General features: G+C 45.9%; 1 protein-coding gene across 4 annotated transcripts; it reads right to left on the bottom strand.

Moving 5' to 3' along the window:
• Positions 1–124,731: 124,731 nt before the first annotated feature.
• Positions 124,732–375,676, bottom strand: LOC138246356 (transient receptor potential cation channel subfamily M member 4-like). 4 transcript variants are annotated; one of them, XM_069200879.1, is made up of 25 exons: positions 375,617–375,676; positions 277,751–277,818; positions 269,755–269,932; positions 249,919–250,099; positions 245,927–246,099; positions 244,960–245,137; positions 234,317–234,381; positions 230,283–230,465; positions 227,917–228,016; positions 218,382–218,500; positions 216,701–217,072; positions 214,364–214,489; positions 190,514–190,643; positions 189,326–189,471; positions 188,527–188,639; positions 177,679–177,768; positions 174,456–174,893; positions 172,978–173,110; positions 164,337–164,511; positions 161,796–161,964; positions 142,083–142,264; positions 136,818–136,950; positions 136,476–136,548; positions 129,518–129,611; positions 124,732–128,562 (listed from the first exon to the last, which is right to left on the bottom strand). In XM_069200879.1, exons 1-25 carry the CDS (start codon positions 375,638–375,640, stop codon positions 128,549–128,551), a joined length of 3,657 nt encoding a protein of 1,218 aa, XP_069056980.1. In that variant the 5' UTR covers positions 375,641–375,676; the 3' UTR covers positions 124,732–128,548. The 4 variants fall into 4 exon arrangements, with proteins under 4 accessions (XP_069056980.1, XP_069056979.1, XP_069056978.1 ...); XM_069200878.1 differs by lacking the exon at positions 375,617–375,676 and adding an exon at positions 375,337–375,608; XM_069200877.1 differs by lacking the exon at positions 375,617–375,676 and adding an exon at positions 327,339–327,505.
• Between the last annotated feature and the right edge of the window lie 201,040 nt (positions 375,677–576,716).

Raw genomic sequence — 576,716 nt, 5'->3', positions numbered from 1 at the left:
CCAGATCATGGCCTCCCCGTTACTTGGTGGTTCCCTGCCTCCTGTGAGATCTCCTGCATTGCAGGCTCACAACACCAGCTTGCTCGTGGCCACTCACTCGCCATATATTTGGTGGCCATGTGCAGCATCCTGAGGTCTGCCCATGACTTCGTGTCTGCACCCGGAGCCGACGGCCCCCACACCAACAGAATGTAAACAGGTGCGGCGCCGTCAGTGTAACCAGGTGCAGCTCCAAGGTCACACCTGCGCCAAAGTCTGAGCCTGCTCCGCGGAAGTGACTTCACACACGCGCATGTGTAGGTGAGAGGGTGTTCACACATGCACCAGATGCTAATCCTGCGCCCTGAAGTCCCGCTGCAGTCGTTGTCAGCATCAGCCCTGTGCTGACACTTACTGATGCGGCGACCCACCGATGGCCCAGCCGCATCCTATGTTTGGCCACTCCCCATTCCTTTACATATGAGTTCACAGGGCGGTTTGAATATACCTGGAGTCAATGGCCTCCCACTCATGGAGGTCTCCAGACTTCTGCCTGCCTCCAGCCTAGGTCTCATACAATACCATGTCATTATCAGGGCCACTGGAATTATGCTGCATGAGATGGCCAAATTATGCGGCAGGGTTTAGTAAATGATGTGGCAGGATAAGGCATAATGCGGCACACTTTGAAATAATATTAGTTTAGCATTTCAACATTTTTAAACTTCATAACACTGGGCATTGGTTGCACCTCGTTAGTACCATTTTAATACCCAAACATAGCAATAAGCCACTAAAAGGTGGCCAGTCCAGTTTTCCAAAGGGCCTTTCACTGCGCAGCAACACATGTCGCTGTGCTTTTAGTAACTTTTGAACCGTTTGAGCTACAGACACTTTTTTTGCACATTAAGCTGCAGATGATGGATTATGTGGCAAATGCGGCAATTATGCTAAAAGGATCAAGGCTGCCCAATCACATAATTCCGGTAGCCCTGGTTACTATTTTCCTGTATTCGAGACCTCCAGTCTGGATCTCTCCTGCCCATCACCGCTCAACTTTTACTTGCTCCTTTTCTGCCTGTGTTTGAGATGTACAGACAGCTCTATGCCTGCCTGTGCTTTCAGCCCCTGTATGCTCAACCTGCATTTAGCCTGTACCTTGAGCCCATGACCCCCCAGCCTGTATTTGATGTGTCTGGATTTGCCTGTTCATGCATCCTGCCTATGGCCACCCACCGGTTATTTTTCCATCTATTTGACTTTCCCATGTCCAACTGTTGCCTCACCTTCTCTTTCGAGTTTTCACCCTCTGCATGCCTCAACTCTGAGCACAGCCTACTTTAAATCACATGATGTTTCCCTTAATCCCTGTTATTTCATTTCTGAAAATTGCCCACACATCATTGCGACATCACAGTTTCTGCTTTAAAGGTCACCTCCCTGCAACCTAATAACAAATCCCCTGTTGCTCATTTAACAACACTGCCAACCACTTGCATGGATTCACAAACTACCCCCGCCAAAGATCACCTAACTTCTTCCAGTGGAATCTACCAGATAGAAATTGGACTAAACCCATGGAACGGTTTTCTTAAGAGCACCAAACAATTCCCAAAAGCGAACATTTTCCACTGAAAAAATCAGGAACCCAGGGTTCTGGAGCCCCGTGCTGCTCCGTGCGAAGTACGTCAGCGCCTTGGCAGGGGTAGTAAGCGCTATATAAATGCAATTTCAATACAATGAATGTTGTTCTGTAACTGCCTCTAACTACCTCATGCACATGACCACGCACCCTGTTTTCGGTTGTTATTTGCCTGTATTTTACTCTCCCATATCTGCTTGTTTCCGCCTCTAGCTACCTGATGCCCATGGTCCCGCGCCCTGTATTTTGTTATTTGCCTGTAATTCCCTCCCTGCGTTCGCCTGTTTCTGCATCTACCTCATGCCCATGACCGCACACCGTGTATTCAGTTGTTATTTGCCTGTATTTTACCCTTCCATATCTGCCTGTTTGTGCCTCTACCTCAGTGTTTAATTTGTGAAAAAAAAAACGTGCCGGTGCCCAAAGCGCGGCGGCTGGAATTAAATTGATGAACACGGAATACTGAGGCTGTGCAATCCTGAAGCCATCTCAGGCCTCTTTAATCCATATATAGCCCCTCCCTGCCCCTTCAGCTCACTCTTGCAGCTTTCTACTTTCTCCTTTTGTGACGCTTTTTCGTTTTTCTCTTCCTCCGTCTTTCTTATATGTGTCTTTTGCTCGCAGCAAATGCTTGAGGCAGAAGCAGCCCCGGCCCTCAAAAATAAGTGCCGGTGCTCATGCAGCACCGGAAACAACACGCACAAATTAAGCACTGCCTACACCCTGTATTTGCTTGTTATGCACTTGTATTTCACCTGCCCATGCCTGCCTATATCTGTCCAATGCCCACAGTCGTGCACTTTGTATTTGCTTGTTACTTGCCTGTTTTTACCTCCCCATGCCTGCTTGTTTCTGCCAGTAACTACCTCATGTCTATGGTGACGCGCCCTGTATTTTCTTGTTATCTGCCTGTATTTACCTCCTGTTTCTGCCTGTAACTACATCATGCCCATGACCGCACACCCTGTATTCGGTTGTTATTTGCCTGTATTTTACCGTTCCATGTCTGCCTGTTTCTGCCTCTACCTAATACCACGGCCCGCACCCTGTATTTACCTGTTATGCTCCTGTATTTCACCTGCCCATGCCTGCCTATATCTGTCCAATGCCCACAGTCATGCACTTTGTATTTGCTTGTTATTTGCCTGTTTTTACCTCCCCATGCCTGCTTGTTTCTGCCAGTAACTACCTCATGTCTATGGTGACGCGCCCTGTTTTTGCTTGCTATCTGCCTGTGTTTACCTCCCCAGTTCAGCTCTTTCTGCCTCTATCTCGCCCATGCACATGGCCCGCACCCTGTATTTGGTTGCTATGTACCTGTATTTCCCTCCCCGTGCCTGTCCGCACCTGCCTGTACCTCAGCGCCTCTGCTGCCCGCCATGTACTTGGTCTTCGCTGGCCCCTGCCTAAGATGGTCTCTCTTGTCTGTGGCTGCCTGGTAGACACTGTGCATGGCTCCCACTGTAAGGTTTGCCATGTTTTGCCTGTTCGTGGGATCTCCGGTCCACAGCTATCCCTATCTGCAGTCCTTGGCAGCTCAGCTGGTGTTTGCCAACCACAGTCCTGGGTTTGGGGGCTTCAGCCTCACGTGCGCTCAGCCCCGACTCTTTCCAAGAAGGGGTTTTATCGGATGGTCGATATTCTGCAAGACTGTACCCCAGTTTGGTAGACAGTGCAACCTAGAGTCTCTCTGAGCTTCTCAGTGGTCTATGTTCAGCATCTTTACATATTTGATGTAAATATACATTTATGGAATTGCCCATCTTGCGGCGCTGCCATGTTAATACATCAAGGATCAAAAGCTGGCACGAGAGCCCACAACCTGTGAGATGCCCTGCTGGCAATAGACGTTGGGGGGGGACAGGTGGGCTCCGTTACAGCAGATCGGGTGGGGGCTGGGGATGCCGTCGAGTCCGTGGCGGGAACAGGAGAGGGGAACTCCGGAGGGATGGCCCATCCAAGTGCCTCCTTTCTTCGGGGCTGTGATGGCAGCAGGCTCCCTTAGCATGACAATGCAGGGCGGGGAAATGCGCCCAGCCCGGGCCAGGAACGGGACAATGGCTGCACAGATGGGCTGCACAGGCCTATTGTGTGTGAGTGTCTGTCTGCAGAGCACAGTGACGTGCCCGTCCCGGCCCAGGCACCTCTGACTCGGGAGCAGACCTCTGGGGACTGCAGCACAATGTCTGCCCACTGCACGTGCACATCAGCTGAGTGCATGCCAGCGCCGTCTGCGCAGGGAGCCGGAGAGCAGCTCGGAAGAGCCTGGATGCTGCGACAAGAGCAGCCTTGACCAGCAGCCGGGTGCATGCCTGTACTGTCTGCTGAGAAGAGCAGACACCTGCCAGAACAATGCAACGGGGCTAACACTGTCCCTGGAGCTCCGGCGTTAAAATGCGCCCTGAAGCACCGGCCCTAAAATACTGGCCCAGACTTAAGGGAGCCTAGCGCCTCCTTGCGCCACAGTGGCTAATGTGGCCCAACGAGGCCAAAATCGCAGCTCCAGATTTACAAAGTGGCGCAATGTGTGCATTGTGCCACTTGTAACCCCTTGTGCCACCTTATGCGTGAGCCAAGCTTAATGTATGCAAGGGAGGGGGCTGAAAAAATGGCACAATATTTTGCTGCATTTTTAACGCCTGCACAGAGGCACGCCATTAGTTGTAATGGGCCTCAATATAAATTTTCTTGTAAATGAGCCCCCCCCCCGTCCCTGGAGCACCATACCTTCCCTGGACCACCCTGAAGCACCGGCGCTAGAATACTGTAAAGACGGAGACCGGCAGTAACAGGTAATCATTTTATTCTTAGATAATGCGGGTACATTACAGGAGCAATGTCGGAACCGCTCTGTTCATCCCGACTGCTTTCTTCTAACCGCCACCTCCCGAACCCCAGTCTCGTAGATCGAATGTCAACCTTCCACATTCGATCTACGCACCACACATCTTCCCCTCTTAGCAACAACGACAAAAACAATTAACATACTTAAAATCGGAAAAATACATATAAGAGAAAATACATAATACATGTACTTCTAAAGAAAATTATTTTTTTACATTGAATTGGAAGCATTCCCATTTAGTTAACTTCCTATCACAAATTCATTGAAATGCCTTGGTAATTTCCTTTCTTTCAAACTTTTACAAATAGGTATCACGTCATCCTCCTGATTCCTGGATTCAAGACCATGGGATTCACCACCTCCTTCACCTCTGTCTGACCGCGCATCCTCGTATCCCCACAAGTATCCACTCTCTTCATCAAAATCTTCACACACAGATTCCTGGGGAAAGTTACTTGCTTTAAACAAACTCACATGCCGCAAATTACGTACTCTTCCATCCTCAAGCTGAACTGCACCATTCAATACCTTCACCACTTTCATAGGGCGTGACCATCTCGCATTCCCTTTATTTATTAGCCCAAATTTTTTCACACGTACGTACTGTCCAACTGCCAAGTTTGGCATAGTTTTTCCACTATTGATTTTGCTTAAAACTTTGTTTTGATACTCTTGCACCCGATTTTTCACAGAGCTAAAGTCTACCCCACCAAAACTTCCTTGCCTTCTGTTCATCAACCACCAAGGGATTAGTTTAGAAGATGGTTTCCGACCCCTCAATAACTCAAAAGGTGTTTTCCCAGTGACTGAATGTGGCGTAATTCTGTATGATAACAACATATTTTGGATGGCCTCCTTCCAAGATAAATTAGATTCTAAAGCTAATTGTATAGTGTCCTTGATAACCTTGTTGAACCTTTCAACCTGACCATTACCTTTAGGATGGTATAATGACACCCTCACATGATTTACCCCACAGCTCTTCAAAAAGGAACTCATCTTAATAGAAGTAAGTAAGTTGTACACCATTGTCCGAAACAATAGTTTCAGGAATTCCTTCCCTCGCAAATACATCTTTTAAGAATTGGATCACAGTATCAGTAGTTATATTGCCAACCATACGAACCTCTGGCCATTTGGAAAAATAATCAACTAAGACAATCGCATACCCTTCCTTAGCAGGTAAGTTAACAAACGGAGCCATAAAATCAATTGCAACTTTGCGCCACGGGCCATCTGGCAACTCAACCAACTGTAATGGTACCACTAATGGTTTCACAGACTTGTCACTCAATACACACTTACCACACTCTCTTACCCAACGATCTACCATACCATCTAACCCCGGCCACCAAAAAACTTCTTTGATCTTCCTCCTGGTACTTGCCATGCCCGCATGACCTTCATGTCCCAACTTAACAATGGTATCACGCATACCATAGGGAGGCACAATTTTATCACCTCTTAATATAATGCCATTCGACACAGACAATTCCTCTTTAATCTTCCAAAATGTACTGCTCTCGCCTCGTAAACTACGTTCTGATGGCCATCTTTTCAAAATAAACTCTTTCACTTTCAACAAAACCTCATCCTTCTGCATTTCTGTCATCCACACACATTCAGATAAATTGTCATGCACATTCCCATTTTGCAGAAACATAACATCCTTACAAGTGAACGCAATATCGCACTCTCCATCATCAATTTCCTCGGCACTACTAGGCGATAGTGGTAACCAAGACAACCCACCCGCCACACAATTACTTTTCCCTGGAAGATGCAAAATCTCAAAGTGATACATTTGTAATTTCGAAGCCAACCTTGCCAACCTAGGGGTGAGGTTCCTTCTCCCTCCCGTGCTCAAAATATTAATCAGAGGTTTGTGATCCGTACAAATTTTAAATTTGCACCCCCATATGTACATCCTAAATCGTTGCACAGCCCACGTAGCGGCCAATAACTCCTTCTCAATTACAGAATAGTTCCTCTCTGCTTGAGACAGAGTACGAGAAGCATATGCGACCACCCATGTGTCTCCTTTCTTCTTCTGGGACAAAACCGCACCAATACCATATGCGGAAGCATCTACTGCTATAGTACATTCAGCAGTTTCATCAAACGATTTGAGACAAGGTGCATTGACAATTTCTTCCTTTATAGTCGAAAACTCCTTGGAATGTATCTGTGTCCAGCAGAACGTCGCATTTTTCCTCAGCAAGGCACGGAGGTTCTCCACCTTGGATGCAAAGTTTTCCACAAAGCGAGAATAAAACTCTGCTAGGCCTAAAAATGATAACAATTGTTCCTTGCACCTTGGCTCTGGAGCCTCACTAATAGCTTTGATGTGACTAACCTTAGGTCGAATACCATCCTTAGAAATGATATGACCTAAATATTCCACGTGGCTCTCTCCAAATTTGCACTTTTGATCCTTAGCAGTTAATCCATAGTCACTCAGTGCTTGCAATACTGCTTTTAAGTTCCGGTCATGCTTAATTCTGTCGCGACCATATACTAAAATGTCATCCTGGAATACCTTTGCCCCCTTAACATTCGAAAGTATTTTGGACAATTCCCTCTGGAAAACTGCTAACGCACTAGCCAATCCAAACGGCATCTTTTTGTACTGAAACATCCCTTCCAGAGTAATAAAAGCTGTACAATGTTTAGACTCAGGACTTAAATGTATCTGGTGATACGCACTAGCCAAGTCAATGGTTGAAAATACAGTAGCATCTCCAATAGACGACATCAATTCCTGCAAATTTGGTAAAGGAAATGCATCTATCCAAATTGCATCATTTAGTGCCCGCAGGTCAACACACAACCTGAGGTCCCCACTGGATTTTACCGAAATTACAATCGGAGAAACCCAATCGGAGCACTCAATTGGTTCAATAATATAATTATCACACAAATCCCTTAACATCTCCCTCAATTTTTCTCTATAATTCAAGGGAACATTTCTCAACTTCTGCCTTATAGGAACAGCATTCTCCTTTAATACAATTGTATGTTTAAAATGTTTCCTACTTCCCAAACAACCACTAAACACGGTAGGAAATAGTCCCTTTATATCATGATACAAATCATTCTGCGACGTATCCATACTCACAATGTACACTGGCAGAGTAGCATTAGGGTCCACCCTCAACCCCAATTGACATATATGTGGCCAACCCAGAATAGTTGCCCCTCCTTCTGTCACAAGAACTTCACCTGAACACTTCTTTCCAGCATATTCGATTTCTGCCTGTATTTTTCCTACAATAGCAATTTTATGACCAGAATAACTACAAGGACTGTTTTTTGTTTTTTGTAAACTCCTTGCAGGCCACAACTGATTAAATAGAGACTTGCCTATTATAGTGTACCACGCACACGAGTCCACCATGACCTCCACTCGTGCACCGTCAATATTTATATAACACTTCGGAAATGGAAGCTCTTTTCCCTTAATGTTACGCTCTTGAATGCTTAGTACCAAATTTTGAATTCCTCCCTCAACCTCATCATCATCCACATTCTCCACAACACAACTCACTTTTTTTCCGAAACTTCTGCAGACGCGTGCAAAATGTCCCTTTTTTTTACATGCACTGCAATTTTTCCCAATCGCCGGACAACCATTAAAATTTGCAAAATGCGAACTGCCGCCGCATCTAAAGCACACTTTAGTATTGTTGTACATGCCAGACTTGTTATCCCCAGATTTGTTGCCCCCACTACCAGCCCGGGCAACTATTTTTTTCTTATTGTCCATGCATTCCCTGTTTTTACTTACAGTACAAACGTTGTCACAATCTTTAACTTCCCTCCTCATAATTTGTATGCAATCTTCGGTAATCTCAATGCTCCTCACCACTTCAACAGCCATTTTTAAAGATATTTCCCCAGAAGACCAAAGTCTCTCCTGTATTTTTTTAGATTTAGTCTTCATTAATAATTGGTCCCTCAAAACTTTTGGTCATATGTCATATTGTCAAAAGCACACGTAACCGCTAAGCCTCTTAACACTGCCATATACTGGTCAATGGACTCATCAGCCTTCTGTTCCCTGGAATAAAATTTGTATCTTTCCATGACTACATTTATTTTCCGGCCATACCTATCCTGTAACTGTTGTAAAGCACATTTATACACATCTACCCCATGCACATTATCTACAGGTGGTAAATTTTTAAATTCCCTTAACCCTACAGCGCCCAAACGATGTTTAAGCAATGACAGGTGCCTATCAGATGAACATTCGCCCTCTTCCAACACATCAACATATGCCTCAAATAAATCCAACCACAATTCCCACTGAATGGGCGGATCTCCTGGTTCATTAAAAAAAAATGGTGGAGGTTGAATACTAGACATTCTGTAATTAACAATGTCCTATATCAATAATCACTGAATGCAGTTGAACAATACAGTTTTTCCCTTTTTCCCTTTTATTTTTTTTAATTTTTATAAAAACAGAGTCCAGTCAAAATAAATTCCGGCACATCCAACAAGTCAAATGTATAGATAAAAGGTTCTTCTTGTAATCATAAGCACAAGGTGTGCCTATCACCGTATTCCAAATTAAACGTGCCAAATTCCTTGTAATTGTATTTATTGCACACTAAGCGTGCCTTGTTCCTTGTAATTGTAGACAATATTTGCATGCACGAGGTCTACTCCTTAAAGATGGCTGCTAATTTGCTATCGTGTTCCTCAATATAGATTAAAAAGACCTCTGAAGAAACCACTTCAAAATGGCTGCCTCAACTGTGTTGTTCACTCTTTAGAGTAATTCGGGCACACTCCAACCCATAATTCCTGGCGTAGTTGCAGATTTTTTTCCAGAAACAGAAATCTTGCCAATACAGGACATCCAGAGGTACTTAATGCGCCGCCCCTCAAGTTATGGAAACACCAGCAGCCAGAAAATCGCCATTGGACATCAAGAGGTACTTAATGCGCAGCCCCTCAAGTTATGAAAGCACCAGCAGCCAGAAAATCGCCGAAAATGAAAGCACGATCCTCACCTCTGACATCGCTCCTGCCCGCCTCGTCGCCACTGTAAAGACGGAGACCGGCAGTAACAGGTAATCATTTTAGTCTTAGATAATGCGGGTACATTACAGGAGCAATGTCGTAACCGGTCCGTTCATCCCGACTGCTTTCTTCTAACCGCCACCTCCCGAACCCCCGTCTCGTAGATCGAATGTCAACCTTCCACATTCGATCTACGCACCACACATACCCTCCTGAGCACCATATCGACCCTGGAGCTCCGGCGCTAAAACACCATCCTCGAACAAAACACTACCATTAACATTAAACTCCTTCAAATTGCCGACTTTGAGGTCATGGAATTTGATGAAATGCTGCCCCCAAGATCAGGAAAGCGTATTCCTCAACTGTCTGCAGAGAAACCTAAACACCAACCAGAGCTATTTCTCAGCGCTACGGCACTGTCCCTTAAGAGTATATCTGCCTAAAGAACGCAAACTCTGAGCTAACTGCTAAACCACAAACCGTAAACCGTGGCCTAGTACAGGCCTAAAGCCCTCAACAGCAGCAGGGTGCATCCTTGCACTGTCTGCAGAGGCGGAAAAACCCGTCCACGCAATGTACGTGCAGAAATACTGTCCCGATCGGTATCATACACATTACTGTGATCCCTTTGGTGTCCCATGAAATATCAGCCTTGAGCAGCAGCTGAATGTATGTCCGAGCTGTCTGCAGAGAAAGCCAAACGCTAGCCAGAGCAGTGCACTCCACAGAACAGCAGCGTGTCTGTAAACCACCACCTCTGTGCCCTAAACCAGTGGTTCCCAACCTGTGGTCCGGGGACCCCAGGGGGTCTGCAAAGCCTCCTCTGGGGGTCCGCGACTGCTTAGAAAACTAAATAACATCAACAGATTAGGTCCTCACCTTTCAGTAATGACTCAGTAGGGGTTCCCCAAAGTCCTATAAAGATTCAGTGGGGGGTCCCCAGGCTCCAGTAATGGTAAAGTGGGGGTCCACAGAAGTCAAAAGGTTGGGAACCACTGCCCTAAACGGTGAAACAGCAGCCTCGAGTAGTAGCCGAGTACGTGTCAGTGCTGTCTGCAGAGAAGACCGACTGCTAACCCAGGGCATTATACCCACTGCTGAAACACTGCCACGAGCAGTATGCCCACATGTATGTTATGTAGCACAGTGTTCGCCAATAACTTGACCACTTGATGCTCATGGCCGTAGGATGTCCGAGTAAAGAATGCATGTTGCGGGTGATATCCATGGAAGGTCTCCATAGGTTGAGGGTGGTCTGACCGTCCCCTGGCCTGTCTCAGTGTATTTGATGTGGTGTGAAGGCCGCAGGGACTCCTGTGGTGGTGTACCTTGGAGGGGAAGTTGAGAGCGTCTTACAACCATCCATACCTCCACCCAGTTTGGGAGTGTGTGTCCTAGGATGCAGACTTTCCCTTTGTGGTGTTGTGGTTGGCTGACACACTCCATCCGTGCCACCATGAGCAGTCCTGCAACCTACTGCACCCACATGTTGGGCCTGATACCTAAGAGGTTTTGAAACCTAAGTTCACATTAGTTGCATAAAAAACGTCACTTGCAAAGGAAAAATCCTGTGCCTGGTTACAGAACCTAGAAGGAACAGTGGGACTCCACTCTTGCAAACAAAATGTCTACATACAGTCCTCTGCGTCAATACTTAGCAATAGCTTGAAACAACCATTTTTATCACATCTTCATCTCAGCAGATCACAGTCATTTTTACCGATGTGTTCCTATAAGAGAGTCGAGGGATGGCTGGCCCTTTCACAGGTTCACAGACCTATTAATCCCATTCAATTTCCATACTTCTGTCAAATCTACTTCAGCTCTGGACGCCCAGTGATCTGCAAGTAGACATATTATGGTGTTTGAGCTCTGTATGTCCATTTCTTGCAGAATACCAACACACTTTCTCTTGCGTAGATATCTAAAGGCTGGAGACCAATTTAAAATGTGGCGAGTCTTCGCTTTCCATTTTCCAACCTGGACACTGGCCTAAATGCAACATAGAATTGGTTCGAACTTTACTCCCAACTTAGACCATGTGATCCTGCTAGAACAAAGACTCCCAAGAATTTCATTACAAGTTTAAAAAGAGTTGGGCATATGTGTCTATCGACACGTGACCCTCTGCAGAATGTTGGTGAGACTATGTAGGTTCTGCTCTTTTCTACAATTCTCCAATGCAAGTTGTCTTTTCCTCAGATGGTTTAACTGCAGAGCCTTGTGGGGAGGACTTTCTCAAAAGGGCCAGCCAGTCCTTCCTGGATCCTTCTGCCAAGCAGTGGCGTAACACAAATGATGGGGCCTCGCTTCAGAATGTGATCAGTGCCCTCTAAGTTCCTCATATTTCATAGATAGCCATTGGCCTTGGGTTCAAATGCGGACCCTAAAGCGTTAGAGCCTCCTAACGGGTTGGCAGCCCACCCCCTGGGTCCCAGGGGCTGCAGGGCCCTGTGTTACGCCACTGCTGCCAAGGTCTTTCATCTCTGTGCCAAATGCTTGAAGAGGCTTAGCTGCCTCTGCACTGCAGTCTGCCCATCCCATTGACCAACTAGCATTTAAAGTATTCATTTTAAGAGCATTTGTAGCGTTGGAGCGTATGTCACACTTCAAGGTTATGGTGGAAACATCTGACTGGAGGATGGAGAAGTTTTTTTCACAAAACTCCTTTTAAAGACTGCATTATTGTTATTGTGTTGTCTCATTGTCCATTTCTGTTACATTTAAAACAATCCCTTCCACCACTGATTTTACATTCCTTTTATGGATGTACAACTTATAAAACCAACCTTCCTCAAATACCAGTTGGTTACAAGACAAAAAAAAATCTTAGAAAATTCGACCGGAAATGGAGGATTAAATATCATAACACACAACAATACTTCTTAGTCCACAATTGCACAAATAGATAATCTCAGTGAATTGCAGAGGCGCAGTCTTTTCTGCTAAACTCATAAATGCTAAGAGTCCCACTACAGAAGTGTTTGATAGGCGTCATCCTTTAGCCAGTTCACTAGTCCTTGCTAACAAGGCGTAACGTTATTTGGATTCACCTTACGAATTCACTCTAAACTGAGTACCATCATGTACACCCTTTGAGTCCCTGACCTTCAGGCTGAGTGACAGAGCGACCCAGGGTTTAGTTAGGGAGGTGGATTAGGATAGGAACTCAAAACTCAGCAGGAATTAAAATACCAATCAATGCCACAGGCATTCAACCAGAGCTTATACTTTATAAGGAAAACACTTTATTCGACACACATCTAAATTCTGTACACTAAAATATAAATATACATGGGGAAACAGCAAGCAGTTGAATATACAGTTTAACCTGGCTTTGTAAAAGAGGATAACTAGTCAGTAAGACTTTGTCTAAAGGCATTTACAACAGGTTGCCACAATAATAAACAACTGCCTATGGGCTTTGACAAAATGTTTTCATAATTAATATGCCAATAATGTTGACTCTAACAACAGGTTTTCACAATAAACACCTCAAATCTACATTCTTTGACAGAAGGGCTTCGTATAAGAGTCAAAGTCTTCTTATAAGGTCTCTGGGGAGTGTTCTGATGGAGGAGACAGCCAGACCCACTTCTAGGCTTTTCCTCTTCCGAAAGTGTTGCAAGGCTGTTGCACTATTTGCAGGGGTCCTTTTCTCTTGACAGTCTCTAACAATCTCACTGGTCAACCCAGGACAGGAGGGTGGAAAAAACAAACTCAAGGTCATGCGGGGAGCCATCAGAGGCACACACTAGAGATCAAGGTTAGAGGTGTTCATTGCAATGTCCCCCCCTTGGGCATTGCGGAATCAGTGGTAATTATTTACCCTACCTGCACCAATGTGGTCTTCTCTTCTACATGGTGCACTCCTGCCAGGAGCATCCTTCTGCACAGCAAGTTGGTCTTTCTTTGAGACAGAAGCTACCCCTCAGCTGGGGTAGGATCCAAGTCCCAAGCACAGCTCCTAGTCACCAGTCAGCAGGGCTGATGACTCCGCATGGCGGGTGCTCCTCTGGGAGATGGTCTAGCAATCGCCTGGATCCACCCAGGCAGTGATCAGCTCTTCTTGCAGGACCTTGTCTCAGGTCTGTTTGGAACATGAAATGGGGACTTGCAATCACAGACCACAGATCCCAGCCATGGCACACAAAGACCCTAAAACGTTGGATCCCAGTAGCTCTAGAACCAAAGTTGCTATCCATTTAAGTCCAAAGGTGTACTTCGCTTCTGCCATGTAAGTGCTATATCTAGTAATGTTCCCAGACGGGTATGATATTTTCAGAGCAGGACTCTTAAACATGAAAATTCTTGTATGCATGACAAAGCAAACACATTTTTTAAATAACAATTTAGTAGGATCCTTCATTAGTGGAAGTCGCTGCTATATTTGTTGATATTTATTGTCATCGCATAAATATATTTAGGCAGATATTTTCTCTTAGCACGATATAGTGAACAGAAGTGTGCAAATCACACACCTGACAATGAGTGCAATTTTTGGTCAAATAAAATGTCTGTGACTGGCCTTATTTTGTTACACAAATAACTGTATGCAGTTGTGGCACAATCTTCGCAGTCCGGTCAAAAGTGAATATGGTATGATTTTGTACTGAGGGCTCAGAAAATGTGTGCTTTTTGTGAGTTGGGACTGGGGTTCAGATATAAAGATGCGTCATAATACTATGGAGTTTCAGCATTCGAAGGATGACATTCCATCACTGCCCTGTGTAAGCCCCGACTGAGATATGAAGGAAGGCGAAAACACACCAACATGCAGGTGGGACCAGACGTGAATACACGGCCCAGTAACCAGAAGCCACAAAGCTATAAAATGGACCTTAAATCATAAGCTTATTAGATCTGTGCGATTTGCAGTTTTTGTCCACTTTTGTTCCCTATGCACTGTTAGATCTAAATCTTCCTAAAATATATTTATTTGATGAAAATACATTTCGAAAATGCAACAATGGATTCAACTAAAGGAGGGCTGTATTGAAAATAACAATTAAAAATGGTCTTGTTTTTCTTAAGGGCAATACCCTGGTAAGATTATACCCCTCTAAATCATTACTTGATATGGCATTCGTTCTCAGCTCCCAGCAGCTTGGGATGCATTGTAATTTCATTTATATGGCGCTTACTAACCCGATGAAAGCAATCATTTCTACCAGTCACCAACACTCACGAGAACTTTATCTGGACAAGTTGCACAGGGATGGGACTTCCCCAAATAATTAGATAATAATGGAAGCGTGTGTGTTAGGATCACTTTCAGGCTCCTCACCCACGCACACAAAGCCCTCCACAACAAGGGACCCGAATACCTCAACCGTCGCCTCAGTTTCTACACGCCCACCCGTTAACTTCGCTCCGCCAACCTCGCACTCGCCGCCGTCCCTCGCATCCGCCGCACAACGGCAGGCGGGAAATCCTTCTCCTACCTGGTTGCCAAGACATGGAACTCCCTCCCCGCCAACCTCAGGACCACCCAGGACCACCTCGCATTCTGGAGGCAGCTCAAGACCTGGCTCTTCGAGCAGCAGTAACCCCCTCCCCTAGCACCTTGAGACCCTCGAGTAGCGCGCTTTATAAATTTTATTGATTGATTGATTGTTGGTATCAAGCCCACTGTGCGAAAATGCCCCAGATAATATTGCTAAAACAGTTACAAGATTCCTCTAGTGATGTGAACTGCTGATGACTCACCATTAACTTTAGGTTTGATACCAAAGACTTGTTCTCCATTTTAGGACTTTTTCGGGGATCATGCGCACGTGTAACCGTTTGACATTATTGTCTCTCCCAGTTATGCTGCAATGTTTGGAATTCCTTGCTTAAATAGACATCATTCGTATGTCAGGTGGCCTACCTGAACAACATCCATATACTCACAGTTTTGCCATGATCATTGTTATGCTTCAGGAAGTTATCAGTCACCAAGAGATGAGATAAAGGAGTGCATATATAATTTATTAACTAACTTTCTCCATTGCCACTGCAGTCCCATGCTTTTTTTCAAGTTTTTGCTTAGTCTAAAGTTTTGATGTAATAAGGCTCAAGTTAACTTTGTAGTATGCTTGTGAGATTAACGTAATTTAGGTAATTTCATGTTACTCTTGTTAGGCAGAATTATGCTATGATGCTATTATGCCACATCCTGTAATTATGCATCATTTGCTTTAAAAAGGAACAGTGAATGAACAGGAACAACACAAACGAACAAGTGCGAGTGGCTGTTCATGGTGATTTATTGTTTGGGGCTTTTTTAGTGTCAAATGCATTCTTGTGTCCAAAGTTGATAAAAAATGCATTTCCCTTTAAAATATGCAGCCAAGTGCGAGTTTTGCATTTCACGTAACTATGTGTAATTTCACATACTTTCACTGAAATTTTGCAGAATTACAAAAAAGCAAATTATGCAAATTTAGCACACCTCTAGATAAAGTCTTCATATATTTCCTACGTAGGTACCCCCTTTTGCATTACTCACGTTCATTTATTCAGGTATGTTTAAAAATACAAATGCAATACAAATTCAATGTTGTTAAAATATTTGTTTCAGTGCAATGTGATAATTTTGCTTGCTCAAAATAAATTGCTTAATGTTTGTTCTAGCATAGCCTGATATCTTGATTTTCTAGTTATTAGTATTTTTTTTAAATCAACAAGGTGTCACAGAACCTCCTCCCCAGATTGCTTTACTTTTTTGCCTCCCTCCCAATGACAATCCCCCGCCAGTTCTTCAAGGAGATGGACTCCTTGTGAGTTGAGCTTACCCGGGGACCTGGCAGATGATGAGTAGCCATGTCCAAACTACGCAGACCTACAACGAAGGGGGGCTGGTAGCATCCGATTTCGAAACATATTACCTAGCAGCCCAGATCCAGTGGTTTAGCCAATGGCTGTACACCCAACTGAGCCCTGAGGGGGGGGGAGCACTCGATGAGGTCCCGGGATGGCGCCTGTTGCTCCGAATCCTCCTGACCCCCAGTTGCCCTGTAGTGGGGAGATCCATGGAACTACAAACTATACAACACCTCTGGTAGCGCTGCTTGCAGAGCACTCCCACTCCAAACCCTATGCACCAGAACTGCCATTGCAGAGCTTGGAGATAATAACTACACAACAGGGGCCCTGAGGGGAGCCATGGAATGGGCAACCTTTGGCAAAACCCAAGTGGGGGACCTATGTTGGGATGGTGAGCCAATGTCCTTGCAGACCTTTCAGGAACATTTTAACTATCTCCGGGTCAATTCCTGTTGCAGAGCAGTGGTGGTGTCAGTGCGTAATCACTAGGGCAATGGGACAGCGGAGCCCCCAGTTCATCACGGCTCCCGGGTTCTCTGCGCAACTACTGGTAAAGCTCCAGCAGTCATTCTCCTGTACCGGGCGCTGTGGGCAGGTATCAGTAAACCCCTGGAAGAATTACGCCTGAAATGGGAGGATGAAATGGCAGCCCCAATCCCTGAAGCTCAGTGGGCTTCCATCCTAGCTAACACTTACCCTGCCTCCCGCAATGCCAGAATTAAGCTAGAGCTTACCTTATGCCGGGTAAAGTTATGTGAGCATTTTGTACACAAGCTGAGAACTGCCTGAATTGTGGGGAGCAGTGGGTGGAAATGCTCCACATGGTGAGGAGCTGCCCTAATCTGCGCAACTATTGGGAGGGCGTGATCGCATGTATAAACGAGGTCAATGAGAGAAGGATCCCGTGCTCCTCGGAGGTGTGCTTACTGGGAGGATTCCCTAGATCAGCTAAATTTAAAATGAGCACCAAATTTGTGGACCTGGCTCTCGTGCTCTCAAAGAGGGAGATCACACTAAAATGGAAGGCCGCCACAAGCCTTCAGGTGCAAAAATTAAAGGAGGTCCTTACTCAGTGGGCAGGATTTGAATGTGCTGTACTGTTCCAGGAGGTGAGGAGGGGCGAAGCACGAATGATCAAGCCAGGGCATGGTATGCACTAGTAGAATGCCTGAAAAGCCCCTCAACGGACTCCCCTGAGAGCGCCTTACTCTCCAAACCTGACCAAGGGGAACCCTAAACTTAAACTTAGGGCCAGACTTAAGAAGGCCCTAGCGCCACCTTGCACCATATTAGAGTCATTTTGTTTATGCTAATGTGACTTTAGGTTGGCAAAAATGCTGCACCATATTTACAAAGTGGTGCAATGCACACATTGCGCCACTTTGTAAACCCTTGCGCCACTTTGTAAACCCTTGAGCCACTTTGTAAACCCTTGCACCAGGCATAATGTATGCAAAGGGGGTGTTCCGGCATTGGGAGGCCCAGCGTCATTTTTAACGGCCACCTACCTAAGGCAGGTGTTAAAATGAGGCTCCCATGGTTTTCAAGGGGCCTCCTTTCACTTTGCAGCATTAACGTCAATATCTTTGGTGCTAATCCTTCAAAGCACCAAACTAGCGTCAACATTTTTTGATGCTAGTTCCCTAATGTGCACCAAGGTGCACCGTATCATAAATAAGGCGCACACATGGTGGCGTTAGGGGAGGGCACAAGAAAAGTGGCCTATCATGACATGATTGCCACTTTTCCTGAATTTGCCCCTTATACTTTGGCTAGACATGAGAGTGGAGGGATCTGGGTCCTAACCCGCTTTGAGATGCCATGGGTAACAGCTCTCTGCTGTACGGGAGGGACAGATAACATTGGAACCCTGAAGCCAATGTGAGGCAGGGAATGGGGGAAGGAAGATGGGTAGGCAGGTCTCAACAACTGTGATTAGAGCGGGTTGACTGCTTTTATGCGATGTGTACAATCTTTCGCGCTAATTAGAAGATGTGCTTGAATATGATCCACTGTAATTGTACTCTATTGGCAAAATATCTAATCTGTAACTTGGCCGCCAGCCCGCATTTCATACCTTATGTCTGATTAACAGCAATAAAAATGTGTTTTGAAAAAAGGTGTCACGGAACCTATTATCTTGATTTCTCAGTTATTTTTTCTGAACACTGTTTTCAGGGAACACAAGTAGGTGAAAGGCCAGAGGGGACTCTATATTGATTGTTATTTTTAAAATATTCAACAATGTTCAAGGCAGAGTATATAAGTTTGTGAGAAAGGAATTTCTGAGGGTTGCGTATATGAGAGCATTAACTGTACACACCGAGGGGCATATTTATACCCTGTTTGCGCTGAATTTGCATATTTTTTTGTGCACAAAACAAACTCCATATTTATATTTTGACGTTAGACCTGTCTAAGGTCAAAATATTGGAGTTTGGACCATTTTTTAGATGTGTGAACCTACCTTGCGACAATGAGATGCAAGGAAGGCATTCCCATCTAAAAACTGGTGCTAACCCCATAGCCCCATATTTATCCTCCCGTGCTAAAATGACGCACGGGTGGGAGGAGGGGCTAAATAATGGTGCAAAGCTTGCTTTGCACCATTATTTAATGCCTGGGTCAGACCAGGCATTAAAGGACCTGTGGACCAATATCCATGGTTAAACACCATGGAATGGGTCCACAGGTGTCCTCCCCAAGCCCCAGGAAAATCCCCAACCACACCAGAAGAACACCAGAGGAACACCGGAGGATGGGGGACCCCATCCCAGGTAAGTAGGGTAAGTATAGTTAAGTTTTTTTTTATTTTTATTAAAGTGCCATCGGGGGCCCAGCTTGGGGCCCCCTGCATGGCACAGGGTGCAGTGCATGCCCCGGGGACACTGGTCCCCTGTGCTGGCCATTGAAGTGGTCAGCATGACTCCTGTCTTTTCTAAGACAGGAGTCATGTGGTATGGATGGTTTTGCGTCAGAAGATGATGCTAGGCAGGTTAGTAATCTTTTTTTACTCTAACCAGCCTAACGTCATTTTTTGGTGCAAAACCCCTGTCTCCCATACCACCAGCCCCACCCGGCTAACGTCATTTTTCTTGATGCTAGCCCACCCTTTGCACCGGCTTGCTCCATTCTATAAATATGGTGCCCAGCTGGTGCTCAGGAATGGTGCTAAACTTTTTGGTGCAAAACTGGGTTAGTGCAGTTTTGCACCAAAAAGAATAAATATGCCCCTGAGTCTTCTGGTAGGTTTAGCTGCCTGTCCATACTCCTCAGCTTTTCGCGAATCACGATTTTGACCATGAAATTGATTAAGGAGCATGATAACCACTATTTTTAGCAAGCCTGCCGCGATAAAAGAAGAAAAAAGAAATAATCGCCTCCCTTTGTTTTATGGGTTGCAAACACACTGTCCAAGAAGCATTCATGGCGTGCCTCTCCTGCCTGTTGCTGCTTCACGTATACAGGAGAGCTGGTTCTTGCTTTCAGTTCTGCGCCCGTCAATTTAGTTACCCGCAGACAGGGGATGGGATGAATTCCTGCTGCAGAACCACAGTTTAGATGTAGTTAGCAGGTGGGAGCAGAGAGATGACTTTCCTCACTCCTCCCCACTGCGGCAAGCAATTGTATGGGAGAGAGGGTGAGGTCCTCAGGCTGCCTCTTATCTGTAAAGTATATCCCAGAGGCCCATATAAGCAGCTCAGATAAAACAAAAAAAACTCATTGCCTTTGTTATTCTGTGAATCATGTTCCTGAGAGGGCTTGGCATTGCACTAGATTACAACCTGTTGTTCCTAGTGGGTGTTGGTATGACTGGGGCTTCTCAGAGGTGCACCACAGGGCACTGATAGAGACAGATTGCAGCTTCCAATGTGTTATTAATGGATCATTACAATAAAGCATGGTAGATTTAACACTAAAATGCAACAAGGAACCATTTGAACTGTCTGGTTAAATAAATTCTAAAGCTGTTTGCAAAAGCATCTAAAGGAATCAAGTTGGTTCTTTATACCCTGTGGACTTTAAGACTTTAAGATCCCCATGTTCGCTATGTACAAACTACGTTTGGTTCAGAGGTGTTACGCACAGTTATTGTTCTACTTATGCATACACGTTTATTTCGCACTGTTATAAAGCCCTTTATGTCAGATGTCACAAACAGTAATATACGTATGTTAGACTTATCTCCATACCTTGGTGGCCAGAACATTTGCCGTGTCAGGACTAGCGCAGAGCTGATGGAACTGAACTGCCCGTCGCAACATCCACACAACACAGAACAGCACACACTTCCCTAGTGATTACTCGTGCTTTTCGTGTGTAGGACCACCCATTCCAAGCTACTTTTATTGTGTACGGGTGGTCATATACAGTACTACTTATTGGCGAGTAGAAGTATGCGCTGTCCTTTGTAGCAAAGAATGCTTAGGGGCTAGATGTGCAATAGATATGTAGATATGAGCGAGAGAGAGAGTGTGTGTGTGAGTGGGTGAGTGTGTGTATGTATAAGTAAAAAGTACATTCCCATAGCCATTCGTACATCTTCTACTAATGGTTATACCCATAGTTTAAACTTAAACCTAAAACCAAACTAATAAGTGGCATCAAACTAGAGTTGCAAAAATTCCTCTAAAAGCATACCTGTAAATTTTCCTTTTTTGTGCTGCAAACTTTCCATGTCTATGTCGCAATAGCCTGGAGGGTCTGCCTGGGTGGCGACAACAGTGCTGCTGTGGCACAGAGGCAGGAACAACAACCCTCTTCCTACCGAACACGTGTGAGCAACAGCATCTAAAAACTCACAATAGGTCCCTTTTGGTGCTAAGTTCAGCCTAGTTAGCCAAAGGAAGAAAGTAGTTGGGAAACTAGTGCAGAGAAATCCTAAATTACAGTTATAATGCTACAGTATATTCTGTTGTTCCGGTTGTTGACAAGTGCTGTTGCCACTATGTTTTATTTCCATAGTAATTACTATTCCTAGTGTGCATTAAGAAATGGGTTTGATTCTAATAAAACATACAAACAATCCTTCTTTGAATTCTTGAGTGTGTCTAATTACTGTAGGAAAGTTCCACGTTTTGACATGGTCACCTCCACTTTTTGCTCACTGGTACTGATGTTGATTGGTAGTGCACTGGGTTCCTGCTAACCACGCCTCAGTGCCCGTGCTCTTTCCCCTTAAACAAGGCAAATGTTCAATTGTAGCCCAGTTGGGAAGGACTTTGGAATCTCTGTAAGTCCCTAGTAAATTGTACCCCTGGTGCCCAGGGATAGGTACTAACGAGGGTCCCAAGGGCTGCAGCAAGTTTTATGCCTTCCTAAGGGTGCCACACACAAACTGAACATAGTCTGCCATAGCAGATTGTGTGAAATGGTGCAAACCATTCCGAACATACGACATGGCACACTCACTGTGTACCATGCCGATGTACGCTGCATGTATTATAGGTAAGTCACCCTTACAGCAGACCTTAGAGCCCTAAGCAGGGTGCACTAAGTGACATATTAGGGCACATTTGCATGAGCCTACGCATCCCTGTAATGCCTAGCTCCATTGCTAGATATTGCAAGTGATCAGGAAGCCATCTTAGGGAAACTGTGCACTGGTCATTATGAGTTACTCAGCTACATGATGGATTCACTGAAAATAATGATGTGTGGTATCAAACACCTTATCTTAATAAATCCATACTGATGCCAGTATCAGATTTATGAAGACATGCACTCAGAGGGCACCTTAGAGGTGCCCCATGTATCCCAACTAGTCCCTTAGTGTGCTGGCTGACTGGTACAGTCAAGTCTGCCACCACAGACACATTTCTGAGTCCCTGCAGTTGAGAACCATGCTCTCAGAGGCAAGGAACAATGCTTGCCTGGAGAAGGTGATCACACCTCCTCCAGCAGAATGGCTAGTGAGTTTAGCATATCAAGGCCAGAGGCTTCAAAGCCTCTGCTACCTTTGATATGCAGCCATAGCTCCCCGCCTCAGACCTGGGGAATGCCACCCCCTTGGCCAGAGGCCTATTTGGCACCATATCAGGTGGGAAATTAGATATTCACACATACAAGCTAGACACAGCCCTAACCCTGGCCATCTGAAGTGGACAGTCAAAGAAGGTTTTCACCATCTTGGTTTTGGTGAAACTAGGAATTGTGGGTGAGGATTATGCCGACTCCTCACAGGAGTCTCACCCTGTATAGACAACCCAAGGGCAGGTAGCCCATTGGCTACTACCCTACACTCCCCTAAATGCCCCTAAACCTAGAATTTAAGGGTGCCCCAGACACCAGAGAGAAGGATTTTAATCACCTGGAAACAGAAGAAGGACACAGAAGAGGTGTCACTGCGAGAACTGAGGACCTACACAAAACTTGGCGCAAAACCCTGCCTGGCTACTGGTATCTCGACAATTGCAAAGATGCAAACCATCTGAATGCTGTGAATCCTCCTGCACTTTACCAACCATCTAGCAACTCCCTTGGGGTTGAGGAGCCATCCCCCTGCATCTACAGGCATGGACCGCATCTGTCCGAGAACACCGTTTTGCTGGCCATCGGGCCCACTGAGACAGCATCACATCAGGAATAGGCATCTGTGGTTTGAAGAGGACAGCAGAGCACTTGCAGCAATCAAGGCTTGTTGATGGTCCAGCCGGGACCCACCTCCCCCTAAACCAACCTGCCCAACTAGGGACTTTAGGACCAATGAGGCTTCCACCAAGTCTACTAGTAAGACTGAGAACTGTGAGAGCCTCCAACGCAAGTGACCAGCCTGCTAAACACCTCTGCATTGAGCCCCCCAGCCCAGATTCACACCAATTGACTTGGCCCCATTGCTCTAAAGGCCCTCATGAGCCAAGCTCTCCTTTGGGCTCTGCCGGACTTGTCCCCAAATACCACCTTGCTTTCTACTGGTGTATGGTTTGAGGCTACCAACCCTTCAAGCACCTCTGCACCCATACATGCTAGAGCAGGTAAACTAAAACTGCTGGTGGTTCTTTGAACCGTGGCCCCCTAGCACCTTCAGTTCCAAAGAGCACCCCGAACTTCAACTATAAGTTTTTTTAGCAGGTTATATTTTTCCTCCCATAGGATAACATTACTGCGTTCGAGGCTCACACCTGAAACCTGCTATTTGTGTATTTAACTGCATTCTTGTAAATCCCATAACTCCAAAAGTACTTATATGATTTTGATGATCTTGGTGTCCAAAATTATATAAACTGGTCTCAGATTTCTTTTTGATTGAGTGTGTGTTTCATTTTTTGGCTGTGTGCATGCAACAAATGCTTAACATGCTCCTCTGATAAGCCTAAGCTGCACAACTACACTACCACTAACAGAACAATTGGGATTATTAAAGTTAGCCCTCTAAATCAAATAGGGGTCGTCTGGACTTTTGGCACGGGGTGCCCTTACAATGGCCCACTACTTAAAAAGCCATCTTCCTGCAATTATGATAAAAGAGGATTTGGGGACCACTAACAACAGCTACTCCTGTGATTGTGACCTGATACTCACCTTACTCATCTAATGCTCAGTGAGTTGGGGAAGGTTGCAGTCTACTGGGTTCTCTGTCTCGTACTGGCAAAGAGGGTCTAGAGAATCCTCTCTTGGGCTGTGTTCAGGACAGAATTTTTGAAAATGTATTTGTTTACATCAGTGGTGTAACGCAACATGAGGCAGCCCCCCTGCAAAGTCCCTGGAAGGGGGCCCCTTCCCCCCTGGACCCAGTCAGGGGCTAGCCACCCATAACTGGTTACTAGGCTGAGGGGGCCTCATGGAGCTTGCCCCCCCACACACTGCGGGGGTCTTTGTTACGCCACTGGTTCACATCCCTTCATAGGGAGTATGATTGTGCTCTACCAATGGAACATGTTGCTATTCTTCCTTTTGGACCTGTCCTTTTACTGAGAAAAATACAGTGTTACTAAATGCTTATTTATAGAAGAACTTGCAAAATAGGTTCATTCTACCATCTTTCTTAGCTGCTGATGTACCTTTGTTCAAGGATAGAGATCATTTGCCTCTTATAGAGACATTTTGGAGTCAGTCCACAGTGCACGAGTCATTATCAAACTTGATTTACAAAATGCATATCATCTATCGTGTATGCAGGAAGGCAGTGACTGGGAAAAAGTATTTTCACACCCCATTTGGGAATTTTGAATATCTTGTAATGCCATTTGGGTTGCAAAAAGCTCCAGCCATTTTCAGCATGTTAGAGTCAGTATTCTCTGTTGTCTTGAATAAGTTTGTCTTGCTCTTTTTGGATGATATTTTCATGTTTAGAGAACCTTGTGGAATATCAAGAAAATGGGAGTTTGTTGCCATAAAGACTTCTGTAACATGATTTGTCTTACAAATAACGAGTCAGAAAGAAGTTGAGTATCTTGGACTTAGAATGATTGTTTCTAGACTTTCCATGGCTCCAAAGAAACTTTATGCTATTTTGGGTTGGCCTCCACCCATTAATGTTAAAGTGATTCAAACTTTCTTTGGATTTACGTGCTAGGGGTTGTTTGAGGAGATTGGCAGCGGAAGAATTCAATAAGGAGTCCACTGGGGCTTTTCCCCATGGATAACTAAGAGATGGCCATAGAGAACTCAACAACTGTGACAGGTTCATCCAGAACACATTGCTGATCATGCTTAATCGCAGAATGTGAATGGCTGAGATATTTCTGTCGATCTCCGTCGTGGGGAAGTCTAGGTCAGTGCAAAGAGCGAAGCTAAGTACCCAGCAAATGCATTCGCTATCCACTCAGGGTCGTGTGTATCATGCTTGATTAGTCCTCAATCTGGTTCAGAATGCGGTTTCTGTCCATAGTTTGGCTCAGTCAGTGTAGCAGTTTGCCTGTATTGTTGCTGTGCTCATAAAGTCGGCATTGGGATGCCTGCTGGAGATTCCTGGCATAATCAGTTTGAAGTTGCTTAAGTGTTAGTGTGGCTCATGTGAGGTTGCAAAGCATTTTCTTTGAGGCTTGTCCCACATAGACTCACTCTGCGATCTGTGCCGCTTGATCAAGAGCATCAAACTTGCCTAGTATATTTTTTTTCTTATCGGTCAATTTTGAGATTATCACACCCTGTGTCACCACACAATAGTCCCCCCACAGACTCCATGGACCCCGAATTCTCCTGGAGGAACTGGATTGATGCCCCCCTTAAGAGCCTCTAGAAAATGATGCTGAGTTAACCACCAATCACTATAGCACCAAGGGATCATGGGGCATGGCTGCCAAAGAGTATGAGCAACTCCAAGAGGGCATGGTCAGAGCATATAAGAGTACATTAGATATTGGGGGCAGGTAGGCAGTAGGGATCATGAAATAATCGAGCCCTGAGAGGGTAACATTCACTCAGGACTGAAAACTACATTGTGTTGGTAGTGGCACCATACATCGTTGAGGACAAGCACCTCAGTGAATAATTCCAATAAATTAGCTGAGGGCAGAGTTTGTGGTATGGGCCCGGCTTAATCAAGGGCCATATTCATCAGGCCATTGAAATTACCTCCAATAATTGAGTTCTAAGGGGGCTGAGAGGACAGCCTCAGTAAGGCATGTAAGGAACGATTGCATGAGAGAGCATGGGGAATATGTGGAGCAAAAATTGATAGGAAAGATTTACAACAATTCCGCAACCTAAAGAGAATGTCCAAGGTCATTTAGGAACACACAGTCTAGCATGAAGAGAAGGCAGGCATGAATGAGAACAGCTGCACCCCTGGAGTTCCAATGGAAACCAGTGTGGTATATTGCAATGAAGTTGTGCCTATGTGGGCTGCTGCAGTGGTTCCCTGTGAGGTGTGTCTCCTGAAGGAGAAGTACATCTGCTACCAGTTGTTTGGCCCCTCTAAGGATGGCTCCTCATTTAATCTCATTGAGGAGTCTGTTGAGTTTCCATGTAAGGCAACATAGTGGGAGATCAGTGTCATGGGGGGTCATGTGTGGTGGTTAAGTCAGAAGTCACTGGACTAGGTTGGGCCTGAGCATGGTCTCACTAAGAGAATAGGATGCAAGAGCGAACACAAAATTATAGATACCTACCCCCACCCCATACTTTGAACAATTAAGTACCTGTTGTATACAAATAGGGCAAGTGCCCATTCTATGGATACTCCACCGAGAACATACCAAGCCAGACAACAAAAAAATATTGTAACTTCCATAACAGAGTTGATTGAACATAAGGGGCGGGCTATGCCCAGTGAATATCACTGTGTTGTATGTTTGTCCACTGGAAGGTCTGTGCAATAGCGAGGGTGGGGTAATGACTCTGTTGAGCTACAAGTGTGGCAGGCGTCCAGGCTCGAATCCGGGTGGGACTATGGCTGTGCAGTATTTTGCAGAGGAGGTAGTTGTCTTGCCAGAGGACCAGATCCATACTTGTTGCCTCCTCTATTTATTGTGGTTCTCGGTGCAAGTGAGGGGCCTGAGGGCTGCCCCAACTGTTTTCCACAACATTTAGAACGTCTATGCTTATCAGACAGAAGGGGTATGCATTGTCGGGGAGGAGTCTGTTTTCGAGGCAGCAGTTCGTTCTCTCATCAGAGGTCATTCCTCCACCTACTGTCAAACAAGTTCTGGTGAGTCGAAAAGAAGGAGAGGGATTGGAAAATCACCTTGAGTTTTGCAGGGAATAACAGCACATACGCAGTCTCTTGTTTCTCAGCTTTTGTTTGACAGATTTAAATGATTTCTTTTGCTGTTGTACGTATTTTGTGCAGTTCGGGAACACCATTTTGTCATAAACCTTTGGACGTAACCCTTTGTCCTGACAATGCGATTGTTCAGGTCTCTGTCTCAAAAATTCAAGAATCTGGCAATGAAAGACCTGGGAGAGGCTCCCCTGGGCGGGTTTGGTCCCAGGGCCCAATGGCTATGCACCAGTATGAAGCATTAAGACAGGCCCCATGCAGGTATGAAGGTCTTTAGTCAGATCATCAGGAAGTGGGTAGATTCTGACCCCTCCACCCTTTCTGGGAAGCCCACAAATCACAGGTTGTTCTGGCATAAGCGGCCCTCTGTGTCCTCCACTAACATGTGAAGGGTACAGAACTCAGTTAATAGCCCTGCCACGGTGTCCTTTAGCTCCCTCACTGTGTCCTCCAGTTCAGATATTCTCCCCTCAGCCTCCGTGACTCAACAATATTGCAAAGATCTTGCTGATACAGAGATACATCAACTTGGTCCCCCTCAATCTTGGCCTCAAGAGAGCTTTTCGAGTCATTGCTCAAGGTAGAGGATTGGTCGCTGGAAGGTGTGAGGGGTACGGGGCCATCTGGGTCTATGTAGCCCGGTGGAGGGGCCGTAGTGGTGCTGGTAGTGCATTGATGAATCTTCTGCTGTATTGAGATTGAGGCTGATATGTCCCTCTCGCCCAGCATTTATGTTGTGTGATGAGAAGCCCTTAAAGAGAAGTGGCAGTATAGGAGAGATGGGTAGGGCAGAGTGCCTAGTCCTCAGTGGCAGTCCAATTGCTATTCAGCACCCCAGACTCAAGCGGGGTATCGCTATCACTTGCCACGCCTGGTGATTCGGAGCGGGCTTGGGTCAGTGTAGTCCATGATGTCAACTGGCTCCCAGCATGGCCCGCAGGTGCAACCCAGGCAGTCTCCCCTACCCCCTGGAGGGAGGGTGGTCGGATATGTGTTGCGGTAATCCAGTGAGGTGGCAGCCAGCAGGTGACAGTTAAATTGTGTAGGCACAGAAGAGAGGCTTAGCAGTAGGATCAGTTGCTAAGACTTTGGCCCTTCAGGTGGCAGTGGAGGGAGGGATGTCCACAGTGGCCCCCAGCAGAAAGGAGACATGGCGAATAGTTAACACAAGGCATAAACTCTGCTGTGCATAGTAAATTAGGGCTAAGCTATGGATGCAGATGGGCACCCATTCACTCTCCCCTCCTCAGAGGCCAGCGAACAGTTAGGAAATCCAGCCACAGTAACAGGCACGGCTCAGACGACTCCGGGTTGCATGCCTCGGAGTGCCGAAGGGCCCAATATTGGATCCATCTAGCCCCCCCCACCCAGGAGTCTCTGGGGTTTCCAGAAATAAGCCCCATCCAAGTGGTTCGTCACACCAGTCTCTTCCTCCTCGGCTCGCCTGCTGCCCCTTATAGAGTCTGCTGGAGGCTGCAGCATGAATAGCCGGGGGACATGAAGCATCAAGGTGACAATGAAGGGGTTACTCACTTTGAGCGGCCATCAATGGTCAGGGCTATTATTGGCAGTGCTCACCGTCACCACAGACGCAGGGGGTGCATCAGGGTTCTGGGCAAACTACGTCCCTCCAGGCTTATCACTGCCATCTTGTGCTTCTCTCTACGCCGGATAACTCCCAGCTCCCTCAATGCTCTGGCCTAGTGCAGTTTGAGGAGTGCGGTGCACCAACTGTAGTGGCACACGAGTTAAGACAGTAGCAATGGGTACAATCCTAGAACCTCACAGGATGTTGGAGGATTATAAGGCCAGCAGCCAGATCACTGTTAAAAGGTGTCCACCATGTTGGCTGCCTAGCCACGCCCCATAGTTGCCCAGAGTTTGTTGCTCTGATGGCTGGTCTTGTGATTGTTCTGGTGATCTCTCTGGTTGCACTGGCAGCAGAGGTTGGGATCAAAGTGTAATAGCTGATTCATCCAGCTGCTCCAGGAGGCAGAGTAGTGATTTACCTGGGTGATGTTGGATGTGGTAGCCATGAGTACCAGGTGCACTTAGAAAGAGGTAGGTAGAATGGTGATAAGGAGGTAAGGTTGGTGTAGGCTTGTGATGGTCATTAGAGAACGCTGTATGGAAGTTTGGGGAAAGGAAGGTGTAAAAGAAAAAGAGGATCATGGACAGGAAAAGAGATCGGGGTTGAGAAAGACACAGGATTTGTAAGTGAACCTTCTCAGTATCTTTCATGACATCCATTGCAGCAAGGACCAAGAGACAGGGAAATTATTAAACATGTTTTCTGGCTTTGTGGAGGGAGACAGGGCTGATGACTGAGCTGGAAGAGAGTTGAGAGGTGGAAAGAGTAAGTAGAACCGTAGGGATGAGCAGTAGAAAAGAGTCTGTTAGACCTTCATTTTTGTAGTAGGATGTGTTGCTCAGTGGGGTGAGAGAGGGCGCAAAATGGTGTTTTGAGGGCATATTTACAAGAAAGTGGCGCATCTGTCCCAATGCGCCACGTTTCTTCTGTCGCTCCTGCCCTACCTAACGACACCATGGTTGAGCCGTATTTACAATACGGTGCACCACGGCGCTTGTTAGGACGATAACATCACCAATTTTTACGCTATTGTGGCTCTTTGCTGCACTAGCATCAAAAGTTTTGACACTAGTGCAGCAAAGCCCAGGGAGGCCCATTGATTAATACGAATGCGTCATTTTAATGCCTGCTCTGAGAAGACATTAAAAATGATTGCAAAAATGGCGCAGTGAAATGTTGTAAATTTCACTGCAGTATTTTTTCCGGCCTTCCTGCATCGGAATCCTCCCCTACCCCCCACCCCCCCCCCGCATACATTATGCCTGACACAGGCATAATGTGGCGCAAGGGGTTGCAAAATGCCGCAATGCAAGCATTACGTCACTTTGTAAATACGGCATGGGGGAAAAGCCACCATAGCGCCGCCTTAGCGTAAAAAAAAAGTAAGCTATGGCGGCGCAAGGTGGCTCTAGGGCAGAGGTCTTCAAATTGGGGGGCGGGCCCCCCTTGGGGGGCCTCAAGTGATCCCAGGGGGGGCGCCAAACTCTGGCCAAAAGAAATATTATATAGATAACATGCCTTTGTTTTAAGCAAAAGCATGTTATTGCAGTTTTAAAAAGGTAACAATACTTAACTGCAATGTTTAAACAGGTTTAGACCTATTTAAACATTGCCATCTTTCTAAAATAAATGTGAAAAATTCTGAAGGGGGGCCCAATGATTTTTATTTTTCAATTGGGGGGGCGCGGCATTAAAAAGTTTGAAGACCACTGCTCTAGGGGCTTGTGAATATGCCCCTTAATTTGTTAGGTGTGTTGAAGACAATCTATGTTGGTGTCAGCAGGTGATTTCCTCCAGTAAGAAGAAGAACACATCTGTTTGATCTTCATAGTTTGTCTCTCTCTGTTGGATGCTTATATATTACTCATTCTTTACCCCAGTCGTGGCTGTCTCTCTGATCCTTTGAGCTCACTGTCCTGTCATGCGCTCACTCACTCTGTTTCTCTTGTGAGTCTGTCCGGTCAGGAATATCACTCTTTCTGTTCCAATAAACGTGTCTCTCTCTTCTCGGCAGTCTCATCGCTCCTGCTGGCCTGTCGCTCCACCTCTCTCTTCCGCGCCCACCTGTCTCACTCGCTGCATATCCTGAACCAGGGACACAACCTACTGTCACTTCTGAGGCTCTGGCTCCTGGAGTTGGCCTGTCTGTGGTCTCTGAGCCTCTAACAAAGCTGTCTCTCCCTGACAGCTCGCTCGGTGTCCTCTGCCCCGCCTGCCCTGCAGCCATGCCCTTCCTGCTGTCTACGTCAGTTCGATAGCTCAGTGAGCTGTTTAGTCTTTCATTCCCTGACCGTGTCGCCATTCCACCTCTGTAACAGTCACCGACTTTCAGTCTGAGGTGACCAGTTACAGCTGGTTTCCACTGGTATTCACATTTTTGGACATGCAACTGTATTTGCGATGCGGACCAAACAATGTGATTTTTTTCTTGTTAAATGAAAATGGCGACTGAAGCCAATGAGTCATTAATCCCCCCTAACTATCTCCAATGGTGATTGAAACCAATGAGACATTAATGCCCCCTAACTATCTCCAATGGTGATTGAAACCAATGAGACATTAATGCCCTCCACCTAGCTCCAAAGTACAGCTGGAATGTTCATCACAGCAGCTAGGGAATTGTTCCTAACACGCACGTGCCGGCAACTAAACCCAGTAGAAACCATTTGTAACTGGTCACCTGGAATTTCCATCAGAGTCTCTCCTTCCTTCGGTTTCTGTCAAGGATTTGAGTTGGGGGTGCAGACAGGTGGCCTGAGAGCCCCATAAATCGGAGGGCCACCCAGCCAGAGAGTGGGACTGCTGGATGGCATGGCGAGGGGCGCAGAGCCGAGGGAACAGCTGGGAGGACACCTAACGGCGCTCGGGGACATCAGGCGGCCCAGCGGGCGTCCCACTGCCCCCGTTTGCCACATGTGCCCTCTCCCTCGACCACACACGCAGCAGCTCTGTCGGCCCAGAGCACTTCCGGTGTGCACAGCACACACCAGCGTGCTCAGAGCTGTGAAAAACGACACGTTCACACAGATCGGGTGTGAGCCCACGATGGGCTCCGGCGCAAAGATGGGGCATCTGGAAACCTAGCCGATGCTTTAAGCTGCCGGGCGCAGATCCCCGGACTGCCAGTGGAGGGTGGAGCCCCTGCGGCTCAGACTGTCAGCTGGCTGAAGGTCCCCATCCTCAGTGACTCCCCTCGGTGCAGACTGTGGACTTCAGTCAGAGCGTCTGACTGACGCCTACACCCCCCCCACACACACACCACTTCAGGATCCGCTGAATGGCTTCAAGTCAAATGTCCGCACACATTACGCTGGTATCCTCTTTTCTACAGTAACCGTGGGGGCTCTCCGCCAGCAGATGCTAAGATCCCCCGTTCTACACCCACCATGGGCTGACAGTGGAGGCTGGGACCCTACTGTTCTCATAAAGTATGGCTGTTTGTTAGCGGAGCCTGGGATCCCCTTTCTGTTAGCAGTACGTATGGCTCTTCGTCAGCAGGGGCCGGGACTCTGCTCTGATTGTGGGCTGGTACGCTTCTTCCTGCACTGACTGCGACCACCGACAGTGGAAGCTGGGCTCCTCTGACACTGGATGCTGGGAACCTCCTTTCTGCAATGACTGTGGCCTCTGGCAGTGGAGGCCGGGCTTCTCTGACAACAGAGCCTGGGAGCCTCCTTTCTGCACTGCGGGCTCTGACAGTGGAGGCTGGTCTCCTCCGATACTAGAGCCCGGGAGTCTTCTTTCTGCACTGTGGGCTCTGACAGTGGAGGCTGTGCTCCTCCGATACCAGCGCCGGGGAGCCTCCTTCCTGCTGTGACCCTGGGCTTTGAAACGGAGGATGGACTTCACTAGCCTTAGAGGCTAGAGCTAGACCTTCCTTTCTGCTGGACTGCGGGCTCCTCTGACCCTGGAGGCTGGGATTCTTCCATTAGCAGAAAGTATGGCTCTCTGTCAGAGGAGGCTGAGAAGCTCTACCTCACCGACTGTGGCCTCTGACAACGGAGACTCGAATCCTCTGACACTAGAGGCTTGTTCCGTCCTCTCTGCACTGTGGTCTTTGACAGGGCAGAGGGTCTCTCCTCTGACGCCAGAGGGTGGGGTCCTCCTGCCTGCACAGACTTGGCTCCGAGTGGCGAGCGTCCCTCTTGTATAGTGGGTATTATGGGCTCATCACAGACTGCAGCCCTCTGACGCTAGAGGCTGGGATCCTCCTATCCGCACCGACGTCATGCCTCCGATCAGTCCTCTGTCCAGTAGAATTAGTGCTCTAAGCGAGGCGGGTCCTGCCAGTGCTCACAACTGGCACTAATACACAAGCATTGGCAAAGCCAACAGTTCACGTCATTACAAGAGTTATTTGGCAATGTGTTTTTGCCATGTTAGACATGCTGAACAGTATGGCTGCTATTCAGCTTGTCTAAATGTTAGTGGCGTGTCAGGGTGGAGTAGTGTTGTAGAGTGGATTTGTTGGAGTAGGGGGAACAGAGTGTCAGACAGGGGGCAGTTCCTCTGCTAAGGAGGAGGAGCGTCACCCCCCACCCACCCTCGTGGCCAGCAGCAGCTACAAAGCTTTTACAGTAAAAACATAATAAACAACATTTATTATAATTTTACTACAAAAGGGGCGGGGCCACGGGTGTGACAGGGACCGAGGGGGAGTGCACAGCACTCCCCTTCAGTGCGCATGTATGTTTGGCTGGCCGTCTTGGGCCAGCCAAAAATACATGCGCACTAGGTTCTGTCCAACCCGGCATCACAGTGCTGGATTGGAGGCAGCGGGCAGAGGCTCCCTCTCTGCCTCAGAGCACTCCAACCAGGGCGCTCGGTCCAATCCTAACGCTGCTTTCATGCTGCCAGCATCATGAAAGCAGCGTTAGGATTGGATGTAGGGCAGGCTGGGAGCTTGAGCCTGTGCCTGCTGCTGAGGAGCAGTGCGGTGGTGACGCGGCGAAGCGAAACAGGTAAGTTAAAAAAAAAAAAAAATCATTTTTTTGGTCGTTCCCCCCCACCACATCCCCCTACCCCCCTCACCGCGCCACCCCTTCTCCCTCCCCACGAGGCACGACTGGCCGTAGAGATTAGTGGTTCAGTGACAGACAGTGTCTTAGAGGGCAGAATTGTGGAGTGGTGTAGAGTGAAGTGCGGTGGAATAAGGTGGAGTGGGTTGGAGTGGAATGAGGTAGTGGGCTGGACTGGTTTGGAGTAGATGGGTGGATTGGATTGGCGTAGAGTGGGGTGGATTGAGTGGACTGAGGTGGATTGCAGTGAGTTGGATTGAAATGGGGTGAGGTGGATTAGAGTGGGGTGGGTTGGAATGGGGTGGATTAGATTAGATTGGGGTGGGTGGATTGAATTGGAGTTATAGGATTGAGGTGGGGTGGACTAGAATGGGAGCGATGGATTAGACAGGAGTGGGGTGGTTTGGACTGGGGTGAATTGGAGTGGGGTGGATTAGATTGAACTGGAATGGGATGGATTGTATCTATTGGACTGGAGTGGGGTGGACTGGATTTATTGGATTAGAGTGAAGTAGACTAGAGTAGGGTGGATTGAATTAGGGTAGTGTGGATTGGATTGGAGTGAGGTGGATTGGATTTGAGTGGGGTAGATAGAATTGGAGTGGGGTGGACTGAACTGGGGTGGATTGGATTGGATTGGGGTAGAGTGGTGTCGATTGGAATAGATTTTATTGTAGTGGTGTTGTTTGGAGTGGGTTGGACTGGACTGGAATGGAGTGGGGTGGATTAAGGTATTTGGAATGGGGTGGATTGGAATGGAGTGGGTGGGATTAAGGTGGACTGAAGTGGACTGGGTTAAGGTAAATTGGATTGGGGTGGCATGGCCTGGAGTGGTGTGGGTGGATTGGGTTGTGGTGGTTTGGATTGGGCTGTGGTGGATTGGACAGGGGTGGATTGGATTGGAATGGATTTGAATGGGTGGGTTGGACTGGAGTGAGCTGGTGTTGGGTGGATTGCAATGGGGTGGACTGGATGTAAATGGGGCGGATTGGAGTGGGGTGGGGTGGATTGGACTGAAGTGGGGCGGATTGAAGTGGGGTGGATTGGGGTGGATTGGATTAGACTGGAGAGATGCAGATTGGAATATGGCGGATTGGAGTGGGGAAGATTCTTCCTGACTGGAGTGGAGCAGATTGGAATGGGGCAGATTGTTTTAGATAGGAGTGTGCAGATTGTTTTGGTTTTGAGTGGGGTAAATTATTTTGGTTTGGAGTGAGGCAGAGTTTTTTGGATTGGAGTGGGTCAAACATTTTGGATTGGAGTGGGGCAGATTGTTTTGGATTGGAGTGAGGCAGATTGTTTTGAAACGGAGTAGGATAGATTGCCGTGGATTGGAATGCCGTAGAGTGGACTGGGGTGGAGTTGGGTGGATTGCAGTGGGGCAGATTGGAGTGGGGCAGATTGTTTTGGATTCAAGTGGGTCAGGTAGGAGTGGAGCGGACTGGAGTTGGGAAGATTGTTTCGGATTGGAGTGGAGCAGATTGAAGCAGGGCAGATTGGAATGGGTGGATTGTTTTGGATTGGAACAAATTGTTTTGGATTGGAGTGAGGTAGAGTAGAGTGGGGCAGGGTTTTTTGGATTGAAGTGGGGCAGGTTGTTGAAATGGTGCAGGTTCTTTTGTATTAGAGTGGACAGATTGTTTTGAACTGGAGTCGGCAAATTAGAGTCTGCGGACTGGACTGTAGCAGATTGGAGTGGGGCAGATTGGGTGGTTTGGAGTGGGACAGGTTGGAGTGGGGCAGACTGTTTTGAATTGGAGTGCGGCAGATTGAGTGGGGCAGATCGTTTTGCATTGGAGTGGGGCAGATTGTTTTGTATTGGAGTGGGGCAGATTTGTCTGGAGTGGTCAGATTGAAGTAGGGTGGATTGGTGTGGGGCAGATTGAAGTAGGGCACACTGGAGTGGGGCAGATTATTGATTGAATTGGAGTGGGGTAGATTGGACTGGGCTGGATTGGGGTAGATTAAATTAGTGTGGGGTGGATTGGATTGGAGTAGAGTGGGGTGGATTGTGGCTTGGGATAGGGTGGGGTGGATTAGACTGGGGTGAGGTGGATTTGATTGGAGCGGTGTGGATTAGAGAGAGGCAGACTGTTTTGGATTGGAGTGGAGTGGATTGGAGCGGGCAGAAAGTTTTGGACTGGAGGGAAGCAGATTAGAGTGGGGCGGATTGGAGTGGGGCAGATTGTTTTGGGTTGGAGTGGGGCAGATTGGAGTAGGTTGATTGAAGTATGGCAGATTGTTTTGGATTGGAGAAGGGTAAATTGGAGCAGGGCAGATTGGAGTGTGGCAGATTGTTTTGTATTAGACGTGGCAGATTGTTTGGCTAGAAGTGGGCAGATTGAAGTGGGGTGGATTAGAGTTAGGGAGAATACGGTGGGGCGAATTGGAGTGGGGCGTATTGTTTTGGATTAAAGAGGGCTAGATTGGAGTGGGGCAGATTGGAATGTGGCAGGTTGTTTTGTATTTAATAGGGCGGATTGTTTTCGATTGGAGTGCGGCTGATTGTCTTGAATTGGAGTCAGCAACTTGGAGTGTGGCGGATTGGACTGGGGCACATTGGGTGGATTGGAGTGGGACAGGTTGAAGTGGGGCAGATTGTTTTGAATTGGAGTGGGACAGATTGTTTTATATTGGAGTGGGGCAGATATTTTAGATTGGAGTAGGACAGATTGTAGTGGAGCAGATTAGGGCAGACTGGGGTGGGACAGATTTGATTGGGTTAGATTAGAGTGGGGCAGATTGTTTTGAATAGGAGTGGGGAGGATTGGTGTGGGGCAGATTCGGGTGGACTGGAGTGGGAAGGGTTTGATTGGGGTAGATTAGAGTGGGGCAGATCATTTTGAATTGGAATGGGAAAATTGGAGTGGGGCAGATTTTTTTAATTGGAGTGGGGCAGATTGTAGTGGGGCAGATTGTTTTGCATTGGAGTGTGGCACATTGTTTTGTATTAAGGGGGGCTGATTGTTTTGGATTGAAGTAGGGCAGATTGGTTTAGACTGGAGTGGGCAGATGGAAGCAGGTGGATTTGAGTAGGGTGGTTTGGAGGGGGCGGATTATTTTGGACTGGAGAGGGGCAGATTGGAGTGAGGCAGATTGGAATGTGGCAGGTTGTTTTGTAATTGAGTAGGGCAGATTGTTTTTGATTGGAGTGTGGCAGATTACTTTGATTTGGAATCAGCAAATTGGAGTGTGGTGGATTGGAGTGCAGCAGATTGGAGCGGGGCGCATTGGGTGGATTGGACTGGGACAGGTTGAAGTGGGGCAGATTGTTTTGAATTGGAGTGGGACAGATTGTTTTAGATTAGAACGTGGCAGATTGGAGTGGAGCAGATTGTTTTGGATTGCAGTGGGGCAGATATTTTGGATTGGAGCAGGACAGATTGTAGTGGGGCAGATTAGGGTGGTTTGGGGTGGGACAGGTTTGATTGGGGTAGATTAGAGTGTGGAAGATTGTTTTGAATTGGAGTGGGAAAACTGGAGTGTGGCAGATTGTTTTTAATTGGGGTGAGGCAGATTGAAGTGGACCCGATTGTAGTGGGGCAGATTGTTTTGGATTGGAGTGTGGCACATTGTTTTGTATTATATAGGGGGGGTAGATAGTTTTGGATTGGAGTGGGGCAGATTGGTTTAGACTGGAGTGGGCAGATTGAAGCGGGGTGGATTTGAATGGGTCAGGTTTGAATGGGTCATAATGGGGTGGATTCCAGTGTGACAGGATGGATTGTGGCAGATTGTTTTGAATTGGAGTGGGCCGATTGTTTTTGATTGGAGTGGGACAGATTGGAGTGTGGCACATTGGGGTGTGGCAAATTATTTTGGATTGGAGTGGGGCAGATTGCTTTGAATTGAAGTGGGGCAGATTGTTTTGGATTGGAGTGTGGCAGATTGGAGGGGGCAGATTGTTTTAGATTGGAGTGGGGCAGATTGCAGTGGGGCAGATTGTTTTGGGATGCAGTGGGGCAGATTGAAGTGAGGCCTATTGGCGTAGGAGGGATTAGAGCTGGGGATATTGTTTTGGATTGAAAATGGGTAGATTGATGTGGATTGGATGGATGTGGGGTGGATTGTGGTGATTGGAGTGGAGTGAACTGGGATGGAGTGGGGTGGATTAGACTATGGTGAAGTGGAAGGGATTGGAGTGGTGCAGATTAGAGTGGGACAGACTGTTTTGGACTGGAGTGGGACAGAATGGTGTGGGTCAGAAACCTCTGGATTTGAGCGGGGCAGACTGGAGTCGGAGGATTAGAGTGGGGCAGATTGTTCTGGACTGGAGTTGGACAGATTGTTTTGGGATACAGAGGGGCACATTTGAGGGGGGATGGAGTGTCTGGCTGGTTGTTTTGTATTGGAATGTGGCAATTTTTTTGGGACTGAAGTGTGCAGATTTGGAGTGGAGTGGATTGGAGAGGGGCAGGTTAGGGTGTATTGGAGTGGACAGGTTCGACAGGGGCAGATTGGAGTGGGGCAGATTGTTTTAGATTGGAGTGGCACAGATTGTTTTGGGTTGGTGTGGGTCAGATTGCTTTGCATTGGAGTGGGGCAGATTGTTTTGGATTGGAGTGGCACAGATTGCTTTGGATTGGAATGGCACAGATTGTTTTTATTGAAGTGGGGGATATTGTTTTGGATTAGAATTGGTAGATTTTTATAGATTGGAGTGGGGCAGATTGTTTTGGATTGGAGTGTAGCAGATTGTTTTGGATTGGTGTGGGGCAGATTGGTTTGGATTGGAGCAGGTTTTTTTTTTACTAGAGTGGGGCTGATTGTTTTAGATTGGAGTGGGGAAGATTTGAGTGTCACAAATTGTTTTGGATGGGAGTGGGGCAGATTGTTTTGGACAGGTGTAGTGCAAATTGTTTCATACTGGAGTGGGATAGATTGGAATGAGACAAAATGGAGTAGGGCAGATTCGAGAAGGGTGATTGTTTTGGATTGAAGTGGTGCAGATTGTTTTGGATTGGAGTGGGGCAGATTGTTTTAGAATGGCGTGGAGCAGATTAGAGTGTGGCAGATTGTTTTTGATTGGAGTGGGACTGATTGTTTTGGATTGGAGTGGGGCAGAATATTTTGGACTGGAATGGGTCAAACTGTTTTGGACTAGAGCGGGGCAGATTGTTTTGGGTTGGAGTTGGGAGACTGGAGTGGGGCAAATTGTTTTGGATGGAAGTGGGGTAGATTGTTTTGGATTGGAGTGGGGCAGATTGTTTTGATTTGGAGTGGGGCAGATTGGAGTGCTGCAGATTGTTTTAGATTACAGTAGGGCAGATTGCTTTGGATTGGAGTGGGACAGATTATTTGGATTGGAGTGGGCAGATCGTTATGGATTGAATTGGGATAGATTGTTTTGGATTAGAGTGTCACAGGTTGTTTTGGATTGGAGTGGGGCAGAATGTTTTGGATTGAGTGGGACAGATTGTTTTGGACTGGAGAGAGGCAGATTGGTTTGGATTGAAGTGGGGCAGATTGCTTTAGATTACAGTAGGGCAGATTGTTTTGGATTGGAGTGGGGCAGATTATTTTGGATTGAAGTGGGACAGATTATTTATATTGGAGTGTGGCAGATTGTTTTGGATTGGTGTGGGGTAGATTGTTTTGGATTGGAGTAGTGCAGGTTTTTTTTGGATTGGAGTGGGGCAGATTGGAGTGGCACACATTGTTTTGGATTGGAGTGGGGCAGATTGTTTTGGGTTGGAGTGGGACAGATTGGAATTTGACAGATTGGAGTGGGGCAGATTGCAGTAGGGAGATTGTTTTGGATTGGAGTGGGGCTGATTGTTTGGATTGGAGTAGGGCTGATTGTTTTGGATTGGAGTGGGCCACATGGTTTTGGATTAGAGTGGTGCAGGATTTCTTATTGGAGTGGGGCAGATTATTTTGGATTGGAGTGGGGAAGATTGTTTTGGATTGGAGTGGGTCAAGTTGTTTCGTATTGAAGTGGGGTCAGATTGGAATGGGGCAGAATGAAATGGGGCATATTGGAATAGGGAAACTGTTTTGATAGGAGTGGGGCTCATTGGTTTGGACTGGAGAGAAGCAGATTGTTTTGGATTGAAGTTGAGCAGAATATTCTGGAATGGATTGAGGCAGATTGTTTTGGATTTGAATGAGGCAGGTTGTTTTGGATTGGAGTGGGTAGATTGGAGCGGGTCAGATTTGTTTGGATTGAAGTGGGGCAAATGGGAATGGGGCAGATTGTTTTGGGTTGAAGTGGGGCAGATGGGAATATGGCAAACTGGAGTGGGGTAGCTTGTTTTGGATTAGAGCGGACAGATTGTTTTAGATTGGAGTAGGGCAGATTGTTTTGGATTGGAGTAGGGCAGACTGGTTTGGATTGGAGTGGGGCAGATTGTTTTGGGTTGGAGTGGGGCATACAATTTTGCATTGGAGTGGGGCAGATTGTTTTGGATTGTAGTGGGGCAGCCTGGTTTGGATTGGAGTGGGGCAAATTGTTCTTATTGGAGTGAAGCAGATTTATGTGGATTTGAGTGGTATAGATTTTTTTGATTTAAGTGGGGGATATTGTTTTGTATTGGAGTAGGGCAGACTGCAGTGGGGCAGATTGAAGTGGGTAGATTGTTTTGGATTGAAGTGGGCAGATTGTTTTTGGATTAAAGTGAGGGAGATTGTTGTGAATCGGTTTGTCACAGCCTGTTTTGGATTTGCATGGGGCCAATTGTTTGGACTGGATTGGGGCAGATTGCTTTGGACTGGAGTGGCGCAGATTGTCTTAGATTGGAGTGGGGCAGAATAGAGTGGGACAGATTGTTTTGGATTGGAGCAGATTGTTTTAGATTACTGTGGGACAGATTGTTTGAGATTGGAGTGGGGCAGATTGGAATGGAACAGATTGGAGTGGGGCAGATTGAAGCAGGGAGATTGTTTTGGAATGTAGTGGATTGTAGTGGAGCAGATTGCTTTAGATTGGAATGGGGCAGATTGTTTGAGATTGGCCTGGGGTAGATTGGAGTGGAGCAGATTATTTTTGATTGGAGTGGGACTAATTATTTTGGATTGGAGTGGAGCAGATTGTTTTGGACTGGAGTGGGATAAATTGTTTTGGATTGGAGTGGGCAGATTGGATTGGAACAGATTGTTTTGGATTGAAGTGGGGCAGATTGTTTTAGACTGGAGTTGGGCAGATTTTATTTGATTGTGGGGAAGATTGGAATGGAACAGATCGGAGTAGGACAGATTGGAGTAGGGTGTTTGATTTTTATAGGAGTAGAGCATCTTGTTTTAGATTGGAGTGGGGCAGATTGGAACGGAGCAGACTGGAGTGGAGCAGATTGGATTATGGAGATTGCTTTTTATTTGAGTGGGGCGGATTGTTCTAGATTGGAATGAGGCATACAATTTTGTATTGGAGTGGGGCAGATTGCTTTGGATTGGAGTGGGGCAGATTGTTTTGGATTGAGTAAGGCAGATTATTTTGGAGTGGAATAGGCAAATTGTTTTAGAATGGAGTTGGGCAGATTATTCTGGAATGGAGTGGGGCAGACTGGTTTGGATTGGAGTGGGGCAGATTGTTTTGGATTCAAGTGGGTCAGGTAGGAGTGAAGTGGAGTGGACTGGAGTTGGGAAGATTGTTTTGGATTGGAGTGGGGCAGACTGAAGCAGGGCAGATTGGAGTGGTGTGGATTGTTTTGGATCGGAACAGATTGTTTTGGATTGGAGTGGGGTGGAGCAGAGTAGGGGCAGGGTTTTTTGGATTGGAGTGGGGCCTATTGGAATAGTGTGGCTTGAAGTGCGGCAGGTTGTTGGAATGTGGCAGGTTCTTTTGTATTAGAGTGGACAGATTGTTTTGGACTGGAGTGGGGCAGATTGTTTTGAACTGGAGTCGGCAAATTGGAGTCTGCAGACTGGAGTGTAACAGATTGGAGTGTGGCAGATTGGGTGGATTGGAGTGGGACAGGTTGGAGTGGGGCAGATTGTTTTGAATTGGAGTGCGGCAGATCATTTTGCATTGGAGTGGGGCCGATTGTTTTGTATTGGAGTGGGGGCGAATGTTTGGATTGGAGTGGGGCAGATTGGTCTGGAGTGGGCAGACTGAGGTAGGGTGGATTGGTGTGGGGCAGATTGAAGTAGGGCACACTGGAGTGGGGCAGATTATTGATTGAATTGGAGTGGGGTAGATTGGACTGGGCTGGATTGGGGTAGATTAAATTAGTGTGGGGTGGATTGGATTGGAGTAGAGTGGGGTGGATTGTGGCTTGGGATAGGGTGGGGTGTATTAGACTGGTGTGAGGTGGATTTGATTGGAGCGGTGTGGATTAGAGAGAGGCAGACTGTTTTGGATTGGAGTGGGGAGAAAGTTTTGGACTGGAGGGAAGCAGATTAGAGTGGGGCGGATTGGAGTGGGGCAGATTGTTTTGGGTTGGAGTGGGGCAGATTGGAGTAGGTGGATTGAAGTACGGCAGATTGTTTTGGATTGGAGAAGGGTAAATTGGAGCAGGGCAGATTGGAGTGTGGCAGATTGTTTTGTATTAGACTTGGCAGATTGTTTGGCTAGAAGTGGGCAGATTGAAGTGGGGTGGATTAGAGTTAGGGAGAATACAGTGGGGCGAATTGGAGTGGGGCGGATTGTTTTGGATTGAAGAGGGCTAGATTGGAGTGGGGCAGATTGGAATGTGCAGGTTGTTTTGTATTTAATAGGGCGGATTGTTTTCGATTGGAGTGCGGCTGATTGTCTTGAATTGGAGTCAGCAACTTGGAGTGTGGCGGATTGGAGTGCAGAAGATTGGAGTGGGACAGGTTTAAATGGGGCAGATTGGTTTGAATTAGAGAGGGACAGATTGTTTTTTATTGGAGTGGGGCAGATAATTTGGATTGGAGTAGGGCAGATCGCAGTGGGGCAGATTAGGGCAGACTGGGGTGGGACAGATTTGATTGGGTTAGATTAGAGTGGGGCAGATTGTTTTGAAAAGGAGTCGGGAGGACTGGTGTGGGGCAGATTGTAGTTGGGCAGATTGTGGTGGACTGGAGTGGGAAAGGTTTGATTGGGGTAGATTAGAGTGGGGCAGATTGTTTTGAATAGGAGTAGGGAGGATTGGTGTGGGGCAGATTCGGGTGGACTGGAGTGGGAAGGGTTTGATTGGGGTAGATTAGAGTGGGGCAGATTGTTTTGAATTGGAATGGGAAATTTGGAGTGGGGCAAATTGTTGTTAATTGGAGTGAGGCAGATTGTAGTGGGGCAGATTGTTTTGCATTGGAGTATGGCACATTGTTTTGTATTAAAGGGGGGGCTGATTGTTTTGGATTGGGGTAGGGCCGATTGGTTTAGACTGGAGTGGGCAGATTGAAGCAGGTGGATTGGAGGGGTGGATTATTTTGGACTGGAGAGGGGCAGATTGGAGTGGGGCACACTGGAATGTGGCAGGATGTTTTGTAATTGAGTAGGGCAGATTGTTTTTGATTGGAGTGCAGCAGATTTGAGTGGGGCACATTGGGTGGATTGGAGTGGGACAGGTTGAAGTGGGGCAGATTGTTTTGAATTGGAGTGGGACAGATTGTTTTAGATTGGAACGGGGCAGATTGGAGTGGGGCAGATTGTTTTGGATTGCAGTGAGGCAGATACCTTGGATTAGAGTATGGGAAGATTGTAGTGGGGCAGATTAGGGTGGTTTGGGGTGGGACAGGTTTGATTGGTGTAGATTAGAGTGGGGCAGATTGTTTTGAATTGGAGTGGGAAAACTGGAGTGTGGCAGATTGTTTTTAATTGGGGTGAGGCAGATTGAAGTGGACCAGATTGTAGTGAGGCAGCTTGTTTTGGATTGGAGTGTGGCACATTGTTTTGTATTATATGAGGGGGGCAGATTGTTTTGGATTGGAGTGGGGCAGATTGGTTTAGACTGGGGTGTACAGATTGAAGCAGGTGGATTTGAATGGGTCAGATTGGAGTGGGTCATATTGGGGTGGATTCCAGTGGGACAGGATGGAATGTGGCAGATTGTTTTCAATTGGAGTGGGCAGTGTGTTTTTGATTGGAGTGGGACAGATTGTTTTGAATTGGAGTGCGGCAGATCGGAGTGGGGCAGATCATTTTGCATTGGAGTGGGGCCGATTGTTTTGTATTGGAGTGGGGGCGAATGTTTGGATTGGAGTGGGGCAGATTGGTCTGGAGTGGGCAGACTGAAGTAGGGTGGATTGGTGTGGGGCAGATTGAAGTAGGGCACACTGGAGTGGAGCAGATTATTGATTGAATTGGAGTGGGGTAGATTGGACTGGGCTGGATTGGGGTAGATTAAATTAGTGTGGGGTGGATTGGATTGGAGTAGAGTGGGGTGGATTGTGGCTTGGGATAGGGTGGGGTGTATTAGACTGGTGTGAGGTGGATTTGATTGGAGCGGTGTGGATTAGAGAGAGGCAGACTGTTTTGGATTGGAGTGGGGAGAAAGTTTTGGACTGGAGGGAAGCAGATTAGAGTGGGGCGGATTGGAGTGGGGCAGATTGTTTTGGGTTGGAGTGGGGCAGATTGGAGTAGGTGGATTGAAGTACGGCAGATTGTTTTGGATTGGAGAAGGGTAAATTGGAGCAGGGCAGATTGGAGTGTGGCAGATTGTTTTGTATTAGACTTGGCAGATTGTTTGGCTAGAAGTGGGCAGATTGAAGTGGGGTGGATTAGAGTTAGGGAGAATACAGTGGGGCGAATTGGAGTGGGGCGGATTGTTTTGGATTGAAGAGGGCTAGATTGGAGTGGGGCAGATTGGAATGTGCAGGTTGTTTTGTATTTAATAGGGCGGATTGTTTTCGATTGGAGTGCGGCTGATTGTCTTGAATTGGAGTCAGCAACTTGGAGTGTGGCGGATTGGAGTGCAGCAGATTGGAGTGGGACAGGTTTAAATGGGGCAGATTGGTTTGAATTAGAGAGGGACAGATTGTTTTTTATTGGAGTGGGGCAGATAATTTGGATTGGAGTAGGGCAGATCGCAGTGGGGCAGATTAGGGCAGACTGGGGTGGGACAGATTTGATTGGGTTAGATTAGAGTGGGGCAGATTGTTTTGAAAAGGAGTCGGGAGGACTGGTGTGGGGCAGATTGTAGTTGGGCAGATTGTGGTGGACTGGAGTGGGAAAGGTTTGATTGGGGTAGATTAGAGTGGGGCAGATTGTTTTGAATAGGAGTAGGGAGGATTGGTGTGGGGCAGATTCGGGTGGACTGGAGTGGGAAGGGTTTGATTGGGGTAGATTAGAGTGGGGCAGATTGTTTTGAATTGGAATGGGAAATTTGGAGTGGGGCAAATTGTTGTTAATTGGAGTGAGGCAGATTGTAGTGGGGCAGATTGTTTTGCATTGGAGTATGGCACATTGTTTTGTATTAAAGGGGGGGCTGATTGTTTTGGATTGGGGTAGGGCCGATTGGTTTAGACTGGAGTGGGCAGATTGAAGCAGGTGGATTGGAGGGGTGGATTATTTTGGACTGGAGAGGGGCAGATTGGAGTGGGGCACACTGGAATGTGGCAGGATGTTTTGTAATTGAGTAGGGCAGATTGTTTTTGATTGGAGTGCAGCAGATTTGAGTGGGGCACATTGGGTGGATTGGAGTGGGACAGGTTGAAGTGGGGCAGATTGTTTTGAATTGGAGTGGGACAGATTGTTTTAGATTGGAACGGGGCAGATTGGAGTGGGGCAGATTGTTTTGGATTGCAGTGAGGCAGATACCTTGGATTAGAGTATGGGAAGATTGTAGTGGGGCAGATTAGGGTGGTTTGGGGTGGGACAGGTTTGATTGGTGTAGATTAGAGTGGGGCAGATTGTTTTGAATTGGAGTGGGAAAACTGGAGTGTGGCAGATTGTTTTTAATTGGGGTGAGGCAGATTGAAGTGGACCAGATTGTAGTGGGGCAGCTTGTTTTGGATTGGAGTGTGGCACATTGTTTTGTATTATATGAGGGGGGCAGATTGTTTTGGATTGGAGTGGGGCAGATTGGTTTAGACTGGGGTGGACAGATTGAAGCAGGTGGATTTGAATGGGTCAGATTGGAGTGGGTCATATTGGGGTGGATTCCAGTGGGACAGGATGGAATGTGGCAGATTGTTTTCAATTGGAGTGGGCAGTGTGTTTTTGATTGGAGTGGGACAGATTGGAGTGTGGCACATTGGGGTGTGGCAAATTATTTTGGTTTGGAGTAGGGCAGATTGCTTTGAATTAGAGTGGGGCAGATTGTTTTGGATTGGAGTGTGGCAGATTGGAGGGGGCACCTTGTTTTAGATTGGAGTGGGGCAGATTGTTTTTGGATGCAGTGGGGCAGACTGAAGTGAGGCCTATTGGCGTAGGAGAGGTTGGAGCCAGGCATATTGTTTTGGATTGGAAATGGGTAGATTGTTGTGGATTGGATGGGTGTGGGGTCGACTGTGGTGATTGGAGTGGAGTGAATTGGGATGGAGTGGGGTGGATTAGACTGTGGTGAAGTGGAATGGATTGGAGTGATACAGATTAGAGTAGGACACACTTTTTTGGAATGGAGTGGGACAGAAACTTTTGGATTGGAGGGGGCAGACTGGAGTCGGTGGATTGGAGTGGGGAAGATTGTTCTGGACTGGACTGGGGCAGATTGTTTTGGGCTACAGGGGGGCACATTTGAGGAGGGATGGAGTGTCTGGCCTGTTGTTTTGTATTGGGATGTGCCAGAATTTTTGGGACTGAAGTGGGCAGATTTGGAGTGGAGTGGATTGGGGCAGATTGGTTTGTATTGGAGTGGGACAGGTTCGACAGGGGCAGATTGGAGTGGGGCGGATTGTTTTAGATTGGAGTGGCACAGATTGTTTTTTATTGAAGTGGGGGATATTGTTTTGGATTGGAATGGGTAGATTGATATAGATTGGAGTGGCACAGATTGTTTTGCAGTGGCACAGATTGTTTTGGACTCGAGTGGCACAGATTGCTTTGGATTGGAGTGGCACAGATTGCTTTTATTGAAATGGGGGATATTGTTTTGGATTGGAATGGGTAGATTGTTATAGATTGGAGTAGGGCAGATTGTTTTGGATTGGAGTGTAGCAGATTGTTTTGGGTTGGTGTGGGGCAGATTGGTTTGGATTGGAGTGGGGCAGGTTTTTTTTTTTACCAGAGTGGGGCTGATTGTTTTAGATTGGAGTGGGGCAGATTTGAGTGGCACAAATTGTTTTGGATGGGAGTGGGGCAGATTGTTTTGGACAGGTGTAGTGCAAATTGTTTCATACTGGAGTGGGATAGATTGGAATGAGACAGAATGGAGTGGGGCAGATTCGAGAACGGTGATTGTTTTGGACTGAAGTGGTGCAGATTGTTTTGGATTGGAGTGGGGCAGATTGTTTTAGATTGGAGTGGGGCAGATTATTTTAGAATGGCGTGGGGCAGATTAGAGTGGAGCAGATTGTTTTAGGTTGGAGTGGGGCAGATTGTTTTAGATTGGAGTGGGGCAGATTATATTAGATCGGCGTGGAGCAGATTAGAGTGGAGCAGATTGTTTTAGGTTGGAGTGGGGCAGATTATTTTAGAATGGCGTGGAGCAGATTAGAGTGGAGCAGATTGTTTTTGATTGGAGTTGAACTGATTGTTTTGGATTGGAGTGGGCAGATTGTTTTGGATTTGAGTGGGGCAGAATATTTTGGACTGGAGTGGGGCAGATTGTTTTGGACTAGAGTGGGGCAGATTGTCTTGAACTAGAGTGGGGAGAGTGGAGTGGGGAAAATGTTTTGGATTGGAATGGGGCAGATTGCTTTGGATTGGAGTGGGGCAGATTGTTTTGGATTGGATTGGGGCAGATTGGAGTGATGCAGATTGTTTTAGATTACAGTAGGGCATATTGCTTTGGATGGGAGTGGGGTAGATTGTTTTCCATTGGAGTGGGGCAGATTATTTGGATTGGAGTGGGCAGATGGTTATGGATTGAAGTGGGATAGATTGCTTTGGATTAGAGTGTCACAGGTTGTTTTGGATTGGAGTGGGGCAGAATGTTTTGGATTGAGTGGGACAGATTGTTTTGGACTGGAGAGAGGCAGATTGTTTTGGATTTTGGATTGAAGTGGGGAAGATTCTTTTAGATTACACTAGGGCAGATTGCTTTGGATTGGAGTGGGGCAGATTGTTTTGGATTGAAGTGGGACAGATTATTTTTATTGGAGTGTGGCAGATTGTTTTGGATTGGTGTGGGGTAGATTGTTTTGGATTTAAGTAGTACATTTTTTTGGATTGGAGTGGGGCAGATTGGAGTGGCACACATTGTCTTGGATTGGAGTGGGGCAGGTTGTTTTGTATTGGCTTTAGCACAGATTGTTTCGGGTTGGAGTGGGGCTGATTGTTTGTATTGGAGTGGGGCTGATTGTTTTGGATTGGAGTGGACCACATGGGTTTGGATTAGAGTGGTGCAGGATTTTTTATTGGAGTGGGGCAGATTGTTTTGGATTGGAGTGGGTCAAGTTGTTTCGTATTGGAGTGGGGTCAGATTAGAATGGGACAGAATGAAGTGGGCCATATTGGAATAGGGAGATTGTTTTGCTTGAAGTGGGGCTCATTGGTTTGGACTGGAGAGAAGCAGATTGTTTTTGATTGAGTGGGGCAGAATATTATGGAATGGATTGAGGCAGATTGTTTTGGATTTGAATGAGGCAGATTGTTTTGGATTGGAGTGGGTAGATTGGAGCGGGTCAGATTGTTTTGGACTGAAGTGGGTCAGATTGTTTTGGATTGGAATGGATAGATTGGAGCGGGTCAGATTGGTTTGGATTGAAGTGGGGCAGATGGGAATGGGGCAGATTGTTTTGGGTTGAAGTGGGGCAGATGGGAATATGGCGAACTGGAGTGGGGTAGTCTGTTTTGGAATGGAGTGGGGCAGATTGTTTTGTATTGGAGCGGACAGATTGTTTTAGATTGGAGTAGGGCAGATTGTTTTGGATTGGAGTGGGGCAGATTGTTTGGGGTTGGAGTGGGGCATACAATTTTGCATTGGAGTGGGGCAGATTGTTTTGGATTGTAGTGGGGCAGCCTGGTTTGGATTAGAGTGGGGCAAATTGTTCTTATTGGAGTTGAGCAGATTTATTTGGATTTGAGTGGTATAGATTTTTTTTATTAAGTGGGGGATATTGTTTTGTATTGGAGTAGGGCAGACTGCAGTGGGGCAGATTGAAGTGGGTAGATTTTTTGGATTAAAGTGGGCAGATTGTTTTTGGATTAAAGTGAGGGAGATTGTTGTGAATTGGTTTGTCACAGCTTGTTTTGGATTTGCATGGGGCGATTGTTTTGAATTGGAGTGGGGCAGATTGTTTTGGACTGGAGTGGGGCAGATTGTCTTAGATTGGAGTGGGGCAGAATGGAGTGGCACAGATTGTTTTGGATTGGAGTGGGGCAGATTGTTTAGAACTGGAATCGGCAAAATTGAGTCTGCGGACTGGAGTGTAGCAGATTGGAGTGGGGCAGATTAGGTGGACTGGAGTGGGACAGGTTGGAGTGGGGCAGATTGTTTTGAATTCGAGTGCGGCAGATTGGAGTGGGGCAGATCATTTTGCATTGGAGTGGGGCAGATTGTTTTGTATTGGAGTGGGGCGGAATGTTTGGATTGGAGTGGAGCAGATTGGTGTGAAGTGGGCAGACTGAAGTAGGGTGGATTGGTGTGGGGCAGATTGAAGTAGGGCACACTGGAGTGGGGCAGATTATTGATTGAATTGGAGTGGGGTAGATTGGACTGGGCTTGATTGGGGTAGATTAAATTAGTGTGGGGTGGATTGGATTTGAGTAGATTAGGGTGGATTGTGGAGGATTGGATGGGTGGATTGGGATAGGGTGGGGTGTATTAGACTGGGGTGAGGTGGATTTGATTGGAGCGGTGTGGATTAGAGTGAGGCAGACTGTTTTTGATTGGAGTGGGGTGGATTGGAGCGGGCAGAAAATTTTGGGTTGGAGGGAAGCATATTAGAGTGGGGCGGATTGGAGTGGGGCAGATTGTTTTGGGTTGGAGTGGGGCAGATTGGAGTAGGTGGATTGAAATACGGCAGATTGTTTTGGATTGGAGAAGGGTAAATGGGAGAAGGGCAGATTGGAGTGTGGCAGATTGTTTTGTATTGGACTTGGCAGATTGTTTGGCTAGAAGTGGGAAGATTGAAGTGGGGTGGATTAGAGTTAGGGAGAGTACTGTGGAGCGAATTGGAGTGGGGCGGATTGTTTTGGATTGAAGAGGGCTAGATTGGAGTGGGGCAGATTAGAATGTGGCAGGTTGTTTTATATTGAGTAGGGCGGATTGTTTTCGATTGGAGTGCGGCAGATTTTCTTGAATTGGAGTCAGCAACTTGGAGTGTGGCGGATTGGAGTGCAGCAGATTGGAGTGGGACAGGTTTAAAGGGGGCAGATTGGTTTGAATTAGAGAGGGAGAGATTGTTTTTTATTGGAGTGGGGCAGATATTTTGGATTGGAGTAGGGCAGACTGTAGTGGGGCATATTAGGGCAGACTGGGGTGGGGCAGATTTGATTGGGTTAGATTAGAGTGGGGCAGATTGTTTTGAAAAGGAGTGGGGAGGACTGGTATGGGGCAGATTGTAGTGGGGCAGATTGGGGTGGACTGGAGTGGGAAAGGTTTGATTGGGGTAGATTAGAGTGGGGCAGATTGTTTTGAATTGGAATGGGAAAATTGGAGTGGGGAAGATTGTTGTTAATTGGAGTGAGGGAGATTGTAGTGGGGCAGATTGTTTTGCATTGGAGTGTGGCACACTGTTTTGTATTAAAGGGGGGGCTGATTGTTTTGGATTGGAGTAGGGCAGATTGGTTTAGACTGGAGTGGGCAGATTGAAGTGGGTGGATTTGAGTGGGGTGGATTGGAGGGGTGGATTATTTTGGACTGGAGAGGGGCAGATTGGAGTGGGGCACATTGGAATGTGGCAGGTTGTTTTGTAATTGAGTAGGGCAGATTGTTTTTGATTGGAGTGCAGCAGATTGCTTTGAATTGGAATCAGCAAATTGGAGTGTGGTGGATTGAAGTGCAGCAGATTTGAGTGGAGCACATTGGGTGGATTGGAGTGGGACAGGTTGAAGTGGGGCAGAATGTTTTGAATTGGAGTAAGACAGAATGTCTTAGATTGGAACGGGCAGATTGTTTTGGATTGCAGTGGGGCAGATATCTTGGATTGGAGTAGGGCAGATTGTAGTGGGGCAGATTAGGGTGGTTTGGGGTGGGACAGGTTTGATTGGTGTAGATTAGAGTGGGCAGATTGTTTTGAATTGCAGTGGGAAAACTGGAGTGTGGCAGATTGTTTTTAATTGGGGTGATGCAGATTGAAGTGGACCAGATTGTAGTGGGGCAGATTGTTTTGGATTGGAGTGTGGCACATTGTTTTGTATTATATGGGGAGGAGGGCAGATTGTTTTGGATTGGAGTGGGGCAGATTGGTTTAGACTGGAGTGGACAGATTGAAGCGGTGGATTTGAATGGGTCAGATTGGAGTGGGTCAGATTGGGGTGGATTCCAGTGGGACAGGATGGAATGTGGCAGATTGTTTTGAATTGGAGTGGGCAGTGTGTTTTTGATTGGAGTGGGACAGATTGGAGTGTGGCACATTGGGGTGTGGCAAATTTTGTTGGATTGGAGTGGGGCAGATTGCTTTGAATTGGAGTGGGGCAGATTGTTTTGGATTGGAGTGTGGCAGATTGGAGGGGGCACCTTGTTTTAGATTGGAGTGGGGCAGATTGTTTTGGGATGCAGTGGGGCAGATTGAAGTGAGGCCTATTGGCGTAGGAGAGATTGGATCCAGGCATATTGTTTTGGATTGGAAATGGGTAGATTGTTGTGGATTGGATGGGTGTGGGGTCGACTGTGGTGATTGGAGTGGAGTGAATTGGGATGGAGTGGGGTGGATTAGACTGTGGTGAAGTGGAATGGATTGGAGTGGTGCAGATTAGAGTAGGCCACACTGTTTTGGACTGGAGTGGGACAGAAACTTTTGGATTGGAGGGGGGCAGACTGGAGTCGTTGGATTGGAGTGGGGAAGATTGTTCTGGACTGGACTGGGGCAGATTGTTTTGGGCTACAGAGGGGCACATTTGAGGAGGGATAGAGTGTCTGGCCGGTTGTTTTGTATTGGGATGTGCCAGATTTTATGGGACTGAAGTGGGCAGATTTGGAGTGGAGTGGATTGGAGTGGGGCAGGTTGGGGTGTATTGGAGTGGGACAGGTTCGACAGGGGCAGATTGGAGTGGGGCAGATTGTTTTGGATTGGTGTGGGGCAGATTGCTTTGCATTGGAGTGTGGCAGATTGTTTTGGATTGGAGTGGCACAGATTGCTTTGGATTGGAGTGGCACAGATTGCTTTGGATTGGAGTGGCACAGATTGTTTTTATTGGAGTGGGGGATATTGTTTTGGATTGGAATGGGTAGAATGTTATAGATTGGAGTAGGGCAGATTGTTTTGGATTGGAGTGTAGCAGATTGTTTTGGAATGGTGTGGGGCAGATTGGTTTGGATTGGAGTGGGGCAGGTTTTTTTTTTTTACCAGAGTGGGGCTGATTGTTTTAAATTGGAGTGGGGCAGATTTGAGTGGCACAAATTGTTTTGGATGGGAGTGGGGCAGATTTTTTTGGACAGGTGTAGTGCAAATTGTTTCATATTGGAGTGGGATAGATTGGAATGAGACAGAATGGAGTGGGGCAGATTCGAGAAGGGCGATTGGTTTGGATTGAAGTGGTGCAGATTGTTTTGGATTGGAGTGGGGCAGATTATTTTAGAATGGCATGGAGCAGATTAGAGTGGAACAGATTGTTTCAGGTTGGAGTGGGGCAGATTATTTTAGATTGGAGTGGGGCAGATTGTTTTGGATTGGAGTGGGGCAGATTATTGTAGATTGGCGTGGAACAGATTAGAGTGGAGCAGATTGTTTTTGATTGGAGTGGGACTGATTGTTTTGGATTGGAGTGGGCAGATTGTTTTGGATTTGAGTAGGTCAGAATATTTTGGACTGGATTGGGGCAGATTGGAGTGATGCAGGTTGTTTTAGATTACAGTAGGGCATATTGCTTTGGATGGGAGTGGGGTAGATTGTATTCCATTGGAGTGGAGCAGATTATTTGGATTGGAGTGGGCAGATGGTTATGGATTGAAGTGGGATAGGTTGCTTTGGATTAGAGTGTCACAGGTTGTTTTGGATTGGAGTGGGGCAGAATGTTTTGGATTGAGTGGGATAGATTGTTTTGGACTGGAGAGAGGCAGATTGTTTTGGATTGAAGTGGGGCAGATTGTTTTAGATTACACTAGGGAAGATTGCTTTGGATTGGAGTGGGGCAGATTGTTTTGGATTGAAGTGGGACAGATTATTTTTATTGGCGTGTGGCAGATTGTTTTGGATTGGTGTGGGGAGAGTGGAGTGGTGCAAATGTTTTGGATTGAAATGGGGCAGATTGCTTTGGATTGGAGTGGGGCAGATTGTTTTGGACTGGATTGGGGCAGATTGGAGTGATGCAGGTTGTTTTAGATTACAGTAGGGCATATTGCTTTGGATGGGAGTGGGGTAGATTGTTTTCCAATGGAGTGGAGCAGATTATTTGGATTGGAGTGGGCAGATGGTTATGGATTGAAGTGGGATAGGTTGCTTTGGATTAGAGTGTCACAGGTTGTTTTGGATTGGAGTGGGGCAGAATGTTTTGGATTGAGTGGGACAGATTGTTTTGGACTGGAGAGAGGCAGATTGTTTTGGATTGAAGTGGGGCAGATTGTTTTAGATTACACTGGGGCAGATTGTTTTAGATTACACTAGGGCAGATTGCTTTGGATTGGAGTGGGGCAGATTGTTTTGGATTGAAGTGGGACAGATTATTTTTATTGGCGTGTGGCAGATTGTTTTGGATTGAAGTGGGACATATTATTTTTATTGGCGTGTGGCAGATTGTTTTGGATTGGTGTGGGGTAGATTGTTTTGGATTCAAGTAGTGCATGTTTTTTTGGATTGGAGTGGGGCAGATTGGAGTGGCACACATTGTTCTGGATTGGAGTGGGGCAGATTGTTTTGTATTGGCTTTAGCACAGATTGTTTCGGGTTGGAGTGGGGCATATTGGAATGTGACAGATTGGAGTGGGGCAGATTGCAGTAGGGCGATTGTTTTGGATTGGAGTGGGGCTGATTGTTTGTATTGGAGTGGGGCTGATTGTTTTGGATTGGAGTGGGCCACATGGTTTTGGATTAGAGTGGTGCAGGATTTTTTATTGGAGTGGGGTAGATTATTTTGCATTGGAGTGGGTCAAGTTGTTTCGTATTGGAGTGTGGTCAGATTAGAATGGGACAGAATGAAGTGGGGCATATAGGAATATGGAGATTGTTTTGATTGGAGTGGGGCTCAATGGTTTGGACTGGAGAGAAGCAGATTGTTTTGGATTGAGGTGGGGCAGAATATTCTGGAATGGATTGAGGCAGATTGTTTTGGATTTGAATGAGGCAGATTGCTTTGGATTGGAGTGGGTAGATTGGAGCGGGTCAGATTGTTTTGGACTGAAGTGGGGCAGATTGTTTTGGATTGGAATCGGTAGATTGGAGCGGGTCAGATTGGTTTGGACTGAAGTGGGGAAGATGGGAATGGGGCAGATTGTTTTGGGTTGAAGTGGGGCAGATGGGAATATGGCGAATTGGAGTGGGGTAGCTTGTTTTGGAATGGAGTGGGGCAGATTGTTTTGGATTGGAGCGGACAGATTGTTTTAGATTGGAGTAGGGCAGATTGTTTTGGATTGGAGTAGGGCAGACTGGTTTGGATTGGATTGGGGCAGATTGTTTTGGGTTGGAGTGGGGCATACAATTTTGCATTGTAGTGGGGCAGATTGTTTTGGATTGTAGTGGGGAAGCCTGGTTTGGATTAGAGTGGGGCAAGTTGTTCTTATTGGAGTGTAGCACATTTATTTGGATTTGAGTGGTATAGATTTTTTTTATTTAAGTGGGGGTATTGTTTTGTATTGGAGTAGGGCAGACTGCAGTGGGGCAGATTGAAGTGGGTAGATTGTTTTGGATTGAAGTGGGCAGATTGTTTCGGATTACTGTGGGACAGATTGTTTTCACATTGGAGTGGGAAAGATTGGAATGCAACAGATTGGAGTGGGACAGATTGATGTAGGGAGATTGTTTTCAAATGTAGTGGATTGTAGTAGAGCAGATTGTTTTAGATTGGAGTGGGGCAGATTGGAGTGGAGCAGATTATTTTTGATTGGAGTGGGACTAATTGTTTTGGATTGGAGTGGAGCAGATTGGATTGGAACAGATTGTTTTGGATTGAAGTGGGGCAGATTGTTTTAGACTGGAGTGGAGCAGATTATTTTTGATTGGAGTGGGATAAATTGTTTTTGATTGGAGTGGGCAGATTGTTTTAGACTGGAGTTGGGCAGATTTTGTTTGATTGGAGTGGGGAAGATTGGAATGGAACAGATTGGAGTGGGACAGATTGGAGTAAGGAGATTGATTTTTATTAGAGTAGGGCATCTTGTTTTCGATTGGAGTGGGGCAGATTGGAATGGAGCAGACTGGAGTGGAGCAGATTGGTTTATGGAGAGTGTTTTTTATTGGAGTGGGGCAGATTGTTCTAGATTGGAATGGGGCATACAATTTTGCATTGGAGTGGGGCAGATTGTTTTGGATTGGAGTGGGGCATATTGTTTTGGATTGAGTAAGGCAGATTATTTTGGAGTGGAATGGGCAGATTGTTTTAGACTGGAGTTGGGCAGATTGTTTTGGATTGGTGTGGGGCAGATTGTTTTGGAATGGAGTGGGGCATACTGGTTTGGATTGGAGTGGGGCAGATTGTTTTGCGTTGGAGTGGAGCAGATTGTTCTTATTGGAGTGGAGCAGATTGTTGGAATAGAGTGGTATAGCTTGTTTTTTAAAGGATTGGGCAGATTGGAGTGGGGCATACAATTTTGCTTTGGAGTGGGCAGATTGTTTTGGATTACTGTGGGACAGATTGTTTCAGATTGGAGTGGGGCAGATTGGAATGGAACAGATTGGAGTGGGGCAGATTGGAGTAGGGAGATTGTTTTGGAATGTAGTGGACTGTAGAGGAGCAGATTGTTTAGATTGGAGTGGAGCAGATTGTTTTAGATTGGCATGGAGCAAATTGGAGTGGACCAGATTATTTTTGATTGGAGTGGGGCTAATTGCTTTGGATTGGAGTGGAGCAGATTGTTTTTTATCGGAGTGGGATTCATTGTTTTGGAGTGGACTGGACAGAATGGATTGGGACAGATTGTTTTGGATTGAAGTAGGGAAGATTGTTTTAGACTGGAGTTGGGCAGATTGGAATGGAACAGATTGAAGTGGGCAGATCGGAGTAGGGAGATTGATTTTTATTGTAGTAGGGCATCTTGTTTTAGATTGGAGTGGGGCTGATTGGAATGGAACAGTCTGGAGTGGGGCAGATCGGAGCATGGAGATTGTTTTTTATTGGAGTGGGGCAGATTGTTCTAGATTGGAATGGGGCATACAATTTTGCATTGGAGTGGGGCAGATTGTTTTGGATTGGAGTGGGGCAGATTGTTTTGGATTGAGTAGGGCAGTTTATTTTGGAATGGAATGGGCCGATTGTTTTAGACTGGAGTTGGGCAGATTGTTTTGGATTGGAGTGGGGCAGACTGGTGTGGATTGGAGTGGGGCAGATTGTTTTGAGTTGAACTGAGGCGTATTGTTTTTATTGGAGTGTAGCAGATTGTTTGGGATTAGAGTGGTATAGATTGTTTTGGATTGGAGTGGGCAGATTGGAGTAGGGCAGATTGGTTTAGATTAAGGTTGGGCAGATTGTTTTGGAATGTGGCAGGCAGATTGTTTTGGATTGGAATGGGGAAGATTGTTTTGTATTGGAGTGCGGCTGATTGGAGCGCGTAGATTGTTTTAAATTGTAGCAGGGAAGAATTGTTTTAGATGAGAGTGGGGCAGATTGTTTTAGATGGAGTAGGATAGATTGAGGTGGGGCAGATTGTTTTGGACTGTAGTGGTGCAGATTATTTTTATTGCAGTGGGACAGATTGTTTTGGATTGGAGTGGGTCTGTTTGGTTTGAATTGGAGAGGGCAGTTTGTTTTGGATTGAAGTGGTGCAGATTGTTTTGGATTACAGTGGGGCATATTAGAGTAGGTAGATTGTTTTAGATGAGAGTTGGGCAGATTGTCTTAGATGTGCATGAGGCATATTAGAGTTTGGCAGATTGCTTTGAATTGGAGGGGGTAGAATGTTTTGGATTGGAGTGGGACACATTGGAGTGTGGCGTGTTGTTTTGGATTGGAATGGCACAGATTGCTTGGGATTGAACTGGATCAGATTATAGTGGGGCAAACTATTTTGGACTGGAGTGGGCAGATTGGAGTGGAGCAGATTGTTTAGTATTGGAGTGGGGCAGATGGGAGTGGAAGAGACTAAGGTGGAGCAGATTGGAGTAGGGAGATTGTTTTTTATTGGAGTGGGGCAGATTGTTTTAGATTGGAGGGGGGCATAATATTTTGGATTGGAGTGGAGCAGATTGTTTGTGGGGCAAATTGTTTTGGATTGGAGAGGGCGCATTATTTTGGATTAGGGTTGGGCAGATTGTTTTGGATTGGAGTGGGGCAGATTGTTTTGGATTGGAGTGCAGCAATTTGGAGCAGGTAGATTGTTTTACATTGGAGTGGGGAAGAATATTTTAGATTGGAGTGGGGCAGATTGTTTTAGCTGGGGTAGGACAGATTGGAGTGGGGCAGATTATTTTGGACTGCAGTGGTGCAGATTATGTTTATTGGAGTTGGGCAGATTGTTTTGGATTGGAGTTGGGCAGATTTTTTGGGATTGGAGTTGGGAGATTGTTTTGGTTTGGAACTGGGCAGATTGTTTTGGATTGGAGTGAGCCAGAAGGGAGTGAGGCCGATTGGAGAGGGGTAGATTGCTTTAGATTGGAGTGGGGCAGATTATTTTATTTTAGATTAGAGTGGGGCAGATTGCTCCAGATTGGCAAGGGGCAGATTGTTTTGGATTGGAGTGGGGTATATGGTTTTGGATTGAAGTAGGGCAGATTGTTTTGGATTGGAGTGGGCAGATTTTATGGATTGGAGTTTGGTAGATTGTTTTGGATTGGAATGAAGCCAATTGGAGTGGGATAGATTGTTTTAGATTGGAGTGGAACACATCGTTTTAGATTAGAGTATGTCAGATTGTTTTGGATTGGCGTGTGGCAGACTGGAGCGGGGAAGATTGTTTTGTATTGCAGTGGGCAGATTGTTTTGTATTGGAGTGGGGCAGATTGTTTTACACTAGAATGGGGAAGATTATAGTGTGCCAGATTATTTTGGACTCCAGTGGGTCAGACTGTAGTGGGGCAGATTGTAGTGGGGCAGATTGTTTTGGATTGGAGTGGGGCAGATTATTTTGGATTGGAGTGTGGCAGATTGGTTTGGATTGGTGTGGAGCAGATTGGGGTGGGGTAGATTGTTTTGGATTGGAGTAGAACAAATTGTTTTGGATTGGAGTGCAACAGATTGTTTTGGATTGGAGTGGTGCAGGTTGTTTTGGGTTGGAGTGGTGCAGGTTGTTTTGGATTAGAGTGGGGTCGTTTGTTTCATATTGGAGTGGGGCAGATTCTTTTAGATTAGAGTGGTGCAGGTTGTTTTTATTTGGAACTGGGGAGATTGTTTTGGATTGGAGTGGGACAGATTCCCTCCAGATTGGCAAGGGGAAGATAGTTTTGTATTGCAGTGGGGCAGATTGCTTTGCATTGGAGTGAGGCAGATTGTAGTGTGGCCTATTGTTTTGAATGAGAGTGGGGCAGATTATTTTAGATTAGATTGGGGCAGATTGGAGGGGGGCATATTAGAGTAGGAAGATTGTTTTAGATGGGAGTGGAAAAGATTGTTTTAGATGAGCGTGAGGCAGATTAGAGTTTGGCCGATTGCTTTGAATTGGAGGGGGCAGAATGTTTTGGATTGGCATGGGACAGATTGGAGTGTGGCATGTTGTTTTGGATTGGAGTGGATCAGATTATAGTGGGTCAAATTATTTTGGGCTGGGGCGGTCAGATTGGAGTGGAGGAGATTGTTTATGATCGGAGTGGGATAGATCCTTTTGAGATTGGAGTGGGGTAGACTGGAGTGGGACAGATTGTTTTAGATTGGAGTGAGGTAGATTGGACTGGAAGAGACTAGAGTGGGGCAGATTGGAGTAGCGAGATTGTTTTTTATTGGAGTGGGGCATAATATTTTGTATTGGAGTTTAAGCAGATTGTTTTGGATTGATGTGGGGCAAATTGTTTAGGACTGGAGTGGGCACAATGTTTTGGATTAGGGTTGGGCAGATTGTTTTGGATTGAAGTGGGGCAAATTGTTTTGAATTGGAGTGGGGCAGGTTGTTTTGGATTGGAGTGCAGGAGATAGGAGCAGGTAGATTGTTTTACATTGGAGTGGGGAAGATTCCTTTAGATTAGAGTGGGGTAAATTGTTTTATATCGTGTAGGACAGATTTTAAGGGGCAAATTATTTGGACTACAGTGGTGCAGATTATGTTTATTGAAGTTGGGCAGATTGTTTTGGATTGGAGTGGTTCTGATTGGTTTGGATTGGAGTGGGGAGATTGTTTTGGTTTGGCGTGAGGCAGATTGTTTTGGATTGAAGTGGTGCTGATTGTTTTGGATTGTAGTGGTGCAGACTGTTTTGGATTAGTGTGGGGCAGATTGGAGTGGGGTAGATTGTTTTAGATTGGATTTGGGCAGATTATTTTAGATTAGAGTGGTGCAGATTGTTTTTATTTGGAACTGGGCAGGTCGTTTTGGATTTGAGTGAGCGAGATGGGAGTGAGGCAGATTGGAGTGGTGAAGATTGCTTTTGATTGGAGTGGGGCAGATTATTTTAGATTAGAATGGGGCAGATTGCTCCAGATTGGCAAGGGACAGATTGTTTTGGATTGGAGTGTGCAGATTTGTTGGATTGGAGTGGGGAATATTGTCTTGGACTGGAGTGGGCCCAATTGGAGTGGGATAGATTGTTTTAGATTGGAGTGGAACAGATCATTTTAGATTAGAGTGGGTCAGATTGTTTTGGATTGGTGTGGGGCAGACTGGAGCGGGAAAGATTGTGCTTATTGGCGTGGGGCAGATTGTTTTGGACCAGAATGGGCCAGATTATAGTGGGGCAGGTTGTTTTGGACAGCAGTGGGACTAATTTTAGTGGGGCAGATCGGAGTGGGGCAGATTGTTTTGGATTGAAGTGGGACAGATTATTTTGGATTGGAGTGTGGCAGATTGTTTTGGATTGGTGTGGAGCAGATTGGGGTGGGGTAGATTGTTTTGGATTAGCATGGAGCAAATTGTTTGTGATTGGAGTGGAACAAATTGTTTTGGATTGGAGTGGTGGAGGATTTCTTATTGGAGTGGGGCAGATTGCTTTGGTTTGGAGTGGGGTAGATTGTTTTGGGATGGAGTGGTGCAGATTGTTTTTACTGAAATGTGGAAGATTGTTTTAGATTGAGTGGGGAAGATTGGAGTGGGTAGCTTGTTTTAGATAGGCGTGGGACAGGTCATGTTAGATTGGCGTGGGGCAGATTGTTTTGGGTTTGAGTGGTACAATTATTTTTATTGGAGTGGGGCAGATTGTTTCGGATTGGAGTAGGGCAGTTTGTTTTTGTATTGGAGAGAAACCAAATGTTTTGGATTGGAGTGAGGCAGATTTGAGTGTGACATATTGTTCTGGATTGGAGTGAGGCAGATTGGAGTGGGGCATATTAGAGTGGGTAGATTGTTTTAGATAGCAGTGGGGCAGATTGTTATAGATTGGCATGGGGCAGAATGTTTTGGATTGGACCGGGCAGATTGTTTTGAATTGCAGTGGGGCAGATATTTTTTATTGGAGGTGCCAGAATGTTTTGGATTGGAGTGGGGCAGATTAGAGTGTGGCATATTGTTTTGGATTGGAGTAGTGCAGATAGTTTGGGATTTAAGTGGAGCAGAATATAGTGAGGCAGATTGTTTTGGATTGGAGTGGGCAGATTGGAGTGGATCAGTTGTTAAGGATTGCAGTGGGGCAGATTGTTTTTAATTAGAGTGGGGCTGATTGTAGTAGGACATATTCTTTTAGATTGCAGTGGGGAAGACTGGAGTGGGACATATTGTTTTGAATCGTTGTGGGCAGATCGGAGTGGGGCAGCTTCTCTTAGATCGAAGTGGGGCAGATTGTTTTGGATTAGAGTGGGGCAAATTGTTTTGAATTGGAGTGGGGCAGACTTGAGTGGGGTGGGAGGACTGGTGTGTTGTGGATTGGAGTGGATTGAGGTGAGTGCTTTGGATTGAAGTTGGGTGGAATGGATCGGTCTGGGGTGGATTGGAGTGAGTGGGGTGAATTTGTGTGGGTGAATTGAGGTTGATTAGAGTGGGGTGGATTGAGTTGGAGATTGGATTGGAGTGGGATGAATTGGGGTGTACTGCACAATTATGTTTTAAAGCCTAATTAAGGAAATTACACATAAGAAATAAACAATGTTGCTTTCCAATATGTAGAACAAGATAATCATAATCTTTTGAGGACAGTGCCCACAAGCAAAAAAAAACAGGAGTGCAAAGTGATAAAAGAAGACTTGCCAAAGGAACCAAATTAACAATAGAAAATAAAACTTTGCAATTTTGTTTGTCCTGCTGGGCACATTTTTACCTTTTACACACCTTCTATTTGCAGGGTGCCTTGAGACCCTCAGAGGTGATCTGCCGTGCTGTATAAATCCTGATTGATTGATAAAAAAGCGGTACCACAATCACATCAGAGGCAGTGATAGGCACTGATTAACTTGAATTAATCAACTTGGTCCCGGCTCCATAGACAGGCATGTAAATTATGCTAAATCTGCAGTGATCAATAAGGAAGCTGTTAAGAGGAGTGCCATGCAAACCAAAAAATAATAAGCAACGGGCGGGCCCTAAACTATTATAATAGAGTTGAAGAGACAGCACATGCACTATCTAGCCGAGACCTAAAAAGAGACATTTAAATGTGTCACTACCAGGCTCTGTATTCATGTCCTTCAGTTTCCAAGTAAGATGCTGATCTCTTTTGCAATAATTCATGCAAGAACCCTTAAGGTACTCCAGGTTAGTGATGCAGCCCCTGTTTCATTTCACACGTTACTTCATGTTGCATGCTGTGTGTATCCATATTTCATACGAGGCTTTTCTTTTCCCACATGTATTGTTTTGTTTTTTTCACGAGCCCTGTGTAGGTCATATTGCTGAGTTACCTTCAGGAGTGCAGTTGAGTTCAGGTTGTGTGTGGGTGTTCGTGTTGAGGCATGACTGAAAGACAGTGCCTTTCAAAGGGTCATAGATGTGTTCACAGTACATGCTCATCCAATTCTTGGCCACACTGCAGAGCGCATAGGATGAGTCATATATGTGCCAACTGGAAGTGCTAAAGAAAATGCAGCATTTGTATGTGTGGAGATGCAGAGGTGGCGCCCAAAGGCAATACATGCAGGCAAGAGTAAAATGACATTGAAGGAGAGAAAGGCGATGAATGATGAGACGTGCAGATGCCGGATCTTCAGAAACAGACATGTGGAGAAAAATGGCGTCATTGTCAAACACAGAGAGTGCGTTTGCAGAAAGCCAGAATGAGAGTTGTTATTCATTATCTGATACCTTATAAAAATCAGTGCTGACAATTATTGTTAACCAATAGGTCTGACTTATTTAAGGTTCATGAGTTCACTGTGTGATATATTTGGATGCATTAAAACAAAACACATAAAAGGGCACCCAAATACTGGCCAGGTGGCACACTACAAACATCTACATTGGAAGTTTAGGTCGGGCTCTCAAACACACAAGCCACATTTCTTGGAAAAGATACCTAGTTATGTTTCTTTGACTGCTCCCATTTTTTAGACCTCCCACGTTTTTCATCTTAGAGCACAGACTAGAACAGAGCACAGCCCTCTGAAGGCGGGGGCAGTGTGTATTCCAGAGTGCAGCTCTCTGACGCTAAAGGCATGAGGCTAGCACGGTCTTCGTCCCTCTGATGGTGGCATCTGTGAGATGCTACAAACTTCAGCCCTCTTATACTGGATGTTGTGGTTGGTAGGGACTGCCTCCCTCTCATGGTGGAGGCTGGAGGTAGTACATAGAGCTGCCCAGAATGGTGGAGTGTGGGAGTGGTACAGACTGCAGTTTTCTTACAGTCGATGATGGGGCGTGTGCAGACTTGAGTGTGCTGATGGAAGAGGGTGTAAGCTGTAAAGACTTCAGCCCTCTGACGTGGACGATTTGGCCCTCTGACCGAGGGTGCTTTGGTCAGTACAGACCGCAGCACCCTGATGGTGGAGGCGGGAGGCTATTACTGACTGCAGCTCACTGACTGGGGAGAATGGTAGGTAGTACAGACTATAGCCCTCTCACGGAATAGAGTGGCGGTAGAAGCAACCTGCTAGTAGATTATTGCTGTCTGACAGTGGAGGAGGAGTCCTACTGTCATTACAAAGACATACATTTGAGTTATCCACCAGGCACCTCTTATTCCCCACACCCTCAGTTTTTCAAGCATCATCAATGTTACCCTCCTTGAGGAAACAAACCTGGAATATTTGAAGACCTCTTACATCAAGCCACTCCTGACGCCTTCACCTGCTTCAAACTACCCAAGGAGCTATGGACCCATCGCAGATCAATAATTCAGGGGTGATGAAGCAGAAAATGAAGGTTTTGATTTATTAACGCATAAACGTAGTGCTGATATAATCGTGTGTGACATTAACCGAATTAATAAAGATTGTACGGGGACAAAATGTGCCCTCAGAGTAGTTTGCCAACATTTATATGCGTGCTTCATATAACGTGGTGTATTAGAATTGCACTGATCTGACATAATCATAAACGTGTGCTACGATTTGCTCATTTGAAATGCCTTAGCTTAGCATTACTTTAGCGGAGGCTTTGGCCTAGTTGCCTGGTCTCATGGTTTAGATGTTCGTATTTTTCCACTGTGCTATTAAACGTGTATTTCTGCTTGAAGCTGTACTTTTCCACAGAAACTGCTCACATGCTTATCTTAAAGTTGGTGCCAGCATGGCATATTTTCTCTTAAATTCAAGGTCGGCTTGCAGGTGCGGACAATGGAGCCTCTGAGAGTAAGCTAATCGAGAAACAATGTTGCAACTTGTGTACCCATCTCCAAGGATAATGTATGCTTAAGTAAAAGCTTGAGAACTGTCGTTTTTGATTGGTCAATTTGAAGCTAACCTATGAACCCTCCAATGGAGACCCTACAGGACTTGAATTGTTGTCTATAAAACCCAGGTGCACGAGAGGGAAGCTCTCTCTCTCTTCGGACATCCCGCCATTTTGACTTCGTAGCTACTATGACCCATTTTGCTGCGACGCCATTTTGAGAGACTTTGATGCTTTCTCTAGTCGAGAGAAAGAGACTTTAATGATTCTTGCCCTAGAGACTTTAACTTTGATTTGCCCCTTTGCATGAAGGAGTAATCTTATCTTGCCGCCGTGAGGCAATTGCCCCGTTCACCCCTGCCCCTTTGTCCCGTCCCATGCTGATCGAGAAACGGTACCTGTGAGACGAAGACTTCATTGATTGCTGATTGGAATTGGTAATTATGAAAGGAAACTGTAAAATTGCATTGTGTTTCTTTTAGGTAACCAACTGCTGATTTTGATAAGAACCCTAGCTAGGAGTTTTCTAAATTGATGTTGCCAAATCGTTTTTGCATGAAGTCCCACATGCTGATGCTAATTTGAGGTTAGACGAGGATTCCATATGTCACACGATGCAATTGGAGATCTTGTTATGCTGACTAAATGTACGCAATTAGCCCATTACAGATTATCGTATTAGTGCTTTGCATTGCCACTATCGAGTGCCTTGTGATTCAAATGCTACATAGATTACACTTGTTTCGACGATATGGACAGCTATTAATGTTCATTTATGTTTATCATTTGGTGTTGAGACACATTTATATTGTGCTAGCTTTGTTAATATAGGGAAATAAATTCACTAACTTTGCAATAAACTGGTGTGGTTATTCCTGGCTGAAAGGTCAGGGTTCGCCAAAATGTATTCTGGATTAATTATTAAGTGTTATGTTGTTCAAGGTGTTGCTTATGTTCGTTATTGATTATCGATTTGATGTGATTGATCGATTTGGAGTACAGAGAGTTCCCACTTAGTCAAAAGATTCATCGACCTAAAGAGCGTCCGAACGCAGGTAAATTGTTACCACGTTTCCGCTCTATCAGTAGATGGTAGCAGAGGACGGTTATGTCTTTTGGGACCCTGTATCAGTAGAGTACATGGTGTTGAATTAACGGTTACGCATTTTGAGGCCTCATTCGAGAAGTTGAATTAGATTTTCTTGGATGAAAATAATTGACAAGATGATGATGGGCTAGGTCCACCACGACTTTCCCGGGATCTCGGAACTTGCGAATGGAGAGAAAGGAGATGTGGAAACGGCGTCGGCGGTACTAGTGATGGTATGAGTGAAGTTAGGGTTTTGCGCTTGCACAGCTTATTGCCGCAGGGTGTGTGAAAAGGTTGCGAGGGTTTTCTTTTAAGGATAGCGGAGGTGCGACTCCGAGTGTAGAAGTAGAGAAGTCGTCGAACTTCATAGAGATAGCGGAGGTGCGGCTCCGAGTGTGAGAGTAGGGAAGTCGTCGAACTTCATGTGCGTCTGGCGCTTTGTGCATAAAAAGGTCCACGTGGTTGTTGTTGTTGAGACGGGCCCTGCGAGGTCAAGAGACTCCGGAGTATGTTGATCCATGTTGTGGTCTGGGCGGTTTAGTAGGTTGATCGGGCGTGGTCAACGAGTGGGTACGTGTGTTAGGGAGTGATAGGAACTTCGACTTCGGGCTTTGACAAGATTCTAAGTGCACTAGAACAGATCATTGACAAGTTGAGAGTAGGTCTGCGGGTCAGATTTGCTTGCGAATGTGGGGACTGAGAAAGACCGAATAGCGGCCGAGGCTGGTGAAAGAGATCGAATAGTGGCCGAGGTTAGTGAAAAGTCCCTAAGGTCCTGAAGCGATTATGTTACCCTTCCTGTAGTAAACCGACAGATCTGTTTTAGTTTTTGGTAGCTCGCGATACATGCAAAAAGTTGTTACGGGAGGAACTGAGTGAAGGAGGATTAGCCGCGAGGCTTTGTCAGCCGCAGTGTGTGTGAGTGTGACGTCACTAAGAGCTGCGCTGGGATAGGTTGGTTGGAGAGAAGGGTCGCGCACGGATTGGACGCAGTCCGTGGCACTCGATTGGAAGGGGAAAGGCAGGTGAAGAGTATTCCGGGAATTAAAGTCACCTATTGATTGCAAATCTTGTGGAATAACGGTGATCTATTGATTATAAACTTTGTGAATTAAAAGGACGAGAAAATGAAATTCCTTAAAGCATTTAGGAGTGCGATGAAGGGGGAGACTTACATCAAAGCGAGCGTAGGGGAGGAGACGCCGCCCGAGGGTACACCAGCTTACATTGTAATGGAGGAAAAAGGGGTAGCTCCGTGTCTTTGGCTAAAGCAATGGCACAAGTGGACAGAGAAACATGGGAGCGTAGCATTCCCGATACATGGGACATTCAATATAAGGGTCCTAGAGAATTTGAGATTTACGATGTATGACATGAAAGTACCTCCAAGGCCAGCACAGTTTGAGGCTCTAGCAATATGGGAACTCATGGCTAGGCAGCAACAGAAAAACAAGTTTGAAACAAGGATGAGGAAGGTAGAAAAGACACTAGCGGATGCTAGGTGGGATAATGCGCAGAAGGTGTGGAGGTCAGATGTATTGCAGGGAATAAAATTGTTCCCCGCAATTACTAAAGATGAAGAGGAGACAGGTAAGAAAGCTACCTGTAAGACAGACAGGAAGAGTTCCAAGGACAGAGAGGACGAGGAAAAGTTGAGAAAAGAAGAGGAGTTAGAGGATGAGGAATTGATAATGGAGTTGTTGAACGACCGTCCACCACCTTATGCAGAAAATGGACAAGGTCCAAGTACCAGTTCTGCCCCCCCGGCATCGGTACAGAACAGGGAAACGCAGAATACAGGAGTACCATCGGGATCTAAGGATCCGAGCTTACTGCTCACTCCACAGATACCGCAGATCAGGAGAATGTATCCAGATGTGCCCGTGTTGAAACCAGCAGAACATTATCAGCCGCAGATGCCAGGGTACTACAGCAGTGATAACAGTGGAGGAATGATTCTAGATCCAACCGTAAGGGGCGTACAGAATGGTTACAACCCAACAATGGCACAAGCTGAATCAACTCAGTTTATGATGCCTCAAAAGCAGATGCAGGGAGGAAGTGTTCATGCTCAAATGACGGGGAGTCAGATGGGCATGCCGGCAATGATGGCCCATAATATGGGGATGAACATGCCTCAGAATATGGGAAATGGACAAAATCCAGATGCGATATCACTGCCCATTACTGTAGGTCCAGTGGTACCTTTGTATAGTCAGCCTAACTTAGGTATGAGCAGTCAGGGACAAATGCTGCAGAATGGGACAGAAAGAAGGTGCATAGAAAACACTCCAGGGATAACCCCGATAGTGGCTCAGCCAACTGGGTCTGGGTCCTTGATGGAGTTTAGTCCCGTATGCGCTCAATCAACACTGGTGAGGTCGAGCCCCCCACTGATAATACCATTAACATCGAACACTGAAAAGTTGCCGCAACCATCGATGGCAGTCGATGTGAATGCTACACTGATGGGGGTAAATGCGCAACAGCTGACACAATGGTTCAACAGTTTAAATTCCACACAAAGTTCAGACAGTGGGAAAGGAGACGATTACTTGAGCAGGATGAGGCTGAACATGGAAGCACAAGAATTGGTGGAAGGGAATATGGGTGTGAACAGGTTAGAATCCTACACGGAAGAGGAGTTGAGGTATCTATGTCCAAAGATCACGAAAGAAGTAAACAAGGTACATAAAAGTTTGCAGGAAGTAGCAGACAGGAACGGGATTGACATAGGCAAGACGAAACACTTGAGCAGGAGCTATAGGTTGGATTTTGGGACCACAGATTTTGAACACATGAGATCAGCAGGCATGAAGGCACACCTTAGAGAATTGCTGCAGAGTGCCCAAGTGTGGAGGTGTTTAGACAAGTGGGAAAGCAGATGGGTAAAGAGGAAGGATAAGAGGAGGGACAGTGCCACAGAGCACAATGAGAAAAGACCACAGAGTAGTGATACAGTAACTATGTTACCAATGAGGGAGACAGCAGGGGGAAAATTAGTACATGTACCATGGCACAGGAGCGATATTCAGTCTTTTACGAATGATTTTCCCAAACTAAGAGAGAAGCCGATTGAGTGGTATCAACAGACTGATAGGTTTGTGAAGCTTGCAAAATGTCTCTGGGAAGACCTGAACACTCTATTCGAGATTGTGGTTCCGGCGGATTTGTGGGAGGATTGCAAAAGAGCTGTAGGTTGGCCGACAAGTGAACCAGAGAGAGACAGAGAGACGGGTGCACCATCACCTATGGTGATGTGTCTGTACTATAAGGTGATTGAACATTTGAAGACGAAGGTTGCCGCCAAAAATGTGGATTGGCAGAAAATTGATCGAACTGCCCAAGAGGCTAAAGAATCGATTCATAGTTACTATGAAAGGTTGTTGAAGGCGTTCAAGAATTACAGTGGCACAGAAGCAATTGAGGCGAAAGATATGCTTCATTTTGTGTTCAGATTTGTGGAAGGGCTGAGACCAGATATAAGTCAGATGATAAAATCACATTTGATCAGCTGGCAGTCGAAACCGATTGATGAAGTCTTGACTTATGCGAAATACTGTAGCGACGAAATTGAGGTGAAACAGAAAAAGCTGAAAGAGAAGGTGATGATGATGCAGCTTAAGGCGGCTCAGACAGGCCTGCAAGGTCTGCAGGGACTGCAAGGGTTGCCAGGGATGCAAGGGTTCCAACAGCAGGTACCGCAACAGCAGCCGCAGTTGCAGGGAGGCATGGTGTTTCAGCAACAGCAGCCGCAGTTGCAAGGAAACATGGCGTTTCAGCCACAGGGCAGAGGCAGAGGTAGAGGAGGTTTTGTGAATAATGGTTCGGATTTGAACACTGTTGTGACAGGTGTGCAGGCAATGAAGAAAGTGATGCCGTGTCACGCGTGCGGAAACGTAGGTCATTGGAAACGCGAGTGTCCGATGGTGGTGCAGGAAGGTGCAGGTGCAGGTGCAGGTGTAGGTGTTGGTCAGCAAAACAATGATGTCAATGCATTTCAGACAACGAGAGGACCGAAAATGAGGGGTCCAAACCCAAATTTTCAGACCATGAATCAATTGCAGGGATTACAACCTATGCAGCCGCAGCAGATGCAGATGCCCCGTGTGCAGATGACGCAAATGCAGCCGATGCAACAGCAGTTACCTATGGTACCTAATCAGCAAATGCAAATACCTTTGGCACCAATGAGTCAGCAGCAAATGATGGTTCCTCCACAGGTAACGGGTCAGGTAATGAGCACAAACGGCACAGTACAACAGTTCCCATTACACAGTGAGAGTGGAATAAACAATGTATGGGAGAGTGAAAGCTCAGAAGAGGAAGGAGATTGTGTGCTTGCGGCATCTCTAGAAGTTGATCAAAGGGGTCCGTACGTAGAGGGAAGAGTAATGGGTCATCGCGTCTCATTTCTGGTTGACACGGGAGCCACACGTTCAACTGTTAAGAGCAGTGAAGTACCAAATTTGCCACTCTCAGGGAGGACAGTTCAAGTGGTGGGAGTAGCAAACAGGCATCTGACGAACCCAATAACAGATCCGATACCAGTCAACATTGGTAACTATCAAGGGGTACATCAGTTTGTAGTATGTGACTCAAGCCCGATTGCACTGTTAGGAAGAGACCTATTGTGCAAGTTGGGTTGTTCGATAATGTGCTCGAACGAGGGAATAACAATACAGACGAGCAGTGATGGGGAAGAAGAGGACAGTATAGAGGGCGATGAAATAGAAACAGTTGACGAAGAGTATCCTCTGATTTGTCTTTTACCAATGATAACTGAAGAAGATATCCCAGCAGAACTACGGGAAACAGTCGGAGAGAAAGTGTGGGACATGACAGGGAAAGAGGTGGGATTGATGAAAGGAGTAGAACCAGTAAAAGTGATGGTAAAGCCCAATGCGATCTTTCCCCAGACCCCACAATACCACATGCCACAAGATACCCTCATGAAAGTTGCCCAACTTATCGACGAGTTCGTGAAGCAGGGAGTACTGAAAGAAGTATTGAGCAGCCCATGTAATTCACCGATAATGGGACTAATGAAGCCAAGTGGGAAAGTCCGACTTGTACAGGATTTGAGAAAAATAAATGACATCATAATCAAGTGCTGCCCTGTCGTACCTAATCCGGCTGTGATAATGTTTCAGATCCCTTGCGAGGCTGAGTGGTTCTCGGTCATCGATTTGTCACAAGCATTCTTTTCTGTGCCTCTTCATGAGGACAGCCAATTCCTCTTTTGTTTCAAATTCCTAGACAGAGTATACAGTTGGTGTCGAATTCCTCAAGGGTTCTCTGAGTCACCGTCGATATTCAATCAAGTCCTAAAGAAAGATTTGGAAGAGTTAGAGTTGCCATTCGAGTCAACCCTAGTACAGTACATTGATGACTTACTGGTTGCATCAAAGACAGAAAGTGGCTGCACAGCCGATACCATTGCTCTGTTGAACCATTTGGGAGGGAATGGACACAAGGTGTCTCCTTCCAAACTGCAGTTCTGTCAGAAGAAGGTGAAATACTTGGGTCACCAGATAGAGAAAGGGTCACGGAAAATAATGAAGGAAAGAATTACCAGTGTACTTCAAATGAGTCCACCAAAGACAAGGAAGGAGGTGAGGAAGTTTTTGGGAATGGTGGGATACTGTCGCCAGTGGATTCCCAACTTCTCGTCTCTAGCAAAGCCTTTACTGAAATTGACCCAGAAGGATGCTTTGGATGAAATTGAGCTGAGAGGAGACGAGATGGATGCCTTTGTTGAACTGAAAGAATGCATTTGCAGGGCTCCAGCTTTAGGTATGCCTGACTACACGAAGCCTTTCACATTGTTTTGTCATGAACGTGATGCATGTTCTTTGTCTGTCTTGACACAAGCCCATGGTGGCGTAAACAGACCAGTAGCGTATTTTTCAGCTACTCTGGATCCGGTCGCAGCAGCACTCCCAGGGTGTTTGCGCGCCGTAGCAGCAGTTGGTATCAGCCTCACTCAGAGTGAAGGAATAGTGATGGGACACCCAGTAACAGTCATGGTCCCTCACTCAGTTGAGATACTTTTGACCCGCTCCCGAACGCAGCACATGACTGGAGCAAGACTCACAAGGTATGAAACGACTATTCTGGGCTCACCGAATGTGCAGCTGAAAAGGTGCACTACGTTGAATCCAGCTACCTTGCTTCCTGGAGAAAATGCTGAAATTGAGAACGCTGAAGACGTCGAGCATGACTGCCTTCAGGTGACTGAATTTTGCACAAAACCCCGACCGGACATCAAGGATACAAAACTTGATGAAAATGACCAAATTCTTTTTGTTGATGGTTCATGTCTAAGAGATGGGGTGGGAATTTTGAAAGCAGGATATGCTGTATGTACTGTGACAGGGGTCTTGGAAGCGGGATGGCTCCAAGGAGTCTATTCTGCACAAGTAGCAGAACTTGTAGCCCTTACTAGAGCATGTCAATTGTCTGCATTGATGAAAGTCACCATTTACACTGATAGCCAATACGGGTTTGGGATTGTGCATGACTTTGGACAACTGTGGTCACAGAGAGGTTTCCTGACTTCTTCAGGATCCCCAGTGAAAAATGGGGAGAGAATAAGGGAGTTGTTACATGCCATTCAAGTGCCAGCTGAAGTTGCAGTGGTAAAGTGCAGTGCTCACACGAAAGGACAGGACTATGTGTCTCTGGGAAACGCCTATGCAGATCAAGTCGCAAGATTTTGTGCCTTGAACTGTATATTGTTAAGGGATGATTGGAATACAATAAGTGAACCAGAACTCGAACCAGCTGAAGCATTTGCCTTGAAGGTCGTAGATACAATAGAAGAACTAAAAGCACTACAAAGTAATGTCAGGGAGGATGAAAGAGATTCCTGGATTAAATCACAATGCATAAAAAGACAAGACGAGCTATGGGTTTCACATGAGGGAAAATTTGTTTTGCCAAATAGTCTCTTATCACAGCTTGCGCGGTTCTATCATGGGCAAGCTCACCTAGGGAGAGATGCCATGATAAGATTGTTCAAAACTGATTGGTTTAACCCCAGATTTCGCCAAGCTGCAGAAGCAGTTTGCCATCGATGTGTCACTTGCCAACAGATGAACCCAGGAAAGGGAACAGTTGTGAACGCGAGCCACATTGGTAGGGCAAGCGGTCCTTTTAGCCGAATGCAGATGGACTTCATTGAGATGCCTGTGCATGGAGGTTTAAGATATGTGTTGGTGATTGTGTGCATTTTTAGTCATTGGATTGAGGCATACCCCACACGTAGAAATGACAGTCTTACAGTTGCCAAGCTATTATTGAGGGAGTTAATACCACGTTTCGGATTCCCGATCTCTTTAGAATCAGATAGGGGAAGTCACTTCAACAACGAGGTGATGAAGTTACTCTGTGAAGCACTGAACATTGAGCAAAAGCTGCACTGTAGCTATCGCCCTGAGGCATCAGGACTGGTGGAGCAGATGAATGGTACGCTGAAATCGAGAATGGCAAAAATATGTGCATCAACAAATTTGAAATGGCCTGACGCATTGCCCTTAGTGCTAATGTCAATGAGAAACACTCCTGATAGAAAAACTGGATTGTCTCCGCACGAAATTCTCATGGGCAGGGCTATGAGACTTCCTGCAGTTCCCGCAAACATGCTTTTGAATATTACAGATGATATGGTGTTAGACTACTGCAAAGGTCTGGCTGACGTGGTTCGCTCTTTCTCTCACCAGGTGGAAGCGACCACCTTGCCACCGATCCAAGGTCCAGGACACGCCCTGAAAGCAGGTGACTGGGTCGTGATAAAGAAGCACGTGAGGAAGTCGTGTCTGGAACCCCGTTGGAAAGGCCCTTTCCAAGTGATCCTGACGACAACCACCGCTGTGAAGTGCGCGGGGGTTCCCAACTGGATTCACGCCAGTCATACAAAGAAGGTGCTGTGTCCCACAGATGAGGAAGTTGAAGCGCTGAAACTACCAGTGCCTGATAAAACTGTACCAAGTGCTGGGACAGAACAAAAGCGAACTGAAAGCGAACAAGCAACAGCAGGAGAAAAGGAGATATTATTGGAGAACGAAGGGTCCGACTCACTTGGGGAAGACCAAGGAGAAAGTTCAGACAGCGGCGACGAAGCTGCAGGTGACAAAGAACTTGAAGCAGCTGAGGGTAGCAAAGAGCCTGAAGCAGCTGAAGGTGACAAGGAACCTGAAGCAGCTGAAAGTGATACAGAGCCTGAAGAAAGTAACAGTGACGAAAGGCTCGAAGAGAGTGAGAAAGCAGGAGAGCCTGAGCAGAAGGGGGCTTTCCCAGAAACAGACGATACAGAAGAAGAGAAGGAAAACGTGACTGATTCCCCTGAAGGTGGGGACAAAGAAGAGCAGAACGAAAAAGCTCAAACCTCTACAGAAAAGATCGCAGGTCCATCAAATGGACACGGTGCAAAAAGAAGACTAAGTATCTCACCGATAAAAGAAAAGGGTAAAGAAGGTTTGAACGAAGGAGAAAGGCCGAAAGTGAAAGAGAAAAGAAAGGAAGTGACTGTCGTGGAACGATCGTCAAGTGAGGAAAAGGACTTGGCGAAGGAGGAGAGTGCCAGCGAAGCAGAATCAAAGAGAGAAGCAAAATTGAAAAGGAAAAGGATACCAAACAAGAGGTATTCCGGTCCTGAATGGGCATATGCGGTAAATGATGATTGGACTGATGAGTTTGTATCTCTAAGCATCGAGAACGAAGAAGAAGAAGAGATACCAATAGAAAAGAAAAGTTTCATAGACTCTGTTGACTGAAAAGGTAGTGAATGGCATTGCTTGCTGCAATCTAACGTGAGACAAACAACCAGTTGAGACATTGCTAAACCGAATTGAGACAAATGCTGCTAACCGATAAGTGACTGGCCTTTTGAAGAAGACGGTGTGAACATTGTGCTCGTTCAGCTTTGTAACTGAATTGCTAAGTAGTTTCATTTATAGGTGCTTCTAGCTCTCTGATTCTATACAGATCATGCCTGGGTACGCTATGCAAAACAATAGAAAGAAGTATTGTAAATACGTGTGTATAGGCTTAGTACTAACATGTGTACTAATAATAATGGCAATTGTGTTTGGAATGCATGGAAAGGGTGAGAATGAGACTATTGCTGCTTCTACTATTGTTCCTGTTACTGTCACTGAACTAACACCATTGAAAAGGCTAGCAATGGATGAGAGGCTCTTGCATGATAAGAAAGAGCTTTCGTATAACGTTTTCTATCGCTTACTAACAGAGTATGTTGAGACTATGGATGCGAAAGATTGTTATGTGTGTACCCAGATACCGACATCAGTAAAGGAAGGGGTGACTTATCACCACATGCCTCTTACATACGGGATTACATGTAGTATAGTAATGTCTAGGTTTTATGGTCAATCTAATATACAGTATTTTTTCTCAAATTATGATGTTACCTTTGCTTATGTTCCTATAATAGCACAGCTAAGCGAGACTGCAAAATATTGGGATTACAAAATTATGAGGGATTTTTTCGAGCCAATGCAACCTTTTGAAACGGCTCATGCTCATAGGGAGAACCTTACTTGCTCCGTCTCTGCTGTAGAAATAAGCTTTTTAGATCGCACAGATGATAGAAGGGCTCAAATGAAGGCGAAATTAGAAAAAGAACTGCATAAGAGGACTTCAGTAGATAATTATGATTTTGCTGCTATAAAGACACAAGGGAAAATAGCTTTAGATGCTTGGCATGTAGGGAAGTTTTGTATATATCGAGGTGAATCTTACTATGACAATATTTTTGTAGGAGCGAGTGAATGCAAACATACGTTTATTTTTAAGGCCAAATGGACATTCATGATGGACGGACTTGACCCTGTCATTCCAGGGGTGTATTACATTTGTGGGCATAATGCCTATTATCGTCTTCCAAAGGGATGGTGGGGAAGATGTTATTTGGGTATAGTGTTTCCAAAGGTTTATCAACTGGATGACACATCGATGATTGAAAAGACACCTGGATCCCATCGTATCCAGAAAAGAGAGACCGCAGCTGCTGTGGTAGGTGATATATTTGGAGCCATGATTCCTTCATTGGGAGTTGTGCTGAATTCCATCAAAATAAGAAAGTTGTCTACTATAGTGGATAACATGTTGACAAAATTTTCAGGTGCTATAATCCTGATGGATGCTGAACTTGCAGCGGAAAGAGCTATGACTCTTCAAAATAGGCTTGCTTTAGACATTCTTTTAGCAAAAGATGGAGGCGTTTGCAAAATGATTGGTGCACGTCACTGCTGCACCTATATACCTGATAATAGTGTGAAGATTAAAACTATGCTTGCTAATCTAACAAAAGAAAGTGCAGATTTGAAAGAACTAAAAGAACCAGGAGTGTGGGAGAAGGTTGGAAAGGGACTTGCTTCAGTGGGACATTGGATTGGGGGAATTTGGAATGGAATATTATTGAAAATAATAGAAGGGATATTAATAGTGATAATTTGTGTATTTGGAATTTGGGGAATAAAAAGGGGAATAACAATGATTATGGAGAGAATTAAAAGAAGAAAGGAAGAGAAAATAATGAAAAGAATGGCAGAAGAATACAAAGAGCAAACTAGGGGAACTAAAAGGAAAAGGGAGCTGACAGAATTTTAATGGGATAAAATTTGTGGGCTAAATTTGTGTGATGACAAGTAGTCATCAGAGGAGGGATTGATGAAGCAGAAAATGAAGGTTTTGATTTATTAACGCATAAACGTAGTGCTGATATAATCGTGTGTGACATTAACCGAATTAATAAAGATTGTACGGGGACAAAATGTGCCCTCAGAGTAGTTTGCCAACATTTATATGCGTGCTTCATATAACGTGGTGTATTAGAATTGCACTGATCTGACATAATCATAAACGTGTGCTACGATTTGCTCATTTGAAATGCCTTAGCTTAGCATTACTTTAGCGGAGGCTTTGGCCTAGTTGCCTGGTCTCATGGTTTAGATGTTCGTATTTTTCCACTGTGCTATTAAACGTGTATTTCTGCTTGAAGCTGTACTTTTCCACAGAAACTGCTCACATGCTTATCTTAAAGTTGGTGCCAGCATGGCATATTTTCTCTTAAATTCAAGGTCGGCTTGCAGGTGCGGACAATGGAGCCTCTGAGAGTAAGCTAATCGAGAAACAATGTTGCAACTTGTGTACCCATCTCCAAGGATAATGTATGCTTAAGTAAAAGCTTGAGAACTGTCGTTTTTGATTGGTCAATTTGAAGCTAACCTATGAACCCTCCAATGGAGACCCTACAGGACTTGAATTGTTGTCTATAAAACCCAGGTGCACGAGAGGGAAGCTCTCTCTCTCTTCGGACATCCCGCCATTTTGACTTCGTAGCTACTATGACCCATTTTGCTGCGACGCCATTTTGAGAGACTTTGATGCTTTCTCTAGTCGAGAGAAAGAGACTTTAATGATTCTTGCCCTAGAGACTTTAACTTTGATTTGCCCCTTTGCATGAAGGAGTAATCTTATCTTGCCGCCGTGAGGCAATTGCCCCGTTCACCCCTGCCCCTTTGTCCCGTCCCATGCTGATCGAGAAACGGTACCTGTGAGACGAAGACTTCATTGATTGCTGATTGGAATTGGTAATTATGAAAGGAAACTGTAAAATTGCATTGTGTTTCTTTTAGGTAACCAACTGCTGATTTTGATAAGAACCCTAGCTAGGAGTTTTCTAAATTGATGTTGCCAAATCGTTTTTGCATGAAGTCCCACATGCTGATGCTAATTTGAGGTTAGACGAGGATTCCATATGTCACACGATGCAATTGGAGATCTTGTTATGCTGACTAAATGTACGCAATTAGCCCATTACAGATTATCGTATTAGTGCTTTGCATTGCCACTATCGAGTGCCTTGTGATTCAAATGCTACATAGATTACACTTGTTTCGACGATATGGACAGCTATTAATGTTCATTTATGTTTATCATTTGGTGTTGAGACACATTTATATTGTGCTAGCTTTGTTAATATAGGGAAATAAATTCACTAACTTTGCAATAAACTGGTGTGGTTATTCCTGGCTGAAAGGTCAGGGTTCGCCAAAATGTATTCTGGATTAATTATTAAGTGTTATGTTGTTCAAGGTGTTGCTTATGTTCGTTATTGATTATCGATTTGATGTGATTGATCGATTTGGAGTACAGAGAGTTCCCACTTAGTCAAAAGATTCATCGACCTAAAGAGCGTCCGAACGCAGGTAAATTGTTACCACGTTTCCGCTCTATCAGGGGTAAAGCGATTAAAAGAGCAGTGTGTCAGGCTCTCACGTGTAATCTTTTCTCTGGAGTGAAAGGAACCGCAAGGAATATTCCCAACTTCCGTGCAAGACAAGAAGTCCCAACAAAAGTCAAAGCATAACTTTGACGTGACAAGGGGATTGAAGGAGACGGGTATTGTCACAAAGGTTGATACTTCTGGGTCCTCTGAATTCCTCGAATTTTCTCCTCCTAGACGTAGATAACAGTTATTGGTTTAGGTTAATACTGCTAGAGATAATTCTGTGACCTATGTGATATATGAATATAATATAAGTGATGGTATCACCTACTCCATATCAAATAGCAGTGAACTGCTCAACGATGTAGTTGCTCTATCTATACTATAAGAAAATAATAAATAATCTTAAGTACACATTTTGTAATGTCTTGACATTAGCATACCAACATTGTTGAGTGTGCTGAGTACTACAATGTTCTAAGGAACTTGCAGATATCCAAATAATGAAAATACATCCACGATTATGTAGGTACACGCATACACTTGTGCATTCAATCAACAAACAATAGCCTTAACTGATTTTTAAATATTCAAGCTCAAATAATGTGCAATAGCCTAGAATCAGTACTTTTAGTTCATTTATATTGCAAAATAAATCAGATTTAAGACGGCTTTTAATTTATTATCTCTGTGTTTTCTTTTTAAGTCACGGAGGTATTCCTCGAAGAAGATGCAGCAACGGAGCCTGACACGACCTGACGCCAAAAGAGAGACGCAAGCAACGGAATCCATGTAATGCCAGGGAGACCGCAGGACGGAGGACCAATGAAGAGATCACAGGGAAGAGGTAAGTGTCCAATCCGCCAAACAGTCAATCCTTCACGACGAGCGACTTCATGCGGCGCACAGCACAGGCTTAAAGGCTACACGCTCCGCCCCTTAAAGGAACCGCACGTCTTGGAGCCCCCGTTCGAGCAATCCCGACACAGGACTCATCCAACTCAATGACTGCATTGAAACCAGGAACTCCTGGTGGACTCCCATAGAGGTGAATACACCAGAAAATTCACAAAAAGGGCCAAGCCAGAGCCGAGCCCGGGGTCTGGTTTGGCACTAAGAGAAAAAGCACAAGCTGAGCCAGAAAAAGAGTTTGTATGTAAGTCACCCAAGACAAACCATCTAAACTATGGTAAAAAGCCTTTACTATTCAATTTTTTTTCATATTGAGCATTTATTTTTAAAGCTGAACGTGGAAATGTTGGGATGAATGAATGAAGAGATGTCAGTTTGTAGCGGGTGATGCTATTTTATTTAAGCAAAGACTTGATAAACCGAACGATTTTGAAGAGACTCAACACATTCATGACGGCAGCTAAACAGGTTAGACGAAACAAAGATCTCTCGTTAGGTCTCATCAGACAGTATACCTTGAGTGCTGAGCAGAGATTAATTGAAACACTCTATCACCTTGTTATGGTTGCAGTTTATGCCCTCAGTGCGACAGGTGCACCCAGACCTGGGCACCATGCCCCTGTGCCATAGGACTCAAGCTATACTTCACTGATGAGACCTAAGTAGGTCGAAACAGGTCTAAGGCTGGTTGTAGTCTCTTCTGGTGGGGGCCTTGCCTCATAGTTCAGGATACTGTTCCCATGAGGAGCAGGGTTGGTGCTGATTTGCATAAGACTGGCCTTTGTCTAGCGTGACATGGTGGACAAAAAACAAACTGGAATCTGCCTCCAGTGATTGTCAGTGGCTGAGATTAATGAATGCATTCCATCCATCACCTTGTTGTTGCAGTTTACGTCCTAAGTGTGACATGTATGCCCATCCAAACATGCATACACACACCCATCCAAACAAGCATACTCACACCCATTCATAGACGCATTCTCACACCTATTCATACACACATACTCACACCCATCCAAACACGCATACACACACCCATCCAAACACGCATACTCACACCCATTCCCACAAGCACACTCACACCCATCCAAACGTGCACACACACACCCATCCAAACATGCATACTCACACCCATTCATACACGCACACACACACCCATCCATACACGCACACACACACCCATCCATACATGCATACTCACACCCATCCAAACACCCATCCACACATCCATCCACACATGCATACTCACACCCATTCATACACGCATACTCACACCCATTCACACAAGCACACTCACACCCATCCAAACGTGCATACACACACCCATCCAAACATGCATACTCACACCCATTCATACACACATACACACACCCATCCATACACGCATACTCACACCCATCCAAACACCCATCCACACATCCATCCACACATGCATACTCACACCCATTCATACATGCATACTCACACCCATTCATACACGCATACTCACACCCATTCACACAAGCACACTCACACCCATCCAAACGTGCATACACACACCCATCCAAACATGCATACACACACCCATTCATACACGCATACACACACCCATTCATACACGCATACACACACCCATTCATACACGCATACACACACCTATCCATACACGCATACTCACACCCATCCAAACACCCATCCACACATCCATCCGCACATGCATACTCACACCCATTCATACACGCATACTTACACCCATTCATACATGAATACTCACACCCATCCAAACACCCATACACACATCCATCCACACATGCATACTCACACCCATTCATACACGCATACTCACACCCATTCATACACCCCTCCAAACATGCATACACACACCCATCCAAACACACATACTCACACGCATACACACGCCCATCCAAACTTGCATACTCACATGTATCCAGACACGCATACTCACACCCATTCACACATGCATACTCACACCCATCCAAACACGCATACACACACCCATCCAAACATGCACACTCACACCCATTCATACACGCATAGTCACACCCATCCAAACACGATTACACACTCCCATTCATACAGGCATACACACACCCATTCATTCACACATACTCACACCCATCCAAACACGCATACTCAACCCATCCAAACACCCATACACACACCCATCCACACATGCATACTCACACCCATTCATACATGCATATTCACACGCATACACACACCCATTCAAACATGCATAGTCACACCCATCCAAACATGTATACTTACACATGCATACTCACACCCATCCAAACGCGCATTCACACACCCATTCAAAAATGCATACTCACACCCATTCAAAAATGCATACTCACACCCATTCATACACGCATAGTCACACCCATTCAAACATGCATACACACTCCCATTCATACAGGCATACACACATCCATCCATTCATGCATACTCACACCATCTAAACACCCATACTCACACCCATTCATACGTGCATACTCACACCCATCCATGCACGCATACTCACACCCATTCATACACGCATACTCACACCCATTCATACATGCATACTCACACCCATCCATACACGCATACTCACACCCATTCATACATGTATACTCACACCCATTCATACACGCATACTCACATCCATCCAAACACGCATACACACACCCATCCAAAAATGCATGAACACACTCATTCATACACGCATATTCACACCTATTCATGCATGCATACTGACACCCATTCATACACGCATACTCACACCCATTCAAACACGCATACTCACACCCATTCATACACGCATACCCCCACCCATTCATACACACATACACACACCCATCCAAACACACATGTACACACACATCCAAACACGCTTACTCACACCCATCCAAGCACGCATATACACAGCCATCCAAATACGCATACTCACACGCATGCACACACGCATACTCACACCCAAGCAAACACTCATACACACACCCATCCAAACACGCATACTCACACCCATCCATCCAAACACGCATACACACACCCATCCATCCAAACACGCATACACACACCCATCCAAACACGCATACTCACACCGATTCAGACACGCATACTCACACCCATCCATACATGCATACACACACCCATCCAAACATGCATACTCACACCCATCCAAACACGCATTCTCAGACCCATTCATACACGCATACTCAGACCCATCCAAACACGCATACTCAGACCCATCCAAACACGCATACACACACCCATTCATACACACATACTAACACTCATCCAAGCACACATACACACACACCCATCCAAACATGCATACACACACGCATCCAAACACGCATACTCACACCCATTCATACACACATACTCACACCCATCCAAACATGCATCCACACACCCATCCACACACACATTCCCCACAACATGCATACTCGCATACACACACGCCTGAACACTTACATGCATATGCGCACTCACTTCTACATTACAACCACGCATTCACTCATTCATGCACACACGCAGACAACACCTACTCACACAGGCACACACAACACCCCCCCACCCTCCCACCGCCCTCCCCTGTCGAACGATCGACTTACCTGGTCCAGGGAGGAGGTCGTCCAGCAGGGAACAGGAAGGGGCGCTTCCACCGCCGGCAGCGCCTCGCCATCAGGACACCGCCACGCCAAATTATTGCTCATAATACTGTGGGCAGTGTCCTTTGGGCGGGGCCAGTGGTGGAACCGCCCCAGCACCTCCGCCCGCCAGCATGACTACTGCTGGATTTCCACCCAAAGTGTGGCAGAAATCCAGCAGTACTCGTAATATGGTGGGTGGAGGACCGCCAGCACTGGCGGTCTTCTGGCGCCCGTGGCCTTGGCGGTCTTCAGAGACGACCGCCAAAGTCATAAGGAGGGCATGAGTGTTCCCATGAAGAGCAGGGTCAGTATTGATTTGCATAAGACAGGCCTTTGTCTAGAGTGGTGTGGTGGGTGAAAAACAATGGACCGGAATGTGGCTCCAAGTGATTGCCAGTGGCTAAAATTAATTCAAGCATTCCGTTCATCGCCTTGTTGCAGTTGCTTTATACTGATCCAGGCCAACCCTGGTGGCAAACATGTTACATTGTTAAATATATATGGACCCACTTTTGATGACCCTGCATTATTCTTAGACATTGCATCTATACTGATGGTGGGTAACATGTGTACCATACTATGGGTGGCGAGCTTAACAGTATCTTGTGCTCTGATATAGATGGTATGAGTACAGGTGGCCTCACTCAAGCTCATACTGAGGTAAATAATATAACACAGCGACTCAAACTGGTGAACATATTCAGATCTTCATAAACTAGCAATGGAGATTACACATCTAGGGCAGAAATATTCTACTAGTCATGGCTTAGTTCTGATTGCAGCGCTTAACCTTAAATGACCCGATTGCCGGGATGCACCGGTCTGAGAGATTATGGGCCTCATTACGGCCCTAGCGGGTGGCAGTAACACCCCCAACATGCTGGCGGTGTACCGGCAGTGAATTATGACCGTGGCGCATTAGCCACGCCCATACCGCCGGCCCCTCCAACTGACCGCCAGGCTTCCGCCAGGCGGTCATAATCCCCAGGCCCAGGGCAGCGGTGCAAGCCCTGCTGCCCTAGGGCTTATGAATCCCCAACCGCCAGCCTGAAAGGCTGGCGGTAAGGGGGACTCGGGGTGCCCCTGGGGGCCCCTGCACTGCCCATGCAATTGGCATGGGCAGTGCAGGGGCCCCCAGACACAGCCCCATTGCGCATTTCACTGCCCAAATTTCAAGCAGTGAAATATTTGGCCCAAGAGCGTGAGGGGGTCGAAACGTTGACGATATTGCTCTAGCCTGGATTTGGTTTACTTTTGAAGAGAACTGGAATGGGGGATACAATTCTGTTTGAAGAAATAATATTATGATTCTATGTGGTTTAAGGATTAACCAACAGGCTACGTTTTATATTTTATATGTTTCTTAAGAGGATGTTTTCTGGAATGGTTTGATGGGAAATCTATCACTTCTCATTCTTTACTAAAACATGAGCACTTTATTTCAATTGCAGTTGTTTCTTTTCTATTTCACTTTTTGTTGTGATATGATGGGGGATGTTATAAATTGGGTATAAAGAAAGATATATTTGGTATTTGTAATAAATTATTTTTGTAATAAGTGAAAGGTAATGATGCGTTTGTATGTATGAGGAGTGAGTGGTTTGGAGTTTTATTGTTTTATCCCAGGGGTCTCTGTTGTTTTTGTAATTAAGCCTTACCCAGACCCCTTTGGGGCTTTGTTGGGTTACCCTCTGTGGTTGGTAAAATAAAATAAGTCGTAATGAGGGCCTATATTTCTTGGTAAACAAACATGCAGCAGCCAAGAGACACTGTGTTACGATCAACGAAGAATTTTCCACACGATGTAAGTGTTACACTATGCGTTTATTTCTTCAAGATTCAGAGCCACCTCAAAAGAGTGCTGACATCCGCCCCAACCGCCGTCTTTTCTCCGTCTTCTCTACCGTCCTCCACGTCATCCCCCAACATTCCAGCCTCACAACATTCTCCCACGAGCCCCGCATTCCACAATAATACTCTCAAAGTCCCCACACCAGGTTCCAAACAACATACCATCTCCTTTTTTTTTTTAAACAAAAGATACAGAGAATAATAAAACAACATACTTCCCAAAACAAACAAACACGAAATATACAACAAAATTGAAAGAAACTAATGCTCAGGTCTTAATTTCCATGGTAAAAATCTTTCACGGGAAGATCGGCGTGGAAAAACTACCAATCCATCTGAAGCAGCCTTATGAGAATCCACTTTATGTGGACCTAGGGCATATAAATTAGAATTCCCACCAAAACTCCTTTCTCCATCCACACTGTTATCACGCTCACCACACGCACCCGAATACGAAACTTCAGAAAGTTTTACAACTTTGGATAGATTCCACCAACGACCATCACCAACCATAACTGCATTCCCATAAACTTTTCTCACTCTGACTGGATTACTGAAACAAACATCTCCTTTTTTAACAGCTACACTTTTCTTTATACGCACCCAGTCTCCAGGACTAACCATACACAATTTGGTGGCTTTAATAGTATCAAATCTTCTTTTCATGCGCTCTTGTCCTGACCTCACATTTTCCCACTCAACCACACTCATACCTCCACTTGATGTTTTGTTTTTCAAATTACTCGCTAACCACGACGGGAACAGGACAGTATTTGGTTTACGACCTCTTAGTGCCTCAAACGGTGAGATATTAGTCAATGAATGGGGTGTTGAACGATATACCCACAACATAGTGCTCACAGCCTTAGTGACGTCATAATTATTGCATCTAGCCCATTTTATACCGTCACCAACCACTCTATTCATCCTTTCAACCAAACCATTAGTTTGGGGGTGATATAAAGAACTCTTCAAATGTATAATAGCAGATTGTCTTAAGAAATCTTCCATCTCAGAACTCACGAACTGTACCCCATTGTCTGAGATAATAGTTTCTGGAAAGCCTTCACGCATAAACACTTCTTTAAGAAACAAAACAGCATTGGACGTTGAAGGTACAGCACAAAAGCGAACTTCAGGCCATCTACTGTGATAATCCATAAGAACAAAAGCATATCGTAAGTTGTGGGGAAGAAAATTCAACGGCCCAACCATGTCTATTCCCACCTTAGACCACGGTCTTTCAGGCACTTCAATGGGATGTAAAGGTGGCGTACGTACTTTCAGACCCTTTTCCGCAGAATTGCATACCACACACCTTTTGACCACAGCATCCACCTCTTTATCCATGGAAGGCCACCAATAACTTTCCCTCAATCTCCTCTTGGTCATAGTCGCTCCAAAGTGTCCTTCATGTGCCAACTCTATCAGACCCGAACGTATGTCATAGGGAGGAATACACCTCTCACCCCTCAAAAGAATCTGATCTTCTATTGAAATTTCACTCGCAACTTTACAAAATGGTTGTAGTGGTAAAGCAACATTCTTTTCTCTCGGCCATCCATTGACGACAAATTCTCTAACTTGGACCAACACTGGATCCTTCCGAAAAGCCTCTTCCCAATCAGCTTTGCTAAAGGCTTTGGACGCTGGAAGATCCACAGTGGCAACAAAACAATCCTCTCTATCATCTTCAGAGTCAAAATCATCAAGAGTCGTTATAGGAAACCTAGATAGAAAATCCGCTCTCACATTGAATTTCCCAGGCAAAAATTTGACCTCCACATCATATTTTAACAATTTAGTAGTTAGGCGGGCGATGCGTGGTGTAGTATAATTGGTTTTATCTCCACTAATAATATAAATTAGAGGTTTATGATCTGTCACAATGACAAACCTTCTGCCCCATATATAACTCCTAAACTTTTCACTCGCCCAGACACAAGCCAATAACTCTTTCTGTATTACCGAGTAGTTCAACTCAGCTTCTCTCAATACTCTAGAGGCATAACTGATGGTAGCTTCACCACATTCAGTGTCTTGGACAAGGACAGCACCCAAACCGTACTTACTAGCGTCAACCATAATTTTACACCTCAATGCTGGATCATATGGACGTAACGCCTTAGCCTTAATCATTTCAGATTTTACCAAATCAAACGTGTCCTGACACTCCGCATCCCACATAAATTCAACCCTTTCCTTCAACATATTGGATAAAGATTTCATTTTGGAGGCGTAATTAGGAATAAACCTAGAATAAAATTCGCACAACCCAACAAAAGAGCGAAGCTCGTCCTTGTTCTTTGGCTGAGGACACTCTTGAATAGCATCCACCAACCCAGGTCTCGGTTTGACCCCTTCCGAAGAAACAACATGTCCCAAAAATTCAATCTCTTTTTTCCAAAATTCACACTTGTCCTCTTTAACAACCACCCCACTTTCCTCAAAAATCCGTAACACAGACTTAAGCACTGTGTCATGTTCAAATAACTGTTTGGCAAAGATCAACACATCGTCCTGAAATACCAGGACCCCGTCAATATCTCTAAGGAGATGTGACATGATACGTTGGAAGACTGCAGCCGCCGAGGCCAGACCAAAAGGCATCCTACGAAATTGAAAAGTACCAAAAGGTGTGTTAAAGGCCGTAAAATGTCTGGAATCTTCATCAAGGACAACTTGGTGATAAGCCGACGCTAAATCAATTTTAGAAAACCATACTGCCCCATTCAATTTCTCAAGCAAATCATTGATTCTGGGTAGCGGAAAGGAGTCGACCCAAATCTCTTTGTTGAGACTCCTCAAATCAACACACAAACGCATCTCGCCATTGCGTTTGCGTGCAACGACAATGGGAGATAACCACAAGCTAGACTCAATCGGCTCAATTACACCTGACACTTGTAATTTCTCTAATTCGGATTTAAGGTCATCCCTCAAACTGAAAGGTATTGCTCTTAATTTGTGCTTAATGGGTATGGCGTCACATTTGATTTTGATACTATGTTTAAAACCTTTGATACACCCTAATTGTTTCTCAAAAATACAAGGGAACATCTTATGAAGAGTCGATAAATCAAAATCACTATGGTCTTTAACTACCATCACTTGTTCCGAAGTACCCGGTCTCAATACCATACCAAATAGACCTTGGTGGAACCAACCTAAAATTTTAAGACCCTTGACCGCCACATATATCTTTCCACAAATTTTGCGCCCCTTAAACTCCAACACATCGTCGATGAAACCCTCCAACTCAATCCTCCTTCCCTCATAGGAAACTGGAGCTCTGTCAGGAGGAAACAACTTCCTAGTACCCCACGTTTTCTGAAACAGGTCTGAGGTTATCATTGTGATGCGTGCCCCAGAATCCACCAGAAGATGGAGTGTTTTACCCCCCACACGAATATCCACATACGGATCCACACACTCCTCCGAATCTCCCGAAAGCACTTGTTCATCTGTGACAACCACAATCATGTCACGAAATTCATTCTCCAAACATTGAACAGACATTTCTTTGTCATCACACACACTGCTGATTTTAGCATTCTTATTTCCAGGATTCTGACACACCCTAGCGAAATGTCCTGTCCTGCCACATTTGTGACACACCACATTCTTGGCAAGACAACCTTAAGAGTCTTTTGGATGTGGAAAATTCCCACATCTAAAACATATATTGCTACGTTTGAAAAATTGATTATTGCTGGTCCTAAGATCCTTGTGAGAAGAAAAAACATTGACACAAGGCTTCTCTTCTTCCTTGTGTTGAGCCGAAAGTTCCATAAGAGAGGCTTGAGCCAATTCAATACACTTTGCTTGCTTAATTACATCATCAAGCAACGGATCACCCATGGTAAGAAGTCTTTGTTGGATGTGTTTATCAAAACAATTCCCTATGAGCTGGTCTCTTATCAACTGATCACGGAATGTACCAAATTGACATTGTGCACACAATTTACGGAGAGCGCTGACAAATTCATCAACCGATTCACTCTGTAGCTGAACTCTCTTAAAAAATTTGTGGCGTAGTACTACAATACTCGGCAGTTTATCAAATCTCAAAATAAGTTTTTTTACTGTCTCTTGATATTCGTCCAGTTCTTCTCCATCCACCACTTCGACATCCGGAAGGTGTTTCAAAGTTTCACGTCCTTCAAAACCCAATGAGTGTAGTAATAGAAACTTTTTCCTCTCTGGTCTAAAACGTGATGCTCCAATAGCTCCTAAATAAGTTTCAAACGCATCAAACCATTGAGGCCAAGACACCGGTGGTTCACCAGGTGTGTCAAGAAATGGAGGGGGGGCAGCCACAGATTGCATAGCGTTCAGTACAATAATATACCAAAAATTCCCTGGATTGGAGAATGATAAAACTTGCTGCCAATCAAAAATTGGTATCAAAGATAACAAACACGTACAGGCGCAGAGGAGTATTCACTGAAGAGTGTGTTACACAAATTGCCTTGTTAACCAGGTTACTATGTAACGCGCTTGAACAGACTCATCCGGATAATCTCCAACAGAGAGATTGTGCACGCGCACACCTTGCTCGTGATGTACTGAGACGTGAGGCAATTCCAGCGCTGAACACACGGAGATCTCGAGTCGCGCGCAGGCTGCCTTCAGTTGGGGGCCGCACAACCAAATTCTGAAAATAAAGACACTAGGACGATCGATGCGTCAGAACGACTCTCACCTTAATGGGAGAAGAAACACTAGCAGATGGTGCAGTGTCCAGCTCGAAAATGGCCCAAATCCGAACGTGAGTTCCGAGGTGGCTCCTCAAGTACCGCTCATCGCCAAAATATGTTACGATCAACGAAGAATTTTCCACACGATGTAAGTGTTACACTATGCGTTTATTTCTTCAAGATTCAGAGCCACCTCAAAAGAGTGCTGACATCCGCCCCAACCGCCGTCTTTTCTCCGTCTTCTCTGCCGTCCTCCACGTCATCCCCCAACATTCCAGCCTCACGACATTCTCCCACGAGCCCCGCATTCCACAATAATACTTTCAAAGTCCCCGCACCAGGTTCCAAACACAACACACTGTGAGGCAGAGCACCCAGGATGCACTCTCACATGACTGACTCGTTCGCCAGGGCGCCCCTGGATATGTTGCAGACTGAAACACCTCAGTGGGATCGTTCATGGTTATGTGATTATCCTGAATGCCTTCACAGAGTTCTATACTGACCTTTATGTAACCAAAAATAACTCTGCCACGACTGACATGCATGAATACCTGACACAGCAAAACCCTGTGATCCATCCAGCTGACAATCCTAGAGAGGATGGGTGCAGGTGATTACTCAAATGGGCTACCCTTCTCTACACAGCACCTAATGCGGGAATTCAAATCAATAAATTACTCTCTTCTCTGATTCCGATACTAAGGGGCACCAGTCAAAGGTGCCCATTATCACCCACCCTTCTTCTCTTGGTGGTGATACTCCTGACTAGCATTACCAAGGGGCATCCAGTTTGGGTTACATATAATCATCTTGTGGGTGAATGCTGACAATATCTTTCTTATGGTGAAAAACCTCACCCATAATCTTGGCCCTGTCATTGACGAAATAGGGGAATTCGACAAACGGTCTGGCCTACCAATACGGATAGCTTGATGTATAAGAAACCCACGTGCAGATCTCCACACCAACTGGGCTCCTTATCTTCTTAAGGTAAAAGATATATGGCACATTTTTAAAACATATTTAACACGACAATAACTATTTAAGATATGTTTATATTAAATATTAATGTAAAATAATTGTAATATTCATTATTAAAAGTGCATGATTTTAAGGACTATAGGAGGTGGATATTTAGCAGCACCATCAGTGGTGTAACCAAACATGAGGAGGCCCACCTGCAAAGAACATGGAGGCGGCCCCCCTCTGGATTCACAAAGGAGCTCTCAGACCAAAGTGCTGTCCTGAGGGGGCACCATACAATATGTGGATGTAAACCTGTGTAAAGAAACTGTTTTAAATTCCACTCTAACGGAAAGTAGCTTTTTTAAAGACATGGCAAATATTCACCTCAGTGAAAAAGCAAGCCCAGTGCTTGCTGAGACCCCTTTACCAGCATCCGTGAAGAAGTGCAACATTGAGGCACATCCCAGTAACTAGATTTACAATTTGATAACACTACCATCGCCCTACTGCGTGCAATGCAAGCAATACTCTCAACCCTAGAAAGACCCCATGCGTAACTATTACAGCAGTACATTCAATACCATGAAGTATCTAGGATTCAGCCGAGGATACCCAGCTCTGAGAGATGACTGTACAGTGTGCCATAAACCTCCTTAGTGTATGGTACAATAAATACATGGATGTTAGATCATAAGACCAATATTTCAGTTTCGTGATTTTTGTCCATCTGTATCTCAGACCGCAAGAAAGATAGGAGTTCTCTCAACTGGAAGTTATTATTGTCTCCCCAGATGTCTACAGTCAGAGTTTTACCCTCTGTGGCCACTTTACAAGACTATTTCTTAGCTAGCTTTCCATCAGAGGGATAATGATGGGGTCGCATTGGTGTTTTCATGGCTGTATTGTGCCTGGGGCCTAATTCTGAGTTTCCCAAATTTCAGATCCAACACCTGCGAAGATAACAGAACACCCTCAGGTTCACCAATCACCTGTCAAGATGGCCCTTGAATATCTGTCATTGGCTAATCAGCAGGCTGAACTATTCATCACAGTGCGCCTAGTTTTCTACAGTCCCGAACACGTTTCTTATAAAAGAAAATCATCTCTGCTGCAACAGGGAGAAATGTGTGTTGTTCTTTCACTCAAAGTCCATATGTGCCGGAGGGCCTTCATTCTCTGCATTTATCACTTTAGTATGACTCCCCCACCCAGTGTTGGCCATCCATTAGCGTGAAGAACTAATACATGTGAGTTTACCTCATACTCTGATGTCAAAAACCAACAACACACCCAACACCATAAGCCATCTGAGGTCAAATATCAAGAACAGGCCTAATGCCAGATAGTCTGATGCAGAAAACCAAGAACATACCCAACACTTGGCGCCCTCTCAGGTCAAAAGACAAGAACAAGGTATAAAGATGAGTGGCACTGCAAATCTGGTAAATTCTTTATTAAGTACAGGTTAAGTACAGGCACTGGGTTGCCACCTTCTTCTTTCTCCGCAACCTCCCCATCTGCCTCCCACTCCGTTCCATTCCTACGTCCCAACATTCCTTTCCCATGGTTATACTACAATTCCATGACGATGCGTTAAGACATAAAACCCAACACATGTTCCCCCTTTATATTTTTAAACTTGAAAGAGAAAACCTTACAGTTCAATGACAGTATAAAATTAATATACTTATTAGCTGCGCAAATCCTTTAAGTACATACATGTAATGGATAAAATTCTCAATTTGTGCATATCATTTAACTATATACAACAATAGTAGAAATACACAAAGAACCTAAATGCCTTTAGATTATGTCACACTAAAGGCTTTTGTATAAATAGAGAGACTGAATTAACACAGTACATACTCGTGAAATTTGTATGGTACTTTCTTCTTTCTTGTTGATATTCTGCATAAAGAATTTTTGTTGTCTCTTACGTCACACTGATTTTCACACACTTCACAGCTCATACTTTGGTCATTCTTATTTTTACTTGCTATATCGTGAGCTCTAGCTAGTTTTTCCTTTTTCAACCACTTACCATCTTCCAATTTCACCAACTTTCCCTCCATTACGTTTTTTAGGTGTAGAAAACTTGATCTCCCCTCTAGGTACCATTCTTGAGATTTGTACTCTTACATAATCTCCTACCTCAATCCTTGTCACTCTTCTGTGTTCATCCAGATACTTTGAGCTTCTAATCTTTTTCTACTTCCATTTTCTATTTTGTTTTTGCAGATTTGGAATTCTCACATCCATTGTCTTGTTATCTTGGTGGCAGGAACCCTCCCCCTTAATAACACAAATGGTGATACACCTGTGTCAGCACTGGGAGTGGTGCGAACTGCCCAAAGTAACTTCTTTAATTCAAATTTACAATTTAATCTGTTTATCCTGGCTAGCTGAACATTTTCTTTGATGACTCTTAAATTTCTCTACTAAACCGTTACTTCTGGGGTAAATGTTTAGTAGAGCCTTGAGACCCTTTGGGTGAGTAGTGCGCTCTAGAAGTATTTGATTGATTGATATAAGGGAGACTTAGTATGTTTAGTTCCAAAAAAATTAGAGATTCTGTTTGTGCTGAGGTGAATTGACAATCATTATCCGTCAAATTTTCATCAGGAATACCCTCCTTATAAAAAACAGATTCCAAATTCCAAAAATTCTATGATCTTTAAACTGTCTCTACTTGCACAAATTTGATTTCTGGCAAACGCCCATAATAATCCACTGTTACCATGCCACATTCAGATACCTTCCTGCTAGAACCATTGGGCCAATAATGTCTATTGCTAATTTGCTCCAAGTCTTATTTGGTACTTTTATAGCCTGCACTGCACTTGGAGTGGTGACCTGAGATTTATCACTTATGGCACAATTTATGTAATCCCTTACATAATGATCAACTCCGCTATCCAAACCTGGCCACCAAATATTCTCACAAATCATTCTTTTCATTTCCTGATTCCTATGTGCCCTTCATGAGCCAGAAGCAAGACTTTGCTCCTCATCCTCTCTGGAACTTCTAAAACATTGGGCCTGTACAAAAGATCATTTACTATTGACAACTCCTTATAAACTTGTTTATACGCTTTACTCATTCTTCCTTTAGATTTCCATCTAAACCACCCTCGTAGAATGCCTTCCTTCACCTCATTGATGTGTTCATCTGAACTACATGCTGACTTCCATTCTTTTTCTGATAAAGCTCCCTCAGAGTGACCTTCAACTGTGCATACTAACTGTGCATCATCCTCATTTACTTCGTCCATACCAACTTGAAGAGCTTGAGTAGGAAAATTAGATAGACAATCTGCCAATACATTTTTGATACCAGGCACATACTCCACTCGATAATCATACCCTTGAAGATGGTACTACCATTTGAGTATTCTGGGAGTGACACATTATCCACCCTTTGTAGTAAATAGGCGCACTAAGGGTTTGGGATCAACTCGCACTGTAAATTGTGTGACTCACTAATACAGTTTAAAATGAACAATACCCCACCAGCACGCCAGGGCTTCCTTTTCTATTACAGAATAAGAAGACTCCGCACCCCTGAAACATCTTGAGGCAAATGCTACCACCTCATCCTTGCCATTCCTGAGCTGCATTAACATGGTACCTAGACCTTTATTACTGGCATCCGTAATGATAATGCTTTCATCATGGGTATCAAATCGTTTGAGTGGAATGGCTTGCACTACTTCCTATTTAATTATTTCACACTCATGATTGCATTCCATACTCGATTCAACTTTAACATTCAATTTTAAGAGGTTCCGCAAATTGTATGATTTTCTGCACATTTAGGAATAAACCTTGTATAAAACTCTACTAATCCACTGAAAGACATTAATTGACCTTTATTTTCTGGTGTGCGGAAATCTTCTATTTCCTTGACTAGACTTGCTTTAGGTTCAACACCCTCCCCAGACAATTCGTAACCCATTTAATTAATTTATGGAATATTACAATTACACTTTTATGAACTAAGGGTCACACCTCTTTCTCTTAATATGGATATGGCTTGGTGTAATCTAGTATCATGTTCTTATCAATCCCAAAGATTAATATCATCTTGAAATCGTAAAATGCTTTCCTGTCCTTTGAATATACTTTCTACTACTCTTTGAAATAAGGCTGAAGCAGTTAGGTGTTTAGAATGAGGGTGTAGATTGATTTGGTGGTAAGCCGAAGTCATGTCAAGTAAACTGAAGATGTTACCCCCCTTCAAAGTAAATAACATTTCTGTAATATTAGGGAGCGGGTGGCGATCAACCCATATCTGCTCATTTGAATCTCTCAAATCCACGCACATACCAATAATTAAATTTTCCTTTCAGGCGATCACAATCGGTGTGATCCAATCAGAGCTTTCAATCAGTTTGATTATGTCCTGCATGCCCAATTTGTCCAGTTCTTTCTTGAATTCAGAACGCAAAGCCAATGGCACTCTACAAACGTTGGGCACTGCAGGAATAGCATATTCCTCTACTTTTATTTTGTGTGTGAAACCCTTGAATAATCCTAAATCATTCTGAAATACCTTAGGATAACGTCGTTCTCACATTTTTTTTCCACTGAACAAACTTTCATGTACTCCTTCCTCAGTACCACTTGAGCAGGATCATTGGGATCCAATAGAGTTCCCAATTTCTTTTGATCATTCCATCCTAATAGACTAGCTTACTGTTTAGCTACAAACACAAACCTTGTGTTAAGCTGTCCTGGAATTTGAATTCAGCTTCAAATTCCCCTACTATATTCTATAGCCTTCCTTCCGTAACGTACAGGGCGAATTGCAGATCCCTTCAGTTGGATCCATTTAAAGGTCTCCCTGCACACTTTTCTTTTTCACACAATAGTGAGAAAGGAGACCCTGAGTCTGCCATGACTTTGACCTGTTGACCATCAAGGACTAATTTACAAAAAGGGTTTTCACCATATTCAAAGATACTCCCCACACTACTACTTCCTGGTCATTGCTCATAGATATATCTTCCACCATGAATACTTCATCTTCTCCTTCAGAAGATTCCTCCTGTTCACATGACTTATTCTGTTCTACTTTAAATACTTTGTTTGCTTGCATTTTGCCAGACGATCTGCAAACCTTGGCAAAATGTCCCACTTTCAGGCATTTGGCACATGAACGGTCGAGGGCAGGACACGCGCTGGAATTACCTAAATGAGATGTACTCTCACACCTGTAACATGCCAACTGTCTGAAAGTTTTTTTTTTAGTCATGTCTTTTTTCACTTTTTTCACTGACTTCCTTCTTTTTAATTTTTTTATATTTACTTTTTATGGCTAATACATTCTGGTGTTGATAGTTCTCACCTGACACTGTCATTTGCTCCATGTAAGAAATAGTACTTTCAATCCTGGTTGCTACTGCCACCCCTTTTTCTAAAGTTAAATTAGGTGTGGAAAATAGAGCTTCTTGAACTTTTTGCTGTTTTTCTCTCCACTTATTGATCCCTGATCATTTCTTCTTCAAAAGATTTATAATATCAAGATACTACCAAAATTCTGAAGGCACCTACGAAACTGGATACTGATTCTCCAGTTATTTGTACTCTTTCATAAAATGTGTGCCTTTCCATTATGACATTCTTGCATGCTTTAAATCTTGTGTCTAGGGATTTTATGGCTGTTGCATATTCGTCAATGTCCCCTCAACTTCTCCTTCATTTAATGCTATTTCCACTTTACGAGTATGTTCCAGTATTGTACTGCCTTTTGATCGTAAAGAAAGTCTTATAATAGCGAATTTCTTTTTATGTGTAAATGTTTCTCCCTCTACGGCATCAAGATAAGCCTCAAAACCTTATTTCTATACTTCCCAATCCGATTCTGGAGCAGTTGAATTTGGGGAAAAAGTTGGTGGTGAAGTTATTTCATGTTGCATGGTTAGATAGTATCGCATATGCCAATGCTATCTCTGGAAATAGAAATATTACATTCTGTCAATGTGGAAGTACTTTTAATAGTTGGCGTGACTGTCACTGAGAGTGCAGGCAAGACTGAGATAAGATACTGACGTGCTGGAATATATTTTGAAAAAGATTAATCAAAGTGTGTGTATCTATTTAGGCATGTGCAGAGAGAGAGAGAGATGGTGTGCCTGTCACTGAGAATGCTGGCAGGATAGGTTAGTAAAATATGAATACTGATGCACTGGCTAGTATTCTGGAAAAAGTATTTAAACTGTGCGCATTACTGTAGTTGTATTCCATGAAAATTCCTACAGGGATGGCTCCAGCATTCACACAACGTTAAATAGCAAGTATGTGCTTCTTAGTAAAATAAATGTATTCAGTCTATCAACTCAAAAGTCAAAAGGGGAGTGCACTCAAAAACACTAGAAATGATGAGCACAGAAACAGCCTCCAATATATGACCATGAAAAGTGAATGTCAGTCTTGACTCACCTCCAGTAAGGCACACAGCACCCAGGTCCTCGCAGGGTGACAGTCCCAGGAGCAGACTGCGGCGGCCTCCACGTCCACCAATCGGAACAGCAGCAATCTTCCTAAAGGATGAGGACCCTGTAAGGCACACGGGTGAAAAGTCCTGTCGAGACAGCTTGTCGCCAATATAAAGATGAGCAGCACGGCAAATCCGATAAGTTCTTTATTAAGTACAAGTTCAACAGGACACTGGGGTGCCACCTTCTTTCTCTGCGACCTCCCCAACTACCTCTCACTCCATTCCATTCCTACGTCCCAACATTCCTTACCCATGGTTACACCACAATTCTATGACAATGCGTTCAGACATAAGACCCAACACAAGGCTAATGCCAAATACCCATAGTGGATGAATTTTGACACAGGCCCAGCAGAGCTATGGCTGTCTGAGCTTGTGTAACCTCTTTCAAGGTCACTGAGAATCCTAACTCAAGAAGTTTCTCTAAAAGCATCCAAATGGCATTAGCAGAGAAGAGAAAGCAATAAATGTCAAAATAATTCCATATTGAAATTATCCATAGTTATTATAGAACACCAACATGCTCTGTTTTTCTCTCTCTCTCACACACGTAGTACAATGGTTGATAAATTGACGAACTAAAACGAACAAGAAAAATCATTAAAATAGGAAAATCCATCCAACATCAGGTGATCCCGTCTCCCTAGAGCTCATCTGGGAAGCCAAGCTGTTCCTACATGAACTTCCCCTCTGCTGGCTAGGGATAGTAGATGCAAGAGAGCCTTGCCCCTGTACATTCCAGACCAGTGGAAATGCCTAGTGCACAGCTCCATGGTCTTGGGAATCCAGATTCAGCAGTATGGCTATGGATCAGTCCAGGGGAGTGACATTGAGCAGTAGAAATACTTGACCATAGAGTGGACATATCAGCAGAGAGTCAACACTGCATAATGAGTAGGACAGAAAGTGTTTCCTCACACCAACTTTGTTTGGCATTTATTTAATCCCTTCTTGAGTGGGGTTTCTGACCCTGTAGGAGGCTGGCCTTCTATGTAGTGTGTAAAGCCAGGCACAGTGTGCAGGTGATCCAGGCAACCACACATTGGTTTACAGGGGTAAAAACTAGATCACCTAATGCTCTAATTTTTTAGGTAGCTTGTTTGAGCAGTTAGACCAATCCTGGAGAAGTGCAAAGCATTTATTGTCCTCACAGCAGCAATCTTGCAACTCACACACTCAAAGGAATAACTTAAGACCAATTTATAAAAATAGTTCAGATTTTTATGCAATTTATAAGATCAAGATTATCTAAATTGGTCAAGTACTTTTTGAGATATGAATTTTTGAAGTTTAATAAAAATAGTCTTTTGTGTATAATTATGCACTATAGGAATCAATAGAAGATCACCTTTAAAAATACATATAAAATCGTATAGAGGGTTTATCAAGTTCTTCTTTTGCAGGTTGGTCGAGGTGAGCGGTAGGCACACTGTGCCAGCTGGAGAAGTTTGGGCAGCTCTTGCTTCTAGCGGGAACAGCGATGAAAGGTCTCTGGAGATGGTGCAAGGCCACTGCAGGGGACCACTTAGAAAAGCACTGCACAAGTACATTTAAAAATGGTTCCTTGAGGTCCCGTTGAAGTGTCAAGGTCACAAGGGGTGGGGGACCCTTAGAGCACACCAGATTCTTTGCTGCAGGACACAGAGCATCCGGGTGCAGAGTGAATCAGTGAGCCAGGAGCTGTGCGCAAGGATGCCCTCTGTGGCAGGAGGTAAGTTGGTTCAAGGATCGTTTGCAGGTCCACGGGGGGACTCTGGCAGAAGGTCCAGGGTGTTCCTGGAGTCCCTTGAATAGGGCTTCCTCCTGGTCCTTTTTCAGCCCCTGGCGGGCTGGTTTTCTTGATATCTGACGTTAGCTGACCAATTTCCAGGGTAGTAGTACGGTATGACCACTGGAGGGGGCAGTACCACCAAAGTTGGCACACTTGCACGGTTTATCCTTGTATTCGTCAATGTTTCATTTAGTTTAGCTGTGACTCCCTGTTCGAGAGTTAGCAGCTGGTAAGTGAAGTGACCCTCAATGGTTTGCTGGTTACACACTGTTGTAGAGTGGTACCTCCACTCTGGAGGGAGTTCTATGGCGATTTTCAAAGCCTGGGGGTCCTCTGGGGTTCTTTAGAGTTTTTCCAGCTGCTTCTCAGCAGCAATTGTTGGGTCCTGGGTGCAGCAGGCAGGCTTTGGTGCCTTTTCTTTGTAGCAGCAGGTCCACACTTTTTGTGCCTTCAATCTTCTTGGTGCTGGTCTTCTTTTGCCAGTTGAATTTGATTTCCTGGTCTAGGGATGCCCACTAAATACCGTATTTAGCGGGTGTTTTAAGCAGAACCTGGTAGCGACCAATAGGCCACCTACCTTAGGGGGGCTACGCCCATTAAAGTGACCACTTCCTGTGGGAAGCGTCACTTCTCTATCCCTGATTGGCTATTTTCACTCCATCCATGATGGAGGAAAATGAAATAGAGGGTCCACCTCACAGGCAACACCTTAGGGGTGGTGTATGCCAGGTGGGGCCACTCCTCCTACCCTTTGTTTGGTTTCCCCGCTGTTGCTCCCACCAAAAATGGGGGTCTGCAACAGGGGAGGCCATCTGCTGCTAGCAGCAGGCCTGGGGGTCAAGTTTCAAGGGCGGTTGCCCTTTGAAGCGCACCAGCAGGTCAGTGCACATTCCCAAGGGAGGGGGTGTTAGCACCTCCACTCAGGAAGGGTATTGTTCTGAAACCCAGAGAGCAGGAGCTCTCACCCCAGGAGTTCAGACTTGTGTCTGGAGGTGGCAGGCTGGTTGGGACCGGCCGGCAACCATGCCAGGGTAGTTAGCTTTTGCAGGGGGCACCTCTAAGGTGATCCCTGGTATATGTTATAATAAATCCAGTACTGGTACCAGTTTGGATTTATCATTCTGAGTTGTTTGATACCAAACAACCCAGGTTTCAGAGTAGCCATCATGTAGCTGTGAAACTTGTATTGACCAGTGTCCAACACATGCATTTAAAATGACTGCTCTATTTTCTCACTATGGCCAAGGTTTGGCAAGGACACAGTGGGGGCATATTGCTCATGCAGCTATGCCCTTACATACAATATAGTGCACCCTGCCTTAGGGTGACTCACCTATATGGTATGCAGTGTATAGTTGACAAGGCACACAGGCAGTGTGCCATGTTGAGTTTGCATTTTAGGATTGCACCCGGGCACTCTGACTGTTATAGCAGTGCTGGGTGCATCTGGATGGATGGCCCTAGAGGGTGACAGAAACAGTGCCGCTGCCCTCAGGGGCCTACCCTTTGCACCCTATGCCCTGGGTAATAAGTACAATTTAGTAGGGACTTATAATAGCAGCTAAAGGTGTTGCCAATTAGCTTTGCAATTTTAGGGAAAGAACACTAGCACTGGGAACCTGGTTAGCAGGATCCCAGTGCACTCCAGACCAAGTAGCATCCAGAAACCAGGCAAAAAGTAGGGTGGGGGGTACTGCAACAAAGTGCCAGTTTCCCACAGATCCAAAATACAAACCACGAAGAAAAAAGCACAAAAATATGTTAAAGATCAAATACTTTATTTAGGCACCATCAATGTGCATTTTTCACTAAGACACCCCTGAAATGGGTACATTTCAGAAACAGGCAATATGTGCTCTACTCTCACAGGTGTGTGTGAATTCTGCCATGGCCCACTCTGGCACCTCTCACCTATACCTCCACTTCCTCTGCGACAAGAATTCAATATAGATCCATGCATCCAAACATGAGGTAGACCTCAGAGGCACAAAATGATACAGTCTGTTCTTCCTAAGCAGGTCTGTCAAGTCTAACCCTACAAAACCTGAACTGTCTGACACCAAGAACAGACCTTATCAGAGGAGTAACATAAATACACTTTTCGAAGTCTCAAAATCAAAAGTGCAGATCTACAGAAATACTCAGGCTGGTCACATTGGAAACACCAAGAACAAAATTATATCTACAAACACATTCAGAGATAGAACACTAAAAGAAATCTATCCTTTTTAGAGGAGGAAAGTTAAATCATTGCCCAAGTCAGCCTACTTTGTGACTACCAAGAAAAGGTAAAAATACAGACATGATCAGAGAAGGAAGAGCAAGTACAGCTCCAACCACTGATACAGTCAGATGTGGAATACCACCACCCGCACCAGGGAACATCAACACGTTACCATCAAATGAAAGGACCAATCCTAGGTATGGCTGCAGAAGTTCTTAAAGGGGAAGCAATTAGAACAGGTCTAAACCACAGAGATTATCGATGAGAAGAGGCATGAGCAGATATAACCAGAGAAACTAGAAGGGGGTGGAGTAAACGAGGAGCTAATCAAACTCCAGTCGCCATCAGATGGGAAGATCAAACTCAGGTAGAACCACAGGCTTCTTCAGAAGAAATACCAAGAGCAGTTCGAACTCCCTATGCTAACAGATAGAAAGACCACAGACTTCATAAGATGGAAATGTTTACAGCAGGTCAAACCATCTGAGTAAAATTAAGACCCCAATGACAAGTTTGCTGAATAGGTTTGGCTATTTACAGCAACTGGCAATTACCATTAAGCCAGGTTAAGGTATTACTGGGTGTTGTAAATACTCACCTGTTCTGGGTTTTCAATGTGAAAGAGATGCATAACATCCAGAATCTGTATGTACCATAGCAAATACTACGTATTCCATTTTTTCTGAGACTTTTCCCTTGGTTTGATCTGCTGAAATTTGCAAACTTCTGTTGGCATAAGGGTTGGAATGGAGCCCTGAACTTACTTGTAATCGGGACCATGGTGTAAATATTACTGCAGACTCACACAGAGTAGGTCTAACCACAGACATCATCTGAGTGGAAAGCCATGTGAAGATATCATTAGACTCTATCAAACAGAAACATTAAGACATCATCAGATGCGAACACCAAAAACAGGTCCTACCCTACCAGAGATTACCACCAAGAAAGAGAAGACATACCGTAAGAATTCTAATACCAGCAGAAATTGAACAATAAATCAGGTGTAGCACCCAACACCATCAGAAGCACAACAATAGGGCCCAGATTTACAAAGGGCTTGGTGACCCAAGGCAACGCAAGCCCTTCAGTGGGCTTAACTAAGCAACACAAAGTGACCTTGCATGGCTCTGGGTGACTAAGTAAATCCAGAGTAATGCAAAGTTAAAAAATTGCAGTCTTGCCTTGCCTTACTCAACGTTGGAAAGGCATTCCATGGGTGGAACATAAGCGTTTCTGTGCATCCTCTATGGACTTGATGCAATCCCAGATTAATTAAAGTAGTAAACCTTGGATTGCATCAAAATGGTACGCCTTCCCAACCGAGGCATAACAAGGAGTAATATTTTGATTTCTCCTCTTTACTTCCTCTTTCTACATGTGCTGCATGCTGAAGAAAGTGGAAGAGGAAAATGCCTCAAAGGACTGTTTTTTTGCAGCAAGGTGTCCCTTCATGCACAAAAACAATCCTGTCTGTAACGCAGACACCCTTGTACCACGGCGCAAGGGTGAATGCGTTAGAGCTAGGTAGCACTCAGTGCTCCAGCATAGCGAGAGAGCAGAAAAGCATGAGATCTTAGTAGATATGGCATATTTTCGCTCTCTCCCTGACATGAAATGCAGCACAGTAAGTCGTCTTGCTGCATTGTGTTCCGTGCATTTTTAATAAATCTGCCCCCAGGTTCAGGGGAAACAACATAGACAAGATAGCTTCAAGAATAGAACTAACACAGGGCACTAAAGAACAACCTTTCTAATGCTAGAGACAGTAGCTACCATTGTATAATGCACACAAGAAAGTGACTTCATGTATAACAGTGGGCATCGAAAACTGATAGCTACAGTGTAACATTTACATTCACATTAGCAGCAGGCAGTGTTACCATGTGTCATTAGTGCTTTGATTCATAATCATAGCTTGCTTTCAGTATAGGGCACTCCAGCTATGCTGGAACTGTTCATTTAAAATCTCTTACACTTCTTCGTCTAGGTCAGAGGTCTTCGGACTGTGGGGCGCCCCACCCGGGGTTCCATGCCTTCATTCCAAGGTGGGCGCAAGTGGTCTTGTAAATGAAGATGGCCTGGAATTGTGATTTTGTTTATTTATCGCATTTCAAGGCTGTCTTCACTTACATCCAGCAGTTAAAGACAATGTATAACAACTATGATGTTGAGTGTTGTGGTGGTGGGATCAAAGACATGGCTAAGTGGCTAATAAGAAGAAAAAAAACTCTGTAAGTATAATGCACACAAGTGAAAAATAAATGGACATTGAACCAATCATTGGGAATGCTTTCTTACATGTTATGAAACCTCAGTTGCTTAATGTTCCTGTCTGTTGTGAGAGCAAAGAGTTTACACAACTGAATCCTGGTGAGTGCAGGGTAGAATAGGGACTTGTGTATTTATAGTGCTGTGAAGACCAAGTCTGTAACACAAATCACTCTGAACATGCAAGTCATGATTTACAAATTGTATTACACACACGCAGCATAAGCAGAGACACGGGTATAATGTGGCAGTGCAGGGCCAAATTATGCTGCAGGGTGTGTTAAAAAATGTGGCAACAAAAGGCAACATATGTGCTTAGTGCACCAATTTTTGTGATAGTATTACATCATTATTTAGTCAGTTTTACAAATGCAAACACTGTCCGGGGAAAGGTTTCACCTCATTAGTACCAGTTTAATACCCAAATTCAACAATAAGCAAGAGCGAGGTGACCAGTCAACTTTTGCAATGGGTCTTCCACTGCTCCATTTTTAGTAACTTTTGATCTGTTTGAACTAGAAACATGTTTTGTTAAAATCTGCAGATTATGCAGTACATGATGAATTATGTGGCAATTGTGACAAATCCATTGTTATGCTGAAAATACAGCAGCTGTACAATTGCATAATTCCAGGGGCCCTGGGTATAGTATAGGCTGCCACAAAAGCATTTTGTGTTTAAGATAAAAACAAGTGCTTTCAAAGAATACCTTTTAATAATAGGTTAGCACACTGTATCTAGTGTGAATATGTTTATGTTCATTAAAAGGATGCTTTCCAAAACTCAACACCCTTAGATCACCCCTGTTAGAAATAGGGTCTCTAGTTGGCAGTCGGTTTGCACCCTGTCCAAGCCGAGACCCTCACTCTAGTCAGGGTAAGGGAGATACACGCTCAGATAACCCCTGCTCACCCCCTTGGTAGCTTGGCACGAGCAGTCAGGCTTATTTCAGAAGCAATGTGTAAAGCATTTGCACATAACACAACGTAACACAGTGAAAACGCTACAAGGACACAACAACAGTTTTAGAAAAATAGCCAATATTTATCTGTGTAAAACAAGACCAAAACAATAAAAATCTGACATACAGTAATAAAGATATGCATTTTGCCAGTTTTAACTTAAAAATACAATTCCTTGAAGTTGATAGCTTCACCTGGGGCTATCACGTTGTTGTGATCAACAAAACCAACAGTTCAAGCAGGCCGCGGCATCGCGGGCCAGCTACGGTGTTGGGAAGATGCGTAAACAGTCCCTTGGCTTTGCAGGGCGTCGTGCTCCTCGTGATGAGATCCGGAGAGAGGCGTCGCTGGCGTCTGTTCTGGAATCGGTGTGGGGGTCGTCGAGCCCTTGAAGTCACATGCATTGCGGATCAAATTCCTGACTGATGAAGTCAGGAGCGCTGGCATGGATGGCGTCGAGCTGCGGTACGAAGCGGGACAATGGGACGTGTGGTGCCCACAGGTCACGGTGCAGGCAGCGGCTCAGTGACGGCAACCAGCGGCGTTGGTGAGACCAGGGCTGTGGTGTGAAGCGGTGCGGTGTCACCAGGTCACAGTGCAGGCAGCGTCATCGTTGTTGCTGAAGCGCTGTCATCGGTAGGCCCAAGCCAATGGTGTGGGACAGGACGGTGCTTTGTGACCCTCGTGAGCGGTGTCCACAGGCCACGGTGCGGTCAAGGATGCTGGGTGATGACACTTGAGTCGATGGTGCTGGCGTCGGTGGACCGGGGCTGCGGTGCGGGACTGGACAGTGCTTCTTGCTCCTCAAAAGCAGTGTCCACAGGCCAAGGTGCAGGCAGCGGCATCTTCGTCAGAGGGAGTGACGTCGTCGGGGATGCCTAGGCTGCGGTGTGAGCAGGTGATGCTGGAGTGCGAGACCCACAGGACGTGGTGCGAGCAGCGGCTCGGTGAAGTCATCCGATGACGGCGTCAGTGAGACCATGGTCGCGGTGCAAAGCAGGGCAATACGACACTGTGCAGCATCAGCAGGTCACGGTGCAGGCCAGCGGTGTCGTTGATGGCGTCAGGATGGTTTTTCTTCTGTTGCAGCACAAAACACAGAGTCCCCAGTGCTGTAGGCAGATGAAACTGAAGTCTTTAATATCCCTGAGACTTCCAAAAGGAGGCAAGTTCTACTTCAAGCACTTGGAGAACTTTCTCAAGCAGGATACACAGCAAAGTTAACCCTTTGCACTCTTTTAAGGCAGAAGCAGCAACTGCAGGGCAATCCAACAAAGCAAAGGGACAGTACTCCTCTTCCAGCTCTTCAGCTCTTCTCCTTGGCAGAGGTTCTTCTTGATGCCATAAAGATTCAAAAAGTCTGGGGTTTTGAGTCCAATACTTACACCCCTTTCTGCCTTTGAAGTTGGCAAACTTCAAAGCAAAGTCTCAAGTATTTGCAAAATCCTTCCTTGTCCAGGCCAGACCCCAGACACACACCAGGGGGTTGGAGACTGCATTGTGTGAGGGCAGGCACAGTCCTTTCAGGTGTTAGTGACCACTCCTCCCTCCAGTCTAGCTCAGCTGACTCATCAGGATATGAAGGCTACATCCAGCTCCCTTTGTGTCACTGTCTAGAGGGAATTCACAACAGCCCAACTGTCTAACTGACCCAGACAGGGAACGCACAAACAGGCAGAGTCACAGAATGGTTTAAGCAAGAAAATGCCTACTTTCTAAAAGTGGCATTTTCAAACTAACAATCTAAAAACCAACTTCACTAAAAGATGTTTTTTAACATTGGAGTTCAGAGACCTTAAACTCAATATTTTTATCTGCTCTGAAAGGGAATCTGCACTTTAATAATATTTAAAGGCAGCCCCCATGTTAACCTATGAGAGCGATAGGCCTTGCACAGTGAAAAACGAATTTGGCAGTATTTCACTTTTAGGACGTATAAAACACATTAGCATATGTCCTACCTTAAACATTCACTGCACCCTGCCCCTGGAGCTACCCTGGGCCTACCTTAGGGGTGCCTTACATGCACCAAAAGGGAAGGTTTAGGCCTTGCAAGTGGGTACACTTGCCAGGTCGAGCTGGCAGTTTAAAACTGCACACACAGACACTGCAGTGACAGGTCTGAGCCATGGTTATAGGTCTACTAATGTGGGTGGCACAACCAGTGCTGCAGGCCCACTAGCAGATTTTGATTTACAGGCCCTGGGCACCTCTAATGCACTTTACTAGGGACTTAATAGTAAATCAAATATGCCAATCATGGAAAACCCATTCACCAATACAATTTGTACAGAGAGCATATCCATTTTAGCACTGGACCAGTGCTTAATTTGTGCTTGTTCTTTCTGGTGCTGAGCACCGACACTTATTTTTGAGGGCCGGTGCTTATTCTTCTTCCCCAAGCATTTGCTGCGAGCAAAAGACACATATGGTAAAGATGGAGGAAGAGAAAAACGAAAACGCGTTACAATGGGAGAAAGTAGAAAGCAGCAAAAGTGAGCTGAAGAGGCAGGGATGGCTTCAGGATTACCGTGCCTCAGCATTCCGTGTTCACACATTTAATTGCAGCAGCCACTTGTTTCAGAGGAAGGCTTTGAGCACTGGCACGTTTTTATTTACAAATTAAGCACTGCACTGGACAATTGTGGTTAAGTGCCCAGAGTCCTAATGCCAACAAAACAGGTCAGAAAACATAGGAGGAAGGAAGCAAAAGGATTGGGGATGACCCTGCAAAAAGGGCCAGGTGCAACAACCCCTCTCAAAAAGAATACATGTTTGTCACCATGAAGCTTCAAGTTATAATTAGAGCCTATACTTGCTTCCAAGCAGCCTTTCCATTACATGGTTAACCAATTACACATATTTACATTTATTTCACATAGCAGGTACCCTGGTGAGGCGGCCTGTTTCCTCTTCAGCTAGCTGTCCATGGATAGCATCAAAGAGATGGCCCAGAGGAGACGCAACTATATGGGGGCAAATTTTTTCATTTCCCTCTCCATCATCCTCAGAGGAATGCACTGAGGATGGAGGGGAGAGATGTGGGCTTATTATTTTGATTGGCCATCACTACCATCAGTGCAGCAGATGCAGTGGCACTGAAGCAATGCTATGAGGGACCACTGCACCCCAATTATGGCTGTATTACTAGCAAACCGGTGGGTGGAAAACCTTTTCCCTTGTTAGCATTAGGGCCCAGGTCACCCTTGCTATGCAGGGAACAGGTCCCAATCTACGGGGGGCATGATGTGGGTTTCCCTCCATTTTTACGCAAAAGGGCAGGCAGCCTGTTTTTTGCCTCAGCCCTAAGAGTGATGGCCCAGTAGAGTGGGCAGAGCAGCAATTAGTATAATTTGAGCTGCAGGTACAGTGGTGCAGGGGCCCAGGGGTGTGAGACACTCACTAAATTCCATTGTGTCTTGTTTTACTGTTCTTCCTTGCTTATGTTGCGACCCAGTGCACTGCCACGCCAGTGTTGCTTTGGGCCAAGACCAATGGCACAACAGAGGGGAAAACTAAAGCAGAGGAGATGCCTTAGGTTAAGCCTCAGCGATATGGCAGAGCGGGGAATGGGGCAAGATGGAGGCCTATGTTTTCAACAAGGGGCAGAGGAGACTGCCTCCTCCACAAGGACATCACCATCATTAGTGAAGCAGGTGCAATGGCACTGGGGCCAAGGAGTGTGAGGGACCCACTGTGTCACAGACTGTCTTACTTTCTAAATGAGGTGTGAAGGCTCATTTTCCTTTCTAGTAGGCAACCATTATGCAAAGTGGTGGCCAGCACCTGAGAGCTCATTTTATCATGAAAGGGTCAGAGAATCTGTTTTAAGATTGAAATGATGGCCAGATATGGAAGAAGTGAAAGAGGAGGAAGTCACAGAATGCCACTCAGGGCCTCAGCTATAATAAGTGCAGCAGGTGCAATTACATTGAGACACATGGAGTAGTGTTTTTTGTTCAGTTTCTGTTTTTTGCTTAACATGTGCTCTTTCATAAGTCTCACATTTAGTGTGGATTGTGAGCTAGAGAAAGAGTACCCTTGAAATGATACGCCCACCCCTTCCCCCAACTCAGTCTTGCTCCTTCCACTCCCCCATGTATTGCCATGATAGGGGCTTAACTTGAAAACATTTTGCTTGTGGTAAGGGGTGTCACAGCAAAAAAGTTTGAAGACCTCTGGGCTAGGTGGATGCAGTTCTATTTTTTACATTTAAACAGAAAGAGAACTATAATATATTGGTACTGGTGAAATATATTTTGAAAAGTTTTCTGAGATGAGTGGCAGCGAAGCTCAGATAGTAGCACCATGGCTGTGGCCTTCCTCGAGGACAGCAGGAGCAGAGGAAGATGGGCGCTTCAGCTCTGTGCAGTGAGCCCAGGCAGCAGGATGAAGGCCTTCAAGTGCTGCAAGCCACCTTGCACCTGCCATTCCTCGCTCAGATCTCTACTCTGCTACCTCCCAGGCTCCAGGCAGTGGACCAGGGTCACCACATCATTCTTTATAATGAAGGTGAATAAGTCAACAAAGGTGTGCCTTCGATCAGAAAACTAGAGCGCAAGACCAGTTCGCTCATTCACACCCAAGACTTACCTGCGCGCCCCACAATTCAGTTCACTTTCCACCGCTTGAGATTATTGGTGAACAGTCCTAGTTCATGCTGCAGACCTTGGCCTAGTATTCAGCCTCTCTTCTCACAGTTATCAGCCCCCGAGGTTATCTGTGTCTGAGTTGGAATCCAGGTGGGTAGAGTGTTCCTGCTCCAAATGTTGCAGCTTCTAAGCTGGTGGTGCTTTGGAAGTGGCCTAGCGTGGAACTTGAAGACTTTGGGGATTTCAACATTGCAATTTCTTGTAGCAGCGTCATCTTCAGCAGTTGTGGCCTCCCTAGCCCAGGTTTGGACGATATCTGGCAAATGCGGCTTCTGGGCCAATCTCAATTTCATGGATGACTTCAACAGTTGGGGCCTAGAAGTTGATCAGGGTGCACAGCTGGACAGGACAAAAGCTTTGCTGTTGGACTCAGGCTTTGACAGCCATGGCACCAGTCTCCAGTCACACTCAATACTTGTTTTTTTTTGTAGAAGGCTTGATAAAGTTCATAACCAGAACCGTTTAGGAAGACACGGGGACACCTTCCATGAACAGGTTGCGTGTGGCTTCGCTCCCTGGCAGTTGTTTTCTCTCTCTCTCACACACTTTTCTCCCTGTCCTCCTGGACAGCCTCACCGCATGTTCAGCCAGACACACTCCTTCCTTCTCTTAGCAGCCCTGCAGGTTCCTAGGCTCTAGGTAGAATCTCACCTCCTCCAACAGAAAATGCAGATTTCAGGAAATGTTCCCTAACCTCTTGGACACGAGGTATCATGCAAACACCAGCCCTGGGCACACAGCTCGCTGCCCTACTGAAACTAAGCTTTCCCCAACTGACTTACCTCAATCAGGTCAAAACCAGCCTTGGGTTGCTTTTGTTCCAGTTCAGAGACCATCTGGTCTAGCAGTTCGAGCTGGACAGTTCTTAGTGGAGCAGGGTCAACAATGATTTGCATATTGCTGGGTCCAAACTGAGGTGGCATGGTGTGCAAAATAACAATGGCCCAGAGTGCAGTCCAGAGTAATTACCATTGGTTGAGAGAAATTCAGCACTCCATCCATCACTTTTTGTATATGCTGAAGTGCAATACGCTAAGGCCCATATTTATACTTTTTTAGCGCCGCATTTGCGTCATTTTTTTATGCAAAAGCGGCACAAACTTGCAAAATACAATCTATTTTGTAAGTTAGCGCCCTTTTTGCGTCAAAAAGCAGTGCAAATGCGGCGCTAAAAAAGTATAAATATGGGCCTAAGTGTGCCCAGGTGTGAGTCCCTTAGTCACTATACCACTAGAAATAAGCTGCAACGGAACGTGCTGGAAGTAAGTGTGCAGAAGGTGCTGCAGCCATAAATGAGGCACGTTTTTAATTCTGAAGTGCGATGGGAGCAAAGATTTTAATAGGTTCCAAGCAAATCAGGACACTTTAGTTGGTGGTGTACAAATGATAAATATTCACTGAAAGCTGTTTCCCACACATTTGTACGCTGTATAGTCTTAGCAGTGAAACTGTGTGTGTAATTTTAGTGGAAAATGTGTTATCTTAAATGACGGTGCACTACCACGCTATGCTTTGGCAGGGTATTTGTGACAGTGTGCTCCAAAATGCACCACCAGCTACTTACTACATTTTTACCCCTCCTGTATGGGCGCGGCTCATTTCCTACACTTGTTCTTTGTGACGCTTGGATTTTTCACAATTGCGTAACTTCTGTGATGTAACATTGATAACAGCACCTCCACTCTGAAAATTGTTTCAGCACTACCGGCTGCACCCACCCTGGCTTGGGCCGGACTATTCCTATTAGAGCAGGAGAAAGACTGATTTGCATATGTCTAGAGGTGGCAGGGTGTGGAAAAGAAATGATTGACTGGAATTCCGCACTGAGTAATTACTAGCGGCTGAGATTAATTCAGCATTCCATACCTCACTTTTTGTACACTTCAGTTTCTCACAGCAGAAAGCAATGAGGTAGGCTTCAATTAGAAGTATTTAAAATAAGGGCACTATGAAGTGTGAGATCTCTGCAAATGGCTGCCATCAGACTTCCTACAGTAGCAATCAGGAACAGACAAAAGGACATGACCTGGCTAGAAACTTCCTCATGTTGAGCAGCAGAAACAGCAGTGCTATCTCTCACAACATAGAAAATAGCAGTGCCCAGGAAGAACTAATCAACAGCCCCTTTGCTAAAAAGGTCCTCCTTAAATTTCTAAGGGGAGTTTTGTCCTCATCCTTCTTCGCTTAGGTATCTTGGTCTCCACCTTCTAACCACAGGAATGCAGTCAATAAACTTCCACTGTCCAGGGAAGCTGTATCCACCATTCATCTTGTGCCACGCTAAACCATGGGCATGCAGAATGGATCCTACTGGCCAGTACTCAGCCTGTCATCATGCACAAAGCCTTACTACCACACAAGTCACACACTGAGCACATGTACAAGCACTCGACATGAACATTAATTGTGAATGCAAGGTTACAAACTTTATATAACAAGCAGAACATTACACAAAAGAAAGAGGTCTGGCCACACGATCTATCCTCAAAACTTGGTATGCTGCTGCCACCATTTTATATGATTCACCAAGCCATGAGGCACCAAGCCATGAGGGTGTGATTTGTGCGCCCCTCAAGGTCACAGAACAGACTCTACACTTTGTTTTACTCTGTGCACCTGCTAGCTAAGAATGACACCAGGGCCAAGCAAACAGGTCAGGATACCAGTTTCACATGCAGTCGCGCCTTCAGTGAAGGGGTATATGAACATTCACCACAGCGGGGCGCTGCCATCCCAACAGTACGACAAAGCAGTTTCGAACTTTAACAGTCTATGACTGTGTGATATTATTTGCATGAAGCGCCAATAGGTAAAAAATGGCAAGTCTTCTTCGGGTCAGCAACAACGTAACAAGGAGCCAGACATGTCAAAGTTGCACTTTGCATTTCCTAAATAGCGAATTTTAGGTGATTGCTAATTAGGAAATGCAAAATGGAATGTAACAAAATAGCGATTCCTACAGAGTTGCAATTGCTATTAGGGAATCACTATTAGGAAATGCGAACTCCAATCATTCTTATGGGCCTTAAGGCCCATAGGTACAAATGGTTTTGCATTTCCTAATTTGCAATTTCTTATTTGGGAATCACAAATTAGGAAATGCAATACCAGGGGTGCCGAGGGCCTAAGGCCCCCTTTGATGCACCCCAAAAATGTATTGTGCACATGTGAAGTGCACATATGCCCTAATGGCATGTGTGCACCTCATGGCACTTTTAAAAATGCATTTTTAATGCATTTTTTTAAATTGCATTTTCAATGCATTTTTATAAATTGCACACGGTTAACATTAACTTGGAGTTGATGGTAATAGCATTTCCTAAACGCCATTTCACATTTAAGAAATGCTTGATATATGTGCTTATGAAATCGCAAATAGGTAATCACTATTTGCAATTTCATATTTAGGGAATCATAAATTGCGATTCCCTATTTGGAGTCGCAATTTTAGGGAATCACAAAATAATTGTGATTCCCTTAAATGGGACTGCCAATGCCTTTCATACATTCTGAAAGGCTATTATGCATTTGCAAACGGTGTAATTTTGCAATTCACACTGTTTGTGAATAAAAAAAATACTTTGATACATCGGGCCAAGGTTTCCAATTTCTGCACCAGTCATATTTGGGGTTGAGGACAAGTGATTTCTCTCCCAGCAATGGCTATGACATTTCAGGAACTCAGCAATCATTTAAACATTGCAGCTTCCAGCCTGGTCTAGTGGATCCAAGCCATGTGGTCCAAAAATATTCAGAAACAGACTGTAGAGACTTGCTCGCTACTCAGACCAAACAAATGCTATGCTCTGGAAAGCAGGCCAATGGACATAACCATCTGCAGGAATCCTCCTCAGTCAAGAGCATGTCTGGGGGCACAGTGTGATAAAGAGAAATTAATGTAATCATATGTTACTTCTACCACCCTTGATTATGCTATCAGTGCCTTTGTTTATTCCATCATTGGCAGCAGGGACGCCTCAGCAAGCTCTTGACTGGCCAGTGCCAGGGTGAACATGTCACGTGCTCTCCATAGACATCATAGGCTGCCAAATTCAGAAAATGATTCATTTTAGGAACTGCTGCATGACACATCAGGCTTCCTACGAGGGAAGTTTACCTTAGTTTTTTTTAAGTTTTTTTTTTAGAACAACACTAGTGCATTATGTGCTGGTCAGACCTCGTAATAAGAATCATAGTAAGAATAATACTAGCAGCAGTAATAATAACAACAACATGATTAGTATAGAGCGGTTCGTACCAAACTTCTAAGCACTGTACATGACTAGTGTGATGGTACTGAATGTACGGACCTTTGAAGGATGAAAGGCAGAGTTGGCCTTGCTCACCCCGGCAGACATTCTCCAAGCCCTTAAGTTTGCCATCATCACTCTACTTCTGATGAGATCGTCTGGGGATCCAGACAATATTCGCCAAGACAAACCTATCTCAAGCCTTTCCTGATCACCAAGAGACTTGAAACAGCCAACAACCATCAACGTGCACCCCATTGAGTTACGTGGCCTTCAATAAGTATCTCCAGTCCAGCTGTGAGCTTAGCAAGGAACTGCGACAACACCCCACAACATCAGAGGAACTACTCGCCTCGCGTGATCAAGGTAAGTCATTTACCCTGTTTCTGTTAGGCCTCTCTGAAACCATTTCAGCATCACCGACCACGTATTCCTCAAAAGATGGCAGCAGTCATTGGTGGCACGCATGCTGGGGTGGTTCATGTCCTTCCTCATCAAACCAAAGTCAGTCCTTGACACTCTACAAAGGCTGCAATCAATGAATGTTATGTCCATTGTCCATTGTCCATTGCCTACATGACTACACTTGGCAGGATTCTTGACCCACAGTCATGTCCTCACCGTGTGGGTTAAACACGACACACACACACACACACACACACCTTGCAAGGTATCTTTAGGTTCAGTATCTGTAAATAAAACATGAAGCAGATTAAAAGAGGACTAGTATTCTATTCACCAATTTTATAGCGCCTATAGCTACCCGAGATCCAGGTTCACCAGCGCTATCAGACTGGTTGGAGTGTGTGAGTTAAAGTCCTTAAAAGAACGATTGGGGGAAAATAAATATGTCCCTGAAGCTCGTGAAATTAGCCTCCCTTCTGAGGCTCATAGGCAGAGTGTGCCGAAGCCTCGGAGCGAGATGGGTGCAGGACCGGCCCCCGCTCCCAGCTCTTTTGGCTCTGGGGACAACAAGCAGCTCAAGGGCCAATCACATTAGCCGAACTTGTTGCAGTGGCCAGTGTTCTCGTTTATTTAACCCTTTACTGAAAGAGTACTGGGAACACCTTGGGCTGTATCACATAAAGCGGTCTATGAAAGCCCCATTTTAAGACCGGTTTCTGCCACGGTCTTGGGCTGACAGGTGCCTAAATAGTTGAAGTGTTCAAGCGGCGGTATTTTACCGCCTGAAACCGTGGTAAAAGGATGTTTGTCATTGGAACATTAAATGAATGAGCTGCTTTTTAATGTAAATGCAGCCATGTTTGGTGAGATCCCTAAAGTAAACAACAGAACATGACACAATAACATCACTCCAAGGAAAATACCAAGACAATGAGAACAAAACGCGGCCGAGCAAAGCAAACGAGTCAAAGCGGAGAGCAACAACCCACACACAGAGTACAACTAAAACAGTGCTATAAGGTAGCCCACAAATTTCCCTTTGTAACATGGTGTTAAAAGAAGCGGGCACCGCCCACTCACCCCAAGGAGATGTGTGTTAGCGCCGCAAAATTGAGACCCGGTCAAGCCCGACCAAGAAAACACCCAATTCCTCTTCTCAGGTTTTTGAGCTCGAATCTCTATCTCCGAGGCTACATCGCCACCCAGTGGTTCATTTGTAAACTAACGGTTCGTCCTCGGTCAAAAGCATTCATTCGTTTTTTGTAGAGCGTACCTCGCCCATTGTGGTTTCAGAGAGCAATGCAAGGCGTTGTTGTAATATGATTAGAGGAAGCATAAGTTGAAATAATTTCAGAAAACGAGAAGAAGTTTTCCAACAATAAGTATATAAGAGACACTGAGAGTTACAATTTCACAGTGATGTACAAAAGGGTTTCAATGCCAGGTGTAAAAGAAGGTTTAGTGAACCAAAGCAGACATCATCTACAAGTGTTCAAACTAAGAGCGGAAGAAGGGCTGAAATGAAACCAATGCTCAATTTGTTAAAAATAAAAATAAAAAAAAAAAACAACTAAAATAAGTGCCAGGGCTGTCGCCAGGACGTCTCCGCAGCCTGCACCACCAGTGACAGTACCTACACAGCTACTAACCAGCACACTGCTACAAGTGTGACAACTCAGAGAATACCAGGAGCCCAAAGCTATTAAAAATGGCTTGGGCAGCAAGTATTATTTGTTTTTAATGTATACTGAATTAATAAACAACTGCTGTTCTGTTCGTCTCTAAATTATACAAACCTCGCCAACATGTGGCAGCTGTCATAAGAGTGGGTTTTGATGATTAAGTGCTGGTGCCAAGCACCGGAAACTATTGGTTCAAATTAAGCACTAAATAAAACATTTGGTAGAATAATATTAGCTTGCAGATGGTAATTAAGGTTTGAGGAGACCAAGGCTGTGCAGGCAAACTGTCTCAGCCAGTAGTAATCGTCTCAGCCACAGTCCATCGTTTTTGCCCACCATGCCACTCTAGACAGAGGCCCACTTTATGCAAATTAGTACCAACTTTGCTCCTCATGAGAACAGTCCATCCAAAACTGAAAGGCGTGGCCCCCTCCAGAAGGGACCACAAGCCACCCCTGCCCACTTTCAGTCTACTTGGGGCTTGTCAGTAGGATGTAGCTTGAGTCTTTTGGCATAATAACCGTGGGACCTACGTCTGGGCATACTTAACAACAACAGACTTAGAGCATCAATTGCAACAAGGTGATGGATATGAAGGCTTCAATGAATCTCAGCCACTGGCAATCACTCTGCCTGCATTCTAGTCCATCATTCTTCTGGTTCAGAGAGGACCTGGGTGGGCAGGACTAAAACATAATTGCATATAACTGGGTCTAATTTGAGGTGGCATGCTTGGCAAAAGAGGCAACACAAAAGGATGATGGACGAAGTGCTGAAGAATGCAAACACTCACCCCCAGTCACAGATCTGGGTTTAATCCATCGTTCTTTTGCTCACCATGCCACCCCAGTTTAGACCCAGCCATGTGCAAATCAGTCTTGACCCTGTTCCCTCATGGGAACAGTCCAGCCCGAACTGCCAAGCCAGGTCCTCCCTGGGCCGGAAACAAGCATCCTGGGACCGGTTTCAGGGTTTCAGCACTCCGTCCATCATCCTTTTGTGTTGCTATGCTTGGCAAAGGAAACAGTGGACTGGGAAGTGGACAGAGTAATTACCAGTGGCTGCGATTAGTTCAAGCATTCAACCCTTTAGTTTTTTGTTTACTTCAGTGACAATCAAGTATTACTGCAGAACATGTACACACATTTCACTTTATTAATTGCCCCTCAAAATATTTATTGTACCCATTGCATCCTAATCTGCAGGATGAATCTAAGCTTTGAAGCTGCAGACCAAGATGGTTTGCAGCTTCACAAAATGCAGTAATGTAAAGCATGCGTGAGGGGATGGAGTGGAGCAGACTCTGCCCCCCAGGGTTAGTCAGAGCCTCTACTCTGAGTCCAAGTCTTCCTCGTCACAATCATTGCTTGATGAAGTGGATTCCTGCAATTAAGTGCTTGATTTGTTCTTGACCAGGGGGAGGTGGTAAGGTCTAATTGAGGGCTGCTTCACTTTACAGATTGGAGGACTATGGGAGGACCACAATGACTACAGCCTCCCGTCCCACCCGCACACAAGAGCTGCAACAAGAGTGGTCTCCTGATCCCGCTGCAGGGACACCTACAAATAACTGTCTGATTAGCTCCAGGCCAGAAGGAGAGGGTAAGGTCCAATTGAGGGCAGCTGGACTCTGCTGGGTGGAGGGCAGCAGGACGACCACAACAACCACAGTCCTCTGCAGACTGCAGGCCCACCCTCACACCGGCACCGCTACATCAATGGTCTTCTGAACCCATGGCTCTGGAGTCCAGGAGAGCCTCGGCCCAGGGTGGGTCCATCAGAGGCCAGAAGAAGCCTGGCTAGGTTTGATTTCTAGATCTGAGGTACAGAGTTTAACTTTGTATATTTTTTTATCTAGTTAATCCTTGCCAATCATTATGAGGAAATATAAAGCTAGTTTTTCTCGTAACACCTGTACAGGTGGGATAAACACTATTCAGCCACCTTTATTTAGGGACACTGGAATTTTGCAGCGGGGGAGGTCACAATTATGAGGGAGCGTTGACTAAAATATGCAGCAAGAAAAGGCAAATTATGTGACATAATATGGCTAATATTGTAGTAGAATTATTTCATTATGTTGTCATTTTTACAATTGGTGATACTGTCTGGGCGTACATTGCACCTCAATCATACTGAATTAACACCTCAAGATGGCAATAAGCAACAGAAAGGTGACCAGTGAGCCTTTGCAAAGATCCTAGCACTGCACAGCAACATGAGTTGCTGCGTTTCAAGTAACTTTTGAACTGTTTGAGCTAGAAACAAACTTTTTTTCGTTAAAATCTGTAGATTATGTAGTCTGTTTTCAGTCAAGAACTCGCTCCCCCACGTCCGCAGCACCACCTTGCTGTGTCCGTGTCCCTGACCCCCACTAACGCTGCTGCTAGCGTGTTCGAGGCCCGTCTAGTGGCTTCTGGTAAGCTTTGTGCCGTTTTCTGTATTTTGTGACTGTATTCTGTGCCCTGCTTAAATCTGCCTTTTGGCCCCATTTGCGTCGCTAGACTCGTGTGCATTGTGCCGTTTTCGCCGTATTTGTGACTGTATTCTGTGCCTTGCTTATTTGCACCTTTTTGCTCCATTTTGCCTCTATTTGTGTTTTTGCTTTCATTTGTGCCTTTTTAACCGCTTTTCGCCCCTTGGGCGCTCCCCCTTGCCACTTTCCCCTGCCGCTGCCTCCCTGCGGCCCGCCCCCCTCGCGCCCCCATTCGCCGCTCCCTCCCACCTCCCAGCTGCTCCTCCCTCCCCCCTCCCTTCTTAATGGCTGGCGCTGCACGTCAAGGGTGAGTAACTCTGACCTGTTTTCGGTCAAGAACTCGCTCCCCCACGTCCGCAGCACCACCTTGCTGTGTCCGTGTCCCTGACCCCCACCCACGCTGCTGCTAGCGTGTTCGAGGCCCGTCTAGTGGCTTCTGGTAAGCTTTGTGCCGTTTTCTGTATTTTGTGACTGTATTCTGTGCCCTGCTTAAATCTGCCTTTTGGCCCCATTTGCGCCAGAGGCAAGTCCGTCTGCGTCCGTCCGCGCCTGGACCGCGCCCAGCGCCACCCCCCCAGGTCCGCACGCCCCCCGCACCACCAGACGTAGATACTCGGCCAACTAACTCAGCACCCTCAACCCCAGCCGCTCCACAACATGTTTCCAGTCATCTCCAAAGAACACCAAGGGACCCTTCTCCTGCCTCGCCTGCAACTTCACCTGCGACTGAACAAGGAAACCTGCCACCACCGCAACAAACCACCTCCACTGCATACTCCTCAACACACGCTCCGCACGCAAGCACGCCATCGAGCTCTGGGACCTGCTCGACACCACCGCCCCAGACGTAGCCTTCCTGACCGAAACCTGGTGGAACGACTCCTCAGCACCTGACATCGCCATAGCCATCCCGGACGGCTACAAGATCACCAGAAGAGATCGCCCCAACGGAATCGAGGGAGGAATAGCCATCGCCCACAAATCCACCCTCAAAATCCACACCCACAAGGACGACACTCAAGACCGCCGAACACCCATACTTCTGGATCCACACTGACCCCAACACCACCCTCAGGGGAACGCTCGTCTACCGACCCCCAGGACCACGAGCACCCTTCTGCGACTCCATCGCCAACCTCACGAGCATCCACGCGCTCACCTTTACGGACTACATCCTCCTTGGAGACCTCAATTTCCACGACGCCAACACCACATCCCTGTTCGACAACCTCTCCAACCGCGGCCTCAGACAACTGGTCAACACACCCACCCACATCGCCGGACACACGCTCGATCCGATCTTCTCTGCAAGCAACCACGTCACCTTTAGCCACACCACCGAACTCCACTGGACCGACCACCACTGCATCCACTTCACATTCAAGAAGCACATCGAACACCACTGCACCCAACTACCACCCCACCGCCGCTGGAGCAAAGTCACCGAAGACCAACTGACCAGCACCATCGCACAGAACCCGCCCACCGACTCCACCAACCCAGACACCGCCGCTCTCAACCTACGACAGTGGATCAACGACTGCACCAACACCCTTGCACCACTCAAGAGGTCCACCGACAACCAAGGAAAGAAAAAAGCCGCCTGGTTCACTGACGAACTCCTCACCTCCAAACGCACCTGCCAGAAACTAAAGAAGAAATGGCTCCTCGAACACACTCCCGACAGCCTAACAGCCCACAAGGAGGCCACCCGCAAGCACCACCAGCTAATCCGACTCGCCAAACGTTCCCACTTCACGGAACGCCTGAACAACAACGCACACAACAGCAAAGAACTCTTCTGCATCGTGAAAGAGCTTTCCAACCCCCAGCGCCAACGTCAACAACATCCCACCATCCGAAGAACTCTGCGATGCCCTGTCCACCTTCTTCTATCAGAAGATCACCGACATCCACGACAGCCTCAACACCACGCCTCCGTCAGACCCCACCCCCTACAACTCCACCTGCGCCAACCGCTACACCACCTGGACCCACGTAGACGACGCTGAAACTTGCAAGATCATGAACTCCATCCATTCAGGATCCCCTTCAGACCCATGCCCCCACCAAGTCCACAACAAAGCCGACTCTACCATCGCCCCCCAACTTCGAAAGGTCATCAACTTATCCTTCGAAACTGTGACTTTTCTGGACAGCTGGAAGCACGCCGAAATCCACGCCCTCCTCAAGAAACCCAAGGCAGACCCCAACGACCTCAAAAACTTCCACCCGATCTCCCTCCTCCCCTTCCCGGCGAAGGTCATCAAGAAGATCGTCAACGCTCAGCTCACCCACCACCTCGAGGACAACTCCATCCTGGACCCCTCCCAGTCCGGTTTCAGACGCAACCACAGCACCGAGACTGGTCTCCTCGCCGCCACAGATGGCATCAGACAGCAAATGGACAACAACGAAACATCAGCCCTCATCCTCCTGGACCTTTCCGCAGCCTTCAACACGGTTTGCCACCGCACCCTACTAACACGCCTCCACGAAGCCGGAATACAAGAAAAAGCCCTCAACTGGATCTCCTCCTTTCTCTCCGGCAGAACCCAGAGAGTCCGACTCCCACCCTTCCGCTCCGAAGCCACCAACATCATCTGCTGCGTACCCCAAGGCTCCTCTCTAAGCCCGACGCTGTTCAACGTCTACATGGCCCCCCTCGCACAACTGGCCCGTCAGCACAACCTCAACATTCTCTCCTACGCCGACGACACCCAGCTCATCCGCTCCCTCACCAAAGACCCACACACCGCCAAAGCCAACCTCCACGAGGGAATGAAGTCCATCGCCGAGTGGATGAGAAATAGCCGCCTGAAGTTGAACTCCGACAAGACGGAGGTCCTCATCCTCGGACGCACCCCCTCGACCTGGGATGACTCCTAGTGGCCCACCGCGCTGGGACCCCCTCCAACGCCAGCCAACCACGCACGCAACCTGGGATTCGTCCTCGACTCCGCCCCCACCATGTTACAATTACAAGTGTTCTCCCCTCCTGTAACAAGTTTTTGCATGGGAAAGTTCTTAAAATGTGCAACGTGATTAAAATACAGTTGGTGATTCTGTTTTTCATGTTATAATATTGCGTTTATGGCACTAACTGCAGGATAAAACTAGTTTTACTAACACTGTCTCTACTTGATGAAGAGGTGTACTCCTACAGAAACACACACCCCTAGCTTTCTTATGGAGAAGAAAATGGCTCTTGTGAATGCCTCATGGTCAGATACAAGTCTACTTTCCCAAAACAGATCCCTTTTCTAATTGTTTTAACCAAACCTATTAGACCACAAAACAACTCCCTTCTTACCCACCTTCCTTTTTGATACTAAGCTTCAAAGAGACTCATGAGCCCAGAGAAAGAAGTGTTAGCCAGACCAGGACTAGAAATGGAAGACCAGGACTCGGGCAAATTGATAAAGGTTCCCGGTAAGTAATAATCCTTACTCTACACCCCACATTAATATCCTTACTATAGTTTGTATAACTCATCACATTAATATCGAGGATGACATACGAAGTCAAAGTTCAAACTTAATTATTTGTGATATAATAAAAATGAGCTGTTACTTTAGGTTTGTGATCATGTATTTTAATAGCACTTTAAAGTGGCCTTGATTGCATAAATGCCATTACAATAAAATAAATATAATCACACATAGAAATGTGAAGGGAACATTGTAGATCTTTTTTTTACTTCCTGGAAATCATATACGTGTTTTCAAATGTTAACATGTAATTGGTTTAAGAAGTGACTCCACTCCTGAAACGGGGGGTATTTAGAATATGGTAGATTTGAAACATCTTCCAAAAGTTGTTGGCTTTTCAGGTCACCTCATTTAGGATGGATACCCATGACTGTTCACTGAGACCTGAACAATCTCCATATCAAACCCTAAATATCCACATCGTTAGTCATCTAGTGCCTGCCACCAGAGAGAGATAAATTAAAATATACAACCAAAAACTTAATTTCAATGGGGTTTGGAGTGGCAATGACACATACAGTAATACAGATATTACAGGTTGCAGAATTTATCAGGGGAGGTATTATCCACTCATTCCAAGTTACTGAGGTCAGAATGAGGTTATACTTATGGTCAACATGATAGACACCTTTTTCACTTCTTTTTGATCAATTTTCCATAGGCCTTTTCCTTATTGTGGAAGAGTTAGAGTTACACAATTTGGTTTGCACTCAGTCTGGTATTTGTGAAGTTATTACTTGTCCTACGAAAGACATTAGCCGTATTTTGCCTTGGTGTCACTACTGATGTGACTGATGAGGATGTTGTGATCTACTCAGAGCCAACTTCACAGCATCAGTTTCGATGGGCTTAGTGAAAGCGACTGCAGGCTTTGTTGGATGCCATCTTTATTATGAGAATAGAGACTGTCCCCTTCTGTTTCCAAGATAATCCAGACATACTTGATGAACCGCTCATTGGATTTCCCGGAATGCAGGCAGACATTTTGAAGTTGAAATTTTTTGCCACCAGACTCCTAGATGGAATGGTTCACTCTCCTTTTTGGCACACATGAGATGTGTGGGAGTGGTGATCTATCAACTGTTTTTTTCGCTAAAATAGTGAATGGAATTTGCAGTTGTAGTAATGAAAGGTTGAATCATTTACATGGGCCCTACCTAAATATTGTCTTTCCTTATCAGGACATTTAAGTGATTTCCCTGAGGAAAGCATTTTTCCCTTTTATCTTTTTATTTTTATATCCGTATTGGAGAGATGGCACTGATGAGACATATTCCTGAGCCAAGAATGGTGAGAGGGATCCTGAGGCCAAAACTGTGAATCCCAATCCTGGAATAACAATAGTGGCTATTTTAGATCTCTCTGTAACTTTAGATACTCACTCACATTGCATTCTGTTAAGGCGTCTAGCGAAGAGTGGCATCGGCAGGTCTGCCCTACAGTGGCTAAGGTTCCATATTAGAGTGCCCTTGGGCATGTGCGACTGCTTTTTTGCCTGCAGGGCACTCTAGTATTATAGAAGTGGACATATATAAAGGTGGTGCACAGCACTACAACACCTGAAGACACCCCATCAAAGGGCAAGGAGGATGCCACAGGGACTCTCTGGGCATGTCTTTTCAGGTGGGTGAGGTGGGTGAACTTAGTCACTGCTCATGCCTACAGGAGGATCTCCTTCCCCCTTCCCCCTACAAACAGAAGTCAGTTTTTGCCTTCATATTGAAAGACTTAGGGGCATATTTATACTCTGTTTGCGCCGAATGTGCGTAACAAAAATTTGACGCATATTCAGCGCAAACCTTGCCCCATATTTATACTTTGACGCCCGACCCCGTGGACGTCAAAAAACCTCCATGTGCGTCATTTTTTGGATGCAGGAATCTGCTTTGCGTTAATGACATGCAAGGTAGGCGTTCCCGCCCAAAAAATTACTTTAAGGCCTGTGCGCCTCATTTATACACCTGTGTCATTTTGACGCACAGGTGGAGGCGGGCCTCAAAAAACGGCACCCAGCCTGATGTGTGCGATTTTTTAACGCCTGGGTGAGGGAAGGCGTTAAGGGACCTGTGGGCTCACTTCCATGGTCTCTGACCATGAAAGCAGCCCAGAGGTGCCCTTCCCTGCCCCCAGGGACACCCCCTGCCACCCTCGCCCACCCCTGGAGGACACCCATGGATGGGGGGGACCCATCCCAGGTAAGTACAGGTAAGTTGAGGTAAGTATTAATTCTTTTTTTTGAAAGTGGCATAGGGGGGCCTAAATTGGGCCCCCCTACATGCCACTGTGCCCAATGGCCATGCCCAGGGGACAAAAGTCCCCTTGGCATGGCCATTGGGGAAGGGGGCATGACTCCTGTCTTTGCTAAGACAGGAGTCATTTTAATGGGGGTTGTGTGCCAAAAAATGGCACAAGTCCTGTTTGAGCCATGATTTTTGCCTCAAACCTGACTTGCACCATTTTTTTACGCACAACCCCCATTTTCCCCTATACCGGGGCTGCCTGGTTTGAGCCATTTTTTTTTTACTCTGACCAGCCCGCAGCACTGGCTAACGTCAATCCTTAAATATGGCGCCCGCATGGCGCATAGGAATGGCGTTAGCCAGCGGTACATTTTTTGACGCAAACCAGCGCTGGCGCTGGTTTGCGTCAAAAAGTATAAATATGGCCCTGAGCGTCTGCCTCAAACAGCTGGTCTACCTGAAACTAATGCACTGTTCCCAGTGCAGGCCCGGCTTTGTATCTGCGTAGAGAACAGTGCATTTATTTCAACACGGAGCTTTGTCCGAGTGTGCACCCAGCGCACAGACTTAGGTATTTGCTGCAGCACAGAGTGGGACAGTGTACCATATCTATAAGGCCCCTTCCTTGTTAGAGCCTGTTACAACCAGGCAAGACCTTCGTAGAGAACCTATGCCTCCTGACCTTCATTCTAAATTGATTGTTCCCATAAGCACTTTTCCTCCCTCAAATCATCTCACCTAATCGTTAAATTCTCTAAACTCCATTAGCCATATAAACTCCATAGAACAACTACTCTGGCAGCCTGTATCTAGGAAACGCTTGGGCCTACTCCTCGGCTGATTCTGATGGAATATTGACATCATCTACCATGGCTATGTTGTGGGATGCCCCTCTGTTTATATAAAGGGTGAATCCGAAGAGCGTTTACCGGGGCATGGTAGCGAGTTGCTCTGTGGTGCTCCTTGGTGGATTCTATAGAGCATATTCCCTGGATGCCTGCATCCTGTGATGCCTATATCCTGTGATACCTGCATCCTATGATGCCTGCGTCCTGTGATTCGAGCTAAATGTCTGTGACTCCTGCTTGGACACTATGGAACAAGTCTACCATGGCTGTGTGGAACCAGTGCACTGTGGTTTCTTCCTACAGCTCTGCATACCTGTGGGTTACTGCTGTCTCTCCTCGGTGGACTCATCAAGTCATTTGCCAAGGTTTCCTGCATCCAATGTATAGCTGCAGGATGTTTACCATTCGCTCCTTATTCGACTACATAGTCCATCATCCTGTGTCTAGTGAATGCCGTGTCACGCCTGGGTGGACAATATCAATCATATGTTTTGGTTCACTGTTTCCAGGGCATGACGTGGGTCGCTTCTGAAGCACTCCTCAAATGAATAATTTGTCCAACTACTATGGCCAACTATAACCAGCTCAAGCTTGTGGGTTGCCCCCGGATGGACTATTAAAAATATTACCATGGCTGTTTATATCCAGTGTGTGTATGGGGTAGCCTCCTATTGCTTCTGGGTCTAAACAGCATTTACAATGGCTTCCTGAAACCCACTGCATTTCTGCAGGATGCTCTGTTGTCAGTCCAGGGTGGAGCCCATGCACTCCTAAAGATGGTAGGCAAGTCTGCATGCACAGGTATTCCTAGCGCTACTTTATTTCACTCCACGAGCAAGTGCAGATACAAAGTTTCAGCAACACAAATACATTCCACCACCACTCATACATGGCCAAAACACTTAGCCATAGCTCACACTCATAACTGCTCCCTTTCAACCAGACAACATCAAATTACTACAAAGCAAGTGTCCTATCCCTCACTTCTCTTCCCTCATTTTCATGCTTGAGCCCAGCACTCAATATCAAGGGACTCGCACAGAACACCAAAATGCTTCCCATAGGCCCATACAGCAATTCAGCACTTTGCTGGTGGTGGTAGGAAGCTGCCATCCAACTATGGGAGGTAGGTACTTGGCGCAACTTTCTGTACAACAAAGGGGCGGATGTCCAGCCTCATCATAAGTAAAGCTGATGCCCCTGGCATACATACTCGCTATGCCTGGTGAAGTAGAGCTGCAGCTGTGTGTACCCTCTGCCTCCCCGGGAGCGCCGATCAGGATATTTTGTTGGGCCCGGGACGGAGCATACGTTTTAGGCGTCCATCGCGGCCGCCATCTTAGCCACGCCGCCTTAGGTCTTCCGTTATGATTTTCAGAAATAATGAAGATATTTATTTAGCCCTGTTAACAATTATTCTGTAACAATCCATCTGCTCTACTGAACTTTCCCTCTCGGTAACAAGAGACACATGGGTGAAATAGCGCCTATAAGTCATTACTAATATTCTAAAATGAAGATCAAGTTACTGAAAATGAAGTAAGTGGAAGAACATCATACGTTCTTGATATGGTCTACAAAAGGCATTTGCTTAGAGACAACTAAAAGCTATCCGGTAATTGAGACCTAAAACAAGGCTATTGCTTTTTAATGTGACCTTGTTTTACAAATAGAGAAAAGATGTAAATTGTGTGGTTCTGTTACTGAGAATGATGTTAGTGGAAAGGAAATTGGCAATGTATGTGGTACCTCGGATAGCACACATGACACTTGGTGGAAGACTGCTTGTGTTTTTAATGTTCAAACAGCAGCACTTTTTTCTTGGTGAACACACCAGCAGGACATCTGACATGGTAAACAGAAGAAATCACACACTTATTTCCTTATAGACAAACTACATTTTATTTTAAAATATTCCATATTAAAAATATTTCTAATGACATTAAATGTAAACAGATATTTCAACTCTTCCCCTTCCACCCCTCAGAAAAATATTTTTAGCCCTGTGTATCAAAAGTTACAGATGCAAACCCCACGGCCACCGCACACAGTGGTTGTTGCTCCAGTAAACTGTTCCAGTGTTTATAGTTTACTATTTGGGTGGAAACTTATTTAGGTCCATTGTGCTTACACTGTAAGCACCGCATCACAGAGATCCATTAAGGAGAATGTTCATGTGCAAGATATTCATGAGAGCCAAATATGAGGTAGCCAAAGGAACGGCTAACGTAAATGAGGCCAGGAAATTAAGAGTACTGTCCATCAAAGATACTTGTCCACTCATTGCTATACATTTCCAAAGGAGAGTTGATCAGGCATGAAGCTGCCCTTATGGTGGGACTTAGAGAATATTAGCTAATATAGCCTTAGAACCTGCTGTAGCGGGCTCTACCGGCCATTAAAGGCCCGCTCCCACGTTATAGGCCCGAGCTGTTGCTGTGAACAAAGAGAACATTGGAATGTTGGCGCTCCGGGCTTTTACCAGCCAGTAAAAGCCCGGAGCACTCGATTGTCTCAAATGGAGCTGCCAACATTCCAATGTTCTAATGGGGCATGGCGGAAGAAGCAGAGGAGCGCGAGACAGCCCATGCAAAATGTAGAGGAAGGGTGATTGAAAAGAGAGAAGGAAGTTAAAGAAGAGTAAAAGACCAAGAGCCTGATTTAGATATTGGCAGAGGAGTTACTCTGGCAAATCGGTGATGGATGTCCTGTCCACCGAAAAATAAATCCAATAGGACATAATGGGGTTTATATTTTGGCGGACAGGATATCCATCACCATTGTGACAGAGTAGCCCGTCCGCCAATATCTAAATCAGGCCCTGAGAGTTGTGCTTAATTAGTAGCAATGTGTACAGAAATATGTGCCTGAGAACAGCGAAGGGGTGAAGAAAGGCCTCCCTTTGCTGCCCTCTGTGACACTGTGAAACAGGTGCTCTCTGGAGTCCCTCCAACTGTTACCTTCTGTTTGCCTGTCCAAATAGTCAATACACATCGAAGAGTCTGTATACAACATATGTTTTCTGTTTTATAGTGTTGTGGTCAGTATGACTTTCCTAGCATGCCCTTCATTTTTGCTCTGTTTACTGAAAGACAGCAGTCCTCTGTTTTTGGTGGGCAAAGGACAGACTGGTTTGTTGGGATCCAGGGGCTTCGGTTTGAATGCCTGAGACATGGCGCGATATGATGAGAAAGGAGACTGACAGAACGGCAGTCCATGCTTCTGACATTGAATAAGAACTGCTTTCACATGTTGGGCCTACCTTTTTTGATTGGTGGCCAACAGACTGTCATCTCTCCCCTGTAGACATTTCATCAAAACTTAACGACACTAACCACTAACCCCAGGGGGCACTGTAAGTCGAACAGACTAGTGAGAATATTATCTTACATTTGGTCAGCCTTACCCCAAACATAATGCATGTAGGCAATTATGTTTTGGTATTTATATAGCGCAAACTTAACTGTGAAGCAACAGAGTTCTGTACATTACATGAAGGATCGGGAGATGCTTTACAAGATAATGTACATTAAATGGGGATTACACTAATACATCTGACGTACATTTAGGCATAGGGAGAATAAGTGATTTGCCATCACATGCCGTTGAGTCTACTGCAGAAGCCACTATTCTAATCTGGGTCTCCAGAGTCCAAGGGCATCAGCACAAGCCACAAGGCCACATCTGCTCATTCTTCTGGAATTCAGATAAAAGTAACCAGACATCATTACATTTTCTTGGAAAGATTTGATAGCCTGCGAGTGAGGCAGTGTAGGGGAGTCACAATCAAAGAGTCTTTCATAGCTGGATTTGTAAACAAATGGCCCAATAACCCCCAATCTGTGAATGAGAGCACTAAGAAAGAATGATAGGAGCACAGCAGGTGAGGGAAAACTGCTTTATAAACGAGATGGGGTAGATTTAGGGAAAAGAAGAACAATGCTGGCATAGTAGCGGGGATAGGCATGTGATAGAAGGAAAACGGATTGAAGGAACTGCAGAGAGATGGATGGCAGACAGGAAGGTGTGGATGAGTGAGGTCTTGCAGTTCTCCTAGCAACTAGAACCAGTGCTCATAAGACCTCAATGTTTATAGACAAAATCTTCTCCAGTCCTGCAGTTCTCAGAACGTGGTGAAAGGTGTGCATGTGACAACGGGGAGACGTGTGCATTGATCCAAAGTGCAGGCTACCTTGGCTTTTATCCATGGAGTCTTCTCTGCGGACACAACTTCTTGCAAATGTTTATATCTGCTTACTATCATGTGGGTCCGAGTGTCTGGCTTCCTGGTCTCATTCACAAGTGTCCTGCCCCTTCAGCGTGGGTTGCTGGATTCCACAGAAGCGCATTGATCTTTGGTTGACATTGTGTGGGTGGCATACAGTACCGTCAACATGGGGTGCAGAAATGGCCAGAAGAATGGTGATTTTTGCAAGGCATAGAGCAGGTACAGACTCTCCGGCATACTCACTGTAGTGAGTGGCATACCATAGTTTTACTGTGGGTTGCTGGGATCGGCAGAATAATAATTATCTTTGGTTGGTATGAGAAGATCTCTGACCTCCTCACCACGTTTATTGGCCTACAACACATTCTGCACAGGCTGCTCAAATGAATCAAAGTTGTGTTGAGGTTTGGTTGGCGATAGCCTTGGTCCCTAGATCATTTATGCTAATGAGAGATGTACCATCCGGTAAAGATTGCTGGAAAGGGCAAAAGAAGTTGAGACCGATAGCCTCTGGGCACATCTCTGTGTTCCTGGCCGCTCTGCATCTTCTGCACAGGTTGCAGGAATAGACAGAAGAGCATTGTTTCTTTAGCAAGGGCTGCAGCAATGAACAGAACATTGGAGATTGGTTGCCACTGGGCATGTCTATGGATTCCTCACCCCAATGACAGATGTACAGTGCCTTCAGCATGGGCTTCAGCAATGAACTGAACATTGGTTGCCACTAGGGAAATCTCTAGACTCCTTGCATCAGTAATAAATATACAGTAGTTTCATCACTGGTTCCAGAAATGGACAGAAGAACTTCGGTGTTTTGTTGCTATTGGTCAGATCTCTGGATTCCTCAGCCTAGCTGCAGGTTACAAAGGCTTCGACAGGGGCTGCGGGAATGATCAGAACATTTGGTCGTTGGGTGACAATGAACAAATCGCTGGTCTCCTCGAAGCAGTACAAGGTGTACAGTGGCTCCCGCGCTGGTTCCAGGAATGGAGATAACATTTGTAATTGGTTACCAGTAGACAGGTTTCTCGACTCTGTTGCACACGAAGCAGGTGCACTATCAGTGCATGCAACAGAAAGATCTGTTCTGTCTTTGGTAACAAACAGACATATAGCAGGTTTGCTTCCTCTTCTGTTAAAGTCGTGAACATTGGAAACCAGATGGGGGTTTGTTGTGCTCGTTAAGCCCTTCCTAGTTCACAAGTTGGTCCCTTTGAAAAATAAGGACAAGGGCAGTCTGTGCAAATGAGAAAGGGGTAATAAGGAATGTGTATGCACCACACCTTGCATTTCGTCCACTGATGTTCCATATGTAAGGTTTAGTGGCTCACACGCTAGCCCATGGGCGTTGTGGTGCATGTAAGTTGCAGGAAACTCCAGGCCAACCCCAGGGCCGTCAGATTCTTCTTAGGGATGTTGTTCTTGGAAAGACTGCTGTAGATTCCCTCAGAAAAGAGAGCACTACTACTTCTTCCAGTCTGCAAAAGAAAAGAATAAAAAAAAAAAGCCTTACTCATTGGGCAAAGCAAGACAGTCTGCTAGCAGCACACCCCTCCTCACCACTTCTCTCAGAATCAGTCTGTGCCCAGATACCCTCTTAAGCTGACCCAATGAAGACATGACCCCTTCACACCTGAATGTCCTTGTAACACTTCATCTTCTTCTGCACACACATACCATGGACTGCCCAAACTCTGTATGGTCATCAACTGCAGACAGACTCTACATACCAGAAAGTCCTGCTATAAACCCCATATATTTCCACAAGACCTGGTCTAGCCAGGCCTGAAAGCTAGATGACACCTTTTCAACTCCTGTAGTCTGACTTGCACACCTGCATCATGAGGTAGCACCCACTTCCTGCAGGCACAGACTTTCTACATCTGAATGCCCATATACTAACCCTTCATCTCCAGAAGATGTCACCCCTCTCGCACCAGGAAGACGAGGTGCCAACTCCATTAACTAATGTACTGCAGACATGGTCCCTTCTAGACATACATAGCAAGGCACTCGCATCACGTCCTGCAGGAATGGAGGAACGCCTTTGTGGCCAAAATCCCTGCCTCATCCCCAGCAGATATAACTTCTTCCTAACCTGCATGTCCTAGTATAACCTCTTCATCTCCAGAAGCCATGGTATTACCAACCTTGATTCAGTGCCTGCAGGTAACGCTGCCTCCTAGATGCACTAGCCTTCCTGTCCTATGACTAAGAGGTGCTCTGTCTACATCAGATGCTGTCTTACACCAGGCTCACCCACTCCTCAGTGCCAAATAGTTTAAAAATTGTCAATTTCTTGGCTCCCTACCTGGGGTTAATATATCACTTTCTGCGTGCTACCTAGATGCTTGCACCCGGGGGTCATAAAAATGAGCTGTTTGGATATAAACAGGAAAAGGTGCAAATAATGCCATTCAAGTCCACTCTTACCTTTCCTCAAGGTTGGTACAGGCCCACCTTTAACCAGATCACTCTGTGACAGGGCATCCACCATCCAGGAGAGGGCGTCGGTGCAATATTGAAGCTGAAAGAGAAGAAAGAGTGTAGACGGAGTGAGTTTACCGCATGCAATGTTTTGCAATTAGCACAGTACATTGTGAAGACTGCGCTACTAGCTCACTGGCAATCTTCAAATCCGAACTAAAAGCGCTCGCACTGAGACTACCTGTCTACCTCGATTTTATATTACACTTTTTTGAGCCCGTTTCTCATTATTTAGCACTGTGCTAACTTATAATTCTTATTTTAGGCTCTATTTCTAATGTAAAGTGCTCTAATATCTTAAAGTAATGTCAGCGCTATACAAAACTGCATACAATTAATAAATGAAAATAAAAAAAACTCAAAAGTACTTTTGGTAAGCATTTTCACATGTCTATTCGTTTACAGTCTACTATTACGCATGTTTAATTTCTTATGTCTGTGTGTAGCCCAGAAAGTTATGACTCTCTCTTGTTCCCAGAAGTACTTGAAAAATGTCACAATTTCGTAAATTTTGCTTCTGAAATTAGATGACAGCCTCAGAATGTAGATTTACGATTATTCTGTGCGCCTCGAGTCCTTTATTTGCAATTCGTGTGGCTGTTGTGAAAAACAGCCCTAGAGAGGTGGAGGCTTCCATACAAAGAAGGGTCACGGGAGACACATATCCTGGGAAGAGATTTTTAATCTTCGACTGTGGATAAAAACTCACGTCACGGAGTAGAATGGGCACCCCTTGCGGACCCACGTGGAGCGCTTAAAACGTGCGCTCGGTCCCCCCACAAGGCTGGGTATATCACATGGCGGGCAGAAGCCACGTTTGTTGTATTCGAAAGCACATCCTTGAACCTGGGAACACTGAACCAAACTGCCAAAAACAAGACCGCAGCAGAGACAAGGCGCTAACAAGAAGGAGAGTCTGGGCCCGGAAAGCGGCAAGGTTTTGAGCTAGTTTTGAGCACACATCCAAGATGGCGGCGTGCTGTACGCTCTTATTACCTGCATCTACGATGCAAATCTCACGCCGATATTTGGTGTTTTGGCTGACCCTGGAGTGCACTGTCTGCAGGCTCCACATCTTTTTCTCTGCTTCCAGTGGCAGCAGCCTGTGTTACTTTGACAACAGATTTCTGTAAAGTGACCGGGGAAGGAGGTATTGCCTGAGGAGAGGAGGCAGTCTTTCCAATGTATTGCTTCTGGTAAAGGTGCTGCCTTTCACATATTTTGCAGTTCTTAAAGGCATTTCATTTCTTTACACTGGCAGCCTTGTGAGCCTGTTCTCAGGCAATTACATATACTTTGAGTAATATATTTAAGCTCCAAATTAACAGTAACTTTTCATAAATACATACAACTATGTTGAATTCAGAAATGAAGTTGTGTTACATACTTCTACTAAAAGGAAGCAAACAAGGTCTACACCTCCTACTAAATCTAAAATGATTTGAGTCACAGGAAGAATCAAAGGTGAACATTTTTAGAAGTTCAAGATATTCGTACAAACACTGACTCTATTGCCCTGACATTCAACATCTTCAAAGAGACTTAGCAGGTCTGTCAATTCAAGTCTCTGATGAAGAGATCAACAATTTGTGATGAAACGACTCCCATAGCTCATTTTGCACCTTCTCAAGTTACACAAGTTGAGCCTATGAAACAATTGCTTCTGGATCAAGAAAACAGAAATCACCAGTATAATCAGCACATTTGTAACTTTCCGGAGTGTTTTGCAGGTCAGAACTGCACAAGCCTTCTTATACCACTGTTATTGAAATTAACATTTTCTGAGAAATGTGAAATAGGTAAGGCCCATCGCATATCATCATATGGTAAACCTAACCAGTCTAAAGTGTTCCATCATCATCTCTCATTATGATACACAAAGTGCTCCGGGAAATTTACTCAATAATGATAGAAGGCAATTTAAGATATATATCCATAAGGACTTTGTGAAAGAAACTGAGTCTATACGTGAACAGTTTTCTGATCTGCCTCATAGACATTGTGATCCAGGCTTCAAGTACGGACTGTTTGACTCTTCAGTCATGAGAATATGGAACAATGATATCTCTAAGTCTCTTTCGTCACCTCCAAACCTGGTTGCTTACTTGGATCTTCATACACCAGTTGTGATGGATTCACACGCTTCTGTAATGAACACATGAGGTTTAGTGATATCACTTTTATAACCAGTTTTAATTTGCTCAGCAGATACTATGGTGCTCTAGCTCCACTTGGATTGTGCCTTTGTTGTCTCAATATTTCATTTAATGTTTTCTTCCCTTAGGGATGTTTCTGTTTTGTCTTGTTTGTTAATATATATGGGCTACATCCAATTCTCATCTACTTTCTCTACCTCCAGTCTTCCAACTTCCTCTTTTTCTTTTGATATGGCACATAATAAAGCCTTATAGAGGGCTATACTGGCCATTAAAGGCCCGCTCCAGCGTTAAAGGCCGAAGGCGAGGGCCTTTAACAAGGGAGCCGGACTTTAGTGCCGGTATAGTCCAGGTACAGAGGGCTATAAGGCTATTAGAACATTCCGCCACTAAAGGGCAGCATGTTCTAATACAGTGGTTCCCAACCTTTTGACTTCTGTGGACCCCCAATTTATCAGTACTGGAACCCGGGGACCCCTAATGAATCATTATTGGAATCCGGAACCCCCCCCAATGAGTCATTACTGCAAGCTGGAGATCTAATCTGTTAGTTTTATTACATTACCTAAGCAGTCACTGACCCCCTGAGGAGGCTTCACGGATGCCAAGTGGTCTCCGGACCACAGGTTGGGAACCACTGTTCTAATAAATAAAACAAAGGCTTCACAGAGTCCGAGGGGATTCAAGTCTCCTCTGGCTCCGTGAGGCCTTTGTGCACAGCAAAAGCTTTGAAAGAAAACATTTAAACCAAAAGAGCCTCCCCTTATTAAAATCAGTGGTGTAGTAAAACCTATCCAACCGCTGCATCACTGCCCTGTGCCGATTCCCGGTAATAATGCTGCATGAATTATATGCACACTTTTCCAAGTCGCAGCTCAACATATCTTCTCCAGAGACACTTCTGCAAACAAAGTAGTTTAGTTGGAAACTCCCCTAGTTGAGTGCACCCTGGTATTCTCTCTGGGCAGCTTGCTAGTCTTTGAGTGGCAGAACTGGACTGCAGCTGAAACTCATTGAGCGATAGTTACCATTGTGACTGAAGCACCCTTACCAGTGTGTCCATCCGAGTCCAACAGTTGGTCAGTTCTCATGATTTGTTTACTGCGATGTAAGTAGAATTTGAGATATCATTTGATAACTAGCATATGAATAGCTCTCTCAGCTGGTGAAGTTGGATTTGGGAAGAGTCTGAAATATTATTGGATCACTGAGGCAAAATCTGAAAGAATCTTGGGAATAAATCCATGGATTGGTTGTGAGAAGTACTAAATTGCCTGTGAGGCGCAAGAAGGTTCTCCTCTACCCTCCTGGTTGGAGTGAGTGCTAGTAACAAGGCAACCTGAAATGTGAAAAATATGAGCAGTGCTCTGTGAATGGGTTTGAATGAACTCTTCATGAGTTAAAACAGAACTATGTTAGTCCAGGGAAGGAGCCCTTACTGGAGCAAAACGGTGAATAATTCATTTATGAACTGTGTGATGATTCTCCAAGAGCAGAAAGAGAAAAAATGTGATGAGCATCTATATATTGATATTGCTGTAAGACGTACCTAAATGGATGCATGTACCCACCCTGACTGAGCTAGCGAGAGGCGATAGGGTAGTTATTTGCCAGATTATGATAGTAAAGGATGTATGTTTTGTAGGAGGCTGGCTTAGTTTATGGTGTACACCTATGGTGTGGCACCCTACACTGAGTCCAGGCAACCCTTAGTGATAGTGAATAGGTGTCCAGATAGCAGAAACTACTAAGGGTAGCTGAGGCGACCAGCTAAAGCTTATCCAGGAGTAATGTAAAGCAGACCAGCAGTGGTTCCAGTGGCCAGGAGCAGAAGATGTCTTGCAAAGAGTTCCTTGGAGAGTCTTGCTCAACTAATCTGAAGACATACCCCGAAGGAGCTCTTAAGTAACCCTAAAAGGTGGTTGGTCACGCTCTGAAGTGACCCACCATCAGAGGGGGCCAGGGACGTCATCTACCGGGCCTAAACAGTAAGATGCTCCCAGGTGCCTCTTCCGATCTTGTTTCCCAGATGACAAAATCAAGTGGTCACCTGGCAGAGCTCTGTGCGCCTCCCTATGGGAGGAGCTGGACAGGGAGGTGGTCACTCACCTGTCCTTTGTGTAGTTTTGTACCAGAGTGGGAACCGGGGTTCCTGTACTGGTGCAAACTGGTTTATGCAAGGAGGGCACTAAATGTACCCTTCAAAGTAGTCTGGTGGTGCTCAGAGGCCACCCCTACCCCAGCCCAGAGACACCAATTTCTAATAAAGACGTGGTCACACCTCTATCCTACAGGAAATCCTTTATTCTGCCTTCCCCTGCCCGTGTTAAGCTAAGCAGCAGGGGGGCAGAAAAAGTGTTGGGGGTTGGCAGCAGCATGGGCTTCCATGCAGACCCTGCATGCAGACCCTGCAAGGCTGTACAGGCAGACATGAGGGAACCCCTAGGGGTCATGCAGCTAACACTGGAATTGGTGTAGTTGCATGATTCCAACATGTTTGATGCCAAACATGCCTAGGTTCAGTGAAACCATTATGTAGTTGGACCACTCGTGTTGATCAGTGTCCACTACATACCTTAAGATGGCGTCCCTGCACTTACAAATCCCAGGGAGTGGAGTCTGGGGTTTGTAGGACCATCTCTGATCATGCAGGGGTGCCCTCACACTTAGAACCATGCACCCTGCCCCTTGGCTAAAGGGCCTACCGTGGGGGTGACTTATAAGGTCAAGTGCAGTGACCTTGATATAAGCCAAACCTTATATCTGGGGTGAAATGTGCATACACCATTTTGCACAGGCTGCAATGGCTGGCCTGCAGTCATAGTTTGCATGGGCCCTCATGGGTGGCACAATACATGCTGCAGCCCATGGGGGACCCCTGATGTATCAATGCCCTAGGTACCTAAGTACCATATACTAGGGACTTACATGGGTGTACCAGTATGCCAATTGTGGGGTGTAAAAGTTACCTAACAACTAAATTTAGGGGAGAGAGCACTGACACTGGGGTCCTGGTTGGCAGGACCCCAGTGTACTATGGTCTAAACACACTGACACCAGGGGTTAACTATGCCAGAAAGGTGCTAATTTCCTACAGAGGACCACCCCGCAAGGAAGGGAGGGGCAGAACGGTTTCATGCCTCAGTTACATTTGAAAGGGTCACACCTACTACACTTACAAAGGAATTGGATACCAGCTGTCTGTCACCCTTGACCTCCTGGAGCCTGGGCAGGGGAAGAAAGTGGAAAGAAGGAAGTTTCTATACCAGGTATGGGGGTGGACTTGAAGTTCTCCCCCCACTTCAAAGGGTGGCACCTGGTATAAATACTGAGCATCCTGAGCCACTCATCAGAACACCGCTGGACCCATGGACATTACACAAGAAGGACTGGCTTGTTCTCCCAGAGGTGTGCCCGGCTTCTTTAGGCCAGCTGTGCTTCCCAGTGGACTGTCTTGCTACTTCAGGCCTGCCTTGCTCTCTGAGAAGAAAGACTACTGGTCCTGCTCCCTTCATCTCAGGTTAACCTTGGTGACTCCAAGGGCCAGTTGGATGACCTCCTGTTTTGAGCAACAAGGACACAACAAGCGCCAGAGGTCTCCTGCAACTGCCCAGCTGACCTAATGCAACTGGGCCTGCCTGGTCCTACACCTCGATCTGCTTGAGCCCTGCTTGCCTCTCCTGGAGTACGGTCTTGATCCCCAAGTGATGCCTCTAAAGATTCTGGACCCTTTGCTGGCATCAGTTGAGCTCCTCCTGTGAAATCCTGAAGTTCTGAACTCTGCAAAACGGACTTTGAGAAGGTAACTTTTTCAGCTGTACTAACCCAGTTCCTGTATCCGTGCCACACTCCATTGTGGTCTGCCTTAACTTGGAATGTTGTCGTTGTTTAGTGCAACCAGATACCCACAATTAGCGCTTTCTGCTTTTTGGTGCTGTTTTTGCTTACACCTTTGAAATTGCATATATGCGGTTCCACTGACTGTATTTTTGTTGTTTTGCTCTCAATTTATTTATTTCTTACATTTTACTCTATTTTTCTAAACTGGTGTGACATATCATTTGGGCTGTGTTTTAACTTTATTGCTGTTTGTATGTTGCATAAATACTTAACACAGTGCCTCTAAGTTAAACCTGACTGCTTTGATGCCAAGCAACCAAAGGGTTAAGCATGCGTTAATTTAGTGATTTCTGTGGTTCACCATGACAAGGATTGTGGTTGTTGCTTGAGAAGGATTTTCCCCTCTCAATCAAAAACACAGTTTCTTACAGTAACAAAAGTCATCCGATTTGTAGAAGAAATGGTAAACTCAACAGTACTCCATTGGAGGAAATTCCTGTATTATACCATCTATGTGATAGAGAACATAACAGGTGTAAATTATTTTTCCTTATCTGGGCTTCGTTTTAATTTAATGGTCTTAGTTTACTACCTATCAGCATATATGTTATCAATCAGTTTCATGAATACATACAAATGATATGCTCTTTACTATTTTAGAAGGTTGTCTCTATAACTACTTATGCTTGAGGTACTGCACCTCCTACGTAACATTATTAGAATGAGTGACATGCCCCTGTTGAAGGCATAGACACTGTGTGATTCTAGAGACAAGTTCCCTCATTGAAGCCAGAGAACTCCTGGGTCACCGGGGTGTGGCCCCTCCTTCCCTGGTCATTTAACAATACTCCTTTAGGTGCAGCTATTTCTGCCTCAGAACTCTTTCAATGGACTTAGTGTTCTTGTACCTGATGCTCTAGGTTTCTTAGACGTCGGTCGTGCTCCTTCGTCTCCGATAGATGCCTCAAGGCAATGTCCACCCTGCAAAGACAGGAAAACATTGCTTGATCACTGCCTGATGTTCTTTTTGACAATGCCATCACACTAGAAAGTGTTATGCCAGCATCCTGCTGTGGCCACGGGATGCAAGTATTTGCACATGACCGTTAGGTCAAGAATAAACAGTTCTGTGAGTCAGCAGCATTGTAGGCCTGAAAGTTGTCACTCATGCTGCAGTGAGAATGGGGAGTTATGCATGCCTTATACTTGCTGAACTCACGCTCTCTCTCCACCCACGACTCAAACCTTACTTTTGTGACGTCCGCCTGAGTCGCTCTGTGTTGCTGTCCCTATTCAGCTTGGCCACGTTTAGCAGGTAATTCTCTTTCTGGACGGCCTCCCATGTAAGCAAGCGGCTGTCCTGGGGTTCTTCCAGTGTCAACACTGTGGACAAAAAGATGAGCAACATGGCTGTTAAGAACATGTAAAGTGGATCTGGGGTAACAGTGCCTCTGCCCCTAAAAAACAGCCCACGATATCCCATCATCTAGTGCTCACTACAATGTCGGTTACCTCCGCTAGTTCCTTTTCAGGGGTAGGGTCCATTCCTCTATCCCCTAATTCACCAGGACTGAAGATCAAATGTTTTAACAACTCTTTTGATGTTCAGTATCTCCTCATAATAGAGAGGAACAAACAAAATGCATACTGCTTTCACTATCTCTGCATTTCTCGTCTAGGTGAGAAAGGGGAGCCTCAACGATAAGGGACTTTCCAACGTGTTGCAGGGAAGAAGCACCATTCTGGTTCCCCTATATATGTGGCATTTATGACGTCTCAAGATACCTGGCAGAATTCTGTGCAGCATTGAATACCTTGAATGGACATGTGGTAACATTTTTGTACCCCTGCACAATTATCCATAACTGCACTAAAGTCTCATGCACAAATGTAAACTAAAGGGAATAGTGTCACTCCCAGGAAATATATTACAAAAACATGGTAATTTACCAAACAACTGAAGCATTTTCAAAACTTTTAAATAACATTTACTTCTCTATTGTAACCACATGTAGTGACTATTTACATTGGATTGCCAGACTGCTCTTACCTTTCCAGAGACTGCATCCCTCGCTTCATCCAACACTGTGAGCCAATTACAATAAGCATCCTCCTCCACTATGTGTTTAGCCAACTTCCCAATACCCACTATCAGAGGTGAAATCAGACCTATTACAGCAACCTTTGCAAATCAAGATTCATGCCAACTTCATGTACTTTGACAATGATTCAAAATATCCTCTGATGAAAAACCAATCATATATATCATAAAAGGGTGCTCAAATAACTGCTGCTCTGCTTATGCACATCACACCTCTATCAAATATATATATATATATATATATTAATCCCAAAAGGTCCAATTAAGGCGCACTTTCTTAATCTCGGTGCCTGTGCGAGGGAAGGACCTTTCTCTTAATTTATCTTCACACCAGCTTGACACTTCTGTCAATGACGCGGCACTCACAGGATTTCTCAAATCTATATTTAATGGATAAAATGATACCAAACAAACACCAACACGTTTCAACCTTCACGGTCTTGATCACGGTACATACACACATAGGCAAACTTAACTTCAGATTTCCTCTTCCTAATTGAAACATGTTTGAATTCTCTAACGCAGCCTGCTGGCTTAAACCTTTTAGTTCTCCCTGGTTACAATATATTGACAGACGACAGGGAACAAAACACTGCTGTTGCGGTGGTACTAATTTTCAGAAGCAAGTTGCAGTGTCTTACAATTTCCATAACAAAATCTGAGTCATTTGAATTCCTCTTAGCTGCCTGGATAATTTCTCCTAACACACTGACATACTTTCATTTAGCACTCACCCTGCAGTTGCCCACAAAGCTTCAATTAAAGGCTTCACTAATTTTGTAACCAAACGAAAATACTAAAGGCCAAAATATTTACCTAAGTGATTTTAATATCAATTGGATTCATCCGTCAGATAGCCCTGCTCAGACACTAAAATGATATTCTCTCAGAACAAACTCATTCAATTCTGCAAAGAGAAAAGTCTAGAGCTGGTAATTCACCAGGGACACAGGAAAAACTGAGTCGGCCTAATCGAGGTGGATTAGTCTGATCACTTATTAGTTCTACTTCTCACATGCTCTTCCACCGTCCGTCCTAAGCACACTCACCTTATGTCACTGTAAGGAAAACAGCCAATTAAAATGTATTTCTGATCTCAAGTGGTCAATGGAACTTAATAACATAAAAGATACTTCTAGGTCTAAAGATCTAGATTTTTCAGCTACAACAGAACTGTTCTAAATACAATAGACTTAATCACACCTGCCAAAGAAGCAAAAGGCTATATAAACTAAAAGAAAAACTTGGTTCTCTGATGTACTCTTTAACATGTGATCTCATCTAGGGCTAGATTCATTCAATCAAGAATTAACAATGCTTTAAACCGGCACAAGGACGTTTCCAATCTGGAGGGACTCAATGTGGTTGCCCCTAGGCAATCCATCTATCCCAATTAGAAAGCAAATGTATGTATAGATCTGTCACAAAACAAATACACATTATATAGAAGTCTAACTGAAGTTTGACTCTTTACCTCAAACATCCTCATTAGCTCAAGAGATAAGAACCCTGGACTAGCTTCACAGTTTTGACTGAGAACCGTCTTGAAAAGATAATTAAAAAACGACCTTCTACTAAGGAGGTACTGTTCTTGCTGTCTTCATCAAAAGCAATTTTAAGTTATTCAGTAGTTTATGGTGCAGCCTTAGAAATGTGTCCCTGGGTCCTAATATAATGGCTCACTATTGGCCTATTACTAATTTGCAGTAGCTGGGTGATCTTTTAGAAAGAACATGGAGTCACACAACTTATCAATCACACTGAGAAGAATAACCTCCTAGCACCTTATCAATCAGGGATCTGATGATGTACAGAGTCTGCCACATGCAAGATTTTGTGCGACATTAATTGTTTTCTAGATGGTACTGCATGTGCAATCATTCTGTTATACTCGTCTGCAGCCTTTGAATTGGTTGGCTATAATAGGCTCCCTGGGGTTATGAAGCCACCCATGGGTAGACATGGTGAAGTGTTGAGATGGTTCTCATCTTTGTTTACTAATCGCAAACAGCTAGTGAGATTGAGCAATTTCACTCCAAAGGTGGCATAAGTAGCCTACATTGTTCATCAGACTTAAATATTGGCTTCTATATTATTCCCTTTATACATGTAACCACTTTGTGTTTTGACAGAAGGAACAGGTGTTGAAATCCAATAGTATGTACATAATACACAAATGTATTTGAAAATCTCATCCGCCAAAGACATCATCTCATTGAGAAAACTGCTTAATGATGCTCCAGTGCTGGATGGCAGGTAATCTTTTAGAGCCTAATGTTGAAAAAATAGAATTTATTTCGCCCTCAAGATTTGAATTTCAAAATGCGTTGGCCATCACATTTTCACAGAGTGAGTGAAGGGATGGATAAGTCCTCTGCTTGGTAATGGACACACAACCCTGCCCTGAATGCCCAACTATACTACTGACTCGATCCCTAATACGGATTTTTGTTGTCGTGGCAAGCGCTGACACATATGTGTGCAGCATGACACAGGCCTGTCTCATGGACTGCAGTGTTTTGGGACCCTCACAGTAGTGGAAGGCTACTGCCTTCACCAGTTGTTAATCAGCATGAGTGCAGTGGTGGCAGCATACTGTGCAGTAACCAGCAGTAGTGGAAAGGTCCTTTTTAAACTGCGTCACTGGAGTGAGACCTATAGGCGCACTCACCTTTTTAAAAGTTTGGCTGCTGTGTGATTAACTCATCCTTGCCCTACATCAGTTAGATATAAGGTGCTGTGAAGCGCAGGAGTAGTGACTGCACTCAATGGATGTGTGCCTGGGAAGGGTGCAATGTAGGGATAGAGCAGCGTGTTGCAGTACAGGCATGGTGAGTGCATGTACTGGGTCATATGTGTCCTTGGGAAAAGTGCAATACATGAAGGGAAAAGTGTTGTGCAGTGGGCACATGGTGAATGTGTTTTGCTAGCAGTGTGCGTATGTGCGGGCACAATGCATGGAGGTAACAGTACTGAATAGTGTGTGTACTGCGTCCATACACTGAGTGCAAATGTGCATGCACTGGTACATTACATGGAGAACCCTGGGTTCCATTTTGGGAAACCCAGGACTGCCTGGTGAAGACATGAGTAGAGGAATCCCCTGGACAGATTTGTGTATTGCTACATTCTTGTGAGCTGGGCAAACTTCAATTGAAGTAGAACCCCAACAAAAAACTTCAAAGACCCTAAGTCACATTTGGTGTCTAGAAATGGACTAAAATGATCACCTGCCAATCAACCAGACGGGTTATGTGAAGAAGGAAAGCTCTGCAAGACTTCTGCCTGTGACTAGGACTGGGGGCCAAGGCCTGCTAGTCTCCTTGCTGGATGAGGGGATATCATCAGGGAAACCAAGACCACCTGCTCTGGAGCCTGTTTGCTAGGACCAATGTGCCCAGTGAGGAAGAGGAGAGTACATGAGGAAACGAAGTCCCGTGGGGAGCCCTGCCAAGAGGACTTCTTGTGCGAGATGTAAGATGACAGCTGTGCACTGAACGGGTCTTTGCCCATGTACAGGATCAGGTCGGCAACCCCTGGGAAGCTAGTGATTTTGCAGTGCACTTGTTTCATTCAGATCTCATTGTAGGCAGTACCCTGCTCTGCATCTCTAGGATGGCCTTACGTTAAGCTCATCATTAAGGTACTGTGGACTCTCCAAGAGCAGCACTAGCACCATATGTGATAAGTTTGTTTCAATTCTCTAATTCTACAGAAATATTCGCCCCTCCCCTCTCAATGGAATATATGCCATACAGGGGCAGCTTCTTTGCTATGGCGAAGGAGCGTCGCCCCCCTGGCCAAGAGCCATGAGATGAAAAATGAAACAATAGTTTTCTATCGTTTCCTTTTTCATCTGCTGGCTCATCCAGCACTACAGGGGAGGGGCAGGGCTGGGCCATGGAGTGGGTGGGGGGGGGGGGGTAGAGTGCACTAAGTGACATGTGTTTGGCCGGCGGTCTGGGGTCGAGCAAACACACATGCGTACGAAGGTTTCTCCAACACAGCGGTATACACAGCCGGACTGGAGAGACAGCACAGACCCCACGCTTGTGTCTGAGTGGCACTGACTGCCGCTCAGACCAATTGTGATGCTGCTTTCATGCTGGGGAGCCTGTGATGGTGTCCCAGTAAATGCTGGGACACCACATGGAAGGAAGAGGAGCGTGAGGAGGCAGGAGACGGAGACAGCGGTAAGGTACTTATTTAAAAAAAAAAAAATTATTTTCCCCCCTCCGTCTCCATCCCCTTCACCCCTCTGTCACCTCACCCTGAGATTTTTGACTACCACCGCTGATGTCATATATTGTAGACGCTAGAATGAGTGGTATTTGACTATTTCCATTTTCCCCTAGATGGCTTCAGTAATATCCCTCTGCCAGAACCCAGGAGAAGATGTCAAGGCGCTACTCACTGAAGTGTCTGATCTTCATGGACTCTACTTTGCGGATCTTGCGTTTGATGAAGGTGTGGATGTGGCTAATTATGATGAAGGGAGGTGCCATTGCTGGTCGGTTGTGGTACTCCACGATCAGATTGTAACGCTGAAATTTCCAGTAGATGTCACTGTTCCCTTGAACCTTCGAGAATGTGTAACTGTTACAAGAAATAAAGGAAATTGTTGCAATCACTACACAAGCGGTAAAGAATGAAAGATATTAAGGAAAATATGTTGTGCTAAAAAATAACCTATAGTAATTAAGAATACATTATTAGAACAGGCATTTTATTTTCTTATAAAAATATTTTCTATGCTCGGAGCATTTTTAAACTGCTACCACTAAAGCTGGAAGAGCCAGTGGCCAGCCCCACATTGTGGAGCACTGTGCAAATAATGTAATCTCAGAATGTCTGCAGGTGACAGCACCTCAGTCTGCATAGAGTCAATACTCAGACCCTCAGCTACTGTTATTAACAGGCATTTTAGGAAGAAACCTCCAGCAGGCCTCCATGCTCTAACTCGATGCACCAGCGACATCCTCAAGATGGCGGCTAATCAGAAGTTCTTCCCAAGTTCTAGTTTTGTGTCGCATACAATATAAAATAAAATTAACCTATGAAAAAAAGAAAGTTAGTTACCTCTAATAAAGTTTCCTTGTCTCGGTTTCTTCTACAGCATCACATTTGTTAAAATAATACCCTTACTGTTAGATGATTATACATGCAAGCCTTTTAATAACTTTTTGCTTATTTACAGACTTCTTGGCATCAAGTGGGAAATGTTTGGTCTTGACCCATTTACATCTGTAAGTTGATACAAAGCAAAGTACTCAGCTTTTAAGCTCCCAAGTAGTTGCAGAACTGGCACACCAAAGCATCATGCACGGCGCTGGAGAGTTGCAACATGTAGGACATTTAAGGACAATACTCAGTAAAGAGGAACAGCTCCAGAAAAATGGTGTGTTCTTTCTCATCAGGAAGTAGTATCTTGAGTGCTGATCAACTGTTGTTATTAAACTACTTGACATTTCTGGCCATAACTTTCTGTGGGACTCAGGTATATGGCTACATTGACACCTTGATGAATTCAAGCGGAAGATCTAGCTATTGATATGTTAGAACTTAAAGCTGATAATCTCTTATAGATTGGTGTTTGATTTAAGAATTTTACCTTCATTGTGGGGCAGCAGTAATTATCCAGTTTGCAGTTTCATTTGCGGCTCAGAGAGGTGACTCTGGATCATTGATCGGGATTCCACGACCACTCTTCACAAGAATTAGGCATTTATTAGATTTGGTCAGAATTACATCACAGATGAACACATCTTTGATGGCTGTGGATGACTGGGACCCATTAGGTGGGCAGATGGCCTAAGCTCTGCATTGGCGCTTCACACCTATTCTTGGGATGCTATTCTGAACCTACTTCACACAGCCATAGGTTTCTCTGTGGGTTCCAAGTCTGTGTGGATGACCAGGTGACTGGGTAACCAGTGATTTTTGATTTCACCAATTTTTCCCTTAAAAAATGGTGAAGTTTTTATCTGTATGGGTTTTGAGATACAGTATTAGGTGGAAGCTTAGCAGTCTGTTCAATAACATTAAAATTCAAGAAATGTAAACCGTTTTGAGCTGATGTTTTGCTGGAAAAAGCCATTACAACTTGACTGTTATCATGCAGTGCCATTACAATGCGGTCGTTACAACGCAGGCACCATTACTATGCATAACCTTTACCACACAGGATTTTACAACGACTATGCCTTTACCACGCATGCCTTTACAACGAATTTCGTTGTAAAGGCATGAATGGTAAAGGCATATGCGTGGTAAAGGTTTTTCTAGTAAATTTAAGTACTTTGCAGGTAAGTAGTAAGTGTTTATATGTTAGTAAATTATTTTTTAGGGTGGGTATTGGTTTTGAGTGGCAAGGGATTTTTTAGGGTTTGGGGGGCATAGCCTTTTGGGTGGCAAGGGATTTTTTTTTTTTTTTTAGAGTTTGGGGTGGCTATGGGTTTTTGGGTGGCAAGGAATTTCTAGGGTTTAGGGTGGGTTTGGACTTTTGGGTGGCAAGGTTAATTTTGGGGTGGGTATGGGTTTTTGGGTCGCAAGGGTAATTTTAGGGTGGTATGGGGTTTTTGAGTTGTAAGGGTACTTTAATATATATATATACACACCTTTATTTACACATATACACGGTTTGTATCTACCTGTACATTTGTTTTTACCAAGCATATGCCTTTACCATGCATGCGTTTACCCCGAAAATGCAAGTATTTTACAGGAAACAATAAACACTTTACATATACATTAAAAGGGTTTATACTTACCTGTAAAATACTTAATTTTATGTGCAAAACCTTTACCACACATGACTTTTGTCATTCATGCCTTTACAATAAAATTTGATGTAAAGACATGCGTAGTACAGGCATAGTTGTCATAAAATACTGGGTGGTAATGGTACCTGCATTTTACTGGCCGCGTTCTAAAAGCATGCATGGTAATGGCATGCGTGGTTCCATCTTACAACTGTTTTGCTTGAGCTTGTTTTGGCCTCATGGACAAGCGTGTTTCTATTTTTACATGCAGTATGGCATATACCAAAGTTTTCCACTGAAGGATCAACATGCCAGATCCGAGGACTTTTCTTTGGTCATCAAGTTGTTTTGAGAACCGTTATCTGAAAGACATCATGTCCAGCACCCTGCCTATCTTGCAGACAAGCTCACTATCTCTGGTGGCTCTCAGCACATCCACAGCCAGGACATCATCAGAATGGAGACTGAGAAGTGTAAAAAATAAAAATCAAGGCATCCAGGATCTGCAACAGCATCCCTAGATCCATAAGGACCGCACCAATGCTGTTCCAATTTGGAAAAAGAGAAAAGAGTGAAGATGCACCTTTTATAGAACTCTATATCACAATGAATTAACAGTCCAATAACCTGCTACATCTTCTACTACTAGTCGACTGAATGCTTGTCGCCGACCCTGTACAGCATTCTGCTACCTTTTGGCTAAGTACGCACTCTACAAATACCACATGCAGGCATATGTTCTACAACTACATTGTTCAAATAGAACATCAGCCACATAAATGCACACATACCTGACAGGAATGCCATTGTAGATTCCTAACAGGTGTAGAAAAGGGAAATCAGGTCAGACACTTTATGAGCAAATTTAGTTTTGTGAATCAGCCCACTAGTGTTTAGCTGAAAACGAGCAGGAAAGCTGGGACATTGAGGATGGATTTGCACATCAAGAGTCCCTGATGAAGCTACTGGATTATCTAGTGAAGCTGGGATCTTGCATTTATATCCATTTATCTATTAACAAATGTAGAATTCTTGTTCCCGGCCTGCTTAAGCAGAAGGAATGATGGAAATGCATGTCTTTGTCTATTTAGATATATATTGGTACTAGCTCAATTTCTGTATCAGAAGTTGGAACATTAGATGTTTTTTGGTTTGTCAGAGTTGTTGGCAGGAGTTTCTTCTACAACTGTTTGTGTATTGTTTCCACTTCTCGGAGTTAATGCACCTTTCACTGGTAATTAGAACTTCAGTGTTGAAACTGCTTGTACAGCTGCCAAAACTTGAGCAGAGCCCAGTGCGCGTCCGTTTTTTGTGGTGTGGCTTTTTTTTCTTTTTTTTTCAAAGACTAATGGCTGCCATCAGAGATTTAGCTTCAGTTTTCATGTAATGCATTGTGTCAACCACATGCATAAACTGTGATGGAGGTACATTGTGTAATGTCCCGCATCAGGTCTCAAACGTGAGTTTCAGGCATCAGGATTAATGTGTCTTCACCGTGTGTCAAAATCTATAAGCAAAAGCATGTAGCTAGCTGCTGCATGTTTATGCCTATGAAGAGGACTAGAGTTTTGTAGACTGCTGGGAAGGATTTGCCTCCTATACCTCGAAAGAATGTGCTTGCTGCCTTCATGGTAATGGCAGATGTGCGCAGACCTTCCTGCTAGCTGCAACAAGAAGTCAGCTTTCATGGACCAGAGGGGCAGATGAAGAAGAAGCAGGGGACCTTCTCCTATAGCTGAGCCTATAACTGAGTCAGGATCATGATACCCTGTCCTTTCAAATATCAGCTCATACCGCAGAATCCTGCATTTTTGTTTGGTCTCACAATGGAGTCTCCCTTTATTAATGGTGATAAGAGCGTTCCCATCAACTGCACAGCTTGGCATGACCTAAAGAGAAAACTGGATAGCGGTACGCTTGACGCTCCAAGGTCACAAGGATCGCCGATGAATCTAGTCACTGATGCTGTTGGAAAGATCGTCACCATTATGGGTTATTCAAACAAAACACTGCCAATGGGGATGCCATCAATAGGGCAAGCCATCACTGGAGATCCAAATAGTTATTCGGAATATTATGTTCTTCGAGTGGATTTCCTATGGGTGTTTAACATTCTCCTTGAAGGTCGGTCATTTCTGGAGAGTGAAGAGGAGTGTGGCTCTGTTTATATACCTTGTTTCCTCTGGGAAATGGTCCTCACTGGGTGCATAGCAGACAGTGAAAAGCGCGACAGGTGCAAATGCACCCGTCGCACGGCCGCAACACCGCCGGCTCCATTAGGAGCCGGCTCCTATGTTGCGGCCTCATTCCCGCTGGGCCGGCGGGCGCAAACTTGGTTTGCGCCTGCCGGCCCAGCGGGAATGTCATAATGGGGACCGCGTGAGTGCGGGCGCATTGGCGGCCGCACAGCGGTTACCGCCTGGCGGGCGGCGGTAGCCGCCCGCCAAGGTCGTAATGACCCCCATAAAGCCTTAAAGCGCCTGAATCAATAACACGGATTTTGCCGCCCTCTTCTGGCTAAAAGACTCCTTTGTTTTTAAATGCAGGGCTCCAACCCGTCTTAGTAGTGCTTCCCTGGTTACTTCGTAAAGCAGACAGAAGACTTCAAGTCTTACCAGTACTGAACTTCTGAAAGCTTAACCAGAGTAGCGCGAAGCCTGGAGACTCGCAGAGGTGGGCAAGCCTGCGAATTAACCGGGAGAGCCGAGCGAGAGCCCATCCGACGGACTGGCCAGGATCTTAGAGCCCGTGCATGAGCATGCCTTGTAAATCATAAAATAAACATTATGTAAAATACGACAGACTCTTAAAAAAAAAAGTGTATTTGCATGTGGAAGCTTTGAAATTAATAAGTCGCATTACACACGGTCACGCTTCTACTTTAAATGCAGGGAGATATTAAGTGATTTGCCTAGAATCACAGAATATTGAGCTGATGCCGAGACTCGAACCGGTTACCAGTTCCTACGGCGGCAGCTCTGCTCATAACGCCACATCCGGGGCGCAGGGAGCGTAGCAGGCAGAAGCCACATGAAAACTCGGCTTGCTATGGGCTCGAGGTTCCAACAGGACCTCGAGCTGAGCCAGAGCCAGGCTTCAGGGCCGCCCACCTCTGGAGACTCGGGTGTGGTCACTGCTGGAATGGTGCAACTCATTCACCTATAGGGTGACCACCTGACATTGAGGCAAATTCTGGACAGGACTGTTAAAAATTCAGGACAAAGGGTCAAAATTCAGGACAAAAATTCAGGACAAAGGGTCAAAATTCAGGACAAAAATTTAAGAACAAACATCAGTTTTACAGACACACCCAAGAGAGGCCATGCCTCACTATGTTGTCAGTGCATTTATTTACTCTTTTTTAACATAGCACTATTTATTCACCGTGGACCTTTTGTGATTGCCTCCTGGTATGCTACATTCAGGTGTCACATTACGTCATTGTTCAGTAGTAAATTAATGCCCTTCAGTACTGCAGCAAGGCCATCACCCCTACCCAAATCTACCCGATCTTTCCTGAAAAGAAAGTAACAGCAACATTTTGATTATGTTTCTGAACAATTTAAAACCCCTGGCAAACAGTTTGGGACACATTAGGGTAATTAACCTTATGCTAGTTTAAACAAATTGAACAAAAACATCTGGCTTACCCCAACTGCCCATGGACTTTCAACCTAATTTTTTTTTTAAAGAGGCAGGGCAGATAGTGTGGGCGACAGTCTCACACCTAATGTCAGGATGTGATGTACCCATAACTTGTCTGTAGTCTCACTGCACTAGAGTGTATGAATGGAACTCTACATTTATCTCATAAATGGGAGCCCGGACTACTAATCAAAGATAATCAAAGAGGAGGATGAAACTGAGATCAAATGGGAGATCCACGGCAAGTAATTCAAAGGGTTGTTAAGAACTGGATAAATAAAGAAGAGAAGAACAAGGTGGGACAATTCCTAAAATCAGACAAGATGGGTCCACCAAGACTATTTGAAGGTATTGGGTACCTGTGGAGTTGTCTCTGCACACAGGAGCGAAACAGAAGGGGCACTGTCAAGTGGTTGAACAAGCAACACCCATCTACCTTGGCAAACTCTTCTGGTGCAATGGTCTGCTGTTAGTGCTTTTGAAGGGTGAGCAGGGGCCAGACCCCTTGCAAGGTTGTGCAAGGCAATTGCCTGCTTTGTCCATGTCTTTATATGGTTTTGAAATTGAGCAAAAGCCAAACTACAGATCTGGGTTATCCCTAAGTGTCAAGTACACATAGAATCTTCAAAATATTTGGGATGTAAATTGCACAAACAAAATTTAGAAATTTTAAAATTTAATTAGTGTTTCTTTAACATATGGCACTGTTTTCGCCTTCATATACAATTAGATCTCAGATTGAACTGGGAACCAGTTACCTTTTGATACCTAGTGATTAATATCTACCATTCTTACACTAATTTCCAGGATGAAAATCTCTGCAGAGTGAACGGTCCCTCCAAGCCCAGATGGCTTTTTGGTCTTCTCTTCTGCTTTCTGTAAAGGCCACGTGGCACTAGTGAAGATGGTGTGCTACCCCAATGATAGTATTATTTTGCAAACCTTCCCCTGCTCGTCCTTCATTCCTTCTTCAGATAGGCCACACATCTGATTTGGTCACTGCGGCACCATCAGGAGCTCTTTCCACCCTAAAGCTAACTGTGACTGCGGGTGGATTAGGTCTTCTGGACATAGAATGCTATTATTTAGCTGCACAGGTCCAATGGGTTTCTCACTGATTTTCTGCCCACCTCCCTGCATTAGATGGGGTGTACCAGTAAAGACTTTTAAGGAAGGCTTAATGCACTGCTCATTGTTTCCTACTGACCATTCTACGGATCACCATCCGGGGTTATCATGCACAGCTTTCTCTTGCCTTGCCAGAACCTGTAAACTGACACGAAGAAACCCTATGCTCCTGCACTACCTTTGCTAAGCCTTCCCACTCGCACAGGATGGCTGTGCTCAGAGCAACTCCATCAGTGGCCTGTTGCAGGTGTCTTAAAATTGGGGACTTTGTTTCTGAACAGTGAGCTACTAAATTTCCAAACCCTTGTGGCAGACTACCATCTTCACCCCGGTCAACTCCTTACTTACAACCACCTTAAATAATCATTAAATGCCCTATTTCATATCTGCCACCTAGCACTAACCCTACAAGAGGTGTGCCAGAAGCTCTGTACCATAGGAAATGGTGGCAAACTGATAGAATGGGTGTACAGACCTATCCTGCAACATGGAAACCTCTCCAGGTCTCCTCATCATACTACCTGGGTGATTGATGTAGCCAAACCTCTGCAAGATATTGACTAAAATACTAGACTTTCCCCACAAAGTACCCCACAGCTGTCACTTTAAGTAAATTCATAGTTCTTCCTTGTGAATGCATTCTGCCCGTTGCTTGCCATTGACCTTGTGGTTTGTAACTCACAATTTGTTGCTTTCAATTTGCTGGCTTTATTTGTTTTAGGCTATGCAACTTGAATTCGTCCCTTCCCTTGCCAAAACCTTATTTACAGTATCCTGCCGAGTGCTCCCTTTCTGTAAACAGGCCTGTAAGTCTTGTTCTTATCTTATCATATTTGCTGTGCATTCAAAGAACAAAGTCAAATGTCAGGCTCTGTCTTCGGTGGGAACTTAGTGTTTACTTTCCTTTCTCTGACTTCAAAGTGAGAGGATTTATGCGACAATCTTGCTGGATACTGGGGTTAGGAAAGATTTTTTTCTATCACATGACAACATTTAAATAAACTTCAGAATATATCAGAATTAGAAGTACAAATCAAGCACATTTTTGTTAATTCTGAACTGTGCTGGAAACAAACACCTTTACATGATTAAAACAAATCATTGCATTAGGTGATGCAATTTCCACACATCATCATCTGTGCACAGTATAGTTTGATTTGAAAAACTGTATATCTGTGCAAATGTAATGGTCATTTCAATCAAAAATGTGTTGTCTGTAATGGCAGTGTGTTAGCATATCATCCATACTGCACTCCACTCTGCTCTGCACCACTACACGCCACTGCACCCTAGTCTGTATCACTCTACTTTACTCCACTCCATGCCACTGCACTCTTCTCTATTCGGAACCACTTCACATTATGCCACTGCACTCTATGCTACTTCACACTATGCCTCTACTCTCCTCTGTACTACTCTACTCTATGCCACTGCACTTTATGCCTCTCTACACCACTGCGCTCTGCTCGTCTGCACGCCATACCACTCCAGTCTAGGCAACACCAATCTAATCCGCACAACTCCACTCTCTGCCACTCTGCCACTCTGCAACACTGCACTGTACGCCACTGCACTCTAAGCTAATACACTCTATGCTAATGCACTTTACTCTGTAACACTCAACTCTATGCCCCTGCACTCTACATCAATACACTGTACATCACTTGAATTTACTCTGCACCCCTGCACTCAATGCCACGGCACTCTACACTACTTTAAGCCATCACATTCTATGCCACTTTATGCAACTCCACTATAACCTGCACCTCTCCACTCTAAGCCACCTCACTCTACTGTGAAATAATCTACTTTATGCCACTGCACTCTGTGCCACTGCATTCGATTCCACTGCACTCTCCCTGCACTTCTCCACTCTATGCAACTGCACTCTACTCTGAAACAACCTATTCTACGCCACTGTACTCTATACCACTCTGACCACTGCACTCTAGTTCAATGCACTCTACACCACTGCACGCTGACACTCTGCAACACTGCACTGGCCGCCACTATATTCTACACCACTCTGCTCTGTACTACTGCATTCTGCACCAATATACTCTATTCCACTGCATTCTATGCCACTCTACTCTGCATCACTCCACTCTACAGCACTTTGCTCTACTCTGCAGCACTCTACACTACGCCACTGCACTCCCTGCAACGTGAGTCTACTCTGCAATCTATGGCACTGCACCACTCTACGCTACTGCTCTCTCTGCCACTCTAATGTATGCAACTCTACTCCACTGCACTCTATGCCACTCTACTCTGTCCCACGCCACTCCATGCCACTGCACTCTATACCACTGCACTCTACGCTAACACACTCTAAACAACTGCACTGTATCCCACTGCACTGTACTTTGCACCACTGGGCTTTACGCCACTGCTCCTATGCTACTCTACTCCACTCCACTCCACACCACTATGCCACTAACTGTAAGCCATGCTGAACAGCAGCTACTCTGGTGTATAACATGGCTAATGGCTAAAACACATTAACAAAGCCAATAACTCAAAGGCTGCAACAAAATGCGCAAATACATTTTGGTTAAATAAAAAAAAAGTGCTTCTGAAATACAGATTTGAATAATATACAGTTTATACCTAATACTAAAAAAAATGTATAACACTCCATTAAAACCACACACTCCGCAGCTCACCTTGGAACACCATTACAACACCTCTCTAAAAGTAATGTCTTTGCCATCAGAAAACTTCAAGTGACTCCTTTTAGTAAAGTCAATGCAGGTTTTCAAGCCCTTTTGCATCTGCAGATTTACCAGTTGGGCACATTTGCATGTCTTTAGGGAAGGAGACTCCCTGGCAATAAGGTCTGATTCTTATCTGTCTGCCCCTCCCTCAGAGCACAGGAGACTCCCTGCCTTCCAGTCCAGCTGGGGAAACTGATCTGCCCGTAATTTCGCCCTCCCTCCGTTGCCCTTTTGGTGAAAGGCTAAAATTACGGAGAAATGCCGTCCGTTAAAGCTTTCATCCCGGACAACGGACAGCAGGGCGAAATTACGGACAGTCCGTGAAATTTACGGACGGGTGGTCACCCTATTCACCTACTGTTCCAAGGACAGCACCGGAAATGGGAAAATGTATTCCAGGATCCCATCAACCCGTGGAAGAAATGCGGCAATGTCAAGAGAGGAAGAGTCATCTGTAGCGAAGTCTGATAGGTACCTTGTAGATAGAGGTGTAGGTAAATGTAATTTCCTTTCGCGTAATTACACAAACTTTCCAGGAATTATGCGAAATGGAATTGGGCGTTTAGTGCAATGGGTTAGTGCAAAATGCACCTTCACACCCATTTAGGACTCATTTCATGCTAAAAAAAAAAGGTGCAAAGAAGAAACCCAAGAATTTTTACTCCCACTGTCTGTTACTACATGGCCAGGAGTAATTCCGAAATTTTGCATTAAATGAGTAACACAAAATGGTGGAAATTACACATTATCCCAGGTGAGAAAGGTAACAAAAATCTTGCCCGGGCTTACTTACAGGTGCATTTAAAAATAAAAAAATAAAAAAAAAACTCTTGCAATGAAAAATTGGCAACAAGAAAATTAGTTACTTACCTGTAACTGCAGTTCTCAAGTATTGGTATCTTTCATAGATTCACATGCTTGAATCATCCCCGTCGTCGAGGTGGGAGCCTCAGGGTAAACTTAAATATATAAAAAGCAGTAAGTCAGTAAAAATAAAACCAGTAGGCCCAAGTAGGTCTCATAGGGTATTTTACAGTCTATCCACTTTGTTTTGTGAAAAGACCCAAACTTGAGTATCAACCAATCAGGATTCAGCCCCTCCCAAACACTCCCAACAGAGGCTGAATTCCCTCAGATTTTCTATTAGGAGTGTGAAGTTTAATATCTGTATAATAGGGGAGCCTCTGAGGGGAGGAGGGTGGGTCGCATGTGAATCTATGAAAGATACCAATACTGGAGAACTGCAGTTACAGGTAAGTAACTAATTTTCTTCTCCAGTATTGGATCTTTCATAGATTCACATGCTTGAATCCGAGTAACGAGCAGTAATGTTTTCTTACTTACTGAATTACATTGACTGTAATTCCATCGTAATTCTATACGTGATGTGATTCACATTAGTTCAGTTTTAAATATGCACTTACATATAATTATATTTATATTCACAAACATACGAATATAAAAGCAATAAAATGTGTGTGGCAAGAAATCCTGACACAGTTTATGCTATTATTATGGAGAATACGACACGTTAAACAGTAGAAGAAAATGAACCATTAATGACCATACCTCGAGTGTGGTGGTGGGATGTGTAAGAGGCTCACCTTAACGAAATAGATGCCTCAGCACTGCTTGTCCCACTGCTGTATCGACCTGGTTGGTCTCCTCTAGACAGTAATGTCTTGTAAATGTGTGTTGGCTGGACCATGTTGCTGCTCTACAGATGCTATGTAGTGGTACACCTGCAAAGAGTGCCGCTGAAGTGGCTACCGATCTTGTAGAGTGGGCTCTCACCCTGGTGTGGAGCGGCTTTCCTGCTTTTGAATGGCAGAATTGAATCGCCAGGCCAATCCATCTTGCTAAAGTCTGTTTGGACACCGCGTGTCCCTTCTTTGTTCCGCCGAATGCTACAAATAATTGATCCGACTGCCGGATGGCCTGAGTTTTCTGTAGATAAAACTTTAAACATCTTTTAATATCGAGAGAATGTAATGTTTTTTCCGCCACTGTTTGCGGATTTGGAAAAAAGGTTTTTAAGATGACTGGTTCATTTAAATGAAATGTTGAGGGAACTTTCGGAATGAATTTAGGATTTGTCCGCAGGATGACACCTGAGTTTGTAAACTGGAGGAACGGCTGTTTGATGGTGAACGCCTGAATGTCACTGACTCTTTTTGCCGAAGTAAGAGCTAACAGTAACGCTGTTTTCCATGCGAGGAATTTTAGGTCGGCTTTGTGGATCGGCTCAAAAGGAGCTTTCATGAGTTGCATCAACACAACATTCAATGACCATAGAGGCGGGGGTTTCCTAATTGGCGGGAAGACCCAAAAAAGGCCCTTCATAAATTGTTTGACAATTCTTGTGGAACACAAAGAGAGTCTATCTGGTGATCTGCGGTATCTGGAGATTGCTGCCAGATGTACCCGTATGGAAGAATATGCAAGTCCTGATTTTGCCAGGAGCAGGAGATATGGAAGTATCTGTTCCGGAGTAGAAGATAAAGGATGTATATTTTCCGCTGCACACCAAACACAAAACCGTTTCCATTTAAGTCTATAGGTTTTGTTGGTAGTGTCAGCTCTAGCTTTTGCTAAGATGTCTCTACACTCTGGGGAGATTTTGAGATTTAAGTATTCATTGTGTTCAGGAGCCAAGCCGACAAATGAAGAGACGACGGATGTGGGTGTGTGACTTGTCCCTGGTGCATCGTTAAAAGAGTCGGACTCTGTCTGAGTGGTAGATGTGGTCGTTCGGAGAGCATGAGGAGCTCCGTATACCATATTTGTCTGGGCCATCTGGGAGCTATGAGTAGAAGTCGACACCCCTCCGTCTTCATTTTTCTGATGACTCTCGGAATGAGCAGGATCGGAGGAAAAGCGTAGGCATAAACTCCTGACCATCTCATCGAAAACGCATTCCCCCACGAATCTTTTTGGGGAAGCCAACTTGCGTAGAACTGGCATTTCTTGTTCTCGAGAGTGGCAAATAGGTCTAAGTTTGGTTTGCCCCATAATAGAAACAGGCCATTGAGAGTTTTCTGGTCTAGCTCCCACTCGTGATAAGGAATTACTGTCCTGCTCAAGGTGTCTGCTAGAACATTGATCTGTCCTGGCACATGCTCCGCTTTTAGTGAAATATTGTGTTTGATGGCCCATGTCCAAATTTGTTGGGCTAGCTGCGAGAGTTGTAGGGACCTTGTGCCTCCTTGCTTGTTTAGATACAACATGCTGGTCATGTTGTCCGTCCGGATTAAGACGCTTGAACATTGTATCTTTGGCAAGAAAGCTTTTAGAGCTAAGTGTATTGCTTTGAGTTCTAGATAATTGATGTGGAGCTGGCTCTCTTGCTGATTCCAGATTCCGCTGATTTGCAGGTCCTGGCAGTGTGCACCCCATCCTTCGAGAGAGGCATCCGTTGTTACTATGTAACTTGGTGTTTGAAGAAGAAAAGACAGCCCTTTTGAGAAATTGGTTGGAGTCGCCCACCACCTCATAGTGTTCTTCATTAGAGGCGTTATGCGAATCTTGTCTTCGAAGGAGCCGAGGACCTGTGTCCATTGTATGTCCAATTGCTCTTGCAGGGGTCGCATATGGAGCCTGCAATCTGGGACTAGCGGAATGCACGATGATATCATTCCGAGCAATGATTTGTAGATGCGGACTGAAACGAACTTTTTTCTGGATAGGTTGTCTGCCAACGAGGTTAACTTTTGTTTCCTCTCATGTGATGGGTACGCTTTGCTGCGTACTGTGTCCAAAATTGCTCCCAAGAAACTCAATTCTTGTTTGGGGTATATCTGAGATTTCTGGTAGTTGACTACAAACCCCAGGCTGTGTAACAATTGAAGGCAATAGGAAATATGATTTGTTACTTGGAATTTTGAGGGTGCCTTTATAAGCCAGTCGTCCAGGTAAGGGAAGACCTGGATACCTGCCTGGCGAAGATGTGCTGCTACTGGAGCTAGCATTTTTGTGAAGATTCTGGGGGCTGATTTGAGACCGAATGGTAGAACCCGGAATTGGAGGTGCATACTTCCTACCCTGAACCTTAAAAATTTGCGATGGTTGTGATATATGGGGATATGAAAATAAGCATCCTGGAGGTCTAGGGATGCCATCCAATCGCCCGTGTTTAAGAGACGCAGGACATCCTGCAACGTTACCATCCTGAACGATTTTTCTTTAGAAACTTGTTTAGTGCTCTCAAGTCCAGGATGGGGCGCCAGTCTCCTGAGGGTTTCTTGAGAAGGAAAAACCGGGAATAGAATCCCTTGTTCCTTTGAGATAAAGGGACTGGTTCTATTGCTCCTTTTGTTAGCATTATCCTTACTTCCCTGAGAAGTTGGCTCAACCTCAGAGGCGGTGTACCCGATGGAGGGACACTCGGTGGTGTTTGGATGAATTCCAGAGTATGACCTCTGGTCACCACATCTAGTACCCATCTGTCCGATGTTATAGCCTTCCACTTGGGGAAATAAGAATTGATGCGACCTCCGACCTTCAATATTGATTGGGGAGGTGTTGAGATTATCCGCTGGTCATTGCTTTCTGCCTGTATCTCTTGCTCGGGCAGCTCCTCTTCCTCTAGCCGGATGTTTGTAAGCTGCGGCTGGTGGTAATCGATAATTCTGCTGTTGTTGATGGTGCTGATGTCCTGGTCCTGTGGAGGAAGATGTATATTGGGACCTGTATTGTTGGTATCCACCTCGAAAGGAGTAATTACCTCTACCCATTGCTCCACGAAAAGGTAGTTTTTTATATTGCAGGGTACCTAGGGATTTTGCTGTATCGGTATCCGTCTTGATAGCCTGCAGCATATCATCGACATGTTTGCCAAACAAACTCTCTCCATCGAAGGGCATGTCGAGAACACGAGTCTGGACTTCTGGTCTGAATGAAGTAGCTTTAAGCCACCCTTGTCTGCGCAGGACTGCTGCTCCAGCTAATTGTCGAAAGCCAGTGAGGGAAATATCTATTGCACTGTCTATTATCTCTGCGGAAACCCTTTCTCCCTCCTGCAAGACCTTTTTAGCCTCCACCTTGAGATCTTCTGGCAGTGAATCTACAAAAACGGACATGTCTGCCCACATCTGCCGATCGTACCTTCCCAGGATGGCGAGGGAATTTGCCGCCTTGACCGTTACTGCAGCAACCGAGGAGAATTTCTTACCGATATTGTCTAGTCTCCTTCCCTCTTTGTCTGGGGGAGACGCAATAGGTGTAGAGGGGTTTTTGGATCGTCGTTGAGCCGCCTGTGATATAACCGAGTCAGGTTTCGGTTGTGAGACTAAACAGGCCGGAGAATCATCTGGGGCCTTGTATTTTTTCTCTAGCCTTGGCATTTGTGAAGGCACTGTTGCCGGGTTTTTCATTGCCTTCAAACCCTCCTGCCATAAGAAATCCACAATCGGTATGGCTCTTACAGATCTCTTTGATGGCTCTTTAAAATCATACAAAAAACACTCAGTTTCATGGGAAACAATTGCCAGGCCAAAACGTTTCGCCGCTCTCTCTATGATATTATGGAAACCTCCTATGTCTTCTGGAGGAGAATCCACTGGAGCTGCTGGAGGTGGAGATGGTGTGGGAACGAGATAGTCGTCCCATTCACTAGCCGCTGAATCTGCTAGCTCGCCCTCTTCCCTTTCGTCGTCCGACGAGAGGTAAGCTTCCGGAGCTTGGCTAGTTACAGGTCTACTAGCCTGTGGCGTTTCGGAAACATTAGTAGTTTGAGCTTGCTGGTAACTCTGAGGTCTAGGTGGCGTGGACTGAGTTGACGGTGGGAACCTTTTATAGTAGTCCTTCAACATATGTTGTAAATCTGTCACTAATGTGCTAGGCATAGCTAGAGGCGATGGTTGGTTTGCCTGTGGATAAGATGTTGAAGCATAACTATGCTGGTAATGTTGATCCTCTTCTTCATCAAACTCTTGACATTTGACATTTAGTTGGGACGGGCTACTAGCTGCCCCAAACATTCCTTGAACGTCATCATCCTCATCGTCTAAAAGATGTTGCGGTGGGTATGGCAGCACCTTACTTGGTGATGTATGCATCGGCAAAATGTCAGATGGCTTGTCCCCTATATTAATAAGGGAAAGGGGTAAGAATCTGGTGGAGTCCTCATGATGGTATGAGGAATGAGCTGGTGAAATGTCCAAAGGTTTGTAAACTGTTAATGCTGTGGTGATCGTCGGATCCATCGTCGACGGTTCCCTCGTCGACGGTTCCCTCGTCGACAGCTCCCTCGTCGACAGCTCCCTCGTCGACAGCTCCCTCGTCGACAGCTCCCTCGTCGACGGTACTGTCGTCGACTGTACTGTCGTCGACGGGTCTCTCGTCGACGCTTCCGTCCATGACTGGTCTTTTCCTTAGTCGACGGTCCCTTCGTCGACGGGTATTTTAGCGACGACGGTCGCTTCGCCGACGTAGTTTGCGTAGATGGGAGTGCCCTAGATGATTTGTGAACCCAGGAGGCCTCCGCTGTCGACGATGTGGTTGCCGACGAAGCTCTTTTGAAGATTTTTGCAGTAATAATCGTCGTCGATGACAAAGGCGACGACGTCATAATCATCGGTGAGGATGGTGTTGTGAACGTCGACGATACCGTGGTCGCTGTTACCGTCGACACTGTCGTCGACGGGGCGGTCGTCGACGGTTGTTTTTTCACCAAAAATAGTTTTTCTGTCTCTTTGTGGTGACAGAGACAGGGATGGTTTCTTTGAGGTGCTTTTCCGGTGTAACGGCGTAGTAGGTTCTGAATGAACCTTTTTTGGTCCATGTTTAACTGCCTCTTCAGTTAAGACTTGTTTAGTCTTTTTGTGCATTTTTCTTGGTGGTTCATCCGCACCTCTATCTCTCTCACCTGTTCTTTTCTGAGGGCGAGAAGTTTGTGGTGACTCTTCGCTGTCTGATGAAGGATGCTCTAAGGCTTTCTGTTTTTGCAGCCATAAGAGAAGTCTACCCTCTCGGTCTTTGAGGGTTTTTTGACTAAAGGTGCGACAGATTTTGCAGTCTCTCACCTTATGGTCTGGATGAAGGCAGTAAATACACTTCTTGTGGGGGTCATCAATATGTAGTCTCTTCTTCCCACAGTTGTCACAGTCTCTGAACAGACCCTTCTTTGCCTTTTCAGACATAGTAAAGTTGTAACTAGTTTCCTGAGAGAAAAAACAATCTTCAGTCAGAAAATAGGAAAAAAACTGAGCAGAGCTCAGGGAGACTCCCTTCACACGACGTGCGGTAGAAAATCTGAGGGAATTCAGCCTCTGTTGGGAGTGTTTGGGAGGGGCTGAATCCTGATTGGTTGATACTCAAGTTTGGGTCTTTTCACAAAACAAAGTGGATAGACTGTAAAATACCCTATGAGGCCTACTGGTTTTATTTTTACTGACTTACTGCTTTTTATATATTTAAGTTTACCGTGAGGCTCCCACTTCGACGACGGGGATGATTCAAGCATGTGAATCTATGAAAGATCCAATACTGGAGAAAGACAAATCTCTAAGAGTACATCTGTTCTGGTTTACTAACTTGGTCACAAACTGACTGCATTTGAAAATATTTTATGGGTTTAAGGCTCTTGCTGTAAAGATCTTTGTGTACCCAGCGAGGACCATGGCAGAACAGCAGAAATATAATGCAGAGGGTTAATGCACTTGCTGGAGACCGAACTGTGTGCAGTCTAGTCACAGGTTTGACTCATCCTAAAATAGCACAGAGTGTAATGTACTTGTTGCAAAACAGAGTATGTAACATGCAGGTCAACGATTTGAATTTTATGTAAATTGCTGGGTGAGTTACAGGTTTCAACACACAGATTCTAGTGTTACCTGCTGATCGTAAGATTTCCAATAATGTTTATTCCTCAATATTTTTATTCTATGGTCTCTTAACAGTGGTCTTTGGACAGTAATAGTAGAATTACAAGCATATATGAATGGCACTCTCACAGTGCATGCATATCACTTTCATATTAAGCTTGGCAAAATAAATACCTTGTTCCAAATCATAATTTATCTTTTAGACATTTGTGAAGTGACATGGTCAGTGTCTTTTTTTCCTGAGGAACATAGCTTCTGACCCTAGAACTGCCCCTCACATCTGATACTGCCCACCCTTCCGCATGCATTACACTTGTTTCTATCACTGAGTCTCTATGGCGCAGGAGTGACTTTACGCAGCTGATCTGTATGCGAGAGAAGCCATGCTGTAATTGTACAGTCCAGACACTTATGCAGTATAGCGAGTCAAAGCTGCAGCTAGACAAAACGCCCATCTCTCTCCCTAGCAGGAACATTAATCACAAGAGGTGTCTTGGCATTTTATTTGCTTCCTAAAGCTGGATGCACAAGGAACTTTTCAGCAGCTGCTTTTAAATCAAAAGTTTTGTAAGTTATTCCTAAACACAGCGCCCCCCTAAGGTCAGCGCCCCCTAATCCTGGTCAGCACCAGGTGCAGCCGCACCTCTCGCACCGCCCTGAAGCCGGCCCTGTTGCTCATGGAATTTGTGTGTAGCTTACATGGTTGCTGCTCACACTGTACCTGTTGTGTGCACCTGGAAGGTACAAAGTGCCTACATAACTGACTGTAATCGTAGGAAGCGCTGAAGAACACTAGAAATACATTTACATTTATTGCTCTCCAGCTAAAACCAGATTATAACAAAGCACCTATTTCTCCTTCCGTGGTGTGCTGTAAGAGACTGAGGGCCAGATGTAGGAAGCACTTTGCGAGTCGCAAACGGCAAAATTTGCCGTTTGCGACTCGCAAATGCGTGTTTCCTATGCAGAAATGCATTTTGCGAGTCGTTATCGACTCGCAAAATGCATTTCCGAATCGCAAATAGGAAGGGGTGTTCCCTTCCTATTTGCGATTCGCAATGGTATGCAATTCCATTTGTGACCGCTTATGCGGTCGCAAATGGAGTCGCAGTTACCATCCACTTGAAGTGGATGGTAACCCATTCGCAAACGGGAAGGGGTCCCCATGGGACCCCTTCCCCTTTGTGAATGGACCCCAAAATATTTTTTCAGGGCAGGGAGTGGTCCAAGGGACCACTCCCTGCCCTGAAAAAACCGAAACAAAAGGTTTCGGATTTTTTGAAATGCAGCTCGTTTTCCCTTAGGGAAAACGGGCTACATTTCAAAAAAAAAAAAACTGCTTTATTGAAAAGCAGGTCGCTAACATGGAGGCCTGCGGACTACAGCAGGCCTCCATGTTAGCGAGTGCCTATACTCGCTATGGGGCCGCAATTTGCGACCCACCTCATGAATATTCATGAGGGGGGTCATTGCGACCCCATAGCGAGTTGCAGTCGGTGTCTGAGACACCGTACTGCATAGCAATTTGCGAGTTGCAAATTGCGAGTCGGAAGGACTTGCAATTTGCAACTCGCAAATTGCTTCCTTCCTACATCTGGCCCTGAATTCTGATTATTCGAATGTCTCGTCAGCAGCATGACGCTGTGTAACAAACCTCTGGACATCAAATCGCAGACCTTGCGCACCTCGGATCGCATGTGCCCAGCTACCGCCCTTGATCTTTTGCTGATCTCTCAGCCATGGGAAAAATAAGGACCGTGAAACTGACAGGGCAAATAATGACCAGAGCTGCATCACCGAGGCACTGAGGGGAAGGCCCTCTACACCCTGCATGCAGAGTACGGAAATGGCTGGAACACAAGAGTAGCCTGGGAGTTCTTTCTTCATGTACAGTGTTATTAAAGAGAGAAAGGAACAGCAATTTCTGAAATGTTCTTTAGTTCCTGCAGTGACACACTGATAGAAAGATGATCATGACCAGGGAGTAGAACTCGGCGTATGCAGTGAGGCTCAGGGAATAAACACATGGCGAGAAGGTGCGCGCCAACCTTACCTGAACATGGCGATGAGAAGGTTTAGCAGGAGTATGTTGGCTACCAGCAGGAAGATGACCAGCAAGAGCAGGACCAGCCAGTTGGCGTAGGTGTTGGTGCAAGGTTCAGCTTCCTCTAGGAGGATTGCGATGGGGTTGTTTGTACAGTTTAAGCTGGGCAGCTGTGCCGCTGGGGGTTAAAAGCACAAACCGGGAAATTAGATCATCCACTGAATGTAAAATACTAAATAGAGAATAAAAACATCAAAACACAAGATTGCTGGAATTGATGCTCTGTCATGGATTACTCAACCAGTTTGGCACACCAACTCACAACAACTCTCACTAGCCTAGAGCTAGTAACCAAGGTTGAACTTTTACAGCTGACTGACTCTGCTAAAGCACACCCACCGAGGCTGCATAGTAGGTCCCCATCAAACCTTGGAAAACCTGTAAATCCTCATAAGCACCACATAGAGCAGACATAATACTGGTCTCCGAGCCTTCCCTTTTCACAACCTGAAATACAGCATTGAACCCAGCAATCAACCATCAATTCCAGTAGCCCAGAGCATCCACAATCGAAAACAATACCACACAAAGCAGTGAACACTGGCCAGACACACCAAAGATTTTCTTGCATACCTCCCACAATCAACACAGCACTAACAGACCCAACAGAACACATGCAATAGACTATACTAACCCTCTATACAAACACACACAGCGACCCAGCAGCAAGTCTAAACAACCGGCTAAGCGAGGCTGCTCAACAGCACAACCCAAATAATATTTGACATAAGCATCACAAAACAAACCATATAGACAATAACATGAAATCTTCCTTCAGCATTAATCTTAAGGTCTTGTACCAGAAAACTAAAAACCACCTGTAAACCTAACATAATATACTAGACAAAACACCTGCACCCTCTCAGATACACCAATCCATACAACTACCCTGGCCCACTCGTCCAACTGCACAACCTCTGCTCATCACAATCACCTCCCTTCCATTCTCATACTTCTCCATCTCCTTGCCACATTTAATACCGTTGATCACTCTACTCTGCTGCAGCTGATCTGGGTATTGTAGACTTGGTATTAAACTGGTTTTCATCCTATCTCTCCCACCATTTGTCTCAGTCCATTGGTGCTCACACAGATCACTAACTGCCTCCCTGCCATCCGATCACTTAAATTGGGTTCATCCAAAATTGGAACTCTATTTTCCTGCAGTGTTGTAAGCGGGGTGTTCTTTTATCATGACCACTTTACCCCAAAATCACCACTCATACATATTCAGGCCGAAATCTTTGAACACTTTAGTCCCACCATGACTTTAAAAACATTCATTCCTGACATTGGCTTTAATGGTGGCCCAACAGCGGCTCCATTCACCACACATCTTGCCCAAGCACCCAAGTCAGCTGATGTAAGCCATAGTAGCAGAAGATCTGTGCAGAGATCTCTCTCCAAGAGGTGCTGATGTTTAGAAACAATGTGAAAAGGGGAAATAATCCTAATTCACCCTTTGAACCCTAGGGTTAAGCGCAAGCCCACAGCTGCTTAAAGAGCCTCCTGGGATATGTAAATCCTTCAGCTACTCATGACATTTTATACAACATTGGTCTCTGGGACTTTAAATGTCGCTATTAACATTTCACGCATGGACTAAGCAATCCCAACATGAAAAGAGTTGCTTGCTAAAAGCCAGGACTGGCTCCTGGTTTCCCATGTGACAGGAAGCCAGTTTGCATCTGTGCTAGGCATTTTCTCCTGCAGATGTGGTGCTCTGCATCTGCCTGGCACTTCAAAACTTATTTTTCCATTTTGCTGTCTCGGTTACCTTTTTTGTTCCATTTTGAAATGAGCAGAGCACATATTGTTCAAGCTAAACAAGCATTAAGTAAGCTATCAGTTTTGTTTAGTGAACAGTTCTTATATGCTTGCATACAGGAAGGAAAAAAGCAAGAGGGGGAAAATGTTAAAAAGGCAGGCAAACAGAGGGGGAAGATGTCCTTTTTAAAAGCTATTCTAACTTTCCAAGGGTGATGATGTTGTGCTTTGCATGCTACAGATAGGAGTGTGATAACTCTCTCAGCTCATGTTCTGTCTGAAACGCTCGATGTGCAATCTGCAAGACACTTGTGAGGTAGATCAGTGGGTTAAGATACCCAATGTAGACATCTGAGTTTTTATCTTCAGGCCACAATTTCAGTGACCTGAGGGTCAATGCACGTGTTAAAGAAATATGCATGCAACCCACAGATCACAGGTTCTGAGGCACTAGACGCCCTCCTCTATGTGCACTGCTTGTTTGAGTTCTTTTTCAGTAGAGCACTACTTAAACTTCAAAAGAAACAAATCTAAATGTTTCCCTGAAATGCATCATTGTTGCAGTAAAGATTGTCCCACACTCTGCTGAGTCTAAGGTCTACCCTAGCCCCACACCTCACCCACATCTAATGCCACAGCAAATGTTCTTGGCACTAAGGAGCGGTGCTTGATCCTGGGATAACATAATCTGACTCCTCCTAGAGAGCTGCTTCCCAAACTCACCATCTATCTCATTCTGAGGAATTTGGCCAAATATTTGCAGGTAGGGCCGGTAGAACACCCGGCGGAAGATCCAGGAGATGCGCATGTCGTTGGGGTGAAGAAGCCCTTCGGTGGCCACTCCGTAGGCAATGAGCCAGACACCCAGGAAGAAGAGGAAGAAGAAGACGTCCTTCATCTGAAGAAAGAAAGGACTGAGTGAAGACTTAAACCCTCAGAGCAATATGAGCAGCATCAATGGACGGTGACAGTATTTCGAGGCTTGCGAGTGCACTCACAACTCACAAGAAAGTCTGAATAAAGCATTATCCCACACTCAGACATGACGAAAAGACACCTGATGGAGGAGACTCTTACTCACACTCACACTAAATCCAATGAAGTGCATATATGAAGAAAGCGAGGGGCATTTAACGGTTCACTCAATCACACGCAGAAGCTTCAAAGGAGAAAGCGCTGGGGAAGACTTACAAGCCAACAGCAGAAAAGGCCCCACTACTCGCATGCAAGGAATGAAGAGGGTGGAGGGAGGCTATTATGCAAAGCGGTGTACAGAAGCAAGAGCGTGAGGAAGGTGGGGAGCTCTCAAACACAAAGGAGAGCAGAAGGAGGGAATGAGGTGACAGGATTTAAATCTCTCAGTTACTCTCATGATCAGCGGTGAGTATAGGAACGCTTACATTCATGGTTAGTCTTATGGTAAAATACAAGGAAGAAAAAGATTTAAAGGAACATTGACTCACATCCAAAAGGAAGAAGTAGGGCATATTCAGAGAAGAGAATCTGAGAAAGAAAAAAACAAGGCGCTAAAGAGGCTATCACTCACATTTCTGACAAAGGAAAAGAAAGAACTAGGTGCGAGGGCTGCTAACAACCTGCTCCTGCACTTGTGCAGACAGACGACTGCCCAGGGAAAGTTAAGGGTGCCTGATGCCCTGCACTTACACCCCAAGTCCCTAGAAGAGCACATCATAAGGGCAAGACACCAGCAATAAGCAATTGCAAGCAGAGAGGGCTTGCCTGTTACAACAAGGCCAAAGTGCTATAGGCTTTGCCAATGTATTTTCCCCTCATGCAAAGTAAATTTAAAAACGAAATAAAACTCAAAGATGGCTGCCGGAGCATAAGCACACATGAGTATACATGAGCTGTCACTATGGAATGGTTTTTGCTTTAGTTTAGGTTACAAAATATTTTAAGATGGCCACCAGTTTGTGCACGCGCACGCACACACGCATGTAGTCATCATGGAATGTTTTTACCATAAAAAACTTTCAAGACGGCACACATGCACGCACATTTGTGCACTGGAGGCCATTGGGTGATTTAGTGGAGGATGTCATCCCACCTAAAAGAAGCAAGCAGGCCAGAAGCATTGTGCAGCTGCTGAGATTTGGCAAAAATATATTTCAAAGAATTAAAACAAAAAATAAAAATTGACGAGGGGCGCAATGGTTGAGCATATAAGCGAGTGGCCCGGTAAGAGTACAGCTGCCTGGTATCATAAAAGTACAGTTAAAAGGTAATGAACAGTTTAGTGGGTAAAAAGGGTGAGAAAGCAGCAGACACGCAGACATGAAGAGGGTGATATGCATCAGGAAAAGAGAAGAAAAGGAGAGAGTACGAAAGGGCAATAACGTCACACAAGCCATCCTATCAAAACGATGGTAAAGAAAATATGCTCCAGGGTTTGGACAAAACCAAGAATGGGGATGAACATGTGAAATTAGGAACATGGGTAAAACTCTATAAGAAATACCTAAAAAGTTTGTTTTTCACTTAATTGTCTAAACCAAATTTAATTTCCCAAACCTTGAAGCCATTTCCTTGTGAGTTAATTACCAACACGTCAAAGCCGTGAATGGTGTTCCTAGGCTTCTTTGATCTTACTGGTTGGTTAGAGTTTTGTAACAAGAAAAAAGAGTTACTCACAAATATGTGACAGAACAATTAGGTCCTAAACAACTATAGCCTAAATCACTACTGCTAAACAACTAAAAAGTCTCTACAACAAATCACTGAACAACTACTGTCTAAACAACAATTGTGCCTGAATAACAGTTGACTGAACAACTAATATATATATATATATATATATATATATATATATATATATATATATATACACACAGGGAGTGCAGAATTATTAGGCAAGTTGTATTTTTGAGGATTCATTTTATTATTGAACAACAACCATGTTCTCAATGAACCCAAAAAACTCATTAATATCAAAGCTGAATATTTTTGGAAGTAGTTTTTAGTTTGTTTTTAGTTTTAGCTATGTTAGGGGGATATCTGTGTGTGCAGGTGACTATCACTGTGCATAATTATTAGGCAACTTAACAAAAAAAAATATATACCCATTTCAATTATTTATTATTACCAGTGAAACCAATATAACATCTCAACATTCACAAATATACATTTCTGACATTCAAAAACAAAACAAAAACAAATCAGTGACCAATATAGCCACCTTTCTTTGCAAGGACACTCAAAAGCCTGCCATCCATGGATTCTGTCAGTGTTTTGATCTGTTCACCATCAACATTGCGTGCAGCAGCAACCACAGCCTCCCAGACACTGTTCAGAGAGGTGTACTGTTTTCCCTCCTTGTAAATCTCACATTTGATGATGGACCACAGGTTCTCAATGGGGTTCAGATCAGGTGAACAAGGAGGCCATGTCATTAGATTTCCTTCTTTTATACCCTTTCTTGCCAGCCACGCTGTGGAGTACTTGGACGCGTGTGATGGAGCATTGTCCTGCATGAAAATCATGTTTTTCTTGAAGGATGCAGACTTCTTCCTGTACCACTGCTTGAAGAAGGTGTCTTCCAGGAACTGGCAGTAGGACTGGGAGTTGAGCTTGACTCCATCCTCAACCCGAAAAGGCCCCACAAGCTCATCTTTGATGATACCAGCCCAAACCAGTACTCCACCTCCACCTTGCTGGCGTCTGAGTCGGACTGGAGCTCTCTGCCCTTTACCAATCCAGCCACGGGCCCATCCATCTGGCCCATCAAGACTCACTCTCATTTCATCAGTCCATAAAACCTTAGAAAAATCAGTCTTGAGATATTTATTGGCCCAGTCTTGACGTTTCAGCTTCTGTGTCTTGTTCAGTGGTGGTCGTCTTTCAGCCTTTCTTACCTTGGCCATGTCTCTGAGTATTGCACACCTTGTGCTTTTGGGCACTCCAGTGATGTTGCAGCTCTGAAATATGGCCAAACTGGTGGCAAGTGGCATCGTGGCAGCTGCACGCTTGACTTTTCTCAGTTCATGGGCAGTAATTTTGCGCCTTGGTTTTTCCACACGCTTCTTGCGACCCTGTTGACTATTTTGAATGAAACGCTTGATTGTTCGATGATCACGCTTCAGAAGCTTTGCAATTTTAAGAGTGCTGCATCCCTCTGCAAGATATCTCACTATTTTTGACTTTTCTGAGCCTGTCAAGTCCTTCTTTTGACCCATTTTGCCAAAGGAAAGGAAGTTGCCTTATAATTATGCACACCTGATATAGGGTGTTGATGTCATTAGACCACACCCCTTCTCATTACAGAGATGCACATCACCTAATATGCTTAATTGGTAGTAGGCTTTCGAGCCTATACAGCTTGGAGTAAGACAACATGCATAAAGAGGATGATGTGGTCAAAATACTCATTTGCCTAATAATTCTGCACTCCCTGTATATATATATATATATATATATATATATATTCTAAACAACTAATAAACCATAAAAAACAAAAAGAAAACCTTACCTTAAAATTAGTTGTTCAGGCAATTGTTATTCAGGCACAATTGTTTAGACAGTAGTTGTTCAGTACTTAGTTGTAGAGACTTTTTAGTTGTTTAGCAGTAGTGGTTCAGGAAAGTGGTGGTTTAGACCTAGTTGTTCAGGATGTTTCCCGTTACTCACCCTCAGACACATCAGAGGTGAACCTTGAACAATGAGACGGCGTGAAAGCACTGGCAGTGTGCTTAAGTCACCTTTCAAACACACTGAACATGAAGATAATCTTTGTGATGTCGAAGAAGATCATGAAGATGCCCCTGAACAAGCAAGCCTTAAGGTCATTACATCCACTGATGAGACAACCTCCAACCGGAAAGCACTTTCCCTTCCCTCAATAGGCTCTACTGATTACAACATATTTTAGGCGTGTTGCAGAGCCTGGCATGTCGTGCAGGCCGCCTTCTCAAACGTTCAAACTTCAAGAGGAAAGTCCTCAGGTGGCTCTGTGAGAACAAGTCTGGTGTAATTACAGGACACAGGAAGGTTCCCCACTTGTGAATGCTCACCACAATCTATACTTCCAATGTCCCCATGCCTCCTCAACCAGGTGGCACCACAGTCCTGTGACGTGGACATATTAGAACATATTAGCAAGTTTTTACATTGTTCAAACAGTAAAGGATTAAGGCTAAGTGGAGGCTGCAATACAGTTGATGTTTTTGTAACACTGACTGCTTTGTGACTGTACCTTAATATTGTGATGGGACTGTTGTACTAATCAGCTACAGCACAAACATAGCAAAAAAAGGCAATAGTCATTTTATGACTTTCTATGGACGGCTGAGAATGGGATACTGAGGTCTTAAGAGGAAAATCTATGTATTTGCGCTCACTTTATTTTTTAGGTTTGACGTGTGTTGGACTGGGCCCTTTCTGCAGTCTTCCCAAAACCTTTTGCCTTTACCCTCCTGTTTTGTGAACACGTTTTTGTTGGCTTTTAGAACGCTGAGCACGTTACCACTTCTAACAAGTGCTCTCTCTTTTAAACACGGTAGAATTGGCTTACACTCAAGTGGCATATTTAATTTACTTGTACACCACCAGTAAAGAGGTACTACATGTACCCAGGGCATGTAAATTGAACGCTACTAGTGGACCTGCAGTACTTATTTTCTCCCTTACTTAAGTGGCCCTTTAAACATGTCTCAGGCCTGCCATTGCAGCCTGCGTGAGCAATTTTAAGCTGCTATTTCACCCTGGAAAAATAAACTTTTGCCAGGCCTAAACCTTCTTTTTTAATGCATACAAGTCATCCCTAAGCTAGGCCCTGGAAAGCCCAGATGGAAGGCTGCAGTGTATTTAAAAAGTAAGCTTGTACTTTTACGTTTCACATGTCCTGATACTGAAAAACTCTTAAATTCATTTTTCACTACTGCAAGGCCTACCTCTCTCAAACAATAACACTGGAGTTACTATGTTACATTTAATAAGTGATAATTTCCAAATTGGGAGCAGGTACCCTGTTCAAGTTTGGTGTCTTTGGAATTGTAATGAAAAATCCTCTCTCACGGTGAAGACATATTTTCAATTACAATTTTGAAAATGCCACTTTTAGAAAGTTGGCATTTTCCTACCTTAGCCATTTAGAGCTTGTCGCCTGTCTTTGCGTCACATGACTTGGTATAGCTGTCGGGCTTTGTGTATTCCTCTTAGACAGCCACACACAATAGAGACCTAGCTGTGCATGGATGGGCCATCAATGGCAGAATGGGAGGGCGGAGCTGAGCACTTGAATGAGCTGTGCCCTGCCACCACACCAAGGTATGCATGCCCCCTCTACTTAGTATGGAGTCAGAGCTGGGGAGGCAGGATACTTGTGCACGTCAAAGAGAAGCCTCTTAAAGCTTCTCCCATCTCAGAGGAAGTACCTGGTATAAATATTGGATCTCAGACACCAACTCTTCAGTACACCATCAGTACACTGCCAGGAAGAAGGACTGCTGCACTGCTGAAAGGACTGCAACTTTGTTGGACTGCTGCCCTGCTGGATGTTGCCTCGTTGGACTGCTGCCTGGCTGGATTGCTGCCCTCCTGCTTGAATCAGAGGGATTTGGACCTGCAGCTGAACCCCGGACTTCCAGAATGACTCTAAGGGCTAGACTACTGGCCTCCTGTTACAAGCCATATGGAGTTAACAGGTTCAGAGCCTCAAGGACATAGTGGACGATGAACCACCTGCACCAGGATCCAGTTCCAGCTGGCCCCTGACCCCCAAGTTGGGCTCCTAAGGTCCAGGACCCTTGGTGTAGCCCCAGAGAGGCTGAATTGAACTGAAGGTTTTGGGCTCTTCAGAAATGAAAACAGGCCTGTTGGCGCCGAAATCTTGTCAACCCACACAGCCTACCAATGAGACGTTTCGTGAGCCTGACCCTTCGCTCAACAGCATCAACTGCTCACAGGGATCTCCACTGTTAAGCACTTGCTCGCCTGCTCGCGATGACAATAGGATGTTCGCGCTACAGCAACAACCGTCCACAACACCAGGCCTGCTCTTTGTGCTACATTGACGACTGTCGGCGACACTTCTTTGCTCCTTGTGGCCCACTCCACCACGAACAGGACTCTGCACTGGACTGAGAAGGTAATTTTTTAGTGGGACTAACTTGGTCCTTGTATCCAACCCTCTCCATCACGATTGCTTGAACTTCTGTCTTTTCTCACATGACCAGATAGCCACAAGTTGCACTTTGGGCTTTTTGGCACTATTTTCACTTACATTTTTAAAATTGCATATCTCTGGTTTTACAGATTGGATTTTTGATGTTTTGGACTTGATTTATTAATTAAATTTTGCTCTATTTTTCTAAACCGGTGTGGGCTTTTTCTTGTGTTGTGATTTACCTTTATTATTTCTCAAGTGTTGCATAAATACTTCACACATTACCTGTAAGTTAAACCTGACTACTCTATGCCAAGCTACCAGAGGTATGAGCACAGGTTAATTTGGTGTTTGTTTGTGCCTCATCCTCACAAGGATTGTGTTGCTGCTTGACTAGGGTTTCACTCTCTTGAACCAGTAAGCCAATTTCTCACCTTGTGTAATGGTGCTTATGCCTTTTCTGTTGAACATATTGTGTTCTGTTCACACACTAAGGGACTTTAGCTCAGTCACCTTCAGCTAATGGCTTGAGACATTGCCGGTCTTGTTGGATGCATCATTCCACCTCTTTTACAACAGAAAAAAGACACTCAGCCATCACACATTTAGGGCCAGATGTACCAAAGGATTTTACCCATTCTGCGTCTATGGGAAAAAGCTTTCGTACATATGGCCCTTAGGGCCATATGTACAAACACATTTTCCCATAGACACAGAATGGGTAAAACCCTTTGCTACATCTGGACCTTAGTTCTTATCGTAGCTATGCGTTGTGCAAAGCAATCCTTATTTAACCGTTTTTCACAAAAGCATGATTTTTTGTTACTGCTTTTGTCATTGTCAGAGTGAAAACGTCAAACCTGTTAATTTTGTCAATCGTTGTTCACAAAGCATCGACTATCCTTTAAAGTGACAGGGGCTGCTTCCGCCAATAAAAGCTGGCATTCAGTCAATGACATCAGCCTGGTGTTCCATGGACCACGGTCCACTCTCACTAATAAGAGCACATGATGAAAGTGGTCTGTGGGGAATCAGAATGAAATCAATGGTTTGCACCCAAAATAACAGTGCAAACCACGTATACATTCCTCTGTGTTTCGGTAGGAGCAGGTGGGACCCTATAATGCCCCTCCTCCTATCGAATCATAATAAGCAGTAATGGAAGTTATGCACATTGGAAAGCAATTTGTGACTCACAATTTGTCCTTTGTACATTGTGAATTGTCTTTTTGAAGTTGCCAGGCATTCAATTTTGTGAATCACAAGATTTCCAACCAGACAAAGGCTTAGTACATCGGGTCATTGAGCCCTTCTGGCGGTTTAGAGGTGGTAAGCCCCCAGGAAGGCGACGGAGGAGTTTGCTGATGGGGGACCTCAGGATGCAGAGGTGGCTTACAATGAGTGAAAAGAATTAGTCTGTAAGCCAACCAGCAAAGCTTCAAAACATTGTCTCTTGACTACGGAAATCTTTGTACAACGTGGCCTCCATGTCTTTTCATTGAGAACAACCCATGGTTGTTGTAATTCATCTAAGTGTTTTCATAGTTTTTCTTTGTGCACGAGGTGTCTTGAGCTGTCCACGTTTCTTTAATTTGTGGACGATTTCCTCTCATATCCTCACTTTCCTCTCACTCATCCCCTCAGCCATTTCAAATTCATTTACCCTGGTTTCTACACTTATGGGTCATTCTGTTACTTGTTTTCCTAGATCGGTGTTCCCTCAGATCCCAATCATATAGCACTACTTCACCTTTCTAATGGAAACACTTCCTTTATTTGAATCAAAATCAATTTTTAAAAAATCGAAGTTTTTAAAACAATGGGTTTTCTCTTGGAAATTACTACAAACATAAATCTTCCAACTCTATAATAACCAAGGAGGGTTTTGTGGAGTCTAAGGCATGAGTCACGGCCAAGATAGGCATGCTCTGAACTGCTGATGTCGAAAAGGAAGGAAAAAAAATAATGAAAAAATGATCAAGTAAGGCCAGATTCAAATGGTCTGCAAAACATAAAGAACTGCTTAACAGTGAGTGCAGTGCGCGTCATCGTGTGGCCGCTGAGTGGCCATTTCCCCAAAAGAAATGTTGGAAAATGTGTCCAATTTTACAACAATTTCAGAAAAACAGGACTAAAAATGCAAAGAATAGCCCTAGAGTACTATTCAATTTAGACAGATCCATACTCTCACATTCATTTGTGAACCCTCAGGTACACAATAATTTAGTAACCTTTCACCCTCACCATTTTCTGCACAATGATGATCTTAGGTCCCAGCTGCTTGTTGACGGTAAAGATGTGGATTAATCTTAGCGTGAAGACCATGAAATCCAGGCAGAGGATAGTTCGGCCATCTTCATAGGATGATTCGAACATTCTACAGATGGAAAGTAAAAGAGATCTGGTTACCTACATCTGAAAACCTGCAGAAAAATCTTACATGGGACAGGAGTAGATCTGGGTGGAGTTTGCAGAGTTCAACTACACGGAACTCAGCAAAGTGACCAAAAAACTCAGCTCCGCTATTCGGAGTTCCACAAGCAGCGGAGTGCATTAGGTCATGGCGGAGTGCTGATTTTTAGTGCCATGTGTTTGTTCCACGCTGAAAAATCAGTGCAAACGGCACCCCACACAGCGCAAGAGAGTGCTTATTTTCTGCCACTTGAGTAGATTTTCTACTCAAGTGACACCTTTCTCGATGCGAACAAAAGGTTTCTCAACACCAGCAGTAGCCGCCATCCGTGACTGCTTGCATTGAGAAATCTCGCTGGAAGATGGTCTGAGTAAGGATTTCCTCCCGAATGAGGAATGTGTAAAATTGAGGGTTTTTCAGAACTCCATGTTCTAAGCGGAGCACAGAGAGGGAAGAAGTCCGCAAACTCCGTGAGTGGAGTTTACCGTCTCCCCTAGACAGGAGGCGGCAAAGAAAGCTAAGGGATTTGAGGGAAAGAATGAGGGAAGTGATGCAGGATGGGAGCATGATGAAAGCAATAGCTGGAAGGAGAGGGGATTGCAAAGGAAATAATATATGGTTAGAGGGACCAGCACATGGCGCTATAGAGGAAAAGTACAGGAGGCGAGAGCAGGAGAAAGGGAGGCAGACAAAGGACAGAGGAAGAGTGTAGTAGAGAGGGTAAGAAAGAGGAAAGGAAAGGAAGGAAGATAACAAGGGTAGTGAGGGACCAGGTGATGGACAACTAATAAACTGAAGGGACAAGCAAGGAAGAGAAGACTATGTATGGAGGGAAGGAGTTAACTAAAGCAATGATAGTGCAGTCAACAAAGAGCTGATAAAGGAACTAATGAGAGAAGAGACTGAATTTCTGCTCCATTAGCACCCATTTGTGAATCTGTACCATCTGTGTGTCAGGGGAATGAGGCTAGAGGGAAGGTAAAGAAGACGTGATATATCCTTTTCTTCTTCGCCAACAATGTTTCACAGCACCAAAGCTCAGATTTACAAAACAAAAAAATATATATGCAAATGCACAATACCTGGAAGGGCTCCTCATTTATTAAAATATATACCTTGATGGAGAGCTGGTTCTCTGTTAAGCACAGCTGCCTGGTGGGCAAGAGACTCCATGAGAGTCCATGCTACCTTTCTACGATTTCCCTACGCCAGCTCCATCAATGACTTCCCGAGTCAGGCTATTCTTACACAGATGCCCAACAACCGCCCTATCGTCTGTCGCCTGCGCTTAAGTACTCCATGGCCTCACCTGCACACAACCCCCAAAATGAAGAGCAGCAGTGCAGTGATATCAAAATGGTTCCAGGAGTCCTGCAGGTAGTTCTTGACTTTCTGTGCCACCGGAGCAGTGCCAACGAAGAAGCTCTGGCGAATCTCCTCGCACACCATGGTGAAGACCCAGAAGTACAAGATGATTTCTGAATTGGACGGACCCTTAGGCGGCGCCGGCTGGAAGTCCAACAGCAGCACATAGGCAAAGAGCAACAGGAAGGTGAAATACATAATCACATTGCCCAAAAATGCTGTGACTGGGGCACTCCAGAACTGCTTCCAGCGACGCAGCCAGCGGGGGCGTGCCCTCTCCCTTGACTTGGACACTTCTCTTGGACGGGCAGGGCTTGGCTTGCCACCATCCACGACGTCCACGGTCTGTTCTTTTTCCTCTCCATTTTCCAGTGCGTCAATTCTGCAGAAAAGAAATAGAAAAGTTACTTCCTTGGACCCATAAATAATCATTGGTATGAATTCATAGGTTTATATCCTTTGAGCTCTCAGTGGGTGAGGAGGATCGCGTAACCCTTCTTGTTATACCTATATGTAAAATCCTTCTTCATGACACATAGGCCTCCTCCCACCAGTGCTTAATTTGTGCTTGTTGTTTCCGGTGCTGAGCACCAGCACTTATTTTTGAGGGCCGGGGCTTATTCTTCTGTCTCAAGCATTTGATGCGAGAAAAAGACACATATGGGAAAGACGGAAGAAGGGAAAAACGAAAAAGCGTCACAAAGGGAGAAAGCAGAAAGGTGCGAGAGTGAGCTGAAGGGGCAGGGAGTGGCTTTATATGGATTAAAGAGGCCCGAGATGGCTTCAGGATTACGCCGCCTCAGTATTCCGTGTTCCCACATTTAATTGCAGCAGCCGCGTGTTTAAGAGGAGGGCTTTGCGGATCGGCAAGTTTTTATTTACAAAATAAGCACTGCCTCCCACCCATTTAAAAGAAGGTCTGAGTCATTCCTCTACGCAGCTCCGGCTAGGGGAGGAAAATAAGAATGCTATTGCCTTTGAGTTGAGTCACGTGTTTGGGAAGCCCTTCCCCAGTGTCATCAGACTCCTCCTAACTGCTTCTCCACATGGGCCATGTGGTGCCTTTTCCTACCTATGTCTCAAAGAGATCGCATATGGAAATGCGCAAGTTAACATTCCTACCACTTCCGGTATTGCAGATTTTATCATTAGTCCAGCAGGCAAACAGATGTGTGTTAGAGTCACAAGGGTGAGCATCTCAGTGTGAATGAGGGATGCAAACATCTGCACCACACACCTTGGCCCGAAACTCCATATTTTGCAATGGGGAGTGACGTGTGTGCGCAGAGCTTTTTGCGTACATGCAAAACATTTATGAGTTTCATGTATTTTTTAATGTCATCAGAAGACATTTTTTGTAAGGAATATTGCAAGTCATAGGTGTTCATTGCATTTATGTTGATATTTCAGGCTCTGCATTGAAGCTTTGCTAACAAGATGACGCAGAAGTCCTCAGTGTTGAAAAATATTTGTATGCCTAGTTGCAGACCAACATCATTTTTCTTCAACAATAGAATTAATCTTTGAAAAAATAATTTCTAAAAATGACCTTTACTTAACGTTCGAGAAACTCCTATACAGTCATGCAAGCCTAGGCTGAGCCCGGAACATGACCACAAGTGGGCCAGCTTGCTGAGTTAAGGTACTGAGACACTAGGTCCAAAAATCCCAGGTCACAGAATTATGGATTTTGAGCGGTATCTTTGCACCCAACTATGCTTATTATGAATTAGTTCCAGGAGCATTGGCCCTGTTTTTTTTCCATGGAATTCCCAATTCTTTGGAGATTGAAAATGCGGCGAACCGGGAGGGGCAGAGGGAGAGGAGGTGGCTTATGGCTGGGGAGTATGTGGGCAGGCATTAAGAGCGCCAGGCACCATAGCAGGGGGGATTGAGCGAGAGGGGGGGGGGGGGAAACCAGGTCAGGACAGCATGTGCAGCCCATTCCCCTTGCCGAATCAATTTTACCAAAAAGATTTATACAACCAATAAAATCAGATCTGGTATTTCCACCCGGGAAAATCTGACTTTTGGAACTCCTGCCATCTAGAATTAAGCACAATCGTATCCCATTCTGGGATACTACTCTGCACAACTCATAATCGGCCAGAACTATCACTTTGTTTAAGATGGAAAAAATTCGTGCATGATTGGCCTTGCTGAGTGTGTTCACCAGAAGCGATTCTGCAACAGGCAACATAACAATTACCACATTCCGTTGACATAAGGTTTGTCAACAGTAGTTCTAGTGTTGAATTTTACCACACATTTGCAGCATTCCAGGAGTACAAATTTTCAGCTAGGCAACTCCTTTCTAACTACATTACAAAATGCCAAACAATAAAACTTATCTGGTGATTGGATAACCACGTACAGCTTTCCCTCTGTCTGCACAGCAGTTCAACAAAGAATCACACTCCATATACAGAGATAATTGCAGAAAAATGAATCCCACTGGCCCTCCTTGCAGTACATAGACTCCCTACTCTCCTCAACTACCCCATCGTGTTTCTTTCCTTAAGAAATTGAAGTCAGATTTCCTGTCTTCTTAAAAACCAAAGGGACAGGCTGCCTGCCACGCCATGTGAATAAGGGCGTGAGAATAAACACCATCAGTTGTGCTTGGATGCTCACCATTTTGTGCAGAATTATTAACTATATCAGAACAAGTGTTGACAAAGCAAGTACGCCTGGCTTTGGCTGTGGTCTCATTGATTTTGTTAATGCTTGTTTTGTTATGGTTGCTGTGTAACATTATCTTTGAAGAGCTTTCCTATATAAAAATTGTTAGGGCTTCGGAAAACACACTTTGACACAGTAGATTCTGGTACTAAAGAGAATTACTTTGATTGCGGATGTGCTCTTCATGAAAGAATGAAATGCTGTCACTCACAGTGGAATTACCTAGTGGCTGAAGTGGTCCATGCTGTATTGGGACATGAATGACACCAGACCCAAAAATGTAAACTTTTGTTGCCAAGGCTGAGCAAACCTATAAGAAAATGCTTCAAACTGTTTGGGTAACACCACCTCAGTCCCTTTGGCCCTTTTCTCAAACTTAGCCTCCATCGCTTACTATTCCAGATGTTCCAGACCTCCGCCCACTCTCATCTCTACCCATCTGTCTGCTGTGTCCACTGGTGGTGGTGATGGTGGTGGGCTCTCACCTATCCAGCATCGGGATCTTCACATCCATATCCAAACTATCCATTTCTAGACGTTGAGCGGTTTCAACCCTCCCTTCTTCTTCCAGCGGCCTGGGAAAGGTAAAACAGGAGCCACGAAAAGTCACAATCATACTAAGACATCCACAAAAAATTGTTATCGAGCCCATGAGTGTAAAGAGATCAAACATGCCTATAAAATGCAAATACACACACTTCGATGTTGCGTGTGACCATGGACATCAATTCACCAAAATTCCAGCGTAGCAGAAGTGACATCACACACTATTTTATCTTTACTTTCTCTCAAACACATGCTTACACATGAACACACACATTCACTCATGCACACACTTTTTTTTACATAAGCACATGTACACCTGCAAGCAGGTACACAACATACATTAAAAAGTGTTTTTTTACTTACCTCAGCTACCATGTAGGGTCATATACTCACAGTCCAGTTAAATGTTCACTATTATCGTAATAAAAAACTAATTGAAAGCAAGGAAGTGGATCCCCAAGTGAGGTCCGTAAGGACGAGCTGCCCCTGTGTTCCTGGCACTGATTTTGTCACCTTTGAGGCCGGAGGTCGCAAAGGCAGCGCCAAGGATTGCAAGGGGCAAGCGGGGGGTCTCAGCTGCGACCCCTGGTGACCCCTAAATGACGTCCATGCGCGTGACAAGGCTGCAGTGTTGTGATTCTAGAGGAAAAAAACTTGAAGTAAACTTGCTATGATGAAACGGTCTCCCACATCCTGGTAACGCTACGTTTTCCCAATGAATGACATTCCCAAAATGTTCAATCCCTCATTGTGAATGCTCTTCCTGTGGAAAATGTCCCTGTAGTCATTTTTTTCTGGATCGCATAGATTCCTCATTTCTATTCTGCATCTCATGCTACCCTCATTAACCCCCCTCTTCATCTAATATTCTCTTTCTTTCTCTCAATTTTGTATTTATACATTTTTATATAGCACTGGCATCTCCTGAAGGCGTCTAAGGACTTTCCATAAGTAGCATGTTACATTAGTATAAGAGCATCATGGGAAGTTAGAGTGATCTGGTAGGAAAGTTCCAACATCTTGGAGTGGTGGGATTCTATGTTATGTGGAAGAGTGCTGGAAGAGGTCGAGAGGGAAAGCAGGAGATCATCTTCGAGAGCAAGCCTTAGCAAGATATTCAAAGTGCAAGGCAGAAATAGTCCAGGAAAAAAAAAACGATCAAGAAGAGGACAGGAGAAGATCGCCTAATTAAAATACTCTGGCCCAGGAAGGACTTTCAGTTTAGTCGTGAATGTAGGCAGTGAGTGAGTCCTATGTTTGATTCTAGTCTGAATGCGTCTCTTAGAGAGAGCATTCTTGGGAACTCGAAATGCGCAGAAGTTTTGACACTGTGCTTTCTTGAAGTGGTGAAGTGATCCAACAGGGTTCTCTCCACTATCTGACGATACCCTGTGCCACCTCAAGGTGCCATTGCCATTTGCGATCCGTCAGACGTAAGTGGCTCAGTTCTACTGCCTTGGTGTAAAAAGATCCTGCCAGGTGGTTCACAATCAGAGAGATGCCCTGATATTCTAGCCAATTCCAGAGGTACAGTACATCTTAGCAGAAGGCCCAGGACCCGATGCAGTTGCTGTATCACCTAGAAGTGGGGTTGTCCCTGAGAACCTGCATCAGCCTTCTCTTGATGGATGACAGGAAGACCTACAATAAAAAGGCAAATGACCCACAACTCAAACAGGTTGATGTAAAGATAGGTTTCCGCCAGAGATCAGAGCCCTCTATTGTTTATCTCTCCAAATGACCATCCCAACTCAGCAGTGATGCATTTGTCACCACCATAAGCTCGGGGTGGGGAAGGAAGAGAGGTCTGTCACTGGCCAGCTTGCGGTTTAGCAGCCAACACTGCAGATCGAAACCTGAAAGCTGGATGATATCTGAGAGGCTTCCTTGTAGCTATGCCCACTGAGACTTCAGATCCCACTGTAGTGCCCACTTATGCCACCTGGCAAAGTGATTAAGCACAATAAATGAAGGGAACAGGCCGAGAAGCCTTTAAGTTGCTCTCACTCAGATCCAGGTTTGATGCTGAAACATCAGAATAATGGCCCAAATGTCCTGTACGTGTTGTGGTGGAGGAAAGGCCCTGTACTGCACTGTGTCCAAGATAGCTCTTATAAAAGGAAGTCTCTACAAAGGAATCAGGAGCAACTTTTCTCACACTGATTGAGAACCCCAGTGATGTCATCTAGTTCGTAATCATCTGGAGTGGGGACTGGCAAGGCCACCTCTAATAGCCAGTCATCGAGGTTGGGGAAAACTCGCATCCCTAAAGTATGAAGATGCGCGGTGACCACAATCACTTTTATGGACACACGAGGGGTGCTGGTAAGGCCGAAGTGGAGCACAGCAAACTGAAAATGCTCTGAGACAACCTTGAACTGCAGGTACCATCTGTGGAGCTGCAGGATGGGCACACAAAACTATGTGTCCTGGAGGCCTAAGGCAACTGTTTAATTGGAAGGATCCAGGGCAGACAGAACCCAGTGTGAGCATGTTGAATCTGTCCTTCCGTTTGAAGGCATATAGAGAACAAAGATCTAAAATAGGACAAATACCTCAGTCCTTCTTTGGCAAGAGAAAATAGCAGTAGTAACACCCCATCCCTGCTTCTGATGCCGCACCTTCTTGGCAGCTCCTTTGGCCAGTAGAGCTTGCATCTCTTGTAGCAAGATGAATAGGTGCTCCTCTGAAAGCTATTCTGATGTGGAAGGAGTTTGTGGTGGGCTGGAAAGAACTGGGAGGGCAAAACCCTGCCAGACAATCTGGGGGGCCTGTGGGTTGGAGAATGTCGGATGGGTGTGTGCTGCTAAGGGCAAACAAAAGCGGCTTAGGGGCTGATGCAGCGGGGAAGGGGGGCTGAGAAGGATATTGTTCCTGGTGACCTGTGCAATGTCTGCTAGATCTCAGTCCTGATTACAAAAGGACTGGGATGTTGGTCTAGCCTGCAGTTGTCTGTATGTCAATCCTCCAGATTAGCCTCAGAAGGCTTAAGAGACTGATGAGGAAACTGGCAGGTGAGTAACGGTCCAGGGAATACGCTATGGCACTGCTTTTCTTAAAGCATTTGAGGGCAGAATCAGCTTTCTCGCCAAATAGGAAGGACCCATCAAAAGGCATGAACAAGAGGGATGACTGCACACCTCCAAAAAGGCCTATGGATCCTTTCCGGGCATGATGATGGCGCACCACACTAGTTGTGCTTACTTGCCCCAATCAGTAGTATCCAGACCAGCACAAATCACATATTTGGCTGCACCCTGGCCATCTTGAACACTCCGACGAAAGAGGCCATGATCTCTGGGACTGCAGACAAGACTTCGTTGGCCATGTCCCAGAGGGCATGTGTATAATGGCCTTGGAGGCAGACTGCCTTGACTGATGTCAAGTCTAGGTTGGCTGAAGAGAACATCTGTTTCCAGAATGCCTCAATCAGTTTCGACTCCATGTCTGGGGGGTCATGGGGAATGCATTAGAATTCACTTTGCTGGTGGAAGCTTGGACAACGAAACTCTCAGGAGTAGGGCACTCTGTAACAAAATCTGGGCGACGGACTCTAGTCTATGGCATCTCACCACCTGTCTGTTTCCAGTTTGCAAAAGCAAGGCTTAGCTCAAGTGCCCATAAGGATGTCAGCCAGTAATTCATTAAATGGAAGAAAGGGCTCAGGTGAGGTTCACCCAGGTTGGTAAACCTCAGTAAGGAGATGGCAGGCAGAGTTTAGGACAGCTCTGACAGGAGACTTACGATCCGTCTATACCTGCCACCCTCTGCGATCCCTCGTCCTCTCGGAGAAAGTGGCGCTGGGCCAGGTCAGTGGAGTGGCGCCATCAGATTTGACGCACTTGAGGAGAGTGATCTTGTCGGCTGCACCTTAGGACAGTCCGGCCTTCTGCTGCAATGAGAGGGCCATGTGGGCTCTGGGATCGGAGCTTGCATCCCACGAGTCGGCGGTGATGATAGTGCTGGTCTGGCCACTGAGGGGCTGCTGCAGCAACCTGACACTGCCTGTTGTTCCTGCGGCCCTCCGCGCCGATGGGGAGGAATCATCACCACCTGTGCTGCAGCGCGGACCGATCCCTGATGTTGCGGTGAGTGCCGTGGGGTGACCGGGGGAGCGCAGGGGACCTCTGGCCTGTTGGGAGGGCTCCTCCTCCTCATTCATCCTCCCCCAGGCCCTGCATGAGTAAGAGGGCTCACCCTGCTGAGGATGGCATCAGCCTGTGGAGTAGGCCTAAAACAGACCAAGGAGGGGAGGGTGACATTGGACCCGCATTGCGCTGCAGAAGGATTGTGAGGAACCACTGAATCCCACATTGGGCTGCTTGTGTCCCCCCCTCCTCTTCGTTAGAAGCGGCGTGGACAGTGAGACCTGGGGGTGAGGCTGTCCGGGAGGACTCTCCTATATGCCTGACTGGCACACTGCAAACACATTGGCCCTCAGAGTTTTGACAGCCACCTGAAACCTTCTGAATAACTTCTTGCAGGCTCCACACTAGGAGTTTGGACACCAAAGGATCCCTGGACTGTTCATGCCGCCCCATAGTTTTGGTCAGGCGGGTCCTTAAGGCCTTCCCTTGCCCCAATCAGTGAATCTCTCCAGATCGAGCATACCACTTGGCACATGTTTCACAGGCCGTCATGGGGCGCAGGGGGGAGAGGGCTCACAACCATCCAGCAATCAAAATGAATGTCGGGACCAGGAATCCGAGCCACACAAACCGGCCCCCATGCATGCGAAGCTGGACCAGATATTGAAAGCTATTGCGGCTACTAGGTAAGACTTACGGTCTCGAATGGACGCCATGGCAACAGAGCTGAGCCTACTCAGAGAGGACCAGCACAAATTGACAGACCGCGTCACACATACCGAAAACTAACTCTCTGAACTACGACCTTTGGTCATGGAACTGGTGGGTCAAGTGTGCACCCTCACTACCAAAGTGCGAGAACTAGAAGCAAGAGCAGAAGGCTCAGAAGGCCGATCTCGCCATAATAACCTGCACATAATAGGTTTTCCTGAAGGTACGGAGGGCACCGAGCCAGTGAACTTCTTTGAGACCTGGCTAAAACTGACAGCACCACCTGGTGAACTGCTGCAACATTTCCTTGTGTTGTCCCCGCAAAGAGACTAGTGTCCGGGGTTCCTCCCAGGCCAATAGTAGTGTGGATTATGAACTACATGGACAAGGAGGCCTTGTTGAGGGCAGAAGGCACTGCTGACCCTCTTTGCTACGAAAATGCCTTTGTCTTTATTTTCCCTGGGCTACATCTTGTCCGTGCAGCGGACCAGAGCCTCCTGCCTAGAAGTGAAGTGCCACCTGAGACAGGTGGGACTACGGTACTCTCTACTATTCCTGGCTAAACTCAAGATTATGATTGTCACAAGTCCTGTTTATTCACTGAGCCCGCAAATGCATGGGATTGAGAAGAACAATGTCGATATGACTCACCCACCCCAACTTCTCCACCGAGCCAACCTCCTCCATGACAGTGGCACTGACGTGAGGACCGGGCGGCTAGAAAACCAGGGAATACACTTCTGACTTGCACTCCGACACCGGCATAGGCGAAAGAGGAACAAATGCAGGCCCTGAAAGCTGCCACTTCCTCAAGGGTGGAACAACGTTCTCCTAAATCCCTGGCACAGGGAGAAGGTCCTTCAGAGGATAAATCCACCCACTCCACCGATAGTAGATTGTCCATGATGTTACCTACTATGATGCCAAAGACAGCGGACGACTGGTTGCGAACGGGTCCTTATAATGCAGGTACAGATTAAAAATATTCCTGGGTGGGCGAGAAGATGTGCGCAGGAGCTCAGGCACTGACAAGGACTACGAACAGCTGCAATCAAATGACACTAGTGTAGCAGTAAGTCTCCTGTCCGATACACACCTGCCTACAGAAGTGTACTGTTCCATACGAACAATGGTCAATACCGGGTTGGCAACCCCCTCGCCTGACTCCTGGGCGAATCCAGGGCCTAAGGCCCTAACCCTAGGAGCACCCATCGAATGGGATTGTTTATTTGCTGTTTAGGTAGTATCCCCACCATTTGGAAGGGAGTTGTGGGTTCTGAGTTTGCGGTTTGCAGGGCTATGTGGGACTGTGATGATTTTGATATGCAACTTGAATATGCTGTGTAGGACTATGGGGGATTGTTTTTGCAACTTATGCCCCCTTGCGTTGCTAGGCCTGCTATATGACCACTGACATGGCAAGACTTTGAGCATTGACATGGAATGATGTAGTATGGGCACAGCAGGCAAGTGGCATGCGATTCAAAAGTACATAAGACTGAGGGGTACGCAAATTGCGCTAGTGCAAGAGACTTATATTACAGATGGAGAAGAGTCCCGGCTGCAGAAGCGCAGGCAATGTTATTGCACAACATACTCGGGGTTCGCCAGAGGGACGATGGTCTGGACCCGACCGGGGGTCCCGTTCTCATGTCTAACAACCGTAACAGACCCAGAGGGGGCTATGTTAGCTGAAGGCCAACTGGATGGTAGACATATACTGTTAGGAAGCATATATGCTTCTAACACAACACAGCAAATCTTCCTGTCCTGTCTGTCTGACATCCTTACCAGACGGGTTCACATACCAAGGATTATAGAGGGGAGGTTTTAACAGTGTATTGGACATTCATCTGGACAATTTGCACCCTCCTTTGCTGGCCTGTCCATTGGTGATGGCTGCTACTCAGTTGACACAGTGGCTCATACAGTGGTCCCTACTGGACTATTGGCACTCATTACACCCTAGTGCCAGGGAATATTCTTACTATTCTCCCCCCCCCAATGACCTGCATGTGCGCCTAGACCGTATAGTCTGTGACCAGGCTATGAGGCTCTTGGCGTATTTAGGTAGAACCTTGTCTGACCACAACCCCCTGATCCTACACTTAGAATGGAGAGCACCTAGACCGCCACATCCTACTTGGCATTCGCAGCCAAAGTTGGAAGACCCAGTTTTCGAGAGACTACTAGTGAGGCGATCACACAGTACTTTGAGGAGAACTGAGGCATGGCCTCGTCCAAACTCTTGGACTGGGAGGCAATAAAGGTAGTGATCCTAGGCCACTGTATCCGCATGGTAGTGGGTGCCCAGGCAGAATTGCAACTGGACTTAATTACGACCAAGGAGTTACTGAGAAATTTGGAGACTGAAGCCAGCTGCGAGCACCACAAAAAGGGGACAACTACTGAGGCGATGGAGCAACATGAGCGCTTGATTGAACAATTGTACTGTTTAGACTTTCGTGCACAGCAAGCAAGAATGCACGGAGAAGGGGACAAATCCGGTCGTCTACTAGCATGGCTTCTGCGCAGGACCCAACCACGTACAACAATCACCAAGATAAATGCCACACCAACACATGTAGCCATAAACTCCAGGATTAGATGGGTTTCCCACTGAATTTTATAAGGCTTATGAACACTTACTAGCTCCTAAGTTACTAGAACTCAATCAGTCTTCCTTGATGGAGCTCCGTTTCCTGCCCTCCTTAAAGGAATCACTACTAATATCCCTCCCCGAACCAGATAGGGCTCCATTAGAAGTGTCCTACTATCGTCTACTCGAATCAGATTATAAAATTCCGAGCAAACTGATTGCAGGCTGATTACACAAACACATACCGAAACTGGTCTATCTGGATCAAACCGGCTTTGTACCCGGCGATCAACCTCTCTTCACATCCGACGCCTCTACAGGGTTATGGAAACTGCTCCTGTTCAGTGGCCTTATGCAGCGTGTGTGGTGCTGTTTCTGGAGAAAGCATTTGACCTTTGTGGACTGGGATCACCTGTTTTCAGTCTTCAGCAAGTTTGGCATCTCGGGTCGGTTATACAGATTAAATCCAATTACTGTATTCCGAGTCCACCGCCAGGGTGAAATAGGTCAATGCATCCAATGCATCTGACTGCCCTCTAGGTTAGCAGGGGGACGTGGCAAGGTTGTCCACTGTCCCCCTTGCTCTTTGCCCTGGCGATGGAGCCACTAGAACAGTGACTATGCCAGATACGGAGGCCAGTGGGGCATACCTTTGCAAGGGAAAATCCACACTGTTTCCTTATACACAGATGATGTGCTAATATACGTCACAGACATCCGTGAAGGGTTAGCGGACATCCAGAGAGTGTCCTACAAGACTTCCACGCTGCATCGGGCCTGGGAGTAAACTGGGCCAATTCCTGCCCCCTGCCCAATTCATTGTTCATACATTTGGAGACGTCTCTTGGGACAGATGTCAAGCAAAATGGTAACTCGCTCAACAGATTGTCCACTCTTGGAACCCAATGAATTTCTATGCTATTTATTATACAGTGACAAGGAAAGATGAACCATCCTTAGCCAAGTGTCCATCTAAATAGGGGGTATTAAAGAGCCAACAACATGAATCTCTCCTTTTTGAGGACTTGTGTATAGATTTTAGAACAAAAGCACAATTTGTCTTAAGCTTACTGAGTTTTTGCCAAAGCACCTTAAGGAGTGCTGTGTTTTTCTCTTGTTGGATGTTTGCTGCATTCCTGTTGATTATGTCAGTTTTGGATAATGATAATGTTCATCTCCCAGGTATCCATGGTGGCTGCATGAACTCAGATACATTCCCTTCTTCTGGGGCGCAGAATGCTGAGAGGGTCAGGAAGCAGTCATTGACTTTTACAGGGCTGAAGAGTGGTATTGAGGGAGGGCTGCTGCTGATAGAGGCAGCACCTATCCCTATTTCTAGAAGAGGTCTGGAATATCTTTCAAAGCCCATTGAAAATGATACCTCTTTTGAGTGTATCAATAGAAAGGCACAGGTTATGGGTTCATTCTTTGTAGACATACTCACTTCAGAATATCTGATTTAGTTTAGGGGTGTGCAAAATCGGAGTTATTTTCCAAATACAAATCTGCAATTTTGCACTTATTTTAAATGCATCCTCGTGTCAATTTTTGGTAGGAGGAAGCATTTTAACAAATCACCGCAGACAACAGCTTCTTGCATTCCGTTGATCCCATGCACTGGCTTTGAATATTTCCTGCTATGGTGCCATTTGCATTAGATTTTTACCAGAAACGGGCCGTAATTACATGAAGTGGTGTAATGTCATTATTGTGGGAATTGTGCATAAGAAGCATAATGTGAAATTATACAAATTACATCAGCATAATTTATATTATGTCTAGATTTAATTTAGTCTTCACCCAGGTAACCTGCTGCTTGAACCACAAAAAACACTTGTTGCTTAAAAAACACAGATCTAAAACCTCAAGTAGAACTGCCAGGCGGAGACATGTAATGTCAAAGAGAAACTCTATGAGCTCCACTGTTAGCACAGGATCCACCAAACCAACTGATGTTCTAAAGATATAATTGAGAAACGCCTTCTGAATATATCTCCATAGTTTCATCCCTGATATTTATAAGGAAGTGGCTATATTAAATTGACCAACATGTCCCATAAGGTTTGATCATTTCCTTGTAGGACTGCAGTGGAGCTATCTGCACTAGCTGTTACATTCTCCTACTCTTTTTCTTTGGCAGCCTAAAAACAATAGTTCTCAGAGAATAAAACGCCTCTCTGCTGTGGAGCTCTCTCGCTACCTGTATGGCTCTGAGGACATTGTCACGATAAATGCAAGGCTCGTGGAAGGTCTGCATGCCTGACTCCTGAGACCTGCACCAAGGGTACATTATCTTAAGTGCCACTATAGGCTGTAAGGACGTCAGAAATCTTGGAGGGAGGAAACCAAAGTAGAAGAAACCGGGTAAATTAGTAACTCAGCAACATAAGGAAGATCTCTATGAAGGTCAAGCCATCTGGAGAGGAGTCTGATGTCTGTTCCTTGTGCCCGGAGATGTCATACACGCAATATGTTCGAATCTGATGCTGACCAGGTACTGGTTAACATTGTAACACGTATACCAATATGTAGAGCTTGCTGTGGCAGGGGAGTAATCTTGACACGCCCCTCCTGGGAGAAGTGATACATCTGTCAATATGAGGAAAGGCATCTCCCTTTGTGGGCACCTTTTGGAGGTAAAAGATGTGCACTTTGCAGAATTAATCACCTTCCTGCTTGGTGTTATATAAGAAGGTCACAAAGGAAACGCTAAATCATTTTCTGCCCATTTTTACCCCAGACACAGAAGAAGGTAGCAGAAACACAGGAGTGCAATATACAAAGTGGATCTCGGCTCTGCAGAAGTATCAAGCACCAAGATGTCCCTTTTTTAGATCGCCACTTATATCTGAACCCACAGTGCCTGCTTAATAGTATTAATGAGTACATGCACTTTATGTAAGCCGACTAAAGTCAGTATGATCTTGGTCCTGGTTTATGGTTCCAACCAATAATTGTGAGAAAGATGTCCGATAGATGGGAATATTATTTTGGAGGAAAGTTAAATGTTATTGGCACACCTTCGATTATCACATATTTCCCAACAGGCAAAAGTGTTCTCCCCAGTGCAGTAAGAATGGTTCCTTTTACAAGCCATCCTTAATTTTCAGCTTGTTGTAACAACCCATAGTGAGAGTCTGACCCATAGGCAAACTCATTTTTAATAACCTGCCTCTTGTATCCTCACAAAGTTGTGCTTCTGTGCATGATCTGTCCTTCCAGTGTTTCTCATGATATGAATAACTGAAGTGTATTATGATGTTTTATCAAATTGCATTCAGATCGTTTTAGGAATAATGCCTGAAATGCAATCTTTAGTCATTTGCCATGATTGGTAATGACCTAAATGTTGAAGTGTGTGGCACACAGCTGCACTAGGAGGTACTCACTTGAACACGATGAGGCTGCTGTAAATTAGAGGGGGGCAGAGGAAAGTGAGTATCAGTTTCCAGACAGGGGTAGATGGCACCATCTCGCCCCACCAGTTTTCTGTCAGCATTGCCTGCAAAAAGAGATCGGGGTTACAGAAAGAAGATTAACCTAATGCTTGCTACTACAGGTTTGTAGACTTGCTACTAGTAGTCAACCATATTCCTGCCAGTGACATCATAGGATGAACATCTAAATAAACCCTCTAGGATTTGATCCTGTAACTTGCAGGTGAAAAACAGTTCACCGCAGTGGGTGCATTAACACTGAGATATCTGGACAGCATGCTAAACATCCTATCCTGCTCATCAGTTCTCCCTTGTGCAATGTTTATTAGTTATTGTGTGGCCTGTCTTGCCAGCAGCTCAAAAGTTAAACTGACTCTTCACAGAGAGCCCTCATAATAGATCCAGCACTGTGGGCATGCTACCCACTCCAATGAGCCTGCATTGTCTGCTCCAACCCACCTGCATGTTACAGCACTGTGGGCATGCTACCCACTCCAATGAGCCTGCATTGTCTGCTCCAACCCACCTGCATGTTAGCAATAGCCATTTCCTCTCTGCCTTCTCTCCCAGAGCTTACCTTCCATCCACCACTTCCTTCCAACTTCACTCCCCATCCTTCTCTTCCCCTTCTGACTCATAAGGTCTTCCCTGCAACAGATCTATCTCTTCTGTTGAGTTTTATTTCCTTCTCATTCAAATTTCAAACACACTCTTTACTCCTCTACCACGCGCAGTAGCCCTGCTCACTCACCTGCACACCATCCTGCGCGAAGAAGTTGCGTGCGTCAGCCTCGTAGGCAAGCTGCAAGCAGGTGGCCCCCATCCAGACGTTTGAGCGACGTACCAGCAGCTTCAGTGCTCTAACTTCACTGTTACTGTAGCAGTCATTAAACACCCCTAAAGACAGCAGCAAGAGAAATATAGGATGGAAATAAAATAATTATTAGTGTCACTTGAAGGGCATGCTATTGACAAAATGAACTCAACTTGAAGATGTGGACCTAGTTTGAGACAAGGAAGATGACTAGCCATCTGATCAGCTTTCAAGTGGAGAAATGGCTCTTTCTGAAAAGAGTTGATTTTATATTATTTTTTTTTCCACAGAAAAAAACAAAGGTTAAAGTAACCTTATAGTTAGGTGAAATGATCACTAACAGCACAACATTTTAAACTCTAAAGACCATCAAGAGACCACTGACTACTCTTAAAAAATGAAACGTAAACATTTTTTTTTTTTTTTTTTTTTTTTTTTAATGAAGCCCGTTTTCCTTCAAGGAAAACGGGCTGCGTTTAAAAAAGAAAAAAAAAAGATTGCTTTATTACAAAGCAATCACAGACATGGTGGTCTGCTGACCGCAGCAGGCCACCATTCCGGGGATGGCACAAATTGTGACCTACCTCATTAATATTCATGAGGTAGGTCTCTTGGCAGCCCATTATGAATTGCTAAATGTAACTCACCGATTGTCATACATTCGAAATAGCAATTTCCTAACTGCAATTAGCAAAAAATCACAATTAGCAAATCGCTATTCTAATCTACGTACATCTAGCCCTTGGTTCAGAAACTTGTGTCAGCATACATATTTCAGGAATCACACACTGTTCTGCACCAGCAGGCTGTGGGGCACAGTCCCAACAAACACATTTCAAGGTTAGCCTCATCTGTCTTTAGATACCATAGTTAGATGTATGACTCAACTGAGAGGGGCAGTCTAACCAATCTTCACATACAGCTTTACCCTCTCTGGAGGGCAGATTCACCCATCTGACGTTGTGACTGCTTCTTCTAAACAATCCCATGCCACATGTCAAACTCTGAAGTCTAAACGCACTTTCCAACAACGGAAGTGACATTAATGACAAACCAGAAGGCAAAATCTAAAGGTAGTTGTGCAATGTGTAAAAACCAACTGAAAAGGCACTCCTAGAAACAGACCGATAGCAAGGTGCTCAAACTTCGCAGCCAGTTCTCGCATGGCTTTCGATTCTTCGGCCTCCTTTTCCAGCCGAGACATTTCTTTCAGGATCTTGGTGGCGGCGAGGGCTGAGCTCACAGCATCGGGACCCTGGGAAGAGGTGAGAACAAGCGTTATTCAAGTCTTTTCTTGTTTACTCTGCCTGTGTGTATATTCAGTCTTCGCTGTACCGTCCTGTTAAAGCCATGGGCGTAGATTCAGGGAGGTGTTTGGGGTGTTAAACCCCACCTAATAATTACATTTTCTGATGAATAGTTGGGTACAGCTACTTTCATTCAGGTAGGTGAGGTGTCTGTCAGATTTCACCTGGGATTTTTGAATGCACACACTGACAAAAACACACACTCTCATCTCTGTTTTGAAAGTCCTCAAAATGTTGGTTATTTGACAAAACTTTGTTTTTCTCACTTATTACTCCTACCATTCAGCATTCCTCTCTCTTTCCACTGCCTCTTAAGTCCCTCTCATGCACACTGCTTGTGGTATAATGGATTTAAACATTATATGCCAACATGATTGTTGAGAAATCTGAAGCTCACCCCCCCCCCCAAATCTTACTGAACAAGCTATGCCCCTGACAACTCACCATACCCGAGTGAAACCACCTGTACCCAACTATTCATCAGAAAATGTAATTATTAAGGAGGCGTAACTCCCTTCCCCACCCCAAAGCATTGCCCCTGGTTAAAGTCCTGCTCATTCTACATGCAGTTAGAGGTACGAAGGCAGGTGGTGCCAAGATGTGAACTTGGGGGCATGGGGGGTGAACCTATTGTTGCAACAATCCACTGCAGCATTTGATTCAAGCCAAGCTAAGCCAGCAGCGACTCCAGGATCTGCGGACACACTTCCATGGCTATCCTGTGAATAATTACAGATTGTCTAACACATGGATACTCAAAGTACGGCCCAGGGGCCGCATGTGGCCTCCCTGACCTTTACATGCAGCTCCCTGAGCAACAGGAGTGCAGGTCTGCTGTTCACTCGATTCAGCACTAACAATAAAAAGATCTTAAATAGAGAGGCAATCCTTTATTTCAAGGTCAACTGGTATTAAGGAAAGGAAGTAACTAGGGAGTCCTGAGCTTCACTTTAGAAACACGTTCATTTTGAAAGACATCTTGCAGTAAAAGTGTAAAAATTAAACAGTTGCTTCAAAATTCAAGAAGTGTATTAACATGCAGACCATTTTCACATAAGTATAATGTATTATACCAGTGCATTGAGAAGTATTAATTTAAAAGTGATAGTTTTCAAACATGAATTTAGAAACATTAATTTTCCCCCCTACCCTGACAAATGCACCAATAGTGAGTTAAAGAGGAAAGTCAGATGTTATGGGCACTTTTTGAGTGGCCTGGGGTCCTATTATAGATGAACAACATTATAGTTTATTAAATCTGACACAGAAGCAGATTTGTACAGTGCAGACCCTGAAATTTCGCTGTCCTCATATGTGATAATGAATAAAAAGGAGGAAAAGTGAAATTAAGCAATTGCCTAGGATCACACAATTTGGAAAAGTGGGAAAGCAGAGATTAATCCCAGGTTTTCTGGTTTCATATTGCTCCATTCAGCCACTAGATGTATATCCTCTGCTACGCCTACCCATACCTTACCTCCAATCCTCCCAACCCCCTTGCCCGACCGCCTTTCTGCTGGCATCAACCCAGTCCTCGGCCACAACACAGACCAAACATGTTGGCCCCTGGGAAAATGTTTGTGAGTACCCATAGTCTAGCACAGTGATACTCAAAGTACGGCCCGGGGGCCGCATGCGGCCCTCCTGACATTTACATGCAGCCCCCAGGTCAACAGCAGCACTGTGCTGCTGTTTAATCGACTTGGTACCAGCCCTAAAAACTGGTAAATAAACCGGCAAGTATTTAATTGGAGGCTAATTGAAAAGGGAGTAACTAAGGTGTCCTGCATTATTAAAGACCTCGTGCAGCAAAAATATAAAAGTATGGTCTGTTTGAAATTCAAAAAGTGCATTTCATTAACCTGCAGAACCGTTTCAGCTTAGTACACACAATTATATCACTGCATTGTGAAGTATTTTTAAAGTGATAGTTTTCAAACATAAATTTAGAAACTTTCATCCCCCTTCCCCTCAAACCCTGACAACAATGTGAACTAAGAGGCAAGCCAGTTATGTGAACTCTTTGGGTGGGCTAGAGGGGCTGAGTTTCTATTATCCATAAACAACATATTTTATTAAATCAGACACAGAAGGTATTATGCAGCATACATCCTGAAGACGTATTTCAAGGTTCTTATATGTGATGATGAAGAAAAACGAAAAAAGGGAGGTAAAGTGAAGTCAAACATTTGCCTAGGATCACACAATTAAGTGGAGAAGCCGGGATTTATACCCAAGTTTCTGGTTTAACATTGCAGAATTCAGACACTAGATGTATAGGCTTCACTTACCCTACAACCACTTTACCACTACCCCTCCCCACCCCCAGCCCTCCGACCGCCACCATGCTGGCATCAATGAGGCCCTCGGTCACATCACAACCAAACAGTGCGGCCCCTGGGAAAATGTTTGCGAGTACCCATGGTCTAGCAGGTTACCGACGGCGTAGTCCCCTTCTCCTGCCCTTTTTAACCCTGCCTCTCCAACTCAAGACAAAACGGTGCTTGTAAAAGGCATTGAATTCAAGGCCATCTTGCAAACTAGTGTTTTCGTTATGGTCAATGATTAAAAGGAGGGTGTGGGCTTCTGAATCACATTCCATCAACCTGTTTGCCCCAAACCTTTAGCAAAACTTTAGCACGTACCAGCATTGTCGCCATTGTATTGGTTTAGTGGATGGAGTAATGCTGCCCTCGTGTGGTAAATTTTTATAATTCAGGCCAATGGTTTTCGCCTTATGGGTTGAAGCACCATGATAGGTATACCAAAATGGCATATAGCAAAAGGCTGAGAATCAACTTTAGAATCTGTTGAGAAGAATTTATAAAAAGTACTAGAATGTGTATAATATTAATCATCAGTAATATGAAAAAAATCAATGTTAATAACGAATAGAAAAAAACGTTGATACAGTTTCATGTAATGAAGTGTTCTTGTAAAAAAATTAGAACCAACTTATAGAGGATGTCTTTTAGTCTAATACATTTATGAGTTAAGTTGCCAAGTGGTGTTTATTTTAGTATTAATGCATTTTTATAAGTCAAACAACGTTTGAACTTTAATTGTTGTTTTATGTGTATTGTTGTAAAAATGTGAATGCATATTACTAAATTAACATATGGTACAGAAACCATTACTAATTCAACAGCTGTAAACATTCATTATGGCTGACAATCTCGGTCTACTGAAAATCCAGTTGTTATGTATGTTTGTAAAGCACACCATCACCCGTGAGGGTGTCCTGGCGCTGAACAGCTGGGTGTGCCTAACCCTGCCTATGTTAGGTTGGTTAATTGAAAAGCCAGGTCTTCAGCTTCTTGTAGAATTCCAGGTGAAAAGAAGAGGCCCTGGTGTAGAGTGGGAAGTCGTTCCACGCCTTAGGAGTGATGTAAGGGAATAGGAGTGATGTAAGAGAATGCCCGTCCTCCTGTATGTGAGTAGGAGAGCTGAGTATTCCAAAATGAAGGGAAAGTTATATTGCACAGGCTCCCCATTCCTAAGTAACTATTAACAGAACACGTCAACATGGCCAAGGCATTGGCCTCTCTGTCACGGGAAATTCATTAGATAGAATCCTATGTATCACACTTTCTGCCTGAAATGCCTTAATTCTGAAATCATATCATAAAGGGGCACTAACGGGGCACGTGACAGCCTCTCTCTCTGCTGACCTACGTTCATACTAAATGGCCGCTTAGACAAATTACTGTCCTGGTGGAAGACTATCCACCCATCTGGCTATCATGTATTGTAAATTCCTTCCTCTGAGTTTGGCAGTTTGCATCCATTTTCTATGTGAGCCCAGAGCCCAGTGACTTAACTAGCATCAGTATGTACGGTGTAGACAATACTCCATGCGGATATACTCCATCATGAGGCGAGGTATGTGCACCACCATCTGATCTTCACAGGTAAGCCTCAAACTGGTAAGACTGCCTTCTGTTGACTGACCTCATCAAGTGTGCTTTTGGCTGCCAGTGGTCTCTACAGCCAGAGAAGTAGTAAACATTAAGAAAGGTGGTGGCATGGGTTCAGCGGTATGAGGGCTTTGCTGCACCCCAATTAAGACTGTGTAACCAACCAACCAGGGATGAGGAGGGCCCATTTTCCTGGCTTTCATTAATTCAAGCCACCCTGGCGACGCCACTGACTCTTGCCTCAATAAAGGCCTCAATAAGGCAACGGTCCATGGGTGGCCTCTGTAAAACGTGGCTTTGGACTTGGTCAGGCCTGTGAGAGTTGTGCACTGTTCAGAATCACATGGCCAGACATCATCTTTGCAAGCCTGTTTGCAGCATCATGCCACAAAGAACATGTTAAGTGTACAAGCATTACATTACATTTGCAAAAACTGTTCGGGAATAAGGGGTGGGCAAAGTAGTGATTTATTTCTACAAATAATATGTCTAAATCTCATACATTTCCTGTATACGACAAATTTTCGATTGAGCAGTCATCTGCGTGAAAACTGTATGCGAGGTGGAGCCTCACGAGGTCCCATGGATATGTAGTGTCTATGGCAGCGGCATAACAATAGCCCCAGAAGCCCCTGTGGTGCGCGGGGAGGGGGGTGGTCGGAGGTGTCAAGGTCCGCGGGGCGCTCAGCACTGTACACGGGCGTCGGGCCCCTGGCCTGGGAGCTCCTGACTGAGTCGGGGGAGGGGGGCCCGCCATGTACTTTGCAGATGGGCCCCTTAAGTTTCATTACGTCACGGGTCTATGGTGGTAGCACAGCACATACCACATGGCAAACAACACGTTTCACAGCTCCACAAGATATTTTCTGATCAAACACGGTGCTCTTTGTGCAAAAATGTCAAAATATTGTAAATCTAGGAAAAACTGAGATTAGGTAAAATTCACAAAACCCAATAACTGGTAATTGCATCAAACTACGCTCACGCAATAAAATGTTTGCATAGCCATGTCTTGGATCTGGCCTGGACAGGGTTAATGATATGAACCTATGTATATAGGTAAAATCCTTTGCTGGAGAGACATGCACTCCACAACAGCAGGTCTTTACCCTGATCTACTTAGATTCTGAACCTCTAGGTCTCTATGCATCAACAATCAGCTAATAATTTGTTTTTTTTTTTTTTTAAGGTGCATTTATACAGCACACTGCAGAGTTTGTAAATCCAAAGTGCTTTTGGAATTTTGATTACCTTTGAAGTTTTAGTGTTGAAACAATGTTTTCCCTTTTTAAAGAATACACTGGTGCTCACAGCTTGATGATACTCAGTTTATTGACATTGCAAGGATGAAAGGCTGGCATCGCGCTTGTGGTAATTCTGTTACAGAACATGGGCATTCCAGTTATGCTTCTCTAATCTTTACTACGCATCAGCAACAAAGAAATAACAATAGTGGCGTTTCTTTGAATAAACTATAGTTTCCATGAGTGCTGAAGTACACAAACATAGACAAAATACTATACCCAACAGTGAGCCTCCTTCAGTCCATAACATCCTTGAGAAATACCTCCTGTTCCTCTTTTCTTTGCAGCTCATGAGTGAGATAAGTATTCTTGATATCTCTTCTCTAATTTTGCTTAGATTGGTATAAATTTGATTTGGTGACTCTTTCGAGTTGTGACTAAGGGACTGATTTAGAGTTTGGCAGACAGGTTACTCCGTCACAAACGTGACGGATGTTTCATCCACTTTATGATTTTCATAGGATATTAAGAATCGTAATGCGGAGGATGAGATATCCATCACGTTTGTGAAAGACTAATCCCATCCGACATCCCGCCCACCCGACATCCCATCCGACAAACTCTAAATCGGGCTCAAGAGCTTATTAATATGAAATGTAAGTTCTTTTTGGAACTTCCCTGTAAGTCCATTAGCCAATCTTGTGTCACCGTAAGGCTGGTGAAACAGGGCTTACTGAGCACTCACTCCTGGTAGAGCGAAGGTGCTTGTTCACCCCAGTGCAGCTAACACTGGCGGCGGCTGCTATGAGCCTCAGGTGGAGACATGGCACGAGCGGCATTTGAAGGGACACACGCTGGTGCCTATGGACGTGCCGGTTGTGCTAGGACCACCGCGCGTCCCCCCACGAACACAAGGCGTACCATTCTAGAGGGAGCTGAGCAGGGTCAACCCATCCTCGCACGAGCCATGCAGTACAGGGCCTGTAGTAGTAGCAGCGCTTATGAGGATTTACCACAGGCTGAGAGCTTGCCACGGAACTGGTTAATCATGAGACTGCAGGTTAATAGGGACTAAGAAACCTACAGTATTGACTTACAATGTGAATCCATGACTCGATCTACAAGTTGATACATATTTTTATATTTGCAGTACTGTCATGTATTATCAGTTCATTATTACTAATATTCATTATTGTTGGTGGTTGGAGCCACTTTTAGTGTTGTGCATATTGGACCCAACTCCGAGTAGATGGGACGTCCACATAGATGTCGTCCCATCATATGAATCCCCGGAGACAGAATCAGATGTGTTTTTCTCTCAAGCAACAGCTTCTAACGGGTCCTGGGTGTTTCTGTAGATAATATAGTGTGCAGGGCTGTATCAGAGGCTTTGAAATCCATAACTGACACACTCTAACATCTGTGCAAAAGGTGCCGTGCTCCGAGAACCTTCATGGGAGGTTACACAGGAAGAACCAAGGGGGTGCCGGTTCTAAACAGTCTGGCATACACAAATCTATGGTGAAGCGAGAACCCAGAGGCATGGGATGAACGTGTGCTGTAGGGATGGGAGCTGCAGCATTAGCTGAAGAGAGCCGGCGTTTCCTGGCATTGTAGGGAAGATGAGGACCATCAAGTGGGCTCTTCCCAGAGGGGAACCCCTTAAGTAAATTAAGACAAACTCTGAGATCCAGCCCTGACTGGGATAATGAGGTTCCCGCAAGAGGTGGGAAGCTACAGCACGATGAAGACAGTAATGATGATTCGTCCACAGGCGACATCGATGACATAAGTGATTACCAACATATGACTTTGTCAGGAAAGAACACAGATATAGAGCCCTGACAGGATATACTGCTACAACCAAAATGTAGGATGGATATGTCTCAAGTAAGAAAGGATCAAAAGTATTCGGATGGTTCCAAGGTAGGCTGAGAGGACGACAACTTTGTCCCAGAGCTTATTATATACTCCAGTTCTTTGGCCTGGGTGTCTTGTTATAAGATGGTCCAATATTTGTTCAAATGACTCAGGAAGCCATTAGACATGGAGGTCCGTAATAAACTGAGAGCAGAATGTCCTCAGCTGGATATCAAGGGTGAGGTGGTGCTCTCTTGAGAAGTGAAGTTGAAGTTTTTGACATTTATGCCCAAATGTGCAGAAGACCCTTAAAAGGCATTGGTAGGTCCTGGTGCAGCTGCTAAGAAATCCTGCAGGATATCACCTTTCCCTCTGCAAAGATATTGGACTTAGCAGAGAAAGCTAAGGCATGGGGGAACCCCATGAACACAGATAGGCTGAAAGGCTAGGCCCAGAGAGCAGTATGCCTAATTGTATTTTTTTTTTTTAATCTGTTTATTAAACGTAACTCACAAACAGCAGTACATTTCTCTTGGATTGGTAAGAGAGTAAACATTTTCTCTCTTCATATACAACTTCACGTACTTGTAATTTCTATACAATACGGTTACATTTTAGTGTACTGACATACAACTTAAATTGGTGCGGTTTATAACAATAGGCATATCTTAATTTTTACTTAAGTATGTTTCGTGGTGTTCTAAGTAATAACGGTAATGTTCGACTATGTAGGTGCGAAAGGTGTTTATGCTTTGCTTGCGTGTTATGCGAGTAGTGGTGAGGCGGGGACAGGGCTGACGAGTTAGTAGCAGCCGCTACCGATTTTCATGTTCACACCTGGGTGGATCTACGCTTGTTGCCTACCTTTATATTTTGGTTTAATACAGTGGAATCAACAGAGGTATTACGGCAAGTATGATGTGGCCCTTGTCATGATTGATAAGTATTTAAGCGGATGGCTTTTTGTTTGTGCCTCGTGTTTCAAGGGGGGGTACATATCGTCCCTAGACTCTATTTTTACAATAAAGTGGTCCCAGTGTTCAGCACCTTCTTGTATCTGGCCCTTTTGTTGCAGCTGTCTTAGTGTGTAAGCCTCTGCTAGTGTGGAGCTGTGTAGGTCTTTAAGCCAAGCAGAATAGAGAGGGGGCATTAGGGGCCTTCCAGTGTGTAGCGATCAAGCGCTTGTAAGTTACAAACGCAAGATCTATAAACTTGTGAGTGTGTTTTTCATTCTTGCTCCTGTGTCGTATACCCAGCAAATAGGATTCCGGTGTGGGTGCGAGCGTATTGTCTAGTATGCCTGCTACAGTCTCGGTGATGCAGCACCAGCCAGTATTTATTGTGTGGCAGTCCCAGACCATATGGTAGAAATTAGCGGCGGGGGTAGCGCATCTAGGGCATTCTGGTTTAGAGTTTGGGTATATTTTATTAATACGGGCCGGCGACAGATATGCTTGGTGGATGTAATTAAATTGTGTGTAGCTCAGTCTCACGTTGCGGGATACAGATTTAATCGTGGTGAGGGCAGCTTCCCAGGATTTCTGGGCGATTGGTGTGGGTCGGACGGCATCACAGCAGCTTTTTTTGACTTGTGTCAGAGCAGTACAGGTATCTGTTAGGAGTATTTTATATAATTTAGTGACAATGCCCTTTGTGTTTCCTATAGTGAGTAATGAGGTAAGTAGAGGGGATTCGTCAGGTTCCTTGGGGTTGCTCCTCCAGAGGTATTGTAGAAGTTTAATAATGGCGCTGAATGTTAAGAAGGCCCCAGGTTGCATGATTCCGGTAGACACAAGTTCTGCAAAAGTACTTGCTTTAGAACTCGAAAACAGGTCGCCCGTGTTCAATGTTTTAGTCACCCGTATATCATGATGAGAGGAGAGAGCTTGGACCCGGGTACCTGAGCCAATGGTATTAAAGGTGAGTAAGGGGGGATTGGGGTTCTTCCCTGGACATATCTCCGCCAGCAATATCTGGCTGTATCCAGTAGGGGTGTTTTATTAGGCGGGTAGGGAGGTCCAGACATAAGAGATGTCAGTATCGTTTGTGGTGTCGTGTAAGCCGTTATCGCTGTACACACTCGTGTAGACGGTTCGTTGAGCCACGTGGTTACCCATTGAAGCTGGGCTGCCGCGTAGTACAATTCAAAGTTTGACATGCCAAGCCAGCCCTCTTCTTGTGGGTATTGTGTGATGGCTAGCGCTACCCTGCGTCTGTCCCTGCCCCATAATAGACCAGTTAGCAGGGAGTGCAGTTTATGAAAAAACGAGCGTGGCAGGGACAACGGGATCGCTGTGAAGTAGTATAAAAATCTCAGTAATATTAGCATTTTGGCTATGGCCCATGGGTGATAGTGGAAGTAAGCTCCAAAATGTCATGGACCCGCGAGTTGAGCGTAGCAGCCTATCAAGGTTGCCCTCCCGTAGGTCTGTCATGGAGTGGTATACATGAACCCCTAGGTATTTAAAAGTCTGATATGCCCAAGTCAGTTGGTGCATTGGTAGTGCCATTTGCCGTTCAGGAGGTATGCGTATAAGAGGAAAAATACATGATTTTGCCCAATTAACGCGTAAGCCAGAGGAGAGGGTGAAGTTATCCAGGATTTGCATAACCCCTGGAAGGGAGGAGGTAGAATTACGCAAGTATATTAAGGCATCATCCGCATATAAAGATATAATATGGTGTGTGTTGAATTCTTGGATGCCCCATTTATAGGCGCAGCTGCAGAGCTTAATTGCCAGTGGCTCCATAGCTATTGCAAATAATAAAGGAGATAAAGGGCATCCTTGTCTAGTGCCTCTGCCGATGGGAAACATCTCCGATATCACCTGACCCGTTTTAACGCGGGCTGTTGGTTTGGAGTATAGGGTGCTGATCCAGCTGATGAAGCCGTTTTGAAAGCCGAATGCTTTAAGAGTACGGAAGAGGTAATCCCATCCGAGCGTATCAAATGCCTTCTCTATGTCTAATGATACGGCCACTGCCTCTGCTTCTGTGGTACTATGCATTATGTGGATTAAATGTCTCATATTTAGAAAAGTGTTCCTCCCAGGTATAAAACCAGATTGGTCATGGTGAATTAAGTTTGATAGATACGGGAGTAATCTGTTTGCTAGGATTTTCCCTAAAAGTTTACAGTCGGTGTTTAAGAGAGAGAGTGGCCTGTAGGATTTAACATCAAGTGGGTCGCGTTCCGGTTTTGGCAGTACCACTATCAGTCCTTCGCGCATGGAGTCCGGCAATTGTTTTCTATTTCGCGCTTCATTGAATACCTCAATCAGAGCCTGCAGGAGATGGGTGGATAGTGAGTTATAATATTCCATTGGTAGTCCATCTGATCCAGGGGTTTTGCCGCGTGTCATTTGAGATAGAGCTAAGCGTAGCTCTTCAATGGTGATGGGGCCGTCTAGTGTGTCTGCACTATCAATAATATTTATGTTTTGGGGAATCAACTATAAAAGTTCAGTCAATTGTTGCTCATTTGGGGGACTAGTGGACTGATATAGGGAACGATAATACATGTGAAAGGACTTATTGATTTCAGCTTGTGTTAACCACTTCTCCTGAGTGGGTTCTGATCGCGCCTATAGGTGAGGCTTGTGACGGTTGACGCACCAGCCATGCTAGTAGTTTGCCCGACCTATCTCCTTCCGCATGTTGTCGGGCTCTAAAATGTCTGTAGTCATGTCTGCTGAGTCTGGCGTCACCCTCTTTATATTCAGACTTCAGCGGATTTAATGTTTCAAGCAGGGTTGCATTTGTGGTAACCTCGGTCTCTGCCTTACGCATTTTAGATTCTAGCTCCAGTAGTTCCTTATTAAGCATTCTTTTGATACCTACCGAGGCTGCCAAACAGTGGCCTCGTATTACTACTTTGTGAGCGTCCCACTCCATAGCGCGTGCTGTTGTTGTGTTTTTATTCAAGGCAAAATAATCCGATAAGCATTTAGTTAGTTCAGCATGGAAAGGGGGATCTATGAGGGCATCTGTTTGTAGGCGCCATGTTGGAATACACGTGTGTGCGCGTCCCCTCCTCAAGGTGGCTTGGAGCGGATTGTGATCTGATATGGTACGAGCCTGATGTGGTTATTTTTGGGATAATGTCAGTTGTTGCGAATATCATGTCTATTCTAGTGTGTAGTTTGTGCACTGGAGAGTAGAAAGAGTATTCGCGGAGTGTGGGGTGGCCGGTTCTTCAAATTTCACTTAGTCTGTTATTGGAGGCCCATTCTGCGAGTTCGAGTGAGGTGCGTTTAGCTGGAGTGTTGTCTAACAGGGGGACTGAGCGGTCTTTCTGGGTGTCTAATACACAATTAAAGTTGCCACCCCATATGGTATCTGTCTCCAGATCGCTGAGTTTACTACTGTTAAGTGTCCGTAAAAATTCCCCTTGATTTGAATTAGGGGTATATATTGCTGCCAATGCTATGGGATTACCATCTAGGGCGCCCTCCAAGAGGACATATCGACCATTTGGGTCGCATTGTACGTGGGACATAACGTAAGGGACCCCAGGGGCTATCCATATCGCAACTCCCCGGGCGCATGTAGAAAAGGTGGTACCATATATTTGCCCCTTCCATTCTGCTTTTGTTTAGAGAGGATTTAGACAAATGTGTCTCCTGCAGCATGGCGAAGTGTATTTGGTGTCTCCTGAGGTATGCGTGGATCTGTTGTCGTTTACGCGGGGTTGCCATGCCTCTTATGTTCCGTGTGAGTATTTTATATTGTGGGTTATACTGTTGTCTTTGGGAAGCCATGGAGTATTTGTGATTTTGTGTATGCTCTTTGTGGATTTACGGGCTCGTCTCGGTTTGTGCCAACAATATACTTCCTGCCCATTGTGCCTGGCCAGTTTGTATTACAGTTACCTAGTGTGTACCTATTGTTCGCATTATAATGACAATTACTTTGAACATTGTAAGCTAAGATATGCCTCAGGGTTGTGACTCTTAGTTAGAACAATAACATTAATTATATCTAACAATAACTGTGGTTGTGGCAAAGGCAGTATTGATATGATACTTGCCAACCAGGCGAAACGGTCCATATGGTGCGGGGGTGCTTCAAGTTAGTAAGGCCAAGTCAATGCTGATTCCGGCCCATTGTTCTCTTGTTGACATTGCTGCTGTCTGGGGGCAACCGTGGACCCATTGCTGCGAACAGGGGTATCAGTGTAGCGAAGGCAAAGCCGGTGGGCTGTAAATAGTTTTAGCGGGCGATTTGTGGTTTCTTCTATAGGATGTGGAGCCATGTGCCGATGTATCCGAGTTGAAGGATCCCTAGCAGATGTTGTCTGCTGTCCGTGGTGTGAGTTTAGGGCCGCTGGCGGAGTCCGCGGAGTCAGAATTTACCCCTAAATCGGGTTCCATTCCCGATTGTGTTGATCCGGACTCTGGAGATGTATTAACGAAGAGGGATGTAGTCTGCAGTAGTAAAGAACGTTCCACGCAAGACTGCTCAGGAGTAGGTTTAGCGTCTTGTTGCCTACGGGATCTACGTTTATTTCTGGGGGGGTGAATTTTGTCAGTAGGGCTTCTTGCCCTTATTGGATCGGCGAGACCCTTTGCGTGTAGCCAGGTCCATGCATCTTCTGGTGAGGCAAAAAAGAGGGTGCGGGTGTCGTCCTGAATTCGGAGTTTGGCAGGGAACAGCAGAGCGTATTTGATGTTGTGGTCTCTTAATCGCTCTTTGACCCGGAAAAATGAGTTGCGCTTTTTCTGTACCTCCGTTGTGAAGTCTGGGTAGGCCGATATTTCCGCACCTTCGAAGCGCATTGGACCTGCTTTACGAAACAATTGCAGTATGAGGTCCCTGTTGCGGTAATTAAGGAATCTTGTTATTAGTGGACGAGGCTGAGCGCCAGGTGGCATGGGTCTTCCGGGAACCCTATGGGCACGTTCTACAGAAAAGAACTTCAGGATATTGTCTTTCAATACCGTTTCTGTTAACCATTGCTCAATAAACAGTTCTGCAGGCGGGCCCTCAACACGTTGGGGGAATCCCACGAAGCGGATATTGTTGCGACGGGATCTGCCTTCCGCGTCCTCAGCTTTGCGCCTCAGCACCTCCACCTCCGCCGTTATAGCCCCCATTTGTGACTGGAGTTTGATTACTGCTGGTGAGAGGTGTGCCGTATCTTTTTCCAAGCCTGCAACCTTTTCAGCCAACGCGTGCTGATCTGTGCGTAACAGATTAACATCTTCAATTACTGAGCCTATTTTCGCTTCCAGGGTGATTTTAGTGTCTAATATAGCTTGTAGAATCTTTTCAAATTGTGTTGTGTGTGTTTGGAGTGTTATTTCCATCTTTTGTAGTGCTTGTTGTGTGGCCGAGGTTTCCGCAGTTGGGGGTTGTGCTCCAGAGTCCATATTCCCTGGGGGTGCGCGTGGGGTCTTCGGTTTGCCCACTGATTGTTTTTGTAACGGTGTTGCTGCTAATGATTATATTTTAAACGGCTTCGATTAATTCGGCCTGCAGAGGTTTAGCCCTTTAATGTGGGAAGCTTGCTGCGTGTTGGTTGTGGAAGTTTCTCCGCATTTAGGTTTTAGTGCGCAGTAACTAGCAGGGCCGCACGACGTGGCGGGGGCGCAGGGCACACAGATTCGGAGCTGTTAGTGCTATTTGGAGCAGAGAGGTCTGGGTAGGGGTATTCTGCTTGCACGGTGTACACCCTGCTAAGGGTGCTCGGTAAGTATCCAAAAACTCGGTCCATTTCAGTAGAGTTAGCAGATGAAATTAATCAGAACTGTTTTGAAACAGCTTTTTGTCTAATGTTTTTATGTACTCTCTATAATGGAGAGCCTCAAGTCTTTTGAGTGCGCTGCGACTCGGTTAGTGTCGCCGATAGAGCGCAAAAGGGGGATACAGAGTAGTGCTCTTTTGTATATTTTTTTGCTTGAGGAGCGTGTTTCACTGTTGTGAATCTGCTTGGGAACTGAGACTGGTGCACTCCCAGTTCCTGTGTCCTTTGATATCCGTGTACCACGTTGTTTCTGCTTTCCCCTTTTTTTTTTTTGCTCTTTCCTTTCCTTTTTACTTCCTTCTTCTACTTTTTTTTTTCCTGCTTTTTACCTTTCCTTTTAACAGGTGCCCGGGCCGGGTACAGTCTGCATTGCAAGGGGCTGCTACCGCCCCAGTGTATCTGCAGCCTCAGCCCGAACACGCGGGTCGAGGCTCAAAGAGTCAGGCGATCCCGCCCCAAGCGCACCGCCAAGCCGGCCGAGCCCCCCGGCGGGAGCCGCCGCTATAATAGCAAATTCCCAGACATGGGGCGTTAGAACAGCCTCACCTGCTCCGGCGTCAACGCCTTCCCTCCGGCAGCCGGGTCGTCCGTCGAACTCCTGGGGAATGCGCCTCCAAGCCCCGTCTCGGCTTCGGCGGTGAAGGAAGGCGCCGCCGTCCAGCGGTAAAAACAAGCAGGCCGCACCCTCCTCCGCCAGGCTCGGCCTCACTCGGTGCCGCAGCCCCTCCAGGGACGTCGCCTTCAGAATTCGTGCGGGTGGTGTTTGTGCCCCGCACAGAGCATGCGGCTCCCCGCACTCGGAATGGTGTAGGCACCTGGGGAAGGATATTTTACACGGGCTGGGGTCGGAGCTGCAAGTTATGCGGCCATCCCGGTCGCCATGTTGGCCCAGTATGCTTAATTGTAAAGCAAATTATGCATTAGTCACAGAGAGACTAAGAGGTTTCTTGCTGAAGATAGACCCTAAGCTGTGGGCCGAGCAGCAACTGAAATTGGCACAGTCATGCAAGGCCAACCCTCTAGGAACATCAATATGGAGAAAGACACCATCATTGTAGGTACCTACATAATTCTCAGGCCTGATCTTCACTAAAGAAAGAGTTTTGATGGACATTTTCTTTGAGAATGGGTCAATGTGGGGACTGCTTGGTTGGCTGAGGACTTGCTGTGAACAGATCACAGTGGAACTGGTACTCCCTGCAATGGCAGGATAGAAGAAATCTGTCTGAAGGCAAACTGGAACAGTTCACCAACAATTGGCAGTTGATTTCTAAGGATGCCATGTTCAATCCAGACAGTAACGAGTTCCATTGGGTAGTCTTCGCAAACCTGGCATCCCACCACAGTCAAGATCACAAACAGCAAATCTGCCTGGACAAGGAGGTTCTGAAACTTGGGGAAAAGAGAACAATTGTCTGTATGGACACTTTGGTGCTGTCATTTTTTTTTAGCAATTTTTTCTTGGTATCCAAGAAGAATTCAGTTGAAATGCATCTAGCTATAAATCTTAAGGACTTAAAATCAGTGGTCAGTAAATAATCACTTCAAAATGGAGGAAGTGCATATCTTATGGGACGTCCTACGACATGACGATTATATGGCGTGTCTGGGTCTCCAAGAAGAGTATATGGTGGTGCAGCATTGTTGCTTCCTACAATTCTAATGGCTCAGACAGATGTAGGAATTCTCCGGTCAGTCAGTTGGCTTGTTTTCTACTCCATGGTGTTTATGAAACTACTTAAATTGGTGGTGGCATACCTGCGATCTGTAGGTGTGAGAATAATACTAATACTGAACGATGAGATATTCATTGTGCAGGGCAGAACAATGGTTCAGGATTAGGTTGCGATGGCAGTCTCACTGTTGCAGGATCTGAACTTTGTAATAAATTGGGAACAATCAGTACTGAATCCAGCCTATTACATGGAATTCCTGTGCTCGAAAGTAGAATTGGCCCAGGGAATTTTGAGACTTCCAATGAAAACATGGACAATAAAGAAGGAAGGTACTATCAAGCCTACAGATTTAATTGAAGTACATGGCTGGAGTCGTGGGGAAGTTCTTGTCGGTTTAGGTGATATTTCTCAGTCCACTGCATTACAAGGTGCTGCTAACGATGAAGATTTTTTTTTTTTTTTTACCTCTGGGAGGGTTTATCTTATGCGGATCGGGTCCCATGTTCAGAGGCCAAAATGAAGCTGGAATAGTGGTTAGCACACATGGAAGCCTGGAAAAGCTCACAATATTTGGTGCAAAACCAGACATTATTGTGGACTCGGATGACAGCAGCTCAGTTTGGGGTGCCTGCTGTGACAGCGTATCAACATGAGGACTGTGGCCACAAAAGGAGTTGAAACGCCACTTCAACTGCTTGGAATTGTTGGCGGTTCTTTCACAGTAAAAACTTACACCAAAGATAAGATACAATGTGGTGTCCTTCTGAGAATAAACAATGTATGAGCAGTATGTTCTGTCAATCATCTTAAACAGATGACTTTGAGAGTGCTGTTCACAACGGCAAAAGCATGCTAGCATTTTTGCCTGGACTAAAGAGATTCCAGAGATTGCAGATTATCTTCCAGGGCTTGTCAACAGAGCGGTAGATTGGCATTGTATCACTTAGTGAACCCCAGCAATGTACTTGCATCAACACCAATTGGGTCAGTGTGAGTTACATCTATTTGCGTACAGGATGAATTGTCAAATGGAACACTGCTTCAGCTGGAAACCAAATCAGTGGGTGCTGGCAACAGCCAGTTTTCACCAAAAGTAGGGTCTGCAGTTACAATATGCTTTTCCTCAACTTTGAATGATTCGGATGACAGAGAGTCAGGTCAGGAAGGAAACTGCATAACTGATTTGGTTACGTCTTTCTGCATGACCTAGGTTTGGTATCTGGACTTTCTGAAATTGCTAGTGCACTATCTAGTATTATTACCACACAGTCTTAAGATTCTGAGATATTCGACTCATCCCCTTGTGGAGAACAGCCTCTTGAGGCTTATGGCATAGAAGATTTCAGGAAAGGATTGAGCATCAGAGAGCTTTCAGAACATGCAGAGGAGCTCAACAAGGAATTGTGGGCACCAGGTACTGTCAAGCTATACAAGAGATCTTGGCCTAAACAGTCCAGCTGGTGTATGTAACTGGATTTGTATCCCACTTCAGCCCTATAGTGCATGTCTTGAACTTCCTTATGGAGTTAGTGAAACAAGGGGAAACATAGAGCAAGGGAAACTCCTATAAGTAAACTACTTTGGTTGGCAAAGCTTACAATTTTTGGACACCTGTGGGTGAACATCACTTGGTGTGTAAGCTGTTGAAAGGCATAAAGATGCAGCCCCCCCTCAACTTCTCTATGAACATCTGTGGGATGTGAATCAAATGTTTCAGTTGTTTTTGTCAAAGCTGGACAACAATGTTTCATCCATCAACAAAGAATTGTCAGGGACATTGGTTATACACTTGTGCCAAACATCTTGCAGGAATGTCTCTAAAGCCCTAATCTTGGATGTTGTGGGTCAATCTTTTTTGCCGGAATGGGTTACTTTTGTGATCTCTAGGTGAACTGAAACAAATTCAAAGGCAGTGTTTTTGTATCATTTTGATTGAATCACATAGTATGTGTGGTTAGATGTCTGAAGAGTATGCAGAGGGGACAAGGATGCTAAATCCCAGAGGAATAAGACAACACTCATTTCCATGAAACTTCTTTATCAGGAGTAGCGCCTGACACTCTAGCTCAGTGGGTCAGGTGTGTAATGCAGCAAGCAGAAGTGAAAGTTTCATAACTTGGGGCACATTATTTTAGTAGTGATATGGACTCAAAAGCATTCCAGGTGACTACATCTTTAGGCAATATTATTAAATTTGTGGACAAGTCTGGTGACTCTGTCTTTAAAGGTTTTTATTATAAACCCATCGAGGTGGGGGCATCTAATGTTTTTAATAATCTTTGAAGTAGCATAATAGGTGCCTGAAGTGATGCCGCACTCGAGACAGGTAGAAGGATGTATACTTTATTAGGTAAGACATACAAGTAAACAGGTCTGTTGCAGGGAGAAGCTCAGGCTCAACTGACACAAGGAGGCTACACGTACTAGAACGTGGAATCTCCTTAGGTCAGCATCAGAGAGCATTCTAATAAGGAATAAGAACATAAGGGCATTCTAATAAGGAATAAGAACAACACACTACACATCCCCCCTCTTACCCAATTAACAAAACAAAAAAAACTAATAAAAGGTAAATATGAACAAGGAACATGGAACTACCCATGCGAATTGAAAGAAATAGTAATGTGTCCTAACACAATCTTTCAACCACCCAGGTGGTGTCACTTTCCTTTTTCCTTCCTGCACCTGAACAGATTCACACAAATCATCACTTCCAGAGTCACCCTGCTGCACTTGATCGGATACACTCAAACCTCCATTACCGAAGTCGCCTCCAGAGCCACACACAGCATTCTCCTCTTCAATCAAAACACGACCCTCCATACTTGACGCATTGTGAATCATATCCCCCTCCTCCAACCATTCCGTCCTTCCCTTCTCATACCTCTTATCATAATTGAGATCTTCACTACAATCAGGTTCTTGTCCATCTCTAAGTAGCACTATACGCTTAAGATTCCATACTCTCCCATCACTAAGTTTGACGGCATTATGCAAAACTTCCATAACCCGTTCGGGATTGAAATACTGGCTCTCACCCTTCCTTACCTTATAAGGATTTTTAACCCTAACCCAATCTCCTACGTTAACTACCACTGACTTGACATGGTGGAGCTTGCCATAATAAGACTTCGACTTCTCTAGTGACTTATCCAAATTGTCCCTTACCTTCTCTATAGACCAGTGTTGGATACCTGTTTCTACCAACCAGGCAGGGTTATATTTGCTCCTCGGACTTCTTCCCCTCATAATGACAAAAGGGCTAAGTCCTGTTGTAGGATTTTCAGTTATCCTATACGCCCACAATGCCTTAAAGATAGCAATGTGCCAATCCTCACCACCATCCATAGCACATTGAATGACACCTTTGATAACTCTATTGAATCTTTCTACTGCGCCATGGCCACTGGGATTGTATAAAGAAGTGGTTTTGTGCTCAACCCCCACTCTCCCAAAATACTTCTTAGATGCATCCGACATAAATTGTACATCATTGTCACTCAGTAACTTAGAAGGAATGCCTTCAGAAAGGAAAACCTTATCCAAAAACTCCAATACACTGATAGTATCTGCCCTTTCCAATATACCAATTTCAGGCCACTTCGAAAACAAATCGATAATAACTACTACAAATTCTTGAGAATTACCCACCGGCCCTAAGAGATCTACAGCGACATATTCCCAAGGTTGCTTGGGTAAGAATGTCTGCTGCATAGGTGGTCTTAGTGTACATAAACTCTTGTCAGCAGAATAACACACATGGCAAGTTCTGACAAATTTTTCCACAGATTTGTTCACCCCAGGCCACCAAAACAACTCCTTCACCACCGATTTAGTTCCAACACCGCCAAAATGGCCTTCATGACACAACACTAAAATTGCTTCTCTCATCCCGGATGGAGGAATAATTCTATCACCCCTCCAAACAACATTTCCCACAACAGAAAGTTCGTTCCTAACTTCCCAAAAGCTTTTGCATTGTTCAGACAACTGATCCTTCTTGGGGCACCCTTCTAAAACATATTTCAAGATAGACTGTAAATTGGTGTCTTCCTCCATTTCTTTCCACCAACAATCTTTGCTAAGTGCGGGGTTACCAGAATCCTGTACCATAGCAACACTCCACTCACACCACGGATCATCAACACACACCTCCAGCAGATTAGGTAATCTAGATAGACAGTCCGCCATTACATTATTCTTACCAGGGACATACACAATATGATAAGTGTAATCCTTTAAGCGCATGGATAGCCTTGAAATTCTTGCCGAAGTTTGTACGCTGCCCTCACATGTAAGTAACTTAATCAAGGGTTTGTGGTCGCACCTAATAGTGATGACCTTGCCCCACACAAATGCTCGGAAGTGCTCCAGAGCCCATGCACAAGCTAAAGCTTCTTTCTCAATAACTGAGCATTTCTCCTCAGATGGAGACAAGGACCTGGAAGCAAATAGTATAATTCTCTCATTTCCATTCTTATCCTTTTGAGACAAAACAGCCCTAAGACCTTTGTTACTTGCATCCGTGGTAACAAAGGTATCTAACTTGAGATCAAAACTTCCTAAACATGCTACTTTGCTCCAGTCTTTTTTTACGTTCTCAAATTCTTGATTACATGTTTCACTCCATGAAAATGAAGATTTTTTTTTAAGTAAAGATCTTAAGTTGTACACTTTGCTGGCAAAATTCGGGATAAATTTGGCACAAAACTCTGCCATGCCCAAAAATGACCTTACCTCTTCCTTAGTCATTGGAGGTGGTGCACCCACAATAGCATTCACCAAAGATGCCTTTGGTTTAACACCATCACCACTTATCTCATGTCCCAAATACTCCACACTTTTCTTTGCGAATTTACACTTACTTAGTTCCACCGTTAACCCTTTATCCCCCAACACCTCCAACACGTGTTCTAACCGCTCATCATGCACACTTTTATCATTTCCAAAAATCAGTATATCGTCCTGGAAGTACATAACCCCCTTGGTTTTTCCAAACAGTTTGTGCATTAAATGTTGAAAAACTGCTGCAGCGGATGCAAGGCCGAAAGGCATCCTCTTGTATTGAAAGCACCCAAAAGGTGTGATGAAGGCTGTTAGACTTTTAGAATCCTCAGATAAGGGAATCTGATGATAAGCAGACAATAGGTCAATAGTGGAAAATCAGCATGCTCCCTCAAGACTAGAAACCATTTCCGTAATCTTAGGTAGGGGAAACCGATCAATCAGAATATTGTTATTCAAGTATCTTAAATCTACACAAACTGATTTTCCCATTGCTGCGTCGAGCTATATCTACAGGCGAAATCCATTCTGAACTTTCGATTAGTTCTATCACATCCATAGATACCAATTTGTCTAGTTCTTTTGAAACTTCTTCTCTAATCATGATCGGCACAGTTCTAACTTTATGGATTGTGGGTATAGCTTCCTTCTTTAATATAATTCTGTGCTCAAACCCAGTCAGTTTCCCTAAAGCTTTACTAAAAATTCTTAGAAATTATGTTTCTACATTGGACGCCAAGGAATGATCATCCACCAGCATCAATACTTTTTCCTTGCTATTTGGTTCCAGGATCATCTGAAACTGTCCTTGATTCTTCCAACCCAGAACAGATGGCCCTTTTTTAGCCACATATAGTTTTCCTCTGGCGTTCCTGTTTTTAAATGTAAATACTAGCCATCTAAATCCCAACAGATAAATGTTTTCTGCAGTGTAACTTTCTGGCTGAATATCCGGTGGAGCCAGTTGTTTGCCAATTTTATTCCCAAAGGATTTGTTCCATACATCCTCATTCTCAATCGTGAAAGTAGAGCCTGAGTCTGCATACATTGTAATGGGTACTCCTCCAATTTTCATGTCACATATGGGTTTTCCTTGGGTGTTTACCTCCGATATGTTAAGAATGAAATTCTTATCCTCATCAAATCTTCTGGGCTCTATTGTTTTCTCTTCCATATCACATTTAACAACGTTTTCACCTTCATATATTCACTTAACTGTTTTCTTTCTGTTTTTACAAACTTTTGCGAAATGGCCCACAATCCCGCATTTATTGCATCTTAATTTTAAGGCAGGGCACGAATTGGAATATGCTAAGTGGTCCTTATTATCGCACCTGTCGCATCTTCTTTCATTTTCTCCACTTTGTAAGACCTTCGCAACTTTGCGATTTGCCTCCCTATAAATGCCATCCTCATTTTTTTTCAGTAGATTTAAGTTCTGAAAAACACCTTTCGAAAATTTCAGCCTTCCGTACTATGGCCAAAATTTCATCCAATGGAGCGTCGCCATTTAGCCATAGCCTTTCCTGAATAGATTGATTATTACAATGCATGACCACTTGGTCTCTAATAAGTTCATCATGAATTGCCCCAAATTTGCAGTCGAGAGACAGTTTCTTTTGAAGTCTGTAATATAGTCATCCACTAGCTCACCTTTCTCATGTTTGCTCTGGAAAAATTTATATCGGACAATTCCGACACATACCTTTGGTGCAAAGTATTTATCGAAGTCTAGCATTGCGGCATTAAATGTGCAAATATCACCACATACAGTCGGTGTTTGATTGAGTCTCTGTCGCTTTGAGGCGAAAGTGTCTCCGTTTCCTGGGAGACGCTAGCGGAAGTAGCTTCCTTCAACAAGAAGACGCATCGGCGTACTCCGTTGTCAAGGAGACGCTCACGGCAATTCTGGAATTGAGTGCGCAGGTACTCTTCCACGTGTGCCGTCACTGCGTCTCAGTTTCCAGGGAAATGCCTTGACGTATCTGGTGTCGGTTCCCTTGGAGATGCTTTGAGAAGCTCGAGGCACCACTCCTTCAAAAGACGCGTCGCGCTCACCGCAATTCCAAAGTTCACGTGCACCGCAACGGTCAGAGGTTGCGCGCACGATAGAACCCCCAAAAAATGTTTAAGTCTTTTCTTTACTGACCCCGAGGATGGAAATATCCCTCGACGGTCAGCGTTCAGGATCAGCGCTTCGCAGCGTTCAGAATCAGCGTCTCGCCATAAAGATGGAAATATCCTTCGAAGGTCGGCTCAGGATCAGCGCCGGAAGTTCGTCTGTAACCACCTTCGTCGCCAGATTGGAGTGATGCCGCACTCGAGACAGGTAGAAGGATGTATACTTTATTAGGTAAGACATACAAGTAAACAGGTCTGTTGTAGGGAGAAGCTCAGGCTCAACTGACACAAGGAGGCTACACATACTAGAACGTGGAATCTCCTTAGGTCAGCATCAGAGAGCATTCTAATAAGGAATAAGAACATAAGGTTATTCTAATAAGGAATAAGAACAACACACTACAGTGCCTCTGTGTTTTGCAGCAGAATGGAAAATCCCTGGACTTCATTAACAAAAGTCTAGATTTGATAAAAGACATGGAGATACCGAGTATATCTACTGACGGAAAAAAGATGGTTGGTTATGGGGAATTTCAACTGGTGGTGGTAATGTAAATGTGAGATGTATGTGGTTACATTTTGCCTATCTAGTACTATTTATGACTGCATTGGATTGTGCTCTCTCTTTTCTTTGTCCCTCCTCCCCCCAACTTTAAAAAGTATGTTTTTCTCAGGTGATTCTCAGAAAATACAATGACCAAAGTGGCTGAGATAGGATGCCTTGTTTGTTAATGGCTTAGTTATGATTATTGTGTGACTTTCAGGGGGGCGTGGTGGGAGGGTGGGCAGGGGGATTGCTTCATACCAAAACAAAAAGGGAGAGAGGTCTTTCTCAGGAATGGCAGACTGAACTAGGCGAACTATCAAAAACAACATTTTGTTCATGTTTTCTACAGCATTTATGGTTGAAGTAGTTTATTTAAAGAATTGTTATTATTGTTATTTCTCTGCTGCTAAGTAGTAAAGATTAGAGAAAGCATAATACCCAACTCTGGGTCGCTCATAGAAATAAGACTTTTTAAAAAAAAAAGTTTTACACAAAATCTCCAACTTAAACATGGGATCAGCAGATCCCATAAAAGCTCAGCACAGCAGTCAGCTATTAACTTGCTTACACATCTTGCCACCCCTGATGCAGAGTTGTAAATGCATATCTGTATATAATCAGATACAATTGGGAACAGCAGATTCATACTTTTCATTGCATACGGTATCGACAAGATGCGATCAGTAGTTACACTTGGGATCTGGAGCAGCAGACAAAGGCTCTTGTGTCCCTGTGCAGCTGTCTGTTCTTTTCAACCCATAAAAGGCTCTTACCATCTCCCAGAAGAAGGTGGCCATTTCATTGCGGTTCTGCAGGATGGCCCATATAAAGAGGTCAATCCACGGGGTGTTGGCCTTTTGAATTTCATATTTTCCAGGAACTTGGGTCTGAGATTTATTCTAGAAAAACAAATACCAATGAACATAAAGAACCAGGTTTACATTCATGAATGTGCTTTTTTTCTTCAACAATACAATTAAGGAGACCTTGTGCATTCTCAATACGAGTTTGAGAACTCGGAATGAACTAATGGAAAAGGGTCTTTGTAGTACTGTTGTCAATGAGCACAGCAGTCTCCGTAAACGTGGGTACTTGTAGTTTATTACAACATAAAAACCTGGCGTCAGTCCTTTTCACAGCTACCACCTCCCCAACCCACCGTCTTCTCCCCCAATGCCTTCTCGAGAATCCCCGCAACTTCCCCACTCTAGATTGTTAAACATATTACATCACAATAGTCTCCAATGCGGATCACTTATCATTATCTAGCAACACCGACCATCTTACGTGTCCCTTCAGCCCTCGATGATGGTGGCCGATGTCAATATTCCTCTAATATTTATCCGTGTGATGTAGGCCCATGTAAGGAGGGGTGTTCTTCCAGCCGCACTTTTTAGTTCCTGTCAATGCACTTTAACGTATTGAGTGGAACTCCATGGGTGGGATTCTGGTATATAAATAATGAAAAAATAGTCCAGAAAGGGAAGCGTAATCTAGTTGTATGCCAGTGTTTAAGGGGGAGTGAGGTACGATGCTATTTGGGTAGCCTATCTCCTCCCTGGAGCCAAATATGGTCTTTGCTAGATTCCTGAGCTTCTTTTCCAAAGGGCTCTACAATACTCATCATGCAAAGCAGTCTTTATAGTGGCTGTTATATTTGTTTGCAGAGTAAGTGAAATTCAGGATTTATGCACTAATGAACACTACATTATCACTCATAACAGCAAGCCATTTCTTGACACCCAAAATTTGTTTCTCCTGAAAGTGGTATCAGATTTCTGCATTACTGAATCTCCATCCCTCATACATCTTCTCCAGCAGAAGTCACTACAGAAGCTAGATGTAATAAAGATTAAGATATTGTCTGGAGAAAACTATGTATAACTCACTACACATCAGATCCAGAACATCAGGAGGCACAACACTGCATGCACGACATTTGGAAGTCACTCGGTTTCAGGTAATTCACTACATTGCTGAACATTACGTATATAGAGTGCAAGAGCTGAGCTGGAATACGAGGTAACAGAGGGGAGGTATTGAGACATGGCCCATAAAAGGCCAGACAGAAAAAGAAGAAGTTAGAACAGTGAGTGGCAGCCAGAAAAATCCAATAGGGTGGTTTGGGTGGTGAAAATGGGACTGGGGGAGGAAAGGTTACAAATAGATTAAGGGCCTGATTTGGAGTTTGGCCGATGGAGTTACCCTATCACAAATGAACAGATATCCCAATTCCATCATATCCTATGGATGTTGTGATATAGCAGATGCAATACCTGTCACATTTGTGACAGAGTAACCTGTCTGCCAAACTCTAAATCAAGCCCTAAATCGTAACAAAGGAGCAATCAGGAATCAGAGAACAAAAAACAGTATTCTAAGTTAAAGAAAATTATTGTAAGAATAAAGATTTTGTGACAGTAAGGTATCTGTTACAGTGTGGCAGGATGTATTTAGCAAATATTGTAAATCTTGATTCGATAAGCTTGAGAGGGTGATAAAATATGTTGGAAGACAGAAAAGATTGACATCAAGATAACACAAGGATTATGAACACAGAATGACAACACCAGCTTAACTGGTTGGAAGAGCAGCTAAAAAGACAGAACTTCAGCTCGTCAGAGGCTAGAGGATAAGTAGTTAGAAATGTTGAAGGACGGAAAAGGGATTAAATGTTTAGAGTCTTAGCCTAGAAGTCTTGGATTTGTGCTGAGTGGGATAAGGAGTAAGCATGGTTTGTGGTAAGGCAGTGGGGTGCTGTAGTGTTAGAGCAAAGGTGTGATCTTGTGATTTCAGAAAAGAATGGTCTAGAGGTGAGTGGGGAAGCTTAGTCCAGTTGTTCCGGCAGGAGATGTGGTATTGTGGTTAAGGATGTGATTTGGCCTGCTGGTTAAAAAGAAGATGTTTTTCATAGTTCATAAAGACGCTTGGTATAATTGATGAGAGGGGTAGTGTAACTGTAATCTCATTGGTGGACGCCTCTTTCTTGTTGTCTACATGTGACCTAAATACTAGTGGAAAATATGCGAAAGTCAACAAGAATAGTTTTAGCCCCAGGACAGCTCTCACTCATTCATCCTGACTGATCTCTTAAATTTATACACACTTACATTTGAGCCCTTCCTGTGGAGAGATGGCTTGTGCGATTCCAGTGCCTGAGTGTAGAATGGGGAGCATATGTCCCCAAGCAGCTTACGTAAGACTTTGGAGACCTCATAGAGTGTGAAATTGTAGCCCTTTCCCGCAGTCTCTCCTTGAAGATATTCCTGGTGTTGACTCTTGGTAGACTCATGCCGCTCGTCTTGTTTCTTCTGCAGCATGTTGTAGAACAGATCATTCTTTGTAATCGAGCTGTACAACTCCTCTAGTTGGCCGTAGGTCAGATAGTCCACTATGTTCATGCCGTTGTCTATAAAGAGCTTGACAAAGCTTGGCTTGTTGTTGATGAGGGCGTCAGTCATGGTATCAGTAAGGTCACTTGGCTACAGCAAAGAGAGACAAGAGCAAAAAACATTAGGTGGGAAAAGGATCTGCAATGATATAAAATGAGATAAGAAGAACAGATAAGATATTTTAAAAAAATGAGAGGTGCCGTGATCAAGAGGAACGTGTTATGCTGGCAGGCTCAATGTTTCAAGGAGTTAGTCACAGGGTCCATTCACCTCCAGGCATCCAGTTCGAACCTCACTAAGGTCAGAAAGACCTACACGTCATGCACTCTGGCCATTTGTTTGATAGAAGGTGTGGAATGAGATGGGTGGGCTTAATTCAGTTCCCAGAGTGCAGGTATTCATATAAAACACTACTGGAAGTAGAAGCACAAGGGCTCAAAGAGCAGAGCCTATGGTTAAAAAAATGAGCAGGGTTGATGAATGCTGGTGGGCAGAGTAAGGATCCTGCATTCACTGAAAACATTGACCACTATAAGTACCAGAATGTTTGGGATGCTACTAATCATGCCAGTAAAATGACAAGAGCCACTATGTGAAGGAATGTGCTGCCGCAAACTGCAAAGCTCAGCTGTTATGGGGTAGACTGAGCCCTCTGGATGTCTATCTGGTTTCCTGGCTAGTACGAAACTGACTAGATGAACAACATATAGGCACCCCACCCTGAAAAGTATAAATTGTCTGATCAATGAAACAAAGCATAACATGTGCACAAGGTCATTTCGATACATACAGAAACTACATTACTGTATTGAAAATGACTTGAGGATTTTAGAATGACTTGGTGGCACCAGCATTATTTCAATATCACTATCTCATAACACAGTACCCTAAAACCTTGGCCATTTTTTTGAACAAAAAACCACTACCACAAATTTAGGAGGAACAGGAAATGGACCAGGTATGTGGAAAGAATGGGGTGCGTGAGAGATGTTTGGGAGGGGGCTGTCCTCTTTAAAAAAATAAATAAAAAAAAAGAGGTAATGTGGGAAAGCATTTATTGTGACAGTTTCTTGGTAATGGGGTCGTGGTAATAGGTTGGTTGGTGCAGGGTGTTTTTTTTTTTTCTTCAAAAGATCCACGTGTGCACCACCCCAAACAACATTTTACTGAGAACAGTGAAATCTACAAGAGACAGAATGCTTGGAGGAGTTTGCAGTACACCAAAACAAATGCCAATATGTTGAGGCTTGTGCTAGGGAGACCAGCACTGCCCCCTACTCATACTCCCAGGCTGACAAAGCATAGCGAAGATGTCTAGATCTATGCATCTGCTCTCTAATACAGGCTGCTAGAGCATAAAGCGGAGTTCAAGAGAGAAAACTCGGAACAGATGGCTCACCTTCCATTGGATCTCCCCATGGAACAGCTCGGTGGTGGCAATATCCACGCGGTTCCATGCCACAGCAAGCTTCAGTTCATCCAGATACTCGGTAGCATCACTTGTCTGTTTCTTGCAGGCTGTAAGTGACAAAGAGGCACAGGTTTTGCCAGTGCTTGATTTGTAAAAGAATAAGTAGAGTGGCACAAATGTTTCTCTCAGACGCCTGCTTCAGTGGTTGCTGAATACCAAGGCTGACTAGTCTTGATTCCACCTTACTCCTCTGTCATCCACCACCCTACACTGCCTGCCCCTTTATCTCACTCTTTTATTAACCAACTCAATGGTACTCCTTGCATTGAACTCACAAGGATGAAAGGCTGAGTGGACACACTGGGATTTGGATCCGTGACCAATGATTGAAACACAGATTACTTCAGTGGATGCAGTAATCCACTGAGCCACCAGGCCATGCTTCTGATTTACAGTGCTGACATCACTGAAATGCGAGTACCTAAGTAAGCCTCATCTTAAAAAATATGAATACACTGCTCTTGGAAAAGATAACAGGGGAATTTGGGGTATCAGTGGGCCATACGCCATTCCACCAGGGCAGAGGAGGAATGTACTTGCTATACTTATAGATGCCTGCCTGTCTGGTAGAAAACATTGTGCCTTCAGTGGAGCCACGGCTGCTCTGAAGACACTAATACTAACATTTTGCATCGTGGTAGCACCACATTTGTGGAGCAGCCATGACGTAAAATGGTAGAAGATATTTACAAAGCCGCGCAAGGGGTGATTTGCACCACTTTGCTTGGCTTTATAAAGAAACGTAATGCAACGCTTCGGCTTGCGCTGCACTGCTTTACATTTCATTCTGGGAGGCGTTCCACGGGTGCAGCATGTGTGCTCCCGTGCATCCACTCATGGATTTCACGCAATCTCAGATTTACGAAGGTTTGTACACCTGGGACTGGGTGAAATCACTATGCCTCCCAGAGGATGGCTTAAGGAGGGAAAACAAATCTCCTCATTATAGGGGAGCAAAAATGTATCATGTCTTAGTAGATATGGAGCATGTCTGCTCTCTACCTTTCACTCAACAGCGCTGCAAGTCGCCCTGCTGCATGGTGCTGCGTGAAAAGTTAGTAAATCTGGCCCTAAGTTAGCTGAGCAGTCGCCATGTTTCGTAGGGCAGCTCAGAAAACCTTTTTGTTATTCAAAACCCATACTTCCTAAGCAAGAGTTTGTGTTTTTTAAAAAGAACAAAAAGCTAATTGCACTGACACCCTGAGAATTTTCTCCCAGTGAGGGCATCAATCTTCTTTTAGTTGCCGAGTCTAACTGGCCACCCTAAGCAGGCAAAAGTGTTGCAGAAGTAGGACGAACGACCCAAGATACTTAGACCGACAGGGCCGATGTCCGGGTTGCAGTTGTTGCAAGATCTTCACCAGCAAAACCATCTCGGACTCTACCAGCAAAAACACGATGGATTGCCCGGCTCTAAAATCTGACTGACAGAGACTCTGCCCTGTTTGTGGCAGACTGTCAGCCAAACCCTATACAAACCTAAACTTTTCAAAAGTACCGCATTACAACAGTAACTGTGTTTTAATCCCGTCATAGCGCTATTCAAACAACCTTAAATTGCCCTGAATGGCACGGTGTCATCTTGTATGCTGTGTCGTGGTGGAAAGCTACCCTTTTCTTAAAGAAATCTGTTTTTTGGTACGTTCACTTCCTACAGAATTATACATATTCGTTATCCTGGATATTCTCGTGTCAAGTGAAAGTGTGGTCTTTTGACTCAGTTCCAGGGGCTTTGAGTGGCATGAATCTCAAGGGGTGGGGTGAGGGCAGTGCTTAATTTGAGCTGGTGGGTTCCGTTGCGGGGCACCAGCGCTTATTTTTTAGGGCCGGTACTGAATTTTGTGCCTCAAGCATTTACTGAGAGCAAAAGACACATATTGGAATGACGGAGATAAACAAATGAAAAAGAGTCACAAAAGGGGGAAGCAGAAAGCTGAAAGAGTGATCTGAAGGGGCAGGGAGTGTCTGTAAATGGATTGAAGAGGCCCGAGATGGCTTCAGGTTTACGCTGCCTCCGTATTCTGTGCTAGCAGCAGCTGTGTGTTTCACAGGAGAGCTTTGGGCACCAAGCACTGGTGGGAGGGAGAGGGGGCAGCTTTAAGACTCCTGGAACGGTGATATCTGCACTAAGCGCCTGCCCATAGCCCTGCACTGAACGTCATCGCGGCCGTGAGGAAGGGCACAGCTGTAGCTGGCTACTGAACCGGTTGGGTGAGACTCTGATAATGCACTTGAGAGGCAGGGGTGCGCTTTCCATCTACACACCCATGGGTGTGGCATCAAAGAAACACTTTGTCCTGCAATCAATCTATGGATGACAGCAGAGGCTGTGGGCAACACCTTTATATCAGTGTGCACGCAAGCACATAAACATTTTACAGGCATGGTAATGACTGACTTCTCAGGGAGGGTAAATGTCAACATGCCACCACTGTTACCCGCACAGCTCCTGCACAGTATGACAATGCAAATCTCCCCAGTCTACAAGTCCTAAAAAAGAAGTGGGGGACTCACCAAATTAGGCGGTATGTAAGTGACATCATGGGGTGTGACATCACGGCACGTGGCATCACAGCGTGAGATATCACAGGAAGTGATATCAGATTTTAAGACCTCACACGTTGTGCAGGTCTATCAGGAGTACACTTGAGCAAATTACGATATTTAACAAGTGAAACCTGATACATACTTAAGCCTATGACTTGAGATGCCTTTGAAGAAATGAACAGCCCAAAGGCAGATGAAGTTTGGTGTCTTACTAAGGACAGTTGACAAGCCCCTAAGTGCTACAGGCTCTGGAGACTAAACCCAGCTCCAGGAACAAAGCACAGTTCATGCATTGTAATAAAAATGCTAGAAACTGCAATTGTGAATATCCAAACTGTAAATGTATTAACCTACCTAACATAGCACCATTATATATACTGCCAATTTAGAATATTTTGATCATTTCAATAAATTCTAAGCTGCACACTGTATTTGGTATTCTGAGCATGGTGAACAATATCCCGCACATATAGTAATACAGACATTAACATATGACACAGGATTCCAAAGAGACAGAGGCGAGCCTTGATATTTATGAACGTTAGTGAAAAAGACATGCATCAGTATGGCAGATTCATAAGGTAGGAGAACAAGCTACTACACAGATGAGCAGCCACCAAGGCCTGCGAGCAGGCAGTAAAAGGTCACTCTGTGCTACGCCCATTTGTGATCTATTTACCCTAACAAACAGCTCGCCTAAGACCTGGTCGTAAATGAGACCCTAGCACTAGACGTGTGCAACCCAGACAGTAGCACTGCTGTGTATGCAGAGGGACAGGAAAGGAAGACCGACAGTGCCACCATCAAGAAAGAGGTTTATATGTGTAGTGAACTTGCTGCTTGTCAGGGCCGGCTTTGGCGCTGGTGGTGCCCTGTGTGACGGTCGTTTTTGGTGCCCCCACCCCATGACCACTTCCTCGGATTCCCTCACTACCACCCGGCAAATGTACCTCTCATCTCTCCCTAGCCTCCCTTTCACATACATTCATTTGTTTTAAAAGCAGTTGTAAAGGCACAAAAAATATAGTTCTGTTCTTTGCAGCAGGCATATTAACCCTCTACGCTAATTTATAACGAGTCAAAGCTGCCACTAAACAAAATTCCCATCTCTCTCCCCAGCAAGAACGTTAATCACAAGAGGTATCGTGACATTTTAATTGCTTCCTGAAACTTTTCAGGAGGTACTTTTAAATCACAAGTTTCTAACTTATTGCTAAACACAGCGCCCCCCTGAGGTCAGGGCCCCCAATCCAGGTCAACACCCGGTGCGGCCGCACTGCCCTAAAGCCGGCCCTGCTGCTTGTTCTTGGAGCAGAGGGGAGTGGTGGAATCAAGGGAGAAGCCTGAAAAATAATACACCCTACCATGTTGAACCAAATGGTTCAAATGTTGGCATCAAGTAAGTGAGCCCAACCCTCTCCAGAAGCTCCCTCATCTCTTCTACCCAAGGATCTATTCATTCATCCTTCCACCTTTTCATCTACCCGCTCAAATCCATTCCACCTTTATATTTTGTCATTCATTCATTCACCCATAATTCAATATTTTGCCATTCCATACATGCACTGGCCATTCCACTGTCCATTCACACATCCATTGTCTATGCAGCAATCTACCCTTACATCCATTCTCTGATCTACCCCTCCATCAATAAAGAGTTTCTTCCAACGACTGAGCCTCTTGTCCATCCACCGAACTCTCAGCATTCCGGTTACTCTGCCATCCATCCATGCGTACTCTCAGATTTACATTTACTCTGCCATCCATCCACTCATATCCCCGGATTTCCATTTACTCCACCATCCTTTTCCCGATCATACACTCATTCACCATTCTTTCATCCAACCATCTTTTTCACCCACTCATCCATCCATCTTTCCCTTTTCTATCAACCCATCATTCTTTCTTCCTTATAGCTTTAAATATGAGCTTTTATCTGCCAAGTTGCAGAGAGAAGAGGTCCATAAGGAACCCCACATCCGCTGTAGCAGCTAAAGCGGGGGTCGATGATGCCTCTGGGTGTAATGCACCTCACTCCAGGCCCCGGGTTGATAGATTCTTCATACTGCTACTAATGAATACGCATACATATAGTTGGGTGAGCCAGCAAATTAACAGGGATGCCAGACCCTAGTCAAAGGACTGGCTTGGCTCTAAGAGTCCATGCACAAGCAGAGCAATGAAAATATTTGGCATGTAAATCATGCAACACACATCAGGTAAAAATATGATGCCACTGAAAAATTAAAAAAAGTATATTTCAGTAACGTGTCTAATCATTTCACCTTTGTGCACCAAATACCACTGCATTGAGAGGTATTGAAATAACTAATTTTTTTATACATGAACCTAGAAACATTTCTGCGCCCCTGCCCTGATGACAATGCTACTAGTGATCTCGGAGGAAAGTAGATTGTCATGCATGCCCTCTATGTTGCCGAGACTCTCCAGATACGGGAAGCAGGACTATAGCCTATTGTCCCAAACACAAGAGGGCAGTTTGTACAGCCTGCACCCTAAACTCGTGGATTTGAATCTGCTCTCATATGCGGTCATGAAGATAAAGGAAGCACGGTGGAACACAATATTTGCCAGGGATCACACAGTGTGGTTGTGGGAAAGCTGGGACTGCTCCCAGGTTTTCTGGTTTCACATTCTGCTTTCGGGCTATTAGATGGGTATCTCCCTCTCTCGCCCGTTATAAATGAATGGTTGCTGCTTTAACTTAGTTCTTGGTGCATGACGTCCGAGCGTGAGTAGCAGGCAGAAGCCACTCGAAAGCTCGGCTTGCAGTGATGAAAGGAAGTGTAACTGAAGCGAGAGCGCATAGAGGACCTGGCGTTAATGGAGGAAGGAGCTTGACGGATAGAGGGGCGAGGCTAAGTGAAAAGGGGCGGAGGGGCAACTGAAAAGAACTAAAGGAGGAAGTAGACTGAATGGCGGAAGAAGGGGAGTGAATCTAGGGGGAGAGAGTGTGACAGAAACAGGGATGAGGGGAAAAGAAAGAGGGAGGAGAGTAAATAAAAGGGAAATGACGGCCATGACGAGAAGTGAATGAGTTGCTTAGAACACAGGAAGCCTGAAGCGTGAAGCTTCTGCCTGGCTGAAGGCTGTAGTACACCCGGAGCGGTTACAGCATCACACAGCTCTCAGAGGGCAGGACACTAACCCCTTCTAAACCCCGAGGGGCACCACCAGGGACTTGGGACCGTACATCTCTCCCTTCCAGCACCCACCAGCCGCCCGAGCACCTCCCTTTTCCACTGAGTGCTCTGTGCACTCTCAGAGTGGCCAGCTTTTCAGCAGGGTGGGCTCTCTGAAAATAGTGGGTGGGCGTCGTCTACCTGTGTCCACCCTCAACTTGTGCCCTGGCTCTCCCGTAAACGGACAGGAGGCTGCTGCAATAAACGACGGACTGCAGCGTCGTTTGTCACAGTAACTATGATGTCTCCAGAAGAAGATTGTGATGTCACAAGCAAACGTTTGAGTCGCCGGAAAGAAGTCACAACCCTGTGGTACTGATGATAAAAACACGATGATGGTGATGTCTAAAGAGCAGGCTGCAATGCCAGCCCCATAACATATTTCATCTTGACGCACATTTAAGAGTACGAGCAACAAGACATGATGTACTTTCTCCGACTAGGTAAAGGAATGCTTTCTTCGCTCACAGGCAGACACCTGTTTTACTGCAAGAAGTCGACTGGAATAGCTTCCCATGTAGAGTGCCGGGACATTGCGCGACAGAGAACTTCGAGGGATTGGTAGTAACTCGACCAATCACGTCCCAGCAATCACTAACAGGGTCATACACTTTCTTCATTTCCTGGGCATCATCATCCACACTTTGGATTGGTGGGGATATGGGCCTGAATTTTTGGGCTTGTTATGAGAGGGCTTCGGAGAATTGTGTACCTCCATAGACATATACCTACTTACGATCAATTAATTATCCATGTTGGAAGGTGAACACATTATTGGCCTAATGCGTAAGTTGTGCTCCAGTGTCCTTGTACGTAAACTGTGTCTGAATCACTGAGAAAACTGAAGGTATGAACAACTTTGGCCAGATAAAGGGTATATAAAACAGGAAGGGTATAGTTAGGCTCACATTTTAAACATACAAAACCATGGAAAATCCCCAGTTAGAGTTACCTCAAGTAACTAACTCGTGCCCTAAGGTTTCATCAAAAAAATGTTACTGCAATATTACAGTGATATCAGTGATATTATCAAAGATGCCATGAGTGTCATAATTTGTGGGGCAATTAGCAGTGCATGGCGAGGGTGCAAGTTATAGTTACTGTAGGGCATGAGTTATAGTTACTTGAGATAACTAACTATAACTGGTGAATTTCTATGGGTTTGTACGTTTAAAACGTGAGCCTAACTATAACGTCCCTGTAACATTTGGTTTTTTTTAAGAGAATTTCTATGTTTTTATAAAAAAATCTATTTCCTAACTATAACGTCCCTATAACCATTGATTTTTTCAGTGAATTTCTATGGTTTGTTTTTTTAACATATATTATTATTTTTCTTTAATATATGTTAATCCAACCACCGCCGGGCACGGCGGCGGGTGACCACAGGAGGCCAACCCCTAAGCACCCAACCTTGGCCCAGACTTCGCCCGTGTGCAGCGGAGGTTGCCTGCAAGCCAAATCCTATGGCCAACACCTCTAACCACCCACTCCCATGCTGTGCACGTCCCTTTGGCCATGTGCGCGCAAAAGTTGGCCGCAACCTTTCTGGGTGTCAGAATAAGTGTGAGAGGGTGTATCTGGGTGCGAGAGTGGCTGTGAGAGTGTGTCTGGGTGTGAGTGCATACGTCCGTGTTTTAGTGTGTGCATCAGTGTGTGCGCAGGCCTGTGAATGGGTGCATGAGGCTGTCAGTGGGTCTGTGTGTGGGTGTGGGAGGGTCTGAGTGGGTCTGTGAGTGGGTGCGTGAGGGTGTGACTGTGGCTGTGAGTTGGTGCACGAGGCTCTCAATGGGTCTGTGTGGGAGCATGTGTCTGAGTGGGCCTGTGAGTGGGAGAAATGGATTGAAAGAGAGATAGAGAAAGAAAGTGAGAGGGAGAGAAAAAGAAAAGAGGGAAGAGAGTCCAGATGGACTCAAATCCTGAGTGCTCAGTGTGAAGGTCTGCAACCTTCACACTGAGCTTTTATTTTTTTTTCAAGCCCTTTATGAGCTATCCAGGACTGCGAGGGACTCCTCAAGGGCTCGTCCAAGGGCTCCCCTGTGGTCCCTACATATTTATTTATTTTTATTATTTAACAAAAAGCCCTTACGGGCTATCGGGCACCGCGGGAAAAGCCCCAAGGCTTACCTCGCGGTGCCATTGCTTCAGCAAGCTGTTTTTAACAGCAGCTCCCTGCTTGCAGAAGCATTTCATCTCTGTTCCCTGCAAGCCTGCAGGGGGACAGAGATGAAAGCTTCGGTTTTTGACAGCGTGACGTGTTTGACAGGTCCCACTGTCAAAAACCAAAGTGTTTGCTGTTGCTTGCTGCAGCTGCAAAGCTGCAGCCAGGCCACAGCAAACAGCTATGTGCCAGCTGTAGGCACCCCGGGACATAGCAGGAGCCAGCCCTGGGGGTTGGTGGTCCCCAGAGCCATCAGTGGCTCCACAGGGGGCCTCGAGGCCCTCCTCCAACGTGCACATATCCCCAGGGAGGTGGGCTAACGGGGGTCCGAAACGGACTCCCTTTACATTATTATCATTATTATGTGCCTCGGGGAGGTGATGATCCCTGGGTCTGCAGGAGGGGGGACGTGATCACCCGCAAGTCAATAAAGTGAAGCCCCGGGGAGATGACGGTCCTCGGGGCGGTGGGGGAGGCCATTCTGCCTCCCCGCTCATTTTACATTATTCCCCCCGGAAAGGTGGTGGCCCACGGGGTGCGGTGGCTCATAGTACATTATTTGCCCCAGGAAGGTTGTGGTGCCCGGGTCTCCCTACGCCAGTTTGAGTTAGCCCCAGGGAGGTGGTGATCCCAGTGGCTGCTGGGGTACCAGGCGGCCATCCTGCACTTTATAAACAAATGCTCCCGGGACTTGGCCCACCTGGAGGCTTAAAGAAAAAGAACTAAGCATGGGAGCCTGCACATTAAAAAAAAAAGTATTTATTTTTGCCAGATTCGCAGATCCACAGCAAATCTCGGCAAAAAACAAAAAACGTGTTTTAGCCTAGAGGGGGTCTCTCTTGGACCCCACCACCAGAGCTAAGGGGTCAGGGTGTCTGTACCATGGCCCATTTATTTTTTTTACATTTTTTTCTGGGACTCGGCTGCTGAGGCCCAAGGTGGCTGATAACACTTCCTTGTTGATGTGTTGTCAGCCAATCAGATCTCAGCACAAGATCGGGAGGTGTCACAAATCCTTTGCATCGCTAAATATACACTTTTGATTTTCCTTAAATGTCTCCAAAACTACTGAACAGATTTACACAAAAACAAAAAAGAGATTTTCCTCTGGACCAGGACTTCCCTTTTTGCCAAATTTAGTTTAATTCCATACAGTTGTTTTGTCGATATTGCTGTTAAAAATCCCTATGGACAAATAAATGGGGAAAATGTGTTTTGGGATTTCCCCCTCTCCCCCTTTTTTCTCTGCCCTCCCGGACAGATCACCCCAAAACGTTTCAGACAGCAGCTGACCCGTCTATCAAATATTTTTGAAAAGTTTTGTGAAGAGTCGTCAAGCGGAGCCAAAGGTATAGGTGAGTAAAAAAAAGGCTTTTTATATAGAAACTAGGTCCTAACTATAACTACCTAGTAGCGACTGCCACTAGGATATGGATATATATCACGTTGTGGTGAGTCCAAGAAGTGAACAGAGCTTGGGCTAGCTTTATACTGCTGATAGTGCATACAAAGGTGTACAAACCAATAGGAAGAGATCCAACAGCAAACTCACCTTTCACAAGGGCTCTCAAGATGACAGTCTCAAATTCCTCTGTCCCATCCTGGTCTGAGTACACGGTCACCAGGTCCCGGTTCGCCACAATCTTTTCCACCTTGAGATACAACGACAGGATTACAAACATAACAATATCTTCCAGACCATGGCACTGCCCCTACACAAACTGAAAACGGACAGTATGTATTTAGCATTAAAGGGACAGCTGTACAAAGATGTTATTCACAAAATGTGGTCGCAAATTGAGCACCTACTTTTTGTGAAGAAATTCAGTTTTGTGAACTGACATGCACTAACAGGCTGGTTTGCAAAATAACCATTCGGAGTGGGTCACAATTCAACATACCTCCTCAAAATTTGAGGTAGGTTGCAAATTGCAACTCATTTCGATTGAATGCCATCACAATGATGGTGGGCTACTAGGGTCACCATGCTGGTGATCAAGTTTAAATAAAGTACTTTTTTTTTAAAGCAGCATATGTTCCGTAAAGGAAATGGGTCTGCATTTCAGAAAGAATTTACTATTGGATCACTGACCACTCTCAAAAAACGTATGTTTTTATCAATTACAAAGGGGGATGGGTCACACAGGGTCTCAACCCCCTTTGGAAATGGGTTACCAGGTCCTTAGAGGAGTCAATTACCTAACAATGATTTGCAACCAAAATTGCAGTTGCAAACCATTAATACATGGCTTTGCGAATTGCAACTTAGATTAGACTCCCTAAGCATGTCCCTCCAATTCGTGATTTGTATTGCATATCTAGACCCACTTTACGATTTGGTAACCAGTTACTGAATTGCAAAATAGGTTTAAAACAATTGCAAGGGCACTGGTGGCCAAAAGTTCCCTATTGTAAAGTCTATGGAAAAGTCAATAAGTTTATTAAACTTGAAAAAAGTTAGTACAAATATTTTAGAGGTAAATATTGTAGTAAGTACACTTTATATTTTAATTTTTAAAGTAGAATAAAATAAATGACCAAATCATTAATATCAATTTTAATGTAAAATGTAATTATTATGAATGTATCAAAAAAGATTCTGAAGTTTAAATACAAAAAAAAATATCACCTAAAGTAAAATCTGTATTTTTGTTATATATTAAAAATTAGCATTATCTATAGAATTAAACTAACTTAATTATACTTTAATGACAAGTAATGTTGCAATAATTTCTAAATTCAGCAAAGTTTATTAAAACATGTTAGTATATTAAAAATAAAATACAAAATGTTTTTAGATAATTTCTAAATCATATTAACATAACATTTACTTATATTTGTAACTATTTTAAATAATTTAATCTAACATTATTTCCTATAGGGTTTTATTTTGAATCCCTGCTCCATTATATTCTATGGGAGGGTGTTGCAGTACTTGTGAGTGAATATGTGTGGTACTAGACTTACTCCAGCTCTGACCTGGAGCAAATGTAAGACTGATTTGACTTTTGTGGCTGTAGTAACTTTAGAAATGTAGGCTGTGAATGGGAATGGGCTTCCTCTTTTGTGTGTTGGTGCATGCCCCTCCCTAAACTCCTCCCTAATTCTCTTTTAAAACTTCCTTAATCTCCTCTGCTTTAGTATTTCCCATTTCTCTGCCAGTCCCCAACCTTCCAAAATGTGCAGGGATTCTGCAGTAGGGATTGAGATTTCTGCACCGAGAAAGATAGGCGTGGCGGAACCTCCACAAATAGGTTTTGTGAATAGCATTTGTAGAGCATACTACAAAATGTATTACAAAATACAGTTTGTGAATAGACCCTGGAAGGGGTAGACAAACATGGGCAGTCCTGTCAGAGCGTAACATTGGCTGCAGTCACACAGTGCCCAGACAGCGATCCTGCCGGCTAATCAGTTCTATGACTTCTAGGTCGCGGATATCGAAGACCGATTAATACCAACCTAATTTCTGGAAAAATAAAAATAAAAGTGGTAAAATCCTAATGAGGAAAAGAGAATTTGAGGTTAGAAAGGAGGAAGACATTAGTAGTCGGATTTGGGTATCTGCCAAACAGCAGACCATGATATGCTCAACCCCTCCACACCCCATCCCCCCTCCAAATAACACACCACCACAGGCTTCTCTGTTTCCTACCAGTCTCCCTGGGTAGTTCCATCTACATTCACAACCAACATTGGAATAAGAGCACATCCAACACAAAAGCAATGTTTCTTTAAGATGTCCCTGCAAGACTTAACAAAATTGGGCTGTAGTCAACGATAAATTTTGAGTTTAACTTACCCCATTGGACTATTTCTACGTCAAACTCCTCAGAACATGCACTTTCCCCATAAACCCAGCCTCCATCCACCCTCTCTCAGTTTTTCTCTTGCTCAGTGCAAGATGACTCTACATACCAAGTCTATCATCTTGCTCATATTGCCACCAGGGAAGTACTGCCCGAGCTTCTCTTCCACCAGATCCCGTATGGAGTCCATGCTGATGGAGTCCTCCAGGATTTCTGTCAGACAGTCGGCCACCCCTCCTGACCCGGCCATGAGGAGGCATGGGATGGTGCTCTTGGTCACGTTGTATACCCGCTGCAAAAGAAGACACACACCATGTTTAGGAAGAGCGTACATAGGGAGCAGCAATATTCAGGTTCTGGACACCGAGTCGGGCTCGATGGGTAACAGCGAGTATTTGCCCATGGTGCTGAATTAATTCCTCTAGGCAAAGCTGTGAAAGCACAGTAGTTTTGGACATAGGACAAAAATGAATAATTTAATTCAGAGTTTTGAAATATAATTCAGCACTCTTGTAAGTCACTCAAGTTGAAAATAAGAAGATCGAAAATGGTAAACCCAGGAGTTATATAAGACGGTCAAAACTTTTTGACTACTGACGAGATTAAATGATAATTATTCAGGCTACAAGCAAGTCTGATTGTAAATGCATCACAAATAAAGGAACTATCGCACATTGACGTCAGACCATCTCGTATTCTGTCTCATCAGTAGTCAAGAAGCTTTGACAGTCATATATTTCCTGAATTTACCTGTTTCATTCTTATTTTCAAGTTGAGTCACTTATAAGAGTGGTGAGTTATATTTTGAAGTTCATAGTGGGAGACCTTTGGTAGTCTCCGATTAAGGGACAGTGGTGGTTGATCTCATCAACGTCTGCACCTGTAACAGGACATTGAGAGATCTGAACTGACATTGGCAGTAATAATGTGTGCGGTCCTTGTTAGTGCCTCATCTGCCACGTGTAAATATTTTAGAGAAGAAGGTAAATAAATCTGTCTCCATGCATTTCCTATTTAATTATCACTTGTAGAGCTCATTCTGCAGTTAGAATGGGTTGAAGAGCTTTCTGCATCTGGGCTTGTTTTTGCCCAGTTTAAGGAGCTGCACCCATATATTGTGAACCATTAACCAGTCTACCTCCAATTAAGAACTTTGATTTGAGCCTGTATCCTTTCTATAAAGTAAAAATCTAGGTGTGCTATTTGAACAGATGCTTCCACAAATCCTATCAGTGGTTAGGGGATGCTCTTTCCACCCACATCATCTAACCCATCCTCCCATTACATTTAGTAAAAAGTGGGCACATTGAGACTGGATTATTGCAGTGTACTGCATGCAGGAACCCCAGTGCCATTAACAAACAACTACAGAGAGCCCAGAGAGCAGCCGTAAGATCAAACTTGGGCCTGGGCAAATAGGATGATGTCTCTGCTATCCACACGCCTCTACGATGGTGGCCTAAAAATGCTTTAACCACCCATCACTACTCAAAGTAGTTTCAAAAGGCAAAGCCTTCCTTCCAAATAGGGACCGTCGCAGCTAAAAACAAGCCTTCATTACAGTTTCAAATTTCAGTTTATCCTCATGGTTCCATCTGGGTTGAGGCTCCCGAGGCGTGGGATGCACTGCCGACCTCTGTTACCAACTACCAAAAGGAAAAGGCTAGTTTGTTTTATTATCCGGCTGTCCAAGACTAAAGCAAAGAGAAACGTTCACATGTACTTTATAAATGTGGTCAGTCAATGATCTGGTCAGTTACCACACTATCAACAACAACAGGTATGCATATGAAATAAAAAGATAAAAAAGTGTATGTTTCCACTTGAAATACAGTTCTTCAATAGTCAATAAAGGGATAATAGAGGCTCTGCCATGTAGAGCAAACATCTAGAGAAGATTATCAGCCTAGCTTGACTGGAGCCAAACCCTGGCAAGGGTTCCCTTGTTCACAGCCCATGGGAACAATACAAACAATACAAAAGGTAGGATAAGGCCAGGGGTTTTCTTCACTAATACAGATTTCAGCCCGATAATTTGCTTAAGAGTGGCTTCTAAAGGTCGCATTGGAGAATTCAACCCATATCCCTTACCTTTCTGTAAAGTACACGAAAACACAGAAAATAAACAAAACACTTCAGACTGGAAAATGCAAACTGTGAACAAAAAAACAGGTTAATTGTCTCTCATGAACCATCTACTTCAAACCAACTTTTACATCAGAAGAATGGTTAAGGTTTGGCCACTAAAATTGTGTACAGCACAGTCAATTCTTACACATCAGAAGATTAGCGACTGAAGAGGCAGGTTGTATGAATCATCTGAAAACGATTGAAAAAAAATGCCAAGAAAGACATTCGTGAATCATCATTGCAAGGATGAAATGCTAATGAGGAGGCTATCTCTTGTAACTACGTTCTCAACCCGTAGTTTTAAAATGGGGCATATTGTTCAAATAAGACTGTTCCAAATTCCCAGGTAATTCTTCAATATGAAAGTCAACGAAACAAATTTTCAAGGGACACCAGCGATTTTGCGCAAACAACATTTAAGCCATTTGCAACTTTTGGTTAAAGTTGATCCACGACTTCTCATCTAACCTTCTGCATGCATCAAAATGGCTTATTTTCATGTTTAATTTCCAGTCATTAAAACCAAACTAGCAAAATAAACGTTTTACAAGAATGTGGAAAAATAGAATCACATATATCTGTTTGCTCACTCAACTGAGATTTTAAAGTATTGAACTAATAATAGCATTACTGTAAGGTGGTAATAAATATCATTATATTAGTTAAAGAGAAACCACTATCATATATAAACTTGGAAGAACTCCACCTTAGGGACTGAGTAAGTATGTGAGCTATAAGTGTTTTATGTGAAAACTGCACCATTTAATTCTGACATTTACACTCTGGCCTTCAATTGGCTGCTATTGAATCGTCATGTAATCCAATTAGTCGTGTAAGGATCACGACTTGCTGGCAGAGTATGTCTTTACTCCATCCAAAATAGGAAAGACCATTTCACTGTGTAGAGGGTTTTTTGCAACCTGTACTTCTTTTGGGTTCATTTGCAAAAAAACAACAAGAAATGCTAATGGCTAGTATGGATATATTGTAACTTACATAACTTTTTCTTGGATTTAACTTTGTCATATTACATTCTTTTTGTTAGATATAAGCAAGGGGTATAGACTATCTGTCCATGTAGTCGTAAATTTCAATGGACTGTGGAGTCCATGTCTGTTATGTAGAGAGAGACTATTTACTGGCAGCAAGGAGCAGGCAGAGCTTCTCTGAGTGCTATTTCATCAATAAAGTGTAGAAACAAGGCCAGAATCGACCAGAAAGTGCTCAACCTACAAGGGATCTACCTCCACAATGAAGAATATAGTTTGCATTGGTACCAAGGTTCATTGTATGCTGCTAGAGTCCTGCCTTGGTTTCGAGTATGGTGCATTTGTGAAGTATCATGTGAGGGACAGGCCTGCTCTGTTAGACCCGAGTTTAGAAGAACTGTGGAAGGGATGGATATCTCTTCTGCCTAGGGCCTCAGTCTGTAAGAAGTAATGCTACTTGAGTGAGAAGCCTGCTGCGTGAAGTCTACGCTACAAAATGTGTCCAGCCTGCGGGAGTGCTCCCTTTTGTAGATCTGAGCTGAAATGTCTGCATAACCTGAGTAAGAGGTCTACTGTCTCAGCTCTAGGTGTATCCTGAGACCAGGGTTTGGAATATGCGAGACAGCACTGCTGGCTGAGGCACACGTCTGTAGGATATATGTAACCGGAGGGCGAGCTACGCAGTCTGAGTTAAGCAGCCTGAGCTCTGTTAGAACAATGCAGAAGCTTGGAATTACCAGATGGACAGGTTGAATCGCTAAGAGTTAGGTTACTGAAGAGAGAGCTTTGCTGACTCAGCCATCTGTTGTATTTTTTATGTACCCCGAGGGAGAGCGCAGCTCTCGCTGGTCTAAGCCTCTATATTTGTGTCACCCGGGGGTTCTCCTTGCTTAAGGCCTCAGCCTCAGTGATCTGCACACCTCACAATACCTGTCTGACTAGTAAGACTGTGACCTGCTCCCAAGGGACGGATCACATGAAACAATAACTGAGTGAAAAATGAATTGTCTACACTGTAGAGTACCTCTAGCATTTTGGGTTCTCCAGCGATCAGCATGCAGAGGACCGGGATTTCAATACTGCCTCTTCCTGCAAAACACACACAAAGACAGATTAGTTAGAAAAGTCACATTCCTGGGCATTGCGGCACTCCGGAGATCTATTAATTTCTTAGCATTCTTAAATCTAAGAAAAATAGTTATTAGCCATTACTTATAAGTGATATAGTATTGACAAGTGGGAAATCATTTTAATATACCCGTTTTCTTATCAGGGTCTAAACCACTTTGGCCCTCAAAGAGTTTATTGATTTGGTTGTATGTCGGAACCACGCATTCTGTTGCAACGCACGTCATTACCATGAGTGCGTTACAATAAGAATGCCATTACTACCCATATCCCTTACCACGCATGCCTTTACAACTAATTATATTGTAAAAGCATGTTTTTTAAAGGCATATGCATGGTAAAGTTCTCCCTCCCGGCGCAGTACTCCCCCAAGCCCAAAAACTTAACCCCCCATCCCCTGCCCCTCCCTAAAACAGTAACCTCAACCCCAGACCCAATCCCCCACCCTAATCCCAAAAACCGATGCCCCTCCTTAAAATCTAACTCCCCCAGCTCTCGATAAAACAGCCCCCCCCAAGAAAAATCCCCCTCCCCACGTAACCTGAAAACTACCCCACCCTAAAACATAACCCCCATCCCCTCCCTAAAACAGTACCCCCACAAGACCCATACCCTCCAAGCCCGAAAACTACCTCCCTAAAACCTAACCCTGCCCCTTCCTAAAACAGTATCCCACCCCCGGACCCAATGGCCCGACCTAATCTCGAAAATCGTCCCCGCCCTAAAACCTAACCCACTACCTAAAACAGTCCCCCCTCCCCCGAGCCCAACCCCCTCGCCGCACAACCTAAAAACCACCCCATTGCCCTAAAACATAACCCCCGGCCCAATACCCCACAAGCCCGCAAACCACCCTGCCTTAAATCCTAACACCCCACCCACTGCCCCTCCCTAAAACAGTACCACCCACCCCCAGGCCCAATACCCCCGAGCCCGAAAACCATCCCGCACTAAAATTTAACTCCCATCTCCTACCCCTCCCTAAAACAATCCCTCAAGCCCAACCCCCTCTGCACTTACCCTGAAATCCGCCCCATCCTTTCCCCCACCCTCATCCTTAATACAGTACCCCAACCCCCAGACCCAATCCCCTTACCTTACTCCTAAAGTGAGTCGCAGCTCATTCTGAGGAAACGGAATGATCTTTCCGTTTCCTCTAACGACGCTGATAGCCTTCACCATCATTACAACGCCTAGCCCTTACCATGCATATCATTACAATCGTTGTAATGGTATGCGTGGTAAAGGCTATTTGTTGTAATGGCGCATGCGTTGTAACACATGCGTGGTAAGGGCTAGTCAGGGAAACACGTTTCCCATTGATTCCTATTATAGACAGAGGAGGTATATGAGTTTTCACAGCCTACATGAGAAGCAGAGGCCAGACCTGGACCTCAAAAAATGGCAATAATTCATTAACGAAACAGTGATCTCTAAAGATATGTATCAAATATACACTCATCCCAGAGATTATACATCAGGTCTAAACAACGAAATACTACGCCATGCTACTTTTCATCCACCTCCTTACCAATCTTGTGGTCTGCTGTACTAAGCAGTTTTAAAGGCATGCGTAAAATCATCTTTCAAACTGTTGTTAACGTGTTGGTAGATTGAAGACTCATATCTACAGATGTCACGGCGCAAACATATAACTGACTTTACTCGGGATCTGGTGACCAATACATAAAGGAGGTAGAAAATCCATCTTTTATTGCCCTCTATCCTCCTATTACCGCTTTGGATATCTAGGTACTTGAGTTTTGAAGTGGCACAGGCTTGCTGAGCAGGTCTCAGACAAATATGCTGTATTTATAAGGAGATCAATTTTTAATCCCAAGTTCCCATACCTGCTACATTGGTAAATCTGCAAAATGCACACAAGCGTTTTGCGCTGTTGTTGAAAGTAGAAATATGAGGCCTCAGAGTAATAGAATGTACTTCTAGAGCATAATGCAGATTAAAATTTACTTTTGTAATGTTTGTTAAAATTGCTATGAAAACCAAATCTGCCGAGTATTTGCAATACAGCAGGAAAAGCTTTTTGGTAAAGTTAGATTTGTATTATTTGTACAGTTTCACCCATTTTGAATTGTGAAAAATGCTGTGCTTGAGCTCAGCTGCAGTGCTTCAAAAAGAACACTCACATTCCAGGCTGGCTGTCGTTCACACCTATTTTAATGCCTTTGACCAAGACAGCTAGCAGTTGCCACTTCACAGCATGCCACATCTGCATGTGAAAAACTCGTCCAGAGCTCTCTCTGGAATTTAGGATCCAACACCAGACTCTTGGGTCCAAACACCCCACAGAATCTGAGAAAATAGGGGTTGGAGGCAGAAATTTCATTTGATGCTCATGGGCGTAAGTGCCCCATCCTAAAGTGGATTTTGGAGACTGGAAGAGCACAACACAAAGAAAAGATCGATCTACCATCTCTTGTTGTGCTGAAAGGAACTATGACCTTTTGCCTGAAAGCATATCCCCAAAATAGGAACTGGGTCAGACAAAGGCAAGAGACTCGAGCAGAAAAAATATGAAAATTATAGTTCTATCATCTCAGAAGTCATCACAAATAGCTGACTCGATTTGCTGTTTGAAATGCCCTGCTTGACTCACTCCCAGCTGAGTACTACCGTGAGCTGAAAAAAAAGATGACTTGCTAAAGCAGCTCCCTCTCTGTGAGATCAATGTTGCCTATCCCTTTGTCTGCTTCTCTGCGAGCAGGGAGACAGAGGAAACTTCCGTTCGCATGAAATGAGAGCTGTCTGACAGCTCTCACTTCACCTGAGCAGAGTGTTTGTTGTGACTTGGTGGGAGCTGCCAGCTCCCACCAACTCACAGCAAATAGCTATGTCCCGTGGGTGGCCCATCTGTGGCTCCTCGAGGGGGGCCTCTTCCACCATTCTATTTGTTCCGGGGAGGTGGTGGTCCCAAGGGCTACAAGGGGGGGTAGGGGGGGGTGGAGGTGGCCCCCTGTGTTTGAGTTATTTGAAGCCTCGGAGAGGTGACGGTCCCCTCTGCTCTGCCTTTTGTGATGTGGGGGGGCCAGGCGGTCCCCCTTGTTTCAATTTTTAAAGCCTCTGACGTGGCGGTGCCCAGGGCTGTGGGGCAGCCGGACAGCCCCCCCCCACACAATAGAAAGAGAAATGCGCCCTGGGAAGGAGGCAGTCTCCGACGCTGCAGGGGGGGCCCGGCGTTAGATACAGAGATGAGGTTGGGGTCCCCCGAGATGCGGGGGCTCCGCACACATACAATTTTTAGCCCCATTCATTCCATTGTATATTTGCCCCAGGGAGGTGGGTGGTCCCCGGGACAGCGGGGGCACTAAGAATGCTGAGTGTTGAATAGCAAAGAGGCTTAGAGTGGAGTGATGCAGAGTGGAGTGGCATACAGTGGATTAGCATAGTGGAGTCGAATAGACTGGAGTGGCTTGCAGTACAGTACAGTGGCATAGAGTGGAGTGAAGTAGAGTTGAATAGCAGAGTGGAGTGGCGTAGAGTGGTGAGGCATAGAGAGGAGTGGCATAGAATGGAGTGAAGTAGAGTGGAGAGCCATTGAGTGGAATAGTGGAGTGGCGTACAGTGGAATAGCGAAGAGTGGCGTAGCATAGAGTGGCACAGAGTTGAGTCACATACAGTAGAATAGCGTGGAGGGGCATAGAGGGGAGTGACATACAGTAGAGTGGCATGGACTGACAGTGTAGAGTGGATTGGCACAGTATGGCATGGGCATGAGTGAAGTGGCATACAGTGGAATAGCAGAATGGAGTGGCATACTGTGGAGTGGCTTACAATGGAGTGGCATAGTGCTGAATAACATACAGTGAAGTGGCGTAGGCTGGAGTGGCGCAGACTGAATTTACGTGGATTGGAATGGCATGGAGTGGAATGCAGACCTACCAACCGTAAGAAAAAAATTGCCCTGTGAAGAGGGGAACATGGCCTTGGAGGGGGCGGGGCCTTGTGCCCAGAATTACCGAGGAGTCTAATCTGCATCCTCTCCCAGGAAACCTCCCCCTCCTCCTAACAACTGCTGGCTGGTGCCTATGTCCCAGGGTGCTTTAATGGACATCAACTCTTAGAAGCCTCAAAAAAAAAAAAAAAAAAGCTGGAAGTCCTCTCTTTGCAGTGGGTTTTAACACTTTTTTACCCAACATCATGTGTTATCAGCTCCTTACTGGATGACCGTGTGAATGGAGCAGATTCTGAGTGAAACACTGTGGCACCGTGTGCGTTGGCGGGTCTGGGAACGGCATAGAGTGGAATAGTGTAGAGCCGAGTAGCATAGAACTGAGTGGCACAGAGTGGAGTGGCACATAGTGGTGTAGAGTGGAATGGTGTAGAGCAGTGGTTGCCAACCTTTTGACTTCTGTGGACCCCCACTTTATCATTACTGGAGCCCAGGGACCCCCACTGAATCTTTATTGAAATCCAGGGACCCCCTACTGAGTCATTGCTGAAATCTGGGGACCTAATCTGTTAATATCATTTCATTTTCTAAGCAGTAGTGGGCCCCTTGAGGAGGCTTTGCAGACTCCCAGGGGTCCCTGGACCACAGGTTGGGAACCACTGGTGTAGAGTGGAATAGCACAAAGTGGAGTGCCATGGAGTGGCATAGAGTGGAATAGCATAGAGTGCAGAGGCATAGAGTGCAATAGTGGAGAGTAGATTGGTGCAGAATGGAGTCGCGTACAGCAGAGTGGCATCCAGTGGAATAGCTTAGAGAGAAAGTGGGATAGAGTGGAATAGTGTAGAATGGAGTGGAATAGCATAAAGTGGAGTAGCTTAGAGTTGAGTGGTGTAGAGTGGAATAGCGTAGACTGGAGTAGCATAGGGCTGAGTAGAGTGGCATAGCGTGGAATAGAGAGGAGTGGCATAGAGTGGGGTGACGTAGAGTGGAACAGTGTAGCGTCCCATGTCGTAGAGTGGAATGGAGTGTCGTAGTGTAGTGAGTGGATTGTTAGAGTGGAGTAGGGTGTCATATTGGAGGGGCATAGACTGGAGTAGAGTGTCATGGAGAGGCATAGAGTGAAGTGCCGTATTCTACAGTACAGTGGAGTGGTGTGTCGGAGTGGCTTGTTGTACAGTCAGGGGCTTAAACTGGACTGGTGTGGAGTGGTGTAGAGCGGAATAGCGTAGAGTAGAGTGGTGTAGAATGGAGTGGCGTAGGGTGGAGTGGAGTGGCCTACAATAAAATAGCATAGAGTGGAGTGGCGTTGAAGTGCAGTGGCGTAGAGTGGAATAGTGTGGAGCAGATTGGCATAAAGTGGAGTTGCAAACAGTAGAGTGGCATAGAGTGGAGTGGAGTAGACAAACAGCACAGAGGAGTGGCGTAGAGTGGGGTGGCACAGAGTAGTGTAGCACAGAGTGGAATAGCACTGAGTGGAGTGGCACAGAGTGGAATAGCATACAGTGGAGTGGCACAGAGTGGAGTAGTGTAGGCTGCAACAGCATAGAGCAGTGTGGCATAGAGTTGAGGCGTAAGGTGGAATAGCATACAGTAGAGTGCCATAGAGTGGTGCGGCATAGACTGGAATGGAGTGGTGCAGAGTTGAGTGATGCAGAGTGGAATAGCATAGAGTGGTATGTCAGAGTGGAGTGGCGTGTCAGAGTGGAGTACTGTGGCGTTCAGTGGAGGGGCATAGAGTGGAGTAGAGTGTTGTGGAGTGGTGTAGAGTGAAGTGGCATGTAGGAGTAGAGTGATGCATGGAGGAGTGGACTGACATATTGTCGAGTGGAGTGACACATCGTAGAGTGGATTGACATGTCGTAGTGTGGACTGGAGTGTCAGAGTGGAGTGGCAAGCTGTAGAGTGGCGTGGCACGGAGTGTCAGATTGGAGAGGCTTGCTATAGAGTGGAGTGGAGCATGTTAAAATGGAGTGCTGTGTTGTGTCATGGAGTGTAGTTTAAACAGACTTAGTGAGAAAATGGATGAACGGTTGTAAAGTACATTTTGCAGGAATATAGATTATAGTGTGGAAATTAACCTTTACAATAGTAGATTTAAATTGGTTGAGTAGTGTTAAAGTTAAAAGGCAAAAACTCTTAGTTATATATTGGGTCTGGTATACTGTGGTGCATCGCGATTAGGAAACAATATATGAATGGGTAGTGAAAGCCCATATAAAATTAAAAAGGTAGCCATTTTATTTAGACAACACTTAGTCTGAACTCTCGGTTTTAAGTGGAAATATAGTGTACTACTGTATTATAAGTGCATAGGAAGCAATGAAGCACTTAAGTATGTCAAGGTAAGGAAAAGTAGTCTTAGTACTTAATATATTTTTTTAAATGTTTACGGAGCACTGTGGTAGTACTTTAAAAGTACCACAGTAGATACAGGGATATGTAAAAACTAAACATATGCTGTAGTACACCATATTTTTTAAATTTAGTGTAGTACAGTGCAGTTTTAATTTTTTGTTTTTACAAATTTTTAATAGACTGCAGTACTTTCTAGGTATTACTGTGGTACTGAATAATTAAAAAAATATGTAAAAATGTAAAATACACTGTAGTACACTATATTTAGAAATATAGAGTAGTACTGTGTATTTTTAATTTTTTATATAATTAATTTAACAATTTTTATTAAGAACTGAGGTAATTTCCAAGTAGCACTACAGTATTCCGTAAACTTTATTTATCTATAAGGTGATAAAACTATTTTTTCCTTACCTTTAAATACTTACCTAAAGTCCCTCAATCCTTCCTATACTAAGAAAAACAGTGTTACACAGGGGCATTAGACCCAATAGGGCAGCAATATGTCTTCAGTAGTTAAAGACAAAATATTAACAACATACCATGGCAAAGGAGAAACAGGAGGGTAATTAATGCTGTATAGCAATTCATTTATTAATTGCAAACTTTTATTAATCTAATGCTTTTTTGAGTATTATAATGAAGATCTAGTGCTCACACTTAAGTGAAGCGGGTGCAGTGCTAGATGATAGAGGAGCGACGAAAAAACGTGAATCACACATCATAAAAAGAAATACGACTCCTTAAAGTTATTTAAAACAATATAACTGGCGTCCATATAGGTCTATTGCTGATGGCGGTTCGACCTCTGCCAATGTGAGGTCATAATCAGGAGGGAGCGTGAGCACCCAGTATCTGGGGGACAGGAACGAGGAGTCAGTCCAGGAGGGGCGGTAGAGACGAGGGCTTCCGAGTAGGCCCTACTGTGTTGGGTTAGAGGGGTTGAGGGGAGGTATTGCACAGTGGATTGGGCGATACTAATTTGAGTCCCACAGATCAGGCGAGGAGGGCCCCAAGTCTTTACAGATTAATTGTAGCAGCCCTACAATGTCTGGTAGCTTGAGAAGGTAGAGCTCTGCATGAATGGAGGCACTCGTGCCAGGGGTGGTATTGCAACGGTGGCTGAGGAGAGACTGCCTCGTGGCTTATCAGCAGAGTGGGTAGGGTCCCAACAATGGAATGACTGAATGTAGCAGCCGCTACACTGCTTGATAGTTTGAGGGCTAGAGGGTGTGGTTTCTTGAGTTACAAGAATCCATCGCCAGCCGGCCCAATTGAGGAAAAACACAACGGGGAAGCAGCCACTACACCCTACAACGCGGGGCTGCGAAACGCAGTTACATCTTCATCTGTGATCCTGTGCCCTGTTGGCCAAACGGAGGCAGAAAATGGCAGTACACAATGATACCGATTTAAGAGCCGCGAGGTTCATGTCAATGTCAATCTTTCATATGCACTTATAAACCACTAGTACAGTATATTTCAACTGCTAGCTCCTAATGCAGACTAAGTGTAGGGTAAACAACATGGCTGCCCTTAAATTTTGTAAGGGCTATCTTCACCCAGTCATACACTATCTTGTCACCGGAATGTACTGTGGTATACCACAAAATTATCATGGTATACCTCAGCCCAATATATCACTATGTTTTTATGCCTTATAACTTTAAAACTATTTAACCAAATTACATCTACTACCAAAAAGGAACCTAGTCTCCCCTTAATCTACATTTCTACCAATTGTTAGGAAAATACCCCTGCCTTTTTGCCGCTACATCTGTCTAAAATGTCTATGGAAAATGCACTGGTGAAAAAACATGTTTTGGGACCCCCTGCATCCCCTTAACAAATCACTGTAGAACTTTGCATCATCAGCCAATGTAGAAAAAGCAATAGGTTTGCAAACGTTTTGTGGAGATTTATCAAATGGTGGCAAAGTTATTATATATATACGTAAAATTGTATGATGGAGAAAAAATGTATCATTTTAAGAACGCTGTGTTTTATTTATTGAGATTACTATATTTGCATGCAACTTATAATATGTTAGGATAATCAAAAATTGCAGTTACATATTTTTTAATGGAAATACAATATCAAGATCCAGTTGCCGGTTTGATATACAGCAAAATTTCTATCACTGTACAGAAAGCGAAGAGCAAGTCCAACGACAAGCTCAACTTGGACCTGATAAATCAACTTGGTAACTTTGCAGACCAGTTTCATAATGGTGCACCCAGGCAAATTCATCTTTTTTTTATTATGGAACAATGTACGTTCAGGGTTTTAAGTGAATGCCCCTGTGGGTAAGAAGTCAGGGGCTGGTGGCAGAATAGGGAAGGATATTATCCTGATAGATGTTCATGAGCCAGTGAATAGCTGTAAGGTGTGAGATATTTTCAGCATCAGAGCTAGAAAAAGGCAGGGACCAAACTCTGAGCAAGATGTATCTCACCTGGGATTTTGTGAACAGTCAATGGAGATGCCTCAGGGTAGAGGAGATAGAAGTCCCCTGAGAATTCAGGGGTCTGTGGAGATTCTGTAGCTTGTGGGAGACAGATGTCACTCAGAAGTTTAGAAGACAATGGAAGTTCTGGATGGTGGGGTAGATACAGGCCACCATGGAATTGAGGAACTACTGGAACGTTCAGTCCACAGCTGTGGTCAGGAGAGAGCCAGCTGGGAGCTTAAGGGAAAATGGTGGAGAATTCACAGTGTAAAATGGATACTGAAGCAGGATTTTGGGATCCAATGGAGGTCTTGTATGTTGGGTAAGATGATGGTCAACCCGACAAAATAGGTGCAAGAACTAGTGTTAGTCCTAAAGCAGGGGCAAAGTACATATTACCTGGGAGCTAGTGAGCATTCTGCGGCCTCGATAATATAAAGGTAAAGCAGAAGTTTTCAGGAAACAAATGAGCAAGATCACCCAGATATTCACAAGAAGCAGTAGAGTGTAGGGAAAAAGTCTTAAATTAGCTGCCAAACATTCATTTCTGAGTTACTTTTCACATGAGGTATGGACAAATGAAGGTGGATGATATAAAGAAATTAGGATGTGTGAACAGTATTTTTACTTTTACACATTTATAGGTGGCTCTTGCTGCCTTAATGGCCAGATGTGAGAGTTGGATGGTATTGATATGTCAACCATACAGGCACTTAATATCAGCCACATGCCTCAGTCACACTTTCTTCAATACAAGCTCCATTAATTCTGCAAGGGATCATGGAAACTGATATTCTGATGAGAAACTGAAGGGCTGATGGGGAACCGATGGTCTAATGAAAAGCTGTTAGTCTGATGGAATTCTCATGGTCAGATAAGGATGTGACGTCTGTTGAAAAGTGGATACACCAATGTCACACTGAATGTTGAGGGGAACTGATGGTCTGATTGGCGATTGATGATTTCCTTGTAGCAGTGATGGTGTGCTAATGGTTTGATGATACATGGTTGAACTGATGACTAAGCTCATGATCTGATGGCACCACTGGTTAGTCAGTGACTATTTGATGCTGCAATAAACTGACCCTATCTCCCAGCTTCCACTCTACACAACAGAGCAACATTATGTTACTTCAATCACTCCCAGCATTCCTCTTAGCATTCCAGACACCAGCTTAGATGTATAGGAAATGGAGACACACAGGATATTACAGTGCTCTCAGGAACACTCAAGTCATATGTATTTGAGAGCTCCTGAGAGCACTGTGGTATCCTGTATGTTTCCATTCCCTATATATCTGATCTGGTGTCTGGAATGCTGAGAGAGGAATGCTAGGACTGATTGAAGTAACAGAATGTTGGTGTGTGGTGTAGAGTAGCAGCTAGGCGACAGGGACAGTTAGAGGGAGGATGGAGCTATGACAGGACCCACCTGCTATTACTGTACCCTAAGGGCCCATCATGAAATAAAGAACTTACCTCCTAGCTAGGTGGCTCCAGACTCTTCTATGAAGACGATGTCCTCCAACTACACAAAGCATGTCTTTGGAATATGACTGATTCTTAGTGGCTATCGTTTAAGGTCATCCTGTTTTGCTAAAGACCAGAAAAAGTGATTGTTGTGTTCTGAGCAGTGTGCATCTCATCGTATGTTCACCTAGAAAGAGATGGCAGAACACGACCATCTGGTCAACCACATCCCCCATTTTCTCACCCAGTAGCCCATGCATAGAGACCATACTTGTTTCCAAATATCCACAACTCAGAACTGTAGTGAAGTGGCACTAAATATTGCGCAACTTTGTTAGGTTCTTGGGCAACTCACCACCAATTCCTGTTTTCTGACGGGAGATGTGCTCCTCCAGCTGTGCTCTGAAGTCGGTCTCCCCTCCCATCTTCTGGTGCATCCCATCATCCACCAGTAGGAATGCAGAGTAGTTGTTGTCCAGTGAATATGTGGGGCCATCTACATTCCCCATGTAGTATTTAGCAGGGAAGGAGCCCTGGAGTGATACAATACATAGGAATTTCAATAGTCAGCAGTGCTATTCCAAAAACTCAAGATTTCAAAAAGTGTAATTCAGCAAAAAAATAATTTCACCAAAAGCCAAATAGTGTGAGCTTCATCATGGCAGTGTCCCTGTGCTATTGCTTTACAAAAGTACAATAATCTTCCAACATAGCCGGGTAGACTTCAGCCTTGTCAGCTCCGTCCTAGCAATGCAGTTTCACTTCTAAAGTAACACATCAGTCTTCACCTTCCTTGTGTTACAAATTCTACCCACATCAGAATCCCCTTCACAAGTGCAATGTCAGTACCACAGTACCCCAGCAGTGTCCTGCACAAAAGCCATTTTATTACTTAGGGGTCTAATAATTTGGTACAGTACATCTTCCACTGGAGTGACAGTCCTATGGGACCCCAGACATATGGGCTTACTCTAGCACTGACATCTCATTGCTGCAGGCATCTATAAGTGCAATCTTCAGTGCCCGGTCTGTGCTACTAGACATGAGCCTTGTGAGAATTCCACAAGCAGTGCCTTGTCATTAACATACAACCTTAGCATTGTAGACTCCATCTTAGCAGTACCTTCTTAGTTCTACAAAACCCCATATGTGTCACCTTCCTCCCAGCACTCACAGTCCTAGCAGCTCACTTATCCACTGCAACTGACTTCTTACTCCAGAAGGGTGAGCATCACCCAGCCGTGTCATGAGTATCTTGAGGTATTTCTATCATGGTGATTACAGACATCTATTGTGGATGCTAATTTGTGCCTCCTTCTTACCTTGGGATTGATCAGACTTTCACGATTATTTATAATTCCCCAGGGAGCGATGCCCATGGCAACAACTTTATTATTATCAGTCTTGCTGCTGTTGGCAGTGGCATGATCCCGGACTGCTTCCCCCACATATTTTCCAATTCCAGCCTGCATGCCACCAGTCATAATCCAGGCCCCTGATTAAAAAGGCAGTGAGAAGAAACACCAGTTAGTGAAACAAGCAAGAACCAGAATGTACCATCTAAGACAGGCTAATCAAATGTATTTCTAATGGTCCACTGCGGCTCTGAAATGGGCAAACAAGTGTGATGGGAAGCTGGTGGCAGACTTAAGGGATACTGTTAGTCAGAAGACATATGAATAGGACATTGATGATCCGATGGAAGATAGATGGCTGGGATGCAGAAAGGGCACTGAATACTCCAATGAGTTCTGACAGTCAGACAGGACATGGAAAGCCTTATGGGACATTGAAAACCTGACAGGACACTCATGTGACAGCGATGGTGTGATGGGGCAGTGACTTTCTCTTTAGAAGCGGGGGGGTCTAATAAGGTACATGGGTATGGGTATGGTGGGGATAGATGGTCTGCTGCAAAACTAACATCTAATAAGGCACTGATGGCCTACCACGAACACCATCACTAATGGGTGATTTGTAGCCGTATGGAAAGTTTATGGTCAGATGGGACTTTAGCTATCTTACAGGAAGCTTACAGTTAGATAGAACATTATTATTTTGGACTAATACGTGTGAGTTCTGGCAGGTGCAGTGCTTCATGGCAAGGGGCACTGAGGATCAGATGAGATATGGGGGTTTGTCCAATGGCAACTGATATTCTCATGGGAAGCTGACGGTCTAGTGGTCTGATGGGGTACTGATGTTTAGTGAGAAGCTGCTAGTCTGATGGAACACTCATGGTCAGATGAGACAGTGATGGCCTATTGGCTAGTGGATTCTCTAATGGAAAGCTCATGGGACATCTGTGATCCAATGGTACACAAATATCATGCTGAATGTTAGGGGGAACTGATGGTCGGATAGGGCACTGATGGTTTCCTTGTAGCAGTGACGGGGGGCTAATGGTTTGATGACATACTAGTGAACTGATGGTAAGCTAATGGTCTGATGGCACCACTGGTCGGTCACTGATGATTTGATGCCACTATTAAGCTTGGGCATCAATATGTTTTACATGTTAATAGTAACAGAACTTGGAGTTGATGAGAAGCTGATGGTCTCATGGCTGAATGGCAATATGAGGCCCTTTCTCCAGGTCCCCTGGCAGGTAGGTGTACGGGGTAAGGCCAGTGTTTGGTACTATGTTTTCACCTCACCATTCCAGGGCTTAGACTGCAGTTACATGAAAGGCCAGGTAGGACTCCGTTAGTATCCACCCCTCCTCAGTGGAAGTTGTGATCGAGCCTATAAGGTTTCCTCCGAAGGGATAGTTTGAGATTTGGTCATCCAACTAAATAACACCTAAGAATGATTAATGTCCAGCCTGAAGTATTTAATTGAAAATGAATATGTCCTAACAACCCAAAATAATATAATTTCAGTAAGAAAGAACATTATATAGAAAGACTTAAGTGCCCAAAACTTGTGATGTCTGAGATCTGATTCCAAACCAAATCAAAAGGTCATCTGTGATTCCAATATATCATAATGTTAATCTACTAGCAAACAACCTTATGTGTCTGCCAGCAACAGTCCTCACCCACCAATGTCCAGACACTTTGGGACCATTCTCTAACCCCGCCCAGGAACTGACACGACTCCAGGTCTGACTTGTCATTTTGCTATTGACTATGCCAAATTGGCAGACCATTTTTGTGAAACAGGGCTTTAGGAGTCTTAACCACTCTGGTTTAGTGGCTTACCAAATCTGGCTCAGAGAACAATGGCTTGCTTCTAGGCCTAAAAAAATGCACCAATTGGTGTGAACTGCTGATCATTTAGCAGGCATTAGCGATCACAGAGTGGACAGTAACAGATGGCAGAACAAAGGGCAACTTTAGCACTACCTCTTTCAACCTGGTGATTCTAAGGAGGGCTTCTTCTATTCAGCTGCAAGTCCCTCCTAGACCGTTAGGATCCAGCATCACTAGGAGGGAAACCAGCTTTGGCCCTCATTTGACCCTGCCAGGTAGGGCAAAAGCCAAGAAGTAGAATCACAGGCCGTCCTGGTGGCAGCTGGGTCCCACCACCTTGAAGCAGGGGCTCTTGGGTAATTTCAGAACAGGACAAAGAGGAAGTGCTGTAAAAGGTGGAGGGGTGGGGAGGGGCTGAAAGAAATTAGTTAGGATTGGCCACTGGAATTCCTCCAATCGTGGTTAGTGTACAGGATAAATATGGCATCTGCATCACATCCTCTGAACCTTTTTGAAACCTAAGAAGGCACCATCTGAAGAAGAAGGCGACCCTGCTGGAAGAGGAATCCTGACTTCTGACTACAGGCTTCTGGCTCCTGCTGGAAGAAGACGACTCTCATAAAGACTCAAGGACCCTGTATCCTGCTGGCACCTAGCGGCTGGTTCTCTATCAAGTGGTTGGCCTCCTGCTTACCTGCTTCAGGGACACTAAAAGCAAGTGGACTTCTGACCCTGACTCCAAGAGGGACAAGCTTAATAAAGAGTACTAGACCCTGTTGGAGATCTCCCTTAAAACAGATGTGGGGCCCAGAAGCCTGCCCTGAGGAGCTAGTGACTGCAAGACTGAGTGACGAGAAACAGCTTTCTCAGCAGTTGGATACTAAGGGCTCGATTTAGATTTTGGCAGACCGGTTGCTCAGTCACAACGGTGACGGATATCCTGCCTGCCAAAATATAAATTCCATAGGAAATAATGGGATTTATATTTTTGCGGACAGGATATCCGTCACCATTGTGACAGAGTAACCCATCCATCGAAATCCAAATCAGGCCATACGGCTGAAAGTGAAACCTTTGACTGGGATAACCCCTTTGGTGTATCCAACCTCCACTCCATCGCTGAATTTGTGCCTAGGTCCTGGTTCACTGTGGTTTTTCATAGTGCTTACTTTTTCAAGACAAGTAAGCACGTAAAAACCCGTATCTCCTGTTCCCTGCAACCTGTTTTGATGAGCTTGATGTTTTTTTTGCTTGTTACATTGTTCTCTATTTTCTAAGTTGGTATAGGAATTGGATTATGTGTGATATTAATGTAAGCAGATATCACCTAAACCTGAATTGTCTGTTTTATGTAGTAATTTCAGTACCAAGCATGAAACCGTGGTTACTGTTATGGGACTTAGGAAATGCAAGTTATTGGTTGAATTGAAAGGGCTGAATAGATGCAGTTAAAATACCTATGGTGTCTAATCACATTTGCTCTGAAGATAAAAATGCAGCTCCCCCTAGGCCGAGTCAGGTAGGACTTTTCATTTGCAAGACAAAGGGGCTGCCGGTAATATACAAATAATCATTGTGAGGAAGAAGAACTGTAGGGGAGTGTAAGAGCACCCCAAGGCCAACAGTAGACCTTAACTGGAACACACATTCCTGTTTATCCCTGAACACAAAGTCATATACTAGTTATGTTTGAGACTGCTGATGCATTTGATGTAGTGTGGGCAATTAATTGTTAGGCACAGGTATTTAGAGAATTTGATGGACTGAGAAGACGCAAGTGGCAAAAACAAAATTGGTTAAAATGAGAGGCCAAAAACAGACTAAGAAAACAAGATTTATAGCACACCTTTTCTTATTGGTGGTAACAAGTACAACTGGAGTTAATTGGACTTTTTCCCAACTATTAGCTATGTTGTTAGTGACGTGTTTGTCATTCCAAATGGTAAAGGTATCAAGTAATGTAAACTGTTGTCATCTTTTAAAAACGCTTAAGAAATAAATAGATTACTTCTCCCAGTAAACCACCAAAAAATGGACGGACTCTTGTAAGTTGTATGGACAGCATCAAAACTCATTCACTTCAGTGAATCCCATCTGCTGACTCCAATGCATTTGCTGACCTGTGCTCTGTGCTGCTTTCACCAGTCCCTTCCTCAGGATGTCCTTCAGCCAAGTCTTTATCTTGAAATCTCCATCACCACCCACGACTGACACCACCAGGTTGGGAGGAGGAAATTTCCACTGCTGTGTGATAAGTGTATATACAATTCTGGCCTCCGTTTCATCAGAAACTCTGACAAACTGAAGTGAAAGAAATGCAAAAAAAGGGGTTTAAACATACAGTGCCACCTAAGACTCCATAATCAAGAGTATCACACATTATTATTGGCTGGGTATTATTGGTGTACTTATACAGCATGAAAAATGTTACTTACTCACTAGGCATCTGTTTATGGCATGTAGAGCTGTAGATTCACATGCTCTGCATATGTCTGTCATCTGGTGTTGGGTCCAGAAGATTGCAAGTTGTTTTTCTTCGACAAGTCATTTGAGTCACGAGGTATAGCAACTCCTCCTCTTGCTGGTAATGTGCACAGGCATGGGCTCCATTGTTAGATTGTTTTCCCGCAGGCGGAAGAGAATGGAGTGTAGTGTAAATGAAAAGACAGATTTGTCCATGCAAATGAATATGTAAATAACTGTGAAGAGACTGCAATGGCCACAGTGTCTGGGGAGGATGGTAGCAGCATGTGAATCTCCACAAACAGATTCCTACTTGGTAGGAAACATTTTTAGTTTGATGGCATGTGGGGCTGTAGATACACATGCTCTGCACAGACTGTAAAGCAGTACCTCCCAGAAGCTGTGGTTAACCTGTGGGTGTTGCAGTGGTCTGGAAAAGTATATCTAGCACTGCCTGTCCTAGATTAGCTTGATGACGTGCCAAGACAGCCACACAATAATGCTTAGTGAAGGTGTGTGGTGTGGATCATGCAACTGCCTTACATATGTCAGCTATGGGAATCTTTCCTAAAAAGGTCCTGGTAGCTCCTTTAAAAAAAAATGTTTTACAAGTGGAGAGCACGCTAGCATGAATAGGTAATGGTGTATTGGCTTTAGCGTGACAGGTCTGGATACATTTTAGAATCCACCTGGCTATGTCAGACTGAGATACAGGGTTGTCTCTGTGTGGTGGTGAGGGAGCAACAAAAAGCTGTTTGGTCTTTCTAAAGGTTTTAGTTCTATCAATATAGAACATAAGCGCCCTCCTAAAGTTTAAAGTGTAGAGAGCTCTTTCTGCAACAGAACCTGGATGCAGAAAGAAGATTGGAAATTCAATAGATTGATTGAGTTGGAATGGAGATATCACCTTTGGTAAGTTTTGTGGGTTGGTGCGAAGAACTAATTTATCCTCATGTGTTTGGAAAAAGGTTTCTTGTAGAGTTAAGCATGGAGCTCACTAACACGCTTAAGTGAAGTGATAGCAAATAGAAATGCCATCTTCCAAGAACAAACTGAAAAGGGCATGGATGTAAGGACTCAAAAGGTGGGCCCATGAGTCTAGTGAGTACAATATTTAGATTCTAAGAAGGTACTGTAGGTGTCCTTAGAGGAATCACTCAAGCCCCTCCATGAAAGCTTTAATGACTGGAATCTTGAAAAGAGAAGAATGTTGTATGTTCTGAAGGTAGGCAGCTATGGCTGCTAAATGTAATCTTACAATAGTGTACACTAAGTTTGTTTTTTGCAAATGAAGAAGGTAAGAAAAAATACCCTGCACGGAGACCTTAATAGAGTTCAATTCTTGTGAGACAATAGTAGACAAAACATTTCCATTTTGCTGCATAACAAGCCCTAGTAGTGGGTCTACACGCTTCCATAAAGATGTCCATGCATTCTTGAGGCAGGCTAAGGTATCTGAATTCTATGACGTCAGGAGCTATATCGCCAGATTTAGGGCCTGATTTAGATATTGGAAGAGGGCTTAATGCGTCACAGCGGTGACAGATATCCCCTCTGCTGAAATCTAAATCCCATTATATCCATTATTTAAAATGGGATTTAGATTTTGGTGGATGGTACATCTGTCACCGTTGTGACGGAGTAAGCTCTCCACCAATGTCTTAATGAGGCCCTAAATTCCTTGGGATTTGATTGCCTGATTTGTCCATGGTTCTTAGTGAGAAGGTCCGGGGTTGAAGGGAGCTTCTTGTGAGGAATTACTTACAGTTCTAGAAGAGTGGTGAACCGTGGTTGTCAGGCCCATGTGGAGGCCACTGTGATCAACATGAGGGATGTTTGCCTGAGCTTCCAAATCATAAACGGAAGGAGAGGTGGAAAAGCATAGGCAAATATCTCTGACAAGTTCATCCATAGAGCATTGCCTTTGGACTGAAGGTGTGGGAACCCAGAGGCAAAGAATGGGCATTTTGCATTTTCTTTTGCTGCAAATAGGTGTATGCCTGGGAACCCCAACTTCTGAAAGCAAGGAAGCAGGACTTATGGGTGGAGTTCCCACTCGTGGACTTGTTGCCGCATCCTGCTGAGGAGGTCAGCAAAGTTGTTGTGTGCCCCTGGGAGATGTTCCGCTACTAGGTGGATGTTGTGGCAAATGGTCCAATGCCAAATCGTCTTTGATGGGCAAGACAGCTGTAGAGAATGTGTCCCCCCATGTTTCTGCACAGAATACATGGTTGTCTTGTTGTCTATGCTGATCAGGAAACCTTTGTTGATTAGATGAGGTGTGAACGCTTATGGCGCTTGTTGAACAGCAAAAAGTTTGAGGTAGCTGATGTCCATATTGAGATGTTTGGGATCCCAGAGACCTTGGACTGTAAGATCCTGAAGGTGAGAACCCCACTCTGCCTGTGAGGCGTCCGTTGACAGAATGAACAGAGGAACAGGGTCTAGGTACGGCCGCCCTTTCAACAGGTTGTTTTTGTTCCACCACTGCAAAGAGTGATGGGTGTGACTGTCTACCAACACAAGAGCTTCCAGGCGGTCCTGACTGAGACCATTCACATGCTAGAAATTCTTGCAATGGACACATGCAGGTGGGAATTTGGCACTATGGCACTGCAAGAGACCATCATGCGTAGAAGTCTCATGACACATCTGACGGACTTGATGATTGTGGCAAAAACATTAAAGTTGTGTCTGAACATTTTGAATTCTGGCTGCACTGGGATGAGCTAATCCCAACTGTGTGTTCAGAACAGCCACTGGATAGGGTTAGATCAGAAGAGGCTGCAAATTAGAGTTTAGGAAGTTGATAGTGAAGCCTACTTGATGAAGCTAGTCTATGGTGACTTGGATATGATGGGGACATCGTTTGAGAGTGCTGGCTTTGATAAACCAGTCGTCTAGATATGGGAAAACATAAATATTTTGTCTGCGCAAGTGAGCTGCTACCACTGCGAGACATTTTGTAAACATCGGTGGTGCAGTTGTTACTCTGAACGTGAGTACTTTGAACTGGTAGTGGCTGCCCGCTATCTCAAATCTGAGGTATTTGAGATGCGTTGGGTGTACAGGGATGTGAAAGCAGGTGTCTTTCAGGTCTAGTGCTGAGAGGAAATCACCTTGCTGAAGGATAGGGATCACGTCTTGGAATGTTACCCTGTGAAAATGTTCTAAAATTATGTGATAATTTAAAGGCTTGAGATCTAGAATAGGCCTTAATGACCCATTCTTTTTGGGGATTAGAAAGTACAGAGTATAATCCTGTCCATTGATGGTGTGCTGGAACAGGTTCTATGACTCATTTGTTTAAGAGAGTCTGAACTTCCTGTTTGAGCAGAGTGATGTGTTCTGTGGAAGGTTTGTAAGTGCGAGGGGGTAAGTCTGCAGATGTGGAAATAAACTCAAGATAGTAACCATGTTGGCTAGATTCCAACACCTATTGATCTGTTTTTTCAGGCAGGGAAGAATTGTTGTAGATGTCCTCGACAAGTGTTGAGTAGTCGGGGGGGGGGGGAAGGAGAAGGTAGTCACTGCTTTGTGGCAGCTGAGGGCCACATGGGGAGGGTGTTTTGCCTCTTCCTCTATTACTGTTTCCCCTGTAAGAACCCCTACAGAAGCCTCTATGGGAGGATATCTGTGCTTTGCCTTTCTGATAAGAGAAAAGGGTGTGGATTTGAAGGCCTTTTTGTACAACAGCCGGTGAAAGACACCATGTGTAGCAAGGCTCTGTAAGGCATCCATGGATTTAGCCACCTCATCCTTTTTCATTTTTTGGAGTGCCTGGTCAACCTGTGAGCCCAAGAGGTGCTCTTTATCAAAAGGTACATTAAGAATGGTTTATTGTACCTCAGGCTTGAATCCAGAAATATGAAGCCATGCATGCTGGCACAAAAAGATTCTGGTAATTATTCCTCTGGCGGTGGTGTCAGGGGAATCTAGAGCACAGTGGAAGGAATTATTAGCGATGAGCTGTCCTTCATCGACTATTTTCTGTCCTCTCTTTCTGTGCTACTCTGCGAGGTAACGGAAGAGTTCTTCCATCTCATCCCAGCAGGCACGGCCGTATCTGGCTAACAGGCCTTGGGTGTTTGCTATATGCCAATGGTTGGTGGCTTGGGCTCCAACCTGCTACCCGTAGGCGTGGATAAGCTTGCTCTCCTCGTCAGGAGGTTGAGCATCACTAGCAGCCTGAGAGTTTGCTCTCTTCCTAGCTCTGATAACCACCCATGAATCAGGGGGAATCTGACCTCTAATAAAAACGGGGTCTGAGGATGAAGCTTTGTATTTCTTTTCTATATGTGGTGTAATGATGCATGTCCTAGCAAGATCTTTAAAAATCTCGTCTGAGTGCCTCATCATTCCCTTTAGCATTAGGAGGTACTGTGCTGCCTTGTGAGAGGTGGAGAGGTTTTCAAAGAGGAAATCGTCTTCAATGGACTTATACTTTTTAAAATCATTGGAAAACACTGAACCCCTTCCCCACTGGAATTCACAACAAATAAAAACTGAATACAGGAAAGTCTAAATGTAATGTACACCCCAGAACTGTGTCTTTTGGTGTTTTAGTGGGCAACTTCAGAATACCTACATAACTGAATTATTTAAAAAGAAAAGAAGCAGGATTTTATCTTTTTCTGTTATTTCAGATTGTTAGCTTCTTGATTATTACCTCTGGTTGCCAAGATAGATGAGACGTTTTTATCCTGACAGTTATCCAATAATCTATATTATAAATATAATATATCACAAATGAGCTTTAAGCCTGTTCTCAGAATGGAGACTGTTTTAATATCGGTCTTGAACAACCACAGGCTAGACCATGAAGAAGATGCTCTCACCTGCCTCATCTGTGCACAGCATTTGATACAGTTGACCATTCCATCCTAGTTTAGTGGTTTGAGGAAGTGGGTTTATCTGGAACAGTAATTGCCTCCTTTCTTCTTCTGTCTTATTGTTCTAAATCATTGCTGGTTTTGTGTGGGCTTCCTAGACCCTCACTCTCTCTTGTACTATTCAACATCTACATTAGGCTCCTTGCACACATTATAAAAAGATTTAGAGTCCGAATATTCTCTTTTGAGGGTGAGAATCACCTTATCCTGAGGCCTGAAAAACCTTTCTAAGAGATCAAAGAAACTACAGCAGTCTGTCTTTCAACCATCCTGCACTGGACGAATAACACATTTTGAAGGCTAAATTTGAAGTGTTTCTCATAGGTCATAATTCTCCATTAGGACCTCCTCCCAGCCCAGCTGCAAAATGTAAGATTTTGGGTAGACAAAGATTTGAACCATGATCCACAGAGCAACACGTTGATCTCCACTTGTAATTGTTGCGTAGGTTCTCATTATCCTAATGAGACTACTGGATTCAGGCGACAGAATCACTTGTACTGTGGGGACTGACACCTGTCGGCCTAATCCGGGTTTGCTCCGGCTAACTAGCAGTGCCTCATCTCCACCCAAGAGCAGGGATGATTGGCACAACCGGGCGCATGACATACATGACTCCTCAGGGGTCACTCAGATCTCATCCGTTTCTCTCAGTTACATTAGACTCACGTATGCAAGGAAAATCAGAGGCAGGGTAAAATTCAATAAGGTTTTATTGAAGTAACTGCATCTTAGATAACAAAGGATGTATGGCAATAACTAGGACGATGAAGCACAATAAGACTAAAATTGTGACAAGGAGAGTAAAACACAAGACTAAAGCTACCATACTAGCATTAAGGTTTGTAGGGCTAGTTCCTACCTAAGTTATGTTAGAGCACAGCATGTTAAGCTCTAATTCTGCCTTTCAGGTTCCTCCTGGGAAGACATCATTCCTCATACCTGACCAAGAAGCCGGAATAAAGAAAGAACATCAAGGCATTGAGAAAGGAGGGCCTGTGTAAGGAGACTAAAGGATAAGTGGAAGAAACCGGAGGAGAGAAACAGAAATTCAGGGGAAGAAAGAAAGATAGGGGAGAAACAGAAGAGTAAGGGTGAGACAGAAGGGCAGAGGAACCCTGAAGGACAGGTAGAGAGGCAGAAAGGTATAAGAAACAGAAGGGTGGGGGCAGGGCTGGCTTAAGCGCTGGTGGCATGAAGTGAAACAGTCACTTTTTATGCCCCCTACATCTCCCAATGACCTCCGGCTCAGCCTCCCTCGCTACCACCCGGCAAAAGTGACCTTTGTCTGCTCACAGATCCTCTTCCATATACATTTAATGTGTTTTAAAGTGCTGGTAAAGGCTGGCTTAAATAATAAGAATGTATATCTCCCCAAACGAACCCTTTTTTTAGCAACAAGAGGAATAGAAAATGCAAGACTGGGGGGGGGAAACACAATGTCCTAACTTATTTTATGCAGTTTACATGCAGCTCTTTGATTGCAGTTCAAAGTTACTCTTCTACATCAGGGTTGTACTTCATGAACCACGTAAACAAAAGAATCTGTGTAAAAAGCAGTAATCCACTCAGCTAACCACATAAAATACGGGTCCGTGATCTACCTTATGGCGAGTCAACACCGCACTAGACAAAACTCGTGCTCTCTCTCTAGCAGGAACATTAACCCCAAGAGCTATCTTGAAAATTGTAATGCCGCCTGAAAGCTGGAAATCTGGACACACGAGGAACGTTGGTTTCTGGTGTTTTTAAATCACAAGTTACAGCTAAACGCAGCGTTCCCCCCCCACCGGAGGTCAGCCCGCAGTGCGGCCGCACCAGTCTCACTGCCTTAAAGCCGGTACGGAGCAGGGGTAGAGTTAGAAGTACGGGCAAAAACAGAAAGGCAGGGGGGAAACAGAAAGGTAGGGGAGAGACAGAAGGGTAGGGGAAGAAACAGAAGGAAACAAGCATTTTCAATGCAACGGGTCTCGCATTTGTTCGAGTTAGAGCTATTGGCGTTGTAAAGCAAAAAAACGCAGCGCAATCACGCTGCGTGTAAGATAAACAGATAAAGTAGTCCGGACTCCAGGGTGAAAACATCGAGCCTCGTATGTTTTTGGTACTTTACCGGCGCTGTGTAGGTGGGCTAAACACCGGAAAAGGCATGACTATGCATGCCTTTCACAAATGAAAGCAAGCGGATTTTAAAAGGCAAGCCCACGAACCAATGTAAGTGACTGACGTGGCATGGGCGTGGTTAGAAGCCCAAAGAGAAATTACAGAATGGACGGAGCACTTTGTGCTCACCCATAAAAAGCGGAGATAATGGAGGCAGAGGTGGGGATGAGAGAATCCTATGGTCGCTGGAAGAAACAGGAGGGTAGGTGGGCGAAACAGAAGATGGGCAATAAGGAAAGTTACATGTATCCCTACTTACTCCATCAGCATTGGCAAAAAGCATTGCCAAACGGAAAAGGCGAGACCTACTGCCTTTGCCAACGCTTGTTTAAAAAACCCTATTAAAGGACTCAGCAGATAAAAGTGCCTTATTTGTGGCCTAAGGCTGAATCAGACTGAAAGCAAGGTTAATAGTTTTCAGCAGCAGTTACAGTTGTTGAAATCTCCGAAGTCTTTAACAGATGGCGGTTTATGTGGCTGATGCAGCAAGTTCACATTTATATAAAATATATATCGTTACTATGTCATAATAATAAAATACACACACACTCTTTAAACCTGTTTGACTAAGTTTATTTACCCATGGTTCCAATTATGTATTGTATGTACATATGTGTGTATATTCGTGTGTGTGTGTGTGTGTGTATATATATATATATGTATATATATATGTATGTGTGTATGTTCTGTGCTTGGCATGTTCGTGGGTCATTGCATGGCTCCTGGGTGGGTTGTTATACTAGATATCTACGAATCCCTGCTCATCTTATCACACTTCTCTACCCATCATCATATGTCATGTCTCTATCAATCTATCCTCCATTCCCACTCTGACTCATCCCAAATCCATTCTATTACTTGAATCTCCTAAATAACTCTGCCTAAGCTCTTCCCCCTGCTTCCACATCTAACTCACCAAACCTCACTCTACTACCATGATCTCCCCAACCCTTCCACAGACTCTTTCCTTCTCCACCCCCCTTTACTCATCCCAAGCCTTTGGGATGAGTAAATGAGGGATATACTTCCAATTAACACTTCTGGATTTCTTTCCTCATCCACCCTTCCATTACTCCAGTCAATCTAACAAACACTCATATCCGCGGCTCAAATTAACTCCTACTAATACTAAAACTGTACTCATATTTTCCGATACTAATCCATCACTAAATCTTGTTGGGTTCCGGAGTAGCGTGCTACTTGCCGAAAAGCGCTTCGACACCTCGTCAGAGGTAGTAAGCGCTATATAAATACTATTACAATACAATACAATACAATACAATACATTAAAACTGCGACCAAACAACGCAGTGAGGCGTTTCCGGGGGCCTTGATTAAAAAGTGAAGGAGATTCCACAATTAGATGTGATTGGCAGTTTCGGGCGCCTGACCGACCTGCAGCTCTAAGAGTTTGCTCTTCCTGCAGAACTAGGAGTTTGACCTGTAAACAGGAGCACCCCGGGTTCCACCTTCAGTGCCCTTCCTCGTGTCACGCGCTGCTGCTGAGAGTTGGCAATATCAGCGGGGCCGCGCCATGGGCGGGTCAGGCAATCAACCCACTGTAACAGCTGCTGCACATAGCTGAACAGTGAGTCAGGCGCTCGTGAGAAACCTGCCAGGTTAAAGCACCAACCTGGGCAGAGACAACAGCCACGGCGTGAAAGTAAACAAGGCGTGCGTCAAAGGAACAGAAGAGAAACACCATCCGCGTCCCCACGTGGAAGACGGGACAGAGGGGGGCGTGAGGATGGAGGAGAGAACACAGAAAGCACTAAGGGGCCGAGGAAGAAAAGGCGGAAGCGATAGAGGGAAACAGAACTATCGAGCCAGAGAGAAGGGACAGACAAGCATCGAAAAAAAATGAACATAGCGGCAAAGCTAGAGAAAGAAAAATAAAGAAAAGAGGAACAAATAAAAGGAAGGCAAGATAAAGAGAAATAGATGGAATGAAAGCAAGGGGAAATATTGAAATTAAATAAAATAAAATAAACAATATTAAAAGTATGAATTGAAAATAAGTGGAAATGAAAAAAGGGAGGAAAGAAAGAAAGTTGAGGAAAATGTGGTATTGTACACCAATTGACCCTTGCTCATCGTTACAACTGGGATACATACGATTAGAAGATCTATCTGCAAGTGTTAAAATGTGGAGCGATTTCAATAACATTTTGCTCACCGTCTGTCATGTTAGTTGGCACCAGCACTTAATAAATTTCACGCTATGCCAAAGATCAAACACCAACACTAATAACGATACATTTTTTCTGCTTGCTCAAAAATTGTCCCAACAACTCTGGAATAAATAGCTTCATAACTGTACACTGTTAAAAATAAATTCACCAAAACACGCGTGTGTAGTAAAGGAAAATTGCGTTCTCCCTTGAAGTGTCATTCACTGAATAAATGTTGAAAACAACTGAAAGTTTAAATTTGTTTTATGCTAGCTCTTTTAAAGCCGAGCAAACAAAAAAACAATAGACATTTATAAAGTATATATCAGACTATGTTTACTTTTCAAAATAAATACACACAATCCTTTCCTCTGCGGCAATCTTTACTCACCTAGCCACAAAGGGGCCCTGATGGACTCAAGAAACATTACACTCAGTGCATCTACATTTATACTACACGTTAATGTTAACATTCAGGCAACAATTATACAACAAACACGCTTCTATCATTTGTATAAATATCTTTGATTTATGGCAAAAGCGACCACCTTGTTATGTCCCCACAGCATCCGCACAGGCAGAGGTAGGCAGTATCCTAAAACTCAGTGATGCTAGAATTCCATTTCAGTGGTTTCCACGCAGACCAGCACAGTCATGATCAGCTTTGGTAATCAGCATGGGGGGGCCACAAGAACTGGCTTGGGGCACACGCGCACATTGCACCGTGGTTACACCGTGCCTCGGGATTTGAAAACAATATATGAATGCATACAATGTAGACCTGTCCCCTAAGGTATGTCTGTTGAAACAACAGACAAAAACATGCAACTCTAACAGAGCCCTCAGTCCCCTTCCCTTGAACTCTCCAAGTAACTAAAGGTAATAGTATCGAGAGGCATAACAATGTTCCTCCATCCCTAGCACCGTTAGCCGTCCTCCTACCCCACCCAAAGTTTTCAACCAATTGCATGACGGTATCCAGTAATTGGTCCTGTGCTTTTTAAGCAATAGGCACTGCTCATAGAGAGGCAGACGGAGTAACTTTCACTCCCAAGCAGATAATAACGTTATATATATGATCTTTAAAATGAGATTAAAAACAACTGGTAGATAATTGTGAAATTTCATATTTACTCTAGTTTTTGTTCCAAAATATTACAAAAGCTTAAGAAGGTACTAAATAAATGCCTGCTAGATTCTTCCGGATATGTTCCAAAAAAGCAGCATGTTCTCTGCATGTCCTTTTGTTTTATATTTTGTCTCACCAAGAAGCTAACGGAGCAGATAACCTATTACAGGAATAAAGGCCAGTCTGGTTTTGTTCTTCCAGTTTACTGAAAAAACCTCGAACATCATGCTTTGTACCTGAGCACAAACTTCTGAATATTAACTTTAGAATAACAACAAAATTATCTCCAAATCTTAATTTAATTAAGGTATATTCTAAATATTTCTAATATATATCTTAGCAAAAATGAATTAATGAATAAGAGAACATTTCTAAAGCACAATCAGCTACTTCAGTAAAGAAGTGTCCTGGTGCTAATTTTCAGACTCCAGTTGCACCATGAGTTCTTCGGGGTAAACTAATACCTTCAGTAATGCCTTCTCTGGTTGTGACTCTACGCAGCCTCAGATTCTTTATCTAAGAATATCCCCAGCTGGCAGACTGGATCCAGAAGATTTTTAAGCAATACCTCTGCAGCTGGTAGGTGATGCCATTCGGCTCCACATCAGCGTCATTGCCATAATCTGCGCCAAAATGTGTGCGATACCTATATAGGTGCCACCTTGACATGCTGATGTCAGTTACTTTCACAACTTTCCATGGCAGGAGAGCGGTGCCACGATGAGAACTGACCACTCGTGTGGAAAATACTAAGGCTCTGAAAAAGGTGTCCCTTACACCTTAACCAGTTCACAGAGCGGGAAGCATAGGAAGATCAGTACGGAATTTGCAGCTAGATAGAGTCTCTATCAGATCATCTGTCACCGAAGGTAAGCAACTTGTTCATTTGATAAAGACTTCTAACCACAGATTCCTTACCTTAGAATAGATACCCAAGCAATACCTATCTGAAGATGCGTCTGCAAACTCAATGAGACCAAAAAGTCCTGCAGGACCAAACGGGCGAAATGCCCGTGATGATGGACCTGACTGTCCTGGCAGTAATGTTTTGTGAACATGCGCAGTGATGCCCATGTTTCTGCCTGACAGATGTCCAGGAGAGGAACGCCGCTCACCAACAGTGGTTACAGCTTGGTCTGTGGTGGAGTGAGCCCTCAAGCCCACACGGGGCAGATTCTTAATACACAGGATGATCCATAGCGATATTGCTGCTTTTGCACAGCCCTCCATTTTTTGGCTCCAACATAGCCCACAATGATCACCTGCCCGGAACTGTTTTGTGCGGTCAAGGTAGCACAACAACACTCTTTTTGGGTCCGGACCGTGGAGTCTCTCCTCCTCTTCAGGTGGATAAGGCAGAACAAAGAAGGTAGGCAGGATATTCCTCTGGCCTACATGGAGGAGAGTGACAACCTTCGGAAGGAGGCATGTGTCCGGAGGACCAGTTTGTTTAGGTAAAAGGAGGTCTAGGGAGAGCACATAGAGAGGGCCTGCAATTCACTGTCCCTCTTGGCTGATGTGATGGAAACTAAAAAGGCAGTTTTAAGGTCAGCAGCTGAAGAGGGCAATTGGGCAAAGGTTCGAATGGCGCACACATTAGGAAAGTTAGAACAGTGTTGAGGTCTCACTGAGGCATGATAAATGGCATGGGAGGTTGGATGTGCTGCAGACCTTTAAGGAACCTGGCTACAATTGGGGATTTGAAAAAACAGATTTGGCCCAGGGGTGTCCTCACTCACAGGTAGTCTGCACCCTGCCCTCAGGGCTGGAGGGCCTGCTATAGGGGAGACTGATAAGTGACCTGGTACAGTGTAAAGGTGATGGCGGTGGTTAAGGTCATCCACAAAGGCTTGGAATTTCAGTCTTCACCTTGCTCGATGACTAGCTGTTGAAGGCAATCTCACCCCAGGCGGTTGTCACCCACTTTCAGACTACAGCAAACCTCCTGCACTTGCTGGGGTTCACTGTCAATATGCTTAAGTCGCACTTGATTCCCCCTCAAACACTCCCTTTCATTTGAGCGGTTCCAAAAAAAGGTGCAGTTTCAGCGCTATCCTTCTGTTCAGCGAGTCCAAGATATTCAGGCTTTGATTCCGATGTTCTAGCCTCTACCCTAGATTTTGGTGAGACTGTCCCTGAGGCTGTTGGGCCTCATACATCCTGCTGGTGACACATGCCCGCTGTGGACCAGAGGGTCCCTGGGTTTTGCCATCTTGGATTCCAAGTTGGCAGGGAACTCTGGGAGCATCTGAGTGGCCAGTGCTAGCAGGTGACATCAGAGCCCTCCCCTGATAGGTGCTTACCAGTTTAGCTGACCAATCCCCCTTTCAGGGCTAATTAGGATCTCTCTCTCTTGGGTGGTTCTTCAGATTCGGATTGCAAGACTCCAGCAGGAATCCTCTGCATCCTTTACTTCACCTTCTCACCGAAGAAACTGCACCTGGACTCTCCAGGAACTGTACAAACTGAAACAAAGAAGCAAAGATGACTTCTGCAACATTGTATCCTCAGCTCCTGCCAGCAACTGCAACTGTTGTGCATCTTCAGAGGACAGCTTGTCTTCAGCCTGCACCAGAAGTATGATGGGATCTCCCTTGGAGTGAAGGAGTCACTCCCCTGCTTCAGCAAGCACCTCTCGGCAAGGATGACAGCTGCGTGGGTCCCCTCTCCTGACGAGCTGCGTGGATCCTGCATCACAGATGGTGGACTGAAGCGATCCCGAAGGCCCTGACATCCTGCTGTCCAACTTTGGTGGAAGTGAACAACTTGCCCCCCCCACACAGAACAGTACCCCCGTGCACTGCGTGTTTTCCAGTTGCCCAGGCTTGTTGACATTCTTCCGCAAAGTTCTTCGTGCACCATGCAGCTCCGGCCCCCAGCACTCCTACCTGAGACGCACAGCTTCCTGCGTGGTTCTCCGGAAGCATGGGATGCTTTGTTGTAGTGCTGTGTGGGCCTCCTTTTGCACCTTCTTTGTCCCCATACTGTGGGACTCCTGTGCGTGCTGCCTGGTCTTCTGTGGGCTCTGAGTTGCTGAGAGCCCCCTCTGATTCTCCCTCCTGGGTAGAGCCCACCAGGTCCCTCCTGGTCCCGGGCAGCACCATTTTCCGCTAACCGTGAGCTTTGCGTGTGCCAAGGCTTGTTGGCTGAATCCAGCAATGCAAACAAGACTGCAATCTTTCATCCGGCGTGGGACATCATCTGCATCAACCAGGAACCCGCATCCATCTTCTTGGGTGAGGACTGACTGTTGTTCTTCACCGGTGGTTCTTCTTTTGCACCTTCATCTGGGTTAGCAGGGGCTCCCATTATCCCTGGGCTTCTTGGACTTGGTCCCCTTCTTTTTCCACAGGTCTCCAGGTCCAGCAATCCACTGTTGGTGTCTTGCAGTCTCTTATGGTTCTTGAGTAATCTTCTTTCTTGTGTTCTTGTGTGTTCTAGGAACACTACTGTGATTTACTCCTGCTTTCCTGGGCTCTGGGGTGGGTTCTAATACTTACCTTTGGTTGTTTTCTAATACTCCCAGCGCCCCTCTACACACTACAGTTGCCTAGGTGGTAAACCGACATTCACATTCCACTTTCTTAGTATATGGTTTGTGTTCCCCTTAGGCCCATTTCTAACTTTTGTGATTTTCACTATTTGCACTGTTTTGTAACTGTTTTTACAGCTATATCTGCATACTAGTGTATATAATTTGTGTATTACTTACCTCCTTAGGGAGTATAGTCTCTATGGTATTTTTGGCATTTGTGTCACCAAAATAAAGTAGCTTTATTTTTGTAACACAGAGTATTGTCTTTCATATGTGTGAGTACTGTGAGACTACAGTGGTATTGCATGAGCTTTGCATGTCTCCTAGATAAGCCCTGGCTGCTCAGCTACAGATAGCCCTAGAGAGCCTGGCTGGCTTCTAGACACTGCCTGCATTTCACTAAAGTTGTCAGTACCATAGGTACCCAGTACAAACCAGGCCAGCCTCCTACAGCACTTGTAAAGCTGAAATTTAGCACATCAAACTGAAAATGCTCTTGGCCCACAGTTAACCACACATAGGCGGTGATTCTAACCGCGGCGGGTGGCGGTCGCCGCCCGCCATGCGGTTACCGCCAAATGACCGCACCGCGGTCACAAGACCGCGGCGGCCATTCTGGCTTTCCCGCTGTGCTGGCGGGCGACCGCCAAAAGGCCGCCCGCCAGCACAGCGGGAAAGACCCAGCAACAATGAAGCCGGCTCCGAATGGAGCCGGCGGAGTTGCTGGAGTGCGACGGGTGCAGTAGCACCCGTCGCGAATTTCACTGTCTGCAAAGCAGACACTGAAATTCCTTTTGGGGCCCGCTTACGGGGGCCCCTGCAGTGCCCATGCCATTGGCATGGCACTGCAGGGGCCCCCAGGGGCCCCGCGGCACCCCCTACCGCCATCCTGTTCCTGGCGGGAGACCCCCAGGAACAGGATGGCGGTAGGGGGTGTCAGAATCCCCATGGCGGCGGAGCGCGCTCCGCCGCCATGGAGGATTCTGAAGGGCAGCGGAAAGTCGGCGGTACACCGCCGACTTTCCGTTTCTGGCCGCGGCTGAACCGTCGCGGTCAGAATGCCCAGCGGTGCACCGCCAGCATGTTGGCGGTGCTACCGCGGTCATTCGCCCTGGCGGTTTTTACCGCCAGGGTTAGAATGACCACCATAGTGTCTGTGGGCAACGCTATCATCCAGTCTCCTAGGTCTGCAGCAGACAAAACGTAGGTGAGTGTGAGCACTTTGAACTTCTCTTTTTTTCAAGAAGACATTGAGAAGGCACATTGCCAAGATATGACAAAGTCCTCTGTCCTCCTACTGTGGCACCAGAAAGTAGTGAGAATAACAACCATGACCTACTTCTGATGCCAGCACCCTCCCTATGCCTCTTATTGCCAAGAGAGCCTACACTTCTTGAAGGAGCAAGAAGAGGTGGTCCTCCATCAGCCAATCATAAGTGTGTGGCAAGGGTGGAGAGTTGTCACAAAGGGGAGGGAGTAGCCCCTTTGGACTATCTGGAATACTCAACAGACTGATGTTACTGACAGCCAGAGGGGGAGGTGATGGCATATCCTGCTTCCCACTGGATGCCTGTGATGGACTGAGGGAGGACTAAAGAGGCTTGAAGGCAGCAGCTGCCGAGGGGACATGGGGGACTGACCTGACCACTAGCCACTTGTCCCACGTGGTCTGTGGGACCCACACCCTCAGCCACAAAAAGGCTGGGAAGCCTGCTGGCCATGGAGGCTGGGAGGGTAAGGAGTGGTTGGAAAACACTTCCGGAAGGTGGATTGGGGTTGATGAGGGGACATTGACAAGCCCAAGGACCTGGCCTGGCCCTGCTGTCCTTGACAAGCTGAATTTGCCTTTTCTCCAAAAAGGTGAAAGTCATCAAAAGGCATGTCCATGAGGGAAGCCTGGACATCCCCTGGAAAGTCTGATGTTTTCAGCCAGGTGTGGTGCTGCAAGGCCACCAATGATATTGCTCTGCCCAGTATTTGAGTTGTCAAATCCACATTGGAAGGTGAACTTAGCCGCATCCCTCCCATCGGCAGCAGCCTGAGACAGTACGGCTCAGGCCTCCTCCATGACCATAGGCAGATTTTGCGCAACCAATAACCATAGTCTACAGGAATAATGACCTAATAGGCATGCAGTGTTCACTGAGCAGTGCCAGGCCTGTGGAAGAGAACATTCTGTTACCGAAGGTGTCTAGCCTCTTGGATTTGCTATCAAGTAGAGTGGAAGGAAACACACAAGGGTGGATATAGAATGAGGATGCTTGGACCACCAAGCTGTCAGGGGTGGGGTGTTGGGTAAGGGAACTGGGATCCCCAAAAGCAGGATAATGGCAGCGGGCAATCATCCTATTCACAGGAGTCCTTGAGCAGGGCTTGTGCCAGACCCCAAGGAGGACACCTGTAAGAGCTTTGTTGAATGGAAGTAAGTTTTCTTAGGAGGAGACTCCCAGCTGAAACATCTCCATCAAGATATTAGTCTTTACTGCCACTGAGGGCAGGTTAAGGTCCAGGACCTCAGCCACCCTGTCCACCACCATTGCAAACGAGGCTTCCTCCCCCATAGCCAAAATAAGCAGGGCAACCAGGCCAGTGCAAGTTGAGGTGTCCAATTCACTGGCCTCACCCAGTTCCTCATACCAGTGGTCCTGTTCCTCAAATGGTTCATCTCCATAAGAGTCCACAGACCCACTCTAAAACGTCTCCCTCACCAAGCCTAGTAAATAAGGCACAGGCTCTGCTCTGGGAAGAATGTCCTCAGTCAGCCCCGAAGACAACCAGGCAGTTCTGTGTTGGAGTCAGGGATGAGGATGGGGATGGCACCATCTAGCGTCAGTGGCGCCAAGGATGTCTGCACTGGAGCAGGTGCAAGGAAGGTCTCAGTCTCGCAGCAGCTCCACTCTGGATCCAGACAGGGATCCATAAGGCCCGAATGGCCCCAAGGACGAATCCACTGCCGTGGATCCAGTAGGTCACCCTCCTTCACCTATAGGGCTTGAAGGTGCTCCAGGGGGACAGTAGCATCCGAAGATGAAGCGCATAGCCTCATAAAAGTCTTTCAGCTGGCCAGGGGCCGATCCGGCTCCAGAAAAACTGGGGAATTGAGGAGCAGACCCAGGATCAGGCCCGAGTGCTAACGCTCCCTCATCTCATTAGATGACTTCAACGGATGCTGTGAAGTCAAAGAGCATTGGACTCCTTGACCTCTTGCGCTTATGGGACTTACTTGAATTCCCAGAGGACTCAAATGAAACAATGAATGTTGAGAAGGGTTCCGCAAACAGTCCCGGGACCTCCCAAGTGAATGGGCCGGGAGTGTTGGAGTCGAAAGATGCTGGGCAGCTAGGATCTTGAGGAATCACTCCCTCAGGGCCTTGGGGTGGATGGTGTGGCAGTCCTTACACTGCTTGGAGTCATGTTCCTTTCACCAAGTGAAGGTCTGTCACCGACATTTGCCTATGACAGGCCTCACATAGTTTGAAACCAGCCAGTTTTTTGGGTGATATCCTCACACCAGAAGCTGAAAAATCTCAAAAAGAGTTGACAAAGTCGGAAAAGACCAGTCAAAAGACGACTGAGGTGTAGCTCAGACAGGATCAGTGCAATATGGTGTGGAAAGAAAAGAACTGACGTCTGTCCACCGGGGTACGGTGCACGTCATTACTGGTGCAGGTGACTCTGACAATGCAGACGTGACGCTGAATAGAGCAATCTATAGGCACGCAGGAGTACTGCTCGAAAATCTTATGGATCCAGTCTGACACCTGGAGATATTCTAAGGTACGTATATTCTAAAATGCGGCTAGAAGTCTATCAGATTTACAACAAAAACTAGTTGTCTCATATCTTCTTTATGTCTCTCTTTGATCTACTTCCATTGGTGATAAGTGAATCAAGGTCTTAATTATATTACTTAAACATATTTTTGTGTGAATATTTTAACAGTGATGTGCCTTATCTCTAATTAGTAGAATTCTATGATTGTCTTGTAGTTATGCAAAGCCTTTTTTGCATAAATTGCTGGATCAAGTCCCTCATTTCCAATATATTTTTTTCCTATAATAAACAAATTGTTCTGCTCTTAGGAATAAAAATAAATTCAAATCTGTCCTGGGTCCCAAAAAGCTTGATTAGTCTCCTCTGAATCTATATAATGTTTTGTTCTTTTTACCTCAAAGACTTTTTCTCAACTGTCCACATTCCTTCTTTATTTGTGTAGTCAGCAAAGCTAAGGTTTTGATCTTGTAGAGCTGCTGCAAGTGCATTTAATACAGTTTTCACATTAGCAACTAAGAAATTAGAAATCAGTCATTTCAAAATAATTCATCCAACAGCACACAGAGGTGGAAAATGTATATATGTAATTTATAAATTCACTATCAACACATTACATCATGCAACCAATTATCAGAAATTAAGCAATAAACCATTCTTGAATGTGTATGGATATGAACTGCTAAATAAAATGTACATTTGTTATCTTGTGCACGACAAAGGCACTGATTTAGATTTTGGCGGAGAAGCTACTCCATCACAACGGTGATGGATATCCTGTCAGCCGAAATATAAATCCCATTTTATCCTATGGGATTTTTTTTTCTCCGAACTAAATATCTGTCAAAATGGTGACGGAGTAACCCCTCCACCGAATTCTAAATCAGACCCAAAGTCTTCAAATATTTTGTAAATGAAATGCGTGGGTCCGGGTATCCAATTCTACAATGCATTAAATTACCTAATTTCCTGATTTCTAAAATACAACATTTTGCATTAGATTAAAGTTTTCCCAAAGAACAATATTGGATGCAAATAAAGACTCTAAAACTCTTGAAAGACTCATGAAAGCCCTACGTTGAGATGAAGCGCGGGCATAAATGACATCTTCTGCATTTTGTCTTTTTCTGAGCAAATCATTGCATCCCGTTTCCCTGATTATTCAAATGCAAAAGTGAATGGATTTAGTTTTTGCTACTGCATAAATCACTTAATAAGTTTACTATATGATCCTTAACAAAAGCTTAAAAGTCCAAACTCAGACACAATGTTTCCAATAAGACAGCCATAAATAAAGTTATTATATAGCATTTCACATATTCATGCTACCAACGAACAAAATTAATGGTCAAAACTTCGCAGGATAACCAATCTGCACTAAAAAAAAAAAACACAAGAAACCTGCTGTAGACCACCTGTGCTTTTCTTATGTCATCTTAGCTTAAATGGCGCTCCCTCATCCTACAACACAATCCGAATCAATCTCACAAATACATAATTGCAGCGACAGAGTAGGACGAGATGTGACAGATTGAGAACCATTACAGCAAAGCACAGGAGGAGGCAGTGCAGGAAGAGCCCGCGAAAACACCTTATAAATGGATGAAGATGGGATTCCGACCTAGTGGAGAAGGGCCTTAAAGACAGAAACACTCTATGCAGCACAACAAGATGGACGACACTGTAAGCTAGTGTTGGACAAAATGATAGCCTTTAACACCAACAAAGAGATGGTCCTGAGTCAAAGGTTTACTCTGCATGGAATACACACTTGCAGAGGACATGTTCGATAACATTTCTTTGGAAAAATGTTGACGCACAAGTAGCAATCTCACCTTGCTCACTTTCTTGCCTGCACCTACAAACTCGATCTCCCCGAAGGCGTCCGTTGCCTCTTCAGTTGTATGCTCTCTCGATTCCCACTTGCTGACAATGGCGGCCCCGAAGTTATCCTCCATCGCTATAGGCACATGCCTGTTCCTGGGGGCACCACATTGGCAATATGGCACAGAACTGAGGAGTTAAAAGAACATATCTAGATGAGAACATAAGACCACTTATCTCATGCAAAAGTACAGTACCAGGTTAAGACAGACAGGCTGTGAGTGGAGAGTAGAGAAAACCATCTGTCAAGACATGGGGCCTGATTTAGTGACAATGGTGACGGATATCCCGTCTGCCTAAATATAAATTCCATAGGGCATAATAGAATTTATAGTTCAGCGGGTGGGATATCCTTCACCATTGTGACAGAGTAACCTATCCGACAAACTCTAAATCGAGCCCTTGGTCTTTAAACAGTGAGTACTGCTGGTTTGGGGGCAATTGCTTTTGGTGCATGTTGTAAGTCTGTGCTGTCACTGTGTAGACTTCAGAGGCCAGAAATGGATAGAGACCCCTCTTGTATGACCTAGTCTTTGGTTCATCAGTAATGTTCCATCCATGCATTCACGTCTCCTCATTTTGCAAACTTATCACTACAGAGCATCAACAGAATGAGGATACTCTGATCAATGGAAATGTTTTAGCAGGTGTGGCAAGGAACATCAGACCTATAAACATCTCAAACTCATAAAGCAAACTGCGAAAACAGAGCACCTCATTTCCAAATCTAAGAATAAGGGAGGAACTCCTGAGGACCACACGCAATCACTGAGGGTAAACAGTAGGTCACTAGGATATACAGCTGTATAGTGGGGCACTGCTGCTACTTCTGTCTCGTAGAGTACATCTGGATCCCATCAAAATGCACTACTGTCTAAGGGAGCACAATGGTATACCGCTGCTTAGTGGGGTATCTGGTGCTATGAGGTTTACTGCTGCCTAGTGATGCATCTCGGGGAACTATGAGGTACACTTCTGTCTAGTGGAACATAAGGGCATTTTGCTACTGAATTGGGCAGGTTTAGGACCCTGGGGTATACTGCAGTTTAGTAGAGAATCTTTAGTGCCGTCATCTATTGGAACATAAGGCAATACTGTTGTGTAGTTGGGTATATCCGGGGAACTATGAGGCGCCTTGTAGCTTTGAGCCGCAGTCTGGAAGCCCTATGAGGTTCAGAGGCTCCTTGTTTAGAGAAGTAACTCTAGGGACCAATCTCTAGTACTGTCTAGTAAATACCTAAGGAGGTAATGCTGTTTAAACGAGTATTTATGTTGCCTTTCAGGCACACTGCTGTCAAGTGGAGCATCTGTGGAACTTTCTCATAATGTACAGCTGTTTAGTGGTGTAACTTGTGGGCCCTACCAGTGCATACTCAGTCAGATGGGTGTTCTCCTGTCTAGCAGACTAACTCTGGATCTCTAGGAGGCATACTGCTCTCTGTTGCATACCTCTGGGGCCTATCACTTAAAAAATGCGTTGAGTAAAAAGACTCGAGCAGGTGCATGTATTTTTTTTATGTGATGTGTTCTCTACAGCACCATGCATGCTGCTTTCTAGTGCCTTCTAAGTACTTTGCAGTAAGTAAAATATGCAACCCTACGTAGGTACCCAATGGGGTCAATATATGGTATTAGCCTTGGTGAGGATTAGCATTGGTAGCGTGCTTGTTTCTTGCAGTAGGTATGTCTTCTATGCCAGGATGGGGCTTTGCTGCTATTCAGTGGAAGTTAATATGAGGGAAGACCTGCGTGATGATATATTGAGCTGGGTAAGCTTCCAGTAGATATAGTCTACTACCTCTACCTGGTGTCTGGACGCCAGGAGGTTCTAAGCCATTACCTTTGGCGACCTCAGTTATTAATCACTGAAGAAAGGCAGACTACATTGTGCATGGACGGAGGGGCTTCTTTAGACTGCGGTCCTGTACACATAAGAATCCCCCCCTTGCATTTGCCATTTAAATTTCAGGAAGATCGAGAGCGTCCAGTGCACACAAGAACCAGATATTCAGTATAAGCACTAATTTGTGCTAAAATGTCCAGTTAGATTTATAGTACATACATTTATCCCATGTGTATATTGTGAACATTTGGCATGCCCTCACTTGCATATTTTGTACAATTTTGAGGAAGATGGTCTGTGTGCGAAGTGGACGGAGAACAATGGACGGTGTTTGGACAAAATATCAGAAACACAAATTTCACGAGACAGAATATCATGTCAAAAATATTGAGAACAAGAATATCGTGAAGGTGAATTTCTATGGGTAAGTAAAGCTTTACTATAGATAACTCTACATATATGTATGTTGACAATATATATATTTTCAAGGTACGTAGATCTGGAATTAAGAATAGTTAGTTTATACTTACCTATTTTCACTTAACTTCTTAATATTCTGGTCCTCAATATGTTTGACACGATATTCTGTCCACATGATATTTGTGTTTTGAATATTCAGTGACTATTGTCAATGGGCAGGATGTAATAAGGGGCCCAGTGCACACACAAGGGTGCCTTAGCGGCAGCAGTTTATTGCCAGCTTCAGTACTGATGCATATACAGCTTTGGGAGAGTGAAAGGAGATTGTACCCACCCTCTACTAGTCTTTGTGGCGGCTTATAAACTGCGGCAGGGTTGGTTGAGTGCTGAGTCTCTCATACCAAACCAACTCCCGGAGTAAACTTTGAACTCTCTGTGGTGGCCCTCGCCGCAGGCTTTCTCGCAGTGGCATAACAGAGGCCCTCGTAGCTCCCGTGGTGTGGGGGTGGCCTGAGTTCCAGAGGGCCCCTTCAGCACAATACACTGTGCACAGGCGGCAGGCCCCTGACTGGGTCCAGGGGGGCCCTCCAGGAACTTCACAGGGGCCCCCCCTCAAGTTTTGTTGCACCACTGCATTCTCGTTGTAAGCACTCCACCTAAATATCAGCAAAAGCACATTGTGTTTCCTTTCTTTGTGTCAGTAAGACATGTCTAACAACTGCTGCTTCTAATGTTTTAAACAATAAAGCATTCAGCTTTTCAAGGAGTACGCTAACATCTGTATTTGACAGCCCATCTCAGCCCCCTCACCTACTGGTCTGTTTAACCCATGATTGCCTAAAAGAACAAGCATTGGCAAAGGCAATAAGTTGTGCCTACATGAGAGCTATTGGCTTTGGCAATGTGTTCTAGCCATTTGTACACCAATCTGGCTGTCCTCCAGCATGGCTAAAAGTTAGTGGGGTGGTGTAGATTAGGCCAGGCTGGAGTAGGGCAGAGTGGAGTGGAGTAGAGTGTGGTAGATTGGGATTGAGTTGGGTAGACTGGGGTAGAGTGTGATAGACTGGGGTGGAGTGTACTAGAGTGAGGTAGATTGGAGTGGGGGAAGATTGGAGTAGAAAGGAATGGGGTAGATTGGGGTGAAGTGCAATGGGGTGGATTGGGATAGAGTGGAGGGGTAGATTGGAGTTGAATAGAGTGGGGTACTTTGGAGTGTGGTAGATTGGGATAAAGGGGGTGGGGTAGACTGGGGTAGAATGAAGTGGGTCGATTGGGGTAGACTGGAGTGTGGTAGCTTGGAATGGGTAGATTGCATTGAAGTGGTATAGTTTGGGGAAAGTGGAGTGGGGTAGATAAGGGAAGTGTGGAGTGGGGTAGATTGGGGCAGAGTGGGGTAGATTATGGTACAATGCAGTGGGTAGATTGGGGTTGAGTGGGGTAGAGTGAAGCAGACTGGGCTAGATTGGGGTGGTGTAGATTGGGATGAGTGGGTTAGATTGGGGTATATTAGGGTAGAGTTGGAGTGAGGTAGATTAGGGTAGAGTGGAGTTGGAACACTGGGGTAGTGTGGAGTAGGGTACAGTGGGGCTGAGTGGGGTAGATTGGAGAGGGGGCGATTGGGGTAGAGAGGAGTGGGGTAGACTATGGTAGAGTGGAGTGGGGAGAGTGGGGCAGATTGTGCTAGAGTGGAGTGGGGTACAGCGGGGTAGATTGGAGTGGGATAGATTGGAGTAGATTGCAGTAGAGTGAAGTGGGGTACTTTAGAGTGGGGTAGATTGAGGCAGAGTGGTGCCCAGTGGGATAGAGTGAGGTAGATTCGGGTAGAGTGGAGTATGGTAGAGTGAGATAGACTTGATTAGATTGGGGTAATGTAGATTGGGGTGGAGTGGGGTAGAGAATGATAGACTGAGGTAGAGATGGATGGAGATGGAGAAGAGTGGAGCGGGTAGATTGGGATAGAATGCAGTGTGGTGATTTGAGTAGAATGAGGTAGACTGGGTTAGATTGGGGTGGTGTAGATTGGGGTGGAGTGGGGAAGACTGGGGGAGAGGGGGATAGATTGGAGTAGAGATGGAGTGCGGTAAATTGGGGTAGAGTGGGGCACACTGATATATTGGAGTGGGGCTAATTGGGGTAGAGTGGAGTGGGGTAGATTGGGGTAGACTGGAGTGGGGTAGGCGGGAGTGGAGTGGGAAAAATTGGAATGGGGTAGATTGGAGTGGAATGGAGTGAGGTAAATTGTGGTAGAGTTCAGTGGGGTAGATTGTGGTACAGTGGGGTGGAGTGGGGTAGCTTGGGGTGGGGTAGATTGGGGTAGAGTGCAGTGGGGTGGATTGGGATAGATTGTAGTGAAGTGAAGTGGGTTACAGTGGAGTGGGGCAGATTGGGATAGAGCCGAGAGAGGTAGAGTGTGGTCAGTGGGGTAGAGTGAGGTAGGGTAGATTGGGGGAGTGCGAGAGAGAGGGGTAGATTACAGTAGACTGGAGTGGGGTAGATTACAGAAGATTGGAGTGGGGTAGATTGGAGTACCAAAGATTTGGATAGAATGGAGTGGGGTACAGTGGAGGGGTAGACTGGAGTAGAGTGGGGTGGTGTAGACGATCACGAGGAGGAGTAGTGCAAATATAATTTTAAGAGGTGATATTAAAGTGATCATGGCTTGATTATTGGTGCTTTTAAAAAATGCTAAGAAGGGAGCAGCAGACAGGACGAGTGAAGCAGCAGAAGAGCACTGATTAAGTTTGATTAATATGTGCTTGGTCCCTGCTCCAAAAAGAAGGATATGGGATAACATTTGGCCAGCTTACTGGCCAATTAAGGTGGCTGCAAAGAAGTGGAACACCACAGCCAATAAATGGTAAGCTATAGGAGGCCTCCAAGCTCTTTTCATAAACACCAGTGTCTTGCAAGCGAGACGCATGCACTAGCACATGCACTGGCAGGCTCTACCCTAAAAGAGGCAGAAAGTCAGAATATAAATTTAATTTCCATTTATCAAGTCTGCCATTTGGCACTACTTCTTGATACCTTCAGCCTTTCTCAGTTTTCAGCACACAGCATGTTGCATTGTGGGGCTTGTATCTTTGCCTTTCATTATGTTCTCAAAATCCCAGCATTCAAAGTGCTGGTGGTTAAAATGCCAGATTTGGCGAAAGGAAGTACACATGACATGGAACCACCTATCAGCCATGTTTTAAAATTTCACAAAATAGCTTAGTGCATTTCAAAAAATTGCTTGTTTACAGGTAAACTCAAAAGTAAACTGCTCATATATTTTGGGAGGATTTGCTCTCATTCACATCATGCCTTAAACCCAGCATTGGCGACACAAATCCTTTTTTTCTTTTGTATAGTGGAAAGCTTCACATTGAGTTTCACAACACATAAAAGGTACACATCTAGGACAGCAGCAGAGTGACATTCCGTAATACAAAAGATAAGTCAAGGACGGGTGGCAATAGCAGAAGGAACATCACCCAGTTCTATTGCATATACACACCAGGTACAACAGAGACAGCTTACCCACTGATTAGAGAGCGCCAAGAGTTAAGACTATTTTATGCTGTCGTAAACATAAACGTAGGAGAAATACAAAACTCCAGGAAAAGGTAGCGAAACCACTTGTGTAGTTACCATAGATTCTTGCACTTCATCACTGAGATCCACACCCAGCACCGAGAGGAATACTATCGTTCCCTTGTTGTGCAATCTTCTAGTTATGGATTCACTAGTTTTGGTGAAGTTGTGTCACTTTTGATGACATTTTGTCAGACCTATATTAAAATTGAGCATCAGTGATCCAAAAAGGTTTTACTGGCATCTTCCTCCCACGAGATAAAAAAATAGGAGGATTGAACAACGTACCCTGCTTCTCTTTTCTGTCAATATGGTTTGGCAATTATAAATTGCCTCTAAGGTTTGGTACCCCCCAGAGTACAGCATGCAACTCAAATATTGTAAAACAGTCCCTAGTTCATATGGCAAGTGCACTCAATAAACTATTCTTCCTAAAACAGGTATCCTTTCTGGCAGAAAGAGTGCAAGCTTCTCTCCTGCAGAGGACACTTGTAGCCAGAGTAGCAGCAGTGCAAATCTCCCCATCACAGAACCAATACAAACTGGGCAGCACCAGTGCAAGCGTTGCTTTCTCACAGAACAGGGAGAACATGGAAGTAACAAAGCAAGATTCCCTCTCTCAAAGAAAGCAGCAAATGTACCAGTTCCGCACAGAAGAGATCATACAGTGCAGATTAACCCAAGCTTCCATCACTCACAGAATATGTACAGCTAAGGCATGAGTGACTTGTGGGTTACAGACACATCTCCGGGGCAGAAGGCTAAGTCGGTGAGGGAAGTCTGTAAGAGAATGAATAAGTACATCTGCGAGTTCTGACACCATTCTCACTTAGGTGATAATCCACGTCGGGGTCCTCAAAGCCTTACTGTCACTTTGAGACTGTTGTTTGTGTTGATTGTTTGGTTTTCCACACATTGAGAAGAAGCCATTGCGTAGTAGGCAATAACTCTTTGGAGCAGCCCAGACACAGTGTATGTAACATACTCTAGACAGGTACAGAGTTGTCAAACTCTTCGAAAGGTTTTTGCATGCATGCGCACTAGGCGCTGTGCAATCTCAACCTTGGTGCTGCACCTGTTCAGGACTTTTCGGGCCACCAATGACTTGAACTGGTTGACCTTGCTACACTCTGGTTAAGGTGCTCAAAAGATGTACTTGGTGCTCAGTTTTCAGTCCTTTAACAAAGTAAGGCCCAGGGAACGGAAGTAAAAGGCTTTCACAGTTACATTCTGAGCACAGTAGATCCTGGAACTCTTTAAAAAGTTCCCACGTTGACAGTATGTTGTAAAAGTTCCCACATTGACTGTATGTTGTAAAAGTTCCCACATTGACTGTATGTTGTAAAAGTTCCCACATTGACAGTATGTTGTAAAAGTTCCCACATTGACAGTATGTTGTAAAAGTTCCCACATTGACAGTATGTTGTAAAAGTTCCCACATTGACAGTATGTTGTAAAAGTTCCCACATTGACTGTATGTTGTAAAAGTTCCCACATTGACTGTATGTTGTAAAAGTTCCCACAGTGACTGTATGTTGTAAAAGTACCCACATTGACAGTATGTTGTAAAAGTACCCACATTGACAGTATGTTGTAAAAGTTCCCACATTGACTGTATGTTGTAAAAGTACCCACATTGACTGTATGTTGTAAAAGTACCCACATTGACAGTATGTTGTAAAAGTTCCCACATTGACAGTATGTTGTAAAAGTACCCACATTGACTATATGTTGTAAAAGTTCCCACATTGACTATATGTTGTAAAAGTTCCCACATTGACAGTATGTTGTAAAAGTTCCCACATTGACTATATGTTGTAAAAGTTCCCACATTGACAGTATGTTGTAAAAGTTCCCACATTGACTATATGTTGTAAAAGTTCCCACATTGACAGTATGTTGTAGTCCCAATAGGAACAAGCAGAACACCAGAAAAAAACTTCACCAGTCCTAATCAGCTGCAGACAGGCACCCCCACGACTGTCTCCTCAAGAATGAGGTGTGAGCTCTCTTGACTCCTGCGGAGACTGATACTACTGAAATAATGGCAACCAACAGACGGTGTAATGAGGCAGCGAGCCTGACGGGCGTCTGCGGATCTGACTTACCCTTCCACGGCGGTGTCTTCGATGAAGGTTGTGCATGTTTTCTTCTTGATATACCGGGGAATCCAGGTCTGTAAGAAGAAAAACAAAAAACATGTTAAATGCAGCATAAAGTGTCTTCTCCAAACCCTTGGTGTAGGCTCTTGAGAAGCAGCTGAGGCGCCAAGGAAGGGCAGCACCGTAGGCCAGAGTGCCGCGGACTACTACACTGACACACAGCTGTGCGACAACAGAACACCTCACAGTTATTATTCATAACAACTACAGAAAGGGATATTTACACTTTCAATTGCATACATAACCTCTCCCGCGAGGTTTGTACAGCCCTCTTACATCCATTTGGGGTGGTACTGGACTAACAAAGAAACCTTGCACCCCTAATCCATACCCAGCCTCTGTCCCAGTAGATCATTAGGCCTCTGTAGAAAAGTCAATGACTGAAGGCAACCCCTGCTCCCAACCCTACCCCTTGTCCACAGTCTGAGCAAAGTGTTCGGAATATCAGCATCTTGATTTTCCAGGTCACAAGTCCATTGAGCAACTGAGAGAAACAATTATGCAATGACGTGGCATTAACATTAATGTCAGCACACCGAAACCCTTGAATCGAATACACTGGAAGGACATGTGGCTTAATATCAGAGATGCTAAACCTTGGAACAAAGGATTTGAGTCCCAGGGTCAGCTCAAAAAATGAATCTAACATTGTGCATGTATTCTGGTGCTCACGTGAAGTGTTCGGATGCCACTGGGCTACGTTTGCACTATGTTATGTACATTTGTCCAGCACACAACTCACCCGGGAGGGTATTCTGGCACTGAAGCAGGAGCTGTACAGGCTGAGCCAGTAGCGGGGCTAGGTGAAGAGCAAGGACTTTAGTTTCTTGCGTAAGTCAAGAACTGAGAAGGAGGCCCTGATGCGCAGGGGCAGGTAGTTCCAAGCTTTAGGAGTGATGTACGAGAAGGCACGACACTGGATCTGGTTGTGCGTGTGCGTGATATAAAACTGAACCAGCCAAATGGCAAGAGTACAGCAGCACGACAAAAACAAAGTCCCATCATCTTGCTTAGCTTATACCCTAGGAGACTTCACTTTGCTTCCAGCAAACCCACTTTGGTCGCCATCGAAAGCACCTCCTGAAGTAGGACAGTGTTCAAACTGCTCCCCCCCCCATTCACTGTATCATTTATGCACCTCCCATACTGTACACGCGCTTCCATATATTCTGTACTTCTACGTTACTAACTCACCCTGTGCCCTCTATATCTGGGCACTGCTGGCAGCAAAGTGCTTTCCTCTGCCAGTGCAGCAGCGGTATCACCTCTCCGAGCCCTTACCTGCCCTGTCCAGGTCTTGTCTCATTCTCATCACCAACAGTATTCGTCGCCATATGTGCACCAGTCCAGCCCTGATCTCACCCCATCTCGTACCCACTTGTGGATCTGTATCACCAATCTTACCCTTGGACCTTCTATACTTTTGCATCACCTATCTCACCTCCACAGACCCCGTCTCCTTTGTACCCGTGTATCACTGATCTCAAACTACCAGGCCCTTATCATGTATATGTGCATCACTGGCCTTGACCCTTCTGTGCACAGCCCATCTGATCCCCACAGACCCTCACTCGTTCCATACCTGTGCATCACCAATCTCACCTTCAGAGACTCCATCGCTTTTGTACCTGTGCACCACTGATCTAACGCCCCCAAGAACTACTGCACCGGTGCAGGACTGATCTCACCCCAGTGTCCCTCACCACATCAGTGCATGTCAATAGCTGATCTCACCCTCAGCCCTTCTGCTCTATGCATCACTGATCCTACTTCCACAGACCCTCATCCCTTCTATTCCTATGTATCACTGATCTCACTTCCACAGACCCTTATCCCTTACGTACCTGTGCTTTGCAGATCTCACCCTTAGAGACTCTCGCCCTGTCTGTGCATGGGTAACACTAATCTTACCTTCAGCCCTCTGAAACATGTGCATCACTGATCTCCCCCCAATAGAACTTCTGCACCGGTGCAGGTTTGATCTCATTCGAATGTCTCTCACCCCATCAGTGCATGTGAATAGCTGATCTCACCCTCATCCCTTCTATACCTATGCATCACCGATCCCACCTCAACAGACCTTCATCTCTTCTGTACCCATGCATCACTGATTCCACTTTCACACACCCTCATCCCTGATCTACGTGTGCATCACAGATCTCACCCTCAGAGACACTCACTCTGTCTGTGCATGTGTAACACTAATCTTAGCGACAGCCCTCCGAAATCTGTGCATCACTGATCTTACCGCCAGAAATCCTCACACCTTTTGGGTCTGTGCATGACTGATCTCACACCCATAGACACTTGCTTCTTTTTTACCTGGGCATCACTGATGTCACACCCAGAGACCCTCACACCTTTCACTGCCTGTGGATCACTGATCTCACCCCACGGAACCTCACTTCTGTATCTTTGCTTCACTAATATCTTCAAAGACCCTCACCCGTCTATACCTGTGCATCACTGATCTCATCCAGAGACACCCTCGCCCTCCTGTACTTGTGGGTCACTGATCTCGCCCACGAAGACCCTCACTCTTTCTGTGCTTGTGCACTGCTAACCTCATCTTTTGAACCGCTCACCCCTTCTGCACCTGTGCATCAATGAGCTCACTCCAGTATGCCACCACCCTCTCTGTTCCTGCACAATGCCTTCTGACCGCCACAGAAACTCACTCCTTCTGTACCTGTGCGTCACTGATATCACACAAGAGGCCCTCATCGCACCTGTGTGTGTGAATCCCTGATCTCACCCCTGCCCTTCTGTATCTGTACATCGCTGATCTCGCCCTCAGCACCGACGCACCACCGATCTCAACTCCACAGACCCTCATCGCTTTCGTACCTACGCATCCCCAATCTCAGGCACTTGTGCACTAGTGATCTCTGCAGAAGCACTCTCCCTTTCTGTACCTGTGCAACACTGATCTCGCTCCCATAGATCCTCACTCGTCCGGTGCTTGTGAACTACTGATCTCACCTTCAAAAGCACTCACTCCTTCTGTACATCACTGATCTCAATTCCAGAATCCCTCACCTCTTTCGTACCTGTGCAACACTGATCTCGCTCCCATAGATCCTCACTCGTTCTGTGCTTGTCAACTACTGATCTCACCTTCAGAAGCACTCACTCCTTCTGTACATCACTGATCTCACTTCCAGAATCCCTCACCTCTTCGTACCTGTGCAACACTGATAACAACTACAGAGATCGTCACCACTTCTTTACTTGCACAAAACTGATCTCAATCCAATGACTCTCACTCCTTCTGTATATCTACATCAAGGATCTCACTTTAAAGACACTCACCCCTTCTGTATCCGTGTATCCAATACTTATTTTGAGCCAGTGACTGCTGGTCGGGCACTCATTTTAGGGACCGGCACTTATTTTTCCTCATGAGAAAAAAAAGGAGAGGAAACGGGCACACGGGGAGCAAGCGAGCACCTGTAATATAAGGGGCAAAGAGTGTCTGATGGTCGATTAAAGAGGCGGGTTCCGCACTACGCAGTCTTAGTAATTTGGGGTGCCCACATTTGATAGCACCAGCCACTGGCTTCTAAGGAGAGATTTTTTTTTTTTAACAAAAGAAGCACTGCATGCATCATTGATGCCATCCCAGAATCCTTCATCTTTTGTATACCTGTGTGGCGCAGATCTCACCCCAGAAACTCTTGTGCCTTCGGCACTTATACATCACTGATAACACTCCAGAGATTCTCACTTATTCTGCACCTATTGCACACCACTTAAAGACTCTTACCCCTTCTCTACCTGTGCATCACTGATCTCACCCCAGAGACCCTCACCCTTCTGTACCCGTGTATCACTATTTTTGACCCCCATAGCCGGGCAAAAAGGACAAGAGGAATGACAATGGCTTGTCAGCACACCTGGGCAGGCCACAGATCAGACCTCGATAAAGGCCTGTAGAAGCCTATTCTTGCTAAAGAAGCAAATAATGGAAACTTGGGTAGATTTACCCACAATCCGTAGAACCGGAATCAATATTTTAGAATTACTATGAATGTGAAATCTGATCAATTACATCAGGGGAAGGCCTGTTCTGCAATCCTGCTAGACGAAGATCGCCAAGGCCCTCACTTCAGACACCAAAGCACGAGTATGCACATGGACATTTGTATTTAATTTATTTGGGGTTCTGTAAGGCACATATATCTCGGCGTCTGGGCGTTTGGAAAAGGATCATCCTGAAACAGCCACGTTCCAACAAGTTACAGCTGGCTGTGTTGTCCAACATATATCTCAGAGGGCCGTACCGATGCCGGATATTCAGAGTATCAACATCGGGTGCATGTATACCTAATGAATTTAAATAGACCTCTACTGCGTCTACTGTAGTTATTCTGCACGTTAATTCGGCGCTCCTGGGCCTTCGTAAGACAATTCTGCAGGTGCACTCCGAGGGTGCTCGTTTTTCAGGTTACTGGTTATCGTAACACCTGCCAGTAGGCGGCGGTATACTCCACGGTAGCTCTTCTGGTAGACAACGATAGCCAGTGCTTGATGGCGATCAATTTGAGGGGGGCAGTGCAATAAGATTCCTTTAAGGCTTAGCTCGGATGTTGTCCTTGTGGGGTAAATAAAGGTCGCCTTTGGATACTTCTAGTCCTTCCTTCTTATTCAATGGTTTGAGAACCAGGAGCCAACACCGCTTCTCACCAGGAGCCTGTGCAGGGCCTTCTCCACCGACTTTAAGGGTTCACATTTTCCAGTCCTTGTCAACAAGTCTGTAGTAACAGCTGATGTATTTCACACAGAGTGGCAAAGATACCGTACCACAGGACACTGCAGTAATTAAGCTTTGTAAACAATGGGGTTTGGGCAACGGGTCCATTTAAAGGAACAAGGCCATTTGTAAAGCTGGTACACCTCAGAGAACACATGGACACACTTGGGCTTGAGTATTGAGCGACAGTCCAGCACATACCCCTGGCACTGGAAAGCATCGATCTAGGACACTGACTGCAGATTACTGAGGCCCTCTACCACGGAATGGTTTCTTTGTTGTCTGCTCTGTAAGTAGATTTAGGTCTGAAGGGTGGGCTTTCCCCGTGGACGTTTTTCTTGAGGCAGAGGTGATTAGCTAATCATCTGCCCTGAATGAGAACGAGTGATGTGGGTTGCAGGGTAAAAGTTGTACCCACAGTGGTGTTCAATTGTGGGCACAATCCTAACCCATCCAAATGTGGTGTTTCATGGTTAGTCTTTCAGGGCTAGTTTGCAGTGGGCATCCGGATCTCACGCAGTGTCATGAGAGCCAACCCTTAAAGGTCTATTGAACAGCTTAACCCAAGCTGATTTTTAGGGCATCCCAGACCTCAGTATGAGGGACGAGAGGTATGCTTTCCCACTGGCCAGGATCAGTGGTTGCTATAGTTGATGTAATGTGGTGTTTGAAGCAAAACTGTTCTTGTCCGAGAGGATTCTTCCTGACCTAGAGACTGATAGGCTGAGGCCATGAAAATGGCTTCCTCATGTCTTCAAGTACAATAGGTGATGTGCCCTTTACGGTCTGGCTCCTTTTGCTGTATCTCCCATTTTCCCATTTTAATTATCCCCAACACTCCCTATCACAATCTCCGGCCTTCTATCTATTGGTTCTTCAATGCCAGTAGTTCCTCACCTCCAAGGTAGGGAGTGCACTGGTTGTTGTTTTGCAGCAGGTTTTGTGTTTGCAGATGTGTGAACTGTTGACTGTTCTCTGGCATTATGACATGAAAGGTAGTGAATTATTGGGGTTTGATGTGGCATTAATAAACGTCTGCAGGCCAAATACCAAGGCTGCATAGTCCCATATTGACCTCCGACCTCTTCAATCCACTGCCATACTCTCCCTGCCCCTTTTCTCTCTTGTTGATGGTTTGTCCGTCTTTCTCTTTCTCCTTCTTACCTGTGTGTGTGTTTTCGTTCTCTTGCTCTCAGGAAATGTCTGATGCAGTGCTTAATTTGTGCTTATTATTCCCGGTGTTGAGCACCGGCACTTATTTTTGAGGGCAGGCACTTATTCTTCTGCCTCAAGCATTTGCTGCGAGCAAAAGACACATATGGGAAAGACAGAGGAAGAGAAAAACTAAAAAGTGTCACAAAGGTAGACAGCAGAAAGCTGCAACAGTGAGCTGAAGGGGCAGGGAGTGGCTTTAAATGGATTAAAGAGGCCCGAGATGGCTTCAGGATTAAGCTGCCTCAGTATTCTGTGCTCGCACATTTAATTGCAGCAGCCGCGTGTTTAAGAGGAGGGCTTTGGGCACCGGCACGTTTATATTTACAAATGAAGCACTGGTCTGATGAGATAAAATAAGTGCTGGTTCTGGCAACCACCGGCTCAAATTAAGCACTGGCTACTACAAATAGTTTTACTGAACACCTTTCAAAGACAGCAATACGATATCCATGCTAAAACACTCCACTGAGAAGGCAGGGATTAGAGAGATCTATTACCATATCACACTCATTCACTGGCTGTAGAACGATACTAATGCAGTGAAATGTGATCATTGCACTAATCAGCTAGGAACTATCTCGAGAGGAACGGGAGGGGTAGGGAGAGTAACTCCAAGGGCGGGCTTTTCATTGCAGCCAACGAAGGAAGTGTGGGGGGAGACAAGCAAGCTGCTTGATTCTAGTTTAATGTGGGATTCTGTGACTTTAAGCAATAATGGACATCTTTCAAGATGGAGGAAACGCGTACAGTACAAGTGCACTGTGGCCGTGTATCTCTTCATAGGCTTCCTTGGCGCTTAGCTGACGCAGCGGCGCCCTTTCATACCAGCTTTCACCCGGCCTCTTTGTTCATTTAGGCTTCACTCAAACATGTTTAGGAGCTGATTGCAGAGGACGTTCAGCCCTCTGTAGCCAAAGTCTATGCTTATTCTCCGCGCACGAACCCGTCAAAGATCAAGGAGAGAAGGAACGGAAAGGCTAAACTAAATACCAAGCCGGGAAGGCTTTAAACTGGAGACCAACTACAGCGTGCCGAAAGAGACAGCAAGCTTCTTGCAGGTCCCATCTCCCGCCCAGCAAGTCTCTTTTCACTGTCTATTGTTGGAGTATCCCGCCCCGTGGAGCGGAGCTGGAGCCCGAACTCAGAGGCTGGACCTCTCACCTGCCCACCTCCAGCTCATCTCATTTTGTTGTCATCCAAACCAGCACCCTTAAGTCTTGATGATGTAATTTCACCAAATTTGGTTTCAAACAGCCTCCAAGTCACGGTGCGAGGCGAGCTAGCTTAGAGTCTGCCAAGCCTACTCAAGCGAGCCTCGACAGTGGCGGTCCGCACTACCAAACCATTAGCCATATATAGAGCATTCCAAAGTACATTTTTCAGATACGCTGATTAACAGACGCTCGTACATAACCATTCCTGAATGGGAGTTTACAAAATAATCCTCAACATCAAAGCATGGATACTTTCTTCTCAGCTGTAGGAAATGTATATAGATGTCCATCAGCGAGCCCTGCAAGTCGTAAAAACATTGGGGGCACAGCAAACAAGATTAAAAGTGTGTGCCACAGGAAGCATCGTGAGTATCTGATGCCTCTCATCTTGGCTGGCATCCGCAGGAAGGGGTCCTGGCACTGCTACACAGTAATGGCGGACCTTGCCTCCCCGGGCCTAAAGACTCCGGAAGTAACTCCTTTGAAAGCGTTCCCAGGGGCACGTGCACTCGTCGCAGGTATCATAGAGAGCACAGTGGATCCAACTGAGTCTCGTTGTCACAAAAAAATACGTCCCTTTGACCCCTTCTCACCCCAGAAATATTCACTTTTTATATGAATTAATGCTATTTGTATAACGAGGACCTAGTGGCATAGGCACCAGTGTGCTTCCGCAACTAGACTGGCCACACTGCGCTCTAGGACAACCCTTAATCTATGGATAACATTACTCCTACACGTCATAAGGACTGGAAATCACTCAGGAGTTCCAAATCAACCGAGGAGCAAAGACAAAGGCCGAGTTTCTCTTCTGCGTTCGTATATCACCAAGAACCAATTGCAACATTTTTAAATCACTTGATAGAGTGTATTTTATTCCTTATAATAAATGGTCACAGCATCACTCTACCCCATCCAGACTAGTTAGATTGGGATATAAGGAGGAGCACAGACTTTAGTCATGCAACTATGTATGAAGAGGCAAAAGAGAGCCCACACCCCCCCCTTCCTTTTTTCATGCATGTACAATTGCACCGTGGGGAGCGCCACCCACTGGACAAAAAACATTCCAGGGCAATCCTGGACAATGGGACGTCAGCTTCTGTCACCCTTTCAACCTGCGTTTTATATTGAGTCATAATAACCGGTGTGCTCTGCACTTCCTCTTTTATTGATTTTCATGTTTATTGGTGGGGGCTGGCGGGGGTCCTAGAATACACTAGCACAGTGGTTTCCAACCTTTTGACTTCTGTGGACCCCCACTTTATCAGTACTGGAACCCAAGGACCCCACTGAATCATTATTGGAATCCAGGGAACCCCCCCGCCCCCAAATGAGTCATTACCCTAAGATGGGGACCTAATCTGTTAACATTATTATATTTTCCACGCAGTCACGAACCCCCTGAGGAGGCTTTGCGGACCCCCAGGGGTCCCTGGACCACAGGTGGGAACTACTGCACTAGTATCCTGCTGCACAAAGCAACGTTGTTTGTCAAGTAGTCCTATTTCTGTGAGTTTTGTGTATTTTAAGATCAGTGGGGAGTTTCCAGCTCTTGCTTGAGTTTTCAAGCCCGAGCCTAGAGCGGTGTTAAAGTCTGACCTGGACCACATGCACTGAGACCATTGAGGAGGTTTAATTTCTGGGTGGGAAGGGGGTGGGATGCATTAAATGTTCCCAATGAACCAATTATGCCTGTAGCATTTATCACTGGCTTGTCAACATAACCTGCACAGGCCTGCTGAATTCTGCATAGATGTTCCCATAATGCATCCCTCAGGCAAACAGTCAGAAAATTATAACTATGCATAAAGCAACATTCAGCCCCTCCCTCGAGGTTCATTAAGGATTATTAAAGTGCAAATCTATTTGCAGGGTTTGTCAAAGGGAGAAACCAAAAGTTAAAGTAATCTGTAAGAACCCATGTAACGCATAACATGTCTACAGGCAATTTAACAAAGAATAACAACACATCCTTAACCCACCCTCTTTAGAGGTCTATTGGCTGTAACATATGATTTTCACAATCAATAAATCAAGTCTACTGCGTTTTCCAGAAATGTTCAAATGTTCATATTACAAAGATTAGACCTACAGGCTCCAATATACCTTTTCTAATCGCTCGATCTATCTATAATTTAAATTATTTCTCCTCAGGGGGTTATCCGACTAATGCTCAACAAAGTACTAAGTACTCCTCTCCCTGCTGTAGTGCTACTATGTCTCACGGTATGCTGGTATCCTCCACTCTCCTAAGTGGTAACTCCACAGGACCCTACCCATACTCCCTCCTCTCAGTGCGCTGTTTTAATCTCTCCACCACTGTTGCTCACTGTCTGGGGGTTTCTTCCATTGGGGTGTTGCTCTTGTTTTCAGAAAGTTATTTCCTGTCACACTCAGAGGCCAAAGTGAGCGGGCCCCAGGGGGCATGACATGCCCAAACTTTTTAAATTTAACCAAACCAGTTCTTCTAATTCCTGTGAAAGACAACCATCTAGGGACGGTTAATTCGGACAGCCGAGATGCGTCAGCTAAAACGAAAAGGAGGGAGTCCCCACTGCTGTGAAAGCGAGGGAGAGAGACAGATAAACAGTGAACAAGCTTGGTGCCTTTGTGCTTGATAGAAATGTTAAGTATGTAAGTAGGCTCTTGGAAGCCAGCATTGCCTTTAACTGATGGAGCCAATTGAAGCTTGGTAATGACATAGAATTATTCTTTTTGAGAAGTATTCTAAGGGTGGTAACAGCTGAACTGTGGAGTGCGTGTCTTTTTATGATACCTATAAAAATGTTTGCACTATGTACAGTGTGATTGCAAATCAGGTTTCATAATGTAAAAGTGCAATTCCCACTGATGTGTTTGACTTACATTTATTTTTCATTTACTGTGTGGGTTATTTCATATGCAGCTAGCTGCATGTGACCAGTCAACAATATAGTTTAAGCTTATTTGGGTTTTTTTTAGCCACATTTTTGGTTTGGCCCACCCCCACACTCACTGTCCCTGCCCTCATACTCACTGACCATACCCTCACTGCCTGCAGGATCCCCATTCCCATACTTTTTGTAACGCACTTCAGCTGCTGGTGACACTCATGGTGCAGCTCTCTCTTAAGGGGTTGCCCCCTATGAAGGGCTATTGCCAACTCTCTGGCTGCAACATCCTCCTCCTTATTACGGTGGCATTCTTGCCCTTCTAGGTGCTGCACAGTCATTCTGAGCGTGCTGCTACCTCTCTGGGCAATATACTGTTGTGTCTTTCTTCTCAGTGTGCTTCTTCCCTCTTGGGATACAGTCCAGTTCCTGGAAATCCCATCGCTAGGTGCAGCTTTCTGGGAGTGTGGAGCTCCACAACACTGATAGCCCCCTCAATGTAATACTGTCCCTTGAAATGTTGATGCAGACTTCCTGCAAGGCCTTTTTCAGGGTATTGCTCAGGCTTCCCGCTTAGGGTACCGCTCTCTGTGTGCCAATGCGCTATACTCTCTCTGAAACCCCTCAGGGTACTGTTCTGACTTCTTTTTTGTGCTGCCGTCCGTCAGGGTATTGCCACCTTCCTGAGAAACACCTCCTCAGAAGCAAATCTCTCGGTGCTCCTCCATCCTAGGGACAGCCCTCATGCACGGTTATTCGAGGTGCAGCTCTCTTAGGGTGCTCTCTCTCTTGTGCTATTTGTCAGAGCGCTTCACCTCCCTCTGTCTTCTCTTCTTCTCCCTACACCCCCTCCTGCCTTGCAGATTGCTGTCCTTTCCATCTGCAACCCTTATACTTCTGTTGCACTCACAACAGTCCTGATCTATCAAATGCACCCAGCTGGCTGTCCCACCCACTCAGCTTGCTCTGTGTTTCTACTAACATCCGCACTTCTCCCACTCCAGAATTATTGCATTTGTAAACAATATTTACCCATTGTGGAGTACTGTCAAAACTAAGCAACGTGCACCGTTTTAACAGTGGATATAACATGGCCGCTTTTTTTTATATTAACAAATGTGTAACCACCTGTGAAGTATTACATTTCTTTGATTCGGCGACCATTAAATTTACTGCAATTTAATTCACACTTGAGACAATGCAATCATCGCACTTAGTCATATATCGAAATCAATACATCTAAAATGAATTCAATAATCAATCATAGTTGCACAATTCGCATTGACGGATCGGCCTTCGAGTCCTGGCCTCCGTTTGTCATGTCTCTTCTCGCCCTTAGGTTTGTAGGCAGTCCCACATTTTGTTTTTTTGAGGGGGCTCAGTCCATAGTGTTCATTTTACAACGTTTCTCGAAGGGGGTAGCTTCAAGTTCTTTGGATTAGGCCCAACTCGCTACCTATCGTGTACCTGTGCCCTGCCATCCGACCTGGCGGGTCTGGGCTGCGAGTGCCGTGTTCCGCATACTCCCCTTAGTTGGGCTCCCTTCACCCTGCCATAAGGCATCCCCAGGTGAGTGGCCTTTATTTGCACACCGGCTTACTAGGTGTGCTTACGATCCATTTTGGTAAAACTTTCCTTAATTACCGCTTGCCCCTTCAATTTGTCTGGCATTGCGACTGGATGCTCTATTGTTGGGGTGGGAGGGTGTGTAGGAGGCTGGTCTGGCTTTGGTGGATCCCAGAGGTACTTACACCTTGTGCCAGGGCCAGTTATCCCTTATTAGTGTAGAAGAGGTGTTTGTAGCATCTTAGGCTGACAGAAGGTAGCTATGGCAAAGCAGCTTAGGCTGAACTAGGAGACATGTAAAGCTCCTACTATACCACTTATATCATATGCAAAATATCATAAGAAAACACAATACACAGAGTTACTAAAAATAAAGGTACTTTATTTTTATGACAATATGCCAAAAGTATCTCAGTGAGTCCCCTCAGTAAGAAGGTAATATATATACACAAGATATATGTACACAAACCAAAGTTAGGTAAGTAATAGCAAGAAAAGTAATGCAAACAGTGTAGAATCACAATAGATTGCAATAGGAGCACATAGGTATAGGGGCAACACAAACCATATACTCCAAAAGTGGAATGCGAACCACGAATGGACCCCGGACCTATGTGAGCTTGTAGAGGGTCGCTGGGACTGTAAGAAAACAGTGAGGGTTAGAAAAATACCCCACCCCAAGACCCTGAAAAGTAGGAGTAAAGTGCACCTACTACCCCCAGAGAGCACAGAAGTCTTGATAGGGGGATTCTGCAGGAAGAACACACACCAGCAGTGCACTGACAACAGATTTCTGGACCTGAGTACCTGTAGGACAAGGGGACCAAGTCCAATGGTCGCGACAGTGTCAAGGGGGGGCAGGAGCCCAGGAAACCCCAGCTGAAGGTGCAAGGAAGCTGCCACTGGTTGGAAGAAGCTTGGAGTTCTGCAAGAAAGAAGAGGACTGGGAACTTCTCCTTTGGAAGATGGATGTCCCACGTTGCGATGAAGCTTGCAGAGGTATTCCCATGCAGAAAGACCGCAAACAAACCTTGCTAGCTGCAAGGGTCGCGGTAGAGGTTTTTGAGTGCTGCAGGGCCCCAGGAGGGACCAGGATGTCGCCACTTGGAGGAGGAGACAGAGGGGGCGCTCAGCAAATCAGAGAGCCCTCACAGAAGCAGGCAGCACCCGCAGAAGTACACCAACAGGCACTTGGAAGTAAAGTGAACCGGAGTCCATGCGAAGTCACAAAAGAGAGTCCCACGACGCGGGAGGACAACTCAGAAGGTTGTGCACTGCAGGACGGAGTGTCGGGGACCCAGGCTTGGCTGTGCTTGAAGGAAATCCTGGAAGAGTGCACAGGAGCCGGAGCAGCTGCAAATCACCAGGTACACAGCTTTGTAGTCTAGCGTGGGGAGGCAAGGACTTACCTCCACCAAACTTGGACTGAAGAGTCACTGGACTGTGGGAGTCACTTGGACAGAGTTGCTGTGTTCCAGGGACCACACTCGTCAGGATGAGAGGAGACCCAGATGACCAGTGTTGCAGTCTTTTGGTGCCTGCGTTAGCAGGGGGAAGATTCCGTCGACCCACGGGAGATTTCTCCGGAGCTTCTGGTGCAGGGTGAAGGCAGGCTACCCCCAGAGCATGCACCACCTGGAAACAGTTGAGAAAGCCGGCAGGATTAGGCGCTACAATGTTGCTGGTAGTCGTCTTGCTACTTTGTTGCGGTTTTGCAGGCGTCCTGGAGCAGTCAGCGGTCGAACCTTTGGTAGAAGGTGAAGACGGAGATGCAGAGGAACTCTGGTGAGCTCTTGCGTTCGTTATCTGAAGAATTCCCCAAAGCAGAGACCCTAAATAGCCAGAAAAGGAGGATTGGCTACTAAGGAAGGAGGATTGGCTACCAAGAGAGGCAAGAGCCTATCAGAAGGAGCCACTGACGTCACCTGCTGGCACTGGCCACTCAGAGCAGTCCAGTGTGCCCCCAACACCTCTGTTTCCAAGATGGCAGAGGTCTGGGACACACTGGAGGAGCTCTGGGCACCTCCCCTGGGAGGTACTGGTCAGGGGAGTGGTCACTCCCCTTTCCTTTGTCCAGTTTCGCGCCAGAGCAGGGCTGGGTGATCCCTGAACCAGTGTAAACTGGCTTACGCAGAGATGGGCACCATCTGTGCCCATCAACGCATTTCCAGATGCTGGGGGAGGCTACTCCTCCCCAGCCCTTCACACCTATTTCCAAAGGGAGAGGGTGTAACACCCGCTCTCAGGGGAAATCCTTTGTTCTGCCTTCCTGGGCCAGGGCTGCCTGGACCCCAGGAGGGCAGAAACCTGTCTGAGGGGTTGGCAGCAGCAGCAGCTGCAGTGGAGACCCCAGAAAGGCAGTTTGGCAGTACCCGGGTTCTGTGCTAGAGACCCAGGGGATCATGGAATTGTCCCATCCATGTTCGGAGTTACCATTGTGACGCTATACATAGGTAGTGACCTATGTATAGTGCACGCGTGTAATGGTGTCCCCGCACTCACAAAGTCCGGGGAATTTGCCCTGAACAATGTGGGGGCACCTTGGCTAGTGCAAGGGTGCCCACACACTAAGTAACTTTGCACCCAACCTTCACCAGGTGAAGGTTAGACATATAGGAGACTTATAAGTTACTTATGTGCAGTGGTAAATGGCTGTGAAATAACGTGGACGTTATTTCACGCAGGCTGCAGTGGCAGGTCTGTGTAAGAATTGTTAGAGCTCCCTATGGGTGGCAAAAGAAATGCTGCAGCCCATAGGGATCTCCTGGAACCCCAATACCCTGGATACCTCAGTACCATATACAAGGGAATTATATGGGTGTACCAGTATGCCAATGTGAATTGGTAAATTTAGTCACTAGTCTGTTAGTGACAAATTTGGAAAGCAGAGAGAGCATAACCACTGAGGTTCTGGTTAGCAGAGCCTCAGTGAGACAGTTAGGCACCACACAGGGAACACATATAGGCCACAAACTTATGAGCACTGGGGTCCTGGCTAGCAGGATCCCAGTGACACATAAACATACTTACAACATAGGGTTTTCACTATGAGCACTGGGCAGTGGCCAGCAGGATTCCAATGAGACAGTGAAAACATCCTGACATATACTCACAAACAGGCCAAAAGTGGGGGTAACAAGGCTAGAAAGAGGCTACTTTCCTACAGGGTGGTGTTCCTTCTGGTAGTGCTAGCACGCCGTCCTGGGTCATCTACCTGTCCACCCGGAGGACCTTGCGCTCCTTAAATGTCTCACTCCTTCCCTCCTTACGGGACTCTTCTTGACAAGCCATTGGGGGGTTTGAATAATTTCAAATTCCCCTCATTGGCCCACCTTATTTTGCTCCTTCACCCCGACCTGCAGATCCTGGGGCTGGGAGGGGGGCCTCAAAACCGGCTTAATCGGTCCTTACGGGTCCAAGGCGGCAGTTACGGTGCCGGCCTTTTGAACCCCCTACGGGGGCGGCCTTTGCTCTTGTTTGTCCAACACTCACACCCTTTCAGCAGTTTCATGCAGTGGGCTTTGCGTCACAAAAATGTCACTGTTCTACCCTTGCGTCTTATCCGGAGGACTTATTTGTTGTTACTCTGAGCAACTCCTAATTGCAATCAGCCTTTTATAAATGTGATTTACAAAAATCTAGCTGGTTCTTTTCACATTCTATGTATGATTCTGTTTATTTGTGTGTTGTTTTCAGCCATGTAATTTCCCACCCCTTATGTCTGTCCACCCATCTCTGGCCTTAAAATGGCCGGCAACACATGTTTCTTTTTTTTTTTTTTTGTAACGTTTAGACATTTTGAGCTAGAAAAGTTTTTTTTGTTAAAATCTGCAGATTATGCGGCAGATTGCAGATTATGAGGCAAATGCGGCAAATCTATCATTATGCAAAAATCACCACTCAATCGCATAACTCCATTGGCCTTTTTTCACAGCTGTATTGCATAACGCAAATCTCTCTGGTGATGGAATACTATAAGCAACCAGCACTCAAGTGTGGAGAATTCTGGAGCTCCTGACAGCAGTGGTGTAACAAAGGCCATCACAGCCCCAATTGATGAGGGGCCCCCGAGCTCCAGGTGGCCCCCTTTAGCACAGTACCCTGGCCTGAGAGCTCATGAGTGAGACGGGGTGGGTGCTCCATGTACTTTGCAAGGGAAGGGATCAAGTTTTGTTATGCCACTGCCTGTCAGTTTATGACAGCTACAGAAATGTGCATTTCCTGCAGTAGCCTTTGGGCCTAGGCGCACCTGCGCGATGTGCTCCTTCTCCCATGATTGGATATGTGGGCGCATTGACTGTACCCAGCCCCGACCTGTAGAGAAGGCTACAGCAGTCCTTGTGACGGCGGTCACGTGAGGGGTTGTCGCTTGCACCTCACAATGAACGCCAGCAGAGGCGAAGTCTGTCACAGATATGAAGTGATCGTTTAGCAGGGGTGGCTCCTCCATTTGGGCGGAGGAGCGTTGACCCCCGCCAGCAGCAGCAGTTGCAAACCTTTACAAGGAAAAAATAATAAACAATGTTTATTATCGTCTCCTTATGAAGGGGCGGGCCACGGGGTAACGAGGTGTCAGGGCCTCAGAGCGCATGTGTGTTTGGCCGGCCAGGTCAGGCCGGCCAAACACCCATGTGCACAAGGCTCTGGAGAGAGCCTGCACAGGCTTCCAGTCTGCCTGGGAGAGCCCTGACCGGGCGCTCCCAGCTAATCCTGATGCTCCTCTAAGTAGCTTCAGGAGTGGCCACAGGGCAGGCTGGGAGCCTGTGCCTGCCTGCAGCAGCGGAGGAGAGGAATGGCGCAGAGCGAGGTAAGTGTTTTTTTATTATTATTTTTTTTAATGTAATTTATTTTCCTACCGGAGCGCCCACCCCTTCCATGCAGCACGAGCAGCAACTGTAGCTTAGACTCTAGTTCGAGCTGCAGACTGCCAAACTGCGTCTGCCAACGGGCTGAACACAGCTAGGCACGCTGCCTTCTCGGGCAGAAATCATAGCCTCCATAATAAACTGAGATGTTATTAGCTGGGCAGGTCCTGCTCCCAGCTGGACCCTGACGACGGAATAAATGCATCATCCAGTCCCTACTAGGTTTACCAGGTCCATGCGTGATGTGCTGCTCTACTCCAGGATTTTTGGGGGGGAATTCTGGGATTTGTAGTTTTGTTTATCCATCATAAAACATGACTTCAAGTCCTCAAATTCAAGGGAAAAACCTCTGAAATGGAGCAGCACATTACGCATGGACCTAGGAAACTTGACAGCTATGAATCCTGAGCTACGTCTACATTAGCGAGTATATTATTTTGAATTCAAATTATGTACAAGAGGAAAACAAATTGCACTATGGATTAAAGGAGTCCGATGTATGGACGCTAACAGTTTAGACGGTAAGTTTATTTATTTTTTAAGATCGAAAAGCTGTTTCTGTGCTGTGCCCACACGTGCACACAAAGCAAGGCCTCAAAATTACGGTGCACCAAAATCAAACTGCACCCCAAGACCCCTCTGCTGCGCTATTCAACATCGACTGCGTGTACTCTCGCGTTCTGTGCAAGAGTGACTTTCAGCCGGTTCCGTTTTCATTTAGCAGCACCAAGCATGCTGGGAACTGGAGTTTCACTTTTGCATTCATAGTATAGGCCTACAAGTACCAGCATGCTTCGGGTTGGGCGAAATGCCCCTCACATGGGTCCATTTGGCAGCGCCAAAAGGAGCCGGTGGGTTGGCTGTCTTGGATGCTCAGTACAGTCTGGGCACTGCGTACCCTCGAGTTGGGCTCTAGTAACGCCTCCTCTACACAGCACTTAGAAACTGAAACGCGTGGTACATAAAGCTATATAAAAAAGAGTTATCATTATTGTAGTTTTGTATGCCACGTGGGTAGAACTGCTCTGTGCCCGGGCCTCCACCCCCAGCTGCAAAGGAGTTCAGGCCCGAAGTGGTCCGTCCTGATCTTCCCCTCCCGTGTCCTTTGCGCGTGACTTTACAGAAGGTATGTCCTTCTGAAGCTGTACTCTCGTTTCATGGGTGTGCCACCCGGGCTGGTGCAAGCCCCACCCAGTACCTGCTCGAGGTTAATGAAATGTCAATAATAAATACTGAACGTACCCACTGTAGGAGACAAGCATTACTTCGTCTCTCGGCGTGCTTACATACCAGGCGTGGGTTTACTAACTCCATTGTGCTTCTCCCAGCGACTCTAAAAGGATTAAACGCTGAGTCGGCCCTGTCTGGATTCAAATCTATGGCATTGAAATTACTAGCGCTCAGCAGCTAGTGAGCTACCTTGCATGTAGCCGCACAGAACTCGCTGCCTGTGGGGCTCGGAGCTGAAACCGGAGCCCTGAGGAAACACTTCTTGATTTAGCAGCACTCACCTCGGGCTCTGGTTTCAGGCCGAGATGAGGGTGCGAGGGCCTGAGGGCCCGAGGCAGCTGCTTCCCTCTTTTGGAAAGGCCCGGCCTGGCTCCTTATGCATCCCGCTACACTTCAACAGACAGCGCCCCGGGCGAAACTAAATGTGGCACCCCGGCTTATAGCCTTCCTCCATCCCTTCCCAACACCTCCTCCAACTGGTGATCCTACTGGGGTGCCCCTTTCTGCTCACAGGTCAGGCCCTCGCTGAATACCTCGGGGACCAGACGGAACACCCCTTACACCTTGTCCCTGCACCGGAATCACCTCCTGCTCAGGTGTAAACTGGAGGTGGTGGTCCATGGGAGGGGCGAGGCTGGAAAAAAGTGTCAGAAAGTCAGTCAGAGGGAGGTTAAGGAAAGTAAAGAAAAGACGACTGTATAGCCAGACTGGATGTAGTGAACCAATGATTTAAGGCAACTTGCAGGGGCAGCTGTGTGCGCCCCTCTAAATCCTGGCGACATAAGGACGCCCGGGCAGCTGGCCCAGGCCAAAAGCCGGCCTTCATACTACATGAGGTTTAGGTGTACAGGCGAAGACTAGGGACAAAAGAGGTACCGTGTGACGACAGGAGGAGGCAAACATACGTGTAAGGTGCCTTGTTTTTGTTTGATGTACACGGGGTGTGTCAAATGTCAGTATCCGCTGAATACGGAACAGTTGCACCAGGACATTTCCGAAACTGGTGAAGAATAGATTTTTTTAGAAATGAAGTTCTAGACCCGATACACTAGCTGCACGGAGGCACACTTAAAAAACACCTCACTCTGGTCGAGCAATGTACAACTGACCACCCATCCCCCAAAAATTGAAGAATTTGTCTGTCATCCATGCACTACCAAGATCTTTCAAGATCAACCTAATTTCACTTTCACACTAATCTACCCACGCTGCTTCGAAACTAAACTTTGAAAATGCTCTAGTTTTTCCATCCGGATCCTCCCCACCAGTGCTTAATTTGTTGCCGGTGCTCAACGCCCTCCTCAAACACGTGACACGGAATACTGAGGCAGCCTAATACTGAAGCCATCTCGGTCTTCTTCAATCCATTTAGAGCCACTCCCTTCCCCTTCAGCTCACTCTTGCAGCTGTCTGCTTTCTCCCTTTGTGACGCTTTTTCATTTTCCCTTCCTCCGTGTCTTACATATGCGCCTTTTGCTCGCAGTAAATGCTTGAGGCAGAAAAATAAGCGCTGGAAGCACCACGCCCACATTAACAACTCCCGAGCTTCTCAAGGCATGTTGGCCGAGGTCCGCAAGTGATTCCGGGAGCTGCGGCCTTGCACATACCCCACCTGGGTCTGGTGAATCAATTGAATAACAACCGTCCTCAAGCGGTTTACCTGCATCTTCGTCGTGATTTTGAGGACCACATTTATTTAAAGAGATCGGGCGGTAGCACGCACTCCAGGGGGTCTCTAGGCTCCTTCGGCAGAAGGGTAATAGTAACCTTACTAGAGAATGTCCCAGCGATCCCGTCTCTGTTGCCCCTTGAAGAGCCCTCGTCAGAAGGGGCATAGGGGAGGGTACTCTGAGGGGTCTGGCAGGTTTATAGGTTCCTCTGAGGATAACCTTCTTCCCCAAGAGGCTTGCAGTTGGGCAGAGCCGAAATACCCTCCACTGCCTCGTTTTCAGGAAAAACGCCTTCTCCTTGGACACCGAGCATTTGATGGGGGGTGGCCTTACACCTCAGGGTGCTGACGAGAATGGTCATGACTGCTGGATTTTTTGAAAAAAAAGTTCCCTTTCTCTAGGATCCTCCTTCAGCCAACGCCAACCGGGGTGCGGGGGTTCTGTCGGATTAGTTCCGGATTCATCGGGGTACCAGGCAGGGATGCCCACCGTCCCCTTTCATGTTTCTACTTGCCTTGGAGCCCCTGGCTATTGCCGTCTGTCACTCGCCCGTGGTTAAGGGAATTCGGGTGTGGGTCAGGACGTGAAGGCCTTGTTGTACGCAGACAATATGTTACTCCTACTGTCCCATCCCATTTCCTCTCTTGCTGTTGTCCATCACCACCAACTTCTCTTCCTTCTCGGGACACAAGCTTAACTGGTCCAAAGGAGAGGCTCTACGCATATCAGGATGAGCAATGATGCTTGTGTACAGACTATAATATGACTTGGGTATCCAAGTGACTAAGGGCCAGATGTAGCAAAGGTTTTTACCCATTCTGTGTCTATGGGAAAAAGTGTTCGTACATATGGCCCTACGTTATCTGGGTATCTGCATTAATAGGTGGCCTGCCCATGTGGTGGAAGATAATCTACTCCCCGGGTAGAGCACACAAGGCAGAACTGTCTAAAATGGCAACTCTTGTACCTCGGGGGGGGTGGAGGCAGTAAAATATAAAAATTACATTGGCCCCCAGATTCAGGTGTTCTGGGAACGCTACCTCTGCGGATTCCCGGGCATTGTTGCCGGGGATAGAGGCAGACACACTTCGTAAATTTGGCTGGTCGCAGACCTCAACTCAGAGCCCTTCACCTGTGGGCAGACATCGCTTCAGGGGGTCTCCATCTCCCAGATATGACATCGTACAGCCTAGCGTTCCACCTTTCACAACTAGTGGCCTATTTCAGCGATCCTAGGTAAACAGCGATGTGGGTTCACATAGAACGCCAACCAATGGGGAGCCCCACGCTGCTTTCCCCAAGTCTATGTTAAAGTGGCTTGGGCACCTCCAGCTGGGAACCCAATCCTCTTTACCACTACACTCACATGGCACACTGCATACAAACTCTTGGGTGGTAACCCACCTCCATAGTAGGGCCCTCATATGGCATAATGCAGCTTTGATCCTAGGGAACAAACCGCGCTATTACACCTCCTGGACTAAGAAGGGCATAACGCATACTGATTAATTGTACCAGGGAGGCTCTCTCAAACTGTTCCCCACTTGCCATGCCAGGAGGAAATTGGTCTTCTCCAGGAGGCTACATGGAAATATTGTCAGCTGGCACACTGCCTTAAGGCAACCCCTGGGTCCTAGTCCGTTGAGCAACTGACTTCCCCCTTTCTTCATTATGTACAGACTTGGAGTCAATATGGGGGGATGGTTTTGGGGCTCGACCTTGTTAAAAGTCATAGCATTCGGGCCCTATACTCTCAGTGACTAGAATGACGTGGTAGTCGTGTCTAGGATGAGAATGCAAATTTCAGAATTGGGCTGCTTGCTTCATGACTACGACAGAATGCTTCGGGAACCCAAACTGAAGTTCCTCTACTTCAAATTCCTGAATGACTAGCTCTAGACCCCATGGAAGTTAAAAGTAGTCCACCTACTTCCGCAAGATAGCTGCTGGAAGTGTAATAAGGCCACTTGTAATCTGTACCATGTCCTTTGGTCTTGACTGTCCTTTCAGCCCTAATGAAGGAGGTGAGGAAGCATATATGTCATTATAGTCCTTTCAGTAGGCCAGTCATCCCAATTAACGATTCTTCATGGTCTGGTAGAAGTGCATGACCTGGATACACCAATACACACCAATGGCTTGCCAAATCACTAGCGATGGCTGAGCTATCCATACTACGTCATTGGTGGCAAACCACAAATCCCACTTTGCAGGAGTGGCTCACAGAAACGCGTAGGACAGCGATTTATAAGTGGACCACATCTGCACTGAATTGTAAAGTTGAGAAATGTAAAAGCGTCTGAGGCCCCTTCTTGGCATAGGACAATGATGATGGCCATTGAACTGAACCGGGTCGTATCTGCACCTACAAAATGTTTTGTAGTACTGTGGTGAGACTGTGCTGCTGGTCGCGTGGTGGCACTCTGGTACCCAGGTACCACTGCCTACTGGGGTTCCGGGAGTTATTGACTGAGAGCATGTTTGTGTCCTGGTTGGGAATGCCGTCATTCCCTGCTAGACTGCAGGACTGCTTGCTGTAGCACTGCCATGGTCCCCCTCAGCTTACATTTCCATGGTCACTGTTCTTACCTATCTGTTTCCTCACCCAATTTCCCATTTCCCGCTTCCTCCTTCTTCCTCACTTCCCTACCCCCACTCACTCCTTTTAGCGCACAGTTTAGGTTACTGGATCATTTGCTCAAAGTCTGGCCTCAGCTCAACAGTGGTGATGTACACTGGGGCAGGAGCCTTTTCTTGTGTGTATGTTGTTCCAGTGCCAGCTCGCGGGGTGCAGAAAGGGGGGGTTTGAATAAAATGAAATTAAGGAAAGAAAAAAAACACTTACCTCCTCATCATCATGCCACTCCGCTCCCCTCCTCCGTCTTCTTGCTGCAGAGACAGGCTCCCAGCCTGCCCTGTGGCCAATCCGGATGCTGCTCAAAGCAGCATCAGGATTGGCTGGGAGCACCCAGCCAGGGCGCTCCCAGGCAGACTGGGAGTCTGTGCAGGCTCTCTCAGCCTGGCAACTGTGTTGCTGGGCTGGACAGAGCCTACTGCGCATGTGTCTTTGGCCAGCCAGACATACATGCGCAGTGAGGGGGAGTGCTGTGCACTCCTCCTCACTGCTCGTCACCCCGTGCTCCCGCCCCTTTCAAAGAAAACGATAATAAACATAGTATTATTATTGTTTTCTTTGAAAGGTTTTGCAGCTGCCGCTGCTGGTGACACTCCTCCGCCCTAATGGAGGAGCCGCCCGTGTGCTGTTCCGAGGTTATGATCACCCTACTGTTCTGTTTCATGGAGATCATCTGTATTGGTAGTGAGCTGCCTCACCTGTAGTTCAGTTCTAATTTCTGATGTCAGAAGGTTAAAGGTATATTTCACTCTAATTGTATGCGTAATTGTATGCACACACTTCATGACTGCGCTTCCCTAACTAAAAATAGACAAAGGTAGCAAAAAAAGGAAACGCTCTCTTTTAACGTCGCATACTCAGATGCAGCTGACTGATAATACTCATAGGTCCATGTAGCGGTGTCCAGATAGACAAGGTAATAAAATTCCATAAATGAACAACACTAACTTTATGGGATAAAGAGCCTCTACACCAGCCCGCATTACATGTTTCATCATTTAGTCTTTCTGTTACAAGGCTTCTGCTGGTTACACGTGTTAAAAAATACAACTTACCTGGATTGTCAAACTAACCACATCAATATGTTGCTTTGTTGTTTGTAATTTGTTGTATACAGATTCAGGCCCTCATTTCAACATTGGTGGCAAAAGCCGCCTACCGCCGCAGTGACGGCCGCCAAAAGACCGTCACCGCGGCTGCCATCTGTTTGCCACATTATGACCACTGCCGGACTTCCGCCACAAGGACGGAAATCCGGCTGTGGCCATACTGGCGGATGGTGGTAAGGTGGCGCTGCTACCACCAGCAGCGCCACCCCAGTAGACCGCAGCCAGCCGTATCATGACATGATATGGCCTGGCAGTGTTCTGCTTGCGGGCGCTGCTGGCGGTAGCAGCGCCCCGTCCTGTTACCTGCCGGGAGACCCCCTGGATGCAGGTAAGTAGAGCTTCTGACAGGGGAAAGGGGGTGGGAGGTGTTGTATGTGTGTGTGTGGGGTTGTGTGCATGAATGTGTGAGTGTGTGCGTGAATGCGACTGTGTGTATAGTGTTGTTTGCGTGGGTGTATGCATGTGTTAGAATGCGTGTACAAATGGAAATGTGAATGCGTGTGTGCATGTTAATGTGAATGTGTGTTTACGGACGTGTGCAAGAATGAATGGATGCATGCTTGAATGAATGTGTGTATGCCAGTGTGAGTGAGCGTGTGCATGCGTGGTCCGTGTCTGCGAGTGTGTGCGTGTACGGGGGTGGGGAATCAGAAGGGAGGCAGCGTGGATGGTGTCTGGAGAGTGTTTGGGGAGGGATAAGCCTCCTACCAGTGACAGGGAAGGAACTCCCTGTCACTGGTAGGGCCTACCACCATGGTTTTCGTGGCATTGGGAACGCCACGAAAACCATGGAGGTAGGCAGCCTCAAAATGCCGCCAGCGGTACAAAAGTGGCTGCCATGGCGGTAGGAATGGTAAATTAGCGGGTTGGCTGCAGCCAACCCACCAATGTCATAATGTGGCGGTTGGCTGTACTACCGCCACATTATCATCTATCGCTGGAGTCATAATGACTCCCTCAGTATTTACAAGTGATTCATTACTACAGTCATCTTTGTTGTTTAGAACGAGCATGTAGGTTCCTTTTTACCTGTACTGAAGCTCAGTAGAGGAAAAAAGTCCACAGCTATGAATGCAACACTTTAAAAGAAAGAAAGAATTTCAATAAAAGAGAAAGAAAGGGAATACAACTGCTCTCCTTTTGATCAGTTAGAGAGATAGCTGAAGTTGATGGTCTCCTCAGAAAGGTGGGTTTCACGGTGTCGGCTGGCTAGGAAGGAGGTGCTGTGAAGTCACTACCAAACTGTAGTGAATGATTAAAGCCGAGTTATAATGTCATTATCTTATTGCGTGCGAGTAGTGCAGTCATAAAGAGACTAATAAGGAAACTAGAGACAAGGTTACCGAGGCCTCCATTATAAACAAGCCTCCCAGTTTTCTGTTCTTATGGTCTGGCTTGTCAGCACAGCTGTTGCCAGACAATTATATGAGCGTTATTAGAAAGAAGCTTTGACTCCGCCCACACGTTGGGAACCAGCACTACATGTTTTGATTGGACAGAAGGTTTGTGCTTCCACAAAAATGTGCCTATCTTCTACCAGCTGTGACCATTTTGTTTATTTATCCGCCTGCCCAAGCTTGAACTTTCAGTGGCAGACACGTAACATTGTAATGCTTTTAAAGTACCTTAGACTACTAGATAATTTATGTTGTTTACATTGGCAGCACAGCAGCACAAACGGGAGGATGGCAGTCTTGAACCTGCCTTGATTTTTAGGTCTGGCTTGATAGTGCAACTGTCACATGACCTAAAACCTACAGTAGTATTATTCTGCAGTTCTTTGCTTCCACACAAATACACATCTATTCCTATGCTATAATGCTTCACGTTGCCATACAACATACCTTTAAAACCAGACCTATTGGCATTGCCAATGCTTGTTAATGATTTTTACAGATAAATACAGGCAACTATCCATTTTTCGGACGGTATTTATTTTTATATATGGAAAAAAGCAGAAATTCAGTTGTTTTGTAAACGATTCTTGATGTTGTCAGTTGTGACTGCCAGGCCGGTAGCTGTGCAATTTAACAGGTAAGGGAGTCAAAATAGAGAGAAAGTTTGTTGCTGAAACGTAAATAGATGTAGATGTGTACAGGGATGATAATAAAATGTACGTTTTCACTCTAGTGTATTGATTTATCATTTATGGTTATGTCATTGAAACCTGTCAGGTGTTCAAGTATGTTCAAGTAGGAGTGTACATTCATTGGGAAATTGTATGTGGAAATATTCTTATTTCCGTCTATTTGGTAAAAACCAAAATACATTTGAATAAAGATTAAATTATCCAAAAATAATATGGGTAAATCCAGATGCAAGTTTCAAATAAACAAATTCCATAAAACAAGGAATCCTAATTAGAAATGTAATAATGTATACACTATTTTGTCACTTTTCCCCAAAAATCTTTCATTCCTCGTATTTCAATTAAATGTAATTTTCATTTGTTACAGCATTAAAAAGCACTCACAGAGATAGAAGCTAACATTGGCGGAGCCAGCAGGTCTCGCCTTTGGGACCTATTCGCTTTGCCAATTGTCAGACCAGACACAGCATACAGAGAACCACATGCTGTTCAGCATGGCTAATGATTTTTTTTTTTTTTGAAGCCTTTGACGTGGCTGGCCAGGTCATTTTGTAGGCATGCGTACCACGCAAAATAATGCAGCAGCCTTTTTTTCTTTGTGGTTGCAGATCAGAGTTAGTTCGGTACTAATGAGAAAAAGACCGAAAGTGCTTTATTTTTTTAAAAGTGGAAGGAGGAAGCAGTATAGAGCTGTGGAAGAAATACAGGGACTCAAAGGGGAGAAAGCAAAACGGGGACGAAAGCAACAGAGGGGACGGAAGCAAAACGGGGGTGCAGGTCGAGCACAACCAACACAGAGCACAGAGGGCATGGGTGGGGGAAATCGGATGAGAGAGCAAAGTGAAGTGCTGCTGGGAGCAAAAGTGGGAGCAAAAGCCACAATATTTACACTAATGAAAAAGAGCAGTGTGGAGTGGGTGGAAGAGAGAAGCACATGGGAGAGAATGCAACAGAAGAAGTACATGAGGGTGAACGCAACATGGAGAAGGGTGGGGAGAAGCAAACGGGTGACCAACAGCAACACAGAGTGCAGTGGGAGAGAAGTACACAAGGGAGAAGGCTGGAAAAAACATATGCATTCCCATGGAGTATTCAACTCACAAAAAAAAGTAGTTCTTGAAAAGTAAGCCATGAAACTATAGAAGCCAGCCAATCATAAGCGATGGTAAATAAGCTATGCTCCATGAGAAGGACAAACACAAGGCTGGCAGCCTGGGACACAAATAGGAAGTAGGAAAACGTGAGTCATAGCACAGCCAACCAATGTTAAACAATAGGCGGGCTCCCTGCATGTTCTTTGTAAGTCTAGAACAGGCCTTAAAACAAGCAGTGCATGTGCTCTGTATTAGGCGAGACGTAAAAAGGTATGGTGCATTCATGAAATACACAGAAGAGGTGGGTGCTGTTTTTAGGATGTTCAGCTGTATGGCTCGACCCCTGAAACATTCTTACTGCAGCAGACGACAGCCAGCAGGTTTTGGGAAGCCCAACTGAGTGCCTGGATGTCGGGATGAGAGGGTAAACTTGTTTACCTACCTCTAGGTTTAAGTATCTTGCTGCAGGTACATTAGGATCCGGAGGCCTCCAGACAGCCCACACTCCCCCCACCAGATATACACAGACCGACAAACTTAAATCGTTGGAAATTAATTTTTATTTAACACCATCTTTTTATCTTCATAGCAAGTAGTCATAAATCAAGTGTAAAGGACATTCATTCCACAAATATTTACCACATTTAGAAGTCAACTGGGGCCCCAAATGCAGGTCCCATGCGCGCGACCTCACTGAAAACCAAGACGGGGAAGAAGTGTGCGCCCCGTTTTCAATACAAAAGGGGGGACAACAATTCCCTAAAGGTCCTACCCCGTGGGACTGCGAAAGACCCCCCCCAAAGGGCCTGAAAACGTGCTGATAACCTAGAGCAAAATTACGGCGACCGGAACACAAAGCTCAGCTGCGCGATGAGCTAACCCGATGCAGCCTTAAACGCGCCCTAGCAAACAAGCGGCGCGCGCTTCAAACCCTGATCAAAAACGCCGAGCTGAGCGCAATACTGACAGCTCAAAAGGTGTCCAGGTGCCGAATCCGATGCAGCTCCGATCCAGGGCAAACGCAGACGTGACGACCGCCTCACCAGCGCTGCTACGACCAGGAGGTGAGAATGAAGAGATGAGAGATCCAATGCCCGTCAATCGCGGGCCCCGCACGCACCCGGCCGCTGCAACAGGTAAAGAAGGTCGAGCCTTCTTGGGGGGGCTCTTAAATAGCCCCCCACCGGTTTGCGTGACCGGATCCGACCAGCGGCCAACCTAATCCCCACGGGTTACCCCTGCAGTACTTCCGCCAAAAGTTCGGCCAGCGCACCTCCAGTGCGAAAGGGGAGCGTTGGGCCTCGAAGGCCCCGTCCCCTAACGGGCCGCACCCCCCCCCCCCCACCCCCACTTTGGGAGGGGCGCTTTACCCATAGCTCTGAATGAGGCCAGTGTCATCCGGGTCTTTCAGTCAGTCATGATTTTTTTTTTTTTAGGTAACAGCTCCCTGGGAGCAGAGATGAACGGTGTCCTACTTACAACGAGAAACGTATACAAGTCCCAGCATGCTCTCTGTGGGTGGTGGAAAAAACAGGACGGCTGAAAGTCATCTTTTTGACATGGAAGACAGCTGAAAGCTACCTATAAAAGCAAAGTATTCGAACTTCTACCTATCACACGCTAAACTTTAGAACACCCCTGAATTAGAGCAAGACGCAGAAATTCAAGGACAATCTGGTGGGCCTCAGCACCCCCGCCCTCTCCAAGTCTCCCTCCAGCTGGTCTCCCTCCAGCAGCTTGCTGACATATTTACAATGGGTGTCAAAAGGCCTTAGGTAACAGTTTAATGCCAGCTACCAGGCCATTAGGAAACCGTGGCGCATTAAAAGCCAACACACGTTCTATTTATTACGCGAAACCACCTCTACATAAAACGAGTTCAAACTGAAAATGCATACTCGGACCAAGTATTTACCACAAGAGAGCTGAGGTAAAAAAAATAATCCAGACTATGCTAGACCTTGAGAGATGAGATTATGGTAGAACTGGAACGACCCCCTGAATATGGCGAAACTGGAGCGATTGTCCACTGTGGTAAACGTTTGGATCATATCTAAGCCGGACAGAATATAAGTAGAAATCATTTGACAGACCCTGCTTGATAAATACATTCCTAAATTGTTCCAAACAAGAGCCCCAAAAATATTTCTTGACCGGTGCCCCTAAAGTTGCTAATAAGTCACTGGCAGCAAGGCCTGTTCCACACGCGACTTGTCCACACAGAAAACAATTCCCAGTCTTAAATCAGAGAGCACCTGAGCCGTGTCAGTGTGCCTTGCAGGCAGTAAGCACACTATGAAGAAACACAAACCACCACAAACAGCCCGCAGAGGGGAAGGGCAAGGACAGCAGTGCCTGCTAGGAATGGAAACAGCACACACCTGGGGCACGGCCTACTCGGGGCACCCCTAACAGTCCAAGGAACTGAGCACAGAGCGGGCTGGGCTTCTCTGAGAAACAGCACGCATACCGGCAACATTTCACTCAACAACACCGGGCTGTGGGGTCCAGCACTGGAACCAGGGGGGTCTATCCGGCCACCTGTGAGACGACTAGCGAACAGCGGAGTAATGGGAAGAGACCCCGAAAGGCCAGGCACTTCTGCCAAGGTAATATGAAGAATACATGGTACGGGGTAAAGAAAGGCCAGTCGCTGCTGCCAAGGTAATATGAAGAGCAAATGGGAAGAGACCCAGAAAGGCCAGGCACTGTTGCCAAGGTAATATGAAGAATACATGGTACAGGGCAAAGAAAGGCCAGGCAATATGAGAGCAAATGGGAAGAGACCCAGAAAGGCCTGGCACTGCTGCCAAGGTAATATGAAGAGCAAATGGGAAGAGACCCAGAAAGGCCAGGCACTGCTGTAAATGCAATAGCCAGAGGAAATAGTAAGACACAGGGAATGCCAGGCACTGCTGCCAATGTTACAGCCGGAAGAAATGGGAAGAGACCCAGAAAGGCCAGGCACTGCTGCCCAGGTAATATGAAGAGCAAATTGGAAGAGACCCAGAAAGGCCAGGCACTGCTGAAAATGCAATAGCCTGAGGAAATAGTAGGCAACAGAGAAATGCCAGGCACCGCAGCCAATGTTACAGCCAGAAGAAATTAGAAGAGACCCAGAAAGGCCAGGCACTGCTGTCCACGTCAGAGCAATGAGAAAATGTAAGAGACAGAAAGGCCAGGCAATGCTGACAATGCCATAGCCAGAGAAAATGGTAAGAGACACAGAAAGGTCAGGCACTGCTGCCCAAGCCATATGAAGAATAAATGGTAAGAGGTAAAGAAGGGCCAGGCACTGTTGGCAATGCGATAGCCAGGGGAAATGTAAGAGACACAGAAAGGCTAGGCACTGCTGCCAATGTCTTTGGAAAAAGAAATAATAAGGCGTACGCAAAAGGCCACGCCCTGTCGCAATCCTGGCTTGGACGACAAGGAGTCACTAGATGAGCAGATGAAGATGAAGGGCGTCTCCTCGATGGACAGAGAGCATCACCTGAAGCCGGAGGGTGATCTGAGCACATAGCGTTGAAAACCTATTATCATTTCTATGGCAGCTGCATGTAGGCCGTGCAACAACGTTGCTTTTGTTTGAAGAAGAAGTGTAGTGTCTGTAATTGACACTTGTCTTGATGTCCTGTGTGGAATAGTTAAGAAGCAAGGAGTGCAATTCGTGCCTTGGCCCACAGCTGTATCCATTCCGTATCGGGTAAGGGCACCAATGAATGTATCAATAAACAGGGGTGTGGGAGCGACCAAGCAGTGCTCTGAATTTCTAGATTCAGGTAGGACTTCCTTTTACAGTAGCAGCAGGTGTCACGCCCAGAGCAGGATCTGGAAACATGCCAAAACGACTGGAGCATCAATAAAAGGTCCGTGCCTCCCGTCCAGCAAAAATCTAATTATTAGACCGTGCACACCTGCTCATCTCATTTCAGAAGAGCGTGTCTGTCCTGCCAAGACAGATGCACAAAAACATTTTTTTTCTAGAGACCCAGGCCCCGGTTATGGTAACTTTTCCTGACAGACCAGCTAAAGACTTGGGGTCTGATTCGGATATTGGTGGAAGAGTTACTCCATCACAATGGTGTCAGATATCCTGTCCACCGAAATCTAAAACTCATAATATATAATGGGATTTTTATTTCGGCGGACAGGATATCCGACACCGTGGTGACAGAGTAACTCATGCCAATATCTAAATCAGGCCATTGGTTCCTTGTTGGGTGGGAGTCTGCGGAGCAGAGAGCGGCGGGGACAGGGTGCAGGGTTTGAGCTGTAGAAGGTTTTTTAGGTCAAGCGCGCAAGCACTTTGACCTGTTGTAAGAATTGTGGGTTTTTAACCACGCCCACCTCTCGCCCCTCACTTTCACTCGTTCATGGGCTTACCTTTCAAAAGTTCTTTGTTATGATTGGTAAATGTTTTATCTTTGTCCCTCCTTGGGGCGGTTTTGTTACCTCCTTGTAGACTGCCCCTGCCACATGGATAATTGTGTGATTGTAGATACGTTTGACTGCGAGCGAACTTCTTTTCCTTTTTGTCTCTCTCCTTCGCGCTCATGCTTATGGCGGCCATGTTGCTTTGAATCGGCTCGCTTATGTCAACTGCTTTACTTTTCATTTTCAATTTAAGGTGCAAGGATTGTCCAGTTAGAAATTGACAACACTAACAGCTGTAACTCGAGCAAATGCGAGACCAATTGCATTGTAAATGCTTGTGTCCTACTGAAGCAGCAGAGGGTTTGATTGAAGATGGCGAGCAATGATGAATTATGTCTTGACCACCTGTACTCATGAAGGTGTAAGCCAAGGCACCAGATCCCAAAATGGCAATGCCCGTTGCCACAGCAACTCCACAGAGCAGTTCTCTGTTAACAGGGTTGAATAAAAGAGCAGCCAGGTGGCTGCTTAAGCCACAGTTTAAGTAGACTCTATCATACATGCCAACAGACCCGATTCCAGCAGGTGAATCTCGATTTGGCTGTCTCCCGCCTGAAATTGTCTGTCCTTCAATAGAAGTCAATTGGGGAAATACATTCTCCTGATTATGTTTTTAGAATCTCCCTCTTGCCTCTTTTGAAAATGTTGACATGTTTGCAGTATACTGCAGCAAGGAATCACCCAAGAGGGCTCTATTTATGGTATATGCGTCTTTGGGAGTTGCCGCAGCTCGTTCCTGGTACCGGACTAATTATGGCTAATGCACAGATCGCGAGACTGGCTCCCTGATGGAGTCTTAAAGCAGAATGAAAGTGCTTTGCACCTTAAAAGATAAGAAAACAAAGAGCAAAGTGATGACTAGTTCTAGGAGTGACTGATCAGAAAGCTTTTGGCACATCTGGGAAAAAAGCTCAATATGAATTGCACATTTCTCACATCCATGCTGATTGGCAGAACGGCTTGAAGACAGCGGCGGCTCCTCCGCTATGGTGAAGGAGTGTTGTCTTCCACCCCCCAGTAGCAGTTGCAAAGCTTTACAAATAAAACAGTAATAAACGTTGTTTACTATCGTTTTAATTGCGAAGTAGCAGGGGGTGACAGCCACTGAGTGGAGTGGTATGCACTCCCCTCAGTGCGCATGTGTGTTTGGCCAGCTGTCTCAGGCTGGGCAAACACGCATGCGCACTGTGCTCTCTCCAACCCAGCAGCCGGGTTGGAGAGAGCAGGCACAGGCTCCCAGGATTGGCTGCATGGCAGGCTGGGAGCCTGTGCCTGCAGTGACCGAGGAAAGAGGAGCGGCGTGGAGGCGAGGCAGGTGTGTTTTTTTATTTTCATTTATTGTTTGTTTATTTTGTTCCCCCCCATTCACCGCACAGAGAGCTGCGACTGCTTGAAGATCAAGGGCTGCCTACCTTGCAATTACTCGGAGACTCAGCAGGGCTATAAGTCCCTGAACAGTGGCAGGAAGAGAGAAGGCCATGTGCCAACACTACACCCACAGTACTACAATGGGCTTGTGTTTGGTGCATATGGCCTACCCTTGTCTGGTACTAGGTGTCTTGTGTTGTGTCACTCCAGTCTGAAGGAAAGCCTTTATAAAAACCCACCCAACAGGAAGCACAGGCAGATGTAGTGACATTTTAAAACAGTAAGGATGGTCTGGGCAGTTAAAAATTGAATGAATTATTATTGCAAGGGTGTCCATTTGTCTTCAGTAGGGGAAGGTCCATGCCAGAGTTTCAGGAATGAGCTCCACTCCGGTTTATTATATATAAATGTATCTAACATGCTTATCATAACAATCTATCATGGACCGGCACTGCTGAGCCTATGTTGGACACCCCTAGAATGTACATTGGACAACATTATAATTTGTTGTGCCATAACTGTGTTCAATCTGGTGTTCATTTTTTATGGAAAAAGAAAGTACTTTAATCTCACAGCAGAACTAAATACTACACAATCTGATGGATATTTCACACAGATTTATCATAGCTTGTGCTTTAAGAGTGAGGCCCTGCAGATTTCCTGGTAATAGTACTACTTCTCCACTAAGGTCATGACTCCTCTATTGCTGTTCCCATCACACCAAGGCTTAGGCAAGGACTGGGCTCAGGTGCAGATAGCTCAAAAGGTTTGTATAAGTTAAATGAGCTACTCAGTTAAATGTCTCAAGCGGACAAGGCAGACTAAATTATGTAGCAAGAAAAGGCAAATTATGCAGCATGATTCATCAATTTTTATGATTCTAATACTTCATTATATTTTCATTTTTGCCCTTGTTAACACTGCCAGGGCATTGGCTGCACATCATTAGTATATGTTTAACACCCAAATATAGCAATAGGCAACACAAAAGTGACCAGTCAGGCTTTGCAAGGAGCCTTCCACTGAGCAGCAACGCGTGTTGCTGCGCTTTTAGGAACATTTGAACCACTTGACCTAGAAACAATTGTTTTTGCTAAAATCTGCAGATTATGCAGCAGATGTTGAAGTATATGGCAAATCTTTAAGCATGCGAAAAACACTGCAGCCTCACAATCACATAATTCCTGTGGCCCTGATTATATGAGACTTAGAGTGGGAGGGCTACTCAAGGAGCAGAAGGAAGAGAGAGAAGCGTGGATACTGAGGGGTACTTACAACTCAATATTTTGTAAAATAATTTTAAGACCTTTAAGCAGAGGAGAGAAATTGGCGTGTTTGTCTGTGTGTCTGTGTGTCTGTATCTGTCTGACTGTGTATGTAAAAATCCCAAGGGAAATCTGACAAACACCTCACCATACGCAACTTGAAGTTCCCCAAACCCCTTCCTCCACCCCCCGGAAGCTACACCTCTGGTGGCAGCAGCCCTCCAGGTTCGTTGCAGATCGGCACTCAATTTTGGCAACTGTGGCCTCCAGGCCTAGTTTCTCACTGTTGTGTCTTTGGGTTAGTTGCAGCCTCTGTGCAGATCGGAGATTTCCACTTTGGCAGAAACCATCTTCTTTTCCTGGTTGATAACAACAGCACCCGTCTCGCGAGCCTGTGGCAGGCTGCCAGGTGCACAGGATTTCGCTCTGTGGTAGAGTCTTGCTACAGCTCGCAACTATGCAGAATGACTAGGGATCTCTTCAAGCACAGGTTACACCTAGCTTGCTCTCTTGGGGTCATCAACTTCTCTTGGTGCTCCTCATGCTGGAAACACACTGGGCCTTTCCTCTTGGATAGGCTCTCCTCCTGCAGGGCCAGGTACACTCCTTCCCTCTCTCAGCAGGCTGGCAGGCTTCTAAGCTCTTCAGACAGATTCTCAGCACATTCACAAGAAAGTGGTGACTTCAGGTGTTATCCCCTCACCTCAGGAAGATTGGCTGCCAGGCATACACCAGACTGGGAACAAACTGGGATGGTTTGAGTATCACTTTCATACACATCTTCTAGTCAGGAAATATGGATCCTCTGTCTGAGGTTTCAGAACTGGCTCGGGTTAGTCCCCTTTCAATTGTTATTTGTAGTCTGCTCTACAAACACAGCCACAAAGTTATGGCTCCATCATCAGGTAGCCTTGGGGCTGGCACCAAGCAGGAGTGTCCAAAACACCGGTACAGTGAACAATAAGGCGTGAATTATCTGCTCCTGGCTGTCATCTGCTTCCGGAAGCAGCAATCATAGAACAAGCATTTGCAATGCAATGGGTCTCGCATTTGCTCGAGTTAGAGCTATTAGCATTATACACTCCTAACCAGACTTTTCAAGCCACATAACGTGAAAATAAAAAGTAAAACAGTTTCACATAAGTGAGCCGATTCACAGCATCACGGCCGCCATGAACATCAGCGATAAGGAGAGATACAAATGGAAAAAGAAGTTAGCTTGCAGTCAAACATATCGGCAAAAGTGCAATTAGCCATGTAACAGGGGCGATAGCCAAGGCAGTAACAAAACCTCCAAAAGGAGGGACAAATATAAACCATTTATCAATGTCATCAAAGGTTTTTGAAGGGCAAGCCCACGAACCAGTGAAAGTGATGGGTGTGAGGTGGGCATTGTTAAAAGCCCAGATACATACCAAAACATCGGAAAAGCAGCGCATGCGCGCTGCTATGCTCGACCTAAAAAAGAACAGTCCCTGCCTAGAAACTTCCTCATCTTGAACAACAGAAACTGCAGTCCCATCCTCCACCCATACCATCTTCCAAATGGGATTGTTTGGGAACAATTAATCAGCAGTCCTTAGCAAGCAAGGACACCATGGAATTTCAAGGTGGAGCCCCGGCTTCATCCACCAGATTTCAATGTCGGGTTATCACCCTCCAAGCTCAGGGATGTAGGAAATGCCCTTCACTCATCTTCCATCTGTGCCATGCTAAAACAGTAGCATCTAATATGGATACCAAGGTCCCAGTACTCAAACCCACACAGCATACAAAGTCCCACTAAGTTACATATGGTATACATGCACCACACACGCATGCAAGTACTTGACATACCCAGAATGTCATCGCCGGGTTCTGGGTTCCACATGACAGCAGAACTTTACACAGGTGGAGTTTGTAGATTACACATGCAGACACAGGATAAAGGTCTGGTCACGCTATAGATTTTAAAAACATAGCACACTGCCTCCAATGCTTTATGTCATACGCCAAAGCATTGGGCCATAGCACACTGCCTCCCATGAGGGTGTGCCTGCTGCACCACTCAAGGTCACACGTCCTGAACCTCGAACTGTCAGGGACACGCCTCGGCCTCAGCTATGTTGCATGATGCCAGCGCCGAAATAAAAGGCAGGATAGGAGTTTCACACGCATTCGGCCACTCGGGGCAGGGGTAATTAGCTGCACCTCACTAATAAGGTCTAACTAGGCTGAAATGTAGTTTTTAGTAAATTGCTGGTGGCTGAGACTTTTGCAAGCTTCATAGTCATCCATTTTGTGTTTTTACAGGGCTCAACAACATACTTCCCGGCCTCCATCTTATCAAGAAACCCCCAGGTACGCAGTGGCCCAGTCCGCTGCTATTGGGGAACATAGACTGAGGTGCAAGCACATAACGCAGTTTTGGCCACAACATGTAAGTGTCACAGTGGGAACCTGAAACCATGCCCGAACCGCACACCACTCGAGGACAAGTCACTCAGCCCGGTGCTGTGGGTGCAACTCTGCGCCCCGCGTGCGCTCCTGCCGCCTTCAGGGCCCTGACCTCCGGAGTGTGTAAGGTTACACCGGGGCCCAGTTGGGGCTCTGAGCTCGTCTGGTTCTGCTGCAGTCAGCACTTCTATTAGTGGTTCCACGGCCAGCTGGTGCTCTCCCTTCACTTCCAAACTGGCTTCTGTCAGTGCGGGTCGGGGGGTGTTGGGGGCGGGGTGTGACCTGTCAATCAGGGAAGGACGAGGACCTCAGCTAATCAGGCAGGAGACTGCCCAACACGGCCACACACGCTACTAAAAGATATGCCGTCGTCGTCACAAAAGAGGTGTGCGTTGGATAATTGCCCACTGCGAGAGGGCAGTACAGCCCCGAAAGAGGTGTCTGATAAGACAGGCCAACCCTGAAGGCATACTCTGCTGTCTGTGCAACGAGTGTGCCATGGCCCCCAGTGCAAGCAAGGAAAATGACCCACACTCTGCTGGACTGGTAGTAAAATACACCAATATTCACTATTGCGTAGTCCCTGCATGCCCGAGAGCCTCGGTGCCACTGCACCTGCTGCATCTTTGGAAGAGTAGGCCCCTGGAAGCAGTCTGGCCTTCCTTGCGTGTACATGATAGTGAGTGGCCTGGGCTCTTTTTTACCTGCACATTCACAACACTTTCACCCTGTGTGCCGGGGGGTATTCGTGCTCTGAAATCATTGGGATGCTGCCCGGTTAATGAGACGAACGTCACACTGAGCAGACAGCATTCCGAGCTATCATTAGCTCCAGTCTGATCCCACGTGGTTAGGAGAGTGAGGCGCATGGCCGAGCAGATGATCACTGATTATGGAGGAGCTTTGGGAAGAATACGAGGAGCGCAGCAGCCATTATTTCATGACCTGTGTCCACTTCATGTGCACAACTTCAGTGTCCGAGGTCATCACACGCATAACACAAAGGGGATACAGTCACTCACGCAGATGCCTTGTGCTTCCCTGGTCCTCGGTGTCTCATTGACACGAGATGTGGCAAGCTTCCTCTCCACGAGTCCTTTAAAAGATGCTCTGCATTTGTGGATATACTGACAGCCGAATGCCAGTCACTCCCAGGTCTGTTGGCATTGGTGGTGGTTTTATTATTTCATGTGTACTCCTATAGAGCAGCACACCCCACAAGCTGTCACCGCAGAGGCTTCAGGGCAGAGTGAGCAACAGAGGAACCATCAGAGAGAGCAGAGCGCACCAATCCCCATTATAGGTGGCAAAACGAGGGAGGGGAGAGAAGAACTCTCCAGAGGTGTAAAAGCTTTGAGATAAAGCTCTATAATTTCATCCAGGTGTAGGAGTCTAACTAGTGGGATAGGTAAAAGAACAAACAAGGAATGAAGGAGAAGACCAGCAGAGGTCTGCAGAGTCCAAGTCGTATGAAGAGTGGAAAAAGTGAGTCTTTAAGGCTTGTCTCATCTATAACAAGCACAGATAATAGGTTACACCTTCGGTGCCTATGTCGCTTTACCAATGGTTTTAGCTTTTGAAGCAGCGAGCCGCAGCATTTGCCGGCCTGTGTACCAAGCATATAACCAAAAAAATAAAAACATGTGAAGGTATTAAACTGGTGGAGGGGAAAGCAACACAAGGATGTGGGGTGTAGGGGAGAAGTGACATAGGGGACAAAGGGTGGAAGCAACACGGAAGAATGCCCAGTGCATGGGTTTTTAAAGTGGGTGAAGGAAGCAACACAGGGAGGAAGAAGCAACACAGAGGGGTGGGTGAAGGTGGAAGCAACGCAGAGGTTGAGTGGCAGAAGCATTATGAGGGTGTAGGTGGGGGGGATCAAATGAGCAAAAGAGAGGAAGCTGGCAGGGAGAAAGCAGAAAAAGCACACAGGCTAGAAGGCAACACAGTAGGGCTGGTGAAGAAGCACACAAGGGAGACAGCAGAAAACACATGTACTCTCATGGAGTGTGCTTAAACAAAAAGAAAAAGCGAGCAGCGGAAGGACATAGTAATGCATCTGTGCTCCAGGTGTGGAACTAATACTAGAAGAAGGAAAGCCCACACAGCTAATTAAGTAAATAGAAAATTAGAATGACAATGCCCACCAGTGGTCAGCAAAGGGCAGGTAATAAGCACACCGTAAGATAACAATAAGTCTCACAACAGACAGTGCAGCACGTTTTTTCACTGGAGTCTTGAGCATGGAGAGATCTCTCTACCTCCAAATTTTTACAATATAGGTGGCCGAGTGGCCAGCAAGTTAGCAGAGGATGATCTTAGGCACCGGAAGGAAGATAGGACTGGGGGAGTTCTAACACATAACCTGGTGCACAGCCAGTGGCAAACATATACAATGCACAGCCATATAGGTATCATCTCCCTTTCACAGGAAACCACTATAGTGATCTGAGAGCAGGGAAGATGTGATCTTTGAGTCCAAGCCTCAAAGTAAGCCAGCCTTGCCGATTCATTTTTAGCTAATTGGGCAGGGGGCGCGCACCACAGCATAGCGCGCCCCCAATACAGGTGAGGGCCAGATCGGACCGGTTTCGGCCGGCAGCCCAACTGTGGCTGCCGCGAAAATATTTGAAAATCGCGCTCACCCAGAGGGGAGAGCCGATTGGCTGAAGGGGGTGTGGTGGGGGCTCCCAGGTATGTAGCAGGGGCAGCCTGAGTTAGTTAAAAGGGGGACTCAAGTCCCTCTAGGGTCAGGTTGTTTTCTTGACCCTGGGCTGCCCCCGACGATCGACGCACTCCTCCAGAGGACTGGAGGATTTTTTTTTTGCTGCATTTTTTCCTGGATTCCTTCATGCCACAAGAGGCCCTCGTGCTGCCTTGACCTCTGCTGCCCTTGGCCTTGTCTTCACCTCTCTCTGGCCTGGGGCAATGGCAGCTGGCTGGGAGACATCAGCTAGGTGATTTAAAGGTCTGCCTTGACCTTTTTCAACCGGCTCTTGCTGCTTTGCCCTGGTGTTGGGGCCCTGGGACCAGGAGAGGCATCACAGACAAGGTAAGGAGTGGTGGGGGTCCTGGTAATATTCTGGGGTGTTCTCTGCTGGTTCTTTTTTGGTTTAAGAGGTGGTGCTTTCCTCAGGGGCTGCAGGGGCAAGAAACAATCAGAATAAGTTTGTCGTTTATGCTGTTTTTTATACTGTGAAATTTTATTTATATAGTTTTAGGCCAGTAGATGGCAGTATTGTTTTAATAGTAATTCCGGAGCCTGTGCTGTAATTTGTTATTGCCTACCTAAAATAGTTATAGTTATAATTGTTTACTAATTTTTGTTTTGCCTGTTTCTGAACCTTTCTTGACTTTGCCTATTTAGACGTACTTTTTTCTTCACCCGTTTTCATAAGTATTGTTATCATTTGTGTGTTGTGGCAGAAGGGTGGTTTTAGGATAATCTTTAGGCATGCCACCAAAACAGGTAAAGCGAAAATTGGATGTAGAGGCAGTTATGGGGCGCCTAGACGCTATGGACCGGGTGCTCACTCTCATGCAACCAGCTCTCATGTCGCTGGTGCAAAAGGGGGCTGAGGGCAATCCGGTGGGTGGCGAGACTCCGGAATTAGAGGTGGTTTCTGTGCCAGATCAGGATGGGCGCCCAAGGCGAGCTGGGGTCCCTCCAAAATCAGCATTCCCCCCGGTTCCTAAGAGGGCTAGGAAATTGGCACCCAAACTGGGGGGGAAAAAGTCAGCTCCCAAGAGGACACTCACTGAGGGGACACGGGATCCCAACATGGGACAGGCAGACACGCAACCAGAGGTAGTCATCACAGGAGCAGTGGCAGGTACAACCTTGGGTGGAGCAGTTTCGGTCAGCGAGCGTGAACCGGGAGGGGACCTGGTTAGTGGATTGGCAAAAGTGCTGCCCTGGCTGGCGAAGTTAGGCAATGCCCCACAGATTGATTTGGCAAGTGAGGGGTCAGCATTGGCCACGTTAAAGGGCTTAGCAACGGGTGTTGGTGCAAATCTGAAAGGGGCCACCACAGGAACACAAGAAGCCCCGAGGGCCACAGCCACCACATCGCACAAGCCTACATCCTCCATTGCCCTGCCAGCAGTCGTGGCCACCTCTACCAGTACATCACCACCAGAGAAACAAGGTGAGGGCGCTACCCAACCAGGTGGGACACATGATCAAGTACTTTCTCCTAGGGATCAGCAGGGACCTCATATATCTAGTGAGTTAAAGGCAAAAATTCACAAGGGCACATTTGTGGATATTTTTGGGCTAACAGTAGTGAAGCCGGCTGATGAGGAAAGTAAGGACATTAAGGATTGCTCTCACAAATGGAAGAAACCTAAGGTAGATGAGACCATTATAAATTGGATAAAAGGTTTTACCATTTATCAGTCCATTTTACTGGAGAAATTCCCTGAGCTAGGTCCTCAAACTGCATATTATTTGAATAAAATAGTAGGCGCGCATGTGGAGTTTGGGGGAACCAGTTGGAAGGATTATGACAAAGCGTTCAGGTTGAAAAAAGCATCAAACCCTTCTATGTGCTGGGATCAGACTGATGTTAATGCATGGTTGCGCTGTATGATGCTGAAGAAACCAGAAGCCAATGTCCAGTCCCTTTTTCGGGGGCCCACGGCCAACGGGGATCGAAAAGGGGCGTGTTGGGCGTTCAACAAAAGAGCATGTTCTAGGCCACAGGGTTTGTGCAAATTCAAGCACAATTGCTCCTTTTGCGGTGCAGCAGGGCATCCTGAGTTCAAATGTTTCAAGAAATCCAAAGAAAAGGTTGGGCAAAAATGAGGATAATGTTTTCTTGGTCCCAGGGGCCCCTTCACCTGTGTCTATCTTGGCTATGAACCCTTGGCTTAATTTATATGCGCAGCGCGACGCTTCAAAATTGTTGTATGAAGGTTTCCGCAATGGTTTTAGGATTCCAGCTGCAGGGGTGCAAGGCCCAAGATATTGTAGAAATCAGCAGTCTTTAGACATTGCACAGGAGGTAGCTGAACACAAGATATTGAAGGAATTGGGTTTAAATAGGATTGCTGGGCCATTTGACAGCCCCCCATTAAAGGATTTTGTCTGTTTCCCCCCTGGGGTTGGTTCCCAAGAAGGATCCGGGGGAATTTCGTTTGATACACAATCTTTCCGCTCCTCGCGGAGCCTCTGTGAATGACGCAATCGATCCAGCCCTCTGCTCAGTCAAGTATGCATCTCTTGATGGCGCCTTGACTTTATTGAGGAAACTGGGTCAAGGGTCTCTCATGGCAAAAGCAGATATAGAATCAGCCTTCAGACTCTTGCCTGTTCACCCTGATGATTATCATCTGCTGGGCTTCCAATTCAGAGGAAAGTTCTATTATGACAAATGCATGCCTATGGGCTGTTCTGTTTCCTGCACTTATTTCGAGCAATTTAGCACGTTTTTAGAGTGGGTTTTTACACAGGTTTCAGGGTCACCTAATGTCATTCATTATCTAGATGACTTCTTGTTTCTTGGACCAAGCGGGTCCGATAGGTGTGCTAAGTCTTTGACCGCATTCAAGTCTCTGATGGATAAATTCGGCATCCCTTTAGCTCAGGAAAAAACAACAGGTCCAACCACATCCTTGGTATTTCTGGGCATTGAAATAGATTCAGTGAGAGGGGAATGCAGGTTGCCCCAGGATAAAGTCATGGCTTTCAGAGCATCCTTAGAAACCTGTTTGGCAGCCAAAAAAGTCACCCTGCATCAGTTACAGATATTGGTGGGTCAACTCAATTTTGCCTTGCGGATCATTCCAATGGGGCGCCCTTTCTCACGCTCTATTGCTCAGTCTATGTCTGGATTAAAAGAGAAGCACCATAGGACGCGGTTGTCTGCTGAAGTAAGGCAGGATTTAAGGGGGATTTCAATGGGTCAGTGGTATGGCCAGCCCCTCGGCTGCCCAATCAGGAAATCGGTTTGTTTACTGACTCAGCGGGTAGTAGTGGTTTTGGTGCCATTTTAGGTACCAGGTGGTGTGCTCATGTCTGGCCTCACGCTTGGGAGTCATCCGGGTTAGTTAAGAACATCACCTACCTTGAATTATTTCCCATAGTGGTTGCACTACACATATGGGTGGACCAGCTTCGCAATCAATCTGTGTTTTTTTGGTCTGATAACATGGCAGTGGTACAAAGCATTAACTTTCAACATGCAAAGTGCAGAAGGGTGTTAAGACTGTTGAAGGAGTTAGTGTTGATCTGTCTGCAGAATAACATTCTTTTTCAGGCAAAACATGTACCAGGAATTTTTAATAACGCAGCTGATGCATTGTCTCGTTTCAAGTTACAGGATTTTCGGCAGTTCCACCCGGGGGCCGAGTTGGAGCCCACATATTTCCCGGGACAGCTGTGGAATCTTGGAACTCACCCTTGGCGGATCTAGTGGCAGCCAGCCTAGCACCAAAAACAAGAAGGGCATATGAGAATGCATTTCATAGATACATAAATCACACATCTGCCGACCCCTTGGCACAGCCTGGTTCCTTGAGTAGTTGGTTGGGATTTCTTGAGCTTTTGCGAAGGCAGGGAAAATCTGCTGCGAGTGCCAGACATCACATCTCAGCTGTAGCCTTTTTTACCAAACTAGTGGGTGGGACTGACCATTCTCGATCTTTTCTTATCAGACAGGCACTCAAGGGATGGGAAAGGTTGGAAGGGTCGATCCCAGACCAGCGGCGCCCCATTGACGTGGACAAGCTGGTAAAGATCTTGGGGGCCCTGACTGGGATCTGTGACTCAGATTTTGAGTCCACTCTATTCTCAGCAGCTTTCGCGCTTGCCTTTTACGGAGCCTTTCGAGTCTCAGAGCTTGTGGCCAGGTCTAAGCAGGACATTCACGGCGGAATGTTGGTGACTCATGTTTTCTGGAAAGGGGGGGATTTGGTAATTACTATACCACGATCCAAGACAGACCAGGCAGGAAGGGGTGAACAGTTAATACTGGGGAGGGCTGGTGACTTCAGTGGTTGCCCAGTACGTGCAGTTAACAAGTACCTGCAGATTCGTCCCCAGGTTTCTTCCACCTCTTTATTAGTCCATGCATCTGGGGTACCACTTACTAGGTATCAGTTTTCCAAAGTATTGCAGAAAGCCTTACTGGCAATTGGCATGCATGGCAAATTTACTGCCCATTCCTTTAGGATAGGGGCAGCAACATCGGCAGCAGGGGCAGGGCTCAATACCGAGACGGTGAAAGGGATTGGGAGGTGGAAGTCAGATTGCTATAAACGCTATGTACTCCTCCATATGATCTAGGAACACCTTTTTGACACACGTCAATGACCTCATGTGTAACGGTTTTTCTTTCTGTTCTCAGGCTCTCTAAGTTCACCATTGGGCACATGGCTCCTGCCAGTGTTTGGGTTATTGGGCATTCCTTTGTGCGTCGGGCGCGGCCATTCTTCAACTTGTATCGCAGTCGGGCACAGGATGCAGGTCTCAGGTTTCTTTGCATATCGAGAGGGGGTCTGCGTCTTGATGGTCTTCACCAGCTCATCGAGGAGGATCTGCGACGGCGGCTGCCGCCGCCAGCACTCATCATCCTTCACGTGGGAGGCAATGATCTGGCAGCAATCGGGAGGAGATCAGTTTTTGAGGACTTGATGGTGGAGATCTCCTGGTTAGCAAAGCGGTGTCCAGGGGCTGTCATTGCATGGTCCCATATCATTCCTAGGCGGATTTGGAGGTCAGGGCGCTCAGCGAAGGCCCTTAATGAATCAGCCAGACGGCTGAACAGCCGCATGAAACGTCTTTTGAACACATCAGTGCTAAGGACTGTTGGGCACGGGTGCCTTCAAGGGGAGGCAATGTTTCATGAAGATGGAGTGCACCTGTCGGATGGTGGTCATACTGTGTTTGTTGAGAACCTGATGGCATTTTCAATACGGTGTATCTCTCAGAACTGAGCTTCTTGTCCTCAGGGGGAGGCCTGGTTGGTCGGGAAACCAACCAGGCCTGTGGGAGGGAAGGAGTCATGTTTTGGCACAAAACAGGTGGATAACCTTGGCATCAAGAATACTAGTGCAGGCGAACTCAAGACGGTATCATAAGCTTTTTGGCTCAAACCAGGGTGGCGGTGCTGTGGGTTTAGGAAAGGGGCTCGGGACGACCGCTACCGCGAATGTCCATAGCTACCCCCACGGTACTCCATTACATGGCCCTGGAATTTTTAATTTGGGGGGATGAGACTGCGCCAGGGGACCAAGGTATGGCCCGGTTGCCCAGTATCATTCCCATTGGGTGCCAGGGGGGATCCCTTGCTTAGGGTTGGCTCTGGCATGGTTGGATTGGGGGACAGTTTTCATGCTGGCCCGTGCCCCCTCTATCTTGAGGAGGCAGGTGAGTCTCGCCTTGTGAAGCGTAATTGGTTTTTGGGGGAACACGGCCCCCAGTTTACAGACGATGCCACAGTTGCCTGGTGGGTGGACAACCATGACTCCTTTTTAAAGAACATAAAACTATTTCAGATGCATATTGTAAATAATTATGGAAATTTAAAGATGAAAAGAAATACTGTACATATGATGATGTTTTTTATGTCGTGTTTATATGGTTGTGAATAAATACGGCCTGAGAATTGTTATATTCTCTATCGCAGGAAGGTTTCAGTCTGCTTTGTTTACTGTGAATATAAAGTATGTTGCTCCAAACAGTGGATCATAGAGGGGAAACCAGTGAGAACTGTTTTGTTGTGGGTATCGATGCGGTCCCCCACCTGTGGGTCTGAGGGCCAGAGTCATGTCTGTTATGTTGGTATTGGTTTTTCTTGTAATCCTGACTTCACAAGGATGTTTTAACTTGTTCATTATGTGGATCAGGAACTTTAAAATACTTAATGACTAGTTTACCAAACAGTAGCAAATCTGCATCCATAGAAGTATTCCTTAAATAGATGCACATTTACTACTTATTAGAATTCAGAAACATTAGCAATAGCAGGCTTGGAAAGCTGCTCCAATCTCAGGTTTCCAGGCATCTTACTGGCAATCAAACACCCAAAACATGATGAGACTAATGCTTGCAAAATGTCTAACCACTGGCCATCTTTTGGGGTAGCATTTTACATCAGCATATCTCACCCACTGTCCATCTCTAGACAGAGGGGCCACTTTATAGTTTGGCAGGCACAGTAAAGGTGGCAGAATGGCAGAGGAACTGACTTTACTCAGCCTGCCAAATTTAGAGATGTCTGCCATCCCAGCAGTTATCTCTATACATTGTCAGGAACCGTTGCCACACCTGTTCTTATGTAGGAAAAGTTTGATGGATGGCTCCATCAGACATGAGAGCTGGCCATCAAACTTTTCCAAAACTTTTTATTTTTCAAAAACAAACTCCCAAAGCAGGAGTTTCGTTATGAAAAATAGAAAGAACTAATGACCCCCAAACCATGTGGTAATTTCTCTTTTTTTTTTTTTTTAGTAATGCCCTTCACTAACAGGATATATTTGGTGGTGACAGGCAGTAAAAAAAAAAAAAAAAGCAAGCTGACCATTCACTCTAAACAGGGTGGGTTATTGGATGGCTTACCTCTGATGGCACCAACTCAATCAGAGGAAGATTTTACACCAGGAATAAATTTTCCTTTGTTGGCATGAAACTTAAGGTCCGCCTGACTCAAAATCAAACATACAGTCCTTGAGTTTGTTGGGCAGGGTACTCTGTGCTGCTGCAAAGGAGTACCTAAATGCCAAACTCTAAATCAGCCCCAGAGACCCATAAATGGCAAATCAGTACTGACCCTGGTCCTCATGGGAAAGGTCCATCCCGAACATTGGTTACCTCACCCATTCAACCTGCAGCCCACTATTCTTTTAGTGGGGAAATTTGCTATTCACACTCCCCAAACCTCACTGACCAAGATACACACCTGCCCCAAAATAGAGCAAGTGTTTTTACCTTTATCTAATAACATGTCACCCTGATTCAGTTCGTGTTTGGATTCTGCATGCTGTAGAGCAGTGTTCCCCAAACCCCGGGCCGCGGACCGGTGCCGGTCCGTGGATCAATCGGCACCGGGCCGCCCGAGGAACTTCAAATCATTTCACTGTGGCAGGCGGCCGAGGCGCAGAGCATTGCGCCCTCCCAAGCGGGCCACGGAAAAATTATCAAACATTTACCGGTCCGCGGCGATAAAAAGGTTGGACAACACTGCTGTAGAGAACAGCCCCAGTGGCCAGCATGGCTCCAACAAACCCAGGGAGTTTAGTGTTCTGCCCCTTTGCCCCCAAGATGCTTCCTGGACCCTCGACTGCCTGCAGACCAACTATCAACAATGTACTAATTTCCTCATGTAGTAAGATACTTACATTTTATGGTGAAAGACAGTGAAATGATAAAAAGTAGCTATATGTGAAATGCTATTTTCACCCACAAAGCCTTGAGAAGGCAATAACGTGCAAAAATGGCTGTGTGCAATGTTTACAAACTCCGTTGCACAATTCTTAAAAATACATTTTTGCAAGTTTTTGTCAGCTAGAGCTTTTCTTCATAAGCATGTTTTGCTTTAAGGGGGCTTTTGCAGTACATTTCCCCTCTAAATCTACTTCGCTGGGATATTATCCTCTTTTTCAAGCTTTGCAACCAAGACAGAGTTGTGAAATTTTGCAAAACAAAAGTCAACAAAGTATGCAGAATAGAATCTTCACCTTCATAGATCGACCATAATCGAAACTCAGTGTTTTACACGGATTTAATAACATTTAAACGTCAATTAGGGTTTTGATGGAGTAGTAAATGTGACAGAGAACAGCTTCAAGTGCCTAGAATATCAAGATGAAAACAAATTATTAAAAAAAAACTTAAAGAAAGCTCCCAAGGAAAGTGGAAAATACGGTGGGAGGATGATATGACGATCACACAAGTTTACCTTAACAGCTTAATTTTTCTAGAAGTGCAACTTTGAGATCATTCCAGGAGTCCTTGTTTAATGGTGAAACTGCAAACCTTCTAACCTAGGTTCTAACCCTGGCTCTAGCACCAATGCTTAATTTGAGCAGGTGGTTTCCAGTAATCGGCACCAAGACTTAATTGTCAAAACTGGAACTGATGAAATTCTGCCACAAGGTAGCACTGTTTGTCTAATTTAGGGGGAAACAACAATGAGAACAATCACTGATGTTTACTGATTCAACATACTCTGAAAATGACTAATACCTGCTGCACAAGCCATTCTTAAAACTTTGGGGGCCTATAATAGTCTCAATTGACATACTTGTAGAAGTAGGATGGTTAGGAGTTGTATTTATACTGATACTGGCAATGCTGTCAGAAGCTTTGGGTGGTGCAAGCTGCAGTGGCCTCCTGATGAGGGCCCTGGCAGTTACATTTTACAAATTAAGGCATTGCTAGAACCTGATAAAAAGATCATGGCATTCATAATTTAGGGCCTAATTTGGAGTTTGGCAGATGGGTTATTCCTTCACATACGTGATGGATTTCCTGTCTGCCATATTCCAATTTCCATAGGATATAACTAAATCGTAACACGGCGGATGAGATATCAATCACGTTTGTGACGTAGAAGCTCCATCTGCCAAACTCTAAATCAGGCCCTTAATCTTGTACAGAAAAAGATAGTCTCTCTATACTAACACCAGCACATACATTGTGCATGAAGGACGATACTGGGGTAGGCTCGAAAATGAAAGACCTATCAATGCTAGGTGACCATTTCTGCAATTAGATATTTTGAAAAAATGCCTCACATGAAATTTTGTTGCCTTCATGGGCAGAGAAGCATATAAGCCTTCTAAACATAAACTAGTGCAAAGTGGTGTACTGAATATTGTTTTTTAATTTTTCAACAGGATTTGTGGATCCAGCAGAAGCTCCAGAAATCCTGTGCTGCAGCGGGATGCCTGCATTGAAAATACTTTTTTTAAAAACTACTTTTATTGCCCAAGAGTTCCCTTTGTGCTCACAACATAGGCCTGAGAGTCAGAGTAGATTCACTTTGCCCATTTATCCCCTTTTTTAGGCCACAGCCTACCAGATAGCGGAGGGGTCTGGTTTGCTAATGACATCTTGGGAATATTCAAAAAGTTGACCTAGGAATGCATTCTGCCAGTTGCTTGCCATTGGCTTTGTGGTTTGTCAGCCACATTTTCCTTTCTTTCAATTTGCTGGCTATTTGTTTTAGGCTTGCCACCTTGTGTTTGGTCCTTTCCTTGCAAAAGCCTTATTCATAGAATCCTTCAGAGTGCCCCCTTTCTCTAAACAGGCCTGTAAATCGTGTTCTTATCTCGTTACATTTGCTCTGCATTCAAAGATTGTGGTCAAATGCCAGTGGCTGTCTTCCAAGGGTGCTTATTTACTTTTCTTTCTTTGGCATCAAAGTGTGAGGTTTCATTTAAATAAACTGTGTAAGTATTTCAGAATCTATCAGATTCATGAATACATGAATAAATCACATTTTTTATTATTTACAAAGCATGTTGAAAACAAATGGTTTAATATGATTGAATTTAATCTTTAAACTAGATGATGCAAATTCCACATATTTTCATCAGTGCACTGTAAAGTTTTATTAGTAAAATGTATGTTTGTGCAAATATGATGTTCATTTCAATTGAAAAAGTGTTGTTTGTAATGGAAGTGTGATGCCGCACCATAAATACTCCACTCTAGGCCACTGCACTCTACCCTGCACCACTCCATGCCACAGCACTCTGCACCACTCCACACCACTGCATACTACACTATTTCACACCATACCGCTCTACTCTACCATGTACCACTCTACTCTGCCAATGCACTCTTGGTCACTCTACACCGTTGCACTTTTTTCGCCACTACACTCTACAGCACTCCAGTCTAGGCCACACCAATCTATTCTGCACAACTCCACTCTTCGCTGCTGTACTCTTCAACACTGTACTCTATGCCTCTGCACTCTGTGCCAACACACTCTATGCCAATACACTTTACTCTATAAAGCTCAACTCTGTGCACCCTATAGTCTACACCAATCCACTGTACACCACTCTAATCTACTCTGCACCACTTCCCCTTGTGCCACTTCACTTTACACCACCTTACTCTACGCCATTTCACTTTATGCCACTCTATGCAACTGCACTCTACCCTGCACCATTAGACTCCACACCACTTCATTCTACTCTAAAACAATCTACTCTAAGCCACTGCTCTCTATGCGCTCTACTCCACTCTGCACCTCTCCACTCCATGACACTGCAGTCTATTCTAACCGCGCACTCTTTACCAATGCACTCTCCACATCTGCACTCTACATCACTGCACTCTACGCCACATCACTGTACTCTACGCCACTCTACTCCACTCTTCGCCATTCTACTCTGCGACACTCCAAGTCAGTCTCCTCTATGCCACTAACGTTTAACCATGCTGGACAGCTGCCACGCTGATGTACAACGTGGCTAAAACACATTGGCAAAGACAACAGCTCTTGCAGAGTCGAGACCTATGGACTTTGCAAGTGCTTGTTTTTTTTGTTTTTCTTTAGCGTTTGCCAACACGCTCACGGGGAAACATACCTGCAGGTTTGTAGGAGTGGAGGAAGCCAGCTCAAGGCAGAGTTTTAACACGTAATATGACATTTTAAGATTTGATGGAAGCTCGAGAGAAGAAGGGGGGGGTCTAGAAGAGTCTTCCAGTGGAAGTATTTTCGCCACTCCTCAGCCACATCCCCACAGCCCCTTACCTTCTCCAATCCCCTCCTCCTGCGTTCCGGCGGCACGGGCCTCCAGGTGTCTGGTTTATTGTGCTGTAGGGAGTCAGGACGGGGGCAGCCCGGGCTCTTTTCCATCCTGGGAGGCACGAGCGCTTCTAGGCGCCCCTTCCCAATCTCCGCTTCTACAAGTCGTCCTTAGTGCCACGACAGAGCAGGAACAATCACACTGATGCGATTTGGTCTTGAAGCCCAAGCCAGACACCGGCGCCGCGCCCAGTGAGAAATCCGGAGCTGTGAATAAACACCACTTCCCCTCTCGGCCACAGCACGCCACACCCAGGTCCAGCTAGAAAGTCCACTCAACCCTCGCGCCCACGAGCCGTGGAGCGCTAAAGGCAGGTACAAGGGTTGCTTTTATTCTCTAAACCTTTCAGACAACTCCACTTACGTTAGACTGCTCAGCGACGCCTTAAGTCCATCGGCAAGCAGTGAGAATGGTGGCCTGCTCATTGCAGGCACCCCATTAGATCTACACCCCATCTGGCTCAAAGAAGTGCCCCAGAAGAAGCCCTTACTCGGCCTATCACCCGATATTTTGCTAACGCTGCTGAGGTGAGGCATGTATTTGCTGTGATACAACATCACCAAGGTTCAATTCACCTCAAACACCAGTTCACTGTGCAGTAGGCAGATCTCACTAAACATGCTTAACTGACTTTCGAGTGCCATCATCGACCATTAGCAGATACAGAACAGCACTCTCCACCCACCAACAACCACTATACAGCACCTTTCCATTAAGGTTACAATTGACATTTCTCACCACGAATATGCTAGCCCAAACACCAACATCCTCGAATGCACAGCACATCACCGAATACACACAGCTGACCAACTGAGCAGCACTTTGCTGCACCAAAGCAACATACATCTAAGCTCCATTCAGAAAATGCTCATCTAAAGATACCACACCCCTATGCACACCACACCTAATCAGAGCTGTTTATCCTCCTAGAAAACACTCTGTGCAGCCCAAGCACTGACTCCCCACCCAACTGAAAGAAAAATCATCTTCAGACACGCCCATCCATACGCTTACGACACACACCAACATGGCTAAGCTACACATTTAACACATCTTTACTATACATTGCAAACTACAGACGACCAATCTTCGAAACACCAGAACCGTAAACAAGCATTAGCAAAGCCAACTGGTCTCACCTAAGCCATTAGCTTTTTTAGTGGTATAGGTTCAAGAGTGGAGTGGAGTGGCATGGAGTGGAGTAGAGTGTCGTAGAATGGAGGGGTGAGTGAAGCAGAGTGGCATGGAGGGGAGTAGAGTGTAGCAGTGTAGAGTAGATTGGAGCATAGTGCCGAAGAGTGGAGTGCTGTAGAGTGGAATGTTGCAAAGCGGAGTGTCGTAGAGTGGCACTGAGTGGAGTAGAGTGTCAGAGTAGAGTGGCATAGAATGGAATATGTATGGTGAGATAGGCTGTACCATTACAGACCACACATTTTCAGTTGAAATGAACATTGCATTTACATACAGGGAGTGCAGAATTATTAGGCAAGTTGTATTTTTGAGGATTAATTTTATTATTGAACAACAACCATGTTCTCAATGAACCCAAAAAACTCATTAATATCAAAGCTGAATATTTTGGGAAGTAGTTTTTAGTTTGTTTTTAGTTTTAGCTATGTTAGGGGGATATCTGTGTGTGCAGGTGACTATTACTGTGCATAATTATTAGGCAACTCAACAAAAAAAAATATATACCCATTTCAATTATTTATTATTACCAGTGAAACCAATATAACATCTCAACATTCACAAATATACATTTCTGACATTCAAAAACAAAACAAAAAAAAATCAGTGACCAATATAGCCACCTTTCTTTGCAAGGACACTCAAAAGCCTGCCATCCATGGATTCTGTCAGTGTTTTGATCTGTTCACCATCAACATTGCGTGCAGCAGCAACCACAGCCTCCCAGACACTGTTCAGAGAGGTGTACTGTTTTCCCTCCTTGTAAATCTCACATTTGATGATGGACCACAGGTTCTCAATGGGGTTCAGATCAGGTGAACAAGGAGGCCATGTCATTAGATTTCCTTCTTTTATACCCTTTCTTGCCAGCCACGCTGTGGAGTACTTGGACGCGTGTGATGGAGCATTGTCCTGCATGAAAATCATGTTTTTCTTGAAGGATGCAGACTTCTTCCTGTACCACTGCTTGAAGAAGGTGTCTTCCAGGAACTGGCAGTAGGACTGGGAGTTGAGCTTGACTCCATCCTCAACCCGAAAAGGCCCCACAAGCTCATCTTTGATGATACCAGCCCAAACCAGTACTCCACCTCCACCTTGCTGGCGTCTGAGTCGGACTGGAGCTCTCTGCCCTTTACCAATCCAGCCACGGGCCCATCCATCTGGCCCATCAAGACTCACTCTCATTTCATCAGTCCATAAAACTTTAGAAAAATCAGTCTTGAGATATTTCTTGGCCCAGTCTTGACGTTTCAGCTTGTGTGTCTTGTTCAGTGGTGGTCGTCTTTCAGCCTTTCTTACCTTGGCCATGTCTCTGAGTATTGCACACCTTGTGCTTTTGGGCACTCCAGTGATGTTGCAGCTCTGAAATATGGCCAAACTGGTGGCAAGTGGCATCGTGGCAGCTGCACGCTTGACTTTTCTCAGTTCATGGGCAGTTACGTTGCGCCTTGGTTTTTCCACACGCTTCTTGCGACCCTGTTGACTATTTTGAATGAAACGCTTGATTGTTCGATGATCACGCTTCAGAAGCTTTGCAATTTTAAGAGTGCTGCATCCCTCTGCAAGATATCTCACTATTTTTGACTTTTCTGAGCCTGTCAAGTCCTTCTTTTGACCCATTTTGCCAAAGGAAAGGAAGTTGCCTAATAATTATGCACACCTGATATAGGGTGTTGATGTCATTAGACCACACCCCTTCTCATTACAGAGATGCACATCACCTAATATGCTTAATTGGTAGTAGGCTTTCGAGCCTATACAGCTTGGAGTAAGACAACATGCATAAAGAGGATGATGTGGTCAAAATACTCATTTGCCTAATAATTCTGCACTCCCTGTAGACATACAGTTTTAGTGATACAACTATATAGTGCACAAACAATAATGTGTGGAAACGCCATTACCTAGTGCATTGACTTATTTTGACCGTATTAAGAAATTGTTTCAAGTGCACTTCAGAATTACCAAAAAATGTACTTCATTTGTGCTTTCTCAATTCTGATATATTCTGAAATATTTGAAAAGTTCATTTACTGACATTTCAATTTTTGTGTGCTAGAATAAAAGCCTTTCCTTTCACACCCCAGACTGTCAGATAAATCCTCTCACTTTGACATTAGAGAAAGAAAACACCAAGCTTCCTCGAAAGACAGACCCTGACATTTGACCTCTGTCTTTGAATGCACAGCAAATGTGGCAAGATAAGAACAAAGTTTGAAGACCTATTTAGAGAAGGCGCGCACTCATGGAGAAGTACCTTAGACAGGCTATGCTCCACATGAGAAACAAAGACATGCTGAGCAGCCTAAAACAAATAAAACCAGGACACGGAAAGCAAAGAAATTAGAGTTACAAAGCCAATGGTAAGCAATGGGTGGAATGCATTCTTAGGTGTGCTTTCAGTATGTCTCCAAGAATCCTTTAACAACAAGACAGCTGCACTGTCTGTTAGGCTTCAACCTCAAAAGGACACCCTGATCAAAAAAGTGCTACAGTGCCATGTTAATGTTAGAGGGGGGGGGGCATACAATTGAAGATGACATATGTGTATAGTCGGGGGAACCTTTTTTGTTTGGGCTTGATGGTGGCACAATTAAATAAGTCATAACCTTAAATGACATAAACCAGTAGCAACGACCAGTCTTTCAAATTAAAAATAAAATAGCTTCAAAAATGTAAACCAAAAAAATAATTACACATGTAACCAGAATTACAAGGGCAGCTAAATCTTATAATTAACTTTCTAATATGTGTAAGTTCGCAATCTCCCTATAATGTACTAGAGTGTATTGTCTTATGATCTGGGTATTCTGCCGACCACTTATTAGCAAATGACACACTAAATCACTTGTAATAAGCTATTACGAACAACTTTTGACGTCGCAATGCTCGAGGCACAGAGACCTTCCTTCTGCTTGATAAAGTCGGTGCAAGCCCTCGTGTGTAGCATTAGTTTTTAAAAGAAGCTGTCTCGACACAGAGCTTGGGGCCAAGTTCCAATTTCCTCCTTGTTTCTGGGAAGGAGTGCATGCTGTCTAAACCATCCTACAGATGGCCCATCTAAGAAACAAAAATAATTTCTTTCATAGGTGGAGGCTAAAGGAAATTGCTTTTTTGTTCCTCCCGCTTTCACGGTTAAAGTAATGAGTTTTGTTATTAGAAGGGGCCAGCTCTGTGCATTTCTGGCGTCTTTGTAAGCAGAGCTGCACAGCGGCCCCACGTCATGTGTCACGCCATCAGCAAAACATGCCTTTGTAGTCTGCAGTGCACTGCATTCTGGGACATGTTTTGTTTCAAAAGCAAACATCCTACTGTGCACAGTGCTGTGGGCTATGAAGGCAGGACCAGAAGGGGTCACACGTAACACGTGGCCACTTGCTAGCCATTTAATGAGTTTTAGAGGAAGGGGCAAACCCCACACATTATATAGAATAACATAACCCCTTACTATACTTGTGGCAGAGTGCCTTTATTGGTCACAGAACTCCAAACTGACTTGCAATATCCTCGGAATGTTCAGAAAGGGGTATTTTATCCCAGGTATAAATAACAAGCTTAAAGTCTGAAATCTAATTAGAAATGCAGGACGACCATAACGCAGCATACGTGAAAGAGTTTTCGAAAGCCCTAACTGCAAACCTCAAATAAATTGCAATCTTTTTGTTTTCTCAACTAGTTAACATATGTGTTGCTACTCGGCCATGAATGTTCACCGTCACGGTTAATCAAACATAAGGGTCGTGACATGAGTGGGATCAGCAAAAGGCTGTGATGCACTCGTCTGCCGTGGGCAGATCACTTTTAAGTCTCAACCAACTCAAGCTTTATTGACATAAGTTGCTAAAGTAAAATGGGTCACTTCAATGAAAGTTTTGAGAAAATTACAGATCTTCAACAAAGTGTGCCGCCATCACTACTTTCATTTGGTCAAAAACCCTCACCCACCCTCAGTTCTTCATCAAGCTAGAATAGTCCGGTCTATTGTTTCCCTATAACACCTCTTAATTTCTTCAGCGTCTTCCTCAGCACCTTATAAACAACACTTCTCTTGTTCTTGGATATGAGGTCAATAGCACTACTGCCTTACAAAACAGCTCGGGGTGCCCCCCTCCACGGAAGACCCCAGTCCTCAGTGACCACTCTAATAACCATCGACTACTATTGGGCAGCGTCTACATTGACATCAATGTTTGGCTCATAATGGCGGCTGTTTATCATGATTCTTGTACAACTCCTGAGCCTCCCTCCCGCTGGCATGGACCGGCTTTGTGGAACCACCTCTCGTCCTTCCTTCTCCCCTGTGTGCAGAATGTGCAGCTTCTTTGATAGAGATGCTGAACACACAGAGTGCGGCCAATGGCCCGGCCAAGAGCGCTTCATGGGCAACGACCATTGTCCAGAGACCATTGTAAGCGCTTCTAATCACAGATCTGGTTACCCGCATTATAGATATCAAAGTTAAAAAGATGCCTTTGATGTAGCAGGTGCCCATCCCATCAGTGTGTGCTCAGCTGCCAGGCCTTAGTCTGGCACTCCCTGGACCCTAGGATCACTTTCTCTGACATTAGACCAGTCAAAAGGGTGATCCTGAATGTCTGACACACCTGCCACCTACCACCAGACTACAGTGACTGTGCTACCAACCCCTACAAACCACCAGACCATAACTGCTGTGCTACCAACCATCACCTACTAGCAGACCATGACAGATGACTGAGCTACCAGCCACCGCATACCACATATCTAGGGGGCCTTTGGCATCCGCACCACTGGTGCTTGGTGAGGGGCGTGAACTGTAGAGAACACACAAGAATGGAGATCCCCCTCAGTAAGATATAGGACAGAGATAGAAGGGAAAATGTGGAAAGGTGAGGTTGGCAGGAAGTAACTTTTCCTGAGAAGGCATGAGGGCGGCAGGGAGGGGGATCACACCCAGTGCACAGACAATCAGTGGACCATCTCTTCATGCTATGAGAGTCTGGGAGAGCCAGTTTTTGGTACTTCATTAAGACTTGGTCAACCGTCCTCTGTATTCATATTTCGATTTCAAGCTAGCTCCAACTGCTGCTAAAAATAAAAACAAAATACATGTAAAACGCTTCATTAACAGGACGCAAATTAAAACTACCACTCACTAGGATCATCTCGAACCTCCCCCTAAAGTTTCAAACACTAAAAAGTGCTCGCACCAGGTCAACCGATATTTCCTCTGTTAGCAACATTACACCTATTTTTAGTGTTGAGCGCAAAGCACTCTGTCCCTGGTATAATCTCTCTATGGGCTTTTAACCACACCCATCAGTTTGGTTGGTTCGTGGGCTTGCCTTTTAAAATTCGCTTCATTTCATTGTGTCTAGCCCTCCTCGAGCGCTCTGGCCAACTACTGAAAACATACGAGGCTCCATGTTTTCTGTATGGTTTTTGGACTACTTTTTCTCTTCATTTCGCAGGCAGCACGATCTCACTGGGCAGTAGTCGAGAGCTTTGCATGACATCAACCCTGTTACATGGATAATTGCTTTTTTGCCGGTTACATGGGTAATTGCACTTTTGCTGATACGTTTCAGTGCGAGAGAACTTCTGTTTCCTTTTGTGTCTCTCCGCCATGCTTCATGGTGGCCGTGGGCTCGCTTATGTTAAACTGTTTTACTTTTCAGTTTATGTGGCAAGAAAAGTCAGGTTAGGAGTTTAAAATGCAAATAGCTCTAACTCGAGAGAACGTGAGGCCCGTTGCATTGTAAATACTTGTTATTCATTACTTTGAGTGATCTGGGCATGCCTGGAATTGCTATATTATGGACTTCCCCTTAATTACAGGAACTGTCTTTGGTAGCTCATTGCTGGCAGCAGTAATGCAGAGGTGCTGGGACTGTGGGTGTGCTGCCATAAATGTTACATCACTGAAGTCATAATGATTGTGGGAAATCCACACTTCATACAGAGAACAAGTGTAGCAATAGAGCCATGTCAGTTCAGCAGGAGAGTGTTGTGTGTTGTATATAGCTGGTGGTGCATTTTGAAGAAAAGTGTCACAAATATATTACTAAAGCATGGTGTGGTAGAACCCCACCTCTCACAGACAGCCCATTTTCCTTTGAAATGTTAACATAATTTTCAAACACATGATTTTTTCCCAGTATTTCTTTATTTAGTTTTCTCTTGCATAGTAACAGTAAGTGCATACAGGCACAGTTATGAGCACTCATTGTATACATTTAAGAAATATTCAAGAACACAGAAAATTATTGATCCACTATGGTCACGTCATTCTCTCCAAGAAAACTAATCTGAGATCATGCATCACATTTAAGAATGTTTACCTCCATTACATGCACAAGGCAGCAATACTATCAATTTCCAATCTGCCCAGCACTGGGGCATTTCCATCAATTCTTGCTGTTCCTTTATTGATCGGATCCACACCAGGAGCCTCTCTGCCACCACCCTCCATATCTTAGGGACCACGTGGGCTTTTCGTGTTGCTATGGCTCATTTTTGCCAAACAGACGTCCTTTCCAACAACATACATCACTGTGTCCAGATTCGACGCATGACGCATCGTACAACCATCCCAGCTGCTCAGGGTGGGCGTTCATCAGACCTAGTTTCCAAGTATGCATCACATATGGCAATCAATATTTCTTTACACCTTTGTTTATGGAGTTGATGAAGCATGTCCTCTTTGCCTCTGGACCACTTCTTCAGGTCTCTGAGCAAGCTACTGACGTCTGGACCTCTCAGTGCCTTCCGGACCATAGCGATGCCGCCTTTAAATGAGGTGATTGTGAGGTGTACAAACATATTCTTGTGCTTATTTTTCTTTGTACAGGGCAACAGACCTAGCAAATCTAGTTGGAGTCAAAGGCCCCTACCCACAAGCCCGATACTACATCAACCACCCCTGACCAAGACCCAGACAACAGCAGGCAGTCCCATAGCACATGGAAAAAAAAGTAAGCCTCAGGCCCTCTGTAATTTGACGTTTTGACGTGGCTCCTCTGCACATAAGAGCTATGCGGTGTGGTCTAAGAGAAGTCTGATGCACAAAGCTGAATTGAGGGTACTTTAGTCTGGGATTTATGAACACTTTCTTAACCATTTCTAGCGCTAATCCCCATTGCTTGTCCATCAACTCCTCTCCTCAATACATCGATCACATAACTGTTGCCCCTTGGTCTGGGGCAATATGTGGTGTGTGCAAAGCATTGTATAACGCTGTTGCAGCCATCCGTCCATTCCCATGAGACAGTACAACACCCAACACCTCTAATTACTCAGGCTCAGTAGCATCATGCAGTTTTACTAATAAAACTGTATAGCACATGTTGGGATGGAAAAATTCTCTGCCTGGTAATGGACCTGTGCCCCCACCCTGAGTGTCCAACTGTACTTCTGTCTTTATCCCTAATGCTGATTTTTGTGGTGATAGGTAAACATGGAACATGCGTTTGCACTGTGACACAGACCCGTCTCACGTATTGTGATCTTGTTGGACTGGAAGGGGTGCCCTCAGCTCTACCCTCATAGTGGTGGAAGGCTACTGCCTTCACTAGGAGCTAAGCAGCATGAGTGGGGTGGTGGCAGCATACCATGTAGTAATCAGTAGGAGTGAGTAGGTCCTTTTTTTAACCTGTGTTACTGGAGTGAGGCCTACACGCTCAGTCACATTTTTTAAGACCTGCTGCTGTGTGCTTATCACACCCTTGGCCTATATCGGTTGGATGTAAATAGCTGTGCAGTGCAGGAGTAGTGACTGCTCTGGATGTGTGTTTGCCTGGGAAGGTATAAGTATAGAGCAGTGTGTACACTGAGTGCATGCACTGGGTGTGTGTATACCTGTGAGGAGCACATTGCATGAGGGATGTAGTGCTGTGCAATGTGTGAGCTGTGAATGCATATACTGGGTGTATGTGTGCTTGAAAGAAGTACAATATATGGAAGGTGAAGTGTTGTGCAGCACACACATGGTGAATGAGCGTGCTAGCAGAGTCTGTGTTTACAAGTTGCACACCATGACACAATACAGAAAGGCCACAGTACTGAGCAGTGCCATCAGCGTGAATGTGTGCGCTTAGGGTGGCACAATGCATGGAGGTAATAGTACTGGTTAGTTTGTGTACACACCGAATGCAAGCGGGCCTGTATTGGTACATTATATGGAGGGCCCTAGGTTCCATTTTGGGAAGCCCAGGCCTGCCTTGTTAAGACAAAAGGAGGTAGAGGAATCCCCCAATCTGATTTGTGTTTTGCTGCATTCCTGTGAGCTGGGTGGGACATACTGGAGGAGGCAGAGAGCGACTTCCCTTATACACTTCAAAGGTTCTCTTTGAGTAAGTGAGAGATCACAAGGAAGGGGCGTGAACACATCTCAGTAAGGAAATGGGGCTGATAAGGGAATCAAAGTGTAGAGCTGGAAGCCTAGGTGTTAGAAATGGGGTCTCTAGTTTGCAGTCAGTTTACATCCTGTCCAAGTAGAGACCCTCACTCTAGTCAGGGTAAGGGGGATACCAGTCTCAGATAACCCCTGCTCACCTGCTTGGTAGCTTTGCATGAGCAGTCAGGCTTATCTCAGAAGCAATATGTAAAGCATTTGCACATAAAACACTGTAACACAGTGAAAACACTACAAAAGGACAACATACCAGTGGTAGAAAAATAGCCAATATTCTTCGCTGTAAAACAAGACCAAAATGAGAATAATCCATACTACAGTAATAAAGATATGAATTTTGCAAGCACTAACTTAAAAATACAGTTCCTTGAAGTCGATAGCTCTGTCTGGGGCTATCCCGGCATCGTGAACAACAAATCCAACAGTTCAGGCTGACTGCAGCATTGCGGGCCAGCTATGGTGTCGGGAAGACAAGCGAACAGTACCTTGGAAATGTAGGGCATTGTGATCCTCTCGATGAGATCTGGAGTGCAGTGTCACTAGTGTTGGCAAGTGTCAGTTCTGAAGGTCGGTGCAGGGGTCACACATGGAGGGGTCAAACTCCGGGTTGATGACAAAATCAGAAGCACTGGCGTGGATGGCATTGGGGCTGTGGTGTGAAGCCAGACAATGTGACGTGCAGTGTCTCCAAGTCGCGGTGCAGGCAACGTCATTGTCGTTGCTGATGTGCTGTTGTCGGTAGGCCTAAGGCGGCGGTATGACGTGGCTGGGTTCCATACGGAGCCCACAGGTCGCAGAGCAGAGAGAGAGGTCTGTAGATCATGCTGGAGTCGATGGTGCTGGCATCGGACTGGGGCCGTGGTGTGGTACGGAATGGTGCTTTGTGTACCTCATGAGAGGTGTCCCCAGGCCACGGTGCAGGCAGCAGCGTCGGTGCCATCATAGATTGGTGGCGCTGGAGATACCAAGGCTGTGGTGTGATCAAGGCAATGCGGAGTACGAGGCCCACAGGTCACAGTGAAAGCAGCGGCTCGGTGATGGTGTCAGGTGGCGGCATTGGTGAGACCAGAGTTGCAGTGCGAAGCGGAGCACGGCTCCATGCAGCGTTGTCAGGTTATGGTGCAGGAAGCGGTGTTGAGGGGTTTTCTTCTGTTGCAGCACAAAACAAACCCTTCCCAGTGCCGTAGGCAGATGAACCTGAAGTCTTTGATATACCCGAGACTTCCAATAGGAGGCAAGCTCTACTTCAAGCACTTGGGGATACCTCACAAGCAGGAAACACAGCAAAGTCCAGTCTTTGTCCTCTTTAAGGGAGAAGCAGCAACTGCAGGCCAACCCACCAAAGCACACAAAGCAAAGGGGCAGTACTCCTCCTTCAGCTCGTCAGCTCTTCTCATTGGCAGAGGTTCCTCTTGATCCAGAAGTGTTCTAAAAATCTAGGTACACTCATTACACTCCACTAGTTACACTCATTTCTGCCTTTGAAGTAGGCAAACTTCAAAGGAAACGCTCTGTTGTTCACAAGATCCTGCCTTGCCCAGGCCAGGCCCCAGACATACAACAGGGGGTTGGAGACTGCAGTGTGTGAGGAGTATCAGCTCCTCCCTCCCCACTCTAGCCCAGAAGACTCATCAGAATATGCATGACACACCTCAGCTCCCTTTGTGTCACTGTCTAGACGGGAGTTCACAAACAGACCAACTGTCAATCTGACCCAGACGTGGATTCCACAGGCAGGCAGAGGAACAGAATGGTTTAGCAAGAAAATGCCCTCTTTCTAAAAGTGGCATTTTCAAACAGACAATCTAATAAACAACTCTACCAAAATATGTATTTTTAAATTGTGAGTTCAGAGACCCCAAACTCCACATCTCTATCTGCTTCCAGTGGGAAACTTCACTTAAAAGATATTTAAAGGCAGTCCATAGGTTAACCTATGGGAGGGATATGCCTTGCAATAGTGAAAACGAAATTTGGCATTATTTCAATATTAGGACATGTAAAACACACCAGCACATGTCCTGCCTCTCATATACACTGCACCCTACACATGGGACTACCCAGGGCCTACCTTAAGGGTGACTTACATGTATTAAAAGGGACGGTTAGGGCCTGACATGTGGGTGCACTTGCCAGGTCAACATGGCAGTTTAAAAACTGCACACAGGCACTGCAGTGGCAGGCCTCGGACATGTTTATTGGGCTACTCATGTGGGTGGCACAATCCGTGCTGCAGGCCCACTAGTAGCTTTTGATTTACGGGCCCTGGTGCACTTTACTAGGGACTTACCAGTAAATCACATATACCAATCATGGATAAACCAATCACCAATACAATTTAGACAGAGAGCATGTGCACTTTAGCACTGGTTAACAGTGGTTAAAGTGCCCAGAGTCCTAAAGCCAACAAAAACTGGTCAGAAAAAATGTAGGAGGATAGAGGCAAAGTTTAGGGATAACCCTGAAAAAAGGGCCAGGTCCAACACTAGGATTACCTTTTAATGCACATATCACTGTGGCTGACATCCAAGTGTGAACACCAGTCACTCACATGGCTGTGTTGTGGAACTATCAGCTTTTGAGACTCTCCTGGTGTGACAGACAGCCTTTCAAGAGGGAGAGGTGAAAGGTGACCTCAAAAGAAGAAGAACCCCAACATAAAACCCCAGACTCTAAACCACATTTAATGTATGGAAAGGGAATATAAGAAGTGGAGGTTAAGACCCCCAAAAACTGTCATCTGCCAAGCAGCTAGACAGGCTGTGTGACGAGGGAAAGCTCTGCAAGACTTGTGCCTGTGATTAGAACTGATGGCAAAGACACGCTGGGTGAGGGGACATCACCTAGGGAAACCAAGACCATTTGCTCTGGAGCATCAGTGATTGCCTGCTGGCCAAGACCAGTGTGCCCTGTGAGGGAGAGGAGAGGTTTGGAGAAAGTGAGGTACATTTGGGAGCCCAGCCAATTGGACTCCTGGAGCAAGTTGTGTGGAGATGGCTGCTACCCCAGTTTTGTCATTGCCCATGTGCAGTTTTCAGCCAGCAAACCCTGTATGCTATGAATGGGCCGCCATGAAGATGAGTGGAGTGCCGTGTGGAGCGAGTGAAGCCTTTGCAGCACCAGTTACGGTGATCCCCTATGCCTGGAGGGGTCACTGGGAAAGTTATTGCCAGATAACAAGTAGTGAAGCCTGTTTGGAGCCTAACAGATACCTCTTATGCCAGGAGGGGCCATCGTGGTATGGACTATCATGTGGTGGGGGCCAGCCCCTGGTCGGTAGTGTTCCGGCAACCTTGTATGCCAGGAAGGGCTGACAATACTGAAGCTGCTGTGAGGATTGGGCAGTCTCCCATAAACTGTGAGCCATGTGACCCATAGATCATTATGAAGCATCAAGAATTGTGCCTCAGTGCCTCATAAATGAGAAGAAAGCCGTGGATGCATCAACACATCATCAGGACCCCAGTTGGGAACATCAGAATTCAATCACCCCAGCTCTCTTGGTTGTAGACCACATGACGTACCATGCAGGAGGAGCACTCAAGCACCTCCTATCGCTGCTGGATCTGGCCGTATGCTTACAAGAGAGCGTGCATGCAGGGTGCTGCCACTCCTCCGATGTGCAGTGAACTCTCCAAGCAGAACTGGGGCTTTGTGAGTGCCTGCGGTCAAGGTACGGGCTGGGACAATGCAAGCTTCCTCGCTATTGGAGTGGTTAAAACCGGTTACTGGCCTATTGGGCCCCTGGAGACTCACTACTAAGGGTGCTGCTTGCCAAGACACTTTTGATTACTTTGCTAAGAGTCAGGGTTGAGTCTTGGGTTAAGACCTCCTAGTGGGCATTTCCCAAATATGGCCACCAGTCAATGGGGAGTAAGCCCTACCACATTATGAAGAGCAGGTAGGATAGGGATTCGCTAGTGAAATATTAGCACCCGACCTCAAGGGGAAATGGGCCATTTTTATATAGGTTGTAATACTGCTGAGAATGCGTAGAGTTAGAAATAAAATACTTATTTTTATTACAGAAATAATTATTTGACTGGACACTGATTTATTGTCACTGGTGTGCGCACTTTGAGTTATGTTCACTAATCTGTATTCACACTTTGCCCCCCAGGTGCTGGAGGGAGCCTTGGGCTGCTCGACTATATCTACCACTGACAGTCAAGTGCAGGAGGGATCCTAGGCCCTGTTGCGGAGGTTCCATCATAGGTCGGGCCCTGGCAAATCAGGAGTAAAAGGCCTCAACGCCCACGGTTGGGCAGAGTAAGCCCTGCATATCCTGCGGCCCTCTGCCAGGGGCTTTGACACCGTACAAACGAAAATGTGCGGAAATTGGGTTTAAGCAAATATTTGTAATGTGCACATCACCAAGTATATTGTCTTGATTTGTTTCAATCCTATTAAAATCTATTTTCTTGACAGGTCAGAATTACAAAAAATGTGTTTCGTTTGTGGTTTCCTAACTGCTGATGTCTTAAAATATGTGTACAGTATATTTTCAGGTATTTAAAGCTTATTGTAAGTTTTTTAAAAAACGAAAGTCTTTCCTTTCACACCCTGTACCCCAGCAAGATTGTCAGTTTGCTTTACAAAATCTTCTAATTCTGCAGCCAGAGAAAGAAAAATAAACACCAATGTGCATGTTAAAAGAAATGGCTTTGGGTAATGTTAACATCTGTCCAGGTAACCTGCAGACAGCAGATAGATTGCTTGATATAGATGGTGGGAATGCACTCTTCGCTGGGCACGGGTAGTCATCTGGCATCACAGTGCTGAGCGCACGCAGACATCTGACACTCACCTAATGGGCACATGACCTTGTAATCACCTGGTCATACTGACAACACCTAAGTATGACTGCCTATATCAGCACATTGATACCCTCCAAGGTGAAGGTCCGTGTCATCGCATGGTCTCAGATATTAATATGATGCCTGATCCCTTGGTGTTATAGTGCAGGGATATAATGTATGAAAGGTACCTGTTGAACTCTGCAGGAAACTGGTAAACTTTGATACGATTCTTAACTCCATATTAATCATACAGGATGTCTGACTGAAGAGATCTGCAGCACTGACGGCCACAGGAGGACTCTAACATGGCCCATTCTGCGAGTCCCTAACAAGCACATACTCTGAGCATTGGGATAACTTAAATGATGTGTATAATGCACAGCATCTTGGCGAATCACTCTATTCGACGCTCATAATGACAATTGTATAAAGGAGGACTGAAACACTCTCTCTCTAGGCCTGCTACCTCCCCCAGGGCCATGAGATCTCAGAGTGCAAGCCTTCCTGCCAAAGTCAGCACTGGATTGAGAATATAAACATCACAGGCTTAAAAGAGGAGCGTGTAGAGTATACAGCTATAAAATGGGCCACTAGCTCACTCATTCCCTTGTCCATCTCACCGCATCCCATGACAGAAGCGCACCTCCATGGTCATCGCGAATGACACGAAACAAAACCTACAAAGAGTCAAGGCAAAGACACACCCTGACAACTTCACACCCTGTGTAGTTTGCTATCTACGCTGGTAAGCACTCCACAAATGCTACAATACACAAACATTCAACAATGCAGTCTCAAAGATTTCTACGGGCTTCTCAGCGCTCTATTTAGCTCTGCCAAAGGCCAGGTACAGCTGCAAACAGGGTGGCGCCACCCACTGGGCGAGGGGGCGAACTGTTTCATCCCTCGTATGCGCTTAATCTGCACAGTAATGTTTGATATCTACATGTACAGTTTAATAATAGCTGGATGTACAGTTTAATGCTCATGCCAACTTGTGCTTCAATCACTCCAAAGGAACAGGCACATCAAAACTGTTTACGAGCAAACAGTGTAGATGGACTATGTCCGAGCGGGGCTCGATTCGTGCCAGTTCACTGGCTGCCTATGGAGATCTTTGCCCCTTCTCTCGAGGTGGATGTAATCTTTAAGTACGCAGTATCTTTAAGGGCGGGCCTAGGCGACTTCAGAAGACGGAAGGCTGTTTCTGCAAGCTGGAGCTTTGCTTCCACTGGGAGAGTCCTTCGTCGGTGTTTTTTTAGGCACAGAATCCTGGTGCCCTTGCCAGTTGAACTTTCGGCCCCGGCTGCAGAGGTTGAAAGAAAGAGTGCCGCCCTGTTTTGACCTCAAGGAATGTGTGATCCTCCTCGCATGAAGGCTGCCGAACAACCTTTTTACTGTTCACCGTCGGCCGAGCTGTGTTAGATCGCTGACCTGTGCATACCCGTTGGGGGACCTAACCTAGGAACCACTAGGGACATCTGTTGCCATGACACAAACTATTTTTGATATCCACTCCTGCCGTAAGGCCCTTTTATTCATTTACGTACTACATTGACACTTAACAGCAAGTATAAAGAAAACATAAAACATTACACGACAGACATCGTCATCAATCCAAACCTGTACGCCAAGGCAAATATTTCATACAGCAGCAAAGTTATTATTCCGCTCTGAGGGCCATCACTGGAGCCAAAAAGTTGACGGATTGTACCTTCAGATCTTTTCATATCACTGCTACACAATGGTGGTAAAAGCACCAACAACAGCACCCATCAAAGGAAACCCTGGAAACCACTTCTTGGCACTGTCCCGCTAGAGACACCCTGTGGTCCATTCTGGTCAGACCTCGGAAGTGGCTATATCATACGACAGCCATGAAACAGAGGGTTTGAACCACCAGCAAGTCAGATCAGGTGACAAGTCCAGTGCTCTAAGGAAAACTCCCACAAAGAATATAAATTAGCCATTTAAAGGGGGGGTCTTTGTCGTTATATGATCCTCGTCAAGTTATTTTCTGCCATAGGGTGCAGAGATTAATGCCCAACCCCGCCAAAGAGGCTGCTGCCCCCTCAGTGGCTCCAAACACTGTCTGAATAAACAAGTTATGCCCCTTGTAAAACAGGTTCACTCCATATGGAGTGAAGAGGTCCCCTTTACCCATTTGCAAGTGGCCATGCCATCTAGGTTTAATGGGATTATATCCTAACAGCTTTTGAAGTGTGATTGACCTTCTTAACTGCCTTACTCACTGTCATGTGTGATGCCACACTGGGCCAGGCAGAACGCGGGATGACCTTACTCCAAAAAAATAATGGTGCTTGGCACCCTAGCTGTTAGTTTGGAAGAGGCCACCACTGTGCAATCTTTAGCTTCTCACTTTCCCCTGGGGACATATCGTTAGTCCCCACACGTGCACTATGAGAATATGAGGAACTGGCACCATGAGTGTTATTTTTTTTGCCACAGAGAGCTGTACAAGTCTGAGCCCCCCAGCACCCAGCTAGTACTGCCCTTTGCTCCGCCTTCAAGCTGGTGCTCAAAATCTGCTCTATAGTTCTGCAAACGAAGGAGTATCTGCACCAGCATACCCTAACCAACCCGCTAGGTTGTAATGAGCCCCTTTCTGCCCCCTCTCCCCATTGCACTCAACATTGCATTAAGGCCTATCTAACTTAACGTCTGTACTCGTTCCATAATCTTAGACTTTGCATGACTTATCAAAATTAAAGGACCTCCTGCTTCTGGGAAGGAAAAAAAAAGTAATGGGTGGAATACCTGTATTAATCTCAGGCACTGGTAATGAGTCAGGCTGCATTCAAGCCTACCACTTCTTGGACTACCATACCACCTCAGATAGGAACCAGCCATATGCAAGTCAGCCTTCATACTGCTCCAACAGGAACAATCCAGTCCGAACTGCCAGGCCAGGTCCCCCGTCAACTGGAACACAAGAAACCCTATACCGGTTTCGGAATATTTTGGCCTCCTCAGTGGAGTGCAGTTTGCTTCCAGTGGCACAGTGAGCACCATTGCAAGGTTTATTCATCACACTGCAGTTGACTCCCTGAGTACAATGTGCCCCTTGACCACTGTGCCATAGGTTTCAAGCTGTGGCTCACTGATGAGGGATGAAAGGGGTTGCTTGCGTTCCCACCTGGAGGAGATTGTGTCTTGCAGTTCAGGCTGGATTGGTGTATTGGAGCATGACTAATACTGATTTAGACATGGAGGGTGTTAGACCTGGCATCCTTAGGGTAGTCTTACCGCAGACTTTTTGCCTTCTACCTCCTGTTTTGTTGCTATATCTTTTTGTAGGTCGGAGGACTCGGAGCACTTTACCACTGCTAATCAGTGCTAAAGTGCATGAGCTTTTCCCCTAAACATGGTAACAGTGGTGTATCCACAATTGGCATATTTAATTTACATGTAAGTCCCTTGTAAAGTGTTATACGATAAACCCAGGGCCTGTAAATTAAATGCTACTAGTGGGCCTGCAGTACTGAGTGTGCCACCTACTTAGGTAGTCCTGTACCCATGTCTCAGGCCTGCCACTGCAGAGCTTGTGTGTGCAGTCTCACTGCCACCCAACTTTTCATTTAAAACCTCTTGCCCAGCCTTCAACTCCCCTTTTCTTACGTAGGCCACAGGTACCCCATAGGGCAAGGTGCCATGTAAGTAAAGGGCAGGACACATACTTTTAAGTTTTTCATGGTCTGGTAATGAAAAGCTCCCAAAGTCGTTTTTCATTAGTGTGAGGCCTGCCCCTCTCATAAACCAGCAGTGGGAATTCCTTGAAATACTTTTAATCTGTAATTCCTGATCTGAGAGGAGTAGCTACATCAGGTTTAGATTCATTAGAATGGCAATGATACATTCTCTTTACTGGTAAAGTCAGATTTATTATTACTATTTTAGACACATCTGTCCTGGGCTAGGTGACAGCTACACTTGAGCATTCCCTCCAGTCATCCACAACACATGATACTCAACTGCATCTGCATACTGATGGCTCTTTCTGGGGAGGAGGTTGGGAAGGGCTCACACTTACACTTCAAAGGGTAGTGACCAGGGTCCACAAAAAGCGGCTGATCACCTCCTGCTGATAGTCTGGAGCCAGGGCTGAGATGAAAGGGGGACCTGTGGATTCACAAAAACCTTTTGAAATCAACCCCCCAAATCAAAGGCACTTTGTAGTATAAGTCCTGAGTTTCTGACCCACTCAAATCAGTACACTTCTGGATTGAAGAAACCTGCCAGAGTGAAGACTGCTGTATGCCAGGATCATCACCTTGGCATGACTGACTATTCCCAAGGGTCTGCTGCTCTGCCTCGTTGAGCTGTCTTGCTGCCTGCTGATCTCTGCCCTGGACTCAACCGCTAAACCCCAGAGTGACTCCAAGGGCTTGATGACTTGCCTCCGATTCTACTAAGGATCTCTGGGATACTCAATGACCCGGAGTGACTTGTTGCACCTGGCTGCCCGCTTTCATCAAAAACCCTGAGCAGCTTCATTGCACTTTGCCGCTCACTTTCATCAAAGGCCCTGGGCGGCTTTGTTGCCTGCTTTCATGGAAGACCCTGTGAGGCTTCCCTGCAGCCCACTGCCTGCTTTCATCAGACACCCAGGGAGGCTTCTTTGTGACTTGCTGCCATAAAAAAAAAAAAAAAAAACAGTGCGGCTTCCCTGCCGTCCGCCGCCCGCGCTCTCTAGGATCACCAATCGGCTTCACTGCAGGCCCACCAATCGCTTGCCAAAGAATAAGGAGCGGCTTGACTGGCAACTTCCTGCCTCAACCTTCAAATCTCATGGGCATGGGAGTGACTTCCCCTGGTGCCACCAGCCCCTCCTTGCAGTTCTCCCCCGGTCCCACCAACTTCCTTGTGACCACGCAGGGGAAAACCCTTACCCGAGGACATCACATTTAGCCAGTCTCAAGGAAGAGTACACCCCGGATACTCCCGTATTATATTGAGACCTGGCACACTTGCGCCAGAGTGCACAGCATCATCTTTTTGTCCCATAACTGATTATTAGTACTGTTTTGGTTTAACCTTCAAAAGTGAATATCTAATGATTGACCGATTGGATTTTTACTGTTTTGGTCTTGATTGATACAGAAAAACAAGCTTTATTTTCCTACACTTGTGCAGGGTCTTTGTATGGTGTAACCATTGTTACTGTAGTAAGCGTGTTGCACAAATACTTTACACATTGCCTTCTAAGTTAAGCCTGCCTGCTCTGCACCAAGCTATCAGAGGGTGAGAACAGGTTAATTTCACTGAGTATTTTGACTTGTCCTGACTAGGACTGTGGTCCCTTCTTGGACAGGGTGCATACTGCTGCCAACTAGGCACCAAATTTCTAACTGCAGTTCTCTATTCAGAGTGGCATAGTAGGTGAAAAACAATGCTCTGGGATGCATCTGAGTGATGGCCAGTGGCAGAGATTAATTCCAGTATACCTTCTCATCAACTTGTTGTTTGTTACCCCTGCTTCTGTAAACACATTAACCCCACCATGGGAGGGCAACAGGACAGCGTGCACCCTTGTCCCCTACAATAGAAAACGTTTTTGTAACCCAATATTTGACAATACTGGGGCCTATTCACAAAAGCAAGTAAGTGTAGGTAAAAGATAGGTCTGGGAAAATTATAAATTATGATGGTGTAATTCACCTAATTTTGGGATTTTTGTATCGTTACACAAAATTCCCAAAATTTGAGTGGCTGTTCATCAAACTGATTTTGATGTATTTCTGGCTAGAATCTAGCACAAGATGAGGGGCATAATTATGTGTTATTGTGTCAGAATTTTGCATAATTATGCAAAAGCAAACTATGCGAATTTCGCACACCCTTAGTAAAAGTGTTCCAGTGACTTTCAGAGTTTGCACAATGTGCCTAGTGATCCAAAGACACCACTGGGACAATGGAGGTTGATCCACTACCACATTGGATCCCAACCTTTTGATTCCTGAGGACCCCCACTGAATCAATACTGGATGCCGGGGCCCCCCAAGCAATTTGTACAATTTAAATTTCAAACATTAAAACAGTAATTCACAAAAAATACACAAAAAAGTACACACCAAACAAATACCCGAATTACTAAAGATATAATTATTTCATATTTAAAAAATATGCAAAAATCGATAAAATGTTAATGGGAAGGTTGACGCCGCATCTTGGCCACTAACTTTTCAATGTTTGGTTTTATTTAGGAAAGCTGACTCTTCAGGTCAGATTCTTCATTTCCCAAGCAATTTCTGTTTTTATTTTTTAGGTACATAAGATCTGAGAAAGCTTTTTCACATAAATATGTGGTGAGGAAAGGAAATAAAATCATAAGGGCCTCATATCTCCACAGCCTCTCAGTCACATGTAAATCATTTGTTTTATAGCACCTCGCATACCAGAGTAGGGTGTCGGAGCACTTTACAGGGGACTAAAAGGTGTAGGATACATATGTGATCAACACTGGTAGGCATTTTCTAAGAGTGCTTGGCCTGGAGAAGCACAAACTCTAGATTCAGAATGTAACACATTGGTTAGCATTGCTTTTAATAATAAGAATGTATTTCTACACAAGCAAGCCATTTTAGCAGCATAAGGTTAATGAAAGACTGGGAAAAAACAGACTTTCTAATTTGTGCCATGCAGTTTGGATGCAACTCTTTGATGACAGCTCATAAGATTACTGTTGTTACTTATAAACTGACAGTAACACAAGAATCTCTGTGAGAAAAGTAGTAACCCACTGTGCTATGCACATAAAATACTTATAACTGCTGCACAAATGAAGTCTTAAATATAAAACCACGCACGTATTTCTGTCCAGAAGCCCAGGCCAGCGGCCCCCCTGGGAATGTGTCACCGACCCCTGGGGGTCCGAGGACCACAGGTTGGGAACCACTGCACTACCCGACTGGTGGCCTCAATCACTCAGCCAAATGCCAGGATTCCAGGGCAACGCAAGGGTGCCAGAAAATCCTGACAACCACTGTGGATTTCCATTACTGCCCAGTGTCTGTAAACCTTTGAGATATGCCAGGAACAAAACGAAGTTGGAAAACTATATGATCAGAATTCAATTTTGGTACCAGCAGACATTAACAAGCATTTGCAATGCAATGGGTCTCGCGTTTGCACGGAGTTAGAGCTATTAGTGTGGTAAATTCCTAACTGGACCTTTCTTGCCACGTAAATTGAAAATGAAAAGTAAAACAGTTGACATAAGCAAGTCAATTCAAAGCGCCATGGCGCAAGAGTTATTGGCTCCCTGTATGAATGTCTAGAAAGGGTTGCGGCTGGGATGAAAGGCAAACTGAAACCAGAGGAGGGGACATCACACGCTGTAACAGGAGGAAGCGTGACATAGTGTGATGGCCAACAAAAATGTTCACTTAGTGAAATCGCCTGGGAGAGAACTCAGCACACAAAGGAGGGACATTATATAAAATGCACCAATAAAAATGAAGCATTTAAAACAAGCACAACAAAGAATGAATAGCAAGAGTGGGCGTGGTTAAAAACCACAGAGAGATTACAACAGGCCAGTATGCTTGCGCTCTCGACCCTAAAAACTGAAAGCCAACTGTAGAATTTTGCACAACGTATTAAAGAGGTTTGATAAAATGGAAGGAAAGGATCATTCAGTGTTCAAAGGATGGTTGAAAGTGTGAAGGAGAGGAGAATAAGTAGCACATTCCGCAAGATGGTGAAGAGACCCCAGAGAAAGAACACTGAAGCACCTCATGGGAAGTGTGGCAACACAGAAAGCGCACACCATATACTAGCGCAAAAGTAGTAAAGTCCTTCAGGTTATAGTGCCCCTTCGACGAAATAGGACATTTAAAGCAAAAATAAAAAACAAATGCAAACCTGTTATCACATCACAGGGTAAAAAAATGTTACCTGACTTATTTGGATTTCAATGTTTGCATAAAATATACTGCACATATGTACAACCTTTAAACAAGTGAAATGAGTTAGTCAATATTTGCCCTGAGTGAAAAAGAAGTGTCTTAGTTGCCAGCTTCTTAAACCACATCTGCGTGGCACACAGCCAACTAGAGAGAGGGGGCAAGATTAAACCACCTAGCATCTGAACCAGTAACTTCCTGCTGCGATCCAATCAGGTAACAGTTAGCAACAATAAGATGCCTGGTCCAGACAAATCAGAACCAGTTATTTCATGGTCCTTAGTTACTGACAGAAAAAGCTTTGTGAATTAGTACGAGTTCAGTATATGCAGTTGCAAGCCCATCCGAGAGAAAAGTAGGACAGTTACTCATAGAAAAAAGCTTTGTGAACCAGTTCAGGATATGCACATGTAATCCACTGGGGGAACCGTGGGGGGGGAATGGAAGGGGGGGTGGAGGTAAGACACAGTTATTCATATAGTCTAGGATATGCAGGTGTAAGGCACATATAATGCAGGAGTAAAGCAGACCAACTCATTAAAACTGTTTGTGACTCTGGATTACAGTTCAAATTCGCCGAATGTGTACACTACTTCAGCAGAATCTGGAGTGCAGTACAAGTTTGACCCTGTCAGAAACTGTTTAAGCACCTCACACCCCTGCTGCCTCCTCCTTCCTACATGAGTCTTAGCCCTTCTGCCCTCCACTTTTCTTTCCAACCTTTTCTTCTTTAATTACATTCTTCGCCTACGCTGATCTGTCTGATACGGAGTTTTAACAATCAGTAATTCTTGCCTTTGTATTCCTCTGCGTAGGCACGCGACGGGTTTATTCTCCTAATTGGAGCAGGATTTAAAGTAGCCTCACTTCCTTGGACAACGCAGGGCCTCAAAGTGCAGGGCAGAGGAGCAGTTGGCAAAATCGCTATATTTCTTGTTAAATCTCGTTAAAAAAATATTATTATACAAAGATTTGCTCGGATGCATGATGTGATGTCACAAATGCCGGTGCCAAAAGAAAAAACACAGAAGTTCGCTCGCAATGAAACGTATCTGCAAACGTGCAATTATCCATGTAACCGGCAAAAGTGCAATTATCTATGTAACAGGGTCGATGTCATGCAAAGCGCTCGACTTCTGCCCAGCGAGATCGCGCTACCTACGAAACAAAGAGATAAAGTAGTCCAGAAACCGTACAGAAAACATGGAGCCTCGTATGTTTTCAGTAGTTGGCCGGTGAGCTCGAGGAGGGCCTTTCACTAATCAAATCGAGCCGATTTTAAAAGGCAAGCTCACGAACCAACCAAAGTGATGGGCGTGACATAGGTGTGGTTACAAGCCCGTAGAGAGAAAACAACAGGGACAGAGCACTTTGTGCGTTCGACCTTAAAAAACACTCTAACCTCAAAGAATGGAAGTCACAGCAATAACAAGAAGCTCCTTTAGGTCTGGCTTCGGACAGCACACCTGTCAAAATGACCTACTGCTTCTTCCAGGGGAGGCTTCTCCATTAGGGCGGAAGAGCGTTGTCGTCCCCCTCCGCCAGCAGCAGAAGCTGCACCGCTTTCACCACATTTATTATTCCTTTGTGGTGAAAGGGGCTGGGCACAGGGGATGACCGCCTCAGAGTGGATTGCACAGAGCACTCCCATCAGAGCGCATGTGTGTTTGGCCAGCTGTCTCGGGCCGGCCAAACACACATGCGCTGTAGGCTCTCTCCAGCCCAGCAACACAGTTTCCCGGGCTGGAGGGAGTCTGCACAGGCTCCCAGTCTGCCTGGGAGCGCCCACCCAGGGCGCTCCCAGCCAATCCTGATGCTGCTCAGAGCCCGCCCCCTCCTCATTAACAATACGAGCCGTGACTGGCTACTTCTACACAGAGAGTTTTAGTTTGGGTCTGCCTCTTTCAACAATTGTTTTTCTTTGATCAGCCGTTTTCATCCACTGGCTCAAGACTTTGTAAACCACATCTTGGCTCAGTCCAGACTATTTTTCTCTCACCTATTGCTACTAGTTGTTTCAGTGTTGCCTTCCACCTCCACCCAGTGCCTGCCATTCAACTGCACCACGGACTGATTTACAATGATAGCCCCTCCGTCTTCTTCCCCTGGCTTCTACTCGATTGCCTCGATCTAATGTGTTAATGGTGAATGTAACACATAAAACCCACACCTATTGGCTCTGATGATGCATGTTTTAATTTACGTTTATGAGCCGAATAGCAACTCTATCAGCAGAACCGTCTGGGCTATGCCAGGCATTAATACAGTGTTAGAAAGCGTAGTCCTACCAGTGTTATGTTTGCACAAGATTGTCACTTTGACTTCTGGCTGTCTACTAACTAATAGTAGTTTTGATTTCTCTCTTACGCAGATCTGACGCTCGAGGGCTTTGTCGACAGAAAAGAACAGAAGGACTTTCATAGCTTACAAAGTCTGTTCCTAGGCTTGCGTTAGTGCTTATACTCTTAATGGAGGCAGTCACCATTTTTTACTGTGTGATGGCATCTTGGGCAGAGGAACAAATAGCTCCTCTCTGGTTTTGCTGTAAATCGACAGGATAATTTTAAAACCTTACATCCCAATGCACTGTTCTCTGGTGGCACAGTACTTGCAGCGTGGAGTCTGGAGTTTTAGCCCTCCTACGACAGCATGGAGTCAGGAGCTTCAGCGCTCCTGCCACAGCATGGAGTCAGGAGCTTCAGCGCTCCTGCCACAGCATGGAGTCAGGAGCTTCAGCGCTCCTGCCACAGCATGGAGTCAGGAGCTTCAGCGCTCCTGCCACAGCATGGAGTCAGGAGCTTTAGCAATCCTACCACAGCATGGATTCAGGAGCTTTAGCAATCCTACGACAGCATGGAATCACAAGCCTCAGTGCTTCTATGGCAGCATGTAGCGAAGAGCTTGAGCTTTTTGTCCTGTGGCTCGGAGTCTGCAGCTTCAACGCTCCTACTGCGGCATGGAGTAAGCAGATTGAGGTCTCCTTCCAGTGGCATGGAGCCTAGAGCTTCAGCACACCTATGGCAGCATGGAGCCAGGAGCCTCAGGTCTCCTTCCAGTGGCATGTAGTCATCCAGAGCTTGAGAACTCCTCCAGTGAAATTAAGTTAGGCCCTAGAGCACCTCTCCTATGGCATGCAGTCAGGAGGCTCAGCGTTCCTGTGGTGGATGGAGTCAGAAGCTTCAACACTTCTATGGCAGCTTGGAGGGCATCATCTGTGGCACTGGGTCATAAACTAGAGCTCTTCTCCTGGGGCATCCAGTCAGCAGCCTGAGCTCTGTTGTGGTGTCCTGGAGTCGGGAGCTCCTCGTGTGACATGAAGGTAGGAGTTTGAGGGCTTCACCTGTGGCATGGAGTCATGCGATAGGGGGATCCACCTGTGGCATGTGGACAGGAGCTTCAGCGCTCCTCCTTAGCCTTGAGTTAGGAACTTGAAAACTTCACTTGAGGCCTGAAGTCAGGAGCTTCAGCTCTTCTTCTGTGGTCTGGAGACAGGAGGCTGAGGGCTCCTACTATGGCAAGGACTCAGGAGCTAGAACTCTTCTCCTGTGTTATGGACTCATAAGGGCTCCTGAAGAATGGAGGCAGGAGCTTCAGCATTTACCCTGTGATTTTGATCAGGAGTCAGGCAGGGGCATAGCTGGCGTTGGTGCAGGAGGTGCAGCAGGACCATGGCTCAGGAGCCTAAGGTGCCCTATGAATCCTTTTTATTGCTGTATGTTATATTTCAAACATCAGCCAGGTGGCCCATTTCCTTCCTTGCTACACTACTGGAGCTGAGGAATAAAATACACGAGCATCACTGGAGAGGGTCTTTGACACCCTACACATGTTGGGAGCCAGAATTACCAGTTTTGATTGGACTAAAGTTGTGTGCTTCCACAAACAAGTATTGGCAAAGCCAATAGGCATGGCTATGTCAGATCTATTGGCTTTGCCAATGTGTCTTAGACATGTTGTACACCAGCATGGCTGTTGTTCAGCATGGCTAAAGGTTAGTGGCACAGAGAAGAGAGGTGAAGAGTGGAGTAGAGTGTCAGAGTGGAATGGCGAAGAGTGGAGTTGAGTGGCAGAGTGTGTTGTGTATTAGAGTAGCATAGTGTGGAGTCACATATAATGACAGACACTGGAGTGGCAGAGTGCGGAGTCTCTTAGAGTGGCATACACTGAAGTGGCATAGAGTAGAGTGCAGTGGTATTGAGTGCAGTGGTAAATAAAGCAGTTCTGCAGAGTAGAGTGGCACAGAGTAGAGCTGAGTGGCACAGAGTGCAGTGGTGCAGAGTTGAGTAGCATTGAGTGGTGCAGAGTAGAATATAGTGCCGTATAGTGCAGTGTCATACTTTGGAGTAGTACAGAGTAGAGTGGTGTAGAGTTCAGTGGCAGGGATTGCAGTGTTGCAGAGTAGAGTGTCAGAGTGAGGTGGTGTAGAGTGGAGTAGAGTGCCGTAGAGAGCAGTGCCATAGAGTACAGTGATGCAGAGTAGAGTGCAGTGGTGTAGAGTGCAGTGACAGAGTGCATAATATGTAGACTGCAGTATAGTGCAGTAGAGTGGTGTAGCACACTTTAGATTGTTTCAGAGTAGAAGTGGTATACAGTGGAGTGGTGCAGGGTAGAGTGCAGTTGCTTAGAGTGGCATACAGTGTAATGGCATAGAGTAAAGAGGCATAGAGTGCAGTGGTGCTGAGTAGATTAGAGTGGCATATACAGTTGATTGTAGTAGAGTGCAGAGGCATAGAGTTGAGTGTTACAGAGTAAAGTGCATTGGCATAGAGTGTATTGGCAGAATGCAGTGGCATAAAGTGAAGTTGCGCAGAGTAGATTAGTATGGCCCAAAGTGTTGTAGGGTGGAATACTGCAGAGTGGTGTGGAGAGCTGCAGACTGGAGTGGAGTATTCATGGTGTGGAAGCACACTGCCATTACAGACAACACGTTTTTAATTGAAATTACCATTATATTCGCACAGACATATAGGGGGTCATTCTGACCCCGGCGGACGGCGGGAGCCGCCCGCCTGGAGGGAACCGCCAGAAGACCGTACCGGACCGCGGCGGTCATTCTGGGTTTCCCACTGGGCTGGCGGGCGACCGCCAAAAGGCCGCCCGCCAGCCCAGTGGGAAACGGCCCTCCATGAGGATGCCGGCTCCGAATGGAGCCGGCGGAGTGGAGGATGTGCGACGGGTGCAGTGGCACCCGTCGCGTATTTCAGTGTCTGCAATGCAGACACTGAAATACAAAGTGGGGCCCTCTTACGGGGGCCCCTGCAGTGCCCATGCCATTGGCATGGGCACTGCAGGGGCCCCCAGGGGCCCCACGACACCCCTCACCGCCATCCTGTTCCTGGCGGTCGGAACCGCCAGGAACAGGATGGCGGCGAGGGGGTCGGAATCCCCATGGCGGTGCAGCAAGCTGCGGCGCCATGGCGGATTCCCATGGGCAGCGGAAAGTCGGCGGTACACCGCCGGCTTTCCGCTTCTGGCCACGGCTGTACCGCCGCGGTCAGAATGCCCGGCGGAGCACCGCCAGCCTGTTGGCGGTGCTACCGCCAACCCCGGCCCCGGCGGTTTTTACCGCCGGGGTCAGAATCACCCCCATAGTCACAGACAAAAATGAGTGGAAATTGCATCACCAAGTGTAATGATTTGTTTTGATCATTTTAAAGTACTTGTTTACAATACATTTCAGAAATACCAAAAAAGTGTTTCATCTGTGTTCCTAAATCTGACATATTCTGAAATACTTACACAGTCCATTTAAATGTTGTTGTGTTATAGAAAAATACTCTTTCCTACTCTCAGTATCCAGCAAGAGTGTCACATAAATACTCTTACCTTGAAATCAGAGAAAGAAAAGTAAACAAGCTCACTCAGAAGACGGCTCCTGATATTTGACCTCTGTCTTTGAATGCACAACAAACGTGATGAGAGAAGAACAAGATTGACAGGCCTCTTTACAGAAAGGGAGCACTCAGAAGGATTCTGTGAAGGAGTTTGGACAAGGGAGGATACAAACTCAAGCTGGGCAGCCTTAAAGAATAAAGCCAGCAAACGGAAAGGAGGAAAATGTGTAACAAACCACAAAAACAATGGCAAGCAGCAGGAAGAATGCATTCCTAGGTTAGCTTTCTGAATAGCAAACCAGACAGCTGTGGTGTCTGGTAGGCTGTGACCTAAAAGTGATTGTCCTCTGTACAGCTGTAATCATTTTGTTTATTTATCCGGCTGCCTGAGCTTCAAATTTCAGGGGCACACACGCCACTGCAGTGCTATTCAAGAGTCTCCGGTAACTAGATAATGCATGGTTTTTTTCTCTGGCAACAGCATAAATGGGAGAGGGGAAGTCATTAGCTTACATGAATGTTTAGCTTTTGCTTGACACTGTAACTGTCACCTGACATTTTAACCTACACCAATATTACTTTCCAGTTCTTTGCTTCTGCACAAATACATACCTATTCCTATGATATTGCCATGTAGTGCTTCCCATTACCATGCAGTATTCCTTTAAAGCTAGACCTATTGACATTTGCAATGCTTGTCTGGAGAAGGATTCTAGAGCTGGATGGGGCGTGTCTCACACCTTGCCTGCACAGTAGGCCATGCAGTATCAGCGGAAGGGAACTCCCTTCTCTGGTTACTCCCTGGTTCCCAGGGTGACGCACCACAAAGAATCAGGGATGAAAGCGACAGCCACGTGACCTTCTCAGGTACTGCGTAAGACTTAGCAGCAGATTTCCAAGAACTGTAGTGAAGGTGGCTGCTGACACGCTCACGGCACAACTGTACACCAAGTGGGAATAGCTGAGCTTCTAAGCACTCTGTCCAACAGTGCCCTGAGCAGTAAAAATAGCACATGCACAATGCACAGCCGACTCCACAGGACCAAACAGCCTCTATTGACATTTTGGTCAAATGAAAGCTCACAGGGGAGTGCCTGAGAGTTCCAGAGAGAAAGGCCGGGACTCGCTATTGCACGGCCAGAGTGGATTTCAATGGGAGATACCGCACCAGGGGTAAGGCTGCTCTGGGATGGGGCACTGGCAGCAGTCAGGGGAGATGCCAGGGCATCAGAGCCGGACAGGCAAAGATACTGGTCACAAGATGTTACTAGGCTTTATGCAACCTGAATCTAATTTTTCAATTTGAATACGAGGTAGGTTTGCAGAAATATGAATCAGAGTTTGTCAGACTCCGACATACCATAATTAATATTCATTAGGTAGATCACAAATTCTGACTCTGCCCAACATCACAGGGATGGTGTCTTGAAAGTGTCAACAGACAACAATCCCTGTGATTGCTTTAAAAAATGATTTCTAAGCAGCCTAATTTTATCTAAAGGAACCTGGTCTGCTTCTTTAAAAAAATGCACTTGTGTTTTTAAAGTTTTGTTGAGAGGTTTCTCACCCTGAAAGTTGCATCTCAATTTGCAAAAGAAGAAGGGTCCAAAGGGGACTCCTTCCCTTTTACAAATAAGTTCCCACCCCAAAGTGGGACCTAGTAACTTTTCAATCGTTTGTGACTGAAACTCTGACCACAAACCATTGTTACTCTGGTACTGAGTAGGTATTTGGAAGGGGCGTCCAAAACACAACCCTTCCTAACAGAGAACCTGTATCCAAACACAGTCCCATTTTGTACCGGAAACAACATGCACAAATTAAGCACTGGAAAGGAGTTACCTCCTAGTCGGGCTCCGGTGTAAGGAGCCAACCTCTTCAGCGGATTTCCTCATCCCACTGTTCGCACCCACCGGCAAGTCCTGGGATAACCCTGGCCCTGTCTCTGGTCGTTACTCCACCAGCCCTCCTAAACCGTGCACCAGAGCTGCGAGGCGGCCTTTGGCGACCTGCTTATCACGACACGAGTCAAGTAAACACTGAACGTTTATGAATGCTCTATAGTGACAGTTTTACAGCAATTATTACCACGCGTCTCTTAACAGACGTTTTATTGCAGCTTTAACAAATGACACAGTAGCAGGTAGAAGGCGTGTAACCCATCCTGACTGGAGTGCGGGTGACTCAGCAGGAAAGTTGGAGCCCTCGCGCCCTTCCCGTTCCACGAAAACTTGGCTCGTTGTGCGGGATTGGCGCCGATTCTTAATCTCCCGTCCCTGCACGCGGGGGGTGTGCAGCGCACGAGGTCACCAGGAGCACATACGGTCTCCAGGTGCTGTAAATAACCGGGGTTACTGATGCCCATCACAGGCCCGCCGCCGGTGAGTAGATGCTACCTGTCTCTCTCTAGTTATGAACATCTTTGAGACTTGCTGCGCACTTCCCAACCAATAAGCCACAGTAATGCCATTTCTTTGTCTCGGGTTTCCTAAGGTTATTTTAGTGTAGTATGACGCTGCAAATTATTGGGGTCAGCGGCTATTTCTGCAGACTATTTATCCTTTTAAAAAGGGTGTTCCGCGCAATTTGCTCATTGCATGTTCAAGCCTTTCAGTTCGTCTTCCACCTCTGCTAAGAAGTGTTCAGAAAGTGCTGGGTCCTAGTGACTCAGACATAGAAAAGTGCCGTTTTCTGATCATCTTTAGGCCATGGGTACGCTGTCAGCAGAAGGGTGTAATTCCCTCATAACAGGAGGGTCAGCCCATAGTGCAGAAACTGGGATTCATGAGAATTCACATTCAAATGATCTTACAATATCTGTTTTTTTTCTGAACTTCTAGTCAACACTGTCAGTTATTCAAGTGCTTTAGAATAAAAAGCATTGGCAAAGCCAGTGGGTCTGGGTTTTAAAATGCACACACATACATCGTTGGCATGTGTGGAGCGAGGCACAGGAAGGGAGCCATCATTAGCAGATAGAATGGGCTACTTTTTAGGTCAAGCATAAGTGTACGACTTTTTGTATACTTCTTATGTGGGCTTACAGCTTTTTTGTTTGTTAGTTTCAGTGTCATTTAAAAATCCTTGCTTGCTAGTAGTCAGTCATGCCTCTTTGTCCCTTCTTTTGTGTGGGAGCAGGGACCAACTACTGTATAATTACGCTTTGTCCTGTTTATCTGATCTGTAGGGGACTTTGTTTCCTGCTTCTGTCCAGGGAAGCCTCCTTTTTTATTTGCAGAGCCTTCTTCCTCTGAGTTTACCTGTAAACAAGGCTATAAATCAGGCTGTTATCTTGGTCACATTTGGTCTTTGTGGGCTCTCTGAACCCTCTCTCAGATGCCTGGCTCCCGTCCTCCCTTGGCTTGGATTTTCTTTACCAAGTGTGCCTGCCTGTGTTTTGAGAGCAAGGTCGAAGGGATCGCTTGTAATTGCTTATAGCCTAGGCACCCAGCTCTACCAGGGCTCCATAATCCTTAGAGACAGTGCCCACTTCTTCCTCATATTGGGATCCCACTCACAGCTCCATCAGTGCACCTCAGATCACACACATGTTTTTCTAGTCTTCATCTCACCCAGAATCTCCCTCCCATGGAACCGCAAGGTCCAACAGCTGTAGTTTCAGTCACAGATGAAAACACTGCAATAGCATATCATACCAGATGTGCTAGAAGCAGCAGGGCAGGTGCAAGTTAGCAAAATGATGTGGATTCCCTCTTCCTAAGATGGCCACTGTCTCCAGTGCATCTAATGTATCGAAACAGTGATGTTTGAAATGGGCCAATGACCAGTGCATGATGTAGTAAACAAATAGCCAAACCAGTGTTGTGTATTTTCTGGGTCTGACTTGACAGCAGCAATAGCATTATGCATTGTTTTGGGTGCTGCTGGGCTTCATACAGAGTTGCTGCTGAAAGCGGTTGGTACAGTCTATGCTGTGCTGGTTAATGTTATGTGCAGGTGTAGCTGTGTTCAGTGCACACATAAGTATGTACACTTTGGCACACGGAGAGTGTAGCGATACTGCTTGGTGGCGAAAAAGCTGCTTCTGTCAAGCTTACTGTACCTCACGTGCCCTGCTCATGAAGGGCACTTTGCTACTGATACATGCTATGTATGCATGTATGCATGTATGCAGTGGAAAGGCATTGGTGCACTGGGACCAATGTTAGCTAGTGGGAGCAGCTACCAGAAACTGCTGTGAAACTATTTATGTGAGGCTGGACGCTAGGTCCTGCAGCAGAGGGTGACTGTACGAGAGCATTAAAGATTCAATGGCAAAGGAGATAACACTTCACTGGTGTAACTGGTGCTCGGTGACTCCAATAAATACAACTGGTTGTGCACATGATTTGCAGGTCAATGACACGTGAGGCAAGGTGGCTGGGGGCAGCCTGCCAGCGGTCATTAGGGAAGGGTTCTCAAAATTAAATAAACTGTCAGCATGGGCCATATATGCATTCTCCCAATCTTTGGGAAGTGTCATTAGGAATGACAGAACATTACGACTCTAAAGCGGAAGAGGGCTCCAATTAGAAACAAACGCTTCTGCACCATTTCAAGACTAAGACTCAACCATCATTAAATAAGTACACAGAATGTCTTCAGAGGGGGTGAAATGGGTGGAGTCTGTTAAAGCCTACATGGTGTTTGTTGGACCTGGCCCTTTCTGCAGGGTTATGCCCAAACATTTTGCCTTCCTTCTATTGTTCTGCCTTTCTTTTTGTTGGCTTTGGGACGCTGGGCACATTACCACTGCTAACCAGTGCTAAAGTGCATGTGCTCTCTCCTCTAAACATGGTAGAATTGGTTTGGCATATCTGATTTACTTGCAAAACCCTTGTAAAGTGGTATACCATATACCCAGGGCCTGTAACTTAAATGCTACTTGTGGGCCTCCAGCACTGATTGTGCCACCCACAGAAGTAGCCTGCCACTACAGTGCCTGTGTGCGCAATTTACTGCCACTTCAACTTGGCATTTAAAACTACTTGCCAAGCCCTAAACTCCCCTTTTGTTACACATAGGCCCCCCCTAAGGTAGGCCCTAGGTAGCCCCATGGGCAGGTGCTATGTAAGAAAAAGGTAGGGCATGTATTTTTATGTTTTGCATGTCCTGTTAGTGACAAACGGCTTAATTTGGCTTTTTCCTACGCGAGGCCTGCTCCTCTCGTAGGATAGCCTTGAGAATTCCCTTATGCCCTTTTAAGTGGTAAATCCTGATCTGAAAGGAGTAATTTTGTCATGTTAGTTAGGGTTAGAATGGTAGTGATAATCCTCCTTACTGGAGAAGTTGGATTTCACATTATTATTTTAGAAGTGCCACTTTAAAAAGTGGGCATTTCTCTGTGCTTATAAGTCTTGTGCTTTGCGGCTTGTCTCAAATACACACCTGGGTTGGAGTGACAGCTATATTTTGTGCATTCTCTTTAGACAGCCACAACACAGGTAGGGCTAGGTGTGACAGGGGATACATCTGCAATCATCTGTATACTGAACTTTTTTCCTGGACCCAGGAGAAGTAGCTCACACTTACATGTCAAAATGTTGTGTCCTTCCCTCACACAGAGGGCTGATTTACCCCCTACTGATCATCTGGAGCTAGAGCTGGGCTGAAATAAATTGTTGTGTACTTCTGAGGGTTGCTTTGAAGTCACCCCTTTCATCAAAGACATTTTGTGAAAAGGTACTGGGGCTCTGGCCCCATGTTTTTAGACACTGCATGGGACTTGTAACAAGATGCTGCTGGCTCTACACTTTGCACATTGCCAGGAGGACTGCTGTGCTGACAAACGGAACCGCCATTTGGACTACCTGCTTTGTTGTGCTGGTCTGCTGCCTACTGATGGCTGTGCTGCAGGAGGGACTGCCACTTTGCAATTTACCTTATGTGCTGGACTACTGCCTGCCTACCTGCTTTTGAGCCCCACCAGTGTGCTCTAAGGGATTGTTGTCACCTGTTCTTGGAAGTCTCAGGGCCATCAAAGACTCCCTTTCCTTAATTCTACCCATTCCCACTACAAGAGCCCATTTTAGGGCTCCGCTCTGCACAAGGAAAGAGCATTGTGTGTTGACGAGCAGCACTTCACGCTTCACCGGCAAAGTGCTGCATGAGCCTACAGCACGGCACACTTCAACTGGGAAGGGTTGCATGTGCTTTCAGCATTTTATGCTTAGACTGAGGAGTGCTTCAAGGATTTATCCCGGGTCGGCGTTCTTTTGTTGATCTCCAGCAAAGCCCAGAATGGCGGTGGAGCATCAGTCCACTCGCCGTCTTCCTGTTGCGACCAGGGTTGCCAGGACAATGGCTAGCCCCACCTCCAGCGTTGCCTGCGGGAGGCTGCAATACACTCAGAGGGAGATCCCATATCAGAACCCCTCGTCTTCGAGGCTCTCCCCAGTGGCCACATCTGCAGCGCACCTGCTTTGCAGGAACAAAGGGACTGTGATAGATGGGGCTGCGGGTACCCACAGCAGCACTGCATTCTTGATAGCCGATGAAAATGGTAGAGCTCAACTGCAGGAGTTCAGGGGAGGACTCTCGTTCTGATGGTTCTTTGTGGGCACTGTTTGTTACTTCCCCTCTGCAACACCTGTACAATCCGGTTGTCGATCCCTGCCAGGGATTGCTGTCTTCGGGAAGCATTACCGTATAGATTCTAGGGGCAAAGAAAATATACATCAAGCACAAGATGTACACCATGCATTGTGGGCCATCTCAAGGACTGTTCTTGGGCCCCCATACTGAGAGGGAAACACCAGGAACCTTCTCTAACTTAAAGCAGAGTTGTTCCGTGCCATTAGCGTGTGACCCACAGTACGGTGCCCCTCAAGGAGGTTGTTGACCATTCTGTTTCCTTTGTATACTTGAGTATAAGTGACAGGATAACTGGAAAAGTACTTAGGTGATTGTTATCATTTTAATCTTGTGTTCTTCGGTGAAAAGAGTACTATTTCAGAATATGCATACCTTGAAAGGCATGTATTGTATTCATGTCGTTTTGGTCTTGTAATGGTATTATGCATAATATAATAAACTATTTTTTTTTTAACCTTGTGTGGAGTTTTCATTGTGTTTCTGTGAGAGTGTGTTGCGCAAATGCTTTACGCATTGCATCTGATGATAAGCCTGCCTGCTCTGTGCCAAGCTACCAGAGCATCAGCACAGGTTATCTTTGGTGTGTAACTGACTTGCCCTGACTAGGTGCATACCCTAGCCAATCAAAAACCCAATTTCTAACAGTGTTCAAACCAAAACACCCTAAATGTTGAAAAAAACTCTCACATCCCTCACAGTTTAGCAGTAGCATTCTACTGGAAGTTTCACCCCAAAGAGAACACGAGTCATGCACAACCAGAATCATTCTCGCTTGCCTCACAGGCTATTACCACACACTACCAACAGTACTTGCACCTCTTGTAGAACAGTCGCCTTACAGTGGCGGCCGCCAGCTTTGGGAGGGTGGCGGGCGGGGCACACACACACACACACACACACACACAGACTCATTCTTTCACACACAGACATGCACGCACGCTCATCCATTAACAACACTCATTCCATTCAAACCTGCACGCACGCACCAAACATTCAATGTAAAACATAACACACATACATACATACACACACACACACACTTACCTTTAGCCTCCAGGTCCCAGGAGGGTTGGGACTGCTGCCTTCCCTCATTGGCTGACCTCGGGTCAGCCAATGAGGGAAGGCAGCAGTCCCAGCCTCATCACAGAGTGGGATGGGGTCAGTGAGACTGCTGACCCCACCCTACTCTGTGACGAAGTGTCACTGATTGACACTCGCCCTGGGCACTTCAGGGCTTAAACTGAAGCGCCCAGGGAGAGTGTCAATTGGTGACGCTTTCCTCGTCACCCAGGGGAGGGCCTCGAGGCACCTTTGCTGGGCCGAGGAGGTCACGCCCATAGGAGCTGTGATCTCCTCAGCCCAGCAAAGTTCAGCTCAGGCAGCCAGGAGTCTGTGCAAATCGTGCATGGCTCACTCTTGGCTGCCTGACCTGAACATGAAGAGTGTCTGTCAGGCTGACCTTTGTTCAGCCTGACAGACACTCTTCATGGGGTGGGGGGTCGTGGCCCCTCCGCCCTAAAGGACGGGCCGCCACTGTCGCCTGACACCCCTGACGGCAATCTCACCCCCTCACACACTAAAAGACTCACTCTACCAACCATGCTCTCACACGCCTCAAAGATTAGTATCCACATAACCAGAAGCCTTCACACCATCACAACCTAGAGCAAAGTACAGTTGATAACAAGGTGCCTTTTCACTGATGATAGAGTGTGTGTGTGGTACATTGGGGTACTGTGGATGGTCAATAGGGTGGATGCAGGAATGAGTCAAAAGGTGGATGAATAGATCCATTAGTGCAAGGATATGTGACTGAGTACACGGACAATGAGCAATTAAATACTTTGATGGATGCATGAGTGGCTACATAGTTGGTCGCTTCCAAGCAATTTCATTTATAAACCATACCTATTAGCATTGCCAAAGCTTGTTTAACGATTTTCAACAGTAACACATGAGCAAAATGCCCATGGCACACATAAAGTAAGGGCAGGGGGTAGGTAATACCACTGAAGCTTTAACGCAAACCACAGATGGTAAAAGTGTGTTCTAATTCAATTACCACACATTTACCCATGTGCGTGCGTTTTATGTTATGTTGTAAAACCAAAATGTGTAATGTGGTAAAACTATAGCTATCATACAAAAAGAGGCCTGGCAGAATAAAACTGCACGGTTAAGACTAGAAAAACGTGCAATAGGCTACACAAGTAATTTCTCATTTATTCACTTTAATGGATGGCGAATGTTATAGTTGCTATGGAGTAGTAAATACGGATTTTACTTTGAACTCAAAACGAGTTCCTCGGTGATGCCAATTCTTGGCTTCCATGCGAAGCAGGTGTCAATATTCTCCTGCAAATACTTGCTCAAAGGGCGAAGCTCACCTTCACTTGGTAAGAAACGGATCTGGTGTAAATGCGAGAAACCTGCTCAGTGTTCGCGAAAGCAAAGATACCAGTGTTTGCATTGCAGTACTCTTCAGGCCATAAGGCGAGTGTAGTGTTTGTCCTAGAGCGGACCGATGTCAAATACTGTGGTAAGGGTGAGGACAGCCTCAGAGGTTCTGGCATAAAAGCTACTCCCTTACCGCCTTACACGGATATTCTTACACGCTCAAACAAGCATTTGCAATGCAACGGGTCTCGCGTTTGCTCATGTTAGAGCTAATAGCGTTGTAAACTCCTAACCCGACTTTTCACCTATCGACAAAAAGTGCATTTATGTACGTAACCCGAAAAAGTGCAATTAACTATGTAAAGCGCTCGACTTCTGCCAAGCGAAATCGCGCTAGTAAATTAGAGAAAAAGTAGTCCACGAGCCGGACAGAAAACAACGAGCCTCGCATGTTTTCTGTACTTGGTCGATGCGCTCGAGGAGGGCTAGCCACCTGAAAAGGCATGACGTATGCTTGCCTTCGACTAATGAAAGCAAGCAGATTTTATTAGGCAAGCCCACGAACCAATGAAAAACACTGACGTGACGTCGACAGGGCTCTGAGCCCTTTTCTAAACCCTAAAGCGTCTTGCTGCGATACGCATGCGCGAGCGCATGCAACGCAGGCTCGACCCTAAAAAAAGAGTCTGGAGGCTGGGAAGAAGAGGGAGATGGAAAAGAAACAAAACTCACCAAAATCTAGACTTCTAACCTCTGATGAATGAGAATTAATTTCCGGGTTCAGTTATGCACTTCTGGGGTACTTTAGGAAGCTACAGCACAAACAGACCATCTCACCATGAGTCACTTGTCTGGTGATATGTTGCTTATTTGCATTGGTGTTCTGATGTCGCCACTGCTCGCACCTGGCTTCCTGTTCGAGCACCTCTGATTTATTCTACCCATCCACTCCCTTAGTTTCCTTCTTCCTAGTCCCTTACCCTCTCCACAGATTGTAGTTTGGAGCTCTGGATCTATGCTGCTGGGTATTTCCTCATGAAGTTGCTGCTGGTCTCTCTCAGTCCTGTAGCTGCTGGAAAGGTTCCTGGTATTTTTAAGGGTCATCAGCCGCCCGCTTCACTTGGAAATTCGCACTTCAATTGCCTTATTAATGTTTCAACAAAAACACTGGTACTCTATCAATCTATTGTCACTTATTTAGGTGAGAAGAACTGCATTCCATTGATGTTACTTCTAGCACTGCTCTGGAGAGACACCTTATAATTACCAGAAAATCCTGTTTTTAGGGTCGAGCCTGTGTCGCATGTGCCTTCACATGTGTATCGCTTGTGAGACACTGTAGTAGTTAGAAAAGGGCTCGGAGCCCCGCCCATGTCACATCAGTGTCTTTCATTGGTTCGTGGGCTTGCCTTTTAAAATCTGCTTGCTTTCATTAGTGGAAGGCATGCATATGTGATGCCTTTTCCGGTGGTTAGCCCTCCTCGAGCGCAGCGACCAAGTACTGAAAACATACGAGGCTCGCTGTTTTCCGTCCGGTTTGTGGACTACTTTTTCTCTTTTTTCGCAGCGCGATCTCGTTTGGCAGAAGTCAAGCGCTTTGCATGAGTCGACCCTGTTACATAGTTAATTGCGCTTTTGCCGGTAACATGGATAAGTGCACTTTTGCCGATAGGTTTCACTACGTGTGAACTGTAGTAGCGCAATCGCGCTTTTTTTCCATTTAATGAGGCAAGAAAAGTCCGGTTGGGAGTTTACAACTGCTAATAGCTCTAACTCAGAGAAATGCTAGACCCGTTGCATTGCAAATGCTTGTTGTTTTTCCCTCCCCTAACCTCCATTTTCGTCAGGTTGCTTTTTCCGGTAGCAGGTCAGCCTCCTGCCAGATCAGAAGCTCAGTAAGGATGCTTGGTGGGTTCACTGCATGGCATCTTGAAACCTGATAGACGTAAAAGCGGCACGAACAGCGTTCTCTACGGTATGAAGTTTGAAGATAGTCTCTTCAGGACTTGAATCTGGGCAACACAAAACCTAGACTTGGAGAAGTGACGCATTTTATGAGAAGCGCTAGTGAAATAAGCAGCGAGGACTCTGAACCAATAGACCATATAAATGATGAAGGCCTCACCCACCTACCAAACAGAATAGAGGCTGTGTGAAGTACAGCTGGTCATAGGGGCTACATCTACTCTACTCCAAATCACTGTCAATGCTTTTCCAATGTTTACTCGATATATCATCGAGGTTGTTCGGCATTAGCCAGCCTCTGAGCTTAACTGTTTAAAAAAAAAAAAAAGTTAAATGCAGCACACAGATGTTCTGCAAACTGAAATCAAGAGCCTTGATTCTCACGTGGTCTCTTGTCACAGACAACCAAACCCTGTGTCATTTCAGCAGGGCATGGGTGCCTTTGTTTGCTCTGCCGCCTTGGCATCAGGTAGGAAGCTTTCAAACAGGTGATAATAAGATTTAGTACATTTCCTGCAACATAAATGTATACTATGGGAACATGAAAACAGATCATTTGTTTTTTAGTTTTTCCTCAGGTGTATGCTGTATATTTTGGGTCTCATGGGTAGGTGGTTTCTGACACGCTGACCCCGCTTTGTACCTTTCAGTGATGCTTCGGGAACAGATCTGAACCAGTGCTTCTAAAACGTTTATGTTGGGTCTGGATCGTACCAAAAACGGTGCTTGAGGTAGTGCATGTTCACTTTTTGTTTTTCCATACACTTGTCTTGTTCCTGTTTTTAAACTCTAGTGGTCTGCTGGGCGATATTTGTAAAACGTCAACAGGGCCATTCAGACGACGATAAAATTTTTAAAACAGTTATAAAACTCAACATCATGGTACCTACTTAACTAGCACCGACTTAGAGGCAGGTGCAAATTGAGCGATTTGTAGCTAACGACAGCTTATAGCAGGAGTTTGCAATTGCAACAGTTTTGGCAAAACCAATAGGACTGGTTTACATTTTGGAGTCCTCACTAAAATGATTAAAAGGGCAGTTGTAGTGAAAAATAAAATACTACTTTCTGTAAACACAGTAGCTGAGGTAATTGTCTTAATGTATCAAACTTCAGTATGCAAGCACTGCGTAGAAATGATAGTGTACAGCTAATTGCACGTGATGAATGAATAATACTATTCGGGGGCAGAGTCAATGCCCCTCTATGTTGTTTCATTTGAAAATTGGTAATAACAGGTCTTCTAGACGGTGGCACAGTCAGGCCAGCCCAAAAAAGTGAAAGAATTGGAAAAGAACAGGTACACATATCATACACACTTGTGATTCCTTTCATTAATAATGAAACAGAGGTAAAATCTGAGGTATTATTGTGCTGGGCAATATTTGCACCTCATTTGTTCACCAATCAAAGGAGGGGTGGTCAGATTATTAGAAGTATCATACAATGTACATGTGCTCATCCACTGTGATACTAAGATATAGCTAATCTTTGTTCATCTACCGATTAAGACGTCATTGAGGGAGGATAGCTTGGCTATGGACCAGTGCTTAATTTGTAAATAAAACCGTGCCAGTGCCCAAAGCCATCCTCATAAACCCACGGCTGCTGCAAATTAAATGTGCGAACACGGAATACTGAGACAGAGTAATCCTGAAGCCATCTCGCGCCTCTTTACTCCATTTACAGCCACTCCCTGCCCCTTCAGCTCACTCTTGTAGATTTCTGCTTTCTCCCTTTGTGACGCTTTTTCGTTTATCTCTTCCTCCGTCTTTCCCATATGTGCCTTTTGCTCGCAGCAAATGCTTGAGGCAGAAAAATAAGTACTGGTCCTCAAGAATAAGTGCCGGTGCGCTGCACCGGAAACAACAAGCACAAATTAAGCACTGCTCTGGACCCCCTTGTACAGTGAAAGAAGTTTTGGAATCTTTGTCGAATTTAAGGTTGAAGCTGGTGAAGAGAGTGCCCACTAGTTTTGGGTTGAAAAGGGTAAAGGTCTGAGAGCACCTTGCAGAACTGAGAAGCAGAGTTCACTCTAAGGCTTTTATAGTTACAACTGTCTTTTATTAAAAGTATATGACCATTTCAGGAGGGTGCGGCTGGCACCTCTGAATTTACGCAAACTGGATGACCATTTCAAAACCACGGAATGGAATGGTCCATCAGAAGGACTGAGCTGCAGGATCTTTCTTGTTCATGATCAGTCAGTTTTTGTTTAACTCTTGGGAGGCAGATTCAGTGCTGTGTCACAGTGGCTGTCTGAACGGATGTCCTGTAGCTGTTTATTAGACTCATGGAGAAGAGCGTTACGTATTTTCAACAGGAGTTCGTATACAACTGGATTGTCGGAGATGGTGCATTATTTATGAAAACTGCGGGAACAAGATTAGGTTTGCCCATGAGTTGGACAATAATGGCATTTTAGGGCATCTGGGAAATGTGCTTGGTGAATCAATATGTGTTTATAGAACGAGTTTGTGGCATTACAGCTTACTTTTTATACAGAAGCCTTCCGGGGCAAAAAGGGGAAGTTACCTGGAATAAACAAGCTTACTGTTTGTGTCACGTTCTTAAATAACCATTGTCACGATAAACTAAGGTGGAGGAAGCTGGAGGGCAGCCAAATATATCTGTATATCTATGAATCACAGAATTTACTAATGATGCCCCACATGTCATCTGAGAGGGGACATGGCTGTTGGGGAGTCTAGCAAGAAATCCTTAACCTATTGTGGACTTCTCTTACTTTTTGGGAGTATGTAGTTAATAGTGTGGCTTTGTGCTACTGAAAATGAGTTTACCCGCCCTCTGTATACAGTGAAAGTCTTACACTGATCTTGTTCATGAGTTTGTTTCCAGTTCTCCTTTACAAATACAACAGGTCTACATTGATTCTTTGCATGTGTAAATGGACACTCCAGCACTCCCATACAGACTGATACAAGAGCTTTATGACGTACTTATAGATAAGAACGTCTCCTCATTGTCTCTCTACAGTTGTGACGTTTACAAAGTGCTCTGTTACAACATGATAACCAGTCTCGTCTCCTCGGGGGGACATGGGTAAGCCATCCTGGCGATACTGCTCCCAGGTCTAATTAACTTGTAACCGCTTGTATTTACGTGCAAGGCGGGGGCAGTCTATACGAGGCCTTGGCAATCATATGCACACAACACACTGGCAGTGTTAACAAACCTTATTCACAGAGAACTTAGGGGTACCCGGACTACTATTTTTTATCACGCCCTCTCAAGCACATGGCCTTGGCGCCCCTGTGCAAAGCTGTGATGTGAACCGTTTCAAGATGTCCGGATATGTTACCAAAACAGGTGTAACTGACCTATTGTTATGTCATGTGTGTATTTTAGATGCCCTTTTAAGTCGCCCGAGTTTATCTTACAGCACAGAGGCCGAGAAGAGCATGAAAAAGAGAGAAAAGTGGTCAATTTAGAGGGAATGTGGGACGCGCCTTGCTGATGCAGTAGTACTGTACAAAAAGTGCACAACTAATCAAACAGAGCGCTTGTATTTTGAAAGTTGGGAATCTGCTCGCTAGGAGGGAAAGAGTGGCTGAGGAAAGGGTGGACAGAAACATACACTAGGTAGATGTTGAAGGGTGGCCGTGAGGGGATCGAGGATATGATAGAGTTAGAAATCATGTTTGGGAGCTATTATGCAGATCAGAGAAAGCCCCAGGGGATAGGAGTACAGTCCCTTGGAACAGTACTTTTCTTGCATCCTGTCCATAGTGGGTACAGTTACCTGTGATCCCACAACTCGGGGAGCTGGCAGGTGGGCAAGGGGCTACACACTCTTCCTAGCTGTGCGGGCATCTCGGAAGGCGGAGGAAATAGGATTAGAGAAGAAGCCCTGAACAGGGCGTTGAGGCTTGACCCTGCAACTCACCTGGACACAGATGGACAGGGGTCAGTGGTCAAGAACGGACTTTAGATTGCTTAGATGCCTTATTCAATGAAGGCGCTGAGCTCTCCCCACAAAGGAGGGGCTGGAGCTCTTAACGTGTTTTCTTTGTTTTTAATGATCTCTTTTTATGATTCCCCAGGAAGCTCTTAACCATCTAAATTCTGCTAATCTGCAGGAAGTGTGTGAAGGGTATTTGGCCCACAATTAAAACTGGGGGCGGGGTAGTTTCAAATGTGTGCAATGGCAAATGTTTTGACTAAATATAACATGGCAAATCGAAGGGAATACACGTCTCTGGAAGAGTCAGTTACTGGTAAGCCTATTGTACACAATGGAGCCATTTTTGCTAAAGTGGTCAGAAAAATTTCCACAAAAGAGAATTAGTCATAATTGTGCACCCAAAGAAGTAGTGTATGCTAGAACCCGAAAATTTGATGTAATTCATTAATATGCTTCTGTTATAAAGATATTCAATATTAGATTCAAACTAAAAATAATGTATAGTTAGAAGGGTGCATTTCTATTAAGAGTAAAGATGCCAAGAGGATATGTAGATGCATATAACCCTGCATAACAATCTGTAGTAACAAGTACCATACATTTACTAATGAGCTAATTAGAGAACCACCAGTAAGAAAATGCAAGAAATATTATTGTCAATTTATAGACAGCAGTCAAGTTAGTATCAAGTATCACAGAAGGACTACATGTTCTCTCAAAGCATGTGGAAGGTATGGCCTATTTCAAAAACAATATTTTTGCATTTACGGCTGAAAAACATGACAGGGTTGGTCGCAAGTGTTGAATATTTTGAAGAAATGTGGTATGACACTCAAGAGGCAAAACGCAAGATAGCTGTGGAAAGGGCGCACGACTTGGGAATTCATGTGTCACATGAAGAATATTTAACAAAAAACAATAAGAAATGCACTTGGAATCCAGGGTAAAGATCATGCAATGTCACTCCTCTGGTCTGCCGAGTTATACGCAAAGTTTGTGCCACATTTTTCTGAAAACCAGGACAGTTCCTAGATTAGTGAAAGAGAATGCGTGGTCTGTGTGAACCGATGAGTGAAAGATAGCCTATATGCAAAAAGGCTTCAGTAAGAGAGGAGGGTCCTGACGGATGACTTCCTGTGAAGAATGCCGTTTTATGAGGGCTGTGGGAACTAAAAACCAGAGGGCCTGGACCCCAGTCCTCCTGCTAGCCAAAGTACTGTATAATTAAATGGTAAGCTCCCACAGAAAAAGTATCTTCTAGTTTAAAGCATTAAATGCGCAATACATGACAAGAGTCCAATTCAGCAGTCTTTAATTATAAAGTACAAGTTCCAATGTTCAACGATGTTACAGTTCGATTGGCACAATCTTTTAGTTCTAAAGAAATAAACTTCCAATGTTCAACGACGTTACAGCCAACACGTGTTTCGCCCCTTGTTGCTAATACGCCAGGGCTTTCTCAAGGCTGAAAAGAATGTATATAAACAATATAAGACTAAAGGTAAATCACACACTAGAGAGGGGTGCTACCAAAGAAGTGAGTATCCTAAGTGCAGACGGATAAAGCATACATCCTTGTCTGCTGTGCTCCCAAAAGGTGATAAAAACGAAAAGTGAAGAAAAACAACTTAAAAAAGGATTATAATACGAGTGAAAACCCTCAAAGGGGTTCACTACTAAAAAGCTATTGTTGTAGAGAGTTCCCTGGTGAAAACGACTAATGGACGATGTGTAGTGATAAGAGTCACTACAACAGAAAAAGAAAAAGAAAGAAAATAGGACAAAAAAATACAGGCCAAAAATGAGAAACCCCCTATAGAGATGCTGAAGTAATATAAAAACAGAAGAAAAGGGGATTAAGTAAGTGAAAAAAAATGGACTGAAAAGTATTAATGTCATGTCAGACAAGTGAGAAACATGCTGGCACTCACGTGATTTTAGTGTGATCACAATCAAGGCATACTAAAAAATTAGCTAGAGATAATGAAAAAGGATGACCTATGTTGGTAACATACCATGTGACAGAAAATAGAGGAATCTTCTGACGAAAATGTCTCAATTGTTGATACAAATCTGAGCACAGAAATGTCTATAACATGTGAAGAGACCACAGGGCAAAATGTTTTAAAATAATAATTAAACCATACTCGGTAAAACCATACAGATTCTCATTCTTAATTCGTTTATGAAAAGGAATACAGTAAACTCGTGAAAAACTATCCAAAATGAGTTGATCACTGTCAGAAAGTTGAAAGGTACAACTGGAGGCCAAGTTCAAACTGCCATCGAATGAAAAATATTATCGTACAATAGTCAAAACAAGATCTAAAAAAGTATAGAATAAGGCCACTCGAGGGCCTACAGTTCTATAAGGAGGGCTGGTAGAATTGTGCACTTACCGAAATAAACGGTAAACGTCCCGACGCGTCCTGCGGTTAACTGATGAGTGAAAGATAGCCTATATGCAAGTGAAAGAACTTTCCAAGGTTAAACCACTGAAAACATTGAACTTTTGTGACAGCAGTACTGCAGTGACAGATGCCAGTGGTTGTGGTCTGAGCAGTTTATTGTTGGATGCGAAAGAGGTTTGAGAGGAGGTTGAGGTGTTCACATCTAATGCACTGAGAAGTGCAAAATCTACTTATTGCAGCATTGAGAGGAAGAGTTAGCATGCTGGCGGGATGTTTATTATTTCAGGATTTTCTTGTGGGGTTGTGAGTTCAGCTTTAGAAGTGACCATGCGACATCCACGGTAATAAAGTGGCAGTACAGACTGCAGGAGTATGGTTACAAAATAAGAATATGTTTCTGGGGTCTTGAGTGTGAAAGCAGATTTCCTATCTAATTTACCGCTGGAGTCTGGGAAGAGAAGTTAGGAAGATATTGGTTTGTTTGAGGGGTGGAATACAAGATCGCATTGTAGTTAATCAAGTGGGGGCCAGGTTGTTTGGGATCTTGATGGGGTAGAATGGTTGAGCAGTGCAGGTTTGACAAAGGTGGTTTTGATGCAGGAAGAATGGCCTAGATGAGGGAACTTGGATGAGGAAGAAAGAACTTATGTTCATGTGGCTGGATGAATTAACCATGGACATGGGTACTGTCCATAGTCTATGGCTGCTTGCAGTGCCTATAAGAATGGGGAAAATAATGTTGGAAGTGGAACTAGCCCAATAAAGTCATACCTGCATACACATGATGAAGCAACAGATACAAGAGGACTTCTGGTGGCTGGTACTAGGTGACGAGGTGGAACATTTTTGAGAGAATGCTGGATATGTGTTGCTAGTAACAAATCTCAAGAGACATCCTAGTTCTGTCAAATGTGTGAGGATGCCAAACCAGCCCTGTACCAAGCTGGCGTTGGAGGTGATTGGCCCATAAAGAGTGATGGGTGAGGGGCCGAAGTAAGCTGCAGTTATGATGGAATACCATTCAAAGTGGCCTCAGATGATATTTGTGAACAATGTTAGCACTAAAGAGATCATGAGAGATGTTTTTAATTGCTAAAGAATTCCCAGAGAGCTTGTAACTGATAAAAGCACAGTCGTGATATACCTGAGCTTGATGTGTTTAAGCAGAGCCACTGGAATTATGCGGTTCAGCGGCTGCGACATTTTCCACATGATTATGGATTTGCTGCACTTGCCACATGACCCATCATCCGCAGTTTAAAAAAAATACTAAGGCCCATTTCTATACTTTTTTTAGCGCCGCATTTGCGTCATTTTTTGACGCAAAATCGGCGCAAACTTACAAAATACAATTGTATTTTGTAAGTTTGCGCCGATTTTGCATCAAAAAGCGGCGCAAATGAGGCGCTAAAAAAGTATAAATATGGGCCTAAGTTCTCTGCTCAGACAAAAAGTTACTAATACCACTCCCACATTTTGCGCCGCAGGAGAAGGTCATTTGCAAAGGTTAACTGGTCACTTTTAATTGCTAATTGCTGTGTTCAAGTGTTAAACAGATACTAATGAGGTGAAACACTTGCTCGGACGGTGTCACCATATGTCAAAATAGTGAAGTAATACTGCTACAATCGTTCAGCTGTTCTGGGTATAAAGCGCTTGTGGACATCTTTTGGATCACAGAGAGACCATCTGCACCCGGCATGAATGAATGAAAATAGCGAGGGTCACGCTGCGCTCAGTGTTTACCACACCTCGTGGCAGGTTCCATGCAGAGTAAGGAACGGATGGCTCAGAAACGTGTGACGAAATAAGTCTGGAAGGCATGAGTGACAGAAAGCCACGCATCTGTACTATTGTGCAAGCTCAAGTCGTGGCGTTCTTGTCTTCCTATTTCCGCTGTTATTGGGGTATTTGGATAGGGGGGGCAGGAAGTGTTGGTGGCTCTGGAACCTTCCACTGGAATCCTGTAAATCCAGATGTTCAAGGTTTGGCCTGTGCTCAATTATTCCGCGCGCCACTAAAAGAAAGGATGTACCTCACACAGAGAGAGGGGCGTCACTTGAAGCCTACAACTCTAGCAATGAACCCCAATCCTCACACTCAGGTACTGCGACACTTCCCCCAAATTCCTAGAATTGCCAAATCCCCTCGTTCAGGCCCTCGCCTCTCTCTTGGCGTTACTTACACCGCACGCCTGCTGAGGATGCTCGGCTGGCCTGTGGTATTTAAATAACGCCCCGTAGCAGGATTGCAAGCCAGTTCGCACCGTGGTGGTGGAGTTTGCATGAACACAAACAGCAGTCCGTATTAACACAGAGGGTCGGCCAACAAATAACTAAGCCTCGGCGCAGGGACCCAACTCACGCTGCCACTGGGGCGGAGGAGAAGCCGAAGGCGAACAAGCCCCCTCCCTCAGTGGCCACCCCAGAGCACAGCTGCCCTGCCGGCATACCTGCACACCTCTGCCCCCCGGCCGGGGACGCGGTGTCACCTTCTGCTCCTGACAGACTCACCTGGTTGGTCTCATCCGGGGTGGCCATGGCCTCTGACCCTCCTTGAGAGGCCCCTCGTGGCCGGAAGGGACGCAGCGTCCGCGGGTGCTCTGGGGCGGGCAGGGAGTCCCAAAACTGCGGCTCAGAGTGGCAGTGCCGTGGAGTACCTTTCAGGCAGCGGAGGGATGCCCCACCTCCAGGCTCGGAGTGAAAGAAAGGCACACCTCCATCCACCCCTCCTCCTCCGTGCCTCACACCCAGCGAACCTGCTCGGCAAGGTGCGCGGCTGCTTCCGGCTTACCTCACCGGCGCTCTCAAGGGCCATCCAGTCCCTGAGAGGGTGGGGCAGGGTTACTCCTGAGGAGGTAGTTTGGCGGGTCAAAGAGCGTCTGCTGCGCACGCATTTGTTTAACTAGCGATTCAGGGTTTCAGAAATCACTGGAGAGGACCAAACTGCTTATATATACATATAGTGAATATAAGGAGTACCAGTGTAGCGACTGGTGGATTTCACCTATGTATTTTAAATTTTCTATACATAACTCAGATGAATTCTACAGCCCTTTACAAAGGCATAGCATTATTGTACTTTTTGCTAGGGGTGGTGGGAAGTCACTCGCGTAGCGTAATCATGCGGAATTACCAGTGAATTCCGTAAGATTACGCTTAGTTGCACACGAAGAGTAATTCTGCATTTAGAACTATTTTTTTAGCACAAAAATGCATCCTCATGTCTAAAATGGGCACAAGAATGATTTTAGTGCTAAGAAATACAGCTGCAAAAAGAATAGATGATGGATGGAATGCTGAACAAGGCAAACATTCACCCCCAGTCACAAAGATCTGGGTTTAATCCATTGTTTTTTTTTTTGCACACCACACCACCCCAGTTTGGACCCAGTCATATGCCAACCAGTCTTGACCCTGTTCCTCATGGGAACAGTCCAGCCCAAACTGCCAAGCCAGGTCCTCCCTAGATCAGAAACAAGCAGCCTAGAACCGGTTTCAGGGTATCACCCTTCATCAGCCAGGCTAGCTTGAATCTAGTGGCACAGTGAGCACAGGACCCATGTCTGGGCATACCCTTCCCACTTGGCGGGACAAATGCAAAAAAAACAGATGATGGACAGAATGCTGAACAATGCAAACATTCACCCCCAGTCACAAAGATCTGGGTTTAATCCATAGTTTTTTTTGCTCACCTAGCCACCCTAGTTTATGCAAATCAGACTTGACCCTGTTCCTCATGGGAACAGTCCAGTCCGAATTGCCAAAAGTAATGGAATAAACCCAGATCTGTGACTGAGGGTGAATGTTTGATTTGTTCTGCATTCCGTCCATCAACTGTTCTTTTTGCATTTGTTGCCCCAAGTGGGAAGGGTATGCCCAGACGTGGGTCCCGTGCTCACTATGCACCGATTCAAGCTAGCTGGGCTGAAGAGGGGTGATACCCCAAAACCAGACCCAGGATGCTTGTTTCTGGTCCAGGTAGGACCTAGTCTGGCAGTTCGGGCTGGACTGTTCCAATAGGGAACAGGGTCAAGACTGATTTGCATATGGCTGGTTCCAAAATGGAATGGCAGGGTGAGCAAAAAAACTGATGGATTAAACCCAGATCTGTGGGAGTGAATGTTTGATTTGTTCTGCATTCCGTCCATTTGTCGCCCCAAGTGGGAAGGGTATGCCCAGACTCGGGTCCCGTGCTCACCATGCCCCTAGATTCAAGCTAGCCTGACTGAAAGTTAATTGGTCTAAGTCCTGCTTATTCCCTCTGGTTGACCTGCCTACTGAGATGAGGGAGGAGCTTCCTGTGGGAAAGTTGAAGTGGTGTTTCGACACATTTAAATATTTGGGAGTGCAGATTTACTATAGACCTGATGACCTGAGAGATGGCTATTTGGGCCACGCGCTATGCTCCATGAAGGGCTCACTCCGGTTCTGGTGTTCGCTTCCTCTCCCATGGGAAAGGTAGCAATAGCAAATATGCTGGTGCTCCCGCGACTCCTTTATTACTTTGCAGTATTGCCCATAGTTCTGCCTAGAAGCTTCTTCCGCGAGCTGAACAGATTACTGCTAGGACTTATAGGGGGAAGCGGTAGATTCAGAGTGGCGCTTACTAATCTGCTTCTGCCGTTACGCAAAGGGGGGTGGGGTGCCCCAAATTTTGAACACTACTATGCTGCAGCACAGCTACAATGGAAATTACACTGGATACGTAGACCTGAATCCTCAGAGGCAGCATGGATACACACTCAGCTACAGAGCATCCCTGTGTACACCGGGCTAACAGACCGCACAGTGAAACATAACACCGACAATTGCTTGTTGAGAGCAGCACATGGCTGTTGGAAATGATATATACAGAAAGGAGGAACTAGCCCCCCATACTCACCCCTCATTCCCCGGGATCAGATACCAGGAGGCATGCAATTGCTCAAGACACACCTCCTAACATTATGGGCAGAGGCAGGGACAGATACAGTGGGGGATTGCTTTGATGGTGATATACTGATGTCATTCACGGCCATTAGGGACCTTACCTCGGTGGGAACGGGACAATTTATATTGTATTACACTATATGTCGCCTGATTAAAACAGAATGGGTGGGGGGAGATCAGGAGCCTGCCCCATCTCCCACATTACACTTTCTGCTCTCTGATGATGGCCTATCAAAAGTGATTACAAATTTGTATAAAACCCTAATGGATACAGAAGGTAACGGACTTGAGGTGGCGAGACAGAGATGCAATACAATTCTCCCCGTGCCTTTGTCCCCATGACATGGCTGGTGACCCTCCAGCAAGTGCAGGGAGTGTCGCGAAACCCTAGGTTTCGATATACCCAGTTAAATTTTGTGGCCCAAGTGTATCTGTCCCCATCTCGTATACATCGCATGTACCCTACAGCTAGTCCAACATGCCCCCGGTGTGGGTCACACACGGCTCACTTCTATCACATGGTGTGGGATTGCGGGCCCCTTCAGAAAGTTTGGCACAAGGTAGTGGAAGTAGTCACTGACATCACAAAGCATGTGTTCTCACTGGAACCGAGATCTTGTTTACTGAACCAGAATTAAACAGGACACATATATTCATAGGTTTGCCGACCTGGCATTTATTATGTACAAACAATTGATTGCTATGAACTGGAAGGCATCAAGAGCATCTGAAATGCATAAGTGGTGAGTCATGACACTGAGGTGGGCACAAGCGGAACTGCGGGTGCTGCGAGTTTTACGAGATGGAGGGCAGGCACACACAGGTTATGACGTTTGGGATGCGCTTGTAACATAGTTGGAAATCAAAAATGATGAACGCCCACCATGAACAGGGAGGTATAGCAGTAATGTCCGTTGTAAAATGTTAATAAAGCTATTTTCTATCTAACTACTTGAGCCTCAGTTTATAACCAGCATTAACTCAGATCAAATAGATGGTACTGCCTGACTGCGATGCAGAGAGAACAGTATCCCATTGGACAAAAAAATAAATAAAAAAAGATAAAATAAAATAAAAGGGGGAATGATACTGAATGCACCTTGAGTATACAGGGGCGAAACAACATATTGGAATGTACTGTATAATTGTCTTCTGAATACATCGCTTGTTACTCTTTGACAGATATATTTGTGTTACACAATAGAAAACAAATGCTATACTGACCCTTGGATAGTGGAATACACAGACCCAGTTTTCATTTCTTGCTTTTTGACCTTTGAATTATGTCATTTGGATTTGTAATTGAATATATGTACTTGAAATAATAAAATATGTATATAAAAAAACACTGTATGTTGTATGGGTGCTTGCAGGTGAGTGTGTTTATGTAAGAGCAAGAGTGTGTGTGTGTGTGTAAGCATGTGTGTGTGAGTGAAAGTAAAGTTTTAATGAGGTGTGATGTCACTTCCTCTACCCCTGCCATTTTGGTGAATTGACGCTCATGCCAGGAAATGGAAGGGGTAGAGAGGTTAGGCAGCGGCAGACTGGCCCTCTAATGGATATGGACACGCTGTGATAGCCATGTGCTTCTGACAGGCCATAGTGCAGGCAGGTATTCACAGTTACATGTCTCACTACTGACTCTGCCCAGCACTGCCTGCTTTTCACACCATCCTGTCATATTCTCACCCTCTTCCCTGGCGTGAATTTTCTCTCCCTTCTCTTTCTTCCCTTTCCTATTTATCACTTATAACTATTGCCCATGGCAAACGTCCCCTCCTTTCTTCCTCACGTGTCCCACACCGGGCAGAAACCTCTTGCCTTCTCAGCTCTGCCTCTTTCTAATCAACCTCCTTCCTCCTCTAGTCTGTGTCTCTTCCTCTCTTTTGTCTTGTTTCATCCTCTTCAAACTCTCTCCGATCCCTCTCTTATTCGGCGGGCTGAAGAATACAGTCACTCAGGGGCATAGCTTAGTTAGTGAGTTAGATGCTTAATGTGATTAGCTTTGCAGGAAAAGGGTCTGGAGTCCTTCTGCCGATTTCGCCTATGGCGCCGTCGATGCAAGCAGTGATTCTTGATGGTGAGGGCGGACAGTTGGTGGTATTTCACCTAGAGGCCCGCTAACATCTAAATAGGGCGGGCAGACTGTCATGGTGGCAGGCAGGTTTACAGCTGGAAACACAACAGCTGCACCATTACTGCCAATATCTAAATCAAGCCCATAGTTGTTTAAACAAGCAAAACCACAGAAATTCACCAGTTAAAGTTATCTCAAGTAACTAAAACTCACACCCCCACCATGCACAATGTTGTTATCAGTTATGTCATTTAAGATGTCATCAATGCAGTCATTGAACATTTCATGAACAATGTAATATGTGAGGGTAGAAGCAGTGCATGGCAAGGGCATGAGTTATAGTTACTTGAGATAATTATTAATAGTGAGTTTCTGTGTTTTGGTTTGTTTAAAACAGTATGTCTTAACTAACAGTTTCACCTAAGTACAACCCTTTGATCTTTATTTTTGTTGTGAATTTCTATGTTTTTTTTGTATTGTAAACTAAGATATTATTAAAATTTCGAACTATAACGTCACATTAACCTTTATTTTTTCAGTGAATTTGTCTGTTGTTTAATGTAAATTAAGATGTTTATCGATGTGTACAGCATGGGGTTGATCACAGGATCTTCAACCCCCCCAAAGATGTCCAACCCTCGGGTCGCAAAAGACCCTTTTTTATTTTTATGGGGGTTCGGTGAATCCATTGCAAAGCCCAGGGCAACACCCCTGGGGATTCGCTCTGGATCTGTGAATCCACCACCTTAGGGATGTCATGCTGGGCATTGCGTTAGATCCGCGCATCGACGGACTTCCCGACAAAAAAAATGTCATATTTTAAAAATTTGACCCAAGGAAGGGTCCCACTAGGATGCCTCCAACAAGGGTCAGGGGGGACATGTTGTCCCACTGGCTATGTAATAGCACTCTTTTAAAAAAAAGGTTTACTGTCACAGGTGAAACTCAGGGCTCTCCACTGTCACCAGCCTTGCCTGCACACAGGCCCTGGACTGCTTCATGAACAGTCACAGCCTCATTCATCATTATCTGTGGGCATGTGAAGTGTGTTGCAGCTGGCGGGCCCACAGTTGCAGGCATCTCAATGATGCTACTGGTTGGGGTCCTTGGGTTCGGGAGGGGTGGTTTCGGCTAAATAGGCAAAATATCCTGGATTTGTATCACCAGCTGGAGCCTATCTCCTGCCTCACAATATGAATACCACAGCAATAACACCAATAGTGAAACTCATGGCACTATTCCATGTTTTGGCCACTGGCTCTTTCAATACACTGTGGCAGCATCTGGGAGCATGTCCCAACCAAATTTCAGTGGTGTGCTACAAGAAGTCCTCTCTGCAGTGCTGAGAAATATCAACTGCTATCCAGTCCCCACAACAGCAGGTTTTTGCCACGGTGAAGGGAGAATTTTATGCTTTGGGTGGACTACCACGTGTGGTGGGGGCAGTAGATGGCCCGTATATTGCTTTGGTACTATCACATGCAAGGGAACATACCTCAATCAGAAGAACTTCCATTCCATCAATGTGCAAGTTGTCTGCTTACTGAATTTGTACATCTCAAGGGTGTGCCCGCTGATTTCCTGGGTCAACACATGATTCCTTTGTACTATGGAAGAGCACCAAACCCCTGCAAATATCACACTTTGAACCTCAGAGGGCCTGGGGTGTTGGTAAGTACAATATGACTTGAGGATCATTTACTTGAATACTAGTTTAGGAAGGTACAACGGCTTGAAATGCTATTTATCTGTTGATATGTTGCTTCCATGTAGGAGACTCAGTGCATCCTAACCTACCATGATTGTTGGCACCGTTGAGGAATCAAACAATGCCAGGGGAAGTTTGCATCGATGAGGCCCATGTAAGAACATAGAGGCCAGTGGAGCAGGCTTCTGGGCTCCTCAAGGCCAGGTTTAGGTGCCTAGACAAGACCAGAGGAGATTTCCTCTACTGACCCGATAAGGTGTGCCAAATCACGGTTGCCTGCTGAATGCTCCACAACATCGCCCTGCAACGGAACATCCTATTAATCACAGAGCATGGAGACTGTGAAGAGCCATCGGTGAGGATGTTGAATGCCCAATGAAGATGACATTAGTGAAGAAGAAGGAATTGACCTACTTCAAGATGTCACTGACCACTTCTTCACCTGAGTGTAAGTGTACATTTAGATATTGTAATCTCCAGTGTCAGTGCAACGTGTGACATAGGGAACATATCAGTATGCAATATTAATGTGGTAGGAATGGTCAGTTCAGGAAAGTCCAAGGCAAAGATGTTAGTGGATCAGAGTTAACCTACATTGACTATTGTGTTTGTTGCCATAAATTATTTTTGCATGCGCTAAGTATATGTGTCCTCCTAACTTATTATTTGAATCAAATCTACTATGTGGAATCATTAATTATCCCTTGTTATTCTGTTTAAGGGTCATTCACCATGTCATCTTCATTTAGACATTTCAAAGTAGAGACATTTGCAGTGATATGTTTATGTTGGAAAGTACAAAGTGAACATGTATTGATCCCGGGACAGACACCCACTTGGGATGGACAGATCTTGTACAGAGACAACTTGCACTGTGATTGAACCAGGCTTGTTTCCTGTGTGATGTTGCCATCAAGGCAATATGTGCCACTTAACCTGCGTAAACCACATGTGTATGTCAAGCCATAGCATACTGTTGTTCCTTCACATTGGCTAGAGCTTCAATTTGTGTTCAGTGGAGGTAGCTGTTGATGTCTCTCCTCATAGTCAAGATAACTATTTTAGCACATCACTGAATGGTGGTTGTGACATTGCACCAGATACTGCCACAGTGTCTTGTAATGGTCATGTTGCCTCAAATTGTTATACTGCCATGATGTAGAATATTGGTGTTATTGATGAAGGATTCCTATTGTGAGGGCGGGATGTATGGCTCCATGTGAGGCCATGCATCAATCACAGTTTGCCTATTTAATTTGATCCCATGCAATATTCCCTTTCTTCCATGTTTTCAAGGTCGTGGAGTGTCTGCCTCTAAATGGCACAGACTATTGGGGTTATGCATGGTTTGTGAAACTCAGCTCTTATTTTGTCAAGGACTTGTTACTTACATATTTATGTTAGCAATACATTGGAATTTTGAATTAAATGGGTAACACATTACCTCTTTGTCATTTCTAATTTTCCTTTGCAAATAAATGTTCAAAAGATTTGACAACATGATGGTGGAAGACAGACATGGCAAATAAAATGGCACAATGAATCCACATCCTGAATACATGAAACAGAAGAAAGACTCACCACAGTCTTCAGACAAAAAAGAAAAGTCCCCACAACAAAAGCCACAGTTTAAAAAGAAAAAGGTGGCAGCACTGTCAATTAAAAATGCCAGTACACTTGAGAACAGTGATGAAGAACAAGACGTGGGCAGTGACATTGTTAGACGGCGCAGCAGACATAACGATATGTCGCCAGAGTCTGAAAGATCATCTGGATGCGACAGAAACTAGCAATGTCATTGCAGTTGAAACTGCAGACGGGCGAGTTCTCCCACCGACAGGGTTTATGATTTAAATATCCAAATTGAGGGAGACATAGAGCGCACCATTAGTGTGATATTCTGGGATGAACTTAGTTGTGAAATCCTGCTGCCCACCCGAGAACGTCCCTAAGCTCCCACATTGGGAAGATGTCATTTTTGCCTTCTTTCTCTGATCTTGTTCCAGAAATAGTAAAACAAGCCTATGCTGTCAATTGGACTCTAGCGCAGGCAACTGCATTGTACCGCAACCAAGTAGGTTGGGACAATGACTCACCTTGTCATGTAATACCTTTCAGGTCTACTCCCAAGCCTCAGCCACAATATCCTGTTCAACATGAAGCTAAAGCTCCGGTGAGGGAGATCCTCACTCAGCTCGAATACCGAGGAGTAAGTGAGCCCTGTGTCTCTTCAATGAATAAACTGTTATTCTGTGTTGCAAAGCCAGACCATTCATATTGAATAGTCTTAGACTGCAGACACTTAAACAGTCATACACGTACATACGCTATACAAAATTCACATAGCCCAGCACTAATTAATGACATAGTGCGCAAAATGAATAAAACAACCTTGGATATCTCCAACGTTTTTTTCTGCCAGAACTTAGCCCCCGAAAGTCAGGACCTGAGTGCATTCTCATTTGGCTCCCACAAACGCTTTTGTTGTTTGCCCCACGGCTATAAGAATAGCCCAGGGCTGTTCTCAGCCCGTGTAACATCAATATTACATGATATTGATCTCGAGGCATTGTCCTACATGGATGACATCTATCTCACAGATGACGACCTCAACATTCATCTTGCCAGGGTTGATCGCATTGTTTTAGGATTCACAGCCTTTTCAGCGTATTGTTCCTGGGATACGAGCTATCAAATGAGGGCAAGAGCCAGGCCCGCACTTTCTAGAAAAATGTGCCCAACTCCAGCCACCAAATACAATCAAGAAACTACAGTCTTTACTTGGTTTCTTTAACTTTGGCAGAACTTACATTCCTGACTATGCACAATGTATCAAGCCACTTTATGACTTACTACACCCTGATTTTTCTAGCAGACACTGGACAGTTGAACACACACTCCTCCTTCGGGAATTGCAACAGGTCATGCTAAAAGCAAAACACTTGCACACCGGTGACAACAAAACATAATTGGTCATCAGAATAGTTGCTGGTACCATTGGGTTCACTTATGTTACCATTAACGAGGGCGACACGGTTCCCATAACATATAAATCACATTTATACTGCAATGCAGAACAACCTTTTGCACCCACAGAAAAAAATCTAACAGCGGTACAGATGGTTGTCATCAAGGAGAGGCCATTTGTCCAAGGGAAACGCATTATTGTCGTTACCCCGGTGCCAGCCTTAGAGGCTGTCATCAAAGCAAGCGTTCCTAATGCTAAAACATTACATCCACGCTGGATTCAGTGGGCAACTTCCCTCACTGTCACCAATGTAGACTACATCTTTGATTCAAAACTTCAGACACAATAATTTCTCCAATACGAACAGGAGTACCCGGCACCTCTAGATATTTTGCCACTGGACAGATTCCATGCTGTAATTTACACTGATGGTTCAGCACAACCGGCTGTAGGTACCAAACATCAATACTCAGCCGCTTGCGCAGCTGTGAGCGGAGTGATGAAGGATGGTGTATTCCACCCTCACAATGCCTACACGCAGACCCTAGGGGACTGCACAGCTCAGCTGGCTGAACTCAAAGCCCTTAGCGCTAGAACACACAGTGCCAGGATTACTGACTTTGATTGTCTGTGACTCACACTACTGCGTCCAGTCCTACAATGATTATCTTAATCACTGGCAATTGAATGGGTTTAGAGACTCCAAAGGGAACACTATAAAACACATAACTCTGTGGGGGAGGGTGGCTAATCTCAAGGATACGCTAACTTGTGTCCATGTAGTATACATATATGGGGCCACCAACGTGTAGGAGTACATGTTATCGGCAATACATTGGCTAATGAAGCAGCCAAATCTGCAGTGGCTTGTTCTCAGACGAGATTGGATAATGAAATATTGGCTACTGTGAAAGTTTTGGGGGAAGGCAAGCCTCTCCCAAAAACATACCCTACAAAATACTCTTACCACATCAGTGCACAGAAAGTTGCCTATACAACACTTCCTGGGCTTGGAGATCAAGTGATCTCCAATGAAGACCAGAGATTAGATCTAATAAAAGCAGCGCATGAGGGTGTAGCATCTGCTCATTCCGGTATTTCAGCAACAATAACTCTCTGGAAGAAACGCTTCTGGTGGCCAGGTCTATACAAACAGACAAAACAATACATCCTTTGTTGTGACATTTGCCAGCAGATTAAGGGCTCCAACATCAAATGCCTACCACAGACATCGCTCTTAGTGTCCAACAGGCCACTACAATGTATGTACCTGGATCATTGTGGTCCACTCCAACCTGATGGTGCATACAAATAAATCTTAGTCGCTGTAGATTCTTGTTCTAAATTCCTGTGGGTATGGCCTTAGCAGTCGGCTGATGCTCGAACTGTTATAAAAGACTTGCTGGTTTTTATTGGTACATTTGCGGTTGCAGCATTCCATTCGGAACAGGGCCCTGCCTTTGCCTCTAAGGCATTCAGGGACACGATGGGGACGATGGATGTTGAACTCCATTACTCCTCACCATACCATCCTGAGGGAAATTTAGTCGTGGAGAGGAGGAATCGTGATATAAGGCAGTTCTTAACAGCTAGAGTATTAGGTTCTTGCCACAGTTGGCTTCATCACCTATATGGGGTCCAGAGAGCACTGAATAATCTGCCAAGATGGTCCTTAGGGGGGCGCACTCCATATGAGGTTCTCTTTGGAATATCTATGTATGTCCCAGATCTTGATGGCCCTGATTTGGTGGCAGCAGATACACTTTTTGACATAAATGAATGTCTCACTGTCTTACAGGAGCATCAGCAATTTAGTGATGGTAAATCATCCACCAGTGCTGCCACAGGAGGAATAAGGGATTTACCAACAACTTCTACTGGATGGATTCCTAAAGTCGGGGATCTGGTTTGTGAGAAAATCGATGTGAAGAAGGAATTCGGCCCATCCTACAGAGCACCGGTCCCAGTCCTGGGAATACAAGGTACCAGAAATGTCATCTTACCACCGCTGCCAGGCTCCAAAGCTAAAAGTTGAATTTCCATTGACGCCGTCAAACTTCACCATGTGGCCAATACTACACAGTAGACCCAGAGGTCCCTTGGGAGTTCCCAGTCCCCTCTCACTACCCAACAGGACATAACTCTTCAAAGCAGAACTAACAATACTTCTGACTACACAAACATGTCCAACAATGCTACAAATACCTCCTCGACTGTGGGATGGGCGGAAAATTCGCTCTTGCTGATTCCAGTCACCACTTCAACTGCACCACCTGTCCAAGATTTGGTTGTCTTCTACACCAGCACAACACAAACTGACGACATCATCTACTATGAGCCTCCATGCGAAGTGAATCCATCCACCGGTAATGCACCTGCTCCTGCATTTGTAGAGACTGCTTCTGTTTACTTCATCGACACTGATGACTTTTCTTCCACTTCATCCACTCCTGTGAATGAAACTGTTTCCAAGACATGTAAGCTGTATATATGGCAAAAAATAACTATTTAGTGCACCACTGGAACTATTTATGGTTCTGCTTGACATTTTTTGCACTGTTTCTATGGATTGGTTTTGTGACTGTTTTTTTTCTGCTTATAAATGGTAATTTTATTCCTGAACGCTCCTTTGTCGAGCCTGTGGATGAAGTCTTAACTCCATATCTTTCCTCACATAAGGTCCGAAGAGACTTGTCCCTTGTGAACATTTCAGCTGTACCGATTCCTGATGGTATTGTGTGGGATAAAGCTCCATTTGATATATACGGGCCTACTGGGGTCATTCAAATTCCATATGTCTTCAAAATTTCTATTATGACTGATGTAATTACACCTTGTGTTGTATCTGATGATTGGGATGTCGAGACAGCTGATTCAGTGTTAACGGAAATGAAGGACTACTTCAGTATTTGAAAGTGATGATGTGTATACCAACACAAAGAATTATGGGGAAATGTTCTGCTATAGCAACTGGGGACATTACTACCTGCACAGTGCAACTAGACCTAGACCAGTATTTGACTATACACAGTAGGAACACTGTTCAACTCCACCTGTGGGGAGCCCAAAACATTATTCAGACAAATATACTTATTTTTCTGGGCATAACACAAAAAATTCAGAGTCATATTACTTCAAGTTACCACCTTCAAAAATTAGGAAAAATATTGCTAACTGACACAAAACTGATTTATTCAGATTCCTTTTTTTCCGCCTTGCAGTTGGACGTTACGAATACTGGAAGAACACCATTGACATAAAGAGTGTATGAGGAACACAAGATTAGCAAATACAGGGTAGGGAAGCTTTATTTAGAGCTTGCCTTATTCCCGGCAAATGATCTTTTTAAATGACACCATTCAGAAGACATCCTGTCTGAGGTTAGAGAAAATGAAAGAAATTAATACATCTAGTATCCCGACACCGGCAAAGTTTTAATAATTGTCAATCCTTCCTGAATGTCACTGAAGAAGAACTAGATGCGAAGGTTCAGGCTGTTATCTATAACTCTTCAGTTTCCAGGATTTCTTGTTAGGTCCTAGAACGCCACGCCATAAAATATTAATCTATGTCATATATAATGAGATCTGGAAGCTTTCTCAGATAGACGCTGCTGCACATTTAAGGCAGATAGACAAGGAAAACCTAGAAAAGGCTTTAGCTGTTGTTGACAACAGCATGAACACTCTGTCCAACAGGATTTATTCCCTAACAAACATAGGCCCTCATTTCAACCCTGTCGGACGGTGGCAAAGCAGCGGTAATACCGACAACAGGCCGGCAGAAAAAAAAATGGAATCACGACCATGGCTGAAACCGCCAACATAGACAGCCACTTTAACACTCCGACCGCCACGGCGGTAGAAACAAACACCGTGGCGGTAACCGCCAACAGACAGGCGGAACACAAGGTTCGAACGCTATCAAAAGCACAGCGGAAACAGTACTTGAAAGGGAAACCAATCACCTCTCGACACCCAACGAGGAACCAGGACACCCCGGAACCCGAACTACACGTACTGCCCATGCTGGTCTTCCTCCTGCTCTATCAGGAGCAGGACAGATGCTGTCGACGACCACGGTGAGTACTGCTCCTACAACACAGGGGAGGAGGGGAGGGAAAAGAGAGTGACACACACACGCAACACGCAATACCCCTACCCCCACCTTCACCCACAACACCATACACACAAATACATGCAGCAACATTACATACACACCTCCCCACCACCTGGAAGAATGCAAGGACAAAATTAAATGATTGTAACGATTGTAATCATGAATAATCAGATAGTGAAAGTTCAAAAATCAGTATATACAAATATGTACACCAACTACACAAGTCTGGATAGTGTACCAATCATTGTCCGTGGACCAGTGGTCCCAAAATGCATGGGCGAAGCTCACACAAGATACCTGACTCGAAACGGAGAGAACACTGCAGGGGCATCAGATTGAAAATAAACAGGCACCTCAGGGGGAAGGGGAGGGGGGCACCGCAGCCGGATGAACGCACAACGCCACTGCTCCTCGAGGGGGCTCCATGCCCATTGCTGGTCCTGGGGAGTGCAAAGCCACAGTCTCTCAAGTGTTTCCAGTGGGTGGTTTGCCCACTGCTTTATCCTGGGGAGTACAAAGCCACAGTCTCACAAGTCTTTCCAGTGGGTGGTTTGCCCACTGCCTTATCCTGGGGAGTCCAAAGGCACAGTTTCACAAGTCTTTCAAGTGGGTGGTTTGCCCACTGCTTTATCCTGGGGAGTGCAAAACCACAGTCTCTAAAGTGGATAACAGTCTCCACTGGTTCTGGAGGGGGCTTGGTGCCCAGAGTGCTTCATCCTGCCAAGGACTGAGGTAGTGGATGTGATTCTCCACTGGTTTTTGAGGGGGCCTTGTGCCCAGAGTGCTTCATCCTGCCAAGGACTGAGGTAGTGGATGTGATACTCCACTGGTTCTGGAGGGGGCCTTGTGCCCAGAGTGCTTCATCCTGCCAAGGACTGAGGTAGTGAATGTGATTCTCTACTGGTTCTGGAGGGGGCCTTGTGCCCAGAGTGCTTCATCCTGCCAAGGACTGAGGTAGTGGATGTGATTCTCCACTGGTTCTGGGGGGGGCTTGGTGCCCAGAGTGCTCCACATGCAGTGTGGCTGGTCCCATTCCCTCACCTGGCTGTGTGTGCAACGAGATTGCCTAGGAACAGGTAGCATGGTACACCATGGAGGCAGAGACATACCCCACCCTGCTGCGGCTTCGCCTGCCACCTGCAGGTGCAAACAGTTATGAATGTCATGCCTCATGGAAGCTGGGCAGGGTCCAGGCAGTCTCCTTCATCCTCGGACGGCTGCCCGCTGGTGATGGAAGCCATGTCAGCTGTGATGCCACTGTCCGAGCACATCGTGGGGCTGGTGGCGGTGCTTGCGGCGGTGTCTGTGGCGGTGGTGCATGTGTCAGCACCTGTTGAGGGACACAGCAGGATGTCGCCTGCATCCTGGGACGGCTGCCCACTGGGGAAGATTCTGGGGACTGTTGCTGAGGCTGCAGACGAGCAGGTGGCGGTGCAGGTGGCTGTGCAGGTGGCGGTGCTGGTGGGGGTGCAGGTGGCGGTGGCGGTGCTGGTGGCGGGGCAGGTGGTGGTGCTGGTGGCGGGGCAGGTTGCGGTGTTCGCCACCATACAGGTTGGTGTAGTCATTGACAGAAGGGGGTGACACTAGTCCCTCAATCGGTGCAACCGTGCCCTGTCCTGCTCTTCTGCTTTTGTCCCTTCCCCACCTTTGATGGTGCCGCAGGTGTCTTGCCACTGTCCCCTTTTGTTTTGGGGGAGCCCTTGGTGGCTGGTAGGTGCGGCTTCTCTCTCTGGGATGTGAGCATCTTCTTCACCTTGGCAGGTGGCGGAATGTCCTTGGCCTCGCAAGGTGGCACACTGACAGCCCTGATGGGTGGCGCACTCGATGACCCCGCAGTTGGTGGCACCACTGTGCCTGGGGATTTGGTGGCTGAGGTGCTGGGCTGGGACCTGGAAAGCCTGGCCCTAGGGGAAGGACAGGGGGAGATGGAGGGAAGAGGTCAATGTTAGCCAGGAAAAGCTTCTTAGACAAACTGGGACGGGAAGATGGAGGGGGTTTGGGAGTGGAGGAAGAGGTAGTGGTTGTAGGAGGTGTACGTTTGCTGAATTTGGGCCGGAGGCTGTTGTGAGGTAGATGGCTGTTGGGTGGGTGTGTGCCTGCGTTTGTGTACTTTTGGAGGAGGGCTCACAGACACAATGGGAGAGGACACAGGGCATGTGTGCATGGTAGTGGGGGTGGTGATTGTACGTGAGTGGTGTGTGGTGATGGGCGTGCTGGTGATGGAGGTAGTGGCTGAGGATGTAGTGCATGCAGGTGTGAGTGGAGATGAGACAGGGAGGGAGGAGGAGGACGTGAAGGAGGGGGACACAGTGGAGGCAGTGGATGTTGCTGTGTCTGCATGGGTATGGTGCTTGCGTGAGTGCTTGTGGGATGTGTGGTGCTTATGTTTGCCAAGTCCACTCTTGTGTGTTGATGAGTGTGCATGCTGGTCTGATGGTGTGCTAGGGATAGGCTGAGGTACAGGGGATTGGGTCTGGGTGGAGGAAGTTGGAGGGGGGAGGCTGGACAAAGGGACAATGGCTGCCACCAGTGCTGAGGCCAGAGCCTGAAATGCTCTCTGTTGGGCTGTCTGCCCAGAATGAATGCCCTCCAGGTATGCATTTGTTTGTTGCAAATGCCTCTCAACAACCTGGATGGCATTCAAAATGGTAGATTGCCCAACAGTGAGGGATCTCAGGACGTCAATAGCTGCCTCACTGAGGGCAGCAGGGCTGACTGGGGCAGGGTCTAAGGTGCCTGGGGCGAAGGAGAGGCCCACCCTCCTGGGTGAGCGGGCACAGGACACATGCTGAGGGGCTGCTGGGAGGACGGTGCTGGTAGGGGGGGTGGCGGCTGTACCTGTTGATGCGGTGGGCACAGAGGGGCCTACCACCGCAAAGGAGCTCCCATCAGAGAAGGAGGCGCTGTCGCTGGTGTATGCTCTTGTCCCCGTCATGGAGCTACCCTCGCCCTCCGTCCACTGGTGGCTTCAGACTCCGTTGCTTCACCCTCCAGGGCCAAGTGGGTTGCAGCTCCCTCCTGCTCCGGTGCCACTGCTCCTCCGCCAGATAATGCTATAGCACGCAAGAACAGTGAGACAAAACAAAAAGGGGGGGAAAGACAGAAGAAACACATGTTCAGTGCATGCATCACCATTACCGTTGGCGGACACAACACACAGGGAGCAGCCCTTTGCACTAACAGTTCCTAGCAAATTCACATGACCATGGGGGACGAGACCTAAGCGCAATTGCTGCACACCTGCTAGTCACAGGAGCCTGACTAGGTGTAGATGGCTATTACCAGTAATGGGGTTGGGGTGCCACAGAGCCTGCCTAACAAGGGACCTAGCCTACCATGTGCGCCCTGGCCTAGGGGAACCCACAGCCCCCTTCGACCACCCAGACACCTCGTAAAGCGCGCAGAGTCAGCTGAATGAGAGTGTACTCACCCCCTTGTGGCTGCTGTGATTCCCTCAAGCGCCCATCCAACTCTGGATAGGCCACCGCCAGGATCCAATACATCAGGGGGTTCATGGTGCAACAGGCACCCCTTCCACGTTGGGAGGCCATCCCCAGCTGGGCCTCCGTCTTCTTGCTCCAGCGGCGCAGGTCCTCCCATCTTTTACGGCAGTGGGTGCTCCGTCTATGGTAGACCCCCCAGGGTCCTGACGTCCTTGGCGATGGCACGTCAAATACCCTTCTTCTGCTGGGCGCTGACCTAGAGGAAAAGTGGAGTATAAATGGATGTTTCTAGCCCGTACATTTCATCTCACGCATTGCCAAACACCTCCCACCCTGGCCCAGACATACATACACACACAAGCCTGACATGCTGGCCCGTCCCCCTCCCCACCCTCTTCCATCCACGACACTCCATACACTCAGGTGCCATCCACCATGCTCACAGTGTACTCACCTGTTTGTCTGGGGGACCGTACAGTTGCGTGTACTGGGGGAGGATCCCATCCACCAGTTTCTCCAACTCCTCAGAAATGAAGGCAGAGGCCCTTTCCCCAGACACTGTAGCCATCGTTGCTTCCAGACACAGGTCACAGCAGCACTTGCAGTGTAGGCCCTCTCCTGTTGAAGGTCAGGTATCAAGTGAGGGAACTGTAAGAAAATGACGGCCACGTCCGCGGCGTGCGTACCGTCACCGCCGGCGTACATCGTCATTGGCTCCTGGGACCCATAGGGCCCAATGTTAACCAATGTTGATTGCGCATCGGTCTTCGATCACCCACCGCGACAGTGTACAACGCCAGCGCAGTTACCTCATTTCCCCGCCATTTCAGGGGGCCACATGGGATGGAAAAAAACTGCGTCACACTTATCTAGGCCTGGAATACAGACAGATTCCGGCACATTGCGATTTTCCTACATTTTAGCAAATAACATATTGTGATACCTAAGTGTTGGATGACCCTCTGCTTGCTGTTCTCCTCCATAGGGCACGTCCGCTGGGGCAGTTGATGAGATGGCGGCATCCTCCGGTGTACAGACCCCTGGTGGACCTGTTGACAATGGAAGAGAGACACATCATACAGACTTGATCGTGCAACAATCCTGGAACTGTGTGCCCAGTTGGAGCCAGACCTGATTTCAGCTATCAGCCATCCCACAGGAATCCCCCCCTCTAGTGCAGGTTCTGTCTGTACTCCATTTCCTGGCCAGTGGGTCTTTTCAAACAACAGTGGCCATGGCATCAGGGATGTCCCAGCCAATGTTTTCTAACGTGTTGTCCAGAGTGTTGTCTGCCCTGCTGAAACACATGCGCAGCTACATCGTTTTCCCTCAGGTGGAGGATTTGCCCACAGTGAAAGGTGACTTCTATGCCCTGGGACATATCCCCAACATCATTGGTGCCACTGATGGTACACATGTGGTATTTGTCCCCCTCCCCCCAGGAATGAACAGGTGTACAGAAACCGTAAAAGCTACCATTCAATGAATGTGCAGATGGTGTGTTTGGCAGACCAGTACATCTCCCATGTGAATGCCAAGTATCCTGGCTCTGTGCATGACGCTTACATTTTGAGAAATAGCAGCATCCCTTATGTGATGGGGCAACTCCTGAGGCAGCGTGTGCGGCTAATAGGTGAGGCCAAGGTCCCTTCACAGTTGACATAGGTGTCTGGGTATGGGGTTGTCCCTAAGGGTTAGTGTCTGTCTAACACTTGTCCCTCGACATTTGCAGGTGACTCTGGTTACCCCAACATGTCATGGCTACTGACCCCAGTGAGGAATCCCAGGACAAGGGCAGAGGAACGCTACAATGAGGCACATGGGCGAACTAGGAGGATTATAGAACGCACCTTCGGCCTCCTGAAGGCCAGATTCCGGTGCCTCCATCTTACAGGTGGCTCCCTATACTACTCACCGAAGAAGGTGTGCCAGATAATCGTGGCCTGCTGTATGCTGCACAACCTGGCTTTGCGACGCCAGGTGCCTTTTCTGCAGGAGGATGGGCCAGATGGTGGTCTTGTGGCAGCTGTGGAGCCTGTGGACAGTGAAGAAGAGGAGGCAGAAGAAGATGTCGACAACCGAAACAACATCATCATGCAATACTTCCAGTGAGACACAGGTAAGAAGATGTAACTGCTTCCCACATCTCATACTATTGGAGCTAGCATAAGTCTGTTATTTTCACTCAGTGTATGGACCCTGACTTGTTACTTTGCCTTTCCATTTCACAGATCTGGGTCCCACTTTGTGCCCTCTGGTATGTTTACTGCTGGCCTACAGCTGTGTTACATTGGTATGTGAACAAGTACATTGACATTGCTATATTCCAGAGGTTTTGCAATTACACATTAGTGGAAGCACAGACTGACTCCAGATTGTTTTGTGATTCAAATGTGTGTATTTCTGTGCAAATAAGTGGAGGGGGGGGTGAAATGGGTTGGGGTGATGGTGGAGGAATGTCCATGGCAGAGTCCAGTCTATTTGTTTCACAGGTGCATTGTCCAATGGGGCATAGGAAGTGGAGCAATGGCAGTTTAAGGTGGACAGGGTGACAAATTGGGACAGAAGGGTGACATTCAGGGGGGTCTTATTTCCTAGCGGGGGTCTTGGCAAAGTTCTCTGTCTTGTTCCTGGATCTCAGGGACCGTTTGCGGGGTGGTTCTCCTTCTTCAGGGGGTGGGGTGTGGTTGCCTGTTGTTCCTGTGGCGGTGCCTCCTGTCCACTAGCGCCGGCGGAGGTGGAGGGCTGTTCATCGTCCAGGCTAGTGTCAGGGGCCTGTTGGTGTGCCACTGTGTCCCTCCTGGTGTTGACAAAGTCTGCCAGCACCCCTGCAATGGTGACCAGGGTGGTGTTGATGGACTTCAAGCCGTCCCTGATCCCCAGGTAGTGTTCCTCCTGCAGCCGCTGGGTCTCCTGAAACTTGGTCAGTACCGTGCCCATGGTCTCCTGGGAATGGTGGTAAGCTCCCATGATGTTGGAGAGTGCCTCGTAGAGAGTGGGTTCCCTGGGCCTGTCCTCCCCCTGTCGCACAGCAGTCCTCCCAGCTTCCCTGTTGTCCTGTGTCTCTGTCCCCTGAACCGTGTGCCCACTGCCACTGCCCCCAGGTCCCTGATCGACCTGTGTTAGGGGGTTGCCTGGGTTCCCTGTAGTGGTTGACACACTGCTGATTGACGTGTCCTGGGGACAGAGGGATGGGCCACCTGGGTGGGTGCTGTGGTGGTGTTTCCTGAGGGGAGAGGTTCAGTGGTGGTTTGTGACTGTGTCAGGGGAACTAACTGTCCCAAGGTCCCTGATGGGCCGGGCTGGTCATCTTGATCCAGGCGTGCAGAGCTGCTGTCATCACTGTGGGCCTCTTCTGTGGGGGGACTGGATATGTCTGGCACCTCCTGTCTGGTGACATTGGGTATGGGTCCTGTTGGGGTGTAAATGCATAGTTATTGTATCTGTGTGTGCCATCTTGTGCAATGGGTGAGTTACCCTCTACTCCTGTGCTTGCATTGTTCCGTGGCCCTTGTGTGATTGGTGATTTTGGGACAAGGGTGAGTCTCTCTACTGGACATGCTTTGGTGATGGGTGTCCATGCATTGGTGTTACATGCAGGGCTTCATTTTGGGATGTTAGTGGGGTATCTGTGGGTTGTTGGAGTGATGGGTGTGAGGGTGAGGGTGGGAGTATGTGATGGCATGCAGGTGGGGTGGGGGGGATAAAGTAGTAAAGATTTGCCTTACCAGAGTCCAGTCCTCCTACTACTCCTGCGAGGCCCTCAGGATGCATGATCGCCAAGACTTGCTCCTCCCATGTTGTTAGTTGTGGGGGAGGAGGTGGGGGTCCACCGCCAGTCCTCTGTACAGCAATCTGGTGTCTGGATACCACGGAACGTACCTTCCCCCGTAGGTCGTTCCACCTCTTCCTGATGTCATCCCGTGTTCTTGGATGCTGTCCCACTGCGTTGACCCTGTCTACAATTCTCCGCCATAGCTCCATCTTCCTTGCAATGGACGTCTGCTGCACCTGTGATCCGAATACCTGTGGCTCTACCCGGACGATTTCCTCCACCATCACCCTGAGCTCCTCCTCAGAGATCCTGGGGTGTCTTTGAGGTGCCATGATGTGGTGTGGGTGATGTGTGAGGTGCTGTCTGTTGTGATGTGATGTGTTGGTGTGTGTTGTTTGAGGTGCGTGGATGTTGTATAAGTGATGGTGTTGTGTGTCTGTGGATGCTGGTGTTGTGTTAGGTAGTTTCTCTCTCTGGCCTTCTTTCTGATTTTTGGTTGTAAGGGTTTGTGGGTGATGTGGGTGTGTGCTTTATATTGGATTGGGTGTGTGGGTGTGGTGTGTGTATGTGTGTCAGGTGTGTGTATTTTGAATTGTCCAATGTGGTTGTGTTTTGTAAATGTGTGTGTATTTTGAGCGTGGCGGTGTGTACCGCCAATGGATTACTGCGGTTGAAAGACCGCTGCGTTGATTCGTGGGTCGTGATACTGTGGCCGTATTCCTGTTGGCGTGACGGTGTTGGTTTTGGTATCACCAGTTTATCACTGACCTTTGGTGTGGCGGACTTGTGTGGGTGTCTGTATTGTGGCGGATTCCGATCTGTGAGTCGTAATACCTGTAGCGGAATTCCGCTACCGCAACGGTATGTTGGCGGTCTTTTGCATGGCGGAAAGTGGGATTTACCGCCAGGGTTGTAATGAGGGCCATAGTGTCATCCGCAACAGATATAATTTAGATAGACATATCCCTTTTTTATCATGGGCAAAGTCAACTGCGTTCCATCAAGCAGTTAGGTTGGACGTTACAAACTTTGAAAAATGGGCTTGCTCCATGGAAGTACAATAATGGTATTGACTTGTTTGCTGCTTTTAATTTATACAAGGAACAACAGACAATGGCTAAAAGGGAAGCAAGTTTCACCATGATTCATATAGAAAAGTTAGAGAAGTTGCCTTTTACTGTTGCAGAAAGTCCATCAACGGTATGGCTTTTAAATGGCATTTATTAACTTGCCCATTTCCACTTTTCATTTTTCAAAATGCCTGAAACATCTTGCCATGGGCAGATACGAGTGGTTAGGTATAGCTGTATTAAAGAAGAGTGGGAGTTGCCCTTTGAATACAAGTGTCTGACCGGCGAAACAGAGGTTTTTCTCAGTGGAAGCAAATGTGAGACTACTGTTAGTCATTCAATGATCTGCAAACAGGTGTCCCCCCACACGAGAGATAGGAGTATCAGAAATGTGGCCTCACATTGTTACTGCTAATTTAAATTATGACAAGCTAAGCAGACTAAAGGCGCTACTTTTCCAAAAACAAATTGCGTTGACATCGGCTAGAGAGATGTATGCTCTCCAGATAGCAAGATCATCAGCCGAGATACAATCCCTATTAATTACCAACTTCCCGAAGCACTTTGGAGAGCTGGTATCCTGAATTTTCAATGCTTTGAGCACTACGGGGATTTTCCATTTCTTTAGGCTGTTGGATCTGGATCCATGTCCATCTTCCAGACTCTCTTCAGAGTCATTCCTTCATCCATCCATTCACTCTTTTCAAGTGTGGTTGGCGGCTTTCCTATAATTTTGGCGTTAATAGGCGGGATACTACTACTGTTGGTTCTGATTTGCATTGGTTGTGCTTTTCCAGCTAAGCGGAGTAATGGAGCCACTACCGCTAGCTCAACTGTACTGTGACCGCATGGTTCAGTTCTTTAATGCTCTGTTGCTGGAAGAGTTGGACCATGACTGGTCATTGTCATTCTGACCAGTCCTATGGTGTGTGCAGCCAGTCTTTCTCTGTGTATGGTGTCTCTTCGAACATCTGCCTACAGTGTGTCTTGCTGTTCCGCAAGTGCCTCCTGTGCACCAAGAACTGCTGATGTCCCCGATGAGAGTTGCTTCACGGTCATGCCCCTTGAGACTAAGGTTATTCGCAAGGCCACTTATAAGCCGCCCTTGGTGAACGATCTGGCTTTTTTTTGGCACAGTGGCGAGTGCCACTCCTGCAGGTGGACCTGCACAAGAGACTGCCCCGCACTACTGGTCCGTGGATCCAACTGCCTAACCTGTCATCGATCTAACATCTGACAATGTGGCCTCTTTCCTAAGGTCCTTTTCATTCAATGGCTTCGAAGATGCTCTTCAAGATCATGACTACGGTTAAATGGATTTGATGACTGGCTTATCTTACCAAATTCAAAGTCTGCATTTATTGCCCTTACTTTGGCCTGCTGTGCTTGTCATGGTCAACATTATGGGCCTGATTACAACCTCTGGCGGACGGGGTTAATCCGTCCCAAATGTGACAGATATCCCGCCCACCTTATTACGAGTTCCATAGAATATAATGGACTTGTAATACGGCAGGCGGGAAATCCGTCACATTTGGGACGGATTAACCCCCTCCGCCAAAGTTGTAACCAGGCCCTATAGCTCTTTGTATGTTTTTATCTATTTTTTATACGTGTTTAAAAAAAAAAATGTGGTCGTTTTAGTCCAGAGCATTTTAGCTTGGATTCATTCACCTTTAACGGCGTTGTCTTATGGCATCATACTTGTTCCGGCAATGGGGAGGGTATAGTGAATCCTATCTTATTTTAATGTGAAGCAGGAGTTAACGTAGCCTTCTGGCTTGCAGGTCTGTGCCCCTGTCACCCAGTGACTTATACCCTAGTTAGCTTGCTCTGTTTTAGCTCAATTATTTAATTCTATATTTCAAAGATGGCTACATTGTTTTTAGTTAGGACAATGTTTTAGTTTCCTGCTATCAGTGCCACTCTGCTAAGGCATCACTATCAGTGCCAGAGATAGATAAGATGTAGGTATTCACATTAGGTACTGTCCCACTTTGTGCTTTCGAGGAAGTGTTAGCACGTCTTGTTATATATTGTTTGGGAACAGACCTAGCAGATCTGTATAAATGCACCTTACATAGACAGATAGTCAGAGGGATTCCTACCAGATGCCAACACTGCTATCCATCCTGCATGTCACCTTGACATTGACCTAGTCTTCGTGTCCCTATGGAGTCTGAGCTAGAGACCTCATTCCAAGGTAACAAGGGTTGGGCAGTAGCAGCTTGAGGGCCGTGGAAGGGGTGCGGTGGGGAGGTGTGGGAGGGGAGGGAGGGAATAAACATTAAATTAAATTAAAAAAAAAAATACTTACCTCCTCCGCCGCTTTTCTGTCCCTCAACGCTCCTCTGCAGGCACAAGCTCCCAGCCTGCCCTGCGTCAATCCTGACGCTGCTCAAAGCAGCATCAGGATTGGCTGGGAGCACCCGGCTAGGGCGCTCCCAGGCAGACTGGGAGCCTGTGCAGGCTCTCTCCAGCGAGAGAGCCTACAGCGCATGTGTTTGGTCGCACCCAGACGGCCGGCCAAACACATATGCACTGTGAAGGGGGAGTGCTGAGCACTCCCCCTCAGTGCACGTCACGCTCATGGCCATGCCCCTTTCAAAGAAAACAATAATAAACATAGTTTATAATCGTTTTCTTTAAAAGGTTTTGCAGCAGCTGCTGCTGGCGGGGGAGGGGAGTGGGCAAAGCTCCTTCACCCAAACAGAGGAGCGGCCACTGGGGTTGGGGGACTCTTTTCATGGACATGGCATTGGCAGATTAGGTTTAAAACACCTAGCTCTCTTTAGGTGAGAGATTAGGTTCATCATGCTAGGGTATCAGGAGATTTTATATCTCTCATGTCATTTTATGTTATTACAGGATGGTGGAGGTCTGTGTATTAATGACTCACAATTCTGTTTCTTGCATTACTCATTATCCTTATCATTGCAGCCCATGCAACTTATCGTAGATTGCAGTTTTGTTAATAAAACCTAATGAAAACTTTACTGCATCTCTCTTCATGGCCTGCGTTTGATTGAGACATGTTGTTCATGTGAGAAAGGGGTAATTTGCGTTTAACGACGACACTCCCTGAGATGTTGCACTCTTGAGTTCATGCGTGAAGGCTGCCACAAATCACCTTTTACTGTTTGGGGTTTTTGGTGAGGTGCTGCTCGTGAGCCTGGAGGGCTGGGACGACAGTTGCGACTTGTTGTAAGACAGGCATAGTCGCCTACAAACATGAGTACTGTCATCCTAGAGCAAGAGTCAAACTACGACAACATGTAAGCTCTAGGATATTGGATGTGCGACATCTGGGCAGTACTTAGTCCGATCCTGCCCCAGTGTTGCTCACGATACACACCCTGAAGACACCTGCGCCATCCATGACATGACGGCCATCGTCGGATGATCTGAAATATAGTGAGTTTCACAAAGAGATCAACAAGAAATTCTGAATTATTTCAAAGTAAGCATAGATTCAGTGCCTGAGATGGGCGCAGTTTGGGAAGCATTGAAAACAGTGGTCTGTGGTGCATGCATTTAAAGGCACAACAGTCTGCTACATCCATTAAGCATCTGGTCGGCTTCACTTGAACGAGACATTAGTGCACGAGGAGCTCTGGGAGTCCCATACCGACCCGGCCATGTTTGAGCAGATAAGAGGGAAAAAATCTAATTATAATGAGGTAGCATCGCACGAGGTTCTGTTCTTGAGCAAAATGCTGAAGCAAGTAGACACCCCACCTTGTCTGGGTAAATCACTACTATAATTGCTGATGAAGCCCTGGGCTACTGCCTGTGATTATGAAGAGTTTTCACACCCACGTCTCCGCTTTATATGAATCTAAGATAAACTCAGGCGCAGAAAAATTTGCAGACTATTTAAATAACATTTTGTTGGCCTGGAGGGACGACTCGAGGCAGGCAATTACAGTCAAAGAGTGAATAAAAGCCTCTCATAAGGGAAAGCTTGTGGACCTGCTAGCTTCCCCAAAATAGTTTTATAAGTAATACGCTGATCTCCAGGTCCCACATATGCTACAGCTGTTTGAAGAATTATGCACAAAATACTGCCTCCCCCAAACTTACGGTAAGCAGTGCTTAATTTTTAAATGTAAAAACGTGCAGGTGCCCAAAGCCCTCCTCCTAAACATGCGGCTGCTACATTAACATGTGTGAGCACGGAATTCTGAGGCAGCGTAATCCTGAAGCCATCTCGGGCCTCTTAAATCCATTTACATCTACTCTCTGCCCTTTCAGCTCCCTTTTGCAGCTTTCTGCTTTTACCCTTTGTGACGCTTTTTCGTTTTTCTCTTCCTCCGTCTTTCCCATATGTGTCATCGGGACACACTTCAGTGACACCAATCATTAGTGTAAAAGGTCATTTATTTAGGACAGGATTTAAACCAGATTACATCATTTAACTTTTCAACGAGTACACCCCAACTTTAACAGAGCCCCAACCCTTTAAGATTTCCCCTCTCATCTTTTTTCAGTTCCGAACCCGCATTTAGCTTCCACTCCCCTAGACACTCCCCTTTTCCTTTCAAGCCCTACTTGCTTTGTGCATCCCCCACACTCTGATCCTTCACCTGCTTGTTTTTCCCTTGGGTGGCCAAGCCCACATCTGGCTCTCCTCCCTCCCCCATCTATTGCCAACCAGCATAAAACCACCCCGGGCAGAACACCTGTTCTCTGAACCACAACCTCTCTCCCCACAAATCTCCCACCAGTAACCTCAATTCCGTGAGATAATATGCATTACCCAACTGTGACAAATGCACGCCGTCCGCTCTGAACAGTGCCTCATCCTGTTCTGTGATGTCCTCATGCTTTGAAACTTTTATCCTATGTGACCAACAAAATACCCTCATAGCCCAGTTCAGTTTTTTGCGAGCCCGCTCCATGGCTCCATGTTTAACTGCCCGTCTCCAGGCTCGACGGGGTACAAACTCAGTCCATACCAAACAGGTACCATGCAACCTTTGTTTGAGGAGTTCCAGATCTCTCTGCATGTGCTGCAGCAGTGTGAGCCCTGATAGCTTCACAAGGTCATTTTCCCCCAGGTGAATCAGCAGCAAGTCAGGACATCCCCAGTTCGGCAAACTAGCAGTAATAAACAGAAGCAGGCTTCCCCACCTCATGCCGCTTTTACCCCACCAAAAGACCTCATGATGTCTGCTAGGGAGTCCCAGCGCCCAGCCGTAAATCTGTTTTTCTGCAAACTTTGCCACCCAGTGTATAAAGGAATGGCCAACCAGCCATGTTACCATCTTGTCCTTCTGTGGGCCAGACACACATCCTGTAAAGAAAAAGAACTGTAAAAAATTGTCACAGGAGCTAACCCCTTTACCCCCACAATTGATTCAGCTAACTCGCCCACATGGATGCAGTACAAAAACCTTACTCACATAGCGCTCACAGCATCTAGACTTCCATCTACCTAAGGCCCTAATCCTTGCCCAGTCCCAACCCAAATGGGCCGCCGTAGTGGCTGCCCCAATCCTGAATGAATGAGTACCATACTCCAGTGGGTGTTGACCTGTCCGCTTCAGTGCCATCCTTAAAACCTGTAACAACTGGAAGCTAGTAAGCTTCACTCCTGTCTTATGCACAAAAACCCCACTGTCTCCTGTCAGGCGTTGCATATCCCTAAAACTCATCCATTCCCACACCGGACACGCGGCCACATTCCCACCTCTGTCCAGCCATACCCATTTTCCTTTCCCCAACTGATCAGTCTTAGAGCACCTGAGCCAGATCCCCAAACGGTCCTGAACCTGCCCTGACCCTGCCCCAGCCTTTCAGCATCTTACCCAGCAAGTCATTACGCGCTGGATCCGAACCAAAAAAGAGTTTCCCAATGGTCGCAGGAGATAGACCTTCTTCAATCAGAAAAAGCACAAAACGTAACGCGCGTGACTCAAGCTCATCGTATCCCTGTAACCAGAAATTGCCTGCACACAACTCGAAAGATTGAAACTCCAACCATGCACGCCTGTAATTCCGCCGAGTGGATTCCGCTAAGGATTTCTTCACCAGCCCAGTGATCATCACGCCCCCCACTTCCAAATGTCTTCCAGGACCACAGTCTTGCTCTGCTCCGCTCCTGGTGCCAATGTGCGAAAACGTTGCCACTGTGAACGAGACAGTGAATCTGCAATCTTGTTGTATACCCCAGGTATGTGCGCAGCTTTAAAAATAACGTTCACTTACAAACAACAAAGCATAAACTGGCACAACAAGCGCAAAACTCTGAGATCCCTCGCTCGCTAACTGTTGACTAGTTCAACGACTGTAATATTGTCAACCCGAAAAAAACACTGTCCTGTTAGCTAGTTCATGCCCCCATACTGCCAATGCCACCAAAAGCGGAAAAAATTAGAGGAAGGCAATGCTGTAACCATTGTGTAGGCCATGATTCTGCGCACCATCTCCCATCCCAGAAAAGCCCGAAGCCACAGGCTCCAGCCGCATCAGAAAATATCTGTACTTGCCACACCATATCGGTGTCACAGAAAAACATGGATACCCCGTTGAAATCTGCCAAAAAGATTTCCCGCACCTTAATGTCCTCTCTCAAGCCCACTGATACTCGTATCCTATGGTGTGGCAGCACCGCCCCTGACATGGCTAACCCTAACCGCCTACAGAAGGTCCTTCCTCCCCTCACTACCCTGCAGGCGAAATTAAGGTAGCCCAGCAACTTCTGAGCAGTCCGCAGGTCAATCTTGCAGAGCATTCGCACAGCACCTATGAATTCCAAAATCTCCTTCACCTTAGGTGCCGGCAATCTGGCTACTAAGGCGTTCGCATCCAACTCTATGCCCAAAAAGGTTAAGACTGATAGCGGCCCTTCCTTCTTTTCCGGGGCCAAAGGCACCCCCACCTGCTGAGTTAGATCTTGAAAAGCCATCAGTGCCCACCCACAGGCCCCAGAAGTGGCTGTCCCTACAAACAGAAAATCGTCCAAATAGTGAGTCACCGTCCGGTGCCCACTCTGTCTGACAAAAACCCAATGTAGGAAGGTACTGAAGGTTTCAAAAAGTGTGCAAGAAATGGCGCAGCCCATGGGAAGCACCCTGTCGACATAAATGGCCCCGCCCAACTGCATACCCAGCAGATCAAAATCTTCCGGGTGTATTGGCAGCAGCCTGAAGGCGGACTGAATATCGCATTTTGCCAATGCAGCACCTTGCCCACACCCCCTGACCAATTTGATGGCATCATCCACCGATTCATATATCACCTTAGTGTCTTCAGGTGTGATAACTTCATTGACAGAAGTGCCGTCCGGCCAGGACAAATGATGAATCAGGCAAAACTCACCTAGGGCCTTTTTAGGCACCACCCCCAAAGGGGATATCATTAAATCTGCGCTTGGCCAATCGTAATAGGGGCCTGCAATTCAACCTAACAAAACCTCTTTCGCCAATTTGGCCCGCACCACCTGTGGCAGCTCCTTGGCAGACCGTAAATTGTCAGCTCATCTCCTCACCCGGGGACCCTAATAGCCCACCCGGAAACCTTCTCAGAAACCCCACTCTAACTTACGGGCCTTGCCAGAATCTGGATAAACTTGCAACCAGGGCAGTAGGGCCTGCAACCTAATTGGCGTAGGACCCTTTTGGCGCAGGAACGCCCTGCATGCCTCGTCCTTTGGATGCCCTCCATTGCTCTGCCGGGCTGGAGAGGGCAAAACATTGAGTGACTGGATGACGACCCCCGCACTTGGAGCAGACATGGTTAAATCTGCAGGGCTGCCGGGAACAGAAACCTCTATTGAAATTCCAGCATTCCAGCATGCTCCCGTGGTGGACACCGGGGGCCGAGAACCCATGCCGCCCCTCCCTGGGCGGGAAAGGCCTGAAAAGGCTTATAGACTACATACAAACCACTTGCAGTATGCTTAGATGCCGAGGATTGAGCTGACGCCATCCACTGCATCCACAATTCTGGGTCTACATCGCCCCATGGCTTATCCAGATTGATACTCACCCTAGCCCTGATTTCTTCGTCATAGCTCAGCCATGCAAAACCTCCAAAATGCATCTGTGCCTTCCGTATAATATCCATATATTTGAAAAGTGCTATGGCCCTATCTGGGAATTTCTCACAGTATATTCTGGCAAAAATCAAAAAGGCCGACGTCCAATTATCCATCGTGATTGGGACTCTTGGCCTACGCGCTAGCTCCCACTCCTCCTCCTTGGATCCTTCTTTGGCCTGTATGTCCCTATGTAGTAGCTTAAAAACGTCCACATACTCGTGTTTCCAAATTCTCGCTTTAGTTTTTTCCGCTATATGCGAGTCCAAGGGCATAGCCAAACCCATGTATGGGAGCCGCTTCTTGTGTCCCCCCCCTTCCTTGTCCTCTGACCCAGTGATCTCACCTGACGTCTGATTGTCTGTTTCAGTAACTGTTGTAGCCGTGACCTCTTTAGCTTTTGCTATGTCACTGGTCAAACACCTCCTCGTCATCCATCTCACACTTGTAGGTGACACCACCCTTCATTCTGGAATTAGCCCCAGAACTTTCCTCTGGGACCTCATGGCGCAAACCATCCTCGTGAGACCCACGCTCCAGCGGTGTAGAGAAGGCCGCCAAAGACCCCTCTAGTGCTTCAGACCAATGTGCAGGGGCCGTGTTCCGCCCCGTTGGTGTCACCTTCTTTCTGCCAGCCTCAGCTGCTGACATTATCCGACCTTTCCCAAAGTGGCCGTGTGCACCACTGGGACTTCCCGCACCGATCTGCCCTCCAGCCGCACAAGCCTCCTGGCCCCTCCCTTCCTCTACCTGTGGCACCCAGACCCAGCTACCAGCCCCCAAACCAGTAGGCTGGGGCCCCAACCCACCAGTACCCTCTGCTGGCCTCATAAACTGCCTGTCATGGGTCCCCGCCTCCACCCTGCCTCTACATATCTGTGCCCACCTGGCTTCAGTCTCCGCCATAATGTGGCGTTGTTCTTTGATCCTGGCCTCCAGGTCCCAAGTTTCAGGCTGGTCCCAGCGACTCAGCACAGGTCCCCCCGCTTTCGCAGGTCCCACTGGCCCCACTCCGGTCCCTAACTTGGGTCTTTTGCCCTGTCCACCCACTGTTTTGGCCTTTGCAAGCCCACCTTTCCCTTTCATTGCACACTTGCCTCTTTTCTTCACAGGGGGCCCGGGGCCCATGAGGGGTGCTGTGTCTCCCTTGGGGCAACACAAATCCAACGGGGCCCATAGGTCCTGGGCCCTGGCAAGGACTGCTTCCCCAAAGTATAGCTTGTGTCATGCTCTCCCCAACTAGGCAAAACTTGCTGGTCCCCTGGGGGGCCCATGTGTAACAACACTGGGGCCTGGCTCCTCCCCAGTTTCCTCTGCTGTATGTTCTATGCCCATGCACCTCTGATCTTTGGGGGGGAGGGCTGGGGGCACCTTGCACCCGACCCCCCGGTGTCTGTGTGCTCATTTGGGGCCCCTCACTGTCCCCACCCCCCTCCCGGTCCGGAGACGAACATTCGGCAATAACTGCCGCTACCCGGCTCGACGCGGCCCGCGTCGGCCGCATCATGCCGACCCAGGCCTGGTCCAGGGCACCAGGCCTGAGTATTTTGGCTCGGCCAGTTTGGCCGAGGACGCGAAGCGCGGCCCTTACTGCTTCAGTGTCGTGGCTTGTTGCCATGGCGCTGGAGCAGTAATAGCGGCAGAGTGCCGCGTATTCAATAACAAGCAAGGCCGAATGCCTCGCTGTTGCAAAAGTGTACTGCTCAATACTTGCCTGCACGATGGAGTAAAAAAAACCTGCTGTGGCCAAATTCCGCTCCATTTAACTATCGGCACGGAAAGAGGCCAATCCCTCCCCCCCCACCCCTAGACCCTTCCCCACAAACCTGCAGCCTATCCTGTCCATCTGCACCACTTCCTGTCCACCGAATGTGCCCGCGGAGAGACTAGAGTGAGTCTCTCTCTCCGCGGGCCCCTCCATTTTCTCACAGCAAATGTTTGAGGCAGAAGAATAAGTGCCGGCCCTCAAAAATAAGTGTCGGTGCTCAGCACCGGAAATAATAAGCACAAATTAAGCACTGATGGTAAGTCTAAACGACCACACTACTCATTCCAGGAAAACCTCCCAAGAAACATGAGTCATATCGACTGCTGTCCCTCACTAACTGTGATGGTGATTCTGGCTGAAGCAGACTCCTTCGATTCATTCCTGAGCTGACGTTGACGGATTAAGCGGTTTCAGTACCGGGCAATATAACTCTATATATCTGCGATCCAGAATCAAATCTCAATCCCATTCAGAGAGAAATCACTAGATTTGAAGGGCTATCTGGAATCACTACAAATTGGTTGGAATCTGTAACTTTTCCATTGATGAGTGGCCCTCCAAAATTCAAGTCAGAGCACCCACTGTTAAAGTTAAATACTTAGGCACAAGGTTAAATAAAGATAAATATGGTAGTGTCGTTGACGGGAAAAATTAATCTTTGGACGGAGCTCCCTTTATTTATGGCACATCTCATTGCACTACACAAAATTATAACCCTCCCATGAATGCTGTATTACTTTCACAATATTCCTATCCTCTCTCAAAGGCGTTCTTCTACTCAGTCTGCTCACTGCTGATCAGACTGGTCTGGGCAAATAGGCAACTGCAGCTAAAGCTGGACATTCTGTCATAACCATACGACCAGAGAAGGTACTGATCCTGACATGGAGCTGTTCTATTAATGTGCACAGATGTATTATGCTATTTACTGGTATCATCCACAACCTTATCTGGCACATCTTGCTGTAGAGATGGGTAATGCTGCTCTATCTCACCTGTGTAGTATACTGTGTCAACCACCACATAGAGGCGCGTCTGATATACACATAATCCACTGCACGGTGCAGGCTTCCTATAAACTGTGATATAGATGGTAACCGGAGCTGATATACTCTTCATCCATACTGCTAGCCATTCACCCTCGTATACCTTTAATTAGAGAGCCAAAAGCTAGAAGGCAGCCAATAAACTGAATAATGACATAGGGTGACCTATATCAAGAGGGTAGCTTTATAGACATAAATAAATGTATTCCTCCTCCAGATGGCCCACTACTGGCTATCTTTCTATACCACCAGTTGAGAGGCGCAACCAGAGCTATTATAACCTGCTTTTTGCAGGAACCCACTACTTTTAGGCCATTAGAGATATTGATAAATGCCAAACCACCAAACAGGATGGTACAAACACACCCTAAAGACTCTCCCAATACACACACCACACAAGAACCAACAATGCCTACACTCCCACCTTACACTACAGCAAACCCTAAAGTCAACACCCAATTGCATACATGTTTTTCAACACACGGTCACTCAGCAAACACACAACCAAAATATGGGGCCTTCTGAGCAGCAACCCACCCAATATCCTCTCCATCACAAAGACCTGGCTCAGCTCCTCATTGGCTCCCGACATTACTACGACAATACCAGTGGGCTATAGGATTGCTCGAAAAAACAACAGTGGAGGGGCAGGAAAATGGGATATTCGGAGACTAACTCCTGGTCCCGTCAATACCGGGTGAGAGTCTTGGCACAGGTTCATCTGCAATGACCGTCTGGACTCCAAATCAGCCGATGTGGCCCTACCATTAATTTTTGGAGGGTTTTGATCTATATTTGTGGAAATTCCCACCATCCATAGGATTAGGTACGTTACTAGGTCCTGATGAATCGCAAAAGTTAATTTTCCAGACATTAGCAAGAAACATGTTGACCCATTACATAGAGTAACACAGGGGACCCTGTGTGCTCCGTCTCTTATATGCCATTGCTCTCAAAGAGACAGTATTTGCACTATACCGATGCGTATTTTTATGGGGTTTGTGGTCATTATCCCACTAATTCCCCGTTTTCTGGTTTTTAATCTTGTCAGAGGTATGAACACAAGTATTAAAATTATTAGCAGTTACCTCTAGGCATTTTTAATCTCTTTATTTGCCAATCCTTCATTTATCTGTTTTTGACCGGCTATATTTGTTTCACAAAAGATCTCCGGCAAAGAGCCCCCTTGTGGGGCCTGTCAGGCATTGCAGCGCCGGCCTGACGAGGAGCTGGCCCTATGATGAAGCATGTCACCGGACGGTGAGTGAGGGCCCTTGCTTCGAACAGCTCTGGTTCTCATCTATGGACCAAGTGTTCTATCCGAAAGAAACCCATTTCTCTATATGGAACCGTGTGTAATCTTTTTTTGATTGACTATAGGATTGCTCAACAGGACCACTTTCACAAACCAGGAGGAAGACTCGCTTTCATCTACAAGGAATCCATCAAATGCACAACATTCACAGAGAACACCACCCCATCTGTAGAACACCTGTACATCTAAAACAAAAATTCACCCTGAATGAAACCCTTGCCTACCGCCATCCGGACGACAAGCTATCTTTACCAACCTCATCACTGACTTTGTTGCTCCACTTTCCATTGACTCCAGAGCCTACATTCACCTTTGTGACCTCAACTTTTACCTGGAAAAACGAAATGACCCCTGCTCCACAGCACTCTTCAAAAGCTTCAGCAACATTGGACTCACCCAGTTTGTGAGAGAACTAACACATACCTCAGGTCACACACTGGACCCCCATCTTCACCATAACCAACATCATCAAATACAACTTCACCACACAGCTCACATGGACTCCATCATCCACTTCCAAATCAACACACCTAAAGTCAATGCCCCTACCAGGTTCAGAACTCTTAGCTACAGCTGGGTTAAAATGAAAGAAGCAGACTGACTTAGCGCCCTCCGCACTTATTACACTAGCCCCACAAACAACCTTGAGAAGGACATCAGCAACTGGATCAAGAAATGCAAGGACTCCCTCACACCCAACAAACCCAACAAGCATAGTAGATGAAACAAGCAGGCCAGATGGTATGCAGAATACCTCCAAGACACCAAAAAACACTGTAAACAGCTAAAAATGAAATGACGAGCTAGGCATGACACCAATAACAGAAATACCTACAAGGCTGCACTCGGATGCTATCACCAGCAAATTAGAGACACCAAGAAAAAAGAACTAGTGGACCACATTTAAGGAAGCTCCAACAGCTTCAAGGAGATCTTCTTGAACGTCAAGGATTTCACCTTGACTTCAGCCACTGTCAACAACATTGCTGACTACCAGCAACTTTGCGACAACCTATCCAACTTCTTTCACAGCAAAATTGCAAGCATCTAACGCAACTTTGCACACAACCCAACCCTAGAGAACTCATTGCTAACCTATCCGCCAACAACTAAGATGGCCACCTGACCACATAGACAACCCTCACCAGAAACAACACAGAGGCAATCATGCAGACCATCCACTCAGTGGCCCCAACGGACCAATGCCCCCACCACATCTACAAGCTGGAAACATTACCAATCAGCACCACCCTGACCCACAACATCAATACCTCCATCATGTCCACCACTTTCCCAGATGAACAGAAACTTCCAAAAGTTAACGCCTTCCTCAAGAAACCCACAGATGACCCCAATCAACTGAGCAACTTCTAACCCATTTCCCTTCCCCTCATCCATCCAAAGTGATTAACAAGCAACTCACAACCCCACTTCAAACTTCACAATCTTCTATACAACACACAATCAAGACTCAGAAAGATTCAGAAAGAACCACAGCACCGAAACAGCACTCATTGGGGATATGGACACTCGAAATATCCTGAACCAAGGAGAAACACAGGTCCTCATCCTATTCGACCTCTCTGCTGTCTCTCACAACACCTTCATCATCAGACTACTCTGTGAGATTGACATCCAAGGATCCGCTCCCAAATGGATTTATTCCTTCCTCGTGGGAAGAACGCAAAGGGTGAGGCTGCCACCCTTCACATCAGAGACCAAGAAACTGATATGCGGTGTCCCATAGAAATAGTCCCCTAGCCCCACTCTTTTCAACACTTACATGACACCACTCACCAACATCGTCCGATCACAAAACATCACCGTCATCTCCTACATTAATGACACCCAACTCATCCTCTCTCTGACAGACAACACAAACACCAACAGACCAAACTTCACTATCTGCAGGACCGTGGTAGCAGACTGGATGCAAACCAACTCCCTGAAACTCAACATTAACAAGATGGAAGTTCTGATCTTTGGCAACAAGACCTTCCCATGGGATTCAACCTGATGGCCACTGGAGCTGGGACTAACCCTCACACCCAGAGACCATGCAAGAAATCTAGGGATCATTCTAGAAGACAAGTTCAACGTGATGGTGAAAGTCAAAGCAGTGTGCACCTCTTCCTTCCATATCCTACGCATGTTCTGAAAGATATTCAAATGGTTGCCTCAGAACACCAGACGGACCGTCATGCAAGCACTCATCACCAGCAGGCTGGACTATGGCAACACTCTCTATGCCGGAATCTCAAAACAACTCCTACACAGTCCCCAGACCATCCAGAATGCAGTCACAAAAATCATACTCTACCTCCTACGCCACACCCACATCACATTGCATGTCAGGACGCTTATACTAATCAACATAACATATTATCGCATAACATGGTAGAGATCTTAAATGCAGCAGTGCACTAGGAATCCTCTTTATGCATATATAACTCCAAAAGCGAGCGAGAAAGTATACTATTACTGGATAAAGTCTGTCAATATTTCTGCGCTCAAACATCAATGCTCACTCGGAGCAGTAGTTTTCATATGATTCACTTTAGATACCTGCATCAAACACCACTAGCCTGTTACAAGATTGGGCTGAACACAATCACAGTGCCTGAGATATGAGTTGGACACTGCAGATTTTCTGGAGTCAGTTTGGAACTGTCCTTGTAGTTCTAATTTTTGGAGCAGTATTGGCAATACTCTCACAGAAGTGGTGGGTGAGCATCTACAGTTGAACCCTGAGATCACATTATTAGGATAGGTGCAAAACGTCAATAAAACACACAGAAACCTGGTAGCACTGGTCCTTCTGCTAGCAAAAAGATTTGTAGCTAAACACTTGAGCAGAGGAAGAGCACTGGCAAAGGAAATGTGGCTTTCAGACATATGGAAATATATGCAAATTGAATGATAAATGGAAATATATGCTGATCTACAACCGTCTGCCTCCAGACCTAAATATATATAAAGTCCATTGCTTGTTAGCACTGTAGCCCGCTCCCTTGAAGCAAATGAACCGGCAGGTCACCAATGGTAATGATATCGAACTATTCTAAAGAACCAAACACACATATCTTTTTGTTTATAGTTTCTTATATTTATTCTAATTAGGGAAATGGGCACTCATGTCACTTTAGTAGTGGGTGATGGAAGGGTGAAACAGTATTACTATTAGATTGCTTATGAGATTACTTTTAATTGTGGTATGACGTGATATGTACTGTGAAAATATTGAAATAATTTGAGAGAGTGCTGAGTTTGGTTATTTTCTGTATTTTGTGAAACTCAATAAATAAACTATTAAAACAAATATTGTGTATACTACGTAATCCTGTCCATCTTTGGCCTAAGCCCAACCACTCCCTCCTTCCAGTTCTTACCTGAGCAGAAATATATTGTCTGCCACCTCTGCCAAGACATGGTGTTAATGCAGGGTGTTTTTCTGAAGGGACTAACTGCAGGTGAGCCTAAAAGTCCCACACAGGGAATATGTCACACGGAAAACAAAGTCCTTCTTATTCAGAGTGGAGGAGGCAAACCACCAAAGCAGGAATCTCGTTCTGCAACATGAAACAAAAAGAAAAAAGAGAGTGGAAAATTCAAGAGAAAGAGCTCATACATTAATGCAGGGTAAAGGGGGAGTATTTACTAAAGTAAGCAAAATGTACCAAGAAACTACAGAATGTCAATTGCTAACATTTTGGCCATCTTTCCAATGTATAAGTGGACATTTTCTTGGGTTCGGTGGTATGCGACTCCTTGGTGAACATACACTTAAAAGTGGGTTGTTGTGACTATTTTTTGTTAGAATACGTCCAAAAGTGACCAATAGGTAGCAGCGACAGTCGCAGGGCTGCTTTACATGACAACTTCTTCCTCTTAATTGAATGTCTTCTCCTCTCTCACCAGCAGGTATTGTTTTGAGGTGTGATTCCCACAAGTGTGTGCTGATTTTTCCAATGAGTCAGTTGGCTTATCACAATACAAAAGTTTGCAGTACCGTGCGCATTCTGCAACATGTAGCTCATGTAGCCTAAGTGCAAAAACGTCCCATACTCAGGAGGAGAAATTACCTATCAAGCCAATGCCAGAAGAACATGTTGAGGTGGAGCTAGGCAGTTGTGTTCACCTTTCTCTAGGGTGAGCTGAGACTGTAGTTGGGGTAGTGGTAGCTGCTGCAGGCTTTTGGCTTCTTGAAAAGATGGAAACGTGTGATGGTGGTGGTGCTACATGACTCAGAACAGGTTGAATAGAGGTGATCTGCACTTCCACTGTGCCAATCTGCACATGATGAAGAATCACAGATTCATTATCTTCCTCAGTGCAAAGGTTTTCAATAACTCTCCTTTTCCCTTGTCTTTTGTGGTCGTCAGGCTTCAATTTAGTCAATATCAGAAGTGTGGCTTGAAGAAGATGGAGGAGTGCTATTTTCATGCCTTGCAGAAGATAATGAAACTGCTCTGCTCCTACCTTGGAAGATAGGGTATAACAGACTATGGGGGTCAAGGACCACGGGAGCACCGGCAACAGGCTGGCGGTGCTCCCCAGGGTATTCTGACCGCGGCGGTTCAGCCGCGGCCAGAAGGGGAAAACCGGCGGTCTCCCGCCGGTTTTCCGCTGCCCTGTAGAATCCAAGCTGCGCCGCCATGGGGATTCTGACCCCCATACCGCCATCCTGTTCCTGGCGGCTTCGGCCGCCAGGAACAGGAATGTGGTATGGCGTGTCGTGGGGCCCCTGGGGGCCCCTGCAGTGCCCATGCCAATGGCATGGGCACTGCAGGGGCCCCCGTAAGAGGGCCCCACCCTGAATTTCAATGTCTGCTTAGCAGACACTGAAATTTGCGACGGGTGCTACTGCACCCGTCGCACATCCTCCACTCCGCCGGCTCCATTCGGAGCCGGCATCCTCATGGAGGGGTGTTTCCCACTGGGCTGGCGGGCGGCCTTTTGGCGGTCGCCCGCCAGCCCAGTGGGAAACCCAGAATACCCGCGGCGGTCTTTTGACCGTGCAGCGGTATTCTGGCGGTTCCCTCCAGGCGGGCGGCGGGGTCAAAATGACCCCCTATGTCTGCTGTTGAGTTTCCTGTGAAGATTGTGTTTGCTGCTGGGACAATTATCTTTCCGATACACTGCTATCAGACATGATGGCAGTCAATTCTGGGCTGAGAGACTGGTTCAGTTTTGTGTGGTGCTGGTGTTCCCGTTGTTGATCCTGGGGTGCTTCTCCCAACTTATTCCTGGTTAGTGAAGGGTACTAAAAGGACTCTCTATTGCCGGAAAGAAGATGAGGGCTTGATGCCTGTGGTGGCACTGGCAACAGACCTCTCCTTCTTACTGGCCACTTTCTTGGCATGAATCTCCTTCCTTGGGGCCATCTTCTTTATGAGCAGAAGCAGTTAGCTGAGAGGTCTCGGGTCTCAAGTAATTCACAGACCTCTCACTGTCTCAGTCCGTAATATCCTCTAAGGCACGTGCAAAAAATAGAGAAGGAAGGGATTGAGGCTTAGCAATTTGTGTCAGTGCAATACATGTATTAATCCCCATCATCATCATCCTAATGATATAAAAATGGATTCAATAAATATAAAAATACATTTGTGTGGAGGCCGTATCCCTATAGGTATTGGGACAGTGCTCGCTAAGAGGGACATTGCCAAGCATTGGACCTCTTCAACCCCACCGCCCAGGGCGAGCACCGATGGACTGGTGTACCAAACCCAAGGACATTGTTTACATGAACAGAGACTATCCACAAAAACACAAGAAGGTGTAGGGGAAATAGCATGCACACTATGGTTTGCACTGAGACACCACAGATGCATTACCAGATGTTTATGTATTTTAAATCATTCTTCTGGGAAATTATGGCTATTGTGTGGTTAAAGCAATGGTTATCATAAAAATAAATAGATATTAGTTGGTGTCCCTCCAGGGCCCATGTGGCCACTATGGGAGGCATGCAAAAATCATCTAAATTATTTGAGAAATAGTTGGTATCCCTCCAGTGGTCATGGAGCACCTATGGGAAGAAGGGGCATGCAAAAAAATCAAATACATTAATATAAAAATACCTGGTGTGCCTCCAGGGCCCATAGGATCCCTAGGAGGGCAGAGGACAGGCAAAAAAATCAAGTGAGTTAATTAAAGGAACAACAGCTGTGTTCTACAGACTACTAAAATCAGGCACAAATAGAAATAAATATACCAGGAAAAATATATCAGTGATAAACAAGAAATGAACAAAATTGCAAGGGCTTCTAATATCAATGCTCCTAGAAAATGGCTTTTAAAAGTGTATTCAGATGATTAATAATCAGAAAAACCTGCTGGCTCCACAAACTGGTGGTTGCCCCCCATGTGACATTGGCTAGCTAGAAATGAAGCAAGGAGAAAAAGGCCAAAATGGCCGTCTTTATGGGAGTGAGAGACACACACCACCCTCTCTCTCTCACACACAATAAAGCAACAGCAATTCATCCATAGCAAAATGGAAAGAATGAGAAAAGATTAAAATGAACTTTAAAAAATCCCAAACAGCAGCAGGCAATAATTATTCCTGCAAAATAATTTTGAAAGCTAGAGAGAGAAAAACAATTACTCAGCCATCTCAGGCAAAAACAAACACACACAAACAAAAATGGTGGGCAAACGAATAGAGAAGAACAAACATAAATGTCTGGATACATGGGCCTGGACTCCTGGACCACCCTGACCCTAGCCTCCAAGATGCACATGAACACAAAAAATATTCTAAAATTAGCATGAATACAGGGCAATTACGAAACCCCTAAGCACACAAGCAGTGAGAATGTGAAACACACATAAAAAATACATCCAAGTCATACAGCAGACTATGACCCAAAAAGTAAAACACATCTGCATCCTCTGGACAAAATTCACAAAAACACAAGGAAAATCATTAACACAGGTCTCCACCACCCAAAAATGTCCATTATTCCTTAACTTAGACTCCAGGCCATCAGGAAGAAACAAACAAAATTAAAACAAACATTTGCAATGAAAAGGGTCTCGCAATATGTCAAGTTGGAGCTATTAGCATTATAAACTCTTAACTGGACTTTTCTGCCCACATTAAATGAAAAAAAAATAGCGCGATCACGCTGTGTAAAACACAGCTCAATCGCGCTGTGAAATAAAGAGAAAAAGTAGTCCAGAAACCATACGGAAACATGGAGCCTCATATGCTTCCAGTAATTTACCGGTGCTTTTGAGGAGGGCTAAACACCGGAAAAGGCATGACGTATGCATGCCTTTCACAAATGAAAACAAGCAGATTTTTAAAAGTAAGCCCACGAACCAATGAAAGTGACTGATGTAACATGGGAGTAGCTAAAGAGAGATTAGAAGAGGGAAGGAGCGCTTTGCGCTCGCCCCCAAAAAACTAAATTTAAAACTTAACAACTATATTAATGCCTGCCAGCCCAAACATTTTGTAGAGAACTGCACTCAAATTTCTTGACACAGACGACAGATTTCAACTTCTAAAGGTGGGTGATGCAATAGAGATTGAAGACAAAGAGAGAGTGCTGATTTCACTCTAAAATCCAAATCCAAAATAACTAAGGAGTGAACAAAGCATAGGGAAGAGTCTTCAGGACAGGAATAAAAAGTTGATACACTATGCACAGTAGCCTGACTCTCTATAACATTTCTTCTGTGTGAACCAAAAAAACTAAGGCTCTGATTTAATTTTCATGGGCTGGCATGACGTTTCGCCCTGGAGATGGAGTAAATTACTTTGTCCCAATGGCAGAGAAACTGCCTGTCACATTTATAAAAGACCACCAAGCAGGCGGTCATTTATATTGCATTGGTAGGAGCAGCTCTCACGGCGGTTCCCATCAATGCATATCGTTGTTTGGTGCACAGCTGAGCTAGCACTTTTGAGACTTTTAGTATCAACATGTCAACACATGGGAGATGATGCATCAGGTGTTCAAACTAGGACATCAGCACCCATCCAGTGACAATCGGGGTATTGGAGTCGCTCTACGGCATGATTTAGGCAAGTCAATTTAATAGGCTTGTAGTCAGTGTATGCTTATTGGAGGCCACTTTGGTTGAGAGTTTGCCTTAGATTGGTGCTGGGACTCATCTTATGACAAGCAGTTACCTTGTGTGTGTTTTTTACACTATTAATGTTGGTTGTAACTTTGCTCTTCTCACAGAAGTTGACATTCTTTAGCAGCAACTATTGAGGGTGCCCCCGTGCTCACACACAGTGTGGTAAGTAGGGTTGTTGTTAATAAGGTTGAGCTGTACATGGACTCAGTTTACCTTTCTCTTTTATCCTAGGTGCATTAGTCAGATGGCCGAGGTCCTGATGAGACCTGACAACTTTACCCAGATTGAAAGCTCGATGCTCCCTCCCTTGGTTGTTTTATGACTGACTTCTAGAGGAGATATTGTGGACTCACACATACTGTCCCATTGTTATATTTGTTCCAAATCATCGAACAACCTTGGGCTTCGTACAGTGTTCTCTTACATGTTTGTATGTGTGTTCACTGTTTGAGCACTGTCCGACTATACTATTATTACAAAACAAAATAACTATGAGTGGAAATAAAAAGGGAAAGTACTTATTTTGGATTAATCTTAGAAGATATGAAAGGGATAAATGAGTTACATGGCTCGGAAATATACAAGCGGTCTTAATAGAAATGGGTCACTCGTGATAATTGTTGGAATCTAATATATTTACCGTGCTCACCGTGGGCATGTAGGGTCGCCGCCCATGTATTGTTCGGAGGTTTTGGAGCAAAGCTGAAGCATCGCTGATAATGGGGAGTTTTCCACAAATTGGAAGTTGTGGCCAAGAAACAAGTCTTACCCTAGGAAACACTAGGAGGGCATGCCTGATGGATCTAAGATGCCCTGATGGACCATACCCTAAACTTAAACTTTGAGGCCAAAAAACTAGGAGAGTTTGAATGTACAGCTCTGTGCACAATTACCTAGGCCTTAAACATTATCCTTTTTATCACCTGGAGCCAGCAGAGGACCTTTAAGGTGGCAGAGATTTCTTCTTTTTGCAAGGTCTGCAATTAGTCTTGCAGCTTTATTTTGAGCCAGTGAAAACAACCTGGAATATTTTCGGAAGAGGATTAATGAACAATATTTCTATGGCTCAATCAATATTGCACTAACGCATGGACCACTGTAACGTGGAGGCGAAGATCCGAACACAATAGTATCCTCTTTGGCACTTTTAGATGAAAAAATGCAGAGTGGTGATCATTTTAGCAATCTGACTTTCTAAACAACGTTTTTATTTTGTTCAATTATCTTTTCACTGGTTCAGGGGGCCCTTGATACTGACCCATTGTGACTGGCCAGAAAGTACCATCCTATAGAGATGATTCTATGGTGCTAAGCAGAACTTCTGTTTTGCTGGAGTTTAACCATAAGCAATCAGCTGACATCCACTGTCTTACTGTTGACAAACAGCCATTAAAAAGAGGGGTCATTGTCATGAAAGGATTCTTAATAGTCTAAACATCTTCTGGGTGCTGTCTACATACATAAAGTTGGGCACTACCCTTGTGGCCTGGGTTTGCTAGGGGTCTCATATAGGTATTTAAAAAGAAAAGGTGTTTAAATTGAAAGTTGCAGACTGGCCACTTCAAGGCTTAGGGTGTTGACCTAAACAAGTGACGGGGTAGCCAACCACATGCAATCTATCACATGAACAAGTTACTTTCCTTTGGTAATGTCCTCTTTGATAGACACAGGATCATCCTCAGGCACCAGGCTGGATCAAGAGATTTTGAAACCATAACTTTTACTGGTCCCAGGTGGCGCTGATCAGCATTGGAATCTGCGAGGATCCACAGTCAGTGAGGTCACATATTTGATAAACTGCATCAGCAGTGCCAGTGAAATTATTTCCACAATTTTGTTATTTTTTCTAAACACTACAAATGTCAAAGACAGAAATATCTGATCAAGCCACAACGTAAAGTTCTGTTCACATAGAAGTGGGGCGGCAAGAGAATGGTAAGTAATCTGTGAGAATATGTGTACCCATCAGAAGGAACATTACCAAAGGCAGGTAACTTGTTCTTCGGTAGAGCTATAAAGTTCAGGTATTGCCTGTGGCACTTTATCATTGGACTATAGACGTTCTTACCCCGGAAGTCCAAGGACACGTTTAATACTGTTCTTGCAGAGTCTGGAGCACCTATTGTAGAGTGGCCATCATGAATTTCTCTTTCCTTATAAACTTGTTGAGGAAACGCAGGTCGAGAATGGGTCTCAAGTCTCCCTCTTTTGGGAGATAAGCCAATATCTTGATTATATCCCTTTTCTGTGTTCATTTCCTCTAATTCATTACATAGATTCTTTCCGAAGAAGAGCTCGAACCTCTTTTATCAAGATGTTTGTGTGAGGGGAGACTGGGCAGACACAGGAAGTGGAATAGGTGGCAGCTTGGTCAGAAATGGGAGCTTATACCCATCTTCTGCAATCAGAAGGGGCTACTGGTCAAAGGGAATTTCCCTTCAAACCAACAACTGTGGCACGTACTGATCACTCACATAGAAATAGATCAATTTCAAGTTTTGGTTGTGGAGGACGATGAAGATATTGGAGGCTTCTGTCTTCCTCGACCTCAGCCGTATCATCAGTAAGGAAGAGAAGCCATAACTTGTCAAATAAACAGATGACCTTAGCAAAGCTCTGCATTTTGATGGCAGCTGTTTTCTCCAACAACTTTCCGATATACTGTAATAATGAAATTGAATTACTGTCTTCTCTTCCCTGCCCAACTGTCCCTGTCTGCCTTTCTAATCCCTCACCTCCTTCCCTGCTACTTGGTGGTCTACAATTGCTGCAGCAACATCCATGCACCTTACACCAGAGCCAGAAAGTGTTGGTGTAGATTTCATGGTGTAGATGTCTCGCTTATGGGGCATCCTGTGCCAGGAAATCCAGCCTGACTCAAGACAGATATGTTTAACTCAGCCTTAGCTAAAGATGGGTAATAGCAGGAGATCTTGCACAAAGTATGAATGAAATACAACTTTATATTAGAGCATGGGAAGTGCTTCGCCACCTAATGAGTCCACTCTTTTGTATAGTCTGTTTAAATTTGTGGCTGTGGGAGATCAGAAAAAATGGATACCTGATTAGTACTCAATTACTTAACTTTAAAGACATGCACCATGCCCCATTCAGAGAGATGGGCTTCCACCCCCTCTTCCATGTCTAGCAATTTTTCTGTTTCCATCTATGAACAAGAAACACCTGCACACACCTGTGTGCAGAACCACTGCTAGCAGCACTGAGTACATACAATTGATTATAAAACATAAAAGCCGCAATGAAATCACTTTGGACAATGATCTGTCTGAGCCTAAACTTACTGTGAACAGACCCTTGCTACTAACTTGAAACTGTGGTGTGTAAGCAAGTAAGCATGGTTCATGTTTTTCGATGGAATGAGGTAGAGAGGAAGTCTTCTGCTGACGATCTGGGAAACTTACTTTGGTGACCAATGATTGTACGATCAACATGAACCCACCACGGGTAAAGACAGAGACCTCATGAAAATTCAACGTGTGGGATACTGCGGAAGGTTTCAAGATAGTGTGGGGAGAATTGTAATTAATAGAGACCCAGCCACCACACATCTGTTTTTCCACTAGTTGGTAACCCATATTTGCTTCATGAAGAGATCACCTGCTTCAAAGGGGAGATCAAGGTTTTGTACCCATGCTTCTGGTGTCATTCAGGAATGTAACCATGGTTGTGCAAACATGATAATCCAACCCACCCTCTAGTTCAGAGTTGACATGCACACTGACGAAGCTCGGAATCTGCAGGGCTGGTAGACCTACTTCAGCCAATCTCTTCTCAAATGTCTTATTCAAACAGTCCTGGAAATGTTTAAGTTCTTAACAGATTTGAAGGTAGTACCACCTAGATACATATGATAGAGAAAACAGGCCTAGTTCTGAGAGAGCCTCTTCCACACCAGGGGCCATATGTACGAACACATTTTCCCATTGACACAGAATGGGAAAAACCCTTTGCTACATCTGGCCCCAGCGTTCAATACCTGACAACTGTTGTAGGGGTTAAGACAGGGGTTGATTGACTGCGGTTGGTGTTAAGTGGCCATATGCAGCGCTTTAAATGGAAATACAGAAGTCCAGGTACTCACTCTTTAGAGTACCTGATTGTTGCTTAGACCTGCCCGGGCTCTCGAATTAAACGTATTGGAGCAGAGCTGACAAGTTCAGGTGCTCTCCCTTTCAAATTGGAGAAGTGCAGGTACTCAGTACCGAGGAGTACCTGCCCATTCAAAGCACTGGCCATATCACTACCCTGCCAATTCAATGATGAGAGAGTATAAAACTTGACCTCACTATATGCTATGATCGCCTCACTTTTTGTGTCTCCCATTCCTGATTGTGCCATTTTGAGAAAAGTGAGTGTGAAGCAAAGTGTGGGCACAGTTTGCGCCCCCCAGGGCCTTCCATATAAATTTTTCTTGCAAAATGTGCTTTTGTCAGTATTTAGAGAGGGAGGTCTGCTAACTCACTTTTCTTGAGTTGTAGCTGTGTCACACCTACGGTGCGCCGCTTCCATTTCTTTCTGAATGTGCCCCATAATCTTTCAGGGTTTTTACTAACACTCACTGTATTAGCAAAGTGAACGGATCCTGGGAGAGCGCCGTGTATATTTGTGAATTCGCACTAGCGCCTGTATGCGCACATTTACCCAGACCGCTGTGAGTTTCCATATCTATACTGTGTAGAAACACATATTTGCACTGGCCGTCATACAACCACATGGGTTCGTGTCAGTAAAGCGCTGGGGGTAATTCAATCAGCGGCTGCTGAGCTGAGGTCTGTCGGCGCTGGGTGTGTGTAGGGCCCCACACAAGAGACAAACACTGAAGTCCCTACTCAAAAAGGAAGATCTTCCTGGAGTCATTCTGAAGTCATCCGATGACTTCAGCTGGGCTATTCCTGTAATTAACTGGTGAAGTCATCACAGGCCATCCTGAAGTATGCCTATAGGGCGAAATATTTAAATGAGATGACTCTAGAGTCATCAGAAAAACTACAGTAGGATGGTGTTGTGATGACTTCAAGGTGATGATCATTTACTACTGTAGGATGGGCTTCTGATTACTTCAGTGGAAAGCCTGTGATGATCTTTTACTATTCCAGGATGATTCCCTGATGACTTCAGGGTACGCTAGTATTGCTTCAGGATTATAATAGGATGATCTCAGCATGACTTCAGGATGGAGTGTTACTACACCAGGATTACTCCCTGATGACTTCAGGATGAGGTTTTATTACTCTAGAATGATAGCATGATGATTTCGGGCGGAGGCTGTTACTACTTCAGGGTGGTGCCCTCTTAACTCCTCGATGTAGTTGTTTTACTCCACGATGGTCCCATACTGATTTCAAGATGGAGGTGCTATGCCAGGATGATCGCAGAGTATTACTGGGTGAACACTTTTGTGAAAATTATAAAACGTGTTTTTGTGCGAAAAGCGTGGATTATGGTCACAGAAACACCAGAACGGCTTTGCAGGCAAACTAGAAAAAGGGGTGAAGTCCCTTATTTCCAAATATGGGAAAACACGTCAAGCTGCCTGCTTTACCTTGTGCTGCAAAATGATCCAATAACTCACTGGCTACCCACTGTTATTCTGAAAGGTTTTCCAGTGGCTAATCATAACTATCTAGCAACAGATACCTGTACTGATTGGTTGATGGGAACCAACTGGATGTGTATAAACAGCAAGCAGTGCAGTTGTTATACCCTTGTAATTAGCTTCTCAGAACCCATAATTGTTCCTGCCTACTCATTCCATCATGTAAACAATCTTGCAGCAACTCATTTTTTACTAGAGGATATAATTGGCTATTGGCGCCTTTTTTGTGTATCGTAATTGGAGGAGGAGGCGACAGAAAATGGCAGGTTCCCACTTACCATGCAAACTTCATCCAGACCCTCTCATGAGTGCTGTAGGATATGTACTGGTACTTCAGAATGATTTGACAATTGCTAAGATCCATGACTACCACTCATCCTATTACAACGTAAACACAAAGAAGTATTGTTAAGCTAATACACAGCAACAACCACAAACCCGGCTGTCACTTCTCCACTCCTTGTAGTCCTGCTTCCATATTGTTCTGTGACTCCTTCTGGTAGTAGTGGAAAGGCAGGAGAAAGTGAGTGATTGTAAGTACCTGCGATAATGCAACAGGTGGAAAATGTGTGTGGAGAGAGTCAAGGTGTCTAGGTATGTGTGACTGTGTGATCGGGATTTTGTGACGAACAGTGGTTGAGGCCTGTAACTGAGATTCAATGTAATATTGGGTACAGCAGAGCAGGATACTGCAATTCAATGGAGTTGGGTTTGAAGATATTGTAAAAGATTAATGTCAGTGGTGGGTGATTGGTGCTGTGGTGGTGAGTGGTTGGCAGTACCTGATGAAAGTGGCTTCATCAGATGATTTCTGTGGTTCGCGATCCTATAAGTGAGGAAAAGAAGTGTTGGTGTGACTCAAAGGTATTTAGAGTGGTTTCAAAAATATGGTGTCAGGGAACTTTCATACATTACTAAGTAATTGGTTGAAAGGCTGAATGCTGGGAGTGCTGAATGCTGGGAGAACAGAGTGAGCCTCTAAGTATCTTTGGATGAGTAGCCGTTGGTAGAGAGATGAACAGGTAGTGTTGTATGAAATGGTGGGCATGCTAGGAGTGGATGATAAAGTGAGGTGTAAATGACTATAGTCTGATTTAGAGTTTTGCCATTGGATTACTCAGTCACAAATGTGACGGATGTCCCGTCCACCATATTATGATTTCCATAAGCTATAATGGAATCATAATACAGCGGATGGGATATCCATCACATTTGTGACGGAGTAACCTCATCCTCCAAACTCCAAAACAGGTCCTAAGTATGATTACATGGTGCGTGTGAGCAAAGGCAAAGCAAGTAATGTTTTGAGTGGATACTGCGAGTAACTGAGCATGTATCTAACGCGACAGTGTTGTTTTGTGAATCTGGATGAATGGTGTGGGTAATATAGAGAGCAGTGAGTGATACAAGTAACACTGAGTAGTAGGAGAGGGGTTTGAGTTTATACTGTCCAAGGCCCCCCCGCCCACCTCCCACATCCAGAACTACAGGGGTCAGAGTTCTTGCAAGGACTTCCTCATTACACCAATATAAATTAGAAATCAAGTTGGACTGCAACCTATACACAACCCACTGAGCAATGGAAGTGTTTCTGGTAACGACCAGCCCCACAAGATAGGTTCAGCGACACAGTGGAAATCCAAACCCTCTTGCGTAAACAAACAACACACTCACAAAAGCACAAAGAAACAATACATGTATTTTAAAATGTTTATTTTAAAATCCAACCCAGTGCATAAAATATGAATGGTAAACACACAGGATGCAAAAAAGAAATGCAACTAACCATGTCACGATCAGCAAAACCAATACGAAAGTCTCTAACATGGATGTTTAGTTCTTTTCATCCTAATACCCTTAGGCTATTTCTAAGTACTGCACTAAGATATAAAGCTGTAAATAGATAGCCTATTTTCACGTTTCTTAAAATGGCTCACGCAGCATACTCATTTTCATTAATAAACAGCAACTCAGCTATTCTCCATTGCAGCTTGTCTAGAGCTTTGGTATAAACAGCGACTGGACCACAGCAGGTTTTCCAATGTTGCTTCAAATTAAGGCTGGTTGGTGCTGCAAACTGGTGTGACCTCTGGTGTGATATTGTTGTAGGAAGTCCCTCTCCAACTATGATCCAATACCTAGGTTTCTGTAGCATCTGATCCCCTATTTTATCTTATTTTGTGAAGATAAATGCAAGGCTTGCAGACAGTATAGCATCTAGAAGGCTAACAATCATGGCAACAAATTTGTCAAATTGATTCACATATGGATTAGATGCATTTATAACTAAAAAGCAAGTTAGGGCACACAATAAGTGGGCATGATGTTATGTGAGCCTAAATGGACACAATGCCAACATTTCTATGCATGTCTTAACAACTTCGCACATTCTAGGATAAAGATAAAAGTGTCTGAAACCAGAAAAGAGCTGCTACAGTGATCACAAAAGAGTGTGTTGTGAATGGTTGCAGACATGTTGTGAAGGGTGGGTATGGCAACTGGCTATGGGAAATGTTACATGAGATTAAGCAGATATATGGGAAATGTGTTACTGAATATGTGTTGTTACATGCTGGAGATAAGTGGCTGCTGCTGTACAAAGTGATGTGTTGAATGAGTAGTGCAAGTAGCTTAGGCAAATGTTCTGATTGATTATAGGTTTGCCGTATCAGATGTGAGCAGTAGGTTTTGCTGTGCAAGGCTGAAAGGGTATGCATCTGACTGTGGGTGAGAACTAACTGGTATGAGTGACTGGTTATGTTGATGAGTGGTGTTTAAAATGGTTGAGAGTGAGTAAAAGGTGTGAGCAAGTGGGTGAGGGTGAATGTCTGCACATGACTGTTTGCATAAATGAAGACTATGATTTAAAGAGTGCGGTTTGTGGGTGATAGTAGGACTGGTGTTGCAGAATAGCTGTGGGTGTATGTCAAAGTGGCTGAAGGTGAGTAGCTTGATGAAATGGTGTTTGGGTTGTGCTAGAATGTTGCTGACGTGCTGTGAGTATTGGGGTAGTGAATAAGTACTGTAAGTGCTAAAGAGGAGTGGTGTTGCAAGTGATTAGGAATGAGAGGTGTGGGGAAAGTGGTTCTGTGAACAGACAAATTATGAGAATGGCAGGACAATCTAATCACTGTCCAAGTTATTTGAGGATTTGTGATCTGTTGTAGAGTGGGCGAGATATATTGTGCTTGTGTGACAGTGTGAGTGATTAGTGATAAAAGTAAGTTCTGCTAACCATCTGAGTGCGAGTTATCAGTGGTGTGACACGAGCGCAAGCTGCATGTTGGTTTTCTCAGTGGATCACCGGTTTTACATGTGGCTGAATGTGTGCTGTGTTGTGAGGTTGAGAGTGATTGGTGATGGCATGGATGAGCGATATTGCATCTGGAAAGCGTTCTTAGTGTTGCAACTGAGTGGTATATGTGAATGATGGTAAGTGAATGGTATAAGCAGATAAGCGTTGCGGGCTGTATTACTAGTTTAAAGTGGTGCCACTTAGTAATTTTGCAGGTGGCAGTTCGGTATTGTGAGAGGCCAACTGGTATGATTAGAGTCCAGTGGTATACCAAATTAATGACTGCTTGCAGGGGTGAGTTACTATATGAATCAGTGAGACAAGTGATTAATGTTGTGAGATATACAAATGTTGCAGAGGCTGGAGGCAAATGAATGGTGGTGTGAGTAGTGTAAGCAGCTGAAAGTTATTATATGGTGTAAAAGGCAGCAGATAACCATGTGTGGTAAGAGATCAGGGGTATTTTGAGCAGGTGGTGTAAGTGGCTGTGTACGAGTTTAAGAGGGACATTATAATATGTCAATGTGTGTAGTTCAATGGCACAGTGAATGGTAGGCTTTGACTGCGTGCCATGCTCCAATATTGTTGTAAGTAACTAGAAAACACAAAATATTTGGAGATGAATCATACTGTGAGTGAGAGATACTATAACAAGCTGTGTGAAGAGGCAGTGGGCATGAATACTTGCAAGAGATCCTGAGTGCAGGCTGTGACAGGAACAAGCCAAGTAGCACTTACCCTCCTCTATGTTGATATGAGGCACTGGTCATGTGCTGTGGCCACTTACGTTATACAAGGTATCGCAGTCCCTGCTCTCTTGAGGCACACAGCTCTGCTCTCTGTCTTTGAATGTTGCTTTATAAGGCTCCTTTGATTTCAAAATGTAGTTTCAGCTTTGTATACAAATGTGCTGGAAGAGGACAAATACTTTAGATGGTTACAGAAGTACATTATAGGTTTTCTACAAATGAGCATTATGTACACCACATCTTGTCATGATTACTCCCCTGATTACACACACCATCCTGTCAAACCTCCCTTTAATCTCCCTCCCACCCAACCCCCTCCTTTTTGCAGCTCCCTTCTACCACCCATCCCATCATCAATTGCTGTCCTTCGGTGCCCTACATGCAGCCCAGATCTGATTGCTCACTCCCCTCATGCCTTAACCTGTCCACTCCTGATACTCAACCTCTTTTCCCTCTGGTCCTGCCACCAAACCACCATGCCATTATATCATACTTATCTCCTCCAGTCCTTCTATTCCCCCTTTCTGTGTCACCCAACCCCTGCCCTGACCAGTCGTCCATTCCCTCCTTTCTCTTGCTCCGCCTTTCAAACCCCCATTAAACATTCCAGGTTGATTCCTGTTATCTATATTGTGTCCCTTTAAATATCCGTTCCATCCTATCTGATTATCTCCTTTCCACTGTCGCCCATCAACTTTCACAGTTTGTCCCTTACGCCCTGCCACCTTGCTACGTCCTCAAAGCTGTGATTCATTCCGTGTATGTTATGTTATTGTATTTTGTATAGCGCCAAACTACCCAGAGGCTTCGTAGCGCTGATCCGTGTATGTCCCTTATGATATGCCATTCATTCACAGCCCTGTACTACCTCATATGCACCTGCTCCCACCAAGTCACCCCAACACCCATTCTTTCCCTCAACTATAATTTTCTTCTACTGTCACCTATCCCAGATACACTGTGTTACCTATTCTCCCAATTTCTACTGTGTCAACCTGTCAATTAAACTACTACTTGTACATCCCATGCCCTGACACCAGCCCTTCAGTTGCAATACCCTCCACTCCCACACTTTTTCATGAACCACACACTCTAAGATATCCATACCTGTCCCATCAGTCACCCCCTTTTGTCATCTGTTGTGTGGCACTGCCACACGCATTTGGCTGTCCAATCAGCCTTCTCTCTTCCATCACACACCTTCTCACTTGACATTGCAAAGATGATTCAATGAGGGAAAGTTTGTAGCCGAGTTCTGGTAGTCTTCAGGTCATAAGTCTGGATCCCCACAGTGCCAGCTTAGTCTTCCCTCCTTCTAAGATTGGTAAAATGAATACCATGCTAGAGTTAAAAAGTAACCTGTTATTTACAGCACTTGGAAACTAACACAACTACCTCTGCCATCTACCACCAGACATAGTTATCAAATGTTAATTAAGTTATATTGTATGATGATATCTGGGTCAGAAACCACACCATCATTTCTTCTGATCAGAATTCCATGTTATGTGATATTTTTGGGCCAAGGCTAACGCAGTGGGGTTCTAGTTATTTTAACAGACTGCTATATATTGGTATTGAAATCGGACAAACCATCAGAAAACAATTGCTAATATGTTTATGGAAGCTTCATAGAAGCGGATTACACATCTGTCTCTTGCAAAGTTAGTAACAGTCCCTTAATGTAAGAGGGGAGAACCATGAAAGACGGGTGAGAGAAGGATATGGAGGAAGGTGGTCAAGTGGGAGGGGGATTTGACGGAGAAGGGATGGTGAGGGAGGAAGAGAAAACTGAGGAAATTAAATTGAAAGGAACATTGGGGTGGAGAAGGGAAGGAAAAAACAAACAGGTGGGAAAGGAAAAAAAGAGGACAAGGGAGTTAAAGAGGACACAGTAAAGTGAGAAATATGCATACATGTGAAATGGGAAAGAGTAAATCATTGGTGGAATAGCACAAAAGGAGAGTGGAGGGAAGGGAATGGGGAGCAAAACAGGAGAGTGAAGAGGAAACGCAGACTGGTAGAATCTTTGGCTCTGGGGCTAGAGGTGTGTGTGTGTGTGAGACCAAGTTTGGGACTTTGGTGGGTCTGCAAGTCTAACAGTGTGTATGTGCTACATCTTGATGTCAGACAGAACGGTAAGTCCAGGGCAGCTTTTCACAATAGCTTTGCCTGTGGCAGGTATGGCAGCACTATCCCACAATTCTCAGATGCCAGAGAGACCCTTGCATATGCCATAGAACACGTTTGTGAAATATATAGGTGGCAGTGATTGTTATACTCTTTACTGTCCAAATTCGGTAGTGATACAAATGTGCATCATACCTGCAGGTTCTATCAGGTAGAACGCTTCTCTCCTCCTGCTGCACACTAACATATACAGAAGAATGAAAAACGGGGATGCATTACTTAAATGTTGAATGCACAATAATTACAAGTTTGCTGTTGCAGTGGAGTGTCTAGCAATCGAGAACACAACTACAGGTGATGGGAACACACAGGCTGTACAGAAATGAAATGCATACATGTTTAAAGGATTAACTTTGCAGATGCCTAGATTTGGGTAGATTTGTGTGTACTCCTCCACAGCCAAGCCGTGCGCTCAACTTCAGTTGCAACGTGAAATGAAAGCCCCGTTTCTTCACATAAACCAAAACAACGGGGGCTGCTACAGAAAGTTGCAGAGTTTAAAACAGACTCACCATAGCAAAGTAAAACACCCCACAATTATCATCTTACACGCATTTCGAACAAAGATCCGACCGGGCTGATTGCTGATGTCTTTTGCATAACTTCCTTGGAGCAACAGGTGCTGGTGCAACTTGATTTTGAGGCAAACAGAAGAGAGTCAAAAGTGCTTGAAAACGCGCCATAGTTAATCTCCGTAAAACATCTCCTGTCCTAAATTCTATGTCAGGACCGGAGGCTTCGTATTATGCTTCTCTCTCAATGCTTTATTTTTACAGCAGCCAATCACAAGAGAGTAACTAAAAAACAAAACATATCCCATCATTCAATGGAAGGCGTCATAACCATAGAGACCAGTACTGTATATAAGCTCACGAGGATAAAGGACTTCCTCTTTCTTTGCTGCTGCCGCAGCCAGTTAAGTGTTTTTCATATTCGATCTTATTTGGTGTTATTGTTAGCTTGCGCGCGCTCTTCGTTTTTGGCACTGTGGAGCGGGAGCGGGAGTTTCGCTAGAGGGGCTCTCCCCTAGCGAGGATCGGGAATCCGATCGGAGTACCGGCAGCAAGTATTTCATTTATTATTTCACTCACACGCACGCTCGCGCGCGCGCACACACGCACGCACGCTTTGGCGCGTGATTCATCCCGTTTGAATTGCCGATCGGCTCGTACTGCATTAAGGAGCCTGACAGCAAATTTCGGCGGGGTGCTCGCGGGCAGATTTCACCCGTTTTTTTTTTTTTGCATCCATTTAACCAACGCTGCGCTCAATACCTGGCCGGTGACTCCCACCTTGCTCTGATTTCAGGCTTGGTGATACTCCCTGACGCCCTGGGACCATCTGGTCGGCCCAGGGTTGAAACAATTTTGCATAGGCTTTGCCTAGAGTGCAGCAGGCTGCTCCCTCCACGCTCAATTGTATTTTGGTGCCTTATAGCCTGCTGGGGTTCCGCACTCCCCCTGATTGTAGTCCTGGGCTACTCTGATTGTAGTTACCCATACTGCCCTGAACATGGCGCAATCCTTCGCATATGACGAGGAGGATTCTTATGGCGAAGACGCCCCTTCTTTAGAAGAGTCCCTTGTGGGTGCCCTTGATAATAGCGTTCAGCTATCCGTTAACAAAGCCTTGGCCAAGGCTTTGGGACCCCTGACTCACCATTTTGAAAATTTTGCGCGCCAGAAGGGTTGGGTTCCCCCCATCCCTCCGAATCAAGATGCCCATAAAGACGCCCCTGAGAATCTCCCTTCCACCTCCAAGGGCAAGTCAAAAAGGCAAAAATGGGCACATTCTGAGCTGTTTGACAAGCTGGCCGCCACTATTAATTCTGAGCATGGTTATAGCTCACTCAATTTACAAGAGGTTCAGGATTCAGACTCCTCTTCTAATAATTCTCCAAATGCCTTGTCAGATTCTGACTCCGATTCTAGCGTCCACTCAGCATCTACTAAGCGCAAGAAGCGTTCTAAGACCAAACATCAGGCCCCCAAGGCGCCTCGTCTTCTTAATTTTAAGCCTGAGGACATTGTTCATCCTCGTTCCTCCAGCTGGACTCCCCCTCCAGAAGTAGCGTTGTACATGCAGGAGCATGTTAGAGCCGGCTTCGATAAGGAAGTTCGAGCGAGATTAAAGGCAGAATGCCCAAGACCAGAGCTGGAAGGCAAAGTCACCGATACCCCAGATGTAGACCCCACTATGGTGACTTTCCTAAAGAAGTGGGATAAAGACCCTAAGAAGGGCTTGGATCGGGCATGGAGATCATGCCAGGATAAACTTCTAGACCTCACCGGCCCACTAGCAAAAATCCTGGAGTTGGCTTATGTCTCTAAAGAATCGAATGCCCCTATTGATCCTGACATTCTCATGGGTTGGGCACAACGCTCCATCTGCCTTTTGGGGAATGCCAATGTGGCGATTTCATCTGAACGACGCCGTTCTATTCTTATGCGTGTCGATCCCCAACTCAACGAACTAGCTTCTTCGGAAGCGGGGCAAGCCGCACAAGGCCTCCTTTTTGGAGCTCCCTTCCTCAAGGATTTATCCAGATTTGCGGCTACATTTAGCTCCATGGATAAGGCGCAGCTTTCCCTTAAGAAGGTATTCAGGGAGACTCTTTTTCGTAGGGCCGGACGCGGTCGGGGCCGCTCGTCAGGCCGTTCCTTCTATCAAGGCCCCAGAAGAGACTCGTTCTCCCGTGGCAGGGGTTTCTACAGGGATCAGCAGGCAGACAACACCTTTTACCCCACACGCCCCCGCGCAGGGAGATCTCGTTTCCGTAGAAACGCCTACAAGGGTCAGCAAGGAAACTCCCAGGATGCCTCCTCTGCAGGTGAGACTTATTCCTTTTTCGGAGGTACTGCTGGGGGGCAGGGTCCAAACATGTCTGGGGGAATGGCAGAGAATAACCAAGGACCCTTGGGTGTTGGAAACCGCTCGAGGTTTCAAACTGGAGTTCTATCGCTCCCCTGTGCAACGTTTTATCCCTCCCCTTCACCGTTTTTCCCGTCCCGACCAAGAAATCATGAATTCGGAAATTCTTGCTCTTCTCAAAAAAGGAGCTATTTGTCGGGCAGACCCTCATCCTCGAGGGTTCATCAGCCCCATTTTTCTGGTGGAAAAGAAGGGCGGCGGTTCAAGATTAGTTCTAAACCTCAAAGATTTCAACGCCTGGATAGTTTACAGGCATTTCAAGATGGAGGGAATCCACCTCCTGAGAGATGTTCTTCAGGAATCAGATTGGATGGTTCGTTTAGATTTAAAAGACGCTTATCTAAGCATACCAATCTTTCCTCCTCATCGACGTTTTCTCCAGTTCTTCTGGATGAACCAATGTTTCGAGTTTCAGGTTCTCCCCTTTGGGCTTTCCTCCGCACCTTGGTGCTTTACCAAGATGATGCGCCCAGTAGTCGAATCCCTTCGGGCCAAAGGAGTTCGCCTGATCGTCTATCTCGACGATCTAATCATTATGGCTCAAGACCTGTTGATTCTCCGGGAACACTTGTCCTGGGCAATCAATCTTCTTCAGAGTCTGGGATTTCTCATCAATCAGCCCAAATCTTGCCTTGTCCCATCCCAGCAGATGGAATTCTTGGGGTTCCAAATAGACTCTATTCGTTCCCTTCTGATCCTTCCGGCCCAGAAGATCCGCAACATCAAGAAGGAGTTGCGTCTTCTGTTGTCGAAACAGTATGTGTCTTTGAGGAGCTTAGCCCGGATGGTAGGTCTTTTGTCATCCTCGATTCAGGCCATCTTCCCGGGCCCTCTTCATTACCGGGCCCTTCAACGTCTCAAAATTTCCCACCTTCAGAAGGGTCTATCGTACTCAGACAAGATTCCTCTGTCGGAGGAAGCCCGATCGGAGATCCAATGGTGGCTAGACCACATGGACGCTTGGAATGGTCGGGCGATATTCGGCTCTTCGCCAGATGTGATACTAGAGGCGGACGCCAGCAGGTGGGGCTGGGGAGCACGCTGCGGTGCTCTGTCCACGGGCGGTCGTTGGTCCCAGGAGGAACTCCGCCTCCACATCAATTGTCTGGAACTTCTGGCCGGTTCTTTTGCAATTCGGAGTCTGTCTCCCCTGAAATCAGACTGTTGCATCCTTTTGAGGATGGACAACATATCTGCGGTCAGATATGTGAACAAACTGGGTGGTACGAGATCTCCGATTCTTGCTCAGATTGCCAAAGAGTTTTGGCAGTTCTGTCTTCAGCACCGCATTTCAGTGATTGCGGAACATCTCCCAGGAGTGGACAACACAGTGGCGGATTGGAACTCCAGGTTTCTGCGGGATGGCAGCGACTGGAGGCTCCTTCCTCAGGTGTTTTGTCACCTCCACCAGTTGTGGGGTCCCTTTTCCATCGACCTCTTTGCCTCACGCCTGAACCGACAACTTCCGTTGTTCTTCAGTTGGAGGCCGGATCTGGAGGCGACAGCCACGGATGCCTTCCTTGAGGACTGGTCTCTCCATCTGGGATATGCGTTTCCTCCTTTCAACATGATTCCTCGAGTTCTATCCCAGGTTCGACGCCAGCGTGTAGGGATTGCTCTGGTGACCCCCCTTTGGAGAGCTCAGGCATGGTTTCCTCTAGCTCTCGAGCTGTTGTGCGACTTTCCGCTGTTGATTCCGCACCAGCTCAACCTGTTGCTGGACCCTCTGGGGAATCCTCATCCTCTGATGTTGTCAGGCCAGCTACAACTAGTGGCATGGAAACTTTCCGGAGACAATGGCTTTTGCCAGGTATTTCAGAACAAGCTTCAAAGCTTATCCTCCAGGCATGGTCCTCTGGTACACACAAACGCTTTGCCTCTGCATGGAAGCGTTGGGTTACTTGGTGTTCGGAACGGGATTCCGATCCCATTAAAGCAGATGTCAATCTAGTAGTCAACTTTCTGGCCTCCTTGGCAGCTGCAGGCCTCGCGTACAGATCTATTAACAATTATCGATCTGCCATATCGGCGGGCCATGTTCCGGTGTCAGGTAAACCTATAGGAGAACACTTTGTGGTTTGTAAACTGATGAGAGGTATCCGGCTTACTAATCCTCCCCTCCCGCGTTACTCCTCCCTTTGGGATGTTAACGCGGTCCTGTCATTTATTTCTTCTTGGCCTGACAATGAATTCTTATCTCGTAAACAATTGTCGGCCAAACTTACTTTACTTCTATGTCTTGTTTCATGTAAAAGAGTATCTGACATTAAAGCTCTGGATCTATCGGGAAGGAGTTTTACTCCTTCTGGGGTTTCCTTTTCGATTTCCCGTCGTACTAAGACAGGTACTTCTTCGATCTCCTATCCCTCTTTTCCTCACAATACTAAACTTTGTTTAGTTCAGTGTCTGAAGGCTTATGAAGCGTCTACAGAGGGATTCCGGAGAGACCCCGGGGGTCAACTTTTGATTGCTCTTAATAAACCTTTTAATCCCGTTTCCTCTGCTACTCTAGCGAGATGGATTAGGTGGATTTTGTCTGAAGCGGGCATTGACGTCTCCGTTTTTGGAGCCCATTCGGTCCGTGGAGCTATGGCTTCGAAGGCTTTTTCTCTTGGAGCCAGACTAGAAGACATTATGAGAGCGGCAGACTGGTCCGCTGAGTCTACTTTTAAAACTTTCTATTATAAACCTATTGTGGATATCGCGTCAATTGTGGTTAGTCAGCTTTGAACTAGCATAATACGAAGCCTCCGGTCCTGACATAGAATCAAAAATTTTCTAGCTTTCGCGTCAAGAATTTTCAATTCTATTAAGGACACGGAGGCGAGGATTATCCCACCCGGATTACAGAGATTAACATACTTAAGAGTTAAGTATTTTTTATGTTTTACTTTTCACTGTGATTGAATTTTATGCCCTCCCTTTGTATAAGAGTTTATGATCTCTTTTCCGTGGTCTATGACTAGCTTTTGTTTGTGTCCTCTAGGTTTTGAACAGAAACAATGAGGATCTGGACGTTCGTGGGATTCTCGGTCTGTTTTCCGTTGGATTCCTGGTCCCTCTTTTCAACGTGGTTCTTGGATTTCATTTGGATCCAGTTATTGACTGTTATTGACTGTTTTGTTGAATTTTGCTCAGCATCCGCAAAGAAAGAGGAAGTGCTTTATCCTCGTGAGCTTATATACAGTACTGGTCTCTATGGTTATGACGCCTTCCATTGAATGATGGGATATGTTTTGTTTTTTAGTTACTCTCTTGTGATTGGCTGCTGTAAAAATAAAGCATTGAGAGAGAAGCATAATCCTCGCCTCCGTGTCCTTAATAGAATTGAAAATTCTTGACGCGAAAGCTAGAAAATTTTTGACTTCCTTACCCTCAAGGTGATTTTCTCACACGGTAACGCAGTAAGTGACGTACTTCCGTCGCCACCGGATGTGCGTACCAAAGCGGCGGCTTTCTTTGAAGCTATTGACAGCAGGGTTTTTCTCATTTTATGAGTTACTTCTTTACAGGTCCCTTGAAATAAAACACCTTTAAACTTGTGTATGGTATTTTGGTGCACAAACATGCGCTTTAAAAACCGCAAAGGTCATTGGTGAGAAGTATGTAAAATAGTAAGTTTTGTACTGTGATATTTGCAGAGGCTGTTTTAGGTGAGGGTAGAAAAATAAATGTGTTGGGCAATTAAGGTGTGTTCCAGCAGGCACAAACGGGATCAAATTAAACTGCATTTTTTTGCTCAAAAACACATTGCATTGTGGGACTTGTATCTTCATTATTTGCATTATTTCTTGGATTAAAAATCCCAGAATGCAAAGCAACACATAGAAGCATCCTGTGCATTAAAAAGTTTTTAACCTCAAGTAAATGAGCACCCAGTGTATAAATATGTTTCTACCTCCCCAACCTTATTTGTAGGAATTGAGTACTTGCTTTGCTTAATTTTCTTTGTAACTTGCCCACCATTCCAGTTGCCAGGGCACAAGCCCTAAATTCTGTAGATCCCAGGAAATTAAATCTGTCAAACCCCCCTTTGTAATGCGCTACAAGCCCTGCGAAGTTTCCCAGGCCCACGCATGAAGTGCTGCTCTACTCCAGGATTTTTATTGAAATTCTGGCACTTGTAGTTTTGTTTATCCCACTATAAGACACGACTTCAAGTTCCAGAATTCCGTGGGGAAAAGCTGGACTGGAGTAGCACATCACGCATGGAGCTGGGAAACTTGGCAGCTATATGCTACGTATTTCAAGCTTTGCATTATGACTTCTCATACCTGGTTATATTGACTGCTGCTAAATATAGCATTCAGTTGCCCACTGCTGCTAGATCCGTAGGAGACAGAGTAACTGAGACTGAGAATGATGTGCAGTAAGCAGAGAGACTGGCTAATGCTCAGCATGAGTTGGACAGAGCCTGACTGGGTCTGAGGACGTAAAAGGCTGGCTGAAAGAGCTTGAGGCTGAAAGAGACTGAGAATGACAGACTCAGAGCGACTAAGATGAGGATAAATTGAACCAAGGGTGGCACAGTGTCTGGGACTGAGAGTGACAGATTGAGAGCATATGGGAATTGAGAGGCTGGGAGTGACAAAGTGAGAATAACTTGGAGGATGCCTGAGTCTTAGGCCCAGATTTAAGAGGGCCTAGCACCTCCTTGCCCCACATTAGCGTAATTTCTTTTTACGCTAATGTGGCGCAACAAGGCCAAAATTGCCGCACCAGATTTACAAAGTGGCGCAATGCATGCATTGCACCACTTTGTAACCCCTTGAACCACATTATGCCTGCGCTAGGCATAATGTATGGCAGGGGGGCATTCCCCCGATAGAGGGCTGAAATAATGGCGCAAAGAAATCTAAAAGAAAATCCTCTTTGGCACCATCTTCTAGGTTGGCAGGGGCTCCTGTCCTTCCTGGAATCTTCCGTGACTTCTGGACTTGGTCTCCTCTCTTCACAGGTCTTCAGGACAAGGAAGTCACCATTTGTTGCTTGCAGTCTTGCTTGGTTCTTGCAATAACTCTTATCACAACTTGTAGAGTGACCTGAGGAAACTTGCAGTACTTTACTCCTACTTCCTGGGCTCTGGGGTGGGGTATTTCACTCACCTTTGTGGTTTTCTTACACTCCCAGCGCCCCTCTACACACTACACTTGCCTAGGGGGGGATTTGTGATCCGCATTCCAATTTCTTAGTATGTGGTTTGTGTTGCCCCTAGGCCTATTGCTTCCTATTGTATTTACTGTTTGCACTATTATGTGACTCTTTACTTACCTGATTTTGGTCTCTATTGTATATATTGTGCATAATACTTACCTCCAGAAGGAGTATTGCCTCTAAGATATTTTTCGCCTTGTGTCACTAAAATAAAGTACCTTTATTTTTGGTAACACTGGGTATTGTCTTTTATTGTGTATAAGTACTGTGTAACCATGGTGATATTGCAGGAGCTTTGCATGTCTCCTAGTTCAGCCTAAGCTGCTCTGCTACAGCTGCCTCTAGACAGCCTAAGCTGCTTGAACACTGACTACATTTCACTAATGAGGGATAGCTGGACCTGGTGTAAGTACCTAGGGTACCCAATACAAACCAGGGCAGCCTCCTACAGGGGCCTTGAGCCAAAGGTATTTTGGAGACCCCTTTTTGGAACAGCTTTGAATTTATGATCCAGTTTCAGCTTTCATTACATATTTGGCCAGGTCACTGACAGTGCACAGACATACTCGTCCAAATTCAAAATATTTCTACATCTACTATTCATGGATAGAGACATGTTTTCAATATTGTAACAGCAGCAGCTCACTAATAATACTGCAAATGATCTCTGTGACACCCTACCTTTTCTCATATAGCATGTCATGTTTTGATCTAAAATAAAATAAAAATTATGGATGTTGCATGAAACATAACCACAACATTTCTCTGCAAAATGTCTGTAAAAGGCTCACACATCACCCACATTAAAAATAAATGAAAAAAATTAAAGGAAAACCATATTTAATATATTCTGTTTAAGTATTATTCAAGGGCATCATGGCAAGACTCTCTGCAGAACAGAGCTGACTCTATCAGGGGGCCCTCTGAAAGGCTGGGGCCCTGGGCCAGAGCCCACTTTGTTCATGCTTTAAAGGATGTAGGTTTCTTTTCTGATGAATGCAACTCAATGTATGTTGCTAGAAGATCCCTTTCGCCTGTGGATCCCCCAGGGTCCCATCTTGTTCATAGGGTCATTTTAACCTCCTTAAGGAGTCCCTTGACTATGCCACAAATCAACAACATCGAAATTCCCCAGCAGGACAATGACCCACAGTCATCCTGTGCCCTAGCCATCCAACACCTCAAACACTGTCTTTACCTCATCAAGATATGGATGTCGAACATATATCTGATGCTCAACCACACCAAAACAGAACTGCCACTATTTGTCAAGAACAACAAGCAGCAACTAGTGGAAATCTGGCACAGTGACATGAACATGGACGTATTTGAATCCCAACATTTGCTCAAGTCATTCAGATTTACTCTGGACACCGACTTCACCCTGAATAAACTGATTGCTAAGAAAACCAAGATGGCCAGGTCCATCTATCCATACTGAAGGAAGTGAAATCATTCTTAAGAGAAAGTGACTTCAGAAATGCTATCCCAGTTTTTGTCCTCTCACATCCAGATGGTTGTAATACCCTATTCAACACTCCCCAGATATCATACTGCCCCCAGCACCCCCCTGCTGTGCATCCTGTATGCTCTAGCATTCCTCATTGAGGACTCAAAAAATATGACCACATCCCCTTCTACACTGATGGAATTCCATTGGTTCCCCCTTGCCAGCTTGTACCATCCTCAAAGTCAGCTGGCCAACATGCTCACCACCTCCAATGACTCTCAGCACACATGTAGTCAGGACACCATCAGGCTGGAGATAATGTAGCTAAAAAAGAAAAAAACAATGCAGCAGGCCTGCTACATTTGTCCACGCAATACCTAGAATGACATCCCTAGCGCCATCTGGACCACCCCAACCATGCTTCAGTTTTGGAGACAGCTGAAGACACACCTCTTTAAAGAACACTACATCATGACATTAACAGTCCACCTCTACTGCCACAAGCCAGCTTTTCCTCCACTACAGTCTTTTGACTGTATTTGTGCCTTTGCTCCTGTACAGTGCTCCTCTATCTTTTGGCCAGGTTTGTGCTATATAAGCTTCATATAATATACACGGCCTGCGAGAAAATTGTATTACAGCGACATCATTCACTTAATTTTGGGAATTATGTGTTATGCTTGCAACACGAAATTGCACCTACAATTGATAAATTGGAATCAAATTATAACATTTTGAACATTTTATCACACTATACATTGTTAATAGCAGCTATTATAAATAGAAATTATGTAAATTGTGTTAAAGAAAATAAAATACAAAACTATTTACCTATGACTTTTCTCATATAGTCTTATGAACACACTGTATTTAAGTTTACATTTAAAGAAAACTGATTTAATACCTATATAGTGCTCACTAAGAAGTAATCAGCAAAAAAAACTAAAATCATAGAGAAAGTTGGACCTTTCTGCCAAAAAATGAAACCAACCATGGGGCATATTCTCGGGGTAATCAGCAAACCTGTCTCAAAACATCAGGGGCAGTTTCATCACGTTAAGAATAAATTATGCTTGTGGAATCATCAGATGTTTATTTGCAAATTACCCCCAAATCATCAAGAACAATTGGATCTGATGAAGTGATCAGATACTCAGTTTTAAATCCTCCTAAAATCAGTGGGAATAGTCACACCTTGTGAAGTAGTCAGATACTCATTTTTAAATCATTCTGAAGTCATCAGGAATAGTCACACCTTGTGAAGTCATCAGATACTCATTTTCAAGTCATCCACAAATCATCGAGCACAAGTTTCTAAACTTTGCTGATGACTTCCAGAGCTTGATGATGTCTGATGATGTGAAAATGACTTCTACAGTAGTTAGATGATCATCTGATGACTCTGGGATGGCTTCTAAAGTAATCCTGTTTGACATGGGGTGGCACAGTGTGTCGGTGCTTAATTTGAGCCAGCGGTTGCCGGTGGGCCCACCCACACTCATTTTTGGGAGGGCACTCATTCTTCCTCATTAGATATTTAGGGCCTGATTTATACTTTTTTAGCGCCGCGTTTGCGTCATTTTTTTATGCAAAGGCAGCGCAAACATACGCCGATTTTGCGTCAAAAAACGCCGCAAATGTGGCGCTAAAAAAGTATAAATATGGACCAATAGAACTTTGTAAGTTTGTGCCGCTTTTGGGTCAAAAAATGACACAAATGCGGCGCTAAAAAAGTATAAATCAGGCCCTCAGTGAGAACGAGAGAGAAAAACACACAAACCCGGAAGATGGAGGAAGAAAAAGACAAAACACGCCATCAAGGGAGAAAGCAGGAAACTGCGGGAGTGAGATAAAAGGGTCTGGACTGCGTGGGGTGGATTTAAGAGGCATGGGGGGGGGGGGTATGGGGGGGTTAAGGATAGTAGAAGTGGCGTTCCCGCGCGAGGTGTAATTGCCCCAGCCGCTGCCTTTTAGCAGAGCTTTGGGCACCGGCACTCCTATTATTACAAATCAAGCACTGTGCTCACTAGGCTCTGTGCTCACTGGAGAGACAACCCTTTCAAGACACTGGGGTGTAAATTACTTAGCGCAGCTGGTGGCCAGGGACTGGACTCATTTTTCATCGTCAGATTATGACGCAGAGCAAGGGGGGATGCAGAACGGGACAAGAAAACATTAACAAAAGGAGTAAGTGGGGTGAAAATACCCCCCATCATGGTGACAAAGAGACTGGAGGTGTCTGGCGGCAAAAAAAAGAAGAATGCGGCGGGATGGGGGTCAGCTCTGGGCAATGTGGGGGCTTATGTTACATCAATGTACGGGTCCCACGGCCATATTAGGGAACACGTTACACTGGCAAATGTGCATTGCACAAATATGTGAATATATCGTGAACTTTAGAGCAAATAAATGACCAGCAATAACCAGTAAATGAACAACTAACCTCGCGTTCCGGAATAGCTTGCTACTCTCTGTAAAGGGCTTTCAACGCCTCCTGAGGAGCTGTAAACGCTACATAAACCCAACAATAATTCCAATAAAGACTCCGAACAAATGATAAACACACTTCTAGTTATAGTCTGGCAGTACGTCCAGACCACCTTTAACTGGACTGGATGGGGGCCCCGAAATGTCCCCATCAAGGGGTGCGGCCCCTTTGAGAGGGGCGAAGTGCCTTGAAGCTGTCGGTAAAGACTAGGCAGCGCGGGGTTCTGCGGCCCCAGCATCAATGAGGCACTTGTCGGGATTTATTGTACCGCTTGATAAGAGCCCCGGACCCATTTTACTTCGCAAGATTTTAGGAAATTCTACAAAAACACATGTGCCCCCGTGGTTCACAGGGCGTGGCAGAGACAGAGGGACCACCCCGTAAGCCTTGCCGGGGTGACCGGTTCTTCCTCCCAAGATCTGAATGATTACAATTCTCGAATGCATTCTCGCCACTTCCTGCTTCCCAGCTGCCCCTCCCTACACACCACTGCAACTTGCAGAATGCAAGTACCTACCCTAAATGGAATGTACAGATTACCCCACCCTCGAGTGCGGCCCCTCCCTCAGGCAGTCATGGAGGGCTCTGTGGACACATCTAACTGCAGCCCGGGGGCGCGAGGCTCTCTAATCTCAGCACAGGGTGGGACTTTGTGTCTGAAATGTTCACGCAGAGATGGAAGCCTTAATGATAGGCCTCCGGTGGCTATTAGGCAACAAGCCTCCTCCCCCTTCGTCATTCAGGGCTCTTGCGGCACACATCCCTTCATATGGATAACAAGGAGGGGGAGGCACTCTAAGGGCAGGGATTGAAGGGTTTGCAAACTCACCCATGTAGCAATACATGAAAATATCCGCAGAGCTGCCAAGTATTCATGTGTGTGGTGTCTCTGTATTTGCAGTCTGTGTACAAATGACATTTACATGTCTCATGTCTTGCACCGTGAGGGACACGTGTCTGTCTCTTTGAGGAGCACTTTAGCAAACTGCACAGAAATAAAACTATTGCAATGCAGAAAGTTCCTTTATGGTTTTATTTTTGGAACCATGCATGCAGGAAAAACTAAAAGTCCAAAATTCATTGGAAAAATGACTAGATGTACTCACACATAATATATGTGTTTCCTGGATCACTAAAGCTGTCCCAATTCAGGTCGTAGTCTTCTTTCCCTCTTGTGGCTTAGTTCATAGTCAAGACAAAATGCTCACTCCATCTCATTAGGGACACTTTCAAGTACTGGGCTTTAGTGTGACAACCTAATGCATTCTGGGTACTGTAGTCTTGGTTAGTGTCATGTGGCCTAATCAAGCTAAGACTTGATAGCCACTATTTTTGTATGAGAAGCCCAGGACTAGAAACAGTGTTGGTAATAAAGTGGGGCAAAGTGTCCTTCGTAGCTGTAGGTCACAAGTTTCCAAAAAACGTTGAGGCAATACATTTCAAAAGTAGTGACGTCGCAGATGGTAGCCCATCGTTATGTGCACACAGCTTCCTCTGTTAACGAGTTTAACAACATGGGCAGTATCAAGCCAAGCGCTGGAGCAGGAGCCTGCAATCCACCCCTCAAGCAGCATCCTAGGGTAAGTGCCACACAAACCCATATGTAAGAATAAGACCTGTTTTCCTAGGTGACAGAACATGGCAAAAGGGGGATTTACATTGTGGTAGTGCAATAAAATAATTCTACATTAATACTTTCGGTGCATGTCTAAATAGGCTTCCAAACAGTGCAGCTGGGGTTAACTAGAAGATGTTCGATGGTTAGCACATCTGGCAGGCAGAATGGGTTCATCAGCACAGGAGGTGAGAGACCTCCAAGTACCTCTGGGATGTCCTATAACCTGAGGGATTTTTACACTCTATATGGCTTTGATACAGAGAGTTTAGGTCTGGTTAAGGATGTATGTTGTGTTTATGTCTGTGCGGATAAATCTTTGAGTGAACATCAATAGAAATAAAAAGTTGTTTTTATCTAGCATTCCATGATGAGCACCCCCAGTTCCTAAGCGCTGTAATAACAGGCATTAGCACTAACCCAATGGTATACTGACCTCGGAGATCTGCAATGCCGAGTGGGTCTTGCAAGGATACAAACCCGCTGCAAACAAGGCGTTTTCCCTGTCTCAGACCTGTGTGTTTACATCTAGAAAAAGCGGAAAACTGTATTGTCTGGGTTTACTGTGATCAAAGGCAACGAGACTTTGAGGAAAACAAAATTAACATCATCAGTGCTCTGCATTTCGCAATGAGATGGATTCGGATGTCTTTTCTGAGCGTCAGAGACAACTACTGACCTCTCCTAGACTCATGGTCACCCAGCTGGACTGCAGGCACTGAGGGAAACCAAATACTGAATGTCAGAGTCTCCTTGAGCACAACGTGGAAACACTATTGGTTACACAGATCGACCTACTATCGCTGATCAGAGGAACTCCCTGCTTTGCGTGACAAAATGGACCTGTGTGAGAATGCAGGACTGATTCACGATTTGCGTTAGTTTAACCCGTGGTGCGTGGTACCTGGCAGCACTCTGTACTTTAAATAACAAAAGTGCAAAATAGCTGACCCCGTTGTGTGTTCTCTCGCTCTGTCGCTCACAGGTGCAAACATACACACAGAAAAAACAACACAGAAAACAGCTTTAATAAATGTGTAACTTTTCAAATCAACACTTCTCTGATGTGTTCAGAGGAAGTGTGGGTGACCTCTGAGAGTTGCTTCTGGAGGTGAGATCGTCACGCTGCCACCATATCACGTGGGCCAAGGTCCCTCCAAGGAGTTCCTGGAAATAATACACGAATGGAAGCAAACCAAACCTGGGCAACTATATTTGAAAATCAAGGGAAACATTTAAAAAATGTTTCATCACTGCCAAAGGTAATAAAGTGCAGGAGACCGCAATCACTGTATTTCTCTTAATTTTTCCTGAATGTTTAGAAAGCAATCTAATTGAAATATGCAATGTTTCTTTCTGGCTCACCTGCATTGTCTTCGTTTACCCTTTGTGAGTCTTCAAGTCAAATAGTTTGCCCCCCTTACACAGTCTCTTCACACTTTGGTATTGGCATTTATAAAGGGCTGGTTCTAGTTAATGGTCCCCTTCACTCTAATACTTTGTCGTCCATACGTGTGCTAGTTGTCCTGCTCTAGGTGATCGTGCTTTCATTTCATTGGTACACAGTTCCTCATGCCCTTATTTCTGAGGATAGATTTTGTTACATGCAAACAATGATTATAAGGACTGTCCTCAGAAACCACAGATCAGAACCAATTAAAAGCAATGTTAAACCACAAAGCAGTATTTTATGGCGTAAAACTTGAGCACAAGAGGAGCAACAGAAAAGCAATCCAGTGTAGGAATTCTTAATTTACTAAGAAGTATTATATGGAGTCTACCCTGAAGCAACCGAGGAGCAACCATTGGTGCCACTGATAAACCACCACAGTGCACTGTGTGATGTTTACACAGGTGCAACAGAGGAGAGAACTGTTGGAGGCTCTAGTAAACCACCCATGATTATTACATGGACTCTTCCCAGAAGCCACGGAGGAGCGGTCCATTGGAGGCGCCATTAAACCATTACTGACTGTTCTACTGGGTCTACCAGGAGTGACAGAGGATCTACTGATTAGCCAATAACCACCAACTCACTGGGCACTGGTAAACCAGCAAAGGGAATTCTGTGTAGCTAACCGAATAGCACTGGAGAACTCAAACTGTTGGAGGCTTTGTGAAAGCATGAGGGGTATCATATTGAGTCAACGCAGGAGTGACATAGGGGGAATGCAATGGAGGCACTGTCTACCAACCAAGTATTACCACGTGGCGTCAGCTCAGGAGCAACAGAGAAGCCGCAGAAAGGCTATCTATTGGATGCAGTGTCAGACCAAAAGGGAGCATCATATGGGGTGCACTCAGAAACAACAGGAGCGCAACCAACGAAGGTACTGTTTAAAATCTGAGGACTATCACATGAAGTCCATCCATTGGAGACACTATTAAACCATCAACGGAATCATATATGGGGACCACCAAGGATCCAGTGGCGAGGGCTTAGGGAGGGACAAGAGAAAGGAAGAGACAGTGTTGATGGCCCAAGGCCCTACTGGCCCCAAATGGTGAAGATGCCATAGGAAGACGTCCTCAACCTTCTACCAATCACCTAGTCACGCTGGCTGGCTGCCTACGTAGGACAGGATCAAGCAGGTGAATGAAGGAGAGAAGGGGAAGGGACGAGGAAATGAAAGGGTCAGAGGGGAGACAACACTGAAAGAGTTCTTCTTATAGTACAGGCATGGGGCGTGGGGAGGGAGGAGGCAAAGAAAGGGAGGACTGGGAGTGAGGAAACAACAGGACAAACAGAGAGCAAATGATTGGGAAGGAGGGGGAGGGAAAGAAATAGGAGAGGGAAAAGGAGAAAAAGAAATACCAAATAAAAGAAGAGAGAATGAAAGAGTGAAAGAAGAAAGGAAGTAATCTAAACAAATATAGCACAAGTGTGAATCTTGTAAAAAGTTTGCTATACCTTACCAATTCCTGTTCAGGAAGTACACATTGATTGTCTCCTGTAAATCTTCACAGTAGCGGTTTTTATGTTTCTTTCAAAGAAAGGTGTGACTTGTCATTTAATTTGAAGAAGAAGGCCAAACAAGGCAGTCACCACAGAGACTTGCACTTTACCTTGGACACCAATAACCAAAAGATGCCTAACAGAATGTGAAGAAAAAACCTAGAACAATGTCACATGAGGTATTCGAATGGGACAGCGTAGCCAATCTCCACCCAGCAAAAGGGGCCATCTTCAAACAGTACAACACTCAGCCCAAGAATATGGCCCAAGCCACAAAGATGGCCCTAGCTATCTTTGTGTCAGACCTTGTGCAAGGACATGTTCTACAATTATTTACATAATGCATTTAAACTAAAAAGCATTTTCCTAAACAAAATCGAAATTTAACACAGAAAACTGTGTTTACCATGACTATGAAAAGTTGGTCTACTCCTTTAAAGAATAAAAGAACACAGACTTGACTTGCTTTTCAGAACCCCATTTAAAAGGTTTTGACACTGTCAATCATGCCCTCCTGTTGGAGCAGCTAAAAAAACAAACAGAACCCGCTGAACTGACTCCAAAATTGTTTGCATCCATTTAAGGGGGCCACATTCAGTGTTATAACCCTTATTCTTTTCTGGTATCTACCCTAAATGTTGACTGTGGTGTAAAACCAGAGATACTCCTTGTCATTAATTCATTTCGTTACTTAGTCAGAGACTTACAAACACTTTGCATCAGGTATGCAATACCTTTCTAATGCAAACCCAGAGCAGATTTTTGAGGTGGGATTTACCATCCAATGCAAATCACACAAAGTTATGTTACTTAGCATTAAGGGGGCGTGGCATGGGTGGTGCATGGGCATCCCAATGCTACCACTTAGGGTTTTGACACAAATCCCTAGCCACAAAGAATTGTCGACAGGGATTTGCACAAAATCCTATACTTCCTCGAGGCAGGGGCAACAAGAAGTGTGTTAATTTCTCCTCGTTTCCCTCCCTCTGCATTGTACTGTACGGCAAGCCTTAAAGCTGGCGCATAGAAGGCGTCCCCTTCAGGGAACAAATTTACACTTTAGAAAATGTAGAGACACTTGCACTATGGCGCAAGGGGGTCTGCGCTGGTGCAGGGCTGCCTAAAGTGTGCAAGTGCAGGGAAAGAGCGGAACAGTGGCACTTCTTGGTTGATATGGTGCTGCTCTGCTCCCTACATTTCATACAGCATCTTTACTCGCTGAGCTGCGTTGCCCTAGTTTATTTACTTTCTGCATTGCACATCTCAAAACAGGCACTCTCTGACCTGGTGCCAGGTAATCTGCACACTATTACACTTTCCCTCAGGTTACACTGTGCTTGTTTCTACACCTTGGATGAGTTTTTGCTGCTTTCATTTATAATGGAAGCACCTGACTGGATGCCAAAGTGGCTTGGGCTGGATGGCTTCCTGAAAAACACTCCTACAATACCTCTCAGCCTTTTGTAACAGCTTGGTGCAGAAGACTCTATATTTTAGTGGAAAACCTCTGCTTTTTTTTTGTTAACAAAGTATGGCATAATTTTACCTGTCAGCCATATATTTCACTCTGTGTATTTAGATTACACTGGACAAACAGGTTTTCAAGTGCTTGTAATATTTAACAAAGTTGCTTTTTATACACAGTGTTCTGTTATGCTTCACTCTTCTTCCTGAGGTGATACTGCAAGGGGAATGCTGGACGTATGGTTCAAAGAGTTAAACGTTTATTTTTTTAAGAAAGTGTTGATCAGGAGGTCACAGGTTCGATCCAGGCAAAGCCCGTGTGGAGAATCCGCAGTCATAAAGATACTACTAGTAAAATCCCTTTGTAAATAGCAAACAATCCTAAACTTGCATACATGTGTAAGCTTACCTTTGAGAATCAGGTTGTCATCATTTTGTCTTGTCATAGGTCTAACTGTGTACTATAAATTGGGAAATAGTAACATCTGTCACTATCACTGCATGAAGGCCGGTATAAAAGACAAGGGGCCAGATGTAGGAAAAAATCAAATTGCGACTTGCAATTTGCGAGTCTGTGCGACTCGCAAATTGCAAGTTGCAATTTGACATGCAGAAAGGTGTCTCAGACACCTTCTGCAACTCGCAATGGGGTCGCAAAGACCCACCTCATAAATATTTATGAGGTGGGTCGCAGTTTGCGACCCCATTGCGAGTATAGGCACTCGCTAACATGGAGGCCTGCTGACGTCAGCAGGCCTCCATGTTAGCGACCTGCCTTTTAAATAAAGTTTTTTTTTTTTTTTTGAAGTGCAGCCCGTTTTCCTCACAGGAAAACGAGCTGCATTTCAAAAAATCCCTTGGACCACTCCCTGCCCTGAAAAAATAATATGGGGTCCATTCACAAAGGGGAAGGGGTCCCTTGGGGACCCCTTCCCGTTTGCGAATGGGTTACCATCCACTTCAAGTGGATGGTAACTGCGACTCCATTTGCGACCGCATACGCGGTCGCAAATAGAATTGCATACCATTGCGAATCGCAAATAGGAAGGGAACACCCCTTCCTATTTGCGATTCGGAAATGCATTTTGCGAGTCGGTCCCGACTCGCAAAATGCATTTCTGCATAGGAATCACGCATTTGCGAGTCGCAAACGGCAAATTTTGCCGTTTGCGACTCGCAAAGTGCTTCCTACATCTGGCCCAAGGTATTGAAGCCAGAATCACCCAACAGCAAGGTGGGTTCAGAAGGTGAGACTGGTGGGTGAACATCCACCTAGGACAAGAGTCTCCTCCCGAAGGCAGGTGAGTTAGAAGTATGTAATTATGAAGGTGCCTACTGTTTAGCGTGCTAAAAAGCCGGCTAAGCAGTTATTAAATGTAATGAGCAACCCAGTTACTGTTTGCACTGTTGCTAGCATGTGTTAAAAGCCACTACTGCATTCCCACCTCCGCGGCCCCAGTCGTCATTCCTCCGTTGTTTGTAATCCATCCACGTGATCTTTCTACAAAACACTCACTGAGGGGCACCTTAAAAATGTCAATGATCCACAGTACTTACAAACTGATCTGTAAATCCATTGTGAAAACACAAGGATATTTGACAGCAGAAGGAGGCCTAGGACAGCATCATGTACTCAGCTACACTTGACACAGGCACTTAGGTCACATACATGCCAACATTTTGCAACTGGAAAGAAATAAGGGCCAGATGTAGCAAGCATTTTGCATGGTGCAAACTGCGAAAATCGCAGTTTGCGCCATGCAAAATGCCCATCGCGATGCACATTCACAATGTGCGAGTCGGTACCGACTCGCAAATTGTGAATGCGACTTGCAAATAGGAAGGGGTGCCCCTTCCTATTTGCGACTCCCATTACTATGCTAAATTGCTTTGTGACCGCGAATGCGGTCGCCAAGCAATGCGCAGTTACCACCAGTGTCACACTGGTGGTAACCCATTCACAAAGGGGAAGGGTTCGCCATGGGACCCCCTTCCCCTTTGTGAATGTTGCCCAAAATGTTTTTTCAGAGTAGGCAGTGGTCCAATGGACCACTGCCTACTCTGAAAAAACGAAACCAAATGGTTTTGGTATTTTTTTTATTTTGCAAAAAAAAAAAAAACTGCTTTATTTAAAAAGCACTCACAGACATGGAGGTCTGCTGACTTCAGCAGGCCACCATCCCTGTGAGTGCAGGGACTCGCTATGGGGTCGCAAAATGTGACCCACCTCATTAATATTAATGAGGTGGGTCTTTGCGACCCCATAGCGAATCGCAGACGGTGTCTGAGACACCGTTCTGCATCTGATTTTGCGAATCGGAAATTGCGAGTCGAACGGACTTGCAATTTCCGATTCGCAAAGTCAGAACTACCTACATCTGGCCCTAAGTTACTTACCTGTAACTGTAGTTCTCCAGTATTGGAAACTTTCGTAGATACACATGCTTGAATCCTTCCCCGTCGTCGAGATGGGAGTCCCCGGTGTTATACAAAAGCAATGCTCTAATGTACATATACATTACAGGCATTAGCCCTTTACATTAGTAACATATCACAGTCATTTAGTACAAATAGACCAAACTCCAGAATCTACCAATCAGGTTACAACACCCTCTAGCACCCTCCTGTGAGGAGCTGTATTCCCTCAGATTTTCCGAGCATTAGTGCTAATGGGAAGACCATACTGAGAAAATGAAGGTGAGCTGCTCAGGGAAGGTGAGTGGGTCGCATGTGAATCTATGAAAGTTTCCAATACTGGAGAACTACAGTTACAGGTAAGTAACTTATTTCTTACTCCAGTATTGGAACTTCCATTGATTCACATGCTTGAATCAGAATAGTAAGCAGTAATTAGCACATTTTCTGTAGTTGGACATAGGAACATTATAGCATTATAAAGCAGTGTTAGCACTTTTTAAAAGTTATGTTTGGCTATAAATATGATGATATCAGAATAGCAAGATTATTGAAAATGTGCCTTGGTGTAGTGAAAAGCAGATGGTAGGAAATACCAAATGGCTCAACTTCATTGTAGCAGATGTCTGAGTACTGCCTGTCCAACCGCTGCATCCCTGAGTGTTTCAGTATCCAGGCAGTAGTGCCTTGTGAAGGTATGTCCCGTTTTCCACCTGGCAGCTCAGTAGATGTCCGGCAATGACACTCCTGAAAATAGCCCACAGGATGTAGAAACGTATCTAGTTGAATGTGCGTGCACCTTAGAATCCAAAGGTAGACCAGCTTTCTGATGGCAATGTACAATTTTGCTTGTAATCCATTGAGTCTATTTAGTCATTGGGAACAGTTTTCTAGGGTCACTGAAAGCCATGAAAAGTTGGTTTGACTTTTTAAAAGCTTTCGTCCTGTCTAACTAAAACTTGAGACATCTCTTCAGGTCTAACGAGTGGAGGGATCTTTCCGCCGCCGTTTAAGGCCTAGGGAAGAATGTCGACAATACCACAGGTTTGTTAAGTAGAAAATATGAGGGGACCTTGGGTAAGATGTTCATTGGATTCGTGGTGCCTTGGATGAATAAAATCTCTAACCTATACAGACGTGTATTTGGAACTTTGATTGATACAGTATACTAAGGAACTGACTTTTATGGACTACTGTGGTGTGCCTTGGTAAACCAGTATTAACTGGCATTGGTAGGTCAAAGCGTGTGGCTGCCCTTTCCAGTAGGTTGTGAAACCACCTATATCCTCAGGAGATTGCACCAAAGGCAGTACAGGAGAGGCAGGTGCTGGAATTATATATTCATCCCATTCATCCTGATGGGTATGGATCTTACCCTCTTCACCTTCTTTGTCTGAAGACGTTTGGACTGAGTAGGTGCAGCATGAGGGGAAGCTCTTGGTTGAGGAGAAGGTAACATCTGCAGCTGTTGAAACTGCTGAGGGGTTAATGGGATTGCGGAAATTGTTGGTTGTTGTACAGATGGAGGTACTAGCGGGAAACAATCCCTGTAATCTGCCAACATCACTTGAAATCCGACACTAAAGTGGAAGGTAAACATACCATTTCCTGCTGTTGTTGTTGTGATTGTTCGCAATACTGTTGGTAATAATATAAATCATCATCAGAATATTCTTGACATTTGACATGTAGCTGCGAAAGGCTTCTAGTCAGCCCAAATAACCCATCTTCCTCCGAATCATCCTCATCCAAAAGTTGTGATAGTAACAACCTGGAAACATTGCTTGGAGAAGTGAGAGATGGGTTAAACAATGTTTTGCAAGCTTTTTAAGTTCTATCTGCTTCGTCAACGAGAAAAGAGGAAATGTAGATGGGATCTTCTTCCCAGTGATTACTTGGCCATCGATGAGAGGTGAATCGCTGTCGTCAACAGCGGTGGCATCAACAAGATGTTCGCCGACGGAGGCGTCGTCGACGGAGGCGTCGTCGACGGATGCGTCGCCGGTGAAGGTATCACTGACAGTGGTAGTGTCATCGGTGGAGTAGTCGACGGGCACTCTGTCAACGAGAGTGTTGACAGGAGGATGGTTGACGAGGTGTGCAGTTCGATGGAGATTGTATGCGCAGTGACAAAATGGGGAGTGCTGGCGAAGAAGTTGAAATGACCGTCGATGAGGACTCTGCGGAAGCTGCCGTCCACACAGAGACAGTGACGATGGTTGATATCATCGTCGATGCTAGAGCCGTCGATGAGGATATCGTCGATGATGGTGCCGTCGACGGTGCAGAGGCTGTTTTTTTGAAGGTGTGCTTAACCTGAAGAGGCGACGTTGAGGCTCAGAGAGAGATTCCTTTTTTGATTTTGATAAGGAATGTGGCCTCCTTGATTACGCCGACAGCGACAACTGTTTCTTTGAAGTCCTATGAGTTTTTGGGGAGCACTCAGATGACTTTTTCAGTGCCTTTTTTGGAGGTTCTTTGGTGGCAGTCGGGTCCTCACTATGGGGGTTATTCTAACTTTGGAGGAGTGTTAATCCGTCCCAAAAGTGACGGTAAAGTGACGGATATACCACCAGCCGTATTACGAGTTCCATAGGATATAATGGACTCGTAATACGGCTGGTGGTAAATCCGTCACTTTTCCGTCACTTTTGGGACGGATTAACACCTCCTCCAAAGTTAGAATAACCCCCTATGTCTCTTCACTTGTGTCTTGGTGACTGACATAGAAGAGAAGGCACTGTCACCATCAGAGACAGGGTAGTCCCTAGACTTCAACTTCTGCAGCCAAAGGAGAAGACAACCCTCTCTATCTTTTATTGTCTTAGTAGAAAATGTTCGACATATCTTGCAGTCTCTGGTCTTATGGTTAGGATAGAGAGAGTATACCCAGTCCTCATGTGGGTCATCTTCATGCAGGTAGCACAAGACCTGAAAGACCCCTTTTTAGGTGTCTCTGACATGGTTGTCAGTTTAAAGTGCCAAATAAAAGAAAGTTCAGCTTCTGTGTAGAAATGTAATCCAAAGTACCTTAGAATAAATTGTTCTGAGAGAGAGAGCTGATCAGAGCTCAGAGGAGACTCCTTAGCACGATGCACGGTGGAAAATCTGAGGGCATACATCTCCTCACAGGAGGGCTTTAGAGGGTGGTGTAGCCTGATTGGTGGATTCTGGAGTTTGGTCCACTTTTATAAAATGACTGTGATACGTTACAAATTTAAAGGTCCAATGCCTGCAATGTATATGTACATTAGAGCATTGCTTTTGTATAACATTGGGAACTCCCATCTCGACGACGGGGAAGGATTCAAGCATATTAATCTATGAAAGTTCCAATATTGGAGCAAGTGGGAGTTTCTGAAAAAATTATCAGTGAAATGTATTTTCACCATTGACATGTAGAACCATAGACAATTTCATAATGCCATTTTTGACTGTAAGAATCAAGAGTCACCTGCCTGAATCAGTTCTTTTGGCATGTATAAGGTCATGATACTGAAACACAGAGTCCTGGGAAAGGGCATGTTTTTAGTGCACACGGTTGCCTGGGATTACAACTTTGGATAACATTTTACAGCACATGAGAGACCTGGAACAGCAACGTATGCCATAGTTTTGTGGCCCACGCAGAGGCTTGGTAGAGCACATTAGGTCATAGTATTGAGACATGAAGAATGTCTAGGAAAGAAAATTAGGTTGTTTTTGTGTGGCTCCGGGTGAAGTCTGTGAAAAATAAAAAACTGTATCCTTGTTCTAATCTCAGCCACTGGCTGAGTTCTCACCACAACACCTGAGATAGGAACCAGTCATATGCCAAACACCTTTTGCCCTGTTCCAATAGAAACAGTTCAACCTGACTGTTAAGTAATATCCCCTCTGAACACACATACAAGCACAGGACCCACATATGGGTATTCCCATCCAACTTACGGCATCGCACTGAATAACACAAAAAGTGATGGGTGTAGTAGTTGAATGAATCATAACCACTGCCATTACTCAAGGCTAAATTCCAGTGTATCCTTATTTTACCACTATATCACCTCCTACAGGAGCCAGCACTAGGCAAATCGGTTTTGGTGCTGCTCTAATAGAAACTGCCCACACCAAATTTCCAGACGAGAGTGTGGCCTGGCACATAGAAATGCCTGCAAAATCTACTTAGGTCATAGTTGTGTTGAAAAGAGAGGCTGGTGGCAGTAACCTAGGTCATTGTTCTATGGCATTCTGTAAGGCTCCTTGACGTTGATATTTCACATTGACGTTTAGCCTTCGATGTCAATCGTCTATGCCGTCTCGCCGGTGAACCGGCACTCCTGGACGATGAGGCACTTCTTGAGGTTCGATGCCGGAAATGTACCAACAGTATATCATCTCCCAACGTTGACTGATGTCGCATCGGCGGTGAGCGTTGTCGTTTCCTCGATGTCGAACCAGCTCTTGACGGTGAACAAGTCGGCACCGTAGCTTGCCTTGACATCGATCCTCTTGATGTAGACTGGGATCAGTGCCTTCTTTGGCTTGAAACACATGTCTCAGAGCTTCCACGTCCGCTCACTCTGAAGTCTCACTGGTAGGCTGTGTTTCCTGGTGACATCACTCTTCTCTTCCTTAAAGGCGAATCTCCTCTCTGTCGTGCTGAGTGTACCTGGAAAACCTCCTGCAGATGTCACAGGTGTCAGGAAGATAGGATGAAGGTAGGCAGAAGATACAAACCTCATGTGGGTCCGTTTTGACCTTTTTTCTGCCACAGCGAGGACACTTATGAAACAATGAAGGCAATTTATTTGACAAAAATGCCTCCATTGTATTCCAATTAATAACAGAAAAAGAGAGGAGAAGATAAAAGACTTAGGCCCTCATTCTGACCTTGGCGGGCGGCGGAGGCCGCCCGCCAAAGTCCCGCCGTCAGGTTACCGTTCCGCGGTCGAAAGACCGCGGCGGTAATTCTGACATTCCCGCTGGGCTGGCGGGCGGCCGCCTTCAGGCCGCCCGCCAGCCCAGCGGGAAAGAGGCTTCCACGATGAAGCCGGCTCGGAATCGAGCCGGCGGAGTGAAAGCTGTGCGACGGGTGCAGTTGCACCCGTCGCGTATTTCACTGTCTGCACAGCAGACACTGAAATACATTTAGGGGCCCTCTTACGGGGGCCCCTGCAGTGCCCATGCCAGTGGCATGGGCACTGCAGGGGCCCCCAGGGGCCCCGCGACCCCCCCTACCGCCATCCGGTTCCCGGCGGGCGGACCGCCGGGAACTGGATGGCGGTAGGGGGGGGTCGGAATCCCCTCGGCGGCGCAGCTAGCTGCGCCGCCTTGGAGGATTCCAATGGGCGGCGGTACACTGGCGGGTGACCGCCAGTGTTGCCGGTCCGACCGCGGCTTTACCGCCGCGGTCGGAATGCCCATTGGAGCACCGCCGGCCTGTCGGCGGTGCTCCCGCGGTCCTCCAACCCGGCGGTCATGGACCGCCAGGGTTGGAATGACCACCTTAGAGTAAAGGTAGTGTCACCAATTCCTGACAAAAATGTTTTGAGAAAAAACGTATAAAAGGTCGAGCTCAGTGCCTCTTGGTCCTGTCAGCAGGAGCCGGAAAAAAGAACTGAAGCAACTGCCACCAGCTGGACATTATGGGATACTGGTGTTCTTAAAGGCACAGCCTCTATTTTAGACATATAATGGCATCCTATGAGACTAGTCTGCCCTGCTCTACCTCATCTCTATCATAGAAAATGGGTTTGTGGAGGAGATTTATACTGTTTCACAACATCTTAAATTATACTCATTTTTTATGTATTGGCCTTTTTTTGATTTTATGATGAAGAATTGGGTCACTCTAGTCTAGATATATAGGCTGCATTATCTGTCTTTTTCTAAGTGTCTTTACAGGCCTTCATGAAGAAAGGCAAAAATCTCCTCCTAAGAAGATATATTGAAGAACTGCTCCGGGGTCCCTGCACGCATGTGGGACTATTTGGTGGTTATGACTATACAAAGAAATTCCCTACGAGAAAATGGCAACAACTGAAGATTATGGGACAAGCACTATGCAAAATGGCCCTGGTATGCCATTCATTGATCCAACTTAGAGGAAAGGGTGACGCAGTCATCGGCTCTGTACTACTCACATCAGATATCAGCCCACCTGAACTCCCTTGAAGAGAAATGTAATGTCAGGTGCTGTCAGTGGGGCTAATCTGAGCATTACAGATAAATAATTTGATTCCCTTTCTATTGTTATTGCTATTCTCTGCATGAGAGCAGGACAATATTGTGCATAGCTTCCAGTTCCCCGGATCCATGCTTGATGACCTGCTCCAATCCGGGTTTTTTCCTTTGAATTCTAGGGCCTGTAGTCCTGGTTTTAGAATGGCGTGAACAAGACTACAAATACCAATATTTAAAGAACAAATCTGGACTGGGCAGCTAGTCATGCATGGTCCTGGAAAAAGTGGCAGGGCTGTGTGAGGGACTGCCTGGATGGGCACAGGGCTGGTCGGAGGAGGGCAGGCCAGCTGGTGGCCCAGATCCTCCAGTTGAGGTTGGGCACTGGGCTGATTGGAGGGGGGGCAGACCTCGTGGTTGTCTAGAACCTTCACCTGTATTTTGGGGGTGCTCTAATATTTTGACTGGTGAGGGGGTGAGCCCATTAATGGCCACAGGGTTTCTTGACAGGGACAGTGAAGTGAAATGATTCTCTGGTGATGATCTTAGAGTTTCTATATCTGCAGATCAGATTACTTTACTGTACATGCAGATTTTCCTCTTTACAGTTTCCAATGAACTTTTGTTGAGTCTTGCCTGGTCCCAAAATGGGATGTAAATAGAAAACCCATTATGTTTTTTCTGGTGATTGCTGTGCAGAATTTGTATTGTACCTATTTCTCCTGTGCATTTTATGTGTTCAATTATGCAAAGTCAGTGGTAAATGTTTGTCACTGCTTTAAGCAAATGAAAGCTACACCACCTGCCTGCCCACTTGCATGTGAATACAATAGAAAAGTCCCACCAGGACACTGCTATGATGTGTATGTGTATTTATTAGAGGTTGGAGAGCCACTGAAAACACAAGCCAGTCACGAACCAGACACTTGGTTCTGGCTCACCTCGAGGTCCTTTGTAATATTTCTAAACTTTCCTGAAGTGCCAAGTGTGCTTAGTACATTAAAAATAAATGTTGTCTTAACATTCACAAACTCTCTGACGTCTGTCCCTAAATTACAGAAGTTAATTGTGTTACACAGGAGCCTGTTACCCAGGCAGTCTCTGCATCTGTGGCTCTGCTGATCCTCCCTCTATTGGGCTCTGTGTCGCCATTTACAGAAAGGATTTGAAAGGACTCTGGTGATGCAGAGGACCTCCTTTCAGGTCTCATCAGTCTAAATGGATGCTCCAAACAGGCAGCACTCGAGATAAGAAAGCAGCATCTCAGTAGCAGGATCAGAGGCAGATATTCCGGCTTGGTGTCACCCTACAGGCCACACACAACATGCAGTTAATCATGCATGAAGCAGCAACAATCTACCCAGGTCAAGTTCAGTCTAACTTTTCAAATTTGCTGGGTGGGCACCTGCAGGAAGCTGGTGTGGTGGGTACCTATGGTACTTACAAGTTATACCAGCTGCAGGTATCCCCTCTTAGTGAAGTGTAGGCATTGTCCTGAAGCCAGGCTCTCTAGAGGTAGCTGTGGATGAGCAGCCACGGCTTATCTAGGAGACATGCAAAGCTCATGCAATACCACTGTGGTCACACATCACTTACACTCATGAAAGAAAACATCCAGTTGTACAAAAATAAAGGTACTTTATTTTTGGCACAAATCATCACAAATACTAGACAGGTGACCCACTCTTAGGAGGAAAGGAATACACTAAATATATACACTAGCACTCGGAAATAGGCATAGAAAAGGTTAGAAAACAGTGCAAATAGTAATAACTAATAGTGACCCTAGGGGGAGCTCAAACCATATACTTAAAGAATGGAATGCGAACAAGGTACCCCCACCTGGGTAGGTAAACTGTGTAGAGGGGAGCTGGGGGTATCAGAAAACCACAAAGGTAAGTAACACAGTACACCCCCAGTGACCAGGAATGCACGAGTAATACACTGGATTTTCCCCACACCACCCAAAGGGAGGAACTGAAGAAAAAGAAGACACTCAGAGAAGACTGCAAGAACACCACTGGTGGTTTCCTGAAGAAAGAAGACCTGTGGAGAGAGGGGACGAAGTCCAAGAGTCACAGTGGAGTCCAGGAGGAGTAGGAGGTACTACCCACCCAGCTGTGGATGCAGGACTTGGTCGACGGTACTGAAGAAAATGTCAGCACTGCAGCCCAGAAGCAGGAGAAGAGTTCATGGTTGATGCAGAAGATGTCCCACACTCAAAGGAAGATTGCAGACAGTTGTCAGTTCAGGATTTACACCAACAAGCCCTGGCAAAGGCAAACTCATGTTTAGTATAAAAGAGGTGCTGCTGTGGATCAGCAAGGCCCAGGAGGACTCAACCCAGGAGGAGGAGTTGTCATAGGGGACCCTCAGCATTGCAGAGAGTCCGCAGAGACAGCACCCACAGGAGTCCCACAAAACGGGGACACAGGAGTTGCTGAAGGAGCTCACGCAGCACTACAAAAGAGGATCCCATGCCGCAGAAGAACCACGCAGGAGGCTGTGCTTTGCAGGATGAAGTGTTGGGGGCTGGAGCTACACGTCTCCTGAAGATCCCTTGGAGGGGATGCAAACAAGCCTTGGCAGCTGCAAGAGACGCAGTGCACAGCGGTGCTGTCCTGTGTGGGAAGGCAAAGGCTTACCTCCACCAAAGTTGGACAACTGGCAGAGAGGGCCAAGAGGACTACTCCGGACCACCACCTGTTATGAAGGGTTTCCCCGCAGCTCAGCAGGAGAGGGGATCCACGCAGCCGGTCGTCACTGGTCATAGGTGCCTGTGGTTGCAGCAGAATGACTCCTTCACTTCAAGGGAGATTCCTTCTTCTTCTTTTGCAGGCTGAAGAGTTGCAGTTTTATGACAATGCACGGGTGAGGGAACTGTTGCAAAGCTGGCAGGAGCCCTGGAAACAATGTTGCTGAAGAGTCCTTTCTTCTTGAAAGCAGCTTGTCAGGTCCTGGAGGTTCCGGTCGGGGTGCCGGGGGACAGAAGTTGAAGCAGAGGCTGCAGAGGAGTCCTGCTAAAATCTTGCAAGCTGAATCTGAGGACTCACCCAAGAGAGAGACCCGAAAAATCTCTGAAAGAGGGGATTGGTCACCAAACCAGGTAGGGGCTCTGACGTCACCTGCCTGACCTGGACACTCAGATGCTCCCAGAGTTCCCTGCCAACCTTGGAAACAAGATGGCAGAACCCAGAGACCCTCTGGACCCTCCTGGCGTAGTGATTGACAGGGGAGTGGTCACTCCCCTTTCCATTGTCCAGTTTCACGCCAGAGCAGGGACTGGGGGTCCCCGAACCAGTGTGGAAGGGTTTATTCACGGAGTGCACATTGGTGCCCTTCAAAGCAAACCAGTGGCTCAGGGAGGCTACCCTTCCCAAGCTAATCACACCTATTTTCAAAAGGAGAGGGTGTTACCTCCCTCTCCCAAAGGAAATCCTTTGTTCTGCTTTCCCCAGCTTGATCAGATCAAGCAGCAGGATGGCAGAAACCTGTCTGAGGGGTGGCAGCAGCTAGGCTGCCCGAAAAACCTTGTAAGACTGAGGATAGCAATGCTGGGGGTCCTCTAAGGAGCCCCCAGAGTGCATGGAATCATACTTCCAATACTTGCAACAGTATTGAGGTATGATTCGGACATGTTTCATTGCAAACACGCCCAGGCTCGGAGGTACCATTGTGTAGCTGGATATAGGTAATGACCTATGTCCAGTACACATATAAAATGGCGTCTCAGCACTCATGAAGTCCAGTAAAAAGGGTATGGAGTTCGTGGGGGCACCTCTGCTAGTCCAGGGGTGTTCTCACACACAGGTGCCTGCACCCTGCCCTCTGGGCTGAGAGGGCTTACCATGGGGTGACTTACAGTGACCTGGTGCAGTGCCTGCAGAACCCTTTGCATGGGCTCTCTATGAGTGGCAGAATAACTGCTGCAGCCCCTAGCGATCCCCTGGAACCCCAATGCCCTGGGTACCTAGGTACCATATACTAGGGACTTATTTGAGGGGACCAGTATGCCAATTGTGGGAAGAAAAGGTTAGTAGCAACCACATTTAGAGGAGACAGCATAATCACTGGGGTCCTGGTTAGCAGGATCCCAGTGAACACAGTCAAGCACACTGACAACAGGCAGAAAATGGGGGTAACCATGCCAAGAAAGAGGGCACTTTCCTACAGAGCCTCTGTTTTTTTTAACGGTTTCACATGAACAGGCCAGGGAAATGGGAACCATCACAAGAAATTCAAAAACTGCCAGTTTGAAGTTGGTCCCAGTGGACCATATTTACTTAAAGGTTCCACCACCACCAGGAGACCTCAGAAGGTGCATGCAAAGAGGCGCAAGAAAGCCCTTGTGTTGTATGCCAGCAAGCAAGAGACCGAAACACACACACACACAAACACCTCCCTAAGAGCTGCTTAGCTCATCGTTATTTTTCACACACACAGAGGCCTGCGACAGCAACGTAAGTCATAGTTTAGTGGCACACCATCTTGAGCGCACACACTAACCTGAGACAACTGAGGTCTTAGTTCTGTTGCACACACAGAATTGTTTTGTGACATACACTTATGTACACACGCCTGAGATGACAGCTGAGGTCCTAGTTGTGTGGCAAAACGGTGTGCAGTCATTGAAACTTACAGACTTTTTGTAGCGCATAGAATGACCTGAGGCTTTAGAGAAAAAAATGCCCTGGACAGCACCTTATTTCATAGATTAGTGGAACACACGAATTCCACATCAGAGCCTCTTCCACTCTTGAATTCGAAAGAAGCTGAAGCCTTTTCTTGTCAATAAACCAGCCTACAGACAGGACTAAGCACAGGCACCTGTGGTGCCAGGACACCCTTGCAGGTGATGGTGCGTGTTACAAATATTACTAATAATGCAATACACTGTTCCTAGGTAACAAAGGGAGACAGGACGAGTAATCTGGAGTCCTATTTAATAGGAGCAAGAGTCCTCACACACCCAAATGGGTGTCATGCTTCATCATCGGACAAGCTCCTCGTCAGACCGGCGCTGCAATGTCTGACGGGCACCACCCATCTGGGGGGCTCTTTGCCGGAGATCTTTTCTCGATGATGCCACTCTATCCCGCAGATAAGTAGGGGGAAAGAAAATGGGGAGAGTTCAAAGAAAGAAAATAAAATTGGCTCAGGACCCTTAATGAGTACTTAACTTTATTCTGTCTATGTGGGGTGAAGGCCAAGATTAAAATATTGATCAGGAGAGTGAGATAGAGATAATGCTCTGCCACTCTCTAACTGTATGTCTAATAACGGAGGGTCAAAAAACTGTAAGACCCTCCTCAAAATCGGGTCGACATGTTTCGCGTCTTTGTGGTCCACATGGATCCAATGACGCTTCTTCAGGACCTAGTGTAAAAACTTCTCCAACTACAAGCTAAATTGGCTATCACATATCAGAACTGACAGTCAAACAAAAAGTTATCGTCAGTCACTTACATGAGTCCATTATGACCCTTATTTAGTTCCTATTCGTCACCCTAGAAAAGATAAAAGCGTAAATTGTGTCTCAAAAATGTTCTCGATTCTGTTGAAGCAGAATGTACGATAAACTGTGTGGCACACGGTGATAGTGCTGGTGGTGACACACTCATGCCAAATAAACAGAGATATGCTTACCCTCCCACATTGAGTCAGGGCTTCATGGGATCACGCAGGCCAATGGCCAGGTTCGTTTAACACACTACTAGTCATATGGAAAAAATAAATAAACACACAAATAAGTAAATCAAGGGGCACGTGTGGATTAACAAAAATTGTGTAGATTAACAAAAAATGTCAGGAATTCCACCCTTACAACAAAATAACAAACTCCACCCTTATGGATAGTGGAGACAGTCCACAGATGCTTATTAGATGTTTGATAGTACTGAAAACATAATAAAAGGGAGTCCCTTCCCTCTATCAAATACATACTTGATCATCATTAAATAGTAGTGAGAAGAAAACATCATTAGCAGTCCATGCAGGGTATGTGGGATTTCTATGACATAAAAACACTTGCTATGTGCCCACTCAAGGTATCTCTGATTGGAAACGATCCACGCAGCATAAAGGTCAAGGACAAGGAGTGCCTTGTGACTGAAATCAGTCTAACAGTGTTAAAAATAAAGAGAAGCCGAAATCACTTAATAGTCAAACCTGGACGGAGGTCAGGCCTTCAGGGCAACTATACAGCGTTTTAAGTAGTTAAACTGTCACCGATTCGGTCGACATGCGAGCGTAAACCAGTGACGTGAGAGTGTCACAAAAAGTCAATACGGCGGTACACTTACTGTCAAGAGCCTGGCGACGGGCGGCTCCACCTAACCCTGGATGCGCTCCCGAAAGTGAAAGGGAAGCGCGAACCGGGGGGTAGAAATCCCTTTGGGCCCGGAAATTGATAGAAGCGTCTGACGCGCCAGTTGCTAGGTAACGGGAGTGCGTTCCGCGCTCGGAGATACTTGGTGATAGAAATGAATGACGGGCTCGTGGCGATCCAGGTTCAATGATAAATATAAAGCGGCGGCCATCTTAAAGTGAAGGGACTTTCATAAAGTCGGCTGTGGCAAGTATCTCAAAACACTGTGGTGGGAGTAGAGGGAGGGATTAGGGCCTGAATCATCATATGACAGTTATCTGTCATATTAGATAAGGTGCTGTCAGTGGTCATATTTTGTCTATAAACAACTCACATGTCTGGTGGGTCACCATGGCTTTTCTAGGTCCTGATACCTAGATCAGGAGGGGAAACTCGTCCAAGGGATGTCATCATTCAGTCCCTTGCGATGGGTCCCAAGTTTAAAAACCCATCGTTGTTCTAATTCAAAGAGAGACCCAGTCCCCTTCAGGGCACATGTCTGTAGTACAACCCACCACATGTCATCCGGGCTATGTTGTACCTCAATGTAATGCATGCTAAGCTTTGTTGAAGTTCGACCGCAACGGATGTTGCTGCGGTGTTCATTGATTCTTAGTTTAACTGCTCTTGTGGTCATCCCTACATATTGTAAGCCACAAGGGCAAGTGATCAAATATACACAGTTTCTAGTGTTGCAGTTGGTATGTTTGAGTAGCCGCCAGTTTCCAATGGGTGCTAAATCTAGCGTATCTATTTGTTTTGTAAGTGAACATACGTTGCAATTTCCACAAGGGTAGTGGCCCTTAACTGATGGTAACTCCCAGAGGGTCCCTTGTCTACTGGGCGCAGCCCGGGGTTTAGGTCGCGTGTGGATCAAAATATCTTTTAGATTGGTTGTCCTTTTGAAGGCAAATAACGGTTTTGAGACATTCTCACCACCACTACAGAGGATATCCCATCTTTTGTTAATGATTTTCTTGATGGTATTGGACAATGGTGTGAAGGTGGTAACACACGTAAGTTTATTTTCTGCACACCTGGTGGCCGTATGCAGTAGTGAATCTCTGTCACTGTACTTAGCTCGCTTATAGGCAGTATTAACCACTTTGATGGGATAATGACGGTCACATAATTTTTGCTTCAATTCTTGAGCTTGTATGTCAAACGAGCAGATGTTGCTGCAATTGCGGCATAACCGCAAGAACTGGCCATAAGGCAAATTGTCTCTGAGTGCTTTGGGGTGGTAGCTGTCGTATAGTAATAAGCTATTACGATCTGTAGTTTTCTGATAAGTGCAAGTCTTCAGTTTGCCTCTATCAATGCTGATCTCCAGATTCAGGAAAGGGATCATAGTGGTCGAGACCAAGGAGGTGAAATGTAAAAAAGGGTCCAAATTGTTGACCCAAGTCGTAAAGGCTGTTACCTTGTCGATGGGGCCCTGCCAGATGACCAGAATGTCGTCTATATAACGACGCCACAATTTGATATTCTCAGAGAAGGGGTTCGAATCAGGTAATATGAATCGTTTTTCAAAATCATACATGTAGAGACATGCCATGCTAGGAGCAAAGGTGCTACCCATCGAAGTACCTCGAATCTGATGAAATAGTAGGTCTTCGAACTGGAAAAAATTCTCTGTCATGGCTAGGTCAGCACAGTGCATAATAAAATGCACAGGGGTAGCCGAGTCAAGCGTGGCAGAAAGGAGGGCAGTTTCAACTACTGTTAAGGTGGCTCGTTGTGGAATATTAGTGTATAATGCTTCGACATCTAGGGTGATCATAGCTTGAACATTATCTGTGGCATTGATGGATTCTATAAGGTTAAGGACATCTTTGGTGTCTCGCAAATATGTAGAAGATTGCTGCACGAGGGGTTGCAAAAAATGGTCACAAAATATAGAAAGAGGTTCTAGGATAGATCCTATACCTGAGACTATTGGGCGACCCGGGGGAAGAGTCTTCCCTTTGTGAATCTTAGGGAGGCAGTAAAAGTATGGGATCCTCGGGTTCGCAGTATCCAGGAATTCTGCTTCTTTTTGTGAGATCCAAGAATTGCTGGAAGCCTCATTTATCATCCCTCTTATCTCTGCCTGGATTCTAGTTGTAGGGTCATTATTGATGCGTGCATAATAAGTGGAGTCACTCAAAAGGCGAAGACATTCCTGTCTATAGTCTTCAGAGTTCAATATGACTATAGCGCCTCCTTTATCTGCTGATTTGATGGTAATACTGTTGTCAGCTGCCAGTCTCTTGAGAGCGTCGTTCTCATTTTTGGGTATGTTAATGAAATTCTGTTTGGGTCTAAGTTTACTAAGATCGGTATTAACCGCCTTTTCAAATGCCAAAATCTCACACGGTATTGAGGTAGTAGGGGGCATAAATTTGGACGGTTTTTTGAGGCCCGAGTCTGGAGGGGCAGTACCAGTGGGTTTGTCTTTGAAAAAGGCCTGTAATCGTATTTTCCTAAAAAATTGTGCGAGTTCACATTGAAGGCGAAAGAAGTCTTCTCTCGGGGTTGGAACGAATCCCAAACCCCTATTAAGAACCATGGTTTCTTCAAGGGAGAGGGGTCTTGCAGACAGGTTGACAACTAAGTCTTTGGTTGTTGGACTCTGCCCTGGCTCCGCGTGACCATCTGTGGTTCCTCCTGAGCCCAATGGACTCGTCTGCCTCTTCCTCGCCTTCTGCCTCGTCCCCTGCCCCTGCCGCTGCCTAAAAAAGGCATATATGGTAACATGTGGCGGGGTTGATAGAAGGGGAAGGGTTGTTGCCAACCCAGGGGCTGACCCGGGTGATATTGAGGAAAGTTGAAATATGGTTGTGGTCTCTCATCATCGGTACTCCACCCGTCAGATGAAGAGCTGTGACTATATTTGCGAGGTCTTCTAAACGACGTAGAAGATTCATCTGACGAGATTGATTGAGTGTCGGCAGAATAGTCTTCCTTGATATAGGGATAGACTTTTTCTCTGCTAAATTTGCTGATGTCTTTCTGCAATTTAGTGATTTTTTGTTGTGTCAAGAATTCCTTTGACTCATTCAGTTCTAAATTGATTTCCGCTAATCGACTCTTGAATGCTGCGATAGAAACTGTGGTTTTCAGTGTGTTCTCCATAAAGGTGATCTGTACAGCCATGGATTCTGCTATCCGCCTGGAGGTGTTGATGATAAGTACCAACCAATCGCGGGTACATTTCCAGGCGATTTGAGCCCAGTCTTTCCTAAAGGCCAAGTCCTGTAGGAAAATCCGCGGCATGTTGGACACAAGTAGTCCATTGGGGGCTATATTGGCTCGCAAGTACTCTGTCATGATAGTCCCATGAAGTACTGTTTTGATCAAATCTCGCTTCAGCGAGGACAACTTATCCCATTCTGCTTTTGTGGGACCCGAAGGTCCGGCACCCTCATTTCCCAGAATGGAAGGGGTCTGTAGAATAGCTGATACGATGTCATCGTCAAAGCTTAGCCCCTGGAAATTATCCATCTTGGGGGAGTCTAGACTAGACTAATATATAATCCCACAGCAAAGCTGCTGTACTGAACACATCAAAAATACAGGGGATATGGAGGATTAAAGGTCCAGTGTATACCCTCCAATGAAAGTTACTAATAATGCAATACACTGTTCCTAGGTAACAAAGGGAGACAGGACGAGTAATCTGGAGTCCTATTTAATAGGAGCAAGAGTCCTCACACACCCAAATGGGTGTCATGCTTCATCATCGGACAAGCTCCTCGTCAGACCGGCGCTGCAATGTCTGACGGGCACCACCCATCTGGGGGGCTCTTTGCCGGAGATCTTTTCTCGATGATGCCACTCTATCCCGCAGATAAGTAGGGGGAAAGAAAATGGGGAGAGTTCAAAGAAAGAAAATAAAATTGGCTCAGGACCCTTAATGAGTACTTAACTTTATTCTGTCTATGTGGGGTGAAGGCCAAGATTAAAATATTGATCAGGAGAGTGAGATAGAGATAATGCTCTGCCACTCTCTAACTGTATGTCTAATAACGGAGGGTCAAAAAACTGTAAGACCCTCCTCAAAATCGGGTCGACATGTTTCGCGTCTTTGTGGTCCACATGGATCCAATGACGCTTCTTCAGGACCTAGTGTAAAAACTTCTCCAACTACAAGCTAAATTGGCTATCACATATCAGAACTGACAGTCAAACAAAAAGTTATCGTCAGTCACTTACATGAGTCCATTATGACCCTTATTTAGTTCCTATTCGTCACCCTAGAAAAGATAAAAGCGTAAATTGTGTCTCAAAAATGTTCTCGATTCTGTTGAAGCAGAATGTACGATAAACTGTGTGGCACACGGTGATAGTGCTGGTGGTGACACACTCATGCCAAATAAACAGAGATATGCTTACCCTCCCACATTGAGTCAGGGCTTCATGGGATCACGCAGGCCAATGGCCAGGTTCGTTTAACACACTACTAGTCATATGGAAAAAATAAATAAACACACAAATAAGTAAATCAAGGGGCACGTGTGGATTAACAAAAATTGTGTAGATTAACAAAAAATGTCAGGAATTCCACCCTTACAACAAAATAACAAACTCCACCCTTATGGATAGTGGAGACAGTCCACATATGCTTATTAGATGTTTGATAGTACTGAAAACATAGCCCCCAATGGACTACTTGTGTCCAACATGCCGCGGATTTTCCTACAGGACTTGGCCTTTAGGAAAGACTGGGCTCAAATCGCCTGGAAATGTACCCGCGATTGGTTGGTACTTATCATCAACACCTCCAGGCGGATAGCAGAATCCATGGCTGTACAGATCACCTTTATGGAGAACACACTGAAAACCACAGTTTCTATCGCAGCATTCAAGAGTCGATTAGCGGAAATCAATTTAGAACTGAATGAGTCAAAGGAATTCTTGACACAACAAAAAATCACTAAATTGCAGAAAGACATCAGCAAATTTAGCAGAGAAAAAGTCTATCCCTATATCAAGGAAGACTATTCTGCCGACACTCAATCAATCTCGTCAGATGAATCTTCTACGTCGTTTAGAAGACCTCGCAAATATAGTCACAGCTCTTCATCTGACGGGTGGAGTACCGATGATGAGAGACCACAACCATATTTCAACTTTCCTCAATATCACCCTGGTCAGCCCCTGGGTTGGCAACAACCCTTCCCCTTCTATCAACCCCGCCACATGTTACCATATATGCCTTTTTTAGGCAGCGGCAGGGGCAGGGGACGAGGCAGAAGGCGAGGAAGAGGCAGACGAGTCCATTGGGCTCAGGAGGAACCACAGATGGTCACGCGGAGCCAGGGCAGAGTCCAACAACCAAAGACTTAGTTGTCAACCTGTCTGCAAGACCCCTCTCCCTTGAAGAAACCATGGTTCTTAATAGGGGTTTGGGATTCGTTCCAACCCCGAGAGAAGACTTCTTTCGCCTTCAATGTGAACTCGCACAATTTTTTAGGAAAATACGATTACAGGCCTTTTTCAAAGACAAACCCACTGGTACTGCCCCTCCAGACTCGGGCCTCAAAAAACCGTCCAAATTTATGCCCCCTACTACCTCAATACCGTGTGAGATTTTGGCATTTGAAAAGGCGGTTAATACCGATCTTAGTAAACTTAGACCCAAACAGAATTTCATTAACATACCCAAAAATGAGAACGACGCTCTCAAGAGACTGGCAGCTGACAACAGTATTACCATCAAATCAGCAGATAAAGGAGGCGCTATAGTCATATTGAACTCTGAAGACTATAGACAGGAATGTCTTCGCCTTTTGAGTGACTCCACTTATTATGCACGCATCAATAATGACCCTACAACTAGAATCCAGGCAGAGATAAGAGGGATGATAAATGAGGCTTCCAGCAATTCTTGGATCTCACAAAAAGAAGCAGAATTCCTGGATACTGCGAACCCGAGGATCCCATACTTTTACTGCCTCCCTAAGATTCACAAAGGGAAGACTCCTCCCCCGGGTCGCCCAATAGTCTCAGGTATAGGATCTATCCTAGAACCTCTTTCTATATTTTGTGACCATTTTTTGCAACCCCTCGTGCAGCAATCTTCTACATATTTGCGAGACACCAAAGATGTCCTTAACCTTATAGAATCCATCAATGCCACAGATAATGTTCAAGCTATGATCACCCTAGATGTCGAAGCATTATACACTAATATTCCACAACGAGCCACCTTAACAGTAGTTGAAACTGCCCTCCTTTCTGCCACGCTTGACTCGGCTACCCCTGTGCATTTTATTATGCACTGTGCTGACCTAGCCATGGCAGAGAATTTTTTCCAGTTCGAAGACCTACTATTTCATCAGATTCGAGGTACTTCGATGGGTAGCACCTTTGCTCCTAGCATGGCATGTCTCTACATGTATGATTTTGAAAAACGATTCATATTACCTGATTCGAACCCCTTCTCTGAGAATATCAAATTGTGGCGTTGTTATATAGACGACATTCTGGTCATCTGGCAGGGCCCCATCGACAAGGTAACAGCCTTTACGACTTGGGTCAACAATTTGGACCCTTTTTTACATTTCACCTCCTTGGTCTCGACCACTATGATCCCTTTCCTGGATCTGGAGATCAGCATTGATAGAGGCAAACTGAAGACTTGCACTTATCAGAAAACTACAGATCGTAATAGCTTATTACTATACGACAGCTACCACCCCAAAGCACTCAGAGACAATTTGCCTTATGGCCAGTTCTTGCGGTTACGCCGCAATTGCAGCAACATCTGCTCGTTTGACATACAAGCTCAAGAATTGAAGCAAAAATTATGTGACCGTCATTATCCCATCAAAGTGGTTAATACTGCCTATAAGCGAGCTAAGTACAGTGACAGAGATTCACTACTGCATACGGCCACCAGGTGTGCAGAAAATAAACTTACGTGTGTTACCACCTTCACACCATTGTCCAATACCATCAAGAAAATCATTAACAAAAGATGGGATATCCTCTGTAGTGGTGGTGAGAATGTCTCAAAACCGTTATTTGCCTTCAAAAGGACAACCAATCTAAAAGATATTTTGATCCACACGCGACCTAAACCCCGGGCTGCGCCCAGTAGACAAGGGACCCTCTGGGAGTTACCATCAGTTAAGGGCCACTACCCTTGTGGAAATTGCAACGTATGTTCACTTACAAAACAAATAGATACGCTAGATTTAGCACCCATTGGAAACTGGCGGCTACTCAAACATACCAACTGCAACACTAGAAACTGTGTATATTTGATCACTTGCCCTTGTGGCTTACAATATGTAGGGATGACCACAAGAGCAGTTAAACTAAGAATCAATGAACACCGCAGCAACATCCGTTGCGGTCGAACTTCAACAAAGCTTAGCATGCATTACATTGAGGTACAACATAGCCCGGATGACATGTGGTGGGTTGTACTACAGACATGTGCCCTGAAGGGGACTGGGTCGCTCTTTGAATTAGAACAACGATGGGTTTTTAAACTTGGGACCCATCGCAAGGGACTGAATGATGACATCCTTTGGACGAGTTTCCCCTCCTGATCTAGGTATCAGGACCTAGAAAAGCCATGGTGACCCACCAGACATGTGAGTTGTTTATAGACAAAATATGACCACTGACAGCACCTTATCTAATATGACAGATAACTGTCATATGATGATTCAGGCCCTAATCCCTCCCTCTACTCCCACCACAGTGTTTTGAGATACTTGCCACAGCCGACTTTATGAAAGTCCCTTCACTTTAAGATGGCCGCCGCTTTATATTTATCATTGAACCTGGATCGCCACGAGCCCGTCATTCATTTCTATCACCAAGTATCTCCGAGCGCGGAACGCACTCCCGTTACCTAGCAACGGGCGCGTCAGACGCTTCTATCAATTTCCGGGCCCAAAGGGATTTCTACCCCCCGGTTCGCGCTTCCCTTTCACTTTCGGGAGCGCATCCAGGGTTAGGTGGAGCCGCCCGTCGCCAGGCTCTTGACAGTAAGTGTACCGCCGTATTGACTTTTTGTGACACTCTCACGTCACTGGTTTACGCTCGCATGTCGACCGAATCGGTGACAGTTTAACTACTTAAAACGCTGTATAGTTGCCCTGAAGGCCTGACCTCCGTCCAGGTTTGACTATTAAGTGATTTCGGCTTCTCTTTATTTTTAACTCTATTAGACTGATTTCAGTCACAAGGCACTCCTTGTCCTTGACCTTTATGCTGCGTGGATCGTTTCCAATCAGAGATACCTTGAGTGGGCACATAGCAAGTGTTTTTATGTCATAGAAATCCCACATACCCTGCATGGACTGCTAATGATGTTTTCTTCTCACTACTATTTAATGATGATCAAGTATGTATTTGATAGAGGGAAGGGACTCCCTTTTATTATGTTTTCAGTACTATCAAACATCTAATAAGCATCTGTGGACTGTCTCCACTATCCATAAGGGTGGAGTTTGTTATTTTGTTGTAAGGGTGGAATTCCTGACATTTTTTGTTAATCTACACAATTTTTGTTAATCCACACGTGCCCCTTGATTTACTTATTTGTGTGTTTATTTATTTTTTCCATATGACTAGTAGTGTGTTAAACGAACCTGGCCATTGGCCTGCGTGATCCCATGAAGCCCTGACTCAATGTGGGAGGGTAAGCATATCTCTGTTTATTTGGCATGAGTGTGTCACCACCAGCACTATCACCGTGTGCCACACAGTTTATCGTACATTCTGCTTCAACAGAATCGAGAACATTTTTGAGACACAATTTACGCTTTTATCTTTTCTAGGGTGACGAATAGGAACTAAATAAGGGTCATAATGGACTCATGTAAGTGACTGACGATAACTTTTTGTTTGACTGTCAGTTCTGATATGTGATAGCCAATTTAGCTTGTAGTTGGAGAAGTTTTTACACTAGGTCCTGAAGAAGCGTCATTGGATCCATGTGGACCACAAAGACGCGAAACATGTCGACCCGATTTTGAGGAGGGTCTTACAGTTTTTTGACCCTCCGTTATTAGACATACAGTTAGAGAGTGGCAGAGCATTATCTCTATCTCACTCTCCTGATCAATATTTTAATCTTGGCCTTCACCCCACATAGACAGAATAAAGTTAAGTACTCATTAAGGGTCCTGAGCCAATTTTATTTTCTTTCTTTGAACTCTCCCCATTTTCTTTCCCCCTACTTATCTGCGGGATAGAGTGGCATCATCGAGAAAAGATCTCCGGCAAAGAGCCCCCCAGATGGGTGGTGCCCGTCAGACATTGCAGCGCCGGTCTGACGAGGAGCTTGTCCGATGATGAAGCATGACACCCATTTGGGTGTGTGAGGACTCTTGCTCCTATTAAATAGGACTCCAGATTACTCGTCCTGTCTCCCTTTGTTACCTAGGAACAGTGTATTGCATTATTAGTAACTTTCATTGGAGGGTATACACTGGACCTTTAATCCTCCATATCCCCTGTATTTTTGATGCGTGTTACAAATACCATAACAGAAGCCTGGTAAAGCTTCGTTTTCTGGCATAAGGTTCGAGACAGCAATGTAGGCTGTAGTAGTGTGTCACGTCTCTGTGTCAACAAGTTAAGCTCATAGGTTTGTAGTACAGAGCTGCCCGGGACAGCGCCTTAAGGCAGTTTTTGCGGCACAGAAAGCGGGTGAGACCAAGAACTAAGGTTGATTGGATTAAGTTCACAAGAAGGTATTTGACTGCAAATAGGGTTTCTGTTTGGTGTCTCACAAAAGTGCGACTAACCAACTTGGGTCAGAATTCTTAACATACACGCACGTTTGGGACTGGGATGCTTGCGGCAATTGGTTTGTGCCACTCATAGATATGATGCCCAGTTTATGCACATTATTAAATGCGAATGCCAAGGAGTTACAGCGGTTCTACCGCTGACGGCGGCCTGGGATCGGCGTAACTGCAGAACCGAAGAGAGGCCGCATTGTAGGGGCACGAATCAGCAGTTCGAGAATAGCCCAATTCCCCGAATAGAACGCGCTATCAGCAGTCTGCGGGGCAAGGCGCGCGTGCAGCACTGCTGCTGAGGGAGTAAAACTCGTCCTGAGGGCACGGTGATGACAGTCCGAGACCGGGCCCTGCTGACCGGCAGCAAACCTGTCCTGTCACTCACGCACTGATCCCACCGCAACGCTCCCTCGGGAGCCCGCGAGACCCTGCCGCCATCCCCTGAGCCGGGGGCTCGAGGCCAGCTGTGCCAGGGCGGAGGGGAGATCATCTCCGTGTAGATGAAAAGCAGAGAGGTGCCAAAGATAGAACACACTCCGCGAAAATATGAGGCAGAAACTCGAGTGTCCCAAAGCCGACGCTTGATATGTTGCTGTCACAGTGGAAGAGGCACGTCCTCTCGGTAGCGCTGGGAGACAAGGTCACACAGCGAGTCTTGTGGGCAGCCGGGATTCTGAAAATAAGAGCAAGTGTATTGTCTAGAAGAAGAGGGTGCAAAAGGCAGAAAGCGGGCACAGGCGAGGGGATGTACAAACACCCTCGTCATTAGAACTTCTTTACTCACTTGGCGAGGTCACCTCATCACTGGAAGTTCTTCCACACAAGTGGAGACAAGCCAGGGCAGTGGCTACGCGTTCTTATCACAATAAGTGCTGCCCATAGTGTGAGGGGCAGACAGATGGTCTATAAATGGAATTAACTACACAGTGCAGCAAACTGTTTAGCTGTGGGCTGACCGTTTTAAGGCGATTATGGGAAAATGGGCAATTGCCCAGGTACCCCCACGTTTCAAGGGCCTCTCCGCTAAAGTGATCTGGACAGTCAGCCTTCCCTTCAACATTTTGCATAAAAACATAGGGCATATTTATACTTTTTGACGCAAAACTGCGCTAACGCAGTTTTGCGTCAAAAAAATTAGCGCCGGCTAACGCCATTCTGAAGCACCATGCGGGCGCCGTATTTATTGAATGACGTTAGCCGGCGTAAGCCGCCGGCGCCGTCTGGTGTGCGTTAAAAAAAACGACGTACACCAGGCAGCGCCGGCGTAGGGGGATATGGGGCTTGGGCGTCAAGAAATGGGGCAAGTCAGGTTGAGGCAATTTTTTCGCCTCAACCCGATTTGCGCCATTTTTTTTCACTCCCAACCCCCATAGAAATGACTCCTGTCTTAGCAAAGACAGGAGTCATGCCCCCTTGCCCAATGGCCATGCCCAGGGGACTTCTGTCCCCTGGGCATGGTCATTGGGCATAGTGGCATGTAGGGGGGCACAAATCAGGCCCCCCTATGCCACAAAAAAATAAAAAAAAATACACTTACCTGAACTTACCTTAATGTCCCTGGGATGGGTCCCTCCAGCCTTGGGTGTCCTCCTGGGGTGGGCAAGGGTGACAGGGGGTGTCCCTGGGGGCATGGGAGGGCACCTCTGGGCTCCTTCAGAGCCCACAGGTCCCTTAACGCCTGCCTTTTGCAGGCGCTAAAAAACGGCGCAAAAGCGGCCGTACGTCATTTTTTTTGACCCGCCCACTCCCAGGCGTGAATTTTGCCCGGGAGTATAAATCCGACGCACATGCCTCGGAGTCGATTTTTTAGACGGGAACGCCTACCTTGCATATAATTAACGCAAAGTAGGTGTCCACGCTAAAAAATGGCGCAAACTCCATGGACTTTGGCGCTAGACGCGTCTAACGCCAAAGTATAAATATGGAGTTAGTTTTGCGTCGGAATTGCGTAAAAAAAACACGCAATTCCGGCGCAAACGGAGTATAAATATGCCCCATATTCTTTTTACATCTGACAGAGGGGCGTGCTGGCATGCCCTACTGTAAATAAAAAAAATTCTAGCTATCGCCTCAAGAATTTTCTATTGTATTAAGGACACGGAGGCGAGGATTATGCTTTCTCTTTCTTTACTTACTTAAACAGCAGCCAATGAAATACAATTAACAGAAAAAACTACAATACCCAGGACACCTAATATCCTGTCACATGGTCCAATCACCATCCACGTCTTTGCTATAAGTCCTTTGACCTATGAAGTCACTTCCTCTTTCTTTGTTCAAATAGATAATGTCAACTTGAAAACGCAAACTTCTTACGCCAGCCCGAATCCGGAGTCATAAACTTCTTCTCCATACTGAAGAACCGAAACTTGAAAGGCTCCATGCCGGGGAACAACCAGTAGAACATATAACTCAAACTTCCCTTGAAGTTACGACTTTCAGGCATTCTTCTGATCAGAAGCTGTAACAATAAACAGGTAGGTAATATCTCATAAAATATACGTTATCTCAAACTTTATAAATGCATATAATGGGGGGGTTAAATGACAATATCACATCAGATATAGATATTAATTGATAATAAATATTGCATAAATACAATAAGGGAGGGATAATCCTCGCCTCCGTGTCCTTAATAGAATTGAAAATTCTTGACGCAATAGCTAGATTTTTTTTTATTCTATGTCAGGACCGGAGGCTCCGATTATGCTAGTTCAAAGCTGTTCCATCACCACACTAGCTACATCCAATACAGGTTTATGATAAAACTGCCGAAAAGTATTTTCTGAAGACCAATCTGCAGCTTTCATTATGTCCTCTAATCGAGAACCTAAGGCAAATGATTTTGAAGCCATAGCCCCTCTAGCAGAATGGGCCCCAAAAACAGAGGTATCAATACCTGCTTCACTCATCAACCATCTCATCCATCTAGCTAAAGTAGCTGAGGAAACTGGTTTAAAAGGCTTTTGTAAAGCAATTAACAATTGCCCTTTAGAATCCTGTTGAAATTCTTCTGTGACAATTTCATAATCCTTCAAGCATTGAACCACACATAATTTCGAATTTTCCGTATAAACCGGATATGATACTGACCTGCAATTCGTTTTGGTTCTTCTTGTCACTGAAAAGGAGACACCTTCCGGTGAAAAAGTTCTACCTGCTAAATCTAAAGCTCTGACGTCCGATACTCTTTTACAAGAGACAAGGCATAACAGCATGGTTAACTTAGCTGAAAGCTGTTTACGAGACAAATATCTATTGGCAGGCCACGAATCAAGGAATTTTAATACGGAGTCACCAGAACAATCTCTGTTTTCTGTCTCCGCACTTGAGCCAGGACCCTGGCAATCATCGCAAACGGAGGAAACGCATAACCCCGAAACTGGGACCAGTCCTGCAGAAAAGCATCTGTCTTTAGAGCATAAGGGTCTGGACGCCAACTGTAAAAATTTTGAATCTGGCAATTGAGACGAGAGGCAAATAGGTCTACTTCGCAATTGCCCCATTCCTGCACTATCTGGGCAAAAATAAGAGGATCCAACTTCCAGTCGCTGGAGTCTGATAGGTACCTGGAGTTCCAATCTGCTATGACATTCTGGTCCCCAGGTAGATATTCCGCTATGACCACTAAACGCTGAGTTAGGCAAAAATGCCAGAAATCTTTGGTAATCTCCGCCAGAATTCTGGACTTCGTGCCTCCCAACTTGTTGACATACCTCACTGCCGAAATATTGTCCATCTGTAGTAGTATGCAACAATCTGTTTTCTGCGGGGAGAGGCTCTTTATAGCAAAGGATCCCGCTAAAAGCTCCAAGCAATTGATGTGAAGGGATTGTTCCCATTCTGACCATCTGCCCCCCGTCACTAGGGAGTTGCAGCGAGCCCCCCATCCCCATCTGCTGGCATCGGATTCTATCACTACTTCCGGGCGAGAGCCGAAGATCGCTCTGCCATTCCACGCTTCTATGTGATGAAGCCACCATTGAATTTCCGATCTTACTTCGGTAGTCAACGGAATTTGTTCTGAGTAGCTCAGACCCTGTTGTAAGTGTCTGATCTTGAGCCTCTGAAGTGCCCGATAATGTAGTGGAGCAAGGAAAATTGCCTGAATAGATGAAGCTAATAAGCCCACTACCCTGGCTATGGTCCTCAATGACACAGTCTGAGAGGTCAAGACTGATCTCAATTCCCTCTTGATGTTGCGAATCTTCTGAGAGGGAAGAAGAAGTTGGCATAAAATGGAATTTATCTGGAATCCCAGAAACTCTACTATCTGAGAAGGTTTCAACAACGACTTCTGTACATTGATCAGGAAACCTAAATCTTGTAGGAGACTGATGGTCCAATCCAAGTGCAAGATTAGGACTTGAGGGGACTGAGCCATCAGTAGAATATCGTCCAGATATGTAATCAATCTGACTCCTTTGGTTCTGAGATATTCCATCACTGGTCTCAGTAACTTCGTGAAGCACCAAGGGGCTGACGATAGACCGAATGGGAGTGCAAGGAATTCTAGACATTGACCCTTCCATTGAAATTGTAGAAACCTCCGGTGCGGAGGAAATATTGGAATTGAGAGATAGGCATCTTTTAGATCCAGACGCACCATCCAATCCCCTTCTAACAGGATGTCTCTTAGCATGTGGATACCCTCCATCTTGAAATGCCTGTATAATATCCACTGTTTGAAATCCTTTAGATTCAAGACTAGACGATGACCTCCTCCCTTTTTGTCTACCACAAAAATAGGACTGAGGAAACCGAAAGGATGAGGGGAGGCAAATTGTACGGCTCCTTTGTCTAAGAGAGCTTGTACTTCTTTGTCTATAAAATCTTGATTTGTTTGGGAAAAACACATTTGTAAAGGAGGGAAGAGTTGTTTGGGGGTACTGACAAACTCTAGACGAAATCCCTCTACTGTTTGAAGAATCCACGGATCTCTGGATATTCGTTTCCAATTTATTAAGCAAGATGCAATTCTGCCCCCAAGTTTGACCTGAGAATAATGAATAATGCTCACCTGTGAAACTTGAATCTTGGATGGCTCCTTGCTGCCCCCTGCGCTGACCTCTGCGGAAGCGGGGACGACCACCTCTGTGTCTGGTGGAATAGAAGGTGGAATCCTGTTCTCCGTACCAACCACCTCTGCCTCTAGGGTAGTAGTTTTGGGGACTGTTAAAGGAGCTGCGGCCGGACATACGTCCTCCGAAACGACCGGCCCTGCCAAAAAGGCCTCGCTTGAAAACTTTCTTGAGTGACATTTGTGCTTTGTCCAGAGAAGAAAAAGTGGAGCAGAACTTTGCTAAGTCCTTGATGAATGAGGATCCAAAGAGTAGTCCTTCAGCTGAAGGTCCCGCCTCTGAGGATGCAAGATCCGATAGCTTGGGATCAATGCGCATAAGCACTGATTTCCTTCGTTCTGCCGAAATGGCACAGTTGGAATTTCCTAACAGACACACTGCTCTTTGTGCCCACCTGATAAGGACATCGGTGTCCACCGGGGTACCAGATTCCTTGGCTATATATGCCAGTTCCAGGATCTTGGTCAAAGGACTGGACAGGTCCAGTAGTTTGTCTTGGCAGCTACGCCATGAGCGGTCTAAACCTTTTTTAGGATCCTTAGCAAACTTCTTCATAAAAGTGACCATAGTGGGGTCTATCTCTGGAGTCTTAGAAACTTTACCCTCCAGATCAGGTCTGGGACACTCCGCTTTCAGACGCGACCTAACCTCTTTATCAAAACTTTTACGTAAGTTGGATTGGACATACTGTGCTACTTCTGGAGGGGGAAGCCAATTAGAAGATCTAGGGTGAATAATTTCTGTAGGGTCAAAGTCCAGGACTTGGGACGGGGGGGCATTTTCTTGATTTTCTTACTCGGAATCGGTTCGTCAGAAGCATCTGAGTCGTCTGAAGAGGAGGTTTTATCAGAGGAGGAGGTAGAAAGGGGAGTTCCTTTTTTCGAACTATAATTATGTTCACCACTGCGTTTTTTCTGCAGTTTCTCAAAAGCGTCAGCGTGGATAGCACTGACCTCTGCACCTGGTTCCAGATTTTTTGCTTTATCTTTTACCTTTTTTGGCTCTGGTTGTCCCTGAGACCAAGCTTGTGATCGAGCGATATCAAATATTTGCCCAGAGAATGGGCCTAGAGCTCTCACTAGTGCATCATTGACTAATTGTTGGACCCTGGTATCAAGGGCTTCCACCAGATCAACTTCAAGTTGATTGCCCAGCTCCTCTGGGTAGTATTCGGCTTCATGTTCATCCCATTGAGCCATGATGTGGTGAAGTAGTAATAACTTTGTTTAGAAAATTATTTAAACTATTTGTTTGCAGATACCAATTGGGGGAGTGCAAAAACCCCAAGTTCAGGTCAGGAAAAAAGGAGCCCTTGAAATAAAGTGTGGAGGGAGCGACCTGAAAGACACTCTAGGCAGAAGCCTGGTACTATTTTACAACCCAGTCAGCTTTGAGGCTGCTGGGCATCAGGGAGCAATTGGTTAGAAGGGAAAAGGAGACCCAAACGAGCACGCAGCACCACGAGTCGATCGATTTCTAAAACAGAAAGAAATCGGCTCAAAATGCGTGCGCGCGCATGTGCACGCTAAAAATGGAAAACAGACTGCTCGAGGGCAGCCCCGCTCCCGCTCCATAATAATATCGGGCTAACAAAGCTTGGCAAAACGCCCATAAAACAAAGCGCAAGAGCGCTTAAACTACTACAGTAACAGCGCGCTGAATCGCGACGCTTCAGAAACACAAATACACAAGCAATAACACTCATAAAACATCAATAATGTCGGAGAGAAAATAATCATGTACTTATCTGCTGTGAAGCAGCAAAGAAAGAGGAAGTGACTTCATAGGTCAAAGGACTTATAGCAAAGACATGGATGGTGATTGGACCATGTGACAGGATATTAGGTGTCCTGGGTATTGTAGTTTATTCTGTTACTTGTATTTCATTGGCTGCTGTTTAAGTAAGTAAAGAAAGAGAAAGCATAATCGGAGCCTCCGATCCTGACATAGAATCGTGAGCTCTCAGGTAGTAGACGACAACTACAAAATAATCTTTCTATCTCTTGCCCGTCACTTCATGTCACCTCTTCAACCTCACTCTTCTCTATTTACCTCTCTCTCTCCCTATCTCTAAACATCTATGTGCTTATATATCAACTCTCTAGCCTCTCTGCACCTAACCACTGTGTCCCCCCACACCCTGTATCTCTCCTCTATCTACTTCACCTCATTCTCACCCCCATCTCTTTACCTCACCCCTCAGACCTCTCTCTCTACCTCACCCCTTACTTCAATCCTCATTCTATGCCGGTCTGTCACTCACTACTTACATTTCAGTTTATTTCTGCCTCTGTTCCCTCTAACTCACCACTCTCTCAATACCTTACTCCTTCCTCTTTCATCCAACTCTTTCCATCACTCTGTCTCTATTTCAGCTCACCTCCACTACCCTACCTCTGTCTAGTTATGCATTTTTCTACCTCACCTTTCTGTTGCTTCTTGTCTCTCGACCTTACAACTCTATCTGGCCATCTCTCTCTCTCTGTTTCTTTCCACACTAAATATCTTCTTCCACCTTCCATCCATCTCTCTACCTTTATCTTTGCTTCTCACTCTCCTTTGCCAATCTCTTTTTATACCTTCTCTTTTTTTGCCCCCTCTCTGCCTTGCATCTTTCCAGTGCTCTCACCCCTTCACCGCTATATCATTCCACCTCTCCTTCTCTTGGCCTCTACTTCTCTCTAACTCACCACTCATTGTGCTGTACCCCTCTCTACTGTTTTCCTGGTGTTCTTCACCCACCGCCTCCTCTTTACAATTTCTTCTCCCTATCTCTAGTTCTCACCATCATTCTAAAACCTTACATGCCTCTATCCTTCTTTCCTATGATTGTATCTTTTCTCTTGCAACCTCATGCATCCCTTTATAGCTTATGGATCTCTCTACCTTACCTCTACCTTTACTTCCCTTCTCCCTCCATCTTACCCCTCTCTCTATACCGTTCTCTTTACCTCTCTGTTCTTCTCCTTTCTCCCACCCCTCGTATTCCTATTACTTAATAGAACTAGAGGTCACTGCCTGTACACCGAAAACACTCGCATCAGTCCTTCGAGTTTCACAGTTGCAAGAGGAGTCAGTTGTGAAGGCATGTATGTTTGAGATTACAAATAACTATTTTATGTTGCAATTTTAAGGACTATGTGCATGTGTCTAATTTTAATGGTATGCACTAGTCTTCTTAACAGCTACCAAGTCACCCTTACTGAGTCCTTCCTACAATTGCAGGGACAGGTTGGTTAAACACTGAATTCCACCTAAATTATTATTGCTGCCTGGCAAAAAAAATCTAGATCCAGGTGCAAAAGGGAATTACCTTATCAATGCTTTTCCAAACTTACTTTTAGTACTTTTTCATTAGTGCTGCAGAGCTTCACCTTTCAACTGCTTTTTCATAGCCCCTTTCTATAAGTTTAACATATAAGTCTATATTATTTGGCCTCAGGTTGGCTTGAAGCAGCTGAATATAGAAAATAAATGTAATGTTGTTCTGAATTGGTGACCCAAAGCAGTTGTACCCAGTGCCCCTAAGGTTCTTAAAATGTACCAGGAAAAAATATTCCAATCACAAAAAATGATCTCCCAAGGTGGGCCACGTTAGAGATGGGGAGAGATGTTCTTATAATACCATGTGCAATGTACTTCCACAGAGACACATTGGGGAAGCAGAGACACATTATAACAATAATTGCTTATGTTTGGACCAAAAAAAGTCCTTTGGATGGCAATGGACATGCACCCCTGCCCTGAGTGCCCAAATGGACTGATATCTGGATTCCTAATGCTGATTTTTGTGGTCAGAGGCAAACACAGATCATGCATGTCCACAATGACACAAGCCTAGCTCCCAGACTGTGGTCTTGTTGGGCTGGGAGGGGCGTCAATAGGGCTACCCTCATAGTGGTGGAAGGCTACCGCCTTTACCAAGAGTTAAGCAATAAAGCGCAGAGGTGGCAGCATGCCATGTAGCGATCAGTAGGAGTGAACAGGTCCTTTTTAACCTGTCACTGGAGTGAGTCATCACATGAGTGAGTCCTCAATCATTTTAAGGTTACACGGCTCTGTGCTTGTCTCCTCCTTGGCCTATATTGGTTTGTTTGTAGTGCAGCACAGCACTACACACAAGTGAGTATCTGTGCTGAGATATGTGTGCCTCCTGGGTAGGGTACAATACAGAGATAATGCAGTACTGAGCAGTGCATGGATGTTGAATGCATGTGCTTGGTGTATGTGTGCGTAGGAATGGTACAGTACACGAAGGATGTCGTACTGTGCAGCGTGTGTGGGTTGTATACATGTACTGTTTGTGAGCCTGTGCATGGTACAATACATGGAGAGGCCCAGGTTCCATTTTGGCATGTTGAAACATGGACAGGAGGTAGAGGAATCCCCTTGACAGATTTGTGTATTAGTGCATTCCTGTACTTTGGGTGTGACACAAACTGTAGAGGGGAGAGTCAGGCCTCCCCATAAACACTTCAAAGGGTGCTCTTGGATTCAGTGAGAGCTCACAAGGAAGGGGCCTGGGCAAATCTAAGGAAGGGAATAGGGCTTATAAGAGGACCATACAGAGTAGCGCTGAAGCCCTAGGCCAACCTACATATACATATCACTGTGGCTGGCATCCAGGTGTGAACTTTAGTCACTCCCATGGCCTGTGTTGTGGGGCTAACAGCTCTGGAGTCATGGATGGACATGCTTAGCCTGAGGAGATAATATTACAACAGATGCGTTCTTTCAACAATCATTATTACTTGATTAAGGATGGCCATGCTGGGCCTAAGGAGATACAAGAGACATTTTCTTACAAGTATCTGATAGAGACACCTGTCCGCATATTCCTTACCTCTGGATTTCATAGGCATCAGACTGGATCACGAAGATTTTTCAGTGCGCATTACCCCCTGTGCGCCGGCAGGTGGCATCGATCGGCTCCACACATCAGCATTATCCGTGCCGGAAGTAACATCTCAGTCACCACCTTGGCAGGCTGACATAATTTCTTTTCTTTATGCGGCAGTTATCTCTGAGCCAGAGAAGAAATACCCCTATGACATTATTTGACAGGCTTTTTTTTACGTTTTGTCCCAAAAAAATGTAAGGTTTACCTCCAGGTATGGCGAGGATGTCTCAGATGAAGACATGTTTTAAACCATGTGATACCTGTCACCACGCCATGTCGGTTAAAGACCCCCATTTGGTCTGTTTATGGTGTCTTGAGCACAACAATGACTTCAAGTTGTGCTCAAACTCCCAGGCCATGCACCGAAGGTTTTGAGTGATCGGCCCCTGAACCTGCTAGCAGCCCAGCCCTGTCACGCGACTCTTAGAAGGCCTTAGTCCTGATCAAGAGGAAGGTCATGGGACCACTCCAGGAGCCCCGAGTCCTCTTTTTCCCACTCCAAGTCATTGGGATATTCGGGAAACAAGCATATGAAGCACATTTGGCAGACACAATGGTGGAACATCAGCGATTGCGGCATGGTTCTGCAGAGCTGTCATCAGATTTGACTTCGTGCCCCCTCGCTTTTCTGGGAGCCGGAGCGATCCCCGCTCAACTTAAGGACTCTTACGATGCCATGTGCTGAGTATTTGCTGCATATTTGAGTGGGCTGATCCTTCCTGAGTGCCTTTTGGGACCCACGGGGCCAGGGAGGCATTATCGGGTTCAACGCCGGCTGCTTTGGCCTTGGCTCCGATGGGCCTCTGTGGATCTGAGCACTGTCGGTGCCTGAGCCCTATTCTGAAAAGCTAGGTCTTGGGGAAGAATGGGATTGATCACTGGACCCTTTAAAATACCAGCTAGAAGGCAAGGAATCCATGGGCAGGTATAAGGAACTGGGTGATGCCAATGGACTGGATACCTCTCCGATACTGGTTTGCCTTCTTCACTTACCATGGCTACCGAGGAGGGAGCATCATATGCTATGGTGGTGGAAAGGGCGGCTGAGGTCCTGGACCTCGAACTACCCTCAGTGGCAGTCAAGTCGAATATCTTGACAGGAGTGCTTCACCCAGGAGCTTCCTCATCTGAACCCCTTCTCCACTTTAATGATGTCCTACTGAGAGCCTGGTCCAAGCCTAGCACAGGGGCTCCTGTGAACAGGACAATTGCCCGCCACCATCTCCTTGCACCTGGGGACCCATCTTTCCTCACCCAACACCCCCCCCCCGAGGGCCTGGTGGTCTGAGTCTCGACCTCGACCTCATATTGAGCATTCCCTGACATTCTCCCAGAAAAGGAATCCAAGAGGCTATATGCCTTAGGCAAGATATTTTCTTCCACCAGCCTGGCATTGCGGTCGGTGAACCCTGCATGGTTATTGGGCAGTTATTTCCACACACTGTGGGATACGGTTACACAAATGCTGCCACCGTTCCCGGAGGAGGCCTGGGCTATTCTCTCTAAATCAATTTTGTTGCTCTGCCTTGAACCAAGAGAAAACGATGACAAAGAATGCAGCACTCTTAGTTTGAGTAATTAATTTATTAAAGGCACTTCCCAGATATCAAATAAAAGCACTCGAAAATATAACCATGAACATTTAACCTGAATGCAGTAAAACATGCGTAAATGCCAAAATACTCATAGCAGTTTAAACAATGACAGACAGAAAAAGTGCAATACATCTACAATGAATATATGCCGTCAATATATATATTTGCACAGCCAAGCTAGATAGTTAAGAATAAAGATGCATCACCATGGGGGTTGAATTCTACATCCTTGCCAACATCAAGCCAAGGAACCCTGGACGGCTGAGGCAGGAGGTCTTCCCAACATAGGATCTTGACCCTAAACCATGCATCCAGGTTCAGGCGAGCTCTTCTACCGCACTGCCACGTTTCCCCACCTTATATACCTTAAACAAACTCAAGAGTAAGATTCTGGCAATATGTCCCTCCCTTCAGTTGTGAAATTCTAGTGCTGGCTGTACTTGGTCTGCGTCAAAAACATACAAAGGAATGGTCTCTGCCCCAATGCACATTCAAAAGAAAGAGGAGCAGTACTTTTCCTTGATGAAAACATTCCCAGGCTGAGACTCTCTTATCACGTCTACCTTCCACATCCCCTGTTTTGTTTCCTGCACAGTGTAACCCGGTGCTGGTGAGAAAAAGTGCAAACACGTTTTATGTGGAAACAAGCTCAGTGTGGAAAAACCCTGCGCCACACATGCGATGATACAGTAAAGCACAAAAATTGAGTCAGTGGTCAAAATTGAGTCGGTGGTCAAATACAGATAGATAGCATTACAGCAGTCAAGAATGGGAGAGACAGAGCCAAGTTCACCATTAGGTGTGGTTTAGATACAATCGACTCGTTGGGCCGTGCGGTTTCCTCAACGGTGGTGCTTCAACGCCATGCCATGCCTGGCTGAGAACATCTGGCTTTTCAGGGGATGTCTCATGGACGTGCCCTTCGATGGTACCCGTCTCTTTGGAGACAAAACAGACTCGGGGCTGGAGCACTTAAAGGCACTTTAAGGCACTTTAAGGACTTGCGGGATACGGCCAAGTCCTTGGGCCTCTCATTGGCATCACATTCCCTTTAACCCCTTTTCTGGATATGAAAGGGGCATTCCACCATGCCAGCCCTATGCAAGCCACCGTCCTGTGCAAGCACTCCACACTATGCATGGGCGCAGTGCATACAGGTCCTGTGGGTCAGGTAGTCTGCCACACCTATCAACCCCTCTGCAGCTGCAGTCTCCAAGCCCTCCTAATTTTGCTGTACAAGATCATGTGCATCTAATTGGTGGAAGAATCCGCCATCATCTCCATCACTGGCAGTACGTAACATCAGACAGGTGGTTTTTGCAGATAATTCGGAGGGGCTACTCCCTTCCATTCAAAATCCTCCCCCATTCCTCCAACACAGGATCAGCTGAAGGAGGATCATCTACCATTGCTCCTCGAGGAAGTTTTGGCTGCCTTAGCCAAGGGAGCCATAGAGAGGGTTCTGATATCAGAAGTAGGCTGTGGTTGCTATTCCCGCTACTTTCTCATACCATAAAAGAACAAGGGTCTATAGCCTATCCTAGACCGCCAAACCCTCAATCTCCTCCTCAAAAAGAAGAAATTCAAGATGCTCACTTTGGCTCAGGTCTTGTCTGCCCTAAAACAAGGAGACTGGATGGTAGCGCTGGACTTGCAAGATGCGTATCTCTATATTTCCATCCTTCCTGCCCACAGATGTTACCGTTTGATTCACCGTAGGGCAGGAGCACTTTCATTTCACCATGCATTCCTTTGGCCTTGCCAAAACCCCTCTGGACTTCACCAAGGTGATGGCGGTGGTCGGAGCTCATCTGCAGAGGTTAGGAGTGTCAGTCTTCCCCTATCTTGAAGAATGTCTATTGAAGGTGGGCTCGTCCCAGGCTGTCGTCTCCCACCTCCAGACTATGGCGGACCTCCTACATTTGCTTGGGTTAACTATAAATGCGCCAAAGTCACACCTGGCTCCCTTTCATCGGAGCTGTGCTGGATACAGTGCAGTTTTGGGCTTATCCTCCTGCGAGCGAGTCCAGGATATTCAGGCTCTCATACTGATGTTTTAGCCTCTATCCTGGATTTCAGTGAGAATGACTCTGTGGCTGGTGGGCCTCATGGCCTCCTGCATCCTGCTAGTGAACCATGCCATATGGCGTATGCGGGCTCTGCAGTGGAACATGAAGTTCCAGTGGGCGCAGAATTAGGGAAATCTCTCTGAAATGGTCCAGATCTTGGAGGGAAATGCAAAAGACCTGCAGTGGTGACTATTAACCTATGATTGGGTCAGAGGCAGACCCCACTCCCTTCGTCAACCAGATCTCACAGTAGTGACAGATGCGTTACTCCTGAGAGGGTTTGGGCCAATCGGGAGAGGTGGAGATCAGAGGTCTCTGGCAGAATCCAGGCTCCACATCAACATGCTAGAGATCCTAGCTATCCAACTGGCATTAAGAAGCCTTCCTACCCTCCATCAAGGGAAGGCTAGTGTAGGTGTTCACGGACAACACCACCGCCATGTGGTACTGCAACAAATAGTAGAGGGTTGGGTTGTGGGCCCTTCGTCAAGAGGCCCTGCATCTCTGGACATGGCTGGAACAACAGGCCACATCCCTGGTGGTTCAACACTTAGCAGGTTCTCTAAACGCCTGGGAGGACAAACTCAGCCGCTAATGCCTAGCGGATGACAAGTGATGTCTCATTCCAGAGGTGGCGCAAGGACTCTTTCAGCAGTGGGGAGAGCCTTGGTTAGATCTGTTTGCCTCCGAAGAGAATGTGCAATGTCAGCAGTTTTGCGAACTGCACTTTTCAAGGCAGCTACTGCTCAGAGGCACTTTTCATCTAGAGTGGAACTCAGGCCTCCTGTATGCCTTTGTGCCCATACCATTCCTGCCCAGAGTTCTCAAGAAGTTCAGAACCAACTGGGCCCAAGTGATCCTTGTGGCTCCGGACTGGACATGGAGAGTCTTCTGTTGCAGCAACAGGAGAGGATCCTCCAACCAAACCTGTCAACTCTCTGCTTTCTTGAGTGGAGATTGAGTGGCAACAGCTGACAGCTTTCAAAGGCCATGAATTATATTATGTCATTTCAGCAACTAGGAGTCCATCTGCCAAGACTCTATATGCCTGCTGATGGAAGGTGACCGTGACGTCACTTCCAGTGCAGACGATAGCGACAAAGCCGCGCAGAGCCAATCTACGCCACCGTGCAGGGGTACTGCTCACACAAAAATCTTCCGGATCCAGTCTGACGTCTGGGAAATTCAAAGGTGAGGAATCTGCAGCTAGATATTGTTTCTACCAGACAATACATTACCGAAGGTAAGTAACTTGTTCATTATTACTTCATTAAGGATGGAGATGCTAGGCCTGTTGAGATAGATATTATTAGAGGCTTGTTTTGACAACAAGTATTATTACTTCATTAAGGAATGACATTATAAAACTATGGAGATATTGTAACGTTATGTTAGGTTAGTTTTTGTAGCACTCCATTATCCGTGAGGGTATCCTTGCACATTTCAGGCATGTGGAGCTTGCCTCTAGTGGCCTCACTTGAAGAGCAGGTTTTCAGCTTCTTGTGGAACTCAAGAAGTGATGAGGAGGCTCTAATGTGATGTGGGAGGTCGTTCCATGCTTTAGAAGAGAGGTGTGAGAAGGCACAACCTCCTGCTCTGCTTTTGCATATGGGTGGTACATGCGCTAATGAGAGTACGGCTGAGTGGAAGTGCCTATTGGGCTCGTGTAACTGTACATGGCTGTTCAGGTAGGCAGGACCCGTTTTGTTTAGTGCTTTGTATGTGTGGATGAGGAGCTTGAACTGTGCGTGCTGGTGTATAGTTAGTCACTATACTTCCCTTATGTCTGGTATGAAATGCGACCTGCATGGGATGTGAAGGCCCATTCTGGCCTCTGCATTCTGGACAGTCTGAAGCCAATTGTGAGTTGGTTGGTGATTGCTATGTGGAGGGTGTCCCTGTGGTCCACTCTGCTGTTCATGACGGTTTGAGTGTTGATTTTCCTCGTGTTGTTGGGTATCCACTTGATTATCTTTTTCAGCATCCTCAGGGAGTGGAAGCAGACCCCGGTGACAGTGTTGACCTGGGCGGTCCTGTCTAGTTTGCTGTTGATAATGGTCCCGAGGTTTCGTGCTCGTGTGTTGTGAGTGGGTCCTAGGTGCATAGGCCACCAGGAGGAGTCCCACAGCAAGACATCCTTTCCGAAGAGTACCACTTCGGTCTTGTCTTGTTAAGTTTGAGGAAGTGACGTGTGTTCTTACCCATTTTAAGGGACTTGTTCTTACAACAAGCATTATTACTGCAATACATATGAGCCTGCTGGGCCTGTGGAGATAAATGTTTTTAGAGACATGTTCTCACAAGAGGTACAGTTACTTCAGTACGGATGTACATGCTGGACCTGTGAAGATAAATACTATTGAAGACACGTTCTTACAACAAATATTATTACTTCAGTAAGGATGCACGTGCTGGACCTGTGGAGATAGATATTATTAGAGGCTTGTTCTGTCAACAAGAATTATTACTTCTGTAAGGATGGACATGCTGGGCCTATGTTAAGATTTTCTTTTCAGCGAAATGTCTTTAAAGCACTGAATTGCTTCAATTGGATGGGACACAGCGGACTGTGAAAAGATCACATTAACAGGAGTTACTGCACTGGAAGGGAAGGGTTGACGCTGTAAAGACTTGTTCTCATCAAGGGAGTGATCTTAGAAGATCAACTCCTTTCTCAGAAAGCGGTTTGCTGGGTCTTCTGAAGGGAAATCCCCTGTTATGTTTGTTATGTTGTTTTTTATGTTAGCAGTTTCAATGTAGATTTGAAGAATGCTTTTTTAACTCTTTTTTATCTCAAGGACACACAGGAAGAGACATCATATGACTTCTGACCCTAAATGGCAGAATGGTAGAAGCCAGAGGATGGGCCAAGGGTGGAGGTATGGGATGGGTGGAAAGGTAGAGGCTAGAAGGGGGACCAGGGGCTGAGGGTGGAGGCATGGGATGGGTGGAAAGGTAGAGGCTAGAAGGGGGACCAGGGGCTGAGGGTGGAGGCATGGGATGGGTGGAAAGGTAGAGGCTAGAAGGGGGACCAGGGGCTGAGGGTGGAGGCATGGTGTGGGTGGAAAGGTAGAGGCTGGAAGGGGGACCAGGGGCTGAGGGTGGAAGCATGGGTATGGGTGGAAAGGTAGAGGCTAGAAGGGGGGCCAGGGGCTGAGTGTGGAGGCATGGTGTGGGCTAGACGGGGGACCAAGGGCTGAGGGTGGAGGCAGGGGATGGGTGGAATAGTAGAGGCTAGAAGGGGGACCAGGGGCTGAGGGTGGAGGCTTGGGTGTGGGTGGAAAGGTAGAGGCTAGAAGGGGGACCAGGGGCTGAGGGTGGAGGCATGGGATGGGTGGAAAGGTAGAGGCTAGAAGAGGGACCAGGGGCTGAGGGTGGAGGCTTGGGTATGGGTGGAAAGGTAGAGGCTAGAAGGGGGACGATGGGTTCAGGGTGGAGGCATGGGTTTGGGTGGAAAGGTAGAGGCTAGAAGGGGGATCAGGGGCTGAGGGTGGAGGCATGGGATGGGTGGAAAGGTAGAGGCTAGAAGGGGGATCAGGGGCTGAGGGTGGAGGCTTGGGTATGGGTGGAAAGGTAGAGGCTAGAAGGGGGACCAGGGGCTGAAGGTGGAGGCAACGGATGGGTGGAAAGGTAGAGGCTAGAAGGGGGACCAGGGGCTGAGGGTGGAGGCTTGGGTATGGGTGGAAAGGTAGAGGCTAGAATGGAGACCAGGGGCTGAGGGTGGAGGCATGGTTATGGGTGGAAAGGTAGCTGCCCGAAGGGGGACCAGTGGCTGAGGGTGGAGGCATGGGATGGGTGGAAAGGTAGAGGCTAGAAGGGGGACCAGGGGCTGAGGGTGGAGGCTTAGGATGGGTGGAAAGGTAGAGGCTAGAAGTGGGGGGCAGGGGCTGAGGGTGGAAGCATGGGATGGGTGGAAAGGTAGAGGCTAGAAGGGGGACCAGGGGCTGTGGGTGGAGGCTTAGGATGGGTGGAAAGGTAGAGGCTAGAAGGGGGGGCAGGGGCTGAGGGTGGAGGCTTGGGATGGGTGGAAAGGTAGATGCTAGAAGGGGGGGCAGGGGCTGAGGGTGGAGGCATGGGATAGGTGGAAAGGTAGACGCCAGAAGAGAGAACAAAAGCTCAATGGAAGAAGCTGCCCCAGTGGTGTAGGTGCAACGGGAGCGGGGGAATTGATCAGTAGGGAGCTGGAGAGGGTTTCATCAGACGATGATACAAAAGAGGGTATTACTTCGACAAGGCGGGGCATGGCAGTGCTGCAGTGCCATGCTCTTGGCAGGGAAAGGAATTCCTTCACAGGACGAGGCACGCTCAGAACTCGTTCTTCGGGAACCAGGGCACCCTCTGACTTTAAGAAGCGGCCTTGGGGTTATTTCTTTTTCACACGACTGTTTGTGGAGTGCAGTGTCCTGCAGAATACACCCAGAGGCCACTGTTAAATCTTTAGCAGGAAAAAGCACAAGATAGGAACAAAAAAAAACTCACCGAGACATGGCAAGGGGCAGCTGCGGGTTCGTGCAACACGATACCGTCAGTGTACAGAAAGAAAATCGTGGCCTGCAGGCCATTACCAAAAGGTAGGCTAAACCAGGATTCCTCGGCTGGTGCAGTGCTTAATTTGTAACTAAAACCGTGCCGGTGCCCAAAGCCCTTCTCTTAAACACGCGGTTGCTGCAATTAAATGTTCCAACATGGAATACTGAGGCAGCGCAGTCCTGAAGCCTTCTCGGGCCTCGGCAATCAATTTACAGCCACTCCCTGCCCCTTCAGCTCACTCTTGCAGCTTTCTGCTTTCTCCCATTGTGACGCTTTTTCGTTTATCTCTTCCTCCGTCTTTCCCATATGTGTCTTTTGCTCGAAGTAAATGCTTGAAGCAGAAAGATAAGTGCTGGCCTGCCAAAATAAGTGTCTGTGCTCCGCACCGGAAACAACAAGTACAAATTAAGCACTGGGCTGGTGGCACTATGGAAAAGAAACTGCTGCTGATATATCTGAATGAAATTGCGTTTTAATTAATTCATCGTGCTGCATAGTGCGAACACAAACTCAAGTGCCTCTAAATGTTCCCCTTTTAATCATTATCGTGGCATCTTATTTTTTTCTGGTGTTTCATACAGCATAAAAATGTCACCTTTTCAAAAATATCCAAGCTTAAAAAATACAAGCAAGCACAGATATACCAAAATAGCAGGATTCTCAAACACAGGCAACTGCTGCGAGAAAATATGGAAGGCAGTGAGAAGAGAAGAGGGCCAGGATTTTCTTGTAATATTATGTTTTTTTTTTCAAAATGGGAAAAAGACTGGCACTGAATGGTATATGATCAAATTGAACAAAAGAAAAAGTTATGAGTAATGAATGACCTGACTGAAGGCAGCTGTGGGGAATCTGATAGATCTATGTTTTTTCATCAATGCATCCTGGGTTTGCTTCAGAGACCAAAAAAGGGAAGATCACACTGGACTTGAGTAATTAGGCCTACTACTGGATAAGAAAAGCTAGTGGTCCAAATTTTAACAAGCATTTGGAATGCCATAGGTCTCGCATTTGTTTGAGTTAGAGCTATTTGTGTTGTAAATGCATACCTGGACTTTTCTTGCCACATAAATTGGTCACCCCTGCACTTAATTTATTTCTGCTGCAGTGCACATTGTTTTTCTTTACTAAAAAATCTAACCAAAAACTTCAAAAATGAACACAGTGAACTTAAAGCAGACATATCTAGTAGTTTCCTGCTGAGGTGGATATTTTGTGTTTGAGATCAAAGTCGTTATCATACCGAATGCAATGTGATGCATTTCTAATGTTGATTGGGAGGCAGACTGCACAGCAGTTTGTATAACACTGAGTAGAGCTGCATTCGTCCGACCTCAATTCAGATCAGTGGGTGAAGTGATTCCACATATGGAGACTTAAGGAAATGAACAAGAATCTATGTAGCTGACTTTGAACAGACAAAACCACATGCTGCTCCCAAACTTCTCAATGATTAGCCATCAGCATACTGAATCAGTGCCAAGTCTTCTTAAATGCGTCTGTAAGAAAACACCTACAAATTTCAAATTCCATCTTCTCGTAAGCAGATGCTGACAAGCGCGCTTCGGGATATCCTCTGTTTTTCCTTTCTCTCAAGTGGTGAAATGATAACAGTTTTAAAAAACAAGGGACTGTGGCAGTAATGCAAAAGAGGCGGAGAAGAAATGTCCCACGGCAGCCGTGCGTGTCTCTGCAGCCAGCAGAGGCATAGACAACGAAACAGGACTATAGGGCGCTCGGGATCCATAACGCATTGATGCGGGATGGGAGCTGCGGGCCAGTGGCTCTGGTGCTGAGGCTGATCTTCAGAGCTGTTAGAGATTCAGCTGTTGCTTTAACTTTACTTTAGCTGAGAAACACACTCAGCAGTATTGTTGGAGGGGAAGAGGGTGGCTGGAACGACACAGGGAGAGTAAGTGTATCCCAGAAAACTCAAGCATTAACAAACAGCCACGCAGCATGAAGCGGCGAGGCAAAATAAAAAAGTAGGGCGCGACACTGAGGTATATGGCCGATTGTGCAATAATCCATGTAAAAGGGTCAGTCTACTAGGCGTAACAAAAAACAGCCTCAAGATGGCACAAACCTAAAGCATTTACCTACGAAACCAACTGAATTTTGAAAGGGAGGCCCAGGAAGGATTGAAGGTGATTGGTATGAGATGGGCGTGGTTAAAGCCCACAGAATAGATTACAACATGTCTAACAGCAGCGCTTGACCTAATAAATGGCATACTGATGTCCCTGTGTGGTCAGTGGCGGAGGAGGCTTACATGGCTGGGATGGGCACTGATGAAAAGCTGGTACAGAACATGATTCGGGTAATCTGACTAATGACCTGACTAATTTTTCCAGCAAGTGAGACCTCTTCCGAAAAATATTTTGTTTGCTGAAACATACATACAACCTGAATAGCAGAGCAGAGTGTAGGCTGTTGATGACGATGGAGGGTCTGTTATGTTCTGTGCATTTTCTAGGTCTTGCATTAGCAACTACCTTTTGTTTCTATTAAAATTATATCTAAACTTTACTTTTAGAGGCATTCAGTCAGCGTTCCTTGCTCAATGGTCTGTAATTGTGTCATTCATATTTCAATACCACCCACTACATCATGTAGCATGGGGCAACAGGTTAGCCCACTTAATCTATTGACTAACTTCACTGTGAGTTACAACATTCTTCCTTTTCACAACAAGCACGTCCACACACAAAGTAGTTTCCTTGAGGGTCTACTATGGCAATGAGTGTGTTTTGAGACCAAATATTATTATTGCCTATAGCCAGTGTTATTTTTAGACACAACACAATCTATACAGTTTTGCAAAAAATAGAAAACAAACAAAAAACAAGCACTGCCAAAGCCAAAAAGCTGGAGACAACACCAGACCTATAGGCTTTGCCAATGCTTGTTTACTCTTTTGTGGCGGCCCTGTAATAGTGTATCACCTGTGACGATACATATACTGTTGCATTGTTATTTTGGGGATCACCTGCTGTCTGTTTGCCTAGTTTATGCAATTCAAATAAAACTTCAAAAATTTATTCTGTAATTATTTGTCCGCACAGTATTTCGAACAGACGTACACAATAGATCAGTAGCTGTATATAGTTGTTTGAGCTAATGCTTTCCTAAAAAAACCATAGAGTGTGTGATGAGAATTATACATGCTGCTTGTGCTTGTGAATATGACCCGCTGTGTGAGGTGTGAGAGAATTTAGAATTAATCTTTGCCTTCGAGAATCAGAGGATGTTACTTTAGAACAAATCTGAAACCATGGATAGAGGGATTGGCCCCAACTGTTGGTGGAAGAGAATTCCAGTGGAGGGAGCCAAGCAGGTAGAAAGAGCACTATATAGATGTAGCACAAGGTGGTTTGGGTGCGGCCAGAAAAATGTAGGCGTCAGATCATAGGTTGCAGGTGAGGTTTTATTGGGAAAGTGTGAAATAAAGGTAATCCGGTGCTAAGCCATAAAGGTCTATAAATACAAGTGTTAGTAACTGGTAAAGGCCTCTGTTTTTGCACGGAGCCAGCTGTTTTTGAAGATGGTGCAGGCTGGCAAAGAGAGCCAATGAAGTCGCATTAGGACGGGGGTAAAGTGATTATATTTCTTCCAGTCCTGGATGAGATACCATTGTGGAGGCCGTAGATAATGGCGGTTACCACCATCCAGTCGCAAGATTACAAGGGCTTTAACAGCAGTTCTGAAGTTGCTTCCTGGAAGAAACATTTTCATTTTCTTTAGAAGGGAGAGCTGATACCAGACCATTATTGTTTGACAAACTTGTTCCTTGAGATTGAGGTTGGTGTCTGATATAAATCCAAGTGACTTGGCATTTGATGAAAGTTGGGGTTTGAAGCTCTCAAGGTTAATGTAATTGAGCTAGCTTGTACTATTTCTTCCTTGTTGTTCTGTTTGGGCTGAGCTTCAGGTCGGACCTGGACATCCAAGTTTCAATGGAGTGCAGCCAGTGTTTGAAGTGTTGAGTATCAACAATTATTGGCGAATCGTGAAGCTGGTATCTGTGAATGGAGCCTGAATGGCCTCCACATATAGACTGAAGATGGTAGGAGGCGGTATGAAATGCCAGGATCTCTGCTGGTGATAAGGATCTTTCGGGAACTGGAGGTTCCCATGTGAACAAACTGGCATCAATTTGAAAGGTAAAAGCAGAACCAGTGAAGGACATTGCCAGTGAATTCCATTCCAGATTGTAGGGTGTAGCTGGGGCTTGTCTGGTTAACTGTGAGGAAAGCAACTGAGAAGTCCTACCTTAAGCAATGAAAGCTTTATAAATGGTGATTAGAAGTGAGAGAGGTTCTCCATATACAGCTTTGATGAAGGGTGAAGGTAAGACATCATTTTCATAGAAAGTGTCTTTGAGGGAGTTGTGAATGTAGGCGAGATCAGTGAGAGTTTGGGCTTTGAGAGAAGACCATTGTGGGATTCTGCGAGTAAGATGTGGGTGAAGGAGGAGAAGCTGTTGGATATTCTTTAGTTTTTTTTCACTGAAGAAGAGGTTAATGGCAATCCACCTGTCTGTGAAGTGTGATATAGGGGTGTCAGGCAGGAGGCTGATGCAGTGTTTGACTGATTTGAAAAGTGCTCTGCTTAAGTTGGTGCCTTCATTAATGATGTTGGTATAGTAGTTTGCTTTGGCTGATGTGATTAACTGTCTGCATGTTGCAGGGAAGCACTTCAGTTGTTCTGTTTTAATTCCATTTTCTTTCCTGTCTATGGATGTAGCATTTATTGTCAGTGAGATTTTTAGAGTGTCAGGGTGCTGAAGGTGTTGGCTTGCACTTGTGTGTTTTCCTTGGAGAGTGGATGTGTCCATGGTTTAAAAAAAAAGTATTGACATTGTTTAGAAGGGTAATGGCATAAGACATGAAGTTGACAGGGCTCGAGATGAGTTCATGCATTAGGTTGTCAATGGAGAAGTCTTAAAAGGATCCGAAGGCTTGATCTTTTCTTTTGGGTTGACCTTGGTTTGCTGCTATGATGCTGAGCAGGGAGATAGGAATGGTGAGGTGCTTGTTCAGTTCAGGAGTATAGGTAGTCTGCAATGAACATTTGGTGCTGATGAAAAGACAAGTTTAATGGTGTGACCTCTGTGGTGTTGTAGGGCTTTTACCATGGGGGTAAGACTGCTTGTTTTTTTGTGGCAGCACCACCGCATGTGGATGACTGAGTCACACACATACTGAAAGCTGTCTGCATGACCTTCTTGGCTAGTTAGCAGCAGCTCACCCACGCCTGAAAAGTAAAGGTGATTTGTGGCAGCCTGACGCATGACACTCTGACTCTTCTGGGAAGTTGTTGTGGAACAGATCTTACCCCTTTTTCTCATTTGCACAAGCCTCTTGGATGCCTGCAAGTGCATACACTAGCACATGCATCTCGCTTGCGACACTCTGTTGTGTACAGTAAAGGGCTTAGAGCCCACCTGTTGTTTACCATTTGTTGGTTTGCGTGGCACTCTTCTTTACAGCCTTGTGATTTGTCAATCTAGGGCAAGTTTCATTTTCATTCCTCTCTGTGGAGCAGGGACCAAACACTGATTGATTCAACTTAATCAGTGCCTGTCCACTGCTCTCAACGTGATTGAGGTACTATTTTATTCTTTTTAACTTTTAGGGCTCTGCAAACAGAAGTCTTGTGATATGGGAAAAATATGCCCAGCAGGACAAACAAAATTGCAAAGTTTTATTTTTTTATAGCTAACTTTCTTTTATTTTGCCAAGCCGCCTTCTTACTTTTCCCATCATGTTTTCTTTTGTCTTTGCTCATGGGTGCTTTTCTCAAAAGATGGCGATTATCTTCTTTGAAATATTGCACAACAACATTGTGCAAAACACCCCAATCCACCCCACTCCAATCTGCCCTACTAAAATGTATCCCACCTTACCCCACACCAATCCACCCCACCCCACCCCACTCCAATCCAAACTGCTCACCCAATTCACTCCAACCCATCCCAATTCTCCCAAGCCAGCCCAATCTAAACTGCCCCACTTCAATTTGCCCCACTCTAAGTCAAAACAACCTACACCACTCCAAAACAATCTGCCCCACTGCAATCCAAAACAATCTGCCCCACTCCAGTTCGCCTCACTTCAATCTGCCGCACTTTAACCAAAACAATCTGTCCCACTCCAAATTGCCACACTCCCTTCTGCCCCACTCATAATCCAAAGCAATCTGCCCCACTCCAATCCACCCCACTCCAGTCTGCCCCACTCCAATCCAAAACAGATTGCTCCACTCTAGTCTGCCCCACTCCAATCTGCCCCACTCCAAAACAATACACCTCAATCCAATCCAATCTACCTCACCCAATCCAATCCATCCCAATTCACCCCACTCCAATCCACCCCACTCCCATCCAATCCACCCCACACCACACAACCCAATCCACACCATTCCAATCCACCCTAATACAATCTGCCCCACTCCAGTTGGCCCTACTCCAATCTAAAACAATCTGGCCCGCTCCAGTCTGCCTGACTCCAATCCAAAATAGTTTGTCCCATTCCAGTCCACCCCAATCCAATCCAAAACAATCTGCCCCACTCCAATCTGCCCTCACCCCAATCCAAAACAATCTGCCCCACTCCAATCCAAAACAATTTGCCCCACTCCAATCCAATTCAATTTGCCCCACTTTAATTCAAAATAACCTGCCCCATTTCAACCTGCCCCACTCCCCCGTCCCACTCCGATCCCAAACAACCCACTCAAATTAAAACCAATCTGCCCCACTCTAATCCAATCCACCCCACTCTATTCCAATTCACCCTACTCCAATCCACCATAATCCACACCACAAAAATTCAGTCTAGCTCACACCAATCCACCCTACGCCAATCCAATCCACCCCAATCCAGTCTAGTCCAATCTACCCCACGCCAATACACCTCACCCCGTCCTATTCGCCCCACTCCAATCCACACCAATACAACCCAGCCCACTCCAATCCATCCCACCCTACCCCAATCCACCCACCCCACTCCAATCCAACCCACTACAACCCAATCCACCCCACTCCAGTCCACCACAATACATTCCATTACAAAGCACCCCACCCCAATCCAATCTACCCACCCCAAATCCAATCTACCCCACCCCAATCCAATCCACTACAATCAACCCAATCCACTCCACCCTAATGCACCACTCTCAATCCAATCCATCTCACTCCAAACCATTCCAATCCACTCCACCACACCCCAATCCAATCCACCCCAATCCAATCCACCCCAATCCAATCCACCCCAATCTGATCCACCCCAATCAAGTCCACCCACTCCAATTCACCTCAGTGCAATGCACCCCAATCCAATCCACCCCACCCTGATAAACCCATCCCACTCCAGCCCACCCCAATCCAATCCACCCCTTCCAGTCAACCCCACCTCAATCCACCACACCCCATTTCAATCCACTTCACCCCACTCAAATCACCTTCACTCCACTCCACTCTACCACAATCCACCCAACTCTACCCCAATTAAGTCCACCCTACCCCAGCCCACCCCATCCCAGTTTAGTCTGGCCGCACTCCAATCCAATCCACCCACCCTAGCCCACTTCAATCCTCCCCACTCCAATCCAATCCACTCCAATCCACCTCACTCCATTCCAATCCATCCACCCCACCACACTCTAATCTGCCCCACCTCGATGCAATCAACTCCACTCCAATCCACCCCACTCTAGTCCACCCCAATCCAATCCAACCAAATCAAATCCAACACACCCCAACCCAATCCAAACCACCCCACCCGATCAAATCTATGCCACTACAGTCCACCACACCCCAATCCAATCCGCCTCACTCCAATCCAATCCACTCTAACCCACTCCAATCCACCCCATCTACTCCACTCACTCCAATCCACCACACTCTACTCCATTCTACCCACTCTGTCCCAATCCAGCCCAGCCCACTCCATTCCATTTCAGTTCACCCCACTCAATCCATCCAGTCAAACCCACTACAATCCATCCAAACCACCCCAATCCAATCCACCACACCCCAATCCAAACCACCACATTCCAATCTAATCCACCCCACTCCAATCCAATCCACCTCACTCCCAACCAATCCACCCTACTCCAATCCTACCCACCGACTCCAGTCCAACCCACCCCACTCCACTCGAATCCACCCTACTCCAGTCCAATGTAATAAACCCTACTCCAATCCAATTCAGCCAACCCCACCCGAGCCCTATCACTCCAATCCAAACTGCCCACCATAACCCAATCTAATGCACCCCTCTTGGGTCCTCACCAATCCCATCCACCTCACCCCATTTCAATCCACCCCAATCCAATCCACCCCATACCATTCCACCCCACTCTTACCCAATCCAATCCACCCCTTCTACTCCAATTCAATCCCCCCACTACCTCAATCCACTCCAAACCACTCCATCCTATTCCATCTCACTCCATGCCACTCTACAACACTCTCTGTCACTGAACTCCATGACACTCTACTCCCTCACTCCACTCTGACACTTCATGCCACTAAGTTTTAGCCATGCTGAACAGCAGCCACAATGATGTACAACATGGCAAAACACATCGCCAAAGTCAATAGCTCTTGTATAAGCAAGATCTATTGGCTTTGCCAATGCTTGTTTCTGTTGTCGGCAAGAGGAACAGTGATACAGTTGGCATCTTAATTCCCCACAGTATCATGAGTTCTACCTTACCAAGCAAGAAATAACTTTTAATATTACGAAATCCAAATGTACTTATTTTGAAACGGCAAAAACTAATTGCATGTGTTATTTAGCCATGTTGCAGTAACATGCTGCTGTCTGCAATCTGCTCATCACACTCTGGTCCATATTTATACAATTGTATTTAGTAAGTTTGCGCCGTTTTTGCGTCAAAAAGCGGCACAAATGTGGCGCTAAAAAAGTATTAATATGGGCCTCTGTGTTTTGTAATCTTCATTCAACGAGTTCCCCATGCACTCAGTGCTGTTCTATATGTGGCGCTTCTATCATTGGATCCTCTTGCTGACATAAAAGTCAAAGTAAAGTGTTCTGATCCTCATTGTATTTAGGTTTCTCCATGCTGCATTTAATGCTTAAAACAAAAATACCCTTGAAGTTCCGCACACATTCATGCAGGTGCGCATGCACACACACAAATTATATCTTTAGCAGGTACATTGACCGACCTATTTTCTGAATTTTTGTATGAGAGACTGTCACCTGCAGATTACACACAGATCACTGCAGCCTCCTCATCACTTCCTCATCCCAGACCTTACATCATTAGGCACATCCACACCCTGGAGACAGGCACCCCTGTGTCTTGTGAACACTGAAATTACACTAATAAATATTCATGTACTCTGGATGTTGAATCTGCATAGAATTTGACTTAATATAAAAAATAGTGCACGACTTGGAAAATGTGTCTACTTGAGTGGCCGTCAGTGACCAGGAAGTGTCCTTATTAATCACTTATTAGGATGAAACGATGTGCTAATGTTTAGATTAATGTAGTAGTATGTTATATTAATGATTAATTATAAAGTATTTCTTTATTAATTGTAGGCCTTAAGTTAGCAAGGTTTTGGGCCTAGTTGCAAAGCCTCATGTTAAACTGTACCGTTAAGATAACATTTGTGAAAAATTGTTTGCCTGGAGAAATGAATACCTGATATTGTTCTTTTCCACTACGCTGACCAAACGTTAGTAGATGGTTTCTTTTCCCATGAGAACTGCTTGCTAGAAAATGCTGTATTAGCTATCATTACAATGTAAAGTTTAGAGTGTGAGAAAGCGATGTTCCCAGGAGCTAACAATGAATGCACTGACTGAAGGGCAGAGAGATACAAAATTGTTCCCTGACGAGTCCGACGATGAGAACAGGAGAAGATGAGCCAGTCATTGACAAGTGAAAGACAGTTTAGTTCTTAGCTTTGAAGTTCTACTTTCATTGGGCAAAATGTAAACGTATGAATCTTTGACCAATGCAACGTGGGAAGAGTTTTAGATGATTTTAACTTCGCCTGACCACACCGAAAGGGATGAGATTTATTCCCATTTCCCTTCTCCACCGATGAGGTGTACTCGCCTTGAGTCTGCTACTTAGAGAATTATATCTTTAACTTTATTGCTTAGACTTTGATGCTGGATGCTGATCCTTAAACTATGCTTTACAAATGGTTCGGATAGCTAAGAGTCCCCTGTTCTGAACCATTCTCTTTCATGATCCAATGCTGATGCTGACTGAACAGACGTCCAATTGACGAAGACAGGCGCAGCTTGCTGATCCATACAGAGGACTGGTATTAGTCAAATGTTATTGCTTGATGTAATTTGTCCTTTCTTTCTAGGTACCAACTGCAAATGCCATAGCTAGATGTTTTTCCAAATTTGTGTTGACTAACTTGTTTTGCATGAAGCCCAAACATGCTATTCTAATCTGAAGGTTAGAGAGGGAAGACCCTAAAATGCTACAAGGTTGCTATTGATAATTAATAGATGTAACTCAGTTGCTGAATCTAAATGTATACTATTTCCATAGCGCAGTTATTTTTGTTATTGATTTGTACTGTAATTCTAAAGTGCGTAAGAATTCATGCTTTGGTTAAACTGAGATTCGGTCAACCAGTGTTGTTTCTGTACGTATATCATTTGATTTTGAGTCTAAGTTACATAATATAAGCATTGTTAATATAGGGAAATAAACATTCTAAGTTTTACATAAAGGTGTGGTTATTCATGTCCAAAAGGGTCATGGTGCGTGGAATTATTGACTCCAAAGAGCATTGATCCTATTGATTGATATTGTTATTGATTTGTATCAAAATTGAGTCCTATGGTGGGATTTACTCTAAGCGCAGTCAAAAGGTCCATCGAACCTCTAACGCGTCCCCTTATGAATGAAAGATAAGAATCCAAATAAGGTCCGACACACTAACAGTCTACCTAAAAGAAAGAAATACAGTATAAACATTTGCGCTCTTATGTGCCTATAAAGGACCATCGCTATACAGAGGCGTGCTATTCTGTCTTTCTCCTCTAGAAGGCAATCAACCAAGAGCTTTTTATTTCTAGTTCTTGCTTATCTTTTAGTCAATCTATAGGCATTTTCTCCCTACTAACAGTTAGATTCTACTGTGTATTGTGTACCTACTTTTGTTGACCTCCTGGACCCTTGGTGGGCTTGTGGTCTGTGTTCTGCTGACAAAATGTGTTGCATTTTAAATTATACTTGTGCATGTTTACCTTTGTTATGGAGTTGAGGTTCCACTGTCCCGGAGGTGTTCTGGAATGCTTTCTTCAATGGGATTTTTCCAGTTGGACAGCTTGCAAGCAGACCCGTTGTACTGTGCTGCTCTTCGTCTTACAAATAGAAATGAAAGAACTCTTCTGCGCTTATCCTTATCTTCACACCATGCCTCTCTGCTGGGTTTTTTGTGACTGTGTGGTGCTGCTTACTTCCAATTGTAGGCCTGCCCTTCCATAACTCCCTGTAGGGCTTAGACCTGTGTGTGTAGTTGCTCTTCTTGAAGTCACTCTGAACCTCTGTCAAGTATGTAATTATGTAGCTCCTTCAGGCTTTTGCAGTTCGTAGTGGGCCTTCCACTGTGTGCTTCCAGCTCCCTTGAGACTGGGATGGCCCCGCTTGTTGTGCGATACTGGCGACCTCCTTCAGTGGGTCCTTAATTTTCATCTTGTTGGGGTGCATGTTGAGCTTTGGCTTACCACTGTGCTTCCCGACTGTGTATGGGGCATGTGGGATGGTGCCCTGTTGTCGTATTGCCCCTTGTTAGATGATTGTACACCCCAGCAGCTGTGTCTTTTGGGGCCTGTGTGTACTGTTCTAGTGTCTGGCCTGCCCTTCACTGGCTTCATGATGGGCTTGGGGCTGGAGGTGGGTTTATTCTTCTGGACAGTGCTGTAGACCTTTGTTGATGGAAGTGGATGCCCCTCCTGGACTGATAGGATGAGGACACTCTCTCTTCAGTTCCCTGCAGTTGTTTCCATCACTGGCACATAGCTGATGTTGGGGTTCAGGAATCCTTGATCCATGCCTGGTACCGAGTCCTCTGTTGCTGGAAAACGAGTGGCCTCTCTTCCTCCCAGAGACGCTGGCTGGTCTTGGGCTTCTTGTTCTACTCCCTGCCGGGAATGGGACAGCGTGCCTTATTCTTATGCCTCGTGTCCACTTCTATGCACCTACCTCCCTGCTGGAATTCACAAGGAGGTCGTTTTTTTCATTTTCGATCCTTTTTTCTCTGACTCCTGTCTGGGGTGGGATGATACTCCTTGTCAGAATACTGTCTGGGCTTTGGCTACTCCTGTCCTCCATGCTGGGTGGGAGCTAGTGAGTTGTGTGTCTTGGCAGTGGCTGTGACTAGGGAGGTTGTCTGGTCTTTCCTTCCCTCACATCATCATGGGTTTCGGGTGTTGGCACAGGGGTGTCCTTTATACACTGTCAGGCTTAGACGTGTCTGATTGGGGTACATTGCTGGGATGCCCATGGCGCTTTTACCCCACTCCTAATGTAATGGACTGTCTTCTTTGCTCCTAGTCTGTCTGCCACTGCACCGGGCCTGGGTTGACAATTCTGGGGTTGTTCTGCACTACAAATCAATCTGGCCAGCATGAATCCCCATGAAGCGATGACAAAGATGCATATGAAGTTACTGTACTTGAAATAAACCTTACACACATTCTACATGAGATTAGCAGCACGTGCACCTGGTCAAACACAAATAGATGTGCGAGCTGTTGATGTGACAGCATCCATATGCTGACCCAGCGCTTCAGCACCATCTGGGGCTCTACAAATCCAGGCTCTGCACAAGCAGAGATCACAGTACTCAGTGCATGCATAAGGGAATGCTGACTGGCTGACAGGGGCTCGGATATCTGATCGGGGCCTCGTATTTCAACTGCAACCCGCGAGGGTGGGCGAGCAGTCAGTCACACAGAGGCACATGCATTACACACTAAGGTTAGAATAATAAAGTTATCATTCACCTTGACTCATTATTGATGCTTTCAGCTTAGGCCCAGCGATCCATGTTTCCGAGCATGTGCTGCTCCAGTCCTGGTTATTTCTTTGCATTCTGGGACTTGTATTCTGGTTTATTCTATTATGAAACGAGCCTACAAGTCCCAGAATTCAAAGGAAATAAAACTGGAACAGCACCTCACGCATGCACATGGGAAACATGGCAGCTAGACAGACCTCTTGCTCAATACAAAACTTAATGTACTCTCCTAGCTAGTGGCCACAGGACCTTGGCTCTTTACCCACACCTGTGGCCAAAGTTAAGAACTTAGGGATCTTAAATGATAACAAACTTTCGTTTTGAAGAACAGATCAATGTTATCACCTCATCCTCTTTTCTCACTCTAAGGATCCTTAGAAAGGTGTTTCCCTTCATTTCCCAAGAGCTGCAAAAGATCTTGGTTTCTGCGCTTGTACTGGCTAAACTCGACTATTGTATTGTGCTCTTTTTTGAAATTACAAAAAAAAATCCTAGATAAACTGCAGACCGTGCCGGATGCGGCTTCCCGTTTAGTGGTAGGGATTCCCAGACATCAGTCAGCCCAACGAGCCCTAATCCAAGTCCAGTGGCTTCCGGTAAAGAAGCGTATTGATTTTAAAGCACTTTGTATTGCGTTTAGAGCACTGCATGATGCTGGTCCTGATTATATTAAACGCTGTTTCTCATGGTTCGTTCCTTCCAGACCGCTTCGTTCATCCTTGGCAAACAACATCGTTGTTCCAAGGTTTAGGAGATACAACTGGGGAGGCAGAAGTTTAATGTTTGCAAAGCCCAACTCTGGAACACTCTCCCCTCTAGTTTAAAGAATATGACAGAACATTTCCTCTTTAGGAAAGCACTCAAAAAATGACTTTTTAGTCAATAAATAGTTCATTTTCTGTTCCTTATTGCAGGTCTTTTTTTGTGATAACTTTTTAAAACAAATGTTAAAACCTTCTCTGATCTTCAGTTTTGGCAGCCTCTAGACGCTCCCGGGCTATAGTGCACTTTATAAATATTATTTTAATTTCATTTCATCCTTGCTTTGTGACATACTACAATGCTGTTGTATTGTCAGTCAAGATCTGGCCAGATTGACCGCAAAGGGATGGCAGGAAGGCCAGAGCTTCAGACGGATTGCCATGAGTTTGAACAGATTAATATGAAGTCTCTGCTCCTCTGGAGACCTGAGGACTCTGATCTCCAGATCTCCCAGATATGCATCCTACTCATGACTGATGAGTGGCAGAAGGACCTCCCTTGAAATAGATTTGCCTCTGTCACCAACCAGTTCTGCTCCACTCCACATCCCTGGGGATCACAATCTATCTAGTGTTGGAACTACTACCTTTGGAGGCAGTACTGAGGAGCCATCATAAACCAGGGTACATGTGTGACTAGGAAGTTAAAGAAAGCCAACAGACCAAGCAAGGGTAAGACCATCATAGCTTGAATCCAAGCCCCTTTCTAAAATATCTCAGTCAAATCCCGAATCCTGACACAGTTCCCCATGAGAGACTGCTTGCTCGTCTCCAATCCATTGGGATTGGCGGCCTAGCCCTGAAGTGGCTGACTTCCTTCTTGAATGACAGAAGTCAAGATGTTTGGACACCTCCATTTTCTTCTCCAGTCTGTGAGTTGGCAGTTAAAGTGTGTTGGACCTGGCACTCTTTGCAGAGTCAACTCCAAACTTTTTGCTTCCTTCCACCTATTTTTTCTGACCTGTTTTTGTTGGCTTTCGGACTCTGGGCACTTTACCACTGCTGACCAGTGCTAAAGTGCAAGTGCTCTCTGTCTAAATTGTATTTGTGATTGGTTTATCCATGATTGGTATATTTGATTTACTAGTAAGTCCCTAGTAGAGTGCACCAGAGGTGTCCAGAACCTCTATATCAAATGCCACTAGGGGGCCTGCAGCACTGATTGTTCACCCACATGAGTAGCCCCATAGAAATGTCTCAGACCTGCCACTACAGTGTCTGTGTGGGCAGTTTGGAACTGCCAGTTCGACCTGGCAAGGGTAGCCACTTGCCAGGCCCAAACCTTCTCTTTTACTACTTGTAAATCACCCCTAAGGTAGGCCCAAGGCAGCCCCATGGACAGGGTGCAGTGTATTTAAAAGGTAGGACATTTCTCTGGTGTGCTTTACATGTCCTGATAGTGAAATACTGCTAAAATCATTTTTCACTATTGCAAGGCCTATCTCTTCCATAGGTTATCACTGGGCTTGCCTTGAAATATCTTTTAAGTACAGTTTCCCATTGGGAGCAGATAGAGATGTAGAGTTTGTGGTCTCTGAGTTCACAATTTAAAAATACATCTTTTGGTGAAGTTGGATTTTAAATTGTAAGTTTGAAAACGCCACTTATAGAAAGTGGGCATTTTGTTGCTTAACCATTCTATGTCTCTGCCTGTGAATTCACTCTAAACAGTCACACAAAAGGAGCTGAGGTGTATCCTGAATATCCTGATGGGTCTTCCTGGGCTAGAGTGGTGGGAGGAGTAAACACTTGCACCTGATTGGGGTTGAGCCTGGGGGTTGGAGTGTGTCTGGGGCCAGGGCAATAAAGAAAAGGTCTTGTGCAATACAAAGACTTTCCTTTGAAGTCTGCCTACTTCAAAGGCAGAAATGAGAATAAGTATTGGGACTCTGAGACCACAACTTCAGAATCCTTCTGGACTGAGGACATTCTGCCTGGAAGGAGAGCTGGATGCTCTTCTTCATGGCAGATGGACTGCCACTCTGCCTGCTGCTTTGCTGTGCTAGCCTGCTGCTTGCTTGTCTGTCCTGGGAGTGAAAGGACTGAACCTTGCTTTCTACACAATGCTTTTTAAGGTTCTCCAAGGGCTTGAACTGAGCTTGCCTCCTGTTAGAAGTCTCAGGGACATCAAATACTTCATCTGCCAGTTCCTGGGCTTTCTGCTGAGAGTCCTGACTTGCCACGTTGTGCCAAATTCAGTCTCTGGGCCCTTGAAAGTGAGTTCTGGTGAAACCAAAAAGAAACCAAATGCATTGACTCCAGAGCAACTTTGGAACCGGTGTCATTGTCTGACTCTGCACCGGTGCCTGCACCAGGAGCTGTGGTCCCCGCTGAGTGGAATTACTGTGACCGATGCTGCAGATCCGACACTGCTGCAGTGCCACCGAAGTCCAGCCATAGCACGAGCCCTGACTGCTGTGTCCCCAACATCCGGGGCACCCGACTCCAACTCTGACGCAGAACCTGTGGCCCTGTGGTGTGATCATGACACCCTGAAGTCGACGCCGCATGTCTTCACCCGCTGGATTCATCGCCACCTCGCAACCAACACCGCATCACCTCCCCTGCAGCCATAAGTAACAGACGCCTCACCTCCCCTGCCTCGCAGTAAGAAAGTAAGGCACTGATGACTCACCTCCCCAATAGCAGTAAGGAACCGATGCCACACCCGCTCCAGCGATGCCTCACTTCTGCGACTCTGGGCAATGTGTCTGTTTCATCGTTTTCAAAGGTACTGTGCCGGGGGGGGGGGTTTGTGTGACTCCATGACCGGCCAGCACTCCCTTGCGATTGGCATCGGACTGTTGTTAACGACTCCATCAACAACGTCAGGATAACCCCAGTTGGAGATGTTGCATTTCTAAGAGCTATACTGATGTTTAGTCTATGAAAATTCGTATCTTTGCTTGTATATATTGGATTCTTGTCATTTTTATCTTGTTATATTCAGATATATATTGGCTATTTTGCTAAACTTGTGTGGAGTTCTTTTGTGGTTTTTCACTGTTTTACTGTGTGTGTGTACAAATACTTTACACATTGCCTCTGAGATAAGCCTGACTTCTCGTGCCAAGCAACCAAGGGGTTGGGCAGGGGCTATCTTAGCTGTGTGGCTTCTTTACCCTGATTAAAGTCAGGATCTCTACTTGGACAGGTTGCAGACCACTGCCAACTTGAGAGACCCCATTTCTAAGAGAGTGGCTCAAGGTTCGGCTCTTAGACCTACCTTATTCAATGCTTACCCTCCACCCTTAGCTGTGTTTGTTGAAACACTGAGGGCTAAGGTAAAATCATATGCCGACAACACCCAGCTGCTTTTCACATGTTAAAAGGTTGAAGAGCTCGATGGAGAGGTGTTAGAAATTGGGTTTTTGGTTGGCAGTCAGGTTACTCTCTGTCCAAGCAAGAACCCTCACTCTAGTCAGTGTAAGTCACACACAATCCAAAATTAGCCTGTGCCCACCCTCTGGTAGCTTGGCACGAGAAGTCAGGCTTAACTTAGAAGGCAATGTGTAAAGTATTTGTGCAATAAATCATACAATATCACCATATAGCACCACAAAAATACACCACACAGTGTTTAGAAAAATATATAATATTTATCAGGATAATTGTAGGTCAAAACGAATAAAGTTGCAATGTGAATTTGTAAAGATATCACTGAAAAGTGATATAAAGGGGGTCATTCCGACCCTGGCGGTCCATGACCGCCAGGGCCGGGGACTGCAGAAGCACCGCCAACAGGCTGGCGGTGCTTCCTGGGCCATTCTGACCGCGGCGGTAAAGCCGCGGTCAGAAAAGGGCAACCGGCGGTTTCCTGCCGGTTTACCCCTGGCCCAGGGAATCCTCCATGGCAGCGCTGCTTGCAGCGCCGCCATGGGGATTCCGACCCCCTTCCCGCCAGCCTGTTCCTGGCGGTTTTTACCACCAGGAACAGGATGGCGGGAACGGGTGTCGTGGGGCCCCTGGGGGCCCCTGCACTGCCCATGCCAGTGGCATGGGCAGTGCAGGGGCCCCCTAACAGGGCCCCATTATGATTTTCAGTGTCTGCTTTGCAGACACTGAAAATCGCGACGGGTGCCACTGCACCCGTCGCACCCCTACAACTCCGCCGGCTCCATTCGGAGCCGGCTTCATTGTTGAGGGGGGTTTCCCGCTGGGCCGTCGGGTGGCCTTCTGGCGGTTGTCAAAATGACCGCCATAGTCTCTTTCAAGCACAAAGTAGAAGAAGAGATACGTGTAAAAATGGTGTGTGCGTCGATTTCTCCCCAGCACACAGGGACTTGCATCGTTATTTTTCACGCGGGGAAGACGTGTGACGTTTTCCGACCGCGCGGACAGTCTCTTTCTGTGGGTCGCGGGGATTACCAGATGTCCCGGGTCTGTGCGTGGATTCTCCTGCTTGTTTTCCAGCTGCGCGTTGTTCTGCGGGGCTGTGCGTCAAAGTTTTGCTCTCACGGCAGGCGTCGCATCGATTTCTCGTCTGGAGGTCGGGCGGCGTTGTCCTTGCGAGGCCGTGCGTCGAAGTTCAGGTCGTCGGTGTGCAGCGTTTTTCTCACCGCGGAACAAGCTGTGTGTCGAAAATTTTGGTGCACGAAGCGTCCAAGTAAAAAAGAGAAGTCTTTTTGGTCCTGAGACTTCAGGGAACAGGAGGCAAGCTCTATCCAAGCCCTTGGAGAGCACTTTCACAGCCAGAAAAGAGTTCAGCAAGGCAGCAGGCCAACAGCACGGCAGCAGTCCTTTGTAGAAAGCAGACAGGTGAGTCCTTTGAGCAGCCAGGCAGTTCTTCTTGGCAGGATGTAGTTTCTGGTTCAGGTTTCAGCAAGTGTCTGATGAGGTAGGGCAGAGGCCCTGTTTTATACCCAAATGTGCCTTTGAAGTTGGGGAGACTTCAAAGAGTGGCTAAGAAGTGCACCAGGTCCCCTTTCAGTTTAATCCTGTCTGCCACGGCCCCAGTAGGGGGTGTGGCAGTCCTTTGTGTGAGAGCAGGCCCTCCACCCTCCCAGCCAGGAAGACCCATTCAAAATGCAGATGTATGCAAGTGAGGCTGAGTACCCTGTGTTTGGGGTGTGTCTGAGTGAATGCACAAGGAGCTGTCAACCAAGCCCAGCCAGACGTGGATTGTAAGGCACAGAAAGATTTAAGTGCAAAGAAATGCTCACTTTCTAAAAGTGGCAATTCTAGAATAGTAATATTAAATCCAACTTCACCAGTCAGCAGGATTTTGTATTACCATTCTGGCCATACTAAATATGACCTTCCTGCTCCTTTCAGATCAGCAGCTGTCACTTCAACAATGTATGAGGGCAGCCCCAATGTTAGCCTATGAAGGGAGCAGGCCTCACAGTAGTGTAAAAACGAATTTAGGAGTTTTACACTACCAGGACATATAACTACACAGGTACATGTCCTGCCTTTTACCCACACAGCGCCCTGCTCTAGGGGTTACCTAGGGCACACATTAGGGGTGACATATGTAGAAAAAGGAGAGTTCTAAGTTTGGCAAGTACTTTTAAATGCCAAGTCGAAGTGGCAGTGAAACTGCACACACAAGCCTTGCAATGGTAGGCCTGAGACAAGGTTAAGGGGGCTACTTAAGTGGGTGGCACAACCAGTGCTGCAGGCCCACTAGTAGCATTTAATCTACAGGCCCTAGGCACATATAGTGCACATTACTAAGAACTTATAAGCAAATTAAATAGTCCAATCAGGTATGATCCAAAGTTACCATGTTGAAAGAGGGAGAGAGCATATGCACTTTAGCACTGTTTAGCAGTGGTAAAGTGCGCAGAGTCTAAAAAACCAGCAAAACAGGTCCAAAAAGTGGAGGGAGGCAGGCAAAAAATTAGGGGTGACCACCCTAAGGCATGTCAGGTCTAACAAGAGGCTATCAAAATCTGCCTCTCTAATGTGTTCAACTGCCTGTCCACCAACCAATTAAAATGGAATCCTGACAAAACTGAGATAGTGTTTTTTTGGCCCCACATCGCCAGATTTTTGGAGGATTGTCTGGCCAAAGGACACCCCCTCCCTTGCCCACAACAGAGCACTGTAAAGAACTTAGGAATTACAGTTGACAGTGCCCTCACCTTTCAACCACAAATTCAATCACTGCTTGTTCTTGTTTTGGCTGTTAAACACCTTGATTTGTTTTTTAGCTTTTCTGTCTGTTGAAGCTAAGACAACGGTGATCTAAGCCTTGATAACTCCCAGACTTGATTAAGAAATGCACTAGACTTGGGCCTTCCAGAATGTCTTCTTAACAGACTTCAAGTAGTGCAGGATGCAGTGGTTCGAATTCTTCTTAACCTTTTCCCAAGAACCCATATAACCCAGCATCTGAAAGCGCTTCATTGGCTTCCTATCAAAAAGAGGATCCTTTTTAAAACCCTGGTTCATAAAGCACTACACGTCACAGGAGCCGGTTACTTGAGGAGGAGAATTTATGACTATGTCCCGCCCCTGGAATGTATGGTCATCATATGGTCGATTAGTCAGAAATCCAAAAATCCGACCGGGCCAGGACTGGGGGCAGATCCTTCTCTTACCTTGGGCTGGTCGCCTGGAACAATCCTCCTCTGGAGCTTCGCACCACAATTGAGCTATTCATCTTCAAGAAAAAATTAAAAACCTGGCTCTCCCGAACAAGCTTAATATGATGATCAGTGATTTTGCGGGCAGCCTTGTAATTAGCGTCTGGACACTCTTTGGAGTATATGTGTGTTCTATCAATCTCCCAGAAAATATTTTTAATCCTCTATAGAGGAATAGAAAGCCTGGAGCAAAGTGGTATCCAACAGTGCCCGTATGAACAGTAGGATCTGTAACACTCTATCTGAGATACGGACGGGTTGATGGAGAAGCCCAAGTCAAACTGCAGTGATGTTTTTATCAGCAAGTGATGTAGCACCATCTGTAATGGATTGGCTTTGAGGAGTCAATCGTCCAGGTGTAGGAATACAGAGATCTCCACCATTCTGAGATGGGCCACAACCACCACCATCACCTTTGTTAAGACTCAAGGTGCTGCTGTCAACCCAGACTGGAGGATAGCAAACCATTAGTGAGTTGACCCTACCATGAACCACTGGTACCTCCTGTGTGCCTGCAAGAGCAGTATGAGGAAAACCCGTCCTGCAGGTTGAGGGATGTCATACAGTCTTTCACTTCAACACCAGAAGAACCTGAGCCAAGGGTAACATCTTGAACATTTCCTTGTGAAAAAAGTTCAATAACCTGAGGTCTGCTGTCCTTCTTAGGGACCAAATATTACAGATATAACTCCCCTTCCCAAATTCCCTGCACTCACATCAACTTCACTACTCCCTTCTGCAGCAGGACTGCCACTTGTGGCTCCAGTACACTGAGGTGGTCGACTGACTGAAGGGTCTTGGATAGAGGGATGCAGGGATTGCTATTGGAAGAGCAGAGTATACAATTTTTCCATAATTTCCAGGACCCAATGATCCACTGTTACATCATTCTATATCTATGGAGAAGAGGATACTCACCTTCCACCTGGCTTAACATGATTCTTCACAGAAACTACAGAGATTTCCTCAGTGGCACTGAATAGGGAGACGACACGTGAGTTTGGTGGCCCAACCCTTGCCTCAACCCTTGTTCTGGATAAAAGAAGATTTCTGCTGCTGTTGCTAGCCAACTGGAGCATATTGTTGCTGTCTGTACTGGAAGCCACTTGTAAATCCCCTGAACATCCAAAAGTATTATAAGTCCTTTCCTGGGAAATGCAGCCCAAGTAATCAGGCAGTCACCCTCCATGCCTTGAAGTCCGCTAAGGCTGCATCAGCTGTTTCTCCAAAGAGGTGCTCACCATTGAAGGGTATGTCCATCAGTATATGTGGAATGTCTCTCAATATTCCTGTAGAACGTAGCCAGCCATGTCTGTACAAAGCTATGGAAGAGCTCATTGCTTGGACAACGAAGTCGGCAGTATTCTAGTCCACTTTAATTATGAGTCAGAAGACATCCTGGCCAACCTGTACCACTTGTACAAAGTGGCCTTTTAGATGGCCAGGCAAGTTGGGCACTATGATGGTCACGATATTCCAAAGGACATGAGAATAATACTCAATAGGCATTTGGCATTAATGGATAGCAATGTCAGGATCTCTACAGAGACCTCATTCTTACCTGTCCCTCACAGCGTTTTAGGTTCTCTGTCTGGAGGGAGAGTGGGAAGGTCTCTGGGTTTAGTTTGGTGGTACAGGAGACTTGACCACCAGGATCTCTTTTGATGAGTGTTTGAAAAAAAAGCTGAATCACACCCTTGTAACGTCTAACAACAGTACTGGTTACAGCTGGACCTTTATTTTCTCTTTGTCACGGTTCCTTTATGACCTCCAGGAAGACTTCATGAAAGGAAAGCAAAAGTTGCACAGAAGAAGTGGCTTACTGCCGAAGCTCGGTGGGGATATTTCGGCGTTGATCTACTGAGGGATGAGGCAACTCTAAAACCTCTGTCCCTTTTAAGCATTGCAAAAACAACAAGGTAATACAAGTAATGCTTGAATTAATCTCACCCACTGTGCCATTCAAGACTAAGGCCCTCATTAGGACCTTGGTGTTAAAATCCGCCTACCGCTGCGGCAACGGCCACCAAAAGACTGTCGCCGCGGGTACCAGCCGTCCGCCGTATTATGACCACAGACGGATTTCCACCAGAAGGATGGCGGAAATCCGGCTGTGGCCATGGCTGCGGATGGCGGTAAGGTGGTGCTGATGCCAGCAGCAGCGCCACACCAGTAGACCGTCGCAGACTGTATCATGACCCATGATACGGCCTGGCGGTGTTCTTCTGGCGGACGCTGCTGCTGGCAGTAGCGCGAAATCCCGTCTTCTGCTGGAGGACCCCCTGACATCAGGTAAGTCGGGTGCTACGACAGGAGTGTGTGTGTATGTCTGTGTGTGCGTGTATACTGGTGTGTGTTGCGTGTTGTGTGTGTGTGCATGTATGGATGTGTGAGTGTGTGTATGTTGCGTTGTGTGCATGCGTGTGTGCATGAATGTATGTCAGTGTGAGTGGATGTGTGTTTGAATGGATGTATGCATGCGTGGATGAATGTGGGTATTAGTGTGTGTATGCGTGTGTTCGTGTGTGTATGAAGGTGCATGTATGTCAAGCGGGGGTCTGGAGAGGGAGTGGGGATGGGGGAAACCTGGGGAGTGTGAGGGGGGCAGGGAAGTCCCCTATCAGTGGCAGGGAAGCGATTCCCTGTCACTGATAGTGCCTAACGCCATGGTTTTCGTGGCAGTAAGTAAGCCACGAAAACCATGGCGGTAGGCGGGGTCATAATCCTGCGGTCGGGCTAGTGACGCCATGACGGTTGGAGTGATAAATTGGCGGGTTGGCTGAAGCCAACCCGCCAATGTCATAATGTGGCGGTATGTACCGCCAGCCTGTTGGCGGTACTACCACCACATTACCACCGACCGCCGGGGTCATAATGACCCCCTAAGTCCTGCCTTCTGTAAATCAGTCTTGGTCCTGCTCCTATAGGAACAGTCTAGCTTGAACTGCCAGGCCATGTCCACTCCAGATGGGAAAACAAGGAAACTGACTAGATTCATCAGTGAGGTTTAGCTTGAGTCCTGTGGCACAGTGAGCACAGGACCTATGCTATGCCATGCTATGGGATTTATAAAGCCCATGGCAAACCGTAGGCATCCCAGCGGTAGTTGAAAAAGAGCAATCCACTGGGGCCAGTGGTACCCCTAGAGGGTCAGATCTTAAAAAGCCAGACTTTGAGTTGTTTACAGAAGCAAAGCTAATTGTCTATGGATTGGAAGGCCAGGGGAAGGGAATTCCAAAGTTTGGCTGTGTTAAGGCAGAAAGACAGTCCTCCACTTCTGCCTCTTCTGACGTTGGGAACAGTTGCCAAGTGGGAGTTGGTGGATCTAAGTAACGTTTTAGGGTTATAGGGATAACGTCGAATGGGTGTACCCCGTGCATGTAAGGCTGTATGTGCAATGCACAAGGCTTTAAATTCAATTCAGTGAGCTGCTGGGAGCCATTGGAGGTCCACCAGGCCTTGTCTGGTTGATTTGTATCGAGGAATACCCAACAGCATGCGAGCAGCAGCATTCGGCATAACTTGTATTTTCTGAATGACAACCTTGGGGGCACCTAGGTAAAGACAGTTGCTATAGTCTAGGTGGGAGAGAATCAAGGCCTGAACTACCAGCCTCCTCGCAGACTTGTGGAGGAGAGGCAGAATCTTGCAAAACAGCTAGCAGAAAGTTTGGTTACCTGGGTTTCCATAGAGAAGGATTTCTCTAATCAGACCCCTAGACTATTTATTGCTGTTTGAGGAACCGGAGGGGGCCGAGACATACCGGCCAGCATAGGGCCCGTTGAGGACCAAGATTATTTCCAATGATCATAAACTCGGTTTTAGCACTGTTCAGCTTCAGACAGGATTTATTCATCCAGCTGGCTACTAGTTCCAGGCATGGTCCCAGAGAGGGAGTTGGTGGGTCTGAGTCTGCGACTAGCGAGATGACCAACTTGGTGTCATCTTTGTAGGAAACAATAGAAATCCCAAAAGAGGTTACAATATCAGCTAGAGGTTGCATAAACATGTTGAACAATGTAGGGCTAAGAGATGAGCCTTGCGGAACTCCACATGTTATCGGCAGAATATCCGAGGAGCAGGCCTTGTCAAAAACTTGGAAGGAACTATCCTTCAGGAAGGAGCTTAACCAACTCAGGGCTTTCCCTTCGACACCAGCTTGGTGAATCCTATTCAGGAGAGTGGTATGGTCAACGGTGTCAAAGGCCATGCTAAGATCTAGTAGTATAATGGCAGCCAAACCTCCTTGGTCAAGTCTCCCTTAGGTGTCCTCTACCACCAATAGCAGCGCGGTTCCGAAAATTGGTTTGAGTGTGGTGTAAAAAGGAATGTGCCTCAATGAAATTAGAGAATAATTATTCACATATTTTTCTGTTACTTTGCTTAAGCCTTGGAGCAGGGATATTGGGAGATAGTTTCCCAAGCATGAAGCATCAAGATTAGGCTTTTTCAAAATGGCTTTAACCACGGCGTGTTTCCAGGATTATGGGACCACTCCCTTCTCCAAGGAGAGATTAACCATTTCAAGCAGGGTAGGAAAAATGATTTATCCTTCCATGGTTAGATTTCTGGGAGGGGCAGGTCAAGTGGAGAACCCAATTTGGTTTTGCTAAACAAAGCTGCAAAATTATCCAATGTAAGGGGGGGTTCCAGAAAGAATTGGTGAGGTGGTCTTACTACTGATACTAGAGGAAATGGCGGTGGGGCTTTCTTCCACCTTTTAAAAGGAGCAATAAGTCTCTGACATTTTTGTCGTAAAGTAGGTGGAAAGGGCATTACATCTGTAATTGGAGGGTTCATAGAGTAAATCAAAGGGGTTGGGTTCTAGCAGAGTTTTAGTGATTATTAACATCTCCCTGACCTATTATTTTAAACATCTCACATGACACATAGCTGGGCATATCCCCTGTGCTTATAGAGTCTAATGCAGAAACAAAGTGATGGAAGAATGCTTGAATTAATCTAGGGCACTGGTCTGGAATGCAGCCCAAGTGATTGCAAGGCTGAGATTAATTAAATCATTCTTTCCATCAACTAGTTGTTGACACCCTTAGTGCGATGAGTAAGTATGCCCATACATGGTCCTGTACTCACTGTGCCATGAGACTCAAGCCATATCTCGCTGACTAGACCTAGGTCAGTTAAAACCGGTCCAGGGTGCTTTGTGGTCCCATCTGGAGGGGACCTGGTATGGCAGCTCGAGCTGTATTGTTCCTACTGGAGCAGGACCAAGACTGATTTGCATAAGGTGGGTCTGAGTCTAGAGTGGCACAGTGTGTGAAAAGCAATGGTCTGGAATGCTGCCCGAGTGATCACCAGCAGCTGAGATTAACTCAAGCATTCCTTTTAACACCTTGTTGTTTGCACCTTCTTATGTACAGCATGAAATAATGCCAACTCTGCTGGTTCTAGAGCCTTTGCTGACTGTCTGTCGATGTCAGTGGATATATTTAATATGCTTGTTGTATGCAGGGCTAGCATGTCCACTAATTCGGAAGATGGAAGGAATATCAGGGGATCACCCCCTTCCGTTTCTCTATGTTCACCTGATGACTGGCGTAGGTCGGAGACTGTCCCAAAATGATTGTCACAGTGTCCTAAAATCTATGCAAGACACTAGCACTTTCCACTGATCTTTTTCTAATAAGCATTGGGCCTCTTTCAGGACCTCTGGCGCATGACAGGCACTAGAAGAGGATCTTGAGCAGGAGGTGGACAAGGGGGCAGCAGTGGTGCAGTCAGCATTGGAATTGATGCCGGATGCACCCCGAGAGTGGGCAAGACACCCGAACGTCCAAACATCGGGATGATGTTGAACAGTGTCAGAAAGGGCATAAACAATGCCAGGGGGGCACTCAGACCCTGTGGTTGGTCCACAGGTATGCTTCTGAAAAGTACCCTTTGTGGCTCTATAGGGCCTAAGGGCACCCCAAAAGGGACTACTTCCAACCTAAACATGTCCAGCTTAGCCTTCATAAGCAGGGCTGGGTCCACACCTGTTGTTGGAAACACTAGATAAGCCGGAGTCACCACTAACATCAGCATCAGTGGTGGGGTGCTGGAATTATTATTGGTATCAGTGGTTGTGGGGCCGGGGGTGGCACCAGGGTAAACAGTGCAGGAGGGGCTCCTTGAGCCCCAGCATGTCCAGCTCCGGACAGGAGGATAAATGGAGTGAAGCTCGAGGAGGTGACTTATCTCTGGATTTTGATCACTTCATAGGAGAAGTGGGGTGTTTCTTCTTTTTCTTATGTCTCTGCTTCTTTTTGCTGAAGGATCTGGAAGATGGAGAAGATCGGTAGGGAAACCTTGATATTGTTCTGGTCATAGATGTAGATCTTGACTGACAACATCCTTGATGGTTACCCCTGGCACAGGCCATAAACATTTTGGCCTCCCTCTCCTTCACTGCTTTGGGATTCACCCGACGGCAGGCGTCACAGATGGAGGAATCGCCTCTGCATTATAAACACCAGAGGTGATTGTTGCGACGGTCCATGATGGAAATTCGTCCATTACTTACATTAGGCCACCGGGGTAGCATTATATAGAACAGATGACATCATCACAGCTCCATGTGAGATGCTGAGATGCAGCCACCACGTGCTGCTGCCATGGGAGAGCCATGTCAGTAGTTTCTGGATCCAGTCTGGCACCTGAGATATTTAAAGGTGAGGAATCTGTAGGTAGAAATATGTATCAGAATGGTGACTTTTGATGACACACCACAAAAAGCACTATTTCACTGCCCACGAGGCTGTTGTAGATGTGAGGGCACTTGTTTTGGTTTGGGACAGCACTAGAAACAAAGTAGTAAAGCAGAAACGAGAAAAATAAAACACCCTATCTTTGACACAAGGCACCAACTGACGTGAAAAACGAAAAAACACAGGGGAGTGGCCACTGGCCATGGTATAGGACGTGATTATTAGTGGTCCTGTGGGGGGTGGAGGCCTTGGGGACAAATATCCTGCATGTCGGTAGGCTCAATACAGCTGCAAAGTGGGGGCTGAACCCCAAGACACCTGGAAATAGGCTTTGCCAACTGGAGGTGTCCATCGGGTGGGGACATCTGCTGAGCGAGCATGAACCCTCCGAGGTACCAGGAAGTCAAGCTCGCAACTGCAGAGCTGCTGTGAACACCTCGTGCACTATGGCTGCTGTGGAAGACGGAGTGTGGCTTCGAGTGCCAGCAGGGTCCCCGGACATTGGGGCTGGACCGGTCGTAGGGCCCGGAGGAAGCGGATAGCTGCCCTCTAGGGGTGAACGCATCTGTGTTTGCTGGCGGCACAGAATGGCCAAGAAGGCGGCTGCTTGGCAGCAGAGGAATATGGAGAAATTCTGAAGACGGATACGATCGCCCAGGAATGCTAGGAGATGTCTGGGGGCCTGGTCACCACTGAGGGCAGCTTATTTTACCCCGTCGGGTCCCCTCCCCTTTCTGTGACCTGAAGGCAAGCGGAAGATTGAGGTGAGGCCGGGGAAGCTGGGAGAGAGAGTGTGGACCTGGGTGTGGCCTGGGACGGCTGATCTTGGCGGAGGAGAGGGGATATCAAAAGTAAACAAAATAAAGTAAGGACATTGATTGGTGACTTTCCCCCCTCAAAGGCCCTTCCCCCCTCTTAGGACATGAGCTTGGAAGCCAGTCGGGGGAGCTCCTCGGGGGACACCAGGTGGAGGCGCAACAAGAGGTCTGCATGTGCAGGGCGGGCTATGGGGATAGGCCACCCAGCATCTAGACTCTCACACATCCACCGAGCAGTGGGACACTGGTGTGGAGCTGGAGAGATTGAAGCCCTACTATCATTGGGACCTTCTGGGCACCTGAAGACGCTCGCACACTGGGTGCTTGAAAGACATTGTGCATCCAATGCCACTGGAGTGGCTAAGCAGTGGCACAGGACAGAGTGAGTGAGTGCTGGAGATGGTGGCTGAAGGTGCCTGGAGGCCCTCTCTATACCTGTCTGGGATGAACCTGGGCCCTGAGGACATCACTGAAATGCCTGGGGTGGTGACTGCAGGTGTACTGCCTCCACTGCCCTGAGAGGGACTATAGACGCCCACAGCCTTCCTCCGTGAGCTGTCTCTACCATACCCACTGGAAATGCCAACAAGCGTGACATGGCAAAGATAGGGAAGTCCTGTGTGGTCAAGGGGGGAGCAATAGACACACGGACGGTCACGTTGGGGGCCGACTAATAGGCAGTGGAAGGGGAGGCTGGCCTCTTAGCTACGTGGACATTGACCATTCTGGAGGCAATACAGGATACAAAGGTATCATTAGAAATACAGATTGTCGCAGTGGTGAATGAGATGGGTCTCCTGTGTGAGGATCACAAAAAGCTGGTAGACTGCACCAAGAAAAAAGAGGACCAAATAGTAACCAATTTTCTGAATGTAAAAGAGTTGACAGTGAAATATTCTGCTATGGAGAGGGAGGTAAGGGTGCTGGCCAATTGACTAGAAGATGCAGAGGGTAGGTCCCAGAGACACAATGTCAGACTGGTTGGAGACCCCAAGAAGACAGAAGGGCCAAATGTGGAGCTATTTTTGGAGGAATGGCTGGAAAAGAACATTCTGCAGGGCCATTCATTGCGGTTCTTCTCAGTGGAACGTGCACATAGAATCCTGGAATGCCCTCCACCGCTGAGAGGGGGGAGGGGCAATGCCCAATTATAGCCTGCCTGATGAAATTTAGAGACAGGAATATTATTCTACAGGTGGCAAGGAAGCATGGTCCCTGGTTAATAATAAGGCCAGGAAGTAAACCTATACCTGGACTATACGAACCTGAACCAGTGACAGAGGGGAGTGTTTGTGCCAGTCAAAAGGGCGCTATGTCAGCTGGATCTCAAATATCAACATGTTATCAGTGTAAGAGGCTTGGTCCTGGTTTGAACAACTGGGCCTGTGGTCAGGGCCCTGCCCCATGCACAAAAAGACACTGAATGATGAGAGGTGTCCTCCCGTGACAGAACACCAAATGTACTACAGCCTCCCCAACAAAGGAGCAAGTGAAGGTGGCCCAAGAAAAATCAGCATTGGAAGTTAAGAACTAGCGACTTTCTCATTAACAACAAATGGAGGATGCTGGTCTCAGAGAAGGAGGACAGTGGCTCGGACCAGACGGAGACAGAACTAGAAACTGAGGAGAAGCATCTGCCGGCGGTCACTCTCATGACGACTGAACATTTGGGATGCGAGTATGATCGGCCTTTTGCATGTAGGACGGACAGACTTCAGGAAGCAGGAGGAGAATAACATGAGCCTGGATCTTCACTGGTCATGGTGGGGGGGGGGGACAATGAAGTTTGTCTCGAAGGAGGAGGACAGGGGCTCAGACAAAGACAGAACTGGTAACTGAGGAGGAGCGTCTGCCTGCGGTCACTCTCATGATGACGGAGCATTTGAGATAGGGGGTATGATCGGCTTCTTGTTTGCAGTTCCGACAGATTTCAGGAGGCAGTAGGAGAATAACATGATCCAGGGTCTCGTTGGTCGTGGGGGGGGGTGACGGAGTTTCTCTGACTGCAGAGACTGTGAGGCAGGAGACATGGCCTACAGACTACCGTGCAAGATAGGCCTCAGGTTGCGCCTCAGAGACAAGCGCAAGGACCATTGTTATAATTGTGGATCAGACGTGCCATGAATTGGGGGGTGGTTAGTTTCAGAACCACAGCACAGTAAGGTAGGGTGGGGGGGTAGTGCTAGGGGTAATTGTTAGTGCATTGGGTCACCAAGACACAAAGGGAATCATGGGCTATGCACATTTTGAGATGGGATATATACGGAAAGTGAGGAAGATAAACATCCACCATAACACGGACACAGTCATTTATGTTGTTAACCTGGATCGTCCATGGGTTAATCAAAAAGGTGAAGAAGAGTATGGTGCTAAGGCCCTAGGCAGACACAACACAGGCATAGTGTTCCTGTATGAAACACACCTCATGGTTAGGCAACCTTGTTGCACGGGGAAGGATAAGTACAAATTGGTCCATTATGCACAGTACACTTCAGGCTCAAGTGGTGTGATGATCCTTCTTAAAATGTCCTTGTCTTTTTATGTGTCCCGCACCTGGACGGATGCCAGTGAGTGCTATGTGGTACTACTGGGGGAGCGCAAGGTCGAGGTTATGCTACTCATTATAATCTAAGCACTGCTGGGCTTTCGATCTGAAATATTCCAGAAGGTGAGGAATGTCTTACTGGAAGTCCCCTTCCCTGGCGTTCATGGTTATAGGGGGGTGACCTCAATCTCGCACAGGATACATGGCTCAATAGAATGAGCAAGAGGACAGAGAGAGGGAGAGAGACCCAAGAGAGATTGGAAGGATTTACACAGGCAATGGGAGTGTGTGATGTTTAGAGAGCTCTGCACAGGTGCGAGAGGGGTTACTTCTACCATTCAAATGCACACGGCATGCACTCTAGACTCGATTATTTTTTTTTACTCCCGGCCGGTCATTGAATAGGTTCATAGAGGTGGAGTGTCTGGCCAGGGGGATTAGTGATCACTCACCTTTGCGAGTGATGACTTGGCATCTCTCAAATAGGCAAGAGGTGCCTTGACTAGATACGGCCACCAAGCTCTATTTTGAGAAGAATAAGGGAATGGTGCTGAGTCTAATGTTGTGGGAAGTGTATAAAGCCGTGATCCAGGGAGTGATTATTACTGTAGAGATAGGCAATAGGAGGGAAAGTCTCAGTAAGATGATCACTCTGGAAAGAGAACTGATACAGTTAGAGAGGCACTATGCGGCTTCCCCTATACCACAGTTTAAAACTGACAAGGACTTTAAGAGGACAGAGTATCTGACTGTTGCTAGACATGAGGTGAAAACAACTTCCTAGCAAAATTAGAAATGCTTATACGAAGCCAATAATACAGCTGGCAAATTATTGGCGTGGATCGGTGGCAAGGAAAGGGAAGGAATGTAAGTGATGAAACTCCTGGCAACATCAGAGGAAATGGTAAGAGATAGCCAGCACATAGCAGAGGTCTTCACAGACTACATGGAATCATTCAACAGCACACAGTTGGGGGTTGATGAGGAGGAGGTGCTGACTTTTGACGGGGACTGTCTTGGACCACAACAGGCGAGAGACCTCAAGGCAGACGTATCGTCTAAGGAGGTGTCTCTAGCCATGGGACAGATGCAGGCGGAAAAGGCTGTGGCCCCAAATGGTTTACTGGTTGAGCTGTTCTGTAAACTCACCAAGAGAACAGTGGAGCCTCTCCAGGCTGCCGACATGGCAGCATTTACTGCAGGGGAACTGCTGGAAGATATGCGGATGGCGACAGTCGTTCTGATCCCAAAGCCAGGTAAACCCAGAGATCTGTGAGAGTCTTATCACCCGATTTCTTAGCTCAATGCTGATATAAAAATCCTGGCAAAGGTCCTAGCCATGCGGCTACGGGCGTTGGTAACTCAGTTAATGCACCTAGACCAAGCTCGGTTTATCCTGGGTGGTATCACCAGACTGAACCTGAGAAGGTTGCATAATGACTTGGCTGTGGCAGAGGCCTTGAGCGAGGATCGAATTATTGCCTTGCTTGATGCTAACAAGGCCTCTGACTCGGTGGAGTGGCCATACCTATTTGGGGTCCCGGACAAGATTGGCTTTGGGTCAGAATACATTAAGTGGATCAGACTGCTCTGTGACAGGCTGAAAGCCAGCTTGAAGGTAAATGTCCAAGCCTCCCAGGAGTTTTGAGTGCAGAGAGGCACAAGGCAGGGATATTCACTTTCGTAGATGGTGTTTGCTCTGGTGATAAAAGTACTGGCAGCATGGGCGCGGATTTGCCATAAATTGGGAGAAATCCCTGTTGTTCCTGGTAAGTGACTGGGAAACAGAAGGTGTGTTACCCATTCCACTCAGAGTGGCAACAAAGCGGTTTAAATACCTTGGCATCTGGATAACTCAGGATTCTGACTCGCACTACAATGCAAACCTGGGACCCATGCTAAAGGGGCTAGAATGGGATGTCAGACACTGACATACATTACTGGGAAAGGCAGAAATGTTTAAAATGGTGACACTTCCCCTACTGTTGAATATCCTTCAGAACAGCCCATATAAGAAACCGGGTGCTCTGTTCACCAAGGTAGGCACACTCACGCGAACACTTCTGTGGGCAGGGGGTCAACCCCGTCCGGCCTTGAAGGTCCTTCATAGATCCAAATACGAGGGAGGCATTGCTCTAACATGTATCCAAGAATACTATGATGCATGCACAGGTTGGCATGGTAAACGACTGGGCCTATGCAGACTAGAAGGACCCTGCCTTACATCAAGACACATTAGGTATGGGAGAGCCGAGCTATCTGCATGTGTTGTATCGGGGCAGACGATCATGGGGCAGGCCCGGCCACTAGGTTTGTAGTGGATGTCTGGAAGAAACTGAACTGGGAGATGGGGTGGGATACTAGACTGACTCCGAAAACACCATTGTGGGAAGGATCGAGATTGAGATTAGTGGTGGCACTGAGGGCTTCCAAGGCTGGGATAGCATAGGCATCCCCACATTGGCAGACATTTAGGATGCCAATGGGGTAGTGCCATTTGACTTCTTGAGAAAGGAATACTAGATGACAGAATCGCAATGGCTCAATTATGGCTAGTTGAGACATGCTATTAGGGAGTGTGCCTCCCAGGAGGAGAAGACCCAGGAAACCTCCCCATTGGAAGGGAGACTGTTGGACGGGCAGGTGGACAGTAAGCTAATCTCATTGACATATAGCATTATATTGAGGAACATACAAGCCCCCTTCTAAAACTGCAGGATAGATGGTGCAGGACGTGGGGGAGTTAGAAGAAGAACACTGGCAGATGGCACTGGGATTCCCCGGAGCGGTCACGATAAATGCCAGTTACCACCTGATTCAACTTAAAATTCTCCACTGAACATGTGACACACGGCCCTTACTGCACAGAATTGGTAGATTTGAGGCTGCGGGTTGTCTCAGTGGCTGTGGGATGGAGGGCACACTGCTGCATACACTATGGCGCTGTCCCCATCTGTGAGGCTTATGGGAAGGGATTCAGGGCTCACTAAAGGAAGCTAAGCTTGGTGTTAGAGCTCAGTCTAGCGATAACTGGGTTTATGGGGTCCAACAGATATAACAAGGTACCAGAAGATTCTAGCAAACCTGGGATGCATGGTGGCAAAAAGGGACATTGCTCAGAAGTGGGGTAATGGACTCCCCACTCCACCGCGACTCGGAGACAGGCATGGACCACTGTAAATTGGCAGAAAGAGCGGTATACAGGGGGCAAGGATGCCTGCAGAAATTTTACAAAGTCTCTCTTGGGCACGCATGATGGCTCAGTAACAGACACACACATACACTCTGTTGAGAGCTCGGGGATTGAGGGACGAGCATTTGGTTGGGTTCCACTTGTTTGGTGTCTGGACGTGCAGGGTGATAGCCAGGAATACTATTAGGGATAAAAGTATGTGTCTGTATGATAGCTCGTTTTATTTCATTCTCAGATGCGGGAGGCCTGCGGGTGGTTGTGGGATGTGTGGGGTGAATAGACATATGGTGTTGATGTATGGTGCTATGTTATGAATAAATAAACATTTAATAAAAAAACGAAAGAACACAAAGACGAGGAAATATGTGTGCAAGCTTTTCCTTAAGTGTGCATGTTTTCTGAATCACTAAAAATGTACTATTACAACTTCAGTCATAGCTCAAAAAAATGGGCAACAGACGCCCTACAGGGTGGTTTTGAAGGAGAAAATGTTACTAAATAAATACCCTACCATGAAAGGTTAGATTTTAAAAATATAGTTTAAATTTTCCTTCCAAAAGCACCTAATCGTGTGGGCTTGTCTAGACAGTGGCCTTGAAATATGTGGTCAGGCGAGTACCTGAAGCACATCATCATTCAAGGTATGGAATTTTTTGTTTTTTTATGTGACATACATATGCTCTGATAGGTGATAGCCCTGTGCACCTATTGTGTTGTCTTACTTTGTTTGTATGTCGGAACCTAAATTGCTTTTAAAAGCTTAATTCGGGTGACCAATAAACTATAATAACAAGCATACCAAACTGAAGAAGCCGAAAAGCCAGACTTGAATTTTCCAAGCCATAAAAGGGGCATATATTTACATGGAATTAGCGCATTGTCCCCGATTAGCCAGTTTCCTTGCATCACCCTGGGCCCCCCTAACGACACCATGGTAGCCCTGTATTTACAACACAGTGCACCATAGGGCACGTTACCATAATAGTGTCAACATTTTTGATGCTACTGTGATGCTTTGCTGGACTGGCGCCAGAAATGTTGACGTTAGTCCAGCAAAGCTCAGGAAGGCCCACAGGGAATAGCCTAGTGTCACTTTAACACCTGCCCAGGGCAGGCATTAAAAAATGATGCTAGAATGAGGCAATGAAATCTTGTAAATTTCACTGTGCCATTTTTTTGGGGCCTCCCTGCGGGGGAACGCCCCCTTGCATACATTATACCTGGCGTAGGTATAAAGTAGCACAATGGTTTACAAAGTGGTGCAATTATAGCATTTCACCACTTTATAAATATGGCACAGAGTGAGGGCCTGTTTAGCTCCACCGTAGAGTAAAAATTGAAGCTGCAGTGGCACTAAGGGGTGCAAGGGGCTTGTACAAATGTCCCTAAAAGCCAATACAGAGCAATGCTTGCTACTAGGAGCTGCCTGGAGAGGTACCTGAACAAATGGGCCTGAGAACACACTGTACAAGATGTGAAAGTGGATTTTACCTGGACAAAGTACAGTGATTTTCTCTGAAGTTGCTGCCATTCTGATGGTGCATTCTATACACACCCGGAAAGTCTCCGCTGGGATGCTGCTGAAACCGCAAAGGCAGTATGGGCAAAACCTATGAATCTATTTTACTTGCTTTTTGGTTATTTAGGGATTTGTTTTGAGAGCACCATGTCACTCTATAGCCTTGTCAATGGGCTTGACCGCAGATGGACAGTTTAAAGATGGGATCGAATACCAACTGTTGTTTGTCCTCTCATTGATAGCGTTGAGCTCTCAGAAGAATAAGAGGTTTATCCGGGCCACACGAATCCAGGGTGCAAAGTCTGTGCTCCACTTTCCTTATCTTCAAACCTGAAAGCTTTCAGATAGAGGCAAAATGGCAGTTATAATGGTCAGTATCATCATGCTTTTAACAGGCAGAACGAAAACTACAATGTCAAATTACTCCTTCCCAAGTTCTGCCCCATTACTTCTCTGAAATACCTCTGGTCAGCTTTAAAAAAACGAATTACTTCATCATGAGGTTGTGCAAGCCCACACCTGTTACTACTTCCATTATCATACATCAAGGGCACATCTAGGTGCTATCAAAAGGGACGAGGCCTACTGGCCATTAATGTCAGGCCTCAGCCTGTGTGAGGTAAGGGTAGCCAACCATAACACGTCTCCTTTGATGCACAGACCCCTAACTTGGATGTGCAGATGGCAGGGATGACATCATCCGGATTGGGACGGGGTGGATCAAACTTCTGTGTCAGCTGGTAAATGACAGCACCACAGAGATGATTGATTTCTATGCATCCTTGTCTCTTTGAGTGTGTGCTTGCCTCAACCTTATTATGCCACAGTTGACGCTGTAAAGTGTAGAAGCCAAAAGGAGATAGCATCAGCTTCCACAAGAAGGTCAGGTGATTGTCAGTCATTGACTTTTCAGTCCTGGGCGTATGGTTTTGTGGTTAGGTCTTGGGACAGCAATACTAGGCTGGAGCTCCTACTCCTTGTTGTATTTTGAAGTTAGTGATTAGAATGTATAAGGATTCCTTAGCAACAGGTATGGAATGGGAACGTCATGAAGGGAATGTTGGCATAGTTCAGTTGCTTTCTAGACTTGCAAGGGTTGGATGCATGTATCTGGATTTCCTAGTGTTCACCAAATAAAGAAAGAAAAGAAGAGAGATAGCAGTGTCTTTTCTTCACTCCTCATGCAGGATTTAATCATTGGTTTAATAGTGAACACATTAAGGGGGTGATTCTAACTTTGGCGGGCGGCGGAGGCCGCCCGCCAAAGTTCCCCCAACAGAATACCACTACGCGGTCAGAAGACCGCCGCGGTTATTCTGTGTTTCCCGCTGGGCTGGCGGGCGACCTCCAGAAGGCCGCCCGCCAGCCCAGCGGGAAACCCCTTCCCACGAGGAAGCCGGCTCCGAATGGAGGCGGCGGAGTGGGAAGGGTGCGACGGGTGCAGTAGCACCCGTCGCGATTTTCAGTGTCTGCATGGCAGACACTGAAAATCTTTTAGGGGCCCTCTTACGGGGGCCCCACGACACCCCTCACCGCCATCCTGTTCCTGGCGGTCAAAACCGCCAGGAACAGGATGGCGGTGAGGGGGTCGGAATCCCCATGGCGGCGCAGCAAGCTGCGCCGCCATGGAGGATTCCTCAGGGCAGCGGAAAACCGGCGGGAGACCGCCGGTTTTCCGTTTCTGACCGCGGCCATACCGCCGCAGTCAGAATGCCCTTGGGAGCACCGCCAGCCTGTTGGCAGTGCTCCCGCGGTAGTTCACCCTGGCGGTCAATGACCGCCACGGTCAGAATGACCCCCTTTATGTCATTGGGCAATTGACAGTCTTCTGTGAGCCTTAATTGTAATAAGATCACTTGCTTATGGTAGCATAAAATGCATACATATTATCTGCCAATGGGCTTTGTGATCTGGACACAAGTCAGTAAGTCTCTGGCCAAGTTTGAATTTCCCATTAGTGATAGATTAATTATAGGATCATCCTTGTTGGGCCTACAATCCTAGTTAGGGCAAGTCAATTACACAACATAAATTATCCAGTGCTCACCCTCTGGTAGCTTGGCACAGAGCAGGAACGCCTAATTTAGAAGACAATGTGTGAAGTATTTGTGCAACACACAATATTCACAGGAGGTACACCACAAAAAGACTACACACAGATGTAAAAAAATAAAGCTTGTTCATATGGTTAACTCAAGATCAGAATGATACAGATCCAATTAGTAATTGGTTAAATATTTGCTTTGCAGGATCAAATAAAACAAGGTTGATAATCGATGATGAGATAGAAGAGGCGGTGCCAGGGACTTCTCAGCACAAGTGCACATTGATTCCTCTTGGGGAGCGGTTGAGTGATTCCCAGGCGCGTTCACCAGAGGCAGGTGGGGACGGCGCGGGAACTGTGAGGCAGCGTGGTTTAGCAAGGCCGCTCTAGGGGCTTGAAGAAAGCAGGCTGCGAAGGTTACCAGGGCCACTCCTGGTGAATGAAAATGCAAGTGGCAAGATTTGGCAAAGCTGCGTGTGGTGACTGAAGCAGTGAGCGGCAAAGTTTAGCTATGCCACTCCGGGTGTTTGAAGATGCAAGCAGCAATGTTTGGCAAAGCCACTCGGGGTGATTGATTCAGCAACCAGCAAATTTTTGCAGGGCTGCTCCTGGTGATCAAAGATGCAAGCTGCAAAGTTTAGCAAAGCCACTCGGGGTGACTGAAGTAGCGAGCGGAAAAATTTAATAGGGCTGCTCCCAGTGATTGAAGATGCAAAGGTTGGCAAATCTGCTCAGGGTGACTAAAGTGGTGAGCAGCAAAGGTTTAAAAGGGCGGCTCTGGGTGATCAAATATGCAAACAGCAAAGTTTGGCAAAGCTGTACAGGGTGACTAAAGTAGTGAGCAGCAAAGGTTAGCAGGACCGCTCTGGGGGATCGAAAATGCAAGTGAGCTGCAAACGAAAGCAAAAGCCGCTTGGAGTCACTCTGGGTTTGCTGAATGAGTCTTGGGCTACTGGGCAGAGATCAACAGGCAGTAGGACGGCACAGCAAGTAAGGATTGCAGTTCCTGGGAGCAGTCAATTCTCGCAGAGATGCAATCCAGGCACACAGCAGTCTTTACTCCAGTAGCGTTTCCTTCAGACCAGAATCGTACTGATTTGAGTGGGTCATGAACCCAGTACTTATACTAAAAAGTGCCTTTGATGTGGGGGATGATTACAAACAGCTCTTGTGAAGTGCACAGGCCCCCCTTTCACATCAGCCTCAGCTCCAGACTATCAGTGGAAGGTAAACAGCCTCTTTGTGTGGACTCTGACCACTACCCTTTGAGGTGTAAGTGTGAGCCCTTCCCAACCTCCTCCCCAGGAACACCCATCAATATGCAAATAGATGCAGATGCACCTGAGTATTCTGTGCTGTGGGTGTCTGGAGGGAATGCACAAGTGTAGCTATCACCTAGCTCAAGCCAGAAATGGTTTGGATATGTAGGTGCACAGGGCAGTGAGTGCAGAGAAATGCCCACTTTCTAAAAAGTGGCATTTCTAAAGTAGTAATAACAAATCAGAGTTTATCAGTAAAGAGGATTTATTACTACCATTTTAATGGTACTAAACATGATGCAGCTACTCCTCTCAGATCAGGAATTCTAGCCTAAAGGTATTGCATGGAATTTCCAATGCTGGCCCATGAAAGGGGCAGGCCTCACTGTAATAAAAATGAATTTGGGAGTTTGTCATTACCAGGACATGAAAACTTCCCTTTTACTTACATGGCTCCCTGCCCTATGGGCTGCCTAGGGCCTACTTTAAAGGTGGCTTATTTTTTTCCATATTTCTTTATTTTGAACTTAAGAAGTCACAACCATGTGTAAGACTGCACATTAAATCGATTGTTCAGCCACAACACATCAATGCTTATACATGGAAGTTGTCATATATTGCGTTTCACTTGATATCCATTGTAATAAAGTCATACATAACAGATTGACTGGTGTATACCGATTGGATTCCTTCACTGGTATATATCTTAGAAAACACTGGTTAATATACTTATTCCATATTATAACTAAAGAATAAAATAACCTAAGGCATAACTAAACTACAATTAGCTGGGTGTGCATTTGGGGCGCAGTAGCAAAAGAAAGAGCATTCAGGGCACGTAATTTTCGGGACCATGAGGGCCTGCTCCCATTGTGCAACTGTAAGTTCCACACGGAGCGCGTCCTCCCAATACGTTCGGAGCAAAGTCAAGGGACATCTCGCCTCCATATGTAGAGCTTTATAAATGTTTGTAATCGCCTTCCTCTCGCCCCCATGTGTCAGCAGCGTCTGAAGCAATATCGATGTATCAGGTTCCCTAGGCATAGTATTCCAGTAGACTGCCGCTTGTCTCGTCACCGCCGCATATGCCATGAAAGTGCCTGGCGACACATTGAAATCATTCACTAAGTTATCAAACGGGACCAGCATGTGATCTTCGAATAGGTCTCCCCACTCCGCTATACACGCTGCTTCCCAAGCTCTCATAGATGGATTATGCAGAGAACTAGCACATCCCGGCACAGCCCACAGCGATAGTTGTGGTGCATATGGAAATTATTTTCCTGTTGTACGTGTGAAACCAAGCCAGCATTTCCTAGCAATTCTCATTAATAAATTACTATCACTGATAGAACCAGTAGGGTTTGATGACATTAACCAACCTAAGAGGCTACCTGAGGTTGCTGTTTGGTGTGTGGAGGATTATTCGTGCAAGTTGTGCCCTGCCAACCAGTGCATGGGCCACTGGGGTTGGGCCGCAATATAATAGTGCTCGAAATTCAGGGCCCCCAATCCACCCTCCGATGTAGGTGCATAGAGCTTGGACAACGCTACCCAGCTTCTACTTCTGCCCCATATCAATACAGTAAGAAGCAAACGCATCTCCACGAACCACTTCAACGGGGAGAGCCAAGAAGTGGTACAACAGTTGCGGAAGGATCAGCCTCTTAGCGATGGCTAGTCTACTCATTGGGGAGAGCGGGAGGGAGGTCCAAAATTGTAACAACGATCTCACTCCTGCCAGTACTTTGCCTATATTTGCATCTAGTAAATCCTTTCCCTTGTGGTGTATCCTAACCCCGAGGTATTTGATGGTGTCACATTTCCACAACAAAGAAGTGTTGGGCAATTGTACGCGTTGAGCCATAGTCAGGGATGTAAGAGGGAACAAGCAGGATTTTGACCAGTTCACTTTAAGACCGGATGCCCTGCCAAATTTTTGCAGTAACGCCATCAGCTGAGGCACCACCATGGCAGGCTCGCGAAGGTACACCAGAGCATCATCCGCGTCGAGCGAGATGACATGCCATAACCCCTCCACGCACAGACCCCACTCAGGAGCCCTCATTCTCAGAGCCCGCGCCAAGGGTTCCATTGCTAGCGTGAATAGAAGTGGGGACAGTGGGCAGCCCTGACGTGTTCCACGTCCGATGACAAAAGGCTCTGAGATTCTAGCACCTGTCTTCACCCGGGCTAACGGTGCCTGATATAGCAGAGTTATCCAATTCACAAATCTAGGTCCAAAGCCCATTGTTTGCAGGACCTTCAGTAAGTAGGCCCACCCAGAGTGTTGAATGCTTTTTCTATGTCCAATGAGGTCACTACATTATCCCCCCCTTCACACTCGCCCAGTCTATAATGGAAAACAATCAACGGAGGTTGAGGAAGGTGCTTCTGCCCAGGATGAATCCATTCTGGTCAGAGTGCACTAGGCCAGAGATTATGGGCATAAGTCTCTCTGCTAGTATACGACTTAAGATCCTGTAATCAGAATTAAGCACTGATAGCGGACGATAGGATCCCAGTAGTAAGGGATCCCTGCCCAGCATGGGGAGTACCACCAGCGTCGCCTCCCTCAAAGAGGCCGGGAGGATCCCCCCATCGTAAGCTGCATTATACATTTTCAACAGTTTAGGAGCCAGCGTTACCTGATATGTGGCATAAAATTCAATCGGCCAACCATCCCTGCCGGGTGTCTTCCCCCAGGCCATGCCCTTGTTGACCTCCTCTATTTTCGAAAGCTGTAAAGGAGCCTCTAGTGCCTCTCTATCTGCAGGGACACTCTCAGCATATGAAGGGGGCACAGAAACTCTTCCGCCACTGCGCCCTCCCCCCAAATCTCCGAAACTGCGTACAGAGTTGAATAATATTCATAAAATGCTGCATTGATGTCCACCTGTGTGTTCAGTAATTGACATTTCACGCCCCGTAGTGCTGTAATTGGTGTCTGGGCACGCTCCGACCGAAGCAGCCATGCCAACAGTTTGCCCGCTTTGTCTCCCTCTGTGTATTTGTGGGCTTGGTAGTCTAATTTAGCTGGGCAAATCTATCCAATGCCTGTCTATGGGCAATCCGCACTCACGCCAGGGACGCAACTACCCTCGAAGCCGTAGGTAGAAGTTGCTTGTAGTGTTTCAGCTCTAATTCTAAGTCCCGGAGCTCCCAACACAATAGCCGCGCCGTCCCGTAATTTGTTTTAATTGCATGGCCTCTCAGTACTACCTTAAAGGCGTCCCACTCGATCCCTGTGTCTGACGCAGTGTTATCGTTAAATTCGTAGTAAGATTCAATATGCTCTCTCAAGCTCTCCCTGTAAGTGGTGTCTTGTAATGCCATAACAGGCAGTCTCCAAGTTGGAATACTAGGAGGACTGCGGCTCCATTGTATCCCTACCTGCTGGGGTGAATGGTCGGATAAGGCGCGCCCAAGGTACTCCGCACTGGAGACCTTCAGCAACGCTTCCAGATTACAATAGACTAAATCAATCGTAGTGTGTAGGGTGTGTAGGCTTGGGTAGAACAAGTAGACCCCGTTGGTAGGGTGCAGATTATGCCACACGTCGTGCATTTGATTATGTGTGGCCCACAAGCGCAACTGACTGGGCTCCCCGAACCGGAGGGTGAGACCTGTCTAATTCAATGGAAAATCGCCTCCCCAGTAACATGGTTCCGCCGGGTTAAGGAGAAGGGATATGGACAGAGTCTGTAAAAATAAGGCCTGGTTAGCGTTGGGGGCGTATAGTGAAACCATTGAGACTGGTGATCCATCCAGTGTCCCCTCTAAGATGACATAACGCCTGTCTGGGTCTATCTGAGTTTTTTGTATCAACAACGGTACCCCAGGGGCCACCCATATCAGAACACCCCTAGCATATCTGGAATATGTGGTCCCAATCAGTGTCCCTCGCCATCGCCTGCACACCTGTCCCAATTCCGGTGCCATGAGATGTGTCTCCTGAAGCAACGCTTCCTGTACCTTGTGGCGACGCAGGAATTGGTAAACCCTGTGTCTCTTGCCAAAGCCCGCCAGTCCCCTAAAATTCCATGTTATAAAAGAGTATTGTGCCATTTAATCAGGAGTTAATATCGTGGGACGAGTCCAGGAGGTACGACCATGTAAACAAGCAATACTGGATATCAAACACCACCCCATCATATGTCGCCCCTCCCACAGTCCCCCCCACCCAGCCCAGAATCCATGCCGCACACTCATGCAATCCCAGCCAGAAATCCAACAAACAAACCCATAAAAAATATATAAATGTAACATTAAACAACTCTTCCCCGGCTGAGTCAAAAACTGAGGATCAGCCAATGGCACTGAAATGCTGCTACCCAAAGAAAACATTATTGTTCATTTATGAATACACCAAGGTGTAAAACGGGGGGGTGGAGGGGGAGAAACACATTCAGTACAGACAAATTACAGTAACCTGTAGTACTATTGATAAGTAAGAACAACAAATTAGCCCATCCCAGCCCATAGTGAAGCTGGCATTGTCAAGCCTTCCAATTATACTATGCGGGTTCAAAGCAGTGAGAACCACGCCACCCAGGCGCCGCACGTTATAGAGCACGTCTTCTGCAGTCTGCGGCGTCACCTTTGGGCCCCCGCCCAAGGCCGCCCTGAGCTGTTCCTCATCCAGACCCAGGGGAGTCTTATCCTGTTGCTCCACACTTTCCATCGATGACGACGCAGGGGAGCCCACTCTCAGTTCCACCTCTGTGAGCACCCGCTCCCGTTCCATGGTAGCTTGCTCCACGGTAGGGGCCGTGCGAGTACACCAGACTCCCCCAGGAGGGTCCCCCTTGACCTGTGCCTCCATGGTCAAGGGGGTAATGAAGATGACAGTGGAGCCATGCCGCTGCTTTCTAACCATGTCCAGGCCTCCTCTGGTGTGGCACAGAATATAGCGTTACTGTCTGTTATGATTCGGAGATTCTATGGGAATTGCAGTGCATATCTAATACTATGTTCTCTTAGCGTGCGCTTTACCGCAAGAAAAGAGGAGCTTTTGTGTTGCACTTCAAGAGTATAGTCAGGATAATGTGTACCTGTGAGTTGTTTATTCTCCAGGGTCCACCAGCGCGAGCTCTCTGCAATATGTAGTCTCTGTCCCTATAGTTAAAGAGTCTAACCACCACTGGGTGGGCCCAGGTGGAGGGGGTCCACCAGGTACCCTATTTGCTCTCTCCACTGAGAAAAAAGACGAATGTTTCCCTTGTAGGACTGATTGGGACAGCCACTGCTCCATGTAAAGATCCAAGCTAGGGCCTCCCTCCTGTTCCGGCAGACCCACCACACGGATATTGTTGCGTCGGGATCTACCCTCCTGGTCCTCGAGCCGTTGGCGCAAATGCAGAATCTCATTCTGTAAGTCCTTGATATGTTTGTTGGCGTTCGCCAGAGAGGGGCACAACTCCGATATTGTGCCTTCAGTGGTGGTGACTCGTTCCTTCAGTTTCTTATGCTCCTCACGCAATTGGCCCACATCGATATGCAGGGCATCTATTTTAGGTTCCAAAGTAGATTTTATACTCTGTACTGCGTTAAGGATGTCATCAAATTTCTGTGTGTGCGCCCCTTATCCCATAGGGTGCCTTGGACGAGGTCACCTCGTCCTACACCCGGGAACTGGGGGAGCGCTAGCGCTCCCCCCATGTGCACCCCACCCACCCCCCCCCCGAGGCAGGGATGGAAGGGGAAGCCCTTCCCCTTCCACCCCCGGCGTCCCCCACCCCCGTGACATCAGCGCGTGATCGCGTGCTGATTTGTCACAGGGCCTCCTCCCATCGCGCTGGAAGCCGAGCTTTGCATTTCTCTTCCAATCACGTGGGGGAGGCCGAGAGAGGCTTCAAAGGAAAGGCAAGTTATTTAAGGCTCTAGGCACCAGGGATATTTTTTTTTTTTCCTTTTTTTTGGTTCTGTTTTTTAGGAGGTGGGGAGCGACCCCTTAGGCAAGGGTCGCTCCCCTAGGGGGCAAATTATATTTAGGCCATTTTTGCACCCTTGGGGGCAGATTGGCCTATTTTTATGAGGCCAATCTGCCCCCAAGGGGGACAGAAACCACTAGACACCAGGGAGTTTTTTTTTGTACGTGAATTTCACGCAAGGGGAGCGACCCCTTAGGCAAGTGGGGAGCAAATTTATTTTATGCCATTTCTGTCCCCCTGGGGGGCAGATCAGCCTATTTTGATTAGGCCGATCTGCCCCCAAGGGGGGCAGAAACCACTAGGCACCGGGGATTTTTGTTTTTTTTTGTTTTACAGATGGGGACCGACCCATTAGGCAAGGGTCGCTCCCCTGAGGGGCAAATTGTATTTAGACCATTTGTGCCCCCCTTGGGGGGAGATCGGCTGATTTTAGGTCAATCTGCCCCCAAGGGGGCAGAAACCACTAGGCACCGGGGATTTTTTTTTGGCGCCAATGTCACGCAGGGGGAGTGACCCCGTAGGCAAGGGTCGCTCCCGGGGAGGGTTGAGGGTGTGGGGGGGGCAAATTTATTTTAGCCCATTTCTGCCCCCCCGGGGGCAGATCAGCCTATTGTTATTAGGCCGATCTGCCCCCAGGGGGGGCAGAAACCTCTAGGCGCCAGGGGAATTTTTTTTTTGTGTTTTGTTTTTTGTTTGTTTGTTTTTTTAGAGATGGGGAGTGACCCATTAGGCAAGGGTCGCTCCCCTGAGGGGCAAATTGTATTTAGACCATTTCTGCCCCCCTTGGGGGCAGATCGGCTGATTTTAGGTCAATTTTCCCCCAAGGGGGCAGAAACCACTAGGCACGGGGATTTTTTTTTTGCACCAATGTCACGCAAGGGGAGCGACCCCGTAGGCAAGGGTCGCTCCGGGGGGGGGGGTAAATTTATTTCAGGCCATTTCTGCCCCGGGGTGAGGGGGGCAGAAACCTCTAGGCGCCAGGGCAATTTTTTTTTGTGTGGTTTTGTTTTTGTTAGTTTGTTTTTTTAGAGATGGGGATCGACCCATTAGGCAAGGGTCGCTCCCCTGGGGGGCAAATTGTATTTAGACCATTTCTGCCCCCCTTGGGGGCAGATCGGCCGATTTTAGGTCAATCTGCCCCCAAGGGGGCAGAAACCACTAGGCACCGGGGATTTTTTTTTTGCACCAATGTCACACAAGGGGAGCGACAATGTAGGCAAGGGTCGCTCCGGGAGGGGGGGTTGGTGTGGTGGGGGGGCAAATTTATTTTAGGCCACTTCTCCCCCCCGGGGGCAGATCAGCCTATTATTAGGCCGATCTGCCCCCGGGGGGGGCAGAAACCTGTAGGCGCCAGGGCAATTTTTTTTTTTGTTGTGTTTTTTTTGGTTTGTTTGTTTTTTTAGAGATGGGGATCGACCCATTAGGCAAGGGTCGCTCGTCTGGGGGGAAAATTGTATTTAGACCATTTCTGCCCCCCTTGGGGGCAGATCGGCCGATTTTAGGTCAATCTGCCCCCAAGGGGTCAGAAACCACTAGGCACCGGGGATTTTTTTTTGCGCCAATGTCACGCAAGGGGAGCGTCCCTGTAGGCAAGGGTAGCTCCCGGGGAGGGGTTTGGGAGGGCAAATTTACTTTAGGCCATTGCTGCCCCCCTGGGGCCGGCTGATCTAGAGGCCAAAATCCACAGGAAGGCACTTTGCAAAAAACACCTCTGTTTTCTGTGAAAAAATGTGTTGTGTTTTAGGCCATTTCCTTTCGTGGGCGCTAGGCCTACCCACACAAGTGAGGTACCATTTTTATCGGGAGACTTGGGGGAACGCTGGGTGGAAGGAAATTTGTGGCTCCTCTCAAATTCCAGAACTTTCTGTCACCGAAATGAGAGGAAAAAGTGTTTTTTTAGCCAAATTTTGAGGTTTGCAAAGGATTCTGGGTAACAGAACCTGGTCAGAGCCCCACAAGTCACCCCATCTTGGATTCCCCTAGGTCTCTAGTTTTCAGAAATGCACAGGTTTGGTAGGTTTCCCTAGGTGCCGGCTGAGCTAGAGGCCAAAATCCACAGTTAGGCACTGTTTTCTGTGAACAAATGTGATGTGTCCACGTTGTGTTTTGGGCCATTTCCTTTTGTGGGCGCTAGGCCTACCCACACAAGTGAGGTACCATTTTTATCGGGAGACTTGAGGGAACGCTGGGTAGAAGGAAATTTGTGGCTCCTCTCCGATTCCAGAACTTTCTGTCACCGAAATGTGAGGAAAACTTGTTTTTTAGCCAAATTTTGAGGTTTGCAAAGGATTCTGGGTAACTGAACGTGGTCAGAGCCCCACAAGTCACCCCATCTTGGATTCCCCTAGGTCTCTAGTTTTCAGAAATGCACAGGTTTGGTAGGTTTCCCAAGGTGCCGGCTGAGCTAGAGGCCAAAATCTACAGGTAGGCACTTTGCAAAAAACACCTCTGTTTTCTTTAAAAAAATGTGATGTGTCCACGTTGTGTTTTGGGGCATTTCCTGTCACGGGCGCTATGCCTACCCACATAAGTGAGGTATCATTTTTATCGGGAGACTTGGGGGAACGCTGGGTGGAAGGAAATTTGTGGCTCCTCTCAGATTCCAGAACTTTCTGTCACCGAAATGTGAGGAAAACGTGTTTGTTTAGACAAATTTTGAGGTTTGCAAAGGATTCTGGGTAACAGAACCTGGTCAGAGCCCCACAAGTCACACCATCTTGGATTCCCCTAGGTCTCTAGTTTTCAAAAATGCACAGGTTTGGTAGGTTTCCCTAGGTGCCGGCTGAGCTAGAGGCCAAAATCTACAGGTGGGCACTTTGCAAAAAACACCTCTTTTCTGTCAAAAAATTTGATGTGTCCACGTTGTGTTTTGGGGCATTTTCTGTTGCGGGCGCCAGGCCTACCCACACAAGTGAGGTATCATTTTTATCGGGAGACTTGGGGAAACATAGAATAGCAAAACAAGTGTTATTGCCCCTTGTCTTTCTCTACATTTTTTCCTTCCAAATATAAGAGAGTGTGTAAAAAAGATGTCTATTTGAGAAATGCCCTGTAATTCAGATGCTAGTATGGTCACCCCGGACACATTCAGACATGTGCAAATAACCACTGCTCCTCAACACCTTATCTTGTGCCCATTTTGGAAATACAAAGGTTTTCTTGATAGCTATTTTTCACTCTTTATATTTCAGCAAATTAATTGTTGTATACCCGGTATAGAATGAAAACGCGCTGCAGGGTGCAGCTCATTTATTGCCTCTGGGTACCTAGGGTTCTTGATGAACCTACAAGCCCTATATATCCCCGCAACCATAAGAGTCCAGCAGACATAACGGTATATTGCTTTAAAAAATCTGACATTGCAGGAAAATGTTACAGAGTAAAACATAGAGAAAAATTGCTGTTTTTTTCACCTCAATTTCAATATTTTTATTTTTCAGTTGTTAATTTCTGTAGGAAACCCTTGTAGGATCTACACAAATTACCCCTTGCTGAATTCAGAATTTTGTCTACTTTTCAGAAATGTTTAGGTTTCTGGGATCCAGCATTGGTTTCAAGCCCATTTCTGTCACTGACTGGAAGGAGGCTGAAAGCACAAAAAATCGTAAAAATGGGGTATGTCCCAGTAAAATGCCAACTTTGTGTTGAAAAATTGGGTTTTCCGATTCAAGTCTGCCTGTTCCTGAAAGCTGGGAAGCTGGTGCTTTTAGCACAGCAAACACTTTGTTGATGCCATTTTCAGGGAAAAAAACACAAGCCTTCTGCAGCCACTTTTTCCAATTATTTTGAAAAAAACGAAATTTTCACTGTATTTTGGCTAATTTCTTGGCCTCCTTCAGGGGAACCCACAAAGTCTGGGTACCTCTAGAATCCCTAGGATGTTGGAAAAAAAGGACGCAAATTTGGCTTGGCTAGCTTATGTGGACAAAAAGTTATGAGGGCCTAAGTGCGAACTGCCCCAAATAGCCAAAAAAAGGCCTGGCACAGGAGGGGGAAAAGGCCTGGCAGCAAAGCGGTTATATAGCCATCACAGATGAATCTGGAGGGGCCACTGGGTCGCTCTGCTCCTCCAGCACACGTGGACCCTGCCCCGTCAGGTGCGGTCTGTCTGATTTATTGCGCCCCATCACCATAAATGTTGAGAATCCAAGCCACAGTCCGCTACTCTTGCCGCGCAAGGCACGTGCCGATCATCCAGGCCCTGCCCTACTAGCCAGCAATAGGTACTCCGTGTGGCGACTCAATGCTTGTGTCTTTGTCCCAACCACAGGGACCTCTAGTTAACTGGGTCACCCCCCTCCACAGCACATCCAGCCCCAGCGCCAGGTGCAATCTAAGCTGCATGGAGGGGGGAGGGAGTGCAGGGAAGACCCCGTCACGTTCCCCACAGGCAGCGTGCCGCACCACAGTCGCAGCACACGGCCGCAGGCCACCCACACGGCCTGCACTCTCCTCCTCACCGGTTGCAGTTGTGGCGCGATCCAGCGCCCAGGCAAGGCGTCCCTCTCGCGCTGCGGGACACGTGCTCACACAGCGCTGGGGCACGCCACCGGGGCTGCCCCGGTATTCTCTGCCGCCTGCAAAGGCCCCCGCGGTCCCTCTCTCCACGGTTGGCCTCCTCCAGGCACCCAAGGTGCTGGTCCTCTAGCCCACAAAGCCCCACCCAGTGCGGCCCCGATTTTGTTAGTCGGTCAGGGTTTCTTCCGGCAGTGGCCACGCAACACGAGAGTCGTGGGCGGTATACTAAGCCCCGGGAGTCACATTCCGTGCGGCTGGATAGTACGGCTGTCACGATCTTTGCAGGATGATATTCGGGCCTGGCGTGGAGTCAGATTAGACGTCCGCTCCGTCCGCCATCTTGGCCACCTACTTTAAAGGTGGCTTATATGTAAGAAAAGGGGAGTTTAGTGTCTAGCAAGAGGATATGAATGCCAAGTCAAAGAGGAAGTGAGACTGCACACACAGGCTCTGAAGTGGCAGGCCTGAGCCATGTTTACAGAGCTACTCAAGTGGGCGGCACAATCAGTGTTGCGGGCTGTTGGACTTTTGCTTATGCAGGGTCATCCCCAGACTTTTTTGCCTCCTGCCTCCTATTTTTTTCTGACCTGTCGCTGTTGGCTTTTCCACTCTGAGCACTTTACCACTGCTAACCAGTGCTAAAGTGCATATGCTCTCCTGTTTAAATTGTATGTAAGTGGTTCATCCATGATTGGCATATTTGAATTACTAGTAAGTCCCTAGTAATGTGCACTAGAGGTGCCAGGGCCTGTAAATCAAATGCTACTAGTGGGCCTGCAGCACTGGTTGTGCCACCCACATAAGTAGCTCTGTAATCATGTCTCAGACCTGCCACTGCAGTGTCTGTGTGTGTATTCTTACACTGTAAATTCGACTTGGCAAGTGTACCCACTTGCCAGGCCTAAACCTTCCCTTTCCTTACATGTAAGGCACCCCTAAGGTAGGCCCTAGGTAGCCCCAAGGGCAGGGTGCAGTGTATGGATAAGGTAGGACATATAGTAATGTGGTTTATATGTCCTAACAGTGAAATACTGCCAATTTCGTTTTCACTGTTGCAAGGTCTGTCTCTCTCATAGGATAATATGGGGGCTACCTTTAAATATGATTAAAGTGTAGATTCCCCTAGAGAGTAGATGGACAGGTGGAGTTTGGGACCCCTGAACTCACAATTTAAAAATACATCTTTTAGTAAAGTTGATTTTGAGATTGTGCGTTTGGAAATGCCACTTTTAGAAAGTGAGCATTTTTCTGGCTTAAACCATTCTGTGACTCTGCCTTGTTTGTGGATTCCCTGTCTGGGTCAGTTTGACAGTTGGGTTGTTTTTCACCTCACACCAGACAGTGACACAATGGGAGCTGGGGTGTGATCTGCATTTCCTGATTAGCCACCTCTGCTAGGAGGGAGGGGTGGAGTGGTCACTCTCATCTGAAAGGACTGTGCCTGCCTCTGACAATGCTGTCTCCAGCCCCCTGGTGTGTGTCTGAGGCCTTGCCTGGGCAAGGCAGGATTTCACAAGAAGGTGTGAGTCCCCTTTGAAGGAAGGTGACTTCAAAGACTAAAATGGGTATAAGAAGGGCACCCAAACTTACAAACTTTAGAAACACTTCTGGAATCAAGGGGAACCTCTGCCTGGAGAAGAGCTGATCGCTGAGGAACAAGTGCTGCCCTGCCTGTGACTGTGCTTTGTGGAGCTTTCCTGCAGTGCTGCTTCTGCCAGAGTAAGAGGGCAAAGACTGGACTTTGTGTGCCTTCCATCTTGAAGAAGAAATCTCCAAGGGCTTGATGTAGAGCTTGCCTCCTGTTGTTGAAGTCTCAGGGATAGCAAAGACTTCTTCCTGCCAGCACCTGGAGTCTCTGGAGAGACCCCTACTCTGCTCTGTGGTGCCCTTCCAGTTCCTGGGACCCTGAAAGGAGAGGCTGGCAGCCTAAGGACAAAAATACACGCACCGAGCGCCGTGCGGAGAAAAGATCGACGCGAATCCGATCGCGGCTGAGAAAACGACGCGACGCCGACTCCGCAGCTGAGAAACGACGCCGCAGGAAACGCGACCGGAGAATCGACGCCCGGAGCAGGAGAAACGACGCGCAGCATCGCTGACGAAGGCTGAGAGATCGCAACCAGCGCCGCGGGACTTTCGGACCGTCGCGTGGCTGGCTTTTTCGACGCGCCTCGCCGTGCCGAGCTGTTTTCGACGCATATACCCGTGCAGGGTTATTTTCGACGCACACCGCCCGTGCGGGGTTATTTTTGCCGCAAACCAGGTACATTTTCACGCTAGCAGCGCTAGTGTGTTGTTACAACTACCTAAAGACTCTTTTTATTTTAAACCTTTAAAAAATCATAACTTGACTTGTGTATGTTGGATTTTTGTCGTTTTGGTCTTGTTTTGTCTAGATAAATATTTCCTATTTTTCTAAACTGGTGTAGTGTCATTTTGTAGTGTTTTCATTAAGTTACTGTGTGTGTTGGTACAAATACTTTACGCCCAGCACTCTGAGGTTAAGCCTACTGCTCTGCCAAGCTACCAAGGGGGTAAGCAGGGGTTAGCTGAGGGTGATTCTCTTTTATCCTAACTAGAGTGAGGGTCCTTGCTTGAACAGGGGGTAACCTGACTGTCAACCAAAGACCCCATTTCTAACATTGGTGACCAGCGGTCGGGATTGGACTTGTATTTGTACTTGACATACAGTAATTAAGTGTACACTACTGTTTTGATCTCAGACCACTACGTGACCACATACTACTTGTCTTGTGATTCTGCTTTTTGTTCTCTGATGTCCTCCTGGAAGTATTGATAATATTTTTGGACTTTGTTTTTGGGTTGTGAAGCCTTTGCAGAATGGAAGTCAATTTCTGGCACCTATTTATGTATAAAAAGTGGCAGCTTAAAGCATTCTGCATGGAAAGGGGACTGGCTGTGAACAGGAAATCCAGAAGGGAGGATCTTGAGTCAGCCCTGTTTCAGTATGAATTGAAACGTTGTCAGGCAACACCACCAAATGAGTCTGAGGAGGATAACTACTCTGAGGAGGAGGATAACTACTCTGAGGAGGAGGAAACAGAAAGAGATGAGTGGCTCCTAGCTCGAATCCGGAGTCTGGAAGAGCTAGATGCAGAGCTTGAGAGGGCTGAGGAGGAGAGAGCCTTAGTCCTAGAAAAAGAAAGGATTGCAGCTCAAGAGCTGAGCTGTGAAGAGCTGAAGCTGGAGGCCATGAGGGCTGAGTCCAGTTCAGATGGTGGCAGCAAAAATCTTGTATCCAGTACTGCTGAAGAAGTGCACATGCCCAGAGATGTGGTGCCCTACTTGAAGGAGGGAGTTAACACACGCCAGGAGGTTCAGGGGTATGAGGTAGCTCCAGTGATGCACAGGGTCCCTGAGGTGGATTGGGGAACTGGCATGGGGAGTCATATTCCTACTGGTGGGAGGGACACTCTACTGACTCTAGTTGAGAGTGACAGGGAGAGGGGTTCCCCCCAGGTAGAAGTCCTGGTTATGGAGTGTGAAAACATCCCAGAAGAGTGTGGGTTGAGTGTCAGGGACAGTCAGGTACTGTCTCACCAGTCTCTAGAGGGTGATGTGGGGTGCTTTTTCAAAGCAGAGTCACTGGATGGTTGGGTGAAGGGTACTTTGGTTAATTCATGTGAGGGGCTGAGTGATGTAATTGCTGGAGAGCATATGTCTAGTCCTTATTTTCCAGAGCTATGCCAACACCAGGTGGAGTGTGAGTTCTCTGACCCCAGGGAGCTTACAATGGAGGCAGACTTCTGGGTGAGTACCAGAGAGTCTGAAGAGGCATTTGGGGGTGCTCCTGAGAGGAGTGGTCTAGGTAGTTCCCAACCAGGTGAGGTAGGGAAGGATTGTAGCGTCCCAGGTAGGTCCCAGTGTAGTGGGATGGGTGAGGGACCCCATGTCCAGTCTCAGAGGAGAGGGAATGGGGATGGGTTGAGGCCCAAGGTGCCCGAGATCCGGTCCCAGGTCCTGGAGGGTTCCCTGCGGGAACCCCAGGAGGGGAGCCTAGCCTGTACCATAGGGCCCTTTGTTGAGGGAGACCCCACAGTGTCAGGAGAACTTGGGGGGGCGGCTGTAGCCAGCGTCCCACCAGTTCTGGTGTCTGGCAGTACCACTCCTAGTGAGGGGTTGCAGAAGTCCAGACAGAGGGTTGAGGGGGGGTTGCGGACCCCAGTGGAGAACCTGGAGGGTCAGGGGTCAGCTCTGAGTGCAGAGCCCCCCAGGAATGACCTTGGTGAGACCATTTCTGGGCTGGGGGGAATCCAGACTCTGTCAGATGGGCAGAGGTCAGGAGACCTGCGCCAGCCAGACTCTTGTATGGCCCTTGGGGAAAGTGTTTCCCTTGTGGGGGGTAGGTGTGCCCCCCAGGAAGTCCTGGTGCGCCAGGCAATGATTCAACCGCAGGATGGTGACTCTGGGTTGGATGATCAGGTTCAGGGGGTAAACTCTGACCTGATGGGGAGTACGTGTGCTCCCAAGGAAGTCCTGGTGCGCCAGGCAATGGTTCAACCGCAGGGTGGTGACTCTGGGTTGAATGATCAGGTTCCGGGGGTAAACTCTGACCTGATGGGGGGTAAGTGTGCTCCCCAGGAAGTCCTGGTGTGCCAGGCAGTGGTTCAACCGCAGGGTGGTGACCCTGGGTTGGATGACCAGGTTCAGAGGGTAAACTCTGACCTGGTAGGGGGTAGGTATGCCCCCCAAGAAGTCCTGGTTTGCCAGGCAGTGATCCAGTCTGTGGGTACAGGCCCTGGATTGGGAGGCCAGGTTAAGGGTGTCCCCCCTGACCTGGAGGAAGGGGCTACTGCTAACAGTGCCCCTACCATGTTGTCTTCTGGGGGGGTCACTCCTAGTTGGGTGGTTCAGGACCCCAGAAGAGAGGGCAGGGGGAGGGAAGCCTCACCCCTGGCCCTGGTCCAACCTGAAGGTACAGACCCCAGGTTGGAGGATCAGTTGCAGGTTAACATCCCTGCACTGATGGAAGAATTGTGCAGGACTGCTTCTACAAGCACCCTGACAGTTTTTGACTCTGGGGGTGCCGCTTCTGCAGGGAGGGTACAGAGCCCCAGAGGGGAGGACCAGGGTCAGGTTGTCTTCTCTGACCTGGTGGAAGAGAGAGTGGTCAAAGAGTGCCAGGCACCTGGGGCTACCACCCCCCACTCGCCACAGTCACAGTGGTTAGAGAGGCCTGAGGTCGGGCTCTCATCCCTGACAGTTGTCTGGGGCCACTGTGGCTTGCTGTCCTGGTGGACAGAGTTGCCCCTGGGGGGGGGAGGGCGAGAGTCACACCCCGGGGGTGGAGTGGGCAACACCACTGTGTTGGCCCTGGTGGTACTATCTGCCCATTGCAATACATCTGTGAGCAAAGTAAAGTTAGGTGTTGCACAGATGGAGTCTGTAGATGTGGAGAAGGGTTCCCCATGGGTTAGCTTAGTGGGCCCTGAGAGTATGGACAGAGGGATCCAACTGGAGTCAGGAAGGCGTAGAACTGGAACATGCCCCTGCTGTTGTGGGCCTGGGTCCCTGTTCTATCGCCCCAATCAGGGAAGTACATCAAGGTATTGATTGTTCTCCCCTGGCTTTAGGCTGGTAGGGGGTCGTGTTGGACTTTTGCTTATGCAGGGTCATCCCCAGACTTTTTTGCCTCCTGCCTCCTATTTTTTTCTGACCTGTCGCTGTTGGCTTTTCCACTCTGAGCACTTTACCACTGCTAACCAGTGCTAAAGTGCATATGCTCTCCTGTTTAAATTGTATGTAAGTGGTTCATCCATGATTGGCATATTTGAATTACTAGTAAGTCCCTAGTAATGTGCACTAGAGGTGCCAGGGCCTGTAAATCAAATGCTACTAGTGGGCCTGCAGCACTGGTTGTGCCACCCACATAAGTAGCTCTGTAATCATGTCTCAGACCTGCCACTGCAGTGTCTGTGTGTGTATTCTTACACTGTAAATTCGACTTGGCAAGTGTACCCACTTGCCAGGCCTAAACCTTCCCTTTCCTTACATGTAAGGCACCCCTAAGGTAGGCCCTAGGTAGCCCCAAGGGCAGGGTGCAGTGTATGGATAAGGTAGGACATATAGTAATGTGGTTTATATGTCCTAACAGTGAAATACTGCCAATTTCGTTTTCACTGTTGCAAGGTCTGTCTCTCTCATAGGATAATATGGGGGCTACCTTTAAATATGATTAAAGTGTAGATTCCCCTAGAGAGTAGATGGACAGGTGGAGTTTGAGACCCCTGAACTCACAATTTAAAAATACATCTTTTAGTAAAGTTGATTTTGAGATTGTGCGTTTGGAAATGCCACTTTTAGAAAGTGAGCATTTTTCTGGCTTAAACCATTCTGTGACTCTGCCTTGTTTGTGGATTCCCTGTCTGGGTCAGTTTGACAGTTGGGTTGTTTTTCACCTCACACCAGACAGTGACACAATGGGAGCTGGGGTGTGATCTGCATTTCCTGATTAGCCACCTCTGCTAGGAGGGAGGGGTGGAGTGGTCACTCTCATCTGAAAGGACTGTGCCTGCCTCTGACAATGCTGTCTCCAGCCCCCTGGTGTGTGTCTGAGGCCTTGCCTGGGCAAGGCAGGATTTCACAAGAAGGTGTGAGTCCCCTTTGAAGGAAGGTGACTTCAAAGACTAAAATGGGTATAAGAAGGGCACCCAAACTTACAAACTTTAGAAACACTTCTGGAATCAAGGGGAACCTCTGCCTGGAGAAGAGCTGATCGCTGAGGAACAAGTGCTGCCCTGCCTGTGACTGTGCTTTGTGGAGCTTTCCTGCAGTGCTGCTTCTGCCAGAGTAAGAGGGCAAAGACTGGACTTTGTGTGCCTTCCATCTTGAAGAAGAAATCTCCAAGGGCTTGATGTAGAGCTTGCCTCCTGTTGTTGAAGTCTCAGGGATAGCAAAGACTTCTTCCTGCCAGCACCTGGAGTCTCTGGAGAGACCCCTACTCTGCTCTGTGGTGCCCTTCCAGTTCCTGGGACCCTGAAAGGAGAGGCTGGCAGCCTAAGGACAAAAATACACGCACCGAGCGCCGTGCGGAGAAAAGATCGACGCGAATCCGATCGCGGCTGAGAAAACGACGCGACGCCGACTCCGCAGCTGAGAAACGACGCCGCAGGAAACGCGACCGGAGAATCGACGCCCGGAGCAGGAGAAACGACGCGCAGCATCGCTGACGAAGGCTGAGAGATCGCAACCAGCGCCGCGGGACTTTCGGACCGTCGCGTGGCTGGCTTTTTCGACGCGCCTCGCCGTGCCGAGCTGTTTTCGACGCATATACCCGTGCAGGGTTATTTTCGACGCACACCGCCCGTGCGGGGTTATTTTTGCCGCAAACCAGGTACATTTTCACGCTAGCAGCGCTAGTGTGTTGTTACAACTACCTAAAGACTCTTTTTATTTTAAACCTTTAAAAAATCATAACTTGACTTGTGTATGTTGGATTTTTGTCGTTTTGGTCTTGTTTTGTCTAGATAAATATTTCCTATTTTTCTAAACTGGTGTAGTGTCATTTTGTAGTGTTTTCATTAAGTTACTGTGTGTGTTGGTACAAATACTTTACGCCCAGCACTCTGAGGTTAAGCCTACTGCTCTGCCAAGCTACCAAGGGGGTAAGCAGGGGTTAGCTGAGGGTGATTCTCTTTTATCCTAACTAGAGTGAGGGTCCTTGCTTGAACAGGGGGTAACCTGACTGTCAACCAAAGACCCCATTTCTAACACGGGCCATGAGTAGAATTTAATTTACAGGCCCTTGGTATATGGCATACCACTTTACAAGGGACTTACAAGTAAATGAAATATGCCAGTTGTGGAAACACCAATGTTACCATGTTTTAGGCGAGAAGCACATGCACTTTACTACTGATCAGCAGTGGTAAAGTGCTGAGAGTCCAAAGGCGAACAAATCAAGGGTACAAAAAATAGGAAGAGAAAGACAAAAATGTTTGGGGATAACCCTGCAGAAAGGGCCATTTCCAACACAACCCCTCTCCAGCCTAAAGCCAGTGGAGATCTATAAATCCTGTGATGGGCTTATCTGCTTGGGGCAATAGTATGTCTATCTTAGGATGGAAACAACCTTTTGTGTCACTGATGGGTTAAGGCACTCAGTGAGTCCTCCTATATGCACTTGGTCACTAAATTTTTGTTTGTGCATTGACTCCTTCATCCATTGACTCATTCTTGCATTCACCCTTTGACACAACAGCAATGAAATACAAACCCAACATCGTATACAAGATAAATCAAAAAAATACAAATAGAAAATAATGGGCTGCAATCCAAATACAGTCAGCATATGCTTTCAATGCTGAAAATAAACAGCAGCGATTTTGTCTTGAAATCGTATTCTACATTGTCTATTGTTGTTTTAATTTCAAAAGGTTTTATTGTTTTTAAAGGTCAACATCAAAACTCTTGTCTACCTTGATAATCTGTGAAACTATATGTAACAAAATATCTGTCTGCAGCATGTAACACAATGTGATAATAACCTACTGTTAACATCTTACTGGCTTTAACAAATGCTTTTCACAATAAATAATCTAACCTATTGCATCAGGCATAACGTTTTCCAATGCATCAATCAGGCCTATAGCTTATCACCATAACCAGCAGGGCCTGCTGTTTCGATGTAAGGTTTCCCACAAAAAACAACCATCAGGCACACAGGGTATAAAATTACAAAGGTATAGAAAATTACAGTTGGCTAAACAAAATGCTCTCTTTCCTAGGAGGGGTGAACAAGGATTCTCATAGAGCAAATCTTCTACATCCACAGTTGGGCTTGGGGGTAACCAACACCAAAACTGTTGCCTACTACAGTATTTTACGAAATTCCATGTAACAAAACCCTAATCTATTCAGAGTAATAACAATTAATCTTCACTTGAATTAACATTAACATATGCTTTTCACAATAGATATGTCAGGCCTACTTTCTTTTTATTAAGTTTCATAATAAACAGCCACCATAACTAACTCAGTCCTGTTGTATTGAGTATAAACTTTACCACCAGCCAAAAAGTGCAATACAAGCACTCATTTCAGTGCAAGTACACACATTCATGTCAATCAAATTCTGCACTTAGAGACACCAACATGAGAGTGTAGCCTAAGTCTCTCCCTTCAGGACTACTCTGTTTTTTTTGTTGGGGGGGGCTGATCACATAAGGTAAAGCGACATCTGACCTGTCAAGCCAGACCTAAAAACAAATGGCAACAATGTACTATGATTTTTATGATTTGAACATGAGGCATCTTTACACCAGTAGCGAAATGCTTGCAAAAATGTATGCTCTTCCTTTTTCACTTTCAAGAACAAATAAACAGAGGGAATGGAAATATGCAACAGAGGAACAGAGTATATCCTGTCCTTTCCATTCAGCTACTTTCCAATTCATTTTGCAGGCCTCTTATTTAGTGTTTTTTGTGACCCAAACATGCATAGTACCATGAATGTGGAATCAACAATGCTAGGGTGGCAACATTATATCACACATCCTTTAGCACTTGATGCCCTCCCTGGAATGATCAGTTGTAGCACATTTGGCTATCCTGTTTGTAGGCTTGTGTAAGACCGAGGAGAGGGACCTACAGAAAGGAAATCAAAGCTCTCTTTAATTCTTATTCCTGCTGCTGTAGGGGTACCAGTGGCAGTGCCAGAGGAACCGAAGGGCAACCCATAACTGATTGATAATCGATAATTGATGTCTATGCATAGCACATCCATTAGATCCAGCGTGAGTCCACAAAACTCATTTTATTTATTGAACTATGAGGGAAGCAGGGAATAATAAATAAACAGATTTGATGAACCGCCATCTTTGTACAAATACAATAGACAAAGGCACAATTACAATCATGGCATGATGAAGTCAGATGCTGATGCTTCTAAGCCCAATCCACAAGGTCAGTTGTGGGAGTAAAATCACTGTACTTGTGCAAATGGCTGGATTTATGAGTGAAAATCCATTTCTGTATTTCACAAAAGATGAATTTGCATTTGTAAAGGAATTTAGCAATGCACCATATAACGCCAGTATGCTGTAATGTAACCTATAAGTAAAATTTATTTCGCAGGAGTTCCAGGGCGGGGATGTCCTAGAAAGTTTTGGAGCACTCACAAACTAATTTGTCTGAATTCACAAAAATACTGATGACCATTTGCACTCCGGAAACAGAGTTTAACGGCCTGATTTAGATCTTGGTGGAGGGGTTACTCCATCGAAACAGTGATGGAAAGCCTGTCCACCGAATACAATAGAAAACAATGGGATTTAGATTTTGGCAGACGGGATATCCGTCACCGTTGCGACACAGTAACCTCTCTGCCAAGATGTAAAACAGGTTGCTACGCCTGTCAGTGGCAGGAATAATTTACTATCCAGGGTAAGAATGTTTAAGCAACACTACCAACATTTTAGGGAGGATTACAGGATGAGCTTTCTACACAAGGACAAATATTTCCCATCAGAAAAGTAAGAGTACAGCTTCACTCCTGACAAAGTGCAAGACCAATTGTACATTTCAAGCTTGATCCACAAAGCGTAGTGCAACAAAGCATAACGTAAGCTTCGCATGAGTACTCGGCATATGCTCATCACTATGTTTTCCTAATAAATAAAATCCATTCTGAAATCAATCTGCAGTCGGAAGCCACACTTTCACCTTCATGACATGCAGGGGATTTTCGGCAGAGCCTGTCCAGGCCCTGAGACCAACCCCCGCAACAGACACCCAAAGGTCATGTGCTGTTGACGTTTTGTTAACATAGGGTATTTATATTACTTTGCATTCAAAACAGAGAAATTCACTGAAAAAAATACAAAGGTTACAGGGACATTATAGTTAGGTTCACTTTTTATCCATACTTTCACCTTCATGACATGCAAACTAAAACTTAACACCAAGGTGGAAAGATGGGTATTTACAAGCAGACGGATCAAAAAAGTGAAAAGAAATCAACAAACAACACTGGCCTCCACTTGTGTGGTGACCGACAAGATAGTACCTGCCTTTGCAAAATCTGCACTGGGGGCCTGTAAACCTGCATGTTTTATATTCATTTTCCTCCTGCCATGATTAGTACTGTCCTTGTGGGGAGGAAGGCAAGCACAAACCCATCTTAAGTACTGGGAGTGCTTCTACCAGCTGATCTCAGCTCCTCTCCTCTTGCTACTGTGATCTGCAGACCTTTGGCAAGCAGCCCAAGGTTTGGGGCAGATACATAATTTCACTGGGAAAGCTCAAAATGTCCAAGGGGAGGCTAATGGAAGATATAACTCTGCATGCGTGCACCGAGAATGCTGTGATCATGTCCCTTTATGTGTTTAATTATTTGTTTCGTGGTTTTAATATAATGCTTTACATAGTAGCATTTGCATAAAGTAACAAATGGTAACATTAAACAAATATACAATGTACCACATGGTAATAAAATACTGTATAATTATGACATCTTGCTTTATTACCTACTGGCGATAGCCAGTAGGTAGTTATCGTTAGGACCAACTTTTCCAATAGAAGAAGCGTTTTTGTTTTGCTAATAACTTTGGCACTGTTTGACGAACCTTCACAACATTTTTAAAACTGGTGTACCGGTACCTTCAGCTGCTGTCTGGAAAGGTTCAGGGTGTTTCGTTAAGCGGGGGCTGAAAGAAAGGGGGGGATCCACTTTTGCCCCATTCTATCAATGGGGCATTTACAATCTTTAGATACAGCTACATACCAAAGAGATAAATGGCATTACACCAAATTTAGCAAAACGCTAGATCTTGGTCCTCAGATAGTGTTTTTATGACTTGGTGTAAATCTGTTCAGTAATTACAAAGTTATTAAAAGGAAAAGATATAGATATCTACAGAGATGAGTCAGAGAAAAAAGCAAGGCCCTGCCCTGATTAGCTGGCCACAACCTGAAAGGAAAGTTGGGGCCATCATTTTGATTCTTGGCTGGGTCCCCAGGGAGAAAATATAAATAAAACACACATAACGGGTCAGGATAGCGGTATCTTGACCCCACAGGACACATGGAGGGGTCTCTAAGGGACCCCTCGTGGGAAAAAGGTTGCCTTTTTTTGGCTGATCCAAATGATTTACCATGGCACACAGCGTGAACCCCCTGTGCAAATCCACAATGGATCCACGGATCCAAAGCCAAATGGAAAATAAACCTCACACTCTCACACACCATACCCGTGCTGTGCAAAGTCACTGGCCAAGTACAGCGTGGGGATGGGTGCAAGCAGGGGATTTGCAGCAGAGTCTGTCCAGGCCCTGCGATCAACCCATGCAACAGACGCCCAAAGGTCGTGTGCTGTTGTAGTTTTATTAACATAGGGTATTTATATATTACTTTGCATTAAAAACATAGAAATTCACTGAAATAAATACAAATGTTACAGGGACATTATAGTTAGGTTCACTTTTTACTCGTACAAAACCATATAAATTCAGCAGTTACAGGCATAGTTATACTTGTCTGAAGAAACTATAACTTCTGCAAGAAAGTAACTATAGGCCACAAGTTAAGGTTTCTTGGCATAAGTATAACTATAAGTATAATTATAGCTGCTGAATTTCTATGATTAGTGTTGGTAAAGCATGAAGCTAACTATAACGTTGTTTTTTTTTGTTGAATAAGGGATTATAAGAGGTGTTTAGTGAAAGAACAGAGGCTAATATATCCAGACATCAAAACATGAATTGAAAAAGAGGGCATTCCACATGTTTCAGCCAGTGTAAGAGAGGATGATTTACAATTATAAATTAGGATTTTCAGTTATTTCTTAGGATTTTCAGTTCATTATTAAAGGTGTCATAAAACAAGATTGTCCTAATGACAGAAGTTCCAACCCCTGGGAGCACTTCCAGAGAATTATTGTTTCAGTACTTTGCTTCCTTAGATTCTGTCACTGCTTCTAAGTAAACAATCACTTGCTGGGCATTGTATTTGGTGGTAACTCAGGCAAAGCTATAAGCCATTTCAGTGAAGTAAGAAAGGGGGGGGTGAGATTAAACATTCTGTTTCCCATAGCCTCTTAGCAGCTGAATACAGGGCTAATTTCAGAGGAGCTACACTCAGATTTGGTATTTCTTTTAGTAAGGTTTTTCCGTAGTCTAGTCTCGGCTCCACAAGTGTTTGGATTATTATTTAAAAAAATCTTGGTTGAAATTGTGCCCATCTTGCCATTGATTTATGTGTGCTGGTAGACTGGATTGAGGTCTTTATCTAAATAAACGCATTGTCTTTTTGCAAACACCGCAACCAAAGTACTGCAATTAAGTACTGAAAGTAAGTTTGAAATAAGGATAGCAGGAGAAACTACTTTTCAGTCTGTTACATTGCAGGTGATGTTGCAACACACAAGTTTGAGTATCCTTAAGGACATAAGCCACTTGTTAAGATTGGAGGCTCCTTAACATTCAGGGGTTGCACACAATGTGATTGGCCAGGTTTAGTCAGCTCCTACCCTGCCGAGTGCAGTCTCTGTTGAGACTTTCATTTAAAATCAGTCCCGGCTCTCAGCTCCTAAAAGGGGCGGGGTGGGTGTGGCGTGACGGGGAGGGGAAAAACTTACCTTAACTCGATGCGCGCCGCTCCTCCTTCTCTGCTGCCTTCTGCTGCAGGCACAGGCTCCCAGCCAGCCCTGCGCCAATCCTGACGCTGCTTAAAGCAGCGTCAGGATTGGCTGGGAGTGCCCAGCTAGGGCATTCTCAGGCAGACTGGGAGCATGTGCAGGTTCTCTCCAGCCCAGCAACATGGTTGGAGACAGCCTACTGTGCATGTGTGTTTGGCCGGCCCAAGACGGCCGGCCAAACACATATGCGCAAGTGCTTGTCACCCCCAATGCCCTGCCCCTTTTAGAAGAAAAAGATGATAAACATAATTTATAATCCTTACGTTCTCAAAGATTTGCAACTTCTGCCTCTTGGGGGGGGGGGTAACGCTTCTCCATCCATATGGAGGAGACGCCCCTGTTTAAAATGCTTCTCTCTGGCGCTCGAGCCTTGTCACTGCTGCATGCAGCTTCTTTCAAAGCCAGGCTCTCTGTGTGCTTCACTTCCAGTGCACTGCAAGCTGCTGCAAACCCAACACTTCATCAAACAAGCATTTGCAATGCAGTGGGTCTCTCATTTGCTCGAGTTGGAGCTGTTAGCATTGTAAACTCCTAACAGGACTTTTCTTGCCACATAAATTGAAAATGAAAAGTAATACAGTTTCACATAAGCGAGCGTTAACTAAACCGCCCCAAGGAGGGACAAACGTAAAGCATTTACCAATGAAAATGAAGGATTTTTGAAGGGCAAACCCATGAACAAGTGATAGTGATAGACGTGCGGTGGGCGTGGTTAAAAGCCCAGATACATACCAACACATCGGAAAAGCAGTGCTTGCGTGCTGCTATGCTCAACCTAAAAAGATGCACAACCAAGTTGTGGCGGCCATCTTTACCTGTTCGGATCCATTCAATGAGTTGGCTTAGATTACGATCATCGCATTTGAAGAACTATCAATCATTACGGTGATTGGCACACCTGTGTTAAATTACTTTTATTTACGGTCTCCAGGCAATTACATGCGATATAGAGGAATGTTTGTTCAGATTTCTGAGACCCTTATAGGGAAGCATTAGCTTGTGTGAATAAGCAGTATTCTGATGAACCGTCTGTCATGTTAGAAAGACACAATTTCTTTAAAAGGAAGCAGCTGGGGGACAAAACTGTGAGGATGATTTGGCTATGTTAAGAGGTTTAGCAGCTAAATGATAGATGGTAGCGATCTTGTTGTGTATTTAAGAGGGCAATGTGTTTTCAATTGTACAAATAAGAAATTTTAGGAACAAAATGTATCTTGTAAAAATGCAAAAAAGAGGTTGTTGATATAGCTAAAAGTATAGCGCGCTCAGTGGCATCATCAAGAATACTTATGGGTGATGGTAAGAGTAATGCCCAAGTAGCATTGCTGAATGAAACCAATAGTGTGGATGTGTGTGCTATTTCAAACAAAAACAATTTCAAGAGAAATGTTGAATAAAAGAGTTCTATTTCATGTTATAGATGTGGTTCCAAATTTCACGTGGGTAACAATTTGTGATGTCCAGCTCAAGGATTGAAATGTAATGGCTGTAAGAAAATTGGACATTTTTAGAGTGTGTGCAAGCAAGACTGTAAAGCCAAATGCCAGAATTAACCAAGGTAAATGCATTCGAAAGATATACTTGTGAGGAATTGAACAGTGTTTTACTGACAATAGATGCAGTAGAATGTATTCCCCAGAAAAAATGCAAGGGTTCAATATGTATTGTAGATATTGGTAGTGTTGAACTTAGGATTATGGCTGTTTTACGATCACCTATAACCATCCTATCAGAACTCATGTACAGGAATCTGTGTTCCAAAACCCACAGATATCAACCATAACATTTTGGTAAATACAATGTTATTATGAAAGGATATTTTTGTAGACATTCTTAAATTTTAAGTAAGAGAAAATGTTACTTAAGTATTTGTAGCAGAGAATGGTAGGAATGCCATGGGTTGGCACGACCAGGCCAGATTGGGCATTTTATAACGACCAAGACATGAAGAACCTGTCATTTTAGGAGATATGCCAGTGATGTCTATTGACGTTTTTTATATAAATAACGATGCAGATTTGTATTAATTGCTTAAAGGTTTGACAGAGTTTTCATTAAGTGGGTCGGGTGAAAGGATTCAAACATAGAATCAAAGTGAAACCCAATGCTGTACCAGTAATTCAAAAAGTCAGACAGGTGCACATTTCTGTCACAAAAGATTTGAGAGAATTATGGGAAAAGTATGCACGGATAATATAATAGCACCTGTGGAGTGATCAGAAGGGGTTTCTGGGGCTGTTTTCGGCATGAAACAATTGTCATATACACCTCTGTGCTGACCCTAGAGTGCTGAATCGCAAGGATGAACTGCTACCCACTTCCCAGAACCCAGGACATGTTGGTTAATTTGAGTGGTAGTAAGCATTTTTTAATCATAGATTTACGGTCGGTATGCCATCGGATTCCTCTGGCGAAGAAATCACAACCGTTGACAATGGGGCTTACATGCATTTATGGATGTCATTTGGGTTGGCCTCTGCCGCTAGTGTATTCTGACGCATGATGGATACTGGGTTGGGTTACAGGCATTCCAAGATGACAAGATGACAACCTGATACATACTGAGCCCATTAAACAGCATATGATAAAATTGAAATTTGTGTTGAAAAAACATTTGAACAAGGAACTTCAAGTAAAAAACAGAAAATACATCTTTATGGCTCATCAAGTTGATTACTTGGGTCATAATATAACATCTGAAGGTATTAAACCCAAATCGTCTTTAGTCAAAGCCATTAGAGAAGCACCTGCTTCGAAGGATAAAGATTCGCTTAGGTCTTCTTTTAGGGCTAAGCGAGTGTTATGCTAGATTTATCAAAGAATATGCATTCACTGTGCAACCTTTAAGAGAGTTATTGAAGAAAGTGTGTCAATATTCATATGGTCTCAAGTTCAGCAGGAGGCTTTTGATGCTATCAAGGGGCTCATTGTTAAGGCACCAGTTATCAAACTTTTTCCTCATAGAGAGAAATGTTTGATAACTGTGGATGCAAACTCTCATGGTTTGGCACCAATCATGAGTAAGATGGTGAATGGTCATTAGAAGGCTATTTCCTTCTCGTCAATGATGATGAATGCGGCTGAAAGAAATTACACTGTAGAAAGAGAAGTGCTGGCATGCTCATTGACCGCAGAAAAGTTTAGAACGTATTTGTGGGGAACTAGGTTTGATCTATGTACAGTTTATAAACCTTTGATTTACATGCTTGGAGATAGTTGTTCCAACAAAGCATTGTCAAGATTGAATAGACTGCATTCTTGTTTACAAGAGTTAAATTTTGACATAAAGTATTTTTTGACTTGCCTGTCTCGTTGCAGATTTTGGCAAGTGATGCATCCAGCCATGGTTTGAATGAAGATGAATGTGTAATGGTGATTGCAGATGCAGCAGAGTACTTCACTATTACTGAGAAATTTGTGGAATAAATGTAGCTAATTGGATTGGCCACTTTTGCAAGTCAAAATGTATGTTGTTAATGGTTGGCCACGTGATAGAAATATGAGTCAGGAACAGAGAGTTTTTGCACAAAGACAAGATGTGTATGTGCCTCCTGTTGATTTACAGGGGGAAATTAATCACACTGAAGAAAATGATGGATGTGATTGTGGAAAGGTCACCAACTGCAGGTCCAGAACAAGAATGCTACTGATTAGACTTTGAGATTACGGGCCTGATTACAACTTTGGGGGAGGTGTTAATCCGTCCCAAAAGTGACGTTAAAGTGACAGATATACCACCAGACGTATTACGAGTCCATTATATCCTATAGAACTCGTAATACGGCTGGTGGTATATCCGTCACATTTGGAACGGATTAAAACCTCCTCCAAAGTTGTAATCAGGCCCTATGTCACTTATTGAATCTTTACTCAATGGAAGGGTCGGATTTAGAACTTTTCCAATGTACTTTGAGACTGTGTCATTTGCTGCATCTTTTTAATATTTATTAAAAAAGGAGATGTGTTGTGTGCTCATTAAACTGCTTGTAGTGCTCTGTATGTATTAGGTTAGAGAAGCATTACTGTTATTTTCTTATTTAAGAATCTCTGTGTGTCATGTCTGTAACATTTTTATTTAAGAGTCTGCGTCCGACATTTCTTGCGGGGTTCTGGAATGTAGGGAATGGTTTGTGGCAGCTGAGAGACAGAGATTCTTCAGTATGGCCATGGGTTTTTACTGTGGAATACACAAGCTATTTTGTATATTTCTTGACTCTTTATGTTTTTTTCAGGATTTTCCTATTCTACAAGGGCCTTGCTGGTTGGTATCCTCCACGGAGACTCCTAGACTATGCTTAAATGTAGGCCAAGCCTGGGGACTCTGCTGCTCTCTCTGACCAGTGTGAGGCGGAAGGCATGTCTGCTTGGAAGAAGAAGCCAAAAGGCATCATATCAAGGAGGCTAATGGACTGCCAGCAGAGAAAAGGCCCACATGATGAGAAGCTCTTGAGGAGGGTGCCATAGGACTACATCCTAACAGCAATCAATTACTGTGCATCAACATCAAAAGGAATAGCTGTCACCTATTACTGTTGTGAGATGTCGACCTGATTCTGGAACCATTGGTATTTTGGTTCTAGCTTATGTGCACCTAGAGCTATCATCATTTGAACCTCAGCCATAACCCTAAGGCATGCATTGTCTCCGGTTTTGTCCTTGCTTATCTTATCACCAGTGGTAGGTTCTAATGTCTCCATGGGTGACAACACCACTGGAATTTCATGTCTGTAACTGGTCAGTTTTGAGACACAATTGTTGCAACTCAAACTCTTGCCCATTGAAAAGTATCCTTGGGTGTCTATGATTTAGTGTTGTTCTTTGGTTACACAATCCTATAGTCAGGAATGTTGGTTTGTCTCTGTTGCACTGCATAGTCAAAAAAGTGACTTTACCCATATCTTCCAATGGATAACATTGGCAGAGGCCCCAAAGTTAATTATTTTATAGCACTTTATCTACAACAGTGTTTGCAGTCGTTTTCTTGGCTAGAAAGGTGCTGGACACTTTTGATTTTCTTTGCCTATACTCATTTTATGTGTAGTATATTTTTATATAGAATATTTTTGCTTTGTATAATAATGTTCTTTGTTTTTATTGGCTTCTGCTACGCCGAAGAATTGTTATCTGCAAGCGTGTGAATGTGGTTCTCAAAAAGAAGTGGCAACTACTTTCTGGAATATCACAGTAAGCCGCCCTAGGAGGTAAGTACCCATTGAAGTGCAGGGGTAAGCCACGAAGTGCAGCCAGCTGCCCAGCAGTCCTTTTGTTCCCCTGAGGGAAGCTCCAATCACACTGACCCACTTGTGATCTGTACAAGTCTCAGTGTGCCCCCCACGGCCCGATGCACCATAGAAACAAAACCACAAACCTGTGGTTGTTCCTCCAGACTGAACTGTGCAATGCGTGCTAACAAGTGTGCCATGCGATCTTTCAGCCACATTTAATTGGACACGAGTATCTTAGAGCAGGGTCTAGGGACTTCTGCGGTTCTTCTATGAAATCCTGCCTCATGTTTCTCAAAGGATTTGTAGGTGTCCCATGCAAATTTTTTAAGCATAGGGTTTTTTGGGCCTGAGATGCGCCAAAAGCAAGCCCGTCTGCTCCTTTTCCACACCTGGACCGTGCCCAGCATCAGGACCTCTGTCTCTTCCACCCCAAGAAGATACACTGCCGTTGACCTCCAAGCCTTGGACCACGGATGCACCAACAACCACTGCTGCAGCTCATCCCCCCACTCTACCGGAAGACCGTTCTTCTGCCGACACTGCTGCCTCACCTGCATCACTGAAGCAACCAATGCACCTGACACATCGAGGCCACCACCACACAACTCAAGTGCATCCTACGCAATGTATGTTCACTAGTTAAACACACCACCGAGGTCTGGGGCACGATCTCCTCCCACACCCCGGATGTCATCTTCCTCAGAGAAACCTGTCTCAACCCCACCTCCGCACCAGGCATTGCCACCGCCATCCCCGAAGGTTACAAGATAACACAGCGGGACTGAACCAACAATCACGGAGGCGGAATCGCCATCATCTACAGGGAAACCATCCGCTGCACAACATCCCCTGATGACCCAACACTGGTAATGGAACACCTCAACTTCCAACTCCACACAGACAGAAAAAGCACCATCAGAGGCACCCCTGCCTACAGACCACCAGGACCATGCCCCAGCTTCTGCAACTCAATCCCAGGACTCATCGCCCGAAAGCAATCAACTTCGAGCACTACATATTCCTAGGGGACCTCAACTTCCACCTCAATGACCCCAGCGACTCCAACTCCACCGACCTCCTGGAAAGCTTGAGTAAAATCGGCCTCAAGCAGATTGTTGCTTACCCTACCTACAACACAGGACACACACTCGATCCCATCTTCACCTCCAGCGACAAAGTCAGGTACATCCACAACACACCACTCACCTGTTCCGACCACCACCGCACACACTTCACCATCTCCGGACCCACATAGAATATTTTATGATTGGGAAAAGCTGCTTTCCCTTATTTGCCAGCCTGTGCCACATGTCTAATGACCTTTATTCCTGGTCCTACTCTGGACACCCAGATGCTATATTTCACTGTGGGAGGTGAGGAGGGAACCCTAAGGACGCCAGAACCCCAACCGACTCCCTCACACCCTGCCCACTCAGCCGGCGCCAGCTACTCTTCTACCTCTTGCTCACCTGAAGCGTTGATGGGGTACAGGCTGTGGTGTACCCTCTGACTCTAGACACTGACACTGGGTGGTGGGGGAAGTACACTGTGTCATTTCCAGGGCTCTGGCCATCCCTGGGACAGTTGTTGGTGATCGCGGTGGCACTCACGGCTATGTTGGGCTTTTCCTCTCTGTGATTGGTCCTGGGACCCACTATTATTGCACTGAGTTTTTGGGAGATGGGGGCCCAGGAGCTTTTTGAGTCTGGGGAGGAGGGCCCACACATATCTTCTCCCTAAAAGGCTTTATTTAATAAAATATAGCAGACTCCCAGACCTGTTGGGCTGATTTTGACGATCTTTTGCTTGTCTTGATCCTGCTGGTGACCTCTAGCCACCAAGAGCATTCTTGAGCACACTTTGCAGGGAGCTGGTTCTTACGACTCCCTGCTCAACCTTCTCCTTTGCCTGGTCCTAGTGCTCCTCTATTGCTGGTGGGGGCATCTCGTGCAGCCCCTTTGCCACCAGCCAGCAGAGCACACTCCTGTTTGCACTCTCCAGGCTACAGATCCTGTTTGCTGACCTGTAGAGCACCCTAGGTAGGGGAGGCAGTGGAGTCCAAGGCCCATATTTATACTTTTTTAGCGCTGCATTTGCGTCATTTTTTTACGCAAAAGTGGCGCAAACTTGCAAAATACAACTGGCGCTAACAAAGTATAAATATGGGCCCAAGTGTTCACCTCAACTAGTCCTCAGGGGGCATACCTGGGTCAGAGCGACTGGCTGTGGAGAGACCCATCCCAGTCCTGGAGTCAGCTGGAGTCAAAGTTCTTAGTCCATCTTGCCAAGGCAAGTGGCTTCTCTTTCCAGTTTGTCATCCTTTGGCTGTTGTCATTTTCCAGGTCTAGGGTCTTCCCCAGTGTCTCTCCCAGGTACAAGTGTTTTTAATTGGTATATGGAAAGTTCCAAATGCCAGGCATCCTTGGCCAATCCTAGGATGCCACAACATCCCGCCACCCTTGTCACAAGTCTCCTGCATAGCATTTTGGGGCAATTTAACATGGCACCATCAAGTATTCTCTGGAAAGAACTCTTCTGAGGCCCTCGGCTCCAATCCGTAGCTGACATCGCTGCCAGATCCCTTCCCACTAAAACTTCAAAACTAGGCTCTCCTGTGTTGGCTTTAGAGGTCTGGCTTTCCTCCTTTTTTCAGTGAGCGAAGCTGACCCAACCCAGGTGCAGTGTTACAGGTAATCAGATGCAGATCCCCCCTTACCCTTTCCTATACTAGAAAAAGTCAATCACTGATAATTGCTCCTTCTGTGTGGAGTAATTAACTTGGTGCAATAGGGGAACAAAGGCCTGGAATATGATTATGAGCTGAGCCAGAGAAATATGGCAATTTCTGAAGTCCCATAAGATGTGGATTAAGCGGGTTGAAACATGCAAAATCAAACTTAGCATGCATGTTTTACCCCAGTTTGACATCTTGCTGTACTGCATAGAGCTAAGTTGAGTGAAACTGCACCTTAGAGCAGATTTCATCTACTTGTATAATACAGTGAAAGCACTACAGAGTTTCCAGCAAACCCTACTGATCTTTCTTTGAATGCCCAATAATATTATAAGGCCTACTCCAGGGCATCACCAATCCTTGTCAAGTTCCATCATTGTCGGACTGCCTGTGTACAATTACTGGGCTGCAAATGACTGTAGCCTCACACATGCAGCCCACACACGTACAGACACATTCAGTTATAATCAGCCTAGTGCCTCTTTTTCTTCCAGCACTTTAAAGGCAGACGCTGGCAGTTAACACACTTAGGGCCATATTTATACTTTTTGACGCAAAACTGCGCTAATGCAGTTTTGCGTCAAAAAAATTAGCGCCGGCTAACGCCATTCTGAAGCGCCATGCGGGCGCCGTATTTATTGAATGACGTTAGCCGGCGTTAGCCGCCGGCGCTGTCTGGTGTGCGTTAAAAAAAATGACGTACACCAGGCAGCGCCGGCGTAGGGGAAAATGGAGCTTGGCCGCCAAAAAATGGGGCAAGTCAGGCTGAGGCAACATTTGCGCCGCAACCCGATTTGCGCCATTTTTTTTTTACTCCCAACCCCCATTGACATGACTCCTGTCTTAGCAAAGACAGGAGTCATGCCCCCTTGCCCAATGGCCATGCCCAGGGGACTTCTGTCCCCTGGGCATGGCCATTGGGCATAGTGGCATGTAGGGGGGCACAAATCAGGCCCCCCTATGCCACAAAAAAAAAAAAAAAAATGACTTCCCTGAACTTACCTTAATGTCCCTGGGATGGGTCCCTCCAGCCTTGGGTGTCCTCCTGGGGTGGGCAAGGGTGACAGGGGGGGTCCCTGGGGGCATTGGAGGGCACCTCTGGGCTCCTTCAGAGCCCACAGGTCCCTTAACGCCTGCCTTTTGCAGGCGCTAAAAAACGGCGCAAAAGCGGCCGTATGTCATTTTTTTTGACCCGCCCACTCCCGGGCGTGAATTTTGCCCGGGAGTGTAAATACGGCGCACATGCCGCGGAGTCACCCTTTTTTAGACGGGAACGCCTACCTTGCATATAATTAACGCAAAGTAGGTGTCCACGCTAAAAAAGGACGCAAACTCCATGGACTTTGGCGCTAGATGCGTCTAACGCCAAAGTATAAATATGGAGTTACTTTTGCGTCGGAATTGCGTAAAAAAAAACGACGCAATTCCGGCGCAAACGGAGTATAAATATGCCCCTTAGGCCCTCATTACAACCCTGGTGGTCCTTGTTAAAGCAGCGGTAATACTGCCAACAGGTCGGTGGAAAAAAAAAATGGAATCACGACCATGGCGGAAACCCCCAACATAGACAGCCACTTTAACACACCAACCGCCACGGCGGTAGAAACAAACGCCAACAGACATGCGGAACACATGGTTCCGCCCACTGTATTACAACATGCCTATATGGCACCTTTTCCAGGGCGGTACCAACGCCATCAAAAGCACAGCGGAAACAGGACTTGGAATGGAAACCACTTACCTTTCGACACTTTACGAACAACCAGGACGCCATGGAGCCCGAACTACAGGTCCTGCACATGCTGGTCTACCTCCTCTTGTATCAGGAGCAGCAAAGACGCCGGTGATGACCATGGTGAGCACTGCACTTAGCACACAGGGGGGGGAGGGAAAAGAGAGTGACACACACATGCAACATGCAACAACCCCACCCACAACCCCATACACACAAATACATGCAGCAACATTACATATACATCCAGTCACCCCCTGGAAGAATGCAAGGACAAAATGAAATGATTGTAACAAGTGTAATCAATAAAAATCAGATAGGCCCAATTCAAAAATCAGTATATACAAATATGTACATCAACTACACAAGTCCGGATATTATTTAAATCATTGTCCGTGGATCAGTGTCCTAAAATGTATGGGCGAAGCCCACACAAGATACCTGACTCGAAACGGAGAGAACACTGCGACATCAGATGGAAAATAAACAGGCACCTGAGGGGGATGGGGGCATCTCAGTCGGATGAACGGGCGACACCACTGTTCCACGAGGGGGCTCCATGCCCACTTCTTTATCCTGGGGAAAGCAAAGCCACAGTCTCTCAAGTCTCTCCAGTGAGTGGTTTGCCCACTGCTTTATCCTGGGGAGTGCAAAGCCACAGTCTCCCAAATCTCTCCAGTGGGTGGTTTGCCCACTGCTTTATCCTGGGGAGTGCAAAGCCTCAGTCTCTCAAGTGGATAACAGTCTCCACTGGTTCTGGAGGGGGCTTTGTGCCCAGAGTGCTTCATCCTGCCAAGGACTGAGGTAGTGGATGTGAATCTCCACTGGTTCTGGAGGGGTCTTGGTGCCCATAGTGCTTCATCCTGCCAAGGACTGAGGTAGTGGATGTGAATCTCCACTGGTTCTGGAGGGGGCTTGGTGCCCAGAGTGCTTCATCCTGCCAAGGCCTGAGGTAGTGGATGTGAATCTCCACTGGTTCTGGAGGGAGCTTGGTGCCCAGAGTGCTTCACATGCAGTGTGGCAGGTCCCATTCCCTCTCCTGGGTGTGTGTGCCACGAGATTGCCTGGGAACAGGTAGCATGATACTTCATGGAGGCAGAGACACACTCTACCCTGTTGCGACTTTGCCTGGCACCTGGTGGTACAAACGGTGCTGGGAGTCATGCCTCATGTACGCTGGGCAGGGTCCAGGACGTCTCCTGCAGCCTCGGACGGCTGCCCACTGGGGATGATTGCTATGTCAGCTGTGGTGGCACTGTATGAGCACGTCGCAGGGCTGGTGGCGGTGGTTGCGGCGTTGTCTGTAGCGGAGGTGCTGGCAGTGGTGCATGTGTCTGCACCTGTTGAGGGACACAGCAGGATGTCTCCTGCAGCCTCGGACGGCTGCCCACTGGGGATGATGCTGGGGACTGTTGGTGAGGCAGCGGATATGCAGGTGGCAGTGCAGGTGGCGGTGCAGGTGGCGGTGTCCACCGCCGTACTGCTTCATGTTGGGGTTGACAGAAGTGGTGACTGTGGTCCCTCAGCCGGAGCCTCTGTGCCCTGTCCTGACCTGCTCTTCGGCTTGTGTCCCTTCCCCACTTTTGATGTTGCTGCTGGTGCCTTGCCACTGTCCCCTTCTGGCTTGGAGGAGCCCTTGCTTGCTGGTATGTGCGGCTTCTCCCTCTGGCATGTGGGCACCTTCTTCACATTGGCAGGTGGCGGAATGGCCTGCTCATTGGCCTCGCTAGGTAGCACACTGGCAGCCCTGATGGGTGGCGCCCGCGATGTGACTGGACTTGCTGAGACCACTGTGCTGGAGGATTTGGTGGCTGAGGTGCTGGGCTGGGACCTGGACAGCCTGGTCCTAGGGGAAGGACAGAGGGGAGGTGTAGGGAAGATGTCAAAGTTTGTGAGGAAGATTTTCTTAGACACACTGGGACGGGAAGATGGAGGGGGTTTGGGAGTGGAGGAAGAGGTAGTGGTTGTAGGAGGTTTACATTTGCTGAATTTGGGTGAAGGTGCATGGGCCGGAGGCTGTTGTGAGATGGATGGCTGTTGGGTGGGTGTGTGCCTGCATTTGTGTAGTTTGGGAGGAGGGCTCACAGACACACTGGGAGAGGACACAGGGGATGTGTGAATGGTTGTGGGGGTGGTAAGTGCACATGAGCGGTGTGTGGTGATGGTCGTGCTGGTGATGGAGATAGTAGATGAAGATGTAGTGCATGCAGGTGTGAATGGAGACGAGACAGGGAGGGAGGAGGAGGACGTGGAGGAGGGGGACAAAGTGGAGGCAGTGGATGTTGATGTGTCTGCATGGGGACGGTGCCTGTGAGAGTGCCGGTGGCATGTGTGGTGCTTATGTTTGCCATGTCCACTCTTGTGTGTTGATGAGCATGCATGCTGGTCTGATGGTGTGCTTGGGATAGGCTGAGGTACAGGGGATTGGGTCTGGGTGGAGGAAGTTGGACGGGGGAGGCTGGACACAGGGACAGTGGCTGCCATCAGTGCTGAGGTCAGAGCCTGAAATGCTCTCTGTTGGGCCGCCTGGCCAGAATGAATGCCCTCCAGGTATTCATTTGTTTGCTGCAAATGCCTTTCAACTCCCTGGATGGCATACAAAATGGTAGATTGCCCAACAGTGAGGGATCTCAGGAGGTCAATAGCCTTCTCACTGAGGGCAGCAGGGCTGACTGGGGCAGGGGCTGAGGTGCCTGGGGCGAAGGAGATGCCCACCTTCCTGAGTGAGCGGGAACGGGAAACTCGATGAGGGGCTGCTGGGAGGGCGGTACCTGTTGATGCAGTGGGCACACAGATGCCCACCACCGCAAGGGAGCTCCCATCAGAGGAGGAGTCGCTGTCACTGGTGTTTGCTCCTGTCCCCGTCGTGGAGCTCCCCTCACCCTCTGTCCCACTGGTGCCTTCGGACTCCGTTACTTCACCCTCCAGGGCCATGTGGGATGCAGTTCCCTCCTGCTCCGGTGCCACTGCTCCTTCACCAAATGATGCTAATGCACGCAAGGACAGGGTGACAAAACAAAAAGGGGGGGAGACAGAGGAGACACATGGTCAATGCCTGCAACACCACTACCGTTGGCGGATACAACACACAGGGAGCAGCCCTATGCACTAAGCCATGCACTGACAGGGCAGGGGAAAAGCACATGCCCATAGGGGACTCTGTCGAGAACCATATTATGCACAGCTGGAACCCATAGGAGCCTGACTAGGTGTAGAGGGCAAATACCACCTTTGGGGGTGGACTGGGAATGAGGCTGCAAATCAATGGATCTACCTTTGCGTGTCTGCCCTGGCCTAGGGGAATCCACAGCCCACCTCCCCCACCCAGACACCTCGTAATGTGCTCAGAGTCAGCTGAATGAGAGTGTACTCACCCCCTTGTGGCTGCTGTGATGCCCTCAAGCGCCCATCCAACTCCGGATATATGCCACCGCCAGGATCCGGGACATTAGGGGGGTCATGGTGCGACGGGCACCCCTTTCGCGTTGGGAGGCCATCCCCAGCTGGGCCTCCGCTGTCTTCTTGGTCCAGCGGCGCAGGTTCTCCCATCTTTTCCGGCAGTGGGTGCTCCGTCTATGGTAGACCCCCAGGGTCCGCACTTCCTTGGCGATGGCACGCCAAATACCCTTCTTCTGGTGGGCGCTGACCTAGAGGAAAAGTGAAGTTATAATGGATGTTACTCTCCCGTACAGTTCTTCTCACACATTGCCCACAAACCTTCCACCCTGGCCCAGACATACATACACACACCATCCTCACATGCTGGCCTGTCCCCCCGGTCTCTTCCATCCACGACACTATACAATCATGTGCCATCCACCATGCACACAGTTGACTCACCTGTTTGTCTGGTGGAACGTACAGTTGCGTGTACTGGGGGAGGACCCCATCCACCAGTTTCTCCAACTCCTCCGCAGTGAAGGCAGGGGCCTTTTCCCCAGACACTGTAGCCATTGTCGCTTCCAGACACAGGTCACAGCAGCACTTGCAGTGTAGGTCCTCTCCTGTTGAAGGTCAGGTATCAAGTGAGGGAACTGATAGAAAATGGCGGTCACGTCCGCGGCGGTGCGTACCGTCACTGCCGGCGCACATCATCATTTGCTCCTGGAACCCATAGGGCCCAATGATAACCAATGCTGAATTGCGCTGTGGTCTTCGACCGCCTACTGCGACGGTGTACAACACCAGCGCAGTTACCTCATTTCCCCTTGTCCCTCCTTATAAGTCAGGCAACCGCCATTTCAAGGGGCCACATGGCAGGCCAAATAACTGCGTCACACCTATTTAGGCCATGAATACGGACAGACAAAGGCACATAGAGAAAATGTTACGTTTGTGCTAAACAGCCTTGTGAAACCTATGTGTTGTATGACCCTCTGCTCACCGTTCTCCTCCATAGGGCACGTCCGCTGGGGCAGGTGATGAGATGGCGGCATCCTCCGGTGTGCAGACCCCTGGTGGACCTGTTGACAATGGAAGACAGACACATAATTATCACTTACAGACTTGATCGTGCAACAATCCAGGAACTGTGTGCCCAGTTGGAGCCTGACCTGATGTCAGCCATCTGCCATCCCACAGGAATACCCCCTCTAGTGCAGGTCCTGTCAGTACTCCATTTCCTTGCCAGTGGGTCTTTTCAAACAACAGTAGACATGTCATCAGGGATGTCTCAGCCAATGTTCTCTAACGTGTTGTTCAGAGTGTTATCTGCCCTGCTGAAACACATGCACAGCTACATCGTTTTCCCTCAGGTGGAGGATTTGCCCACAGTGCAAGGTGACTTCTATGTCCTGGGACATATCCCCAACATCATTGGTGCCATTGATGGTACACATGTGGCATTTGTCCCCCCCCCCCACAGGAATGAACAGGTGTACCGGAAAAGCTATCATTCTATGAATGTGCAGATGGTGTGTTTGGCAGACCAGTACATCTCCCATGTGAATGACAAGTATCCTAGCTCAGTGCATGATGCTTACATTTTGAGAAATAGCAGCATCCCTTATGTGATGGGGCAACTCCAGAGGCACTGTGTGTGGCTAATAGGTGAGCCTAAAGTCCCCACACAGTTTCATTTGCTGTCTGGGTATGGGAGATTCCCTAAATGTTTGGAGGATGTCTAACAGATGTCCCTCGATATTTGCAGGTGACTCTGGTTACCTCAACCTGTCATGGCTACTCACCCCAGTGAGGAATCCCAGGACAAGGGCAGAGGAATGCTACAATGAGGCACATGGACGAACTAGGAGGATAATTGAGCGCACCTTCAGCCTCCTAAATGCCAGATTCCGGTGCCTCCATCTGACAGGTGGATCCCTATACTACTCACCGAAGAAGGTGTGCCAGATCATCGTGGCCTGCTGTATATTGCACAACCTGGCTTTGCGACACCAGGTGCCTTTTCTGCAGGAGGATGGGCCTGATGCTGGTCTTGTGGCAGCTGTGGAGCCTGTGGACAGTGAAGAAGAGGAGGCAGAAGGAGAAGATGTAGACAACCGAAACAACATCATCATGCAATATTTCCAGTGAGACACAGGTAAGAGGATGGAACTGCTTCCCACATCTCATACTATTGTAGGACCTAGCATAAGTCTACCTTTTTACCTCTGTGTATGGACCCTGACGTGTCACTTTGGCTTTCCATTTCACAGATCTGGGTCCCAATTTGTGCCCTCTGCTATGTTTACTATTGGCCTACAGCTGTGTAACATTGGTATGTGAACACGTACATTGACATTGCTATATTTCATAGATGTTGCAATTACACATTTCTGAAAGCACAGACTCCAGATTGTTTTATGATTCAAGGGTGTTCTGTGCTAATAAGTGGAGGGTGTGTGAAATGGGCTGGGGTGATGGTGGAGGAATATCCATGGCAGAGTCCAGTCTCTTGGTCTCACAGGTGCATTGTCCAATGGGGCATAGGAAGGGGAGCAATGGGCAGTTTAAGGTGGACAGGGTGACAAAGTGGGACAGAAGGGTGACATTCAGTAGTGTCTTATTTCCTGGTGGGGGTCTTGGCAATGTTCTCTGTCTTGTTCCTGGATCTCAGGGACCGTTTGCGGGGGGTTCTCCTTCTGCTGGGGTGGGGTGCTGGTGGCCTGCTGGTCCTGTGGCGGTGCCTCCTGTCCACTAGCGCCAGCAGAGGTGGAGGGCTGTTCATCGTCCAGGCTAGTATCAGTGGCCCGTTTGTGTGCCACTGTGTCCCTCATGGTGTTGACAAGGTCTACCAGCACCCCTGCAATGGTGACCAGGGTGTTGTTAATGGACTTCAAGTCCTCCCTGATTCCCAGGTAGTGTTCCTCCTGCAGCCGCTGGGTCTCCTGAAACTTGGCCAGTACCGTGCTCATGGTCTCCTGGGAATGGTGGTATGCTCCCATGATGTTGGAGAGTGCCTCGTGGAGTGTTGGTTCCCTGGGCCTGTCCTCCCCCTGTCGCACAGCAGTCCTCCCAGCTTCCCTGTTATCCTGTGCCTCTGTCCCCTTAACCGTGTGCCCACTGCCACTGACCCCAGGTCCCTGGTTTTCTTGGGTTAGGAGGTTTGCCTGGGTTCCCTGTAGTGGTGGACCCACTGCTGATTGACGTGTCCTGGGGACAGAGGGATGGGCCCTCTGGGTGGGTGCTAAGCTGGTGTTTCCTGAGGGGGAGAGTCTGTGGTGGCTTGTGACAGTGGCAGGGGAACCGACTGTCCAGAAGTCCCTGATGGGCTGAGCTGGTCATCTTGATCCAGGCATGCCGAGCTGCTGTCATCACTGTGGGCCTCTTCTGTGGGGGGACTGGATATGTCTGGCACCTCCTGTCCGGTGACGTTGGGTATGGGCCCTGTTGGGGTGTAAATGCATAGTTTTAGTATCTGTGTGTGCCATATTGTGCATTGGGTGAGGTACCCTTTACTCCTGTGCTTGCATCATTGTGTTTGCCCTTTTGTGATAGTTGGTTTGGGGTCTGTGTGGGTCTCTATACTGGACATGCTTTGGTGACGGTGGTCCATGCATAGGTGTTGCATGCAGGGCCTTGGTATTGAGATGTGTGGGTTGTGATAGTGGGACATATCTGAGATGATGGAGTGATGGGAGTGAAGGTAAGGGTGGGGGTATGTGATGTCATGCAGGTGTTGTGGGGGGGATATGGTAATAAAAATATGACTTACCAGAGTCCAGTCCTCCTGCTACTCCTGCGAGGCCCTTAGGATGCATTATTGCCAAGACTTGCTGCTCCCATGTTGTTAGTTGTGGGGGAGGAGATGGGGGTCCACCGCCAGTCCTCTGTACAGCAATCTGGTGTCTTGATACCACGGAATGCACCTTCCCCGTAAGTCGTTCCACCTCTTCCTGATGTCATCCCGTGTTCTTGGATGCTGTCCCACTGCGTTGACCCTGTCGACGATTCTCCACCATAGCTCCATCTTCCTTGCAATGGATGTCTGCTGCACCTGTGATCCGAAAAGCTGTTGCTCTACCCGGATGATTTCCTCCACCATGACCCTGAACTCCCCCTCAGAAAACCTGGGGTGTCTTTGAGGTGCCATGATGTGGTGTGGCTGATGTGTGAGGTGCTGTCTGTTGTGATGTGTGGGGGGATGTGTTGGTGTGTGTTGTTTGAGGTGCGTGGATGTTGTAAGGGTGATGGTGTTATGTGTCTGTGGATGCTGGTGTTGTGTTTGCTAATCTCTCCCTCTGGGCTTCTTCCATAAAAGTCATTTTAAGGGTTTGTGGGTAATCTGGGTGTGTGTTTTATAGTGTTGTGGGTGTGTGGGTGTGGTGTGTGTATGTGTATCCGGTGTGTGTATTTTGATTTGTCCAATGTGGTTGTGTTTTGTAAATGTGTGTGTATTTTGAGCACAGCGGTGTGTACCGCCAATGGATTACCGCGGTTGAAAGACCGCCGCGTTGATTCGTGGGTCGTGATAGTGTGGGCGTATTCTTGTTGGCGTGACGGTGTAGGTTTTGATATCGCCAGTTTATCACTGACCTTTGGTGTGGCGGACTTGTGTGGGTGTCTGTATTGTGGCAGATTCCGAGATGTGGTTCGTAATACCTGTAACGGAATTCCGCCGCCTCAACGGTATGTTGGCAGTCTTCAGCACGGCGGAAAGCGGGATTTACCGCCAGGGTTGTAAAGAGAGCCTTAGTCCAATTACCATGAATTTACCATGAGTGACTCTGAGATAGTGAGACTCACCCACAGTGAAGGTCCAAAAAATGGGTAGTTATAAGTGATAAATCATGGTTGACTAAATAGGCATATCCCATGTGTTATATTTTATTTCCCAGCACATCTTGGTCAGTCATCTTTATGCGTTTGATGGATGAAAATGCCTGTAGTTGTAAGGATTGATGTGTTGCATGGAATTGTTTGGGATATGTCTCTATGTTATGCAAACATCACAACACATTCTTCACACGTATGCATGGGTGGCACTCATCACAAGTTAAGGCACTTTTCAATGTGAATAATCTTTATGACGCATAGAATGGGTGACAGGAAGTGTGCTGTAGAACCTTTTCATAATTTGTCCAAAAGCAAATTTGAGGAGAGAAGCATGTGCACAAAAGTTGTCCACTATGTCAAAATGTGGCATGTGATCAGGAGGCTGGCTTTCACACCCCTGATGGCATCGTCCACACCTGCAACTTATTGCGTTTGGCAGGCAAGATTGCACCCAGCAAGTGTGATCAGAAGTTTATTGGCCAGGGCGTGGAGTAGCTGAAGGACCTCATCACGGCACCTCCTTCCTCACTGAAATCCGGATCTTCATGGCTCAATTCCAATGTGTCAGCAGCAGCATGTTCCAGTCTTTTAAAAGTCTGTTTTGTTCCAGCTCGTTGGCCTTGTGGCTGCCCAAATAAGTGTCCATTGACTAAACAGATTGCTCAAAGTTAGAAACACCATGTCTGCTAAGAAAACTTCCTCCCACAGCTCAGGCCTGCCAAGGTAACCTTCTACACATGGGTGGGCATTTCTTACTGCCTATAGGTATGACAAGAGGTGGATGTGTGGAATGAAAGGGAGCTGTAATGTGGGCAATGGAGGGTGGATTTTGGCCACACCCAACCTGGGAAGTCCTTTGTGTCTGGAAAAGAAGTGAACAGGATCACTAGCACCACTGACTAAGTCGACCCAACCCAACAAGCCAAAACCCACACACCCCTCAAACAAGTCAGCTGGTACACCCGGAACTCAGCACATCAAAACGAAGGCGTAAACAACTCAAAAGAAGATGGCGCACCAGTAGGAACCACACCGAACGACTGTTTGAATCAGCCCTCAACTACTACCTCTACCAGGTCAAAGCAGCAAAAACGGAGGCCCTGAACCACCAGATCGAGAGAAGTGCCTACCAAGCCAAGAAACTCTTCATCGTCAGTGAGTTCACCTACCCATCACTCACTGAAAACTCAATCTCCTCCTCACAAGAACTCTGCGATGCCCTCACCGAGCACTTCCACAAGATAGAAACTATCTATAGAAACTTCAACCCCCAATCCTCTGACCTCCACAACATTCCATCAACCACCCACACACTGCATGGGAACAACTAAACACAGCTACACTTATGAACGCGATCTACTCGGCAGCACCTTCCGCCCAATGCCCCCACTGGCTTTTCAACCTCTGAAGAGGCGAGATCAGCTGCCAGCTCACTACCATGTTCAATGTCTCACTAACCACTGCCCCATTTCCCAAAGCCTGGAAACACGCAGAGGTCAGACTCTTCCTCAAGAAACGCTCTGCAGACCCCAATGAGCTCCAGAACTACTGCCCAATCTCTCTGTTCCTGTTCCCTGTCATTGTCTTGGAAAAGGCCATCAACCTCCAACTCACCGAACACCTGGAGAGAAACAACCTACTGGACCCGTCTCAATCAGGCTTCAGATCCAACCACAGAACCGACACAGCTCTGATCGCCGCAAAAGACAATATCTGCACCCTATTTGACAGAAGAGAATCAGCCACCCTGATCCTGTTCGACCTCTCCACAGTGTTCAACAGTCTCCCACCACAACTCACTGACAGACTATGGCAGATTGGAATCAAAGACGATGCACTTGGATGGACTGCATTCTTTCTCAGATGGCGCACCTAGAGAGCACTCCTCCCTCCCTTCACCTCACAAGCAAAGCACCCCATCTGTGGCGTCCCTCGAGGCTCATCCCTTAGCCCAACCCACTTCAGTGTCTACATGCCACCACTTGCAGACATCGTCAGATCGCACAGCATCAACATCATCTCCCACACCGATGATATGTCTCTCAAGTGCTCTCAGCTGACCCCACCTTGATGAAAACCAACTTCCACAACTGTATGAAAAACATATTTGCCTGGAAGAGGCACAACTGCCTGAAGCTCAACACAGACAAAACTGAAGTTCTGCTCTTCGGCAGACACACAGCCCTCTGGAATGACTAATGGTGGCCAAAGGAACTCGGGCTCACCCTCACGCCCAAAGATCATGCCCGCAACCTCGATATCATCCTTGCATGCAAACGTTCTATGAAATTTCAGGTCAGCATACTTCCACATGCTCCGCATGGTCTGCCAGGTTTTCAAGTGCCACCCATCCACACCAGAAAGATGGTGATGCAGGCCCTGCACTCTATGCAGGTATCAGAGCCGAACTCATGCAAAGACTCCATGTGATCCGGAACCCATCTTCAAGACTGATACTTAACCTGCCCAAGAGAATCCATATCATCTAGCACTTGAAGGACCTCCACTGGCTCCCGATCCAGAAGAGATGACTGTTCAAACTCCTAACCCGCACCTACAAAGCCCTCCATTACCAAGGACCCAACTTCTTCAACCACTGCCTGCACTTCCACCGACCTCCCAGGATCCTATGCTCCACACACCATGCCCTTGCACAGATACCTCGCATACACCCCTGCCCCTCCAGAGGACGCTCCTTCTCTCATCTCGCTGCCAAGGCTTGGAACGCCCTCCACCTTCACACCACTCCCTCTTTCACCTACTTCAGGAAAGGACTCAAGGCCTGACTCTTCAACTAAAATCACCTGCAACAAGTGCCTGGAGACCCTCTTGGGTGACAAGCTGCGCTCTACAAGTTTGACCTGATTGAACATCTCAGTTGAGCGGTTTAGTGAGAGTGAAACAGGAGAATCCTCTAAGGTATCCCTAGGGTGTGTGGGGTCAACGAGTGAGTCCTGTACTCTGCTTAAGAATGAACAGCTGTGCCTTTGGTCCATACACCTGCAGAAGGGGACTGGGTGCAAGTAGAGTACCCTGGATTACTTGGATGATGGCTGCAGATTGAGTAGTTGTCAGTCTCCAATGTTCTGCTACAGGGATACAATTTCCTCACGTAGGTGCCACCACTGATACTCAAAGTATTGGCATCAGGCTCCTCTCCCACAACTGCACTGAAGGAAAGTGGCATACTGATGAGTCAATAGACATGGGATGGTGAAAAGGTAGCAATATGTGGATTCAATCATACATGACTGTGTTATTTGTTCTCTGTTTCGGGAAAAAGAACATTTTTTATTACACAAACAAATGCTCTTCACACTAACAGTCAGCTCATTCACAGTAACATAAATCCACATCACTACATCTCTTGTGAGGCCACAGACTGATTCTAAAGGGACACTGAATACAGAAGACATATTGGGATGTTAGGGATAACCAATTGCTAGAAACAGGGTCTCTAATTGGCAGTGGTTTGCACCCTGTCCAAGTAGGGACCCTCACTCTAATCAAGGTAAGGGAGTCACATAGCTAAGATAACCCTTGCTCGCCCCCCTGGGTAGCTTTGCTCAAGCAGTTAAGCTTATCTCAGAGGAAGTGTGCAAAGTATTCGTACACGCACAGTAACACAGTAAAAACACCACAAAAGTACTCCACAAAAGTTTAGAAAAATAGCCAAAATGTATCTGAGTAAAACAAAACCCAAACTACAAAAATCCAACATACACAACTCAAAATATTAAAATATTTCTTTTTAAGAGTTTAAGCAAGTCTTAATCCATAAGAATCAATAGAAGTATCTCTTTAGCACAAAGTACCTGTGATGCATCAAAAACAAACATGATGCAAGGCCACAGGAGAGATGAGACCTCGGAAAAGCAAAGTGATGCGTTGAGTCCTTACTGTGCAGGGGAGGTGATGCGTCGATCCTTTCCTTGCAGGTGAGATGATGCGTCAGTTCCTTACTGGCCGGGGGGGGGTGATGCATCGATTCCTTCCTTGCATGGAAGGCAATGCTTTGATTTCTGGATACAAGGCCTTGTTTTCTTACTGCAGTGCGGGTCGAAGGAAAATTGGCTGCCAGGGACAACAAGTGGAAAATCCAGATGCACATTGTTGATGGGACTGGGGTAAAACAGGCGCTGTGTCGACTCTGCAGCAGCAAGGCAGATTCCTCGTTGATTCTTCAGCCGCTGGGTAGGCACTGTGTCGATTCTTCAGCTGCGAGACAGGCGGTGCATTGATTCTTCTAGTGCAGCACGTTGATGTATGGATTTTCTCCTTCAGATCACCTGCTTGCACTTCCAAGTGCTCAGAGCCTGGAGTTGGCAAGTCAGGATGCTCAGCAGAAGAGCCCAGGCACTGTAAGATAAAGCCGTTGATGTTCCTGGGATTTCTTAACAGGAGGCAAGCTCAGTCCAAGCACCCGGAAAACCTTTGGAAGCAGGAAAAAGAAAGCCAAGTCCAGTCCTTTCACTCCCAGGACAGAAGCAGCAAGCAGCAGGCCAGCACAACAAAGCAACAGGCAGAGTGGCAGTCCATTCTACAGCATTCAACTCTTCTTCCTGGCAGAATTTTCTCAGTCCAGAAGGATTCTAACTGTGTGGTATCAGAGGTCCAGTACTTATACCCATTTCTGTCTTTGACGTAGGCGAACTTCAAAGAGAAGTCTTTGTAGTGCACAAAATCCAGCCTTTCCCTAACCTGGCCCGAGACTCACTCCAGGTGGTTGGGGACTGCTTTGTGTGAGGACAGTGTAAGCTCCTCCCACCACTCTAGCTCAGGAAGATCCATCAGCCTGGTGATGGGCCATCAGGATATGCAGGACACACCTCAGCTCCCTTCATGTGACTGTTTAGAATGGATGCACATACAGCCCAACTGTCATCCTGACCCAGACGTGTATTCAGAAGACAGGCAGAGGCACAGAATGGTTAAGCAAGAAAAATCTCCATTTCTAAAAGTAGCAATTTCAAAATTACAATTCAAAAACCTATTTCACCAGAATATATATCTTTAAATTGTGAGTTCAGAGACCCCAAACTCCATATCTCTATCTGCTCCCAATGGGAAATTACATTTAAAAGATATTTCAAGGCAATCCCCATGTTACCCTACAGGAGAGATAGGTCTTGCAATAGTGAAAAACAAAATTAGCAGTTTTTCACTATTAGGACAAGTAAAACACATCAGCACATGTCCTACCTTTAAATACACTGCACCCTGCCCATGGGGTTGCCTCGGGCCTATCTTAGGGGTGACTCACAGGTAATAAAAGGACGATTTGGGCCTGGCTAGTGGCTGCACTTGCCAGGTCGACATGGCAGTTCAGACCTGCAAACAGAGACACTGCAATAGCAGGTCTGAGACATGTTTACATGCTGCCGTACCACTAGTAGCAATTGATTTACAGGCCCTGGGCCCACCTGTCCCACTTTACTAGGGACTTACTTGTAAATCAAATGCACCAATCATAGGTCAACCAATCACCAATTAAGTTTAGACTGGCACCACTTGCACTCTAGCACTGGTTAGCAGCGGTAGGGTGTCCAGAGTCCTAAAGACAGCAACAACGAAATTCAGAGCAGGATCAAAAACTGCAGGTCAGAAGCAAAAGGACAGGGGAAACTATGCCAATAGCTGAGAGGTCTAACATATGGCTGGTTCCTCACCCAGCCAACCCTCATATATATGTTCTGTTTTAATATTTCCCATTAGAATCCAACATCAAAAATGTTTGACTGTCTTCATGGAATTTTAACATCACCTGTTGGATCACTAATAATAGTAATGTACTTTCACATCCCAAAAATATTAATCCCTGAATACAGAGAACCCATCCGTCCCCATAAGAATTTTAAGTGGATTAGGCAAACCCAATGATGAAGCATGCCACCTAGGTTGGTGGGTGAGCGTCTGCATTACATTTACATAAGATCCACATATGAGACAACAAGGAACCTCCAAATGTAGGCATTCCCGTCAGTAATAAGCCTTACGTCCCGATTGAGCCTTTGCTTCACTAGGACCACAGCATTGTGTTTACCCTATCTGTGACTTACTAACCTGGCCTGCTTCTCTGCTCCACTGAGTTGCTCTTCCCTTTTATTGGAATGGTCTGAATCCTGCCAGTCTGCTTCTGTACTGATGAGAGGCACAAGGAGAGGCGGGCAGGATTTTGGTACTTGCCTTTTAGATTATTATTGCATATTGGTGTGTTCGTGGTTGCTGTTCAATTGTGGTCAGGTCTGGCACTCTTCCTATACCCCACATTTGAAC

This window comes from Pleurodeles waltl, chromosome 7 (assembly GCF_031143425.1).
Source record: "Pleurodeles waltl isolate 20211129_DDA chromosome 7, aPleWal1.hap1.20221129, whole genome shotgun sequence".
Classification (NCBI taxonomy): Eukaryota; Metazoa; Chordata; class Amphibia; order Caudata; family Salamandridae; genus Pleurodeles; species Pleurodeles waltl.
The sequence above is the reverse complement of the archived record's forward strand: the minus strand, read 5'-3'. Positions and strand labels throughout refer to the sequence as shown.

What these genes read in the sequence shown, in the direction of transcription:
- LOC138246356 (XM_069200877.1), bottom strand. Translation starts at nt 327,443, where the DNA reads ATGGAAAAGAGCCCGGGCTGCCCCCGTCCTGACTCCCTACAGCACAAT. An exon ending in GAGAACCCAAAATGCTAGAG is followed by an intron (nt 230,466 to 234,316) that starts GTACTCTACAGT and finishes CTTCTTTTGCAG; the next exon opens with CGGGTATACAACGTGACCAA. An exon ending in TCGCGCAGGATGGTGTGCAG is followed by an intron (nt 188,640 to 189,325) that starts GTGAGTGAGCAG and finishes CTCTTTTTGCAG; the next exon opens with GCAATGCTGACAGAAAACTG.